The following is a 576716-nucleotide window of genomic DNA, read 5'->3' as shown; positions in this document are numbered from 1 at the left end:
AACGCACTCAATAGGTGACTGAAGATACAGAGCGCTGCGGAGCACTCTGTCCGAATTTGACCATAGACTAAGGTTCTACTGAACCTTAAAGTGCTGGCAAGGCACTTAGCTGGGAGTTCGCTAACCCAATCGGGGTCTTGATCGATAGCTGCAGAGCGGGTGGAGCGCAGGCGTTGCTTCCGAACTGTGGGTTCCGGCCCTGTCCTGAAGAGGGTCCTGTCCTGAGGGTTTGCTGTCCTGTCCTGAGGGTCCTGTCCTGATTCGTTTTCCGAGGGTATCCTGTCCTGTCCTGGGTGTCCATTCTGCACCTGCTGTCCTTTGAGGGGTATCCTTCCTTGAGGGTTTCCTGTCCTTAACTGACCCGTGGCCAGGGTTTGGTTTCCACACCTTTCTAGGTAAATATTGCTCTGAACCTCTTGAAATTCTTGCACCTTCTGAATTTCTAACTTTTGCTTTAATAAAGTTCAACATTGCATATGTTATATTTTCCATGCCTTTCTGCAACTATTGAAAGTCATTTATATTTTCCCTAAAGTTTATTCCTATGTCTTCTCATTTGTTAGAAATTATATTTTGCATAGCAGTGTGTCATTTCCTGATATGGTCTAGAACTTCGTTGCCTAGATTGTTCAAAGGCCCATGCACCTTAAGTGAAGCGTGTTATTCATTATAAGCTCTCCTATAGTCACCCACACTTAGTCTATCCCTGTTTAGATAATACTGACTTGCATAGTATCTTTTTTCGTTACATTTTATTAGTACCTTGATGATTACTCTGTCATTATTTCTTTATGCTTATGTGATTTACGTTATCTTGGTTATTGATTGCCTTGTTTTATTGTACCTCATGCAAGAAAATATTGAACTTTAGATAAACATTTTAAAACTTCCAGTTGTCCGTGGTCATTTAAACAGTATTTGAATGTTATTGGTTGGGTTTGTATTTTGCTGCCTTTCTTTACAGCTAGCTCCCTGATTCATTGTGGTCATTAGGCACCCGCATCGGTGGATGGTAAGTCGGGTGCACCGAAATTTGGTAGCAGGGAACACACACACACTCAACTTGGTAGAGCTCGTGAAGTCACCTGATCGATGTATATGGTGATTTGAAAAGTATATGGGCCCTGAAGCCGGAAACGGCGAAAACTATTGGTCGGGTGGCCTCGCGCGCTCTATCAGATTCACTGACAGAGAGGAAGAGAAGAACAGAGAAATGAACTGAAGGTAAGAAAGATACTAAAAGAATGTGAGTTAGCAAAACTAAATCAGGAAACAGTAGTAAGTAAAAAGATAATGACTGAGACGGAAAGGAGCTTAATTAAGGATGCATTTAGAAGAATGAGGAATGGAAGATAACTGAGAGTAAGTGAAGAAGAGTCATACAGTGAAGGGATGAAGGGAGAGAGGATAATATAGAAGGATTGAGGAAAAAGGAGTGAGGAAGTTAGTAGACAGACAGACTAAGAGAAAAACTGAGTGAAGTGGAGTACAATGAGTGTGGAAAGGAAATGAGTAAGGGAGCAAAAAAAGGAAAGAGAGGAGAAGAGGACTAAAACAGTGGTACTGAGAGAAAATGATTTGGTGATGAAAGTAAAGAGAAGGACACTGAAAGATAGGAAATGAGGGATAGTAATGGAACCAGAGTAAAAGAAATGGGATGAAGAACGATGAGAGAGGAGCAGTGAAGTTGTTGTAAGAGAAATGATAGAAGGTAGATAAACACAAGTGAACATAACACAAGAAGAGTGAGGCACTGAGGACATAGAGGTAGTGAATGAAAAATAGAGAGAAGAGGTCAAAAGAAAAGAGCAAACAAAGATAAGCGAGGGAGAGTGGTTGATTTATAGTGATAGAGTGCGACAATACAGCTGAGTGAGTAAAGAGGAATTACTAAAAGAGCAAAGGAGGAAAATACGGAAAAGGGAACTAAAGCAGAGAGACTGAAAGCTGACAAGTTATGCAAGGGAGAGAGGGGATGCAGACAGTTGAAATGAGAATGAGGGGTTGTGAAAGAAGTGGAGTAAAGGAACAGGGGTGAGAGAGAGTGAGAGAAAGACATTATAAGTGAGTAAAAAAAGCTGAAAGAGGGTGGAAATAGGAAAGTGAGTGTCAGACAATGGGAATACAATTTAAATTACACAATACAAAGTATAGAATAACTTGTACAACATGTTACATAGTTTATTTTTGCTGTTCTCTCGAATATATTGAATTTCACTTAAAACAGCGAGTTCAAATTACTCATTATATGACAGCGGGAAAAAAAAACCACAATCTAAAAGATTGTGTTTTAAAAAAACCCTTAGAAACTTACAAATGACAAATGTACACTAATCTTTGATTCACTTACTTTTCCTTTAGGCCAAATAGTATATCATGAAGGTCCTTTTTTTGTTGGAAAGTACTCTGCTGTTCCCTAAAAAATCCATTTCATCGACTTTCTAGAAGAAAAGCTCCAAGAACATCTGAAATATTTTCATTATTTTCATATACTCCTTTTTTCAGTCATAACTCTTTGCTCATTCCTTCACTTTTCCTTTAGGCCAAATAGTGTCAGATGTATGAGTATATTTTCAAATTAATTAAAAGAAACTCTGAAATTACCGTTTTTCCGACGTTCTGAAAGAAAGGCTCATACAACATTTTCTCAATATTTAAATATTCGTAATTTCATCTCTGACTCACTCATGTTCATCATTTTGTATGATACTGATATCACTTACTATGACATCCACTTACAGTACCTATATGACTACTCAATTTTTTATATTATCTTGATCACTTTTACTCAGAATATAATTTTAAACAGTAAACTAACTTTTATTAACTGCTCCCGTCTTCATAGGCCAATTACCTTTACTTAAATTTTGGTTCTAAAAACACTAGGTAAGAATTTTTTAAGTCAAAAGGCAAACGTTGTTTGAAAGTCAAATGAGTGTCATTACAGTGGGTCCAACCTTTACGACATTTTAAATAGCATGTATAATGCCCTGATGTTGTTGAAGGACCGTCATGATAAATAATAGCTACAGTTGTAAAAGTTCTTCCTGAAATTGATAATTGATAAGCCACAAAATATTTAATAGAAGTTGTCAATTTACTTCCATCAGGTCTACATCGTTGGAACATTAAAATGACATATTTACCATAATTTTGTAAAAATAATGTAGACAGCATTGCAGACTTACATTGAGTACACAGCATATGGTGATCAGCTGCTTCAACTAGATTATTAAAAGACACTGATTTGCAGTCTGGTAAAGTCAAATATATAAATCTTTCAGTGTCTATTCTAGTACTACTTGATGAACTACAATTGTCGCAGTCATGCTGCCATTGATAAGAAAGACTAAAAATATTTTTTATATCTACTCCTTCATCTTCCAATACATCAAACATATACATTAAAAATTCCTGACAATCCTGCTGAATATTCTGTGAAAATTGATTTTGACCAGAACATATGTCTAGAAGATTTCGAATTTCCGAAACACTTTCTATTTTTGCTCTATCACTGTTACATTTCTGAAACACAGAATTCAATAAACAGCAGAATGTTTCATCCCGATTTTCAACAATCTGTTCTTGTAAATTTTGAAGAAAAAAAACAACATTAAGCACTACATTAGCATAGCAATTGACACCAGAACTGTTTTCAAACTGAAATCCAACAACATCTTCAACAGAATCCTTTTTCTTTCTGCTTACAATTACAGTTTCATCTACTTTTTGTCTTTTTGCTAGTACCTCACTGCAATTATTCTAATTTCTTCATTTTCGGCCTACCAGACGTTTTTCTAACAGAGGATATTGAGGTAAATGTGGAGCAATTCTCTTCTTAACCTATTGTATTCTTTAACACAATCTAGATCTGCACAAATCTTTGTCTCATTACACTCAACCAAGTACAATCCTGATAAAGTTCTGACTCGTGATAATGCCACATATGCCATACCTTCTTTAAACACAGAAGTTCCAATGTTCACCAGAGCACTATCTACACTTAAACCTTGAGATTTATGAATTGTCACCACATATGCCAGACAAATAGGGACCTGTTTTCGGCGAACATATAAGTCTTTCACAAGCAAAAATCTAGCAGAACAACGACTGATATGTTGTACTTCCTCAATGCCATCAAATTTAATTTTTAGAAATTCAACTCCATCTCTATTTCTGTAATTCACAAAATCAACAACATGACCCATTGCTCCATTTACCAGACCTCTTTCAACATGTAAATTCCTTCTCAAAATGATACGACAATTTAAACACACATTCAGAGTCTTTTCAAAACCAGCAGTTTTAGATATACTCTTCTCTAATGAATCCAATTTTGATTTCAAATTTTCAGACAAAATAATTGTTGCTCCCATATGCTCTATTTTATCTACAGCTTCCAGTTTCACAATCTCTTCATTTTCTAACTTTAACATTTTGTTGTTGAACATGGAACATACTTTCACAGTTGGCATCAAACATATCCCAGATTTGTTGTCAGTAATTTTCTTAAAAATATCCTCTGGAAGAAAGTTTTCATCTGGATACAAGTTTGAAATTAATCGTGCATGTAAAGCTTCCTTCCCATGCTCACTTAGTTTTCCGATTCTTACATCTTGTAGAATATTTTTATAATCTTCATCCTTTGCCTGTCGCATATTTTGAAGCAGTTCTGCATATTTGAAGTTTAACCATATATTAACGTTTCCAATCCTTCCTAGTTACTTCCTGGTATCTTCATGCGTGAGCATTTTAAACACAGGTTGTCCTTTCACTGGAGTCAACTGCAGTAGATCTCCAAAAACAATAATGTGTTTTCCTCCAAATAAGACATCATAGTCTGTTCTAAGAATTTCTTGCATTGTCAAATGCACAAAAGCAAGCCTTAGATTTAGATTTGAGACCATGCTTACTTCATCAATGATAAGAAGTTTCATTTTCTTCAGGATTCTCGAAACTTCAGAACATGCATCTCCAGATAACTTGTGGTATTGCAATTTATTATCATGCTCAACTGGTAGCATCAGTAAACGATGTAATGTAATCCCTTTAATGTTATGTGCTGCCAGCCCAGTTGGAGCGGTTACAACACAAGACAGCGGTGATTCAGTCCTTTTCTGCAAATAACTTGCAATTGCTTTAATCAGAAAACTTTTTCCAGTTCCCGCTTCTCCACTTACGTACAGTCGGACAGGCTTAAATGATGCACATGAGCACTCTTTTTTCTCATGACTGAATCCATGTTCAATCTGTTCTGTGACTTCGTCATATATCTGTTTCTGCTCAATGTTTAGTTGTTTCACCAAATCTTCTAAGTTAATTACATCCTCTTCAGCTTGTTCCATAGCTCTTTCCGCCTCATCCATGGCGGTGGCAGCTTCATTTTGAATAATTGGTCCTCCTAGTGGATCCTGACTCAATGAAGTAGAACTCTGACTGCCTTGAGAACTGTCTCTAGCAATCTCTGCAGCAATTGTGGCTTCTTGCTCTATTTCTTCGTTCAACATTTGCAGATAATTTCGAAAAACAGGACATTCTATGGTATCCTTGGTTGCATTAAAAGTATCTTCGTAACAGAGAAAATCTCCAAGTAGTTCCTCTTCTGTACGCCATGGTTTAAAGAGTTGCAAAAGAGCCAAATAGTAAAATTCCCTTTTGTCTGAATTTTCGCAACTCAATTTTCGATGATTAATCAAATGACATTTTCTCTGTTTCACTAGAGATCCTTCACATCCAATGACAGCATATATTCCATTATTGATATCTTCTCTGATGTTTCTCTTATAAATATAGCTTTGCAGAACTTCATAGAGACAAGCGTTCTCAAGGTGAGGACTTCTATTTGGTTAGTATGTATCCAACATGTTTGTCTTCAAAATATCTGTACTTTCTGGTTCTTTCTCCGCCAAATACTCTATTTCTTGTACAGATTTCAAAACTCGGTTTTGTGTTGCAGCAAGACCTACACTCACCCAAATGATGGTTCTAGATTTGGCATATAGACTTGCTGATGACAATCGATCAGAACATTCCTATGCCCCAATTTCTCGATGTGACAACATCTTCAGACTGTAACTGTATAATTTCTTGCTTAGACTCTTTTCATGTAAAATGTCCTCCCACATTTCCTTCAGTCCTATCTTTTCTTTTTTGTGATGTAAGACGTCACATATCGAGCCACAGCAATAGAGTTGTCAGCAACAAATTGAATATCCATGTTATCATTCCACATGGACAAAATCACTGGGTTGTAGTCGTTGATGTACTTGGATTCTTCGTTTCTTTTTAAATTGTATGTATTTTTGGGTGATTTCCTCGTCACAGTATGTCGTAGAGAAGACATCAAATTATTTACTCTTCCTTTAGAAATCACTGGTCGTGGAAAGCCGAAACGACATTTTGTGTAAAACTTTTCCTTGTTTTTGAATTTTCGACGACAATACTTCCCACAACGATGGGATTGAAAGCGTAAAACTTGTTGCCTTAAACTGTTTTCCTCGGTAGCTTTCGAACAGCACATGTTGAATACTCTTCAATAAAACTCATAACTGTTTCATCCGAATCTGTTCCAAATTTGGGTGCATCTTTAATCCACAACAACATATGTATATGAGGAGCACCTCTCGCTTGATACTCCTTTCTCCAAAAGAAGTCCAAAACCTCTCCAAGGGGAGGATTTTTTTTGTTGGTAATAAAAGACATCATAGCTTCAAATCTATGATTAAAATATCTGCATACATTCACTGGATCCAAAGAACACAGTTCTCCAGGTGTTTTGAATTCTATATTTTGTATATTTGCATTTGCCTCGCGTATAAATTGAAGTAAGTCGTCCCATGCATACTCAGCACAGCTAAGAGTGAGGAACCATGTAGGAGTTCCTAAGTTTCTTAGCATACATTTCAATTCCCCATGACGATGGTACCAATACTCGTTTGTACCACGCTGACATGCCATGAGATTGATTAGATGAGTTTCCAAAATATTATCTTGCAGATTGACTTTCTCCATAAAGTCCCTCGCCGAAACATTTTGTAGATGTGCTCCACTTTTCAGTATATGATTTACTGCATGAGAAAGCCCAGACAAGTCACTTTCATACAGTAGATGAAACAAATATGGAATGCATTGACGAAACCTTGGGTCTTCAGCATATAATCTTAAAGTCCGGTATTCAGATGCAGGAATTTGAAGTGGTCGATCGTCATATCGTCCACCTCGACCTGTTGGAAATAGCTGTGGAAAAGAACGAGCTTCCAAACTTTCTTCCCATACACTAATGAGACTTCCTTTTGCTGCTTTCATTTGAAACAAGTCAATTGCATTCCCCATTACTTCTTTGGAATGCAAAGGATGAACAGTAAAATGTTCATATATTTCTTCACTTCTAGAGACATCAACTTTTTCCATTTGGCCGGCTGAACAATCACTGTCTTCTTCTGTAGCTATTTCCTCTGCTCCAACACATACATGTTTGTAGTACTCATTGTTTTTGACTAAATACAACGTTGCCTTTTTGACTTTCCTAACATCCACGAAATCTTGCCAGATTTTCTTACTCTTTGTTGGAACCCCATTAACTAGAATAACTAAAGGTTCCTCTTCTACTTTTACAATACCAATTGTATCAATATTTTTCTTGAAATCTAGAGGCAAATAAACAACTCTTCCCTTTAATCCTCTCTGCAAATCTGAAGGAGGCAATTTCCCTATCTTAGGCTCCATGCGAACAATAGCCTGAAAAGGATGGACACATTGAATCAAAATAGATTCATATGTATTTAAATCCATCAATTCAGCAGGAATGTCTACCATCTCAAGATTATTATGAACAGCTCTAGCAGGCATTCTATTTTCATTTAATTTATTATAACAATATTTACAAATACGCTGATCAGAACTCAAATCAAAAGAATTCTCCACCAACAAATAAGTTGCAAAATTCTTCCATTCACTATTATTTTCCATTTCACTTTTTCCATATAAATCAACTAACCTAGTCTGAATCTTATAATGAGTCAGTCGACAACACACACAAGTAAAATTAGGCCTTTCACTTGATTTTACCTTAAACTTAGTAATTTCCTGGTCAAACTTTTCTGTACTTGAAATCTGTACATTGTCTTCCACATTACCTTCTATTACTGTGTCAATTTCTACACTGTCCTCTTTTTCACAAAAATAACAAAACTCAATTTCTTCACAAATCTTATTCACATCTAATTCAGTTCCATGCAAAAGAGCACTATTTAACTGTTTAAGCTTAAGTGCTGGACTTTTTGCATAATACAACCTTCTCACTAATTTCCTCATTTTGTTATGATGCACTGCTAACATCCTAAAATGATGAAAAAGACTCTGACATACTTTTCTTGAAAGACAAGCCAGTGAATGGCCTTGTAAACCTGTGTTTTCTCTCACTTTGCAAGGATCTAACAGCCTGATTCATGTAGCTAAAAGCGCTCGCAAAAGGGCCAGATTCTGAGAATCTGGCCCTTTGCGAGTGCGATTTTTGCATTTGGTATTCATCATCCCAAATGCAAAAATCGCTATTTAAGAATTCGCATATTTGCGAGGAATGGCATTTAAGGAATCTCTAATAGAGATTCCTTAAATGCTATTCATGACACAATAAATAATTGCGATTTTGCACTTTTGGGCCGCTATTTACCGAGAGGTCAGACCTCTCGGTAAATAGCAAAAACTCTGAAAAATGCTTTTAAAAGCATTTTTCTAAGTTGCATGTTGCACACACACATGTCCTTTGGACATGTGTGTGCGCAACACCTGTTCAAATGTGCATTTTAGGGGTGCTACAGGGTGTCCTTTGGACACCCCTGGCACCCTTAAAATCGCTATCTGATTTGCGAGTAGCAAATTGCTACTCGCAAATGAGGGATACTCCCCATTCATTCCTATGGGCCTTTTGGCCCATAGGAATGAATGGGGAGTTATTCCTTTTTTTGCGAGTAGCAAATTTCTACTCGCAAATAGAGAACATGTAGGAATCGCTATTTATTTAGCAATTCCTACATAAATGCCGTTTTGCGTGTCCTCAATAGCGAGTCGCTATGATTCGCTATTAGGGCCACGCAAAACGGCCCGTACATGAATCAGGCTGTAAGTCTTGCGAAATCTTCATTTTCTGTTTTAGAGTTTTCTTACTATATGTACGTAAGAAATTACAAAGCAAATCAATTGATTCCTGTCGCACACTACAAATACTACTACACTTCCAAGTGTACACTGGACCCTTAGTACGTCTCCCTAAAACTTTATCAGTTAACACCTCTTCTGCATCTCTAGACACAAGTTTCTCTTTTTCAATCGGACAACCATCTTTCACTTCATATGCTCGACCACTGGTGTCAACTGCATGCACCAAATCATTCTCCTGAAAGTAACTCTCCTCATTAAAAAATGTCTCACAACTTGAACTATGCATCCATTCTCCAGAAATAACTTTACAAAAATTAGTCCGATTAATTACTCTCTTGCATCTACTCTTTGATTTGAAAACATCAATTGTCTTGTTAAGTGTCCTAATTCTATTGATTACTAAAATAAATTATTTTTTCTTAACTTCAAAAGCCTGATCAAAGTTTTCTCTACATTTTTCTTTTTCTTGAAAAAAGCAGCTCTCTGTTTACCTTTCTTAATGTTTTTTAACAAATTTAAAACTACCCTATTGCGAAACATTAGTTTACGAATGTCCCTAAATTGGTTTTGCCTTCTATTCCTATACATATTATTCTCTGCTCCTGCAGTATTAACATTTTTAGGGGGCCTCTCCTTCCTCTTCAAATTTGGTCTCTCCTTCTGTTTATTCACATTCTCAGCAACATTTTTTTTTTATCTACATATGTTCCGAAAGAAAGACTTAGTTGTCTTACCAGGAGCTTTTTTCTTGTCTTTTGAAGTATTTGTTGTAGAGGAGTGCTTTAATTCCGTTGCTGTTTTTGATTTTTTGCGCTTCACATCTTTTCTTCTCCTCTGCCTTGAGGGCATTTTTCCTTACTATGCAAATCTTGATTTCAATCTGTGATAAAGAAAAAAGATAACACATTTTAGACCACTATTACCAAAGAACAAAGCAATGACAATAAGCAAACGATATAAACACTACTTTACAACATATCTAAGTTTATATCACAACAACTATGTAAGTAGGATTAAGACAGAGAAAAAGACCTAGAGGAACTAACACAAAAAGACAAAGAGAGTCAGACAAAGAAACAGATAGAGGAAAAAAAAACATAGAGAAGGAGTAAGACAGAAAGAGTGTATAATATGTTATAAGACAGAAAAAGGATGTAATAAGGAGAGGGAGTCAGTCAAAGAAATGGACATAGGGAATAAGTTAGAAAAAGGATATAACAGGGTGTAAGACAGAGAGAGGGTGTAAGAGGATGTAAGACAGGGAGACGGTGTTAGAAAGGGACAGGATCTAAAAGAGACTAAAACACAGAGAGGCTGTAAAAGGTAGACAAAGAGACTAAGTTTGAGACAGGGTGTAAGAGGAAGTAAATCACAGAGAGGATGTAACAAGGAGTAATGAGAGAAAGGGAATAAATCAGAGACAGGGTGTAAGAGAAAGTAAGTTAAAGAGAAAGTGTAAGAGAGTATAACACAGAATAAGGATGTAAAAAAGAATGAGTCACAGAGAGGATGTTAGAAGGGGACTCATGGAAAAATAGAGTAAGTCAGGAACAAAATATAACAGAGACTTATACATTCTTCATAATAATTGGTAAAGAAACCTTGGTGCATAAAGGAATTGTATTTTATAAATGAGCGATGTTTCAGTAGTGTAATGAAAAGCTTATACATATGACCTTTTCTCTGTTTTTGAAATGTTATTCTAAAAAAAGATTGTGAGGCCTAAGCAGGAGTGCAGATGAGATGAAGCTTGTCCAGGAAGCACAAAAGGTGAGGCTTGTGTCCAAGAGTGCAGTGGACAGGACTAAACTGGAGTAGTGTGCAAAAAACGATGGCGTCAGTTTTGTGCTGCTGATGCGTCACTTTTTGTGACGCATCGGCGGCATAAAACATGTGCCTTGTTGCGCCATATTTAAAAAGTGACGCATCTAGGTAGATGCATCAGTTTTTAAACCCCTGCGCCACTTTATACCTGTGTCAGGTATAATGTATGCAGACGGGGCGTTCCCCCGCAAAAAGCCTCGTAATAGTGATGCAGTGAAATCTATGAGATTTCACTGCGTCACTTTTAGGACACTGTTACGTCAAAATCTTGCGCCTGTCTCACAGCAGGCGTAAGACTGACGCAAACCCTTTCACATGGGGCTTTCTCCATTTGAAAGGATGCATTGCTGGAGTTGCGTCACTTTTGTGACACACTCCAGCAATGCGTCACTTTTGCGCTTACAGCTACATCAGAAATACTGACTTATCTTTAAGTCCTTGCGACATGATGCGTCATACATTAAATATAACGCATCATTGGTGTCGCAAGGACTGCGCAGTGAAAAGTGACGCATCGCTGTTTTCATAAATAAGGCCCTCAGTGTGCTTCCTAATCTGAGGTAACACAGGTGACATGATTGTGAATTCATTTTCACTACTGAAACCCATTGATTTGCCCTAAAATCGTTTTTCAATTAACATTTTAGGAACCCAGCACAGGTCCTATGTACAAGCATTAATTTTTACTACTGAAACCCATTGATTTGCCCTAAAATCGTTTTTCAATTAACATTTTAGGAACAGAGCACAGGTCCTATGTACAAGCATTCATTTTCACTACTGAAACCCATTGATTTGCACTAAAATCGTTTTTCAATTAACATTTTAATTGACTCTGCACGCATTTTTCACCCTCCTGAGGCGGAAAGCCGGGAGGTCTCTTGCCTTTCCTTTAAATTTTAATGTTTTAAACATCGCATCTTGCATTTTGCACTTTCGCTCCACCTGAGTTTTAAAAGGTGTGTTGTTGTGTTGTGACCCCCCAGCGCTCAGTAGCGCTTCAGACCCCTTCTCACCCCCTCCCCTCTTGCTCCGGACCTGCTCTCGGCCGAGTATTGACGCCGAGGGCAGGGCACCGGTTCAGGCGGCCATCTTGGGTCGGGTTGGGCTTCGTGACGCGATTTGCAGCGTCATAAAAGCGACGAGAGGGAGAGTGCAGGTAATTTCTGACTCTGCACGCATTTTTCACCCTCCTGAGGCGGAAAGCCGGGAGGTCTCTTGCCTTTCCTTTAAATTTTAATGTTTTAAACATTGCATCTTGCATTTTGCACTTTCGCTCCACCTGAGTTTTAAAAGGTGTGATGTTGTGTTGTGACCCCCCAGCGCTCAGTAGCGCTTCAGACCCCTTCTCACCCCCTCCCCTCTTGCTCGGGACCTGCTCTCGGCCGAGTATTGACGCCGAGGGCAGGGCACCGGTTCGGGCGGCCATCTTGGGTCGGGTTGGGCTTCGTGACGCGATTTGCAGCGTCATAAAAGGGACGAGAGGGAGAGTGCAGGTAATTTCTGACTCTGCACGCATTTTTCACCCTCCTGAGGCGGAAAGCCGGGAGGTCTCTTGCCTTTCCTTTAAATTTTAATGTTTTAAACATTGCATCTTGCATTTTGCACTTTCGCTCCACCTGAGTTTTAAAAGGTGTGTTGTTGTGTTGTGACCCCCCAGCGCTCAGTAGCGCTTCAGACCCCTTCTCACCCCCTCCCCTCTTGCTCCGGACCTGCTCTCGGCCGAGTATTGACGCCGAGGGCAGGGCACCGGTTCGGGCGGCCATCTTGGGTCGGGTTGGGCTTTGTGACGCGATTTGCAGCGTCATAAAAGGGACGAGAGGGAGAGTGCAGGTAATTTCTGACTCTGCACGCATTTTTCACCCTCCTGAGGCGGAAAGCCGGGAGGTCTCTTGCCTTTCCTTTAAATTTTAATGTTTTAAACATTGCATCTTGCATTTTGCACTTTCGCTCCACCTGAGTTTTAAAAGGTGTGTTGTTGTGTTGTGACCCCCCAGCGCTCAGTAGCGCTTCAGACCCCTTCTCACCCCCTCCCCTCTTGCTCCGGACCTGCTCTCGGCCGAGTATTGACGCCGAGGGCAGGGCACCGGTTCGGGCGGCCATCTTGGGTCGGGTTGGGCTTCGTGACGCGATTTGCACGTCATAAAAGGGACGAGAGGGAGAGTGCAGGTAATTTCTGACTCTGCACGCATTTTTCACCCTCCTGAGGCGGAAATCTGGGAGGTCTCTTGCCTTTCCTTTAAATTTTAATGTTTTAAACATTGCATCTTGCATTTTGCACTTTCGCTCCACCTGAGTTTTAAAAGGTGTGTTGTTGTGTTGTGACCCCCCAGCGCTCAGTAGCGCTTCAGACCCCTTCTCACCCCCTCCCCTCTTGCTCCGGACCTGCTCTGGGCCGAGTATTGACGCCGAGGGCAGGGCACCGGTTCGGGCGGCCATCTTGGGTCGGGTTGGGCTTCGTGACGCGATTTGCAGCGTCATAAAAACGGCCAGGGATGACTCCACGCAGCGGACGCGATCAGCGGGCGCGCCGGATCTGCGCCGGAGTCGTGCCAGAGTCCTGCCCGTCTGCACCCGTCCGCACTCGACCGGGCTTAGGGCTTAGGGACTCTGGCACACGTACCTGCTATACCTCATCTGATCTATTAGCACTGAAGTCCGACAGGTATTGTCTGTCTCCTACCACATGCGCTACTATCAAGAGAAATGATATTCTTTGTATCCCTAGTTCTATGATTTCGAGGCAGCCATCCCCTCTAAAGTTAGCCACCCTTAATACTAGGCCTTTACAAAAACATCACCTAGAAATATTCACCCTTCTACAGGACGAGACCATCGATGTCCTGACACTCACTGAAACTTGGCTGAGTGACACCTACTCCCCGGATATCATAGCCGCCCTTTCTAGCGGGTATGACATGGTCTGGCATAACCGACCAGCGGGAACCCGAGGTGGTGGTGTAGCAACGATTTTTAAAAGCCAGCTTATGATAACTAAAATCCTAACTGAGACCATAAATGCTGCGGACCTACTAGGGATAAAAATCACTATGAATACCTCTTGTCTCATTATCCTAACAATATATTGTCCACCTCAAAGCACCTCAATGTTCAATGATTCGTTTTTCCCTATAATATCGGATCTATGTACACGTTATAAAAACATCTTGATGACCGGTGATTTTAACATCCACTGGGATAATAGGGACAAAGATCTGCTAGCTATGAAATTGCAGACCTCTATGACCGCTCTGGGATTGGTACAGCTTGTGGAATCTCCAACCCACACAAAGGGCCATATCCTTGATCTTATCTGGTCCTCTATGCCAACGGCGGTCATCACAAATATTACACCCTGCATTTGGTCGGACCACCACCTAATTCTATACAACATACCGTATCATAACTCCCAGACTAAACTTCCACTAAAAACTAAAAAAGTGCGCCAGATGAAAAAAGTCAACACCGATACTCTGACCAAAGCTCTGTCCAAACACAAACAGATATCCATAACTCAGATGCTATCGACTTAGATTCAAACTACGACAGGATACCAACCACCCTCAAGCAATCCATTGAGGAGATAGCCCCTGAAAAAACTCAAAAAATAAAGGGTGCAGAAAAAGGAGCCCCTTGGTTCACCCAGAGCCTATGAGACCAAAAAAGAAAGCTCCGCTATCTCGAAAGATGCTGGAGGAAATCCAAAAAGGACACCGATAGGGATTTATACAGAACATCGTTTCAACTGTATAAAAAGCTCATTATTTCAGCCAAGAAGGACTACTTTGAGACACGCATGAATAATGCCATAAACATCCAGAAAGAGACCTTTCAAATTCTGAAGGAGCTAAGTAAGAAGGAGGAAAAGGTAGACATATTGATTAACTGTGACACCTTTCAGGGATATTTCCTTGAAAAAGTAGCGTCCATATTGTCAGACATCAAGAAAGACAACCCGGTCATACACATCTTGCCACTGTCCCCTTCACACTCCTCAACCCCCATCATTACTAGGTTTCCTGAAATCGATGCTACCTCCCTTAGACAGCTAGCAGCATCCACCAAGTCAGGTTCCCCTGCTGACCCCTGTCCACCCGATATTTTCCGATTAGCAATCCCGATCTTAGAGGACCAGATCTTAGACCTTTTAAACACCTCACTAGCTACTGGATCATTACCAACCACCTTCAAAGAGGCACGTGTCAAACCATTGATAAAGAAACCTGGAGCAGATCCAACTAGTCTAAAGAACTACAGGCCAATCTCCCAGCTGCCATTTTTATCAAAAGTACTAGAACAACATGTACTAAAATCCCTGTCATCCCTCCTGGAAACCCACCATCTTCTCCAGGAGCGGCAAGCTGGGTTTCGTGCCCACCATAGCACGGAACTAGTAATGCTGTCAGTACTGGATGAGCTCAGATGCATGGCCGACAGTAAAAAGCCAAGCGTCCTGATATTATTAGACCTATCAGCGGCGTTTGATACTGTCGACCATGCACTGCTCCTGGACAGACTAGCTAGGTCCGGGATAAGAGAACAAGCTCTCCAGTGGCTGACAGCCTTCTTATCAGGGAGGACACAGAGGATCCAGTTAGCAGATCAGGTCTCCGAAGTAGGTACCTTAGTTTGTGGAGTCCCGCAAGGGTCTGCGCTTTCTCCACTCTTATTTAACCTATACCTACAACCACTGATAGAATCCCTGGCACACATGGGCTGTAAAGTTTTTAATTATGCCGATGATACTCAACTACTGCTGAGTATCGACAATACCATATCGACTCAGTCCTTAGCCCAAGATATATTACGGTTCACAGTGAACTGGATGTCGTCCAACCTATTGAAAATAAATTCAGATAAAACGGAGGTTCTTGTAGTTTCTACTTCTACCTCCCCCTGGAATGACTTATTCTGGCCACAAGAACTTGGACCTACCCCAAAACCGTGCTCTAATGTAAAGAGCCTCGGGATGAAAATCGACCAGGAATTATCAATGACTAACCAAGTGTCCGCTGTCGTTGGCTCATGCACTAATCTGATCAGGCAGCTACGTAAGCTTGCCCCTCTACTCTCAAGGAGCATGCTCCAAACCATCGTCTCAGCTACTATTGTGTCGAGAATTGATTACGGCAACGCACTATACCTAGGCCTCCCTAAAAATTCCATCAATCGTCTACAGGTCATCCTGAACGACGCAGCCCGTCTGATATTCGGAGTACCTAGGCGGACCCATGCCTCTCCTTTGCTTTATAGGCTGCACTGGCTCCCTATGAAACAAAGAGTTGAATTCAAGAGCATGTGCATCTGCCATAAAGCAATTCACGGTCAGGCGCCAGCCTACATAAAAGATAGGCTCAGAATCTATGAACCTAAGCGCGCCCTCAGATCCTCCGATTCCCCCCTGCTATCCTGCCCACGTTTCAAATTGGCAACAAAAGGAGGCAGAGCTTTTTCAGTTCAAGCTCCCACCATCTGGAATAAGCTACCGGAGGTGCTCCGTAGAGAGGCTAACCTTCTCAGGTTTAGAAAAACCCTGAAAACTCTGCTCTTCAAGGACACATTTACATCCCCGTAGTCTAGTTAACATCTTTATCTCCACTTTGTTCTCTTGTTGCTGTACTTGTCAGAAGCGCTTTGAGACCTGTCGGTGAGTTGGCGCGATACAAAACTCAGTTACAAATTACAAATTACAAATTTTAGGAACAGAGCACAGGTCCTATGTACAAGCATTCATTTTCAATACTGAAACCCATTCATTTGCCCTAAAATCGTTTTTCAATTAACATTTTAGGAACAGAGCACAGGTCCTAGGTACAAGCATTCAATTTGACTACTCAAACCCATTGATTTGCCCTAAAATTGTTTTTTAAATAACATTTTAGATACAGAGCGCAAGTCCTATGTACAACCATTCAACTTCACTACTGAAACCTTACTATTTCACAAAATACAAATCCTCTATCTCGCAAATATTGAAACCATGCATTTTCAAAAAGCATCACACAAACCAACAGCAAAGAAGCTCAATGTGCTTCTTAATCTGAACTCTCTATCTATATTGAATGAATCATAACTCACCTTTACAAATGCTTTGGGAGATTGAGAACAGTGTCAGATACACACACCAATATTTCTTTAGCAGAGCAAAAGGTATGTTCTCCAGGCACTGCAACCATTAATGGCACAGAAAACCTCTAATTCTACACACATATCCCTTTTTGTTAACCAATTAGAACTCTCCCCTCTCTATTTTCAAACCAACACCCTTCCCCCCCTCAGCCCTTTCTACCTGTTACCATAGCAACTCCCTCCTCACTGAGCTCTCAGGGTTAAAAGTTTATTCTACAATGTTGCAAATGAACTCAGCAAGGATGTTTGACCTCTCAATACACCAGCTTATGAGGTGCAATGTTTCTTTAAATTACTTTTTCTTAACCATTCAAATTGCTTCTTTCACAAAACAGAACCATGCACCCTAACTTTCAGTTTTCAACTATCTGAATCCACCAATCATTGCTTGTGATTCAAGAGCACTGAAACTCCACACTTTTTTTGCAAACTCCTACTGTTCCAACTGCCATTTCATTCCCACACTTCGTCTGACTGCACCAGAACCTCCTCTTACCATGTATTCTGTCTGGATTATTGGACATAGCTACATCCACTGGGCTCAAAGGTATGCAGCTACCAGAAATTTTCACAACCTTGATTTACCAAATGTGAACATCAAATGGATTGGCCAGAGAGGATTGAGATGTCATCAATTGATACCATTGGTGAAAACCTTTTTCCATCTGCCACACCCTCACCTCATAATTCTGCACTGTGGTGGAAATGACTTAGGCACTTTGACTGGGGTAGGTCTGGAAATGCTTTTAAAGGACACCTTTGAGCAATTGATGGCACTTTTTCCTCAAACTGCCTTGGTATTTTCCAATATATGTATAAACAAAAAAAGAGAGGTTAAATAGGTCTCAAAAAGCCACAGAGACGGAGCGATGCAATTGGGGAATCACACACCCACTTTGGGTGGATAAGAAAGCCCTCACACACCGACCTAGTCAGTGTCATGCTTCATCATCGGGCCCCACCAAAAGAGGCCGAGTGCCTCTTTGGTGTGCTACGACGCCAGAAGACTGCGGAGCTGGTTGTGTGAAAAGGGCGTGCAGTGAGGTATAAAAGTAAAAGTGCCTAAAGGGTATCTGCTAAAAATATTTTAATGATAGCTCCCTAGAACACGGTTAAAAGGGGTTATGTGTCTGAATTTTTTTGTCAAAGGTAATGGATTGGTTAATTCAGAATTAAAGTTAGTCAGTCAACATGTTTCTGCCTTTACAGTGGTTTAAATTTACCTAGGCATTCATCAGGACTAGTTTATACCCCGGCGGTATGGACTCTCTAGTCGTCCACCCTAACCTGGGGGCGTGAAAGTGAATCTTTTTTTGTTTATACGTACTAACTGGGGACTAAGAAAGTGTTCCTTAATCTCCCTGCCTCTCCTATTGTTGTTTTGTTTTTTATTTTCCAATATATGCCAAAGACAGAAATGGAAGTGGTCCAACCAATTTTGTTCACAATTTGACAAAGCACGGAAACATGTGAATAAATCTGTTTCTGCTTACATGAGAGACTGTGGAATGGGTTCAATATACAACAATAACTTGCTTTACAACATGCAAGATATCTACAGAGGAGATGGTGTGCACTTCTCAGATGAGGGGAATAGAATATTCCTCCTGAATTTAAGACTGTGCATTGGAACCTACTTGTAGGTACATAAATCAGCCACAGAACCCAAAAGCTCTTTTCAGGGCTACCCTACCTCTGATCACTCAAAATGATTACTTTACTCTAACTTTTTTCACTGTTTTTCACCAAAGTACGCTCCCCGGTACGCTTCCCGGTGCGCGTACCGGGCGCTTCCCCCGCGGAAATAAAAAAAAATAAAAATGTTTGGGCCTTTATGGGCCTCCTAAGACCCCCTCAGAAAACCTAGGGGGTCAGGGGGTGTCCACCGTGCCCCCTTTTACCCATTCCCAACGTTGTTTGTCCTCCATCTTGTGTCTCAATTCTTCCGAAACACAAGATGGAGGACTTCCGTAGCGCTGCCGGTGCGCGTACCGGGGCGCTCACCGGTAAGCGCTTCCAAATTTTTTTTAAAGTTAATTTACATAAAAACCTCTGTAGAGATGTTCAACAAATATAGAATAGGTCATACTACATACCAGTCCCTACAATGTCCCCAAATTTAAAGGAATTCCATTGAGCCATTTGACCTGTAGCCCTGTCTAAATATTCTGAGGTAAATTACATGACTAAAACACATCTGAAGTGTTAGAATTTACCACCAATTAAAATGTTACTTTCATTTTCTACTATTATTTCCTGACATTTGATTGGCTATTTACATGAATATAAATGAAAAAAGAGGGAAACACAGCCATTTTGACTACAACTACCTGAGGTACATCTTGAAAGGATTTTCACATTTTTTCTTCTTCACCTCTCTCAAAAGTAAGTTGTTAATTTGTAAGGATCACTTTAAGTTAATTAGTAAAAACGTTTTCTGATAGTTATTTACTGTCCCTCTGTTATAGTTATAGATTGAGATATGCTTCTCTATTATATTTATGGATTAAGTTAGGCTTCTCCGGTATAATTATGAATTTACTTAGGCTTCATCATATCCATTTTTGTATATTTATACTTCCTGCCTGATACCATACACTGCCCAAAGATAACTTCACTGTTAAAAACTCAGAAGTACCTGTCTGACCTTAAACCCAACAGTGCCCTATCTCTACTGATATATTTATTTTTTATGCAATTTACAGCAAAAAAATGGAAGGAGAACAAAAGAAATTTAATATTTCATTCGAAATTAATCTGCAGAACAACCCAGAGGAACAGATTGATGATTTAGACTTTTTGGATCAGTCTCTGGATCAGGACTTACTTAATTGTGTGGAAGAAATGCAATCATGGAATCCAAATGAGGACATTCCTGACGATATAATGCTGGAAGTGTTATTACATTTTGAAAAATCAGAGCAATATATTTGTATTTAATAATTAAAAATAGTTCGAGACATTATTATTTTTTATATGTAATTCATGAAATAGTACCAAAATGAATATAATATAAAGTGAGACTTATAGTATACTGTGCAACTTTTTTATGTTACATAGTAAGTTTGCTCATAGTTACTTCCTTTCTCCCAGTATATTATCTCCAATGTGTATTTGACATCTGTTTTTCATCTCCTGTCTCCTTTCTCTCACTATCTGTCTCTAATGCACGATATCACCGCCAATTTTGTGTAGATTCTGAAGAGATTAAAATGAAATACTGGAAAACATCATAAGGGAGCAGGATAGACTACCTATGATCCCCTAGACCTTCTCAGGGTGTGCTTAAAGGATCTGTTTCTGCTATCCTGACAAACTATGCTATGGATTCCATATACCACAATAACTTCTGAAACAACATGCAAATTATCTACAGAGGAGATGGTCTACATTGAATTTAAAACTCTGAATTGGTACCTACATGTTGCTACTTAAATCACCCACACAACACAACAACTCTATTCAGAGCTACCCTACCTCTAAGCACTTTCAATTATTATTTTACTGTTACACTGGGTTTTCCCCATGGTGCGCTCCCCGGTACGCTCCCCAGTGCGCGTACCGGGCGCTCCCCCGCGAAAATCGAATATTTTTTTTTTTTGCCCCGTGGGGCCTTTTATGGCCCATACATCAAACCTAGGGGGTCAGAGGGGGTCTACCCTGCCTCCTTTTGGTCATTTCCCCCTTTGTTTGTGCCACCTCTTGTGTCTCGATCCTACCGAGACACAAGATGGCGGCCGCTCAGGACTGTTTGGAATGTTGACAGACACTCGAGAGCCAATCAGCTTTCCGCTCGCGTACTCGCGTAGCGCGCCTGGTGCGCTTTCCGGTGCGCGTACCGGGGCGCGCTTATAGATATATATTTTTTTAACCTAAATTACTCAAAATGCACTAGAGCACATATCTTGAGACATAGCAAAGGCACATCGGGCTAGCAGTTCCTACAATTTTGCCAAGTTTGGTGGAAATCCATTCAGTCGTTCGGGCTAAAAGTGAGTCCAACCGCCCTATGCAAATTAACATGGGGAAAACACGTTTTGGGACCCCCCTTTTATCTCGGCCCCCGCTTAAAGAATCCCCCCCAAACTTCCAGGGAAGGAGCGGAGTGGAACGGGCCATCTTCTTTGAGAAATTCGCAAAGATTCGTACCGGCGCCAAAGTTATTCCCAATAGAATGTTGCGGATTTCCTATGGAAAGTAGATCCTAATTATAACTACCTACTGGCAACCGCCAGTAGGTAATATATATATATATTATATTTCTATACATATATATATATATATATATATATATATATATATATATATATATTCACTGAAAAAACCATAGGTTATAGACCATATATAGTTAGGAATTAGCATTTACAAAACCTTGAAAATTCACTGAAAAAACCATAGGTTATAGACCATATATCGTTAGGAATTAGCATTTACAAAACCTTATTTTACTCACACAAAACCATTGAAATTCCATATATAGTTAGTTGCACTAACTATATATCGCTCACCCGCAATCCACTGCTGATGATGTCACATATTACATCATTCATGACATGGTCAGTGACATCACTGATGACATCACTGATGACATCTCAAATGACATCACTGATGACATCACTGATAACAACATCCAGTGATTTTTTGTTTCTGTAAAGTTTAAATATGTCTTACATATTGAAGAATGAGTGGATGTGTAAGTGTCTGGACGAAGGATTTAGTAGGTGCATGACTGACTGTATGAGTGAGTGATTAAATGTGTCTCACTGAGTGCATGGGTTAGTGACTAAACTGTCTTAATTTGTGCATCATTATGTCTGTTGTTCTGTAAACTGCTGCATGTGTTGATCAGTAGCTATATGAGTAACTATATGGGTTATTGATTGATTGCCCAAGTATTTGTATGGGAGACTGAGTGTGTGTGTGGCTAGCTGGGAGGTGTGTGACTCTGTGCAGATCAATGTAACGCGATTTAACTGTATAGACAAGAAAATGGAAGTGTCATTGATTCTTTACATGACTGACTAGGTGAGTGAGTAACTCCATGGATGAGTGGCAGACTGTGAGTGTCTGTATAGGTGTATGCGTGCATATGATAGTGTTGTAAAGATGAGTGATTGTATGTATGAATGATTGTATGGGTGAATGAGTGAAGGTGTGTGTAGACGTAGGAATCAGTGAGTGCGTATGTAGTAACTAGTATTGGTGTGTCAATGGTTTCAAAAATTATACTCTGTATTTAACACTGGGTGAAACAGAGGTTATATTAAAATGTGAGGAGATGCATTGTATTGTCACATGAATGATATCATCAGTGATGTGGTCATTGATGTCAAATGAGATGTCATCAGTGATGTCATCAGTGATGTCATTTGAGATGTCATCAGTGATGTCATCAGTGATGTCACTGACCATGTCATGAATGATGTAATATGTGACATCATCAGCAGTGGATTGCGGGTGCGCGATATATAGTTAGTGCAACTAACTATATATGGAATTTCAATGGTTTTGTGTGAGTAAAATAAGGTTTTGTAAATGCTAATTCCTAACGATATATGGTCTATAACCTATGGTTTTTTCAGTGAATTTTCAAGGTTTTGTAAATGCTAATTCCTAACTATATATGGTCTATAACCTATGGTTTTTTCAGTGAATTTTCAAGGTTTTGTAAATGCTAATTCCTAACTATATATGGTCTATAACCTATGGTTTTTTCAGTGAATTTCAATGGTTTTTTAATAGCAAATATCATAAGCTGTCGAATGTCAAGTACGTGGTAAGTGAAAACATTTTCGTGTTTATGCACACTGATCTGCTTTGAATGGTGCCCCCCCCCCTCATTTCTATTAGGAGTACTCTCTCTTTGCAGATAGTGAAAGGTAGTTAACGCAGGCCTTTGCCCCCGTTGTAATCCGTCGTGCCTGCTTCTCTCTCCATTTGATTGATTGTTATCCAAGTATTTACTGTTTTAGAATTAGTTCTCTTTGGTTCATTCTCTATTTACAAACAAACACAGAGTCGCAATACTCTGTTTAGTCTTTGCAGATAACGAAAAATCGTGTAAAAAAAAAGAAAAGGAATCGAGTAAAATCAGTAGGCCACTAATGGGATCTCTTTTTGACCTCGCTAAAATAGAAACATTAGGAACAACCCCTCATGACAAATACAAAACTAGTGAGATGAACTGAACTCCACACAATGATGGCTGCAAAACAGCTCGGCTCCGCCACCCACCCCGCCCAAAATAACAATAAAGAGCAGCTGCCATGATTAGTTGCGGAATGGCCACAACGGAGCTACGAAATGGTGGTGCTCTCATGCTAACCCCAGCTTCACTCTGAAACATCCAGAAACACTGTAGACTACCAATTCGATCAGTTCCGGTAGCGCCCCAATGTAACCCGGTAGACAAGAACTAGCCCTCCCCTCTTTGACTGATGGTTCTTGTTCCCTGTCCCTTCTGTTGTCATTTAACAGAACTATTTAGCCTGCTGAAAGGGGTTGTGTTTCGACCGCTGGTTGGTGGAGACATTTTGACTATATTCTGGACCTGCGTTGTCGCGTAATGCATCATATGACGCGCCGCGTTAGCGCATCCGGAAGTCATCCGGGGCGCGCAGCGCGTAACGTAAGCATAACAAGTCATGTGACTTGTTAATAAAACTTTTCATTGGTTCATTTTACTTTTCTTATTCTAATGATGAAAGCCTTGGTCATATCACCTAAAAATTACGCTTTTAATTACTTCCGAACATTATTTTTTCTTAAATATATGTTATAATGTTCCAGGCTAATGTACTTTCCCGGAAATTTTACAACTGTCCTGCAAGTAAAATATATTCTTTTTTCGAGAAAAAGAGCGTTTCTTCGTCCCATGACGGAGCCGTTGAGCAAAAGAGGGTCAACCTGCTGTCTTAGTCGCCGATACGCCTGAATATGAGATTCTTATCGATCACTTTATGTTGCAGGAATAGAAAACACAACAGCCCTTGACCATTTATCTTTACTGCGTTCCTTCGTATTATACCTTTTACCCTTCATGTAATTAGTCTGCTTTATTTCACTTACCTTTTAATGATTCTAAAACAGTGACTATTATTAAAAACTTTACCAATGTATATACTACTACCATGTTTTCTTTTAAAAACCTTTATTGTGAAAATGTCATTATACAAATACGAGCCTATAACCACGTGGGCCTGCCACGGAGCAAACTGTAATCGTATATGATGAATAGACATTTACACTGTAGAGGAACGTAACGGGCGGGCCATTAGGTTGCAAGAACTAAGGTGTCTAACAGTTACGGAATCGGTGGACGTACATTTTATAATTAAAATACGACAGGGCCAGTTACAATAAAATTATCTAGATATACATTTGCGGGCAAGTACCATGGGTGACGTTAATTCGAATTTTCAACAGTACAGTAATCAATAACACATCAGAACTTAATATCAATAGGGATGTCGAAATATTCAATCAATTCTCGTCCCCGCCCGCCATGTGCTTCAAAACTGCATACGTATCTCGTGATTTCAAGGTTCTGCAACCAGTACACAACAAGGAGTTACGAGTCCCATTTATTCCGGCGCCATTTTGGGCGAGGACGGGCAGGTCCAGGATATAGTCAAAATGTCTCTACCAACCATCGACTATGATGATGTTCATATGCTGTATTTATTAGAGTAACACTCATCTGTCCACATGAAATTAATTTACCACAATCTAAACATGTCATTTTAATCTTTCCAAAGTTCTTCTAAATATTTGGGACCATTTCCCTTGCCTCTGAAGCTCTCAGTGCCACTTCTTTGATGAATGTACTAGCAGGTCAGGGGTTCTCCTCCAAATCTCTCTTTTATGCAGCACTATAATTAATTGGTGCCACCTCTCCATATGACGATGCATGGTATAGTTACCACAACTATATTTTTTTCCGGTTCCTCTGGAGAGTTCATCGTGGCAGATGAAGCGTGTAACGTACCGGGCATTTACCTTTTTTTGCATGTACAGGAAAGGAAAAAAAAATCGAGCGTCCGAGTTCTAAGGTGTCCCAGGGCCATTTTAGTGGACCAGGCCCAAATCCAAAGAACAGGCCGCCATTTTGAGAGTCCTCTTGCAGCCGCCTGTCGCTATAACATCAAGAGCAGCCGAAACTCAGCTGAATGGCAACTGAAACGGTAAATGGGCGCCCCACTACATTTCAGCATTGTAGGATGACCACACCAGTACAGCAACTTGCTAGACATCACCTCGGTGCCATCCGGATCTCGGCGCCCCACTGCAGATGAAGTGCCTCTCAACTATGAAACCACCACGGTGACATCCGGATCTTGGCGCGTTGTGCTGCCTTCGGCCTATTCGCACATCGGTCCGCTACTGACGCCATCTCACAGGCTAATGGGGTGACCCACGCCGAGTTTCAGCATTGTAGGATGACCACACCAACTTGCTAGACATCACCTCGGTGCCATCCGAATCTTGGCATCTCAACGCCTAGTGGTATCTTCCATACAGAAAATATTGTTACGCTGCCTTTGGCCCCATTCGCACATCAGTCCGCAACTTAGACATCACCTCGGTGCCATCCGGATCTTGGCATCTCAGCGCCTTGTGGTGTCAGTCAGAAAATATTGTTGCGCTGCCTTTGGCCCCATTCGCACATCAGTCCGCTACTGACACCATCTCACAGGCCAATAGGGCGCCCCACGCCGACTTTTACCATTGTACGATGGCCACACCAGTGGCACAACTTGCTAGACATCACCTCGGTGCCATCCGAATCTTGGCATCTCAACGCCTAGTGGTATCTTCCATACAGAAAATCTTGTTACGCTACCTTTGGACCCATTCGCACATCGGTCCGCAACTTAGACATCACCTCGGTGCCATCCGGATCTTGGCATCTCAGCGCCTTGTGGTGTCTTCTACTCCGAAAATATAGTAGAAAATATTGTTGCGCTGCCTTTGGCCCCATTCACACATCAGTCCGCTACTGACACCATCTCACAGGCCAACAGGGCGCCCCACGCCGACTTTTACCATTGTACGATGGCCACACCAGTGCCACAACTTGCTAGACACCACCTCGGTGCCATCCGGATCTTGGCATCTCAGCGCCTTGTGGTGTCTTCAAATCAGAAAATATTGTTGCGCTGCCTTTGGCCCCATTCACACATCAGTCCGCTACTGACACCATCTCACAGGCCAACGGGGCGCCCCACGCCGACTTTCAACATTGTAGGATGGCCACAGAAGTGCGACAACTTACTAGACACCACCTCGGTGCCATCCGGATCTTGGCGCGTTGTGCTGCCTTCGGCCTATTCGCACATCGGTCCGCTACTGACGCAAACTCACAGGCCAACGGGGCGCCCCACGCCGACTTTCAGCATTGTAGGATGGCCACACCAGTGCGGCAACTTGCTACACACCACCTCGGTGCCATCCGGATCTTGGCATCTCAGCGCCTTGTGGTGTCTTCTACTCCGGAAATATAGTAGAAAATATTGTTGCGCTGCCTTTGGCCCCATTCACACATCAGTCCGCTACTGACACCATCTCAGAGGCCAACGGGGCACCCCACGCCGACTTTCAACATTGTAGGATGGCCACAGAAGTGCGACAACTTACTAGACACCACCTCGGTGCCATCCGGATCTTGGCGCGTTGTGCTGCCTTCGGCCTATTCGCACATCGGTCCGCTACTGACGCAAACTCACAGGCCAACGGGGCTCCCCACGCCGACTTTCAGCATTGTTGGATGGCCACACCAGTGCGGCAACTTACTAGACACCACCTCGGTGCCATCCGGATCTTGGCGCGTTGTGCTGCCTTCGGCCTATTCGCACATCGGTCCGCTACTGACGCAAACTCACAGGCCAACGGGGCGCCCCACGCCGACTTTCAGCATTGTAGGATGGCCACACCAGTGCTGCAACTTGCTGGACACCACCTCGGTGCCATCCGGATCTTGGCGCGTTGTATTGCCTTCGGCCTATTCGCACATCGGTCCGCTACTGACGCCGCCTCACGTGCCAACGTATTTTCTCCGCATTTTACACCCTATGCCGCATAACAGGTCATGTGACTTGTTTATAAAACTTTTCATTGGTTAATTTTACTTTTGGTTTCCTAATGATGGAAGGCTTGATCATGTGACCTAAAAACAACACTTTTCATTGGATGAAAACTTTTTTTTTTCCCCAAACGATGAAAGCCGCACCTTGTTTCTGGATGTTTCAGACTGAAGCTGGCGTCAGCATGAGAGCACCACCATCTCGTAGCTCAGTCGTGGTCATTCCGCGAGCAATCATGGCAGCCGCTCCCCACCAGAAGCCTGCAGGAGTCGGAGCCCCCAAAACTTTTGATGAATTCTCAAGGCGGAGGGAACGCTTTCGAGAATGGGGTCCAAGACCTAGCAGACAAGCGTCCGATTTCCAAGGTGTCCCAGAGCCATTTCAGTGGACCAGGCCCAAAAAGGAAACAGCCTGCCGCCATTTTGAGAGTCCTGTGACAGCCGCCTATCGCTGCACCGCAAGAGTGGGCGCAACTCAGCTGAATTGCGGCTTTTGACACAGTGGACCAAAAACGGACGGAATGGCAACTGAAACGGTAAAGGGGCGCCCCACTACAACAGATGACACTCCACCTGGAGAGGCCCGTTTACGCCACCTCCCCCGGGGCGCCCCACGCCGTTATTCGGAGCAGCATTGTAGGATACCAAAACCAGTGCGGCAACTTACTGGACATCACCTTGGTGCCATCGTTCTGCTGCCTTGGAACTATTCGCGCAACAGTTTGCTACTGATGACCCACCCCCGCGACGCCCCATGCCGTTATTTGCTGGGTGGCAACTTACTAGACATCACTTTCGTGTCATCTAGATTTCGGCGCGTTCTGCTGCCTTGGAACTATTCGCACAACAGTTTGCTACTGATGACCCACCCCCCGCGACGCCCCACGCCGGAAATCTGGACGTTGTGCTGCGTTGGGACTATTCGCACAGCCGACCGCTACTTCGTTGGACTCACTTTTAGCTCGAACGGCTGAATGGATTTCCACGAAACTTGGCAAAATTGTAGATATTGTTTGCCCGATGTGCCTTTGCTAGGTCTCAATATATGTGCTCCAGTGGATTTTGATAAATTAACGTTCCAAAAAATAGATATATCTGTAACAGCGCTCCGGTTAGCGCCCCGGTTTGCATACCTGACGCGTAACGGAACTTCGCGAAGCGAAGCTGATTGGCTCTCCGGTGTCTGTCAACATTCTAAACAGTCCGGAGCGGCCGCCATCTTGTCTCTCGGTAGGATCGAGAGACAAGAGGTGAAGAAAAACGAAGGGGGAAATTAATGAAAGGGGGCAAGGTAGACCCCTCCTGACCCCCTAGGATTGATGAGGGGGCTATTAAAGGGTCCCGCGGGGCAAAAAAAAAAAATAATCATTTTTTTCGCGGTAGAGGCGCTACCCGGTACGCGAACCGGGTAGCTAACCGGTTGCGTAACGGGAGTCCGCCATCTTGTGTTTCGGTCGAATTTAATCACAAGATGGAAGAAAAACAATCTGGAAAATGGGTATAAGGGGGCACGGGAGACGTATCCTGACCCCCTAGGTTTTCTGAGGGTGGCTGAGGAGGCCCATATGTGCGAAAAAAAAACAAATTTTTTTTCAAATTTTCGCGCGGTTAGCGTGCGATGCGCGAACTGGGTGGCGCTCCGGAAAGCGTAAATCGTGAAAATTAGTTAAAAAAAAGTTACATTTAAAATTTGTTTAGAGTGATCATAGTTAGGGTAGCTCTGAGAAGAGCTTTTGGGTGTGTGGAAGATTTAGGTACTTATAAGTAGGTACCAATACCTAGTCTTAAATTCAGGATGAAAACTCTGTTCTCCTCATCTGAGAAGTGAACTCCATCTCCTCTGTAGATATCTTGCATGTAGTAACGCAAGTTATTGTTGTAGATGGAGCCCATTCCATGGTCTCTCATGTAAGCTGAAACAGACTTATTTACATGCTTCCTCGATTTCTCAATTTGTGGACAAAATTGGTTGGACCACCTCCATTTCTGTCTTTGGCATATATTTGAATATACCAAGGCAGTTTGAGGAAAAAGTGCCATAAATTGCTCAAAGGTGTCCTTTAAAAGCATTTCCAGACCTACCCCAGTCAAAGTGCCCAAGTCATTTCCTTCACAGTGCACAATTAACAGGTCAGGTTTTGGCAAATGCAAAAAGGTTTTCACCAATTGTATCAATTGGTGACATCTTAATCCTCTGTGGCCAATCCAGTTGATTTCCACATTTTGTAAATTGAGGTTGTGTACATTTCTGTTATCAGCATACCTTTGAGCCCAGTGGATGTAACTATGTCAAACAATCCAGACAGAAAACATGGTGAGAGGAGGTTCTGCTGCAGTCAGATGAAGTGTGGGAATGAAATGGCAGTTGAAACAGTAGGAGTTTGTAAACTGTGGAGTTTCAGTGCTAATGATTCAGTAGCAGTGATTGGTGGATTTTGATTGCTGAAAACAGAAAGTTAGGGTGCATGGATGAGTTCTTTGAAAGATGTAATTTGAGTGGTCAAGAAAAAATCATTTTATGAAAGATTGCACTGGATACGCAGGTGTACTGAGAGTTCAGAGTTCAATTGAAACATTGTTGTGTGAACTTGTAAACATGAGAGGTCTTTCAGGAGGTGGTTGCTATGGAAAAAAGGCAGAAAGGGCAGAGGGGGTAAGGGTGTTGATTTGAAAGAAGTGAGGGAAGAGTTTTGATTGGGTGACATGAGAGATATGTGTGATGAATTACAGCATTTCTGTGCCTTTGTTGGTTGCAGCCTCTGGAGTGCATACCCTTTGCTCTGCTAAAGAAAAATTGGTGTGTGTCTGAGACTGTTTTGAAACTCAAAAAGTATTTGCTAAGGTGAGAAAAGATTCATTTAATTTAGATAGAGAATAGTATGCTTTAGGGAGAAAATTATGAAGAAAGTTGTGTATTTAAAATGTTGCTTTGTGTCAAGTGTTTTACAAATAGATTTTGTTTCTTTGAGTTTCATAGCCATGTTAAAAGTGACGCAAAAGTGGTGCAAGGGCCTTAAAAATACGCTTTGATGTGTGTTAGGGCATTTTAAGTAACTTCCCCATGAATCTGGGTGAATAATTTGCTTACTTAATGTGTTTAAAAACGTTTCTTGAAGTCAATTAGGTTTCTTGATATGTGCTGCTAGAGTTTCATAGCCAGCATGGGGCATATTTAGAAGGACTTTGAGCCACTTTCACGTTATTTCCCCCATGTTAAAGGTGACGCTAAAGTGATGAAAGGGCCTTGTAAATACACTCTCATGTTTGAGCCATTTTCATGTTATTTTCCCTATGTTAAAAGTGACGCAAAAGTGGTGCAAGGGCCTTGTAAAATATGCCCTCATGTGTGTTAGGGCATTTTAAGTCACTTCACCATGAATCTGGGTGAATAATCTGCTTACTTGATGTGTTTAAGAACGTTTCTTGAAATCATTTAGGTTTCTTGATATGTACTGCTAGAGTTTCATAGCCTGCTTGGGGCATATTTACAAGGCCTTTGAGTCACTTTCACGTCATTTTCCCCATGTTAATAGTGACGCAAAAGTGGTGCAAGGGCCTAGTAAATACGCCCCCATGTCTGTTAGGGCATTTTAAGTCACTTCACCATGAATCTGGGTGAATAATTTGGTTACTTGATGTGTTTAAGAACGTTTCTTGAAATCATTTAGGTTACTTGATATGTACTGATAGAGTTTCATAGTCAGCATGGGTCATATTTACAAGGCCTTTGAGCCACGTTCACGTTATTTTCCCCATGTTAAAAGTGACTTTGAAGGTGGTGCAAGGTCCTTGTAAATACGCCCCCATGTGTGCTTGGCAAATTTAAGTACTGACAGGGTGTGTTTGTACATAGAAGCTGTGGTGTGTTTTCAAAATATGATCAGAAAATAGTTTTTTTTTTAAAAGAAATCCTTTTTACATTTATGAGAAGGACAAAAAGGTGTCTGCTTCTTTAAATGAATATTTCACTTCCCACCATGAATATGGGAAAATAATTTGCTGGTTTGTCGGTTTAAAAACTCGTTTCTTGAAGTCATTTAGGTTTCACAATATGTTCTGCAAGAGTTTCATAGTCAACATGGGGGCAAATTTACAAAGCTTATGAGCCACATTCACGTCATTTTCCCCATGTTAAAAGTGACTTTAAAGGTGGTGCAAGGTCCTTGTAAATAAGCCCTCATGAGTGCTTGGTAAATTTAAGTCATTTCTCCGTGGTGCAAGGCTCTTGTAAATACGCCCGCATGTGTGCTTGGCAAATTTAAGTACTGACAGGGTGTACTTGTACATAGGAGTTGTGCTGTGTTTTCAAATTATGACATGAAAATGGTTCATAAAGAAAAGGAATGCTTTTTACATTTATGACAATGACAAAAAGGTGTCTGCTTCTTTAAATAAATATATCACTTCTCACCATCAATCTAGGAGATTAATTTGCTTGTTTGTCGGTTAAAAAATTGTTAATTTAAGACATTTAGGTTTCACAATATGTACTGCTAGAGTTTGATAGTCACTATGATGATAATGATATGCATTTAGAACTATGTAGGAGGCATGGAGAAACTGAGGCTTCTGTAAGTGTCAAGGGAGGTGAGTAATGTACATTGCTCTGTTGCATACAGTCCTCATCTTCTGCGTACTCTTGGATATGCTAGACTACATCTGCACAATGAGATACCTAAGCTGAGGAAATACAGGTGATGTGATTGTGAAATGAGCAAAAATATTTGCACGTTTTTCAATTATATCACCTGTGTTTCCTAACATTATGAATCACATTGTGTAGATGAGGTTTAGGCCTGTCTAGGGAGACAGAGGAGGTCTGGCCTTTGTTCTAGAGTGCAGTGGACATGACTCACTTCGTTGGTAGGCCTGCACATGTATTATCTCCTCTGTACTCTTCAACAAGCCTAAATTTCTTCTGCAACCCTGAGTAGGCCTCACCTCAAACAAACCTCTGGATAGGCCACACCTTATCGGCATCCTGAACCAATCATTTAAAATGTTAGGGGCAGATTTATGATGGCCGTGCGCCTCTTTTGCGCCGCCGTTGCGTCACTTTTGTGACGCAGCAGCGGTGCAAAATATGCACCATGTTGCAAGATAGGCCTCACTTCATCTGCAACAAGATACCGTCAGTTTAAACTGTATACATTTAGGACTGTGTAGGGGGCATGGAGAAGCTGAGGCTTCTGTAAGTGTCAAAGTTGTTGCATACAGTGCTCACCTTCTGCGTACTCTTTGATATGCTAGACTACATCTGCTCAATGAGATACCTAAGCAAAGGAAACACAGGTGATGTGATTGTGAAATGAGCAAAAAAAATTGCACGTTTTTCAATTACATCACCTGTGTTTCCTAACATTACGAATCACATTGTGCAGATGAGGTTTAGGCCTGTCCAGGGAGACAGAGGAGGTCTGGCCTTTGTTCAAGAGTGCAGTGGACATGACTCACTTCATTGGTAGGCCTGCACATGTATTATCTCCTCTGTACTCTTCAACAAGCCTAAATTTCATCTGCAACCCTGAGTAGGCCTCACCTCAAACAAACCTCTGGATCGGCATCCTGAACCAATCATTTAAAATGTTAGGGGCAGATTTATGATGGCCGTGCGCCTCTTTTGCGCCGCCGTTGCGTCACTTTTGTGAGGCAGCGGCGGCGCAAAAGATGCGCTATGTTGCGACATATTTACAACTTGATGCATCTTGGCAGATGTGTCACGCTGTAAAGTCCTGCGCCACATGAAACCTGCGTCAGGTTTCATGTGGGCGTTTTGTTGCAGGGTGGGCGTTCACTTGCATGAAAGCCCTGTAAAACTAACACAGTGAAATTTACAAGATTTCACTGAGTCAGCTTTATGGCATTGCTGAATCAAATCCTTACGCCTGTTTGAAACAGGCATAAGGAGTGACGCACCATACAATGTGTGGCTTGCCCCTGTGCATTGCAGTAGTCATGTCGCGCTTGCGACGTGATTCCTGCAATGCGCCGCTTTGGCGGCACAGATGCGTGACGCATCTGTGCTGTTTTTGCCCCATGGTGCTCCGCATTGTAAATGCGGCACACCATGGGTGGCAGAGCAGCGGCGCACGTTAACTGGTGCATCCCTGGGGATGCGCCAGTTAACATAAATCTGCCCCTTTACATTTAAGTATGAGCAGGGGACACAGAGTCGGTGAGGCTTATCTAAGGTTAAGAAGAGATGAGTCCTGTTCACTGAAAACTTGGACATAGGCCTCACCTCCTCAGCATATCTGCAAAATGTTACTCTTGTTAAACAATTTTACTATTATAGTCTCTGAGATTTGTCTCTTACTCTGCAACATCTCATTGTTGTTCTCTTTCTTTAAAGATAACGACAACATCAACCATGAGTGATAATGAGCAATCTGTTGATCTCGATCTTATCATTGAACTTGTCATTGAAACGTCAGTGGAAGTAGATCCCTTGGATAATTTATATCCTGTGGATGATGAAGAATATGACATAGGGTGGGCAGCTGACCTGCTCGAGCCTATTGAACTATAAATACTTTTAAAAATAAATTTAAGTTACTGGAAATGAAAAGTAACCATGTTAACCGTTTTATTTAAAATTAAATACAACTTCAAAAACAGCTTGTGTGAAGTGTCTTTAATAAAATAGTGAAATATGCTAATAAAATTAGTTCAGATTCACATATAAAAGAGCACAGGTCAAATGTAGAAGCATTCCATTTCTTTGCTACTATTTGTGAGTTTTAAATTTGTCAATGCACTAAAAATTATTGTATGTAGAATTGACAACTAGTGTGTTAATTTTTTGACGACTGTTATTGATTTACTGTTTGGTAATAGTGGTTAATACATTTTTTTATTATATTTTACCACAGATTCAACTGCAGATCATTTCAAAATTAAAACATGCCTTCGAGGCAAAGGAGGAGAAAGGCTACAAAACGTCAAACACAGCAGCTTACTACATGCTTGCAGCAGTCCTCTACAATAAAAACTCGTCAAGTCACCAAAAAAGTTCCGGGTAAGACAACAAAATCTTTCCTAAGAAACATTTCCAGAAAAAAAAGTATCACTACAGAACATGTTTTAGTCCAGAAGAAGAGAGTCAATATAAACAGGAAGGAAAGGCCCCTTAATAAAGTTAGTGGTAGAGCAGGAGAAAACTCTGTGAGTGCCGGTAGAAGTCACAATCAATTTAGGGACATTCGTACACGAATGTTCCGCAACAGGATAATTGTAAATTTGATGAACAATGTAAAGAAAGGTCAACAGAAACTGGCTTTTTATAAGAAAAAGAAAACTGTTGAGAAAATTATTGATCAGGCTTTGGAAATTAAGCGAAAGTTATTTATTTTGGTAATCAATAGAATTAGGAAACTAAACAAGGCAATTTATGAATTCAAAACAAATAGTAGATGGAAGAGAATAGTTAATCGTACAAATTTTTGTGAAGTATTTTCCGGAGAATGGATGCATAGTTCAAGTTGTGAGGCATTTTTCAATGAGGAGAGTTACTTCCAGGACAATGATTTGGTGCATGCAGTTGACACCAGTGGTCGAGCATATGAGGTGAAAGACGGTTGTCCAGTTGAAAAAGAAAAACTTGTGTTAACAGAGGCAGAAGAGGTGTTAGGTGATGAAGTTTTAGGGAGACGTCCTAAGGGTCCAGTGTACACCTGGAAGTGTATTAGTATTTGCAGTGTGCGACAGGATTCCATCAATTTGCTTTGTGATTTTGTACGGACATTTAATAAGAAAAGTTTAAAACAGAAAATGAAGTTGTTGCAGGAATTAGATCCATGCAGAGTGAGAGAAGTGACAGGTTTACATGGTCATTCACTGGCTTGTCTTTCCAGGAGAGTATGTCAGAGTGTTTTCATCATTTCAGGATGCTAGCAGTCCATCATAATAAAGTGAGGAAATTAGTGAGAATGTTGTATTTTGCTAAGAGTCCAGCAATTAGGCTTAAACAATTAAGCAGTGCTCTTTTGCATGGTTCTGAAGTAAATGTGAAGAATATTTGTGAAGAAATTGAGTTTTGTTACTTTGCAAGTAAAGAGGAGAATGTTGAAATTGACCCAGAAGAAGAAGGTAATGTGGAAGAGAGTGTACAGATTTCCAGTACAGATAATTTTCAGAAGGAAATTGCCACGTTTCAGGTGAAATCAAGTGAGAGGCCTAATTTCACTTGTGTGTGTTGTCGATGCACTTATTATAAGAATCAGACTAAGTTAGTGAATTTATATGCAAAAAGTGAAAGGGAAAATAATAGTGAATGGAAGGATTTCGCAACATACTTGATGGTAGAAAATTGTTTTGATTTGGGATCGGATCAACGTGTGTGTACTTATTGTTGTAACAAATTAAATCAAAACCGGATGCCTGCTAGAGTGGTTCATAATAATCTGGAATTGGTTGACATTCCTTCTGAATTGAAGGATTTAAATACTTATGAATCTATTTTGATTCAAAGTGTCCATCCCTTTCAGGCTATTGTACGAATGGAGCCAAAGACAGGGAAATTGCCTCCATCAGATTTACAGAGAGGATTAAAGGGAAGAGTTGTTTATTTGCCTCTAGATTTGAAGAAAAACATTAATACAATTGGAGTAGAGAAAGTGGAAGAGGAACCTCTGGTTATCTTAGTTAATGGGGTTCCGACAAAGAGTAAGAAAATCTGGCAAGATTTAGTGGATGTTAGGAAAGTCAAAAAGGCAACATTGTATTTGATGAAAAACAATGAGTACTACAAGAATGTATGTGTTGCAGAAGAGGAAGTAAGTGAAGAAGAGGACAGCGATTTGTGTGCTGGACAAATTGAGAAAGTAGAAGCCTCTAAAAATGAAGAAATATATGAACATTATAGTGTTCATCCTTTGCATTCCAAGGAAGTCATGGGGAATGCTATTGAGTTGTTTCAAATGAAACAAGCCAAAGGGAGTCCCATTAGTGTTTGGGAGGAAAGTTTGGAAGCTCGGTGTTTCCCACAGCTATTTCCAACAGGTCAAGGAGGAAGATATGATGAGCGACCTGATCAAATTCCTGCTTCTGAATACCGGACTTTACGATTGTATGCAGAAGATCCTAGGTTCCGTCAATGCATTCACTATTTGTTTCATCTACTGTTTGAAAGTGATCTGTCTGGACTGTCATATGCAGTGGACCACATGTTGAAAAGTGGTGTACAGATGCAAAATATCTCGGCAAGGGACTTTATGGATAAAGTCAATGTGCAAGACAGTATTTTGGATTCTCACCTGATTAATCTCATGGCATGTCAGCGTGGTACTAATGAGTACTGGTACCGTCGTCATGGTGATTTAAAATGTATACTGAGGAACTTAGGAACTCCCACATGGTTCCTCACTCTCAGCTGTGCCGAGTATGGCTGGGAAGACTTACTTGAATTTCTACGAGAGGTAAATGGAAACATTGAAAATATCGAATTCAAGACACCCGGAGAACTGTGCTCTTTGGATCCAGTGAATGTATGCAGGTACTTCAATCATAGATTTGAAGCTATGATGTCTTTCATCATGAACAAGAAAAATCCACCTCTTGGAGAGGTGTTGGATTTCTTCTGGAGAAAGGAGTATCAAGCAAGAGGTGCTCCTCATATACATATGCTGAAATGGATCAAAGATGCACCCAAATTTGGAACAGATCCGGATGACTTAGTGATGAGTTTCATAGAACAGTATTCTACATGTGCTGTTCCAAAGACAAAGGAAGACAAAAGCCTAAGAGAACATGTTTTACGCTTTCAAAGCCATCGTTGTGGAAAGTACTGTTGTCGTAAATTTAGAAACAAGGACAAGTTCTACACAAAATGTCGTTTCGGTTTTCCACGACCGGTGATTTCTAAAGGAAGAGTGAACAGTTTGATGTCTTCGCTGCGACATAATGAGACAAGGAAATCACCCAAAAATACATACAATTTGAAAAAGAAACGTAGAGTCCAAGTACATTAACGACTACAACCCAATGATTTTGTCCATGTGGAATGCTAACATGGATATACAGTTTGTGGCTGATAACTGTATGGCTGTGGCTCGGTATTTGACACCTTACATCACAAAAAAAGAAAAGACAGAATTGAAGGATATGTGGGAGGACATTTCCCATGAAAAGAGCCTCAGTAAGAAGTTGTACAGTTTCAGTCTGAAGATGTTGTCGCATCGAGAAATCGGAGCTTACGAATGTTCTGACCGGTTATCTTCAGCAAGTCTCTATGCCAAATCTAGGAGTATCATTTGGGTGAGTCTTGGTCTTGCTGCAACGCGCAATCGAGTTCTGAAACCTGTACGGGAAATTGAGTATTTGGCGGAAAAGGAGCCAAACAGTACAGATATTTGGAAGACCAACATGTTGAATACATATTATCCAAATAGAAGCAGTCACCTCGAGAATGTTTGTCTGTATGAGGTTCTACAAAATTACATATTCAAGAGGAACATCAAAGAAGATATTGATAAAGGAGTGTATGCTGTAATTGGAAGTGAGGGATGTCTGGTCAAGCAAAGAAAATGCCAATTGGTAAATCATCGAAAATTGAGTGGCGAATCTCCTGAAAGAAAAGAGTTTTTCTATTTAGCTCTTTTGCAACTTTTCAAGCCTTGGCGTGCAGAAGAGGAACTGCTTGGAGATTTCCTCTGTTACGAAGACTCTTTCAATGCAGCCAAGGAGACCATAGAATGTCCTGTTTTTCCAAAATGTCTAGAAATGTTGAATGCGGAAATCGAGCAGGAAGCAACAATTGCAGCCGAGATTGCTAGAGACAGTTCTCAGGACAGTCAGAGTTCTGTTTCATTGAGTCAGGATCCACTAGGAGGACCAGTTATCGAAAATGAAGCTGCCACTGCCATGATTGAAGTGGAAAGAGCCATGGCACATGCTCAGGAGGATGCGGTTAACTTAGAAGATTTGGAAAGACAACTCAACGTTGAGCAGAGGAAAATATATGACGAAGTTACCAACCAAATTGATCATGGATTAAGTCATGAGAAGAAAGAGTGCTCATGTACGTCGTTGAAGCCTGTCCGACTGTACGTGAGTGGAGAAGCAGGAACTGGAAAAAGTTTCCTCATTAAAGCAATTTCATGTTATTTGCAGAAAAGGACTGAGTCATCGCTGTCTTGTGTTGTCACTGCTCCAACTGGACTGGCAGCACATAACATTAAAGGTATTACTTTGCATCATCTACTGATGCTGCCAGTGGAGCATGATAACAAATTACAATACCACAATTTATCTGGAGATGCTTGTTGTGAAGTTTCAAGAGTCTTGAGGAAAATGAAACTTCTTATCATTGACAAAGTAAGCATGGTTTCCAATGTCATGCTTGCCTTTGTGCATTTGAGAATGCAAGAAGTTCTTAAAACAGAGTATGATGTGTTATTTGGTGGCAAACACATCATTGTTTTTGGTGATCTTCTGCAGCTGACACCAGTGAAAGGACAACCAGTGTTTAAACTACTTACACATGAAGATACCAGGAAGTGCCTAGGGAGCATTGGCAACGTTAATATATGGTTAAACTTCAGTTATGCTGAACTGCGTGGAAATATGCGTCAAGCGAAGGATGAAGATTATAAGAATATTCTACAAGATGTTAGAATCGGAAAAGTGACCGAGCATGGGAAAGAAGCTTTACATGCACGATTACTGTCAAATTTGTATCCAGAAGAAGACGTTCTGCCAGAGAATATTTGTCGGAAAATTACTGAGAAGAAATCTGGAATATGTTTGATGCCAACTCTTGCAGAATGTGCCATCTTCAACAACAAAATGTTGAATTTAGAAAACCAAGAGATTGTGAAACTGGAAGCTATTGACAGAATAGAGCATATGGGAGCAACAATTATTTTGTCTGAGAATTTCGAATCTAAATTGTTTTCATTAGAGAAGACTATATCTAAAACTGCTGGTTTTGAAAAGACTCTGAATGTGTGCTTAAATTGCCGTATCATTTTGAGAAGGAATTTACATGTTGAAAGAGGTCTGGTAAATGGATCAATGGGAAATGTTGTTGATTTTGAGAAATACAGAAATAGAAATGGAATTGAATTTTTAAAAATTAAGTTTGATGGCATTGAGGAAGTACAGCTAATTGGTCGTTGCTCTGCTAGGTTTTTGCTTGTAAAAGACTTATATGTTCGCCGTAAGCAGTTTCCTGTTTGCTTGGCATATGCGGTGACAATCCATAAATCGCAAGGTTTAAGTGTAGACAGTGCATTGGTGAATATTGGCAGTTCTGTGTTCAAGGAGGGTATGGCATATGTGGCATTGTCACGAGTCAGAACTTTATCGGGATTGTACTTGATTGAGTGTGATGTCACAAACATTTGTGCAGATCTAGATTGTGTTAAGGAATACAATAGGTTAAGAAGAGAGTATGCGCCACATTTGCCTCAATATCCTTTGTTTGAGAAACGTGTGGTAGGCCGGAAACGAAGAAATGTGACCAATAGTAGGGAGGTTGTAGCAAAAAGACGAAAAGTCGATGAACCCGAAATTATAAGCAGAAAGAAAATGGATTCTGTTGAAGATGTTGCTGGTTTTCAATTTGAAAATAGTTCTGGTGTCAACTGTAAATGTGGGATACTTGTAAAGCGCACTGTTACTCTACCCGAGTGTCCTGGCGCTGTAGACCGCTGTGGAACCCGTCCTGGTTTTCCCTGTGAGATGCTCCCTTTCTGGGTATCTCCAGGGTGAAACCAGGCATCCCTGGCGTCTGTGGGGGGCCGTTGTAGAGATGAGGCAAGCTTAATGCCCAGAGTTACCGAGTGTGTTCCCTGGTTAGAGTAGGCACTGAGGCGAGAATTATCGAGTCCGTTGACCCTGGTCCAAGACCCTGCCGCGTCGGGAATTGAACCCTGGTCCCGGGCCGTTCTCTGCTTACAGGTCTGCCGCCTCTAACCAGTGAGCCACACCTCTCCACAACTGCTATGCTAATGTAGTGGTTAATGTTGTCTTTTCTCTAGAAACTTTAAAAGAACAGATTGTGATCAATTCTGATCAAAGTTTTTGCTGTTTATTGAATTCTGTGTTAGAGAAATGTAGCACTGATAGAACAAAAATAGAAAGTGTGTCTGAAATTCGAAATCTTTTAGACAAATGTTCAGGTCAAATGCAATTCTCTCAAAATATTCAGCAAGATTGTCAGGAGTTTTTAATGTATATGCTTGATGTATTGCAAGATGAAGGTGTAGATGTAGATCATCTGTTTGGCCTTTCTTATCAATGGCAGCATGACTGCAAGAACTGTAGGGTATCAAGTACTACTAGTGTAGACTCAGAAAGATTTATATATTTAACTTTGCCAGACAGTAAATCAGTGTCCTTTAATAAGCTAGTAAAAGCAGCCGATCAAAACATGGAGTGTAGCCAATGTAAGTCTGCAATGCTGTCCACATTATTTATACGAACATATGGCCAATATGTCATTTTAATGTTCCAACGATGTAGGCCTGATGGAACAAAATTGACAACTTTAATAAAAAAAATGGTGGCTTCGCAGTTGTCAATATCAGGAAGGACTTTTGTAACTGCAGCAATTATATATCATGACGGTCCTTCAACAACATCAGGACATTACACAGCTTATTTGAAGTCTGGAAACGGCTGGTCATTCTGCAATGATTCTGTTTTAACTTTCAAAAAAAGATTGCCTTTTGACCTTAAAAATTCTTACCTGGTGTTTTTACAACCAAAATGTTAGGGAAGGAATCTCAGGATTTGCTCTGAGGAATTTCAAGAGGTTCTAATGGCTCCTACACTATTTGGCCTTGAGGATAAGTGTAGTACAGAGTGAAAAGTTATTCTTGAGTTTTAAGTAGTTCCTGAAAAAAAAGAAGGTTTTCTTACAGAAAGCGGTGGGCACGGATTAGTTAAAGGACAACAGAGTATTTCCCAAAGCAAACGGTGTTCTTACCATAACACTTGACGTCATGGAAAAATAACTGCACTTTGAATGAGTTCAGAAAAACTGTTTCTTTTAATAAGCTAATTCAAGCAGCCAATCAAAACATGGAGTAGAGGTAATGTAAGTCTGCAATGCTGTCCACATTATTTGTACAAACTTTTGGTTATAATGTCATTTTAAAATTCCAACTATATAAACCTGATGAAAGTAAGTTTTCAACTTTAATTACAAATGTTGTGGCTACACAGTCGTTGATTTTAGGAAGAACATTTGTAACTGCAGCTATTATATGACATGATGGTCCTTTGACTACATCCGCTTATTACACAGCTTATTTAAAATGTAAAAAAAGCTGGTGTTTCGGAAATGATTCCCATTTGACTATGAAACAATGTTGCCTTTTGACTTAAAATATTCTTACTTTGTGTTTTCAGAAGAGAGAATTTAGGGTAGGTAACTGGCCTATAATGATTCTAGGACTTGATATAATTTTATGTACTGTTTTAAATTGCTTTGTGATTAACAGTGATCAAAAGAATTAAATAATTGTAGTAGTCATACAGGTAGTGTAAGTGTGCCTCATAGTAAGCAGTATCAGTGTCATAGGAAATGTGGAACATGAGTGAGCAAGAAGGGTGAGATATTACTAGTACAGGATTGTGAAAGTGATCTTGAACGTTTTCTTTCTGAAAGTTGTGGAAAAAGAAAATGACGGGATTTGCTTAGAAGAATTCCAAGAGTTATAAATGGCTCTTACACTATTTGGCCTTGAGGAGAAGTGCGGTAGAGAACGAGAAGTCATTTATTGTATGTAACATATTTGTCAAAACGATGGAGCTTTTCTTTCAGAAAGTGGCGGGCAGAAAATAATAACAGCACAACAGAGTATAAGCTGTTCATAGGACATCCTTCGACGTCATGGAAAGTAAGTTACTTTTGAGGAGTTCTGATTTCTGATTGGTTATGTTATATGGGTTTTTTAAACACAATCATTTTGATTGTGGTTTTTTTCCCCCGCTGTTATATGATGAATACCTTCAACTCACTGTTTTTAGTGAAATTTGATACATTCTGAGACCAGCAAAAATAAACCATTTAACATGTATAATTAATTCTGTACTTTGTATAGTGAATTTTAATTTGTACTCCTCTTGTCTCATGCTCACTCGTCTTTTACTACCTTCTATCAATCCTCTTTACATACTCACATTGCCTTTTGTTTTATTCTCTTTCACCCTTGTTCTCTAACTCCACTTATCTTTCAACCTTTGTTTCCCTATTCCAACTCTGCTTTTTTCTTTTCTCCCTTGCACCATTTTCCAGCTTTTAGACCTTCTGCTTCGCTTGTCTTTTCCATCTTTCCTCCCTTTGTTTTCTAAATTAAATATTTTTGGGTTCTCCTTTTTTGGTGCAATCAGTTAGTATAACTCACCCTCACTCATTTATCTTTCTTTGTTGCCTCACTCAGTCTGTATCTGACACTCTTTCCTTCACTTCCTCTGTCTCCTCTCTCCCTCACTCTCTTTTCCTTATTCACCCTTTCCTTATATAGTTTACCTTACTCACTTTCTTTTAGTAGCTTACACAACTTCAATTTAGTTTTCTCTTCTATCCTTCTTTTCTGTCAGTGAAAGTATCTTCCTTTTTTTCTCTTAGTAATTTACTCTATTACAATTTCTTTCACCGTTTCTTTCTCTTTTTTTTCTGCATGTTTATCTCTAACTTTATTTCTTTGTAAAACTTCATGTTATAATACGATGAACCTCTTCAGACTCTAATATAACCTTAGATACACTCAGTGTAAACAGACACTCACAGACTGTCACTCATCCATGAAGTTACACACACACCTAGTCAGTCATGCAAAGAATCAATCACACCTCCATTTTCTCAACTATACAGTTATACACACCTTACTTATTCAAACATATACTAACACATATTTACTCTCTTATACAATCCCGGATACAAGTTCACAATGATCCATACAGCCACTCACACATTCACTGGCTCTTATGCACAGTTATTTATATATGTCAACTCTCAAATGTACTGTGTTTTACTTATGTACTTACTTTGACATGTAGCACTGAGATATCCATTTACTCACCAATACACTCATGCACACAGTCAACCGCCCATACAGCTGTTTCCACATGCACTTTTGAACCCATACATCTAGTGAATAAACTGCTCACACATCTATGCACAGAGTCATACACCTCCCAGCCACCCACACACACACTCAGTCTCCCATACAAATACTTGGGCAACCAATCAATAACCCATATAGTTACTCATATAGCTACTGATCAACACATGCAGCAGTTTACAGAACAACAGACATAATGATGCACAAATTAAGACAGTTTAGTCACTAACCCATGCACTCAGTAAAATAAGGTTTTGTAAATGCTAATTCCTAACTATATATGGTGTATAACCTATGGTTTTTTCAGTGAATTTTCAAGGTTTTGTAAATGCAAATTCCTAACTATATATGGTCTATAACCTATGGTTTTTTCAGTGAATATATATATATATATATATTCACTGAAAAAACCATAGGTTATAGACCATATATAGTTAGGAATTAGCATTTACAAAACCTTGAAAATTCACTGAAAAAACCATAGGTTATAGACCATATATAGTTAGGAATTAGCATTTACAAAACCTTATTTTACTCACACAAAACCATTGAAATTCCATATATAGTTAGTTGCACTAACTATATATCGCGCACCCGCAATCCACTGCTGATGATGTCACATATTACATCATTCATGACATGGTCAGTGACATCACTGATGACATCACTGATGACATCTCAAATGACATCACTGATGACATCACTGATAACAACATCCAGTGATTTTTTGTTTCTATAAAGTTTAAATATGTCTTACATATTGAAGAATGAGTGGATGTGTAAGTGTCTGGACGAAGGATTTAGTAGGTGCATGACTGACTGTATGAGTGAGTGATTAAATGTGTCTCACTGACTGCATGGGTTAGTGACTAAACTGTCTTAATTTGTGCATCATTATGTCTGTTGTTCTGTAAACTGCTGCATGTGTTGATCAGTAGCTATATGAGTAACTATATGGGTTATTGATTGATTGCCCAAGTATTTGTATGGGAGACTGAGTGTGTGTGTGGCTAGCTGGGAGGTGTGTGACTCTGTGCAGATCAATCTGTACTTGTATCAATGATTGTATAAGAAGGTAAGTATGTGTTAGTATATGTTTGAAAATGTAAGGTGCTCTATGTTTAACTGTATAGACAAGAAAATGGAAGTGTCATTGATTCTTTACAGGACTGACTAGGTGTGTGAGTAACTCCATGGATGAGTGGCAGACTGTGAGTGTCTGTATAGGTGTATGAGTGCATATGATAGTGTTGTAAAGATGAGTGATTGTATGTATGAATGATTGTATGGGTGAATGAGTGAAGGTGTGTGTAGACGTAGCAATCAGTGAGTGCGTATGTAGTAACTAGTATTGGTGTGTCAATGGTTTCAAAAATTATACTCTCTTTTTAACACTGGGTGAAACAGAGGTTATATTAAAATGTGAGGAGATGCATTGTATTGTCACATGAATGATATCATCAGTGATATGGTCATTGATGTCAAATGAGATGTCATCAGTGATGTCATCAGTGATGTCATTTGAGATGTCATCAGTGATGTCATCAGTGATGTCACTGACCATGTCATGAATGATGTAATATGTGACATCATCAGCAGTGGATTGCGGGTGCGCGATATATAGTTAGTGCAACTAACTATATATGGAATTTCAATGGTTTTGTGTGAGTAAAATAAGGTTTTGTAAATGCTAATTCCTAACTATATATGGTCTATAACCTATGGTTTTTTCAGTGAATTTTCAAGGTTTTGTAAATGCTAATTCCTAACTATATATGGTCTATAACCTATGGTTTTTTCAGTGAATTTCATTGGTTTTTTAACAGCTAATATCTGTAGCTGTAAAATTTATTCTTCTTTAAATCCAAAAATATATTTTATATGTTTATGAATAATTATTTTTTTAAATATTTTTTTTTCTTCGTTCCCGCTTCGCGAATCGGGAACCTTACAGTAAAAAAATGTTCAGAAAAATAAAAATAAAAGTTCTTTTCAGAACTACCTCCCCGTTATTAAAAAATTGGTACAATATTTGGAACTGTGCCAACCTCTATTTCTCTTAGTTCGCTTCCTAGTTCGCTCGCTGGTACGCGAACTGGAAGCGAACCAAAAACAGTAAGTATAAGGGAAGGAAACACACACTTATGTTAAAAGAAAGACAGCTATAGGGGAGTAAACTAGAGATACTATTACCCATAATCCACTACTGATGATGTCACATATTACATCATTCATGACATGCTCAGTGACATCATCAGCAGAGGATTGCGGGTTTTTTGGCAACATGCCTTATCCACGGTTTAATAACGCTGCCTTTTGCTTTATATAAGTTTTCAAATTGTATGAAATATATACCAATAGGTCTTTATGAACCTTTAGGTAGTGCTTTTGTTCATGAGGTCTGGTCGCTTCCATACACATACAGATGTTTCAAAGATGATCAAGAAGTTTATCTGAATGGAGAGGAATGCACTGAGACGCCAGATCATTCACTAATGTGTAGGCACATACAGTTACACGATTCATGCAACAAACACCGACCAAATATGGCTTGCGTGTTGCAAGGCACGCCAGTTCCTGCTATCATCCCCACGTTCAAGTTGTTGGAAAATGGTAGTTATTTGATGCTCAATAATGAAGATTGTTCTGAGTTAATTAAAAGTATTCCTTTTATCGTAACAGTAAGTGAACGGGTTATTTGCTGCAGAAATGTTCTATTTCCTCCCACACATGAACATAGGGAGTTTTCAATCTGGCCACAAATACCAACCTTGGGACACGTTTCAACGGCATGACAAGAATAAGAGCTCTTTTGTCTCACAGAGAGGTGGCCTTGAGTTCGGCCCGTGAAACTTTCGTACTTCACATAGCGAACACCCGTACACAGGTTTGCCTTTCAATTTCAGCAACATGTTTCCGACTATCTTTAACGCATCCTCCACAAAATCCCTGGCACACTTTTTTAAAGTTGTTACCAGTGGTCTCGTGACTTCATTTGAGAAAATCTTTGGAGTCATCCCTGCTCCCTTTCATTCCATTTTCTCCACTCTGGTTCGTGGATTGCATTTTTACTTGCATTACCAGCGGACGCTCTTGTGCTTTTTTACATTTTTAAATATGGATGTCCCTCCTATGCAACCTCCGACCCTGCAGCTGCTGACACTGTTCCGCAATCGCATGCTAGAATATTATGGCACAATGCCGTTGGCGATATTAAGCACGGCATATGGATTATCTTTTCGGTTCTCCTACTTCACCTGTGTCCAGCCTGTATTTCACTGCCTGACCTGTGATTTCGATTGGGCCATTGATTTGTGTCTCTGCGGACCGGTTTCTCCTGACGTCGACTTTAATCAGCTGATGACTCCTATCATTACTCACGAGTTGATTTGTCCTGGCGAAAGGATTATGGCTGTGGCATTGATGCATGGACTACTTGGTCCCTGGAATTTACTGGCGGCAGCACAGTCTTTCTTGGAACACAGCTTTCTTGAAAACCCACCGAGCTGTCCTCTGATGGTGATAGAGGATCCGGTGCTGGGAGAGCACGTATGTTCTTTTCCGCTTTTAAATTGGATGGCTGAACTGTTTTCGGATGAAGACGGTGACTTCCTGTTGGAGGCTGTTGCAGCTTATTTTGCATACACAGTTATGTCATAGACCTTTTTCATGTTTCATATGCTGAGTACTAGCATTTCATTGACAATTCATTGACTTAATTGTCAAGTTTTTATTATTTACCTTGCCTATTGGCTTAAGACTCGATAAAGTACTTGGCTGTTTTATTTTTCTTTAGCATTGAATTTTCCTAGTTTTTAATGCTTTACCTTGCGGACCGTCCACATATAAACTTGCAATCTGCTCTCATGAGATGGCACTTCTATTATCTTATTCAGTTCGTTTCCGGATCATGAGGAGGTGTCATCTAGGTCCTGGATATCTTTACACCGTGTTAAGTTAGCATGGGCTCATTACCGGTTTAAACGCCATTTTTCCTTTTTTGCAACTTCTGCACACGACATTTAGTTGTTGCTTTAGCTTTCCACCTAGTAGTTCATCGTGGTTTACATGAGAATAATATGTTATTGGTCTACTATCTGCTTTACTTGTTAAACTATATCTGTACAGCGAGTGCTAAAGTTTCAAGAACAACACGATACAGAATTGTTATGAGGTCTGATCTCCACGACTTCATACTCATAACATAAGTGCAACTTCTGCCAATTCTGGGCATGAGGCGGGTTTTATATTGCTTTGCCGAACACACATACACAACAGTTGATGCGGTTCACATGAAGAGAGAGCTGGTGTATGCTGATGTGATTCCTTCAAATCTAAGACACTAAAGTATGGGCACGCCCTAAACCAACACAAAGAGACCTTCTTAGCAAATAATATAATATGTGTATTAGGGAGGGTGAGATATAAGCAGCCGCGGGCCGTGGAGGGAGTTACGGTGAGGCAGGGAGGCGGGGAGGGGGAGAAGCAGGGTGGAGCCCTCTCTACCTTGCCCCTCCCCCTCCCCGCCTCCCTGCCCCACCGTAACTCCCTCCACGGCCCGCGGCTGCTTATAAGTGTTGCTAACTCTTATTCATTTACAGCATGTTAACATACTGTCACCATTCGCTTTTTATGTACTAGTAACTATGCTGGTAATTTTGCTACTGATAATATGTGTACTTGTATTCTCCACCCTGCTTCTCCCCCTCCCCGCCTCCCTGCCTCACCGTAACTCCCTCCACGGCCCGCGGCTGCTTATAAGTGTTGCTAACTCTTATTCATTTACAGCATGTTAACATACTATCACCATTCACTTTTTATGTACTAGTAACTATGCTGGTAATTTTGCTACTGATAATATGTGTACTTTTATTATCTAAGGTACTACGCCTGAGAAGACGGCATTAGTAAATAAACATTTCAAATACACATGTGTTCTTCTTAACTCCATGTTCTGGTTTCTAAGAAATATATAACGACCGACTGTTCATGAGTTCCACGTATCCTGAGGTACTATAAGTTCATATTCTGGATTGTCTAAACATTGAGAGTTTGTTATATCCAATGTGACACTGTACCTAGCTTGCTAAGGAGTTTTTGATTACTAACGTGAGTTTTGGGACACCCTAATTCGCCGAGGTTCCAATCCTCTGTCCACAGTTCTGTGTGAGAACAGAAACCCTGCGACAGGGGCACCCCCGACCCTTGCTGGAGCTTCATCACACTTGCGATACAACTCCAGCAATGCGCCACCTTTACGGCACAGATACATCACGCATCTGTGCTGTTTTTGCCCCATGATGCGCCGCATTGTAAATGCAGCACACCATAGGTGACGGAACAGCGGCACAGAATGACTAACACATCCCTGGTGATGCGCCAGTCATCATAAATGTATCCCTATGCTTCTTATCTTGTTAGAGATGAACCGCCATATGTATCATCAAAGTTTTTTGCATTTCCTAAATAGCGAACTTTAAGGAATAAATAGCGATTCTTTACCATTCCTAGTTTGCGATGAGCTATTTGCTAATTAGCCGAATGTAGCCCAATGAAGCCCAATGTAGCCCAAAGATGGCCGCCAGACACACAAAAAAACAAATGTAGCCCAAATATCAGCCAGATGTAGCCCAACTATAGCCCAGTGACAGAATGACCAATCAGCTTCGCAAACCTCCGTTACGCGAAGCGGAGCGCTGTTACAGATATATATCATTTTTTGGACGTTAATTTCTCAAAATCCACTGGAGCACATATATTGAGACCTAGCAAAGGCACATCGGGCTACCAGTCCCTAATATTTTGCCAAGTTTCGTGCAAATCCATTCAGCCGTTCAATTATTATTATTATTATTTTTTTTTGCCCCGCGGGGCCCTTTTAAAACCTCCACATCAAACCTAGGGGGTCAGCGAGGATCTACTATGCCCCCTTATAGTTATTTCCCCCTTTGTTTTGACCTCCTCTTGTCTCTCGATCCTACCGAGAGACAAGATGGCGGCCGCTACGGACTGTTTGGAATGTTGACAGACGCCGGAGAACCAATCAGCTTCGCTTCACAAAGCTCCGTTGCGCGAAAAGTCCGCGAACCAGAGCGCTAACCGGTCCGCTGTTACAGATATATATCTTTTTTTAAACGTTAATTTCTCAAAATCCACTGGAGCACATATATTGAGACCTACAAAAGGCACATCGGGCTACCAGTCCCTACAATTTTGCCAAGTTTCGTGCAAATCCATTCAGCCGTTCGGGCTAAAAGTGAGGCCAACCGCCCTATGGAAAACTCAATGTTAAAAACACGTTTTGGGACCCCCCTTTTTTCTCGGCCCCCACTGGACGAACCCCCCCCAAATTTTCAAGGGCTGCTCAGAAACAAAATGTGCCATTTTCCTGAAAATTTCAGCCGATTCCGTCCACAAACGCCAAAGTTATTAGACATAGAATTTTCAAAAAACCCATAGAGAAAAAATCCTAACTATATATACCTACTGGCGACCGCCAGTAGGTAATATATATATATATATATTAGCATTTAAAAAACCTTATTTTACTCACACAAAACCATTGAAATTCCATATATAGTTAGTTGCACTAACTATATATCGCGCATCCGCAATCCACTGCTGATGATGTCACATATTACATCATTCATGACATGGTCAGTGACATCACTGATGACATCACTGATGACATCTCAAATGACATCACTGATGACATCACTGATGACATCATCCAGTGACTGTGTGTTTCTGTAAAGTTTAAATATGTTTGATATATTGAAGAATGAGTGGATGTATAAGTGTCTGGATGAAGGATTTAGTAGGTGCGTGACTGACTGTATGAGTGAGTGAATAAATGTGTCGTACTAAATGCATGGGTTAGTGACTAAACTGTCTGAATGTGTGCATCAGTATGTCTGTTGTGATGTAAACTGCTGCATGTGTTGATCATTAGCTATACGAGAGGCTATATGTGAGCAGTGTATTCACTAGGTGTATGAGTTCAAGAGTGCATGTGGAAACAGCTCCATGGGCAGTTGACCGTGTGCATGAGTGTATTGATGAGTGAATGGATATCTCAATGCTACATGTCATAGTAAGTACATATGTAAAACACAGTACATGTGAGAGTTGGCATATATAAATAACTGTGCATGAGAGCCACTGAATGTGTGAGTGGCTGTATGGATCATTGTGAACTTGTATCAGGGATTGGTTAAGAGAGTAAATATGTGTTAGTATATGTTTGAATAAGTAAGGTGTGTATAACTGTATAGTTGAGGAAATGGAGGTGAGATTGTTTCTTTGCATGACTGACTAGGTGTGTGAGTAACTCCATGGATGAGTGACAGTGTGTGAGTGTCTGTATACACTGAGTGTATCTAAGGTTATATTAGAGTCTGAAGAGGTTTATCGTATTAGCACAAGAATGATGTCATTTGAGATGTCATCAGTGATGTCATCAGTGATGTCATTTGAGATGTCATCAGTGATGTCATCAGTGATGTCACTGACCATGTCATGAATGATGTAATATGTGACATCATCAGCAGTGGATTGCGGATGCGCGATATATAGTTAGTGCAACTAACTATATATGGAATTTCAATGGTTTTGTGTGAGTAAAATAAGGTTTTTTAAATGTTAATTCCTAACTATATACGGTCTATAACCTATGGTTTTTTCAGTGAATTTTCAAGGTTTTGTAAATGCTAATTCCTAACTATATATGGTCTCTAACCTATGGTTTTTTTCAGTGAATTTCAATGGTTTTTTAATAGCAAATATCATAAGCTGTCGAATGTCAAGTACGTGGTAAGTAAAAACATTTTCGTGTTTATGCACACTGATCTGCTTTGAATGCTGCCCCCCCTCATTTCTATTAGGAGTACTCTCTCTTTGCAGATAGTGAAGGGTAGTTAACGCAGGCCTTTGCCCCCGTTGTAATCCGTCGTGCCTGCTTCTCTCTCCATTTGATTGATTGTTATCCAAGCATTTACTGTTTTAGAATTGGTTCTCTTTGGTTCATTCTCTATTTACAAACAAGCACAGAGTCGCAATACTCTGTTTACTCTTTGCAGATAGTGAAAAACCGTGTAAAAAAACAAAAGGAATCGAGCAAAATCAGTAGGCCACTAATGGGATCTCTTTTTGACCTCGCTAAAATAGAAACATTAGGAACAACCCCTCATGAGAAATACGAAACTAGTGAGATGAACTGAACTCCACACCATGATGGCTGCAAGACAGCTCGGCTCCGCCACCCACCCCGCCCAAAATAACGATAAACTCTATGCAAATATTACAAATATATACAACACACTAGCAAAGTAACAGGGTAAAACATTTTATTAAATAACTATTTACATAACTATTTTATACTTTTTGTTGCCCAATCCGGCTAGCTCAATCGATCGAGCATGAAACTCATGCACTCTGATAGTTCAAAGGTTTGAGGAGTGCTTGTAACACTGTCTGAAGCTTATTTGCACTTGCTACAGCTTCACTATTCTCAATGTAAGTGGGGGCTGTTTGAGGACGTGACTGCATTTGAAAACAATGTGATGCGGTGCCTCCCTGAACCGCTTGACGGAGGCCCCCGAGGGACGGTGTGATGGCGCGGACTCGGAGGGGGCGCTTGGCTCCGGCCCCCTCCCCAAGTCGTGTTGCCCTGGTGTGGCCTGAGATCGCCCCCGACATAGGTGGCCGGCTCCCGGGGTCAAGCGGAACTTTTTGCCTTTTGGTGACTCTTCCATTCTTGACCTTGTCCCACAATCCGTTTCACCTAAAGACACGCTGTAGTGGGGCGCCCCTTTAACATTTCAGTTGCCATTCCGCCCGCTTTTGCTACACTGTGCCTCTTCCGCTATTCAGCTGTTTACCGCCCGCTCTTTCGACTACAGCGTCTCGCTCACCATGTAGTTGAGTTGCTCCCGCTCTTGCGGTGCAGCGATAGGCGGCTGCCACAGGACTCTCAAAATGGCGGCCGGGTCTTCAGATTTGGGCGTGGTCCACTAAAATGGCCCTGCGACACCTTGGAACTCGGACGCTTGTCTGCTAGGGCTTGAGCTCCATTCTCGAAAGCGTCCCCTCAGCCTTGAAGATTCAACAAAAGTCTTGGGGGCCCCCGACTCCCGCAGGCTTCTGGTGGGGAGCGGCTGCCATGATTGCTCGTGGAATGGCCACGACGGAGCTACGAGATGGGGGTGCTCTCATGCTGACGCCAGCTTCAGTCTGAAACATCCAGAAACACTTTAGACTACCATTTCGATCAGTTCCGGTAGCGCCCCAACGTGACCCGGTAGAGAAGAACTTGCCCTCCCCTCTTTGACTGATGGTTCTTGTTGCCTGTCCCTTCTGTTGTCATTTAACAGAACTATTTAGCCTGCTGAAAGGGGTTGTGTTCCGACCGCTGGTTGGTGGAGACATTTTGACTATATTCTGACCTGCGTTGTCGCGTAATGCGTCATATGACGTGCTGCGTTAGCGCATCCGGAAGTGCTCCGGTGCGCGAAGCGCAGCTTCCCGGAAGCGATCCGGGGCGCGGCGCGCAGCGCGTAACAAAGCATAACAGGTCATGTGACTTGTTAATAAAACTTTTCACTGGTTCATTTTACTTTTCTTATTCTAATGATGAAAGGCTTGGTCATATGACCTAAAAATTACGCTTTTTATTACTTTCGAACATTATTTTTTCTTAAACATATATGTTATAATGTTCCAGGCTAATGTACTTTCCCGGAAAATTTACAACTGTCCTGCAAGTAAAATATATTCCTTTTTCGAGAAAAAGGGCGTTTCTTCGTCCCATGACGGAGCCGTTGAGCAAAAGAGGCTCGGCCTGCTGTCTTAGTCGCCGATACGCCTGAATATCAGATTCTTATCGATCACTTTATGTTGCAGGAGTAGAAAACACAACAGCCCTTGACCATTTATCTTTACTGCGTTCCTGCGTATTATACCTTTTACCCTTCATGTAATTGGACTGCTTTATTTCACTTGCCTTTTACTGATTCGAAAACAGTGACTATTATTAAAAACTTTACCAATGTAAATACTACTACCTTGTTTTCTTTTAAAAACCTTTATTGTGAAAATGTCAGTATACAAATACGGGCCTATAACCACGTGGGCCGGCCACGGAGCAAACTGTAATCGTATATGATGAGTAGACATTTACACTGTAGAGGAACGTAACGGGCGGGCCATTAGGTTGCAAGAACTATGGTGTCTAACAGTTGCGGAATCGGTGGACGTACATTTTATAATTAAAATACGACAGGGCCAGTTACAATAAAATTATCTAGATATACATTTGCGGGCAAGTACCATGGGTGACGTTAATTCGAACTTTCAATAGTACAGTAATCAATAACACATCAGAACTTAATATCAATAGGGATGTCGAAATATTCAATCAATTCTCGTCCCCGCCCGCCATGTGCTTCAAAACTGCATACGTATCTCGTGATATCAAGGTTGTGCAACCAGTACACAACAAGGAGTTACGAGTCCCATTTATTCCGGCGCCATTTTGGGCGAGGACGGGCAGGTCCAGGATATAGTCAAAATGTCTCCACCAACCATCGACTATGATGATGTTCATATGCTGTATTTATTAGAGTAACACTCATCTGTCCACATGAAATTAATTTGCCACAATCTAAACATGTCATTTTAATCTTTCCAAAGTTCTTCTGAATATTTGGGACCGTTTCCCTTGCCTCTGATGCTGTCAGTGCCACTTCTTTGGTGAATGTACTGGCAGGTCGGGGGTTGTCCTCCAAATCTCTCTTTTGTGCAGCACTATAATTAATCGGTGCCACCTCTCCATATGACGATGCATGGTATAATTACCATAACTATATATTTTTTCGGTTCCTCTGGAGAGTACATCGTGGCAGATGAGGCAGGTAACGTACCGGGCATTTACCTTTTTTGCATGTAGAGGAAAGGAAAAGAAATTTGAGCGTCCGAGTTCTAAGGTGTCCCAGGGCCATTTTAGTGGACCAGGCCCAAATCCAAAGAACAGGCCGCCATTTTGAGAGTCCTGTTGCAGCCGCCTGTCGCTGTAGCATCAAGAGCGGCCGAAACTCAGCTGAATGGCAACTGAAACGGTAAAGGGGCGCCCCACTACAGCAGACGAGCCTCCACCTGGGGAGGCCCGTTCACGCCGCCTCCCCCCCCCCTTCGGGCACCCCACGCCGTTATTCGGAGCAGCATTGTAGGATGGCCACACGAGTGCGGCAACTTGCTAGACACCACCTCGGTGCCAACCGAATCTCAGCGCCTTGTGGTGTCTTCCATTCCGAAAATATTGTTGTGCTGCCTTTGGCCTATTCGCCGCAAGTGCGCACGCAACTCAGCTGCATAGCGAGTGAAACAACAAGGGGCGCCCCACTGCAGCCGAGGAACCTTCATCTTGGGGGCGACGCACAGCATCACATTGCTTTCCAATGCAGTCAGATCCTCAAACAGCCCCCACTGACTGACGCGAACTCACAGGCCAACGGGGCGCCCCACACCGACTTTCGGCGCAGCATTGTAGGATGGCCACACCAGTGCGGCAACTTGCTGGACACCACCTCGGTGCCATCCGGATCTTGGCGCGTTGTGCTGCCTTCGGCCTATTCGCACATCGGTCCGCTACTGACGCGAATTCACAGGCCAACGGGGCGCCCCACGCCGACTTTCGGCGCAGCATTGTAGGATGGCCACACCAGTGCGGCAACTTGCTGGACCCCACCTCGGTGCCATCCGGATCTTGGCGCGTTGTGCTGCCTTCGGCCTATTCGCACATCGGTCCGCTACTGACGCCGCCTCACAGGCCAACGGGGCACCCCACGCCGACTTTCGGCGCAGCATTGTAGGATGGCCACACCAGTGCGGCAACTTGCTGGACCCCACCTCTGTGCCATCCTGATCTTGGCGCGTTGTACTGCCTTCGGCCTATTCGCACATCGGTCCGCTACTGACGCCGCCTCACGTGCCAACGGATTTTCTACGCTTTTTATACCCTATGCCGCATAACAGGTCATGTGACTTGTTTATAAAACTTTTCATTGGTTCATTTTACTTTTGGTTTCCTAATGATGGAAGGCTTGATCATATGACCTAAAAATAACACTTTTCATTGGATGAAAACTTTTTTTTCCCCAAACGATGAAAGCCCCACCTTGTTTCTGGATGTTTCAGACTGAAGCTGGCGTCAGCATGAAAGCACCACCATCTCGTGGCTCCGTCGTGGTCATTCCGCGAGCAATCATGGCAGCCGCTCCCCACCGGAAGCCTGCAGGAGTCGGGGGCCCCCAAGACTTTTGTAGAATCTTCAAGGCTGAGGGGACGCTTTCGAGAATGGGGTCCAAGACCTAGCAGACAAGCGTCCGATTTCCAAGGTGTCCCAGGGCCATTTCAGTGGACCAGGCCCAAAAAGGAAAGAGCCTGCCGCCATTTTGAGAGTCCTGTGGCAGCCGCCTATCGCTGCACCGCAAGAGTGGGCGCAACTCAGCTGAATGGCGGATTTTGGCACAGTGTACCAAAAGCGGGCGGAATGGCAACTGAAACGGTAAAGGGGCGCCCCAATACAGCAGACGAGCCTCCACCTGGGGAGGCCCGTTCACGCCGCCTCACCCCCCCCCCCCGGGGCGCCCCGCGCCGTTATTCGGAGCAGCATTGTAGGATACCAAAACCAGTGCGGCAACTTAATGGACATCACCTGGGTGCCATCCACATCTCAGCGCGTTCTGCTGCCTTGGGACTATTCGCACAACAGTCCGCTACTGACGAGGCCACCCCCCGGGAAGCCCCACGCCGTTATTCGGAGCAGCATTGTAGGATACCAAAACCAGTGCGGCAACTTACTGGACATCACCTGGGTGCCATCCACATCTCAGCGCGTTCTGCTGCCTTGGGACTATTCGCACAACAGACCGCTACTGACGAGGCCACCCCCCGGGACGCCCCACGCTGTTTTTCGGAGCTGCATTGTAGGATACCCAAAACCAGTGCGGCACCCAGGCAACATCACCTGGGTGCCGTCCAGAACTCAGCACGTTGTGCTGCCTTGGGACTATTCGCACAAAACACAGCTACTGACCATTGTTGCTTCTTTTTTCCTAAAAATGTTTAAATGTTTTTACTGTTTTTATTGCGTTGTATATATTTATAAGTTATTAAAGTTTTATAGTCCTACTACTTTGTTGGAGTGCTATATATTTTTAATGTGACACATAATTGTAAAAACTTTGATGTACAAAGAGGCATCCCTGGAATCTTCCGCTTCAGGCTCGGTCCCCTCCTAATCACAATACAGGATGGTTTTCAGATAGTAGGAACGCGTGTGGTGTGACGGATCTCATCGGGTGGGGGCCTTGATCTACTGTAACTCTTTTGAAGAGGGGTGATTCTTTACAGCTGGGGCCATAAACTACATCTGCAGGGCTAGGTGATAGCCTGGGACCGGCCTGGACAATCGGACACAGAGGAAGAGGAGTGTCAGAGGGTGCGGTAGTGAATAGGGCGAAAGGGAGGTGTCGGGCGGGCACAGGGTGTGATTCTCAGGGAAGAGCAGCGCAGATGGGGGGAGGTTTATTGCCCATGCATAAGACAGAGAGCGGGGGTGACCAGTGCCTGGGGGAGATGCTTGCGAGGGTGGGGAGCCATGCTAAGGATCGACAGCGCGCAGAGAGTGGGTCTCGTCAAGGCATCTAAAATGGCTGCCGTGCACGACAAAAGTGTGGCATTTGAAAAAAGGCAAGATGGCGCAGACAATGTTTATCAACACTTCCTTATTTCCTTCGAATCGAACGTTAACAGACGTTATCTCTCCCAAACTACCAGTCCCCCTGGGCTTAAACACCGAGATGGTAGGGACTGCATCCCGTGGAGATAGGCCAAGACGTCACTCGGCAGAAAAAAAAAAAATCAAAAAAAGTCTATAAACATACAATAAGTTAAAAGTCAATCATTCTTGTTCTCTCCCACACTACCGGTCCCCCTGGGCTTAAACGCCGAGATGGTAGGGACTGCATCCCGTGGAGATAGGCCGAGACGTCACTCAGCAGAAAAAAAAGAAAAAAAAAAGTCTATAAACATACAATAAGTTAAAAGTCAATCATTCTTGTTTCCTTGTAGTACGCTCCCCAGACCGCTTCCCGGTTCGCGAACCGGGCGCACCCCACGAAAAAAACCGATTTTTTTTTTTTTGCCCCGCGGGGCCCTTTCAAAGCCTCCACATCAAACCTAGGGGGTCAGGGAGGATCTACTATGCCCCCTTATGGTCATTTGCCCCTTCGCTTTGGCCTCCTCTTGTCTCTCGATCCTACCGAGAGACAAGATGGCGGCCGCTCCGTACTGTTTGGAATGTTTACAGACACCGGAGAGCCAATCAGCTTCGCTTCGCAAAGCTCCGTAACGCGAAAAGTACGCGAAACGGAGCGCTACCCGGGACGCTGTCACAGATATATATCTTTTTTTAAACGTTAATTTCTCAAAATCCACTGGAGCACATATATTGAGACCCAGCAAAGGCACATCGGGCTACCGGTCCCTACAATTTTGGCAAGTTTCATGCAAATCCATTCAGCCGTTCAATTTATTTTTTTTTTTTGCCCCGCGGGGCCCTTTTAAAGCCTCCACATCAAATCTACGGGGTCAGGGAGGATCTACTATGCCCCCTTATGGTCATTTGCCCCTTCGCTTTGGCCTCATCTTGTCTCTCGATCCTACCGAGAGACAAGATGGCGGCCGCTACGGACTGTTTGGAATGTTTACAGACACCGGAGAGCCAATCAGCTTCGCTTCGCAAAGCTCCGTAACGCGAAAAGTACGCGAAACGGAGCGCTACCCGGGACGCTGTCACAGATATATATCTTTTTTGAACGTTAATTTCTCAAAATCCACTGGAGCACATATATTGAGACCTAGCAAAGGCACATCGGGCTACCGGTCCCTACAATTTTGCCAAGTTTCGTGCAAATCCATTCAGCAGTTCGGGCTAAAAGTGAGGCCAACCGCCCTATGGAAATTAACATGGGAAAAACGTGTTTTGGGACCCCCCTTTTTTCTCGGCCCCCCCTTGACAAACCCCCCCCCCCCAATTGCTCAGAAACCAAATGTTCCATTTTCCTGAAAATTTCAGCCAATTCCGTCCACAAACGCCAAAGTTATTAGACGTAGAATTTTCAAAAATCCCATAGAGAAAAAATCCTAACTATATATACCTACTGGCGACCGCCAGTAGGTAATATACATATATATATATTCACAGAAAAAACCATAGGTTATAGACCATATATAGTTAGGAATTAGCATTTACAAAACCTTGAAAATTCACTGAAAAAACCATAGGTTATAGACCATATATAGTTAGGAATTAGCATTTAAAAAACCTTATTTTACTCACACAAAACCATTGAAATTCCATATATAGTTAGTTGCACTAACTATATATCGCGCATCCGCAATCCACTGCTGATGATGTCACATATTACATCATTCATGACATGGTCAGTGACATCACTGATGACATCACTGATGACATCTCAAATGACATCACTGATGACATCACTGATGACATCTCAAATGACATCACTGATGACATCAGAATAATATGTTATTGGTCTACTATCTGCTTTACTTGTTAAACTATATCTGTACAGCGAGTGCTAAAGTTTCAAGAACAACACAATACAGAATTGTTATGAGGTCTGATCTCCACGACTTCATACTCATAACATAAGTGCAACTTCTGCCAATTCTGGGCATGAGGCGGGTTTTATATTGCTTTGCCGAACACACATACACAACAGTTGATGCGGTTCACATGAAGAGAGAGCTGGTGTATGCTGATGTGATTCCTTCAAATGTAAGACACTAAAGTATGGGCACGCCCTAAACCAACACAAAGAGACCTTCTTAGCAAATAATATAATATGTGTATTAGGGAGGGTGAGATATAAGCAGCCGCGGGCCGTGGAGGGAGTTACGGTGGGGCAGGGAGGCGGGGAGGGGGAGAAGCAGGGTGGAGCCCTCTCTACCTTGCCCCTCCCCCTCCCCGCCTCCCTGCCCCACCGTAACTCCCTCCACGGCCCGCGACTGCTTATAAGTGTTGCTAACTCTTATTCATTTACAGCATGTTAACATACTGTCACCATTCGCTTTTTATGTACTAGTAACTATGCTGGTAATTTTGCTACTGATAATATGTGTACTTGTATTCTCCACCCTGCTTCTCCACCTCCCCGCCTCCCTGCCTCACCGTAACTCCCTCCACGGCCCGCGGCTGCTTATAAGTGTTGCTAACTCTTATTCATTTACAGCATGTTAACATACTATCACCATTCACTTTTTATGTACTAGTAACTATGCTGGTAATTTTGCTACTGATAATATGTGTACTTTTATTATCTAAGGTACTACGCCTGAGAAGACGGCATTAGTAAATAAACATTTCAAATACACATCTGTTCTTCTTAACTCCATGTTCTGGTTTCTAAGAAATCTATAACGACCGACTGTTCATGAGTTCCACGTATCCTGAGGTACTATAAGTTCATATTCTGGATTGTCTAAACATTGAGAGTTTGTTATATCCAATGTGACACTGTACCTAGCTTGCTAAGGAGTTTTTGATTACTAACGTGAGTTTTGGGACACCCTAATTCGCCGAGGTTCCAATCCTCTGTCCACAGTTCTGTGTGAGAACAGAAACCCTGCGACAGGGGCACCCCCGACCCTTGCTGGAGCTTCATCACACTTGCGATACAACTCCAGCAATGCGCCACCTTTACGGCACAGATACATCACGCATCTGTGCTGTTTTTGCCCCATGATGCGCCGCATTGTAAATGCAGCACACCATAGGTGACGGAACAGCGGCACAGAATGACTAACACATCCCTGGTGATGCGCCAGTCATCATAAATCTATCCCTATGCTTCTTATCTTGTACGAGATGAACCGCCATATGTATCATCAAAGTTATTTGCATTTCCTAAATAGCGAACTTTAAGGAATAAATAGCGATTCTTTACCATTCCTAGTTTGCGATGAGCTATTTGCTAATTAGCCGAATGTAGCCCAATGAAGCCCAATGTAGCCCAATGTAGCCCAAAGATGGCCGCCAGACACACAAAAAAACAAATGTAGCCCAAATATCAGCCAGATGTAGCCCAACTATAGCCCAGTGACAGAATGACCAATCAGCTTCGCAAACCTCCGTTACGCGAAGCGGAGCGCTGTTACAGATATATATCTTTTTTTGAACGTTAATTTCTCAAAATCCACTGGAGCACATATATTGAGACCTAGCAAAGGCACATCGGGCTACCAGTCCCTAATATTTTGCCAAGTTTCGTGCAAATCCATTCAGCCGTTCAATTATTATTTTTATTTTTTTTTTTTGCCCCGCGGGGCCCTTTTAAAACCTCCACATCAAACCTAGGGGGTCAGCGAGGATCTACTATGCCCCCTTATAGTTATTTCCCCCTTTGTTTTGACCTCCTCTTGTCTCTCGATCCTACCGAGAGACAAGATGGCGGCCGCTACGGACTGTTTGGAATGTTGACAGACGCCGGAGAACCAATCAGCTTCGCTTCACAAAGCTCCGTTGCGCGAAAAGTCCGCGAACCAGAGCGCTAACCGGTCCGCTGTTACAGATATATATCTTTTTTTAAACGTTAATTTCTCAAAATCCACTGGAGCACATATATTGAGACCTACAAAAGGCACATCGGGCTACCAGTCCCTACAATTTTGCCAAGTTTCGTGCAAATCCATTCAGCCGTTCGGGCTAAAAGTGAGGCCAACCGCCCTATGGAAAACTCAATGTTAAAAACACGTTTTGGGACCCCCCTTTTTTCTCGGCCCCCACTGGACGAACCCCCCCCAAATTTTCAAGGGCTGCTCAGAAACAAAATGTGCCATTTTCCTGAAAATGTCAGCCAATTCCGTCCACAAACGCCAAAGTTATTAGACATAGAATTTTCAAAAAACCCATAGAGAAAAAATCCTAACTATATATACCTACTGGCGACCGCCAGTAGGTAATATATATATATATATATATTCACTGAAAAAACCATAGGTTATAGACCATATATAGTTAGGAATTAGCATTTACAAAACCTTATTTTACTCACACAAAACCATTGAAATTCCATATATAGTTAGTTGCACTAACTATATATCGCGCACCCGCAATCCACTGCTGATGATGTCACATATTACGTCATTCATGACATGGTCAGTGACATCACTGATGACATCACTGATGACATCTCAAATGACATCACTGATGACATCACTGATGACATCTCAAATGACATCACTGATAACATCTCAAATGACATCACTGATGACATCACTGATGACATCTCAAATGACATCACTGATGACATCATCCAGTGACTGTGTGTTTCTGTAAAGTTAAAATGTGTCTTACATATTGAAGAATGAGTGGAAGTATAAGTGTCTGGACAAAGAATTTAGTAGGTGCATGACTGAATGTATGAGTGAGTGATTAAATGTGTCTCACTGAGTGCATGGGTTAGTGACTAAACTGTCCTAATTTGTGCATCATTATGTCTGTTGTTCTGTAAACTGCTGCATGTGTTGATCAGTAGCTATATGATTAACTATATGGGTTACTGATTGATTGTCCAAGTATTTGTATGGGAGACTGAGTGTGAGTGTGGCTGGCTGGCTGGGAGGTGTGTGACTCTGTGCAGATCAATGTGTACTTGTATCAATGATTCTATAAGAAGGTAAGTATGTGTTAGTATATGTTTGAAAATGTAAGGTGCTCTATGTTTAACTGTATAGACAAGAAAATGGAAGTGTCATTGATTCTTTAACAGGACTGACTACGTGTGTGAGTAACTCCATGGATGAGTGGCAGACTGTGAGTGTCTGTATAGGTGTATGAGTGCATATGATAGTGTTGTAAAGATGAGTGATTGTATGTATGAATGATTGTATGGGTGAATGAGTGAATGTGTGTGTAGACATAGCAATCAGTGAGTGCGTATGTAGTAACTAGTATTGGTGTGTCAATGGTTTCAAAAATTATACTCTGTATTTAACACTGGGTGAAACAGAGGTTATATTAAAATGTGAGGAGATGCATTGTATTGTCACATGAATGATATCATCAGTGATGTGGTCATTGATGTCAAATCAGATGTCATCAGTGATGTCATCAGTGATGTCATTTGAGATGTCATCAGTGATGTCATCAGTGATGTCACTGACCATGTCATGAATGATGTAATATGTGACATCATCAGCAGTGGATTGCGGGTGCGCGATATATAGTTAGTGCAACTAACTATATATGGAATTTCAATGGTTTTGTGTGAGTAAAATAAGGTTTTGTAAATGCTAATTCCTAACTATATATGGTCTATAACCTATGGTTTTTTCAGTGAATTTTCAAGGTTTTGTAAATGCTAATTCCTAACTATATATGGTCTATAACCTATGGTTTTTTCAGTGAATTTCATTGGTTTTTTAACAGCTAATATCTGTAGCTGTAAAATGTATTCTTCTTTAAATCCAAAAATATATTTTATATGTTTATGAATAATTATATATCGCGCACCCGCAATCCACTGCTGATGATGTCACATATTACATCATTCATGACATGCTCAGTGACATCATCAGCAGAGGATTGCGGGTTTTTTGGCAACGTGCCTTATCCACGGTTTAATAACGCTGCCTTTTGCTTTATATAAGTTTTCAAATTGTATGAAATATATACCAATAGGTCGTTATGAACCTTTAGGTAGTGCTTTTCTTCATGAGGTCTGGTCGCTTCCATACACATACAGATGTTTCAAAGATGATCAAGAAGTTTATCTGAATGGAGAGGAATGCACTGAGACTCCAGATCATTCACTAATGTGTAGGCACATACAGTTACACGGTTCATGCAACAAACACCGACCAAATATGGCTTGCGTGTTGCAAGGCACGCCAGTTCCTGCTAGCATCCCCACGTTCAAGTTGTTGGAAAATGGTAGTTATTTGATGCTCAATAATGAAGATTGTTCTGGGTTAATTAAAAGTATTCCTTTTATCGTAACAGTAAGTGAACGGGTTATTTGCTGCAGAAATGTTCTATTTCCTCCCACACATGAACATAGGGAGTTTTCAATCTCGCCACAAATACCAACCTTGGGAGCAGATTTCAACGGCATGGCAAGAATAAGAGCTCTTTTGTCTCAGAGAGAGGTGGTCTTGAGTTCGGCCCGTGAAACTTTCGTGCTTCACATAGCGAACACCCGTACAGAGGTGCAGACCCTTTTCAATTCATATTTGCCTTTCCATTTCAGCAAGATGGTTCGGACTATCTTTAACGCATCCTCCACAAAGGCCCTGGCGCACTTTTTTAAAGTTGTTACCAGTGGTCTCGTGACTTCATTTGAGAAAATCTTTGGAGTCATCCCTGCTTTCTTTCATTCTATTTTTTCCACTCTGCTTCGTGGATTGCCATTTTTACTTGCATTACCAGCGGACGCTCTTGTGCTTTTTTACATTTTTAAATATGGATGTCCCTCCTATGCAACCTCCCGCCCTGCAGCTGCTGACACTGTTCCGCAATCGCATGCTAGAATATTATGGCACAATGCCGTTGGCGATATTAAGCACGGCATATGGATTATCTTTTCGATTCTCCTACTTCACCTGTGTCCAGCCTGTATTTCACTGCCTGACCTGTGATTTCGATTGGGCCATTGATTTGTGTCTCTGCGGACCGGTTTCTCCTGACGTCGACTTTAATCAGCTGATGACTCCTATCATTACTCACGAGTTGGTTTGTCCTGGCGAAAGGATTATGGCTGTGGCATTGATGCATGGACTAATTGGTCCCTGGAATTTACTGGCGGCAACACAGTCTTTCTTGGAACAGAGCTTTCTTGAAAACCCACCGAGCTGTCCTCTGATGGTGATAGAGGATCCGGTGCTGGGAGAGCACGTATGTTCTTTTCCGCTTTTAAATTGGATGGCTGAACTCTTTTCGGATGAAGACGGTGACTTCCTATTGGAGGCTGTTGCAGCTTATTTTGCATACACAGTTATGTCATAGACCTTTTTAATTTTTCATATGCTGAGTACTAGCATTTCATTGACAATTCATTGACTTATTTGTCAAGTTTTTATTATTTAGCTTGCCTATTGGCTTAAGACTCGATAAAGTACTTGGCTGTTTTATTTTTCTTTAGCATTAAATTTTCCTAGTTTTTAATATTTTACCTTGCGGACCGTCCACATATAAAGTTGCAATCTGCTCTCATGAGATGGCACTTCTATTATCTTATTCAGTTCGTTTCCGGATCATGGGGAGGTGTCATCTAGGTCCTGGATATCTTTACACCGTGTTAAGTTAGCATGGGCTCATTACCGGTTTAAACGCCATTTTTCCTTTTTTGCAACTTCTGCACACGACACTTAGTTGTTGCTTTAGCTTTCAACCTAATAGTTCATCGTGATTTACATGAGAATAATATGTTATTGCTCTACTATCTGCTTTACTTGTTAAACTATATCTGTACAGCGACTGCTGAAGTTTCAAGAACAACACGATACAGAATTGTTATGAGGTCTGATCTCCACGACTTCATACTCATAACATAAGTGCAGCTTCTGCCAATTCTGGGCATGAGGCGGGTTTTATATTGCTTTGCCGAACACACATACACAACACTTGATGCGGTTCACATGAAGAGAGAGCTGGTGTATGCTGATGTGATTCCTTCAAATCTAAGACACTAAAGTATGGGCACGCCCTAAACCAACACAAAGAGACCTTCTTAGCAAATAATATAATATGTGTATTAGGGAGGGTGAGATATAAGCAGCCGCGGGCCGTGGAGGGAGTTACGATGGGGCAGGGAGGCGGGAGGGGGAGGGGCAGGGTGGAGCCCTCTCCACCCTGCCCCTCCCCCTCCCCGCCTCCCTGCCCCACCGTAACTCCCTCCACGGCCCGTGGCTGCTTATAAGTGTTGATAACTCTTATTCATTTACAGCATGTTAACATACTGTCACCATTCGCTTTTTATGTACTAGTAACTATGCTGGTAATTTTGCTACTGATAATATGTGTACTTGTATTATCTAAGATACTACGCCTGAGAAGACGGCATTAGTAAATAAACATTTCAAATACACATGTGTTCTTCTTAACTCCAGGTTCTGGTTTCTAAGAAATATATAACGACCGACTGTTCATGAGTTCCACGTATCCTGAGGTACTATAAGTTCATATTCTGGATTGTCTAAACATTGAGAGTTTGTTATATCCAATGTGACACTGTACCTAGCTTGCTAAGGGGTTTTGATTACTAAGGTGAGTTTTGGGACACCCTAATTCGCCGAGGTTCCAATCCTCTGTCCACAGTTCTGTGTGAGAACAGAAACCCTGCAACAGGGGCACCCCCGACCCTTCCTGGAGCTTCATCACACTTGCGATACAACTCCAGCAATGCGCCACCTTTACGGCACAGTTACATCACGCATCTGTGCTGTTTTTGCCCCATGATGCGCCGCATTGTAAATGCAGCACACCATAGGTGACGGAACAGCAGCACAGAATGACTAACACATCCCTGGTGATGCGCCAGTCATCATAAATCTATCCATATGCTTCTTATCTTGTTCGAGATGAACCGCCATATGTATCATCAAAGTTTTTTGCATTTCCTAAATAGCGAACTTTAAGGAATAAATAGCGATTCTTTACCATTCCTAGTTTGCGATTAGCTATTTGCTAATTACAAATAACCCATTCATTTCCTTCATTTCCATAGGGCGGTTGGACTCACTTTTAGCTCGAACGGCTGAATGGATTTCCACGAAACTTGGCAAAATTGTAGGGACTGGTAGCCCGATGTGCCTTTGCTATGTCTCAAGATATATGCTCCAGTGGTTTTTACGAAAATTAACTTTGAAAAATATATATTGGGCTACATTGGCCTATATATATGTTGGAGCCCAAATGTAGCCCAATGTAGCCCAATGAAGCCCAATGAAGCCCAATGTAGCCCAATGTAGCCCAAAGATGGCCGCCAGAGACAAAAAAAACAAATGTAGCCCAAATATCAGCCAGATGTAGCCCAACTATAGCCCAGTGACAGAATGACCAATCAGCTTCGCAAACCTCCGTTACGCAAAGCGGAGCGCTGTTACAGATATATATCTTTTTTTGAACGTTAATTTCTCAAAATCCACTAGAGCACATATATTGAGACCTAGCAAAGGCACATCGGGCTACCAGTCCCTAATATTTTACCAAGTTTCGTGAAAATCCATTCAGCCGTTCGATTATTATTATTATTTTTTTTTTTGCCCCGCGGGGCCCTTTTAAAACCTCCACATCAAACCTAGGGGGTCAGCGAGGATCTACTATTCCCCCTTATGGTCATTTGCCCCTTCGCTTTGGCCTCCTCTTGTCTCTCGATCCTACCGAGAGACAAGATGGCGGCCGCTACGGACTGTTTGGAATGTTGACAGACGCCGGAGAAATAGGCCATCTTTTTTAGGACAGCACCAGAGGAGAGGCAACTGGAGGCCGCATTATCAACCGCGCTTCCAGCATGCTCCACAACAGGATTTCAGTCAATTCCCGGGACAGCAGCCCATGATGCCCAACCAATATCTAGAAACGAGAAACAACCGGTATTGGAGAAACTAGAATTATTACCTATATTTAATCTGAGCAAGAAAAACTTAACAAAAGACACCATCTCAGTGCTATCTAAGGGTCTCACCTTTGCTCCCCATTCTGGGTTGAACAAATTTGACCTATTTAGAGACTTACAAAGTTTTTTACGCAAGATCAGATTAAAATTCTTTTTCTCAGGGCAAGAATGTATCATGGATGAAGTGAATCTATCTGGGTTAAAACCTAAATCACAATTTACCCCATCTGTTGATCGGTTGCCACCTCAAGTTGCCATCTTTGAAAAAGTTATAAGTGATAAATTCACAAATATAACTAACTTCACCCCCAAAACAAAATTCAATTTGACATCTGAACAATATAAAGCTATGACAGATATCAAACAAGACAACAACATCACAGTGAAGGCATGTGATAAGGGGGGAGGGATCGTCGTATACGACACATTGGGCTACATCGCTAAAATGGAGGAAATGTTAAGTGATATAAGATTTTATGCGCCCATAACAAGAGATACGACTGCCCAAACTAAAAATAAGATAAAGAAACTGACAGACAAAGCCCTGAGGGAAGAAGAAATCTGCAAAAAGGAGTGGGAATACTTAAATGTAAAGAATCCGAGACTTGCCAGCATCTATGGCATTCCTAAGGTGCACAAAAATGTAACAGATCCGCCCCTTAGGCCCATAGTCACGACCATTGGTTCAGTGACAGAGCCTCTTGCGAAATATATAGATGCTATCCTATGTCCATATGTCTCCAAGATCCCAGGTCTTGTGCAAGACACAAGACAGATAATTAATCTTGTGGAAAATGTAAAATTCTGTAACACCTCCCACTGGTTAGTCACGATGGACATAGAAGCTCTTTACAGCAACATTCCCATCATGGGAGCTCTAGATGCCACCCATTGGTTCATGAATAAGTACAAAGTTATTGGGCCTACCATTTTCATATTGGAATGTTTGAAGATTGTTCTCACGGACAATATATTTGAATTCAATGGGAATCTGTATATACAACAACAAGGCGTCAGTATGGGAGCTTCTTGCGCCCCAACAATCGCCAATATATACATGGCCAGGTTCGAAGAACAAAACATATTCAATGAGGCAGCGCCGTTCTATGAATCCGTGACCTCCTGGTCACGGTACATAGACGACGTCTTCTTCATTTGGATAGATAATGAAGACAATCTGGAACAGTTCCTCCAATGGATAAACCTTTGTGATCAGAATATCAGATTTACTCACCATGTGGACAATTCCCAAGTGGAATACCTAGATGTTTTGATCAAACATCGTGATGGAACCCTGGCCGTGGATTTATTCGTTAAACCCACGGCCAGGAACACATTACTACATTACGATAGTTACCATCCCGCAATCCAAAAGAACAGCGTCCCATTTGGGGAATTTTTACGTCTAAGACGCAATTGCACCAGTATCTTAGACTATGATAACAATTCAGTTATGATGAAATCCAAATTTTTAGCACGAGGTTACCCCAAAAAAATCGTACGGGATTCATATAAGCGGGCGCACTTTTATGATAGACAGCACCTCTTGGAACCTAAGGTGAACAAAGATAATCCTAACCTAGTGTTCATTACCAAACATTCAATGCTCAATGAAAGAATTTGACAGACCATATGTGCCAATTGGCATATTTTGAATGTGAATGTGGAAAAAGAGGACCATGTACCAAAACCCATGTTCGCTTACAAACGAAATAAGTCCTTAAAAGACCACATTGTTAGATCACGTATGACATCGAAAACATCAAGTAATCAACAATCACTGGTGAATCTAGAACCAGTGCAAGGCACATATAGCTGTCTAAACTGTAAATCTTGTACCACAGTGATTCAAGGCCCCACTTTGAAGTTCAACAAACATTTAATTAGACCGGCAGATCTTAATAATTGCAAAAGTACCAACGTAATTTATTTAATAATCTGCCCTTGCCAGAAGGGGTATGTTGGACAAACTGGCCGAGCATTGAATGTCAGACTAACAGAACACAGGTCAGCGATCCGTACCAAAAAATTGACAGCACCGATGGTATCTCACTATGTAGAGAATAACCACACTCATGACAATATGTCTTGGTACATCTTAGAAAGGATACATCACAAAATAGGATCTGATATAGATAAAATCAGAAAAATGAGAGAGGTATACTGGATTTTTATTTTGGGGACAGCCACTGATGGATTGAATATGGACATTCCGTGGGAGCAAGCAATAACATAATTAGTCCCAGTAAGTCCAGATGATGTAGAAGAGTAGGTATACCGTGAACTATGTACAGTCTTTCTAACATGGGATCATGACATTTTTGCATATATTCGACTGTTTTATCTCTGGGTCTAAAATTTATAATACTATGCCACCCCGGTTTAACCCCTACACGGAGACACTAATTGGCTGAGCTCTTCGAGCTAGATCTCTAGCAGTTATTAGTCCCCATTGTCATATTCCACCCAAAAAACCCCGTCTCAAGATGGCGCTCGCTCATGCGGTGTCCTCTTCACTGAGCCCCTTTAGGTCCTGGGTCTGGAGACAAGTAGCACAACCTGCCTGTATACGCGTTGCATAATGTCGAGTTAAAAATAGGCTCGCAATTAATATGCAGGAATTATCCCTATCTAGCTTAGATATACTGAATAACGGGCGTCGAGCTTGACAGTTAACGCCCTCCCTGATACACAGCGTACAAACAAAATGCAAACACATTTTATTCAAAAATATAGGTAATTTAAATTTGGGAAATAGAGGCGATTGATTGATACCACGAGTTGTGGCTCGGTTAGAACAACTAACCAATTACACAGGTTGGGCAATATTGAACGGCCGTTTGACCATCTTAAGATGGCGTCCACATTCACACAGTTCCACCGTTATAATTTGTGGGGCATCCCATCTCACAACATATCACGAGATGGCTTGTTAGGCTCGTCATGTATGGCCACATTTAAGGAGACCCTTAACCTGAGAGCGGGTTATCACTACCCAGGAGACTATCGTGCGGACGGACCACATCGGGATTAGTAGTAAGTACAGACGCCACACATATTCGGGTGTAGACCGTTTAAAAAAAGGGGGGGGGAAAGGGGGGATGCGGGTAAATATCGTACCTTGAATACACGGACAAGAGCTTAACTCCAACCGGCAGTATCTCTAGTTAGAACCGACGCATTTAAATGGCACGAACGTGCAAGGACTGTAGGGGTTGTTACTATCGCGTTGCTGCACATAATTTAATACAGGCATTTTGCTCAGCATCGCTTGCATCGCGTAGCTAGGAACACATGCAACAACTGAAGTTGTATAAACGTATAAATAATTTATTATTAAGGGGCACAAGTCTAAGTTAGTGTCCACCGTATTATCATGACATGGCTCTATTTGCTAATATCTCCGCCAGGCTAAAGAACAGTGGGGGCTTAATACACGTATACGATTCGAACCGCACTTGGCATATATTTGCTATTATCTCCGCCAGGTTAAAGAACAGTGGGGGCTCAATACTTGTATAAGTTTCGAACCTCACTTGGCATATATTTAAGATATAGCCCACAAATTCAAGAAATCTTTGTCTTTTTCTCTCAATTAACACCAGCACTTAGCAATAGAACAACACATTAGTATGTTCACCATCGACTTATAAATGGCACCTTTTGGGTTTATAGATTACGGCAGCCCCGTTCATCCACCTGGGAATCAACATCTTCCCTGCGATGCTTAACAGCGGGATATCGGTTATATAATCAACTGGGGACCGCAACCTCGACTCACCAACTAACTGGGCATTGATCCAGGTGGCCACAGGTATGCAAAGATTTTTTGCAATTGTCTCTAGAGGATTAGGACATGTTATTGAGACATTCTGATTCGGTTGTCACATACAACTTTTTGTTTCCTGCATATTATCTAGCAATCGTTAAAAAGCACCTACTAATTAGAAGCTCATCGAAAGTTTCCGGGAACAGACATTAATCAAGGCTTCCTCCAGCCTTGCCAAAAGGTACAGATTGATGCAGATAGTTACATCCTTGCAAATAGTGTATATGTCTAGATTAGATTTGGAAATGTTGCCACCACTCGGCCTAGGGGTTGGTAGTGATGCAGCCTGCCCTTTTCCCTATCCCTTAAATCATAGAGGGGCGCCCATCTTTTCCACCTGGTTCAACAGTCCGGTTATCTGCAGAAGTGCATTCCAGATCCCACTTTAGAATCACTATATTCGTATTTTTGTTCAACTGTGACTTTGTTTTAAAACATTGTATATAGTGTAAATTTGTATAGAATGTAATGAGAGAAGTAATGTATATAAATGTACAGAAAGGGGCTGAATAGAAAGTATTAAGTATTAAAAGAATTCGTCAGACTGAGCAACAACCTAATGGTGACTAAATGGTCCCTCTACACTATGAATGGATTGCAGATTTGTAGTTGTTATAACAATATAACTATATGAACGCTGATTTTTCAAGGTCAAAGTGTATAAAATTAATTGTAAATATGATTCTCTTTTTGTAGTATCAACCTGTACATACAGAATTCCTGAGGAAGGCCAACCGCCGAAACGCGTTGAAGGGGAATTAATTCTGTATTATTTGAAATAGTTTATCTGCAAATTGTTTTTGAATTGTAAAGCACTAACTGTATTATACACATGTAAATAACCTTCCAACCAGATATTAATCGATTCAAATATGGGAATACAGTTTATAATTAAAATAAAATAAAAGAAAAATATTTTCCTACTAAATTCACCTAGGCATTGACTTTATTTTTTTAGCGTTCACTAGTATGATGTAAATATGTGCACATAACCCGGTGCTAATTTTTCTTTTTCTAAACAAGACAGACGCCGGAGAACCAATCAGCTTCGCTTCACAAAGCTCCGTTGCGCGAAAAGTACGCGTCCTGGAGCGCTGCCCGGGACGCTGTTACAGATATATATCTTTTTTTAAACGTTAATTTCTCAAAATCCACTGTAGCACATATATTGAGACCTACAAAAGGCACATCGGGCTACCAGTCCCTACAATTTTGCCAAGTTTCGTGCAAATCCATTCAGCCGTTCGGGCTAAAAGTGAGGCCAACCGCCCTATGGAAAACTCAATGTTAAAAACACGTTTTGGGACCCCCCTTTTTTCTCGGCCCCCCCTTGACGAACCCCCCCCAAATTTTCAAGGGCTGCTCAGAAACAAAATGTGCCATTTTCCTGAAAATTTCAGCCAATTCCGTCCACAAACTCCAAAGTTATTAGACATAGAATTTTCAAAAATCCCATAGAGAAAAAATCCTAACTATATATACCTACTGGCGACCGCCAGTAGGTAATATATATTACCTACTGGCGGTCGCCAGTAGGTATATATAGTTAGGATTTTTTTGAATAGGGATTTCTGAAAATTCTATTATGAATAACTTTGGCGTTGATGGACAGAATTGGCTCAGATTTTCAGGAAAATGGCACATTTTGTTTCTGACTGTCCCCTGAAAGTTTGGGGGAGTTTCGTCTAGCGGGGGCCGAGAAAACAGGGGGGTCCCAAAACGTGTTTTTAACATTGAGTTTTCCATAGGGCGGTTGGACTCACTTTTAGTTCGAACGGCTGAATGGATTTCGATGAAACTTGGCAAAATTGTAGAGACTGTTTGCCCGATGTGACTTTGCTAGGTCTCAAGATATGTGCTCAAGTGGATTTTGAGAAATTAACGTTCAAAAAAATATATATATCTGTGACAGCGTCCCGGTTAGCGTCCCGGTTCGCGTACCAGACGCGTAACGGAACTTCGCGAGGAGAAGCGGATTGGCTCTCCGGTGCCTGTCAACATTCCAAACAGTCCGGAGCGGCCGCCATCTTGTATCTCGGTAAGATCGAGAGACAAGAGGTGGCAATAACAAAAGGGGAAATGAATAAAAAGGGGCAGGGTAGACACCCCCTGACCCCCTAGATTTGAAGTGGGTGGCTGAAAAGGCCCATATAAAGCGAAAAAAAAATGTTCGCGGGTTAAGCGCCCGGTTCGCGCACCGGATAGCGAACCGGGAAGCGTGACCGGCATCGCTACGGGAGTCCACCATCTTGTGTTTCGATAGAATTTATACACAAGATGGAGGGCAAAGAATGTTGGGAATGGGTAAAAGGGGGCATGGTAGACACCCTCTGACCCCCTAGGTTTACTGAGGGTGGTTGAAAGGGCCCATATAAATTTTCACGGGTTAAGCGCCCGGTACGCGAACCGGGCAGCGCTCCGGGAAGCGCAACAAAGGGAAAAAAAGAAAGACAGGGTATAAATTTTTTTAGCAATTTGATATAAATGAAAGGTAGTTCTGAAAAGAACTGTTTTTTTATTCTTTTTCTTTTGAAAATTTTTTTTTATTAATTTTCTGAACAATTTTTTGATTTTGTAGGATTTTTGGAAACTATTTTGTGTTTTTTTAGTGTTTTTTTAGGGGAAATAACAAAAAAGCAGGGTTTGAACATGTCTCAACAGGAGCACAAAAAAATAAAAAGGATTCATTGTTTTCTCTTCTTGTTGCATTCATGATTTTCTCCAGCTCGGTTAATCAAAGTAATACTCTTCTCTCCATAACAAATAGTTCCTCCACAATATATACAAACTATTTTGTAGTTTTCAAAAGGAGTTTGAATATTGTGGATCATTTCTCAGCCTTCTGGTCCGGCGAATGAGCTTTGTCCACTGGAGGTGCTGAGGATGACATTTGAGGGGTTGGCAGCAAGATCCCTTACTTGTGCTTGGGAAAGATTATTAGGATGCCACCGCTCCATGTGGCGAATCATTGTATGATTCCCAAAGCTGTCATCAGTGATGTCATTTGAGATGTCATCAGTGATATCATAAGTGATGTCACTGACCATGTCATGAATGATGTAATATGTGACATCATCAGCAGTGGATTACGGGTGCGCGAAATATATAGTTAGTGCAACTAACTATATAAGGGAACTTCAATGGTTTTGTATGATTAAATTATCCAGCTAACTATATATGGTTTCAAACCTATGGTTTTTTCAGTGAATATATATATATATTCACTGAAAAAACCATAGGTTATAGACCATATATAGTTAGGAATTAGCATTTACAAAACCTTGAAAATTCACTGAAAAAACCATAGGTTATAGACCATATATAGTTAGGAATTAGCATTTAAAAAACCTTATTTTACTCACACAAAACCATTGAAATTCCATATATAGTTAGTTGCACTAACTATATATTGCGCACCCGCAATCCACTGCTGATGATGTCACATATTACATCATTCATGACATGGTCAGTGACATCACTGATGACATCACTGATGACATCTCAAATGACATCACTGATGACATCTCACTTGACATCAATGATCACATCACTGATGATATCATTCATGTGACAATACAATGCATCTCCTCACATTTTAATATAACCTCTGTTTCACCCAGTGTTAAAAACAGAGTATAATTTTTGAAACCATTGACACACCAATACTAGTTACTACATACGTACTCACTGATTCCTACGTCTACACACACATTCACTCATTCACCCATACAATCATTCATACATACAATCACTCATGTTTACAACACAATCATATGCACTCATACACCTATACAGACACTCACACTCTGCCACTCATCCATGGAGTTACTCACACACCTAGTCAGTCCTGTAAAGAATCAATCACACTTCCATTTTCTACTCTATACAGTTAAACATAGAGCACCTTACGTTTTCAACCATATACTAACACATACTTACTCTCTTATACAATCATTGATACAAGTACACATTGATCTGTACAGAGTCACACACCTCCCATCCAGCCACACACACACTCAGTCTCCCATGCAAATACTTGGGCAATCAATCAATAACCCATATAGTTACTCATATAGCTACTGATCAACACATGCAGCAGTTTACAGAACAACAGACATAATGATGCACAAATTAAGACAGTTTAGTCACTAACCCATGCACTCAGTGAGACACATTTAATCACTCACTCATACATTCAGTCATGCACCTACTAAATCCTTCGTCCAGACACTTATACATCCACTCATTCTTCAATATGTAAGACATATTTTAACTTTACAGAAACATAGTCACTGGATGTTGTCATCAGTGATGTCATCAGTGATGTCATTTGAGATGTCATCAGTGATGTCATCAGTGATGTCACTGACCATGTCATGAATGATGTAATATGTGACATCATCAGCAGTGGATTGCGGGTGCGCAATATATAGTTAGTGCAACTAACTATATATGGAATTTCAATGGTTTTGTGTGAGTAAAATAAGGTTTTTTAAATGCTAATTCCTAACTATATATGGTCTATAACCTATGGTTTTTTCAGTGAATTTTCAAGGTTTTGTAAATGCTAATTCCTAACTATATATGGTCTATAACCTATGGTTTTTTCAGTGAATTTCAATGGTTTTTTAATAGCAAATATCATAAGCTGTCGAATGTCAAGTACGTGGTAAGAATTTTTTTTTTCGTGTTTATGCACACTGATCTGCTTTGATTGCTGCCCCCCACCCCTCATTTCTATTAGGAGTACTCTCTCTTTGCAGATAGTGAAGGGTAGTTAACGCAGCCCTTTCCCCCTTTGTAATCCGTCGTGCCTGCTTCTCTCTCCATTTGATTGATTGTTCTCTTTGGTTCATTCTCTATTTACAAACAAGCACAGAGTCGCAATACTCTGTTTAGTCTTTGCAGATAGCGAAAAATCGTGTAAAAAAACAAAAGGAATCGAGCAAAATCAGTAGGCCACTAATGGGATCTCTTTTGACCTCGCTAAAATAGAAACATTAGGAACAACCTGTTGAAAATAGCAATGCGTATGTATATAAGCGGCGTTCATTTGTGTTCACAGTACCCCTTGTTGATTGTTTCAATCGAGCATTGAATTGTTCGAAGTTAATTCTCTTAACGATCTTCTCTACCTGCAAACGAGGAAGAATAGGAATATTCTATCTCCCTTTGCAGATAGTGAAGGGTAGGTAACGCAAGCCTTTAACACGTCGTACCTATTTCATTCCTCATTGATTGATTGATTGTCCGAACATTGACTGTTTGGGAATTAGTTCTTTTTGGAGGTATTCCCTGTTTGCAAATAAACGTAGGAAAATCTTTGCAAGTAGTGAAAGGGTACGTAATGCGGACCGTTCTCCCCCGTTGTAATCTGTCATGCCTATCTACTCCCCACTGATTGATGCACCTTTTTCACCCGGACCATTTACTAGAGATACGTCATCTGGCCCGACCAGAGAGCACCCCTAGTGAAAAGGACATATGCAATAATAACGAAGTGATCACTGTATCCTGTTAACAGAAACTTTACCATGAAACAACCTGGAAAGAAAAAAATAGGAAAACGAAAATCAGTAGGCCACTGATGAACATGAACTTTTATTAAACAACGAACAAAGAAACGATAACATAACGTAATGATAAAACCTATTAATGTCCTAGAAACAAGAAAACGTTAAAATATGCCAGTGGTGAGAGACCAGAAAAACAGTAAGAGAAACCAAATCACCCCTCGCTGTCCCACCGCCTGCCACGCCAAAAAAATCGATAGACTAGGGAAAATGCAAGTCAGTAGAACATCCACCCCCACTCTGGAAACTTCCAAGGTGGGGCAGGGTTCCGGCTACGCCCAGCCGGGAGCAGCCCATATAAGGCAGGTCCTGCTGCCACGCCTCGGCCAGGAGATCCTAACGTAGGGTGTAGCCGGAGGAGAGGCCGAGACCAGCGGGACCCGGCCAGGGGATTGCCTTTACAACGCTGAACAGTTGCAGGGGGGGGGAATGTCTCCTCGACCCTCCCCTCTCTCTCCCAGTCCGGCCGCGGTGGCCCTTGAGAGTTGCAGGTAGTCCCGCCACATGCTCTTCCGGTCCGACCACCAACGGTCGGGGGGCCGAGGCCGACGGGATCCGGCTGCAGCCGATAAACCAAGAAACCCGTTCATGGGGCCAGAGCCAGGGGCGTCCGGCCGACATCCACCGGAAGCCCGGCCCGAAGACGGACGGGACACTTCTTTCTTTTATAATGGCTGCGACAACACTGGAGGGGGATGTCTTGCACATGCCTCCGACCCCCCCCTCGTCCTCATCGCCTGGTCCGGCCATAACAAATCTCAAGCGAGACGCCGTGGGGTGCACTGGGAGGGAGAGACGGTGCGAACAGGCCTCTCCCGCCTCCCCAGGTGGAGGCTTCCCAGCTGCACCCTCAGCGCTCCAGGCGGTGGCATCCTAACAACTACAGTGCTGCACAGTTTCGGAACGACCTAGATAACGGTTCTTCCACTGTGGCCATGCTGCAACGTCTCGCCCGGCAGGGTGGAGCCCGTCCGCTCATGTGACCCCGCGATCGCCGGTAGCTGCCGAACTCTCAAAATGGCGGTCGACCTGGCAAGAGCGGGCCCAACATAAAGAAATGGCCCGGTCACTGGTTGACTCCACCACCGTAGTCCTCCACGACCTTGAAGATTCTAGAGGAGCCGCGGGAGTCTCCGACCCCCGATGGGGAATGACTGCCATGATCGCCCGTGGAGTGACGAAACTGTATCCGCGGGACGTCGGCGCTCCCATGCTGGCGCCAGCCTCACTTTGAATTACTACAATCCTGCAGACCTCACTTCCGGTGAAAGCACAGTGTGACCCGGTAGGAAAAATTATTGCACCCCCTCCCCTTTTTGACTGATAGTTCAAACCACCGATCCTTTCCTTTGCCCTTTTAACGGAACTTTGGACTGCCTCCCCCTCTTTTACATTTTCTAGAGAAAACAAAACATTAACCACTACATTAGCATAGCAGTTGACACCAGAACTGTTTTCAAATTGAAAACCAACAACATCTTCAACAGAATCCTTTTTGTTTCTGCTGTGACCCTGCTACAGCACAGGCATTGTCCCCAGCAGTAATTCTGCAATGCCGGTAAGAATAGCTGTGGTGCCTACTGGACTCACTCACCCCCGCGGCGCCCCACGCCGTTTTTTGCTGGGCGGCAACTTACTAGACATCACTTTCGTGCCATCTAGATTTCAGCGCGTTCTGCTGCCTTGGAACTATTCGCACAACAGACCGCTACTGACAAGAATATTTCATTATTGGTGCTGTCAATTTCAATAAATCTATTGGATAATTAAAAAGAAATTGCCACGGTCTCTTCGTTGTTTAAATGTTTTTACTGTTTTTGTTTTGTTGTATATATTTATATGTTATTAAAGTTTTATATTCCTACTACTTTGTTGGAGTGCTATATATTTTTAATGTGACACATAATTGTAAAAACTTTGATGTACAAAGAGTCATTCCTGGAATCTTCCGCTTCAGGCTCGGTCCCCTCCCCAATCACAATACAGGATGGTTTTCAGATAGTAGGAACGCGTGTGCTGTGACGGATCACATCGGGTGTGGGCCTTGATCTACTATAACTCCTTTGAAGAGGGGTGATTCTTTACAGCTGGGGCCATAAACTACATCTGCAGGGCTAGCTGATAGCCTAGGACCGGCCTGGACATTCGGACACAGAGGAAGAGGAGTGTCAGAGGGTGCGGTAGTGAATAGGGCGAAAGGGAGGTGTCGGGCGGGCACAGAGTGTGATTCTCAGGGAAGAGCAGCGCAGATGGGGGAAGGTTTATTGCCCATGCATAAGACAGAGAGCGGTGGTGACCAGTGCCTGGGGGAGATGCTTACGAGGGTGAGGAGCCATGCTACGAATCGACAGCGTGCAGAGAGTGGGTCTGGTCAAGACATCTAAAATGGCTGCCGTGCACGACAAAAGTGTGGCATTTCAAAAAAGGCAAGATGGCGCAGACAATGTTTTTCAACACTTCCTCATTTCCTTCGAATCGAACGTTAACAGACGTTGGGGCATATTACCAAAGTTAAGCGATATTTATCGCTAACGATGCTTACCAACCAATTTTTTACCACTAAGCATCGTCAGAAATTATCGAAGATAAACCTTACTATTATCAAGGTTTATCGCAAATGCGATAATAAACGGCCGCAATGCATGAATATCGCTAAAAATTCAGCGATATTCATGCATTACCGAGCTAATACTCTTAGCCATGTTATCCACCTCCCATTGGATAACATGGCTAAGAACTGCTCAGGGCAGGTGTTACTTTTTGGAGATATTCGCGCTTAGCGCGAATATCTCCAAAAGTTGGTAATAGGAGATAGATATCTTGCATGTTGTAATGCAAGTTATTGTGGTATATGGAACTCATACCATAATCTCTCAGGAAAGCAGAAACTGATCCTTTTGGGACCGCCTAAAAAGGCCTAGGGGGTGAGGAGTACTCTACTTTGCCCCCTTTTCACGTTCCGAACTATTTTATTTTACTCTCTTCTGTAATTACACAAAATACCAGCGATAAGATGCATCGGAGACACACAGTGAGAGAAAGGAGGCCGGAGATGAAGAAGACATGTCAAATACACATTGGAGATAATATAGTGGCAGAAGGGAAGTAAATATGAGTAAACTTACCATGTAACATAAAAATGTTGCACTCTATACTATAAGTCTCATTTTATACTACAATCACTTCGCTACAACCTCATAAATTAAAAATAAAAATAAATAATGTCTCAAACAATTTTTGATTTCTAAATATAAATTTATTCTTCAGAATTTTCTAAATTTGAAACAACTAGTAACATGTCCTCATCAGTAATTTCCTCTTCAATCATCTCATCTGGAATCTCCTCATTAAAAGTCTGCAATGATGATTCTTGTAACTCTATGGTCTCCAAACACTCGATAAATTCGCCATCAAGAGATTGATCAAAAAAATCATTCAAGTCATCTCCTCCTTCTGACAATATTTCATTATTGGTGCTGTCCATTTCAATCAATGTAGTGGAATCATTCAAGTCATCTCCTCGTGACAATATTTCATTATTGGTGCTCTCAATTTCAATCAATGTAGTGGAATCATTCAAGTCATCTCCTCCTTGTGACAATATTTCATTATTGGTGCTGTCCATTTCAATCAATCTAATGGAATCATACAAGCCATCTCCTCCTTGTGACAATATTTCATTATTGGTGCTCTCAATTTCAATCAATGTAGTGGAATCATTCAAGTCATCTCCTTGTGACAATATTTCATTCTTGGTGCTGTCCATTTCAATCAATCTAATGGAATCATACAAGTCATGTCCTCCTTGTGACAATATTTCATTATTGGTGCTCTCAATTTCAATCAATGTAGTGGACAATTCAAAAGAAATTGCCACGGTCTCTTCATTGTGAGCCATTTTATTTTGAAATTGCTTGCTGTAAATTGCAGAAAAAAATAATCACTTTCATTTATCGTTTTTAGTAATACATAATATAAAACTAACTTCATCAAGTATTTAGTATAACAGAAGGACTGCAAATAAATAACAGAAAACATTTTTCAAATTATCTTCAAGTGTACAACATAGTTCCCCTTACAAATTAACAACTCACCTTTTTAAAAGTAGCAGAAGTGTTAGTACTGTGTAAATCAAACACCAGAAATTCACCACCAAAAATTCCTCACAAATGTACCTCAGACAGTAGTATCACAAAATGGCTGTGGTTTCCTCTCATTTGACATATATACATAACCAATTAACTTTCATCACACACAAATACAAAACCAAAGTAACATTTTAATTGGTTCTAAATTTCAACACTTTCAAATGTGTTTTCCCCATGCAATTTTCCATAGGACATTTACATACGTCTACAGCCTGAATGGCTGAACGGAATTACACCAAACTTGGCAAAATGGTACATCAAACCTAAGAGGTCAGGAATGATCTACTATGCCCCCTTATGGTCATTTCCCCCTTCGCTTTGGCCTCCTCTTGTCTCTCAATCCTACCGAGGGACAAGATGGCGGCCGCTACGGACTGTTTGGAATGTTGACAGACGCCGGAGAACCAATCAGCTTCGCAAAGCTCCGTAACGCGAAAAGTACGCGAAGCGGAGCGCTGTTACAGATATATATCTTTTTTTCAACGTTAATTTCTCAAAATCCACTGGAGCACATATATTGAGACCTAGCAAAGGCACATCGGGCTACCAGTCCCTAATATTTTGCCAAGTTTCGTGCAAATCCATTCAGCCGTTCAATTATTATTATTTTGTTTTTTTTTTGCCCCGCGGGGCCCTTTTAAAACCTCCACATCAAACCTAGGGGGTCAGCGAGGATCTACTATGCCCCCTTATAGTTATTTCCCCCTTTGTTTTGACCTCCTCTTGTCTCTCGATCCTACCGAGAGACAAGATGGCGGCCGCTACGGACTGTTTGGAATGTTGACAGACGCCGGAGAACCAATCAGCTTCGCTTCACAAAGCTCCGTTGCGCGAAAAGTCCGCGAACCAGAGCGCTAACCGGTCCGCTGTTACAGATATATATCTTTTTTTAAACGTTAATTTCTCAAAATCCACTGGAGCACATATATTGAGACCTACAAAAGGCACATCGGGCTACCAGTCCCTACAATTTTGCCAAGTTTCGTGCAAATCCATTCAGCCGTTCGGGCTAAAAGTGAGGCCAACCGCCCTATGGAAAACTCAATGTTAAAAACACGTTTTGGGACCCCCCTTTTTTCTCGGCCCCCACTGGACGAACCCCCCCCAAATTTTCAAGGGCTGCTCAGAAACAAAATGTGCCATTTTCCTGAAAATTTCAGCCGATTCCGTCCACAAACGCCAAAGTTATTAGACATAGAATTTTCAAAAAACCCATAGAGAAAAAATCCTAACTATATATACCTACTGGCGACCGCCAGTAGGTAATATATATATATATATATATATATATATATATATATATATATATATATATATATATATATATATATATAAATATATATATATATTACCTACTGGCGGTCGCCAGTAGGTAGTTATAGTTAGGATTGGCTACCATAGGAAATCCGCAACATTCTATTGGGAATAACTCTTGCGCCGGTTGAGGAATTTGCGTGTAATTTTCCAAAATTTTGGCCAGCTGCGCTCCGCTCCTTCCTTGGAAGTTTCGGGAGGACTCGTTGAGTGAGGGCTGAGAAAAAAGGGGGGTCCCAAAACGTGTTTTCCCAATGTTAATTTCCATAGGACGGTCTGACAAGTCTACAGCCCGAACCGCTGAACGGAATTACGCCAAACTTGGCAAAATTGTAGGGACGGGTACACAGATGTGCCTTTGCTATGTTTGATGAAAATTGCTCCAGTGTTTTTTTTGAAAATTAACTTCAAAAACATATATATATATCTATATCTATATGCGCTCTCGTGCACTCCCGTAGCGTACCGGGGAGCGCACCCGGAGCGCTACGGGAGTGCACGAGCGGAAGCTGATTGGCTGTTGGGTGTCTGTCAACATTCTAAACAGTCCGGAGAGTCCGCCATCTTGTGTCTCGGTAGAATCGAGACACAAGAGGTGAAAAAGAAAGGGGGAAATAATTAAAAGGGGGCAGAGTAGACACCCCCTGACCCCCTAGGTTTTCTGAGGGGGGCCTAGAAGGACCCTGAATTTTCGCGGGGTAAGCGATGGGTGCGTTCCCAGGTGTGTGCTCCGGTACGCGCACCCCGAGCGCACCACAGGGAAAAACAGTGTAAAAAATTATGGTAAAAAAATAATTTAGAGTGCTTAGAGGTAGGGTAGCTCTGAAAAGAGCTGTTGTGTTATGTGGGTGTTTTTTGTACCTATAAGTAGGTACCAATGCAGAGTCTTATATTCAAGAGGAAAACTCTATTGCCCTCATCTGTAAAATGCACACCATCTCTCCTATAGATGTCTTGCATGTTGTAACGCAAGTTGTTGTGGTAAATGGAACCCATACCATAGTCTCTGAGGTAAGCAGAAACAGATTTATTTACATGTTTCCTTGCTTTTTCAATCTGTGTACCAAATTGGTTGGACCAGTTCCATTTTTGCCTTTGGCATATATTAGAAAATACCAAAGCAGTTTTTGGAAAAAGTGACATCAATTGCCCAAAGATGTCCTTTAAAAGCATTTCCAGACCTACCCCAGTCAAAGTGCCCAATTCATTGCCACCACAGTGCACAATTATAAGGTCAGGGTGTGGTAAATGCATAAAGGATTTTACCAATGGTATCATTTGGTGACTTCTCAATCCTCTCTGTCCAATCCATTAAGCATGAGCACAAAATCCGTTCCGCTCGCGGATTTTGCGGATTTTCGGTAAATTCGCAATCCGCGAACTCCCGCGAATTTGCCGAAAATCCGAAAATCCGCGAGTGGCGGATCCGGGGGGCAAAAGTTCAAGCCTTCAAGCTTGAAGTTGTTGTAACTATTTTAGGATGACGCCGGCAAGCTGCCAGCGCCATCCTAAAATAGTTACTAAGTTAGCTTCAACAGGAAGCACTAATAGATCAAATAAAGCAGGTGCTCGAGCACCTGCTTTATTTTATCTATTAGTGCTTCCTGATGAAGCTAATTTAGTAACTATTTTAGGATGGCGCTGGCAGCTTGCCGGCGCCATCCTAAAATAGTTACAGGATGATGGACAGCTCACTCAAGGGACCCCTGCACACATCGGTGTGATTGCATAGTAACACACACATGGTCGCTGGAACTAGTTGAAGCTCAAATTCAGTGACTCATTCATCAGCCCAAAAACAATCATGAGCTTCGTCGAGGCTGGGCAGGTGTGCCTTCTTCCCAAATCTACCGTCGAAAATCAGCTGTGATGCTGGATAGAGGCCTTTGTATCCTTGACTTTCACGAGCGCAATCCTCGTGCTGTTCCTGTGACCAGGAGCTTCTTTCTCTTCATCTGCTGCTCTGATCGGTCTCTGACCATTTATACACACAAGAGGCACTTGTACTCGCACAGAAGACCCCCCATTTAAAAAATTTGCAAAATCCGCGAATCCGCAAATTCGTGAATTCGCGAATCCGCGAATATGCAAATCCGCAAATTCGCGAATCGCGAATTCGCAAAACTCACCCATGCTTACAATCCATACAATGTCCACATTTGGTAAATCAAGGTTGTAAATACCTCTGTTCGCTGCGTATTTTTGGCTCCAGTGGACATAGCTATGACCCACAAACCAGACTTTTTGCATGTTGAAGGTAGATGTGCTTCTAGTCAGATGAATTGTGGAAATGAAATGGCAGTTTGATTATGAAAAAAAGTGCTTGGGAATCAGTGCAGTTGAAAAACCAGAAATGATTGGTGCTTTCTTAAAAATCTCCACTGAAAATTAGGCTGCATGCTTTTTTTTTGTAAGAAGTCATTTAAATGGTTGAGAAAAAGTCATTTAAAGAAACATTGCATTTCATTAGCTAGTAGATTGAGAGGTCAAACAACCTTGATGGATTTTTTTGCAACATAGTATGATGAACTTGTGAACTGTGTGGTTGTTTAAGATGGAGTTACCATGGTTACTTGGTGAATGAGCACTGGGGGGATGGGTGAATGTTATGTGAGTTTCAAAGTCTTGAAATGTACAACCAATTAAAATGTGCAGTTTGGTTTTGAATTTTATATGGGAACAATTTTAATCGGTTAGGTACAAGAATATGGGTCTGAAATGAGAAAGAATCTATGGCATTATTCTTTTCTTCCTCTCTTTTTGCATCCTTTGCTCTTTCACTGTTTTCCCTTCCCTTACTGTCCTTACGCCACTTCACTAATTCCTTCTCTTACTCCCTCTGTCCTCTTACTTCTACACTCCTCTTACCTCATTCTCTCTCTGTTAGCCTCATTCTCTCTGACCCCTTAGTATGTCACTCCTCTTCTATCACACTCAATCCCTATAACACAGCCACACTCCCTCACTTATGTTTCTTTCCTCTCTCACTCAGGGCCTCATTTATGAGAAATGACGCATTGCTGCGTGAAAGCAGCGATGCATCACTTCTCAGTGCGCTCTCCTTGCGACATTCCTGATGCGTCATATTTATTGTATGACGTATTATGACGCAAGGAGTTACAGATACGTCAGTATTTCTGACGTATCTGTAAGCGCAAAAGTGATGCATTGCTGGAGTGTGTCACAAAAGTGACGCAACTCCAGCAATGCATGCTTTCACATGGGGCCAGCCCCATGTGAAAGGGCCTGCGTCAGTCTTACGCCTGCTGTGAGGCAGGCGCAAGATTTTGACGCACCGGTGTCCTAAAAGTGACGCAGTGAAATCTCATAGATTTCACTGCGTCACTTCTACGACCCTTCCTTGCGTCAATACGCCTCCTTTGCATACATTACACCTGGCGCAGGTATAATGTGGCGCAGGGGTTTACAAAGTGACGCATCTACCTAGATGCGTCACTTTGTAAATATGACTCAACAAGGTGCATTTTTTACACCAGTGTTGCGTCACAAAAAGTGAAGCACGGCGGCGTAAAAGTGACGCATGGCCTCATAAATGAGGCCTTCAGACTTCTACTTATGCATCATATTTAATGTATGACGTATTATGTCGCAAGGAGTTACAGATACGTCAGTTTTTCTGACGTATCTGTAAACGCAAAAGTGATGCATTGCTGGAGTGTGTCACAAAAGTGACGCAACTCCAGCAATGCATCCTTTCACATGGTGCCAGCCCCATGTGAAAGGGCCTGCGTCAGTCTTACGCCTGCTGTGAGGCAGGCGCAAGATTTTGACGCAACGGTGTCCTAAAAGTGACGCAGTGAAATCTCATAGATTTCACTGCGTCACTTCTACGACCCTTTCTTGCGTCAATATGCCCCCTTTGCATACATTACACCTGGCGCAGGTATAATGTGGCGCAGCGGTTTACAAAGTGACACATCTACCTAGATGCGTCACTTTGTAAATATGACTCAACAAGGTGCATTTTTTACAGCACTGGTGCGTCACAAAAAGTGACGCACCTGTGGCGTAAAAGTGACGCATGGCCTTATAAATGAGGCCTTCAGTCTTCTACTCTTACTTTTTCTTTCACTTTCTCTGTTTCTTCACTGCCTTACTCATCTTGTCTCACACTCACTTGTGTTTATGCAGTCTGTATCTCCACTCTTTCCTAAACATCACTGCTCTTTTCTTACCCTTCCACACCCCCATTCTTTTACTACATTTTCTTCACTTATCCACATTCCCCATGTCCACTCTCCTTCTCCTCACTCTCCTTCCCCACACTCACCTTCTTTCAGTCCCCCTACTACACTTCCCTTCCCCTCTTGTCCCTTTCTTTGCTTTCTCACTCATTTTCCTCTGCTCTCTCACTGCACTCCACTTCAGTTACTCTTTTTCATTTTTTTAAGAATACAGATCCTTGATGAGAATTGGAGGTAGTTCTGAAAATAACTTTTTTTCTTCTTCTTTTTTCCTTTTTTTTAACAAAAACAAAAACAGGGAATGGGAAACTGCTCAACAGGAGCAAAATTTTTTATCAAAATTAGGGCTGGGGACGGCAGCGGTGGTTCTCTAATGCTCGAACCATGAGCATAACACTTTGTTCCCCATAACAAAGTAGCTGATCACATTGTCTGCATTTAATTATGGCTTCATTAAAAGCAGGCTGAATATTAGGGATCAGCTCTTCTGGTTGCCCCCTCACCGATGTAGTTGCTCCTCCAGTTGAAGTAGAGGCACCATCTCTTGGAGCCTCTCGTGCCAGAGCCCTATCACTCTCCCGGGCATAGTTCTGAGGATGCCATCTCTCGACGTGGCGAATCATGGTAGAATTACCAAAACTGTACTTCCTTGTGGGGTCTCCTCTGGAAAGTACAGTATGGCAGATCTTACACTCCACCTTTGGAGCATTTACTTTCTTATGTCCCGCAGGAATATAAAAAAAATTCCAGATAAAATGCTCCTTAACTCTAGGCTGAGGAGGCTCTTCATCAATGAATCCTACAGAGTCATCATTGCTGCTCAATGATCTGGCAGCCATGATAATTCAACAAAGATTAAGCAGCAAAAAGACAGGTCTTGCAGTCACAAAAGTGAAAGAAGAAGTGAAGGAAATGGGTGGGGATTTCATTCTTTGTAAAAAAAACTGTTAGCAACCAATGAAAAGTGTTATTTTAAGGTCACATGACTTGACACGCTTACGCTGCGCGCACCAGAGCACTTCCGGGGGCGCTTATGCGGCGCGAACGTAGGCGCTTCCGGGGGCGCTTACGCGGCGCGCCTGAGTGACGTTTTGGTAGCTTTACGGAAATGGAAAATCATTTTCATTTCGTAAATCAAAAACACTGCTTTTATAAGTATGGTACTGATTGTCTTGCATTATTATTTACTTTTCATACATATTTTTTTTTACGAACGCAGAAATAGCGCTCTCGATGCGCTCTCGGGAGAGCTTACCGGTGCGCGCACTCTGAGCGCCCAAAGTCAAAATGATACGGGTAAGCTTACTGTTGCGCACACCCTGAGCGCACCAGGAAAAAATTATACAAAAAAAAATACACATTGAACAAATATATATATATATATATATTTTAAATATAATTAATACTCATAAAAAACAGCTAATAAAAAAAATCGTAGGTTACAAAGTCGATATACAAAGGAATTCGCTTTTTAAAAAACAATGAAATTCAATGAAAAAAACATAGGTTTCACAATCGTTATAGTTAGGAATTAGCTTTTAAAAAACCTTTGAAATTCACTAAAAAAAACATAGGTTTCACAATCGTTATAGTTAGGAATTAGCATTTAAAAAAACATTTGAAATTCACTGAAAAAACAAACCATAGGTTTCACACCCGTTATAGTTAGCTAAACATTTTACTCATACAAAACCATTGAAATTCCCACGTTATAGTTAGTTGGACTCACTATAACTCGCGTGCCCGCAATCCACTGCTGATGATGTCACATATTACATCATTCATGACATGGTCAGTGACATCACTGATGACATCACTGATGACATCACAAATGACATCACTGATGACATCACTGATGACATCATCCATGTGATAATACGATGCACCTCCTCACACTCTAATCCAACCTCTGATACACCCAGTGTTAAATACAAACTACCATTCCTGAAATTATTGACACACCAATACCCGTAACTACATACGCACTCACTGATTCCTAGGTCTACACACACATCCACTCATTCACCCATACAATCACTCATACATACAGTCACTCATCAATAGAACACTATCATATCCACTCATACACCTATACAGACACTCACACGCTGTCACTCATCCACAGAGTTACTCACACACCTAGTCAGTTATGCAAAGAATCAATCACACGCCCATTTCCTCAACTACACAGTTATACACACTAAAAATTACTTATTCAAACATATACTAACACATACTTACTCTCTTTTACAATCACTGATACAAGTACACATTGATCCATACAGTCACTTACCCAATCACAGGCTCTCATGTATAGTCATTTATATATGCCAACTCTCACATGCACTGTGTTTTACATATGTACTTACTTGGACATGGAGCACTGAGATAACTATTCACTCACCAACACACCCATGCAGACAGTCAACCACCCATACAGCTCTTTCCACATGCACTGTTGAACCCATATACCAAGTGAATCAACTGCTCACACATATATGCACAGAGTCACACACCTCCCAGCCACCCACACACGCACTCACCCTCACATACAAATACTTGGACAACCAATCAATAACCCATATAGCCACTCATATAGCTACTGATCAACACATGCAGCAGCTTACACAACAACAGACATAATGATGTACACATTCAGACAGTTTAGTCACTAACCCATGCATTCAGTAAGACACATTTAATCTCCCACTCATACAGTAAGTCACGCACCTACTAAATCCATTATCCAAACACTCATACATACACTCATTCTACAATATGTTAAACACATTTTTAATTTTTAATTTACAGGAACACACATTTACTGGATGATGTCATCAGTGATGTCATTTGAGATGTCATCAGTGATGTCATCAGTGATGTCATTTGAGATGTCATCAGTGATGCCATCAGTGATGTCACTGACCATGTCCTGAATGATGTAATATGTGACATCATCAGCAGTGGATTGCGGGCATGCAAGTTATAGTGAGTCCAACTAACTATAACGTGGAAATTTCAATGGTTTTGTATGAGTAAAATGTTCAGCTAACTATAACTGGTGTGAAACCTATGGTTTTTTCAGTGAATTTTAAAGGTTTTTTAAATGCTAATTCCTAACTATAACGATTGTGAAACCTATGTTTTTTTTAGTGAATATATATATATATATATATATATATTCACAGAAAAAACCATAGGTTATAGACCATATATAGTTAGGAATTAGCATTTACAAAACCTTGAAAATTCACAGAAAAAACCATAGGTTATAGACCATATATAGTTAGGAATTAGCATTTAGAAAACCTTATTTTACTCACACAAAACCATTGAAATTCCATATATAGTTAGTTGCACTAACTATATATCGCGCACCCGCAATCCACTGCTGATGATGTCACATATTACATCATTCATGACATGGTCAGTGACATCACTGATGACATCACTGATGACATCTCAAATGACATCACTGATGACATCACTGATGACATCTCATTTGACATCATTCTTGTGCTAATACGATAAACCTCTTCAGACTCTAATATAACCTTAGATACACTCAGTGTATACAGACACTCACACACTGTCACTCATCCATGGAGTTACTCACACACCTAGTCAGTCATGCAAAGAAACAATCTCACCTCCATTTCCTCAACTATACAGTTATACACACCTTACTTATTCAAACATATACTAACACATATTTACTCTCTTATACAATCCCTGATACAAGTTCACAATGATCCATACAGCCACTCACACATTCAGTGGCTCTCATGCACAGTTATTTATATATGCCAACTCTCACATGTACTGTGTTTTACATATGTACTTACTATGACATGTAGCATTGAGATATCCATTCACTCATCAATACACTCATGCACACAGTCAACCGCCCATGTAGCTTTTTCCACATGCACTCTTGAACTCATACACCTAGTGAATCAACTGCTCACACATCTATGCACAGAGTCACACACCTCCCAGCCACTTCCACACAAACTCAATCTCCCATAGAAATACTTGGGCAACCAATTAATAACACATATAGCCTCTCGTATAGCTAATGATCAACACATGCAGCAGTTTACATCACAACAGACATAATGATGCACAAATTAAGACAGTTTAGTCACTAACCCATGCATTCAGTGAGACACATTTAATCACTCACTCATACAGTCACGCACCTACTAAATCCTTCATCCAGACACTTATACATCCACTCATTCTTCAATATCTAAGACATATTTTAACTTTACAGAAACATACAGTCACTGGATGTTGTCATCAGTGATGTCATTTGAGATGTCATCAGTGATGTCATCAGTGATGTCACTGACCATGTCATGAATGATGTAATATGTGACATCATCAGCAGTGGATTGCGGGTGCGCGATATATAGTTAGTGCAACTAACTATATATGGAATTTCAATGGTTTTGTGTGAGTAAAATAAGGTTTTCTAAATGCTAATTCCTAACTATATATGGTCTATAACCTATGGTTTTTTCAGTGAATTTTCAAGGTTTTGTAAATGCTAATTCCTAACTATATATGGTCTATAACCTATGGTTTTTTCTGTGAATTTCATTGGTTTTTTAACAGCTAATATCTGTAGCTGTAAAATGTATTCTTCTTTAAATCCAAAAATATATTTTATATGTTTATGAATAATTTTTTTTTTAAATATTTTTTTTTCTTCGTTCCCGCTTCGCGAATCGGGAAGCTTCCCGTTAGCTGACCTTGATGCCGCGAAATAGACCGCGAGCCGGTAAACGTTTCTTTACCGCAAGTGCCGCGTTAGAAAACAACATCGTGACGCCTCCCGTCCGCATGACGTTTCACGTTGTCGCTTGATACGTCATATGACGTGCTACGTTAGCGAACTGGTACGCGAAGCGAGTGCCAAAGCGCAGGTTTCTGGAAGCAAACCGGGAGGCCCTGCAAAGCGCTTAACGTAAACACAGCAAGTCATGTGACTTGGTAATAACACTTTTCATTGGTTCATTTCACTTTTGGTTTCCTAATGATGTAAGACTAGGTCATATAATCTAAAATGAACACTTTTGATTGGTTGAGAACTCTTGTTTTTCCCAAATGATGAAAATCCCTCCTTCTTTCCTCACTCTGACTTTCATCATTGTGAGAGAAAGACCCTTTGTGATCACTGAGCAATGGCTTCTTTAGTAGCTTCAGCTGGTGCTTCCCCACCACCTCCACCACATCCAAGGAAGAGTGGACCACCTGCTCAAGTTGTAATTCAACAAGAAGAAGAAGAAGAGGAACAGGAGGATGAGCACGAAGAGAGGCAGTTTTTGCCTGAGCAGCCCAAGACGTCTCACCGGAAAGAAAACTTCATTTGGCAATTTTTTAAAATTCCCAAAGGTCAGAAAAAAGTAAATGCAAGATACGTAACTTGCCTTATATGTCAAGATAGACTGTCCAGAGGGACCGACAAAAAATACAGTTTCGGAAACTACACAATGCATCGCCATATGACTAGGTGGCATCCTAACAACTACAGTGCTGCACAGTTTCGGAACGACCTAGATAATCTCCCTATTATGGCCAGAAGATCTGTTGTACCGGAAGTAACGGGACCAGAGGGCAGGGAGATGGTGCCAAATATACAAATGAGATTTGGTGAAGTAAAACACACCTGCGTATTTTGCGATGGATTCATTTCCTACGGAGAAAGAAGCATCACTCTGATCAACAGAGCTATTGACTATCATATGCAAGTTTGTCCGAAACGCCCAAAATAATAAATACTTCTTTTTTTTGTTTTGTTGCTCCTGTTGAGCCCTTTACAATGAATCGTTTTCATTGCCCCCTCCAAGAAAAACCCAAAAAAATATAAAACTGTTCCGAAAAATTCAAAAACAGTAAAAAAATGTTCAGAAAAATAAAAAAAAAAGTTCTTTTCAGAACTACCTCCCCGTTATTAAAAAATTGGTACAATATTTGGAACTGTGCCAACCTCTATTTCTCTTAGTTCGCTTCCTAGTTCGCTCGCTGGTACGCGAACTGGAAGCGAACCAAAAACAGTAAGTATAAGGGAAGGAAACACACACTTATGTTAAAAGAAAGACAGCTATAGGGGAGTAAACTAGAGATACTATTACCCATAATCCACTGCTGATGATGTCACATATTACATCATTCATGACATGCTCAGTGACATCATCAGCAGAGGATTGCGGGTTTTTTGGCAACATGCCTTATCCACGGTTTAATAACGCTGCCTTTTGCTTTATATAAGTTTTCAAATTGTATGAAATATATACCAATAGGTCTTTATGAACCTTTAGGTAGTGCTTTTGTTCATGAGGTCTGGTCGCTTCCATACACATACAGATGTTTCAAAGATGATCAAGAAGTTTATCTGAATGGAGAGGAATGCACTGAGACGCCAGATCATTCACTAATGTGTAGGCACATACAGTTACACGATTCATGCAACAAACACCGACCAAATATGGCTTGCGTGTTGCAAGGCACGCCAGTTCCTGCTATCATCCCCACGTTCAAGTTGTTGGAAAATGGTAGTTATTTGATGCTCAATAATGAAGATTGTTCTGAGTTAATTAAAAGTATTCCTTTTATCGTAACAGTAAGTGAACGGGTTATTTGCTGCAGAAATGTTCTATTTCCTCCCACACATGAACATAGGGAGTTTTCAATCTGGCCACAAATACCAACCTTGGGACACGTTTCAACGGCATGGCAAGAATAAGAGCTCTTTTGTCTCAGAGAGAGGTGGCCTTGAGTTCGGCCCGTGAAACTTTCGTACTTCACATAGCGAACACCCGTACACAGGTTTGCCTTTCAATTTCAGCAACATGTTTCCGACTATCTTTAACGCATCCTCCACAAAATCCCTGGCACACTTTTTTAAAGTTGTTACCAGTGGTCTCGTGACTTCATTTGAGAAAATCTTTGGAGTCATCCCTGCTCCCTTTCATTGTATTTTCTGCACTCTGGTTCGTGGATTGGCATTTTTACTTGCATTACCAGCGGACGCTCTTGTGCTTTTTTACATTTTTAAATATGGATGTCCCTCCTATGCAACCTCCGACCCTGCAGCTGCTGACACTGTTCCGCAATCGCATGCTAGAATATTATGGCACAATGCCGTTGGCGATATTAAGCACGGCATATGGATTATCTTTTCGGTTCTCCTACTTCACCTGTGTCCAGCCTGTATTTCACTGCCTGACCTGTGATTTCGATTGGGCCATTGATTTGTGTCTCTGCGGACCGGTTTCTCCTGACGTCGACTTTAATCAGCTGATGACTCCTATCATTACTCACGAGTTGATTTGTCCTGGCGAAAGGATTATGGCTGTGGCATTGATGCATGGACTACTTGGTCCCTGGAATTTACTGGCGGCAGCACAGTCTTTCTTGGAACACAGCTTTCTTGAAAACCCACCGAGCTGTCCTCTGATGGTGATAGAGGATCCGGTGCTGGGAGAGCACGTATGTTCTTTTCCGCTTTTAAATTGGATGGCTGAATTGTTTTCGGATGAAGACGGTGACTTCCTATTGGAGGCTGTTGCAGCTTATTTTGCATACACAGTTATGTCATAGACCTTTTTCATGTTTGATATGCTGAGTACTAGCATTTCATTGACAATTCATTGACTTATTTGTCAAGTTTTTATTATTTACCTTGCCTATTGGCTTAAGACTCGATAAAGTACTTGGCTGTTTTATTTTTCTTTAGCATTGAATTTTCCTAGTTTTTAATGCTTTACCTTGCGGACCGTCCACATATAAACTTGCAATCTGCTCTCATGAGATGGCACTTCTATTATCTTATTCAGTTCGTTTCCGGATCATGAGGAGGTGTCATCTAGGTCCTGGATATCTTTACACCGTGTTAAGTTAGCATGGGCTCATTACCGGTTTAAACGCAATTTTTCCTTTTTTGCAACTTCTGCACACGACACTTAGTTGTTGCTTTAGCTTTCCACCTAGTAGTTCATCGTGGTTTACATGAGAATAATATGTTATTGGTCTACTATCTGCTTTACTTGTTAAACTATATCTGTACAGCGAGTGCTAAAGTTTCAAGAACAACACGATACAGAATTGTTATGAGGTCTGATCTCCACGACTTCATACTCATAACATAAGTGCAACTTCTGCCAATTCTGGGCATGAGGCGGGTTTTATATTGCTTTGCCGAACACACATACACAACAGTTGATGCGGTTCACATGAAGAGAGAGCTGGTGTATGCTGATGTGATTCCTTCAAATCTAAGACACTAAAGTATGGGCACGCCCTAAACCAACACAAAGAGACCTTCTTAGCAAATAATATAATATGTGTATTAGGGAGGGTGAGATATAAGCAGCCGCGGGCCGTGGAGGGAGTTACGATGGGGCAGGGAGGCGGGGAGGGGGAGAAGCAGGGTGGAGCCCTCTCTACCTTGCCCCTCCCCCTCCCCGCCTCCCTGCCCCACCGTAACTCCCTCCACGGCCCGCGGCTGCTTATAAGTGTTGCTAACTCTTATTCATTTACAGCATGTTAACATACTGTCACCATTCGCTTTTTATGTACTAGTAACTATGCTGGTAATTTTGCTACTGATAATATGTGTACTTGTATTCTCCACCCTGCTTCTCCCCCTCCCCGCCTCCCTGCCTCACCGTAACTCCCTCCACGGCCCGCGGCTGCTTATAAGTGTTGCTAACTCTTATTCATTTACAGCATGTTAACATACTATCACCATTCACTTTTTATGTACTAGTAACTATGCTGGTAATTTTGCTACTGATAATATGTGTACTTTTATTATCTAAGGTACTACGCCTGAGAAGACGGCATTAGTAAATAAACATTTCAAATACACATCTGTTCTTCTTAACTCCATGTTCTGGTTTCTAAGAAATCTATAACGACCGACTGTTCATGAGTTCCACGTATCCTGAGGTACTATAAGTTCATATTCTGGATTGTCTAAACATTGAGAGTTTGTTATATCCAATGTGACACTGTACCTAGCTTGCTAAATAGTTTTTGATTACTAACGTGAGTTTTGGGACACCCTAATTCGCCGAGGTTCCAATCCTCTGTCCACAGTTCTGTGTGAGAACAGAAACCCTGCGACAGGGGCACCCCCGACCCTTGCTGGAGCTTCATCACACTTGCGATACAACTCCAGCAATGCGCCACCTTTACGGCACAGATACATCACGCATCTGTGCTGTTTTTGCCCCATGATGCGCCGCATTGTAAATGCAGCACACCATAGGTGACGGAACAGCGGCACAGAATGACTAACACATCCCTGGTGAAGCGCCAGTCATCATAAATCTATCCCTATGCTTCTTATCTTGTTAGAGATGAACCGCCATATGTATCATCAAAGTTATTTGCATTTCCTAAATAGCGAACTTTAAGGAATAAATAGCGATTCTTTACCATTCCTAGTTTGCGATGAGCTATTTGCTAATTAGCCGAATGTAGCCCAATGAAGCCCAATGTAGCCCAATGTAGCCCAAAGATGGCCGCCAGACACACAAAAAAACAAATGTAGCCCAAATATCAGCCAGATGTAGCCCAACTATAGCCCAGTGACAGAATGACCAATCAGCTTCGCAAACCTCCGTTACGCGAAGCGGAGCGCTGTTACAGATATATATCTTTTTTTGAACGTTAATTTCTCAAAATCCACTGGAGCACATATATTGAGACCTAGCAAAGGCACATCGGGCTACCAGTCCCTAATATTTTGCCAAGTTTCGTGCAAATCCATTCAGCCGTTCAATTATTATTTTTATTATTTTTTTTTGCCCCGCGGGGCCCTTTTAAAACCTCCACATCAAACCTAGGGGGTCAGCGAGGATCTACTATGCCCCCTTATAGTTATTTCCCCCTTTGTTTTGACCTCCTCTTGTCTCTCGATCCTACCGAGAGACAAGATGGCGGCCGCTACGGACTGTTTGGAATGTTGACAGACGCCGGAGAACCAATCAGCTTCGCTTCACAAAGCTCCGTTGCGCGAAAAGTCCGCGAACCAGAGCGCTGCCTGGTCCGCGCTTACAGATATATATCTTTTTTTAAACGTTAATTTCTCAAAATCCACTGGAGCACATATATTGAGACCTACAAAAGGCACATCGGGCTACCAGTCCCTACAATTTTGCCAAGTTTCGTGCAAATCCATTCAGCCGTTCGGGCTAAAAGTGAGGCCAACCGCCCTATGGAAAACTCAATGTTAAAAACACGTTTTGGGACCCCCCTTTTTTCTCGGCCCCCCCTGGACGAACCCCCCCCAAATTTTCAAGGGCTGCTCAGAAACAAAATGTGCCATTTTCCTGAAAATTTCAGCCAATTCCGTCCACAAACGCCAAAGTTATTAGACATAGAATTTTCAAAAAACCCATAGAGAAAAAATCCTAACTATATATACCTACTGGGGACCGCCAGTAGGTAATATATATATATATATATTACCTACTGGCGGTCGCCAGTAGGTAGTTATAGTTACGACCTAGTTTTCATAGGAAATCCACAACATTCTAATTGGAATAACTTTGGCGCCGGTGGACGAATCTTCGGGAATTTCTCCAAGAAAATGGCCTGCTCAGTTCCGCTCCTTCCCTGGGGGTGATTCGTCAAGTGGGGGCTGAGAAAAAGGGAGGTCCCAAATGTGTTTTCCCAATGTCATTTTCCATAGGGACCTTTAGCCAGGGCTACAGCCCGAACGGCTGAATGGAATTACATGAAATTTGGCAGAGAGGTAGAGTTCTGTTCGCAGATTGAGCTTTTTGTTAAATGGTGTAAATCCGTTCCGTAGTTTCTGAGAAAATTGCAAGTAAAATCATAGTGATATCTAGAGTTGGAGTTCAGTACGCGTACTGAAATCTGTTCAATTACGAGCGCGAGCTGCATGCTGATTGGCTGTGAACTGTCTGTCAACACTCGAAACCAGGAAGTGTTGGTGGCCATCTTGTGCCTCGCTAGAACTGAGTCACAAGAAAACAGTAAAAAAAAGTTGAGAAATAAGGGAAGGGGGTAGGGTAGATATATTCTGACCCTCTAGGCTTGCTTAGGGGGTCGTATATGAATGTTTAGGCTCTATTTTTTATTTTATTTTTTTTTACGAAAAATTGCGGCGTACGCGTATGTGAATACCTACAATTACTAGCAGGAGGTGCATGCTGATTGGCTGTCAATACTCCAAACCAGGAAGTATTGACAGCAATGTTGTTTGTCGGAAGAGCAGAGTCACAAAAAAACAGTAAAACAAAGTTGAGAAATAAGGGAAGGGGGCAGGGTAGAAACATTCTGAGCCTCTAGTCTTGGTCAGGGGGTGGTACATGGATCTTTAGGCTCAATTCTTCTTTTAAAAAAAAATGCCAGGGTACTCGTGCAGTACTTGTATGCGGGGGAAAAGGTGAAAAAAAAGTAGAAGTCCGTTTTATTCATTAGGTCCCGGGGGGGTAAATTACGGGGGCAATTTTTATTCATTAGGTCCCGGGGGGTAAATTACGGGGGCACTTTTTCTGCATAATGGGGGCTTGTAAGGTACCCCGAGCACTGGGGAACGGAACTCCTCTGGTTTTATTTTGAAGAATGCGGGGGGTAACGGTCCTACTCCCCGCAGTCTCGAGGAGCGGCACCCCTCGGGTATTTAAAAAAAAAAAAGTTTTGAGCTCTCTCTCTCTGTCCCCGTACACGTCGCGGGCAACGCCACCTTTCTGGGGCAGTGATATGTAAAATGACCTTCCAGCTCCGGGTATCTGCATTGTCTGGAGTTTTTTATTAATGTTGGGAGGATGGGCTTGATTATACGTCCTTGTTAATTCCCATAGAAGCCTATGTTCTGGTGCTAACATGGGGTTCTATGGGAAATAACAAGGCCGTATTATGAAGCTCATTATCGCCGTTTTATCAGTAGTTTCTTGCCAACAAAACAGAGATAATTTTAACACCGGTCCTTGATAATATGCATCTAAGTTTACTGGTAAAAAAAAAGAGCAATGGTCTATATTGTCAACAAAAGGCGATACATTATCGTCGCATTTATTGGCAGGAAACTGCAGATAAAGCGGAGATAATGGGCTTGATAATATGTACTTGTGAAAGACCATAGCAGCCTAGGTTAGGATCAGAACCTGGGCTGCTATGGGAAGTTACAAGGACCTATTATCAAGCACATTATCGCTGCTTTATCTGCAGTTTCCTGTCGATAAAAGCGAGGATAAAATATCGCCTTTTGTATGTAAAGCTTTCCTTTTTTTTTGGTGTAGCAGTTGTACTCTCTTCACATGCTCAGCGTCGTTTCAAAGTTCACGTTTTTTTCTTCAAGTTCAACAAGCAAACATTTCTTTATATCAGTTAGTAAATGTGTTGCTTTTTTTTCCCGGTTCGTGTGGTTCATCCGGTGCTGTACTTTTGTACAGTATTAATAGTCATATTTTTTATATATTTATTTGAAAGGTAATGCTGAGGCGCCAAATGCTGATTACGTACTCCGTCCACCACCATTTTAGTAGTTTCTCACCGTTGTATTTATTATATCAGTTAGTTAGAACTCAGTAGTTTTCAATCCTAGTCTTGAATATTTTACTATAGTATTTCAACATTATTTTTATTGTGGACCGTCATACCCCTCCCTCACAAAATAAAAAAAGTATGTCGTTTTTTTTAATTAACTTTTATTAATCAATAAATATAAACGAAACTCAATGAACTTTTATTAAACAATAAATATAAACGAAACTCAATTATAACTGTATTAGAACTGGCAAAATAAGTTAAATAATGTGATAAAGAAATTGTGAAATGGATTCCAAAACGTGTCCGATTGGTAATCTGCAAAAGAAAAAAGAAAATTTGAGTTTAGAATTATGTAGATGTGAGTAAATGAGCTGAAGCATTACAAGTTGTGGTAACTCTACAGTTTTACGTGTACAGTGTGACTCGTATATTCCTGTTCTGTTATAGTGCCGCGTTCAAGTGGTGTCTATATGGAAGTGCCTATTGCATTACTGACGCCCGTTATGGCGACTTATTTCTAATGCATTCCTATAAAGGATTTGTAGATCTAGGCCTCTGTGCTTATCGTTGTATAAAGCTTGCGGCCAAACACTGCAGCCACTGGGATGGACAACTTCAGGTGGGCTGATCTTCTACACGTCCAAGTAGACAGCAGTGTCTAAGTTTAAGAGAGATAGAGAAATGATGTCACAGAGAGTGAGAGAGAGAGAAAACATTAAAACTGTGTCGCAGAGTCTGGAGTTGACATTTTTGTTGAACCAGAGGTAGATATACTAGCTCCTTGCATCACTTTACCCATGTTAAAAGTGACTCAAAAGTGGCGTAATAAGGTTGATGATCTGTTTGTCAGACTGTTGTAACCTATCTGTTGTCACTGCTCGGAGGTATTTATACATTTTACAGAGAAGCTGATGTACACTACGCACTCTGGGCCATAATATCAAGCCTTTGGCAACAAACATTATTGCCCCTTTATCGGCAGGAAAGTGTCGCTAAAGTGGCGATAATGGGTTTGATAATATGCTCTCTGGAATTCCAATCGAAGCTCATGTCAGATGTCCTTCACATCTAACATGAGCTTCGATTGGAATTCCATAGAGCATATTATCAAACCTATTCTGGCCACTTTAGTGGCAGTTTGCTGCCGATAAAGTGGCGATAATTTTGTCGCCAAGGGTTGATAATATGGCCCTCTCTCGTTTCACAAATAAAGCTAACACTACAGTTTTACGAGTGCAGTGTACCTGATACATTTTACTTGTTATAGTGCTGCGTTCAAGTGGTGTCTATATGGAAGTGCCTACTGCGTTACTGACGCCCGTTATGCCGAATTATTTCTAATGCATTCCTATGAAGGATTTGTAGATCTAGGCCTCTGTGCTTACCGTTGTGTAAACTTTGCGCCCAAACACATTAGGAAGTGGAGTTCACAACTTCACTTTATTAATTCTTCTACACGTCCAAGCAGACAGCAGTGTATAAGTTTAAGAGAGAAAGAGAAATTATGTCACAGAGAGTGAGAGAGAAAACAACATTAAAACTGTGTCGCAGAGTCTGGAGTTGAGATTTTTTTGTTGAACCAGACGCAGATTTACTAGCTCCTTGCATCACTTTACCCATGTTAAAAGTGACTCAAAAGTGGCGTAATAAGGTTGATGATCTGTTTGTCAGACTGTTGTAACCTATCTGTTGTCACTGCTCGGAGGTAATTATACATTTTACAGAGAAGCTGCTGGACACTACGCACTCTGGGCCATATTATCAAACTTGGACGACAAAAATTATTGCCATTTTATCTGCAGGAAAGTGTCGCTAAAGTGGCGATAATGGGTTTGATAATATGCTCTATGGAATTCCAATCGAAGCTCATGTCAGATGTCCTTCACATCTAACATGAGCTTCGATTGGAATTCCATAGAGTATATTATCAAACCCATTATCGCTACTTTCCTGCCGATAAAGTGGCGATAATTCTGTTGCCAAGGTTTGATAATATGGCCCTCTCTCCTTTCATAAATAAAAGTTACAATATAGTTTTACGAGTGCAGTGTACCTGGTACATTTTACTTGTTATAGTGCCGCGTTCAAGTGGTGTCTATATGGAAGTACCTACTGCGTTACTGACGCCTGTTATGGCGACTTATTTCTAATGCATTGCTATGAAGGCTTTGTAGATCTAGGCTTCTGTGCTTACCTTGTATAAAGAGTGCGTCCACCGGAGTTCACCATTCGACTTGAACTCTGCCTCTATACGTCAAAGTATATTCAATAAGTTGCAGAGAATTCCATTGCTGTTTCTCGATAGGCCGTGGTTGCTTCTGAAGGATGTTTGCTGAAGGAATCAAAAGGACATTTTGATTAGTCATCGTAAACTGAGTTGCATAACTACCATCAAAAGTGAATTTAATGTGGGTCCTAATATTCCATAGTTAAGACTGCTTCAAATCCCGCAAACAAAGGAAGATCAATAAGTTAATAAAGGCCTGGGACGGCCTCGTGACGCAGAAAAAAAATACTATCATGGACGCACAATAATAATAATAGAGGCCTAAGCACGTGGCGTAGTACAGAAATACGACACAGAAATTCATGCACGCACAATTTTTAAGATTAGAGGTGTATAGGACCTCGTGACTTATAAAGAAATATTTCAATTATGTGCATACAATTTAAAACCATTGAGGGGTAGGAAAGCCATATGAAGGATAAAAAAATTGTATTATGCATATACAATTTACAGTGGAGGCTGATGTTGTGACGTCTTCTCTTACCTTTGTTTCTGTCGTCTTTTTTCGAGTCTTGAAAGGCTGCGGTTTTGCTGAGTCTAGGGTGTTTTCGACAGTCTGTCTTTCATCACAGCAGAGGCAGGCAAAAGAGAGCGTGCTCACGTAAGTGCCCGCATTATATGGGAACCGTGGGGGCTGACCAAACCAAGCCCAGGGCCGTCATTGGTAGAGTTTTCGCGGTCTATAAGAATGATGGCCCTGGGGGACATCACATTGGCTAATGTATTGGTTTCCAGGCTAAATGATAGCAAGTATGCTTGGTGTTGGTATGTGGGTAGTGTGGGCGTGCCCCGCGCATGTGCAAGTATGAGTGTGTGCACCAACAATTAACAACAGAGAGAGATGGGAGCGGTGTTATAATGTACGCAGAGACAGGCCCTGAATCGGATCTGCAATGAGTCAGCACTTCTAATCATTGTCCTTAGCGCGCCCTGAGCTCCGATTTGTCCCTGAGAGGGTGATCGCACCATAGTTTGTACTGCTTATCATACTCAGCGTGTACCGCGCATACGGTACGAATATGCTTTGACGTTACGCGTCACATTAAAGCTTCGGTGTGACATCATGTACGGCGTTCTGTACGCGAAAGGGGGCAATGTTTCTACTTGGTTTAAAACATGTATGTATTTAATGTAGATATTATTGGCAGACATTTGGGATAACTATGATTTTTTAAAATACTTTTAATAATCCTATATTAGTTTTAAAAAGAATTACACAAATCACGGTAGAAGATCATGCATATTCGTATTGAAAGAGCTGTGCAAGCGCATCATAAGCGTACGCAAAGAAATGTGACATTAAAAGTAGAGATTTGATTGGTTCGTAACTTTTCCTATTGCTACTGTTAAAAGTTCCGTCCCATTATAATTATTCGACTTTGACTTTCTAAGAAGAAGCATTTGTTGTGAGAATGTTCCCAAATAGAAGGAAGATCACCATAATAAGAGCAATGGAGTCATCTTCCAGCAGTTCTTCAGAGGGAGATTTCATTCCTGAAGAAGCTCCAAAGAAGAGGAAAGAAGCTCTAATTTGGAAGTTTTTCACTTTTCCCGAAGGTCAAAAAAAGGTTAATGCTGCAAAAGTAACCTGTAAGATTTGCCAAACAACTCTTTCAAGGAGTGATCCATGTAAAAAATACTCCTTTGGCACAGCAAATATGGTGCGACACATGAAGAACTTGCACCCCAAGAACTTTGCTCGAGCTGAAAGACGGAGGTTGCACGAGAACCCACCTGCTGCTACACCAAGCACATCATCTGCGGCAGTATTTTCAGCAAGCAGTCCACACCCACATATTGACTCTGACTTTGCTAAAGTTAAATTTCTTTGCATTTATTGCGATAAACTTTTGTGTTATGGGGAACAGTCTATCGACCTGATAAAAGCAGGATACAGGATCATTGCTGTCCTCGACATTAGTTGTTCTTTTTTTCATTCTTTTGTTCCGCTTGGAATTTGTTGAGAAAACACAAAAAAAATACAAAACAAAAAAACAGTTCTTTTTAGAACTACCTTCACTGGTCAAAGGAAGAACTATATTTCTATGTTAGTGTGTAAAAGTTTGTCAGAATGAATGTGTAGTTCATAAATGAATGAATGAATATTCTACTAGTGTATGGAGAATGTGAAAGTTCAGAGCTATAAGGAAGTGCAACAGCATAAATCTTTAAGGTGTTTACCTATAGTATACTGTAGTATGTGCGAAGCACTTGAATGTAACAAATGTACATGAATATGTTAGAAGTCTATGCTTCAATTTGCGCTGCTGGTGAAACTGCCCTTGTGAATTTGTATGTGTTAGGGGCGGATTTACAATCCCCTTGTGCCTCCTTTACACAGCCGTTGCGTCACTTTTGTGACCCAGCGGTGGTGCAAAAGATGTGCCATGGTGTGTGCTATTAACAATGTGACGCAGCTGGAGGGTGCATTACATTGTAAAGCCCTGCGCCAGAAGAGGCTTTCCTGTGCAGAAGGGGGTGCAGCAACGCCTCCTGAAAGTGACTGAGTGAAATGTATAATATTTAATTCAGTCACTTTTGAGCTTATGCTGCGTCAAAACTTTGCACATGCTTGAAGCAGGTGTAAGGATTGATACAGCTTTGTGAGCATAGGGCCCCAGAGCATTGATGGAGTTGTGTTATACTTGCAACCGAAGTCAATCAATCAATCAATCAATCACAGCATTTATATAGCGCACTACTCACCCGGAGGGTCTCAAGGCGCTGGGGGGGAGGGGGTCCGCTACTGTTCGAACAGCCAGGTCTTGAGCTGCTTCCTGAAGGCGAGGTGGTCTTGGGTCAGGCTGAGGTGGGTCGGAAGGGAGTTCCAAGTCTTGGCGGCCAGATAGGAGAAGGACCTTCCTCCTGTGGTGGCTCTTCGGATGCAGGGGACGGCGGCGAGGGCGTGGCTGGTCGATCGAAGCTGGCGTTTGGGAGCGTAGAAGTTGAGGCGGCTGTTGAGGTATCCTGGGCCTTGGTTGTGTAGGGCTTTGTGTGCGTGGGTGAGGAGCCGGAAGGTGATTCTCTTGTTGATCGGGAGCCAGTCCAGGTCTCTCAGGTGTCCGGAGATGTGGCTGCGGCGGGGGATGTCCAGGATGAGTCGTGCTGAGGTGTTCTGGATCCGCTGGAGTCTTTTCTGGAGTTTGGCGGGGTTCCGGCGTAGAGGGAGTTGCCGTAGTCCAGACAGCTGGTGATGAGGGCCTGGGTGACCGTCTTCCTGGTCTCGGTGGGTATCCATCGGAAGATCTTACGTAGCATGCGCAGGATGTTGAAGCACGACAAGGAGACGGCGTTGACTTGTCTGGTCATGGAGAGGGAGGAGTCCAGGATGAAGCCCAGGTTGCGTGCGTGGTCTGTTGGTTTGGGTGCGCTGCCCAGGGCGGGGGGCCACCAGGAGTCGTCCCAGGCGGAGGGTGAGGATCCCAGGATGAGGACTTCAGTCTTGTCCGAGTTCAGTTTCAGGCGGCTGTTCGACATCCATTTGGCTACTTCTGTCATCCCTTCGTGCAGGTTGGCTCTGGCGGTGGCGGGGTCGTTGGTGAGGGAGAGGATCAGCTGGGTGTCGTCGGCGTAGGAGATGATGTTGAGGTTGTGCTGGCGTGCGATGGCTGCGAGGGGGCTCATGTAGATGTTGAACAGCGTGGGGCTGAGCGATGATCCTCGTGGTACGCCGCAGATGACTTCGGTGGCCTCCGATCTGAACGGGGGGAGGCGGACTCTCTGTGTCCTTCCGGCGAGGAAGGAGATGATCCACTCCAGTGCCTTCTCCTGGATTCCGACGTTGCTGAGGCGCTGTACTAGGGTACGGCGGCAGACAGTGTCGAAGGCCGCGGAGAGGTCCAGGAGGATGAGGGCCGCTGTTTCTCCGTTGTCGAGCAGGGCTCGGATGTCATCGGTAGCTGCGATCAGGGCGGTCTCGGTGCTGTGGTTGGCCCGGAAGCCAGACTGCGAGAGGTCGAGGGAACCGTTCGTCTCAAGGAAGGCGGCCAGTTGCTTGTTGACGGTCTTCTCGATGACTTTTGCCGAAAACGGGAGCAGCGAGATGGGGCGGTAGTTCTTGAGGTCGGTGGGGTCGGCTGATGGTTTCTTAAGTAGAGCGCTGAGTTCGGCGTGCTTCCAGCTCTCCGGGAAGGTGGCGATGTCGAAGGAGGTGTTGATGATGTCCCGCAGGTGGGGTGCGATGACGGCGTCGGCCTTGTTGAAGATGTGGTGAGGGCAGGGGTCTGTCGGAGATCCGGAGTGGATGGAGTTCATCGTGCGGATGGTGTCTTTGGTGCTGATCGGGGTCCAGGCTCGGAGGGTGGTGGTGGGGGGCGGTGGTTCGGTCGTGGCGAGCGTCAGTTGAGTGCTGAAGCTGTTGTGTATGTCCGCGATCTTGTTGTGGAAGTAGGAGGCGAGGGAGTTGCAGAGGTCTTGCGAAGGGGGGGTGTCGTTGTTTCCGGTGTTGGGGTTGGAGAGCTCTTTCACGATGTTGAAGAGTTCCTTGCTGTTGTGTGCGTTGTTGTCCAGTCGTTCCTTGAATGCGGTTTTCTTGGTGGCGTGGATCAGTTGGTGGTGTTTTCGGGTGGCGAGCTTGAGGGCAGTCATGTTGTCCGATGTTGGGCCTCTGCGCCAGGTTTTCTCGAGTGCTCTGCAGTTCTTCTTGGAGCTCTTGAGTTCGTCGTTAAACCAAGGGGCTTTCTTGCTGCCGGGTCTGCTCGGCGGGGTCTTCAGAGGGGCGAGGTCGTCTGCGCAGTCGCTGATCCATTTCGTGAGGTTCGTGGCCGCTTGGCTGGGATTCGTTGTGCTGGTGGGAGGGTTCTTGCTCAGGGAGGTAGCTTGCTGGTCTGCAGTGATCTTGTTCCAGCTTCTGCGGGGAATCTGTTGCTGGTGATGGTGGAGCGTGGTCCTTCTGAAGCTGAAGTGGACGCAGCTGTGGTCCGTCCAGTGGAGTCCCGTGGCATGGCTGAAGGCGATGTCCTTGCTGGAAGAGAAGACCGGGTCGAGCGTGTGCCCGGCGTAATACAAAAATTACTTTGCAATTTAGTTTTGTTATTATTTTATAATAAGAATATGAAATATGATCTAAAAAATTAAATACATATAAATATTTCTATTAAAAATATAAGAAATTAGTGTAAAAAGAAAGACATAATAATTAATACATTTATAACTTATCATTTACAAAACCATTGAAATTCACTGAAAAAAGCATAGGTTTCACACATGTTAAAGTTAAGAATTAGCATTTAAAAAACCTTGCAAATTAATTGAAAAAACCATAGGTTTCACACACGTTGGAGTTAGGAATTAGCATTTAAAAAACCATGCAAATTCATTGAAAAAACCCTAGTTTTTAAGCTGAACATTTCTCTCATACAAAACCTTTGAAATTCCTCCGTTATAGTTAGTTCAGCTAACTATAACTTGCGCGCCCGCGAGGCACTGCATACAGAACTGTTGGTGAATGAGTGCATGGGTATGTAGATGGCGGAATTACTGAGTAGGTTGTTGGTAAGTGGTATTGGTATCTCCATTTTTTTTTTAATTTTTACTTTCTATTTCTGAAGGTGTGTTTCAAAGGTTATATTACGCCAAAAAGAGGTCTGCCATTCTTTCGCAAGGATGATATAATCAGTGATGTCATCAGTGATGTCATTTGAGATGTCATCAGTGATGTCATCAGTGATGTCATTTCAGATGTCATCAGTGATGTCATCAGTGATGTCACTGACCATGTCATGAATGATGTAATATGTGACATCATCAGCAGTGGATTGCGGGCATGCGAGTTATAGTGAGTCCAACTAACTATAACGTGGGAATTTCAATGGTTTTGTATGAGTAAAATGTTCAGCTAACTATAACTGGTGTGAAACCTATGGTTTTTTCAGTGAATTTTAAAGGTTTTTTAAGTGCTAATTCCTAAATATAACGATTGTGAAACCTATGTTTTTTTAGTGAATATATATATATACTACGAGGCTCACCTTCAACGTAACGAAAAAGACGAGGAAGACCCTGATTTAGTGCAAATTTTAAATATTTATTTTCGTGCTTGCCATATCGTCACGACGCGTTTCGGCAGATCCCTTCCTTGATCACATGACACTATATATATATTACCTACTGGCGGTCGCCAGTAGGTACGAATAGTTACGACCTAGTTTTCATAGGAAATCCACAACATTCTAAAATGGCCTGCTCAGTTCCGCTCCTTCCCTGGGGGTGATTCGTCAAGTAGGGGCTGAGAAAAATGGAGGTCACAAACGTGTTTTCCCAATGTAATTTTCCATAGGGACCTTTAGCCAGGGCTACAGCCCGAACGGCTGAATGGAATTACATGAAATTAGGTAGAGAGGTAGAGTTCTGTTCGCAGATTAAGCTTTTTGTTAAATGGTGTAAATCCGTTCCGAAGTTTCTGAGAAAATTGCAAGTAAAATGATAGTGATATCTAGAGTTGGAGTTCAGTACGCGTACTGAAATCTGTTCAATTACGAGCGCGAGCTGCATGCTGATTGGCCGTGAACTGTCTGTCAACACTCGAAACCAGGAAGTGTTGGTGGCCATCTTGTGCCTCGCTAGAACTGAGTCACAAGAAAACAGTAAAACAAAAGTTGAGAAATAAGGGAAGGGGGTAGGGTAGATATATTCTGACCCTCTAGGCTTGCTTAGGGGGTCGTATATGAATGTTTAGGCTCTATTTTTTATTAAATTTTTTATTAAGAAAAATCGTTGCGTACGCGTATGTGAATACCTACAATTACTAGCAGGATGTGCATGCTGATTGGCTGTCAATACTCCAAACCAGGAAGTATTGGCAGCAATGTTGTTTGACGGAAGAGCAGAGTCACAAGAAAACAGTAAAACAAAGTTGAGAAATAAGGAAAGGGGGCAGGGTAGAAACATTCTGAGCCTATAGTCTTGGTCATGGGGTTGTACATGGATCTTTAGGCTCAATTTTTATTTAAAAAAAAAAATGCCGGGGTACTCGTGCAGTACTTGTATGCGGTGGAAAAGGTGAAAAAAAATAGAAGTCCGTTTTATTCATTAGGTCCCGGGGGGTAAATTACGGGGGCAATTTTTATTCATTAGGTCCCGGGGGGTAAATTACGGGGGCAATTTTTCTGCATAATGGGGGCTTGTAAGGTACCCCGAGCACTGGGGAACGGCACTCCTCTGTTTTTATTTTGAAGAATGCAGGGGGTAACGGTCCTACTCCCCGCAGTCTCGAGGAGCGGCACCCTTCGGGTATTTAAAAAAAAATGTTTTGAGCTCTCTCTCTCTGTCCCCGTACACGTCGCGGGGAACGCCACCTTTCTGGGGCAGTGATATGTAAAATGACCTTCCAGCTCCGGGTATCTGCATTGTCTGGAGTTTTTTATTAATGTTGGGAGGATGGGCTTGATAATACGCCCTTGTTAATTCCCATAGAAGCCTATGTTCTGGTGCTAACATGGGGTTCTATGGGAAATAACAAGGCCGTATCATTGTATTGTATTGTATTGTGATTTGTAGAGCGCGATTGCTGCCCGATGGGCGTCCAAGCGCTAGTGCATGGGGAACAGAGCTGAGGGGAGGTGGAAAGAAAGAAAGAAAAACTGAGCATTAGATGGGCCTGGCAAATAGATGGGTTTTCAGTTTTCGGAATGAGAGTAAATTAGGATTGGACCGGATTTGTAGTGGGAGTGAGTTCCACATCTTAGCAGCATTTAAGGAGAACAGTCTTCCTCCGGTCCTGGCTCTCCGTACTCTTGGGACTACGGCCAGAAAGGCCTCTGTGGACCGTAGGGTTCTGTTGGGATGGTATTGGGTGACCAGATTGTTAATGATCACTGGGCCTGAATTCCAAAAGGCTCGGTGGGCAATGCATAGTGCCTTAAATGCCACTCTCTGTCTCACTGGGAGCCAGTGTAGGCTGCTCAGTACGGGTTTTGCGGACTGTGTCCTAGGAATCTGTAGCAGGACGCGGGCTGCGCAATTCTGGACCACCTGTAGTTTCCGCATGGATGACTCAGGGGCCCCCACATACAGGGCGTTGTTTGAGTCCAGCCGTGACTGAATCAGGCCCTGAACTACCACCTGTTTGGCTTCCAAAGGGAGGAGGGGGAGGACTTTCCTTAATGTTCTAAGTAAGCCAAAACAGATGGCAGATAGTTTAGTCGTCTGGGTGGAAAAGGAGAGGTTTTTATCCAGCCACACTCCTAAGCTTTTTACGCATTCTTTGGGAGTGGGGGGGTTACCCAAACATCCGGGCCACATGGAGGTAAGTGACGTGGGTAATGCGGGGCCTAGGAGCAGGAGCTCGGTTTTGTCTCCATTCAGTTTTAAGGAGGAGCATGTCATCCACTTTTTTATGTCCTCTAGGCAGTTCATCAGGCTTCCTGAGGTGTAACCGGCGCCTTCCTGAGTCAGTGAAACCACTAGCTGGGTATCGTCAGCATATGATATGATTTTTATGCCTGATGGTTCGGCGAGCCCAGCCAATGGTTTCATGTAAACATTGAAGAGCGCAGAGCTCAGTGAGGAGCCCTGCGGTACTCCGCAGTTCAGGGGTTTATTGGCTGATATTGTATCGCCGTCGAAGATCTGGAAGGATCTATTGTGCAGAAATGACTCAAGCCATTTTAAAGCATCGCCTCATGAAGCTCATTATCGCCGTTTTATCAGTAGTTTCTTGCCAACAAAACAGAGATAATTTTAACACCGGTCCTTGATAATATGTATCTAAGTTTACTGGTAAAAAAAAAGAGCAATGGTCTATATTGTCAACAAAAGGCGATACATTATCGTCGCATTTATTGGCAGGAAACTGCAGATAAAGCGGAGATAATGGGCTTGATAATATGTACTTGTGAATAACCATAGCAGCCTAGGTTAGGATCAGAACCTGGGCTGCTACTGGAAGTTACAAGGGCCTATTATCAAGCACATTATCGCTGCTTTATCTGCAGTTTCCTGTCGATAAAAGCGAGGATTATGTATCGCCTTTTTCTATGTAAAGCTTTCCTTTTTTTTTGGTGTAGCAGTTGTACTCTCTTCACATGCTCAGCGTCGTTTCGAAGTTCACGTTTTTTTCTTCAAGTTCAACAAGCTAACCTTTCTTTATATCAGTTAGTAAATGTGTTGCTTTCTTTTCCCGGTTCGTGTGGTTCATCCCGTGCTGTACTTTTGTACAGTATTAATAGTCATATTTTTTATATATTTATTTGAAAGGTAATGCTGAGGCGCCAAACGCTGATTACGTACTCCGTCCACCACCATTTTAGTAGTTTCTCACCGTTGTATTTATTATATCAGTTAGTTAGAACTCAGTAGTTTTCAATCCTAGTCTTGAATATTTTACTATAGTATTTCAACATTATTTTTATTGTGGACCGTCATACCCCTCCCTCACAAAATAAAAAAAGTATGTCGTTTTTTTTAATTAACTTTTATTAATCAATAAATATAAACGAAACTCAATGAACTTTTATTAAACAATAAATATAAACGAAACTCAATTATAACTGTATTAGAACTGGCAAAATAAGTTAAATAATGTTATAAAGAAATTGTGAAATGGATTCCAAAAGGTGTCCGATTGGTAATCTGCAAAAGAAAAAAGAAAATTTGAGTTTAGAATTATGTAGATGTGAGTAAATGAGCTGAAGCATTACAAGTTGTGGTAACTCTACAGTTTTACGTGTACAGTGTGACTCGTATATTCCTGTTCTGTTATAGTGCCGCGTTCAAGTGGTGTCTATATGGAAGTGCCTATTGCATTACTGACGCCCATTATGGCGACTTATTTCTAATGCATTCCTATGAAGGATTTGTAGATCTAGGCCTCTGTGCTTATCGTTGTATAAAGCTTGCGGCCAAACACTGCAGCCACTGGGATGAACAACTTCAGGTGGGCTGATCTTCTACATGTCCAAGTAGACAGCAGTGTCTAAGTTTAAGAGAGATAGAGAAATGATGTCACAGAGCGTGAGAGAGAGAGAAAACATTAAAACTGTGTCGCAGAGTCTGGAGTTGAGATTTTTTGTTGAACCAGAGGTAGATATACTAGCTCCTTGCATCACTTTACCCATGTTAAAAGTGACTCAAAAGTGGCGTAATAAGGTTGATGATCTGTTTGTCAGACTGTTGTAACCTATCTGTTGTCACTGCTCGGAGGTATTTATACATTTTACAGAGAAGCTGATGTACACTACGCACTCTGGGCCATAATACCAAGCCTTTGGCAACAAACATTATTGCCCCTTTATCGGCAGGAAAGTGTCGCTAAAGTGGCGATAATGGGTTTGATAATATGCTCTCTGGAATTCCAATCGAAGCTCATGTCAGATGTCCTTCACATCTAACATGAGCTTCGATTGGAATTCCATAGAGCATATTATCAAACCTATTCTGGCCACTTTAGTGGCAGTTTGCTGCCGATAAAGTGGCGATAATTTTGTCGCCAAGGGTTGATAATAGGGCCCTCTCTCGTTTCACAAATAAAGCTAACACTACAATTTTACGAGTGCAGTGTACCTGATACATTTTACTTGTTATAGTGCTGCGTTCAAGTGGTGTCTATATGGAAGTGCCTACTGCGTTACTGACGCCCGTTATGCCGAATTATTTCTAATGCATTCCTATGGAGGATTTGTAAATCTAGGCCTCTGTGCTTACCGTTGTGTAAACTTTGCGCCCAAACACATTAGGAAGTGGAGTTCACAACTTCACTTTAACAATTCTTCTACACGTCCAAGCAGACAGCAGTGTCTAAGTTTAAGAGAGAAAGAGAAATGATGTCACAGAGAGTGAGAGAGAAAACAACATTAAAACTGTGTCGCAGAGTCTGGAGTTGAGATTTTTTGTTGAACCAGACGTAGATTTACTAGCTCCTTGCATCACTTTACCCATGTTAAAAGTGACTCAAAAGTGGCGTAATAAGGTTGATGATCTGTTTTTCAGACTGTTGTAACCTATCTGTTGTCACTGCTCTGAGGTAATTATACATTTTACAGAGAAGCTGCTGTACACTACGCACTCTGGGCCATATTATCAAACTTGGACGACAACAATTATTGCCACTTTATCTGCAGGAAAGTGTCGCTAAAGTGGCGATAATGGGTTTGATAATATGCTCTATGGAATTCCAATCGAAGCTCATGTCAGATGTCCTTCACATCTAACATGAGCTTCGATTGGAATTCCATAGAGTATATTATCAAACCCATTATCGCTACTTTCCTGCCGATAAAGTGGCGAAAATTCTGTTGCCAAGGTTTGATAATATGGCCCTCTCTCCTTTCATAAATAAAAGTTACAATACAGTTTTACGAGTGCAGTGTACCTGGTACATTTTACTTGTTATAGTGCCGCGTTCAAGTGGTGTCTATATGGAAGTACCTACTGCGTTACTGACGCCTGTTATGGCGACTTATTTCTAATGCATTGCTATGAATGCTTTGTAGATCTAGGCTGCTGTGCTTACCTTGTATAAAGAGTGCGTCCACCGGAGTTCACCATTCGACTTGAACTCTGCCTCTATACGTCAAAGTATATTCAATAAGTTGCAGAGAATTCCATTGCTGTTGCTCGATAGGCCGTGGTTGCTTCCGAAGGATGTTTGCTGAAGGAATCAAAATGACATTTTGATTAGTCATCGTAAACTGAGTTGCGTAACTACCATCAAAAGTGAATTTAATGTGGGTCTTAATATTCCATAGTAAAGACTGTTTCAAATCCAGCAAACAAAGGAAGATCAATAAGTTAATAAAGGCCTGGGACGGCCTCTTGACGCAGAAAAAAAATACTATCATGGACGCACAATTAATAATAATAGAGGCCTAAGCACGTGGCGTAGTACAGAAATATGACACAGAAATTCATGCACGCACAATTTTTAAGATTAGAGGTGTATAGGACCTCGTGACTTATAAAGAAATATTTCAATTATGTGCATACAATTTAAAACCATTGAGGGGTAGGAAAGCCATATGAAGGATAAAAAAATTGTATTATGCATATACAATTTACAGTAGAGGCTGATGTTGTGACGTCTTCGCTTACCTTTGTTTCTGTCGTCTTTTTTCGTGTCTTGAAAGGCTGCGGTTTTGCTGAGTCTAGGGTGTTTTCCACAGTCTGTCTGTCATCACAGCAGAGGCAGGCAAAAGAGAGCATGCTCACGTCAGTGCCCGCATTATATGGGAACCGTGGGGGCTGACCAAACCAAAACCAGGGCCGTCATTGGTAGAGTTTTCGTGGTCTGTAAGAATAATGGCCCTGGGGGACATCACATTGGCTAATATATTGGTTTCCAGGCTAAATGATAGCAAGTATGCTTGGTGTTGGTATGTGGGTAGTGTGGGCGTGCACCGCGCATGTGCAAGTATGAGTGTGTGCACCAACAATTAACAACAGAGAGAGATGGGGGCGGTGTTATAATGTACGCAGAGGCAGGCCCTGAATCGGATCTGCAATGAGTCAGCACTTCTAATCATTGTCCTTAGCGCGCCCTGAGCTCTGATTTGTCCCTGAGAGGGTGATCGCACCATAGTTTGTACTGCTTATCATACTCAGCGTGTACCCGCGCATACGGTACGAATATGCTTTGACGTTACGCGTCGCATTAAAGCTTCAGTGTGACATCATGTACGGCGTTCTGTACGCGAAAGGGGGCAATGTTTCTACTTGGTTTAAAACATGTATGTATTTAATGTAGACACTATTGGCAGACATTTGGGATAACTATGACTTTTTTAAAATACTTTTAATAATCCTATATTAGTTTAAAAAAGAATTACACAAATCACGGTAGAAGATCATGCATATTCGTATTGAAAGAGCTGTGCAAGCGCATCATAAGCGTACGCAAAGAAATGTGACTTTAAAAGTAGAGATTTGATTGGTTCATAACTTTTCCTATTGCTACTGTTGAAAGTTCCGTCCCATTATAATTATTCGACTTTGACTTTCTAAGAAGAAGCATTTGTTGTGAGAATCTTCCCAAACAGAAGGAAGATCACCATAATAGGAGCAATGGAGTCATCTTCCAGCAGTTCTTCAGAGGGAGTTTTCATTCCTGAAGAAGCTCTAAAGAAGAGGAAAGAAGCTCTAATTTGGAAGTTTTTCACTTTTCCCGAAGGTCAAAAAAAGGTTAATGCTGCAAAAGTAACCTGTAAGATTTGCCAAACAACTCTTTCAAGGGGTGATCCATGTAAAAAATACTCCTTTGGCACAGCAAATATGGTGCGACACATGAAGAACTTGTACCCCAAGAACTTTGCTCGAGCTGAAAGACGGAGGTTGCACGAGAACCCACCTGCTGCTACACCAAGCACATCATCTGCGGCAGTATTTTCAGCAAGCAGTCCACACCCACATATTGATTCTGACTTTGCTAAAGTTAAATTTCTTTGCATTTATTGCGATAAACTTTTGTGTTAAGGGGAACAGTCTATCGACCTGATAAAAGCAGGATACAGGATCATTGCTGTCCTCGACATTAGTTGTTCTTTTTTTCATTCTTTTGTTCCGCTTGGAATTTGTTGAGAAAACACAAAAAAATACAAAACAAAAAAACTGTTCTTTTTAGAACTACCTTCACTGGTCAAAGGAAGAACTATATTTCTATGTTAGTGTGTAAAAGTTTGTCAGAATGAATGTGTAGTTCACAAATGAATGAATGAATATTCTACTAGTGAATGGAGAATGTGAAAGTGCAGAGCTATAAGGAAGTGCAACAGCATAAATCTTTAAGGTGTTTACCTATAGTATACTGTAGTATGTGCGAAGCACTTGAATGTAACAAATGTACATAAATATGTTAGAAGTCTATGCTTCAATTTGCGCTGCTGGTGAAACTGCCTGGGTGAATTTGTATGTGTTAGGGGCGGATTTACAATCCCCTTGTGCCTCTTTTACACAGCCGTTGCGTCACTTTTGTGACCCAGCGGTGGTGCAAAAGATGTGCCATGGTGTGTGCTATTAACACTGTGACGCAGCTGGAGGGTGCAGTACATTGTAAAGCCCTGCGCCAGAAGAGGCTTTCCTGTGCAGAAGGGGGTGCAGAAACGACTCCTGAAAGTGACTGAGTGAAATGTATAATATTTAATTCAGTCACTTTTGAGCTTATGCTGCGTCAAAACTTTGCACATGCTTGAAGCAGGTGTAAGGATTGATACAGCTTTGTGAGCATAGGGCCCCAGAGCATTGATGGAGTTGTGTTATACTTGCAACCGAAGTCAAGTAATAATTAATACAAAAATTACTTTGCAATTTAGTTTTGTTATTATTTTATAATAAGAATATGAAATATGATCTAAAAAATTAAATACATATAAATATTTCTATTAACCGCTTCCGTGCGGCAGGAATTTCAGCGCTGTGCTGAACATTCCAATCGCGGGTGTGGTCGTGACGGAACCATTCCGTCATCAGCACAGCTCAACCGTGACTGATGACGGAATGGTTCCGTCACCAGCGTCGAAGGGGTTAAAATATAAGAAATTAGTGTAAAAAGAAAGACATAATAATTAATACATTTATAACTTATCATTTACAAAACCTTTGAAATTCACTGAAAAAACCATAGGTTTCACACATGTTAAAGTTAAGAATTAGCATTTAAAAAACCTTGCAAATTAATTGGAAAAACCATAGGTTTCACACACGTTAGAGTTAGAAATTAGCATTTAAAAAACCATGCAAATTCATTGAAAAAACCCTAGTTTTCACACGTTATAGTTAGCTGAACATTTCTCTCATACAAAACCTTTGAAATTCCTCCGTTATAGTTAGTTCAGCTAACTATAACTTGCGCGCCCGCAATGCACTGCATACAGAACTGTTGGTGAAGGAGTGCATGGGTATGTAGATGGCGGAATTACTGAGTAAGTTGTTGGTAAGTGGTATTGGTAGCTCCATTTTTTTATTTTTTTACTTTCTATTTCTGAAGGTGTGTTTCAAAGGTTATATTACGCCAAAAAGAGGTCTGCCATTCTTTCACAAGGATGATATAATCAGTGATGTCATCAGTGATGTCATTTGAGATGTCATCAGTGATGTCATGAGTGATGTCACTGACCATGTCATGAGTGATGTTATATGTGACGTCATCAGCTGTGCATTGCGGGCGCGCAAGTTATAATTAGCTGAGCTAACTATAACAGAGGAATTTCAAAGGATTTGTATGAGAGAAATGTTCAGCTAACTATAACGTGTGAAAACTAGGGTTTTTTCAATGAATTTGCATGGTTTTTTAAATGCTAATTCCTAACTATAACGTGTGTGAAACCTATGGTTTTTTCAATGAATATATATTGAATATATATATATAAAGGGAAAAATCAATAAGTACATTAGCCATTTAAAAATAACAATCAAAAAGAACTCTCTGCTCTCTCGAGCCATTGCACATGCACATGACAGTGTCTAAAGAAATGGCAGTGTGAAGGGCACTCAGCCCGAGAAAAAGGTAACGACTGCACAGCCGGACAAATGACAACATGGCTTGAACCTGAAGGACATCCCAAATTTGTGTACAGTCTACTACACTGCCGAGACACTCAGTCCCAGTGCTCAAAGAACTATAATTAGATGTATGGCACTTAGCCTACAATTAAAACAAAAACTAAATGTATACATGCACAGAAACTCAATAAGAAAATTGAAAATAACAATGCAGAAATAATGCTAAACTGCATGTCCCACAATGCACTTGGACAAGCATGACAAGCTATATAGTTGCAAGTAAAGTAGGACAACTGTTAACACTGCCGTGAGAAGGAACCGGTAAACACACATTACAACGCATTTTTTACAACGCACTACCATTACAACGGAACTTTTACAACGCAAATACCATTACAACGCATTTATTTACAACGCATGTTTTTACAACGCAGGTACTTTTACAACGCATACCATTACAACGTAAGTATTGGTAAGTATATAATTATATTTAAAATGTTATATGTTAGGTTTTTTTTAAAGGGGTATTTTTAGGGTTTAGGGTCAGTTTTGGGTTTTTGGGTAAAGGGGTATTTTTAGGGTTCAGGGTCAGTTTTAGGTTTTTGGGTAAAGGGGTATTTTTAGGGTTCAGGGTCAGTTTTGGGTTTTTGGGTAATGGGGTATTTTTAGGGTTCAGGGTCAGTTTTGGGTTTTTGGGTAAAGGGGTATTTTTAGGGTTCAGGGTCAGTTTTCAGTTTTTGGGTAAAGGGGTATTTTTAGGGTTCAGGGTCAGTTTTCAGTTTTTAGGTAAAGGGGTATTTTTAGGGTTCAGGGTCAGTTTTCAGTTTTTTGGTAAAGGGGTATTTTTAGGGTTCAGGGTAAGTTTTCAGTTTTTGGGTAAAGGGGTATTTTTAGGGTTCAGGGTCAGTTTTGGGTTTTTGGGTAAAGGGGTATTTTTAGGGTTCAGGGTCAGTTTTGGGTTTTTGGGTAAAGGGGTATTTTTAGGGTTCAGGGTCAGTTTTGGGTTTTTGGGTAAAGGGGTATTTTTAGGGTTCAGGGTCAGTTTTCAGTTTTTGGGTAAAGGGGTATTTTTAGGGTTCAGGGTCAGTTTTCAGTTTTTGGGTAAAGGGGTATTTTTAGGGTTCAGGGTCAGTTTTCAGTTTTTGGGTAAAGGGGTATTTTTAGGGTTTAGGGTCAGTTTTCAGTTTTTGGGTAAAGGGGTATTTTTAGGGTTTAGGGTCAGTTTTGGGTTTTTGGGTAAAGGGGTATTTTTAGGGTTCAGGGTCAGTTTTGGGTTTTTGGGTAAAGGGGTATTTTTAGGGTTCAGGGTCAGTTTTGGGTTTTTGGGTAAAGGGGTACAGGGTAAAAATAAAATAAAATTAAATTTAAATTAAATTAATTAAATGAAATTAAATTAAATTAAATTAAATTAAATACAATTACATTACATTATATTAATTTTAAATAATATACAATTAAAAAAAAATATATACTTACCAATACTTACGTTGTAATGGTATGCGTTGTAAAGGTACCTGCGTTGTAAAAAAATGCGTTGTAAATACATGCGTGGTAATAGTATTGGCGTTGTAAAAGTCCCGTTGTAACGGTATGCGTTGTAAAAATATGCGTTTTAACGTCATATATCCGAAGGAACCATCTGGTTCGAAACGCGTAGGCTCTAACAGTGTCTGAATAAAACCTTAACTCCAAAGTGCGGAGTGCTGGTCTTTCTTTTCGTGAATAATATATATATATTACCTACTGGCAGTCGCCAGTAGGTATATATAGTTAGGATTTTTTCTCTATGGGTTTTTTGAAAATTCTATGTCTAATAACTTTGGCGTTTGTGGACGGAATTGGCTGAAATTTTCAGGAAAATGGCACATTTTGTTTCTGAGCAGCCCTTGAAAATTTGGGGGGGGTTCGTCCAGTGGGGGCCGAGAAAAAAGGGGGGTCCCAAAACGTGTTTTTAACATTGAGTTTTCCATAGGGCGGTTGGCCTCACTTTTAGCCCGAACGGCTGAATGGATTTGCACGAAACTTGGCAAAATTGTAGGGACTGGTAGCCCGATGTGCCTTTTGTAGGTCTCAATATATGTGCTCCAGTGGATTTTGAGAAATTAACGTTTAAAAAAAGATATATATCTGTAACAGCGGACCGGTTAGCGCTCTGGTTCGCGGACTTTTCGCGCAACGGAGCTTTGTGAAGCGAAGCTGATTGGTTCTCCGGCGTCTGTCAACATTCCAAACAGTCCGTAGCGGCCGCCATCTTGTCTCTCGGTAGGATCGAGAGACAAGAGGAGGTCAAAACAAAGGGGGAAATAACTATAAGGGGGCATAGTAGATCCTCGCTGACCCCCTAGGTTTGATGTGGAGGTTTTAAAAGGGCCCCGCGGGGCAAAAAAAAATAATAAAAATAATAATTGAACGGCTGAATGGATTTGCACGAAACTTGGCAAAATATTAGGGACTGGTAGCCCGATGTGCCTTTGCTAGGTCTCAATATATGTGCTCCAGTGGATTTTGAGAAATTAACGTTCAAAAAAAGATATATATCTGTAACAGCGCTCCGCTTCGCGTAACGGAGGTTTGCGAAGCTGATTGGTCATTCTGTCACTGGGCTATAGTTGGGCTACATCTGGCTGATATTTGGGCTACATTTGTTTTTTTGTGTGTCTGGCGGCCATCTTTGGGCTACATTGGGCTACATTGGGCTTCATTGGGCTACATTCGGCTAATTAGCAAATAGCTCATCGCAAACTAGGAATGGTAAAGAATCGCTATTTATTCCTTAAAGTTCGCTATTTAGGAAATGCAAATAACTTTGATGATACATATGGCGGTTCATCTCTAACAAGATAAGAAGCATAGGGATAGATTTATGATGACTGGCGCATCACCAGGGATGTGTTAGTCATTCTGTGCCGCTGTTCCGTCACCTATGGTGTGCTGCATTTACAATGCGGCGCATCACGGGGCAAAAACAGCACAGATGCGTGATGTATCTGTGCCGTAAAGGTGGCGCATTGCTGGAGTTGTATCGCAAGTGTGATGAAGCTCCAGCAAGGGTCGGGGGTGCCCCTGTCGCAGGGTTTCTGTTCTCACACAGAACTGTGGACAGAGGATTGGAACCTCGGCGAATTAGGGTGTCCCAAAACTCACGTTAGTAATCAAAAACTATTTAGCAAGCTAGGTATAGTGTCACATTGGATATAACAAACTCTCAATGTTTAGACAATCCAGAATATGAACTTATAGTACCTCAGGATACGTGGAACTCATGAACAGTCGGTCGTTATATATTTCTTAGAAACCAGAACATGGAGTTAAGAAGAACACATGTGTATTTGAAATGTTTATTTACTAATGCCGTCTTCTCAGGCGTAGTACCTTAGATAATAAAAGTACACATATTATCAGTAGCAAAATTACCAGCATAGTTACTAGTACATAAAAAGTGAATGGTGATAGTATGTTAACATGCTGTAAATGAATAAGAGTTAGCAACACTTATAAGCAGCCGCGGGCCGTGGAGGGAGTTACGGTGAGGCAGGGAGGCGGGGAGGGGGAGAAGCAGGGTGGAGAATACAAGTACACATATTATCAGTAGCAAAATTACCAGCATAGTTACTAGTACATAAAAAGCGAATGGTGACAGTATGTTAACATGCTGTAAATGAATAAGAGTTAGCAACACTTATAAGCAGCCGCGGGCCGTGGAGGGAGTTACGGTGGGGCAGGGAGGCGGGGAGGGGGAGGGGCAAGGTAGAGAGGGCTCCACCCTGCTTCTCCCCCTCCCCGCCTCCCTGCCTCACCGTAACTCCCTCCACGGCCCGCGGCTGCTTATATCTCACCCTCCCTAATACACATATTATATTATTTGCTAAGAAGGTCTCTTTGTGTTGGTTTAGGGCGTGCCCATACTTTAGTGTCTTAGATTTGAAGGAATCACATCAGCATACACCAGCTCTCTCTTCATGTGAACCGCATCAACTGTTGTGTATGTGTGTTCGGCAAAGCAATATAAAACCCGCCTCATGCCCAGAATTGGCAGAAGTTGCACTTATGTTATGAGTATGAAGTCGTGGAGATCAGACCTCATAACAATTCTGTACCGTGTTGTTCTTGAAACTTTAGCACTCGCTGTACAGATATAGTTTAACAAGTAAAGCAGATAGTAGACCAATAACATATTATTCTCATGTAAACCACGATGAACTACTAGGTGGAAAGCTAAAGCAACAACTAAATGTCGTGTGCAGAAGTTGCAAAAAAGGAAAAATGGCGTTAAAACCGGTAATGAGCCCATGCTAACTTAACACGGTGTAAAGATATCCAGGACCTAGATGACACCTCCTCATGATCCGGAAACGAACTGAATAAGATAATAGAAGTGCCATCTCATGAGAGCAGATTGCAAGTTTATATGTGGACGGTCCGCAAGGTAAAGCATTAAAAACTAGGAAAATTCAATGCTAAAGGAAAATAAAACAGCCAAGTACTTTATCGAGTCTTAAGCCAATAGGCAAGGTAAATAATAAAAACTTGACAATTAAGTCAATGAATTGTCAATGAAATGCTAGTACTCAGCATATGAAACATGAAAAAGGTCTATGACATAACTGTGTATGCAAAATAAGCTGCAACAGCCTCCAACAGGAAGTCACCGTCTTCATCCGAAAACAGTTCAGCCATCCAATTTAAAAGCGGAAAAGAACATACGTGCTCTCCCAGCACCGGATCCTCTATCACCATCAGAGGACAGCTCGGTGGGTTTTCAAGAAAGCTGTGTTCCAAGAAAGACTGTGCTGCCGCCAGTAAATTCCAGGGACCAAGTAGTCCATGCATCAATGCCACAGCCATAATCCTTTCGCCAGGACAAATCAACTCGTGAGTAATGATAGGAGTCATCAGCTGATTAAAGTCGACGTCAGGAGAAACCGGTCCGCAGAGACACAAATCAATGGCCCAATCGAAATCACAGGTCAGGCAGTGAAATACAGGCTGGACACAGGTGAAGTAGGAGAACCGAAAAGATAATCCATATGCCGTGCTTAATATCGCCAACGGCATTGTGCCATAATATTCTAGCATGCGATTGCGGAACAGTGTCAGCAGCTGCAGGGTCGGAGGTTGCATAGGAGGGACATCCATATTTAAAAATGTAAAAAAGTACAAGAGCGTCCGCTGGTAATGCAAGTAAAAATGCAATCCACGAACCAGAGTGGAGAAAATGGAATGAAAGGGAGCAGGGATGACTCCAAAGATTTTCTCAAATGAAGTCACGAGACCACTGGTAACAACTTTAAAAAAGTGTGCCAGGGATTTTGTGGAGGATGCGTTAAAGATAGTCGGAAACATGTTGCTGAAATTGAAAGGCAAACCTGTGTACGGGTGTTCGCTATGGGAAGTACGAAAGTTTCACGGGCCGAACTCAAGGCCACCTCTCTCTGAGACAAAAGAGCTCTTATTCTTGTCATGCCGTTGAAACGTGTCCCAAGGTTGGTATTTGTGGCCAGATTGAAAACTCCCTATGTTCATGTGTGGGAGGAAATAGAACATTTCTGCAGCAAATAACCCGTTCACTTACTGTTACGATAAAAGGAATACTTTTAATTAACTCAGAACAATCTTCATTATTGAGCATCAAATAACTACCATTTTCCAACAACTTGAACGTGGGGATGATAGCAGGAACTGGCGTGCCTTGCATCACGCAAGCCATATTTGGTCGCTGTTTGTTGCATGAATCGTGTAACTGTATGTGCCTACACATTAGTGAATGATCTGGCGTCTCAGTGCATTCCTCTCCATTCAGATAAACTTCTTGATCATCTTTGAAACATCTGTATGTGTATGGAAGCGACCAGACCTCATGAACAAAAGCACTACCTAAAGGTTCATAAAGACCTATTGGTATATATTTCATACAATTTGAAAACTTATATAAAGCAAAAGGCAGCGTTATTAAACCGTCGATAAGGCATGTTGCCAAAAAACCCGCAATCCTCTGCTGATGATGTCACTGAGCATGTCATGAATGATGTAATATGTGACATCATCAGTAGTGGATTATGGGTAATAGTATCTCTAGTTTACTCCCCTATAGCTGTCTTTCTTTTAACATAAGTGTGTGTTTCCTTCCCTTATTCTTACTGTTTTTGGTTCGCTTCCAGTTCGCGTACCAGCGAGCGAACTAGGAAGCGAACTAAGAGAAATAGAGGTTGGCACAGTTCCAAATATTGTACCAATTTTTTAATAACGGGGAGGTAGTTCTGAAAAGAACTTTTTTTTTTATTTTTCTGAACATTTTTTTACTGTAAGGTTCCCGATTCGCGAAGCGGGAACGAAGAAAAAAAAATATTTAAAAAAATAATTATTCATAAACATATAAAATATATTTTTGGATTTAAAGAAGAATAAATTTTACAGCTACAGATATTAGCTGTTAAAAAACCAATGAAATTCACTGAAAAAACCATAGGTTATAGACCATATATAGTTAGGAATTAGCATTTACAAAACCTTGAAAATTCACTGAAAAAACCATAGGTTATAGACCATATATAGTTAGGAATTAGCATTTACTAAACCTTATTTTACTCACACAAAACCATTGAAATTCCATATATAGTTAGTTGCACTAACTATATATGGCGCACCCGCAATCCACTGCTGATCATGTCACATATTACATCATTCATGACATGGTCAGTGACATCACTGATGACATCACTGATGACATCTCAAATGACATCACTGATGACATCACTGATGACATCTCATTTGACATCATTCTTGTGCTAATACGATAAACCTCTTCAGACTCTAATATAACCTTAGATACACTCAGTGTATACAGACACTCACACACTGCCACTCATCCATGGAGTTACTCACACACCCAGTCAGTCATGCAAAGAAACAATCTCACCTCCATTTCTTCAACTATACAGTTAAACACACCTTACTTATTGAAACATATACTAACACATATTTACTCTCTTATACAATCCCTGATACAAGTTCACAATGATCGATACAACCACTCACTCATTCAGTGGCTCTCATGCACAGTTATTTATATATGCCAACTCTCACATGTACTGTGTTTTACATATGTACTTACTATGACATGTAGCATTGAGATATCCATTCACTCATCAATACACTCATGCACACAGTCAACTGCCCATGTAGCTGTTTCCACATGCACTCTTGAACTCATACACCTAGTGAATAAACTGCTCACACATCTATGCATAGAGTCTCACACCTTCCAGCCACCCCCACACAAACTCAATCTCCCATAGAAATACTTGGGCAACCAATTAATAACACATATAGCCTCTCGTATAGCTAATGATCAACACATGCAGCAGTTTACAGAACAACAGACATAATGATGCACAAATTAAGACAGTTTAGTCACTAACCCATGCATTCAGTGAGACACATTTAATCACTCACTCATACAGTCAGTCATGCACCTACTAAATCCTTCATCCAGACACTTATACATCCACTCAAGACATATTTTAACTTTACAGAAACATACAGTCACTGGATGTTGTCATCAGTGATGTCATCAGTGATGTCATTTGAGATGTCATCAGTGATGTCATCAGTGATGTCACTGACCATGTCATGAATGATGTAATATGTGACATGATCAGCAGTGGATTGCGGGTGCGCCATATATAGTTAGTGCAACTAACTATATATGGAATTTCAATGGTTTTGTGTGAGTAAAATAAGGTTTAGTAAATGCTAATTCCTAACTATATATGGTCTATAACCTATGGTTTTTTCAGTGAATTTTCAAGGTTTTGTAAATGCTAATTCCTAACTATATATGGTCTATAACCTATGGTTTTTTCAGTGAATATATATATATATATATATTCACTGAAAAAACCATAGGTTTCACACCAGTTATAGTTAGCTGGAAATTTTACTCGCATAAAACCATTGAAATTCCCACGTTATAGTTAGTTGGACTCACTATAACTTGCGCGTGCAATGCACTGCTGATGACGTCACATATTACATCACCGATGTGCCTATGCGCTCACCGGTAAGCGCAGTTAAGACGCGCCCCGGTTCGCATACCGGTTCGCGTCCCATTAGCGCTATTGCCGCGAACGAAAACATCATCGTGACGTATCGGGTAGCCGCGAGATGCGTCTTATGACGCACAGCGTAAGTGCACCCGGAAGCGCCTACGTTCGCGCCGCGTGAGTGCCCCCGGAAGCGCTCCGGAGCGCGCAGCGTAAGTGCGTCAAGTCATGTGACCTTAAAATACCTCTTTTCATTGGTTGCTAACAGTTTTTTTTACAAAGAATGAAATCCCCACCCATTTCCTTCACTTCTTCTTTCACTTTTGTGACTGCAAGACCTGCCTTTTTGCTGTCGGATCTTTGTGGGAATAAAATCTTGGATTATCATGGCTGCCAGACCATCCAGCAGTGAAGATGACTCCAATGAATTTATTGATGAAGAGGCTCCTCAGCCGAAAGTAAAAGAACTCTTTATTTGGAAGTTTTTTTCTATTCCTGATGACCAGAAAAGAGTAAATGCTCCAAAAGTGGAGTGCAGGATTTGTCACACTGTCCTGTCACGGGGTGACCCCACTAAGAAATATTCATTTGGTAACTCCACAATGATTCGCAATGTGGAGAGGAGGCACCCCCAGAATTTTGCCCAGGAAAGTGTCAGGGCTCTGGCACGAGAGGCTCCCAGTGATGGGGCCTCTACTTCAACCGGAGGACAAACTGCATCAGGGAGGGAGCAATCACAAGAGCAGATTCCCAACATCCAGCCTGCTTTTAATAAAGGCGTTATTAAATGCAGATATTGCGATAAGTTACTTTGCTATGGGGAACAAAGTGTTCTGCTCATGGTTCGAGCGTTGGATAACCATCGCTGTCGTTTCCAGCCCTAATTTTTTTTTTTTTTTTTGCTCCTGTTGAGCAGTTTCCCATTCCCTGTTTTTGTTTTTGTTCTAAAAAAAGAAAAAAGGAAGAAACAAAAAGTTCTTTTCAGAACTACCTCCAATTCTCATCAAAGAGCTGTGTTCTTAAAAAAATGAAAAAGAGTAAGTGAAGTGGAGTGCATTGATAAACGAGAAGAAAATGAGTGAGAAAGCACAGAAAGGAACAAGAGGAGAAGGGAAGTGAAGTAGGGGGACTGAAAGAAGGTGAGTGTCTGACCTCACCTCATCTGCACCCTGTTACCATCAAATATACCCAATACATTGAGGCCTGTCCAGGGGGCACAGAGGAGGTGAGTCTTGTCCAAAGGTCAGAGGAGGTGAGTCATCTCCACTGCACTCATGGACACAGGCCTCACCTCCTTTGCACCCCTGGACATACCTCACCTCATCTGCACAATCTACTTTCCAAGAAAGGAGCTCAATCTGCTTCCTAATCTGAGGTAACACAGGTGACATGATTGTGAAAGGTTCAAATATATTTATTTAATCATGCAGACCCATGGTACGCTCCCGGTACGCTCCCCGGTGCGTGCATCGGGCGCTCCCCCCGCGAATCGATTTTTTTTTTCCCGCGGGGCCATTTTATAGCCCCCACATCAAACCTAGGGGGTATGGGGGGGTCTACCCTGCCCCCTTATGGTCATTTCCCCCTTTGTTTTTGCCACCTCTTGTGTCTTGATCCTACCGAGACACAAGATGACAGCCGCTCCAGACTGTTTGGAATGTTGACAGACACCCGAGAGCCAATCAGCTTTCCGCTCGCGTACTCGCGTAGCGCGCGGGGTGCGCTCCCCGGTGCGAGTACCGGGGCGCGCTTGTATATATATATTTTTTTTTTAACCTAAATTACTCAAAATCCTCTGGAGCACATATCTTGAGACATAGCAAAGGCACATCGAGCTACCTGTCCCTACAATTTTGCCAAGTTTGGTGGGAATCCATTCAGCCGTTCGGGCTCAAAGTGAGTCCAACCGCCCTATGGAAATTAACATGGAGAAAACACGTTTTGGGACCCCCCTTTTATCTCGGCCCCTTCTTGACGAATCCCCTCCAAACTTTCAGGGAAGGAGCGGGCCATCTTCTTTGAGAAATTCGCGAAGATTCGTCCACTGGCGCCAAAGTTATTCCCAATAGAATGTTGCGGATTTCCTAAGGAAAGTAGATCCTAACTATACCTACCTACTGGTGACCGGAAGAAAGAGGACTTACATCAGTTCCATATTGTAATCATTATATACAATTCTGTCTTTTCAACGCATTCATTACGCCCTGTATGGGCTTCTGGCATGTAATCATACTCATAATCGCCAATTAATTCTGTTTACAATTTCCAATTTTTTGCGAATACACCTTAAATAATTTATGCACTTTCCCATTGCAACTCTATTCCACCCTGTATGGGCTGGAGTCTCATAGGTGAAGTTATACATTCATTACGCCCTGAATGGGCTTCTCACATGATATCTCCTTCACAATCGCCTTCTATGTCCATTTTCCTAGCGAATACATAGTTTCTCCATGATTACCATATTACATTTGATCATTATTCTGCCCTATATGGGCTAGTGTATTTCATATCTATTCCTCCCCTACTCCTTCTCTCCAGACTCGTTTCCACACACCCAGTGTAAACGATAATCCCTTTGCCAAATTTTAAAACAATCATCTAAAACATTTCTTTACTTTCACATTGCTGAGGGTTTTGGGGACTGTTCTTGCTGTATCACTGTTTAACTTAGTTATCTGAGTTAGTGTTGGTTCAACCCAGGTGTACTGTCATCTCCTCATGGCTATTCAGGTCCTCGGGATTCTTAGTGCCAATATTTATGATGTATCTAGATTCTAATCTTCTCAATTTCAAAAATCTATCGCCCCCTCTGGGATTAGCGGGCACGTGATCTAATGCAAAGTACACCAGTTGCTCACTATTACTCTCATGATGTTGTTTGTAGTGTCTAGCAACTGGGTACGTCGGATCACAGTTAGTAATTGCCCTGAGGTGCTCTAGGATGCTCATCTTGATTGGATTACCTGTGCTACCTATATAGCGCAATCCGCAGGGACAAACTAGGCAATAGACCGTGAATGCCGTTGTACATGTTAGAAATGCCTTGATATTGCGTGTCTCTCCTCTCACCTGGTAGGAGCTTACTTTTTTACAGTTTCTGCACGCCTTACATCGTCCACATGGAAAAAACCCTGGTATTGGATTACCAAATGGTTGATCCACTGGGCGTGTAAGGTAACTGTTTGTTAAGGTGTTTCTTAGTGCTCTGGCTCTCCTGTATGTCACCATCGGTTGATTTGGGATGTCTGTGCCTATTACTGGATCTGTAGTTAACAATTTCCAGTTTTTTCTTAAGACTGATCTTAATATTCCTGCCCCTTCTGAAAAGGTGGTAATGAACCTGAATTTTCCTTCTTTTTCTGTTTCTTTCACTTTATTTTCTAATATTTCTTGTCGTGAAATATTGTTTACTTTTTTCTGGGCATCTTCCAGACACTTCTCCTCATAGCCTCGCACTCTGAATCTTTCTACACTTTTTTTGGCATTCTCTTTGTAATCTTTTTCTGATGTACAATTACGTTTTATGCGTAGCAATTCTCCATATGGAATGCTATAGATTAACTTTGATGGATGGCTACTCTTAGAGTGTAGTATCCAGTTCCCTGCTGTGGGCTTTCTAAATAGCTGTGTGTACAACCTCCCTTGATCCATTCTAATCTCCAAGTCTAGGAAGTTGACTCTGCTGCTGCTCATTTCAACTGTGAAACGTAAGTTATATATGTTGGTATTAAGTTTTCCAATATACTCTTCTGCCTTACTTTCTGGTCCTCGCCAGACCATCAGCAAATCTTCTATATACCTATACCATACCAGTATATGTTGAGTCCATTCTCCATATTGGGGATTCCATGCCACGTTTTCCTCCCACTATCCTACAAAGATATTGGCGAAACTAGATGAATAACTAGTGCCCATGGCCACTCCCATCTGTTGTTTATAATACTGGTCCTGGTATAAGAAGATGTTGTTATTAAGGCTGAAGTTCAAAAATTCCAAGAGCATAACGTTATGATCTGCAAAATTAGCTTCTCTAGTTGATAACGTATTCTCTACTGCATGCATGCCATGTTTATGGCCTATGCTCGTGTAAAGGCTAGCGATATCCATCACTATGAGTAGATCTCCCTCTCTCACCTTTAGCTGTTCTAATTTACACAATAGATCTTTAGTGTCTCTTACATAGCTTTTTAAAGTCTTTACATGATCAATTAGAAAATAGTCTATATAAATTGATAAATGTTCCAAAAGGCTCCCTTGGTCACTTACAATTGGTCGTCCCGGGGGCTTCTTACTGTCTTTGTGCACCATTGGTAAGTGATAGAAGCAAGGTGTTGTAGGGTTCAGACATCGTAAATATAAATATTCTTCTGTCACAATTATCCCTTTTCCATACCATTTTTTTAGCATTTCATGACATTCTGTAATGCTGTTCTGGTAGTCCTTCCTTCCCACTTTCTGGTAGCACTCAGTGTCCTGTAGTTGTCTTAACGCCTCTTCATTATAGGCGTCATAAGTTTGCAGGACCACCTTCCCCCCTTTGTCCGAGGGTTTCAAAATTAATTTTTAATCATTCTGCAAGTTTTTTATTGCTTGCCGGTGTTTTCATGTCAAGTTCCATTGTTTATTTGTGGAGCCTTTCTTTTTTATTTTTCTCAATTCTTTGGACACGGATTCCATGAAAAGGTCTATATTATCACTTGGCATTTGTGGCACAAACGTCGATGCTGGTTTAAAGTTGGTTTCTCCTCCTCTTTGTGTGATCCTTACTTGTGACAAATTTTCAAGTTGACTTGCCCCTTCCGCTCTCAGTTCTTGCATGGCTTCCAGGTCGGGTACATCTTTTACCCGAATTCCTTGTGTCACCTCTCTGTCCAAATTTCTCATTATTTTCTTGGGGCGTAGTTTATAAAATTTGTGAAGTTTCAGCTTCCTTGAAAATTTATAAAGATCTATTTTAGTTTGTGTATATTCCAGCGGTTTTGAGGGACAGAATGAGAGTCCTAGTTTTAAGACGTGTTCTTCCTCTTCGGTTAAAACTCGATTGCTCAGGTTCACAATGGTCAGATTTTCTTGTTCTCTTTCATCTGTTACCGTCTCTTGTTGGATCTGGCACTGCGGGTAGTTGGTGGTGAGTAGTTGCTTTTGCTTTTTCCTCCATTCCCCGCCCCTCCGCGTGGGCCACTTCTTTGTTGTTGTTCTGGGGGTTTCCCCCTGCCTCCTTGTTGTCGTGACTGCCTGATTATTTGAAATTCGTCGCGAAAAGGGAGTCTGCGTGTTTCTGAGCTCACTCCCGCCTCTCTGTCTTTTCTCGCTTCTTCATTCTCCGAGACTTCCGATTCTGTTGTTTCATCTGATCCGTCACCTCTCATAACTGTCGCTTTAGTTGTTCTAGATCTTAAGGCTTTTACCTGTGCATCGTATCTTTTGGCAAAAGTCAGCACTCTGCCCGTTTCATAGTCTCCTTCGTCTCTTTCGAATTTTTCTTGTTTACATTTTCTAATTTTGTCTTCGTATGCTTTCAGTCTTTTCGATGAAAATGATGAAATGTAATATGGTAATATGGTAATCATGGAGAAACTATGTATTCACCAGGAAAATGGACATAGAAGGCGATTGTGAAGGAGATATCATGTGAGAAGCCCATTCAGGGCATAATGGATGTATAACTTCACCTATGAGACCCCAGCCCATACAGGGCGGAATAGAGTTGCAATGGGAAAGTGCATAAATTATTTAAGGTGTATTTGCAAAAAATTGGAAATTGTAAATAGAATTAGATGGCGATTGTGAGTATGATTACATGCCAGAAGCCCATACAGGCGTAATGAATGCGTTGAAAAGACAGAATTGTATATAATGATTACAATATGGAAATGATGTAAGTCCTCTTTGTTCCTCCATGACGAGGTATGTCACGTGAAGGGTATTTAAATAAAGAAAAAATGGCGCGTCAGTGTACCACTGACAAAGGCAGTAGCCAAAATGCGTCTGGTGCTCAGAGGATCTAAATAAAATCTTTGATCCTCCTCCCGTGAGTGCTGACTCTTTTTTGGACAAAGACGAGAAGGAAGCAGGTTTGATAATAGCGAGGTACACCCCTCGCAAAGAAGCACCCGTGCTTGAGTGCGCGGCCCAGCGTAACAAGGAAGCAGCAATTTCAAACGCCGAGCACCGCCACGGCCAGAAAGTAAACGTGGGAATGAACGGACTGATTTAAAAGACCGGAGCCCAGATATTGAAAGGCAGTGGCGCACGAGGGAGTAAGAGTAGGAGTACAAGCGAAATGCAGTACTCTATTTGAATACAATTGAGAATCACATTGGCGAGCCATGTACAGCGATACGGACCGCCTGGAGGTGGCAGAAAATGCCTTCAAGAAACGCACACAAGGAAGTGTGACAACAAAGCAACAAGAGGTAACGAAAGGGACAACGCTGACAATACGATATAATAAGTTGGAGAGGCTGTTTGAAAGAGAAATTAGGAAGTGGTGGGAAGCAACTTCCTTACAGAATTATGTAGAAGTGAAACGGGTACCGAGAGGACTTCGGGTTTTTACTGTCCCAGCCTATGAGAACCCGGACACCCAATTATTAGAAGAATGGGCAGAATATACAGGAGAATTCTGCCAAGGCCTCTTGAAGTTGCTGATAAAGTTCGCATGGAGCGATCATAGCAAAGTACGCGAAGAAATATCGGAACTTGAAAAGATAATAGAAGCAATAGGGGAGGACAAGAGAATGCTGGAGGAACTCAAAGGTACCATGATGAAAAGACTGAAAGCATACGAAGACAAAATTAGAAAACGTAAACAAGAAAAATTCGAAAGAGACAAAGGAGACTATGAAACGGGCAGAGTGCTGACTTTTGCCAAAGAATATGATGCACAGGTAAAAGCCTTAAGATCTAGAACAACTAAAGCGACAGTTATGAGAGGAGACGGATCAGATGAAACAACAGAATCGGAAGTCTCAGAGAACGAAGAAGCGAGAAAAGACAGAGATGCGGGAGTGAGCTCAGAAACACGCAGACTCCCTTTTCGCGACGAATTTCAAATAATCAGGCAGTCACAACAACAAGGAGGCAGGGGGAAACCCCCAGAACAACAACAAAAAAGCGGCCCACGCGGAGGGGCGGGGAATGGAGGAAAAAGCAAAAGCAACTACTCACCACCAACTACCCGCAGTGCCAGATCCAACAAGAGACGGTAACAGATGAAAGAGAACAAGAAAATCTGACCATTGTGAACCTGAGCAATCGAGTTTTAACCGAAGAGGAAGAACACGTCTTAAAACTAGGACTCTCATTCTGTCCCTCAAAACCGCTGGAATATACACAAACTAAAATAGATCTTTATACATTTTCAAGGAAGCTGAAACTTCACAAATTTTATAAACTACGCCCCAAGAAAATAATGAGAAATCTGGACAGAGAGGTGACACAAGGAATTCGGGTAAAAGATATACCCGCACTGGAAGACATGCAAGTACTGGGAGCGGAAGGGGCAATTCAACTTGAAAACTTGTCACAAGTAAGGATCACACAAAGAGGAGGAGAAACCAACTTTATACCAGCGTTGACGTTTGTGCCACAAATGCCAAGCGATAATATAGACCTTTTCATGGAATCCGTGTCCAAAGAATTGAGAAAAATAGAAAAGAAAGGCTCCACAAAAAAAACAATGGAACTTGACATGGAAACACCGGCAAGCAATAAAAAACTTGCAGAGTGATACAAAATTAATTTTGAAACCCTCGGACAAAGGGGGGAACGTGGTCCTGCAAACTTATGACGCCTATAATGAAGAGGCGTTAAGACAACTACAGGACACTGAGTGTTACCAGAAAGTGGGAAGGAAGGACTACCAGAACAGCATTACAGAATGTCATGAAATGCTAAAAAAATGGTATGGAAAAGGGATAATTGAGAGAGAAGAATATTTATATTTAGGATGTCTGAACCCTACAACACCTTGCTTCTACCACTTACCAAAGGTGCACAAACACAGTAAGAAGCCGCCGGGACGACCAATTGTAAGTGCCCAAGGGAGCCTTTTGGAACATTTATCAATTTATATAGACTATTTTCTAATTGATCATGTAAAGCCTTTAAAAAGCTATATAAGAGACACTAAAGATCTATTGTGTAAATTAGAACAGCTAAAGGTAAGAGAGGGAGATCTACTCATAGTGATGGATATCGCTAGCCTTTACACGAGCAAAGTCCATAAACATGGCATGCATGCAGTAGAGAATACGTTATCGACTAGAGAAGCTAATTTTGCAGATCATAACGTTATGCTCTTGGAATTTTTTAACTTCAGCCTTAATAACAACATCTTCTTATACCAGGACCAGTATTATAAACAACAGATGGGAGTGGCCATGGGCACTAGTTATTCACCTAGTTTCGCCAATATCTTTGTAGGATGGTGGGAGAAAAACGTGGCATGGAATCCCCAATATGGAGAATGGACTCAACATATACTGGTATGGTATAGGTGTATAGATGATTTGCTGATGGTCTGGCAAGGACCAGAAAGTAAGGCAGAAGAGTATATTGGAAAACTTAATACCAACATATATAACTTGCGTTTCACAGTTGAAATGAGCAGCAGCAGAGTCAACTTCCTAGACTTGGAGATTAGAATGGATCAAGGGAGGTTGTACACACAGCTATTTAGAAAGCCCACAGCAGGGAACTCGATACTACACTCTAAGAGTAGCCATCCATCAAAGTTAATCTATAGCATTCCATATGGAGAACTGCTACGCATAAAACGTAATTGTACATCAGAAAAAAATTACAAAGAGAATGCCAAAAAAAGTGTAGAAAGATTCAGAGTGCGAGGCTATGAGGAGAAGTGTCTGGAAGATGCCCAGAAAAAAGTAAACAATATTTCACGACAAGAAATATCAGAAAATAAAGTGAAAGAAACAGAAAAAGAAGGAAAATTCAGGTTCATACCACCTTTTCAGAAGGGGCAGGAATATTAAGATCAGTCTTAAGAAAAAACTGGAAATTGTTAACTACAGATCCAGTAATAGGCACAGACATCCCAAATCAACCGATGGTGACATACAGGAGCGCCAGAGCACTAAGAAACACCTTAACAAACAGTTACCTTACACGCCAAGTGGATCAACCATTTGGTAATCCAATACCAGGGTTTTTTCCATGTGGACGATGTAAGGCGTGCAGAAACTGTAAAAAAGTAAGCTCCTACCAGGTGAGAGGAGAAACACGCAATATCAAGGCATTTCTAACATGTACAACGGCATTAACGGTCTATTGCCTAGTTTGTCCCTGCGGATTGCGCTATATAGGTAGCACAGTTAATCCAACCAAGATGCGCATCCTAGAGCACCGCAGGGCAATTACTAACTGTGATCCGACTTACCCAGTTGCTAGACACTACAAACAACATCATGAGAGTAATAGTGAGCAACTGGTGTACTTTGCATTAGATCACGTGCCCGCTAATCCCAGAGGGGGAGATAGACTTTTGAAATTGAGAAGATTAGAATCTAGATACATCATAGATATTGGCACTAAGAATCCCGAGGGCCTGAATAGCCATGAGGAGATGACAGTACACCTGGGTTGAACCAACACTAACTCCTATGTAAGATAAACAGTGATACAGCAAGAACAGTCCCCAAAACCCTCAGCAATGTGAAAGTAAAGAAATGTTTTAGATGATTGTTTTAAAATTTGGCAAAGGGATTATGGTTTACACTGGGTGTGTGGAAACGAGTCTGGAGAGAAGGAGTAGGGGAGGAATAGAAAAGAAATACACTAGCCCATATAGGGCGGAATAATGATGAAATGTAATATGGTAATCATGGAGAAACTATGTATTCGCCAGGAAAATGGACATAGAAGGCGATTGTGAAGGAGATATCATGTGAGAAGCCCATTCAGGCCGTAATGAATGTATAACTTCACCTATGAGACCCCAGCCCATACAGGGCGGAATAGAGTTGCAATGGGAAAGTGCATAAATTATTTAAGGTGTATTCGCAAAAAATTGGAAATTGTAAATAGAATTAGATGGCGATTATGAGTATGATTACATGCCAGAAGCCCATACAGGGCGTAATGAATGCGTTGAAAAGACAGAATTGTATATAATGATTACAATATGGAACTGATGTAAGTCCTCTTTCTTCCTCCATGACGAGGTATGTCACGTGAAGGGTATTTAAATAAAGAAAAAATGGCGCGTCAGTGTACCACTGACAAAGGCAGTAGCCGAAACGCGTCTGGTGCTCAGAGGATCTAAATAAAATCTTTGATCCTCCTCCCGTAAGTGCTGACTCTTTTTTGGACAAAGACGAGAAGGAAGCAGCTTTGATAATAGCGAGGTACGCCCCTCGCAAAGAAGCACCCGTGCTTGAGGGCGCGGCCCGGCGTAACAAGGAAGCAGCAATATATATATATATATATATATATATAGGACATATTAGCACACGGTAACTTTAATCCATCATCTTACTACGTGGCATGCTTTCCGCTGCTCTGTGTACTCACACGCTCGGAGGGCTGCATCTGGGGACGCCACAGGTAAAGATTTCAGGTTCCAGGATACAAATGCGGGAGGACTGGGGAAATCACTGGCTTCAGCAGACAGACAGCTTATATATAGTCTGCTTACACTTGCGGTACTCACTGTAGTAAAACATGATGTCACACATGTACTTTACTGCATTTTGCCCACAGTCATATGCTGCAAAACTCCTCAGTCACCTACTCATTGTAGGAAAACATGAAGTCATGCATGTGCTTTACTGCATTTTGCCCACAGTCATACGCTGCAAAACTCCTCAGTCACCACTATGAACATAGTAAAAACACTGCCATTAAAACACATGTATAAATACCACCCTTTCACCAGCACAGCACTATGTGATCAAGGCTGCATGTCTGGCAGCCGAAACGCGTCATTTGGACACTTGATGCTTGAATAAATCATCATTTAACTTTCTAACTTTGCTTTTGGAGTCTGTTTCCTGGTGTTGCGCCTTTCTTTGGATGGTGGTACCCCTGGGATCCTGCTGTGAAATATTTTGCAGAGCACGGCTGTCTCTGCTTCAAAGACCCCCTCTTCGCAAGGAACTACTGGGCCAACGTGGTTAATATGAAGCCGAATCCGACATGAGCTCCGAGAGGAGAAGCAACTAACCACGGCCCCCTGACAGCTTTATACTGGCATGCCTCAAATGCCCATCAAGTAGGAAGTGAGGGACGAGTGGGAGGACCCGGCCGGACGTCTCCACTAATCCGGTGGTGAGTACGAGCAGCAGCACAGCTTAAGTCAGGTCAGAAGAGGAGCAAGTTTAAGCCCTCAGTTTAACACGCTTGTTATATCTAGGGGAGTGATATATATATATACCACATCATCATGTCCAATGAAGCGTTGCGAGAGAGGGAAGCAGCCTCTGAAGCACTTTTTGACAATTTACAGAATGTACCGAGTTTTGCTAGAAGCGTAGAAGCTAATACAGGTACTACTGATGACAGCTAAAAAGCCAAACTGAAAACACTTGAAAAACGTATGCGCACTGAAATCCTGTCCGGAGGTTGTGATCCAGTCGCTCCTCTATGCCGTATTTCCATCCGTCGACCCAAGGACTCCAACAGGTGGTTTACTGACCACCTAAAAGATCTAAAACTGACCGTACGACAAGCAGAGAGGCAATGGAGAAGAAAATACTGTCCCTCATCAAAAACTCACTATCTTACATTTCTTACTGAGTATAAAAAAGCAATTACAGCTGCCAAAACCATCTATTTTTCAACAAAAATAATGACAGCGGAAAATAAACCTAGGGAGATCTTTGGCATAGTGAACGACCTAGCTTTCTCTGATAGAGTCTCACCCCAAATCCACCCTACCCAGTTCCTTTGTGACCAATTAAATACCTATTTTCTGGACAAAATCGTAACCATCAAAGCCAACATCCCCCTTCCCTCTTCTACCTTTGTTGACCCTTCCCCTCCCACTGTTCAAAGCCAGCTTAATGTCATTCCCCCCATTACTGAGGAAGCATTCTTAGTGACACTTTCTAAAGTTAAATCGGGTTCTCCGGCAGATATCTGTCCGGCAAGAATCCTACAACAGATCTACTCTGCCTGTCCCCAGCCCCCCATCACTTTTCTTAACAGCTCTCTTTCTCAGGGAGTGGTGATCCCCGCTCTCAAAGCAGCCACAATAGTGCCCATTTTAAAGAAGCCTGGCGCTGATCCCTCTATCTCAGCAAACTACCGCCCCATCTCCTTGTTACCCTACCTGGGCAAGGTGCTTGAGCGCCATGTCACCTCGGTACTCAGCGCCCATGTAGAAGCAAATGGAGGCTTAGCTTCTCGACAGGCCGGCTTCCGTCCCAGGCACTCAACCGAATCGGTTGTGGTGTCGGTCCTGGACAACCTCAGGGAGGGCATGGATCACGACAATCGTCAGGCGCTGGTGCTCCTCGACCTCTCCGCCGCCTTTGACACGGTGGACCATACCATCTTACTTTCACGTGTCAGGGCGGCGGGAATAGAGGGCTCAGCCCTGGTCTGGCTCTCCTCCTTCCTGAGGGACCGCACCCAGGCGGTTCGATTGGGGGATTTCACTACTACACCTCTACAAGTCACTTGTGGTGTCCCTCAGGGCTCTTCTCTTTCTCCTTTATTGTTTAACCTTTATATCTTTCCTTTAATCTTTGCACTTCAGCAGCTGGAGGTCACCGTGTATAATTACGCGGATGACCTCCAGCTCATCTTCAATCTTTCTTCCTCACCCCTCTCCATCTTAAACTTCCAATCTATTATGACTTTCATCAGGGACTGGATGAACCACAACCATCTCAAATTGAACCCGGATAAAACCGAGTTGGTTCTCACTGGTGGTTCTTCCAGTCCCTGGAATTCTCTCTTCTGGCCTTCTTCTTTTGGTACTTCCCCCACTCCTTCTTCCACAGTCAAAACCCTGGGTGTTAAAATGAACAATCAACTCACTTTACACTCACAAATCAGTTCAGTTGTCTCTTCTTGTTTTCTCACTCTTCGAACCATTCGCACTGTCTCCCGTTTCTTTTCCCCCCAAGCACTTAAGTTGATCATGTCCGCATTGGTGATTTCGCGGCTGGATTATGCCAATGCCATATACAACGGCATCCCTGCATACAGCCTGCGGAAGCTCCAGATGATCCAGAACCAAGCGGCCCGGTTGGTGTATGGTCTCCCCCGCTTTCACCATTCCACACCCCTCCTAAAGGAACTTCACTGGCTCCCTGTTAAGGAACGTTCCCTTTTCAAAACCGGTTGTATTGTTTTTCAGGCCCGCCAGGGCACTGCCCCCGCCTTTATTTCCTCTCTGATCCACGATTATGTCCCGATCAGAGAGCTTCGCTCCTCCTCTAAATCTTTCCTGCAAATTCCACGTTTTAAGCGTAAAAAATGGGGTGGAGCCAATTTTTCAACTTTGGCTCCCACTTTTTGGAACTCCCTCCCTGATCACCTACGCTCGGCCACACAATATTCATCCTTCCGCAAAGATTTAAAAACGTTCTTGTTTCGACAGGCTTTTCCTTTGTAGCCTGCTCACTTTTCTGTGCACCTGGTTCTCTCCGCCCTCAGTTGCTGGACCTACCACTATAGCGCCAAGAAACCGTATGGTGAACGCTGCGCTCTACAAATGTTTTAAATTCAAATTCAAATTCAAATCACCAAGTGGTGGGAGGCTAAATCTTTGCAGAAATACCGAGAGGCAGATCGGGTCACACGAGGGCTGAGAATAATGCTGGCACCTAGCTTTGAGCAACCAAACCCAGACATGCTAAAGGAATGGGCCACAAGCAACCTAGAGGCCACAATGCGTTTGGTGATCATAATAATTAAATATGCAGAAATCGACAGGGCCAACCTACAAAGAGAGATTGGCGCTTTGAATGATGAGTTGGATGCCATGAGCCAAAAGGATGCCATCTCTAAGGGCAGGGATAAGATCAAGATATGCCTCAGAAAACATGAGGACACTATTAAAGCCCAAAAAGTGTTCAAATTTGCCTGGGAATAAACAGACTATGAATGTTGGCAAATTTTGTACGTTCGCTAGAAAATACGTCTCCATTAGAACACAGCGTATGAACAAACAAAATCAACAGGGTCAGCCTAAACCACCAGCAGGCAACTCCGAGGGTGCTGATTCTGCATCCCAATCTGATAAAAGTTCCTTGGCAGAGAGTGGAGCGGATACAGATGACGGACGTAGATGGAGAGCTACCAACATGCCTGGTAGAGTGAACCCCAGCCCAGGAGAAGAGATGGATTTTTTAGTCTTCGACCGGCGCCAGACCCTCAGGCCAAGGAAAACAAACGCTGACGCAACCGAAGGAGGCGGGAAAGGCAGAAACTCAGAAAGACCAAAGCAAATGAACAAAAGAAGAGGCAATTGTAGAAAGAAATGAAGAATGATACCAAGACTATTATCAATTTAAGCACTATGGACCTCATTGAAGTAGAAAAACAGCTCCTCACGTTGGGCCTCACCTTTTGCCCTGAAAGCTCATTTGATTACAGTAACACCCGAATTGAATTTTTTAAATTTATTAGGAAACTTAAATTGATAAAATTCTTCAAACTCAAACAAAGTAATGTCAACACTACCGACACTGCACCAGCTGGCCAAATAACTGAGTAACCGCTCGCGGTAGCGGATATCCCGACATTACGCATCTTGGGGGAGCTAGCAGTGCCGTGTACCCCGAGGCCTACTCAACAACTTCTACTTGATGAGGGTATTGAGAGTTCAAGCAGAATCCCTAGCCCCTTCAAGCCGCACTCCACCTTTACCTCCATGATGCCGAGAGATGTGATTGACATATTCAGTGATGTCATCTTTAATAAGCTCAATGTGCTACATCTCAAAACCAGGAGGCGCACAAATGCAAAACGTATACAGAGTGGCAAATACAATGAACTCATGACTAAACTCCAAAACAACAATGAAGTCAACATCAACAAGGCAGATAAAGGAGGGAACATTCTGCTGTGGCCACGCAATTTGTATCTTGGAAGAAGACAACAGACATCTGAGTGATAATCTTTGCTACAGACTCTTGAGCCAAAATGAAATGGCCAGCAGTAACAAAGAACTCAGGAGACACCTCAATGAGTTCAAATCTAAGGGGCTGTTGAGTAAAGAAGAATGTGCATTCCTTAACATTGAGACTCCAGTCCTACCTATCCTTTACTTTCTGCTGAAATTGCACAAAAATGTGACCCCCATTCCTGGCCGACCTATCATCTTGGCATGAAAATGCATCTGCGAAAATATTTCCAAATATGTTGATATTTTTCTTGAAAGATCTGGTTATCAGCCAAACAACCTACCTCAGGGACACCAGTGATTTCCTGTTCAAAGTAAAAGACACTCCATGGCATGAGGACTATTTGCTAATCTCCATGGACATTACATCACTCTATACCAGCATACGCCACCATGATGGTCTAGCCGGCGGGACCCCTGGATGCTACCGAGCCACTCCGAAGCGCACCCACGGACCCTTCAGCTGCCACGCCTGCAAGTTCACCTGCATACGGACCTGCCCCGCTCCAGCACCCGCCAAGTCGAACACCAGCAGCAACCACCTCAAGTGCATCCTGCTCAACACCCGCTCCGTCCACAGGCACGCCATCGAGCTCTGGAACCTGCTCGACACAACCTCACCAGACGTCGCCTTCCTCACGGAAACCTGGATGAACGCCTCTTCAGCGCCCGACATCGCCATCGCCATCCCAGACGGCTACAAGATCATCCGAAGGGACCGCATCAACCAGACCGGAGGAGGCATTGCCATCATCCACAGGAACTCCATCTGCATCACGACCAACACCAACGACACCCTGAAAACCGCCGAACACCTACACTTCCACATCCGCACCGACCCGAAGACCACCCTCAGAGGCACCCTGATCTACCGACCCCCGGGACCACGCACACAATTCAGCGAGGACATCGCCGACTTCGTCAGCCCGCATGCCCTCCCCTCCGCCGACTACATCCTCCTGGGGGACCTCAACTTCCACCTGGAGAACAACAACGACCGCAACACCATCACCCTGATCGACAACCTCGCCAACCTCGGACTCAAGCAACTGGTGACCACCCCCACCCACCTCGCCGGACACACACTCGACGCCGTCATCTCTTCCAGCAAAGACATCGCCTTCAGCCACGCCACTGGACTCCACTGGACGGATCACAGCTGCATCCACTTCACCTTCAGAAAAACGACGATCCACCACCACCAGCAACAAGTTGCTCGAAGAAGCTGGAACAAGATCACAGCCGACCAGCTCGCCGCTTCCCTGAACCAGGACCCTCCCGCCAGCTCAGCGAACCCCAGCCAGGCCGCCGACAACCTCACGAAGTGGATCAGCAACTGCGCGGACGAACTCACCCCACTAAGGATCCCGCCCAGCAGACCCGGCAGCAAGAAGGCTCCTTGGTTCACCGACGAACTCAAGAGCTCCAAGAAGAACTGTCGAGCCCTCGAGAAAGCCTGGAGAAGGGAACCAACACCGGACAACATGACCACCCTCAAGCTTGCCACCCGGAAGCACCACCAACTGATCCGCGCCACCAAGAAGACTGCATTCAAGGACCGGCTAGACAACAACGCACACAACTGCAAGGAACTCTTCAACATCGTAAAAGAGCTCTCCAACCCCAACGCCGGAAACAACGACATCACCCCATCGCAAGCCCTCTGCAATTCCCTCGCCTCCTACTTCCACAACAAGATCGCGGACATACACAACAGCTTCAGCACTCAACCGACGCACGCCAAGACCGAACCACCGCCCACCACCACCCTCCGCGCCTGGTCTCCAATCAGCACCGAAGACACCGTCCACATGATGAACTCCATCCACTCCGGATCTCCGACCGACCCCTGCCCTCACCACGTCTTCAACAAGGCCGTCACTGTCATCGCACCCCACCTGCGGGACATCATCATCACCTCCTTCGACACCGCCACCTTCCCCGAGAGCTGGAAGCACGCCGAACTCAGCGCCCTACTAGAGAAACCTACAGCGGACCCCACCGAACTCAAGAATTACCGCCCCATCTCGCTCCTCCCGTTCCCAGCCAAAGTCATCGAGAAGACCGTCAACAAACAGCTGGCCGCCTTCCTCGAGACAAATGGATCCCTCGACCCCTCACAGTCTGGCTTCCGAGCCAACCACAGCACCGAGACCGCCCTCATCGCTGCCACCGATGACATCCGAGCCCTGATGGACAACGGAGAAACAGCGGCCCTCATCCTCCTAGACCTCTCCGCGGCATTCGACACTGTCTTCCACCGCACCCTAGTACAGCGCCTCAGCAACGTCGGAATCCAGGAGAAGGCACTGGAATGGATCATGTCCTTCCTCGACGGAAGAACACAAAGAGTCCATCTACCACCGTACAAGTCAGAGGCCACCGAAGTCATCTGCGGCGTCCCTCAAGGATCCTCGCTGAGCCCCACCCTCTTCAACGTCTACATGAGCCCCCTCGCAGCCATCGCACGCCAACACAACCTCAACATCATCTCCTACGCTGACGACACCCAGCTGATCCTCTCCCTGACCAACGACCCCGCCGCCGCCAGAGCCAACCTTCACGAAGGGATGAAAGACGTAGCCGACTGGATGATGACCAGTCGCCTGAAACTGAACTCAGACAAGACGGAAGTCCTCATCCTGGGTTCCTCGCCCTCCGCCTGGGACGACTCCTGGTGGCCCCCCGCCCTGGGCACCGCACCCAAACCGACAGACCACGCACGCAACCTGGGCTTCATCCTGGACTCCTCCCTCACCATGACCAGACAAGTCAACGCCGTATCCTCGTCGTGCTTCAACATCCTGCGCATGCTACGGAAGATCTTCCGGTGGATCCCCACCGAGACCAGGAGAACAGTCACCCAGGCCCTCGTCACCAGCCGACTGGACTACGGCAACGCCCTCTACGCCGGAACCACCGCCAAGCTCCAGAAGAGACTCCAGCGGATCCAGAACACCTCAGCCAGACTCATCCTCGACGTCCCACGACACAGCCACATCTCCGGACATCTGAGAGACCTGCATTGGCTCCCCGTCAACAAAAGAATCACCTTCCGTCTCCTCACCCACGCACACAAAGCCCTACACGACCAAGGCCCGGGCTACCTCAACAACCGCATCAACTTCTACGCTCCCAAACGTCATCTCCGTTCAGCCAGCCACACCCTCGCCGCCGTCCCCCGCATCCGAAGAACAACAACAGGAGGAAGGTCCTTCTCCTACCTGGCCGCCAAGACCTGGAACTCCCTCCCTCCCGACCTGCGCCTGACCCAAGACCACCTCTCCTTCAGGAAGAAGCTCAAGACCTGGCTATTCGAGCCGTAGCAGCACTCCCCCCCCCCCCCCAAGCGCCTTTAGACCCTCCGGGTAAGTAGTGCGCTATATAAATGTCTGTGATTGATTGATTGATAGCCGCATGCAAATACTTCCTGGGGAAAAGACCCATCAATTGTCACCTTGAGGTTCCGTAAAAATCGTTACGACGTTTTGGGCACCGCCGAATATGGACGAATGGGGTATCAATGCACCGTAAATGACGAGTTGTGTAAGTGTACGCGTTTTCGCCATACTACTCAGAAGAGTTCCTTACAATTACAGGTTTCTTCAAATGGACGCTCGGGTTCCATTTTACATACGGCACCCATTTTGTTTCTTGCCCTCACGTAGTCAGCGAACAGGCAACTGTCCGCATCGTGACCCCTTTTGTTCCCAAGCTTCACGGAAGAAGCATATGGCTTTTCATGCGTCTTTAATGAGTAGGGGGAGGACACTGCTAAAGCAGTCGCCTCCGCTCGGAGGTGATCCTGCCGTGCCGGTCTATTGTTTCAGCCTCGCACGTGCTGAGATCAAGTCCTTTTAGGCTACGATTACGCATCCAATATTATCCTCACACTCCCTCTTCCCTGTTGTCTGACTTCCTCGCAGCTGTTCTTGTCTCTTTCTCTTGTTTATTTACAACTCAAGTGGAATGTACCTAATGGTGGGAAGATGTGCTTTTACAGTTGGAACTGGTGATGTTAATGTAATTATGTTCCGGTGCTCTGAATACATGAAAGCGATCCTTTGAATTTTACTGTGGGAAATGAGTTGTAACCATTTGCTTACATATTGTGCAATGACAAAATCCTGTATAAAAGAGAGACACTCACATATGCAAAGGGAGCAGTCTCTCAGAACCTACACTCTGTTGTACTTCTTGTGACTTTTGCCTCCCTGCAGTAATAAACCCTGATCTTTGACGCACAAGGAAGTGTCCCGTGTCTCTGTCTTTAGTGCGCCAGAACAGGTATCCCACGAAGGTTCTAGGTGTTGTCCTCTGGCACCGCTGGGCCTTAAATAGCCCAGTCCTTCGGTTGGCGCCCAATGCGGGGCGACATCGGCGGTACCGGTCCAAAGCCTGACGATTGTGAGGAACTTCGTGTGAAATCTCCGAGGAAAAGGTGCACCCCGCTTCATCGATCCTGTTGTCGAAATAAGTGGTCCGAAGATTTTTCCCGCGAAGATTCCCGCCTCCTGGCGGCTGCGACGGACCGATGCCCTGACTGTCGACCTGTTTTCGACGCCTGGCGTAGACCTTTCGTACAGCGAGATGATAGACGGGCCTTCCTGGTGACGCCATTGAAGCCCTCAGTTAAGTATTTGTGGGTCGCTCCCAGTCCTTAGTTGTTGTTACAGCTTGTTGAAGCTTTGTTGTTTGCATAATTCCAGTGCATTTGTGGTTCTTAGTTGTTGGTTCTTAGTTGTTATTTGACAATTGCAATTGCCAAAAACCGAGGGTTTTGTTTTTCACGAAGAATTAGTGCTTCGGTAACCCTTGAAGTTTGATACTAGGTTAGTGTACATGATGCCTAGCCATAGTGGTTTTCTCGGTTTCTTTAAATGTTGCAACAAGGATTCCCGGTTGGAGGACTCGTGTCCGATACCTCCAGTTGGAACTCCGATATATGAGCTCTATAGTCGACATGGTGTGGGCCCTATTATATATAATAAATATTGGGTCCGTTACACGAAAAAAGATGGTGTCCTTAGTTGGCCACCGCACGGAAGTTTTGAACTTGCGATTTTAGATAATCTTGAAGCTAAATTGTTTAAAAAGAAAGCTAGGCCAGCTATGTTTGATTCCTTTCGGTTGTGGCGTAAAGAGGCCAAGCAGAAAGAAATCAAACAGTCTAAAAAGAATCGAAGAGTTGGTATGGTCCCGATAATGCAAGTTGTACAACAATGTCAGCGAGATAAAGAAGAAAAAGAAATAGAAGTTTCTACTAGATTACATCATATGAGGATAGACAAATGTTATCCGGTTTTACCAACTAGTCAGGATAAGAAAGAAGAGGATTCAAAGGAGGATCCCTTGTTAGCATATTTGATGAAATCGCCGCCCCCTTATGCACAGGGTGCTACGGCCCCTGTAGTTCCTCCTGTAGTTCCGCCTGTTGTTCCTCCTGTTGTCCCTCCTGTTGTTCCGGTGGCTGCGGGTCAGCCAGTTGTTGGTCCTACGTTTGTCCCACCACCTGTCCCTATTCCTACTGCTCCTTTGCCTGTACCTTCTCAGCCTCTTGTCCCTGCCACCCCGACTATCTTGCCTGCTTCTGCTGTGTCTGCCTTCACTTCAAATGTTGTGGCTCCTGTTCTCCTTTCTCCTTCTGTTCGTAATCGTATCCCTAACACTGTTGCTACCCTTTATTCACCGTTTTTTGGTCAGTTATTTCCATCCGATACTTCTGAAAATCCCCAAAGACGGAGTCAGATCCCTAGTGGAAGGGAGAAAGAGACGTTAGTGACATTGGCACATAGGTGGATAAGACATCCTGCCAACTACCCTCCATGCATGGTTTTCGAGACGTTTTCTCAGTTTAATGAGCCTACACAGAGATTTGTGTTCGAAGAAATGTGTAACTTTTTGAGTGAACAATGGTATAATGACAATTTAGATAACGTACCGCCCGATATGATTGAACTTCAGAGTCAATTTTCGAACGGTATGATTGTAGGTGGCGATGTACGACGTGCCTTAGAGCGATTGTTATCCTTTAGATCCACAGTGCCTTCTCGTGTGTCATTTAATGATGACGACTTAGAAACTTGGAAAGCGGCTCCTGGTCAGTATCCTATGAGAGAAGTTCCGCCAGTATACATGTCAGGTGATCCTAATGCTAATCCTGTGGTTCCTCCATATTTCCAGAGAGTTTGGATACACCTCCCATGGAAGCGATCAGAAGTATTGCAGGTCAAACAGTCCTTGCCTGATCCACGCAAGAATCCGGCGGGTTACTATAAGGAGTTGTCTCAATTGGTAGATGCTACTGTTATGAACCTCGCCGACATCGACATGCTGTTCGGTAATGTTGTACCACAGCCGGTTTGGACGAAAATTCGTCAGGAAAATCATGCGAATGAGTTAGGCGGTGATTGGGCTGCAATAATAGCGGCTGATGGCCGACAAGTTGGTGGGGCTAAGCCTGAGCAGGTAATTTCGGATCTGCCCCAGAGAATAATTACGTTCATGAAAACGCTTATGCCGGCGATGAGGGTAAACTGGGATAAATTAGCAGCTTGTAAGCAGAAGAAGGACGAGAGTGTCTCTGATTTCTTTACTAGATTCGAAGAGGCATTTGTCGATCATAGTGGTCAGGATATGGGCACTGAGGGAGGCCAACGGTTGTTTGTTGACAAATTCGTGTTGAATTTGTTGCCTGAACTATGCAACAAATTGAAAAATTCAGAAAGTGCATGGGCTGTTTCAACCACTGCACAGATATTAGCAACGGCTCAATATTATGAGAATAGGGAAAAAGAAGAAAGTGATTGTGTAGATAAGAAAACGAAGGAGCTCAAAACGAAGGTTTTGTTGCAGCAAGCGTATCCTCCGCGTTCAAATCACACTGATTTGCAACAGCAATATAGACCACAATCACAATCCTCCAGAATACAGTCACGTCCTGACTCCTCTGACTTTAGATCTATGATTGGGTATAACCAGTGTGCATATTGTAGAAGAGAGGGACATATAAAATATGATTGTCCCGCTTTGCGTGACCGCCTTAATGGTGTGTCGGCACGAGGGGGTTGTGGTGGTCCTCAACAAGCATCTCGAGGTAGAGGTCGCGGTGCCTTTCAAAATCAGACTGAGCGCCCTACTACGTCCTCGGACGCGAATAATTGTTTTGACCAGCGAAATGTAAGGTCCGATAAATCAGCGCAGTATTACGCGGACGACTATTACGTTGAACATGAGACTGTTGTAAACGACCATTACTAGGACAGCCACCGACAGAGAGAGGGAGTAGTATCAGTTCCAGTTGATCAGAGTGGGCCTTACGTCGCAGTTGCTACATCTGGCGTAGTTGAGCCTTTTCTGCTGGACACTGGTGCGACGAAAAGTTCCATCATGCATTCAAAACTCCCTGGCGCACCTTTGTCCGGCTTAACAAATGTTTCCGTTGGATTCTCTGGCGCCCCTGTTAGCAATCCTGTATCTAACCCTTTGCCCCTTGCAATTGGCCCTCGTGAACTGGTTGTGGTGAGAATCTTTTGGGTCTGGATTTGCTGAAACGGTTATACGCGACTTTGTATTGCTCTCCTGAAGGAGTGGAGCTTACATTAGGTCGGAGAGTAATCTCTCCTATGTACTTGTCGATCGATAAATTCCCACCGGAATTGAGCTCCCTTCCTGCGTCTCTATGGGCCACAGGTCCCAATGACGTGGGTCTCTTGGACATCCCACCTTATATGATCAAGCTGAAACCAATCGTGCGATTGCCACGTATACCACAGTATCGTATCTCCATTGAGGGAGAACGGGCGCTATTAACGATTGTACACGATCTGATCGAAAAGGATGTCGTTGAAGAAACTCGGGGAAATGTGTGTAATAGTCCTGTGTTACCCATTTTAAAACGAACTGATCCATCTAAACCTCCTGTGTACCGTTTCATAATCGATTTGAGAGAAGTAAATAAAATCGTGATTCCACAATACCCCGTGGTCCCTGATATCACGACTTTGTTGACCCTGATTCCAGTGTCTGCCTCCTGGTTCACGGTGATCGACCTAAAGAATGCTTTCTTTAGTATCCCGATTGCTGAGGAAAGCAGAGATCTATTCGGATTCTCATTAGGTGGTCGCAGTTTTAGACTGAAACGCGCACCACAGGGCTATTGCGAGAGTCCGTCGATCTACAGTCAAGCCCTTAAAAGTCAACTTGATTCATTTATATTACCGGCAGGCGCAGCCTTGATTCAGTACGTTGACGACCTGTTGGTCGCCGCTGATACCGAAGATATTTGTAGAACTGCTACAGTATCATTGTTGCGGCATTTATGTGACTTACATCACAAGGTGTCACCTTCCAAGCTGCAATATTGTTGCCAAGAAGTAACCTACTTAGGTCACTTATTGTCAAAAGAAGGGAGAAGGTTGACCCCAGAGAGAATTGCAGCGATTACCCGAATGACTGTGCCAAAAACTCAGAGAGATGTACGTGCCTTTCTAGGTATCACGTCATACTGCAGACAATGGATCCCAAATTTTTCACTATTGGCAAAACCATTGTTAGCTCTCACGTGCAAGGATGTTCCGACTCCTTTGCCATGGACTGAAGAGTGTCAAAAAGGTTTTTTCTGAATTACGTGATGCGTTGTGTTCGGCTCCTGTGTTAGGTACTCCTGATTACAGTAAGCCGTTTACACTGTACGTTCACGAGAGGGATGGTTGTGCGTTGAGTGTTCTGGCGCAACAATTTGGTGACAAACAGCGCCCATGCGCATATTTTTCTTCGACCTTAGACCCAGTAGCTAGAGCTTTGCTGAGTTGTTTAAGAGCAACAGCGGCAGCTGCAGCGTCCATTCGACAGTCCGCAGGTCTGGTCATGGATAATATGCTTACGGTGATGGTTCCGCATGCAGTTGACACTCTCTTGAACCGAACGAAAACTCAACATTTGACGAGCGCAAGGTTGTCTGGGTATGAGCTGGCGTTACTGGCTAGTCACATACGGATAAAACGGTGTAATGTGTTAAAACCAGCAACATTATTGCCGATCAATACGGAGTTGAGTGATGTAGCACCACATGACTGTTATCTGAGAACTGAAGAGGAAACGAAAGGTCGTATTGACCTAAAAGATACTCCGTTGGTAGATCCCGATGGTACTTTGTATGTTGATGGTTCCTGTTTTAAGTTACCGAATGGTGATGTGACGACTGGGTATGCTGTAGTGACGTTGAGAACGGTTGTGGAATCTACGAGATTAAATCAGAACTCGGCTCAGGCAGCTGAGTTGGTCGCCTTGACGAGAGCGTGTGTGTTGTCCAGAGGAAAGCGGGTGAATGTGTTCACAGACAGCCAGTATGCTTTTGGTGTGGCACATAGTTTTGGGCGATTGTGGAAAGAAAGAGTATTCTTAACGTCGCATGGCACAAAGATTCAGCATGGACAGCTTGTGAATGACCTTTTAGATGCACTCACATTGCCTAAACAGGTGGCCATAATTAAATGTAGTGCGCATCGAAAAGTGACAGATGATGTTGGTCGTGGTAATGCGTTTGCAGATGAGACTGCTAAGGAGACAGCGAAAGATCTGACAAATCGAATGTATGTTACAAGTTCAGTGAGATGGCCTGCGGAAACTAGTATGTGTGAGGACACAGTGGAGAGTGTGAAGGAAATACAGAATGAGGCCACTGAAATGGAAAAGACTAAGTGGAAAGAAAGCACGGGAAAATTAGATGAGGATGGATGTTGGGTTGATTTGTCAGAGAAACAGAGATGGATGTTACCGGATGCATATGTGCTTGCTGTTGTTACAATGGCCCATGGCACAGCACATATTAACTCGAAGGGCATATGCAAGTTGTTGTCTCCTGTATGGAAGAATGATGGGATTACTAAGTGTGCAGAGAGAGTGGTTAAGAATTGCATGGTATGTTTGATGCATAATCCCGGTAAGGGCACCCACACTCCACCTGGTCATTTTGCCCCTCCTACATGTCCTTTCGAAGTTATCCAATTAGACTTCATCCACATGGAGAGATGCAATAATTTAAAGTATGTGCTGGTTGTGGTTTGTGCGTTCTCCAGATGGATTGAGGCTTACCCTCTTAAGGATAATACTGCCCTATCCACAGCTAAAATTCTGCTCAAAGAGTATTTCCCCAGGTACGGCATGCCTCGGATTGTATGGTCGGACAACGGAAGTGAGTTTGTGGGAAGCGTGATGAAGAGTGTGTGTCGTGGTTTAGGAATATCCCAGAAATTTCATAGTGCTAATCATCCTCAGTCAGCGGGTTTGGTGGAAGGATACAATGGCACCCTGAAACTAAAACTTGCTAAAATTCAGGCAACAACTGGTTTATCATGGCCTGACGCTTTGCCTCTAGCTCTCTTATCGACCAGGGCTACTGTACACTCTCGAGTAGGGCTTAGCCCATATGAGATTGTGTTCGGCCGTCCTGCGAACATTTGGGGGGTTCCGAGGCCTAGAGAATTGAACAGACTTAAATATCCAATGTTAATTGATTATCTATATGATCTGACTGCTAAATTGAGTTTGATTCATCAACAGGTCTTTGAGGCTCTGCCGTCACAAACAGAGGGTCCTGGTCATCGGCTCCAACCAGGGGACTGGGTCCTCACTGGAAATTTCGGACGAAAACGCCATCTTGAGCCAAGATTTGTGGGACTCTTCCAGGTGCTACTAGCAACGAGGACGGCGGTTCGACTGGAGGGACGGAAACACTGGGTGCATGCCACCCACACCAAGAAGGTTCCGCTTCCTCTGCCGGCAGACACATGGATACGTAAAGGTTTTTCCTCGTCTGAAACTGATGTTCCCCAGCGCTTTGTCCCATTTAGCGAAGCTCAGACCATAGGGAACACTTCAGTTTTATCTGACACCCCTGTTGATTCCTCTCAAACAATTTCCCTTCCTTCAACATTGGGGAATACAAGTACTGAACAATTGCCTGGGCAATCGAACACTCTTTCGCCATTCAATCCACTGTTTGAAGATCAGACTCGACCCGGAAGAAACCGATACTTTCTTCGTACACGCAATAAAGATGAATAAATTGTTATCATTCTGATTTCAAAATATCCCCTCACATTCTGCCTTGACCATTGTAGACATTTTATTATGTATGTATTTCTTTTCCAGAACAGCCAGGAGACGTATATGAAATTGATTATTTAACTGATTAAAACCTGCCATCTGGGTTGGCTGTAGGGCCGCACGGGCACTTCCTTCTGTTTAGCAGTTATTGACATTAGGTCAATTTCTTTTGTCGATTTCCGGGAACCCCTGGGAATTGATAATCGCTACCCAGAACGAAGTGCGTCAAGAACGTTGCGGACGGTTGTTAGAGGATGGAGTTCTCCAAGCTGACGAAGATAGAGGAAAAGACGGTGCAAAGATCTAAATTGTACAGCACATTTCGAAGAAAGTGTTTTTTATTACAGGTTTTCACGTTGTTCCTAACTGTTTCTATGCTGCTGGTGGGTGGAGTATATTTTGGTTTTCTATCATTGCTGCCTTCTGCCTTACCCACCTCTCTTTCTCATGATCTAAATTTCGTCTCTACTGTTTCTCCACATTCTTTTCACCTACTGCCTCAACATGAACAAGTCAGACGTGCGGAATTTAGAAACAATTCCTTTGTGCAACTTTTGCATCAGCATCAGTTGGTGGTAAATACTACAAACTGTTGGGTGTGTGGGCTAATGCCACATACAATGGACAGGGGTATCCCATACTTGGTCCTTCCGTACAGCCCCCAAGGGTCAGTTCGGGCATTCCAAACCATGTTCCGTAGTGCACTAGATTCCTACCCCCATCGAGAGCCACGCTCAGCAAACTTTGGTCCTGGCCCGTATCACAAGTCTCTAATGATAGCTATTGCCGATCTAAATAGAGATATCTTCGATACGTCACTTATCTCAGAAGAGGAGGTGCAAACCTATAAGTACCTTACTGAGGCTGAGTATAGTATATCAGTGGGTGATAGGCAGCTTAAAAGCTCATTTCCAATCTGGATTGTACCTCACCTAGGCCACTTTTGTCTGCAAGGTTGTGGCCGAAATCCAAGAGCCCAGCTTGGGAAGAGTGCTTGTGTGGATACTTACGTTCTACCGATGCTCTCTTCCCCTGTCTTTCTGACTGCCAAGGGTACCTATTTTGTAAGTTATGACCGAGCATATACGTGGTTACCACATGACTTCTCAGGTACCTGCTATATTGCAAATCTCTTGCCCCCGACTTTCACTGTTGCTGCCGACTATCACAAAACCAGAGTTGTGAGAGGTGTCATCAGTAAAGAGGATACTTCCGGTCAAGAAGCAGGAGACTTCTTCAAGGGTTTTCTACCGTTTTGGGGCCCCATGGTCAATAGCAGAAATCTGAGACAGTTAACTCGTGTAGTAGAGTCAACTGCTAACATAACTGCAAGTGCCCTTGGTAACCTGACAGCAGAGCTTCAAGCGGATAGGCTTATGACGTTACAGAACCGTATGGTTCTAGACGTTGTACTAGCAGATAGAGGTGGTGTGTGTAAGGTCATCCATTCGAGCTGCTGCATTTTTATACCTGATAACGCTCCAACTGTCTATCAAGCCATCTCAAAGTTGCATAAAATCTCGGAGTCCATACACGAGGACGAAGGAGATTGGACGCTTCTAGGATGGTTTTGGGGTCTAATGTCGACTTGGGGTTGGAAGATTCTGATGATTATAGGGGTTGTCGTGACATTTGTGTTCATGTGTTGTCTTTGTGTACAGTGTGGTCCTGCCTTATGTGGCCTTTGTGCTACAACGTGTATAAGAAGGCCACCTGTTTCCAAGCAGACATTGATGGATAGAGTTATGTTCCAACAACATCTGAATGATCTGATGAATATCGAGATCGACTCCGACTTCGACTAGTTCTTGCCTACATGAGGGCAAAAGGAGCGTCTGAGGATCCGTAAAAATCGTTACGACGTTTTGGGCACCGCCGAATATGGACGAATGGGGTATCAATGAACCGTAAATGACGAGTTGTGTAAGTGTACGCGTTTTCGCCATACTACTCAGAAGAGTTCCTTACAATTACAGGTTTCTTCAAATGGACGCTCGGGTTCCATTTTAGATACGGCACCCATTTTGTTTCTTGCCCTCACGTAGTCAGCGAACAGGCAACTGTCCGCATCGTGACCCCTTTTGTTCCCAAGCTTCACTGAAGAAGCATATGCCTTTTCATGCGTCTTTTATGAGTAGGGGGAGGACACTGCTAAAGCAGTCGCCTCCGCTCGGAGGTGATCCTGCCGTGCCGGTCTATTGTTTCAGCCTCGCACGTGCTGAGATCAAGTCCTTTTAGGCTACGATTACGCATCCAATATTATCCTCACACTCCCTCTTCCCTGTTGTCTGACTTCCTCGCAGCTGTTCTTGTCTCTTTCTCTTGTTTATTTACAACTCAAGTGGAATGTACCTAATGGTGGGAAGATGTGCTTTTACAGTTGGAACTGGTGATGTTAATGTAATTATGTTCCGGTGCTCTGAATACATGAAAGCGATCCTTTGAATTTTACTGTGGGAAATGAGTTGTAACCATTTGCTTACATATTGTGCAATGACAAAATCCTGTATAAAAGAGAGCGACTCACATATGCAAAGGGAGCAGACTCTCAGAACCTACACTCTGTTGTACTTCTTGTGACTTTTGCCTCCCTGCAGTAATAAACCCTGATCTTTGACGCACAAGGAAGTGTCCCGTGTCTCTGTCTTTAGTGCGCCAGAACAAGTATCCCACGAAGGTTCTAGGTGTTGTCCCCTGGCACCGCTGGGCCTTAAATAGCCCAGTCCTTAAACCTGCATAACAAACTCATTTTGTTTCTAATTGATTGGTGTCTCACACATACCTTTTTCATGTTCAACAAGAAGCTATACCAGCAACTCAGGGGTGTGGCCATGGGAACCTGCTTCTCGCCCAGCTACGCATGTTTACATGTTGGCTGGTGGGAGGAGCGGGTTCTCATGGTTAAGCACCTGACAGCTTTCAACAACAACATTGTATCTTGGCTACGCTACATAGACGATGTCTTTTTGATTTGGCGAGGTGATGTTTAGAGTGCTAGAATGTTCATTAATGAGATCAATTACAATGATCTCAATTTGGAATTTAATGCTTACATTAGTGCCACCTCTGCTGAATTCTTAGACGTTGATCTGTACATTGCCAACAGCTCTTTGCATTCTACGCTCCATCGGAAGCTTACCGCTGTAAACTCTACACTGCACGCCTCCACCTTTCACACTAGGCACCTCATAACCAGCATTCCATATGGGAAATGTTGCGTTTAGCCAGAATTTGCCGCACCCATGAAGATCGCATTGAGTGCCAGGGGGAAGCAGTTAAGAGATTCAAGGCACAGGGTTACTCAGCGGCTTTCATACGGAAAGCCACTGACAGAGCCAATGCCATCCCTAGGGAGGAAGTGCTAGCGGTCCCTTCCACACCTGAGGTCACCAGTGAAGCCAACATACTCAGTGAACCCTACAGCCCAGTTACCCCAAGGTGGGTCACTTACTTTTGAACGGAGGTTCCAGGCATCAAGAAATAATTACTCCACTGCACCAGCGCACTTTGGATTTGCACACGAGGCTCCCTGCTTCAGCTGCAGCTAACTCCTCGCCGCACCCGCTTCGCGGGTGCCGCTTCGTTGGAGGGACTCTGTGTCTGCAGCGTCGTGGGAGTACAGGCAAGGTCCCAGGCGGCAAGGCGGTAAGGGGCGCGAGGTACCAGCGGGGCTGCGAGCGTGCAGGGACTTCGTTTCCCAGAAGTCCCTGCGAGACCAAGGAAGAGCTTCCGGTCCGCTCTCCCCGCCGGCCCGCCCCCCGCCCACCAAACGATTTTAAAAGCGTCCCTGCAACCCCCTCTCTGTGGGTCACTTACTTTTGAACGGAGGTTCCAGGCATCAAGAAATAATTACTCCACTGCACCAGCGCACTTTGGATTTGCACACGAGGCTCCCTGCTTCAGCTGCAGCTAACTCCTCGCCGCACCCGCTTCGCGGGTGCCGCTTCGTTGGAGGGACTCTGTGTCTGCAGCGTCGTGGGAGTACAGGCAAGGTCCCAGGCGGCAAGGCGGTAAGGGGCGCGAGGTACCAGCGGGGCTGCGAGCGTGCAGGGACTTCGTTTCCCAGAAGTCCCTGCGAGACCAAGGAAGAGCTTCCGGTCCGCTCTCCCCGCCGGCCCGCCCCCCGCCCACCAAAGGATTTTAAAAGCGTCCCTGCAACCCCCTCTCTGTGGGTCACTTACTTTTGAACGGAGGTTCCAGGCATCAAGAAATAATTACTCCACTGCACCAGCGCACTTTGGATTTGCACACGAGGCTCCCTGCTTCAGCTGCAGCTAACTCCTCGCCGCACCCGCTTCGCGGGTGCCGCTTCGTTGGAGGGACTCTGTGTCTGCAGCGTCGTGGGAGTACAGGCAAGGTCCCAGGCGGCAAGGCGGTAAGGGGCGCGAGGTACCAGCGGGGCTGCGAGCGTGCAGGGACTTCGTTTCCCAGAAGTCCCTGCGAGACCAAGGAAGAGCTTCCGGTCCGCTCTCCCCGCCGGCCCGCCCCCCGCCCCAATCACCAACTACATAACGCCATACCACTCCCGCAGCGCGGGACGCAGCCCGGGCGAAGACAGGGCAAAGACTGGGCCATTTGAGGCCGTTCGAGGACGGCCGAGGACTGGACTGGCCCATCCCCCCTGGCTCGTGCGCCCTGACTCGTCCCTTTTCTTTTTAAGTAAGTACATTGTTGGGATTGATACATAAATACATTATGAATACTCGGGGGAGTCGTAGTAAGACTGCTATGGGGCTTAGTAAGCCCAGCGGGACATTGGATGATTTCCTGGTAAAGACCAATCTAGCAATCGACGCAGAAATCTCCAAATTGCAGACCAGGGTGTCACTTGAGCTTGATGCTGCACGCCGGCTTTCACAGACCTTTGCCAATTCTAAAAAATCTTCCCTAGGGAATATCGCGTCGGCTGTATCCCCACAATATCCGCCTGGCCCTCGCCCACTGTTAATCCAAGCTGACATTCATCCAGTTCCCCCTTCTGATCACTTCCAGATAGAGCCAACACCCATCCCGGTCATTACATCCCCTGGATCTCCTGAGGGAGTAGCGCCTATTGGCACTGGCACTGGGCCTGGAGCAGGAACGGTGACTAATTTCCCGGTCACCTTTAACCTTGCCAACTGTTTTGGCCATGTTGAAAATCTTAAACATCCAGCCGGTCCCATTCCAAAAAAGAAAAATAGCACAAGATCTGCCTATGTTCGCAAAAGAACTGCCTATGCCCGTAGAAAAGCTAAAATTGCAAGGCTCCAGTTTTTCAATAAAAGACGAACACTACCAACAGTGGGGGACACCACACAAGCGTCCAATCAGGATAACAACACGATTGGCGGGGCCGAGGTGCACATTGAACCAAATGTGCTCCCTGACCACACCAATGGCCTTTCCGACACCCATAGCGAGAGCCTAATGGAGGGAGTACAAACTAATACCGGAAAGGGAACTGGTAGGGGGGATGATGACGAGGATTTCCTTAAAAAAGTCTGGGCAACATTAAAGCAGCTCTTATCACCCCTAGAACTGAGACTCTCGCGCATTGAGAATAATTTACTTGACATGGACAAAACCTTAGTCTCCCTGGCTACCCTCAGCCTAAAACACCTGGAATCAACTTATCCTGACATTACTGAGGGTATTAACCACGTTGATGATGATGGAATTCATCCGGTCCCTTCACCAAAATCGAGTTCCCTTCCCCCGCAAACAATACCCCCGGTCTTGCCCCTACCCCTACCTTTACCTCCACCAAAACCAAACCCAATACCCAAACCACGGTCAAAGTTAAATGTTCCTCCTCCTTTAATACCAAGGCACCCAAAACCTTTGCCAAAATGCCCCGAAAATCAGACTTCATCTAAATCCATCATTAATGCGGTCTTTAAGCCTAATAAGACCATCATCCCCCCTACTGACCTTATAGCTAACCAGCATTATGGTCGCCAGAATTTCCGGGGGGGATACATTGATCTCCCTCCTGAAGCGGGCCCTTATGTCGCCATATTGGCGGGTGTACCACCACTTGAACCGCTTTCTGTGGAGACCCAATGGTCCCTAAAAAATAAGGTGATCCATTGGCTCAACACAAATAGGCAGCCCCCTAATCCCGGTAGGACAGGGGTTCTAATGGTCAGGAGAGTCCCATGGGTGGGCCGTACTAACAAGTCCATCCCGGGAGACTGCATAGTGGTCTCATTTGCAGACCCCCACACAGCTCAATATATCACAAGATGGGAAAACCAGGAAACTGATCGTTCCATTGTCACCAGACCCCTAACCTTCTTTTACCCCCCAAAACAGACCATTGACCCGTTTAGTGCATGGTCAGTAGTCCACAACCGCAGAGGGAAAGGATATGGGGACGGTTGGCAACCAATTAATAACTGGTGGGAAGGAGCGCCTACTAGGAACAGGTTTGACTGTCTTGACCAGGTGGATTGACTGGGAACCAGGGCCGCTGTTCTTCAAACCAATGCTCTAAATCCCTTAGCGGAGACCATTCCGAGCGAAAACCCAAACCCCCCACATCACATTCCTAGCGACACGGGGGCAGACATAAAATCTTCTAAACAGCACGCTCCCGCCGTAGAGGTTATCCGACAGGCAGACCCTATGCACTTGAAAGATTTGAAAGGTATAAGGGGGAATACAGGACAAAAGCCACACTCTCTGGAATTTGGAAAACCGTTGCATTCTCTCCTTTCCTGGAATGTGGCGGGCCTAGCAAGTAAGATCACCCACAAACCTTGGTTAGAAACTGTGCAGAATCATGGCATTATATGCCTACAAGAGACATGGCTCATGGAGGAACTACACATGCTAGGTTACCGAACCCTTCATTCGCCAGCGGCGCCCTCAGCTCAGGGGCGCAACAAGGGGGGGCTGTGTACATATATCTCAAACATGGGGGATGTCAAACTTTGTATATTTATATCTAACCGATATTTTCAAATCATATCACTTATATGGGGTAATTCGCAAAAGGTGATCCTTGTGAATTTTTACAACAACTTGCCGCTCAATGAAGTGGAATCCACTTTGAACACTATGACCCTCCACATTCATAAAATGAGAGATCAAGCCTCCGGGGAACACATAATATTGTGGGTGGGCGATTTTAACTGTACCGTCTGTCCGTCATCTGGGTTAGGTTTGTGCGGCCTATCAGATGTAGGGGAAGACGGTCCCTTGCACTTCTCCCATTCCACTGTGGGGTCCCTTTTTAATAATGTTATTTTTACCTTTGATCTCAGTTTTATTAACCAGGTATGTTCCCCCCCGGTCCCCTTTGTCCCAACGTTTAATGGCAGAGGTTGTGGATCCACAATTGACTTTGCCCTCATATCACCTACCAATCCTGATTTTGTAACTTTTTGGGAAACAGGGGAAGACCCTTTGTCTGACCACTATCCAATTAGCTTTGGGGTAAATTTGAGGTACGCCAAGGAAAAGGAATCCAGTGGGTCCCCATACCAAATTGAGATTGCCCTAACCAAAACCAATGGGTATGTAATCAAGTGGGAGAAAATGGATCCAGCATCCTTCCTCCAAAATCTTATATGCTCTTGCCCTATGGACATATTTGCCTGCTTGCGGGAAGATACTGATGCAGAGAGCATCATGGCTGCTTTCTCTAATATTCAACGCCACATAAAAAATGCTTTGACTAGAAATTGTAAATCCAATGGGACTCAGACTCGAGGGTGGTTTGATTCTGGATGTACCTCTATGCTGAAAAATCTAAAGAAAGCCTTGTCTGCTGAACCGAAAGATAGGGTACAAATTCGCCAAGCGAGACGCGACTACAAGCTGGCAATTAATCAGCGGAAGGCGACTCTGAAGCAAGAGGCATGGGAATCTTTAGGGGAGGCAGCTAGGTCTAAGGACAGTAATGCCTTCTGGAAAGTCATTAGATCTGTGTACAATTTAAAAGATAGGGATAACTCCGTAGAGGTGGCAATAACGGCTGAGCTCTGGGAAGAACATTATGGTAACCTCTATTCAAATAAGACACAGGTGAATCCCCTGAAACCGCCGAAGGGGATTTCCCTCACAGACAGTACAACCCAGGACTGCAAACCCACCTCCTCCCCAGTATCACCTTATCCCATTGAATTAGTATTTACTATATCAGAAGTGGAAGATGCTCTTAGAGAAAGCCCATTAGGTAAAGCCCCAGGCCCGGATTTAACACCAGTGGATGTTTATAAATCAGAACCAGATTTTTGGGTCCCCTTGTTAACCAATGTATTAAACATGGGAAATAAGTGTGGCTTTATTCCCACCTGGTCGGATGCGATCGTAGTACCCATTTTTAAAAAGGGGAATAGGGACGACCCGGCTTGCTACCGTCCAATATCTTTATTGGACGGCCTCATGAAAATAGCTGGAAGGATAGTCCTTAAGAGAATCCAACACTGGGAAGAGGAGAAGAGGGTTATTTTGGACTGCCAATATGGGTTCCGAAGGGGTCTGGGGACATTGGAGCAATGTTTAAACTTGTCCCTATTGGTCTCCAAATACACGCAGGCCAAAGACGGGCACCTTTTTGTCACCTTTGTCGACCTCAGCTCCGCATTTGACTGCGTGGATCATGCGTTGCTGTGGTCGACACTGGAAGACATTGGGGTGGACCATACCATCCTCACATTTATTAAAGAATTATATAGAGAGGCAGGGGCCAGAGTAAGGTTTGGGACCCAGGGGCAATGCTCACAGAAATTCGCCATAAACAGAGGGGTCAGGCAGGGTTGCATACTTGCTCCCTTGCTTTTTACATTGTACATAAACTCTATCGCAGACACTTTAACAACTCTGTCAAGCGATTTCCCGACTGTCAATGGAAGGCCCATACCCATCCTTTTATACGCCGATGATGCGGCCATCATGTCTAGAACCAAAGTAGGTCTGCAGAAGGCTGTAAATGAATTCTCATCATTCATGGGTAAAAGAAATTTAAAGGTGAATATATCCAAAACCTTCTCCATGCCATGCTCTCAAAAGAAAAATAGACCAGCATGTTCTATATACCTAGATCAGCAGAAGATTGCAATTACAGATTTCTTTTGCTACCTGGGTATCGTGTTTGACAGGTGGGGAAGGTGGAAAAATGCTGTGTCAGCCAGGAAACTTGCCTTTGTCCGTGCTATAGGCGCTTTAAGAACTTTTGCTGTTAAAATTGGGGGTAAACCAACTAGAGAAATGTTACTGATTTACCAGGCAAAATGCATATCTACGGCCACATATGGCGCAGGTATTTGGGGTGTCGAGAATGTCCTCTCAATGCAAACATGTGAGAACACCTTTATTTGTTACCTATTAGGTGTTCCAAAAACTATGTCGACATTTATGACCCACATCGAACTCGGGGTTAAATACCTAAGTGATATCATAAAAATAGCACCCTGTCTCCTCTGGCATAAGATCTGGACCACAGAATATTGCAATCTGAATAGAAACCTCATTAAAGACTGTATGGCCTTGGATGGGGTTTCGAAAGTCAAATGGTTGCGATATGTCCAAACGATGTTTTGCAACATTGGACATCCGGAATTTTATGATGACCCAGAGTCTACACAAACCCTGACTAGATCTGCCCTTAAAAAACTACTAGTGATCCACTTAGAGAGTGTAAGATGGGACACCAAGAAACAAAATGATAATATTCTGACCTATCAGCAAATTACCCCAACTGAAGGCCTGCAATTGTATCTAGGGATTGAAAATGCCACCTATGCTCGCATGCTTTTAACCAGGCTGCGTCTAGGGATTTTCTTTCGTTTGGTCACCTTGCCAAAACAGAATGACTGGGCATCATCGAAGTTAATATGCCCATGTGATGACCACTCTATACAGAGTAACATACACATCATGTTCTTCTGTAAATTGTATATTACCCCGAGGAAATTATTCCTCTTACCCTTACTTAAACGCTTGGAAATAAGAACATGTAAAGCTGCTTTTTCAAAATTACTGCACCTAGAAGATGTGAATGTTATCTTTGTTGTCTCTCGTTTTTTAATGGCAGTGATGAAACTTAGAAATACCATGAGCTAACTGCCATGGGCCGCTTTTGCGAATAGGGTAAAATGATGTCATGTGTTCCAGTACTGAAATGGACTCTAATTCTTGGAGCACTATTTCATTTATCTTTGAAATTTTGTAATTTGTCAACATCTTACATTTCCTTATGTAAAAATTGTATTTCCATGTTTTTATGATTCCTGGAAAAAACTCATTTCTGAAATTTTGTCAACATCTTACATTTTTTTTATGTAAAAATTGTATTCCCACGTTTTTATGATTCCTGGAAAAAACTCATTTCTGAAATTTTGTCAATATGAACATTCTTTTAAATTGTTTGTATAATTTTATTTGTATGCTTTTATGATTTTTCGAAAATCGAATAAAGCTTTTTGAAATGAAATACCCCAAGGTTAATCATAACGCACAACACTGAGGAAAGAGCCATCAGGGTGGTAATCAACAGGAACTGGGGTATTAGATCAGACCTCACATTAGGACCTGCAGTTGCCCACAAACCTGACATCACTTTCAGAAGAGCTTTTTCCATGAGGAATGCACTAGTCAGAAACAGCCCAGAGATTGTAACATCTCAGAATTGGCTAGTGGACAGAAAAGGTTTGTTCAAATGCCAGAGTTGCAGGCCATGTAAATTTGGTAAGAACATCACCAAAGTAGACTCAGCCTTTAGACACGCGCCACTCACTATCAGGCACAGACTTACTTGCAGAACTGACATTGCGGTTTACATGTTAGCATGTAACTGTGGGCTGCGCTACATCAGGAGAACTAAATTGCAAGTGCACCTGCGCATTCTCCAGCACCTTAGAGCAATAGTCAACAATGACCCAGCCTACCCTGTAGCCAGGTATTTCAAGGAAGAGAATAATAACAATCTAGAGCACCTCCGCTATTCAGTCATTGATTGTGTCCCACCACTCAGACGGGGTGGTAACAGGGAGAAGCTTTTGAGGCAGTTAGAGAGTAGATACATTCTGTAGTTCAATACTAAGGCGCCCGCAGGTCTCAACACCACGGAGGATCTGCACCACTTACTATAGCATAAAATGCCATTCACATTCTTAGTGAGCATACCATTGCTCTACAGCCGTAAATCAATGTCATCACCTGTATATATTTCACTGTTTACATCTACTGTATATATTCCACTGTATATATTAAGCTCTGCCTGTGCACTCACCGTATTTACATGCAGTTGGGTTTCCCATCACTTATGCTATGTGCGACCACAAAGACATTATCCAGTATTCATACTGTCATTTCATTTGACTTAAATTGGTCTTCTAGCATAGGTACTGTAGGCTTGTAACCTATGCAGAATAGCAACGAGCGTACATATAGCATGATTGCGTATGAATATTAATTAGATTGTTACTTTTTCTCAATACGTTGTGTTACACACCCATTGCTGCATTGTTCATGTAGGAGGATGGATATCTGACTATGGTTACCCCCAACTTTTTGCCTAGTGTTTAGTTGGTTTTCGAATTAGTTGGCCTGGGATCCTGCTATTCAGGGCCCGGGCTATCTGCTCTCTCTGTAAAATGGACTCCATGTACTTTAGGTACATCTCCAATTGGGTATTGGGTCACCTTGGGAGCCCCTGTATAGTGTACCATAGGTACCCAGGGCATAGGTGCATCCAAGGCCTACCAGGGGCTGCAGCATGAATTATGCCACCCCTGGCTGGCCATCCAAACTGAAACAACTTGCAGATCACTCAGCTGGGGCAAGGTCGTGTAAACACCCCTTGCTTAGGTATAGTATTCCTATACCTACCATTATATATAGACACATATATTCCTATAAGTCACTCCTATGGCAGGCCTTAACAATCCTGGAGGCAGAGTGCTTGGTTTTATGTGAAATGGTGCTCTAGCATGAGCTGAGCCTGTCTGCAGTTTCAGAACCATGTCCTTATAGCAATTCTATGATATAGCCATACCATATACTCTTAAGTTCATAATAATCCTTGAGGTTACTGCTAACTTTGGTTTGGCTTTCTCAAAACATGTCGTGTAAGGTGTCATACACTTTGGAATACTACCCTCCCCGCCAATTCTGGTGGCGGGGATAGCATTCCACCCTTCTAGAGGGAGAATACATGTAGTTGTAGCTTTACCCGGTTAAAGTTAAACAGAGCATCAGCATCACAAAATGGATGCTGCTGCCACACACAGGAGTCTGTCCTCCTGCTGCTGGACCAAACTCCAGCAGGGGAGGCTTGGACAAAAGATTTCCTGCCTTGGGAGGTGCGAGCACCTCCCCAGACAGGCTCTTGTGTATTGGGGCAGGGTGGGTTGAATGAAATGAGACACTGCTTGGGGCACCCAAGGTGCCCCATGCATAGCCCGGTTCAAACCAGTTGCTGGGGCACTCCAGCCCCAGCTCTGGCGCAAAACTGGACAAAGGGAAAGGGGTGTAACCACCCCCTTCCCTGGTCCCACCCATAGGAGGGACCTAGCAGGTAATCCAGCCCCTCAAATCAGTATATAGGTAGGAGCTGAGTCTAGAGACTTTAGATTATCCTGAACTGAAACTCTGAAACGAAACTCTGGACCTTCGACATGCTACTGCAACTAGAAGACTGAAGAACTCCCTTGTGGTCAAGGAGTGACCACCCTGTGCAAACAGGCACCACCAGTAACTTGCCAGTTTGCTTCGTTGCCGCTCCCGACGGAACCCGACAACCTAGCGATGCAGCCTCTGGACTTTCAGTCTTCTCTGACTCCGACCCACATCCACAGCAAAGCTGAGACCAGCGGCGGACACGAGAGATGTGGGACCAGACATCCTGCAGTACCTGGTTTTTGCTAACTGTGCAGCTTCTGAGGTGTCCTCGAAATTGTGCATTGGTGTTTGAGAAGCCCCTACCCCAAGCAGTAAGTGCATCGAAGCTCAGCCCTCCACACTCCACGAGTGCCGCGTGGGTCCTGTGCCTGCATTTCTCCTCGATGCGTCTTCGCAGTTGCTAGCCCATTGGCTAGCGGCCCTCCTGAAGACCCCATTTTGAAACAACACCACTTACCTGGTTGCTCTGGGCTTGCTCCTGCTTTACTGTAACGGGGAAGCTCCTCAGACCTTGCTGGTCTGAACAGAAGTCGATCTTCCCTTTCTGCGTGGGTTGCCTTTGCCAAGGCTTGTTGACTCCAACCCAGAAGCCGATACCACCAATAGTGTGATCCTTTGTGGGACTGTCCGTACCCAGCTCCTGGTCATTATCGACGCCTCCTGGTCCACGTGGCTGCAGAGACCATTGTGTTTTTATCTAGGAACCTAAATCGATATTCCTATTTTATGCCCTTGTACGGTTATAATAAATAATATCCCTATAAAGGCATAAGAATCATATCCATATTTAGTCATAGCCCATGCAGTCACATTAAGCAAGGCTACTTCCCCGGACTCCTAGAAAGCACAACGAGTTCTCTAAACAAACCAAACCTCCAGTAACCTGGGAAATCCCCATTGCTTTTGTTTTGATTTCGTCCTAGAACTCCTGTGAAGCACTGTAAGAACGGCCAGTTCTTAGTGACATCTTTATTGACGTCTTATGTCCAACCTTACGTCAAACCCGGCACCTTTCAGGTATAAATATACCAACGTTGCCTTAAGCAAACACACGGTGGTGGTTTTGGAGCAGAGCAGCTATCTACTTGCCCGAGAGCCCAGCTGATGCGAGAGCCCACGGACGCTGCCCCTCCCTTTTGACGCACTGAGAGAGATGCTGTCTTTTCTCCTGCCGAGAAATCCAGCTCCGGTGTTTCCAGATACCTTCACGGGTTACTGGGATATCGAGTCCTGAGAGAGAGATACAAGACCTCCTGCTTTCTATTACCCAGGTTTCGGAGCTGACTAAAACCGTAAAGAGAATTCTTGAGTCAGATTCTTGGCAAAACAAACTTAACTTAAACTGCTACTTACTTAATCCTTCCCACGTATTAGGCTTAGGTCAGGTACACCGGGGTAGGCGTATTTAGAAGCACCAGTTGAGTACGTTAGTCAATGTATATATGTATTTATATATTTTATCTATTTTAAAGTATCATATGGCTAAGAAACCATATCAATGCTTTTACAGTATTATTTTATAATCCTCCTTTTACTGTACGCACTTTACTTTACTATGAGTATTGCAATTGTGGCAATTCATTTCTCTTGCATGAGAAAGAAGACTGCTCAATAAATTACACCTTTTATTGAAAACGCCCGTGTCCCTTTTCTCTGCAATCTGGTGAAACTAAGTATGCACACTTGACTGAGTGAAATAGCTGTCTATTGTTTTCACACGACTCTAGAGATACACTCTTATTCTGAGGGAGCAAAGTTGTCATGTTATATGGTTGTCAGAAGCTAATCCCTTTGTGTCTATCCAGGGAGGTTAAACTCCTCCTCGTTTATTCGAGAAAGTTTCTAGTGACCTCTGAGCTAGCTGGCAAAACTTAAGCCTGATATAGTCAGTAGAGACCTCGTCGACCTCAGTCCTACGTCTACACTGCTGAATATATTATTCCAATGCGCAGAGCCTATTGGGAATATAGGAACTACACTACAAGACAACCTTCATGACATCACCTGATTGCATCTCAAAATCGCCTGGTTCCTTCCTGGTTCCTTCCTGGTCACTGGCTAGTGACCCAGACTCTGTCCCCTCTGCTTTCAGGTTCTTCACTTCTTCGATCCACCCTTGGATCCTGCCGGACATCTACCTCCTGGTCGCCTGCAGCATCTTCTTGCAGCTCTCCATAGGATTCGATGACGAAACCCGACACGACTTCACACCTATGCACCCAGCATCCCTGGGTGAGGTAACTCGAGTACTCCGGTGCTCCCGTGGGTAACAACTATCCAAGTGTCCTAGTTTAACCGGGTTTTTCTGTAGTTCATCCGGAAGTGTCCTAAATCAACTACTTTGTGACTTTTACGTTCCCATTGACTTTCTATGGTAACATGCGTGTGTGTTAAGACACTGCACACGCATCCTGTGGGTCTCCTACTTCCAGTCCTTTGGTAGTCCTGTGTAGCCCCAGCGATTCTCTAGGCCCTACGCCTATTCACCTTTCCTGAAGTGGTTCTTATACCACTTCTTTAGTATATGGTTTGTGGGGCCCCTGGGGGCAGAATTGTATTTGTGCAACTTATAGTATGCTTATTGATTAACTTGTGCTGTATCTCGAACTCTGACCTCATAAAGAGTGAAGGGTGGTTGTGTTAGTAATAAATACATATATATTTAATATATACCTTGTGTGGTGTCCTTTCATCTGGTATTCAAGGGGTTATTATTGGTAAAACAATTGGCTTCAAATGCTCTCTGAAGTGTTAGGCTAAGACTGCTTTGTCCATGCTACCACTAGTATAGCTGGTCTATAAGGTTGACTTTACAACCATCACCATAAGGGTTGTTTGGACTGGTGCAAGGTGCTCACTAGAATAGTGAACATCATATACCAGGCCAACTTCTCACAGTTCAGTCATATTTTATTCAAGCACGGTCAGACTTTGGAAAATTTCTTGCGCTTGCGCACACATCTTTTTCTCAGTACATTCTTTGCATTTTTATATCACTTAAATGCTCTTGAGGAGGCACAAACACCACACTTTAGTAACTTTACTTATTTTCGCACTCAGGCTTTCCTGCACATCTCAACCTCACTCACACTTTTTAACTTTTGTGTTATTTTTAGTGGCAGTTTCGGGGTACATTGCATTCATGCAGTTATTTTATTTGTATCTTTATTTGCTCCAAAGCTCTACGTGGACATTTCCACATTAGCTTTGTTTTTACACGCAGCGCTCGCATTTAGTGCTGCTTGAGGCGCCCCGAAAATATGGCATCATTGGCGCACACCTTGTTTGGTCATGACTCATTTTTACACTGTGAACATTTGGGACACAGCAGCAAGTTTTCTCAACTGAGACATGCTTGCCGCCGTAATGTGCACCGTGTCTAGGCACGTTATTTGTTCCACTGGGGTTTTTATTTATATTTAGAAACGCACAGAGAGCAGTGATTTACTGACTCGCTTATTGTGGGGATTTTACCTGCGTTTAGGACATATTAGCACACAGTAACTTTAATCCATCTGCTCACTATGTGGCATGCTTTCCTCTGCTCTGTGAACTCACACGCTCGGACGGCTCCATCTGGGGACGCCACAGGTAAAGATTTCAGCTTCCAGGATACAAATGCGGGAGGACTGGGGAAATCACTGGCTTCAGCAGACAGACAGCTTATAGTCTGCTTACACTTGCGGTACTCACTGTAGTAAAACATGATGTCACACATGTGCTTTACTGCATTTTGCCCACAGTCATACGCTGCAAAACTCCTCAGTCACCACTATGAACATGCTAAAAACACTGCCATTAAAACAGATGTATAAATACCACCCTTTCACCAGTACAGCGCTATGTGATCAAGGCTGCATGTCTGGCAGCCGAAACGCGTCATTTGAACACTTGATGCTTGAATAAATCATTATTTAACTTTCTAACTTTGCCATTGGAGTCTGTTTCCTGGTGTTGCGCCTTCCTTTGGATGGTGGTGCCCCTGGGATCCTGTTGTGTAATATATATATATATATATATATATTCACTGAAAAAACCATAGGTTATACACCATATATAGTTAGGAATTAGCATTTAAAAAACCTTATTTTACTCACACAAAACCAATGAAATTCCATATATAGTTAGTTGTACTAACTATATATCGCGCACCCGCAATCCACTGCTGATCATGTCACATATTACATCATTCATGACATGGTCAGTAACATCACTGATGACATCACTGATGACATCTCAAATGACATCACTGATGACATCACTGATGACATCTCAAATGACATCACTGATGACATCACTGATGACAAAATCCAGTGACTGTATTTTTCTGTAAAGTTAAAATATGTCTTACATATTTAAGAATGAGTGGATGTATAAGTGTCTGGATGAAGGATTTAGTAGGTGCATGACTGACTGTATGAGTGAGTGGTTAAATGTGTCTCACTGAGTGCATGGGTTAGTGACTAAACTGTCTTAATTTGTGCATCATTATGTCTGTTGTTCTGTAAACTGCTGCATGTGTTGATCAGTAGCTATATGAGTAACTATATGGGTTATTGTTTGGTTGCCCAAGCATTTGTATGGGAGACTGAGTGTGTGTGTGGTTGGCTGGGAGGTGTATGACTCTGTGCATAGATGTATGGGTTCAAAAGTGCATGTGGAAACAGCTGTATGGGCGGTTGACTGTGTGCATGACTGTATTGGTGAGTGAATAGATATCTCAGTGCTACATGTCAAAGTAAGTACATATGTAAAATACAGTACATGTGAGAGTTGACATATATAAATAACTGTGCATAAGAGCCAGTGAATGTGTGAGTGGCTGTATGGATCATTGTGCACTTGTATCCAGGATTGTATAAGTGAGTAAATATGTTTTAGTATATGTTTGAATAAGTAAGGTGTGTATAACTGTATAGTTGTGAAAATGGAGCTGTGATTGATTCTTTGCATGACTGACTAGGTGTGTAAGTAACTCCATGGATGAGTGACAGTCTGTGAGTGTCTGTTTACACTGAGTGTATCTAAGGTTATATTAGAGTCTGAAGAGGTTCATCGTATTATCACATGAATGATGTCATCAGTGATGTGATCAGTAATGTCAAATGAGATTTTATCAGTGATGTCATCAGTGATGTCATTTGAGATGTCATCAGTGATGTCATCAGTGATGTCACTGACCATGTCATGAATGATGTAATATGTGACATGATCAGCAGTGGATTGCGGGTGCGCGATATATAGTTAGTACAACTAACTATATATGGAATTTCATTGGTTTTGTGTGAGTAAAATAAGGTTTTTTAAATGCTAATTCCTAACTATATATGGTGTATAACCTATGGTTTTTTCAGTGAATTTTCAAGGTTTTGTAAATGCTAATTCCTAACTATATATGGTCTGTAACCTATGGTTTTTTCAGTGAATTTCATTGGTTTTTTAAAAGCTAATATCTATAGCTGTAAAATGTATTCTTCTTTAAATCCAAAAATATATTTTATATGTTTATTAATAATTTTTTTTAAATATTTTTTTTGTTTCGCTCCCGGTCCGCGAACCGGGAAGCTTTCCGTTAGCTCAAATTGATGCCGCGACCCGGTCCGCGAACCGGTAAGAAATCAACATAGTGACGGTATCGCGTTGCCGCGTAATGCGTCTTATGACGTACTGCGTTAGCGCACCCGGAAGTGCCCCGGGGCGCGGACCGAGGCGCGAAACGCAGCTCCCCGGAAGCGATCCGCGGCGCGTCGCGAAAGCGCGACGTATCGCGTTGCCGCGTAATGCGTCTTGTGACGTACCGCGTTAGCGCACCCGGAAGTGTCCCGGGGCGCGGACCGAGGCGCGAAGTGCAGCGACCCGGAAGCTAACCGGGGCGCGTTCCGCAGCGCGTAACATGAGCGTGAGAGGTCATGTGACTTGTTAATAAAACTTTTCATTGGTTCATTTCACTTTTGGTTTCATAATGATGTAAGGCTAGGTCAGGTGACCTAAAAATAACACTTTTCATTGGTTGAGAAGTATTGTTTTTCCCAAATGATGAAAACCCCTCCTTCTTTCCTCACTCTGACTTTCATCATTGTGAGAGGAAGACCTTTACTACTATATCAGAAATGGCTTCATTGGTAGCTTCAGCTGGTGCACCCCCACCACCACCTCCACCTCCTCATGGGAAGAGAGGACCACCTCCCCAGGTCATGACCAACACTGAGGAGGAAGAGGAAGAAATGGATGAAGAGGAGGGAGAAGAACCACAGTTCTTAGAAGAGGTGCCCCGGGTTTCCCATAAGAAAGCCAGTTTCATCTGGCAGTTTTATTCGATCCCTCCTGGCCAAAAAAAAGTCAATGCGAGGTATGTCACCTGCCTCATCTGCAAAGAACAATTATCCAGAGGGACGGATAAGAAATATAGTTACGGAAATCATACAATGCACAGGCACATGACAAGGAAGCATCCACTCAATTATAGCCGGGCGGAAATACGGGATTTGCAGGAAAATCCAAGATCAACTCCTGTGGCCAGATCAAGAATACCCATCTCATTGACACCAGCAGAGGCACGGGAAACTGTGCCAAATATACAAGAAAATTTTGGCCACATGATACACTCTTGTATGCACTGTCGTGCGTTGTTAGCATGTGGCAACATGAGCATAAATGCTATAAACCTGGCATATGAACACCATAATTGCCCTAACCGCCCCCAGTAATTTTTTTTTGCTCCTGTTGAGCCCTTTTCAATGCCTGTTTTTTGTTGTTTCCCCCCCCAAAAAAAACCAAAAAAAATATAAAATCGTTCAAAAAATACAAAAAAAAAAATGTTCAAAAAATAAAAAAATATATAAAACAACAAAAATATAAAAAAAAAGTTCTTTTCAGAACTACCTTCCCTTTCAAAAAAAATTGCTAGAATGTTTAGCACTCTGGCAAGCTCTATTTCTTTTGGTTCGCTTCCCGGTTAGCTTCCCGGTACGCGGACCGGGAGCTAACCAAAATTTTTTTTTTTTTTTAAAAAAAGAGTAAGTATAAGGAAAGTAAACAGAGAGTGATGTTAAAAGAAAGACAGCTATAGGGAGTAAAGAAGAGATACTGTTTAATAGATATATTTACCGAAGAAAAGACGGAAGAGGGTATAATTGTGAAAAACAAAATAGATAACAAAGTGAAAGAAAAAAAAAGAGAGTATAACATTAACAAAGAAGAGTTTCTTGGAGAATGTGAGTGAATGTTCAAAATAAGATTAAAACATGAGGAATAACAGAGAGAAAAAATAGAAAACAGAAAACAAAAAATAACAGAAAAAGATTAATTGAAACAGCAAAGAAATGTGAGTAACATAGAGCCATATCATCAACATAGGCAATAAAAGTTTTGCAGCTTTTATTGGCAGAAATGTGTCGCTAAAGCTGCTTTTGCGGCAGAAAACTGCCGCTAAAACCACTTTTGCACCAGTTTTCTGCCAATAAAAAGAGCAATAATTTTATTGGCTGTGTTCATAATATGCCCCTTAGTGTGCTTCAACTACACAGAGAAAGCATTATGAACAAGTAGTGATAGAGTGATCAGTCAAAGACACTAAGAGTAATAGAGACGGAGTGAGTGAACAAGAGTGAGGAACTATGAGAAGAGAGGGACTGAGAAAAAGAGTGGAAGGAGTTGAGTAAGTAGGTAATAGAGAAAGGAATGAGGGAAGTAGCAAAGGCAGGAAACTGAGGGTTAAAGAAATGAAGCAGTGGAACTAATAGAAGTTAAATGTGATAGAAATGTAACGAAAAGAGTACAAAACATTTACCTTATAATTGTCGTTAAATTACTCACTTTTTGTTTTTATACTTTGAATCTGTGAAAGAGAGAACACACATTTGAAAAATATTAAAACATGTATTTAAAAATTACAAAAGACAAGGGAAAAGATTGAAGGACAAACAGTTTTTCAACAACTTTGACACTTACAGAAGCTTCTGCTTCTCCAGGCCCCCTACACAGTCCTAAAGATATACATTTTAAACTAACAGTATCTTGATGCAGATGAAGTGAGGCCTATCTTAAAACATGGTGCATCTTTTGCATTGCTGTTGTCTCAGAAAAGTGTCGCAAGACACTAAAATTTTAAATGATTACTTCAGGATGCCAATAAGATGTGTCCTATCCAGAGGTTTGTTTGAGGTGAGGCCTACTCAGGGTTGCAGATGAAATTTCGAGTTGTTGAAGAGAATAGAGGACATAATACATGTGAAGGTCTACCAATGAAGTGAGTCATGTCCACTGCACTCTTGAACAAAGTCCAAACCTCCTATGTTTCCCTGGACAGACCTAAACTTGATCTGCACAATGTGATTCGTAATGATAGGAAACACAGGTGATGTAAATGAAATACGTGCAATTTATTTTGCTCATTTCACAATCACATCACTTGTGTTTCCTTTGCTTAGGTATCTCATTGTGCAGATGTAGTCCAGCATATGAAAGAATACGCAGAAGTGCAGCACTGCATGCACCAACTTTGACACTTACAGAAGCCTCACCTTCTCCATGCCTCCTACACAGTTCTACATATACATCATAAATGCAAACAGTACAGAATTAATTATACATGTTAAATGGTTTATTTTTGCTGTTCTCAGAATGTATCAAAATTCACTAACAACAGTGACTTGAAGGTATTCATCATATAACAGCGGGGAAAAAAACACAATCAAAATGATTGTGTTTAAAAAACCCATACAACATAACAAATCAGAATTCAGAACTCCTTAAAGTTAACTTACTTTCCATGACGTCAAAGGATGTCCTATGAACAGCTTACACTCTGTTGTGCTATTATTACTTTCAGCCCGCCACTTTCTGAAAGAAAATCTCCATCGTTTTTAAAAACATGTTACATGCAATAAATGACTTCTTGCTCTCTACCACAAGTTTCCACAAGGCCAAATCTTGTCAGAGCCATTTATAACTCTTGGATTTCTTGTAAGCCAATCCCGTCATTTGGCATTTCTGCAACTTTCAGAATTAAAATGTTGAAGATCATTTTCACAATCCAGGAATAGTAATATATTCCCCTTCTTGCTCAGTCATGTTCTACATTTCCTATGACACTGATACTGCTTACTATGAAGCAGACTTACACTAACTCTATGACTACTACAATTATTTAATTCTCTATATCACTTTCAATCACAAAGCAATGTAAAACAGTAGACAGCATTGCAGACTTACATTCCCTCTACTCTATGTTTTGATTGGCTGCTTCATTAGCTTATAAAAAGAAATAGTTTTTCTGAACTCATTCAAAGTGCACTTATTTCTCCATGACGTCCAGTCTTATGGTTAGAAGTTATGTCTCTGAACTACACTTATCCTCAAGGCCAAATTGTGTAGGAGCCATTAGAACTTCTTGAAATTCCACAGAGCACATCCCGAGATTATTTCCCTAAAATTTTGGTTTTAAAAACACCAGGTAAGAGTTTTTAAGGTCATACGGCAATTTTTTTTGAAAATTAAAACAGAATCGTTGCAGAATGACCAGCCATTTCTAGACTTTAAATAAGCTGTGTAATGTCCTGATGTTATTGAAGGGCCGTCATGATATATAATTGCTGCAGTTACAAAAGTCCTTCCTGATATTGACAACTGCGAAGCTACAAAATTTTTAATTAAAGTTGTCAATTTTGTTCCATCAGGCCTACATCGTTGGAACATTAAAATGACATACTGGCCATATGTTCGTATAAATAATGTGGACATCATTTCAGATTTACATTGGCTACACTCCATGTTGTGATCAGCTGCTTTTACTAGCTTATTAAAGGAGACTGATTTACTGTCTGGCAAAGTTAAATATATAAATCTTTCTGAGTCTACACTAGTAGTACTTGATACCATACAGTTCTCGCAGTCATGCTGCCATTGATAAGAAAGCCCAAACAGCTGATCTACATCTACACCTTCAGCATGCAATACATCAAGCATATACATTAAAAACTCCTGACAATCTTGCTGAATATTTTGAGAGAATTGTGTTTGGCCTGAACATCTGTCTAACAGATTTCGAATTTCAGACACACTTTCTATGTTTGTTCTATCAGTGCTACATTTCTCTAACACAGAATTTAACAAACTGCAAAATCTTTGATCAGAATTGACCACAATCTCTTCTTTTACATTTTCTAGAGAAAACAAAACATTAACCACTACATTAGCATAGCAGTTGACACCAGAACTGTTTTCAAATTGAAAACCAACAACATCTTCAACAGAATCCTTTTTGTTTCTGCTTGTAATTTTAGGTTCATCGACTTTTCGTCTTTTTGCTACAACCTCCCCAGTATTGGTCACATTTCTTCGTTTCCGGCCTACCACACGTTTCTCAAACAAAGGATACTGAGGCAAATGTGGCGCATACTCTCTTCTTAACCTATTGTATTCCTTAACACAATCTAGATCCGCACAAATGTTTGTGACATCACACTCAATCAAGTACAATCCCGATAAAGTTCTAACTCGTGACAATGCCACATATGCCATACCCTCCTTGAACACAGAACTGCCAATATTCACCAATGCACAGTCTACACTTAAACCTTGCGATTTATGGATTGTCACCGCATATGCCAAGCAAACAGGAAACTGCTTACGGCGAACATATAAGTCTTTTACAAGCAAAAATCTAGCAGAGCAACGACCAATTAGCTGTACTTCCTCAATGCCATCAAATTTAATTTTTAAAAATTCAATTCCATCTCTATTTCTGTATTTTACAAAATCAACAACATTACCCATTGATCCATTTACCAGACCTCTTTCAACATGTAAATTCCTTCTTAAAATTATACGGCATTTCAAGCACACATTCAGAGTCTTTTCAAAACCTGCAGTTTTAGATATACTCTTCTCTAATGAATCCAATTTTGTTTTCAGATTCTCAGACAAAATAATTGTTGATCCCATATGCTCTACTCTGTCAATAGCTTCCAGTTTCACAATCTCTTGCTTTTCTAAATGCAACATTTTGTTGTTGAATTTGGCACATTCTGCAAGAGTTGGCATCAAACATATTCCAGATTTCTTATCAGTAATTTTCTGAAAAATATTCTCAGGCACAACATCTTGTTCTGGATATAAATTTGACAGTAATCGTGCATGTAAAGCTTCTTTCCCATGCTCGGTCACTTTTCCAATTCTAACATCTTGTAGAATAGTCTTGTAAACTTCATCCTTCGCCTGACGCATATTTTCATGCAGTTCAGCATAATTGAAGTTTAACCATATATTGACGTTGCCAATGCTGCCTAGGCACTTCCTGGTATCTTCATGCGTGAGCATTTTGAACACAGGTTGCCCTTTCACTGGTGTCAGCTGCAAAAGATCTCCGAAAACAATGATGTGTTTGCCACCAAATAACACATCATACTCTGTTTTGAGAACGTCTTGCATTCTCAAATGCACAAAGGCAAGCATGACATTGGAAACCATGCTTACTTCGTCAATGATAAGAAGTTTCATTTTCCTCAAGATTCTTGAAACTTCAAAACAAGCATCTCCAGATAGCTTGTGATATTGTAATTTGTTGTCATGCTCCACTGGCAGCATCAGTAAACGATGTAAAGTAATCCCTTTAATGTTATGTGCTGCCAGTCCAGTTGGAGCGGTGACAACACAAGACAGCGATGACTCTGTCCTTTCCTGCAAATAGCATGAAATTGCTTTAATGAGGAAACTTTTTCCAGTTCCCGCTTCTCCACTCACGTACAGTCGGACAGGCTTCAACGATGTACATGAGCACTCTTTCTTGTCATGACTTAATCCATGATCAATTTGCATGGTAACTTCGTCATATATTTTCCTCTGCTCAACGTTGAGTTGTCTTTCCAACTCTTCTAAGTTAACCGCATCCTCCTGAGCATGTGCCATGGCTCTTTCCACTTCATTCATGGCAGTGGCAGCTTCATTTTCGATAACAGGTCCTCCTAGTGGATCCTGACTCAATGAAGCAGAACTCTGACTGTCCTGAGAACTGTCTCTGGCAATCTCGGCTGCAATCGTTGCTTCCTGCTTAATTTCCGCATTCAACATTTCTACAAATTTGGGAAAAGCAGGACATTCTATGGTCTCCTTGGCGGCATTGAAAGAGTCTTCGTAACAGAGGAAATCTCCAAGCAGTTCCTCTTCTGCACGCCAAGGCTTGAAAAGTTGCAAAAGTGCTAAATAGAAAAACTCCTTTTTTTCAGGAGATTCGCCACTCAATTTTCGATGGTTTACCAAGTGGCATTTTCTTTGCTTGACCAGACATCCCTCACTTCCTATTACAGCATACACTCCTTTCTCAGTATCTTCTTTGATGTTCCTCTTGAATATGTAATTTTGAAGAACCTCATACAGACAAACATTGTCGAGGTGACTGCTTCTATTTGGATAATATGTATCCAACATGTTGGTCTTCAAAATGTCGGTACTGTTTGGCTCCTTTTCCGCCAAATACTCAATTTCCCGCACAGGTTTCAGAACTCGATTACGCGTTGCAGCAAGACCAAGACTCGCCCAAACGATACTCCTGGACTTGGCATAGAGACTTGCTGAAGACAACCGGTCAGAGCATTCGTAAGCTCCAATTTCTCGATGCGACAACATCTTCAGACTGAAACTGTACAACTTCTTGCTGAGGCTCTTTTCATGGGAAATGTCCTCCCACATATCCTTCAATTCTGTCTTCTCTTTTTTGGTGATGTAAGACGTCACATACCGAGCCACAGCCATACAGTTATCAGCCACAAACTGTATATCCATGTTAGCATTCCACATGGACAAAATCACCGGGTTGTAGTCGTTGATGTACTTGGACTCTTCGTTCCTCTTCAAATTGTATGTGTTTTTAGGTGATTTCATCATGACATTATGTCGCAGCGAAGACATTAAACTGTTTACTCTTCCTTTAGAAATCACCGGTCGTGGAAAGCCGAAACGACATTTGGTGTAGAACTTGTCCTTGTTTCGGAATTTACGACGGCAGTACTTTCCACATCGATGGCTTTGGAAACGCAGAACTTTTTCTCTTAGGCTTTTCTTCTCCTTTGCGTTTGGAACAGCACACGTAGAATACTGTTGGATGAAACTCATCACTGAGTCTTCTGGATCCGTTCCAAATTTAGGTGCATCCTTGATCCACAGCAACATATGTATATGAGGAGCACCTCTTGCTTGGTACTCCTTTCTCCAGAAGAAATCCAACACCTCTCCAAGAGGTGGATTCTTCTTATTCATGATGAAAGACATCATAGCTTCAAATCTATGATTGAAGTACCTACATACATTGACTGGATCCAAAGAGCACAGTTCTCCGGGTGTCTTGAATTCGATGTTATCTACGTTAGCATTTGCCTCTCGTAGAAATTCAAGTAAGTCTTCCCAGCCATACTCGGCACAGCTCAGAGTGAGGAACCATGTGGGAGTACCTAAGTTCCTCAGCATACATTTTAAATCACCATGACGACGGTACCAGTACTCATTAGTACCATGCTGACACGCCATGAGATTAATCAGGTGAGAATCCAAAATACTGTCTTGGACATTGACTTTATCCATAAAGTCACTTGCCGAGATGTTTTGCATGTGTATACCACTTTTCAAGATGTGGTTCACTGCATATGACAGTCCAGACAGATCGCTTTCAAACAGGAGATGAAACAAATAAGGAATGCATTGTCGAAACCTAGCATCTCCTGCATACAATCGCAAAGTCCGGTATTCAGAAGCAGGAATTTGATGAGGTCGCTCATCATATCTTCCTCCCTGACCTGTTGGAAAAAGCTGTGGGAAACACCGAGCTTCCAAACTTTCCTCCCAAACACTAATGGGACTCCCTTTGGCTTGTTTCATTTGAAACAACTCAATAGCATTCCCCATGACTTCCTTGGAATGCAAAGGATGAACACTATAATGTTCATATATTTCTTCACTAGTAGAGGGTTCTACTTTCTCAATTTGACCAGCACACAAATCGCTATCCTCTTCCTCACTTACTTCCTCTTCTGCAACATATACATTCTTATAGTATTTATTATTTTTTTTCAAATACAATGTTGCCTTTTTAACTTTCCTAACATCTACTAAATCTTGCCATATTTTCTTATTCTTTGTCGGAACCCCATTAACTAAGATAACCAGAGGTTCCTCTTCCACTTTTTCTACTCCAATTGTGTTAATGTTTTTCTTCAAATCTAGAGGCAAATAAACAACTCTTCCCTTTAATCCTCTCTGTAAATCTGATGGAGGCAATTTGCCTGTCTTTGGCTCCATTCTTACAATAGCCTGAAAGGGATGGATACTTTGAATCAAAATAGATTCATAAGTATTTAAATCCTTCAATTCAGAAGGAATCTCAACCAATTCCAGATTATTATGAACTGCTCTAGCAGGCATCTGGTTTTGATTTAATTTGCAACAACAATAAGTACACACACGTTGATCCAATCCCAAATCAAAACAATTTTCTACCATCAAGTATGTTGCGAAATCCTTCCATTCACTATTATTTTCCCTTTCACTTTTTGCATATAAATCCACTAACTTAGTCTGATTCTTATAATAAGTGCGCCGACAACACACACAAGTGAAATTTGGCCTCTCACTTGATTTGACCTGAAATGTGACAATTTCCCTCTGGAAATTATCTGTACTGGAAACCTGTACACTATCTTCCACATTACCCGCTTCTTCTGGGTCAATTTCAACATTCTCCTCTTTACTTCCAAAGTAACAAAACTCAATTTCTTCACATATATTCTTCACATCTATTTCAGAACCATGCAAAAGAGCAGCGCATAATTGTTTAAGCATAATTGCTGGACTCTTAGCATAATACAACATTCTAACTAATTTCCTCACTTTATTATGATGCACTGCTAGCATCCTGAAATGATGAAAAACACTCTGGCATACTCTCCTGGAAAGACAAGCCAGTGAATGACCATGCAAACCTGTCACTTCTCTCACTCTGCAAGGATCTAATTCTTGCAACAACCTTATTTTCTGCTTCAAACTTTTCTTATTAAATGACCGTACAAAATCACAAAGCAAATTGATGGAATCCTGTCGCACACTACAAATACTACTACACTTCCAGGTGTACACAGGACCCTTAGCACGTCTTCCTAAAACCTCATTACCTAACACCTCTTCTGCCTCTGTTGTCACAAGTTTTTCTTTTTCAACTGGACAACCATCTTTCACTTCATAAGCACGACCACTGGTGTCAACTGCATGCACCAAATCTTTATCCTGGAAATAACTCTCCTCATTAAAAAATGCCTCACAGCTTGAACTATGCATCCATTCTCCAGAAAAAACTTCACAAAAATTACTACGATTAACTATTCTCTTCCATCTACTATTTCTTTTGAAATCATAAATTGCCTTGTTTAGCTTCCTAATTCTATTGATTATCAAAATAAATAACTTACGTTTAATTTCAAATGCCTGATCAATAACTTTCTCAACTTTTTTTTTCTCTTATAAAAAACCACTTTATGTTCACCTTTCTTAATATTTTTTAACAAATTGCCAATTATCCTGTTGCGGAACATTCGTTTACGAATGTCCCTAAACTGTTGTTTCCTTCTACTATCATGCACAGAGTTATCTCTTGCTCTAGCAGTAACATTTTTGATTGGCCTTTCCTTTCCATTTGAATTGCTTCTCTTTTTATGGACTGAAACATTTTCTGTAGTAATATTTTTTTTACTACACATATTTCTTATGAAAGTTTTTGTACTCTTACCCAGTGCTTTCTTCGTGACTTGACAAATCTTTTTGTTAGAGGACTGCTGCTTCTTTTGATTCACCTGCTGTCTTTGACGTTTTGCAGCCTTTCTCTCTCTTTCTTTCGTTGGCATGGTGAAATGTTGAAATGATCTGCAGTTGAATCTGTGGTAAAATATATAAAAAAATGTTATTAACCACTATTACCAAACAGTAAATCAATAACAGTGATCAAAAACTTAACACACTACTTGACATTTTAAATAGAAGATTTTTTAGTCCTTGGCAAATTTACAATACAGAAATAGCAGAAAAGAAATGGAATTTATATTCATGTTACCTGTGCTATTTTATATGTGAATCTGATCTAATTTTATGAGCATATTTTAATATTTTATTGAAGACACTACACATAACCTGTTTTTGAAGGTGTCTTTATTTTTAAATTAAACGGTTTACACTTTTACTTTTTATTTATTATACATTTTAAAAATAAATGTTTATAGTTCCATAGGCTCAAGCAGGTCAGCTTCCCACCCTATGTCATATAATTCAGACAAATCTGCATCCTCATCACGCTCTTCTTCATCCTCAGGATTTAAATCATCCAAGGGATCAACATCCACTGATGTTTCAATTACAAGTTCAATGATGAGGTCAAAATCAACTGATTGCAGATTGTCGCTCATGTTAATGTTGTCTTTATCTTTAAAGAAAGATAACAACAATGAGATGTTGCAGAGTAAGAGACAAATCTCAGAGATTATAATAGTAAAATTGTTTAACAAGAGTAACATTTTGCAGCTATTATTTAGCCATGTCCAGCGATGCTGAGCAGGTGAAGCCTATGTCTAATTTTTCAGTGAACAGGACTCATCTCTTCTTAACCTTGGATAAGCCTCACCAACTCTGTGTCCCCTGCACATACTTAAATGTAAAGGGGCAGATTTATGTTAAATGGCACATCCCCAGGCATGCACCAGTTAACGTGCACCGCTGCTCTGCCACCCATGGTGTGCCGTATTTACAATCAGATAGGAGAAAGCTGCGTCAAAACCCTGCGCCTGCTTTAAGCAGGCATAGGTCTTGACGCAACATTGTGGAGATGGGGCACCCCTGAGCCTTGCTTGAGCTGCATCGCATTTGCGATACAACTCCAGCAATCACTACCTTTACAGCACAGATACGTCACGCATCTGTGCCATTTTTGCCCCATGATGCCCCGCATTGTAAATGCAGCACACCATGGGTGGCGGAACAGCGGCGCAGGATGACTGGCACATCCCTGGTGATGCACCAGTCATCATAAATCTATCCCTAAGCTTCTTATCTTGTTACAGATGAACCGCCATATGTACCATCAAACTATTTTGCATTTCCTAAATAGCGAATTTTAAGGAATAAATAGCAATTCTTTACCATTCCTAATTTGCAATGAGCAAATTGCTAATTGCAAGTTACCCATTCATTTCCATGGGCTAGGAGGCTCATAGGAATGAAGGTTTAATTTGCGATTAGCAATTTGCTCATCACAAATTAGGAATTATTCCAAGGGTGCAGGGGTGTCTCAAGAACACCCTGCTGCACCCCTGAAAAAGAAATTTGGGGGCATATGGCACACATACATGCCCTAAGGGCATGTATTGACGTCATATGGGACCTTTTGTTTTTTGGAAAAAAAGCTTTTTGAAAAGAATTCACAAATTACCACCAACTAGAAGTTGGTGGTAGTTTCCAAATCCTTAATGTCATTTTTTACATATTTTTTGTTTGATACATTGCATTTAAGTAATCGCAAAATTTGCAAATCCTTCAGTGCAATCGCAAAATAAGGAATAGCAAATTTTGCTATTCCTTATTTTGCATCAAACTTGTTTGATACATACCATTTGTCTAATTAGCATACGCAAAGGCCGAAATTCGCAGAATTTTGATCTTTGCGAATGCTAATTAGCTTGATACATATGGCCCCAAGTGAGGCCTGTCTTGCAACATGGTGCATCTTTTGCATCACTGCTGCATCGGTTTCATGTGGTACGTTTTTTTTACACCATGACATATCTGCCTAAATGCATCAATTTGTAATTTTGTCGCCTCATAGCAAATCTTTTGCACCGCCGCTGCATCATAAAAGTGACGCACAGTGGCGCAAAAGAGGCATACACCTATCATAAATCTGTCCCTAGCATTTTAAATGATTAATCCAGGATGACGATAAGGTGTGGCCTATCCAAAGGTTTGTTTAAGGTGAGGCCTACTCAGGATTGCAGATTAAAGTTACGCTTGATGAAGAATACAGAGGAGATAATACATGTAAAGGCCTACCAATGAAGTAAGTAATGTGCACTTTATTTCGCCAGTCATCATAAATGTATCCCTAAGCTTCTTATCTTGTTACAGATGAACCACCATATGTACCATCAAACTATTTTGCATTTCCTAAATAGCGAATTTTAAGGAATAAATAGCAATTCTTTAACATTCCTAATTTGCAATGAGCAAATTGCTAATTGCAAATTACCCATTCATTTCCATGGGCTAGGAGGCTCATAGGAATGAAGGTGCAATTTGCGATTAGCAATTAGCTCATCACAAATTAGGAATTTTTTCAAGGGTGCAGGGGTATCTCAAGAACACCCTGCTGCACCCCTGAAAAAGAAATTTGGGGGCATATGGCGCACATACATGCCCTAAGGACATGTATTGGCGTCATATGGCACCTTTTGTTTTTTGGAAAAAAATGCTTTTTGAAAAGAATTTGCAAATTACCACAAACTAGAAGTTGGTGGTAGTTTCCAAATCCTTAATGTTATTTTTTACATATTTTTTGTTTGATACATTGCATTTAAGTAATCACAAAATTTGCAAATCCTTCAGTGCAATCACAAAATAAAGAATAGCAAATTTTGAATTAAGGACATTTTAAGTAATTTCCACATGTGCAGTGTTTTCAAATAATGATTTGAAAATCGTTTTTGGGGAAAAGGAATGGTTTGCAAATTTATGACAAGGACATAATGGTGTATGCTTCTCTATAAGGCATTTCACTGTCTCTGATGTCATTTTTCCCATATTACATTATAAGACCTTTCCCCATGGAGCACATTCCTTGTAAATATGCTCCCACCTGTGCATGGTGAATTTAGATTTTGACTGTTTGAGTCACATAGCCATGTTAAAAGTGACCCAAAAAAATTGGAAACGCTTTAAAAAAACACAGTCATGTGTCTTAAGGACATTTTAACCACATGAGCGCTAGCGAAATTCTGCCCCTGTGCTCGTTTTTTAAAAAACCCATTATTCATGACGAGCTGGGCTCGTCATGAGCGTGCGAGGAGGCTACCTCATGACGAGCCCAGCTCGTCATGAGCGTCGAAGGGGTTAAGTCATTTCCCCGTGGACAGTGTTTTGTAAATGGCGCAAAAGAGGCATACACCTATCATAAATCTGTCCCTAGCATTTTAAATAATTAATTCATGATGACGATAAGGTGTGGCCTATCCAGAGGTTTGTTTAAGGTGAGGCCTACTCAGGATTGCAGATTAAAGTTACGCTTGATGAAGAATACACAGGAGATAATACATGTAAAGGCCTACCAATAAAGTAAGTGATTTGCACTTTATTTCGCCAGTCATCATAAATGTATCCCTAAGCTTCTTATCTTGTTACAGATGAACCACCATATGTACCATCAAACTATTTTGCATTTCCTAAATAGCAAATTTTAATGAATAAATAGCAATTCTTTACCATTCCTAATTTGCAATGAGCAAATTGCTAATTGCAAATTACCCATTCATTTCCATGGGCTAGGAGGCTCATAGGAATGAAGGTGCAATTTGCGATTAGCAATTAGCTCATCACAAAATAGTAATTTTTTTAAGGGTGCAGGGGTATCTCAAGAACACCCTGCTGCACACCTGAAAAAGAAATTTGGGGGCATATGGCGCACATACATGCCCTAAGGACATGTATTGGCGTCATATAGCACCTTTTGTTTTTTGGAAAAAAATGCTTTTTGAAAAGAATTCGCAAATTACCACAAACTAGAAGTTGGTGGTAGTTTCCAAATCCTTAATGTCATTTTTTACATATTTTTTGTTTGATACATTGCATTTAAGGAATCGCAAAATTTGCAAATCCTTCAGTGCAATCGCAAAATAAGGAATAGCAAATTTTGAATTAAGGACATTTTAAGTCATTTCCACATGTGCAGTGTTTTCAAATTATGATTTGAAAATCGTTTTTGGGGAAAAGGAATGGTTTGCAAATTTATGACAAGGACATAATGGTGTATGCTTCTCTATAAGGCATTTCAGTGTCTCTGATGTCATTTTCCCCATATTACATTATAAGACCTTTCCCCATGGAGCACATTCCTTGTAAATATGCTCCCACCTGTGCATGGTAAATTAAGATTTTGACTGTTTGAGTCACATAGCCATGTTAAAAGTGACCCAAAAAAATTGGAAACGCTTTAAAAAAACACATTCATGTGTCTTAAGGACATTTTAAGTCATTTCCCCGTGGACAGTGTTTTGTAAGTGGCGCAAAAGAGGCATACACCTATCATAAATCTGTCCCTAGCATTTTAAATGATTAATTCATGATGACGATAAGGTGTGGCTTATCCAGAGGTTTGTTTAAGGTGAGGCCTACTCAGGATTGCAGATTAAAGTTATGCTTGATGAAGAATACAGAGGAGATAATACATGTAAAGGCCTATCAATGAAGTAAGTGATTTGCACTTTATTTCGCCAGTCATCATAAATGTATCCCTAAGCTTCTTATCTTGTTACAGATGAACCACCATATGTACCATCAAACTATTTTGCATTTCCTAAATAGCGAATTTTAAGGAATAAATAGCAATTCTTTACCATTCCTAATTTGCAATGAGCAAATTGCTAATTGCAAATTACCCATTCATTTCCATGGGCCAGGAGGCCCATAGGAATGAAGGTGCAATTTGCGATTAGCAATTATCTCATCGCAAATTAGGAATTTTTCCAAGGGTGCAGGGGTATCTCAAGAACACCCTGCTGCACCCCTGAAAAATAAATTTGGGGGCATATGGCGCACATACATGCCCTAAGGACATGTATTGGCGTCATATGGCACCTTTTGTTTTTGGGAAAAAAATGCTTTTTGAAAAGAATTCGCAAATTACCACAAACTAGAAGTTGGTGGTAGTTTCCAAATCCTTAATGTCATATTTTACATATTTTTTGTTTGATACATTGCATTTAAGGAATCGCAAAATTTGCAAATCCTTCAGTGCAATCGCAAAATAAGGAATAGCAAATTTTGAATTAAGGACATTTTAAGTCATTTCCACATGTGCAGTGTTTTCAAATTTTAATTTGAAAATCGTTTTTGGGGAAAAGGAATGGTTTGCAAATTTATGACAAGGACATAATGGTGTATGCTTCTCTATAAGGCATTTCAGTGTCTCTGATGTCATTTTTCCCATATTACATTATAAGACCTTTCCCCATGGAGCTCATTCCTTGTAAATATGCTCCCACCTGTGCATGGTGAATTTAGATTTTGACTGTTTGAGTCACATAGCCATGTTAAAAGTGACCCAAAAAAATTGGAAACGCTTTAAAAAAACACATTCATGTGTCTTAAGGACATTTTAAGTCATTTCCCCGTGGACAGTGTTTTGTAAATGGCGCAAAAGAGGCATACACCTATCATAAATCTGTCCCTAGCATTTTAAATGATTAATTCAGGATGACGATAAGGTGTGGCCTATCCAGAGGTTTGTTTAAGGTGAGGCCTACTCAGGATTGCAGATTAAAGTTACGCTTGATGAAGAATACAGAGGACATAATACATGTAAAGCTCTACCAATAAAGTAAGTGATGTCCACTTCATTGCGCCAGTCATCATAAATGTATCCCTAAGCTTCTTATCTTGTTAGACATCAACCGCCATATGTATCATATAACTATTTTGCATTTCCAAAATAGCGAATTCTAAGGAATAAATAGCGATTCTTTACCATTCCAAATTTGCGATGAGCAAATTGCTAATTGCAAATTACCCATTCATTTCCATGGGCCAGGATGCCCATATGAATGAAGGTGCAATTTGCGATTAGCAATTAGCTCATCCCAAATTAGGAATTTTTCCAAAGGTGCAGGGGTGTCTCAAGAACACCCTGCTGCACCCCTGAAAAATAAATTTGGGGGCATATGGCGCACATAAATTTTAACAACATTCCATTACCTCAAAAACGATTTTCAATTCATAATTTGAAAACACTGCCCACAGGGAAATTACTTAAAATGTCCTTAAGACACATGAAAGTGTTTTTTGAAAGCCTTTGCAAGTTTTTGGGTCACTTTTAACATGGCTATGTAACTCAAACAGTCAAAATCTAAATTTACCATGCACAGGTGGGAGCATATTTACAAGGAATGTGCTCCACGGGGAAAGGTCTTTTAATGTAATATGTGAGAAATGACATCAGAGACACTGAAATGCCTTATAAAGAAGCATACACCATTATGTCCTTGTCATAAATTTACAAACCATTCCTTTTCACCAAAAACGATTTTCAAATCATAATTTGAAAACACTGCACATGAGGAAATGACTTAAAATGTCCTTAAGACACATGAAAGTGTTTTTTGATTGCCTTTCCAGCATGGTTGGGTCACTTTTAACATGGCTATGTAACACAAACATTTAAAATCTAAATTTGCCATGCACAGGTCGGAGCATATTTACAAGCAATTTGCGCCACAGAGAAAGGTCTTACATTAAAATGGAAAAATAACATCAGGGACAGTCAATTGCCGTATAAAGAAGCATACACCATTATGTCCTTGTCATAAATTTAAAAACAATTCCTTTTCCTCAAAAACGATTTTCAAATCATAATTTCAAAACACTGCACATGGGAAAATTACTTAAAATGTCCTTAAGACACATAAAAGCGTTTTTTGATTGCCTTTGCAGCATGTTTGTATCACTTTTAACATGGCTATGTAACACAAACATTTAAAATCTAAATTTTCCATGCACAGGTGGGAGCATATTTACAAGCAATTTGCGCCACATAATTCATAATTTTCTCCTTAAAGCACACTATTCTCTATCTAAATTAAAGAAATATTTTCTCACCTTAGCAAATACTTTGAGTTTGAAAACAGTCTCAGAAACACACCAATTTGTCTTCAGCAGAGCAAAAGGTATGCACTCCAGAGTCTGCAGCTATCAAAAGCACAGAAATGCTGTAATTCTTCACACATATCTCTCATGTCACCCAATCAAAACTCTTCCCTCACTTTTTTTCAAATGAAAACCCTTCCCCCCTCTGCCATTTCATGCCTTTTCTGCATGGCAACCACCTCTTGGAAGACCTCTGGTGTTTGCAAGTTCACACAACAATGTTGCAATTGAACTCTGAACTCCCAGTGCACCTGCATATCCAGTGCATTCTTTCATTTAATGATTTTTTATTGACCACTCAAAATACATCTTTCAAAGAACACATCCATGCACCCTAACTTTCTGTTTTCAGCAATCAAAATCTACCAATCACTGTTACTGCTTCATGAACACAGAAACTCCACAGTTTTTTTCATTTTAAACTCTCATTTTTTCAACTGCCATTTCATTGCCACACTTCATCTGACTGCAGGAGAACCTTCTCTCACCATGTTTTCTGTCTGGATTGTTGGACATAGTTATATCCACTGGGCTCACAGGTATGCTGAGAACAGAAAATTACCTAACCTCAATTTACAAGATGTGGAAATTAAGTGGTTTGGCCACAGAGGATTAAAATGTCACCAATTGATACCATTGGTGAAAACCTTTATGCATTTGCCCAAACCTGACCTGTTAATTGTGCACTGTGGAGGTAATGATTTGGGCACTTTGACTGGGGTAGGTCTGGTAATGCTTTTAAAGGACACCTTTGAGCAATTGATGGCACTTTTTCCTCAGACTGCCTTGGTATATTCAAATATATGCCAAAGACAGAAATGGAGGTGGTCAAACCAATTTTGTCCACAAATTGAGAAGTCGAGGAAGCATGTAAACAAATCTGTTTCAGCTTACATGAGAGACCATGGAATGGGCTCCATGTACAACAATAACTTGCGTTACTACATGCAAGATATCTACAGAGGAGATGGAGTTCACTTCTCAGATGAGGGCAACAGAATTTTCACTCTGAATTTAAGACTGTGCATTGGTACCTACTTATAAGTACCTAAATGTACCATAAACCCAAAAGCTCTTCTCAGAGCTACCCTACATCTGATCACTCACAATTATTATTTTACTCTAACATTTTTCACTAATTTTCAACAAAGTACGCTCCCTGGGGCGCTACACGGTACGCGAACCGGGAGCTAACCTCGCGAAATTTTTTTAATAAAATGTTTTTTTTTCGCACATATGGGCCTCCTCAGCCACCCTCAGAAAATCTAGGGGGTCAAGATAAGTCTACCGTGCCCCCTTCTACCCATTCTGAACATTATTTGCCCTCCATTTTGTATCTGAATTCGACCAAAACACAAAATGGTGGACTCCCGTAACGCTTAAGGTTCCCGAACCGGGGCGCTCAACGGTTCGCGTACCGGGTCGCTCCCTGGGAAGCGCACCATCAAAAAAGGTGGGAAAGTAGTTTACAGAAAAGCCACTGGAGACAATTTCACCAAATATAGATTAGCTCATACTACATACCAATTCCTACCATTTTCACAAATTTGATTGGAATTCCCTTTAGCCATTTAGCCTGTAGACCTCTCTAAATACCCTGAGGTAAATTACTTCTCAAAACACATCTGAAGTGTTGGAATTGACAACCAATTAAAATGTTACTTTCATTTTCTACTTTTTTTACCTGACATTTGATTGGTTATGTACCTGAATATATATAAAAGAAGACAATGAAACACAGCCATTTTGACTACTACTTGCTGGTGTACATTTCAATTGCATTTTCACTAATCACTTCAACTTCTTTCTAAAGGTAAGTTGTTATTTTAAAAACTGAACTATATTGTGCACTATCAGTTAATATGGTAAACTTTTTCTGATAGTTATATACTATCCCTCTGTAGTAGTTATAGATTTAGATAGACTTCTCTGTTATAGTTATGGATGGAGTTAGGCTTCTCTTTTATAATTATGAATTTACTTACGTTAAATCACATACACTTTTTTATATTCCCACTTCCACTCTGATACTATACACTGCCCAAAGATAAATTCTCTGTTAAAAAATGCCTATCTAAAATTAATCCCAACAGTGCCCTATCTCTACTAATATATTTTTTTTTTATCCAAATTTCAGGCAACATGGAAGGCGAACAGAAAGTTTCATTTCAAATTGTCCTGCAAGAGAGCAGCCAAGAATTAATTGATCCAAATTATATAGAATTTATGGATGAAACTTGGGACCAAGAACTACTGCAATGTGTGCAAGCAGTGGATGACCTCCTTCAAAATGAGGACATTTTACACCCTCATAGATTACAAGCTATGTTCAATGAAAATGACGACATTTCAGACAATGAAATGTTAGAAATGTTATTAAATTTTGAAACACAATCACAATAATAAATAATTGTTTAAAACATAAAAAAAATAAAAAATAATCAACAAAACCAACAATCAATTAACATACAGTATTTGAAAAGTCTATCATTCATTTTTCATTGCAGTACGCTGCCCAGAACGCTTCCCGGTTCGCGGACCGGGCGCTACCCACGCAAAAAAAACAAAAAAATGTATTTATTTTTTTGCCCCGCGGGGCCCTTTTAAAACCTCCACATTAAACCTAGGGGGTCAGGGAGGATCTAGTATGCCCCCTTATGGTTATTTCCCCCTTTGTTTTGGCCTCCTCTTGTCTCTCAATCCTACCGAGAGACAAGATGGCGGCCGCTCCGGACTGTTTAGAATGTTGACAGACACAGGAGAACCAATCAGCTTCGCTACGCGAAGTTTCGGTACGCGTAAGGTCCGCGAACCGGGGCGCTGCCCGGTCCGCGCTTACAGATATATATCTTTTTTTAAACGTTAATTTCTCAAAATCCACTGGAGCACATATATTGAGACCTACAAAAGGCACATCGGGCTACCAGTCCCTACAATTTTGCCAAGTTTCGTGCAAATCCATTCAGCCGTTCGGGCTAAAAGTGAGGCCAACCGCCCTATGGAAAACTCAATGTTAAAAACACATTTTGGGACCCCCTTTTTTTCTCGACCCCCCCTGGACGAACCCCCCCCAAATTTCCAGGGGCTGCTCAGAAACAAAATGTTCAATTTTCCAGAAACTTTCAGCCAATTCCGTCCACAAACGCCAAAGTTATTAGACATAGAATTTTCAAAAATCCCATAGAGAAAAAATCCTAACTATATATACCTACTGGCGACCGCCAGTAGGTAATATATATATTACCTACTGGCGGTCGCCAGTAGGTATATATAGTTAGGATTTTTTCTCTATGGGATTTTTCAAAATTCTATGTCTAATAACTTTGGCGTTTGTGGACGGAATTGGCTGAAATTTTCAGGAAAATGGAACAGTTTGTTTCTGAGCAGCCCCTGAAAATTTGGGGGGGTTTCGTCAAGGGGGGGCCGAGAAAAAAGGGGGGTCCCAAAACGTGTTTTTAACATTGAGTTTTCCATAGGGCGGTTGGCCTCACTTTTAGCCCGAATGGCTGAATGGATTTGCACGAAACTTGGCAAAATTGTAGGGACTGGTAGCCCGATGTGCCTTTGCTAGGTCTCAATATATGTGCTCCAGTGGATTTTGAGAAATTAACGTTCAAAAAAAGATATATATCTGTAACAGCGGACCGGGCAGCGCTCCAGTTCGCGTACTTTTCACGTTACGGAGCTTTGTGAAGCGAAGCTGATTGGTTCTCCGGCGTCTGTGAACATTCCAAACAGTCCGTAGCGGCCGCCATCTTGTCTCTCGGTAGGATCGAGAGACAAGAGGAGGCCAAAGCGAAGGGGCAAATGAACATAAGGGGGCATAGTAGATCCTCGCTGACCCCCTAGGTTTGATGTGGAGGTTTTAAAAGGGCCCCGCGGGGCAAAAAAAAAAAATAATAATAATAATCGAATGGCTGAATGGATTTGCACGAAACTTGGCAAAATATTAGGGACTGGTAGCCCGATGTGCCTTTGCTAGGTCTCAATATATGTGCTCCAGTGGTTTTTGAGAAATTAACGTTCAAAAAAAGATATATATCTGTAACAGCGCTCCGCTTCGCGTACTTTTCGCGTTACGGAGCTTTGCGAAGCTGATTGGTTCTCCGGCGTCTGTAAACATTCCAAACAGTCCGTAGCGGCCGCCATCTTGTCTCTTGGTAGGATCGAGAGACAAGAGGAGGCCAAAGCGAAGGGGCAAATGACCATAAGGGGGCATAGTAGATCCTCCCTGACCTCTTAGGTTTGATGTACCATTTTGCCAAGTTTGGTGTAATTCCGTTCAGCCATTCAGGCTGTAGACGTATCTAAATGTCAATAATCGAACGGCTGAATGGATTTGCACGAAACTTGGCAAAATATTAGGGACTGGTAGCCCGATGTGCCTTTGCTAGGTCTCAATATATGTGCTCCAGTGGATTTTGAGAAATTAACGTTCAAAAAAAGATATATATCTGTAACAGCGCTCCGCTTCGCGTACTTTTCGCGTTACGGAGCTTTGTGAAGCTGATTGGTTCTCCGGCGTCTGTAAACATTCCAAACAGTCCGTAGCGGCCGCCATCTTGTCTCTCGGTAGGATCGAGAGACAAGAGGAGGCCAAAGCGAAGGGGCAAATGACCATAAGGGGGCATAGGAGATCCTCCCTGACCTCTTAGGTTTGATGTACCATTTTGCCAAGTTTGGTGTAATTCCGTTCAGCCATTCAGGCTGTAGACGTATCTAAATGTCCTATGGAAAATTGCATGGGGAAAACACATTTGAAAGTGTTGAAATTTAGAACCAATTAAAATGTTACTTTGGTTTTGTATTTGTGTGTGATGAAAGTTAATTGGTTATGTATATATCTCAAATGAGAGGAAACCACAGCCATTTTGTGATACTACTGTCTGAGGTACATTTGTGAGGAATTTTTGGTGGTCAATTTCTGGTGTTTGATTTACACAGTACTAACACTTTTCCTACTTTTGAAAAGGTGAGTTGTTAATTTGTAAGGGGAACTATGTTGTACACTTGAAGATAATTTGAAAAATGTTTTCTGTTATTTATTTACAGTCCTTCTGTTATACTAAATACTTGATAAAGTTAGTTTTATATTATGTATTACTAAAAACGATAAATGAAAGTGATTATTTTTTTCTGCAATTTACAGCAAGCAATTTCAAAATAAAATGGCTCACAATGAAGAGACCGTGGCAATTTCTTTTGAATTATCCACTACATTGATTGAAATTGACAGCACCAATAATGAAATATTGTCACAAGGAGGAGATGACTTGAATGATTTTTTTGATCAATCTGTTGATGGCGAATTTATCGAATGTTTGGAGACCATAGAGTTACAAGAATCATCATTGCAGACTTTTAATGAGGAGATTCCAGATGAGATGATTGAAGAGGAAATTCCTGATGAGGACATGTTAATAGTTCTTTCAAATTTAGAAAATTCAGAAGAATAAATTTATATTTAGAAATCAAAAATTGTTTGAGACATTATTCATTTTTAATTTATGAGGTTGTAGCGAAGTGATTGTAGTATAAAATGAGACTTATAGTATAGAGTGCAACATTTTTATGTTACATGGTAAGTTTACTCATATTTACTTCCCTTCTCCCACTATATTATCTCCAATGTGTATTTGACATCTCTTCTTCATCTCCGGCCTCCTTTCTCTCACTGTGTGTCTCTGCTGCATCTTATCGCTGCTATTTTGTGTAATTACAGAAGAGAGTAAAATAAAATAGTTCGGAAAGTGAAAAGGGGGCAAAGTAGAGTACCCCTCACCCCCTAGGCCTTCTCAGGCGGTCCCAAAAGGATCAGTTTCTGCTTTCCTGAGAGATTATGGTATGAGTTCCATATACCACAATAACTTGCATTACAACATGCAAGATATCTATCTCCTATTACCAACTTTTGGAGATATTCGCGCTAAGCGCGAATATCTCCAAAAACTAACACCTGCCCTGAGCAGTTCTTAGCCATGTTATCCAATGGGAGGTGGATAACATGGCTAAGTGCATTAGCTCGGTAATGCATGAATATCGCTGACTTTTTAGCGATATTCATGCATTGCGGCCGTTTTTTATCGCATTTGCGATAAACCTTGATAATAGCAAGGTTTATCTTCGATAATTTCTGACGATGCTTAGCGGTAAAAAATTCGTTGCTAAGCATCGTTAGCGATAAATATCGCTTAACTTTGGCAATATGCACCAACGTCTGTTAACGTTCGATTCGAAGGAAATGAGGAAGTGTTGAAAAACATTGTCTGCGCCATCTTGCCTTTTTTGAAATGCCACACTTTTGTCGTGCACGGCAGCCATTTTAGATGCCTTGACCAGACCCACTCTCTGCATGCTGTCGATTCGTACCATGGCTCCCCATCCTCGCAAGCATCTTCCCCAGGCACTGGTCACCCCCGCTCTCTGTCTTATGCATGGGCAATAAACCTCCCCCCATCTGCGCTGCTCTTCCCTGAGAATCACACTCTGTGCCCGCCCGACATCTCCCTTTCGCCCTATTCACTACCGCACCCTCTGACACTCCTCTTCGTCTGTGTCCGATTGTCCAGGCTATCAGCTAGCCCTGCAGATGTAGTTTATGGCCCCAGCTGTAAAGAATCACCCCTCTTCAAAGGAGTTATAGTAGATCAAGGCCCACACCCGATGAGATCCGTCACAGCACACGCGTTCCTACTATCTGAAAACCATCCTGTATTGTGATTGGGGAGGGGACCGAGCCTGAAGCGGAAGATTCCAGGGATGACTCTTTGTACATCAAAGTTTTTACAATTATGTGTCACATTAAAAATATATAGCACTCCAACAAAGTAGTAGGAATATCAAACTTTAATAACATATAAATATATACAACAAAACAAAAACAGTAAAAACATTTAAACAACGAAGAGACCGTGGCAATTTCTTTTGAATTCCTGATGAGGACATGTTACTAGTTCTTTCAAATTATGAAAATTCAGAAGATGTTGCCTGGGTGCCGCACTGATTTGGGTATCCGGGGGGTGGGTTGTTAGTAGCGGTCTGTTGTGCGAATAGCTCCAAGGCAGCAGAACGCGCTGAAATCTGGATGTCACGAAGGTGATGTCTAGTAAGTTGCCGCCCAGCAAATAACGGCGTGGGGCGCCGCGGGGGTGAGTGAGTCCAGTAGGCACCACAGCTATACTTACCGGCATTGCAGAATTACTGCTGGGGACAATGCCTGTGCTGTAGCAGGGTCACAGCAGAAACAAAAAGGATTCTGTTGAAGATGTTGTTGGTTTTCAATTTGAAAACAGTTCTGGTGTCAACTGCTATGCTAATGTAGTGGTTAATGTTTTGTTTTCTCTAGAAAATGTAAAAGAGGGGGAGGCAGTCCAAAGTTCCGTTAAAAGGGCAAAGGAAAGGATCGGTGGTTTGAACTATCAGTCAAAAAGGGGAGGGGGTGCAACAATTTTTCCTACCGGGTCACACTGTGCTTTCACCGGAACTGAGGTCTGCAGGATTCTAGTCATTCAAACTGAGGCTGGCGCCAGCATGGGAGCGCCGACGTCCCGCGGATACAGTTTTGTCACTCCACGGGCGATCATGGCAGTCATTCCCCATTGGGGGTCGGAGACTCCCGTGGCTCCTCTAGAATCTTCAAGGTCGTGGAGGACTACGGTGGTGGAGTCAACCAGTGACCGGGCCATTTCTTTATGCTGGGCCCGCTCTTGCCAGGTCAACCGCCATTTTGAGAGTTCGGAAGCTACTGGCGATCGCGGGGTCAAATGAACGGACGGGCTCCACCCTGCCGGGCGAGATGTTGCAGCATCGCCACAGTGGAAGAACCCTTTTCCGGGCGCCTGGAGCGCTGAGGGTGCAGCTGGGAAGCCTCCACCTGGGGAGGCGGGAGAGGCCTGTTCGCACCGTCTCTCCCTCCCAGTGCACCCCACGGCGTCTCGCTTGACATTTGTTATGGCCGGACCAGGCGATGAGGACGATGGGGGGGGGGGTCGGAGGCATGTGCAAGACATCCCCCCCCAGTGTTGTCGCAGCCATTATAAAAGAAAGAAGAAATGTCCCGTCCGTCTTTGGGCCGGACCTCCGGTGGATGGCGACCGGACGCCCTTTGCTCTGGCCCCATGAACGGGTTCCTTGGCTCATCGGCTGCAGCCGGATCCTTTTCCGGGCGCCTGGAGCACTGAGGGTGCAGCTGGGAAGCCTCCACCTGGGGAGGCGGGAGAGGCCTGTTCGCACCGTCTCTCCCTCCCAGTGCACCCCACGGCGTCTCGCTTGACATTTGTTATGGCCGGACCAGGCGATGAGGACGAGGGGGAGGGGTCCGAGGCATGTGCAAGACATCCCCCCCCCAGGGTTGTCAAAGCCATTATTGAAGAAAGAATAAATGTCCCGTCCGTCTTCGGGCCGGGCTTCCGGTGAATGTTGGCCGGACGCCCCTTGCTCTGGCCCCATGAACGGGTTCCTTGGTTTATCGGCTGCAGCCGGATCCCATCGGCCCCGGCCGTTGGTGGCCGGACCGGTAGAGAATGTGGCGGGACTACCTGCAACTGTCAAGGGCCACCGCGGCCGGACTGGGAGAGAGAGGGGAGGGTCGAGGACACGGACATTCCCCCCCCTGCAACTCTCCAGCGTTGTCAATCCCCCTGGCCGGGTCCCGCTGGCCTCGGCCTCTCCTCCGGCTACACCCTACGTGATGATCTCCTGGCCGAGGCGTGGCAGCAGGACCCGCCTTATATGTGTTGCTTCCGGCTGGGCGTAGCCGAAAACTTGTTGCCCTTTGGAAGTTTCTAGAATGGGGCGGATGTCTGCTGACTTCTATCTTTCCCAGTTTGCCGTTATTTGGCCGTGGCAGGCGGTGGGACAGACACGTTTTGGGGCAGTGAGGGGCGATGTTTTCAGGTTTCTTATTACGGGCTTACTTCTAACGTTTCTTGTTTTCAGGACAATAATAGGTTTTATCATTACGTATTGTTATCGTTTCTTTGTTTGTTATTTAATAAAAAGTTCATCAGTGGCCTACTGATTTTCGTTTTCCTATTCTTTTCTTTCCAGGTTGTTTCATGCTAAAGTTTCTGTTAACAGGATACAGTGATCACTTCGTTATTATTGCATATGTCCTTTTCACTAGGGGTGCTCTCTGGTCGGGCCAGATGACCTATCTCTAGTAAATGGTCCGGGTGAAACAGGTGCATCAATCAGTGGGGAGTAGATAGGCATAACAGATTACAACGGGGGAGAAAGGTCCGCATTACGTACCCTTTCACTACTTGCAAAGATTTTCCTACGTTTATTTGCGAACAGGAAATACCTCCAAAAAGAACCAATTCCCAAACAGTCAATGTTTGGGCAAACAATCAATCAATGAGGAACGAAATAGGCACGACGTGTTAAAGGTTTGCGTTACCTACCCTTCACTATCTGCAAAGGGAGAGAGAATATTCCTATTCTTCCTCGTTTGCAGGCAGAGAAGATTCTTAAGAGAACCAACTTCGAACAATTCAATGCTCGATTAAAACAATCAACAAGGGGTACTGTGAACACAAATGAACGCCGCTTATGTACATACACATTGCTATTTTCAACAGGTTGTTCCTAATGTTTCTATTTTAGCGAGGTCAAAAAGAGATCCCATTAGTGGCCTACTGATTTTGCTCGATTCCTTTTGTTTTTTTACACGATTTTTCGCTATCTGCAAAGACTAAACAGAGTATTGCGACTCTGTGCTTGTTTGTAAATAGAGAATGAACCAAAGAGAACAATCAATCAAATGGAGAGAGAAGCAGGCACGACGGATTACAACGGGGGCAAAGGCCTGCGTTAACTACCCTTCACTATCTGCAAAGAGAGAGTACTCCTAATAGAAATGAGGGGTGGGGGGCAGCATTCAAAGCAGATCAGTGTGCATAAACACGAAAATGTTTTTACTTACCACGTACTTGACATTCAACAGCTTATGATATTTGCTATTAAAAAACCATTGAAATTCACTGAAAAAACCATAGGTTATAGACCATATATAGTTAGGAATTAGCATTTACAAAACCTTGAAAATTCACTGAAAAAACCATAGGTTATAGACCATATATAGTTAGGAATTAGCATTTAAAAAACCTTATTTTACTCACACAAAACCATTGAAATTCCATATATAGTTAGTTGCACTAACTATATATCGCGCACCCGCAATCCACTGCTGATCATGTCACATATTACATCATTCATGACATGGTCAGTGACATCACTGATGACATCACTGATGACATCTCAAATGACATCACTGATGACATCACTGATGACATCTCATTTGACATCATTCTTGTGATAATACGATAAACCTCTTCAGACTCTAATATAACCTTAGATACACTCAGTGTATACAGACACTCACACACTGCCACTCATCCATGGAGTTACTCACACACCCAGTCAGTCATGCAAAGAAACAATCTCACCTCCATTTCTTCAACTATACAGTTATACACACCTTACTTATTGAAACATATACTAACACATATTTACTCTCTTATACAATCCCTGATACAAGTTCACAATGATCGATACAACCACTCACTCATTCAGTGGCTCTCATGCACAGTTATTCACATGTACTGTGTTTTACATATGTACTTACTATGACATGTAGCATTGAGATATCCATTCACTCATCAATACACTCATGCACACAGTCAACTGCCCATGTAGCTGTTTCCACATGCACTCTTGAACTCATACACCTAGTGAATAAACTGCTCACACATCTATGCACAGAGTCACACACCTTCGAGCCACCCCCACACAAACTCAATCTCCCATAGAAATACTTGGGCAACCAATCAATAACACATATAGCCTCTAGTATAGCTAATGATCAACACATGCAGCAGTTTACATCACAACAGACATAATGATACACAAATTAAGACAGTTTAGTCACTAACCCATGCATTCAGTGAGACACATTTAATCACTCACTCATACAGTCAGTCACGCACCTACTAAATCCTTCATCCAGACACTTATACATCCACTCATTCTTCAATATGTAAGACATATTTTAACTTTACAGAAACATACAGTCACTGGATGTTGTCATCAGTGATGTCATCAGTGATGTCATTTGAGATGTCATCAGTGATGTCATCAGTGATGTCATTTGAGATGTCATCAGTGATGTCATCAGTGATGTCACTGACCATGTCATGAATGATGTAATATGTGACATGATCAGCAGTGGATTGCGGGTGCGCGATATATAGTTAGTGCAACTAACTATATATGGAATTTCAATGGTTTTGTGTGAGTAAAATAAGGTTTTTTAAATGCTAATTCCTAACTATATATGGTCTATAACCTATGGTTTTTTCCAGTGAATTTTCAAGGTTTTGTAAATGCTAATTCCTAACTATATATGGTCTATAACCTATGGTTTTTTCAGTGAATATATATATATATATATCTTGCTCCTGTGTTGTGCACCAAGCTCCCAGCACTCACGAGCGGGTGCCCTTAAGCGGGTGGTGCCCCCGCCTCTTATGACTGCTCCAAGTACTCCGTAGTATTTTACCACAAAAGACCAGCACTCACGGTGGCGAGCTTCAGTTTTTATTGTAGCTCACGGCGTTCAGACGCGTTTCGGCATTCGCCTTCGTCGGTGTTAACATGGCGCCGCCAAAACGGCCATTTTTTATATTCAAACATCAACATTCATGGACACAGTAAACGGACAACAATGTCAAAACGTGGGCGCCATCTTAGAGTGGTATAATATCTCACCCCCACAATGGCGAAGTATTCAAAGTTCCATCAAACTCCTAGATGAGTTAATGACCCTCCAACATTCATCAACATTTTAAATTTGTTGAATATGTTACTTTCATAAAGCCCTGGATGGTCTATTAACATTTCATTCACAATATCCATGAGTGTAAACAAACCCTCGTAAAACTCCACATACCCAAATTATCAAAACAGTTCATCCACAAGTTACAGTTATAATTCATCTACAAATTCCAGTTCATCTGCACATTGAATCAGTCTTAGTTAATTGTCCCCCAAATGTACTGCCAATTCCTCATGAGAATTCAGACCTGCAGGTGTCTTGGTATTCAAATCAATGATATATCTAGACTCTAACCTTCTGAGAGTCGTCAATCTATCACCCCCCCTAGGGTTCTGCGGTACATGGTCTAAACAAAAATAAGTCAGAAGATTCCTGTCCCCATTGTGCCAATCTTATATGCTTGCTGTGCTTGCCAGAAACCGGTGTTGACCAGCTAGGGCCTTGAGGCGGAAAGCCGGGGTCTCTAGACTGCTACTTGAACCTGTGTTTGTTTTTAAAATTGCTCACTTTGCACTTTGTATTGGATTTTAAAACTCGATCTTTCTGCCTGTAAAAACGCACTAAAACAGCGCCTGAAAGGGGAAGACCTCTGCCCTTTCAGCGTCGCTGCATCACGTGACACGAGGCCACGCCCCCCTCGGTAGCCACGCCCACTCCAGGAAGCTCAAAAGCGCTGTGCTTGCCAGAAACCGGTGTTGACCAGCTAGGGCCTTGAGGCGGAAAGCCGGGGTCTCTAGACTGCTACTTGAACCTGTGTTTGTTTTTAAAATTGCTCACTTTGCACTTTGTATTGGATTTTAAAACTCGATCTTTCTGCCTGTAAAAACGCACTAAAACAGCGCCTGAAAGGGGAAGACCTCTGCCCTTTCAGCGTCGCTGCATCACGTGACACGAGGCCACGCCCCCCTCGGTAGCCACGCCCACTCCAGGAAGCTCAAAAGCGCTGTGCTTGCCAGAAACCGGTGTTGACCAGCTAGGGCCTTGAGGCGGAAAGCCGGGGTCTCTAGACTGCTACTTGAACCTGTGTTTGTTTTTAAAATTGCTCACTTTGCACTTTGTATTGGATTTTAAAACTCGATCTTTCTGCCTGTAAAAACGCACTAAAACAGCGCCTGAAAGGGGAAGACCTCTGCCCTTTCAGCGTCGCTGCATCACGTGACACGAGGCCACGCCCCCCTCGGTAGCCACGCCCACTCCTCTCTTCTCCCTTAACTATGCTCATTACCCGACAGCGCAGCGGTCAAGCGCAGCGGGCACACCTTCAGCACGCCGAAGACACGCCAAAGACTAGCCCGTCTGTGCCCGTCCGTGCCAGGACGGGGCACGAGGCAGAGGCTCTCTCTCCCACTGCACCTCCCAGATTGGTAAGAACATCCTCTGCTTTGAGAGCGCTGCGCCCTACCCCTAAGCCGAATTGCTCTCTGTCCAACCTTCACATAGTCGGAACCCATGTTTGCCCGGAATGTAAACTATCCACGGACGTCCATAAACCCTACTCTGATCCACCTAGGAGACGTAGGAAATGTAAAATCTTACGTAATAAGGTACAGCCAACATACGTATTTTACAGTACAAACTGCAGATCACTGCCCAAGCACAAGCATGAAATATTTAATCTCCTTACTGAGGAATGCCCTAGCGCCATTTTCCTAACCGAGACATGGCTACATGACAGCGCTGGCCCAGACGTTGCTATTGCCCTCCCGGACAACTATGCCATTGCCAGACTCGATAGGGAAAAACAGGTTGGGGGCGGGATAGCCATCATTTTTAATAGAGAACACAAATGCACTTTGGAATCTGTTCTAATTCCAGACTGTGAAGCAGGTCTTTTTAAAATCACCTTGAACCCCAATTTCACTATGTCAGGCCTTCTGATATATCGTCCACCTGGCAACCCCTCTCAATGGGTATCAAACTTCGCTAATCTTGTCACCCCCTACTATATGTCATCTAGCAATTTCTCTCTGCTAGGTGATCTAAATCTACACCTGGAAGATCCCACCATCTCAGTATGCTATAATTTTTTGGAAGATCTAGCTGCAATGAATCTATCTATTGTCAACTCCAGCCCTACTCATATTGCTGGCCACTTGTTGGACCCTATAATTACTAACGTCAGTGAACTCACGTACATCGCCACCATTCCTTCTGGCTGGTCCGACCATCACCTCATCAGCTTTAGCATCTCCCTCCCACCCCCCCCTAGAGTGAATCACAATACTATTGTCACCAATAGTAGGAACTGGAAGTCAGTTGACATAGTTGCCTTAAATGCGGCACTCAATCAATATCCTCCTAGCCCAAACTCCAACATGGACAACGTAGCAATTGAGACACAAATTTGGCTAACTAATGCCGCTAATAGCTGCCTGCCTCCTATACACACCAAAGGGAGTAGGCTTCGTCCCCCGGCTCCATGGTTTAACGACAGCCTAAAAACCGAAAAGTCAAGATGCAAAGTACTAGAACGAAAATGGCGTAAAAAGTACGACCCCTATGCCAAAAAATGCTATCAGGAAGCCAGAAACCTTTATCACGTAGCGTGTACAAAGGCAAGAGCTGCATTCGTCTCAAAAACAATCACCGAAGCAACTAACATGCCCAAAACTCTTTTTGCTAAAGTTAAGGAATTGGCGGGCGCACACACTACAGCCGCTGCACCCCCCCTAAGCGCTAAACAATGTCAGGCATTAGCTTGCTTCTTTACTGAGAAAATTGACAAAATTATCTCAGACATCAACACTAAAATATCAAACGCTGATCCACCCCCTCCATCCAACCCCTGCCTACCTCAACCCACTGTTGCTGACAAAAATCTGCTGGAATCCTGGCCGAATCTCTCATTAGAGAATCTCAAAGGAATCCTAAAATCTGTCAAATCCGGTTCCCCTAGGGACCCCATCCCTATTAAAATTATAAAGCAATTGGACGATCAGTCCCTGAATATCATTGCCAACCTCTTAAACTTGTCCCTCGACCTCGCCACTGTCCCGGCCCTATGGAAGCATGCCATGGTGACACCCCTCTTGAAAAAGCCAAATGCTAACCCAGAAATACTGGCCAACTATAGGCCTATATCTCTGCTTCCTGCTTTTTCTAAGTGCCTCGAGAGACACGTACACTCCACGCTAGCCACTTATGCAGAAGAAAATTTCCTACTCCACCCTTCGCAATCTGGTTTCAGGGCTGGGTTCTCGACGGAGACCGCCCTGTTAGGTGTCACTGAAAATATCCGACAACTTCTTGACCAAGGCCAAACGGTAGCACTTGTGCTATTGGACCTAAGTGCGGCGTTCGATACCATCTCCCACGAAACGCTCCTTAGAGAACTCCACACAAATGGCATAAGAGGAAAGGCTCTGGAATGGATTAAATCCTTTCTGGCAAACAGAACATTTCAGATCGCATCAGCACAGGCCGAGTCAGACACCTTACCTGCTGCTCATGGAGTGCCACAGGGGTCCATCCTGAGCCCCCTGTTTTTTAATATCTATCTCAAACCGCTGGTAGAACTTGTTGAGAAACTAGGGCTAACACTCATGAACTACGCCGACGACACCCAAATCATTTTTTCCCTATCTAATTCTTGTCCCCACTCCCCGTCGCTACTCAAGGAAGGATTGCTAAAAATACTGAACTGGATGACAACAAACCAGTTAAAACTGAACGGGGATAAGACGGAAATTCTGATTTTGGGAAAAGACAAAGAACTCTGGAACCCCGCGCATTGGCCAGAACAGATGGGCATCCTGCCGACCCCGGTGTCCCACGCTCGAAATCTGGGCTTTATACTAGACAACGCCTTATCCATGGATAAGCAGGCCAGCAAAGTTACGGGATTATGTCTCACCATAACCAGATGGTTGAAGAAAATCCTATGGATGTTGCCTATGTCAACACAGAAGACCGTAGTCAATGCCCTTATCACATCAAGGCTTGACTACGGCAACATCCTATACTTAGGCGCAAATAAATCCGTCATTGGACGACTACAAGTGGCACAAAACGCTGCGGTCAGACTCCTGTGTAAGATTCCCAGAAACGCTGGAGTCTCGAACTATCGCCGGGACCTTCATTGGCTCAGGATAGAGAACAGAGTTCGTTTCAAGGCTTTGAACTATATGTTCAAAATAAAAACAGGAGGAGCCCCTAAATACCTCCAATCCCTTGCTTGCCTCTATACACCAAAGAGAAACCTCCGGTCCCAGACAGCAGCATGGTTCTGCATACCAAGATTTAAACGTACAAGATCAGGGGGCAGATCTTTTGCCTATCTCGGACCGTCGCTGTGGAACACGCTTCCTCCAAGCATTCGGAAGGAAGATAACTACCACAATTTCAGAAAGCTTGTAAAGACCTGGCTGTACGAACAATAATCCCTCAAAGTCTCCCTCCGATTCTGTCTTTTCATCTCTAGCTGTGTCGAGGCGCCGGGAAACCCTTCTTGGGTAGCTGTTGCGCCCTATAAATTGACAAAATAAATAAATATATATATATATATATATATATATATATATATCCAAACCATTACTTCACCAGAATGAAGCCGCACTCAGTTACATGTAAGGAAACTTCCTTTATTTACATAAGCCAGGCAGCTTCCAATCCTGTATTTCAGTCCCCTTGGCTGATGCGTTTCAAAGAATTCCCTTCTTCTTCTTCAGAGCCAGAGTAAGCAATTGGCAATTCTGTATACATATATTTCCAAAGTTGGGACCTTTAGTTGAGCGGCCTGCACATTTGTCCTTCATTACAAACCAAACACTCCATTGTAGCCCTTAACTCTCTAAGGGTAGCAAAGCAGGGCAGTCTAGTGCCTACTTAGGGAAGGTGGTTTGAGCTAGTAATCCCCATTTGTGGGCTTACAATATTAGCACTAAATGATTGTTTTGACTGCTTTTCTTTTCAACATGGAGAAATCTATTTATCACACACACACTTCTCAATACTATGCAGTAAATTACAAATATACATAAGCCTGATGGAAGTACCTCTTGGTGACATTGCGTAGTCCCTTTTGATGAGCTAAAAGAGGGTCCAGTTCAACAAATCAGTCACATGTCAAAACATTAACATGCACCTAATTGCAATTATTTATTATAACTTAGAATGAACACACTTAATACAGGCAATATAGAATGTTAATTTTGATCAGGAGTGTCTGTCAGCATCATTATTTCAATGAAGCATTGACAAGAAAAATGTTTGAATGATTTGTGCACTCATAGTAGCTAATAGCATGAAAAACCCAATTAAAACATTATCACATTTCTGAACATAATAAATGAAATCATGGATTTGTACCCCTATAAGGCATTGCAACACATGAAAACTCATGTTAACCACCTGCAGGCCACAGGGACTGCAGCAATAGACGTTGCCCCTAGAGGGCACTGCACTCTCAGCTGAACAAAAAAACATGGTCCAGCCTGGGAAGGGCTTAAAACTAATATACTTCACTCCCCAGCACACGTCAAATTTGGGTAACCAAACACAGTAGCAAACGGGAGCGGCATGGTGTCCAATACAGATATATTTTAAAGAACCCGGAATGATATTGAGAAAGGAGATTGCAAATTGGACTGAATATTGTTATTGTTATTGTTAACTGGGTTTTATATCGCGCCAAATCACCGTCAGGTCTCATTGTGGTCACGCCATTTGAATTGGAACCCCAATGTGGGTCGGAAGTATCACCACATTTCAAAATATATGGATTTGAAGGATTTAGCCTTGAGGAAGTAGTGGGAATACACCCCCAAAAACCCACGAAACAAGTGTTGGCTGTGGCTGTTGACAACTAAAAGACAAGAACACGGAAATAAAACGAGGAAAAAAAGTACCAGATGGAATTGTTCATAATTTATTTTGCATGATAATGATATAATGAATTGTTCTCAATCATAATAGGGAAACCTGTTTGCAAATTTGACATTTTCTGGGGAGTGAAGTATGTCATATACTGAGCAGAGGCTCGAAGTTTGTGGATTTTTTTGGTTCTCTACACCTTACAGCACAGTCCCATATAAATGTTATAAACCTTAATCAACTTGTGTAACTCTACCAGGAGGCGCCAGAAGCCTAGCATTAATACCACATTTCGAAGGCCTTTTTCTAGGGCTTGAAACTAAGCAAGAAACTAGCAAAATCACAGCAAAATAAACAAGTCCCACAAGGCATTATGGGGAGATCTCTTCCACAAGTATGAATATTTAATTAGCTGCTCTCCCGCAGAGTTGGGTAGAGCTGAGATTTTGATTTCCCTTTTTGTTTTGGCAAAGCGGTATAGCGCCGGAGGCCCTTTTCTTCTTTTTTTAGGGGTGCCTGGTCCTGCCCTTGCAACCCGTATTCTGTCCACATTGGGGGGCGTCCCAGGAAGCCCACCCCTGGCCACCTCTGCCGGTTCTCCACCCGCGCAGCACTCCTCCCTGCTGCCACAGGAGCCTGCAGGATTCTTCTGCCTGTCTGCTCCAGCGGACAGATGCTGTGGTCTGTGGCAGCCTCCCTCTCCCCCACACACAGAAATGGGTAGTGGGGCAGACTGCTCACAGCTGGGTGGAGTGTGATGGTGCTCTCCCCATCAATTTCAGCATGTGGGTGTCAGGGATAGGATCCAGGCCCCTGAGAGTGAGTACTCTCGGGGTGATGGGGTCCTGGGGATGGAAAGGAGAGAGGAGGGGGCCCCACACAGCCTCCTCCCTGGTAAAACACAGAAAACTTACCTTGTACTAACCCCCAGGCCCTGGCCCACCCCAGCCGCAAATCAGGAAATGTCATAGAGTCCTGTGCGATTCGTCACTGGTATGGGTCAAAGGTTGCCAAAGTTCCAACATCCACAACTCAGGCCCAGTTTGGCCAATTTGGATGATCTCTGGCTCATTTTGCTTGTGATGGCAGACTCTGTCCACGAGGGGCAGTTACAGCAGACCTCCTTCTTTCCATTGTGGGGGACTCTGCAAAGAGCTAGTTCTCTTAGTTACCTGTGCCAGCCTTTTTTCTTGGTTTCCTCTGGGCCTCTCTCCTCGTTCGCACATAAGCCCAGTCTTTCCCCTTTATAGTACTCAAGGGGTGTCAGTGGACCAGCTTCCCGGGTTCTGGGGAGAGCCCCATTGGTCCGGTGGTTGAATTAAGTCCCAGTTGGCCATCAGAGTATTATTTTTTCAAATTGTCCAAAGCTGCTGCCTCCAGTCCCAGTGTCCAGTAGAAAAGCACAACCAAGACAGAGCTCGCCCCCTGTGCAAGATCATTTAAGTGGGGGCGAAAGGGTCCAGTAGTGAGGCACCTCTGGCCTATCCTGAGGTGGCACATCACCTCTCCACCCCTGTCTCAACCTTCCTGCATAGCCTGCTGGGAAATTAAAAAATGATGCCACCCAAGAGTCAGTTGTCACATAAGCTCTGGGGAATCAGCTCCTCTCCTCACTGACATCACTGCCAGAGCCTTTCCAAGCAAATCTCCTGCTTTGGCTCCAGATGTCTGGGCTGCCTCCCTTTTTTAGTGGGCTTAGGCAGGCCAAAACCTTCCACAGTGTGACACTTGGTTTTGTGATACAGAGCATTCTGCCCGCCCCTTTCCTACTCAGGAGCTGAGTGACACATTGTGACTTGCTCTCTTTGTGTGGGAGGCCTTATCTTAAAAGGCAGAAACTGGTGGTGAACACGCACTGTCCATTTATTATGAGTTTACTGTGGTTGAGTCACAGGTTAAAAGGCTCATGCACAGTAAAAGACTGAAAGCCAGGTGATCAGAAAGTGAAAAATCTGGGCAGATTAGATGGGGAGAACCCATTTTCTCACATGCCTGATATCTGTGTTGCATGATATGTTATGTCTTCTTCACTTTCTGTCTATTTTTTTAAAATTTTTGTAATGACATCTTCTCATATTGTTCAACGGCTTTAATGATCATTTACAATTTAGTTATTATATTTCTCTGTTTTTTAACATATTTTATTAAAAATTCCTATAGTCTCATAATTCCAGGCAGATTTATCATTATTTCACACAGTGCAGCAAGGCTGCTGTGTCATATTTAACATGATACAGCACATTACTGTCTTTCCTTGTGCTGACATAGTATGTGCTGCCTAGGGCTAACACCAGCACCCTTGTGCTCTGGTGCAAGGGTGCCTGCATTGCAGACAGGATTGTTTGTGTGCAGGAAGGGACACCTTCCTGCTCAAAAAACAATCTTCAGAGGTATTTTCCTCATTTAGGGGCTGATTACGATGTTGGTCGTAAAGGCTCCGAAAGGCAGTCGGATTCTCCTAAACCATGTTGAAACCTATATTTCCGACTCAGTCAGAAACATTTCGGATGGACCGATCAGCATGTACTTGGTCAGAAAGCAAACCGTTTGGTCATTTTAAAATGGCAATCAGAAACTCTGAGTTGGTCAAAGCCGAATCATACAGCTCTAAGGATCGTGTTTCCGACCGACGTATTACGGTTTCGGATTCTTACAGCCTTTCCGACGCGGTCTGTCCGAAATGAAAAGGCTGTCAGAAACTGACTTTAGGGGCCCCTAGCAGGCCCCCCATCATCCTGAGTCCTTCAGTTTGGGGCTGTGGGGGCAATCCCAGACTCATGGAAGGGACCCAAGGTTTTTCCTGTTTTTAAAAAAGGCGACAGGAATAACTCAACTAACTACAGGCCTATCAGTCTTATAGGCTGCATACAGAAAGTTTTTTGCCGTACCCTTCTGGTGAGGATCCAGGACTGAATGGCTGAGAGTAATTTTTTTTCTCTCCTACAAGCTGGATTCCGACAGAGAACAGGAACAATAGACCAGGTCTTTATATTTACTTTTATTTGAAGGTGGTGGTACTGGGCAAAGGGTGTCTATACGTAGCTTTTATAGATCTGAAGTCAGCATTCGATATTGTGCCCCAAGAAAAGATTTGGATTGTATTGAGGGAAATGAGCATGCCCCTGGAAATCCTATTGCTGGTCATCGGCCTTCATGTCGACAACTATGCCAGGGTGCGATGGGGCAACCAGGGCTAAATCACTGATTCCATTAACATCAATGGGTTGTTCGCCAAGGTTGTGTCTTGGCCCCCGTGATATTCTCCCTATATACCAACCAAGTAGTGGACTTTCTAACCAGAACCCCAACAGATGCCCCATCACTAGGGAATATGTAGATTGCCATGCTTCTTTTTGCAGGCGACACACTGCTTGTCTCAAAAACATCAAGGGGGCTCCAAACGTTAACTAACCAATTTAAGGTTTTTTGTGATGAGAGAGGCCTAGAACTAAATATTACTAAAACAAAATTAATGATGTTAAACCCTCATAAATCATTTAAAGGCTGTCTAATCCTAAAAAACACTCATGTAGAGAGGGTGTGGAGTTTTGAATATCTAGGCGTCAAACTGGCTGAAGGTATGTCTTGGAACCAACATCTAACCAAGACCAACCTAAAATTTAAACAGATAGTTGGAGTGTTGAGAAGGAACACTCTTGCCCATCCACTAAACCAGTTGTGCCAGCCCGAGAAATCTATAAATGCAAGCCAGTAAACTGTGCCCTATGTGGGGCTGAGCAGTGGGGTTTTGATAATGTGGATAACCTCACAGCGACAGAGCACAAGTTCCTTAGGAATCTAGTTTCCCTTCCATCAAGCACACCACTTCCCCAACCCAATCTAGATATAGGGGGCAAATCTCTAAAAGATCTAGCAAAACTCTGCCCGCTTCTATTCTGGTGTAGACTGGACTAGGCCCCCAAATTGTCCTCACATGACCTAGTTCTTGATGAAGTTTGCACCTTAGACACATTCAAGAATATAGGTTGGATTAGGAACATCAGCATCTTACTTGATAGCATCAGGGCAAATGGGGGTTGTACTAACTATCCAGAAGCACCCAAAACAATAAATTAAAAGTTATGTACTGAGAATGATTGTATATTCTTGGATATGCTTTGTTATTCCTTTCTTCCTGCTGCTAATTCTAATTTGAACTTTTAGCCAAAGCTGAATTTTTTTACCTTATTTTGTATACAAACTGGCTGCAATTTACTGTCTATTGCACATTCCAGGATATGCTCTGATACTTTAATCCTTATGCTGCTAATTCTAAAATGCTACTTTCTGTTGAAATGACTAAGTGCTGCTGCACAAATGATTGAAAAATGTACTCTAAGCACTGAGGTTATGCATATTACTTTTATTTATATGTACCTGCTGTTGTTTAAAACGGTCCTAAACAAATGCTATCTGCTACAATAGAGGTCTTGGGCCTCTGTTTCTGCCATGAGCTAAGTGGTTTTAGTGTTGAAAATCTTAATTAATTTGCATATTGGGATAAATGACAATATTGACTGATGTTATCTAAAGGAATTTTAGCCTTGCTAATGCAGGCCTTTAATAATTTTATGATGGTTTTGTTATGTTTTATTATTTGTAATAATGTGCATGTACTTTTATGTGGACCTCTTCGGAGTTCCAAATCTTTAATAAAATATTTAATTGATAGCTGAGAATGAGATTAGGGATAGTAGGCTAGGCAGATTAACAGGGGAATTTCTAGATTTTTAAATTGCTGCACTCCTTGGAGGGCTTCTTTGACCTCATTCAGTTCCCGGCAGACAGAAAGCTGTACATCCAATTCAGATATGGTTAACTCCCTCTCTACTCACTTACAAACTATTGGTTATGCAATTACACTTGGAAAAGCGGATATCCTTCCTATCCTGTCCCTATTGATCCATTGGTCATGTTTTCTTTGGTTGCCAGGCATATTCAGACCCTAGAATCAAATGGCTTATTCCTATCTGTAAACGGCTGGGAACTAGAGACCATGGTGAAGCTTTATGTAGTTTAAGAGCGGATGCATGTGTAATTGCAAAGTTTCTTGCCCTTATGTGGGGAATCTGAAGGAAAGCCCAAAAAGAATCCTCTATTCCATTCCTTAGACTTAGCATGATCCCCATTGGTACTGTCAGTGGAAAACAACTAATGCCCTCCTGAAGATTGTGTAGTTTTTAGAAAACAGAAGGATAGGTGTCCAGTGATGATAGTGTTTTATCGACTAATCAAATGATGAAATGTAATTGGCAAAGTTTTAAACTGTTGTCTTTTAGTAGTAAATTATGAGTATCAACTAGATATTCCTTTTTAAATGGAATCAATACATTTTTGTACATGTAAACCTTATTAATCTGTGTATATGCACTTTGCACTTTTTAAGCTGGGATCATACGAGGAGAGCTGGAGTCCCGTGGCTTGGCAAGACCAGCACAGGTGCCCAGGACTACGTGCATAATTCACACTGGCGGGGAGGCCACCACATTACACCCTCCCTTCCAGTGGACCAACTCAGCACATAAGAGGAGCGCTCAAGTCCTGTGGCATGGGAAAGGCAGCACGGTTGCTCAGGACTATGGACACAGCAATTCACTGCAGCTGAGAGGCTGTCATGCCTGCATTTTCAGCACACTAACTCATAAGTGCATAAGATGAGCGTTCGATTCCCATGGAGTGGGGAGGTGATCACACCTGCCCAATGTTACAGGCACAACAATTCATATTGGCACGGAGGCTGCCACATCATTCCTACATTTCCAGCATTCCAACTTGGCGCACCGGACATGCACAGGTTGCGTTCGGGCCACGAGTGGGCCCGTCTGCATCCGTCAGCAGCCGGACGAGGCTGGGCGGCGCCTACTCTCTTTCATGGTTTCGAAAGCTGTTGACGCATCGGAGTTTCTGGGTGAGGACTTTCCTCGTTATATGTCATGGACAAACAAAACTTAAGGGGGCAGTTCAACCCGGGGTTGACATGCATCGAGGAACTGTGCAAAAAGATTCCACAATGCTGAAGAAACACGTGTGACCTATCACTGATCGTTTGGCTCACAGAAAAACCAACTGGCAGGTTTGAAAAGTCCTCAAAAAGATGCCACGAGAAGGAATTGCTCCCATTAAAATGCTGATGCCCATACTCGATGTTGTGAGTGCCATGCAACTGCAGGGGATAATCCATCTTCAGAAGCAGTTGAGTAGAATGCAACTGCTCCTATCTTTGTCTCAGCCTGCTCCCGTGTGCACCTACCTTTTGAACTAGCTACAGCTGCCACTCGATCTGGCATCAGTGTTGATCCAGCTTCAAAATCAATGCGCAAATATGACCCAGGAGCTTCTACAATTACAGATAATGTAAAAACTGACTGTCCCCCTAATAATGTGACATTAAACTTACCTCCAGCATGGTGCCCATATGTGATGGTTTTAGCCGGTGTTCTCCCTTTAAGGTGCAACCAATCTGTGAAACCAATCTGAATCGTGGGAACAACTGCCCAATAAGGTTACTCACTGGCTTTGCAGCCACAAAACCTTTAATGTAATCGAGCGCAATGAGATTATCATGACACGTAGTTGGCTGGGTGGGGCCCTCGAATAAAAACGTAGAGTGCAACTGAATTGTGGTAAGCTTTAGACATTAGGCCTGTGTGAGAAAAGTACTCAGGTTTAATCTGAATGGCTATTATGCCAGTTCAAGGGTTGTCTCATCTCTTTTGGGGTTCCTTTGCAAGGCAAATGTGAGGTTAATGCCCCCCTCTATATGTAGTTATACCCAGGAAGCCATTTTGTTTGTGTAAAAATTGGTTTTCATTTTGTCCCATCTCACTGATATTGACTAACTGGGGGGACACATGACTGCCAGTCAAAAGGAAGTGTTCATACAGGTTTTTGGTTTCACCTCAATGCCTTGCCTTGATCCACCCTAAGGTTAACTTCAAACCCATGTATACCCCCATGAAAATATTAAGTTGGAATGTTGTGGGTCTTCGCTCTAAGATACACCTCCCAGACTGGCAGCTTTCTGTTAAAAGCTTTGATATCTAGATGTTACAGGAAACCTGGGACCCCCAGCCAATTGCGTCTGATAGGTTTCAGTGTTTTACTGAACCAACAATTTCATCTCTGTGTGGCTGTGCATCATGGGGCCTATCTGCTTGGATACATTTTTTGACCAGTGGTCATGTTATGATCCTGGAATCCTCAGGTAGAGCCATCCAGTCTGTGCTTTTTAAGGGGGATTTGACCTAATATCTGATCAACTTCTACAATAATGATTGTGTTACTACTCTAAATTCGAGGTTCCCAGTGTTGTTTAAATATATTAATTCTCTTTTGGGTAAAGTAACTGACAGGGGGTATCAGTTGTATTTGTGCCTAACAGGTAATTTTAGTGCTAGGCTGTCCCCACATCCCAAGTTACAAAATTATAAGTGTGTCCTAGAGGGTGTTGATCAGAGAGGTAAGGAGCCTACCTTTTACCGTTTGACTTGAATAATGTAATAAATGTGGCTAGCATTAGTGACCCAAAGCTGCCCACCTTTTGGGGTAAAGGTAGCTCATCTGTAATTGATTATATTTTATTCCTAGCAAGCAAATTCATGTATTACTGGATGGAGCAATCATTCCCTCAAATTTTGAATGCCATAACCCCATCAAAGTAGCTTTGGATGTATCATCAAGGGTGAAACACAATGGTGACAATGGGATTAGTATATTTCAGCCATCCTCAGATAACCTTAGAGCGGTCTGGAAACTCTAGAATTTGGTCCAATCTCTGGAACATATTATAAAAAAGAACCATGCATTGATTATCAGTGGCCTGACTGATTAGGTAGTTAAAGCGGTGATAGTATATTCCTTTGTTGACAGTTGCCTACACATCAAATAAGCCCTTGCAAAGACTCCCGGATCGGTCCACATGGGTACCGAGATGGTTGATCCATAATTGCTCAGCAGCCAATAGATTATTACACAGAGCACTTGCTGCTAACCCCAGGGATGCTCGTTACAGTTGCCACCTTATGTAATAAGTATACAGCAGTTACTACAAAGAGATGGAAGGAAGTCATCAAGCAGTAGTGGGACACACAGATTCAAGCAGCATTTAAGAACGATAATAAGTCCTTCTGGACTGCGGTTACCTCCATGGGAACTGTTAATCGCACTGTGAATTCGATTGGCTGCCATATGTCTAGTGAGGTATGGGATGCTCACTTCTCTAAGATATGTTCTGCTTCAGCAATTAAAACTTGGCTTAGTACGCATGGTACCGGCCATTTGAGTATTCATGTTACCGTATGTGTAGCAGTTAACTCATGTACACTTTTTAGAATATTTGCATTTGCTCAAATGGTGAAGTTTCTAATGAAACTAAAATCTTCTGAATTGTGCGGCAAGGTTGCGTGCTTGCCCCATTTCTGTTTAAATATGTATTAATGAGCTTAGGGCCATATGTAGGAAGCCTAATTGCGCTCGCAAATGCTGAAAAATGCTGAAATTCGCAGAATTTCCGCATTTGCGATCGCAATTAGGGCAGTGTGCTATGTAACACACAAAAAGCCACATGCAAAATAAGGAATCGCAAAATTTGCGATTCCTTATTTTGCAATTGCATTTAAGGAATTGCCAATTACGATTCCTTAAATGCAATGTAGGAAGCACCCAAGTTGTGCAAATTGTGGCTTAAGGAATCGCAAAATACCACCAACTTCAGGTTGGTGGTAAATTGCGGTTTCTTTGAAAAATGCACTTTTTGGCATTTTTCAAAGTGCCATGTGGGTCACATACATGCCCTTACGGCATGTATGTGGGCCACATGTGCACATATGTGAATTTAAGGGGTTCAGCAGGGTGTCCTATTGACACCCTTGCAACCCTGAAATTGCATTCTCAATTTGCGATTCTCTAATTGAGAATCGCAAATTGAGAATGTCTTCTAATTCATTCCTATGGGCCTTCTTGCCCATAGGAATGAATGAGAAGGTATTCCTTATTTGCGAATTGCAATTTGCAATTTGCAAATAAGGAATAATTAGGATTCGTAAAAAAGAATTGCTAATTCTACCTACATTTCGTTTTGCGATTCTCTAATTGCGATTCCCACAAAATCGCAATTTGAGAATCGCAAAACAAAATTTACCTACATATGGCCCTAGGTCTTTTACTATCCACCTATGATCTCCAATGTTCAAAAGTACATGATGGTTTACTCCCTACACTGCTACATGCAGATGATGCAGTGCTGATGACTCCCACCCCAAAAGCACTGCATCTATTGGTGCACTCATTTGCGCAATTTATGTCTGCTCTTGATTTGCACGTGAAGGGGCATAATCTCAAGAACGTGTGATAACTATCGCAAAATTAGCTTAACGCAACTTTCGAAAATGCAGTCCATTGCGGGAACATTACGCCGTGTTAACCAAGTATTCACAACTTGGCGGTCTCATGCGATAGTCATATGATAATGCGTCAATTGACCTCGTTAAAACCAATGCGACGCTGCAAAATGTGACACACGAACGCAAAAAAAGCTGCGATGAGGCTAAATGCGATACAAAACGCAGTGAAAACCAGCGACAGGCCTGCAAATCCCTTGCGTGCTGCGGGAAAATTCACCATAAACGCAAAGTAAAAAAACAATGAGATAACAACGTACAAGCACATACCCACATGACCATTGTCCCACATCAGAGAGGCATTTCCACACAAACAGTCACAATGTACATTGACATGCATTCAGTATGTAACCTGCGCCAATGCGGAAACATTCATGGAACACACTGTGAAACCACATCTCCTCTTCACATTGCAGAGAGACAATCAACACCCCCTCCACGCCATGTCCATTATCAAACAAGAATGAACGCAAAAAGAACTATTGTTGCACAGAATGCAGAACAATGTCATACATTCACCCCAGTACAGAGATCTTGGCATAAATCCATTGGTTCTTTTACCCTGGGCCCAATGGGAACAGTCCAGCCTGCACTGCCAGGCCAGGTCCTCCCTGGACTGGAAACAAGCATCCTAGGACAGGTTTCGGGGTTTCACCCTCTTCAGCCAGAATAGCTTGCTTCCAGTGGAATGGAGAGCACGGGACTCACGTCTGAGCATACCCGCCCTAGTCAGGGTGACAAATGCAAGAAGAACAATCTATGGACAGAATGCAGAACAATGTCACACATTCACCCCAATATAGCGATCTGGGCCTAAATCCATTGTTTTTTTGCTCACCATGCCATTCCAGTTTGGACCCAGCCATATGCAAATCAGTCTTGACCCTGCACCTAATGGGAACAGTCCAGCCCAAACTGCCAGGCCAGGTCCTCCCTGGACTGGAAACAAGAATCCTAGGACCGGTTTTGGGGTTTCACCCTTCTTCAGCCAGGATAGCTTGCTTCCAGTGGCATGGAGAGCACGGGACTCACGTCTGAGTATACCCGTCTCACTCGGGGTGACAAATGCAAAAAGAACTATTGATGGACAGAATGCAGAACAATGTCATACATTCACCCCAGTACAGGGATCTGGGCCTAAATCCATAGTTTTTTGCTCACCATGCCATTCCAGTTTGGACCCAGCCATATGCAAATCAGTCTTGACCCTGCACCTAATGGGAACAGTCCAGCCCAAACTGCCAGGCCAGGTCCTCCCTGGACTGGAAACAAGAATCCTAGGACCGGTTTTGGGGTTTCACCCTTCTTCAGCCAGGATAGCTTGCTTCCAGTGGCATGGAGAGCACGGGACTCACGTCTGAGTATACCCGTCTCACTCGGGGTGACAAATGCAAAAAGAACTATTGATGGACAGAATGCAGAACAATGTCATACATTCACCCCAGTACAGGGATCTGGGCCTAAATCCATAGTTTTTTGCTCACCATGCCATTCCAGTTTGGACCCAGCCATATGCAAATCAGTCTTGACCCTGCACCCAATGGGAACAATCCAGCCCGAACTGCCAAGGCAGATCCTCCCTGGACTGAAAACAATCATCCTAGGACCGGTTTCAGGGTGTCACCCCTCTTCAGCCACTGGATTCAAGCTAGCCTGGCTAATGAAGAGTAATACCCAGAAACCGGTCCCAGGATGCTTGTTTCCGGTCCAGGGAGGACCTGGCTTGGCAGTTCGGTCTGGACTGCTCCCATGAGGTACAGGGTCAAGACTGATTTGTATATGGTTTGGTCTTAACTGGGGTGGCATGATGAGCAAAAGAACAATGTATTTAAGCCAGATCTCTTGACTCGGGGTGAATGTATGATTTATTCAGCATTCCGTCCGTCATTTGTTTGCGTAGCACTTTTCACCCAAAGTGGGATGGGTATGCCCAGACATGGGTCCCTTGCTCACTGTGCCACTGGATTCAAGCTAGCCTGGCTGATGAAGGGTAATACCCAGAAACCTGTCCCAGGATGCATGTTTCTGGTCCAGGGAGGACCTGGTTTGGCAGTTCGGCTGGACTGTTCCCATGAGACACAGGGTCAAGACTGATTAGCATATGGCTGGGTCTAAAATGGGGTGGCATCGTGAGGAAAAGTACAATGGATTTAACAGAGATCTCTTGACTGGGGGTGAATGTATGATTTATTCAGCATTCCCTCCTCATTTGTTTGCGTAGCACAAACAAGAATGAAAGCATAGACTAACGTAGGGGCAGTGACTCCCCCTTACGTACATTTCGCCCATGTCATGGGACCTGAGTCACAGGGTGCATCCCTGCATTATGGCGGCACATATCAGAACCCAGAGGAAGCCCTGTTGTCACATGCAGGCCACAAATGACTGTCAAAATGGAATGAATTGGGATACATGTGAAACGCCGAATAGTGGGGATACTGTAACAACTGTGACACACAGATCTGGCAGTTCGAATACGTGCCATGCTCAACAGCCTCACTGCACAGAGGTGACACACCCACCATCCATTAACAAATTCCAAAAATCTCAGCACTGCATGTCGCACCCACACTTGTCTGAGTGAAGTGCTTCTACAGATGAGTCGCATGCACGCAGGGGATCTGTTTTGGAATGCATTTATTTGCCTGTGCCTGTGGTCAGTCGTTGTACTGTCCCATTATTGCTAAGGACCATCACAATGTGACGTCAACCAGAGAAGAAATTGTCAATGATGTAGTCGCTACGGGTTATTCCTGCTGCGGCTGCAGTGGGGTGTGGTCCACCTACCTCATCTTCATTATAATTGTGTGGTGCATCTGGCACTCGTATCCATGGGGCTTTGCTGCGTACACATATGTTGTGCAACACACAACATGCAACGATCATCTTGTACACGATGTCTGGGCTGTACATGAGCCTTCCACCTGAGACGTCCAGTCACCTGAAAAGTGACTTCAACATGCCACATGTGTGTTCCATGATGCCTCTGGTGCGTTCGTGGACCAAATTGTACTGCCTCTGGGCCTGCGTGTGCATGTTCGGGGTTCGGAGGGGTGTCATCATCCAAGCACAGAGTGCATATCCTTGGTCACCAGTGACAGTGCGGAGAGACATGAGTAAAGACTACATACTGCATGATGTGTTGGTAGGTTCACTGGTTCATTGGTGTGTGATATGTGTGACTTAGTGATTCCTGTGTGACATGAACTGTTTGTTGCAAATGAGCGGCATCAATGTGTCTTAAGCAGCCGCACTGCTGCACCTCCCTCCCTCCCAGGCATAGTCACTAGTGTATGCAGCAAGGTTGTACACCATTGTCATGCCTGTGAGCGTATGTCCACAAGCCTGACTACGACACAGTGATGATGTGTGCTGACGGTGGCTGGCCACATGTGTGTATGCCCACTGTAAGGACAGTTTTTTAAATAATACAAAATTGCCTGGTCTCGAATTTCATGCTGCTTTTTAATTACCAGCAAAATGTGAGCTTCAAATCAATTAAACAGCTCTTGTGTTATTTCACTTATTTTTAACAAGTTTCATATAAGACATTTCTTCATTTCCTATACGAGGTTTTAACACATTCTAACATAAATCATAAACACATTGTGCTAAACAAATCATAGTTCAAAACGATTTCTTGCATGTGAATAAATCAATACAATCCTATCTGTATAAAAACTTCATGCAAAGGTACACCAGACTCAATTATATTTCAGTCCTGCCTGCTTATTTCTTTATATGTTTCAGGACTGATTTTCACTATGGGCTTGTTTTAACCGCATGCGCGCTAGCGGTTTTCCCGCTCCGCGCTGCGATTTAAAAAAACCCGCGTTACGTGACAAGGTCAGCTCGTCATAAGCATAGCGCAGGTAACGTCCATGACGAGCTGACCTTGTCATGAGCGTCGAAGGGGTTAACCTAATGTGCCCAGCACATCGGGACACCCTTTTATTTTCTGCCCTTGGCGAATTAGAGAGACGAATTTGGAATGCCGACGCGTTTCCAAACCGGGTCCAATTGTTCGGGTTTTTCCTCAGGGCAAACCTGGGTACCTGACGGATTAAAAATAATAACATTTTTAGTGCCTTCTCCTATTTTGTCTTTTTGTGTAGTTATACTAGTACTTTCTAGAACACGGAATTACCTTACTATTCCAGCGCCGCTTTGGCGTCTGTACTTTTGATGAGACGACTTTTTATGCCTGTGTTGGTAAAAAGACATGTGATTGTCTCCTTATTTTTTAACAAAATGGGCATTTCTTGAATACTTGCATTTTTGGTACTTTGGACTTACTTGTGATGGTTGGTGCAGTAACTCGTGTTGCAGACCGATCCTGCGTTAAAAGACGGTCTGGGATAGCCACCCTTCTGTTTGTAAATAATAAAGTCGTTTTAATTCCAACTAACAATCTGTTTTAATGTACAAACATTTTCGAATTACTTTTACTCAAGCGAGCTCTTACTTGTGTGTGCAGTGGTTCTGTCACTCTACTGTGTTTTGGCGCGTCTTCGTTATTGAGTTATTCTGCCGCGTTCAATATTTCAAGCTGAAAGGGTTTAAAAGCTATGTATGAATCCACCCATTTATCAGCGGCCTTTTAGTTCAAACACTGGGGACATAATTACAGCTCACCTTCTGACTTTTTTCTTTGTTCGGCAGTGCTCGCTCCTGCTGTTTAGCGTTCCGCCATTGTAAGGACAGGGCTGACACAGATGTAGAGCACCTGCCTGGCTGAACTCGACATGCAGTTGAGGGTGGATCTTTGGCTCATGCTGCAGTAATAGAGACACACACAACAGTTGGAATGTGTGATCCCTGACCAGTAGCGGGCATGCCCTCCCCATTTACCCCTTCGGCTGAGCACGCACACTGGGGGCATGCCACATAGAAACATTGTCAATTGCGTGACGGGTGGCGCAGACACTACAACTGAGACACACGCATCAGCCACATCCTTGGCAAAGCCTACACCTAACCACATCCAGATCCACATGTGAAAGAGACACACCCCTATGCTGTACTGTCATATGCCTGTCCACCCCGCTTATGCTCACAGGGAGGTACGAGATGGTTACATGTCCCAGGTCTACACCACTGCCTGCAGTGACATGGTTGTGCCCACTGTACACAGTACAATGTAATGTGGAATGGCCCCGGTCCCTCATGCATACATAATGACCACACGGACACAATGAGTGAGTTTGTGGAAATGGCTTCGGGCACGTGCGCCCGGCCCCTTTTATTGCCTTGGCTACATGTCCAGTGATGCCTATGCTGGATGGGTGTCGGGTAGTGTAAGCCACCCCTCGAGGGTTGGTTGGTGCTGGCAACAACCACAACAGTGATCAGACAATCAGAAGTATAAGGTACGAACAGCAAGGGTCCCTGACTTGAGCAGCACAGAGTAAGTCCCCAGATGCACTGCGGCCGGCACAGGCACACCGCCACGGGACAGTGAATGGTGCACTGAGGTAGGGCCACGCGAGCTGAGCGGGTCCTCATCGATGTCCAAGGAGAATGCCGCAGAGGGTTGCGGGGGACAGTGGAAGGGGTCCTTCCAGGGCATGATGCAGAGGGCAGAAGCAAGCAGAAACAGGCAATTGTCGGGTTGAATGCTACAGATTCCTGTTTTCCACCATGTCAGTATCAGCTACATGATGATGAAGACAACGCCTAGCCCATAGACTCAGACGCCACCAAAATTCAACCAGAGAGTGCCCATGGATTTCGGGGCACATGCTTATTGGCACCATAGCTGAAAGGGGATGCAGTCTGCGATGAGGCCTGTACAATGACATGAACTCTGCCATGAGAAGAGCCAGACTCAGTTCAAATTGTGTGACCTACTCCACCGCAATGTGTGCTGGAGGCAGCGATCAGCAGTGGCCCACAGTCACATGTGGTAGGCCTGCGCTGCACAGAGTCAGTGGCACCAGTGCAAATGTTGGTAGTGTCCCATCACCTCTATAAAGGTGAGCCTTTTCTCCTCCGGACTGAAGCGCATCTTCCTCTTACTCCTCTCCTTGCGTACTGTGACAGGAACACTGCCATGAAGAAATCAAGACTCAGTTCCAAAAGTATGACCTACTTGGCCACAGTGTCGGCCAGAGGCACCAGTCTGCGCTGGTTAAGTGCTGTCCAGTCATCTACTCCTGGATCTCTAACACGCGACATTGGAATGGCATGTCAAATAGATTTGTGGCTGATGGAGTTAGTGGCACCAGAGCTGAGCGGGTGTGCAGCCTGCGGCGATGCCATGTCCTGCCTCATACGGACTGCATTGGATTGGTGTGAGGGCTGTCGGACCGCTGTGTAACCCAAAGGCCGCAGTCAGCAAGGACCCACAGATACGTTTCGTTGGAGTCCTATGCACAGACTTGGTGACACCACATCGAAGGGAGTATAGTGACAGAAACTCAGCCATAAATAATGTTCTCTGCCATGATGTAATCAAGACTCAGTTCCAAATGTGTGACCTATTTGTCCGCTGTGTATGCCGGTGGACTACGTCAACGAGAAAGGGGTACTGCGGTCCTGTGTTGAGGAGGCCGTTGTGGTCGTAGCAGGTTGCCAGGGTTGCAGAACCGCGGGCTTGGAGGTGTCGGCAGGTGAGCAGTGATGCCTGGATGCCCAAGGGCGGACATTACGGCTTCGGGGACCAGCGGCCTGGGGTGCATCAGGCATACAAGGTCACAGGCACCAGCGCTCATGGCATCTGCCTCACAGCGGGGTGAGAGGCACTGCCCTTGCATGGACGTTGGCCATTCCAGAAGAGAACTACGCCCAGGGCTACATACTTTTTGTTCACACCTCAACGCTAGCTACGTTATGCTGTTTGAAATTGTACTTTAATTAATATTGATATATTTTATGTTTTTTTATTCTTGGCTTTGTGCACTATTATGATTGCTTTTGCACCCAGATAAAGTTTATTCTGAGTCTAATAAAATGCGTAATATTCCACACACACTAACTATCTTATCCATGTATCTTGCTTTACCATCACTAGTTTTTTTTAATGAAACCACAGATAGGTTCATTTCTAAATAATATTGAATGACAAACCCCTTAGGGTAGCTAATAGTAAACTTAAAGTATGTAAAACTAATGGCAGGATAGGTTGAGCTAACCTTCATAAGCATTTCAAAGCCTTTATTATAAAACAAGATTCATTATGGTTTCAAAGGGTAGATCCAATATCTTTTCCTAAAAAACAAAATCTAGCACATGTTTTTGCACAGCCAGCTATATTATCTCTGCCCAACATTATCGTACTCACTAATGGTCTAATTTAGATCTAGGAGGAATGGTTTATATTTTGGCGTATGGGATATCCGTCACAAAGGTGACGGATTCACCCTTCTGCCAGAATCTAAATCAGGTCCTAAGTCTTCATTAAATTATTCAAATAATACTTAATGATTTTGAAACTACTAACCCCCAGATTCTACAATATCCCGATTTGCGAGTCCTTAATAGCGATTAATAAGGAATCGCTATTAAGGACTGGCAAAACAGGATTCATGTAGAAATCGCAATATTATTTGCGATTTCTACAGCTTCCTTATTTGCGATTAGTAATTTGCTAATCGCAAATAAGGATGCGATTTCAAGGGTGCCAGGGGTGTCCAAAGGACACCCTGTAGCACCCCTGAAGTGTAAATGTAGACTGATGTTGCGCACACACATGTCCAAAGGACATATGTGTGTGTAACATCCAACTTAGAAAAAGGCACTAAAGTGTATTTTTCTAAGTTTTCGCTATTTACCACGAAGTTACACTTCGCGGTAAATAGCGGCCCAATATTCCGATTTCGCAATTTTTAAAAGGTTCATGAATAGCATTTAAGGAATCTCTAATTGAGATTCCTTAAATGCGATTGCAATTTGAGAAATCGCAATTATTTGCGATTTTTCAAATTGCGAGTTCATGAACCATTGATGAATCTCAAATGCCATTTTTGCGGGCGCAAACGGCCGAATTTTGCGATTTGCACCGTTTGCGCTCGCAAAAATGATTGATGAATCTGCCTGTTAGCTCCTAAAAAAAGTTTTATTGTGTAACCCGTCAACTGAGTTGGTCAAGAATGTTAAAGTTTGGAAATCATGGATTGAAGTTGGATTAATTTATTTATGTGATATTTGTGAATGTGATATACTTCTACCCTTTTTTGAACTACAACAAATTTTATTATACTGTTCGGATTACTATAAATATGACATTTTATGTAATTCCATTTTAGATAGTTTTCCTAGTGCCATACCGGTGCACACATATCTGAGTTAAAATTATGTTGAAATATTTTCAATATGTCTAACCATATGGTTTCTAAACTATACAAAAAAATCATAATGCAAGAAAAACAAATTTTTCCTTTATTAGTAAGTTTTGGAATGTAGAACTCTAACTAACACTATCACTGTAAACTTGACAGTAAATTTGATTATCTAGTGTTTCGCATTTGCTTCCCATTGCCTTATAGGAATCAAATATGTTTATTCTACTAAATTCTTTGTGGGCACTGTGCAAGCTTCTTAAAGCAAGACTCCAGTATAGTTCAGTTTGCTGGCACTGTAAAAAAATGGTTATTCAAAGCATGCATTGTTTGAATGCCCAGTTATCTCACAATTTTGGTCTGACTTGTGGGCTGCTAGTACAAAATATTCTCTGTATATCTAATACGTTATCATAGAATTTGATTGTTTGTACATTCAATGATTAAACCCATGCACTGCTAAGTCAAATATTACTTGATTTTTTTAATCTTCTGCTATTAAGTTAGTCACATCTAAGTTGAAAGATGCATCTTTACTTTCTGTACATACTTAGTGGCCTTGGATTACTTAGACAAGACAAGGTACTAATGAATCTATAGATGGACAGCCTGGTAACACACTTTCAGTTCAATTATTTTGAAAAGCAGTTGTTGATTATATTTATAGCCTAGTATGATTTCAAAAGTAATGTTGTTGGTAAGTTTGACCTAATTAATTCTCTTTTAACTATACTCATAGTAGCTCTATTTTTTTAACTTTATTTGGTTAATTTCTGATAAGAGTGAATGTTACGATTAATATACTCTTAGATCTGCTTTGTAATTTCTACTTAGCTTGTACCATTCCTGTATTCTTTTTTGTACTGTTTTATATTATTATATTTAACACTAATAAACATTTTTGGAACTTGCTATCAAAGGTATCTTCGCTTCCAGGATAAGTTACTGGTCAGTGGGACCTAGGCTCATTGTCAAGGAGAGGGTGAGACTGATAAGGTTGGCGCTACGGACAAGAAATCTTAACGGAGAGGAAGACTTAGGCCTTTGAATGTTTATGAGGTATGTTTCCGTGGACGTTAACAGCCAGGTATGATCCCCATTACACCCTTGCCCTGTACTGTAGGTCAAAGAGATTGGAGCCACTCCTACTGTGGTAGACTGGCCATATGACATATGGTAGTGCAGAGGAGAGGTGCCCTTCAAAGGAGCTGACACCCATAATCCAAATTTCAAAGGATTAGGCACTAAACCACATTTGTTTCTGGCTCTGAACAATTTATTACACATTGGGTTCAACAGCCATGTTTATTGACGTGAGAAGCTCACCAAGACTTAGAACTGCTGGAACGAGGGCTAGGACCAAAAGTTGCTACTCCCTCCGCTCAGAGAGGGGCCAACAACCAAAGAAGTGAAGAACACTTGCCCTAAGCCCAAAGCATCAGACTTCTGACTGCCTGTCAAAACCAGTAGAGCTTGTGATTAGAAATAGAGCGCCTGGAGGAGGCGAGAGACAGCTGGGATCCTTCTTAGTGGAACCCAGTGAGCAAAGTATAAGATGCCTGGTCGGGTCATGACTGTAGCTGTTGTGACAGCTGGTGAACCCTATACGCCAGGTGAGGGCCACCTTGTGCAACACCAATCAAACGTATGCCAGGCATCGCCCCAATTAATCACCAGTTGGCAACCCAGGTATGCCAGATGTGGCCACCCTGAAGAAAGCATTATTGCTCTTGAACAGCACCAGTTGATGATCCCACACGCCAGATGAGAGCCACTGTGAAGTAATATCCTGGTGCAGCACCAATCAGCTCACTGTAAGGTAAGTGGCATCAGCCCTCTGGATCACCAGTTGGCAATGCTGGTATGCCAGGTGTGGGCCACCATAAGGTAAGAGCCATCACCCTTCTGCATCACCAGGCGGTGATCCCCGTGCACCAGGGGCAGGTCACTGTGGAAACAGGGCTGTTGCCCGGGACCATGATGCTGTGACTGCTACCAACAACAGCTGTTGATTTCAATGAGCGGTGGAGAACTGTCCAACACCAATGTGGTATAACCAGAGACTGAGTGAGGTCCAGTATGTCACTGGGGAAGGACTACAAGAGGTTGTGGACCTTTTGTGCTGGGAGAGCGTATCAAACAGATACTCACTCCAGTCCTCCTGAACTAGCTGGTAGCAGCGGCTCCTCCTGCTGTGAGCACAGCAGGTACACTCAGCATAATGTAAATGGTCATTCCCATTTTATTTTTACCTTTGCTGCTGGCCACGCTAGCCCAAGTTTATGATGAGGGCTGGGCAGACAAATTCCTGCATACGGCAGGAGGACTGTCCAGTACGCATAACAGATTGGCAGACTGTCTTCAGCTGGCCAATCTATACTGCGCACTTCAAAGCCTGCAATCCAAGTGCTCTAAAACAGCGGATGGGAACACAGGCTCCCAGCCTCAAAATGAGCACTGGGTTATCCTGCTCCAACAAATCCTGATCAGTTGGATTCGGAAGCAGGAGGTAAACCACCTTCCTTTCTTCTTCTCCTCAGAAGAGGCAACATACCGATGACTTTATGGCACGCTGTGTCTCACTGATTTTAACAATTGCTAGCAACCCCTGCTTTCTGGTTGCCATCGGGTTGGATAGGACTGCTTGGGTCCAGCAGGACTACTGGTGACTTACTGAAATTTGGAACATAGCACTGTTGATGTTGACTCATAAACCAAAGATAGACTTCACATGGGAACTAGTGAGGCTACAGCTGGGAACCGTCGTCAGTGTAGAATAAGGAATATCCAGCCTCACTAGAAGGGGACAAAGAAACTTGGGGATACCACCCAGAATGATGCTAGCACGCTTCCCTTGAGAAACTGTGGTTCTTATTTAGCAAGTAGTCTTTTTGCTTTGTCTGCTCCTTTTGAAATGCAGCTTTTTTAAATAAAAGCAAATGTTTGACTGGTCAATCACCTTAATGCCTTCCCTATTTGTACTTTGAGTCTTGCTCTGTGTTTGCCTCACATCTACCTCTAAATTGAAGAGCTCTGGACTTCTCAGCTTGCACTAATACTGAAAGTGAAGTGCTGAAGGTGGTAGCCCTTGGTCCTGTTACTCAAGATCTATAGTAGATCAGACCCTGGGACAGCAGGAGGAGAAGGCACAACCCCCAGGTTTAGCTCAGCAATCTCTGCTTTGCCCAAGGCCCTCTGAATCGGGGTTTGGACAACTATAATGCAGTTATTTCACACCAGTACTGTGCCCTTTGGACTACAAATGAACATGAGGGACCAGTTTTTCTGCTCATAAAACCACATGGAATTCAACATTCAATAGAATGTTTCCAAATGCATTTTCCAACTGTTCTGAGAAGGTAGCAAATGTGTATCAGGCTCAGTGGGTGGAGAGGGGGGTAAAGAAAGGGGAGATATTTTCTGGCATGATGGAGTACTGTACGCTCCTGCCTATCAGAAAAAAACAAGTAATGAGTATTGGCTACTGCCGAAGTCTCATGTGATCCTTCTGGCAGGTTTTACCAGCCACAAAAATTAAGTCCGGCTGTTACACATGTGTGTAAAAATCCAGCTACTCCTAATCAGATAGAGCTGAATTTCATGAGGTTATTATGCTCCACCTGACTCCTAATCAGGCCTGATGATGGGAACTCCAGCAGGCTCTGGAGTTCCTTAACACCTTGAGTGCTCATGACGAGGTCAGCTCGTCATGAGCCACGGCGCTCTGGTGCTCATGACGAGCTCAGCTCGTCATGACCGTGCCCGTTAAATTGAGCACTCGCACACTGGGCTAATTCCCCTGCTGTGCTGAGCATTCCATTGGAACGGGCGTGGTCATAACGAGCTCAGCCCGTCATGAGCACCGGAGCGTCGTGGCTCATGACAAGCTGACCTCGTCATGAGCACCCGGGCGCTGTGTGCGCACCCCAGCACAGCGGGGGAAACAGCCCCGCACGGAAGGGGTTAAAGGGGCAGTGTCTAACTGGCAAAGTGTGTGGTCGCCCTATTACAGGCTACATTTTGCCTTTATTGTTAGGATTTTTTAAACGGGTGCAATCCAGTGATGACTTCACCCAAATGCATTGTAAAGTCAAATTGATTAACTGGATTTACTTTTAAAACCCCAAAAGGAGAGTATGTAAACTAAGCTGGGATCCCACACTTCTGAACAGATAGAGAATTATATACCTGTTTTATAGAAAAGGCACGAGTTGGAGAGTACAATTAAAAAACTTGAAAATTGAACAAGTGTGAGCCTGATGGATACGCTCTAAGGGGAGCCATTGGCCTTCCATCACACTAAGACATGTGCCTCTATCCAGAAAATTCCTCCAGCCCCCTGGAGATGCGGATATTAGGGCTGGGTGCAAATCTGAGGGTGGAGAAAATCCCTCCATCCCCAGAAGTTGGGCCCTGCTTGTGCACTAAGAAATACGGAATTACCAAAGGAAAAAAATCTAGATGATTTTTTTTCAGCAATCGTAAATTACAGGTGAAAATGGATATCCAATAATTCAGAAGGAGCAGTGTGCTGCTATTACTGGCCCCATCAGAATTAAGTGGCAACTTGTAGTAGTGAGAGCCAGGTGTTGCATTAGTGGGAAAAGAATCTATGGATAGCAAAGGCTGCTTGCTGCTGTTCAGGACAAAGAGTAATCCAAGTGAGGCACACTTTTATCATAGTCAGAACGGATTGGATAACTTAGGTTCTCGTTGCTGTACATAACCATTACTGTGACCTTGTTTGTGCCTGTATTTCCCACTTAATGATAGCATGTTGTTAAGCATTGTTACTCATGTGAGGTGAGATTTTTTAAAGATTGTGTGATGGGCTTGTGTCACTTTTCAGATGGATACCTGTTACAAAATCCTTTGTGGTATTCACACAGCAACACAAATTACTATTTGGAAACTGCCGCTAAAACGGCGATAATGGGCTTGCTAATATGCAATTTAGAAATCCAATAGAAGCCCAGGTTAGATGTTCTGCACATCTAACTTGGGCTTCTATTGGAATTCTATAACGCATATTAGCAAGCCCAATGCCGCCGTTTTAGCCGCAGTTTCCTGCCGCCAAAACAGCGATAATTTTAATGAGGTCCTTGCTAATATGCCCCAAAGTTCGCTTGGCACACTGTATTGCATGAACTCTTTGAAAATATGCCTTTAGGTGTGTACATTTGAGAACAGTGGAGATACCAATTGTTGGTGGATTACTAATCCTTTTCTACCCATGGATGTCAGGGCTAATGAGGGGGTTACTGCTCTAAAGGCATAGGAGCAGTCCAGATGCCCAGCAATGGAATAGGGAGGATGTTTGTCCTTGTTTACTTTCAGGATCACTTACACGGGCACACAACATATTCGTAATACAAAAATGTATACTTTGACAATCTCCTACCAATTCAATTTATTTTAATCACAATTCACAAGAGGAGGTATTGTAGCCACTGCCTAATTAAAAAATAACAAAGATGACACTGTATGTGCTGAGAAAAGAATCATTTATTGGAAGAAGTATAAGAAAGATGCAAAGCGACACCTCACAGGATGCACTCTCGCCCATTCAGCCAGAGTGAACATAATGATATATTTGCAAGGCTTTATTTTTCTGAAAGCATTTTAGCAGCGCTACGTTGGTTTCCAGTACGTGGATCTAGACATACAGAAGAGAGGATAGAAGCTTGATTTTTTAGGGACGAGTGTTCTTTTGCTGAAGATTGTATCTAAATTTTAAGACAGGCAGCAGTATCATGGTTCTCTTTCCCTTTGATGGACCAACTCTCGATTGTGAGTTAGTTATTGAAATGGACACATTTCACACCACCCTGAGGGGGAAAAAATCACATCTTAATTAAATGTTTCCAGGACCACAATCAATTTTACAAATAATTGTAGCTTTTAAAACTATACCTTTCCTCTCCTGGTGCACACCAGTGAATCATACTAAGGGCCCAATTACAATGCAGTCAGAAAGGGCTTCCCTTGTAATCACCGATTCGGATTCCTTTCCGACCGATCCATTTTGATGGGCTTGGTGGGAAGGGAATCTGAATCAGTCTTCTGAATGGCTTATGATGGGCTTATGATGGGCTCGGAGAGTTCGTCTGCCATTTGGAAGGCCCACAGTGATCCCCCGCCGGCTTTTTCCGGGTTGAGGGATTATGATGGCAGCTTCCCACCGCCTTTTTGTACCGGCCTTTCTGGCACAAAATGGCTTTAGGAAACAGTTTTGGGGGGCCCCCAGCAGGGCTCTCATGGGTGCTGATCTGCTGAATGGCAGGCCACTGTGGACCTATGGTGCCCCCTGTTGATCTCTGCACCCGGTGGCCGACACATTGAGGTGCTTGCCTCAGCGTGCAGGGATGAACTGTACTTTAGCATTTTGCTTTGAGAGGCTACATTCCATTCAGAATGCATGCTTCCATAGCAAAGTATAGGATTGCACCCGAGCTGGGTTCGGTCGTATCCTAATTCCTGGAATGGAACCAACGACAGGAGGTTGTTCGGTTCCAGTTTCAGAACAATGCCCGACAGACTCAGGCCCTTCCGGCATCGTAATCGGCCCCTAAGACCTTCCTTAAAAAAGTATAAAAATCAAAATGTGCAACCCAAACAAATCTACCCGAATTAGAGCAACATAGGAACATTTGATAGTATCTTGGCCAAGAATTGTGCAGATGCCGACTACTCTACCTGCACTAAATTGTTGTACTTAAAGCCTATAGATAATTTCAGGTTTATACTATTACTGGCCATCAAGAGCAAACCTCGATTTAAATCAGATGATTTATTTTGACAGTGGTAACATTTGATTTGAAAAAAGATTGCCAAATGATGCATATTAAAGCAAGTGAATTTAGTGACAAAGAAAGGTTGATAAAGTGATGGAAACATACAGTCTTGAAATATTAAATGTATTAAATATTACCCCATATCTTACTGAATTAACATGTTCTATAGTTACTATATCATGCAAATTGTACTGTGTGATAACTACAGGCCCTTTAAAATGTGTGCTTGCCTAGTGTCCTGCACTACATGTGGCATTGACTTTGGAAAGAAATGATGTAATCTGAATTTGGGAGGAACTCACAGCTACTGACTGCAGTCCGTCTTATTGAAATATATGCAGACAGGACTCTAAGTGGCCTGAAGAAAATGTGGGCTCTCTACAAGGGAACATGTAAAATACATTTCTGCGATTCCCATAGTGCACCACCCAACCAGTATTTTGGTTTTTCTCTGAGATCTTATTGCATTCAGATATATAATACAACAACTGACATGCAGCTAAAACCTGCTTGTACTATCAGGTTTGTCAATGGTTGTTTGCTGTTTAAGATAAATGAATAACAACAATGATTTCTTATAAATAATATCATTGGAGATGTTTCAATTCTGAAATTGGGGGACTGTGAATTACATTTTATTAAGAGCTGTGGGAGGAGTATTGACCTTCAGTTAAGTGCACCTTATGAAAGATATGTATGCTCTTTTGTCTGAACTGGGGTGGCAGAGTGGGCTAAAGAACGGTGATGGATTAAACCCAGATCTTTTGACTGGGTGTGAGTGTTTGATTGATTCAGATGCTCCGTCCATCACCACCTCCTTTTTGTACCGCTTTTGGCCGCCATAAGTGTGGCAGGGTATGCTCAGACGTGAGTCCCTTGCTCACTTTGCCACTGGATTCAAGCAAGCCAGGCTGAAGACGGCTGGAATGCCAGAAACCGGTCCTCGGAAGCTTGTTTCCGGTCCAGGGAAGACATGGCTTGGCAGTTCGGGCTGGACTGTTCCCATGAGGCACAGGGTGAGACTGATTTGCATATAACCATGTCTGAACTGGGGTGGCAGAGTGGGCTAAAGAACGGTGATGCATTAAACCCAGATCTTTTGACTGGGTGTGAGTGTTTGATTGATTCAGATGCTCCGTCCATCACCACCCCCTTTTTGTACCGCTTTTGGCCGCCATAAGTGTGGCAGGGTATGCTCAGACGTGAGTCCCTTGCTCACTTTGCCACTGGATTCAAGCAAGCCGGGCTGAAGACGACTGGAATGGCAGAAACCGTTCCTCGGAAGCTTGTTTCCGGTCCAGGGAAGACATGGCTTGGCAGTTCGGGCTGGACTGTTCCCATGAGGCACAGGGTCAGACTGATTTGCATATAACCATGTCTGAACTGGGGTGGCAGAGCGGGCTAAAGAACGGTGATGGATTAAACCCAGATCTTTTGACTGGGTGTGAGTGTTTGATTGATTCAGATGCTCCGTCTATCACCACCCCCTTTTTGTACCACTGTTTCTCTGCACATCTCCTCAATCTGCACATCTTCAACATCATCTCTTTCCTCTTTACACCTTCTTTTCACTCCTCCCCAAATGTTCTTCCTGGCATCTCCTTCACTTCACCACCCCCAAACACACCATGCACTCATTCACATTTAAGCACTTTATTTTCCTATACTTTTGCCTTGTAAAGATTTTGACATCTATGTACCCGCTGAACACATATTTATACAGAGTTTCAATAGAAACGGGAACACATGACCATTGTTCTGTGTGGTCTGCAGAGAGGTTGATCCATTGACAGGCACTTTGTTTTGGCTTCAACCTGAGCGCCAGAGCTCTCAATCAAAACCCCTCATAATCACCTGACACAACTTCAAATTATGCACTATTCAAGAGTAGTAAAATGCATGAAAAATTACAGAAACCCATCATAATGAAATATCTAACACTTTTGGGGAATGGAAGATTGAGTAAAACAGGAAATAAAAGAGGTATTAAATCGCTGACATCAATATTTTAATGTTTTTAACATTTATTGTTCGAAAATCAATCCATATTTTTGGCATTAATGTTAAGGGGATGAACTTAGGGCCAATTTAACTCATTGCAGCATGTAACTGTTTTTACTATCAGCACATATTTTTCCTTTTGCTCTTGACTCGAATATTTGGATCAACTTTACAAGGAAAGAAAAACCCTGCTCATTGTTTGGATCAATTTTGTGGGGGAACCAATACAGCAGCTCCACTTCTAAATGGGCTAGAAACCTTCAACCAGGGCTGAGGTGTCACAGTGGGGGAGGTTAGCATGACCAGGGGTCTCAGCACAACATACATGACACAAGATTAGCGTTTTAATACTTACCATTACCAAGGTACTGAATAACATGTGCCTGCATCCAGTCTTACTGTTTGACAAATAGGAAAGGGTGGAATCTTTGCCTATGAATGACAGTTGTTTGGCCTCATTCAGGGACCAGACTCAGATGCCCAAAACCGTGACGCTGGCCTAGAGTGGATACATCACTACAATGGCAATGAAAGGCTTCAGAAAGGTAAGCCCTACGTCATGCTTTACATTTCAGAAAGTGGATTTACTGCCTGGCATTCATCTCCTGCTTCAGCATGAGGCATGACAGGCAGCCTGGTCAGACAACTTTAACTACATCAAATTGTGTAGAGAAACAATCATATCTCAAAATATATTGATCTATTAAATATTTATTTAGGTAAACGTGAAGGAATTTTCAGAGGGGCACAGTCCCAGAGCCCTAATGGAGAATCCGCTCTCTCATTTTGCTATCATGCATTGTGAATTTCAAAGAGTACCACTGTCCACACACCAAACTAGAGTGCCATAAATTGTACATTTTAGTGTAAAACCTTTTTCTTTTTGTGTACCTACTGTTGCACCATGGGATATCGACATTCCTTAGCCTTCCTGCAGCCTTCCAGCACCAAAGAGGATACCAATGTGGGGTCAAAGGTTGGATACATTGTTGATCAGATGGAGTCATCAAGTTCAAGAATCAGTGAGGTCATGTCAACCACCCCTGAAGTGGTGAATTGACAATTGCCCCCCTGATTCCACACAACAGGCTAATACATTTTCAGGCAGAAGTGTTAGTTCTTTGACATCATGTGTAGAGCCTTGTTTAGCAGTTGTGATTTCTTTCCAATATAGCATTTACTAAAGGAATATACATTTTCAACTTCAGTTGTAATACTTTCCTGCCTCTGAAACTGTAACATTGTTTGTTTCAGTTTTTCATTTTCGTCAAGTTACATGAAGCTGTTTTTAATCATTTAGTAGTTGGATTTTAATTGCAATAATAATGGTATTTCAGAATATGTTTTTCGGCTATGGTTCTGACTGTGTAGTTTCAAAAAGTGTTTCGTACATTTGTGCAAAGAATAGTCAGTACTTAATCATTGCTGGCTAGCAATAGCAACGAGCCGGTTCAGGCCAGTGCAGAGTTATTTATTTCATTATGTGTGCTTTACAGTATGGAAAGGCGATGGGGCAAGAGGCTGTTGTGGCTGCAGACAGGGGTGCTGGATCTGCAGCAGCTGTTCTTGTTGTAACCCTAGTTGAAAGGCAGACCTCACAGATTCTGGTTATTGCTGCATCCATGGTCGTAGTCAGGTTAATTTCGACCAACCACACCAAACAGCAGTGGAATAGGAGGGTGCTAGACCTTCCCCTTCTATTACAGCCTATGTGAGTGAAGTTACACAGATAATGGGCCTGCTTGGAGAGTTGTCTTCTGTGCCCAACTGCAGCAATCACGGTATATGTGATCTGCCACATCTCTAGAGCTACACCCTTGTCATGTGTTAAAGTTGATAATGAATGTATCAAAATTATCTTTGGACATCAACTCTGATGTCCACCGATGAGCAACAATGAGTGAAAGAGACATTTTTAAAACCTTATTTCACTATACATATTCTGCCTGATCCATCAGCACCACAAGATCTCATGAGGATTCAGGGGAAATGACAGGTACAAGGAGTTTGGAGATGCTGAAGAACAGGCCAGAGGAAGTAACAAAGGGCAGTGACAGTAGACCGCCAACATCAGTATATCTGTAGTTACTCACTTCCTAGTTTTGGGTGACTTCCAGATGAAGAGACATAGGGCCAGATGTAGGTCGCCAAATACCGGTCCGTAATGGCCGATTTCGGTATTTACCGACCGGTATTTGGATTTTGAGATGTAGGGGGCCTGAAGTTACAGAATCAGTAAAGTTACAGATTCGGTATATTTACCGATTTGGTAAAATACCGAATCGGTAAATTTACCGATTCTGTAAATCCTGATGTAGGTGGCACTGAAAACAGTGCCACAGGCTCTAGGAAAATGTTATTAATTATTTACCACCAAGTATTATTTGGTGGTAAATAATGAATTTCTGTGTACATGCACACCTGTGCATGTACACCGGAGCCATGTGGCACACATACATGCCCTAAGGGCATGTATGTGTGTCACATTGCACCAAAGCCAGAATCAGGGGTGCAACAGGGTGTCAAAGTGACACCCTGTCCCCCTTGTAAATTCGGTAATTTTACCGAATCGGTATTTACCGATTCGGTAATTGACATTGATTCCTGTGGGCCTCAATGCCCATAGGAATCAATGGCAATACCCGAATCGGTTATTACCGATTCGGTAATTACCGAATCCTACCGATTCGGTAATTGAATTGGTAAAAATACCTACATCCCGATTGCCAGTTCTTAAATACCGAATCGGTATGATTCGGTATTTACGTATCGGTAATCTGGGACTACCTACATCTGGCCCATACAGCGCTATTTAGACCTGCATAGATTGTTAGGCTTTGCCAGGGAATGTGACATTGCAAATTGGCAATGGAAGAAACAGAATGACCGACAGGACTACACCAAACAAATCAATGAAATATGTGGAATGAAATGTAAAACAAGAGTTCCATAAACTTTCAAAATTACAACATGAGGACTGACGCTTAAGGAACCTGCTGAAACTGACAGTACTAAACCTTTGCTGTCTTAAAACAGTTTGCTGTTGGCATGTCAAGTTTTGTGAAGTCATCAACAGAGGGCAAGGTTCAAGGAGAACATAAAAGATGTTTGATGACACTGCATGATATGATGCGGGTATTTAGCAAGTTAAGCACAGTACAGATATCTCAGGTTTTCTAAAGACCTGAAACGGTTTGACCAACGTCATAGGTGTGGAGTAGGGGTAAAAGCTTGATTTGTTATAACTATGGCGCCATGTGATGGAGATGCCCGAAACATGGAACAATGATTTACACTTGCTAACTGCCCACCTCAGGTTAGCAGCATATTTGGCCAAACAGTGGGAGATGGACCCATCAAAGGGTTAAGAAGTATATCACAAAAAAATACTTGAAAAAAAACCCAGTGTTATTGGAATGTTAAACGTGTTCTTATTCTGACCTGACATCAAGTTCTATTCAAAACAGTTAAAGTTATGATTATGAACTAAAACTGAAAAGAAAACAAACTGAAATTGGTCAGTTGTGGTTACCTACACAAAGGCAAACTCCCGACACTTGCAGTGTGGGTTTTTCAGTAAAGTATGTGTGTGTTCTATGGTAAAAAAAACACGTAATGAAGAGAAGATGAATAGAAAGAAGGAAGGGAAAGTGCAAAATGGCAATGGAAGAGGCGGAATGACCCACAGACCTACACCAAATGACTTAATGGAAATGTGGAACTAATTAGCGGGATCAAACAAATTTCTGAAGGCAAGATGCAAAATTAAGTAGGAAAAAATGCATACCAAAATAAAAGGCTTTGGCATTTACCAAGGAGAAATGTTTATTATCATTAGACAAGTATAAGGAATAAGTATACATGTAAAAAAGCAGGACAAGAGGTTCCATAAACGTAAGGAATTTAAAGATGAGATCTGATACGAAAAGAGTCTACTGAAACTGCAGTACTTTCTTGAACTTTGCAAGGGCTGCCCTTTATTGCATTCCCATTCACCCAGCAGACATATTCCTTCCACCATATCTCACTGAGAACCACTCAGATGAGAAGAGATGGGTAACATGAGCAACTCAAGATTCATCCATGAGAGTGAATCACATGGCAGATTATTCTTGCAACCAATCAGGTGGATTTAAGTACCTTTGCAGGCTAGTAACTCAGTTGGGAGTAGCCTGCTGCCTGGTTCAGTTTATGAAGATCAGCGTGGCAGTTGGAGGACCCGAAGGGTGCATAAACCAAAAGAAACATAATTCATCTCCTGTTAGAGTTTTCTGGCACACTGTTGACCTATAATTTATTGGTCCGTTCAGCACACACCTGGGTGGACTGGTCCATTCCAGCCCTCTTGTAGCTCTTGGTCAAGAGCTCGCAGGCTGTATTGAAAGGACAGATTATTGCCAAAGCCAGTCTGTGTATATGTGTGATGTTGTAATAAATGTTTGTACAATGATAGAATGAATAGATAGAGTGATAGTATAAAAGAACAAATTAGAATAGAATACAAGAGTAGAATTAAAAAAAGAAAATTATAGGATAAATAGAAAAAAGAATAGAATACATCTGAATAGAATGAATGGAAAATAATAGAATAAAAGAATAAAAAGAATAGTAGAAGTAAAAAATGATGCTAACCTAACTTGCTTAAGTACAAGTCATGTGAACATTATCTATACTTACCATTTGGGGAGTGATCCTTGTTGATCCACTTGTTTGCATTTTCGCATATGGAGACGCCTCTACGCACTCTGCAATGCAGCAAGAGAAGGCATATCGGCAAAGGTGGATCACAATCAATGGTGTTTAATACCAGACATATGTCAGAGCAGAGAGCTGTATACCATGTGACACCCTTCTTTATAAAGGATAACAGTTACAGGATGTTGTTAGTATTTCATTGGCTCATCCTGGAAATAGCTCCCGGGATGAAGGATCCACATCAGAGCTCAGCTTCAACATGCTGTTGAATGATCCAGTCTACACAGGGCCCACTCGAACTATCATCACGCTTATGGTAATTTATTGAACTGTGTAATAGTGACCCAAATTGCATATTTTGCAAAAAAAGTTACATTCAGTCCTATCACGTGCTAGATAAAAATGTGTTTTAAAAGCAAATCCAGTCAGAGCTGAACACAGTTTTTCTTCAAAATAAGAACTAGACAAAGGGTGTGTTTTTAGGATTGGATGCTAAGCAAAATTAAAGAGTGCACTAGAATACATTTTGGAACAATGGTAAGATAGAGGAAATGTTTCAAAAGCAGATAAAGAGCTTGTTCTAATGATCTAATGAAGGAACTAAGAGGGTCACTCTTGTGGGACCATACAGTAGACATAGCAAGGTTTGTATTTTAGGCTGAGGTAGTGTTTGGGGCAGGACATGGAAAACAGCCCAAATACAGGTAACAGTGGCAATGCTGGGGATGCAGTTATTTTTGTTTATTGCCAAAAGATTGAAAAATAAAATGTTGAGAAAGGAACAGCATCGAGGGTTAGGTGGGTAGTGGGAGATTGGGGGCAAAAAAGCAAAGCATAACTATGTGATAACAATGGGGATTGCTGCTAAATGCTTAGTGATATTGAAAAGAAATGATGCTGGGCAAAGTTAATGAAGGTAGTATATTCTGTGTACCTATTCTTTCTGTGCCACCACTGGCCGTACTGAAATGGCTTTTAGGAATAATACAGTAGAATATTGAGATGGGACTTTAAATGGCATGAAATATTCTGACCAGAATATTTGCGGTCACCTAAGTCCACATATAAGTCCACTAATATGTACCTTGCAGTACACATATATTCAAGGTGCACAGATGTGGAGTTAAGAATAGTAAATCTATATGCACTAACCTTTTGATATTTTGCCCCCCAATATTCTGGCCACGATATTCAAATACAACTATATTCCTATACTCAATATTCCGTCGCGCCTAGTACAATCAAATTCCGCAATCTAGTGTTTCCTTTAGGCACCTCACTTGTGTCATTGTTGACGGACTTTCTGATGACATTTGTAAGCTGTTCACCACACAGCTGGATCTCCTAGTAGTACCAGCATACATCCACGAAAATAATTTGGATACAAGAAATTTCTTTTCAACTGTACAGAGGTGAACAGACAAGCTGAGAGCCCCTTGGGCATGTGCATGGACAAATAGAGGCAAGAATGAAGGGTAAGCAACTACCCAATCACACATGGCTTCAACTTTAAAGGATGCCAAGAGCAGCTTACTGTCGGTGAGTTCATTCTGGATAATTATTAAGAAGACTACAATGTTTTGATTAGGGAAAATACAGTCAATCTCTGCAGTAAGTGTTGACATCTGTCCGGGTTAAAAAGTTGCCTGGCACTTTATTGGGGATAATTAGTGCCGGCACATGACCATTCATCAAGACAAAACTAAAGGTGAGGTTCAGTCTACACAGATTACTGGTGAGGTAGGTCTTTTTCATGCTCAAGTTGTAAAAGTGAATCTCATCAGGGGAAGTAACTGAGGGGCTCTTGGTATGAGATGAAATTTGCTCTGAATTGTAGTAAGAGTAGGGATTTGTGATAACGAAACAACTCTGGCATACATTATCTTTAAACGGGGACACCGGATAATTGATTTATGGTTTGCTGGTGGTGTGAGGAACGTTGAAGGTAACTTGCCACTAAATAACACTTGTGCTATCATGAACATTCTCCAGAGGCAGATCTCAAACAGGATGCTCTTGTGACTGCTGTGTCTTTTACTAACAAGATTATCCAGGTAAAGATGTGTTTCTTCAAAATTATATAAGGCTGCAGCTTGTGTGGTTTAATAATCTCAACCCACCGTACAGCAATTGTATCAAATTTACTACTTTATGTTTGTCCTATTTCAAACCCTAACATTTGTGTTTGTGTTCCATTGGGTTTAGTAGCAGAGCTGCTGTCCCCCTTCTCCCTTCCTGGTCAAACGTGTTGGTCTCCCCAGACCTCTCCTTGCACTAACCATCATAAATGTAAGTGTGTGTGTCTGGCTTTAAATAATATACACTTAAACAGAACTCATTTATGTTCACTTTCCCTGGACCAAGTTAGTTCCAGCAGGTCGCAGTGAAGTTGAAACCAGGAGTTGTGTCTAAACAAAAGCCTCAGTATAATGCCACATTCATGCAGTGCTACATATGTGTTTAACAAACATAAAACCTTTACTTGTTGGCATGTCCTCAAGATGTTATCACCAATGAAGGATATTGCTACAATGTCATCTCTTGGATCCAGAAAAGGCTGTCTGCTTCAGCCAATGTAACCAAGACAGATCCACAGATACATGACATCTGCTAAGTTTGTTCCCCAGGTGGATTGATTGCCTTTTCTAAATATGTTAGCTTATCTATTGCAACTTGCCCCATCAAAGTCCAGAGACACATAAGACACATACAAATATCACCATTGACAAAAGAAGCAAGAAATATTAAAATAATGCTTACCTTTAAAAACACTGGTCCCTTTTACTTTGCCCACAATTGTTTGTGATGCCTGATATGACTGTGGTAGAAAAAAAGAGATTGAGATTAGGAGAGGGTCAGGATTCGAGTAAAAAAGATAGAGAGTGTTATAGCAAACCACACAAAGGGCATTAAGCATTTTGAAACATATTTGTGGGGGAGAGAGTTTGCTGTGGCTACAGACCATACACCACTATTCTTCATTTAGAATGATAAAGGGTTAAGAAATGCCATTCCTAGGTTGATATGCTTGTTTGCTAAGCTATATGATTATAATTTCACCATGAGGCACATTCCAGCAGGAAAAAACTTCAAAGCAGAATTTTTTTCCAGATGCCCTTCTAATTCCAGTAGTGATAAAATGATTGTAGAAGAAAAGGAAGTTGTTGTGAGCTTACTGGATGGGTTTGTGTTAGCTAAAAATGTTATTTCTTGTCTTGAGTGGGAACATGCATCTGTTTCTGACACATCTCAAGTGACTCGCAAGAGATTCATTTGTAATGGAAGGCCAAAGGAAGGTCACGTTGGAGAGGCCCTCATTTCTTATTCTAAAGTCAAGGATGAGTTAAGTGTGGAAGGTATTTTTATCTTGAGAGATTCTTCACTCATTCTCCCTGTTTGTTTAAGAAACAAATTAGTTGCATTTGCTCACAAATGGCATGTGAGCATCACAGGAACCAAGAAGAGGTTATATTTATTTATTTATTTTATTTTATTTATAAAGTTTTATATAGCGTGAACAAGATCCCGGGGGATAACAGAGTGCTTTACAATATGAATGAGAGGAAGAACAAAAGCAGTCTCAAGATCCTAGCAGGAGAAAGTATCCCTATTAGGGTACAAATGTGTTCATAAGGAATCGTTTAGCTTCCAATTTGAAAGCCATCGTTGAAGAAATTCTGCGTTCTTCCGGTGTAAGAGAGTTCCAAATCCTTGGTGCAGCGCCAGAGAAGGCTTGGTGACAAGTTCTTTTTTTGTTCAAGATAAGTGGTTTCAGGAGAAAGGTAGTGGCACGTCTTGAGGCTCTAGATCCACAGGATAGTTCAAGTTTTTGTGCAAGGTAACTGGGAGTATTGAGGTGAAGGGCTTTGTGAGCCAGAACAGCAACATTTAACTGAATTTGATCTTCATAGGGTAGATAATTAAGAGATTTTAGGACTGGGGATATATGATTGTATCTTTTGGTGCCTGTGACCAATCTAGCCACACCATTCAGAGATGACCTTAGAAGAGCCAGGGCGTATTTGGGAAGGCCACTGAGCGTAGCGGAGCCATAGTCAAGCCGCGGCAAGACAAGCACTTGAACTACCTGCTTGAAATCCTTCAGTGGAAGGAAAGTTTTGATATTTCTGAGTGAACTCAACAAATCGTTTGCTCCCTTAAATACGTTACTGATATGATTCTTCATAGGTGCTTGTCAAAGGTGATTCTGAGGGATTTTACTGAGTCAATGATGAGAGGTGTGCAATTGAAAGCAGTGAGGTGACTCAGCCATGGGTCTATCTTGGGGATGTGGTTTGGACGGGAGATGAGCATGAATTCTGTTTTGGAAGTGTTAAGTAGGAGATAGTTCTCAGTTAACCAGCTTTCAGTAGACATTAGATTAGTGTTGAGGGATATGATGTTATCCAGGGAAGAGATTTTCAAATAGAGTTGCATTTCATCCGCATACATGTGGAAAAGAATGCTCATAGAGTTTATTGAGTTAGCGAGAGGTTCCAGGAAAAGGTTGAATAGGATGGGAGATAGGGTGGACCCTTGAGGGACCCCCATGAGTACAGGAGAGGGAGTGGTTTGCCTTGACTCTTTGTGATCTGCGCTGAAAGAAAGAAGAGAACCATTGTAGCACCTGATCAGCAAAACCCATTCTATTTTGCAGGATGGATAGAAGGTTGTCATGATTAACCAAATCGAAAGCGGATGAAAGGTCAAAGAGAATCAGGAGGCAAGATTTGTTTTTGTCAAGCATTTTTAAAATGTCATCCATAACGTGTGTGAGAGCCGTTTCCATGCTGTGTCCCTTCCTGAAACCAGATTGATGTTGGTCTAGAAGTTGATAGTTCTCTATGTGATCGCAAAGTTGAGATTGAACACATTTTTCTAGAAGTTTTGCTAGGGTTGGAATGTTGGAAATGGGGCGGAAATTATTGAGATCAGATTTGTCAGAATTTTTATTTTTTTTAAATCGGTGAAACCTGAGCTGGTTTTAGGCAACTGGGGATCGTGCCTTGTGAGAGAGAAGCATTTACCATCCTTGTCCAGGTGAGGATGAGTGCATTCTTGATTTCCTTGAAGATAGCCAGGGGCAACGGGTCGCTGAAGTGGTTGGAGGGGTTGATATTCTGAAGAATCTTTCTTTATTATTGGTGGCCTGGAATGGACAATCTGGTTAAGACTATTTTGAACAGATGTAGAGAGTGTGGCCATGAGGAGAAGGCTCTTTGCACTCATAACTCTCCTTTGTGTCCTGTCAGTTTTCCTCAGAGACCTTGGGAAAAATGATGGCTCCACTTTATTGGTCCCATCGGTGGGTTAAATGCTGGATACAGAAACATTTTGACTGTGGGAGACAACTTTTCCAAGTGGTTCTCATTAAAAATTTTAAAAGAACTTAACACTGACAATGTGATTGATTTTTAAAAACAGTGTCAGATAATGTGGTTCGATTTGATTCAAACAATATGAGAAGTTGTTTAAATAATTTTGGTGTTAAGCACCTCACCACTGCTCTCTCTAGTCCACAAGGAAATGGTTTAGTGGAGAGGGTAAATCGCATTTTGAAAGACTTCATTCAACTTGCTTGTTCTTCTGGGCTACACGTGCAGGATGTTGTGAGCGAAAGAATTTGGTCCTACAAAAATACCCCTCGCTCCACTTCAGGTGTTATACCCTTTGCTCTGTTGAGGGGTAGACATAATTTTAATGAGTTGTCCCCAGAATGGGTCATTGCCAATTCTGGTGGTCATAACTGTACTCTTGATCATGATCAGGTGAGAATACGAGTGAAAGAGAAGAGAAACAAGCCAAATCTAAACTCAGGTATGATGATTCCAAGCGAGTTAAGGAGAAATATTTTGTTGCGTGAGAACATATTCGTGTCAGGTGACCATTTAAAAAAAGGGGTTCTAAGTTTAATTCTGAGATTGAAATTGTTAAAGTTAGCAAGCATGCAGTCATGGATACTGGTAGAAAGTGGTGGAGCAAAAGGAATGTAGCAAAAGATAATTGTTGTCTTGTCAAAACTTCTGAACTATTCCACAGTATAAGGTCCACAGATGGTGTTAAGGGAAAGGAGGAATTTACCTTTGATGTGAATGTATCTGGAGAATATGAGCAAGTGGATGCCCATGAAGTGCAGTTTTCAAGTGACTCTGGTGGTATTGAGTCAGGAGGGCAAGCAAACAGCTGTCTTACACCTGTTCTGATGACTCAGTGGGCTAATGCATCTACTGCGGGGATCTGTGTTGGACCACAATGAGCTCAAATTAGTTATCTGGTTAAGGCATGTTAAATCTAGTTGTAAAAGAAAAAAAAGAGGCCTCGATTGTGATGTCCCTGTGTCTGACCCCAAAAAAGTCTGATACCAAGGGTTTTGGAATTTAGCAGGTGCAGTTTTTATGGGGTATTCAGAGTTTCATTCAGAAAATATGGCATAACATGTGTATTTAGGTGCTTATGTCAACCTAATGTGCATAACCCTGTATTTACCAAGCCTTTTCCCTGCAGTAAATATATGCAATTTTGACCTGATGAAATTTATCTTGGCCACGTCATTATTCAAATTACCATCTGCTTTGGCAGGTACCTCCCCTGTCACAACCTGGGAGAGGGTGCGGGGGCAGTTAGGGGTGGGTGGTGCTGTCATGACCTGGATTATGACGTGATAATGCAAGCAAGAAATATAGGGTGAGGTAAAAACTATGGGGCATATTACCAACCAATAGAGATAATTTTTGTCTCTAACTTATTTAGAGACAAAAATTATCGCCGCAAATCGGCGATTTTTATCGCAGATAAACCTTGCTATTAGCAAGGTTTATCGCAAATGCGATAAAAAACGGCCGCAATGCATGAATATCGCTGAAAAGTCAGCGATATTCATGCATTATCGAGCAAATGCTCTTAGCCATGTTATCCACCTCCCATTGGATAACATGGCTAAGAACTGCTCCTGGGCAAGTGTTAGCTTTTGGAGATATTCGCGCTTAGCCCGAATATCTCCAAAAGTTGGTAATAGGAGATAGCGATGTTAGCGACTGTTTTCAGTCGCTAACATCTTGGCACGCCCACTTTGCATGTCATTAGTGATAAATATCACTGACATGCAAAGCGGGGCCCAAGATGGTCACTATCTCCTATTAGCTGTCGCTAACTGGTGTTAGCGACAGCTTGGTAATAGGGAGATAATTTTATCTCCGCTTTCTTGGCTTTTAAAGCCAAAAAAGCGGAGATAAAGCCCCTTGATAATATGCCCCCAGGTTTTTTCCAGTGGGTATACTTTTGGCTCATGCTCCGGATTAGCCAGACTTCAGTGCTTGTCCGCCACTAAAAACACATGTGGAAATTATCAAAATAATCTGTTGCTAAGAGGTTTGTCAGCCTGTTATCTTTGTTAAATCACTTCATTTCTGGACTTTTACCTCACAGGCCTCTGTTTAAGGGTGTGAAAGTGCAGCATGTCAGATGCTGAGGCATTTGAATGATGACAATGAACAGTCCCAGCCCTACAATAATATTGTGAGGCGGGATTGATGGGATAATATAAGGATAATATGGGGGGGCAACAATGACAACTGCTCTATTCAGTCCATATGTAGGTTCAGGTAAAGCTGGACCTCGTCACCTGGTCACAGGGGTCATGAAAGCAGTGGACAGCAGCAAAAGCAATTACAACTTTGTAAGCCCTCTATATTTTGTGTTTTCCACTTTTTGAACTTCCCAAGCTGCTAAGCAGCAAATAGAAGGTTTTTGATGGGCTAAGAGTAGACCCAGTGGTCCAAACTATCACTGTGAAGATATTAAAGAGGGTTGTCAAAAGGTGTGTGCTGTCACTTTTGAGTTTTAACGAGAGGCAAGATGTTGACTGTGTAGGCACGCAGCTAGTTGCTCTCATCTACTATCCCCTCTTTTTTGCAGTTCTCCTGCACAAGCAGAGCCCTGAAGGGACGGATCAGCGTGACGGCTCTTCCTCAAGCCTGCACGTTTCAGAGCAGCAGTGGCATGAACAGCAGGTGGGCGGATCTGTTCAGAATGGTTACCAACATGCTTTCGCGTATTGGAGCAAGCACTCCTTTGGTGTTTGCAGTGATTTTTTTGGCTCCCTAAGTTACTCCGGGAGAAAGGAGATGCTGTATGCGGCACAACACAGACTGTCGCAGCTAACGAGGGATAGAGACAAGAATCACCTCAATACCAAGCAGGCAATGGTGTAGGTATGCATTTAGATCCTCAACCTGCTAAACACCTGCCTGATAACCTGGGGTTAGGGTGGAGAAAGAATTTGTCAGACAGCGCAGCCAATATAGCAAGGAAATCTCAGTTTGTGGCTTCTGTAATGCCAGGGGATGCACTTCCCTCCCTGGCTACACCACAACTAGCAAGTACTGAATTTTTACAATCAAAATGTATAACTAACTAACCGGTCCCCCAGGTCCATCAGGTTACCCAGGATGAAGGAGAACCATGCTCAGAGTTGCCGGTCTTGGAGGCTGGCCAGGTGCTGCATGAGACTTGTATTCAACTGCATAAGGCCTACAGGGCGAGGAATTTGGGGAGATGGTGTAATAAAATATGCCGTGAGACACAAGGACAGTGCTACGCAAAGCCCCAGTAAGGGACACATGACCCCACCACAGTCCTGCAATGGACAGTTCTGAAATCCATCAAGCTACCGCAGAGGGGTGGCAATCTACAACAGTTGTTGAATCGTGAGGAACTAAAATCCATCATTCAATTTAATACTATTCGGACTGGGCTCAATCGGAGTGAGGACTGGACTACGTTGCTCTGATTTAACAGTGAACAATAAATCAGAATAAGACAGCAATGAACTATGTTTCTTTGACTGAACAGTGTGTAATGAATCAAGATAACACGGTAATGAAATAACCCTTTGGGTCAATGCTTCGCAGTGAATACTCCATGACTACCCCATGGTCACAAGGCAAACTGAAAATGTGACCCTATGTGAATGTGCCAATTATTGTTTCTCTTTAACGATGTGTTTCACTTTATTTGAAGTCACCTGTCACTATTACTATGTTTGCACCCGTACTCCTTGTCTTCCTTAACCATTACAAAATGGCCCCCGCATTAGACATCTGGCCACTTAGGCATGGCGCCCGTAGTGTTGGTCATGTGACCCACGCGGTCTTTACTTCCCCGAACGCGATTCCCCAGCCCACTGACTTCCATTCGGCATCGACCGAGAAGCCACATGAAGGCGAGTCCTCATTTGGACTAAGTAAGTAGCTGCTGCACGTCCAAGCTTTTTAGTTCTGACCCCCCGGTGGTCTGCTATGTTCTTATCCCTCCCCCTTTTTCTTTATAGCGCCTAAATCCACATTGTTGGGACCCTATGTGCACGATTACCTGCACTGTTAATTTTATAATCTTCGCTTTGCGGGCTAATTGCAACATTGCAAGGTAAGCTAGACACCCTCGCGCTTATTGCCGCCCTTATTCACAGAGCCGCCACTGCAACCAGAAACTTAATTCGCTTTTCTGTTTTCAGCGCCACTTTTACGGTGGAACACGATTAGCATTGCCTAACAGCCTCCTAAAAAACGGCACGGACCCCCAAAGTAACTCCCATGCCTTTCACTAACTGGTATGTTGTCTCGCGCTAGCGCTCCTGCCTAAGTAATTACGGGCTCTTTCAAACCCCCTTTTTAAATAAACGCGGGCCTTACCAACCTTGCGCCCTTCATTCCATTGTGTCTCCATACCAATAGACATTAAGGTTACTACCGCATGGTCTTATAAGTGACCCCTTCCTAATGAATAATAAATTCTTTATCACGGACACTCTTTCTTACAATCCCCATACCCATTTGAAGGCAGCACGTTCACGTCACGTCATTGTGATTCTTGCAGTCCGTCACGCACGCCACTGCGATTCCGAATTGCTGTAAATACTGTTACTGGATGCGTGTTTGAGTCACACCCACTGTGCACTTGGCCACACACTGCGATTCCGATGTATGGTTGGTATGCGTCTGCAAAACTGCTCGTAAGCTGTTTGAAATATCCTTTTTCTTCGTCTCTCCCTAACAGGCTTTTTTGACAATCAGGCATGTCTCGTATATTACAAATGTCCTGATGATGATCCCATGTATCTTATTGAGCAATAGGGATCGAAACGTCGACACCCATGAGTGGGTTCATATTTATAATATTGAGTAATAAGATTGTTTATGTTCCACTCCAGGCGATACTGTGTTTTGATTTTTAACTTATAAACAGTACCCTGTCTCTGCTCTCGTTCTTTGCCTGATAGACACCCCTTCCACCCTTATACTATCTCTCTATTTCCCTCTTTTTCATGTACGACACAGGCTTGTGTCTTGTGATTTTTAAATGTATTACTGAATTGAACATTGCTTCTTTATAAAATAAAATCCTTTCCCGGCTGGGTTTGGAAATTTTATAACAAGTATAGTTTTCCACTGTGTCTCTATACAGCATTGGTTTGTTGATTTGCAAATAAGCTAAGAACCGTTTTGTTCACTATAACGTAACTTATTTAGAGACAAAAATTATCGCCGCAAATCGGCGATTTTTATCGCAGATAAACCTTGCTATTAGCAAGGTTTATCGCAAATGCGATAAAAAACGGCCGCAATGCATGAATATCGCTGAAAAGTCAGCGATATTCATGCATTATCGAGCAAATGCTCTTAGCCATGTTATCCACCTCCCATTGGATAACATGGCTAAGAACTGCTCCTGGGCAAGTGTTAGCTTTTGGAGATATTCGCGCTTAGCGCGAATATCTCCAAAAGTTGGTAATAGGAGATAGCGATGTTAGCGACTGTTTTCAGTCGCTAACATCTTGGCACGCCCACTTTGCATGTCATTAGTGATAAATATCACTGACATGCAAAGCGGGGCCCAAGATGGTCACTATCTCCTATTAGCTGTCGCTAACTGGTGTTAGCGACAGCTTGGTAATAGGGAGATAATTTTATCTCCGCTTTCTTGGCTTTTAAAGCCAAAAAAGCGGAGATAAAGCCCCTTGATAATATGCCCCCAGGTTTTTTCCAGTGGGTATACTTTTGGCTCATGCTCCGGATTAGCCAGACTTCAGTGCTTGTCCGCCACTAAAAACACATGTGGAAATTATCAAAATAATCTGTTGCTAAGAGGTTTGTCAGCCTGTTATCTTTGTTAAATCACTTCATTTCTGGACTTTTACCTCACAGGCCTCTGTTTAAGGGTGTGAAAGTGCAGCATGTCAGATGCTGAGGCATTTGAATGATGACAATGAACAGTCCCAGCCCTACAATAATATTGTGAGGCGGGATTGATGGGATAATATAAGGATAATATGGGGGGGCAACAATGACAACTGCTCTATTCAGTCCATATGTAGGTTCAGGTAAAGCTGGACCTCGTCACCTGGTCACAGGGGTCATGAAAGCAGTGGACAGCAGCAAAAGCAATTACAACTTTGTAAGCCCTCTATATTTTGTGTTTTCCACTTTTTGAACTTCCCAAGCTGCTAAGCAGCAAATAGAAGGTTTTTGATGGGCTAAGAGTAGACCCAGTGGTCCAAACTATCACTGTGAAGATATTAAAGAGGGTTGTCAAAAGGTGTGTGCTGTCACTTTTGAGTTTTAACGAGAGGCAAGATGTTGACTGTGTAGGCACGCAGCTAGTTGCTCTCATCTACTATCCCCTCTAAGCTAAGGAGGGCACATTAAGACACCTATTGAAAAATGAACTTCTTTACAGTGAAACAAAAAACCAGACCTTCTCAAATAATATGAAAATTATATTCCAAATGGCAGAAATCACCTCGGATATTTTATGCAGTTGGTCAGCAGCTCAACTGAAATTGTTTCTAAGATGTTACACCCCGAAACTAAGCTACAAATTAGACTATGAACACTGCAAAAAACTGAAAACATATAAATCCTTCGTGGACTCATTGGAATATAAGCAAATTCAACCATACATCAGGTATTCCCTGACTCATGGTGTAAGGAGGACAATCACCATGCTAAGACTGGGTATCCTACCAGTATTAACTTACACAGCAAGGTGGTCGACTGGAAGATCACTCCTATGCCCCCTGTGTGAAGGGGGAGACCAAGATATTGAGCATTTGCTGTTTGTGTGTCCCAATATAAATGTAACTACTGCACGCACCAGATACCTTGCCCCGATCTATCAAACTTGTAGAATTGTCAAAGTGAGTGAACTTTTGCAGCTATGTAAATATCCGTCAAATGAATTTGTTTGTTATAATTTTTTTAAGTTTCTAAAAACTTTTTTACCATTGTATTGATTATATGTAAAAATTATTTTTCCTTTATATCTGTAAATTGTATATTTGTGGTCCTTTATATGAGTACCAATACAAATAAAATCTTTTTGACTTTGACTTTTTTTCTATCCCCTCTTTTTTGCAGTTCTCCTGCACAAGCAGAGCCCTGAAGGGACGGATCAGCGTGACGGCTCTTCCTCAAGCCTGCACGTTTCAGAGCAGCAGTGGCATGAACAGCAGGTGGGCGGATCTGTTCAGAATGGTTACCAACATGCTTTCGCGTATTGGAGCAAGCACTCCTTTGGTGTTTGCAGTGATTTTTTTGGCTCCCTAAGTTACTCCGGGAGAAAGGAGATGCTGTATGCGGCACAACACAGACTGTCGCAGCTAACGAGGGATAGAGACAAGAATCACCTCAATACCAAGCAGGCAATGGTGTAGGTATGCATTTAGATCCTCAACCTGCTAAACACCTGCCTGATAACCTGGGGTTAGGGTGGAGAAAGAATTTGTCAGACAGCGCAGCCAATATAGCAAGGAAATCTCAGTTTGTGGCTTCTGTAATGCCAGGGGATGCACTTCCCTCCCTGGCTACACCACAACTAGCAAGTACTGAATTTTTACAATCAAAATGTATAACTAACTAACCGGTCCCCCAGGTCCATCAGGTTACCCAGGATGAAGGAGAACCATGCTCAGAGTTGCCGGTCTTGGAGGCTGGCCAGGTGCTGCATGAGACTTGTATTCAACTGCATAAGGCCTACAGGGCGAGGAATTTGGGGAGATGGTGTAATAAAATATGCCGTGAGACACAAGGACAGTGCTACGCAAAGCCCCAGTAAGGGACACATGACCCCACCACAGTCTGGTACACCAGGTAAAACCAGGGCTTGTCCCGAGTATAATGCTGGGCATGAGGCTTATTGTTCACTGGATGATACAATTGAATGGGCTGATAAATTATTTTCCCTGACAGATGGTTCAGGCTCAGAAGCCTCCAATTCATGCCTAATCGATGTTGGGCATAGTGCTTCTCTGTCTGATTCAAGCACTTTGGAATCGCCAGAGACAGCCCTTAAGCGCTGAAAATCTCACAAGGTGTCTAAGGGCAACTCTGATCCTTCACAAAAAGCAGAGGCAAACTCTTATCAGGGCAGGATTAAAGTGGGACTATTCAGATACCAGAATAATTGGAGAACCAGAGGATGCAGCGAAAGCAGAGGTTACAGTCGGGCAGGTGACAGTAGGAGAGACCACAAGCCTCTCACTAGGACTGATTCTTGAATCAATTAAAGTGCATCGTGCAGAGACCCAGGTAGACATTAAAAAAGCAAGGCAGGCTATGAAAAAACTTAACGGGCCAATGAGAAAGGTTGGCAAATCCTGCATCGATATTGTGGAAAAGCTTAACTGTATAGAGGAGAGGACCACAGCTGTTGAAATGTACATCATAACTATGAAGGAGCAAGCCGAGTCTCTAGGCGCACAATTGTTGTAAGTGATGTGGAAGTTCGCGGATTTGGAACATCTTCAGAGATGTAATAAGCTTTGCTTCCTTGAGATTGAGCAAGGATTGGAGGGGGACGATATAAGAACATTTATGTTGGACCTCAGGAGCACAATTGCTGTATTGTCAGGGTGGAATTGTGAGCCGGAAATACAGAGGGTACATGGATTCACAATAAATCAGAATAAACATGGCAAGTGTAATAGAGATCAGAGTCAGCCAAGGGCCATATTGGTATTTTTTTGCAATATTTTGCTTCAGCAAGCCAGATTTGAAAACACCCACCCTAAGCCGTGAAAGTATAGGGAGGCTTCTTATTTTGTTGCCCAGGTTTTTGTCATATGACTGTTGAACGCAGATGGCCTCTTAGTCAACTAATTAAACCTTTTTACCTCAGAAATCCAAGCCAAGGAATACCTGTGTGATCTGACAGATGTAACAGATAATGTATAAGCTATGGGCCTTTTGTTGAAGTCATTTGCTCTTGTTTGGTGCTGGTCTACTTTTTTTGTTTTCTCCCATCTAATTCCTTTGTTTTTTCTCTGTGAAGGACAGGTTTGGCTGCTAGGCATAATGGCTCGGTAGGGTCTTTTTGGCAGGGGTGCTTGGTAGGGGATGGGGGCCAGCGGCATCTTGACAAAAATAGTCACCAAACAGACCTTGGTTGGTCTGGCTGCCTCTATTAGGTGGGAGATGGAGGAGGGCGGGGCGTCGGTGCAGGGTAGGAGGGTGATTTTTGGGGAAGTTGTTTGGGGAGAAGAGTGGGGTAAGCTTTTTGCTTCATGGAAAAGCATCAAGTATGCACACGGAGTGTAAATTTAAAAAAAATGGTGGTGGGCTACAGGCAAGATCAGATTACGACAGTTGAGATATACAAGGAGTGGTATTAAGTACTTAGGTTGTGTACTTTATAAGAGGGATGGCTAAGCTTTGTATTGCAACTGTTAATATTTGTGGGCTACATTATATGGCAAAAAAGGAGAAGAGTATGATATGCTTTTTAAATTGTATCCAAATGCTGATGATTTGGGGTCACGTACAGTACATTGCATATATCATCATCTATACTTACGCTGAAGGTGGTCATAGTTCATTACCTGTTGCTTTCCTCTTTGAGATGGTAACTCTGAGGTAGAGAGCTACAATAGACTCTCCGTAATTGATTTGGACAGCTATCCCTCCCTATATATTGTTAATATGCAAATTCATGGCAACTTTAACGTAGGGGGTCACCGAAAAAACCATCACCATTTTTTCTTTATTTAGTGCACCTTTGGATGCCTTTTGAAGCTTATTTTGTTCTTTTCCACACATTATAAGTATCTCCATTTTTAAGCCGGTCATCTGAATTCAGTGTGATCACTTTGGTACGGTACCTAGATCAAGGGTAGTATTGCACAGTTTTTCTACAACTGAGTCATGTTTTAATAGTCAATAGTCATAGCCTTGTCACATGATATTGGGTTCCACAATATCAGCAGGTTAAATGCTGTAACAGCACCCAGACCTCTGGCAAGGGGATACATGCTTAGGTGGCAACACCTGTAACCCTTCCTTAGCTCTAGGGAGTGACTGGACAGTGTTTCTTGCACTGCAGACCATTGTGGCCTGCTGGGAGACACCCCAGGAGTCCAGGCAGAGGATCCAGGGCAAAGCGGTAAAACAGTCAGTAACCCGGAATTTACCAGCAAACCCAAATTCCCCCACAATGGAAGAAATGGACACTGGAACCCTAGTGGACATCCCAAAAGGTATCCCCTCGCCGGACGCCCAGAAACCCACCCCCGCCCCCTGGGGAGAGCAGCACTGGGGCAAGTAAGGAAGCACCTGTTGAAGCAAGCACCATCGCTGGGAAGGCTGATGCCCCAAAGGCCTCAGGGCCCCAGGCCTCAGGGCCTAAAACAGGTGCACCTGAACCCCCCAAAACTGCTAAACCAGGTAGTGGAGGGACGGGCGAGACAGGGACCAGGTAAGGGACAGCCCCCGAACCCTGCAATGGGTACAATATCACCCACCAGCACACCCAGGTCATGTGGTGGGAGGTGATTGACAAGACAGGACCCAGACTGGAGAGAGGCCTGTTCTTTAAGAAGGTACTCAAACCGGCAGGGGTCCCAGTGGCTGACATGCTGAGCTGCCAGGTGTCCACCTCAGACAAGACCTTCCTCCTTAGCTTTATCACTCAGGCCCTCTTCAGGAAGTACTGGGACCTCTTCCAAAGGAAGAAGAAGGAGGCACCCTACAGCAAATTCAGTCTGACAACATAATTGGCACCGGAGACCACTGAGAAGAGTGTGTCATGTTGCTTTAAATTAATTTCTTGTCATGTTGTAGAATGTTTTGATTCAACTTGATTCCATTGTAGTTTGCATTCTTGTACAGAGCCAGCAGGACAGCAGGACAGTTGCTCCTGTGCTCTTTTTAATAAACCCTTACTTTCTTCATATCTGGAAGAGTCATACTTTACAATTGGCGACGCGGTTGGAAAAGAAGCACTAGGAATCCCTGAACCAATTTGGAGGAACATCCTTTACAACGCAACTTTTACCCCGCACTACCATTACAACGCAACCATTACAACGCAAGTCATTACAACGACTTGCGCTGGTGGGCGCTGTAGGATAGGGAATAGCTTAATTTTCTATCCAACACCTTCCCTGCTATCCACGGGGACTGGAGTTGGAATCATCTCTGTTCATCACCACCCCCTTTTCTGAATCATTTTGTCCACCATAAGCGTGGAAGGGTATACTCAGATGTGAGTCCCTTGCTCATTGCACCATCAGGATTCAAGCAAGCCGGGCCGACGACGCCTGAAATGGCAGAAACCGGCCCCCGGAAGCTTGTTTCCTTCCCAGTACAAGAATTGGCTTGGTAGTTTGGTTTGCCCTGTTCCCATCATGCACTGGGACAGGAACAGACTAATTTGCATATAGCCAAGTTCTGAGCTGGGATGGTGCAGTGAGCTAAAAAACGGTGATGGATCAAGCCCTGATCTTTGGACTGGGTAAGAGTGGTCTGCTTAATTCAGGCACTCTGTTCATCACCACCCCCTTTTCTGAATCATTTTGTCCACCATAAGCGTGGAAGGGTATACTCAGATGTGAGTCCCTTGCTCATTGCACCATCAGGATTCAAGCAAGCCGGGCCGACGACGCCTGAAATGGCAGAAACCGGTCCCCGGAAGCTTGTTTCCTTCCCAGTACAAGAATTGGCTTGGTAGTTTGGTTTGCCCTGTTCCCATCATGCACTTTGACAGGAACAGACTAATTTGCATATAGCCAAGTTCTGAGCTGGGATGGTGCAGTGAGCTAAAAAACGGTGATGGATCAAGCCCTGATCTTTGGACTGGGTAAGAGTGGTCTGCTTAATTCAGGCACTCTGTTCATCACCACCCCCTTTTCTGAATCATTTTGTCCACCATAAACGTGGAAGGGTATACTCAGATGTGAGTCCCTTGCTCATTGCACCATCAGGATTCAAGCAAGCCGGGCCGACGACGCCTGAAATGCAGAAACCGGTCCCCGGAAGCTTGTTTCCTTCCCAGTACAAGAATTGGCTTGGTAGTTTGGTTTGCCCTGTTCCCATCATGCACTGGGACAGGAACAGACTAATTTGCATATAGCCAAGTTCTGAGCTGGGATGGTGCAGTGAGCTAAAAAACGGTGATGGATCAAGCCCTGATCTTTGGACTGGGTAAGAGTGGTCTGCTTAATTCAGGCACTCTGTTCATCACCACCCCCTTTTCTGAATCCTTTCGTTTTGGGGCTGGACCCTTGTTTGTGCTGTCAAGACCCTGCGCGCAGCTCCTCTTAGAAGCGCTATACCTCGCCGGACCCGCTTCGCGGGTCCCGCTTCGGTGTGCTTCTGAACGGCTGGAGTTGGCGAGTGACGGCTCGGGACCTCGGGACCTTCAAGACAGTAGTGGGGTGTGTGGAACAATTCCAGGGCTGCGAGCAACTGCTACAGGTTCTCCATTTCCCAGGAGCCCCTGTTAGCCAGTCCGAAGACACCTGGGACGCTCTCCCTGACGGACACGCCCCCACAGATACTGATAAAGTGCTTGCAATCCAAATCTGCGTGGGACATCATCTCTGCTTTGTTTCGTTTTGGGGCTGGACCCTTGTTTGTGCTGTCAAGACCCTGCGCGCAGCTCCTCTTAGAAGCGCTATACCTCGCCGGACCCGCTTTGCGGGTCCCGCTTCGGTGTGCTTCTGAACGGCTGGAGTTGGCGAGTGACGGCTCGGGACCTCGGGACCTTCAAGAGAGTTGTGGGGTGTGTGGAACAATTCCAGGGCTGCGAGCAATTGCTACAGGGACTCCATTTCCCAGGAGCCCCTGTTAGCCAGTCCGAAGACACCTGGGACGCTCTCCCTGATGGACACGCCCCCATCAACCAAATCCCTATAACATCAAGTACTGTCTCAGCTGCGGGGAGCGCGCGGGAGCGCCCGGAGCTAAGCCCGGGCAAAGGGCGGGCCGTCTAAGGCCGTCCAAGGACGATAAAGGACGGGCCGTGCTCACCCTCTTCTTTTTGTAAGCTTCGATTTATTTTTTGTAATAGTGCCATTCTATGTTTTAGTATTTGTGTACGTACTAATAGGGGTTTCAGCACTATTTGTTTGTTTGATTTTAAATTGGATTAACCCTTCCCTGAGGAACTGTCCCACGATGGCCCTACGTTCTGAGAAAGATAGGCAAGTCATTAAGAAAACTATGAGTGGGAAAGCTACTGGAACTCTGGATGCTTTTATTACTCGGGCAACAGGGATCTTGGAAAAAGAAATCGCTTTTACAGAAAAGCGATTATCCCTGAATCTATTGACAGGAAAAAGCTCGTCTTTAGGACAGATTGGCTCTGCAACCACACCTGAAAATAGTATATTAATGACCCCTGTACTCAGTCCAAATGTATCCAGTAATGTAGTCCCTCAATTAGTACCCCCGAATGTCTTGGAGGATAGTATAAATGTGGTCTGTATAGCATCAAGTACTGTTAGTGGGGATAGCACTCAAAATAGTAATTCGATTCAAATAGCGCCTACATTGGCAGACTCTCATGTTTTAGAACCAGACCTGAATTTAGTTGAAACTTTTAAAGCGAGCAAGCGGAAAAGAGGAGGGGGTCATAACAAGGGTAGTAGAGCAAAAACAGCCAAATTTAACACCAATCGAGCTGTGGTCAAATCTACTAAACTTAAGGGAACCCCTTCTGCTAAACCCCCAAATCAATCCTGCCCAAATGATGACTTTCTTCACAATATTGAAAAATTGGTTAAAAGTCTTCTGAGGCCCTTATTGGAAAAGACGCAAATAATAAATTTGAAGTTGGACCAACTAGAACATCTTGTTTCGGTCAATACCCACTCCCATGAACAACTGGTTCAGAATAGCCAGGGCATTGAGAATCCGGGTGGCAATCCTACTGCTACAAAGAAAGCAGGCTTAGAGAAGCCAGTAGGGGTGTTACAAACAGTAATAAATGCTGATCCAGCTAAATCTGTACCGCAAACAATCTCTATTAACCCCACTATGGCGGAGGTTGTGTCCGGAAATCGAAATCAAAAGCCTGCAGTAACTGCTCCAACTACAGTAACTGCTCCAACTACAACAACTTCTTCTGTATCCAACCAGGCGGCTATTACCACTAGGCCTAAGGTAACATCAACACAGGGCCCCATAAATCAAGGAGTAAAGGCTCCAGCAAAAAGGGCGGTTTGTGTAAATTTGCCTCCTGATTCTGCCCCTTTTACAGCTATTTTGACAGGAGTGCCAGGGCTTAGGCCTAACCAATTGGAATCAAACAGGGATCTCAGAAACAGAGTAACCTATTGGCTTAATAAACATAGACCACTTCCCCCTGCTTCTAGGACAGAGATTTTAAATGTTAGAAGGGTTCCATGGGTGGGCCCAAGTGATAAAGATTTGGAGGGAGACTATATCCTCATAAATTTTAGAGAAAATTGGGTTAAGGGCTTTATTTGTCGTGAACCAAGGTTTGGTAGACTGGGTGATATACAATGTATAGGTTTGGAATATTTTTACCCCAATTTAAAGCATGCACTTCCTTATCCACCCCAAAATTACCCAAGAATGAGATTTCAGGGTGAGGAATATCTTGGATGGATACCAAATAACATACCCTTAAGAAATCGCCTTGAATCATTGATGGGGTTGGAGGATATAGACTGACTACCAACCAGCCAAAAGCCGACCAAACAGTGTGGTGAAGTGGGTAGTTTCTTAGTGGAACAAACGACTGAAAGGTTGAGGGGTACCACCGATGAGATGACACTAACTTGTATTGTGACGAATGAAAATCCTGTTGAGGTGGAAGTTTGCGATACTGTAAATTGTATGTTAAATTTGCCCGATACCAGGCCAGATGTGGCCACGCATACAGATCCTTTGGGTGACTCGTTGGGGGTAATGGGGCTTCGCCTAATTTCGTGGAATATTGCAGGTCTCTCTAGGCGGTTACAGGATGATGTATGGTTGAACTATGTAGGAATTGAACTGATCAGGTCCTTAATGGTTTTCAATCCTTCAATGTACTAGCTGTGCCATCACAGGCAGGTAGGGCAAAAGGTGGTAATATGACCGCCATTTCCCTTAAATTAAGTAATTTAAAAACATCTAGTATAGTGGATACGCCCTGGTACCAATTACTTTTGTTACAATTCCTGTTTCCTGTACCCCTGTTGTTGATTAATTGGTATTACAATATCTTTGATAACCATGACACTGCTGTAATTGTGAACCTCCAGGAAGATATATCCAAGGTACGAAGTAATTTACCTTCATTATTTATTTTATGGGTTGGTGATTTTAACTGTTCTTTGTGTAAATTTGGTGGGTCAAATGTTTGTGGTCTAGTTGATTTAAATGACCACCCTATGCAACATTTTAAGCATACACCCCAGGGTGATGCGTTAAATAACATTATTGTCATCAATGACTTATGCATAATGGAATCAGGGGTTGCCCCAAATTCATGTCCAATACCAACTTTCCAAGGAACTGGAGGTACTGTGAGTGTTATTGATTTCGCTATTGTATCTAGTAGTCATTTACATTTCATTGACAAATTTGAGACGCATGAAAATCCGGTGAGCGATCATAACCCTTTAATTTTAACTGTGTACCCTCCTGCTACTGCAAGATATCCAACCTGGGATCAACCAATTACATATAATAAGAATAAAGGAGTCACCCTGAAGTGGGAGAAAGTGGATGCAACTGGGCTGGAGGTAGAGATCTTAAATTCTAACAGCTCTGAAATTGAGCTTTGATTATCACCAACAATAGACCCAGATAATATAATTAGAAATTTTGAAATTTTGTGTGGGAAAGTGGCAGAACACCTTAAAAAAACGCTGGCCTCTAAACAGTCTAAAGGCTTGAAATGGTTTGATGCTGTTTGTTCCGCAGCCCAAAAATTGTTAAAAAGGGCTTTGCACCAAAAACCTAGGAATAAGGAGTTGGTAAGAACTGCGAGAAGCACCTACAAAGAGGCAATTAAAAAACGAAAGTTGGATCTAAAAAGGCTAGCTTGAGATGACTTAGAGAAAGCCTCAGACTTAAAAGATAGTAGGCTTTTTTGGGAGGTTATAAACCGTCCTTTCCTTACAAATTATGGTAATGATAATATGGTATTGCAGATAACAGCCGAGACATGGGAAGCCCATTATGGGAATATTTTTAACCCCAAGTCTATTCCCCTTATAGGTTTGCAGGATGAAATAAGGGATGGGGACATTCCTGTTTCAGCTTCCCTACTCAGCTCTTCGCTCACCCTCGGTGAAGTGGAGGAGGCTTTGAGGAAAGGTGTTCGATTAAAAGCCCCTGGCCCGGATGCGGTGCCGCTGGACTTTTTTAAACATAATACTGTCCTATGGGCCCCATTGCTCCTGACTGTTTTCAAAGCAGCTATTGTTGGTCGCATTCCCCTATCTTGGAAAGAGGCAGTGGTGGTGCCAATTTTTAAGAAGGGGGATAAGTGCGACCCACGTTGCTATCGCCCAATATCACTAATTGACGCGTCATGTAAGCTATTGGGTAGGATAATCTTGGACAGACTGGAGACTTGGGCAGATTCTGTGGGCCTAATTGTAAATTCCCAATATGGGTTTAGAAGAGGAAAGGGAATGACCGAACAGTGCCTAAATTTGGAACTAATTATGGGTAAGTACATGAAGGCTAGGACTTCTTCCATCCACCTGGCCTTCATGGACTTATCCAGTGCTTTTGACACTGTTTGCAGAAAAAAACTCTGGGAGATGATGGAGGGCATGGGCTTTGAAGAACCCTTGGTTACCCTGCTCCGTAGACTACATGCGGCCACAAGTGTGGCCATAAGATTCGGGCCAGGGGGGAAAAAACTAAATCCATCCCCTCAACTGAGGGTGTGCGGCAAGGCTGCATTTTAGCACCTTTTTTGTTTTTGGTATATACTAATGGCCTGGAAAAGTTTTTGTTGGAACATTGCATGGATTTCCCAAAAGTAAACGGCAAAAGGATACCTATGTTATCTTATGCCGACGATACGGTATTAATGACCCTTACAGCTAATAGTATGCAGACCTGTTTGGATGCATTTAACAACTTTATGCTTGACCTGGACCTAAAGGTAAACTTTGCAAAATCTTTTGCAATGGTCTGTGGTCCCAAAGGGACAAAAACCCGTAAGTTCATGGTAATGAATTCTACCATCGATAAAATCGAAAATTTTAATTACCTGGGAAATTTATTTAATAACAAACTGAGCTGGGTTCCTTTGATGAAGGCGCGTGTACAAAGCACTAGCCGATCAATTGAGGGTCTTTTCCGTTTTTGTAGCAAATTAGGACAAAAACCAGTCCCACAGTTAAAAACTTTGTATAGAGCGAAGTGCTTATCAGTGGCAACCTATGGGGCGGGGTATGGGGGACAGAAAACCCAGCTATGATCCAGGTCATGGAAAATAAATTTTTAAAACGCTTGTTAGCAGTCCCACTAGGTTCATCTAACAGTTTTTGCCATACTGAGATGGGATTGGAATATGTGTCTGACATTATTCGCGTTTCCCCTCTAATATTATGGGGTAAAGTATGGCTATCAGAAGATTTACAGCTTTCAAAAGATATCCTTCGGAATTGTAAAAATCTTGAACATGCAATGCAGATTCCATGGCTTTCATATGTTAGTGATACTTTGCATAAAATTGGTCTGGGCCATCTGTATGATAATCCCGAAAATATGTAGGGGGACATAAAAAACTTAATTAAAACAAGTTATCGTAATAGCTTAAATATGTCACATTTAGGTCAGTCTATAGATTGCTTGGGTAAACCGAAAGTCCAATTTTATTTAACGTTTACTACCCATGTGCAATGGCGTTTTTATCTAACAAGATTTAGATTAAATACTCTACATTTCCTTTTTGCCTTCCCAAAACAAGGGGGTTGGTGTGAGAGGCTGCCCCCTTGTCCTTGTGACGACAAAACCAGCCAAAATACCATTCATCTGGTTCTTTTTTGTCCCCTTTATAAGGAACCAAGAATTAGGTTTATCAAGCCTATCCTAAAAAACCTGCGACCATGTAATTATAAAGAGGGTTATGATTATTTGCTGTCATTATCCTAACCTGGAGTATGTTCTGCCATGCTAAGTTTTATACGATTGTCATTGCAAATTAGGAAATGGTACTGTTAGTTTGTCTGGTTAATAGCTTCCTTTCTCTGCTATCTGTATAACATGAATTACAACTTCATCCTCTGTTATAGGGTGTGATTAATTGGCAAATATTTTTTAAGATGTGTATAATTCCCATTCTGGAAACTTTTATTTTTAGTTTTTAAAATGTGTAAACTGTAATATGAATTATTCTGATTTATTGATGTTAATATGTTCTTTTAAAAACTTAGGTCTGTATACTTTTGTGATTCAATCATTTTGAATCGAATAAAGTTTTTGAATCGAATCGAGTTGGAATAGAAAATTAAACTATTCCACTATCCAGCGCCCCCCAACGCAAGTCGTTGTAATGACTTGCGTTGTAAAAATTGCGTTGTAATGGCATGCGTGGTAAAAGCATGCGTTGTGATGTCATACAACCAAAGAGGGTAACGGTTGAGATGACCATCCCCCACATCCCAGACAGAGACATCGCGTCGCTTCTCCAGAGGTACGGCACCATCCAGAATGGACCCACAAAGGTCAGAGATGCAAACGGAGTTTGGAACACAACCTGGCAAGCAGCCATCGACCTCCACAAGGACCCTAAAGGGAGAGACGATCTGAAACACCCACCAGCAAGCTTCTACCTGGGAGCCGACGAAGGGAGGATCAGATACCCGGGAAAACCCTTCACCTTCACCTGCAGGAAGTGTGAGGCCGTGGGACACACGGCGGCAAGGACTGCCCAAAGAAGTTCTGCAGAATCTGCAAGCAGTCCGGACTCGAAGCAAGCACATTCAGCAGGATAAGAAAGCTGAACCTCTGCGGAGGTGAGGACCACACGTACTACCGATGCCCCAAGTCTGACCTGCCAAGAGTTACGCAGCGGCCGCTGCATGAACCCCAGTCTAGAGACAAAGACAGCCTAGACCGACGGTCTCCACAGCAACCAATGCAAAATTAACACCCTCCTGAAGGAAGCCAGATGCGAGGCAGCAGAGACACCAGCAGCCTCCAGAAGGGAGATAAGGAAAGCCAAGTTCCAGAGAAACCAACACCCACAGGAACAGGCACGAAACACCAAGAGGACCACAAGGCAGTGCTAACCGCAGCGGAGTAACCAGCACCACCGACTAGGACGGCAACGGCCAAGGAAGTCCACCAACCCAAGGAAGAGCCCGAGGATGGAGCACCACCAGGAGCCCCACCAGAGGAATCCCCAGAGGGTACTGCCCCAACGCCGGAAGCGGAGGACAAGGAAGTGGAGAAGGAGGCAGAAGACTCTGCAAAGGCAAAGGGGAAGAAGGAGAAGAAAAAGGAGAAAAAGAAGGGGAAACCCGGAGAAAGCAGCGGAGACGAGGACGATGGGATCCATGAGTCATGGAGCAAAGTCCGGTCCCAGACGCTGCACCAAAAGACCGCGAAGGACAGAGAAGAAGCAAAAGAGAGACGAATCAGCGCCAGACTACTGAAGATGACCTCGCAAGGCTCATCACAACCCGGACCCAAGCCGGAGACATTGGAGGAAGGGACAACACCAGAAAGAGCCCTCCAGCGAGGGAGCGCCAATAAGAAGAATATGCTAGCCAAGGAAGACTTCCTGGTCAGCAACAAGGTGAACACAGCAGGCACCGTAGTAGAGGAGGAAGACAACAAAGTCAACCTGGTAAGCAACACAAAGAACAACGAAACCAACGCAGAGATGGAAGACGATGATGACAAGGACCTGGCGGAGATCGGGATGGTCCTCCAAGAACTCCATCATCACCTCAGCATGGTGGGCCCCCCACCGGACACAGCAGGGTGGACCCCAGAAGTCAAGATGGAAGTGTCCATCGAGAGCACCGAAGAAACCCCTGAAGGGGGGGACCAGGGCCAACAGGCGGTTCAAGACCACAAGTAGAGCATCCCAGGGCCTACAACCCCAGTAGGTCAGAACCAGGTACTGACCAATAGCACAGAGACAATGTCGATATCATTGTTCACACTAAACGTCAGAAGCAGAGTGCTGGTCGTGGACGGCTCGTGGGCCGATGAGCCCGTTAGGCTCATCAATGTCTATGCCCCCCCTGAAAAGAATGAGCGACTCGAGATGTTCAGGGTGCTCAGGATGCAACTCGTGACCTGCAGAACCATTCTGATGGGTGGTGATTCCAATTGCATAGTAGAGCTGGACGGACGCAGTGGGTCTGGCTCTGCAGGGATGGATGTTACGTCCAGGCTGTTGGTGGAGATGATAGGTGAGGCGTCCCTCCAAGACGTCATCGGGAGCATGGGGCTGAACGCCAGGAATTTTTCCTGGAGTAGGCCGGACGGATCCGTGCGTTCACGGATTGACTTCCTGTTCACCTCCCCAACAGTAATGCCTGGGCGAAGCTCCATGGTCGCCGTCCACTTCTCTGACCACAGAGCAGTAAGTTTCGAATGGGAACTTACTGGGAAGTTCCCCGCTGGCCCAGGATCGTGGAAGCTGAACTGCTCCTTGCTGGAAAATGAGCAGTTAGTGGCGAACCTCAGAACCGTGTATGTAGAGTGGAGGGACATGAAGGGCCTCTTTCACTCTGCCAGCGAGTGGTGGGAATGGGTGAAGGACAGGTTCCTTAGCTTCTTCCTGGATGTTAGCTGAGCTGCTGCACAGGAAAAGAAGAGGACGTTCAGGAAACTGCAGCACAAACTTCAGCAACTGTACGAACTCGAGCTCAGGGGATGGGACGTGGATGATGACCTGGAGGAAACCCGGAAAGGGCTTGTAGGGCATTTCGAGAAGAATCCAGGGAAATCATCTTCCAGACCAGAACTGAGAACCTCAAGAAGGATGAGAAATGCAACTCGTTCTTCTTCAAGAAACTTCACTCGACCCACACACCGCTGGTGGAGCTTCAGGACTCGGAGAGAAACCTCCAATGTGAGAAGGAGGAAGACATGAATGTCATAACCGACTTTTACAGCAAACTCTACTCACCGAAGGCATCAGAGAGAGCACAGGCGGATAGATTCCTCAAGGGCATCTCAAATACACTGAGTCCGGAAGAGAGAGAGGGCCTGAACACACCCTTCACCCTGGAAGAGCTGCACTTGACCGCCACAGCCTCCAAGAGGGGCAAGACACCCGGGAATGATGGTCTCTAAGTGAAACTTTATGTCGAACTGTGAGATCTGATCAGGCTACACTTGCTCGACCTCTATGAGGAGGTGGTGGGCAAGGGTAGTTTCCCCGCAGTCCCCCCGGGAGGGTATGATAGCAGTCTTGTACAAACAGAAAGGAGAGAGAGAAGACCTCAAGAACTGGAGGCCCATTTCTCTCCTCAATGTGGACTACAAGATTCTCATAATGGTAATGGCCAACCGCCTTAAGAGAGTGATAACGAAGATAGTCCACCCTGACCAGTCCTGTGGGATACCGGGTCGGCAAATCGTGGACAGCCTGGCCCTGGTCTGGGACACGATCGAGTACGTCACGGGCCGAAAGGTTCTGATGGCCTTGGTCAGCCTGGACCAGGAATAGGCATTCGGCCTTGCTTCCCATGAGTTCATGGACCATATACTCAGAGCACTGGGTCTGGGGGACTTCTTCTGCGATGTGGTGAAAACAATGTATAGAGACATCACCAGCACGGGATTGGTAAATGACTGGAGAACTGACCCGTTCCCCGTCCTATCGGGGTTGAGGCAGGGCTGCCCGCTCTCCCCTCTTCTATTCATCTGCGTGATCGAACTCCTCGCCGAACGCATCCGACAGAACAAGAACATCAGAGGCGTGAAGGCACCAGGAAGCGGAGGACGAGGAGAAGTGAAGTGCTCCCTCTACATGGATGACGTCTCAGTATTCTGTGTGGACGGACCATCTGTGATAGAGCTTGAGAAGACTTGTATCAAGTTTGGGAAAGCCTCAGGAGCAAAGATCAACAGCGCCAAGAAAGAAACCCTGCTCTTCGGACACTGGACCCCCACCCGAGACCCACTGCCATTCCCCATCAAGCAGGATTTCCTGAAGATCTTTGGAGTCTGGTTCGGCAGAAAAGGTGCAGCAGAGTAGACCTGGGAGAAAAGACTGGCAAAGACGAGGCAGAAGCTGTGACTCTGCAGCTGACGATCAAAGGGGAGTCTTTGGTCCTGCGGAACGAGACCCTGCCAGTTCTCCAGTATGTCGCTCAAGTGTGGCCAGTGCAGACCAGAACAGCCAAGGCCATCACGAGAATGATCTTCTACTTCATCTGGAGCTCGAAGATGGACAGAGTGAAGAGCGGTGATGTTCAAGACCCATGACAAGGGAGGCAAAGGAGTGACGGACATCGCCACCATCCTGAGGGGGATCTTCGTGTGCCAATGCATGACGAACACCCTGAGGACCGAAGATGAGAGACATGTCGGCAAGGGACATCAGCGATCCAATCGGTGCCCTCCCCTCAGCCACAGCAGACCATATGTGGGGAAACGTCGCATTCAAGCACCTGACGAACCAGCACAAGGACATCGCCTGGATGGCCATCTTGGGAGGACTTCCCGTGAGAGCGTTCATGCACGCAAGAGGACTCAATCAATACAAGTCCTGCCCAAGAGGGTGCACCGTGGATGAGACAACATACCATCTCTTCTGGGAGTGCACGTATGCACAGGACCTGCTGAAGGCCCTAGGCATGAAGCTTAGGGCCTGGAAACCTACGACCTGCATCACCGCTGACTCTGTGATGTATGGGCTTTTCCCAGGGATACATGCACTAGGTGACCTCCAGGGCTGCTGGAGGCTCCTGTCCTGTTTCAAAGATGTTCTTTTGTTTTCCAGAAACCGCCTGGTAGTAGGGAAAAAGGTGACATCGACCCTGGTGTGCCGTAAGATGATCCACGGCCTCCTGCACAACTACGCAGCACCGGAAGGATCAGATGGAGACAGCGACGACAAAACCTGAAGACCCGAAGAAGGGGGGACCCTGGAAGGCTCAGGCAACAACGGCGACGACAGTGGACCCAAAGGGGTCCCCCTGCCCTCACCTGGGGGGGGACCCTGGAGGGGCCACTAACCAATCTTTTGTCTATTCTTTTCCTTCAATCCAGGAACCAGTTGGGGACAGGAGAGAGGAGAAGGCGGACGAAGACAGGTGGAGTAAATGTAATAATTTACTGTATGTATTTGACTAACGTTGCCTTATCCCTTCACAGGTTAAAGGTCAATGGGATAGCTGGCACACTTGTTGCCAAGTTTCTTACCAACGACTGACTGTATCTGAACCAAAAATGACGCCCTGACAAGGAAAAAAAAAAAGGAAACTTCAGTATTCTCTGAGTTTTCTAGCTGCATTACGTTGAGAACTAGGAATTGATTGGTTTTATTGTTTCAACACAGAGAGAGTTCCTATAAGAATTCCTGTTACAGGAGGTGTTCTGAACAGCATGGTCTGTGTTTAAACATTGTGTTATACTTTGCTGTCATGGGTAAGGCAGAGATATCAGTACTCAGTTGTGATTATCAACTGCATTGCCTAATTACATTTGAAATTATTTTGGAAACAGCATGATAGGTTTGTAATTAACAGATTTAATTGCAGGAAATTCTAGAGTTTTTATATGCTGGTTGACACTTTCGTCTAGCTATTCAGTAAGGGGGCGTTTTATCCAGTAGTTGAGGTGACAGGTTTAACTCTAACTGCAACACAATTGTGCTCATGGGTGAACACTGGGTCATGCATGCAGAAGATGGCATTGCTTGTTTGCATGGATTGGCACTTAGCATGTTGTTGTATGGACTTCAAGGTGACATGCATTGGTCTCCATCTGCATGCCGTTTTCTTCCTTTTTTCTGTTTTTATTTTTTCACTCACATTGGCACCCATCATATTTTCATTGGTAGTACTGTTGCCATGTATATGTGCATCTTGGGTACTGCAGTTGACACCTCTGTATGCTAGAATGTTTTCATCATTTTATTTATGGTAATTGTACTTTATTATCATTTTTTCCAGAAGCCCCTGAAGAAGGGATTTGAAAATCCCCAAATGCATTTGGCCAAACCAACATTTTTGTTTGAATGGCTATATTTGATTAATGTTACATGAACAGTGTGATGTTCACATTTTTATTTTTTCATTTTGATATTGCATTCCACAATTTTTTGGGGAAATTTGTATCAAAAGCAAACCATAGGCCTAATAAAGGCACAATCATTTGCGAATAGACTAATGAATTATTGTTTCATTGTGGTAGTACTTTGCATAATTGATTGTTTTATTTTGGATAATGTGAAATAGTTAAATCCACGTAGTGCATCCACGTACAGAGTGAAAATTCACTCGTATACAGTAAATATTAGTAAGGGTGGGTTACCCTATTCTGGTATGCACGCATACGAGATTAGTTAGTTTTAGTTGCTGGAGTATAGTATAAGCAAGGTGTGCGCTAACACTCAAATTCAAAAGAAGAAGTGTACATGAGGACCTGACATTTCTAAGTACAGATATCAATTGTCTGCAAGAAATCCATATCACCTGGAGCGATAGAGACTTGCTGGAATCTTTGGGATTAAATGTTCTCTGTTGCATGACACAGGATACCGTAACTAAGGGGGTGGCCATTTTAGCCAAAGGGAAGACCATTATACATGGCCGGAAAGCCTTGGACAAGTATACGAGATGGGCAATGTTGGAATTAAAATATTATATTAGGTCGTCTAGGCTTTGATCAATATATGCACCTGTCATGGATGACCCAGCACTGCTTAATTTCTTAGCAATAGAGTTACTAATTTGGCCAGCCCAGTATATATTAGGTGGAGACTTTAATCTGAATGGATCCAGAGGAGGGCTAGGTGATAGTGAAGGGTGCTATACAGGAAGTAAACTGCAATATTTTAGATACTTTAAGTATCTCATAAAAGAAATAGGGTTAGTAGATATCTGGGTCAATTCGAAATCTCCAGAAGCTGGATACACTCACTATTCTGACCACCAGGGCACCTTTGCAAAACTGGGCTACTTTTTGGAGATGTGATTATTGGTAAGGGGTCTCAGGTAGAGCATTTTCCAAAACTATTCTTGGACCACAACCCTCTTGTTTTAGAGCTTTCTCTTGAGGGACATTGAGAAGTGCCGAGAAGATGGTCTTTTGAGAAGAGCCTCTTCTTTGATCTGGAATATGTAAAACACATGAAGGCTGGATTCCCGAATACTTTTAACTTAACAAAGGTAGTGCTTCCCCATGGATAGTTTGGGATACTTTTAAAGCTGGCATACGCGGGGAAACCCTTAGGCTTAGAATGGCTAAATAGAGGTATTCTCAACTTCAGATTAGAGAACTTTACCTAAAGCTGGGTAAAGCAGAGGTAGATTTAGTTGTAGTTGTCTCATCTGTGCAAGAGTTGTCCCCTGTGCTTAACCACTTAGCCATAATTAGGTTATGTCTGAATACATTTATGGTTAAGAAGATTGCCGGCAAAATTGTGGATAGAACATAAGAGTGTTATGAATATAATGAGTGGGTGGGACTTGCTTCAGCTATTAGTTTGAAGGAAAAACAGGTGGCAGGGCGCATCAATTGAATCAGGTACAAGCATGGTGGAATTGTGACAGATCTGAAAGAGGTTGGAGAAGCCTTTTGAGTATACTACATTGGTCTATACAAAGCACCAGAAGCGGCCTGCCCTAAGGACTTAGAACAGTATTTGGCTACAACAATATCTAATAAAGTAAACCAGGAGGAGTGATTACTCCTATGGGCAGAATATTCTGTAGAGGAAATCCAGCTTGCCCTCAGGCCTCTGAGAAGGCGATGGGAACTGATTCTATACCCCTGGATTATTGTAAGGTTTATTCATTAGAACTTCTGGCTAAGCTGTCTGAGATATTCAGGCAGGTTTGAAATTCTTGGGCTACAGACAAGGTAATAGTTTTTCTGAAGAAAGGAAAGAACTCTTGTAACCTGGGATCCTATTGGCCAATTACGTTGCTGAACAGCGATATTAAACTTTATTTTAAGATCTTGGCAAGCAGGCTGGGCAACATTAAGCATAATTAGTGTTGGTTAGGCAGCATGGTTTTTTTCCAGGGAGGGGGACCTCGGATCATGTGCGACGTGTAATTGCACTGTTTGATGATTCAGTAATTGTGGAAGAACCCATGGGATGGGGGTCGCTCTGTTGGATGCCAAAAAGGCATACAGCAGGGTATCCTGGGAGTATTTGTGGAAAGGTATGGAGTCCTGAGGATTGGTGGGGGGTGTCCTTTATTCAAGCCATCAGGGTGATGTATTCCAACCTAGTAGCTCAACTTCAGATTATGGGTAATGAATCTGAGCCCTTCTGTATAAAAAGGGCAACGAGGCAGAGATGCCCCTTCTCTTCCTTGCTATTTGCCTGGTATAAAGATCCCCTTCTCTGGAGATTGGAAGCCTCCATTGATGTAATACCGATCCATCTGCAGGGATGGGAAATGAAAATATTGGCTTATGCAGACGACGCAAATTTGCAATATCCAAATAATGCTCTCTGTGTCATCAAAAATATAACTGTGGAATTTGGGGTGCACTCCGGCAATTTGCTAACTAAAGATAAAACACAAGTAGTGGTGAATAGATATACGGTTTCCCATGATTGTCAGGTGGTAGAATAATCTGTTTATTGGGGGGCTCTCATTACTGCCAAAGTGGAGTATTTAGTCACGATAAACCTCTCCCCAATCATTGCAAAAGTTCAAAAACATTTTAAAATATGGGACAATTTACACCTCCCTATTATGGGGATATACAACCCAGTAAAAATGAACTTCCTCCCGTACATGTTCTAAACAATTCCTACGGAGTTTGAAAAAGCCTGGTGTAAAACAATAGATACATTAGTGGCCAGGTTTATCTGGTCATATGAGAAAATCAGGAGGGAAAATAGTTTTTTTAGTTTACCCAGGGAAAGGGGTGGGTGGGAGCTGCCTAATGTTAAACTGTACTGCGTAGCGTCAGCTTTGTAGTATCTTTATCCTCGCTTTGATAACAAGGTGATCGAGGAAGAGACTGAGGGGTATGTCCCATCAATATTCAAGCTTGAGATGGGGCTGCTGCTTAGGGATGCTTATTGAAATTCTTTGAGCCAAGCTCTTATAAAAAACATGGTTCAAGACTCTGATTGTGGTGTTCAAACACTGGTCCAGAATAGGGAAGAAACTGGGATTAGGAAACGTATAGCTGGTATACTCATGTGCAACGGAATAGTCAAGTGTCTGAAATATTCCATGATGGTTTTTTATCCAAATGGGAATGAGCTGGCTTAGGAAGGATGGGAGATCTGCTCTCGGGGGACCATATAGCATAATTTGAAGAGTTTTCGGGCCATATTCAACATTGGGATCCGATATTTTTTAATCACTTACAATTTAGGGATTTTCTGTTAAAAAAAGGTGGGGCGGAATTGCTGGCTTTTTCCAGGTTACCCCTGCTAGAGATTTCAACAGGGGGAACCAACCATTCAATATCACAAGTATATGGGTGCCTAATGGAGGGGATCCCAGATGATCTGGAAAAACACAATATTAAATGGCAGGCAAGATTAGATAGGGACATGTTGCTCTCTGGAATCTTTAGAGTTGGGAGGGTCAATTTTTTGCTCATATGATTTAAATATCCAACACTATAAAATGATTTTTGATTTAAATATTACGCCCTCCAAAATAGCTAAATGGGGTGGGGTGGCTTAGGCATGCTGTCCTTGCTGTCTGGAACAAAGCACAGACTTGGTTCATATGTTTTGTTTGTGTCGCTGCCTTAATATACTGAGGTCAGAAATTACACTATTTCTTGGGGAGATCCTTGAGGTGAATATCTCCAGGTCACTGCAGCTTAGGCTGTTGAGTCTAGAAGAATCAATCTCAGGGATGGGAGTTGAGCTAATTTCTGTTGCAATGGCAGTCCCCAGGCTTTGTGTAGCCTCTGCTTGGTTGGATCCCCTACCTCCCACATTCCAGCAATGGAAATGACATTTGTTATATATCTATAACCTGTAAAAGGCAGTTTATGAGCAAAAGGGGATGGAATCTAAATTGAAATGGTGGAGCATATGGGGGCCTCTCTCGGATTGGGTATTGGCCTATCATTAGTAGCCTGATCATTTGAATGTAAGCTGAAGGGAATGAGGGTAGGTTTTTTGGGCAACCCAGTGGTTTAACCTCATATACTGCATTGTATGACTGGCACTTTCTGCATTGCTTATTTTGGTGAATATGTGATCTGGGATGAATTTTCATTTAAACCCAATTGCTGAATTTATGACTATTTATTGTATTTAGGTATACTTGCTGCTGATGTCTTGTTAACTTATTGGATGGAGGGGGAACTGGTTAAAAAGCTTAATAAAAATGAATTTAAATAAAATTAAACTTTTGGTATTTTGGTGAATCGAATTCAGGAGTACAGCCACTCTTCAACATGATGACACTGAGAGATCAAGACATTTATTTCTGGATTCTCACTGTACAATGTTTACAGTCTTCGAGTTAATATTTGGGTGTCTTGTCAGAATCCCCTAAATGCTCATTGTCAGCCCATCTGTCCATTGCATTTTTTTCCCCAATATTTTCCACTCTGGACTAAATCCTGTGGCTCAGTCCAAGCCTTTATACTAGACATACAACCTGGGTTCTCTCTTCTAATATTCAGAATTCTACTCTAAGTGGGTCAGACCTGTAACCCTAATTGAAGAGACGGTTTAGTGGGGCGAGGGGGTCTAAGATTTGTGTGGCTAAGTCTCCATGAATGCGCTGGTAGGAGCCAAACCTAACTTCTTCAATGTGGCCTCTGATGGTTTTATCATGCAGATTGGGGATGGTGAGAGTTTTTGACCGCATGGCCTTTGATGCCTCTCAATGTGTTACTTAAGACTTAAGACCGTTTCTTTGATACGCAAGCACACTCATGTAGGTAACCAGTTCCCATTGGTCCATGCTATATAAAATAAGGCCGAACTGCTGGATCCTACTTATGCTCCTCATGCTATGTTCTTGTGTGCTCCTCCAATGAGCTCTCTTATCAATGGGGAATGGATCACTTGTACCTGTGTGACCAGGGTCAGGTTTTTATACTGTATCTTAAAAAAGCCTCATTCAAGTACATAGGCCGTCTGGTGGCATATCTTTATTCTCCGCCTGGTTAGAAACGTTACAGCATCATCATTGGGTTTATTTGTGATATGACCAGCTGGTTATAGCAGTAGTGATCAGTGATAAAAAGAAGAGGTGCTCAAGTGAGGTGAGTTTAAAATGCCCACAATGACTGAACTGTAGGTTTATTCAGTTCAGTGTGCAGGGAGGTAAAAACAATGTGGTGCGTAAGTAGACAAGTTACTGGTCTAATGCAATCTTTTGTCCATGTGAGTGGTTGACATGTTTCAGCCCCATTTAATTGCCCTGGTGGGTCAAGGGCTTTCTCCATGACGTAGGATTGAAAAGGCTGAATAATGTCACAGCCTAGGTGAGTATATGATTCACTCACCATGTTAGAGTAAGTCATTGGTCAATAAGTACCTATAACTGTTGGGAGGAACAGGAGAGAAGTAGAAACATGTGGTCACAGTTCCATTAGGTAACATATGTTGTAACAAAAGTGGTGCAATGACTTAAATATTGATGCATGCAGTCCTGTTGCTAGTGTGTGCTAAGAATGAGAATACAACAAATGTGATGGTTAAAAAGAATTAAAACGTTTTTGAATACTAAGTACAAATATTTATAAAAAACAAAGATGCATTTCTTTTAAAATGCTGGAATCGTCAAAGATAAGCGTTTCAGAAATGACAAGTCTCTACCCCCATTGATACTGGTATAGTGCAAGGCGTGCTATGGAGTTGGCAGCCCTGCAGGTTTATAGCAAGATAAGTTGCCAGTATTGGTACATAATGGCTATGAATGGAAAGTGACATATCGTGGTAGGCCTGCGTGGTTAGTGTGCTGCAGTTTCCGGAGGTACATAGTGCTGTTGTTTAGGGTGCTATGCCTCAAGTAATGCCAGAGTGTCCCAGTTAAAAAAACATGCAAGCAAGCTCAAATGCTGTTCTGACTATAGTTTGAGTCGCAGTGCGTGGTCATTGTGAATAAGGTCTGTGCTTTTCGTACCTTGGTATCCCTAATTTTGGGCTTCCTCAGATTGCCAGTGGGTAGTGAGCTCCAGCAGCTTCTAAAAACATTTGTTATGTCTAAGGAAACCTGCAGAACAAGTCTAGTGTCACAGGTTCTGAGGTTCCGTGAATTCTGAACCTGGGCCATAAAGGTCGTGGTTCTGTTACGATTTTGGTAACAGCGAACCGTAAACAGTGAGCTCAGCAAGTATGAGTGTTTTTTGTCATGTTACACCAATGGATTCACTGTGTATTTGAAGATTTCGTTCGGAACCCTTGGATTCCATTTTGTGCGTGGCAGCCATTTTGTGGTTGCCCTCACATAGGCCGATGACTTTAGCTGACTCTTGTTTGACCTGAAGTGAACTGACCCTGCCGCCTGAAGCTCACCTTGCCAAACCAGTTTTTGCCCTTTAGCTGATCAAGATAGAGATCAAAGAGCAGGACATTGCTGAGTTTATCGTACATGCACACACCCTTCTATCTTGTTTCTCATCTGTTTCTGTTCCTTCTCTTTATGACCTGTTTACAAAATGGGTTGTGGTCTTTTATTATGGGTTTGTTCAGCTTGTGTAGGAAGGAATGTTGGATTTTTTGCATGCTTTCAAAAGCTAGGACTGCCCCTTACTTTTGTGCTGAGTCATGTAACCCTAAAACATATAAAAGGCCTCTGTCCTCTGTATTCCTCAGACTGACTCATTCAGTTGCTACGGCTTCTGTGTGACGTGGCCTCACTTATTAAATTTAATAAAGATGACTTTTCATATTTTCAGCTTCTGTGCCAAGTTCTTTGTTATATTAGTAAGTATTCCCTGAGAATGAAGATTTCAGTTCTTTAGTTCAATCCATGACTGGATATTCTCTGCTCTCCATTCTTCCATGTTAGAGAAATGCAGTACCTATTCAACAGTATAATAAAAACTGTTACCATTGAGGGTATTTGGAAGACACCTGGGGCTGTCTTAAAGAAAGAGCTTGGGGGTGCAACAGGCATTTTTGCCTGTTTCTTGAGCCCCAGGGACAGTTTACTTTAATGTAAAAGGCAGCAGACGACTGTGTGGCCGTTTCCATAACATGGACCTGGATGGCACAAGGTTTGTGCCTGTGCAATTAGAATGGGACATTCAGCCACTGCACAAGGGTGTGACCTTATTAAATGTGGGCACATGGGTATTACAAAGCTGTTGGGAGGCACACTAACTGTGCACCTCCAGGCAACCCTTGTGGATATGGGCACAGGGTCCGAGTGAACCATCCAGGTACCCTCTACAGCTGGGTTCTGTAACAGCTGCTTTGGGTGCCTTGGAGGCTTCTTCAAATGGAGACCACCCACCTCGAATGAAAGGTGAAGCTACGATTACAAACTGCTCCTATGCCTTCCCTAATGCTCTCTCCTTAGCAGGAGTACAAAATGTCTGTGTTTGAAAATGCCCTATTGACAGAGTATTTTGTGTGTAATCCAGTGCACTGCCCTGCATCATCTGCACCTAGTTAAGCAACAGTGCAAACAAGGACAGTGTACTCAATAAGTTATTTATGCTAAAAGGTTCTATTACACAAAGTGATACAAGGTGACAACATGGTAATTTGTGCCTGCTTTAATATCCCTGGGGAGACAAAATATTATGGAAGGGTTGCAAATGAGGAAATCCTATTTTCTGCACCCAGGCCCTTTTAGCGGACACCATCTCGGTTGGGGTGGGGGGGAGGCTTTGGTAGTTAGAGAGCCAAGATGGCGTATCCAGAACTCACCCCTTTACCTGAAACAAATCCGTTCCCAGCTAAAGCATCCATTGCCCAACACTGCCCTAATCCCTTCCTGCTGGTGTTCCCCACTGATGCACCCCTCCCCCGGGCTAGTAGCCCTTATGATTGCAGACACTGGGGTGAAAAATAGCAGGGGTCTACAGATACATGGAGATTAACTGCCAGGAGCCTTGACAACAGCACTGGTCGGCCGTACTAGGTCACATTGGTGGGCCGCCCTAATTGACTTTAGTCTCCCCCACCGATATCGCCCTGTGGGCCAGGGGCTGTGGCTCATCACAGGCTGGTCGGCTCTGTTGCTGATACAGTTTACCCAAAATGAAGTGGCCGCTGCACTGAGGAGGCCCCAAAGGAGCAAGCTACTGCACAGCGGAGGCACTGATACCAGGTGAGTGGAGTGTGACAGGATAACTGCAGCCTTTCCTGTGCACACCCTCACCCTGGTCGTGGTCCCATCTAGAAGCCCAGAGGTCATGTTGGGCCTAGGCTTGAGCGCGAAAGGGGGAGGCAAATGAAGTAGTTGCAGCATTGAGGAGGCCCAGGGGAACTGAACTGCTGACTGGCGGGATTTGATGATACTGTGTGAGCGAACTGTGACAGTGCTGATGCAGCCCTGCTTGCACACACCTGGTTGCGGCCCCAGACAGAAGCCCAGAGGTCATGTATGCCCTAGGCTTGAAAATGAGGGGTAGGGCGAGGGCCAACACACTGCATCAGACCATCCCTGCTCCGGCACCATTCCCTGCGCCTTGGCCCGAGGAGCCTGGGAACAGAACCTGATCACCTGAGGGCTGCCACAATACACTCACACATAGGCCGGGAGTCCTTTAGCCCTGGACTCCTAACCACAGAAGGTATCACCCCAGATGCAAATAATACAGAGCATATATTGCCTGGAGCATGCAAAGATACGCACACGGTTCTGGTGTCCATCATGCTATAGTTGACCATCGGTCTAGGCAGATACTACTGTGTAAATTATAGGAGGGGAAGGCTGCTGTCTGCTTGTATCTGTACCCCTCCTCACTCTCCTGCCGAGAGACTGCGGGTCGAGTCAGGCTATAGCCTGGTGGCAGTGGAGAAGATGGAGATCATGGTGAACTGCAACTAACCTGGCTCTTAGCCGGACATCTCGTTAGCTGCACAACTTGGAACACAGAATTCAAGGGCGTGCATGCTGCCTGATGAACCTGTGGCCAGTTCTACCCTGGGCCTGCAAGCCCACTGACAGCTGTGGCGTGACACCAAGGGCTAACGCTGGACTCCTGCGGCATGACATGTGGCACCATGCACCAGCCCTGTCCTCTGATTGGCCAAAGATTATGCTGATGTTTATTTATTTATAAAGTTTTATATAGCGCAAACCTGATCCAAGCGGGTATCAGAATTCTTTACAGATGTACAGAGGTGAAAACAGAGTTGCAGGTAAAATAACAACAACAATGATAAGCAGGGTACTGTAAACAAAAGAGGAACAGTAAAATATGTAGGAGGAAATAATGTAGCATATACGAGCAACAAATCAACAGCAGTTGAGCAAAAGCCAACGGAGTGGGAATAGGTAATTGAGGTGGATGGCCTCAAACAAGGGCATTCATCCACAGGGCTTTCACTTTGAAAGACGCCAAGAGGGATGTGCTTGGAACCTGACCTCGACCTTGCGCCTTGCTGCCCCCTCAGGAGACATGGCGAGCTGGCTGGGGCCCACCAATAACAAATATCAACTTGGACCCCCTGTTGAGTTCTTCGCATGTTCCACTGCTCTGAGGGGTAAACCAAACAGTATGGCGGAGGAGACTACATCTCTACTGCCCACCCATGTCAACAAAGTTGTCTGATGAGATCCACATTTGTGTGCTGCAGCAGCCACAGACCTTTCCCAGGGCCTCTCCTCTCTAAGTGTGCATAACTGCTCAGGCCGATCACTTCCAGGACACATAGCCCTTTTGTGCTCAGATTCACAGAAGAACTGATCATACTTAAGCATCTGGCCACGGTATCAATCCTGGGCCTCTGGGTGCCCTAAAATGGCAGTTCCCACACCACCTGGAATGGCTGTTTAGTATGATGCCTGAAAACATACTGAGAGACAGAGATATCAGGCCTGCCTCATCACACACTGACCACTCAGATGCCCAACGCCCTCCAACTGGCCATGGGATGCCTGCTTTCAGGGACCCAGCCTGCACAGGTGGGCTCTGCCGCCACCCTAGAACGGCGAGCTGGAGATCAGATGAGAGCTGGAGCACTCAACTCAGATATGTCCCTCGGGTCCAAACTGGATACTGTCCTACAAGCAGTTGAAAAGATTGGCACCTCCCTTGAGCACACACATACATTACTCAAATATAGGATTGTCAAAAACACAGCAGATTTCACTCTGCTGCATGCAGACCACCGCAAACTTGCAGATAAAGTGAACGTGGTGGAGCACGTGAGGCCAGAATTCCAACCCGCAAAACCACAACCCTTTTACAGACCCTGATGGACCACGTGCTGCCCAGGAATGTAGGGCTGAGGACACTGAAGGCCGATCCAGGAGAAATAATATACACATAGTAGGACTTCCAGAAGGAGTAAAGGGCCAGGATGCTGTAGGATATGCTGAGAAGTGGATATGCATGCTGCTACCTGGCGCAGCCCTCTCCCACTTTTTCTTGACTGAGCTTGCCCACTGAATGCCAGTGCGCTAGCCACCACCTGGCTATAACTCCAGACCTTTATTGTTCTGCCTACTGAAATACAAGGATCGAGACTCCATCCTCTGTGAATCACAAATGATACAATGCATTAAAGTAAACAATGTCTCTGTCATGATCTTTCCTGATTATACCATGGCATTGCCGAGTCAAAGAAGCTAATTCCAAGCAGTCATCCACATGGTGCATACTTACATTATCACAATGAATGTGAGAGGCACGCACACACTCTCACGTCGATATGCCGTAAACTCTTACCTCAAGTGCAGGTCTGCCCACATACTTTGCCTGAAGAGACACATCAGAAACTAACTGAAGCCGATAGACTCAGAAAGAATTGGTGGGGCAAGGTATTCATCACAGATTACTCCTCGTGTGCGCGAGGAGTCCTGATCTGGGTATGGCCAGGGAACCCTTTTGTGGCAGACGTTGTAATTGTGGACATTATTTGATAGATGTCTTGATCAAATGCTGCCTTAATGGTCATCAGCTTCTACTAGGGTTGGTATATGCCCCCAACACAGGCCAAACGGCCTACCTACACACATTATCTAACACAATGTCTAGTTGGAGCATAATCCCATGGCCATTAGGGGTAGACTTTAACTCTGTTCTTCATTCTACATTAGATCGCTCATTTCCCCCATTTCCACGTATTGTAGCCACATCAAATGCACAAGCATTATGTGACTGGCTCCAGCACTGGGGCTTGGTAGACATATGGCATGCCTGCAAATCCAAAACATGCGTCTACTCATTCTGCTCTTCTCCCCACAACCTACACGTTCGAATTGATCGGATGGTGGGATTGACCAGCCTCCTTCCCATGGTTAGACTGATGGGCGATTTAGGTTGCACGCAATTGGACCACAATCTTCAATTCATGCAACTCACTTGGTAGGCACTCCGCTAATCTTGTGGCACTTCTTCCGTGTCTCCAAATACTCAGCCCTTAGGTGGCCACACTCTGGGTGTCTGATACTGGACTTAGAGAAGGCCTTTGATCCTCTAGAATGGAAATGTATTTCCATGTCCTTATCTCGCTATTTGCTATGGTATCAGAGATCATTGCCTCTGATTGATTAGGCTACTCTACACTGAGTGTAAAGCTGGAGTTAAGACGAGGTCATACATATCAGACTCAATTACGATATGAAGAAGCAACCGGCCTGACTGCCTGCTCTCTCTGCAGCTCTGGAGCCATTAGCCGTTGCCATATGAAAATACAGCATGGAATGGGGTATCCCACTGGGAGACGGGACACCCACAATTTCACTATATCCCGACGATCTTCTCCTGTACATCTGAAACATCTGCTCGGACCCTATAGAGCTAGCTCAGACTCTTAATGGCTTCGCTGGCCTTTCTGGTTTACGGGTTAACTGAACCAAGTCATGTTTGTTCCCATTGAATGAGGACTGCACTGACCCCACTTGCATACTTAATGATGTTCCCATTATGTGACAACCTACTATGTTTATGTGTTCGGGGATCCAAATCTATAATCAGCCAACATACCCATCAATCAAGGCGGGTTGGCAGTCCCCTAAATGGAACAATATTATCTTGTCTCTCAGCCTCAATGGGTGGTCAGATGAATAGTTGGGAAGCAGCAATCTGAAACTGCCACACTTTCACCAGCCTGGACACTCTTGGCGACTGCTCCAGTTATTTCTCTTGTGTGCTCTTGGGAGGCTGCCGGAACCACTGCTTCTGGAAGTCACATACCGTTGCCGTTGCTTTTGCAGAAGTCTATACATCACATTCGCCCAGGTTCCATTTGCACTGTCTTTACCACTGCTGGGCAAGCTGAGAGGCCATGTCAATACCACGTCTGCAGAGTTCACCATCTGGCAGACAGCAGACATACATACACTAGGCAACCTCTGCCTTGATTTTGCCCTACCAACTTATGATATATTGATGGATGTGGAGGGTCGACCCCTGAATCAATTCCTACTTCATTCTTCACTAATAATGGCACTGGGCGGCAAATGGGGAGAAATTTCAGAGGCTCACCAGTCACACCTAAGTCCTCAATACCTACATGTTATAGGTTCAGGTAGACACCTCATAAAATGGTTTGTGGCCTTGTTACGCCTCCACACAGGGGTATCGCTCCTGCTTTTGAGACAGCACTGGGACAAGACCTGGCCCACTTCTGCACTGACAAGGAATGGGATACCATACTAGAAAGCCCAGTCTGAGTCCCCTATAATGTCCGCTTTCGTCTCATTCAGTACTACATTACACAGAGAGCGTAACTCACTCCTGCCACAATATATAGATACTTCCACTGTGCAGTCACAGATTGCCCCAGATGCCACATAACATATGTTGATCTCCTACACATGGCACAGGCCTGCCCACTCCTCACCCCTTACTGTCAGGGAGTCATGACCCAGCTACCTGACTGCGTAGGCCGCACAATAGTGCACACATGGGAGGTATGCCTCCTGGGCCTTTTCCATAGAAGTAAACGAGTTAAGGTGACCACTCATTTCCTAGACCCCAGAATGCTGATGGCAAAACGTCTAATCACTAGGAGATGGAAATCATCAGCGCCTCCCCGCTGGTGGTACGGAGGCAATCGATGTTAACATGGGCCAAAGCCGAGAGTACAGCATTACGCAGGGAAGACAAAAGACCCCCCCCCCCCCATTGCCACCTATTGGGACACAATTCAGCAAGACTTCTAAATCGAGGCACACCTGGAATTGAATGACTAAGAACCCATAATGCCACAAGTGGAGGGATGTAATGAGAATGGGCACACCGCACAATAGGAAACACAAGAAGGGGTAGCTAACATCAACACGTTCGCCTCACACTATAGCCGTGGTTTGATGCAATAATAGCTAAGCAATGTGTATGTTGTTTATATATTTGTCGAGACAGAAGGAAGGGCGGGGTTGGGGGGATCTTGAGTTTGGGCCATGTTACCCATGTGAACTTTCTTTGTCCCTTCCTTTCCCCCTTGTCTCCCACTATTATCGAGGTTGTCCAAGGGGCCACACTGTTAGCACAACACGCTGGAGCTCCTACAGCACAACACAAGACTGAGGGCTAGATGTAGGTAATTTAGATTTACCGATTCTAAAATACCGAATTTTACCGATTCGGTATTTTAGAATCGGTAAATCTGATGTGGGTAATAATTCGGTATTTTTTACCGAATCGGTAAGATTCGGTATTTACCGATTCGGTAAATACCGAATCGGTATTTGCTATTGAATCCTATGTGCTTTGAAGCCCATAGGAGTCAATAGCAAATACCGATTCGGTATTTACCGAATCAGTAAAAATACCGAATTGCAATGGGGACAGGGTGTCACTTTGACACCCTGTTGCATGTGGCACACATACATGCCCTTAGGGCATGTCTGTGTGCCACATGGCACAGGTGTACATGCACAGATGTGCATGTACACAAGAATTCGTAATTTACCATGCAATGGTATTGCATGGTAAATAACGAATTCTAAAGGCCCTGTAGCACTGTTAGAAGTGCTACCTACATAGGAAAATACAGATTCGGTAATTATACCGATTTGGTAAAATTACCGATTCGGTAAAATTACCGAATCTGTATGTTTTCAGTGCCCCTACATACCAATGTCAAAATACCGGTCGGAAACAGCCGAAAATCGGTATTTTCGGCCGATTCCGACCGGTATTTTGACATCTACATCTGGCCCTGAGCTCCTAGTAGCCCTGCTGGACTTGGAGGTGCATATCCTGCCATTGTACAGAGTGGGTAAAGGTAAAACGTGCGTATGCATATATATTGCTGCCAAAAAAGCATGACGTGACCTTTTTTAGGGTTTTTCCTAAGGGTAACATACATGACATGGCCCTCTGTCATTGTACACTTAAGGAAAAAGAGCGAAGCTAATCAGATATTGTAACTTGTGTTAACATGAAAATCTTTTATTATGTTACTGTTTGTAAAATTAAATAAATAAAAACAGATAAAAAAAATAGCAGACACCATCTAGGAGGAAAAGCCTTTGTCAATAGGTATAGACCTAGTCAGTATACACCGCTGTTGGCGCCCTTTTGAGGGACATGGGTGGTCCCAGCGACAACCTACGCATCCGTCTTAAAGGGGTGCATTCACATGCTGCAACATTGTGCATGGGAGTCCCTGCATCCCTTCAAAGTGGGGCGCAGTTTTTGGCTGTAGTGATAGGCAGATCTGCAGCTTCAAACAGCCAGTCCACCTTTCACTGACTTGCTGCTGACAACACAGGCATGAGTTCATGCCTGCACTGTAACAGCAATTATTTCTGTAATTTGATGCACGACCCCAATCTGCACTGGGTGCACCCAGTTAAGGGTGCATAGCGGCACAAACAGGGATAGTACACCAGAACTATAATTCAGACCTAGGATGTGAATCGATATACAGTGATAGTCAAAGGGACTGTCCAAAATGTGTACAGTAAAGAATCCTACTCACACACTCACACACACACGCACACACACACACCAGCTGCACTAACAAAGTGACGGAATGTGAGGGTTAATACACATGTATGTTTGTATGTAGGAAGGTATGAATGCAAGAATGTACATAGTGCGGAAGTGGCTGAAAGGCAGCAGAGCATTGTACAGGGTCAAAGATAAAAACATATAGTCAGTGTGACATAGGAGAGGTAGGTGGATTCTGGGAGCCGAAGTGGGTCTCAACAGCAATTATAGTGCTCTGCCAACAATTAATCTTCGTACTATAATTCCACGTACCACGTCACAAGACTTTTCTCCATTAACAAACTTCACATTGCCCATGCTGAAAAACACAAAAATGAAAGAAGCCAGTTTACATACTGTTTTCCTAATGTGAATATTTTCTAAAAACATAAAAACGAGTGCCGTTATATATACACATAGAAGCAGAATGGAAAATGAACATGTATACATATTCACAGGTGCATCTATACATAGCAATCCAGCAAAATACTTAAAAACACAAACAAAAACAGATTAATATCGGAACTGATTGTTGAGTTGACTATGCAACCACAGTAGCGATCTGGGTTTATCCACTTTTCAGACAAGTTTGCATCCTGGCGGGTAACTCATACATTCATCATCCTGAAGTCGATACTATGAGTACCTTTGAGTTAGATGGCAATGAACATCAGTCATAAAATACCAAGAAACAATTCAGTATGAATGTCCTTTGCTTTGTCCACTTTACTTCCAGAACTACCTTAATTCACTTTGTTCCCTAAACTAAATTGTCCACTAAGACCAATCATTTGATTTATCTCATTTTATTTCATTATACCTACATAAACTGTAATTACCACTTGCCCTAAAACTAACACTAAATAGAATCTTCTTAAAAATGTTAAAATAGTCATTTTCTCACACTAAAGCTGTCCCTAGCCTCTAAAGTAAGTAATTAAAAGTATGCCTATTACAATAAAGTAATACTGTAACTGGAATACCAATTGTTCATCCACTTAATTAAGTTGAATAGAAAGTTATAGCATCATTGTATTTTTAATGCTAATCCTAACCTAATTAAATTCATATAGTTTAGATTAAAATAAAACTTATTATAAAAAATGTATTTGTACTCTAACCACACAATACACTAAATTAAAATAGTTATGCACAAATTCTAAACTTAATGAACAGTATATCCTTGTATGATATGTGTTATCAATTACAGCACATAGTTGCTGTATAAATCTGAAGTTAACATATAAATCTAGAGAGGTGTGGTAATCGGTATCAGATAACTGGAGGAGCTGGAAGGGCACACATTACAAGACAGCTTCAATCAGCCTCTTCAATGTTACCAGTTTCAAGAGATAAGGACTATATTTGGTTAGCAGTATTTCTGGTCTACATAGTATTAGCTATTGAAAGTAGTGAGTGACAGTTTTCAATCAGTAATGATTTCTTCACTCGTATCTGTTTACATTTTCCTCACGTGACAACTGTTAGTGCAGCCGCCTAGAGCCGAGCCTGCACTGCACTCTGAAAATGACTCTGAAGTCAAGTTGTCTTTTTCCCTCCAGTAGACTAAATTGCAAAAGAAACAATGTGCACAGGACTGGGAGCAGAAAGAATGGGGAGCTGTAGTAACACCTGGGACCGTATTATAGGATGGGTGAACTCTCCCTGTTTGCACCACGGTGCACCTATAAACAGGGACAGTGCACCGTATTTCAAAGAATGTGATGCCCCAGAGCAGCTGTGAACCAGAGGCAAGAAGTTTCCTTCATTTGCATGGAGACACACCTCCATGCAAATGAGGGAATGCTCGCTTATGATAATGCTGGTACTACATGTACACCAGCTCTATCAGTAATACAGAAGAGTCCACACAAGCTTCTGCTGCCCCTTCTGTCATATCATTGAACCTTGGGGGGGGGCACAAAGTGGGCGCACAAGTTACTCTGACTCAAGAGCCCTGTTTCTTTTTAGAGACTCACCGATTTGACGGGGATACTTCAAGTTACAAAGACTGGGTGCAGAATTAGAAATCTCATGACTTCCATCTGACGTAGCTCATATTGATTTTGTATTCTTTTTATTTTTATTTTATATTTTTCTTAATAAAAGTAGAGATATGGGGCCATATCATGATGAGCTTTGTTGGCACAGAGCAGTGGTGAGCACCTGTTTCATGCGCCCAGAGTGCGCCAAGTGACTTAATTTTGTGAAATATTTCTCTGAGTTAGTGTTTTATTTCCAGAAAGCACAGCTCAGAAACATAAAGAAGAAAACCTTGCTCACTGTTTTCAATCTGCTCTGTATGAAACTAAAGTACTAACACAGAAAATATCGTGTTCAATGAATTTGGTTTATGCATTGCAGGTGCATAAAACTGCTGCTTGGCTCTGTGGTGCACCAACAAACCCTTTATGATACTGCCTTTTCTGAATGTTGTAAACGGTGAATGTGGTGCTGTCTTCGCTTTGCCTTTTATTCTTCGAAAAACACTGTTGCGGTGGGTTTCTACTGTAACGTCTTAGGTTGGGGTTGACAAGTTCCAGTCCACTGGAGCTCATGAGAACAAAAAACACAGCACACTATGTTATACAGAAAGGGGCTTTGGGTCAGCCCTCCTTAGGCATTGGCTTGCTTGGGTGAGACTTCTTTGCAAGCATTGGCTCCATGGGCTGTCTGTCAAATTTTGAATCAATATTTTGTTGTTATATTTTGCTTGGTGAGAATGACACAAAGTCTTTCTGCAGTCAATAAGTGCTCATCGAAAGTGGTAATTCACCCCCCCCTCCATCCCGCCACATGTGGGCCCTTCTTCTACAGCAACATTGCTTCTCACCAGTTATGAGTGCCTGGTGCACACCTCACGATGAAAGCTTGTGGCCACCATTTGCCTTTGTCGATCACTCCTTACACATCCGAGCACCAGGCTGACACCTTAATTCTGGCTCCATACCAATGATTGCCTGTGTGCACTCTTGGCTTTGTGCCCCTCTACGTCCACAAGAGTGTAAGTATCGTGCCCCAGCCCCTCCACCAAAGTGTACTTTTTATCAGTACTACTATGTTTTTGAATACAAGTGACTTCAACAATGATAGGACCAATGAGCAATGAGGTGCAGCAGTTCCCATCTGTGCCCCCACAAGTGGCTATTCTAATACTGTGCAAAGCATTGGAAAATCAACATTAGCCACTGTCATTAATATCTCTTGCACCTTGATGTTCATTGGTGGTGCGGGAGGATCAGGGGCCTCATTTATGAGAAGTGGAGCATCGCTGCGTGAAAGCAGCGATGCGCCACTTCTCAGTGCGCCCACCTTGCGACACCAATGATGCATCATATTTATAATATGGCGCATCATGTCGCAAGGAAGGACATATATGTCAGTAAAATTGAGGTATCTGCCAGCGCAAAAAGTGGCGCATTGATGGAGCTGTGTCAGAAGCCTGACGCAACCCCAGCAATGTTCCTTTCACATGGGGCAAGCCCCATCTGAAAGGGCCTGGGTCACCATTACGCCTGCCATGAGGCAGGTGTAAGGTTTTGACGCATTGGCGTCCTAGAAGTGGCACCGCGAAATCTCATAGATTTCGCTGAGCCACTCCTACGACCCTTTCTTGCAGGGTTACGCCCACACTGCATACATTATACCTGGCGCTGGTACAATGTAGCGCAGGGGTTTACGAAGTGACGCATCTACCTAGATGCATCACTTCCTAAATATGGTGCAACATGGCGCATTTTTTACACCACTGGTGCGTCACAAAAAGTGACGCACTGGTGGCGCAAAAGTACGGTATGAGCCCCCAGGTGTTTAGTGGGTGAATACAGAATATTGTCCTTCATCTAATCTTCTTTTACATCCAGTACAGTAAATCATGTCCCCCATCGTAACATAAGGTGTCCTCCGGCTGCACTGTCTCCATTAGTGTCTGAATTAGCAACCTTTGAGCATAAAATAATGGTAGTGACAAAAGAGTAGTGGCAGTTTTAAAACACAAATGGCAGAAGGAAGAAACATTGTGAGCTACATGGCTCCAAAAATGGAATAATCTCTTGCAAACATCCATGGCACGTGAATGTTCACCTCTTTCAGCCCTTTGTCATACAAACTCAGTGGCCTTCCACCCCTCTTTTCTTTCAGCACTTCAATACACCAACGGTATTTAAATGCATAAATAAATACATCTTACCTTTCAAAAATCAGTATAATATTGATACGAGGTGCTACATATTCAAAACTTCCCACTAAATACACGGTCTGCAAATAGAAAGGTCAGGTTTAAAAAACATGTGATCGATTTTCCAGGCTACTCTGAACAATTCAAGAACAAGTTCAGATCGATACTCTCTCATCTCTGAATCGCAGTTTTTAATATACCCCATGCCAACCCATTAATCTGTTGAGTGAGACACTCCATATTCCAATCATTGTCAGTAACAGTCCACTTTAATATAAGAGTAACTTGAAAGTAAACTTTCTACTGAAAAGCAAGAGTCAAAATACATCACAGATCAGTAGTAGGTTGATTGGTAAAACAAATCATAAAAACTAATTGAAAGCAATCAGTAGGAAAAGTGAAAAAGACGCATGCTGAAAAAGATAAAGAGAAATCTGTAAAAACACTGAATGGAGAGGGGAAACCGATGAATAAAACTTACCTAATAAACTTAATCCTCCCGATTTCCATGTTGATTACAAAAGAATATAGCTTACGATATAGGTAATATTTCTACTAAGGTTTAATAGGTGTTCACGAGAAGTTACTGTGACTTCACCATCAAAAGGCAACCCTAGCATCAGCAACAAGAGATCGCAGAATCACAGCAGAAGGGGAAAGAGCAGGAAGCCCGTGTTTGCCGCACCAGCAAACAGCAAGGGCCCGATGTAGGTAATCTCGATTTACCTACTCTTAAATACCGAATGATACCGATTCGGTATTTAAGAGTAGGTTGATGGGATGTAGGTCATTTCTATTTTTTAATTACCGAATCTGTAAAATTCGGTAATTATCGAATCTGTATTTAGCGATTCGGTAATTGCCATTGTGGCCCATAGGCCTTGAGGCCCATAGGAATCAATGCCAATTACCGAATCGGTAAATACAGATTCGGTAAAATTACCGAATTTGCAAGGGGGACAGGGTGTCACTTTGACACCCTATTGCACCCCTCAATTGTGCATGGGTGCACATGTTGCTGACATACATGCCCTTAGGGCATGTATGTCTGCAACATGGCACATTTTTAAAGCAAAAAAAATGCTTTTTGAAGGGTTTTCATTATTTACCACCAACTTCTAGTTGGTGGTAAATAATGAATTCTTAAACCCTTGTAGCACTGATTACAGTGCTACCTACATGTTAAATTACAGAATCGGTAATTTTACCGATTCGGTATTTTACAGAATCGATAAAATTACCGATTCTGTAATTTGACATGTCCCTACATCTCAATATACAAATACCGGTCGGAAACGGACGAAAATCGGTATTTTCGGCCGTTTCCGACCGGTATTTGCCTACCTACATCGGGCCCCAAGAGTCAAGAATGATACTTTTCAGGGTAAGCGTGATCATGCAGGGCTGGTGCCGTATTGCATAAGGTGCCCCGGGGTGCAATGGGCGTTAGCCCGCCCCAGGGTCACTTTGGTATTATAGAAGGGGGCACAGGCACTTGTGCGTACCCTTCTATAGTACCGATAGCGCTGGCGCACCTACAATGCCAGCGCTATCAACAGAGGATGTTCCCTCATTTGCATAGGGCCTTGCCATATGCAAATGAGGGAATTCCTTTGACTTTGCTTCCATGCCATATTACAGACACTGGTGCAGAGTCAAAGAAGCAATCAGGAGGCGCACTGACAGGGTGCCATTTAAAAGGTGGCGTCCTGTGAGTGTGTCTCCTGACAGAGGCCCTCTGCAGGGGGTAAAGGGACTCCCAAGGCATCCCCTTGCATGCGGGTGCAGCACTGAGCAGGCAATGCTGTTACACACCACCCGTTGGAAATGTAATGGCACGAAGTTGAAGAGAGTTCCAGGAGAATTCCCTGCTGTTTGACATGAGGAATATGGAGAAGTCTAGTTGACTTAATGAGAGTGGAGCAGTTGGGAACACTCAGGACATCTGTGAGTTCTTCACACATTCACTGGATGGGACGTAGTTGAATGCAGGCGGGTTACATCCAGGCCAGGTGATCAAAAGCTAAACTGGGGCAAGCAAGGATGCTACTCCTTCAGAAAACAGTAGAAGCAGGTATGTTCAGTTTAAAGGTGGGCATAATGTTTATTACCAAAACATAATCTCACATAGTACCAGTTTATTGGAATATTCGTATCATGTGCAATTTCAAAATGTTAACGCTGATCTCATGATTTTATTTTGCAGGACGAATGGTTTGATCCCAAAATGTTGTGTGGTAGCTGTAAAATTGGATGTGTTATTCAGTCTCATTCTGTGACAAAGCAATGATCATTTTGTGACCGTAGAAATCTGCTGAATAAAATACTGAGTAGGAATCTTCCATGACTTTCATACTTGAAGGGATATCTTGCATATGATATTCACACAGATAGCACCCCATGTGTAAAACCTACAACTCTCATAAGAATTACGCACGTACTCCAAGGAAAGGTTATGCTATTTTGCTCACCCATAGTGCCTGTGTGAGCCAGGGTGTATCATGAGACTGTGGAATTCATAGGCATAAATGAGGAGCAAGTAAGTAGGGCATAGAGGGTGGTGAGGAGGAGCAAGAGATAAAGGATATAGTCAAAACAAAGAGGGAGAAAATATTAGGAGGGAATAGTGAGAGATGATGATGAACAGAGGCATGGAGTGTTTAGACAGAGGCCATCAAAGCTGAAAAGAAAATATGCAGAGGTGGACTATCCAAGTACAGGAAGGCATATTGATTAGGAGAGCATATGCGAATCTGTCAGTCGGGAGGGTATATGTAGATGTGATGAGGAGCAAGAAATACAATGTATTTTCCATAAGGGAGGTTACGAGGAAAGGGGTTCATTTTTAAATCTGAAGAGAACAGGCACCAGTAGAATTGAAGAGAATGAGGGTATCACAAGAGGTGAGTTTGGTAGGGAATAAACAGAGATAGGTAGGTCATAACTTAGAATGTTTGTATCTTGCTTCTGGTGGCATTCACCGGTCAACCACTATGAGTGTTGATTTTAGACTCCCTAGCCTCTTCCTACCCTTTAGCTCCACATATGGATGACATAAGGCTCACTTGCAACGCCGGCAACCAGCTGCCTTTCTCCCTCTCCTCCAGGGATCCAGGCAAGGCCTTCCTCCACTACTCCCCAGAGTGAGTGAAGATGTGATTGAGGCTGGCTCTGAAAACACAAGGTTTACAGAATGCAAGTCAATAGAAGTCAAACGTGTTTGTTCGTTCCAGGCTGTAATCCATTCAAGTATTGCCATCTTTTCTTGCATTCTGCAAGTCCTCATGCTTTTCACTAAGTGTGAGTTAATTAGCACGTGCATAATTCTTAGCACATCTCCTATTCTTCCATGAGGGAATCAGGCTTCTCCAATTTGACTTTTGTGTCCGAGGGATGATTGGAGCAGTCGGCTGGCTAGCAAAATAATCAACTTGACTCAGTAGGATAGCTCAAATCCCAAACCTTGTTGGGTACTGACTTAGAAAAATACTCCAACACTTAAAGTACATGAAGTACCGCTAAAATGACAAAATTTGTATCATATTTGCACTGGAAACCTATTTAAACCTAAGATTTTTTTTTTACTTTTCTTTAGTATTAGTCAATTTGAAGTTCACATTTTGGTACAGTCTTTATGTACAGTGGGAAATGCAATAAAACACTACGGATTTATAGTGAAACACTACAGACTCACAATATAGTAAAAAATAATAGGGACATTTTTATTTTGGATGCTCAGTTAAATTGTAAGGACTATGCAGGCCATGATCATTTAATTAAAGTTCCAATCTGCGGAAGGCTACGTGTGCGAAGATTCTGGGATGAGTGAGACAGTAGTCCCATTCGTTCAGCCTGAAAACAAGAGTGTATATAGCTGCACAAAGAGTCAATCTGTAACCGGTGTGGAGACTCTTAACCTTATGATAAAATGTGGGGCACTGGTGGTTAGCACTCAAAGCCATTTCACCAGAGCTTACACTGACTGAGACTCGGCTAAACTAACTTACAGAAGAGATCTAAACCTAGGTGAACTGAAATAAGAAATCTATGGAGAGTTAAAGCGGGTCAGATCTGCCACCTTGCAGAGAGTTTGTTCACATATAATGATAAAGAGACAAGAATAATTGTTGAGTGAGTGAGGATTTATCCAGAGGTGGGACAGCCTGTTATGGGGATGTTTAAATGCAGAAGTCAGTGACAGCAAGGGTTTGGAAGGTATATATGATACATAAACATGTTTATAGAAATATTTGGGAAGTCATATGCACAAGAAAGGTGTTGAGGCCAAATGAAGAGGGGTGTAAAGGAAAGGGTTGGACAAGGGCAAAATTAAAAATAGCATTTGCAATGCAATAGCTCTCGCATTACTGATAGTTTGAGGTATTGGCATTGCAAATAATAATGCAACACCAGTAGCTCATACTTTCAGTGCATTGCAAATGCTTGTGTAGTAAGCAAGGCATTGTATGTCCCAGTGCAGTATTGCAAGCTGCTCCTAAAGGTTCCTAGTGAGCAATGCACCAGCATTGTATGCCTTGGTGCAGTACCGCAAGCTGCTGCTAGAGTTCCATAGTGAGTAAGGCACCAGCACCTCATGTCTCGGTGCAGTACTGAAAGCTGCTCCTGGAGGTACCTAGTGAGCAAGGCACCTGCCCTGCATGTTTCAGTGCAGTACAGCAAACTGCTCCTAGAGGCCCCTAGTGAGCAAGGCACCAGCACTGCATGGCTCAGTGCAGTACCGCAAACTGCTCCTAGAGGTCCCTAGTGAGCAAGGCACCAACACTGCAGACCTCTTTTGGTCACATATGGTACTCTACCCTGCAGAAGATATTGTAAATCCACCCTACCCCTAATGCACTGCATGCAAGACAGTACTACGAGTACATTCAAATAGCTATATCCATATATACAATTAGTAGCTTAGAAATGTGACAAAATAATTATTACATTAATTTCGGATTAGGTTGTACTCTGTTTAGATCTGATGAAGGGAAATTTATAGACGGTCTCATATAAATGTAAGATGTTCTAGTGAGCGAAGTAACCACTGCCAGCCTAGCTTAGGAGCAAGTGTGTGTTTTGTCTGAAGCCTTTTAAGAAAATAGTGCATTGAGGCTGCAAGTAAAACCTGGGGAGTAACAATACATGTAACAGGGGGTGTCCTCATGGGAGGTTAAGAGGAGTGAATAGGAGGTACTAAGGAGGGACTACTGAGCCTAGTGACCAATGATAAGCCACCATTTAGAAAGGACAGGGACAGGTGCCAATTAAAAAGATGGGCGGAAAGTGGGAAGAGCTTTATGCACAAATCCTGAATACAGCAAATCTTGAGGAGACAGTGCAAGCATTGTTTAGGCGAGACCTAAAAACAAAGGAAAACTATGTAGAAGGCATATCACGAGATCAAGGTAACAGGAGAGGAGGACCTAAGTAAATGTGATGGAGAACAAAGGAGCTGAGGGTACATGTAGGGGAAATGATGAGCAAGGGTTATATATGCAGAGATGAGGGTATGAAATCCTGCAAGAGCCAAAACTAGGGGTGGGCGGAATTTGCGTAGTCGCGCCATGCAAAGCTCTGCGAAATGGTAAAAAATCTCGGCGAGCACACAGAAATTCTGCAAAAACGGAATTGCTTGTTCCGTCCGTTGGCAATATTTTTTTTCCTGTTCGCAAATGCTGTTTGCGTGCTCGGGGGGAAATAGCTTGTGAACACGCATTTTGAAAGTGCAAACAAGCAAAAAATTCTGCGAAGCCGCAGAATTTTTGGCAATTCTGCGTTCTCCGCAGAACGCCAAACTACCCAAATTCCACGAGCGGAAGCGAATTTACCACCCAAGCCTAGGCAAAACACAAGAAAAATGGCGGTCAAGGGCAACGTTATTGCACTAGATGTTCAGTGTGACATAACACTTCACGTGGGTGGCATCAATCTCTTTGAAAACCTCCGAAACCATCCATCCAATCTCCTTGACATTTTTAACCCCAGTACAACTTTCTACACTAAACCTCTGCCTCCACAAGCAGAAGAAAATCACATAAACATGCTTCTGCGCAAAAGCAACTAGTTCCCTTTGGCATCTAATCAGCTCAGTCCCATGATTACTGCAATACTTTACCCCCTATATAGTCGACAACTTTGTTATTGCTCTTGCATCTCGATTATATTTTAAATTCATAAAAATGTTTATTGCAGGCGATGACTATCTTCTAACACTGATCAGCAACCACCTCTGCATTCTGCAAAACCCTTACTTCTCTTTAGTCTCTACCTGTGTCTTTGAACATTCACTTGGATTTGAAGATGTTTGTAATTCCAAAATACTACAAAATTGAAGTGATGTAAAATAGTTACCAAAAGACATTGAATATATTAACTCTATGAGACTCAATGATGGGAGTAGAATGCAGTGCAGAAACCCACATTCTCAGTGAGTGTCAGTATTGCTTTTTACACCATGATGATAGTTCTAATCTAGGGTGATGAGGGTTCAGGTTGGTGGATCAGGAAGACAGCTGAACTTGGGGGCTGGAGGGGGTTTACATACTTGCACCATGGTCAATGGCGTCCCTTCCACACACTACTAGGCTTCTTCTGTTCATGAGAATTTCTATTTCTTTTTCCAATTCCATGCAGTGCATATTACAAAAAATTAGATACATAGAATGACAAAAATAGTTAATACTCACTGCGGTAGCTATCATAAAAGGTACAGGATTTCCTTTAGCAAACAATTGTAATGTGCCTTCTATTGAAGCGCTGACTTTACTATCAGTAATCTTCACAGTAAGAAATCCGGTGGGAGTGAATGCAATTTTTTCCCACATAATTTCTATTCCGCAGACCTGCACATATTTAAAGAACAAGTTTTTATATTGACAAGTATCATCACTTCACTGTATCATGGACACAATAGTACAAGCAGCTTGAGTCAATTGGTTAAAAAAGCTATGAAACAGATGGGCATATTATCAAGGACTGGTGTTAAAATTATCGCCATTTTATCTGCAGGAAACTGCCGATAAAACGGCGATAATGGGCTTGATAATACGCCCTTGTTAATTCCCATAGAAGCCCATGTTCTTGTGTTAACATGGGCTTCTATGGGAATTAACAAGGCCGTATTATCAAGCCCATTATCGCCGTTTTATCGGCAGTTTCCTGCTGATAAAACGGCGATAATTTTAACACCGGTCCTTGATAATATGCCCCACAGTTCGAAGAATGGAAACACTACTAAATTGACAGAAATGGATGTGAACTGTGTGCCCCGAATAGCAAATCTATGCCTTATGTAAAGAGAAAGTCTTTGCTGGACTTTTTTCTCTCCCTTGAGGGAATTGTTTTGCATGTAGAAGAATGACAACGCCCTGTCGATTTCACACAACACAGGACAGGAAGCAAAGTTGTTGCGCTGCGTAATGTGAAAGGCAGACAGCAGAGATGCTTTGCATTTACATAGATATTGAGCATTTCTGCTCCTTGCGCTGGCGCACTCTGTGAAGCCTAGTGCCAATGCAGGCACTATTGTACCATAATGCAGCGGTGCCTCTATTACAGGCAGGATTGTTTTTTTTCGCAGGAATAGGACACCTGCCTGCACAAAAACAATCTTTAAAGGCATTTTCCTCTTTTGGTGTGTGCTTTTAGCTAACGAATGACCCCAAAATCCTTCACACACAGATAATGGATGTTGAGTTTGTATAATAGTGTTTTGTGCTATGCCCTACCGACCTGTTCCCTTGGTTCTTCCATGATGCGATTGTAACTTTTGTTCCTGTGGTTAGGAAGACCTTTATCAGCAAGACAAGGAGGCGCTTAACCCCGAACCCTAAACCAAGTTCTGGGGAGTCTAGCCCAGACTGAATGATTGGACCACGACCAGCTGTTTTAAAAAAATCCTCAAATCTTAGTCGGGATTAGCCAGGCTTAACACTATCACAGGAGCACTGTAATTTAAGATTTTGATTCTGGTGTCAAGCATTAATTCTTCATCCTAATCACTAGGTCTTGGATTGTCCTTGCCCCATGAAGGTAAGAAAACGTGTTTCATGAAAATGCTTTAAAATAAGCAGTAACAGGGCTTGAGGACGACCGCGATGAAGAATGTCAACTTTCCTTGGAGATTTGAAAGATGACTCCACAAGGAATCCTAATTCCCTGCTTCCCCAAACAGAATCTATTATGAAACTAGTTTCAGTGCCAACGACAGCGCTATATCTACCCAAGATGAGGGCTAACCCTAGGTAGTTTACCGGCTCCCCTTTCTTAGTGGGACGCCTCCAAAGAGAGGCCATGGAAAGAATGGGCAGTAATGCCTTTTGGGAGGACGTGTTTTGCTGCAAGGACCTCAATTTCAGTGAATTTGATTCTAGCGCACTCTTCAACCACGAAACACATCTTTTGCAATTGAAAGATAAAAGGAAGCATAACTCACCGATTTGATAGCTCGAGTTAATGCATCAACGACACCACCGGTGATCTATGGAGACAATGAATTAGTGCACGTGAATCTCATATTCATGAATGTAGACTCAGCAACAATACTGTTATTTATGGAGAAATGAGGACTGAAATATTAACATGTAGAAGACTAACATCATTGTTGGCATCATTCACAGAGCATCTCTGAAAACTGAACATACCAGACACCAAGTACTTCTTTTTCCCTAGAAGTGCCCCCAAAGAGTTTCTTGAGTGTTTTATGGGCGGCAAATGATATTACGTTTCCGCGCAGCATTGGATTTATTCTGAAAGGTTTCGCATCGACAACCACCATAGAGGGACTAGGGCTGGGGCCTGAGGAGTCATCTGAGGCTGAATTTACACAGATAATGCAACTGTTCGCACATGTCTTGTGGAAATAAATATGAAAAGCGACAGTAAAATGTAGAATTGTATATTTAGAATGTTTAAGATGTTTCATGTTAAATAGCAAATAACACACTTACTTTATATAGAGTCTAAGGAACGCCATTATTTTTCCTTTTACATTTGAATTTTTTATCCTTTTGCATTCTAAGTCTGCTTTGAGCCTCTGATTGACATGTAAAAGCCCTGGGCGTTGCCTTGTTGTCTTGTTGTCTTGTTGCCTAATGGCAATCTACACCTCATTTAAGGTCTGGCTTCAGAGCACAGTTATCGCGTTGTCTGATGTGATTAATAGGAAAATAGCTCTACTGGTTTAGTTTTCCTCAAATGTTGATTTTCTTTCGAACGGAGGTTGATTTGACAGACAACTTGTTTCTCTGAAAAAGAGATTTTGAATAGCACTTTTTGCCTTGAGAGAAAGCTTATGCTCAACCCAGAAGGACTGACTTGGTAAAGGCGACAAGCCAGTGGTCAAAGATAAAAGGCCTGATCTGTTTGTTATGAAAGGTTATGCCAAATGCACTAGGCCTGACTTATTTATTGTGAAAAGCATATGTAAAAGTAAATAGGCCTTTGAGGGAGGGTTCTTATTACACTGTCAAAGCTTGCGGACAAGTACTTCGTTATAGGAAAACTCAAATATTATCATAGTACAAGTGAGTTTGGAAATTGGTTACCCACTGGGGCAAACCCTAGGGGTAAGATATGCACCCTGAATATCCATGTTATGCTGTTTTCGATAGGGTTGTTTGTTGTTTTACCAGCTGTAATATTGTACACATATACACTTTTAAGACTGCATACCAATAGTAACCTAGTGAAAACTTAATGTAGAAGACAGCGGGCCTGAGTCGGTTATTTTAAGAGCTACTAATAAAGGCTGTAGGACTGATTGATGCTTTACAAACTATATTATATCAGTGGCCATAGGTCTAATAGCTTTATTATGAAAATACGCAACAAATATGCGACAAAAGCAGTCGGCCTGTTTTTTTATATGAACACCATGTGGTAAAGCCAATTAACCTTTCTGGGTGTATTGCTATTACATTGTGTTAAAGACCGTAAACAGATATTGCTTTACATGCACCCTCACAGATTACTATAGCATGCAAGTGTTTTTGTGGTGGTTCCCCCTGACCCTTGTTTCTTCTCAGACAAACCCTACGACACTACATTTGAGGCTGATGATTGCCTTGTAGGTAAGCTCACACAAAATTCAGCAGGCCTGAGTTGGTTATAGTGACAACTCAATTATAAAGGTTAGAGGCCTGATTGGCTCTTTGGGAAAATGATTGCAAGATGCCCTAGGTCTGAAATTTGTATCATTAAAAGTTACGCCAAAGTACGTCAGCCTGGCCAATTTATGTTTGTTTGTTTGTAAAATATGTTTGTTAATGCCAATGAGCTTTTAAGGGTGGATTGTCGTTACACTGTGTTAAAGACTGTAGATAGATATTTTGTTACATGGAATCTCATATATTACATTAGCAGGCAAGGGCTTTAGTGTTAGTACCCAGTCTGACAAACACATTCAGGGCCTGATTTAGATCTTCGCAGATGGGATACTCTGTCACAAATGTTACGGATATCCCGTCCGCCATATTACAAGTGCCATAGGATAGACTTTCAAAATGCCCTGGCACCGGTTCCCATTTGTTTTCTGCATAGTAAACTCCACCATTTCTGGATTAAAATTCTGGAAACGCTAAATGAAATCTTCAACATTGAGATCACCTAGTATTTGATCATAGTTAACTTAGGCCCCTAGGCCCGCTCTCCAACCCCGAAGCTAAACCAATCCGACAAGTGTCTCTTGAACCTCCTACTAACCTTAGTAATAAAAAAACACGTTATGCGAATTGAAATCTGAACATAACCTGTCAAACCACATTTGGTGGCCATGGGTCTGTTTCATGAGAGGCACTGATAATATACTTTCAAACAGCAAATACGCCTGTCAGGCATTCCAGAAATGATGGAATATACTAGATTTATGTATGCAAGAAATCAACCCTCCATGAAAGTATAGTACCCTCATGAGTCTGTAGGTGGAACTTTACCAACTCAACCCCTTGCTTCTATATGTTATATCAACAAATACCTACCCTCGGATCAAGGCAACTATATGACAGGGACATCTGTCATAGACATCTTTCTTCTTCCCCCACCTACTTCTTTTTCGCTCTCACAATTTATCCCTATCCTTCTATCTCCCTGGGGCCCCTCTTTTGTTACCCGCCTAATCCGACCCCCCCCCAGGGTTAGCTCCATTAACATTTCTTAAAAATTCATTAGTATTTTAAATCAAAATTAATGAATTACGTCATGTTACTCTTGGACGGTTTTGTATAACATTAGCATTTTCCTCATATGATTGTCAAATGACTCCCCTCTCCTCATTTTACCTTCCCTTTGCATTTGTATCCTCTAAAAACCAACAACATTCATAGCAATACAAAAAAAATGAGTTTGAATGCCACCCAGAGTGATTGCCAGTGGTTTGGACAATTTTAAGGGATATTTCCCATCACATGTTATGTGCTTGCCCCTATTCAGAGCACACAGGCAAGAGATTATGCAGACCTAATGACTCAGTCACACTCTTAATCGCTAAACATAAAGAAAACATACAACGAGCGTCATATCCAAGGAGACTTCACTGTGAGTCGCTAGATTTAAATGGAATATGAAACAATTCTAAAGATGCAGGTGAAAGCATACTCTGAGTCTTGACATTTAAAGAGAAAACACTCTAAGCCTAGTTAGGAGTTGCCTATATTTTGATGTGGGGATTCTAAGGCATCAGAAACTCCTTTTCTGAGTGATATCACTGCACCCTAGAATCGTCCTTACAATGTATTGATCCTGATATTTTTAGATCGATTTCTGCATGTAAATTTGAGTCCAGACCAAATAGCAGGCCATTTGTCAATCCCATTTTCCTCTTGGACAGAGCATTTGAGGGCATATTATCAAGAACGGCGTTAAGAATTATCGCCGGTTAAGCGGCAGAAAACTGCAGCTAAAGCAGCGATAATGGGCTTGATAATATACCCTTTAGAATTCCAATAGAAGTCCATGTTTTCTGCCGCTAAACTGGCGATCATTTTAATGCCGTTCTTGATAATATGCTCCGTGGGTGGCTGTTGCGGGTCAGGGACCTAGTGCTAGAGGCGACCAATTGTCTTAGGACAGGGAAGTCATATATAAGTCTGGTGAGAATACTGTCAGCCCTCCTGTGGTGCTGGAGAGGCAGGAGGGGGCTTCGACCACAGTCCCTGCACCTCTCCAGCAACGTTTTACCTGGCACAGCTCTGCACCCAGCAAAACCAGGTCAAGCATTCCTGGATCCAGTATTTCCAGGTCCATAAACACCACACTACTCATAGAATGTAAAGGCTGCCAAGAGAATCGTCTAGACTTAAGGAGACCTTGCTCTGAGCCTTAAGTTCTAGAGGCACTGCTCTCTGAACCTCCATATCTGCAGAAGCCACACTGTCCTTCAAAATCAAAAATCACTACACTGACTATGAGATGTTGAGTGATCTGTATTTTGTAAAAGATATTCCAGGCGCTAGTATTCTTTTTGCAATGTAAATGTCGCATTTAGATCCCCAGAAGCCAGTCCTCCTCTTACACAATCATTTCCAGACACTGCATTATAAAAACAAGTCTAATCTTTGCAGTGCTCTAACTCCCTTTTCCATCACAGCATTTGCTACAGGCTCTTCAACAAAGAAGAAGAAAAGCACATTCCTTTCCATGCCAAGTTTTGATCCTACCCCTTTACCAAACTTTGGTGGTGCAATTCGTAAACGTATCTTGGGTAAATAGAACTGCTATTGCAGCAGTATCCATTTTGGTATTCCTGAGGATACATTAGTGCTGGTGGGGTGTCATGAGTGAAACACAGCTATCATTTTGCCGGTGTACTTTGTGCAACTTCCCACCCCATCCCACACGCGGAACTAGGAAGCGCTTACTTCAATTGTTTGAAAAGTATAGCGTTGAACTCTGAAGTTTATGAATTCCTCAGGTAACAGCAAGGTGCATGCTGAGCCCGGCACTGGCGTTAGTGGTGCGACAGGATACGTTCCGATTGGAGGTTGCTCTGCCGTTCCATCTGAATTGGTCAAGGTAGACTGTAAACATAAAGAGAACATGTTTAACATTTTATACACACGTACAAAATAACTTTTAAAAAGTGTGCGTGCCACAAAGTCGCCACTTAAACACAGCCATTACAGCGACTGCAGTAATTCCATTCAACATTCAGACGGTGCACAAGCGCATGTGTTTGCACAAACAGGGTCACGTCTAGCGAAAAACAGCAGTACTGTTCCATGTGCATCACACCCCACTTCGGCAAACAGCCCTGGCCTCCACTGACCTACTGGTATATCGTATAGGTTGTTCTTGCATCTGAGCGCAGGGTCAATGTGTGCTGTGGTTCGGTATGTATTGCCAAAACCCACAGGGAAGTCCTCACCACTAGTAGAGATTTTTAATTTCAGGATTGTCAAAGAAACTCATATTTTGGAGCTCAGGGATCTGTCGAGGTGAGAAGGCCTGCAATATTCCATCAATAAAAGCAGTGCAGCAGCCCCAAAGTCTGTTTACCTCCCGACAGTATTTTTCGAAGTTTGAATTGTGAAACATAGTAGAAAGAGCATTATGTGTTATATTTTTATTTGGTATTGCTGGAAAGCCCTTCGTCCCTGCTGACCCCCGTCATAGTTTAGCAATAGACTAGGGACTCCACTTTATTCTAGATTCAACTGAGAAAGGAAATAATAAAATGTGGAGCTGTACTGGTCTTTCATTCCACTGGGCAGTCCCCAGGTGGGGTGGAGCCCCTAGAGTATGGGTACTCGCAAACATTTGCCCAGGGGCCACAAATTATGGTCTCCGGTGTGTCCGAGGGCTGCACTGATGCCAGCAATTTGGCAGAAGTGGGTCTGGGTGTGTCATGGATTGTGTAGGGAGGTCTATAAAATGTTAAATAAATGGGCAAGCATTTATTTGCAGGCAAATAAATGCTTTGCCTGTTTATTTAAGATGTTTTTCTGAAATATTAGAGCTCAACAACTAAACATCAGCTAATGCTGCTGCTCACTAGAGGGGCCACATGTAAAGTTTAAGAAGAGCGAACGTCCCCTGGGCCATACTTTGAGAATCACTACCCTAGAGGCTGGTTGTTATGGCAGGGGTCTTGGGAGAGGGTGAAGAGGACACTCTAAGTACCTCTGTCACTTTCCCCAGATTCGCAAGGCTAATTACAGCATGCACAGGGAGACTTCAGGAGAGTACGAAAGACAGGGATGGATGGGGAAGTTTGTGAGAAAACAATCAGAGACGGAGAAGAGAGAGGAGAGGAGAGAGACAGAGGATGGATGGAAAGAGGAAATTAAGGTAGAATGGCTGCTTTGAGCATTTTTGCCATGACTCCCCTTCTTGTTGTTCCCATGATTATTCTGTGACCACCTGCTTTCACTTAATGCTTCTATGATAATTCTTTTTATTTTTTGGGTATGGGGCATCGGGTTCCTGCGCCCCATGTTTTGTTAATTGGGAAAAAATCTAAGTAAAGGATAGTGCATTGATAAAGCCCCTGACACATCACATCCTAACCCAATTGTACTATGGAGAAATGGCAAAGGGTATCAAAAGGCAGTGTGGCTTGGAAACTGGTGCATCTCCTTGTATTCAGTCCCAATTTGCTAAATCAACAAACAGTACACAAACGACGCAATACAATTCTAAAAAAGACACTCAGCTTCATAATGTTTATATCTAGGAGAGGTGGAACTAGGTGGGAACTATCAGGAACTGATGCCCACCATCCTCTTTATCGAAGGGCCCATTTATCAAAATATTACGCAGTGCTGCAAGCCCCCTTGCTACAAGGTGATGCTCTGAGTGATCAGGAAAGGGCAGGAATGTACCATATTTTATGCTCCTATATTTTCCTTACGCTGATGCACAGTGTGCTCCAGCGCCAACACAGGCACCCTTACAGCATGGTGCAAGGATGCCTGCTTTGGAAGCAGGATTGTTTTGTGCAGGTGTCCCTTCCTACACAAAAACAATCTCTAAACCATTATCCTCTTTCCATTTGTGCTGCAGAATGCAAAACATATGGAAAGATTTAAAAATGAGGAAAAATACAAATGATTCTTCTTGTTAACGCCTGATTTGGGGATGCATAGTATTATGGCACATTCCCAGGTCTACCAGTAATGGTAAATCTAGGAATGCACCGAAATCAGTGGGTGTTGTGTGAGAACACTCAAACTCCACCCATGGAAGAACTCCCTGGGGCAGAGTAACACAACGCAGTGATTTTTGCTTTGTGGCATTACTCCAGATGTATCAAGCCATGCAGGGCCATGCGGGGGGGGCTTCGAGTGGCTTGATAAATCTTACTTAGAAGTTGCGTCGCCATTCACTCCCATCATGCTGTGCAAGGGCGACGCAACTGCTTGATAAACCTGCCCCTAAGTTTTAGGGTTATAACGTAGCAGCCCTTTTTGTCGCCATTTTCACTGTCCCACTCATTTTCTTCTGCCTTTTAAAGTAACCCCTTTTGCTTTGACAGTTGCGGGCTTTTGTTCAACTTCTACTGCCCAGAATGGGAGGCATTTAAATAAATCGGTTTTGGCGAACCCCCTCTCGCTTCCACCACCCAGCCTGCCCATCTTTGCCGACCGAGCACAGTTCCACAGATTTTTTGGTTACTTCGACGTCGATCAGATAGCATACCATGCCACCACTTACCTCACACATGATATTCAAGTAACCATTATCATCAGTTGTCATGTTCTTAACTTTGTGGTTGCAGATCTGATTGTTACCCACCGGTTTTTCAGCTACAAAGGATATAAAGAGATGTCAATTGAAAGCCTGTGGCAAATATGGCAGAGCACACATTAGGAGCAGATTAGATAGATAGCTCACACCAGTGCCTTGTGTTTATGCTCCTACTGTCCTGACACAGACCGCCTTGCCCCAATCTGACTTTGTTTCCCCTCTAGAAACATTAAGGGCTAAAGGTCAATTTCCACCTTATTTATAAAATCAACAGCGGGCTACAGGAAGCAGAGACATTTTATGGCATGGGGAAAGTAGGCACTGCCACAGTGTCTCAGCCTTCCAAGGGCTCACTCGATAAACTCTTTTCTGCAGACAGTCCTGCCCTGATGACTTTGAATGATTCTTAGACACAGAGGGGCATATTATCAAGGGGGTTTATCTCCGCTTTATTGGCTTTAAAAGCCAAGAAAGCGGAGATAAAATTATCTCCCTATTACCTAGCTGTCGCTAACACCAGTTAGCGACCGCTAGTAGGAGATAGCGACCATCTTGGGCCCTACTTTGCATGTCAGTGATATTTATCACTAATGACATGCAAAGTGGGCGTGCCAAGATGTTAGCAACTGGAAACAGTCGCTAACATCGCTATCTCCTATTACCAACTTTTGGAGATATTCGCGCTAAGCCATGTTATCCAATGGGAGGTGGATAACATGGCTAAGAGCATTAGCTCGGTAATGCATGAATATCGCTGACTTTTCAGCGATATTCATGCATTGCGGCCGTTTTTTATCGCATTTGTGATAAACTTTGATAATAGCAAGGTTTATCTGCGATAATTTCTGACGATGCTTAGCGGTAAAAAATTCGTTGCTAAGCATCGTTAGCGATAAATATCGCTTAACGTTGGTAATATGCCCCAGAGTGTTTTAAATAACTTTTTCCTTTAATATATTTTTTAGTCAGCTAATGTGTGAAAATGAATTACATTGCTGAATAGTTATCAAGGACCCCCTGGTTACAACGGATTTTAGATTCCTAGGTCAGGGAAAAACAACTAATCAATAAATAACAACCTAGGCAATCATAATAAAATAGTTCACAATCAACATAAAATATTTAAAAGGAAAAAAGAGCTACTGGTGAATTCAGATTCTGATATTTATTTACACATGTAGAAGGAAATTAAACACAATGTTATATATACATACAAATGAATAACAAAACAATGGGGCATAAAGAGGAATTTATAAACATCATACATAAATCACAACTCATTATAAAATTTCAAATAAGACAATAAAAATGGCTTATAATTCCCGACGCGCGTTTCGGCGACCGGCGCCTTCTTCTGGAGAAGCCAAATATGTTCATAGATTGTTGTCTACTTCGATTATCAGGATGCAGAAGATAAAAGGAGCACGAACTTGCTCTGTGTATTAAATTTGTGATTGTTCTTAGAAGCCGAGTCTGATAGAGTGGATGAAACGAATCGCGTTTCTCGCCGTCAAGAGGGCAAGGTGAAAAACCGTGAATACGATGTGTTCATTTATAATTCCCTGTATGGGTATCAATCGAACTTTAAATGTATAACCTCTCCTGATGTGGGGAGGTTCCTTTCTTTTAGTTTCCTTGAGGGGCTTCTGGCATAATTTTCAATAACCCGTAACGGTCTGACGGCGAGAAACGAAATCCTAGCGGCTCCAAACGTCAAATAATGGTGAAAATGAATTACAAACATTTTTCTGAAAAATGTTTCTATTTTTCAACACCATGTAACATCCTTAAAAAAGTTACTTTCAAATTAAAACAGGACCTCACATATGAGAAATGGTACGGGGTCACAGAGATTATTTGCAACAATATTAGTGAGCTGTTGCTGCATTACACTATTAAAAACAAAGGAGGAACAATCCCGGACTATTACATGGAAACACATCTAGATTTTGGACCAATGTGCGTGTGCCTGTGCAGTCTGTGAACTCGTCAAAGAGAGCATGTAAGAGCTGTAATGGGATCGTAAATCTAAAGCAGTACCGAACAGGGGCCCCCAAAATACAGCAGGCCCTATGCCCCCAAAAGTCTTAAGATGTCTCTGACAGGAAGACTTGCTGCAGATTGACTGTCACTGACTATGCTTCAGGGTTCCACATCTAGGCACAACACTATGCCACTAGAAATTCTGCTACTCCAATCAGTTTTGTTTATTCTGGCTACATGAGAAATTAGGGATGGGGGTGTTACTCCTTCTATCATGTAGACTTATGAAGATAGCCCTATTGCAAAGCCGGTTAAAGATAGTAAACAAACAGTGTCAAGAAGAGAGAAGCATGCGTGTATGGTCAGGCGTGCAAAGTCACAGGAAGTCCCTTTCGTGACATAGGTGCCAAACAACACTCTGGATGCTGGTGTTCACCATTGGTATCCCAGGGCTTAAGTTTAGGGGTACGTGTAATTGCTATTTGTTGGGAAATGTTTGAAATTTCGAGACCAGTACGCAAAATAACCCATAATTATTGCAAAATGCACCATCTCAAAACATAATTCAACACAAAGGCATATCATTTAAAAATCAGTCGAGATAATGGCAAGGGCACCAGCTTAAGGAGAAATGGTCTCTAGTAAGGCATTTTATCCTTACATCGATCCCTTGAGAAATGTGAAATTTCACACCTGTGGAATTCCTGAAATTTTGTAAATTACCCACAAAGTGAAATTCACAAAAAAATTCACAAATTCGACCATTTTCACCCAGGCCTACCTAAGACAATACTGGATTCCAATTAAATATCCAGGGCCAAATGTAAAATGTATTTTCTTGGTTGCGAACACTCCGATTCAGAGTTCGTGACGGCAAAAAAGCATTTTCTAATCTGTCATTCTAATTTTAACCCTCAATAAATGTTTGTCAACTCCTAAAATTGGATTGTGATCCCATATTGGTTTGACGTTTGGAAGGGGTATATTGTGGGCAACCCTTCTATATCAATGTTTTGCAACTGTAATCTTGATGTAAAACATTGAAAAGTTACTTACTCCTGAGTTAAGGATGTAACTCCTGGGGCGTGGCTAAGCGCCCGATCTGGATGGCGGTGCGGCGGTAGAGCTCCGTCCGTACCGGAGTTGACTGGCGGTTCGCGCTAACGAAATTGCACCAGAGAAGCAGCGCAAGATGTGGGACAGCGCCAGGCTTCACATGCGGTGATTCCCGTCGCGGCTTGAAGCCCCTACGCCCGCACTTTCCAGTCTTCGTTCCGGTCGCGGCTCTGCAGCGGCCGCGGCAGCCATTTTGTCCTTCGCAGCGGCGCTCCTTCTCTACGTGAACTTTCTTCACGTCTGCACTCCAGCGCCATGAGGCTTCCTGCTCTGTCTTCGCCCACTCTACCATCATGAAGATATCTTTTGGCCTACACAGGTGACTTTTCTTTGCTTTTTGGCATGACAAATAGCAATTACTTTGTCTTTTTCGCTTCCCTCAAAACGAGCCACCATTTTGTTTTTTGTTTTCCATGCCCGAAATTTCCTTGCGATTTGAAATAGGAGTCACCTTTCTCCTTTGGCTACTTTGGTATTTTTCTTCTGCCACATCACTCCATTGACTCTTTTTTTTTGGCTTTTCTCTACGACTTCCTACATTTTTGGGCACTGTTTGCTCCTACTATCTATTTTTACTCCTTCAGCCTTAACTCGTGCGTCCTCTACAATCCTTTTTACGCACGCTTGGATGGCAAATTGCTCCAGCAGGACCCCTAAGCGCAACTATATTAAAAACTCCAAACTTTTTACAGCGCTAGCTCACTTAGAAGCTTCTGCATCCTTCAGCGCCAGTGACACGATGTCTAATATGGATGTTCCTTCACAAAATGTTTCTAAAACCAATTCAAAGAGGTTAAAAAAGGATCCCCCCTCTCCTACGAAATCCTCCTCAGTCATCTCCATGGAATTGCTTCTTGAGAAGATTAGGGCCTTGCGCCCCTACATGGAGGAGACTAATGCCAAACTGCAAACGCTAACTGATAATTGGTCTCAGATGGACGCCAGGGTCTCCGCCGTGGAAAAATCTGTGTCATCTCTTCAGGAATCTGCCACCAAGATTCCCCACATGGATTTGCAGTTGTCCTCTCTCCAGAAGCAGGTGGAGGACCTTGAAAATAGAAATAGACGTAATAATCTCCGTCTTTACGGCCTGCAAGAAGGTTGTGAGGGGAATGATCCTATTACTTTCTTCAAGTCCTTTCTGCCCAAGCTCCTGCACCTACCTGAAGACACTACGCTCAATATCCAGCGTGCTCACAGGCTTGGCCGACTCTCATCTTCTGCCTCTCCATCTACAAAGCCTAGGGGTGTCATAATGTATTTTCTTGAATACACGGATCTATTGAAGGTTCTCCTGGCTGCTAAAGCTTCTCCACGCCTAACTTGGTCTGGTTCCACCCTATTCTTCGCCCAAGACTACGCCAAGGCCACTGCCAATCGACGCAAAGCCTTCCTTGACATGAGAGCGGATCTTCGATCTATTGGAGCTAGATATGGTCTTTTTCATCCTTGCTTATTCAAAGTTACTCACAACAATAAGACCACAACCTATGAAGATCCAGTGCGACTCCGAAGTTTCCTCAATTCCTGCGGTCCTGTTAACATGGAGTTCTCCAGTTCCAGTTCTTCATCCTCATTTCCTCCGTGACTTTTCACATTGTTGTAATTGGTTCTCCTAGTATCCTGCTAGCCTTTTCTTCATGTTTCTTTATTCTCATTGATTGTTCACCCCCGTCCCTGTTTTTGACTAGTCTTTTTTGACTAGCCGACCCTCGTTGCTGTCTTATGCATTTTTATCTATCTGTTTTATTGTCATAGTATATTTTTGATGTCTTTTCTTACCTAATCATGCTGTTCTCCTTCTTTTGCAGATCCCTATTTAGCGCCCCGTCATGTCTACCTGGTTGGACGTCTCGTTGCCCCGTTTTCCTGCCCTCCGTTGGTTGGCCTTACCCCCCTCGTCTCAACTTCGTTTTCATCCCCTTCATCCTCCTTCCAGATTTTGTATCCCTATTCCTTCACCCTTGTAAGTACCTACCCTTCCTTCCTTCCTTCCTATTTTTGAAATGTTTTCATCTGTTGTATCTGTTCCTGATCTCGTACTCTCCTTCACCTTGTCATTTCTTTTGGTGTCACTCTTTTTCGCTCAATTTTGCCTCTTTTCGTCTCTTCTCCCTTTTTTCATATGCTTGCATTATTTATCTTTTCCTCTCTCCTTTCCTTTCCTCCTTTTTTCTCTCAGACTCACCTTGATCCTCGTTTCAATCTCCCTCTGGTTTGATCCTGATATTTCATCTTTACCGTTTCTCCCTTTCCTGCTGTTTCTTTCCTATTTTTACTCCTTAATTATTGCTGTAATCCTTTTACCGCGTTCTTTATTCTTCTTTTTTCCACTTACTCTCTCATCTTTTTATCTTCGTTTTCCCTCTCCATTTAGCTGTACTACGCACTTATTTGAGGCTTCTTCTTGTTTTCTTACTTCTTTCACGCTTCACTCTTTTAATATTACTTAATGTCATTACGCATTGTATCGTGGAACGTTAAAGGTTTACACTCACCAATTAAGAGACAAAAAGTTCTTTCCCATTTAGCTAAACTGAATGTTGATTTAGCTTTTTTGCAAGAGACTCACTTATCTGACACTGAAGCTGCAAAACTTAAAAGAGGTTGGGTGGGGGCAGTGTTTTCCGCTCCTGGTGATGGTAAGAGGAATGGTGTTTCCCTGTTAATTCGCAAATCTTTTCCTCACTCAGTTCTGTCTTCTGAATTTGACCCTGAAGGTAGATGGTTGTTTGTTAAGCTCTCCTCGAAGGGCACCTCTCTCTCCCTGCTTAATGTTTACGCCCCCACTGGCGGTAATCCCGCCTTTTGGAGTTCCTTTACCACTCGTATTACTGAATGTATAGATGATAATTTTATTTTAGCTGGTGATTGTAACTTGCCCCTTGATCCTTTTTTAGATAGGAAATCCACCGCATTTTTTGTTCCTCATAAATCTCACAAACTTTTCACACATGCCATCTCTCAACACAAACTTGTCGATGCATGGCGAATTTGCAACCCAACCTCTGAAGAATTTACTTTTTACTCCCCTGTACACCACTCGCAATCTCGTATTGACTACATCTTCCTTTCCCATCATTTATCGCAATCCCTCACTCAAGCAGATATTGGCCCTATAATGTTCTCTGACCATGCCCCGGTACTCATTAACATCGACATTCTCCCCAAGACTATTGGACCCAAGAGGTGGCGCTTCAACAATACCCTTCTCCTCGACCCTAAATTTACTGAATCCTTCACGAACTTCTCCATTGAATTTTTTACCCTCAACGATACCCCTTCTCTACCCAAACACACCATTTGGGATGCCTATAAAGCTGCTGCCAGGGACTTCATTATCAGACACGTTGCCACAAAACGCAGAGCTGCGCGTAAACACACTAATGACCTCCTACTTCAAATCAAGCATCTAGAACACTCCTTCTATACCTCCCATTCTCGAGACAGCTTGAATGCTCTTGTTTGCGCTAAAATGAAATACAATAAGCAAGCTACTGAAGACGCCTCATTATACCTGCTGAAATCTAGCTCAAAATTTTATGGTGGGAAAAACAAGGCGGGGAAAATTCTTGCAAATTATTTGAAAGTTAAACAAAACAAATTGAACATTGAATCTGTTTTTGATACTACTTCTGTTTTACGTTATAAAGATTCTGATATTTTAGAGGAGTTTTCTCGATTTTACTCTACACTCTACTCTTCTGACACCCACCCTTCTACTCACTCCCTTTATACCTTCTTTGCAGGCATTCAACCTCCCTCTAATTTTCCAGTTGATTTATCTACCCTCGAATCACCCATAACCACACGCAAATTACATACTGCCCTCAACTCTCTCAAAAAAGATAAAGCTCCGGGCCCAGATGGATTCACGGTCGAATTCTATTTACATTTTGCCTCCCTACTTTTACCAAAATTGCATGCCCTCATTGATTTCTTTGTATCTAGCGGTGCTTCCTCTGGCACATTCTCTGACGCCCACATCTGTATTATACCCAAGGAGGGTAAAGATCCACAACACTGCAAAAATTACAGACCAATTTCACTCGTCAACATTGATTATAAATTATATGCCAAGTCCTTAGCAATCAGATTAGATCCTTTCCTCCCAGAACTCCTAGGCCCCGAACAATCCGGATTTGTTAAAGGCCGCTATATCACGGATAATACCAGACTCCTTTTCAATGTCCTTTCTAAATCCTCACGTTTCAACGATTCCCTGGCTGCAATCGCTTTAGATGCCGAGAAGGCATTCGATAGAGTTGAATGGTCTTTCCTTTTCTTTACACTAAAGTGGTTTGGGTTTGGTCCTAATTTCATCGCTCTCATTTCTTTCCTCTATTCTAAACCCAGAGCCGCGGTCTGTGCCAATGGCTTAATCTCATCCTTTTTCAATCTAGGTAGAGGAGTCCGTCAGGGATGCCCTCTTTCTCCCTTTCTCTTTAATCTAGCCCTTGAACCCTTTCTCTCCAGGTTACGTCAGAATCCCCACTTATATGGCTTTCAACTTTCTCATACCCATATCAAACTAGCTGCCTACGCAGACGACATTCTCCTCTTCATATCTAACCCTTCTGTCTCTATCCCCGCTTTCCTCGCTGAAGTTCAGGCCTATTCTCAATTGTCTGGTTATAAATTAAACAACGACAAGAGTGAGATCCTACCCCTCACCAAATTTACCTTTAAACCAGATTTTGCCGCATCCAACTTTACATGGAGTCCTACTCACATCAAATATCTTGGCTTGCATATTACCCCTTCTGTCTCAGATACCGTTTCACTCTGCCTCAACAAATGCTCCCAGAAACTTTCCGATCTCACCTCCAGATGGCATCCCCTTTATCTCTCCTGGTGGGGCCGGCTTGATACTGTTAAGATGATGTTGACCCCAATAGTCCTTTACGTCATCTCCAATATCCCTGTTTCTATCCCGACCAAATTCTTTCGGAGAATCAATACTATTCTTTCCTCCTTTCTATGGTCCCAAAAGAAACCGCGTATGTCCTTGCTCCGACTTCGTCTTCCCAACTTAGAGGGTGGGGTTAACTTTCCAAATCTTCCCATTTATCATAAGGCTTTCCTCCTCCGGCAAGCTTCCCTTTGGTTGAAGGATCCCGGTGAGCCATGCCCCCTATGGGTTACAATCGAACGTCTTTCCCTTTCTCCTTTTTCTTTCGCTGAATACCTTGCCTTTTCCCGCAAACCTCAATTTCTCTCTACCCCTATTCACAAACACACCGCTAAGTTACTCCTTTGTTCCTCTCCAGACCCCCCTGCCTCAGTCACTGAATTTCTCAAGTCCCCCATCTGGTACAATATTAGCATCCTCATTAAGCAAAAACCTTATTGGAAAACCTGGAGACAACAAGGTTTACTCTGGGTGTCCCAACTATTTCAAGGATCGGATTTCTTATCTTTTTCTGTCCTACGTCAGACTTTTTCACTCCCTTCTTCTTTTGCCCATAAATTCCCTTTGTTAAAAGATGCGGTCTTATCTGCCTACAATTCTCTTCCTCGTTCCCCTCCCCTCTCTGACCCCCCTAGCCCAGCCTCCTGTCTTCACACCTTGCTAAGCACTGGACCTAAAGCCTCTTCCATTTATCATTCTTTTCATACCCCCTTATCTCCCTGACCGAAATCAACTTTGGAACAGCTTTGGGAAACAGACTTCAACACGTCCTGGCCTTCCTCCTTATGGGATAAACTCTGGACTAAACTTCGCAAATCTTCCAGAGCTGCCTCCCTCACACAAACACTTTTCTTTATATACAACCAACTTCTTTACACTCCATCTCTACTTCACAAGAGATTTCCCTCAGCCCCAGACTCCAGTTGGTCTTATTCCGCACCTAATGCTACGCTCCTCCACATGCTTTTCTTCTGTCCTTCAACTCGCACCTTTTGGACTCAAGTCTGGGATCAAATCAATTCTATATTCCATACTACCTCTCCCTTCTCTATTGTTGACATTTTTCTAGGCAGCCTATCTCCTTCCTGGGCACATGTTGATTCTAATGTACAAATTATTGATTTATTAATAGCTGTTGCCTTTCAGCAGATAACTGTTAACTGGAAGAATTCGAACAATATTACCTTCAAAGCTTGGTGGTTTAATGTTTGCCATAATCACAGATTAGACACTGCATTTGTTTACCCTCTTACCCTAGCCCCGAAGAGACATGCCTTATGGCTTCCCATTACCCTGTATCTAGATGGTTGTGCTAAACGTTCTACCCGTTTATCTCCCTCTCAGCAAGAGGTTTCTAAACCTCCATGACTCACCTTTCGTTCCATTTCTTTCTTCTATAGCTCGCTCATTTTCACAAATGCCTTTTGTTTTGCTCTCCTTCGGATAGCCTCATATATTGTATATCTTTTTCCTCTTTCCATTATTGTACTGTTTCATGCATTTTCTTTTTTTTCTCTGTATTTGACCTCGACACTGATATTGTATTTTACTTTGACTTTGTATTGACACCTCTTTTATTTTAATAAACTTTATTTTGAACTTAAAAAGGATGTAACTCCTTCACAAAAGGGAACGGATCCTCTTGGTGAAGGTTAAAAAAAAGGATGATGAAGAGTAGATAGTGGCCCTGAGAACCACTGCCCATTTTCAAACCAACTTAAAAAATGTTTTAAAAAATTCAATGCAGCCCTGTTTTATTTAAGAAAAAGAATTGTTGATAAACACAATAGGTTTCACCTATATGAAATCTATTGGCTTTGTCGATGTTTTTTACATGCTGCAACATGGCTTAAAGTAAAAGAAAAGTGTCATTATGCGGAAACTTTGAGCAAGGACTAGCTCTGGTAGTAAGATAAGCAATCTGGATCTAAATCAGAACTACAACAAGGGTTATCCATCAAGCCGCCTCGCCAAACCCTATGAAAGTAGTGGTAGACCCTGGTACCAGCTAGGGGGCAAGATGGCCGCTGTAGCGCTGTAGGTGCAAGTCGCATCCAGACCCCTCTCTGACCCATGGAGATAATAGGACCCTGATCGGCTGCCAAAAAAAGCATGCAGTGGTGGTTACGCCGACAGATGCGGGAAGGGAATAGCGGTGTATTTCATTACCTTAAAAAAAGGTTACTGCATTGGAAATTACTTTTTAAGGAGCTCCGAAAGGCCTGCCCTCCTAATATGGCAAACCGGGCAAAAGACAATCAAGCAATGGCTCTAAGTATCGGACCGGCAAAAGAGATAGCCCTGAAGGATTCGGGAAGGACTGGCACGATACCGAAGACCAAGATGCCTCCACCCAGCAAACGCTCCACACCTACAATCTCGACGGCGGCCAAAGCACAGCAGCGCAAAATGGAGAAGGCTGCCGAGAAAGACAGAGGCAAGAATCTGATTGACACGCGCAGCGGTAGTCACAGCGTGCAGCCTGGCCAAGCGGGAAAACTCACCACGGAGAGAAAGAAGGGCGATCCCTCTTTCCGTCAGCCCTCAGTAATCGAGGTCTTCAGTAGTAAGGTACCCCCGCCACCCCTAACGGAGGACGCAGAGACAGCCTTGGGCTCGGAGAACTCTCTGGCAGGCGGACTTGGAGGCAGCGTCCTCGTGGACGCAAGCATAGGCGTTGTTAGGCAGCCGACGCGGGCGGAGCAGGCGGAGCTTACGCTTACTGCGGGACAAGCTGCAAAGGAGTCAGCTACTGCCGGAGAGGAGGCTGGGCGGACGTTCGGGGAAAAAGAGGTGAGACTTTCAAAAAAGGTGATTGAAGTTGAAGCGTTAACTACGGACCCGCTACTAGATGCACTTCAAGTGGTGGAGGCAGGATTACTGCAAGGGCAAGGGCAAAAGGAGCAGCTGGGTGGTGGATATACGGAGAGCACAGAAAGCACAGAGGGAGCGGAGGGGGAAAGAGAATTCTTCTCTGTTCCTGAAGGTTCAGACTCCGTTATCACCAGCAGTGAGGAGGAGGGTGAAACGGGAGACTCATTCTCCAGTACGGATGATACAGGGGGCTCCAAAGAAAAAGGTACATTGAAAAAACGCAGACCGACTAGTAGGAGAACAGGATCCCCCACAATAACGCATAAAAAACTGATGTGGGATTATTCTGCTACCTCAAATCTTTATAAGGAGGATGGGCAAGACCCCCAGAGTGAGGATGGGAAACTAGACTTAATATTCTCAACTTTAAAACAAATCCAAATGGAAGCCAGAGCAGAGAGTAGAAGAGCCAGGCATGATACGAAGAAAATTCAAGCCTCCATTAGGAGAATAAATAAAAAATATGAGGAAGTGAGCGAAAGAGTTACCGAAGTGGAAGAAAGAACTGGCAGGATTGAGGAGGAAGTGACGGACTGGCAGACGAGTAGAGAAGAGCAATCAAAGGTGATGGAGGATCTGCAATGGAAGGTTGAGGATTTGGAGAATCGCCAGAGGCGAAATAACGCACGCCTTCTTGGAATAGAAGAAGGGACAGAGGGACAAGATCCCAGAGGTTTTGTGATAAAGCTGCTAAAAGGGGCCTTCCCGGAGACCCCATGGCAATGGGAACAAGAGGTGCAAAGAGCACATAGGTTTCCACTCACGACAAAGGGGAAAAAAAGAGGGGATGGCTCACTTCCAAGAGCGATGTTAGTGTTCTTTGGGAACTTTCTGGCGAGACAAGAACTGATGGATAAGGCCAGACCTGACTCCAAAAAGACGGTGGATGGAACTACATTTTTTGCAAGACCGGACTTTTGCCACGTCACGGTGGAAAGGAGGTGGAGACTTAGGCAAATGATTGCAGCATTTCAGAGTCAAGGCGCTGAAGCCTATTTAATGTTTCCGGCAAAATTAAAAGTCATTGCTGGGGGCAGAGTCAGGATGTTCTTTTCAGAGATTAAGGCTGGAGAATATCTAGAAGAGTTGAAAGAGATGAAGGGTAAAGGGTAAAGGTGGAGCTAGGAGATAGTAGTAGTAGATGGTATTTCCAAGCAGACATATGAGAATAGGGTGGGGTAGAGGGGTGAAAAGGTGAAAAGGTTAAAAAGAAAAGAAATGCAGTGGAAATGAAACTAGGGAGAAAACAGCATTGTCTAAATAAAACGGGTAAATTGGTAAACAATGTGAAGACTAGGAAGAATAGGAGTTGTTTTGGGATTGTTTTGGGATTGGATTTTTCTTTGCCGGCAGGGTAGGGGAGGAGAGGGGGCGACGCTACAACGCGCAGTGGGCACGCATAGGTCAGCTCTGACCTATTTGCCTGTCACAGGGGGGGGGGGGTGCTGCAGGGGAGGGGGGGTACAGAAGGGGGGGGTGGAGGGGGGGCACGTTTTGTGTTTGGAATAAATATACAGTACAGAGTAATAAAAGTCATCACGCTTTCAAGAGGGAAATGCGGAAGTAATGAGAGTGGAAAGCTGGAAAAAAGGAAGGGGGGGAAAAAAAAAAAAAAAACATGGTAGATGGAGACTAAGATAATTACGCTGAATATATGTGGTCTGAACAACAGAGAAAAAAGACAAAAATTGGGAGCTTTATTGCGATTCTGGAAAATTGACATTGTTTGTCTGCAAGAAACACACATAGCTGTTAATGAGATCTATCTGCTGGAGCAAATGGGGTATGATGTTTTAGCTTATACAGGCCAGATAGAAAGGTGTAGGGGGGTTGCAGTGCTGGCAAGGAAAGGCTGCACAATAGTCAAAAGGAAAAAGGAGGACAGCGAAGGGAGGTGGGTGATGATTGAAATGGAAATGAATACATCTCGATTTACAATCATCTCTGTGTATGGCTCAAACGAGGACGATCCGGATGTTTTTGAATTTGCAGATAGAGAACTAGCAATGTGGCCAGAGCCTGTGATATGTTGTGGTGATTTTAACATCAACGGGTTAAATGGTTTGTTTGAGCATGGGGAGAGTTACAAGGGGAGGAAGAAAAAGGTATACAGATCATTACAAAACCTTGCTAGACACAACGCACTAAGTGATATGTGGGCGGAAAAAAACCCAATGGGGTCAGGTAGCACATTTTATTCTGCACCACATAAGTCGATAGCTAGACTAGATTATTTCCTTATCTCTAGCTCTCTTGTCGGTATCTCAAGTATAGATCGTCTTCCTAGGATTGTGTCGGATCACAACCCCCTGGTTTTAAGTATAAGAACTGCTCAAATTAAAAAGGGAGTAAACTCAACCTGGACGTTTGAAAGAGGGCTATTAAAGGAGGAGGAATATATTATAAGCATGAAAGTTTGGATAAGGAATTTTTGGGACATTAATAGATACTCCACATCGGCAGATGTAGTATGGGATAGCTTCAAGGCAGGTATAAGGGGGGAGACACTAAGCTACTCAATCGCTAGAAATAGAAGGGAGAAGGAGAAAACAGAGGAAGAGATTAGAATCCTTGCAACAACTGAAGAGGCTTTGGTAGAGGCAATTAGTAAGAGGGATCCTTTTGAATCAATATTACTCGAACTGGAAATTCTAAAAGCAGAAACAGGGGTCTCGCTAGCGCAGAAGCTAGCTAGGAATTACTTAGCAAAAAAAGAGTTGTGCTATGAATATAATGAAAGAGTAGGGCACCTCCTGGCTATAAGAACAAGACAAACGATGGCAGCTGGGGAAATAAAAGAAATTAGGGATAACACTGGGGTAATCGTGAATAAGGTTGAGGAGGTACAGGAGGTATTTAGGAGGTACTACGAGGTATTATATGAGAAAGATGAAAATACGAGCGAGTCTGAGTGTGAGGAAGAAAGTATGGCCTATTTAACTCCAAGACCACAGACAGAATTTAGTATAGAGCAGAGAGATAAATTAGACGCGGTGTTAACTCTTCAGGAAATCGGGGACGCTGTCTCCAACCTTCCTGCAGGTAAAGCAACAGGACAGGATCAGATACCCATTGAGTTTTATAAGATCTTCTGGGACGTCATAGGTATGGATTTGTGGACGATATGCTGTCTGGCACAGGGTGGTAGGATTGTTCCAAAGTCATGGTCGGGTGCAGACATCATTGTGTTATTAAAAAAGGATAAACCACCAACAGAGCCAGGGTCATATAGACCAATCACTCTACTTAATGCCGATGTGAAAATATACGCTAAGGCCCTCGCTAATAGATTGAGTAAGATTATTGAGAAAATGGTATCCCCGGAACAACATGGGTTCATACCTGGTAAAGGGACTACCCAACATACCAGACAGATGATTACTGTCCTGGATGCAGCAGAGGCCTTGGGAGACCCAGTTGCAGCAATTTTTTTAGATGCCGAGAAGGCGTTCGACAGGGTCTCCTGGGCCTATCTATGGAAAGCGATGGACTGGGTGGGAATAGGTAAAGGATTTAAGGCAGCAATCCAGGCTTTATACAGACAACCTACAGCCAGAATAAGAATAAATAAATCATTTTCGAAAACGGTACAGATTGGGAGGGGGACAAGACAGGGGTGTCCAGCTTCTCCGTTGCTGTTTGCTATCTATTTGGACCCCTATTTGAGAAGGTTAATAGCGAATTGTAGGATTAGACCTGTTACACTGCATGGGGAAGATTATAAATTATTTGCCTACGCAGACGATGTAGCGATTGTCACTCCAGAGCCAGCGCAAGCACTGATCGAAATTGAAGATGAGGCAAGGAAATTTGGTATATTCTCAGGATACCTAATAAACAAAGGGAAAACCCAGATAGTGCAGAATAAGTATACCACCTTTAGTGATAGTAGAGTAGTTCAAGAAGCTACATACTTGGGAGTTAAGGTGACGGCCGATCTAGGGAAGCTGGTGGAAATAAACATGGGGCCATTATTAGGGAAAGTTAGGAGAAATTTGGAGAGGGTCAATAATCTACATCTGACTTTAATGGGGCGCATTAACTTTATTAAAATGGTTACATTCCCCAAATTTCTATATTTCTTTAGGGCGATTCCTTTATTGTTTGATGGGATATGGTTTAATAAAATAGAAGCAACACTGAATAGGTTAATATGGGCACAAGGCAAGACACGAAGAGCATACAGATTTTTGACACTACCACGGGAAAAGGGAGGTTGGGGGGCACCGGATTTTAGATTTTATTATTGGGCTGCAGTATTGCAGTATTCTAAAGCGCTACTGGGTGGTGGATCTTTTTACGAGGAAGGGATAGGTATAGAGAATACTTATAAAGCACTATTAGGAGAAAGGGCTGTGAATGCCTTGGTTAATACAGTAGAGTTTACATATTTTAAGCATACTAGATTCAAAACCCTGGAGGCAGTATATAAAATTTGGAAGGTTGTTATGAAAAGAGTAGGGCTAGGCAGATTTAACAGATATCTGAGGCTATACCTAAATGTTGATCTACCAACAGAAATTTTCGGGGATAACACAATGAAAACCTGGAATGACAAAGGGGTTAAGAAAATAGGCGATTTGATGGATGGGGAAGGGGATTTTTTGTTATTTCAAGATATACAACAGAGATTTGAAATACATGGAAATAATTTCTTTAAATACCTACAAATAAGAAGCTACTTTCATTTAAAAAAGGGGGGACCAGTAGGTATGTTAAGTTGTAGGATTATGGAATACCTAGGGAGCGGTCTACGGGGTTCAATCAGACAATTGTACATAGAATTACAGGAATATAAAACTGATGACAGGGAGAAATTTAGTAAGAAATGGATCGAGCAAGTTGGGGCTCATCCGGAAGCTTTGCAAGCCTCTTTAGACTTTGGAAGAACTATACTTTGTTCTGCTACACTGCAAACACAACATTATAAAACTATTTTTTCGTTATATCACACACCAGCCAGAATAGCACAATGGGGGGGTAACACTGGTATAACTTGTCCTCGGTGTGACGCAACGAATGCTAATATTACGCATATGTTCAGCCAGTGCCCTCAGTTATGCACACTAAAAACTGCAATAGAGGAGTTCTTGGTGAAGTCTCTAAGCCTGAAGGTAAAACTCACAGACGAGCTGATAATATTAGGAATTAGTATAGGTGATAATAACAACTATCCCGAATTCGTATTTTTGGCCACAGCAGTGTACAGATTAATTATTGCGAAAGCCTGGAAAGATAAATCTGCACCACTATTTCATACCTGGATGGCCAGGCTACTGTATATATATAATCTGGAGAAAGCCATTTATGATAGGAAAGGCAAAAGGGCAAGAATATTGGGGGGGAAGATATGGCGCCCTATAGAAGAGTGGAAGAATAGTAAAACGTGAATTGGGTTTCCGTGTTCATCTTCTCTAGGAACTCTCTTTGTTCGGAATTATTGTACTGTTCTTCTTTAGGTCTCGTTTGTTTTTTCTTTTTCCTTGGCTTTGATTGTATGATTGTATAATTGTAAGAAAATTCTGTACTGTATATACTGTAATGTAATCTACGGAAAAAATGTGGGAGAAAATAAAAAAATATTTAAAAAAAAAAAAAAAAAAAAAGGATGTAACTCCTTCACAAAAGGGAACGGATCCTCTTGGTGAAGGTTAAAAAAAAGGATGATGAAGAGTAGATAGTGGCCCTGAGAACCACTGCCCATTTTCAAACCAACTTAAAAAATGTTTTAAAAAATTCAATGCAGCCCTGTTTTATTTAAGAAAAAGAATTGTTGATAAACACAATAGGTTTCACCTATATGAAATCTATTGGCTTTGTCGATGTTTTTTACATGCTGCAACATGGCTTAAAGTAAAAGAAAAGTGTCATTATGCGGAAACTTTGAGCAAGGACTAGCTCTGGTAGTAAGATAAGCAATCTGGATCTAAATCAGAACTACAACAAGGGTTATCCATCAAGCCGCCTCGCCAAACCCTATGAAAGTAGTGGTAGACCTGGTCCATCTCAAAGCATGACATTATGTGTATAGCTAACCAGCCTCAAAAAAACACAAACACAGAGGCCAAGGTCTGAATGGGTAATGCAACGTCACTTCCAGCTCAGGAATCTTAGGGATGTGTTTCCACGTAGTTTACATTTTTGCAACACACAGGTGCAACAACATTCACCAGCAAATGAAGCAAAAATGCATTCTATTCGCACACTGACACTGTACCCTCCTCTCATATCCTCATCTTGTCATAGGATCTTTGCCTGATTACCCAAGAACAAAAATTACACTGTTATCATTTTGTAGCATCAAGCATTATCGAAAAACAAAACAACACAGTATGCAATGAAACATGTGGTCTCTCTTACAGAAGAAGGAAGGAAAAAACCATCACTGCTTGGCTTATCTGGTAGCCTGATAATAATAGCAGAATCTGTAAAAAACTGACCGTGAGCAGTGAGAAGCTCAAAACAGGGTGCGCTGACTGCGCTACTCTAACTTCCTCGCCTCCATGAGGCTATCATTCACCAGGTCAATGGCCACCCTCTATCAGACATGTGTGACGGAGCTTCCAAGCATGGTGGAGTTTTTGCCATCCCCACGGGAATAAATAGCACAGGCTCAGATTGGCTGAAAGCAGGTTGTCAAAGGCAGGAATATGCTTGACAAACTGAGTGCTTTGAGCACAGCATAATTACAAGTATGGCTTAACATTTTTAAAAAAGCACTATTATGAGGTCAATGCTGGCCATGTCATAGTGCTTTTTTTTTTTATTTAAATGGGGGTGAAGGAGAGGTACTGTAGAGACATGCACTCAAAGAGTGTATGCTGAAAAGTGAAAAGGAGTGCCTGAACTGAAAGAGCCTGTAGTGGAGGGACATTGGCCACTGGAAGTAGTACTTGGTCCAGGCTCCATGGCAGGACAAAGACCAAAAAGGTAGTAAAAAAGGGAGGTGCTGGCCAATAGCAAGCAAGGAAACAAGAGTGAAGTTGAAGCCACGTGGGTGCCAGCCTATAGTAAGTAAAGTGACATCAGAGCCACGAGGGAGCCAGACAATGGTAAGAAAAGGTAAGTAATGGGCAGGCCCTAAGCCCCCTTAAAGGTTTGTGTTTAATACAAGAGATTTCGCAAGCAAAACCAAAAAAATGGGCTGTATATCTAAAAACGCTTTTACTTTACTTGAAGGTGATCACAGATGTGGTGGTCTGCCGTCCCTAGCAAAATACCAACCCGGTGATTGCCAACAATCCTAGTGAAATGCAATTTATAACCTACTTCATTAATATTCATGAGATAGATCAGATTACAGCCCACACTGAATCAGACTTTTGCAAACTGATCTTTTGGTACATAGGATCGTATAAAAATCTATAGTGGTTGTAAAATGAGAAGTCACAATTTGCAACCAGTTTTGTGCAACCATTATTTAGTATTTCTGACATTATGTCCTCTTTGCACTTAGTTCTCCAAATGTAGCAATTGCTAGTGGTCGTGGTGCTGCTCACTAATAAATTTACGTTATCAATATTTCATTGCTTAATTGCATGTGATGCAGACTAACGGTGCTACATTAACCATTAAATAACTACCTTACTGCCTGCTGATTAGTTTATTGTCAAGTAACATTCTGTTATTAAATTTGGCAATCATGCAAGTATGAGACTGTGTCATTAGTTACATAGGCTAATCCTTTTGTAGAGCATTCTTAAAAGCTCATCTTAAGCCATACCCTTTAATATCACCAACCATTTTCATTTCATTTAAAGCACTGGGAGAGAGATACTGAAAGGATGAGAAAGAAGAGATAGTGACGATGATGATAAGATTTGTATAGCACGTCAGTTACCCTAACAAGGGTGTCCTGGGAGTGTAAGAGTATAAAAAGGAAAAGGATGCAACTCGAGTTTATTGAAATAACCATGTTTTTAAACCGTTGCGGAATTTTAAATGATTGTTCTCACTCCCTAAGTAGGAGTGAAGGGCGTTCCACAACCTTGGGCCAGGAAAGAAGAGGCTCTACCCCATTTTCCACATCTGATTTATTCGACGGACAGTGAACAGGGAAGCCTGTATAGACTGTAGTATGCCATAAGGAAGAAAGGTCTGCAGTTTTTCAACTGAAACTTCTGGGATCAAATTATAGTATGCTTTGTGGGCCATACAGTTGACTTTGAACTGATTCTTTGACAACTGGCATATAATGTTAGGTTTGCAGAATGGGCAGGGCCACTATATGGCAGGGGCGGGCCAATTATGCAGCAGGGTTGAGTAAATTATGCAACAAGAAAAGGCAAATTATGTGGCATAATGCTTCATATTTTGTGATAGTATTACTTCAATATTTTGTCATTTTCACACTTATTAACACTGGCTGGGAATTGGTTGCACCTAATTTTAACACTGACATATAGCAATAAACAATAAATTAGCCTTTTCAAACGGCCTTTCACTGTGCAACAAAGTGTGTTACTGTGTTTTTAGTAACATTTGAACTGCTTGAGCAAAAAAACAAAATGTATTTGTTGTTATAATCTGCAGATTGTGCAGCAGATGATTGATAATGTGGCAAATTAAACTAATCTACAACTATGTGAAAATCGTTGCAGCCACACAATCACATAATTCTAGTGGTTCTGAGTATGGGGAGCCCGACTCATTATGTTTAACCCCTGTAATCAATGTTGTAGCCCAGTTTTGAATTCTCTGTAGGCGAGTTATTGCTGTGGTTGGTAGCCCAAGGTACAGTGCATTACAGTAGCTAAATTGCGATAAAATGGTTACTTGGATGAAGTTCTTGTGGGTCTGTTCAGTTAGCATTCAAACACTTTAAATAACCTCTTTAGATACAGGAAACAGAACCCTGATACTTTATTTATCTGTATATCCAAATTCAGATTATTGTCAAACGTTAATCCCAGATTCTTAATGTGTAATACTGGGATGGGAAGATCACCCAGAGCAGAAGGCCATCGATTTACATTATTGGTAACTGGTAGCTGTCTATAGAACAATAATCCTTTCTTATCACCATTTAATTTTAGATCATTAGTGTTCATCAATTTCATCCCTGAGGGCAGGCAGTCATGCTAATTTGAGGCAGCGTCGGCTTCATCTACAATCAAAACATCACTTTGGGTATCATCTGCATAAGACATGAGAGATAGCCCAAAACTTGTAATAAGTGTTGCTAAGGGGGTAATGTCTATAATGAACAGAGTGGGGCTTGAAATAGATCCTTTGGGTATGCCCCCACAGTAACGTTTTTTTCTTTGGAGGCAAAGTGACCTTTGTGACAGAAAGGGCGAAAACTAGTCCAAGGATTTATCTTGCGCTTCTAAGGTCTTTAATCGCTGACGTAGGGCACTCCAGGAGACAGTATCAAATACAGCACAAAGATCCAGTAGGATCAGGGCTGCACTGCTCCCTGCTCCATCCAATAACATCCTGACATTGTCTAAAACTGACACCAATCACGGTTTCTGTGGAGTGCTTTGGTCTAAAACCTACCTGTGTTATATCAAGTATTTTGTTCATCTCCAAATCATTTTTCATCTGTCTGTTGAATTATTTTCCTAAAATGTTAGCAATAAAAGGCAGTCTCGTATTCGGTCTATAACTTGACAGTTAACCTGAATCTAAAGAAGGTTTCTTTAAAATGGACAGGATTTGAGAATTTTTCGATCGCTTATGGCAAACTGCCGAGTTGATAGATAAACTGCATAAATCTGTAATACCCGGAGATAAAACGTCGGCAACTGATAGCAAGGGACATGACGTGGAACTAATGGTGATCCTGATTTGAATGTTAGAATTTAGGTTTTCATTACATTTACTTTTAAAGGCTCAAAATCTGTTAGAAATGAGTGAGAGAAATAATACAAGAGAAGAGAAAGAAATACGAGCGAGAAAACAAATCTGAACTATAGCAGCAAACTGGCAGACAAAACTACTGGCACAAAAAACATAAAACCCTACAAATTTCTCAAAGCAGAATAACACAGGCAAGTATTAAGCACCTTATGAGTGACGAAAGACTGGAGATTAAAAAAACAGGAGGAACAGGTGGATCTGGAAAGCAGAGCAAGTCTCGACCTGCCAACAATATGACCGGGGCTTCACAGAAAATAATGCATACTTCCTCATTCACTGCCCCAATAATGATGAAATTGTTTTTTTTATTATTTACTATCATTGATACAATCACGGATGGGTTATGAATCACTGATTTTAAATGAAGCACATCCTGCTCTGGGAAAAAAAAACATACAGCGTCTTAGTCTCAAAGAGCATTTTCTTACTTAAGACTTTCTTACACTTTTAAACACAATGAACATTTATTTCGTGATTTACAATTGTTGTATGAATATTATGGATTTTCATGAAATGTTATGCCTTTTTGGTAAATAGTATTATGTCGGTATTTACTGTATCATGTGACCGCGGCAGGTGAAACGAGGCATCTATTTCAAGTTTGTGTAAAAAGATGCCTACTCGTAAACAATGTCGTTGTGGCCAAACCGCGTAGAGCTGGTTTCTGCTGAAGAATACATTTTGCAACTTGGAACAAGCACATTGTGAGTGTGGGCACCATCTTCACTGATGTCTCTATGGAGATGGCTGGTAGTTGTCTGTATATAAGGCAAGTGTGGCGTGCACGTTGCCTTGCAGTGACTTCTTGGACATTACAGTCTATGTACAAGATGGTTTAATTGAGACTGCACTATTTAGAAAAGCAACAGCAACCAACATTATTTTTCATGGGGCCAGTTTTCATCCGATTTCTTTAATTAAAGTATACCCTATGGTCAGTGCTTAGTTTGAGCCAGGGTTTTATGGTACCCAGCACTGGCACTTATGACCGTCTGCCACTTGGTGGGGTGTTTGTCTGATTTAGAGTGTGCACAACAACAGTTGTTTACTACGTCAAAAATGACTAATACCTGCTTCCCTTGCTAATTTTAGAGCTTTGAGGGCCTGGAATTGTCTGAAATGTCACAATGTGGAGTGTGATGGTTAGTAGCTGGTTTGGTACTCTCATTGGTATTGCTAGCAGGAGCAGTAGGCAATGTAGGCTGCAGTGGCCTCCTGATGAGGGCCCTGGCCCTTACATTTTTTTTACCAATTATGCACTGCCAATGGGAAACTTTTACGAACGAGAAGGAAATGTTCAAATGAGACTGACCTGCAAAATAAATATGAGGAAGTGACAAGGTGATTCCAAAGCAGAGGCTTCAGATGGAGTGATCTAAAAAAAGGCTTTGGGAGAGTCAAATTAAAATATCGCACAGAAACTCCGATCACCAAAAAAGAACAAACTTCAAATGTACAAGATCAGACTCAAATAAGACTGGTCTTAACATACAGCGAAGTGATTCAAGATTTTTGAAGATTTTTCAACAAATGTTGGAATTTGATTGTCATTGATCCTGGCACTGGAGCTGGATTGTGAGAAAGTCTACTAACTGCATTTAGGAATCACTTTCATTAAAAGGCAAAACAATCAGGAGTCATTTAGCAGAATCGGGCAATAGAAATTGGTTGAACAAGTTACAGACCGGATTTATCAAAAGTAATATTTGTAAGGCCTGCAAACTTGGCAAAACATGAAGGTCATCAACGAAAGTAACAAGCATCCCCTCGCAGTCAAACACAACATTTCTTGCGAATCCCAGGATGTGTTCTCTGCTATAGGGTGTGAATGAGGATTAAAATACATAGGTAGCACAATGTGCATGCTCAAACAGAGGATATTGGAGCACATAGGAGGTGTGAAGCACAAAGATACTATAGTGTCATATGATTATGTGCAGTCAGACCCTTGTGGTCCTCAGCGAACTCCTTATAACGTCAAGTATTCATTTGGGGTGTGTATGGTCAATAAAGTTTATGTTGAAATGCGTTCAGTTAATGCTTGCATACCAAACAATAAAGATAAGTGTTACAGGGCTTCCTGTGTAGCATGGTCATTTAAGTGTTACAGACCTGAGAAGGTCTTTACAACTGGCAACGAGGATTGGTTACGTGCCCCTAGGAACAAGACTGCTCTCCCTGAGAGTTTGTTGTGGTCTAACAAATTGCTTGTGCATGCCAAATGCGTCCCAAGAAACAATCTACAGTTGGTATATCAGAAGTCAAAGTGCCACTCTGGCTATTACAAGGCCATCGAAGTAGGCAAAGGTCTGATGGAGGAGTACAGTCAGAAACCCTGACAGAAGCCTTTGGGTAAGGCCAAAAGAAAAGATACTGCGACACAGTATAACACAGAGCCATCATTCGTACAAAGCAGAAAAACTAGAAACAGCGACAACCAGGTACAAAGAAATGCTAAACACAGGAAAAATCAGGTACAATAAACAAAAGGCTACTCACCGGCAAATGCAGACGAAGCGCCTTGTGCCATCAAGATCTGGCGAGGTGACTCAAGCGTCATCACAGGTTTGTACTTTGCAGTTGGTCTGTTCAGCAACGACCAAAGAGACCTCTGGCGGCTTTCAGCACAACTCAAAAAGTCTTTGAGATCCTGAATTTCTTCAGTCAATCAATCAATCAATCAATCAGGGTTTTGTTGAGTGAGACTACTCACCCTTAAGGGTCTCAAGGCGCTGGGGAGGGAGGGAGGTGCAGGTTCCAGTCCATCAAAGAGGAGGTCTATCGAAGAGCCAGGTTTTGAGATTTCTCTTGAAGATGGGGAGTGATGTCGTCTGTCCGAGGTGGAGTGGTAGGGTATTTCAGGCTCTGGCCGCGAGGAAGGAGAAGGAGCGGCCTCCCGATCTGGACTTCCTGGTGCAGGGGACCATGGTGTTGGAAAGCTGGGCTGATCGTAGGGTCCTCTGGGGAGAGTGGAATTCGACTCAGCTGTTCAGTATGCTGGTCTGGAGTTATGGAGGGCTTTGTGTTTGTGGGTGAGAATCTTGAAGGTGATTCTAGCCTCGATGGGGAGCCTGCGGAGTGTGCGCAGGTGCTGGGAGATGTGGCAGTGTTTTGGCAGGTTGAGGACCAGTCTTGCAGCGGCATTGTGGATGTTTTGTAGCTTGCGGGTGAGGGTTTTGTTCAATCTAGAGTAGAGTGCGTTGCCGTAGTCAATTTTGCTGGTGATCTTTCTGTGTTCGGGGGGATCCATTTGAAGGTCTTGCATAGGAGGCGGAGGGGGTGGAAGCAGGAGGATGCGAAGGAGTTGATCTGGCGGTCCATTTTGGGTTCGGAGTCCAGGATGATTCTGAGGTTGCGTGTCTTGTCCATGGGGGTGGGTGGGCTTCCGAGAGCAGGGGGCTATCAGCTGTCGTTCAAGGCGTCGGGGTGTGGGCCCATGATGAGTACTTCTGTTATGTCAGTGTTGACTTGTAGGCAGCTACTTTTCATCCATTTGGCGACTGCTTCCATGCCTTCTTGAAAGTTGTGTTTGGCTGCGTCGGGGGTTTGTTGGATAGGAAGAGGATGAGTTGACTGTCATGTGCGTGTGAAACAATGTTAAGTCTGTGGGTTCCGACGATGAGGGCGAGCAGAGCCATGTAGACGTTGAACAGCGTGGGGCTGATGGAGGATGCCTGGGGGACTCTGCAGGTGGTTGGCCTAGGGTCCGTTCTGCCGCAGAGGATAGAGTGAATTCAGTCGAGGACCTTGTCCCTGATCCCTGCATTGCAAAGTCTGCGTCTTAGGGTGCGGTGAGAGACTGTGTCGAAGGCCGCTGAGAGGTCGAGGAGGATGAGGGCTACTGTTTCTCCTCTGTCCAGAAGGGAGCGGATGTCGTCTGTAGCAGCAAGGAGTGCAGTCTCTGTGCTGTGTTTTTTTCTGAAGCCGGATTGGGAGGAGTTGAGGATGTTGTGCTCTTCGATGAAGGTGGCGAGTTGGCTGTTGATCGCTTTCTCGATGACTTTCACTGGGAACAAAAGCAGGGAGATAGGTCTGTAGTTTTTGAGGTCGGTGGGGTCAGCTGAGGGCTTTTTCAGGAGGGGGTTTATCTTGGCGTGCTTCTAGTGATCGGGGGAGGAGGCGTTTGCTAGGGAGCGGCTGATGGTGTGGCGAAGCATGGGTGTATGGTGTTGGCAGCTCTGTTGAAGATGTGGTGGGGGCAGGGGTCCATGGGGGCCCCGGAGTTGATTGACTTTATCGTCCTCAGTGTGTCATTGGTGGTGAGGGCTGTCCACCTGTCAATCTTTGGTTTCAGGGTGTCGGGGTGGTTGATGAGGGTTCAGTGTGTTGGCTGTCTTCCCCAAAGTTGTCGTAAATGTTCTTGATTTTATGGTGGAAGAAGGAGCTGAGTTTGTCACAAAGGTGTTGTGATGGAGGGATGTCCGTAGACTCGCTGGCGGGTTGTACAAACTTCTTAATGATGCTGAAGAGATCTTTGCGTGTGTGGAGATTCTGTCATTGATCGCAGTTTTTCTCGTGACTGCGTCAAAAGACATGGAGTACAGTGCTGCTGCATTCTTGAAACCTCTGCCACCATTTGATATGCCAAATAGCAGGTTATTGGCAGCAGATGTACTGCATGGATCGAAATGTTTGATGACTTCATAGATGCTCTAGAAGAAGTAGATGACAAAAAGTTCATCAAATACTTAAAGAAATTGCAGGTGATGGAGTGAAAGAATTTATAGAGAAAATACCACAAGCTGATGAAATATCGTACCGTCAAATCAAAGAAACGTTGGAACCCAAGTTCAATCCAATGCCGAATGTCGATTACTAAAGGTACATTTACAACCAAGCAAGACAGCATACTGGTGAAATGATGGATGCGTTTGTCAAAAGACTTGATGCCCTCGTCAAACACTGCAAGCTCAATAAATCAAATGATGAAGAAGTCATGAGTTTCAGGGCCATTGATGGTTGCCTGTCCAATTTGTTCTGCAATGCATACTAAGGGAGACACTCTGGGCCCGATGTAGGTGGATCATTACCGGTCGGTAAACCCGAGATGCTGTCAATTTCAGGCTTACCGACCGGTATTGAGCCATTTGCTATGTAGGTGATGATTCAGTAAATACTGAATCGGTATTTACCGATTCTGTATTTACCGAATCATTATTTACTGATTCGGTATTTACCAAATCGGTAAATGGCATGTAGGTAGCACATTTAAGAGTGCTTATGTGCTTTAAGGATTCGTTATTTACCACCAACTATAAGTTGGTGGTAAATACCGAATACCTTTGAAAATTCAAATCTGTGCATTTTCAACTGTGCCATGTGGCCGACATACATGACCTTAGGGCAAGTATGTCTGCCACATGTGCACAGAAGCACAATTCAGGGGTGCAACAGGGTGTCAAAGTGACACCCTGGCACCCTTGAATGTGTTCCCCTTTTACCAAATCGGTATTTACCGATTCGGTAATTTCCATTCATTCCTATGGGCCTCCAGGCCCATAGGAATGAATGGGAATTTGATACTTATCGAATTTTTAGCTACATAGAATTTACTGATTTTCTAAAATACCGAATCGTAAAATTCAGTATTCTAGAATCGGTAAATCTAGTTTACCTATCTGTCTAGAAAAGGAACTCATGTCTGTGGAGGAATGTGCAAATCGACAGGCTGCCAAAATGGAAGCTGGAACAACCCAAAACGATTCAGCTTTTATCATGAAAAGTAAGCAGAAACACAAGATGATACTTCAGAAAATAACAAAATTGTGTTTCCGATGTGGATTCTAGTTTCCACACAAAGGTAAATATCCCGCCATAGGACAGAGATGTAAAGGCTGGTGGAGGGAGAACCATTTCATAATAGTCTGCAAAATGAAAGAGAAGCTAGGTGCGCCACCACGAGGAAAGAAAATGGACATCAAAAGGTTTCAGAAACATTCTAGACACGCCCACAAGGCCAAACAGCAACATCAATTGAAGCAAAAAGAGTCTAAACAAAGTTGTTTGTCATAAAATTCATCTTCCAAAGGCTATGCAACATTATTATCGAGCAAAAGTGAAGAATAGGGATGTGCAATGGTGATGTTGACCGCAGAACGACAAGCACATGTAGGATTGGCTGCTTGAAAGGAAGAACGCAAGTCCAAGAAAGATCACCATATGAAGTGACCCAACTTGTTGGGGCTGTGCCCCAAGATCATGTTAAAGTTGAATGGCTGCCCTATAACTTTTTCTATAGACAGTGGTGCATTGAACAATATCATGCCAGCAGAACAGTACAACAAACTGTCTTCAGTGCCACATCTACTGCAATTGAAAACAAAGGTTTACACATGGGCTGCCTCTATGCCATTGCAAAATTAACGGTTATTCATCGCGATAATGTGGCATGAGAAAATGAAGGTCAAGCACCAATTCATGTCCTCCAAGGTTCTTCCTTGAGTGCCTGTCTACTCAGTTTCACTACTTCTGCTGATATGGGACTGATTTCCATCAACTAGAAACTTAATGCACCCTCTGAACTTGTGAGTCAATTACCGTCATTGGTTCAGGGACTAGGGATACTCATGACAATGAAGGTGTGACTTCACATTGATGAGGACCTTCATCCTGTTGCTCAGTGACATTGTCGGATTGCTTTTCATCTGAAGGAGGCCGTCAAGAAAGAACTAAAAACATTAATAAAGTATGACATAATTGAACGCCAAAATCAGCCTGAGAGGGGGGAAGTGCGGCACTCCTCCCTATTCAATAAATTACATTTTAAAAAGGGAAGCTCCAGGGGTGGGGTCCTGTTAGACCTGACTTTTTTGGAGTGAGTCTCCTTTCCATTTTTGACGGATTGCCTCCTCTGTTGTGATATGTTTTTGCTGGATTCAAGCAAGCCGGGCTGAAGACGGCTGGAATGCCAGAAAACGGTCCTCGGAAGCTTGTTTCCGGTTCAGGGAAGGCATGGCTTGGCAGTTCGGGCTGGACTGTTCCCATGAGGCACAGGGTCAGACTGATTTGCATATAGCCATGTCTGAACTGGAGTGGCAGAGTGGGCTAAAGAACGGTGATGGATTAAACACAGATCTTTTGACTGGGTGTGAGTGTTTGATTGGTTCAGATGCTCCGTCCATTACCACCCCATTTTGTACCGCTTTTGGCCGCCATAAGTGTGGCAGAGTATGCTCAGACGTGAGTCCCTTGCTCACTTTGCCACTGGATTCAAGCAAGCCGGGCTGAAGACGGCTGGAATGCCAGAAACCGGTCCTCAGAAGTTTGTTTCCGGTCCAGGGAAGGCATGGCTTGGCAGTTCGGGCTGGACTGTTCCCATGAGGCACAGGGTCAGACTGATTTGCATATAGCCATGTCTGAACTGGGGTGGCAGAGTGGGCTAAAGAACGGTGATGGATTAAACCCAGATCTTTTGACTGGGTGTGAGTGTTTGATTGGTTCAGATGCTCCGTCCATTACCACCCCCTTTTGTACCGGATTTATGCTTTGGGCACTGTGCCACTGCTAATCAGTGCCACGGTGCAAGTGCTCCCTATGTTAAATTGATATACTAATTGGTTATTCCATGGTTGGGTTATTTGATTTACCTGTCAGTCCCTAGTACAGTGCACCATGTGTGCCCAGGGCTTGCAAATCAAATGCTGCTGGTGGACTAGCAGCACTGGTTGGGCCACCCACAGAAGCAGCTTGTAAAGTGTCTAAGGCCTACCATTGCAAGGCCTGTGTGCAGTCTAGCACTGCCATGTCGACTTGCCAAGTGCACCCACTTGCCAGTCCCTAAACCTTCCCTTTGCTTATTAGACACCACTATGGTAGGCCCAAGGGTAGGGTGCATTGTAAGTTTAAGGTAGGACATGCTCTGATGTGTGTAGCATGTTCTAATAGTGAATTACAGAAATTTTCGTTCTTCACTAATAAAGGCTACCTGTTCTCAATAGGCCAGAATGGGCAGTTAGATTATTACATTCTTATAATCCTAACTGAACCAGGGAACATGGTAGAAATTCGAGTTTAGTATGCCTGAACTCAGAATAATAAAATACATCTTTTAGTAAAGCTTGTTATAATATTCTGTGTTTGCAAATACCACTTTTAGAAAGTAGGTATTTGCTTGCCTAACCATTTGAGCCTGCCTCTGCTGGGTTGTGAATTCCTTGTCTGGGTTTGTGAGTGACAGGGCTGAGGGATTCCAGGAGACAGGCTGCGCCAGCCCGGTGGTGAATAGAGAGATCTGCATCTAGATGGGAGGAAGGAGTTGCACCTGGGACCTGACTAGGGCTGGGCCTTGCCTCTACAATGCTGGCTTCACCCTCTGCGGCTTGTCTGATGTCTATGCCCTGCACTGTGAAAGGAAAGGAGAACTCATGTCAACAGAGTGCTCCAGAGCTTTGTATTCCCTCCCCTCTGCTGGCTGCACCTCCTGTGGGGAGGCTGATGTCTCTGCCCTGTACAGTGAAAGGAAGAAGAGAGTCATGTAAACAAAGTGCTCAGGAACTGGTTTGGACTCGGCAGAGGCCTTTCTGCCTTCAGAGAACAAAGGATTTTGAGGTATAAATATTGGGACCCTGATCCCAAGAAATTAGATCACTTCTGGAACAAGAAACCTTTCTGCCAAGGAGAAGAACCAAGGAAGCTGCAGGAGTTTGGACTGCCCCTCTGCCAGTGTGCTGTTTGCTGGGTTGGCCTGCAGTGGTTGCTTCATTGCCAAGGGAAAGGAGAAGGAACTTTGTAAGGACTTTCATCTACAGAATATTCTCCAAGGGTTTGAACTGTGCTTGCCTCCTGCTGAAGTCTCAGGGACAAAAGACTTCACCTCCATCTCCCCTCTGAATTTCCTTGCTGGGAATTCTGACTCCAGACACTTGTGTGCTGCTGGGAGCTGAAAGCGCGACGCATCGAGAAGAAGCATGTCGCCACCGCAGCTGAAATCATCGCAATGCCGGAGAAGCGAGCCTTCGCCGCATCTCCCTGGAAGTGTGTGTTCATCGAAGCTGTCTGCTGTCGCATCACTAGAGAAGCGTGACGCCATCGTGAGAGTCGCTATCGCATCACCGGAGAAGCGTGTCGCAAGGCCTGTCTCGACTCCAATTTACAGAGTCCTTGCAAGGCTGCCAGGGCGTCATCGCATCGCCACATCAAGGGCGCCATCTTCTCACATCACAACCGGATCATTGCATCGCATCGAGGCGCCATCTTGCGCACCGCAACGGGCCTGCAGGCTGAGAATCTACGCATCACCTCCGCACCGGTAAGGCTCACGACGAGTCCCCCTACTTTGCGTAAGCATTGAGGAAGGACGCAACCGTTCCCCCAGGTCACGGAACCGACGCATCTTCCCTTTTGCGAGCCTTTTGTTTACTTTGCGCTACGCATCCAGGTACATTGTTGAGAACTTTGACACACTTACCAACAACTTGAGCTAAGAGACTTTAATCATCTTTTAAGTAATGTTAAGTGTAGTATTGTGGAATTTTGTTGTTTGTGGTCTTGTGTTTAAGTCTATATAAAGAATACTTATTTGTATAAAACCTGTGTTGTGTCCATCTGTAGTGTTTTCACTGTATTACTGTGTACATTAACAAATGCTTAACACACTGCCTCTAAGATAAGCCTGTCTGCTTGTGCCAAGCTACCAAGGGGGTGAGCAGGGGTTATAAAGGAGTGTAATCCCCTTATCCTGACTTAGAAGTAAGGGTCCCTATTTGGACAAAGGTGAATGCCTTTGCCAACTAGAGACCCCCAATTCTAACAGGTCCCCAGGGCCGCAGATGGCCCAGAAGTAGGACCACTTGGCCCCACTCCCTTTAAAAAGAAAAAGAAAAGGCAAGCCCCCCTCACCCATTAAAAAAAGGCCTGGTCCTTGGGGATGGGGTCCCTGAGGCCAAAAATGGCACAGGGAAGGGGGGACATGCAGCCTCCCTCCCTTGAATTATTTTTCTAAACAAAACTCAAAAAGCCTCCGTGAAATTGCCAGAGGCCACACCCCCTTCACCATCCTTCTGCAAACATGGTGGTTGAGAGATGAAGTCCCCTTGGATGCTGATGCTGAGGGTCCTTGGGGTTTTGGAACCCCTTCTGTTAACTCCAGTAAGTTCCAGGCAGCAGGATTGCTGAGAAGACTTGCAGTCCATGCCCTCTTTCTCTATGACTCAGCAAATGTGCCTCCTGGCGCACTGCTGTTTGGGGAATGGATTCCACTTTACTTCTGCGGGCCTCCGGACTAAAGTGGGCTTCTTCCTCCAACCAGTAGTGCACCAGGAAGCGCGTTTTCAGAATGGTGGAGAAAGGGGCGTGGCCTCTGATGACCTCTCAGCAATCCAGTAGTGTGAGTCTTACTGGAGGTAACAGGTGGGCTAGTTGAGCCCCAAGGACCCTTGGGAGCCAAGGGGACTTTTGCAGAGTGTTGGTAAAAGGGGGCATGGCCTCCGATATCCTGTCAGCAATAAGCATGGGCGAATTTTGCGAATTCGCGATTCGTGAGTTCGCAGATTTGCGTATTCGCGGATCCGCAAATTCGCGGATTTGCGGATTTTGTGAATTTTTTAAATGGGGGGGGGTCTTCTGTGAGAGTTCAAGTGCCTCTTGTGTGTATAAATGGTCAGAGACCGATCAGAGCAGCAGATGAAGAGAAAGAAGCTCCTGGTCACAGGAACAGCACGAGGATTGCGCTCGTGAAAGTCAAGGATACAAAGGCCTCTATCCAGCATCACAGCTGATTTTCGACGGTAGATTTGGGAAGAAGGCACACCTGCCCAGCCTCGACGACCCTCACGATTGTTTTTGGGCTGATGAATGAGTCACTGAATTTGAGCTTCAACTAGTTCCAGCGACCATGTGTGTGTTACTATGCAATCACACCGATGGGTGCAGGGGTCCCTTGAGTGAGCTGTCCATCATCCTGTAACTATTTTAGGATGGCGCCGGCAAGCTGCCAGCGCCATCCTAAAATAGTTACTAAATTAGCTTCATCGGGAAGCACTAATAGATAAAATAAAGCAGGTGCTCGAGCACCCGCTTTATTTTATCTATTAGTGCTTCCTGATGAAGCTAATTTCGTAACTATTTTAGGATGGCGCTGGCAGCTTGCCGGCGCCATCCTAAAATAGTTACAACAACTTCAAGCTTGAAGGCTTGAACTTTTGCCCCCCGGATCCGCCGCTCGCGGATTTTCGGTAAATTCCCGGGAGTTCGCGGATTGCGAATTTACCGAAAATTCGCAAAATCCGCGAGCGGAACGGATTTTGTGCTCATGCTTAGTCAGCAATCGTACTGTGATGAACTCACTGGAGGTAACAGGGGTGGTAGTTGGCCCCCAAGGACGTTCAATAGCCAAGGGGACTTTATCTCCCTACTAGTAGTGCACCAGGAGCTGCATTTGCAGAGTGGTGGTTAAAGGGGGCATGACCTCTGACAACCTCCCAGCAATTCTACTGTGTGGAACTTACTGGATGTAACAGGGGGGACAGTTGGCCCTGAAGGATGTCCTTAGGGGCCATCTATCCCTCCTGTTAGCTCTAGTAAGAGCCACACAGCGGGATTTCTAATAGATATTCAGAGGCCAAGCTTCCATTCTCCACCACTCTGCAAACATGCCTCCTGGTGCACTACTGGTTGGGGGATGAAGTCTACTTTACTCCTGAGGGACCTTAGGGGCCAAGGGGCCATCCTGTTACCTACAGTAAGTCAAACACAGCAGGATTCCTGAGAGCTCATCAGAGGCCCTGCCCCCTTTCTCCATCACTTTGCAAACATGACTACAGGTTAAAAAACCACTGATATTCCCTTAAAAAAACTAAAGGTTACGGGGATGTTATAGTTAGGAAATAGATTTTGAAAAACCTTAGAAATTCACTTAAAAGACCAAAGATTATAGAGTTGTTATAAACAGCAAATATAATTAGAAAAACTTTAGAAATTCACTGAAACAAACAAAGATTACAGGGATGTTATAGTTAGCAAATCCTTTTTTTTAAACTTAGAAATTCACTGAAAAAAACAAAGGTTACCGGGACGTTATAGTGAGGCTCAGATTTCACTTGTACAAAACCAATGAAATTCGTCAGTTATAGTTACTTGATCTAACTATAACTTATGCCCCTGCAATGTACTGCTTGTGACCTCACATATTACATCATTCATAACATCACTGATGACATCTCAAATGACACAACATTACTAACACACCTACTCACACCCCCATAGAACCTTTCATACACCCACTCCGAAACAACCATTTACAAACCCATTCCCTACCCATACAAGTACTTACACACTCACTCACTGATTCATAAATCTACAGACAAATCTACTCACTCACCTATACAGCCACTCATACACCTACTCACTCACCAATACAGCCAAAGACCTATCCACTCCTAAACCTGTACAGCCATTCACAAACTGACTCAGTCACCCATAGAGCTACTCACAAACCTACTCACTCATCCCAGTCACTTACTCGCCCATACAGTTACACACACATACCCACTTACTCATAAAGATACCAACACATACTTACTCACCTATACAGTCAATAACACAAGCACATACTCACCTATACAGCCACTCACATTCAATCACTCACCCATACAGTCCCTCATATACCCCATCACTCACCTATGCTGACTTTCACATACCGAGTTACTCACCCATATACCACTGACAAAAATCCCCTCAATAACAGTCATACACACACTCACTCACCCATACAGCCTCTCGCACACACACTCACTAATCCATACAGCCACTGACTCACACACTCACTCTTCCATACAGACAGTCACATACCCCCTCACCCACCCACACAGACAGTCAGACATCCATACAGGTACTCAGAAAACCAATCAATCACACCAAACCAACACTCATGTACCCACTCACACACCCATACAGCCTTGAGACATCAACTACCAGACTGATACAAACATTCACACAAACAGTCACTCACCCATACATTCACTGAGACACATAATCACTCATCTATACAGTCAGTCACTCACACACTCCCTTTCTCGCCAATACACCTTGATATGTATATTTAACACTCATAAACTTTTTGAAAACACTCACAGTCACTGCGTGATGTCATCAGTAATGTCATTTGAGATGTCATCAGTGATGTAATCAATGATGTCACTGACCATGTGAAATCTGACCCTAACTATAACGTTCCTGTAACCCTTGATTTTTTCAGAGAAAATATATATATATACACACACAAAAAAGTTACAGGGATGTGATAGTTAGACTCAGAATTTATAGACACAAAACAATAGAAATTCAGCAGTTAGAGTTATCTTAAGAATCTATAACTCATGCCATAAGGTAACTATATTGTATTTAACTACAGGAGTATGACCCATTAACCTCGTTGAGATTAGGGTAGGTACATGACAACAAGCAAACATTATCTCAACTGGTATCACTTTAAATGACAATTATACATGTATGTATAAAACATTACTTGAACAGAAACAAGGAGACTCTGGAATGATTTTAGAAATGTGCTCATTGCATCGTATAATTGAAAAAATACATATACAGTTGTATCAGCACTGTAGGTAAACAAATACGAAACAACCCGAATTGGACTTGGTGCTTTAAATGTGTACTTGACACAAAAAGTGGCGACGCAAGTGACAATTTTGAAATCAGCGGAAACGGGGCATGGTGCAAATATGCATGAATATATACAGTGTATCCAGTGAACAATGTGGCTCGAAGCAATGATTTACAATGCGAGATTTAGAAGTTTGCGAATTATTTTAGCAGAGCCACAGTGGAAAATGCGCCATCAGTTGCCCTCAGGGGTCGACGACGTTTCGATCCTATCAATCAGGATCATCTTCAGGACCGGGTTGTAAATGATAACGGTGCTGGGAGGACATGGATCGTCAACGATATGGAGCCGAGAGGGCAGTCGGCGATGGTCTCAATGGATGGTCGGAGATCCTAGGGGCAGACACAATCAGTCGAGGTGCCGTGTTCCGGAGGACATCGGCGGGGGACGGTAATCTGCTCCTGGGTTTCACGTGGGTGGAGCACTGATTTAGGGAAACCTTGTAAGGACTTAATCCAGCGGCGGGGAGACAATCAAGGACCCTGCACACAGACGTGTGTTGTGGATATCATAGTGTTAAAGTGTGTGTAGTCAATTAAAGTGTATTCATTTTTTATTAACAATATTTTTTTTAATGATTATTAATTAATTTAATTTTGGGAAACAATGTCATTAAAAATGTTGAAGTGTGTTGTTATTGGTGTGGTGTTATAGGGTAGGAAATACAATAAATACATTTATGTATTCATTAATTTATTTGTTTATAAACTTTTTCTAGTTTAAAAGATTTTTTTAAATAAATGTATTCATTATTTCTATTATATCTTTTTGTAGTTTTTTTATATGTAATTAATATGATAATATGTTTTCTTTTTATATATTTACTATGCTTGATTTTTCATTTCTAAACTTTGTTTTTTTATTTTTATGAACTTTTGTCTCTTCGCTATCCCTAATGTTGCACTCACTGGAGTGAGGATAGTTATTTTTACCTCTCTGCTATCTAGCACTTTCCCTACTGTTGCACTCTTGAGTCGGAATAGCAATTTTTACCCCTCCACTATCCAACACTTTCCCTACTGTTGCGATCTTTGGAGTGGGAATAGAAATGCTATCCCCATTGCTATCCAATACTTTCCCTACTGTTGCTCTCACTGGAGTGGGAATAGTATTTTTACCCCTCCGCTATCCAGCACTTTCCCTACTGTTGCACTCACCGGAGTGGGAATAGTAATTTTTACCCCTCCGCTATCCAACACTTTCCCTACTGTTGCACTCACTGGAGTGGGAATAGTAATATTTTCCCCACCGCTATCCAACACTTTTCCTACTGTTGCTCTCACTGGAATAGGAATAGGAATTTTTACCCCTTTGCTATCCTACCCTTTCCCTACTGTTGTACTCTTTGGTGTGGGAATAGTAATCTTTACGACTCCGCTATCCAACACTTTCCCTACTATTTCACTTACTGGAGTGGGAATAGTAATTTTTACCCCTCCACTATCCAACACTTTCCCTATTGTTGCGATCTTTGGAGTGGGAATAGCAATTGTTACCCCTTGCTATCCAACACTTTCCCTACTGTTGGTCTCACTGGAGTGGGAATAGAAATGCTACCCCCTTTGCTATCTAATACTTTCCCTACTGTTGGTCTCACTGGAGTGTGAATAGTATTTTTTACCCCTCCGCTGTCCAGCACTTTTCCTACTGTTGCACTCACTGGAGTGGGAATAGTATTTTTTACAGCTTCGCTATCCAACACTTTCCCTACTGTTGCACTCACTGGAGTGGAAGTAGTAATAGTTTCCCCACCACTATCTAACACTTTCCCTACTGTTACTCTCACTGGAGTAGGAATAGTAATTTTTACTCCTTCGCTATCCTACCCTTTCCCTACTGTTGCACTCTTTGGTGTGGGAATAGTACGTTTTACGACTCCGCTATCCGACACTTTTCCTACTGTTGCACTCACTTCAGTGGGAATAGTAATTTTTACCCCTCCGCTATCCAACACTTTCCATACTGTTGCTCTCACTAAAGTGGGAATAGTAATTTTTACCCCTCTGCTAAACAACACGTTCTGTACTGTCGAACTCTTTGGAGTGGGAAGAAATGTTTACCCCTCTGCTATCCAACACTTTCCCTACTGTTGCACTCACTGGAGTGGGAATATTAATTTTTACTCCTCCGCTATCCAACACTTTCCCTCCTATTACACTCACTGGAGTGGAGTTGGAATAGTAAATGTAATTATTTTGCTATCCAAAACTTTCCCTACTGTTGCGCTGATTGTATTGGGAAATGTATTTAAAAACATTTTTAATAATGTTTTAATTTATTATCATTTAGATATCTTTTTTATTTTTGTACAATTCTAAAGTTTTAATTATTTGAAATTAAATAAATATATATAAGTATAAATTATGTTTGTGTGTTTATCTTTTTTTATTAAGTTTATTTCAAATATTTTGTTAAAATGTATATTAAATATAATTTATTTTGTTAAAATAAATATTAATATTTAATATATAATATTTTATTTGATATATATATTTAAATCGATATTTTTACATCAATATTTTTGATTCAATATTTTTGTACTTACCTGTGTAGCTATGGGAGTCGATATATTTGTAGTCTATATTTTTTTCTTGATATTTTGAACATCGATATTTTTGTCATCGATATTCTATCAGTGAACCCTTGCAAGCACACCTCTAAGAAATAATAACAAACCCGGTACACATCATGATTGGACTTTAAGAATGTTTTGAATAGAAATCGCTGAGTTTAACAGCAATGTTAGCTAACACAATGCTTTTGTAAAATAGGGTGGCTCATGCCCTCCTAATAATATTAATCCCTTTAGAACCAGGCCTACCCAGAGGACATTATCAAAAACAAGAGCAAAATGTGGCACAATTGAGAAAAAAAATGTTTTCACCTCCCCGGACTCCCATCACCTGGCCTATGGAAGCTCAGTTTATTCCTACTCTGACCTCCTCTTTTTTTCTCACCTTTTTTTGGGGGACTCAGAAAAGTTTGAGTCCCAAGATGGCTGTCTGGTTGAAGTGTTGGCAGCTAATCAGGTCTCAGCATGAGAACTGTCCGATTGGTTAACTCTCTGCGTCTCCAGACCTCTATAATTCTTTGTTTTTCTTTAATAACTCAAAAATTACTGAATGGATTTATACCAAATTAGACCAAATTAGACGAATGTCTCTTTCTGGACCAAGAGCTGGGTTAGTGTAATTCCGTCCAGCGGTTCGGGCTGCAGCCATGTTCACAATCCCCCTTGGAAATTGGAAGGGGAAAAAAAGTTTGTGGGACCCCAGCATTTCTCAGCCCCGACTTGACAAATCACCCCAAAATTTTCAAAACAGCAGCTGAAATGACCAGTACACCTGTTTTGAAGATTTTGAGAAGATTCGCCGAACTGCATTAAAGTTATTAGCAACATAATAAACACTTTGTCTATGGAAACTAGGTCCTAAGTATAATTACCTACCGGTGATCGCCAGTAGGTAATATATACACATACACAAACATGCACACACACACACGCACACGGTCATTATGCAGGATGGACAGGAAGGGCACTGGCTGCATAACAGACCAGTAGATCAAGCAGGAGGGGCAATGGCAGCATGAACTGCAGTAGGGAGGGGATAAGGGTAGCGACTGGGCCAGCAGGATGACCATACTGAGCAGATGGAAGGGGCATTGGCAGCAAAATGCATTAAACAGGGCAGGCTGTAGGGCCAGTGGCAGCTCAATGGAATATGGAGGACAGGAGTGAACGGGCATGAGCACACACACATAGAACGGAAGGTGTGGAGTAATAGGGCAGAGTCAGCAAGCTAACAAAGCAGGTCAGGCAGGGGGCAGTGGCAGCACTACAAACCATGCAGTGCTGGCGTGAGTGGACAGGGGCATGGACACAGACAACTGGGGGAAGATGCAGGGGTAAGCACAATAAGTTAACCACTGAGGGTAAGTGGGAGAGGCAAAGGCAGCACATTGGGCCATGCAAGGCAGGCGGAAGGGGGTAAGGCACAGACTTAACCAACAGAGATAGGGAGGAGAGGGTTAGTGCGGCAAGCTGACAACAGAGGACAGGCCTGTATGGAGAGGGGCAGCACAGCAGAACATTTAGGAAAGAAGGGAGTGGGCAGGGGCACGCACAGGGAACAAAGAGCAGGGATAAGGGGGGATGGTGCAACAACAGCAAGCTGAACACATAGGGAAGCCAGACACGGGCTGAGGAAATAAGCTGTCCATAGAGGGCTGGTGGGAAGTGGCAGTGGCATGCAAATGGTAAACAGAAGGCAGGCAGAAGGGTGATAGGGGCAACAGCCTGACCATGGCATGGGAAGGGCCTGCATAATGAACCACGGAAGACAGATGAGTGGGGCAGCAGCGTGCACATGGAAAATTGAGGGCAGAGGGTGGTGGCTATGGGCAGGAGTAGCAGGATTACCACAGAGGGCAGGCTGACAGGGACAGCTCAAGGAACCACAGATGGCCAGGGAGGGACAGGGAGAGGGAATGGGTAAGGGGCAGCAAGCTGACCACAGAGAGTAGGTGAGAGTGGCGAGGGCATGCAAATGGAGAACAGAGGAAGAGCAGCAAGCTTAGTATGAAGGGCAAGAGGTGGGGGCAAGGGCACGCAGATGGATAACTGATTGCAGGCAGTAGGAGCTCCCTGTAGCAAATGGCCAAAGGCAGTGCGCTAAGGAGATGCTGACTGAACATGTTCAAATAAGCCTGGGCATTCCTATAGAAAAAACGATAAAATAGGCGTTTTAGTCAGGTATGGTAATGTGATCTTCTCTAACTTTAAAAAAATTGATCTTCACTGAAAGAAAATGGTTAAAGTAAAATTATACTTAGAAATGGCCCTAAGATTTTTTCTTAACTTAAAAAATCCTAGAAATTCACTGACCAAGCAAAGGTTAAAGTAGCGTTATAGATAGGTGTTGAATTGAGTGAAAAATTAAAGCTGAAAAACAAAACAAAAAAATAAAATTCACCAGTTATTCAGTGAGCTGACTATCACATGCACCTCCGTAATGCACTGTATATGACCTCACATATTATGATATTATGTCACTCATGTCATGATAAATTAAATCATTGATGACATCAAATATTACAACACTCCTGACTCACTCCTTGACATCATTGATACCACCAGTGCAACATCTGAAACAACATCTTTGATAACAACACTGTGCATGTCAGTGTTGCAAGTTATTGTTTTTCTAGGGTACTAGTTACAGTTACTTGAGATAACTATAAATGTATACAAAAAAATCTCTCTCTCTCTCTCTCTCTCTCTCTCTCTCTATATATATATATATATATATATATATATATATATATATATATATATATATATATATATATATATATATATATATATATATATATATATATATATTACCTACTGGCGGTCGCCAGTAGGTATATATAGTTAGGATTTTTTCCCTATGGGATTTTTGAAAATTCTATGTCTAATAACTTTGGCGTTTGTGGACGGAATTGGATGAAATTTTCTGGAAAATGGAACATTTTGTTTCTGAGCAGCCCCTGAAAATTTGGGGGGTGTTCGTCCAGGGGGGGCCGAGAAAAAAGGGGCGTCCCAAAACGTGTTTTTAACATTGAGTTTTCCATAGGGCGGTTGGCCTCACTTTTAGCCCGAACGGCTGAATGGATTTGCACGAAACTTGGCAAAATTGTAGGGACTGGTAGCCCGATGTGCCTTTTGTAGGTCTCAATATATGTGCTCCAGTGGATTTTGAGAAATTAACGTTTAAAAAAAGATATATATCTGTAACAGCGGACCGGGCAGCGTCCCAGGACGCGTACTTTTTGCGCAACGGAGCTTTGTGAAGCGAAGCTGATTGGTTCTCCGGCGTCTGTCAACATTCCAAACAGTCCGTAGCGGCCGCCATCTTGTCTCTCGGTAGGATCGAGAGACAAGAGGAGGCGAAAGCGAAGGGGCAAATGACCATAAGGGGGAATAGTAGATCCTCGCTGACCCCCTAGGTTTGATGTGGAGGTTTTAAAAGGGCCCCGCGGGGCAAAAAAAAAAAATAATAATAATAATCGAACGGCTGAATGGATTTGCACGAAACTTGGTAAAATATTAGGGACTGGTAGCCCGATGTGCCTTTGCTAGGTCTCAATATATGTGCTCCAGTGGATTTTGAGAAATTAACGTTCAAAAAAAGATATATATCTGTAACAGCGCTCCGCTTCGCGTACTTTTCGCGTTACGGAGCTTTGCGAAGCTGATTGGTTCTCCGGCGTCTGTCAACATTCCAAACAGTTCGTAGCGGCCTCCATCTTGTCTCTCGGTAGGATTGAGAGACAAGAGGAGGCCAAAGCGAAGGGGGAAATGACCATAAGGGGGCATAGTAGATCCTTCCTGACCTCTTAGGTTTGATGTACCATTTTGCCAAGTTTGGTGTAATTCCGTTCAGCCATTCAGGCTGTAGACGTATGTAAATGTCCTATGGAAAATTGCATGGGGAAAACACATTTGAAAGTATTGAAATTTAGAACCAATTAAAATGTTACTTTGGTTTTGTGTTTGTGTGTGATGAAAGTTAATTGGTTATGTATATATGTCAAATGAGAGTAAACCACAGCCATTTTGTGATACTACTGTCTGAGGTACATTTGTGAGGAATTTTTGGTGGTGAATTTCTGGTGTTTGATTTACACAGTACTAACACTTTTCCTACTTTTAAAAAGGTGAGTTGTTAATTTGTAAGGGGAACTATGTTGTACACTTGAAGATAATTTGAAAAATGTTTTCTGTTATTTATTTGCAGTCCTTCTGTTATACTAAATACTTGATAAAGTTAGTTTTATATTATGTATTACTAAAAACGATAAATGAAAGTGATTAGTTTTTTTCTGCAATTTACAGCAAGCAATTTCAAAATAAAATGGCTCACAATGAAGAGACCGTGGCAATTTCTTTTGAATTGTCCAATACATTGATTGAAATTGAGAGCACCAATAATGAAATATTGTCACAAGGCGGACATGACTTGTATGATTCCATTAGATTGATTGAAATGGACAGCACCAAGAATGAAATATTGTCACAAGGAGATGACTTGAATGATTCCACTACGTTGATTGAAATTGAGAGCAGCAATAATGAAATATTGTCACAAGGAGGAGATGACTTGTATGATTCCATTAGATTGATTGAAATGGACAGCACCAATAATGAAATATTGTCACAAGGAGGAGATGACTTGAATGATTCCACTACATTGATTGAAATTGAGAGCACCAATAATGAAATATTGTCACGAGGAGATGACTTGAATGATTCCACTACATTGATTGAAATTGACAGCACCAATAATGAAATATTGTCAGAAGGAGGAGATGACTTGAATGATTTTTTTGATCAATCTCTTGATGGCGAATTTATCGAGTGTTTGGAGACCATAGAGTTACAAGAATCATTATTGCAGACTTTTCATGAGGACATTGCTGATGAGGACATGTTACTAGTTCTTTCAAATTTAGAAAATTCTGAAGAATAAATTTATATTTAGAAATCAAAAATTGTTTGAGACATTATTCATTTTTATTTTTAATTTATGAGGTTGTAGCGAAGTGATTGTAGTATAAAATGAGACTTATAGTATAGAGTGCAACATTTTTATGTTACATGGTAAGTTTATTCATATTTACTTCCCTTCTGCCACTATATTATCTCCAATGTGTATTTGACATCTCTTCTTCATCTCCGGCCTCCTTTCTCTCACTGTGTGTCTCCGATGCATCTTATCGCTGCTATTTTGTGTAATTACAGAAGAGAGTAAAATAAAATAGTTCGGAACGTGAAAAGGGGGCAAAGTAGAGTACTCCTCACCCCCTAGGCCTTTTTAGGCGGTCCCAAAAGGATCAGTTTCTGCTTTCCTGAGAGATTATGGTATGAGTTCCATATACCACAATAACTTGCATTACAACATGCAAGATATCAATCTCCTATTACCAACTTTTGGAGATATTCGCGCTAAGCGCGAATATCTCCAAAAAGTAACACCTGCCCTGAGCAGTTCTTAGCCATGTTATCCAATGGGAGGTGGATAACATGGCTAAGAGCATTAGCTCGGTAATGTATGAATATCGCTGAGTTTTTAGCGATATTCATGCATTGCGGCCGTTTATTATCGCATTTGTGATAAACCTTGATAATAGCAAGGTTTATCTTCAATAATTTCTGACGATGCTTAGCGGTAAAAAATTCGTTGGTAAGCATCGTTAGCGATAAATATCGCTTAACTTCGGTAATATGCCCCAACGTCTGTTAACGTTCGATTCGAAGGAAATGAGGAAGTGTTGAAAAACATTGTCTGCGCCATCTTGCCTTTTTTGAAATGCCACACTTTTGTCGTGCACGGCAGCCATTTTAGATGTCTTGACCAGACCCACTCTCTGCACGCTGTCGATTCGTAGCATGGCTCCTCACCCTCGCAAGCATCTTCCCCAGGCACTGGTCACCCCCGCTCTCTGTCTTATGCATGGGCAATAAACCTCCCCCCATCTGCGCTGCTCTTCCCTGAGAATCACACTCTGTGCCCGCCCGACACCTCCCTTTCGCCCTATTCACTACCGCACCCTCTGACACTCCTCTTCCTCTGTGTCCGATTGTCCAGGCTATCAGCTAGCCCTGCAGATGTAGTTTATGGCCCCAGCTGTAAAGAATCACCCCTCTTCAAAGGAGTTATAGTAGATCAAGGCCCACACCCGAGGAGATCCGTCACACCACACGTGTTCCTACTATCTGAAAACTATCCTGTATTGTGATTGGGGAGGGGACCGAGCCTGAAGCGGAAGATTCCAGGAATGACTCTTTGTACATCAAAGTTTTTACAATTATGTGTCACATTAAAAATATATAGCACTCCAACAAAGTAGTTGGAATATAAAACTTTAATAACATATAAATATATACAACAAAACAAAAACAGTAAAAACATTTAAACAACGAAGAGACCGTGGCAATTTCTTTTGAATTATCCAATAGATTTATTGAAATTGACATCACCAATAATGAAATATTCTTGTCAGTAGCGGTCTGTTGTGCGAATAGTTCCAAGGCAGCAGAACGCGCTGAAATCTAGATGGCACGAAAGTGATGTCTAGCAAGTTGCCGCCCAGCAAATAACGGCGTGGGGCGCCGCGGGGGTGAGTGAGTCCAGTAGGCACCACAGCTATTCTTACCGGCATTGCAGAATTACTGCTGGGGACAATGCCTGTGCTGTAGCAGGGTCACAGCAGAAACAAAAAGGATTCTGTTGAAGATGTTGTTGGTTTTCAATTTGAAAACAGTTCTGGTGTCAACTGCTATGCTAATGTAGTGGTTAATGTTTTGTTTTCTCTAGAAAATGTAAAAGAGGGGGAGGCAGTCCAAAGTTCCGTTAAAAGGGCAAAGGAAAGGATCGGTGGTTTGAACTATCAGTCAAAAAGGGGAGGGGGTGCAACAATTTTTCCTACCGGGTCACACTGTGCTTTCACCGGAAGTGAGGTCTGCAGGATTCTAGTAATTCAAAGTGAGGCTGGTGCCGACGTCCCGCGGATACAGTTTCGTCACTCCACGGGTGATCATGGCAGTCATTCCCCATCGGGGGTCGGAGACTCCCGCGGCTCCTCTAGAATCTTCAAGGTCGTGGAGGACTACGGTGGTGGAGTCAACCAGTGACCGGGCCATTTCTTTATGCTGGGCCCGCTCTTGCCAGGTCGACCGCCATTTTGAGAGTTCGGTAGCTACTGGCGATCGCGGGGTCAAATGAGCGGACGGGCTCCACCCTGCCGGGCGAGACGTTGCAGCATGGCCACAGTGGAAGAACTCTTTTCCGGGCGCCTGGAGCGCTGAGGGTGCAGCTGGGAAGCCTCCACTGGGGAGGCGGGAGAGGCCTGTTCGCACCGTCTCTCCCTCCCAGTGCACCCCACGGCGTCTCGCTTGAGATTTGTTATGGCCGGACCAGGCGATGAGGACGAGGGGGGGGGGGGTCGGAGGCATGTGCAAGACATCCCCCCCCAGGGTTGTTGCAGCAATTATACAAGAAAGAAGAAGTGTCCCGTCCGTCTTCGGGCCGGGCTTCCGGTAGATGTCGGCCGGACGCCCCTGGCTCTGGCCCCATGAACGGGTTTCTTGGTTTATCGGCTGCAGCCGGATCCCGTCGGCCTCGGCCCCCCGATCGTTGGTGGCCGGACCGGAAGAGCATGTGGCGGGACTACCTGCAACTCTCAAGGGCCACCGCGGCCGGACTGGGAGAGAGAGGGGAGGGTCGAGGAGACATTCCCCCCCCTGCAACTGTTCAGCGTTGTAAAGGCAATCCCCTGGCCGGGTCCCGCTGGTCTCGGCCTCTCCTCCGGCTACACCCTACGTTAGGATCTCCTGGCCGAGGCGTGGCAGCAGGACCTGCCTTATATGGGCTGCTCCCGGCTGGGCGTAGCCGGAACCCTGCCCCACCTTGGAAGTTTCCAGAGTGGGGGCGGATGTTCTACTGACTTGCATTTTCCCTAGTCTATCGATTTTTTTGGCGTGGCAGGCGGTGGGACAGCGAGGGGTGATTTGGTTTCTCTTACTGTTTTTCTGGTCTCTCACCACTGGCATATTTTAACGTTTTCTTGTTTCTAGGACATTAATAGGTTTTATCATTACGTTATGTTATCGTTTCTTTGTTCGTTGTTTAATAAAAGTTCATGTTCATCAGTGGCCTACTGATTTTCGTTTTCCTATTCTTTTCTTTCCAGGTTGTTTCATGCTAAAGTTTCTGTTAACAGGATACAGTGATCACTTCGTTATTATTGCATATGTCCTTTTCACTAGGGGTGCTCTCTGGTCGGGCCAGATGACGTATGTCTAGTAAATGGTCCGGGTGAAACAGGTGCATCAATCAGTGGGGAGTAGATAGGCATGACAGATTACAACGGGGGAGAAAGGTCCGCATTACGTACCCTTTCACTACTTGCAAAGATTTTCCTACGTTTATTTGCAAACAGGGAATACCTCCAAAAAGAACTAATTCCCAAACAGTCAATGTTCGGACAATCAATCAATCAATGAGGAATGAAATAGGTACGACGTGTTAAAGGCTTGCGTTACCTACCCTTCACTATCTGCAAAGGGAGAGAGAATATTCCTATTCTTCCTCGTTTGCAGGCAGAGAAGATCCTTAAGAGAACCAACTTCGAACAATTCAATGCTCGATTCAAACAATCAACAAGGGGTACTGTGAACACAAATGAACGCCGCTTATGTACATACGCATTGCTATTTTCAACAGGTTGTTCCTAATGTTTCTATTTTAGCGAGGTCAAAAAGAGATCCCATTAGTGGCCTACTGATTTTGCTCGATTCCTTTTGTTTTTTTACACGGTTTTTCGCTATCTGCAAAGACTAAACAGAGTATTGCGACTCTGTGCTTGTTTGTAAATAGAGAATGAACCAAAGAGAACAATCAATCAAATGGAGAGAGAAGCAGGCACGACGGATTACAAAGGGGGCAAAGGGCTGCGTTAACTACCCTTCACTATCTGCAAAGAGAGAGTACTCCTAATAGAAATGAGGGGTGGGGGGCAGCATTCAAAGCAGATCAGTGTGCATAAACACGAAAATGTTTTTACTTACCACGTATTTGACATTCGACAGCTTATGATATTTGCTATTAAAAAACCATTGAAATTCACTGAAAAAACCATAGGTTATAGACCATATATAGTTAGGAATTAGCATTTACAAAACCTTGAAAATTCACTGAAAAAACCATAGGTTATAGACCATATATAGTTAGGAATTAGCATTTACAAAACCTTGAAAATTCACTGCAAAAACCATAGGTTAGAGACCATATATAGTTAGCTGGACATTTTATTGACATAAAACCAATGAAATTCCATATATAGTTAGTTGCACTAACTATATATCGCGCACCCGCAATCCACTGCTGATGATGTCACATATTACATCATTCATGACATGGTCAGTGACATCACTGATGACATCACTGATGACATCTCAAATGACATCACTGATGACATCACTGATGACATCTCATTTGACATCAATGACCACATCACTGATGATATCATTCATGTGACAATACAATGCATCTCCTCACATTTTAATATAACCTCTGTTTCACCCAGTGTTAAATACAGAGTATCATTTTTTAAACCATTGACACACCAATACTAGTTACTACATACGTACTCACTGATTCCTACGTCTACACACACATTCACTCATTCACCCATACAATCATTCATACATACAATCACTCATCTTTACAACACTATCCTATGCACTCATACACCTATACAGACACTCACACTCTGCCACTCATCCATGGAGTTACTCACACACCTAGTCAGTCCTGTAAAGAATCAATCACACTTCCATTTTCTTGTCTATACAGTTAAACATAGAGCACCTTACATTTTCAAACATATACTAACACATACTTACTTTCTTATACAATCATTGATACAAGTACACATTGATCTGCACAGAGTCACACACCTCCCAGCCAGCCACACACACACTCAGTCTCCCATACAAATACTTGGACAATCAATCAATAACCCATATAGTTAATCATATAGCTACTGATCAACACATGCAGCAGTTTACAGAACAACAGACATAATGATGCACAAATTAAGACAGTTTAGTCACTAACCCATGCACTCAGTGAGACACATTTAATCACTCACTCATACATTCAGTCATGCACCTACTAAATCCTTCGTCCAGACAGTTATACATCTACTCATTCTTCAATATGTAAAACATATTTAAACTTTACAGAAACACACAGTCACTGGATGATGTCATCAGTGATGTCATCAGTGATGTCATTTGAGATGTCATCAGTGATGTCATCAGTGATGTCACTGACCATGTCATGAATGATGTAATATGTGACATCATCAGCAGTGGATTGCGGGTGCGCGATATATAGTTAGTGCAACTAACTATATATGGAATTTCATTGGTTTTATGTCAATAAAATGTCCAGCTAACTATATATGGTCTCTAACCTATGGTTTTTGCAGTGAATTTTCAAGGTTTTGTAAATGCTAATTCCTAACTATATATGGTCTATAACCTATGGTTTTTTCAGTGAATATATATATATATATAAAAATCAAACGCACTCCTTCCGGACTACAAGGGAACCATGGAGAGTGGCGCGCATGCCAGCGGAGCACACCAGCTGTTTCAATCCTCATAAGATATATCACTTGAAAGCGCACTCTCAGTAAAGGAAGACTCCGTGTTTGTCAATATTCACTGCTGTGTTTATTCACAATGCGTTTCGCTTTCCCAGAACGCTTGATCACGTGATATATATATAGATATATATATAGACATTCACAAGGACGAACAGGCATAAATATTTGTATGTATGTATGAAAGCATGAAAGAGGAAAAGAGGCACACACAACTAACTTATGAGATCATAAGCATTACATCTGTTGTGGAAGCTATGGGTTGCATTGCTCTTCTACGAGGTATGGCTTGTGGAGGTAAACATAACTGGTGAATTTCAGTGTTTTCTTGGTATTACCTCATAACCATAGATATGTTTAACTATGTTTTCATACATACATATATATTGAGAGACAAAGAATGAGAGTGAGAGAAAGAGAAACACAGAGAGTCAGCGAAATGCAGACATAGTTAACAATGGGAACAAATAAATTACATTTGGAAACGTACCTGTCAGCTTTTCCAAAGTTTCATTCAATAAACCTTGAATTGTCTTCAAAAGATTGGGCATCTGAAACAAAAATAATAAACAAAACAAGCTTTCTCTTAGGAAAAGAGTTTGAAAGTCGTATTTATGTAGCTTTGAACTAAATGTGTTACCTTCCACTTTCTATCATTCACTCATACTTGTGTGGCCTAAATACAGTACTCATCTTTTCACCATCTAGGAAGGAAATCCTACACGCTCCCTCTCTTTGTCTAATCCCATTAACCATTCAATCCTTAACTGACGTACTCGCATTTGTATTTGCATAATGCTTTCTATTGGGTAGAAAGTCGGAACATCAGCTACAGAAACATTAGGATACCATAATATCATTGCCATGATACTGACAAGAGCAAGCAAAATATGGAGGAGATCATTATATTCTGACATGCCTCTTTTTGCATGATCACCCCAAGCATATGGAAAGATGCTGCTATTATTTCAAATCTGTAAATTGACTAGGTCCTGCCACACAGGCCTCCGTGCCAGTGCTATGTCCCATGAAAACATGTACCTATTTTGCTCACCCTAAATTGGCATAAGTTAACTTACTTATAAATCACATTTATATGGTACCAACTGTACCCAGGGTGTAAAAGTTGAAGTGCCCCTCATAGACTGCAGTGCTTACTGTACCACCAAGAGCATGACAAAGCTACACATGACTCCCAGTCAGCCCATGCTGGCTGGCTGAGCAGTTTTTAACCTGCAATCTCGACTTTGCCATTGAAAGTAATTTCAAAGTCCAAACCTTCTTTTTAAAATATTGATGTCACTCCTGAGGTAGGCTAATGAGCCCTATAGACATGGTGCATTATATTGAAAAGATGCCCATGTGTTTTACTAGCTTTACTTTTATTGACAGTAAAAACAGGACATTTTCATTTTTACTGTGGAAAGTCTAGTATCCCCATTCGAAAGTACAGAATTAAACAAGGACAATTTAGCAGTGCTAACGTCTGATTAGGAATACCATGTATGGTACTTCATGGTGTTAAAAGAATCGCTACATTTAACCATCCATGATGCTCAAGTTTAATTTAATGTAATTGTTGCACAAATGTCCATTTTAGCAAGATGTCACTTTGCTGCCCAACGTTTCCAGTGACTATTTACTGTTTCACCAAAGTTGCTATCCTTGAGACAGCCTTCTGCTCTTCTCAGGAGAGGTGAGAACGACTCTCAGGAAAGATCACAAAGGGCCTGCTGACTAAAGAGGTGCAACCTCCTCTTGGCAAATTGGCCAAGCAAGGTGTGAGCCTAAAGGGCGAGCTTCAAAGGAAAAAAACCTGCTTTTGAGTGGCAAATGGCAGTCACACATGAGATATGGTGCTGTTTTGTATTAGCAGCTTGGCTGACATCTCAGACAGAGAGGAAGAAGTGGTTGCCATACCGTTTTTCCAGCAGCTTGTAGCCCCAAGGTAGCCACACCTCTGGGTTGGGCTTGTGAGCTCTCCACACCAAGAGAGGGGTATTGCCATTTTGGGAGTGGGCAAAATTGTACATTCTGGGCTAGTTAGATGCCACAGTTCACAGGAAGTTGTATTCAGGTGGAAGGGAACCTGGTAGCCCATTGGCTAGGTAGTCACTACTTCTCCCTAGGCAAGAAACAGGCTTAAAAGTGGCACCCCTGGCGCTCAGATGCCAGATTATATCTGAACTGTAAAGAGGACCAAATAAGGTCTTCCCTGCCAGTCCCGAGACCCAGCAAAGAGAGGCTGCATGAAAGACTGAACTGTACCTGCTGCATCTTGGGCTAGCAAAGAAAGGACTGTGCTTGTGATCTCCCGCTCAAGTAAAAGTCGTCTCCAAGCCACAGACACAGAAGGTAACTCCAAGATTCAGTTGGCAGACTTCCTGTTACAGCTACAGTGCCACAAAATCTGGAGTACACTTGACCCTCACTGGCCACTGACGTGCAGATAGAAAGGCTGAGTAACGATGCTCAAAAGTTGCACTTGAGCCCGTTGGACCTGGGAGACTTGTCGGAGTGTAGTTTGGTCCCCCAAGGAGTACCCAGGGTTTTCCAAAGAGAACCACTGGTTTCATTGTTACCAGTGACCAGTAAATTAGTGGCAATTGGACTTTTACTGGACCCATCATGGCTTTGAGGGACATCGACCCCTGTGGCCAAAGTCACCCCACTAAGGCTGTGAACTGAGGAGTAGTCCCAGGAAGCCCCTCGTCGATCGCACAGCATCTTCAGCATCCTACAGCATTTTCAGCATCTTGTATCAGTGGCACTAGAACCACTCCATTGAAGCCTTTGGTGGGTTGCCCATAAACACTGGATTTGGACTTCAGACTGCTTTCCTTGTGAGGTAAATATTCCACTTGACCTTGTTGGTTCCTATGACTGGCTCCCTGCCGGAGATATGGTCACCACAAGTATGCCCTTATTGCTGTTTCTAAATTACATATTCTGGCTAACCCTAACTAAACTGTGAGTTGCAGTAGATGTCACTGATTTATTGAGCTATGTGAAAACCTGTGATTTATTCTTCCTTTAAAAATTGCTATCTCTGGAAACATCTAGTAGATGTCTGTCATTGAGGTGTTCTAATTTTAAACCTGAACCTATTTTCGCAAATGGGTGTTGGATTGTTATTGTGTTGCATTTTCTTCTAATTCTGATGTTTTGTTACCTCTTAATGCTTTCATTCGTAAAATGAATTGATTTCAGTCAATTCAATTAATGAAATGTGAAAGTTTTCTAACATTATGAGATGTCACCAACAAACACTGAAAACAAGGATGCTTTCTATGTTCAATCTTTCAGTGCACTATTGAGTCATGAGGTGTTTCTTTAAAAATGGCTTAAAAACTCTGTATCACTATTTTGAACAAAAGCATACAAATAGAAAAATGATTTGATGTTGCCTACCATGAATTTTGATTTGGAACCACATTCCTTGGAGTGCCTGCTTTTCATTTTACCGGACTGTCATAATTTGCACCACTGTCATTCACTGCTAGTGACCTCCCACAAAATACAACCCTCATTACATGGTAAATGACATAATTGGTGATCTCACTGATGACATTGCAATGTCCAGCATGCAATGCAGCAGAGGGGAAATATAAAGCTGCATAAAGGAAGAATTCTGTTTTTCTCAGATTACAGTAGGCCGACTTTGAAGCAGCATTAACAACCCCATTGCTTTAAAAAAGACATGATTGCTCTAGGATGCAATATTTCATTGTGGCATCTTGCAAAACAGAATGTGGTAATGAAGGGCAAAACTAATTTTTCCCCTGTGGAAGTTGCTGAACCATTCCTCTTTTGTTAATGAGATGAAATGGAACTCAAAGAGATGATAGCTACTGATCCATGGTCCATATATATATAGATGTTCACTCAGGTTAATGATAACAAAGCACAGTGAAAATAGCTCTGTAAGAGGGTGGTAATGGAGCCAGTATATTTAGATTCATGTTTGAACTGACAAAGTGACTACCTTGTTCCTATGGCTCCTTTCCTCTCTGCCCGCTCAACTTTGCTGTTTTCCAAATAGCTGCGGGCGAGGATTTGGACTTTCCAGAGGTGATACCCAGCAATGTCACATTACCATTGTGGAATTTCATGTTATTCAATGTGCTGTGGAAGGGCTATTTGTGTTCTATCTCTAGAGTTGTGTTGGGGAGGCATTACTGTTTCCAAAGTTTTATACTTTGGTGCTAAAAATTATTGAAGTATATATTTTAAGACTGATGGCCAAAAATAGGTGCTAGAAAACATGTCTTTCTGGTATGCTTCTCTGCTGTACGGTGAACACTATAACCCAGTAACATACAATGTGTAGAATGTGTATCTGCAAAGGGCAGGATCACTCCTTGCTGCATCTTGGCACTGAATAAAGGGTTGAAACAAAGCTTAATGGTAATCCTTTTATTGACCTCAGACAAAATATAGCTTGAGTGGACCACCTGGAATCTAACCTGTGACCATGTGATCAAACAGATCTGTTAGGGCACATGCATTATTGCAGTGGGTCACGAGAGCTGCAATACCTAGTTATATAATGGTTGTTGAATGCCTATTCCTATGTCACTCATTGGTGAATTCCTCTGAAAAAATAGGATAACTGTTTGTATAACAGCAAGGCTTCTGGTGCTTATTGGTAGTCTCGTCACAGCATTACTATTGCAGCTATATGATGCCCATTCCTATTTGTTCCTCTTTGCCATACATAGGTATGTGTCTCAGAGCATTAGCCCTGGGCGGATTACGAAACAAGTTATTTTCGCGAACTATAGTTCTATAGTGTTGATATCTCTTATAGATTCACATGCCTGAATTGTTGCCCATCACTAGTGGTTTACTGGGGAAAAGCCCCATTCAGCAGTGCGACAGATGAGTTGCGTTATCCATGTCTTTGGAAGACTATTTTAGAAAGTAGGCATTTTCTTATCTAACTATTCTGTGTGCCTTTGCTGCTTTGGGTATTGACTGTCTGGTATTGGAGTGGCAGGGGCTGGGGATGTGCATTAACTGTGGACAGCCACAAGGGGGGTTGAGGTGTTTCCTGTCTTTCCTGGGCGGCTCAGCGATGAGCCGAAAAGACCATGGCTGCATTTAGAATGGTGGGAGGAGTTTTCACTTGCAACTGAATAGGCAGTGTCTCCTCTGTACAATTTTGTCTCCACCCCTTGTAGTGAAGCTTTACCAGAGAGGGCAGAGCTAGTTTTGATTGGACTCAGAGACTCTTGCCACAAAGAGAACAAAGCCAACATGGCGTATAAGTATTGTACCTTAAACCCCAGAGAATTAGATTACCTCTAGAATCAAGAGAAGCCACTGCCAAGGGAAAGAGCTGGAGAATTCTGAGAAGGAGGGCTGCCCCTTTTCTGTGTGTGCTTTGCTGGGTTGGCCTGCTGCTGCTGTTTTTGCCAAGGAGAGGACAAAGGACTGGATTTTGCTGTATATCTTGCTTGTGAAGGTTCTTCAAGGACATATGTGTCCTTGCCTCCTGTTAAGAAATCTCAGGGACATAAAAGACTTCCTGCAACTCTGCTGGTGCTGCCGGACTCTGCCATCTGTGAGTCCTACCCTTGCCTGAGGTGCCTCCTTCGAGTTACAGGGAGTCAGAGGTGCGTTTTGCAGCTAATCTCTGCAAGAACTGGGCAACTGAGCTTATTGAAAATGACGCCAGACAACGCAAAGCCTCGCTGTGTCCTGACGGTGATGGTGTGTCATGCATAGTACCTCTGTACCAAGTTTTCCCATGCATCACCCGCCAACCAGAATTGTCTTGTTTTTCAATGCTTCACTTCCGCCTACAGTCCCAATTCGGTGCATCACTTCTTCTGCGTGCAGCAGAACTGTCGCCCGCCTCCCCAAGGACTCAGGAACTGACGCATCACTGTATTTTCTCCTGTCTGCAGCTGTTTGGCCTTGTGAACTTTGACGCACCTACAGGTACCTTGGTGTAAAATCACGCATCAATAGTTTATCATTTTTTTAATGACATATGTTGGATTTTTGCCATTTTGGGCTTGTTTGATTTAGATAAACATACTTTATTTCTCTAAACTGGTGTGGTGACCATTTTTTGTGTTTTTCACTATGTTACTGTAAGCGTTGGTACAAATAGTTTACACACTGCCTTTGGGATAAGCCTGTCTGCTCATCCCAAGTTACCAAAGGGGTGATCAGGGGTTCTCTAAAGTGTGTATCCACCTTACCCTGACTAGAAGCAAGGGTCCCTACTTGGACAATTGTACCTACATCTGCCAATTAGAGACCCCCATTTCTAACGCCTGCCTTACCAACCTTACACCTATTGTTGGAAATCGGTTTATTAGTAGTGAAAAGTTGTGACTTACCACTAGTTTTAAGGCCAAAAACACATTAAAAAGGTCAGTAAAGGTCTCAATAAATTCTTCCCTTGCTCAACCCTAGGTAGCTGGCAAGCAGCAGGCAGGTAGGTGTAACTTAAGAGTCAGGTGTGTAAATCATTTCAATTCAATTCAAAAGCTTTTATTCGATTTGTACATACAAATCATACAAGCAGAAATACATGATTGAAATATTAAAAATCACCATATAATTATTCCAAAAAGGAAAAGAAGGCTAAAGTGCATCAAATTGGAAGTGATCCCGCCTCTATAGGCCAACATTATTATAAAATACAAACATTCTTACATTGATTAGCTGGGGATCAGTAGGAGTTACTCGCTAGACTTTTCATGGGGAACTGTACATAAAAAATTATTATAATCAATCAATACTGTGGTCAACTTCATGTTTAGTAATACCTTAATTACAGAAATTGATATAAAATTTAAAAGTGGGAGCATATCTATACAGATAGGAGCGTTAGACAGTAATATCATCATAAACAGATCCTGGCAGCTGTAGAGCATAAGTACAGACAGGTAAGTAAATCATTTAAAAACACCAATACATCAAATAAGTAAGACACAATGCACACTAACAATATGTAGGGAACCAGAGATATGATTTTTTTAAAAGAATAAACACTTTCTAGTGCATAAAAACTTACAGCGCCACTTTGGGAATCTGGTCACCACGATGGAGCCTGGTGGGATACACTAAGCAGGAGTCCTCTGTCAAAACTCCACCTTCGAACTTTGAAACGTTTATATAGGATTTTACTTTCAATGTTATTCGGTCTCCTCCAGCAGGCCAATTTCGATGCACCGTTGTCTGAATGCTTCTCTGCAAGGCGTCGGTCAAAGCTGGGAACTCTTTTAGCGGGATACACCTCAAATCCAGGCCGGGATGCAGTTCAAGCTAGCCGCTTGACTCTCGGTGTCCAGTCAGTAACATTATGGTGGTTTTTGACAGAAAAGGGCTCATTATGATGCCGGGCGGACATCATAGTGGTGCTAGGACTGCCCGCCAGACGCACAGCGGTCCCACCAGTGCAAATAGGATGCAACCGCCATACTGGCGGGCACATCCTGGCCTTTTAACATTGCGTATGGTGCTGCCGGCTGCAGCACTGTCCACAATGTTGAAAGGCCATACTGAGCATTTCCCTGCACTACATGGGAGGCACCACACAGTGCCTGCCACGCAGTGCAGGGAAATGCAGGGAGGTACCATGGGTACCCCCACACACACAGAGGGGGCCCACAACGGGCCCCCAAAGCCAGTCTATATTTGCTGCAAAAAGACAGGCAGAAAGGGATACCATAATCCCTATGCAATGTTGCCCTGGTTCCGGGTTCCGCAAGGTGGGCAGAAGAGGACCACCTTGCGGAACCATGGCAGATGGACTTTCCATCTGCTGCGGTACCATTGGGATTCCCACTGCCACCCTAATTTGGTGGTGGAAAATTTCTGTATGATGGCGGTAGTACGCCATCTCTGGCCAGGCGGTGGCGGTCCTTTCGCCATCATAATGAGCCCCAAAGTTCCTAAACATCACCAAACTTCTAGAACTACTTCCTGAAGTTCCTTTTGAGGGATCAAAGTGTCCAAAACATAAATCCACTAGTCTGAAATCACCTAGATGGTGGATTCAATTCTCACAGTGCACCTGGCTAAATCCTTAGAAGTCCATTGGGCGCACTCCAGGATGAGAACTCTGGGTGGAGATGATGAAGACGCAGTCTATTAAACAGTAGCTCACAAGGAGTCCACTCCTTAATTCTTCTTGAAACAAGGCAAAGTTATTAGGGCTAGATTGTGTAGAGGGTGCAGTCCTTCAGAGCTGAGTCATTTGAGTGCAGATCCTGATTCGAGTAGGGCAGTCCCTCTTCTCATTGTAGTTTAAGGCAGCAGATCTGACGAGCTGAGCATCTACCCCATATTTATTCACAATTGTCTGGGCATCGCGCGAGGGGGCGTCTCTGATCAATGGAATGCAGGGTGCCACCCAGGTGTATGACCACTTCCTCCGAAGTGTGGCATATTCTTGTCCCAGAAAGCACTATTCTCTCAAAATCCAACATGGAGAAAGTCTATCATCTGGGGTTAGATCTGGCTAAGGTAAACCGCAGGGGTGGCTAAGTTTCACAAAAAAAAACTTTCTACCCTTGACTAATCTAATTACTGAGGTGTCTTTATGGCTAGGGGTGCAAAATGTGGGGCTACGTGTGTGCTAGTTCCAAACTGTCATTCTCCCTTTGAAGACCAATTTGGCTTCCCCACCCTCTTCCTGCCTTTTTGATTCGCAACTAAATTTCTCCACTTATTGGAAATCCATTGTCTTCTCTGACTGGACACTTCACACCTCATAAAGTACTTCTGGCTTAACCTGGAAAAGGTGGGCAAATCAGGAGATGGCAGCTGGAAAGCTAGAATTTGGCTCACAGAATAGAAAGTTTAATACCTTCTTTTGTGTATCAGTTATTATAAATCTAACAGTGACAAGTTGTTGGATTTATCTTAACCATCAATTAGATACCCCGAAGTGTATTATTAGGTAGCTCCTGTCAAAATGTATACTTAACAAAAATATCTCAGTGTTAGCCTATGGAACCATTCACTACATTAGGGGAAACAGAATTGGCAGTTTTCCCCTCACCAGGGCTTATAAAACATATATTATAATGTCCATGCTTATAGTTACAAGGCACTGTACCATTGGTCCACCTAAGGAAGACCTTCGGCGGGGGGGGGGGGGTATATGTAGAAGTCGAATTTGCACATATAATTTAGATAAGGACAGTCACAAAGGCACTGCAGCCTTTACAATTACAGCACGCACCACAGTAGTGTGCTCTTTACTGCATTAAGTCTACTGGGCCTCTAAATCTACATGACCCTATTATATATAAGGGACTTACAGCTAGGCTGTCAGTACCAATTATAATTACTCTAATTTTACATATCCTTATAATCAAAGTACTGGCACTGGGCCTTGTAAGCAGAGCCCAGGGCACAGTCAGATTCATTTACTAACAGTACCAAGCAAAAATTAATGTAAGCAATAGAAAAAGGATTACATTCTCACTCCTCTTGCAACATGCAAGCATGTAGCCCATGTCAGAAGAGGTTATCCTGTTAATACATGGATTGGTCAGATTCAGAAGACCAAAGAACAGGTAACATTGCAAAAATAGTTTCTACAGCTATGAATGGTTCTAAGGTGGTCGAAATGGGCAGTCTCGCCTGGGTTTCTAACCTGTCTTGTGTTTAAAGATTTTTTAGCAATTCTGGAGCCCTGAGTATTTCCAGTAAATGGCAAACTTCGGTCTTAAAATGTGTGCTTGACTTTGGATGACAAAAATATTCAAGTCTACACAAATATTTTTGCAATAAAGTGGCCCCTCTTTCTACAAATTGGTTGCATTAGTACGTACCAATAATAAAAAAATAAAAAAAATGTCATACATTGATTGCAAAGAAACTGTGCAGTATAGGTTTGATAAAAGTATGCTTTCAGATAGTGACTCACCGCAGAATCGAGTAACGTTTTAAGTACACCATTCAGAAGTGTAAGCAGTCCATCAAGTAAGCCCAGTATTGCTCCGAGCAAACCTGATAATATTCCTCCTGATTGTCTGTAAAAATAAAATAAAATGTTACATAGATCCTTAAATTGACAATCATTGGGATGCACATAAACAGTTGCTAGTTGTTTCATGTTTTTGCTATATCCACTTTATTGGCATTTATTATTTTTTAAACTGCAGTTTGAAACATTACCCATGGTGCAGTCATTATTTAGAACCGAGGAGCTAGTAGTGGGGGTTTCTGGAAGGATAAGAATCAAACCAATACATTTGCATATCCACAGAATATGCTCCAATCATTTCCCCCAGCCCCCCATAACTAGGCTTTAGTGCAAACCGGTAATCAATGAATAATGTCTAGGAGCAGTCGGTATAAACCACTTACATCATTCGGATCATTATCTTGTTTCAAGTAGAGCTGCGTGGTCTATAAATCCTTTGGAGCACATTTATCAATCATGCAGTGCAATGCAGCAAACTACCTTGCTGCACTGCTTGAAAGGGAAAGGGCAGGAATGCGCCCTACTTAACACCATAAGGTGCATTCCTGTCCTTTCCTTACACAGGCACCCTCTTTGTTGCTTAGCGCCAAAACAGCACTCTTGCACCATGGTGCAAGGGAGCCTGCTCTGTAAGCAAAATTGGTTCTGTGTAGGAAGGTACACCATTCTGCACAAAAACAATCCTCTGAGGCATTTTCCTCTTTCTAAATGAGGAGAACGAGGATAAATAAAGACATTTCTCCCCATTAAGTCTCACCTGGGGTTGTATAGCATTTCAACACATTGCCAGGTCTACCACTAACGGTAAATATGTGAAAGTGCCATGCGAACACCCACAGCAACACAGGAGTAGGCAACTGAGATGTGTCCCTGTCCAGTAAGAAGGAGAAAGAACAGGATCCATTGCTGTGATTTCTGTGGTAATATGCAGCACCCCAATGCGGGCCCCTGCTTCGGATACCACTGTTTATGAAAGTGTATTCATCTAAACTCTCTGGAGTATTACTTGGAATATGAGCAGAGTACAATATCTCCGCTTTTCGCTGTACTTTCAATTCTATAATCTGAAACAACAAAAGTAACACTTAACCCACTTGCGCTCCTGTTCTCCTCGTAGCCCTCTACTTTCCTCCCTGTGTAGAGACATACTACAGGTATCTGGCCAGTTTTCATCCCCTTATTTCCACTGACAAAGAGAAGTTGCGTTTGAGGATTTCTCGCCCATTGCAATACCAAGGCTTGACTGGAAACCAAAAGAAGCCTTGGCACATTTTGTCTGACCAACTGTCATACTGCACAGAGCAAGTGAAGACAGCAAGCGAGTCTGACCACTGCAAGAAGGGATTGGTGGGGGTTCTCCCCCAAGAAATGTACTTATGGTGTGTTTTTCACCACATTTTGCATTATAGAACCTTGTACAATCCTTCGATGGATGGATGACACTTGGACACATGACTGCATGGCTTAATAAATAAATAGATGGATGGGTGAGAAGTTGGTAGATGAATGAATTTAAGAATGGATGACAATGAAAGGGAAAGATAAAGGGGATGCCAAGAGTGCAGAGTTGTGATCATGTTGGAGGGGGGATCTAGGAGAGACTTCTTGCCCCACAAGCCATCTGAGGAGTCAGGCCCCTATCACCACTTATTGAGTGTTACACAGAACAACCTCTCACCCTGCTGTATGGGACACGTGAAGAATGCACACTGGCAAAACCTAGGCAAAGGGTGGGGTAATCTTTACCCATCATCGCTGGAAAGACGCCGGACAAGGCCCATTGGCTCATTGATAGGTATGACCATGTATCCTTGGAAGTCCAGTCTTATTAGTTTTCTGCTGGTCATTTTTGTTCTTACATTTTCGTCCTATAGTATTAAGGAATTTATTACAGTGTTGGTCACAAAGATCTCTGTAAAACAGGCTTCTTTGTAGATGTTTGTTCCTTGTCTTTAGGAAAGTGGTTTCTTTGCTGGCTGCTTCTGGGAAGCTGTAAACCATTTATAAATAATTTTATGCTTGTATAAAATTGTATCTGAAGCAAGGGCAAAAAAAAGCAGTTGAGGCCTTGTATGCAGATGGAAAATATAAGAGGTGAATTAATAGGGTACATGGCCAAAGATGATACCCTGAAGGATACCAGTGTCTTTATTGAAGAGGTTGAGACTAATTTAAGTACAAAAAGAAGCAAACGGAGTCCTAATCTGGCCACAAAAGTCTCAGAGTTCTTGACTTAAATAGTTAAACCTACAATCAGACAAAAGAGCTGCCCAACTAAGTAAAAGCCCTTCATGATATGGATGCAAATACTACAATAAATGATAATCTTGCCTGTTCCAATAACGTTGCTCAAACACATATATAACACGGTAAAATGGATGTATGCAGCTACCGTAAGAAAAATACCGTAAGGAAAAATCACTGGCTCTGACCATTGGCAAAGAGGAAGACCTCGAAGTTAGGACAGAGTCACTGAGAGTCGAGATTAGAAAGGTAAAATGTATGGTTCAGTTATTGATTTAAAAAAATTACTGGAGTTTTGAAATAGATAAATTAAAGTCTGTATCAAGATTTGGCCAGCACATCCTGCTATTCATTTAACAACCATTTTACCTGCTTATCGCCCTTGCGATCCCACTGACAGTCAGCCAATTCTTTAGAAAAGGAAGCGGGAGGGCAAATATCAGGTGCACATAACAGCTATCCAAGATATACCAAGTAGGAGACCACATAAGAAAGCTCAGGAAGAACATTTATTTCAAACCCCCTCCTCCATCTAGAAAAACCACCTCAAATTGAAGTGGTTCTTCAAATGTCAGTGGACCACTTTTTTTTATTAAGGTTGCAAAGCTCCCAACAGATACAAGGGAAGATAGTGACACAGTGAAAAACAAGGTAAGTCATCTGATTAACCATATGCAACACTGCTATTCATTGTTGTGCTCTGACCTTATGGTAATTGAGTGCCATTCATCTCTGTCGAAGGCCTATTACTTTATTTAACTGTCCTTAATAGAGAAAGATCTGGTGGACTGTCTTTTAGCCTTAAATCTATCTATTACACTGTGAAGTGGCTCTAAAATCCAATTCAAGTTTAATGCTCAATTTAAAATCCCAGCGAAATCTCAGCTATTTATGGTGGACAATCCGAACATCTTAGCGTTAAAAATCATATATAATATTTCCCCTGATTTCATCATAAATGAGACTGATTGACAGATAACCTGTCCATTGTCAAATCAGGATTGGCTTGACCAAAATACCTTTGAGACAGCTATCTATACTACTATAATAAAGGAAGAACTTTCAGCCTTTGAGGCGGGTAAACTCGAGAACCACAGCATCAATCCACACACCCGATACACCGTTGGAATTGTCAGGGTTTGTAGATGGTTATAGGCTATATAAATAAAAAAAAAACGTTATTGAAAATATTTACAGTAAAAAAAAAGTAGTCCCTCCGAAATAGCGCCGGCCGTGACGTGCGTGCTCACGTCAGGAGCCCGGGGAGAAGCGGCGTCCAGGAGTGCGACGAGGAGTGGCGGAGATCAGGGGAGCAGCGAACATGACCGGCGGACGGGTGGAGAGGATCGGCGGGCAAACAGTGAGGAGCGGAGATGGGGAAGAGTGGTCAGCGGCGGATGAAGTAGGGCGCCAAGTTACCAGTCAGCAACGTGAGGTAGGAGCGGCGGCGGGGAGGAGCGGTGAGCGAGCCACAGGTAAAGGAGGAAAAACAAACGTGTGCAGGAAAAAGTAACATGGGCAGGTTAACAGGAAGAAAAAGAAACGGGAGGAGCGGTGAGCGAGCCACAGGTACTGGAGGAAAAACAAACATGGGCAGGAAAAAGTAACGTGGGCAGGTTAACAGGAGGAAAAAGAAACGTGTGCAGGTGACAAAAGCGTACAAAGTGGAGCAGGGAGGAAACGGGCCATTACAGGACGAAAAAGTGAAACGGAGCATTACAGGAGGAAAAAGTGGCGCGGGCCGTGACGTGGGCTGGTTAACAGGAGGAAAAAGAAACGTGTGCAGGGGAGAAAAGCATACAAAGTGGAGCATCTAGCAAATGGGGCATTACAGGACGAAAAAGTGACATGGTCAGTGATGTGAGCAGGTACCAAACGGGGCATTACAGCAGGAAAAAGTGACGTGACCAGTGAGGTGGGCAGGTTGCACAACGTCAGGGCGGGCGGGGGCCCTGAGCCATGATTGCTCCCGGACAACGTCGGGACGGGCTGCTAGTAATATTATAATCCAGTAAAAAGACAAACATTGGCAGACTAGATTCTTTTTAACTAGATTTCACTTAGGTACTTCACACTTTCTGCTTGCATTTCCGTGCCAAAGAGGATGGGCAGATAAGCTTATGCCCTGTCCCAGTGGTAATCCAGCAAGCCAAAGAACTATGCACTTAATTCTATTCTGCAGCTTATATGAAGAGGTAAGGAATACATTTTTAGCCCCACTTTTAAGGAAAATTCGCCCTTGTACGTATGTTGATGGTATTAACTTTTTGCACACTCTGGCCACCTCTGATATCTGTATTGCGGTAGCAAATTACATAAAATTCTCCATGGCTATCAGTAAGCGCTATGAGTAAAAGAGGTTGTTAACCCACAGTGCAATTTCTTGCTGTCCTATTTCATACTGTCAGAACAATTTGAACTATATAATACCATGCTACTGTAGACCAAATATTTTATATATAGAATTTTTAAAACCACAGAATGTTATTATTTGTTTTTAAAATGTATTCTTGTGTTTGTTTTGTAATGTTTGATACATCATTATCTGCTAAACGTTTATGGTTCTCCGAACCAAAATAAAGTTATTCTTGACTTGACAAACAATAGCAATGAGAGCAGTTTATATTCCATTGAGAGAAAATATCACCTTAATTAGTATCAGTGTTGAGCTACTAGACTCATCATGGGAGGATTCCATTGACTAATTTCACACCTGCACATTGCAGGAAACTTGGGATACCACCCCAGTTTTTGGACCAGGGTATTTACATTTTAGTGTGGAGTATACCCCTTTTTGAGAGGGATGACCTTTTGGTGGTTTAACAATTTTGTTGAAAGTTCCCTAGGCAACCATATGAGCATGCTGCATATAACGTCGTCCAATTTACAGGGGCTTGTGATTAATTTGATCAATGGCTGTACCTTAAAGTTGATAATGTTTATAATCACACTACCCCCCCCCCCACCCAAGAACAAACATTCACATATTTTGTGCATGCCAAAGGATCACAAGGAAAGAAGAATTGTTTGCAATCCTCTTTTGATTGCTCGGGATTTTAATGTTACCTAAGAATCACCGCAAAAGATTATGCCCACGGGACAAAGTAAGAGTTTATAGAGTGAAACAAGAAAAGCTTCCCTGGCCATACTAGAATGGGATCCATCTACAAGAGCAGTCGAGTTTGTGTCTGCTATTTGTGGGGCCATCAGGTTTAAGAAGGTCATTTAAACGTTCATTTGAGCCTAGGGTTTTACCCTGGGCTATACTCCTAATGGCTTTCTTTACTTCTGGTTCTGTCTCTGGTTGATTTAATTCCTTAACAAAGTCAGGTGATCAACAAGCAATGTTGTTTTACTTATGTAAGGACTTATATAACTCTGAGTTTCCATGTCCACCTGCCTGCAGAGTTCAGGATAATTATCTAAAAATGGGTAATTAATTTTGGTCTGAACACCACGTTACCCCATTCTCCCTTTATGAGTGCTATAGGTGTGCACTATTGTTCAGATTTCATCCGACATGAAGTAAGCAACCACCATTATCCCTGTTGGAGGGAGTCATAGTCAAATATTCTGTGTAATTAAGGCCTCTAAGCATTTCAAGAATCATGTTGTATTTCTCCTTCTATGCCAAGAGCTGTTTTTATCATGTGAGGTCTACGATCAACAGCGATTCCTCAGCCGAGACTGATTTGTCCAGTTAGAGTTTGATCCCAGTGTTTTCTGGACCCCAGCCACAGGTTTAAACTAGTGATCCCTGATTATAACGTTAAAGGCCTCCAATTCTAGTGCTCTCATGTACCCTAGGATAATTATATATGATATCATTCAGGTACTCTTATTTCCCCACACTCTGATGCTTTCGAGTCACCAGCTGGTGGTCACTGTGCATTGCCTCCCCTAGTCCATGCTCATCAATGGTGGGTTATAGACAGACATTGTCCTTTCCAAATATTCTGTGTACATGATCATACCTTGTAGCTAGTGGAGCATAACACTATCTAATCAGACATGTAGGTCATACTATCCTGTATTCCCAGATTCCTGGATGTTACTGTGGCCATGGGTTCACCAACTCCCAATTTGCACCCCAACCAAGTCATGCCTGCCCCCTTAACCATACTACCAGACAGTGACAGAAGTGAAAAGCCGAGGTTAGCATCCAAGAAAGAATTATAGTCACCAACCCTTATCTTAGGAGCATGTAGCCAAATTGCAATTCAGTCTACAATGGTAGACTAGAAGAGTTTCTAATCTGTGGTAGAGGTGCAAAAAAAAGAACAATACCAGCTCCATGCGGTCCAGTTTCCCCATAATCAATACATATTTAACTTCCTCATCCAAGCCTATATTTGAAGGGACAAATGGAGATTAATTGAGGACCCCATACCAAGGAAATCTTAGCACATGAGGAGTACTCTGTGGCAAATAAGTGGCTCTACCAATAATGTTGCAACCTCAAAATCTCCTGCCAGGTCAGATGTGCTTCTTTGAGGAACATAAGAAGGCTCCGATTGATTGGATATAAGAATGGATCTTAAGGAGCTTGATAGCCAAGACCTTTTCTGAGACATTCCCTGTGCAAAGTCTGTATTTATTCAGGTTAACTAGCATTGTTCTTTATCCAGGGCCGTTAGCCTACCAATCCCCTTTCTTTGGGTATATCTCCCCTGACTCCCGACCACCAGCAATTAATTTAGACCCTCAGTGCATCTCATAATAATGTGTAAGTACAAGGGAAGACAGCCTTTGACCCACATAAGCAACACCCAAACTCTATTACTCCAAGGCAGAGTAGTAACAAACTCAATGGCCATTAAATTTGGTTAGAAAGGAAAACCTCCTGTCCATCTTCAAAGAGGATGGCTTTGTGAGGTGTACTTTATTTTGTTGAGCCACCGTCTACAGCTGCACCCCACCTTATTCAGCTACCCAATATGTAAGCACAACTCACTTTTTAATATTTAAAGGTCTCAGGAAGAGTTCTGCTGTTATTTACTCTATGGATGTCAGGGAATAAGTGTTCACTTCAATAACTCAATTTTTCATACTCGCATATAGTCCACAGATCTAGGTGTGACAGGAAAAAGGTCTGTGTCCCCCACCAGGAATTTTTCTGTACCCAGTCTGAACAGCGCAAGTCACGAGCCGTTTCACGAATGGGACTTGGTGATTGGTTTATTTGTTGTGCCCTCTGCTACTACCACCTCTTACCCACTCTTGACAGGCTCCTTGTCAGACATTTGAATCAATGATGACTGCATGTTCTTCCCTTGCAGTTTGTTGCCAAAGCTGGGAATGTTAATTTAGTGATGTGCCTATCATTGGAATGTGTCTCCTGTCACCCTATCAACCCAATGCCTTTCTAGGGCCAGTGACAAACATCATTGTGTTGTAATCGATAGTCTTCATCTTCCCTGGGAATGCATCTCATTCCCACTACTCAGAGGAATCTCTTTTCTTTCACAAACGGTGCTGTGTGCTAGTGGACCAAGGCTGCATCATCAGAAAAGCTCAGGACTTTCTTGTTATCCAACTTTGGGCCTTTTGGAAAATAGTGTCTATACCCTGAACATGGAGAAGGCGAGAAACCACTGGTCTAGGGGTGCATTGGGGATGACAGATGAATCACCAATACACTGTGCACTCTGACTAGCACATAGAATTATGACAGTCTTTAGAGGGGCACCACCCTTTGCAGTCACTGCTTTAAGTTTGTCATCCTATTGCTACATTCCTCTCCCTCCAGAATGCCAACCATATGCACGTTTTTACCACTGGAACATCCTTGAAAGTCCTCATGCTCTCCTTGAGATCCAGATCCAATGTATGCAGTACAACTATATTTGAATGTTTTAGGGATATTGGGTCCCCTTTTTTTTTAACATGGTCCATCAGTTGCTTGTGATCCTTTGTCAGGTGTTCAGACAAAATATCGAAACTAAACTATGTTCTACCAATATATCGTGTCCAAAATATTGTGACATTGAAATATTGCCAGCAAGAATATAGTTGTCAAGAATATCGGTTTTAAGGTAAGTAAAATCGATTTTTAAAATATCAAAGTCATTAATATAGTTTACAAAAAGATAGTTGTTTAAAATAATGTTTTTGAATTATTGCTATGTATTTTAGTATATATTTTAAATGTATGTAATGTAAAACAATTGTATATTTATTTTTTAAGCTTTTTAATTTAGTTGTTACATTTTTAGTATTTATAAAATGTAATTTAATGTATTTTTGTGATTTGTAGTGTCATAGAAGCTTGTGGATGTATAGGGGTACAGGGTGGGAAGCGATTTATTTATAGTTAATGAATGATTTTTAATAAATGTTATTTAATTGATAATTAATTGTTACTTGTGCTAAGTGAAAGGTGCATGCGTGCGCGTTATGCTGCTGGTTATTTAAGCGTGTAGCGCCTATAATTGCTATTTTAAAATATCGCTTTTCCACTTTGTATTTCGAAATTCGTTTCCTTTGATTTTAATAATTTTATTGGTGTGCCCACATTCCTACACTCTAAATTGTGCCCTCACCGCACTTAGTGTGGAGCCTGTTGTCCTTGTCTGTGGTCCTCTGTGCTGCCTTCGCGTGGCGCTTGGCCGCCATATTGGGGGTGGTTCTTGCCGACCGTGTCATCTGCCTGAGCGCTCTAGCGCTTGCCAGCACTCCAGGTGAGCCGGTACTTAAGACGAGCATTTCGGCTGCTCGGTCTTGTGAAAGGTGCATGCGTGCGCGTTATGCTGCTGGTTATTTAAGCGTGTAGCGCCTATAATTGCTATTTTAAAATATCGCTTTTCCACTTTGTATTTCGAAATTCGTTTCCTTTGATTTTAATAATTTTATTGGTGTGCCCACATTCCTGCACTCTAAATTGTGCCCTCACCGCACTTAGTGTGGAGCCTGTTGTCCTTGTCTGTGGTCCTCTGTACTGCCTTCGCGTAGCGCTTGGCCGCCATATTGGGGGTGGTTCTTGCCGACCGTGTCATCTGCCTGAGCGCTCTAGCGCTTGCCAGCACTCCAGGTGAGCCGGTACTTAAGACGAGCATTTCGGCTGCTCGGTCTTGTGAAAGGTGCATGCGTGCGCGTTATGCTGCTGGTTATTTAAGCGTGTAGCGCCTATAATTGCTATTTTAAAATATCGCTTTTCCACTTTGTATTTCGAAATTCGTTTCCTTTGATTTTAATAATTTTATTGGTGTGCCCACATTCCTGCACTCTAAATTGTGCCCTCACCGCACTCAGTGTGGAGCCTGTTGTCCTTGTCTGTGGTCCTCTGTGCTGCCTTCGCGTGGCGCTTGGCCGCCATATTGGGGGTGCTTCTTGCCGACCGTGTCATCTGCCTGAGCGCTCTAGCGCTTGCCAGCACTCCAGGTGAGCCGGTACTTAATGCTCACATGGTTCGCGCAGCGGTGACGCGCAGCGGTTGCGCCTGACTCTCGCCTGAGTCAAGCCAGAGTCTGCCCGTCTGCGCCCGTCAGCGCTAAGGAAGTGCGGGGTGCGGCAGAACTCTATTGCCTTCGTCCTATTGCTATGGCTACCTCTACTATCAGGTATGATAGTGCAGACCTCTTAGCTTTACGTGACCGTCTTCCTAGGTGTCCTTCACCGCCGGTTGCGCCGTTAAGTGGCCCTTATCACTGTACTGGGTGTTGTTGGCGCCTGTCGGCATCCTCTCGCATTCGTTCCATCGACGTCTCATCCCGGCAGACTTACGTGTCTGGGGTGAAAACTATTACCATTTATAATCTGAACGTCAGATCATTGGCCAAACACCATGCGGAGATATTTGATATACTCACCACTGATTCTCCCGATGTGTTGTTTATGACCGAGACGTGGTTACAGGATGCGGACACCGCGATATTAAATCTTGCTCTCCCCCCTGAGTATACCATAGCTACTCTCAATCACGGTGCGCGTGGAGGTGGGATTGCTATGGCATTGAAACGCCGATTCCCTTTCGAATGGAAAGAATTAAAAATTCCAGGTTGTGAATGTGCCCGGTTTAGAATTTCCATCTCCCACTGTTTTAGCCTCACAGGACTCTTAATATATCGTCCTCCGGTCTGCGATGTTGCCTTTAGGGCCGCTCTCCCGGATGTCATCAGTTCCGAGGCCCTTGGCTGTGCTAATTTCAATGTGCTAGGCGATCTTAACTTGCACTTTGATTGCACATCTTCACCCTCTATTCGGAGCTGCTTAGCTGATATGGAAGCCTTACAGCTTTCGCAGAGGGTATCTTCCCCCATGCATCAGGGTGGGCATTTATTGGACCCATTGTTCTCCAATTTGGAGGACATAACTATAGGACCACCCATCCAGTTAACTTGGACGGACCACATGCTGGTGAAGGCTGTTATTCCCATGGCAGACCCTCTCCTTGTATTACAGATCAAATCCACTGTGACGCGCCAGTGGTATAAACTAAAGTTAGAAGCTTTCTATCTTCTACTGGAAAAGTCTCCTCTGCCTTCTTTTTCTGAGGTTAACTCGGGTTATGATTCATTCTGCAACTGGATCTCCTCGGCCTTGGACTCGCTAACTCCTCTGGTCCGTTCGAATTGTCGGACTAAAAATCGCAGTCCTTGGTACGACGAGACTCTAGCGTCCCTTAAGAGAGATTGTAGGAAAGCAGAAAGGCGATGGAGGAAAACCTATGACTCTGCGCTTAGGACCTGTTACCTCACTTTAACCAAGGCATACCACAGAGCGATCTGTCGAGCCCGAGCCACATTTTATGCGGAGGAGTTTCGGAATAGCCCTAACCCCTCCAAATTAATGTTCAAGGTCTTAAAGGACCTCATGACGAAGAGGGCCTCCGCCGCCGAAATCTGTACTGACTCCCACTGTGAAAGTCTGGCTGCCTTTTTTATCCAAAAGGTTCAGGCAATCTACCGCTCCTTTCCAACGTGGACACAACATCCGGCCTTAGATGGCTGTCCGAGGGATGATGGTGTGACTCTAGACCTGCTTGCCCCCCTCTCGGAGGAGGGGTTTGATTCACTGTGCCAAAGAATTAAATCTGGCTCCCTAAAGGACCCGCTCAAACCGGCCCAGTTTAAAAGCACGCAGGCCTTATGTCGCACACCCATGCTCGCCCTCATCAATTTATCATTGTCCTCAGGAACCGTGCCCACTAGTTGGAAGCATGCGGTAGTGACACCCATCTTGAAAAAGCCTTCCCTTGATCCGGTCAAACCAGAGAACTACCGCCCTATCTCTCTGCTGCCGTGGGCCGCCAAAACCACCGAGGCCCATGTGAATGGGATCCTGGCTAACCATCTCGCCAAAGCTAATATCCTGGATCCCACTCAAAACGGATTCCGCGCAGGGCACAGCACGGAGACTGCCTTGTTGTTTATGACCGAACATCTGCGCTCCGTGCTGGACAGCGGACGAACAGCGGCACTCTTGTTATTAGACTTAAGTGCCGCGTTCGACACAGTGTCCCACGAGATCCTGTTACGGCGGTTAGAGGAAGTTGGCGTTAGGGGATCCGCTCTTCGCTGGTTCCACTCATTCCTCTCAGATAGCTCCTTCCAGGTTGCTATCCCTCCTGGGAAATCTACCTCCTACCCGCTCACACTGGGGGTCCCACAGGGATCATCGTTGAGCCCCACTTTATTTAATATCTACGTTAGACCGCTGGCTGATGTAGTCAAACGCTGGGGCCTGACAATGGTTTCCTATGCGGATGACACACAGTTGGCGGTCACGTTAAGTGGGGACTCAGCTGTGGAGGCCCTTAAGTTCTGCGAGGGGCTTCGGGCGGTGGCTAATTGGATGAATCAGAACTGTCTCCAATTGAACACTATGAAAACAGAGGTCATGGTGTTTGGTAAGCAACCTGGATGGTGGAATGACCACTGGTGGCCTTCTGAGTTAGGAATGATCCCTACTCCTGTTATGGAGATGAAAAATCTCGGAGTCTGGCTGGATCCCTCCCTGAGTTTTACTTACCACACTGAGAGGGTAGCTGCCACCTGTTTTGGTGTTATCAGAGGCATCAGGCCGGTACTGAAATTTTTGATGCCCCCACCCAGCTTGTGGTTCAGGCCTCATTACTTTCCAGGATAGATTACGCCAGTGCTCTGCTAGCAGGTACCAACCAGGCGGAACTTAAACGGTTGCAGCGAGTACAGAACGCCGCTGCAAGAGCGGTGGTCGGCCTGCCTAGGAGATGTTCGGTCTCAAGAACACTGCAGGCGCTCCACTGGCTTCCTGTAGCCAGGAGGATCGAGTTTAAGGTGCTTTGCCTGGCTTTTAAAATTTTAAAAGGTACAGCCCCACCCATATTGGTGAATCTCCTGACCCCATATGTTCCCTCTCGACCCTTGAGATCTATGGGTCAGAATCTGTCTGTGGTCCCACGTTTCCTGTTGAGTAGGACTGGCGGTCGCTCCTTCCGAGTGGTGGCTGCAAAGCTTTGGAATTCCCTCCCTGCGGAAATCCGAGCACTGGAAGATCTACTCCAGTTCAGACGTGCCATTAAAACAGTACTTTTTAATAAAATCCCCTAATTCAGCAGGAACGTGCAATGTTGTGTTTACCTTTCTGGGCGCCAGGACGCCCCTTTGCTGGGGCAGCTGGGCGCGGTATAAAAGTAATTAACATAACATAACATTCCTTTTCTTAATTAAAAATGTATGTGCGGGTAGTGGGGTTTATAGGGCTACAGGTTGAGAAGTAATTTATTTTAAATAATAATTAGTTGTTAATTAATATTAATTACTTAATTGCTGATTCTGTTAATTGTGTAATTAGTTTTATTTCTAGGTGCAGGTTGTGGGGTTTATAGGGCTAAATGGTGGTGAGTAAATTAATTCGAATTAATTAATTTGTTGGTAATTATTACTTATTTAATTGATATTTAGGTTTATGGTGTAATTATTTGTTCATGTTTAAGTTTAGGTGTGGGCTTTGGGGTTTATCGAGGTACAGTGTGGGAATTTATTTAATTCTAAGTAGTTAATATTCAGTTTTTATTAATCATATTTCTTTGATTAATTATGGTATTTGTGCAATTACTTTGTTTAACTTAAATTTTAGGTGTGGGTTGTGGGTTTTGTAGGGGGATATGGTGGGAAGTGAATGTATTTTAAGTAAGTAATATTTATTTGTTTAATTAATACTAATTATTACATTGATAATTAATTATGTTAATTGTACAATTACGTTTTTTGCTAAATTTTAGGAGTATATTGCATGTTTTGTAGGGGTTTTCTGTGGGAAGTTAATCAATTATAAATAATTAATAATTAATTTTCAATGAATGATAATTAGTTTGTTGATAAATATTTATGTTAATAGTGTAAACAAATATATATTTTTAAAGTTGTTTTAGGTGCGGGTTGAGAGTGTCATGGGGTTAAAGGCAGTGTTATATTCCATATAGGTACCCTCTATAGGCGCAGGTAAGACCGCAAACTTTCACCTATATCCTTCCCTACATTACATACATAATGGCTCATAGGGGCTGACTTTTTACCCAGAGATGGGAATATAACAATGGTCCGTGACCAATTCTTCAAGCAATATATTAATTAGCAATACCCAGTCTGTATTGTGTGAATCCACTACAATACCGATAATCAATATCCATTACCAAAACATACGCATTTGACACAAGTTTTAAGAGTGCACATATTTCTCTGTGATCAAGAAGGATAATGCGCCAATTGGATTTCAAAACATTCACAAATCATTTATTTACACATTTGGAAACCATAATTTGAAAAACACAGGTTGCGCGCAGGAGAAAAGAAAGGGAGGGTAGTGGTGGTGGTATGTGATGGAAGTGTGAGTCAAAGAATCTAGGCAAAGGTGGCATCTTCAAATTTTTCAAGAAGACTGGTAATACAATTCAGTCAAGGAGACCTGTCCAATATACAATTATTCATTTACATGTAATCTGTAAATTTTACAACATGCACACAATGCATCTTCTGTGGTAGGAGTAGGGAGAGAGGTACAGGTCTCAGTGTTGGAAGGCGAAAACGTTTCGACTCGACTAATGCTGTTAGGGAGTATGTAACCTCAGCGGCGAGTCTTCCTCAGGACGGGGTGTGGGCAACCTAGGGCTGGTGCCAGGTTGGCTGCACAGGAGGGTGATACAATCAATTGGCAGCTACTGGGCTCCAAGTCGCCTCAGGCGCTGCAGCTGTGGGTGAGTGGTTAGTTAAGTTCCATGGCCTACTAGTCGTCAGCATGGTACGTATGAACCAAGTACCTAGGCTGGTGGAGAGTCTCACGGCTCCAACGTGCTACGGTGCTCATCCATTCTACACCAGAATAACAACTGTTCAATAAATCCTTATTGAAACGCCCAGACTGTTTATTCGGTGTTTCTCTGAGACAAAATAAGTGACCACGAGTAACTGAGCAAAAAATACTATATTGTTTCCGCGATTCTGAGGGGTCAGGGTTATCATGTTCTGAGGTTGCCAAGAACTATTCTCTCTCCAATAAGAGGAGATACTAGTGGCACTGTGAGCTAGCTGATACAGACAGGCTAACGTATCCTGTTGCGGGTGCACAGAATCAGTCTGCCACCAAACCCACAGTTTATGTTATCCAAAACACACAGATCCTGTATTGGTAATATAGGAACTACACGACAGTGAAAAGTAAATAAGTTAAAATTATTGAATATTTCTTTTTTTGTTGGAAAATCATTTTAAAATAAAAGTATTTATTTATATGAAATTGTTTTCTGTATTTTAATTTTAATATTATTTGCAGTTATTTATGATATATATTTAACATTGTAATATGTATTTATTTTGTTTACTTTTTATTATTAAATATATTTGTATTTTTTTCAGTATTAATATTTTTGGAATTATTTTATTGTGTTGAAGATATTTTGTTTGTTTTTAATGTTGCACTGACTGGAGTGGGAATAGTACATTGTACACCTCCACAGTCCAACACTTTATCTACGCTTCCACTGATTGGAGTGGGAATAGTACATTTTATTCTACCGAAATCCAACAGTTCCCCTACTGTTATACTAATGTGAGTGGTAGTAATAAAGTTCACCCCTCCGCAACACAACACTTTACCTACTATTGAACTGATTGGAGTGGGAATAGTAAATTTTACCCCTCTGCTATCCAACACTTTCCCTACTGTTCCAATGACTTGAGTGGGAATAGTAAATGTTACCCCTCTGCAATCCAATACTTTTCCTACTGTTGCACTTATTGGAGTGGGAATAGTCAATTTTACCACTCCACAATCAACACTTTCCCCTACTGTTCAACTTATTGGAGTGGGATTAGTAAATGTTACCCCTTGCAATCCAAGTCTTTCTCTACTGTTCCATTGACTGAAGTGGGAATAATAAATGTTACCCCTCCTTAATTCAACAGTTTCCCTACAGTTTCAGTGAGTAGAGTGGGAATAGTAAATATTACTCCTTCGTGATCCAACATTTTTCCTAGTGTTGCACTGACTAGAGTGGGAATAGTACATTTTACCTCTCCACAATCCAATATTTTCCCTGTTGATGCACTGAGTGGAGGGAGAGTAGTAAAGTTTACCCGGTTTCATTACTGTTGTGCTGTGTGAAGTGGGAGTAGTACATTTTTTACATTATTAGTATAACACTTTGTCTACTTCTGTATAAATTGTAGTGGGAATATGAGATATATTAAACGTAATATTGAAAAAAAAACTTATATTTAAGGCTTCCTGTTTTCCATATTTACGGGTTTTTACAGATAAATACAGATAGAAAGCAATGCGTTTTTTTGTCTGCATTTATTTTTAAAAGTGGATAAATACAAAGATTGTGCTTCTTTTAAATTACTCTTCGTGCTGTCTTTCATGAATTATAGCCCAACAGCTATGAAGATGGACAGCATAGGAAATTATAAAACAGGACGGCATTTCTTTAAATAACTGCATGTGCCAACATACATTTGTGGTATAATGCTAATATTTACCAGTGGATTAACTGTCACGTAATATTTAGCAACTCAAACAGCTAAAATACCACAGACATCAAAGTATGAGTGCGCGTCTATCATTTAAATAAATATGGAAATAGACAGTTTTTACAACTCATTTACACGTAAAACACAAAATAAATATAGATAAATACAGATAAAATGGGCAAAAACGAAATGTGGATAATACAGCTGGAAATATTAAAAAAATACATATCAGAAAACCGAGAGCTCTGCTTATATTGTTACAATTTATATTATGTTTTTATTATTCTATTTATAATTATTAATGTTTTTAATGAGTAAAATATTTCTACTAATCTAAGAAATAGATGATTTTTACTTTTTCATTTTAATTAAAATGTTTTAAAAAAAAATATTTTATGCTATTGGTAAATGTATATATATATATGTGTGTGTGTGTGTGTTTATGACACCACATCCTGATAAACATTGGCTGGATTTGAGTTACTTTGAGATAGCAATGATTCCAAGAAATGAGAAAGGGGGCAATAGAACTCTCAAACTACGACGTTTAGAGTCAACACTTATCATTAGATTAAACACAAGGAGCCCTCTGGGTCACAATGGAGATGAGGAACTGTATGTTCATTAATGAATCCATTACATATATGTTGATTTGGATGAAACAATGGGCCGTCCTGGGTGGTACACTATGGAAGTGAAAATATTGAAAAATTGAACATACAAAATTGCATTCTTTTATCAAATTGAGTGATAATTGATTTGCATATTTGGATTTACTTTAATGCTTGCAAGCATAACTCATCAATCTGACAATGTTTGAGTTATGGGGCCACAACATATTGAGAGATTAAAAGCCAAGGCATTGTGAGATGCATTGAGGCTCTGTGCCAGAGTAACATGGAGACATGGTCATAGCAACCCCCCCACCCCCCTTCACCCCCGAGAGATGTCAATGGGCCGTGAGGAATATGAGGGCACTATGCCAGACATACAGAGCGTATGGTTAAAATAGCCCCCTTCAGAGAGATATTAAGGGCATGTGTCTATACACTTAGTAAATGAGTAATGACTACTTTACTGGAGATTAGATCATGGTCCTTATTGAGCAGAATAATTCTACTAAGATATTTAAGGTATATCTCCTACTAACATAGTGGTCAGTGGTCAATGATAAAAGAATGCCAACTAAGATGAATAATAGTTTGCTTGTTACAAATATGCAAAACATGCAGAACTCAGTATATACTCAATAAGAAAATGAAAAAATGACCCCAATACTGAAATCATATTTTGAATTTTGCTTGTGATTAGCAATGCACAACACTGGATGAATTGCATACCAACAACATGAACTATAACATTAATTATTTGTTTATTTAAAAAAAATGGTTTGTAAGACCACCAATCCTAATATGCCTCATAATGGACTATATGGGAGATAGGCATATAAAGTAGAAAACAATGAGGGACGCATAATACCGTAAGCAAGACCTGTTGGGTTGAAACACGTTGGTGGTGGGCAATGGTGATAATTGCACCAATTCAATACATTGAAACGCAACCTTCCTCTCAGTAGTGTGGCGTTAATTGTTTGATGGGGAATTGGTATCGGGGGCAGTCCACACTTTAAAAAAATAAGTTTATTTGTTATATCTGATTAAATATATAATACATCTTTTTTGTTTGTACTAAATAATGTTACTATTTAATATGTTTAATATTTACATATATATATATATATATATATATATATATATATATATATATATATATATATATATATATATATATATATTTATTTAATACAACAATAACAATATTAATGACAACAATATTTTTTTCCCGCCATTTTTTTACTTATCATTATAAGTATGGGATGACGATCTTTTTGACATCGATATTTTGGTCATGATATTTTGGTTTGGGGATATTTTAAGTGTCGATATGCTTATAAAATGTAAATGTAGTGTACTTGTATAGCGCACGAATCGACCCCAGCTGGTGTATCTCGGCGCTTGTACGAATACCGCTGTGGAACCCTTCCTGGCTTTTCCCTGTGAAGTGCCCTCTCCTGGGCACCCCCAAGGTGAAGCCAGGCATCCTAGCGTTGTGGGGGCCGTTGTGGAGATTAAGCAAGCTATTGCTCAGAGTTGCAGAGTGGGACCCTTGATTAGAATAGGCACCAAGGCGAGAATTATCAGGTCCGAGGAAATTGAGCCCAAGACCCGCCGAGGCGGGAATTGAACCCTGGTCCCGGGCTAGACCTCTGCATCAGGGTCTGCCGCTCTAACCATTGAGCCACACTTCTCCACCATTGAGCCACACTTCTCCGTCAGTAGCCCAATGTGTAATATGGTCATGTCTATTATTGTTTCATGAGTCTCACCCATAGCAATGATGACTTTCAGGACCTTATCAAGTTTGTTGTGTTCACGACCTGGTTGCCTGCAGCAACCCCTCTCTGCACAGTGTCCTCCTCATATGAATTGGGTCGAAGAAGAGTGTTGCTGTTGCCCTGTTAGCAGTCTCATGTCTTTAATAATCTGTAGCCTTTCTATAGCTATAGCAGATATCCACCAGTGATTGGTGTCACACATTCCAGTTTAGAGAGTATTACAGCTAACCAATGGCAATAGCAATCGATTCATGCCAAGGATTAGTACGTTCACCTCAAAATAAGTACTATAAATTGAGGCCTAACACAGTCAGAAAGCACGTATAGAGTGGCTTTGTTTTTATCATATGAATGAAGTATAATATGCATAGCCAACACACTGTGTAGTAACTTTGCTCTGACACTGAGGGGGACAGCTGTACTTCCCCCTTCACCTTTGAATAGCAGTCATCAGGCCTGTCAACATTTCCAGTAGCCTCTTGTGATGCATGTGTGCATGAACCAATCCTTGTAAGAAGTGGGTGGCAGAGGTGGTGTGATAACCTTCTGGGCATCCTTGATGTCACATTCTAATCTCAAGTACGGAGCATGTTGCTCTATTCTCAGATGAGCTGGAAATCATTTGATGTTTCCGTTAACACAACTTACTAAATCAAGAACAGAAGTATACACATGGGCTGCTTCAACATTCTGTCATGGATCCTTTGAAGCCACAGAGAAATATAAGAAAATGTAGTAGAAGCGCGTATTCATGGACTTCAAGGAACAGCTTCAAGTGCCTTTTTGCTGAGTTTTAGTACTGCTGCTGATATGGGACTGATATCAGTGAATTACAACATGAATGCTCATCATGAAATTGTAAGTCAATGTCCTTCATTATTTCATGGGCTAGGAAAACTCAAAACAATGAAAGTAACAATACACATAAATGAAGATGTTTGTCCTGTTGCTCAAAGACACAAATGAATTGTTTTAATTGCAAGACGCTGAACTTAATTATTTACTTGTACATGCTATCATTGAATGCTCCACTGGTCCAACACCATGGATTTCCCCCATTGTTGAAGTGCCAAAAAGAGACAGTGAGGAGCTGTGCGCATATGCATTGACATGCGTCAGGCCAACAAGGCAATGTAGAGAGACATCCCAGTCCACACAACTGAAAGGTGCAAGTTCTTCTCTCGATCCAAATGAAGGCTATCACCAATTGGAAACTGAAGTAAATCCAGGTACAGTACGAACTTTTGTATGCATATTGGTCTGTTTTGCTATAAGTGATTGAGTTTTGGTGTATCCTCTGCTGCAGAACTATAGTGACGACATAGTACTTTTCAGAGTCACACAGAAAGGAGATGACCAAGTTCTCATGCAAGTTTGTCGTTTACTGACCAATGCAAGCTTAACTCTGAAAGCCAGCAAATGTGCATTCCACAAGGAAAGCTTGACATTCTTTGGCAATGTCTTTTCTGATGGGGTATGACCTGATACACCAAAAGTGCAAGCAATGTCTTCTACAAATCCCCCACAAGACATATTTATGTTACGATCCTTTCTTGGTTTGGCCAGTTACTGTTCAAGATGCATACAAGACTTTGCTAAGGTCAGTGCACTGTTACAATAACTAATGAAAAAGAAAGTATCTTTTCATTGTTCATGTGAGTCTGAGAAGAGCTTCCAAAAGATTAAGCAAGCCCTGATATGTTTCTACTTTGATCCCAAACTACATACAGATGTTGTAATTGACACTAGCCCTGTTGGGTTGGGAACCAAATGCCTGGACACATATTGTGGCATACGTCAGAAAGAACATTCCACAAGAAGAATGTGCTTTCTGGCAGTAGTCTGGGATTATGAATATTTCCATGTTTTCTTGTACAGAAAGCCTTTTACTAAAGTGACTGATCTTCAAGCACAGTTGATGATATTTGACAATCACAAAGAGAAACTGCCTTTTCGAATTAAACTTTGGGGTTCAAGCCTACAAGAATACAACTATACGATTATTCTTCATCCAGGGAAAGATCAAAATCCGGCTGACTATTTTTCAAGAGTGCCATTACAATGCCCTGGTACCCCATCTGAATCATTAGGGGCCTACAACAATTTTATTAGGCCCATCGAGGCAGTGAGTGTGTGCATGCCTCAAATGTGCCAGCCATCGCTTAGGGGTGCGAGATCGCCATTTAGAGCGACAACAATAGATCTGGACTCCTACAGATGTCAAGAGGACTCTGGAGTGGTGCGGGAGATTTGGCCGATCTCCCCAAAGGGATTTCGACTTCTTGAGGGTCAGAGTGGGCCCTTGTGTTTATAATCTCATTGAGAGCAGTGATGATTTGGTGGGTACTAGGCCCCCTCCCTTCTTCTATTGACCTCACTTTGCTTCATGATTATGGGGGTAGACCCCCATTAAGGGGGCATTGTGTTGCAGCCTGTCGTTGGGTACCAGAGGTGGCCAGGGTAGGTCCTGGTGCCATTGCTGAAAACTACCAAAGAGCGACCAGGGCGGCCACTGAGAGCACTGCGGTATCTGCCTGGAACCTGTTGCATCGCCTGCTGAGGACACGCGCCCCCTTACTTTTCGGCCAGCCTGGAGCTGCTGGAGCCCAGAACAGACAGCAACAAAGAGTTACAGTATATCCCTCCCTTCCTGCTGGTGAGTGCTGTGGTATTCTGTCTGAGGGCTTTGCCAGGACCTCTCTCCCTAGCCGCATCTTTGCAGCCCTCATTTTCATCATTGACTGTGCTGATCGCATGATACCAGAAAACTGGCGCATTCTTGTCTCGGTGGGGCAACAGTGCGAGCGGAGGGACTTGAAAGTCTGGGCTGAGCGTCGCTGTTCCACACTCTTCCTGCTCCAGAGCAGCGCCCGCCCCTCTGGTGGCACCTGCCTCCATTCAACACATTGTTGGGCATCCGGCAATTCCACACACACCCCGACCCTCCTGGCTGCAACTTAGTCAGTTACTCACTGTGCCGGATGATTGTGGATGAATAGGGCAAATAACGAATTGTTAGAGAGCAAGAGGATCCAGAGGGGACAAGCTAAAATACAATACCAAGACTGCCTTGCTGCAGCTGCAGCATCAGTGACCAAGCGGGTGGTGTTTATTTTTAGCACCTGTATGTGAGCCAGAGGGGTTGGGCCAAGCTACAATGCCCAGCCTGCCTTGCTGCAGCACCAGTGACCGCCCCAGTCCACACTATTGTTTCCTCTGTTGCCTCTATTGCCTTCATCCTATGTTTTTGTAGTATCCCCCTTGATATTCTCTGTAAGCCTCAACATGGGCAAAAGGAAAGTGGCTTTGTTGCAACCTCATTCTCAGCAGAGGACAAAAAGCATTGATAAAATGCTCCAGCGGGCCATGGGCATAATTCCGACAGAAATGTAACTAATCGAGAGATGATTGTCCCTGGGTACACTTGCAAATGGTTGTAGTAGGACTCCCCTATTATTGGATACCTCCTGTTTTGATAATACGAAGGTCTCCTTGGAAGGATCACAGTTAGTGGCTGATATAGACCCCGGTGTTCAAGCTCCCTCACTTGCATCTGGTACTCGATTGGGGGGCCAGGAAAAAGATGAACGCAAGATCAACTTGAGCTGCTAGAAGACAATGGGCGAATTGCACTGCCCAGCTCAGACTAGATTCTGCTAGGCCAACAACTGATCCCTGACCAAATGTTCTAGCAAATGACATAAAGGGACTCTTCCCGGGGCAGTATCACTTATGGAATCATTTTATGGGAAAATCAGACATACTGACTAAAGAACTTGCAGTCATCATCTATTGAAAAACTTCTAGATAACTGCTGTGAGCAAAATCAGCTCGGCAAACTCTTTAGTAAACTGGGATGTTGGTGCCCATGCTCCACCTCTTGAATGTCAGTCCTCTTTTGCCAACAGGCCCAGCATTTCCTCACAGGTTCAGAAGAGGGACATGCCTGGAGCAGCAATCGCTAGCCGCGTCTCACAATCGAGTGGACAAGAGTCTGGAATTATGTGGACTTCGCACTTTGACGTTGACCCACCTCCTGCTCCCACCATTCATGGTGTGGACAGATGGGAAAAACAATTGCTAATACCTCTGACAACTCAAAGCGTCTCTCAGTAATAGATTCACCACCTGCCTTATGCCCCTATGTACTTGTGCTACTCAAAGTTCCTGAACTGTGCGCAGATCAGAGGGAGGGCCAAGTAGAGTTATCAAATGTCTTAATTGGTAGGGGCAACACAGGCAGTTCCCTCCCTCTTTGGCAGTGGAGATTTTCTTAATAAGGAAAGTGAGCTGGCTGGGGAAGGGGGCTAAATTGCTAGGAGGTGACAGTATAGTTATGAATTTCAGATCTCCCTGAATTGTTCACATATTATTATTTGTTCCACAGCAGAGCCCCGCAACAGAGTCTAAAATTGAGCTGGTGCCTTTAGCATACTTTTACAAACCTCTAAACGTAGGCCAATTCAATCACCATCTATTCAATTTTGCACCTAGTCCTATTGGAGCCCTAAGGAATATTTGTAAGGGCCCCTTTGGTTTTAACATCACTACATCAAATCAATTTGATGTTTTAGATGGAATTGACTGACTGGAAAGAAACTACATTGTCCTAGAGAGGCTGTATATCTCTAAGTTAAAAGATGCAGCAGCTATAGTGGGCAGTTGGGTTGTTATTTCTTAGGGGGTGTGCCATGAGGGTTTACTCCTTCAGTGGAGGGTAACAGGTTATATGCTGATCTGATAGGTTGTGGTAAGGTGGAAGGCGACACATTCCAGTATCCCAGCTCTAGAGCTCATGAAATTGGATTCCCCCTTGGTCATAGTGAAGGCCGTGACCAACAGGAATTGCATGCGAAGGGTGTGCCAATAGACCTCGTAAATTCAATAGGTAGGTCTAATGTTGTTGATAGCTGTTCAAACATGCATCCACATGCAGTTTTGTCAGATGGAAGCTGGGGTTCTAATGTTATGAATGCTTGCACTTATGTGGCAAAAATGTGTTTCCAAGCTCCCTGGGGCAACCCCAAGTTATTATCATGGAACATTGCTGGACTAAACAATACATTTAACATTCCTGACTGGGCTACTTTTATTGTTCAACATAGCATTTGTTTATTCCAGGAAACCGGGCGCTCAAACTACTATGTAGGACTGGATATGTAAATTTTAGTAAAGAAGTGGCCTCAAATGGTAGGGGAAGACCCTCAGGAGGGCTGACCACCTGTGTTTGTTCTAATGTATCAGGGGAGCTCACAGAAGTTTCACTGGCCTCACCTGACATCCCATGTGTGTCCATCACTAACCTGGCTAGTGTTGTGTACATATATAGGGCCCGATGTAGGTAGCCCTTTACCGATCGGAATCGGCCGAAAATACCGATTTTCGGCCGTTTCCGATCGGTAAAGGGCTATGGAGATGTAGGGGCACATTTTCGGTAATTTTACCGATTCGTTATCATTACCGAATCGGTAAATTTACCGAGTCGGTAATATTTACCGATTCGGTAATGATAACGAATCGGTAAAATTACCGAAAATGCAATGTAGGTAGCCTATGTTCCGGCAGCACATGGCTTACAGATTCGGTATTTTACCATGGAATACAAATCCATGGTAAAAAACCGATTCCTGTGTACATGCACATCTGTGCATGTACACATGTGCCATGTGACAGACAGACGTGCCCTTAGGGCATGTCTGTGTGCCACATTGCACACATGGCCGTTTTGGGGGTGCCAGAGGGTGTCAAAGTGACACCCCCTGCACCCTTGTGAATTCTTAAATTACCGATTTGGTAAATACCGAATCGGTAATGCCTAATCATTCCTATGGGCTACAAAGCCCATAGGAATGAATGGGCATTACCGATTCGGTATTTACCAAATCGGTAATTTAAGAATTGTTAAGGATTCGGTAACGAATCCAGATGTTGGGACCTACATCCCATTTACCGATTTTTGAATACCGAATCGGTAGGATTCGGTATTTCAAAATCGGTAAATGGGATTTACCTACATGGGGCCCATAATGTCTACCGTAGACCAGAAGGTGCAGCCTACACATTACACACTTTGGATTTGCAATTCTCCCATATGATTGCTGCACCATGGCTTGCTCTAAAAATAACTGGTGGCGTATTTAATTACCAGTTTGAACCATTGTGTGATCAAGGTGGAGCTGGCTCATATGAAGAAGACATTGTCTAGGGCATCCCTATGTTGTCGCTGGTGCCCATTAAGAATTGGACATCACTAGCTCTCCAAATTAATACCCTGACATTAAATGCAGGCCTTTGAACAGTGAAGGGGAGATCTCTCTCAGGCAGGATGGGGAAACACACTTCCAATAGACCACTTAGTACTAGTCTTATTAACTATATCATAAAAGATCTATGATTATGGTCTTCCCTTATTGACTTCATGTTGGTAGTTTGGTTAGAGAGCGACCATAATACCCTTCCACTTGAAACTGATCTTACAATATTAGGGCTGAAGTCTCTCCAAGAGGATAATAATGATTTGAATATAGTTGTATCAAGTAATATGCGCAGAGGGAAATGGGCAGGTATGAAGCACTCGGAGGTACAGTTAGGTAAAATATATTCCTGTGTAGCTACAAGTTTATGTGAGATACTCTATTTGGGACGGGATGGTGAAGGGAAGAGGTATTCATCATCCATCTCTCAAATGCATAACAAGTTGTTTAATGATTTGAGGGCTTTAGTCTTTGTATTATTTTATTTATTTATTTTATTTTGAACGTTTTATAGAGCGCAAACAACATCCTAGCGGATATCAGAGCGCTATACAAGCAGTGAATGTTATTTATACAGTCCATAAGAGTAAATTCAAACAAAAGTACTAAAAATATACAAAAAAAAATAGTATGAGCAGATCCAAAACCAAAGTACAAAGAGTATAATGAGAACAAGAAGAGTATAGTTAAGTTTTACATCAATAAGTGTCTTGTTGTTAGGAGTGCGAATGCATGTTACCACAGTGATTCATCAGACCATAATCATGTGTGTTTGGCCAAGAGGATGGACTTAACTTCCTTTTTAAAAGCAGGAAAGGAAGGGTTAAGCCTGATTTCTGGGGGTAAGGCATTCCAAATTCTGGGTGCCATCCCAGAGAAGGATCTGCTGTAGGTTTTTTTCTTATGGAATTTGTGTGGTTTCAGAAGTAGTTTTTCCAAATTTCCTGAGGATCTAGACCCACCAGAGAGCGTCAGTTTCTGTGCCAGGCAACTGTTTTTTTTTTTATGTAAGGCTCTGTGCGTCATGCATGCAATTTTCAGCTGAATTCTCACAACTAGGGGTAGCCAGTTCAGGGATTGAAGGTCCGGGGAGATGTGGGAGCTACGTTTAGATCCAGTTATGAGTCTTGCTGCGGCGTTAATTGAAGCTCTAAGAGGTGCAGTTGATGTTTTGGGTAGACCACAAAGAGAGACACTCCCGTATTTCACTCTGGGTATAACGAGGGCTTGTTCTGCCTGCTTAAAGTCATGGTGTGGTAAAAAGGCTTTTAGTTTCCTCAATGTGTTTATCTGGAAGTTAGCTCCTTTTGTAGCATTGCTGATATGTTTTTGCATGTTGAGGTTACAGTCTAACGGTATTCCAAGTGACTGCGCAGAGTCCACAATGGTAGGTTGTGCATTGAACGCCGTGATATGTTTGATCCAATCTTGCATTTTCGGGATTTGAGCCGGTGTGGCTATTAGTAGAAATTTGGTCTTCAGGGCGTTCAGTTTAAGATGATTTTCTGCCAGCCAAGTTTGGGTGTTCTTAAGAGCTGTGTTAAGTAGTTTGATGTCCTCTAAGGTGTGTATCTGGAGATATAGCTGTGTATCATCTGCGTACATGGGATATTGCACGTTAGAGGTTTGTAGAATTTCTGTTAGAGGTTCCAGGAAGAGATTAAACAATGTTGGGGATAGTGCGGATCCTTGCGGTACCCCCAAGGTTACTGGGACGGGCTTAGACAGGGAGTTATTGACTTTGAATTGTTGTGTTCGATAATGGAGAAATTAAGTGAACCAGCATAGTACTGTCCCAGATAGGCCCATTCTGTGTTTCAGGTCTAACAGGTTCTCGTGCTTGACTGTATCAAAGGCTGAGGACAGGTCGAGTAGGATGAGTAAACAGGATCTATTTTGGTCAAGTATTTGCAGTGCATCGTCCATGATGTGTGTCATGGCTGATTCTGTGCTATGCCCAGCACGGAAACCTGATTGGTGTTTGTTGAGCAAATCAAAATGATCAATATGTTTCGTTAGCTGTAAATGTACGCATTTTTCCAGCAGCTTGGCTAGGGTGGGGATATTGGAGATTGGGCGATAGTTGTTTAGATCCATGGGGTCTGCCGTGGGCTTCTTTAGAATGGGTGAGACCTGGCCTACTTTGAGGGAGTCTGGGTTGCATCCTTGTTGAAGAGAACTATTTATGATGTTGGACCAGAGAGGTAGAAGCAGTGGAGTCAGGTCTTTGACTGTGTTTGCCGAAAGCGGGTCAGAGCAGTGGTTGGCTGGATTTAATGCACTGAGAATTTTGCCTAGAGCGTCTTCGGAGTAGGAGGAAAATGATGACCAGTTTGCATTAATTTTAGGATTGGAATTTGATGGGGGTTGGCATGGCGTGAAACTGGGAGCAAGAGAGTTTAGTGTATTTGGTCTCGTGTATAAGGTTAGATCCTTTAGGAGGTCGTTCTTGATGGTGTCGGTCTTCAAGGTGAAAAAGGTGGAGAATTCTTCACAGTTAGGCTGCGCGCATTCAGTATCTTTTGGCCGATGAGGTGCCTCCTTAGATTGGGTTTTGATCAGGTCAAATAGTTTTTTGGGACGGTTTCTTGCCTGGTCAAGTTGAAGACTGAAAAAAATCGGCTTTGGTGAGCTTTATCTTGCGGAAATAAGCCTGTCTCTATGTCCTGAGAATCACGAGGTGATTGGTAGACGGTGTTGATCTCCAGACCCATTCCGCATTTCTGAGAGAGCGCCTGTCCTCGTTGAGTATACCATTGTACTGATGGAGCGAGGTTCAGAATAATATTTTGTTCTGACTTGCAAAGTTAAACTTTCATAATAAATAACTGTATTAATAAGTTTGTAATGAAATGTACTAATCAACCTAGTTTAAAAATGCATATACAAAAACATGTGGGACTAATTCATGTGCTTTATGTTGCAAAAGCAAGTGCGTCGAAAATAATAAACTAACCATGTCTATTGTCTTTGTCAATATTAAATGCGGCTGTTTAACTAATGGCATGTGCTTATTTGTGTGCTCATGTTATGTCTTTTCTTCTTTATGTGGCATGAGCTCGTGGAGGATTTTGAGGCCTAGAAGAAGAAAAGTAAATATAAATGCTGCTTCATGTGCTTTGGCTAGGTAACATAGATTAATGGGTTAATAATTAGCAAAGGGGGTGGGTAACAGAACGAGTTTTAATACTTTAATTAATTAATGTCTTGTGTTTGTTTGAATACTAGTTTCCAAGGGAGAGGCTTGAGGCCTAGCATTTTTAGAGATGGTGTTGTCGAATCCTGTCCAGAGAAAGCAAGAGCTCTGCATGGAAACTTTTATCATGTTGAAAATATTTGCAAGCTCAATTGAAAATTGTATTATACGTGCTCTTGGAAGGACTAAACCAAGGACAGGAACCGGCAAAGTTTGCCAAGCTAAGGAAGTCATGGCCTGTGATTTGCAAAATGTTTCATTTTGAGGAAGTTGCGTGACTTGAGAATAAGAGACTATGGACTCTAAGAAAAGTCTGATCTAGGCTTCGAGAAAGGTGATGACATCATATGAGCTGACATCAGTCAGCCAATGAAAACACTGGATGGCAGGAGAAAAATATACTTTTAGTGAGATTAGCTAGGCAGAAAGGTATAAAAATTGCCCCCATGGGCAGGAGGGCGCTTCTCTCTTTCCGATTCCTGAAGGGCGTGACGTGCTGAAGGACTTGTTGGCGCACGTAAGGATAACAGACTTAATGATTTTCTTTTAGGTGAAGCGAGTTTTAGACAGGGAAAATAGAATTTAGGAGATGGAAACTGTTTATTTTACTTAAATCATGCTAACTGATTTTGCTAAGAATTGCCAGTCTAATATGCTTTTTCTCAATTAAAAGCTGCTAATAAAATGTTAATAAAGAATTAATCAAATATGCACTTTCTTTGAATAAAGAGTTAATAAATAAGATTTGAAAACGACAAGCTGGTCTTGTTTATTCATGGTCTTGTTACCATCAGTTGATCCATTTACCTTAGTGACTTAATTAAAATGATATATGCTCAAAAACCATGGTAAGAAATGAAAATCTGCAGATGTATATAAATGTAAAAATAGTTTGTGAATAGGTTCTGATTAATTAGGTCACATGATTCAGTTGCCCAAAGATTGTCTCGTTGGTTTATGGGCCTTATGAGAGATTTATGATTAATGGTAAGTATTGTGGTGTTGGGTAGCATTGTTGAGACAGTTTTTCTTTAGGGGCGCTGGATCAGCACCAAGCTTTAGAATCTTTCCGAGAGACTCTTTTTAGTTGCAGAGGTGTTACCTCGTCTATTATTGATGTCATGGTCGAGAGGTAATGGTTGGTGAGCTCATGTACTGTGGTAGATCCTGTGGGAGGCATCAGTAGGTTGGAAAAGGAGGATGGCAGGGTGTTGAGTTTTTTCAGGTCTCTTTTCCACACTTTTGGTCTTGTGGATTGAGCTGAGTTCGTTGTCACTTTTTCCTTAATGGTGAAAGTGATGATGTGATGGTCTGACAGGGTAGGATTGACTCTAGTTGAATGGAGCTTGTTTTAGAGATTATTAAGTCCAGGATCGATCCTTTGTCATGTTTTGGGATGTTGCAGAATTGCATTAAGTCTAGGTCAGCAAGGAAGTTCTTAAGACTGTTCACTGCTGTATCATTAGGATCATTCCAGTGGAGATTGAAGTCTCCGAGGAATATTTGGGTATTTTGTCGACCCGTGTACGATGATACCATGTCCATGAAGTGTTCGGTGAAGGTGAGGTTCTCATCTGGTGGGTGATAAATGATATGCAGAGAGCAGACCCGTTTACCCTTGCTAGTGATGTTAAGGCACATGTATTCGCGTGATTGGAATAGGGGGGAGATGGTTCTGCTTACCGAGATAGTACTACGATGTATGCAGGCTAAGCCTCCACCCGACTTGTCAGCTTTAGCTCTGTCTAGTCTGATGATGTTGTAATAGGGTGGAACTAAAATGTCAATGATAGGTGTGAAGGATTCTTTTAGCCAGGTTTCCGTTAGCATTATCAGGTCTGGCTCATGTGTGAGGATAAGGTCAGCTATGACCACTGCATGTCGAGCGGCCGATCTACAGTTTAGGAGAATGCATTTGAGTTTGGGAGTGCTGATGGTTGAAGAGGGTTCCTGAGTGATAGGGATTCTTCTAAGGTTGTTGTTTGTGACGCCTTGGGTATTTGGTTTAGTGGTCCTATGGGGATTTGGGGGGATGGTAGGAATTAATGAAGCTGCGGGTGTGGTAGGCTTAGATGTAGAAGCATTTATTGGTACTTAGGGTGTGGTAGGCTTCATAGGAGTGGGATCGTATGAGCTCACCAGGGAGAGTAAATCACTTTCTGAAAGCAGATTGGTGCATCTGATTGGTTGAGATGTATTGGTGTAGGAGGGGACTGAGGGCCAGCTGGGGCAGTAGGGATTCATGTTAGTGGAGATTTGGTTTCTGGGCCGGCTGATTTTGGGGTGTCTAGTTGCTCTAAAACCCCATGGTTGATTCGCTAAACGATCGTTAAGATCTTGGAGTTCTTCTTTGATTTGCTTCAATGAAAATATGATCTCGTCAAGTCTGGGGTTATGTGCAGGTGGGCGTGTGGTATGTGTTTGTCTTATGGGTGTGGGTTCGGATACATGTTTTGATGTGTGCAGTGGGGTCTGGCCTGCTGTAAAGTTTGTTGAGTGTGTGAGTGTGGATCGGAAGGGAGCAGAGGGTGGAAGTGTGTGTGTTAGGTGGGCTCTGAGGGTGTCTGTAGGGGTGGCTGCAAGTGGGGTCTGGTCTGGTGTCTGGTTAATTGTGTGTGTGTGTGTGTGAGTGTGGATGGGAGGGATGCTACGGGTGAGATTGTGTGTGATGGGTGGGCTTTGGGGGTGGCTACGAGTGGGGAGTTTGTCTGTGTTAAGGGTATAGAAGTAGGCGCAGGGGACTGGCTTGGTGTGTGCAGGGAGGGTAGGTGTGTTGTAGGTGTGAATGTGTGTGTTAGGTGGTCTGTGGAGGTCTTTCTTGGTGTGTGGTATGGGGCTAATGTGTGTTGGGAAGGTAGGGGTGTGTGTGGGGAGGATAGGGGTGCTGTAGGTGTGAATGTGTGTGTTAGGTGGACTGTGGGGGAGGATGGCTGGTCTAAAGGTGTGGGTATAGTTAAGGATGCCGGTGTGTGAACAGTGTTCACTGGGGGTGCGTAGGTAGCTTCAGCTGTGTTGAATTGTTGGTTCGGCGTGGTGGGTTGAAGTGTGTTAGCGGGTAAAGGACAGAAAGAGGTAGAGTTGTTGTCGGTAAGGATAGGACGAGTGGTATGGTGAATATTGGCGGGAGGGGTGGCTTGAGTGGCCTTATGGGGCTTAGACACTTGCTCCTTGATGATTGGGAAGATGTTGTCTAGGTGGCTTAGATTACGATCTGTAGATTGCATGAGGATGGTTCCATTATTATAAATAGTAATGGTTGCCGTCACTTGGAAAAGAAGAGAGGGGGCGATATAGATAACTAGACCATGTGGTATTTTCCTGGTGGCGGAGAGTGTGAATAGGGTTAGAAATACATTTCTCCATTGCGCTCTTCTCTTCGTATGGAAGATAATATCATTCGTTGTGTGTCCGTTGTGTGTTGAGAAATAGGGAAACCTCCCCTTGCACAGTTGTGGTATAACGTGGATTGTAAGGATTGCAGGTATGCCCTATTTTTGGCCATTAAGATACAGGAACGGGGGAAATTAAAGTCCTGAGGGCCACATGCAAACTTAACATTAAAAGGGCCAGAGAGGTTTGGGAAATGGAACATTGGAAGCTTATGTTAATTTCAGTTCTTGATAAAGACCAGCACAGCTTCTGTAATTTGGTTTTGTTGAGCAGTGAAGGTAGAGTAGGTTCACCTATATGCCATATATCTGCTATCAACTGGGTAACACATTTTCAGCATTTTATTCACTGGAGGGTGGTGGTTATTCTCACCAGCGGTTAACTTTGCTTGAAAATTTACAAAAGGAAAGATGGTATCTGCCACAGTCAAAAATGTTTACATATTTTTCCCTGGACGAAGTTAATGCATCACTTAGTAAATTAGGTTGCAATAAAGCTCCAGGATTGGACAAAATCTATTGAGACCTCTATAAGCAAAATCAGGATGTGTGGGCTCCCTATTTTACGGTACTGTTTAATAACATTTTAAATGGAGCAGTTATTCCCCCAACAAGGACAGGGGCTGATATTATCCCCATACATAAAAAGGGTTCCCTAGAGGATCTAAAATACATACCAATTAGCTTAATAGATTGTTCTCAAAAGCTTTTTGGCACCATACTTTTAAATTGGATACATTTTGGGATGGAGGGTCATAAAGTTTTAACCCCTTTCCAAAAAAGTTCTAGAAAGGGTGTTATTACAATTGATTAAGTCTTCCCTCTTTTGCTAATTTATTGGAAATTTGTGGTGTTGGATGGCGGCAGCCTTCACATTGTTTTTGTTGATTTTCGTTCAGCTTTTGATATGGTTCCACAATATAACCTCTAGCAAGTTTTGTCTGATATGGGTGTCCCCTTGGATTTTCTGGATATCTCAATCAAGCCCCACTTGAGAAATGATGCACAAGTTCAGTGCGGAACGTCAGGCAACTTAACAGCCCCTTTCTATGTGGATTGAGCAGTGAGGCAGGGATGGGTGCTCGGTCCCACCCTGTTTTCAGTGTACACGAATGACTTAATTTAATCCCTAAATAATTTTGATAGGGATGCACCTATAGTGGCAAACACTAGGGCCCTGGCCCAAAAGTTCACAGATGATACCCTATTAATCTTTAAATCCCCTGTGGGCCTTCGGAATATACGAAATAAATGTAGAGAAATCTCATTGTATGATATTAAACCCAGGCCAATCTACAAGACCCAATCCTAAACTTCTAGGTGTTCTTTAGAGAGAGCTAAAGTTTTTAACTATTTGGGGTTGTCCCTTAGTTAAGGTATGTACTGGTGTAATCACATAGAAAATAGGAGACTTAAAGTTGTGCAGCGTATTGGGGAATTACTCAGAGTAAAAAAAAAAAATTACATCGTCCAATCTTGCCAGTTGTACAATTTATAAGGCACAGATACTGGGAAATGCAATGTATTGTTGGGAACTCTGGGGTTATAAAAACATCCATAGCCTACAAGGCTCAGACAATTGTTTTATGTATGCCATTGATTAGGCCTTCATAGTAGTACACCATTAGTCCTCCTGAGATTTATCTTTGGATTAAGGACCATCTCGGAGAAAGTAGCTTTTATGCCCATTCTTTACTGGTGATTGATCTCAGCCACACCTACACTCTCATCCTACATGGATGGTCTTAAGGATGAGATGGCGATTCCAGGGACAAGTAATATCCTTTGGTTCAATTATGAGAGCTACGCTGTAGGTAAAATTGTATTCAGAGATCTGTGGGGTGTATGCGAAGATATCTCAGTTACCACTAAATGCTCGATTCAAGCAAGTTACTGCCAGTTCAAACTGGGCCAGTTTTTGTCAGCTTCTAAAATAGGTACCATGACAGGCCAACTACACCCAATTAAACTCTCATATAGCTTTGAAGGCTTTTTAGATGCTATAGAGCCCCCACTAGCTCACAGACTCTACATGTGATTTAGCCATGGAACCCTACAAACAGCTACATATACCAGTAGATGGTCTCAAACCATTCATACCTCAGATTGCCTCTGTCTAACCAGTGGAGCTGGAGGGAAACTACAGAGCACATGTTTTTTTTTTGCCCAACCTACTCACTATCTAGGAAGAAGTGGCTTATGCCAATTTGCAGGGCCATGGGCACAAGAATGTATTCTAATATATTCTGAATACTGAAAAATGATGTAAGTTATTTAACTCTATTTGTAGTGCCTGTAAGATAGGTCATTATTAGTCCATTGTGTATAGGTCTTAGTTGTAAGTATTTTAAAAAAAGAACGTGATAGTCACTGTATTTATTGTTTTAGCCCTGTGTATTCACCCACAGATATAAGCTAATTAATGTATGTGTCTGGTGTGAATGTATGTGGCTTAATACACTATTCTATCTCCTAATTTATATTTGTATCTTATTTGTATCTATTATATAAGAATGTTTTATTGTGATTTTTTATTGTGTACTTTCATGGCTCATGTATTTGCCGAATAAAGTTATCAATGAAGATGATGATGATGATGATGATGATGAATTTTATTGTAAAACTGAACACACCAGCTGCATTTTTTAGAACAAGTTGTCACTGCCCGAGCCAAGATAGTGTCATTTTAAGATTAAAGTACATTATAGCGCATCAATAGTGGAACCAGCACTCCAGATTTTTCACGTATGACAATGGGTATTTTTAAGTTAAAACATTTAAGAGATGGGCTTTCAGTGACTCAAGAAGGCCTCATTCTGCAGGTACACAAATTGGTATTCTTGAGAGTCTATGACAAGAAATGATTGATGTCACCCATAAGGAACATCGAGGAATAGTTGCCACCAAGAGAGCTCACCATGACTGAGTCTAGTTTCTGTGTCTCAACAAAAGGATTGAAAAAGAACTAAAGACTTGTCATATGTGCAACTGTCTTTCATCTCAAGTCATTCAGCATCCTTTTAACATGGCAGAGTTGCCACATCATGCTTGGAACAGAACTCATCTCATCTTGAGAATGGGCATAATCTTTTAGTTTAGTGATTGTTGATGAATACTCTGGTTTTCCATTGGTGGAAGATATTTCATCCACTACAAATGAAAAGGTTATTCAAAAACTAAATGGCATATTTGCAACATCGGTTGTACCTGCAGTAAAGTCTGACAATGGTCCACCTTTCAAAAGTTGAGAATTTAAAGACTTTCAAAATCTCCTCAGTAACAGCTCTATCGTTACCACTAATATCAGGACAAAATGGAGGAAACGTACAGAGATAGAGATTAATGGGGACATGTGGACAAAGTATTTTCAGTACAGCTTCTTGCTGTTAAGGGGGGCACATTTTCAATGGATGTTGCTCTTAAATTCCTGGATGCTCGTCTACACTCCAGAGAAGCTTAATAACATGTTTTGCATTTCTGTTACAATATGCCCCAGGTGCAAGAATGTGGGAAATTGGGGACATATGTTTATGTCATGTGGTGCCATCTCAGAGGTTTAATATCAGATCTTCCACTATTTTCAACCAATGGATTTTGCTGGGCTTCATCAACTCCTCACAGTTTGGAAGCAATGCGCCCAATTTATCTATATGTCAACTTTAGGGCTTGTTCCCATATTACTAGCCATAGGAAGTCCCCCGGGCAGCCCACATTAGAGGAGTGGTTAAGTAAGATGACGAGAACTTACATTAGGGAATATTGGTATCACATGTGCATGAAAAATATACAATGTCCTAAAAAGATATGGGGGTCTGATATGGAGTTCTTTCTTGGGTGAAGAGGCTGTAGAGCAGAATTTGATATAGACTTCACCATAGCACTTTAGTTGTCAAGTTTGAAAGTGAAGGGAATTTAGTGTAAAATTAGCATTGTCAATGTAATCATGTTTTCTGTTTCCACAAGGGTTCAATATGGAAGGGAGAGAGCTCTTAAATCTACCTCTTGCATTGACACTGTATACTATTAATTATTTAGTCAATTTGGGCATGTTCTGCACTGAAGCCCTATCTCTGTTATATAGCTACACAAACTGTACATGCTGTTGCCCTGGGTACCGCCCAGCTTTTTGCTGCCTGGTACTGGTGGTAACTGACTCTGACTGTCCCTGGCTCTGCCTAACCAGGCCCAGGCCCAGGACCAGTGTTATGCTAAAAAAACACTTAGAATACAGTGAAAACCCCTATGTACACTAGGATACACTATGGGTATCCTGATGATTGGCATGCGCTTCACATATAAGGCCCTAGTATATTATAGGGAAGGGGGATTTAAACTATCTTACAGACCCAAGCATATCATAGGGCATGGCAGTTTACAGGCTCGCAGTTTTTTTGCACTTGCATGTGTGGACTGCGGCAGCCTAAGTTCAGTTTAAAAGCAGCCCTGTGTGGCAGGACTGATTTTAAATTGAAAATTGTGCCCAAACTCGATTTCAGTGTTTGGTGCACTTCAAATTTGATAAACTAAAATGTTTGGCCATGTGAGGTACCCCCTGGATCTTTGCGAGGTGTCCCAGGGGTGGAGGGTTCAAGTATTAATAAGGAGGACCCTTATAAAGGAGTTTTATGTGCCCTGGGTTTAGTGAGATTGCACATTTCACTCTCAACGTTGTGGTAAAGTGCTTCCCAAAATCGACTTTTGTGCTAGGAGCACTGTGGAATGAGGATCAGAAAAATGTGTACATATTCAGAACCCCTAAAGTCTCCCCTGGGTGTTCCAGGGGAGGGGGTCCTGCAGATATGGGCAGAGTTCTTATGTAGGATGTTTTATAACTGTTGGATACATTTCTCAGTTAATTTCCCCCATGGCATATCCCCAGCTACATAGGTTACCATGGAAAGAAGTAATTACATAATAACTAACGTCAAGGCGGTGATAAAAATGTAATTTAAGGACTTCCTAGAATGGTATTGATAAATGCAACAATATGGTATTGTTGAATTTATCCTAAATTGTAGAGACAAAAAGTTATAAGATTTCCTTGTCTGTAAGCCAAAATTCAACACTCTAGTGTTCTGATCTGATTGGCCAGAGTTAAGTGGATTAGCTAGGCTGCTTTGATCAGGTGATATGTAGCCCAGGGGTCAGGGAGCCATACTGGGTTCTGCTACATAGGAATGCCATGGCAGGGGAAGGGGTTGTAAAACATCTTCTTCAAAGAGAGGAGAGAATGCAAAGGGGAGGAAGCCATGATGAACTTTTGAGAAATGGTGCTTTCTGGGAGAAGATAGTGCCAGTCTTTGGAGGATGTGGTCATACCCTGGGGTGTTGCCCTGCACCTCATTGAACAGGAGTGCCCCCATATTTGACCCAGAGAACTTTGAATAAGCTACTCAGATCTGCTGCTTGAAACTTAAGGAAGAAGAAAGGTCCATGCTGGAAGTTTGATTTGCACCAATGAGGCCCTACACTATTACTTACTGCGCCTGCTTCACAATCTTGAACGAAAGACCTGTGGATCAAACCTGCTTCAAAAGGACTAAAGTGTAAATCCCATGCAAGCTGCAGGTTAACAGAGCTCACCTGGACCATCACCACCAAGAATCCCCAGCCTGGAGTATTACCAGTGGGTTTGTAAAGGTTTTGTCCAAGTGGAGTGTGGGAATTGAAGTTCCAAACTTTCAAAGACCATCTTGGAGCTTCCAGACAATTGGAGTATGTTTTGAACACATTGGGACCCTCAAAGGAACTGCAGTAAAAAGTTCCAGACGTTTGGAGAAGTTTCAAGTAACTTTGGAAAAAAGCACTATAAGTGAGCCAACTGGAACTGGCCAGCCAAGCCGCCAACCCTCATACACGAACTGGCCTGCTGTCCAGGTTCATCCGCTGAAAAGATCCGGGGGTCCGACTTCCAGACTTTGATCAGGAGTAAGCTGAAACTCAAGCTGGCGAATCCTCAATGACCAGGACAACTGCGAGTGTCAAGCCGCCAACCTTCAACCTCGAGCTTGCCTGGATCCCTGGATCTTCCAACAGAAAGCTCCGGAAGTCTGACTTCTACAAGTTTGACTGGGGGCTTGTCGCAAGGCAAGACGGAGAACCGTCTCAGAATCCAGACTGGATGAGAGCTTCAGGGGACCCCAGGAAGAAAAGCTCCAGAAAAGTTTGTAAGTCCGAAGGTAAAAACTTTGACTGAGTCCTACAGCCAGGGGTAACCGCACAGGTCTCCATAGCGGTTGGCCTGTAAGTTTGACTTTGTCCCAGTCAAGTGTGACGAGATGTCCCAATAAGCGCTATAGGTTTCTATGTGCTATATGGCGCTAAAGCTTCGAAAATTCATCTCTCCGGTTCCTTACATTGAGTTTGTTTTTTATTTTGGTGTCATTTTAAAGCTACAAATATTTCCTATTTTTATAAGATGGTGTTGTATTTTTATTGTGCATTGTGTCTTAATTATTTACTGAATAGCTGTTCTTAAATGCTTAACATACCTGTCTTTGAAGTTAAGCCTGCATGCTTGCAGCCAAGCTGCCAAGGGTTGAGCATGGGAATAATTTTTCAAGACAAGTACCGAGCCCTATATTGTGTTAGTGGCCTTTTTGCCAGTGGTAGATATTTATTTACCACTACTAATAACCCACTTTCCAACACTTGCACTTTCACTTTATTATGTTGTCCAACGCGGGATCCATTTGTGGTTTTAAATGTTTAGGAATGATAGGAATTAAGCTCTGGATTACATCCTTATTTTATTTCATGCTTGACGTAAAATTGTACTGTACTGTGCAGGCACTGTCACTTTATCCACTGTTGGAAATTACATGCGATAATGCTTAGTATTTTTAGAAGTCGTATCATTATAGACAATTAATTTTTTTCTATTTTTTGATCTGTAGAAGAGGGAGTCAGTGAAGAAGGAGTAATTGTTTGCATTGTGCCTCCAGAAACCCTTTGGACACTCACCAGACCTGTGGCTGTTTGTGGCGCAACAAGACACTCCCTGCTTGTGCCTCGCTTCCCTGGTGGGACTCGTGGTCCCAGGGTGCACCGGCTGCTTTCCCCGCTGTTAGAGCGCCCAAGTGTCTTCAGCTGCAGCTGCTGCGGGAGGCGCTGTCATCGTGCTACAAAGCGCCGCCTTCCCCCACGCAGCGCGGGGCCCTCCAGAAACCTTTTGGAAACTCACCTGACCTGTGGCTGTTTGTGGCGCAACAAGACACTCCCTGCTTGTGCCTCGCTTCCCTGGTGGGACTCGTGGTCCCAGGGAGCACCGGCTGTTTTCCCTGCTGTTAGATCACCCAAGTGTCTTCAGATGCAGCTGCTGGGGGAGGTGCTGTCATCGAGCTACAAAGCGTTGCCTTCCCCCACGCAGCGTGGCGCCCTCCAGAAACCTTTTGGACACTCACCTGACCTGTGGCTGTTTGTGGTGCAACGAGACACTCCCTGCCTGTGCCTCGCTTCCCTGGTGGGACTCGTGGTCCCAGGGTGCACCGGCTGTTTTCCCCGCTGTTAGAGCGCCCAAGTGTCTTGAGCTGCAGCTGCTGGGGGAGGCGCTGTCAACGCGCTACAAAGCACCGCCTTCCCCCACGCAACGCGGGATGCGCGTGGGCGGCGCCGGGAGAAGCCTGGGACAAGGGCGGGGCCGTCTGTGGCTGTCCGAGGCTGGAGGAGGCCAGGCCGGGCTACCCCCCTAACCCTGTATGTTTGAAGAGTCCATCCCTGCTTTGTGAGTAAATTTGTGGACACTTTTGACCTGGGACACCCTTTTAACAAGCCATCTATTATTTTGAAACATTTTACATATAGTTTGATGTTCATTATATACTGTATACAGGGATTTTGAGTATCACACCAGTCGATAGATATCCTTGATTAAGTAAGTTCAACCAGGGTACTAGACCATGGCAAACCGACCTGGAAGGGGAAGGAAAGCAGCGCCATGCTCTATTGGGAGAAGGGTCACTGGTACACTGGAAAGTTTTATAATGAGAGCCGCAGTTGTCCTGGAGCGCAAAATTGCTCTCACTGAAAAGCGCCTATCTCTCGAACCTCTATGCTTGAAGCGTTCGTCCCTGGGCTCCATAATGTTTGCATAAACTCCTGAACAATCAGGCAGCCAGATTCTTATTGGTGAAAGTCCCCTAGAAGTAAGCACAGGGTCGGTAGGGAACAAAACTGAACCTTTGGTGAACACCACTATAGAAAGTACCGGATCTGAAGAAAGTGGCCCGCAGTACTAAATACTCTAAATATCTCAGCTGATCCCCCGTCTTCAAAATCTGTAACATGCCCTGTACAAATGGGGAAAAGAAAGCGTGGGGGAGGACGCCAAAAGGGTAGCCGCCCGAAAGTAACCTAAATAACTAAGAAAGGGGGGAACTTAGGGGCATATTATCAAGGGGGTTTATCTCCGCTTTTTTGGCTTTAAAAGCCAAGAAAGCAGAGATAAAATTATCTCCCTATTACCTAGCTGTCGCTAACACCAGTTAGTGACAGCTAGTAGGAGATAGCGACCATCTTGGGCCCCACTTTGCATGTCAGTGATATTTATCACTAATGACATGCAAAGTGGGCGTGCCAAGATGTTAGCGACTGGAAACAGTCGCAAACATCGCTATCTCCTATTACCAACTTTTGGAGATATTCGCGCTACGCACGAATATCTCCAAAAGCTAACACCTGCCTTGAACAGTTCTTAGCCATGTTATCCAATTGGATGTGGATAACATGGCTAAGAGCATTAGCTCGGTAATGCATGAATATCGCTGACATTTCAGCGATATTCATGCATTGCGGCCGTTTTTTATCGCATTTGCGATAAACCTTGGTAATACCAAGGTTTATCTGCGGTAAAAATTGCCGCAGCTCAGCGGTAAAATTTTGTCTCTAACCAAGCAATAGCGATAATTATCGCTAGTGCTTGGTAATATGCCCCTTAGTGACCTCTGCAAAACATACACGAAATAGCACCACCTCAAGCTTACCCACTAAACCCCCTTCTATTCCCATGCTGCAGTCGTCCAAGGGGCCTTCTTTAACCTTACAAGACCCAGAAGGCTTCGTGGCACAAGTAGAAAAAATAATGAAATCATTCATGCTACCACTCATAGAAAGAATGAAAATAATTAATGAGAATTTGGGGAAGCTTGAACGGGCTATCTCAAACAATACACAAACATTGGTCAACTAATCCCGTGTTACAACCCAAAAAGACTAGCGGGACTAGTTATAGCTTACCTCACATAACACCACCATTATCAACCACGTTATTTAATGTGCCTCAAAAACCAATGTGCAACGAAAATGGGAAAGAACCAGAAAGTATAAAGCCAACTAGTAAAGTAGGAACTGAACACACCGAGGGAGTATCTGGGAAAACAAACCCTGTAGCCCTAGACCGGGCCGAGGAAAATACAAACATAGCAAAGAAACCCAGAAGCTTAGAAAACCCATTAGTTATCGACCTACCCCCCCCAATCAGCCCCGTTGGTGGTCATTCTGTGTAATGCACCTACTCTCCCTGATGGAGCAAAAGAGGACTATGGACAACTTAAAAATAAGGTAACACACTGGTTGTCCTGTAACACTGTAGAAGGTCGCCGAACCATAAATAATGTAATCATGGTTCGCCGTGTCTCTTGGCTGGGAAGCGCTAGGAAATCACCAAGGGGAGAATGCATAGTAGTAAACTTTAATAACCATCTAGCAGCAGAAAGTATATTCAGGGAAGTTGATTCCGGTGTGGCGTCTAGGGGACAAGGAATAGAGATCCTGCCACTTGCTTTTTCTATATGGGGGGGAGCGAGGAGCAATTTAATTTGACCAAGGGACACTGGGTGTGGCCACATAAACATAGAGAACTACCCAGGCCTGGTAGAATTCCATTTAGGTCAGTAGGGGATAACCCATGGAGGGCCCTTAATTATTCTCAATTCCCGTTGGGCCCTAATAGATATGCAGCTCTTTCAGGACTCAACAACTGCAACTGACTACGAGAAAATGAGGCCAATCTAGACCGCAAAGCCAGCGACAGTGTACCCCCTGATAAATATGATTTAGATGCAGGTCCTGTTCGGGAAACAGCGGCATTAGCACCTTATCCTAAATTACTGGAAACCGTCTCAAGAATGGGGCAACGGGAAGCTGATCTTCAAGGGGCTATAATCACTGATTCCTCTAGGGAGCAAATTATTAAATCTCTGGTTAACCATGAGAATACTCTGGACTACAATACATTGTCATGGAACATCGCAGGGCTGGTGGGAAAGATTACAGACCGTCTATGGGTGCACTCATTTCTCGGTAATCTGTCTCCAGGAGATGTGGCTGGTTGATTGTAGCTTATCTCTGGCTGGGTACAAAGCGTTTTTTGTCCCTGCAACACGTGTAAATAGTGGAGGAGCAAGGGGGGGTCTGGTCATATTCACCTCCCTGGCGTTGAGATGCAACATCAAGGTTATCCCTTCTGACCACAGAGACATACAGGCAGTCATCTTGGGGCGGCGCTATACTCGCCTGTGCGTGATAAACTTCTATAACGCCATACACAATGATACAGGTTGCAAGATAACTAAGCTGAACAATTTTGTAGAGCAATGTTGTGGTCCCCATAGAAACAATCTTATGATTGCAGGTGACTTCAACGTACATCCATGCGGGGATCCTAAACATACTGGTATGGGGTCCTTGGGGTGCTCTCTGATACAGGGATTCCACTTCGAGCATTCCGTACAGGGAAATGCTCTTAATGACATTCTCAATAAGTATGATCCTGTACCCTACTATGAGCTACACTCCACTAACCATTAAACAAAGGGAACCGACCTTTAAAGGTCGCAGTGGAGGATCTTTTATAGATCATATATTGATCTCCAGGCCTATTTCATCTCTCCTGCAGGGCTTTTTGATTGCAGCAAGCGCCCACAGTGACCACAATCCGGTGTGTGAGAACCTAGGAGGCAGTTTGCTGAAGAGAAAGGATCCAGTATTAAATCCTGTTCGGTTACAGCCAACCGACGGCAAGCGCCGGCTGAAGTGGACACAAGTTATTCCGTCCCTTTTTTATGAAGTACTTAAAGAAGCCTGTGCGGCGGAATTTTCTTGCTGCCTGAACGTGGATTCAACCGCCCTAGGTACCCTTAACGCATTTGGAGAGATTGTTTTAAAGGTGGGGAACTTGCCATCTGCCCCAGGGAAAAATAGGGCGTACAGTGATCGCAAATGGTTCAGCCCTTTATGTTCTAAAGCCGCAAGAGACCTCAAGGCGGCCTTGAAAGAAACTCCTAGGGATAGAGCACAGATCCGAATCCTTCGGTACAAATATAAAAAATTGCTGGCTAACCGTAAAAAGGAACTGAAAGAGGCTACGTGGAGGGAGCCGTAACATCATCATGCTTCAATACCCTGCGCATGCTCCGCAAGATCTTCCGATGGATCCCCACCGATACCAGGAAGACGGTCACCCAGGCACTCGTCACCAGCCGACTCGACTACGGAAACACCCTCTACGCCGGAACCACAGCCAAACTTCAGAAAAGACTCCAACGCATCCATATCGCCTCCGCACGTCTCATCCTGGACATCCCCCGACGCAGTCACATCTCCGACCACCTGAGAGACCTGCACTGGCTCCCCGTCAGCAAGAGGATCACGTTCAGACTCCTCACCCACGCACACAAAGCTCTACACGACCTGGGCCCCAAGTACCTCAACAACCGACTGACCTTCTACATGCCCACCCGCCTGCTACGATCGACCAACCTCGCCACCGTTCTGCGCATCCGCAGAGCCACCGCTGGAGGAAGATCCTTCTCCTACCTGGCAGCCAAGTCATGGAACTCCCTCCCCACCCACCTTCGGCGAACCAAGGACCATCTCGCCTTCAGGAAGCAACTCAAGACCTGGCTTTTCGCGCAGTAAACGGACTCCTCCCCCCAGCACCTTGAGACCCGCCCGGGTGAGTAGCGCGCTATACAAATGCTATGATTGATTGATTGATTGATTGATTGATTGATTGATTGACCCCCTGACCCTCTCTAGCAGCTCCAGATTTTGGAGCATCATTAACAGACCTCTCTTCCTAGTGGATAGAGTGGAGGAAGTGGGCTCAAACACAACAGAGGAAGAATGGGTAGCTCACCTTGTCACTATTTTTAAAAGTAAATCTACCCTGGCACAGTTGCCAGCTAAGACTCTGAATAAGGAAGCAGTTGTGTTCTCTGTTAGTGAAGTGGAGGAAGGCATTAATAATCTCACAAATAAGAAGGCGTCGGGCCCGGATGGTGTCCCACTGGACCTTTTTAAATCAAACCCCTCCTTTTGGGCCTCAATCTTGGTTGCGGTAATTAATGCTGCAGCTAAAGAAGGATGCCCAAAATCTTGGGGAACTTCCACAATTGTGCCAGTGTTAAAGAAGGGAGACGGTAACTGCACTATGAATTACAGACCGATCTCCCTTATCGACTCCATTGTAAAGGTTATAGGTGGAGTCATACTTAAGAGATTGACAGCCTGATCTGAAGAGAACAAGATAATTTCAGATATCCAGTTTGGGTTCCGCCCAGGCCACTCGACTATGGCACAATGCCTTAACCTCTACTTGATACTCGGAAAGTACACCATTAGATATGCTTCCGATCTTAAGGTAACTAGGAATTTTAAAAACTGAAAGGTGGGTGCGACAGGGGTGCATTTTAGCACCATTCCTTTTTAATCTTGACATTAACGACCTAGAGGGCACCTTACAGGAAACAGGGGCTGATTACCCGTATATGGGACGCCGGGTACTGCCCGTCTTGGTTTATGCAGACGATGCTGTCCTCCTGGCACGTACCCCTAAGGGACTACAAAGCCTACTTGATGTTTTCCGGGGGTTTATGGATGATAGCGATCTAGCCATAAACAACTCCAAATCATACGTAATGCAGGTAGGGCAGCGCCCCAAAAAACAGTATCTCTATAAGGTGAACGGTGTTAGAGTACCCATATCCACGACCTTCTCCTATTTGGGCGTCCGACTGGATGACCAACTGACTTGGGTCGCTCTGCTTAACAAGAAAAGGGGAGAGGTTATTAGGTCCAATGCAGACTTATTTAACTTTGCGGCTCAAATGGGCAATCGCCTGGTGGCCGCAATGTTGAAAATTTATCAAGCTAAGAGTATTTCCATAGCTAGTTACGGTAGTGATATATGGGGGTATACGGACTTGAGGGCCTTCAGGTGACTGAAAATTATTTTTTTAAGCAGCTGTTGTGCGTCCCAAAGGGGACGGCGAACCTGTCGGTTCACGAGGAAACCAGTACTCCATACATCAGAGACATTTTGGCCATGCGTCCCTTAATTTTCTGGCTCAAATGTTGGCTAAACGATCACATTGACCTTACACACAAAATTCTAAAAGAGATCCTGAGCCTGGACCACATGATTTTTATTCCTTAGTTAAAATATCTAAAGGAGTGTTTTAGAGAGCTGGGACGCCCAGAATTGTTTTTAACACCTGAATGTATCACCAGGGAAGATGTAGATCTTGTAAAGAGCTCCTTCATGTCATGTAAAAAGATGGAAAGAGAGGAGAAAGAATTGCTAAAGAATAGTGTACGTAAACACCTATTACTCAAGACTTCCATAGTTATGGAACCATATCTACTGTGTCCGGTACCCGCCTATGAGCACTTTCTGTTAATCAGATTCAGAATTGATTATTTCCATCTTTTATTAGCTGTTCCTAGAGGGTGCCATGAAGGGAAAGTGCTAGCACCCTGTGGCTGCGACAATATGTCTCCACAGGACCTGCTGCACTTCGTGTTTTTCTGTAAATTTTATGAAATCCCTAGGAGCTTTTATTTAAAAACTCTATTAAAAAAGTTACATTTTAATCAGGTACGCCCCACTCTCCATTACCTATTAATGTTAAAACCAGAATGTATCCCTTTCGTGGCTGGCTTTTTGAAAAGCTCGATGAAGTATAGAAAATGTTTGGATCTTCAAGGATTTGGAACATGTACCGTATGATGAATTTGTTTTAAAAAATTTCTTAATTCGTTTTATCTTGTTTGCCCCCCACATTCTCTTATTATCGGATAACAGAACTTTTTTACTGTATACTTGGATCTGTATTTTTAAAGCAATGTGTTTTGCGATTTTAATATGGATACGGAATAGAAAAGTTGTAATTTTTATGGTTTCATATTATATGAACCGAATAAAGTTTATTGAAATTGAAATAGTTTGCATTGTTTCCTGAGCAATTAGGGAAATTCTTTTTTTGCATTGTTGCCCAAGCAATATATAAATAAATAAATAGAAATAGAAATAGAAATATATACATATATGTATATATATATATATATATATATATATATATATATATATATATATAGAGAGAGAGAGAGAGAGAGACAGAGATATTCACTGCAAAAACCCAAGATTACAGCAATGTAATAGTTAGGCTACTGTTTCGCTCATACAAAACCAGGGAAATTAAGCTGTTATTGTTAGTGAAGCTAACTATAACTTGCACTCTCGCAATGCACTGCCTAGCACATTAAATCACTCATGACATGGTCAGTGACATGAGTGATGACATCTCAAATGAAATCACTCATGACATCATCTGGTGACTGTGAGTGTTTAAAAAACGTTTGAGTGTTAAATTATATACCAAGGTGTATTTGTGAATCACTGGGTTTTTGAGTGCCTGTAGGGGTAATTCAGTAGGTGAGTGACTATATGTATCAGTGAGTGATTAGCTGCCTCAGTGACTGTATCAGTGAGTGACTGATTTTGAGAATGTCTGTGTCCATCTGTCAGTTGGTGTCTAAGTGGCTGTACAGTAATCCAGGAGGAGCTGGTGTAGTAAGACTACGTGGAGGTCCACGGAGTTGTGGAAAAACTCAGTGGAATGCTGCTCTGCTCCTCTCCGCCAGACGACTCAACTTCCTAATAAAAAACAGTTACACATTAATTTAAAATGAAATACGAACACACTTACCTTTGTTGTGGTGTCCTCCTCATCCTTGCAGTCTTTCTCCTACATGGATGTACATCTTGAGAGAACTGCGCTTGCACAGGTGTGAGCGCATGCACATATCTCGCAAGATCTCATGCACAGTTCTCTCAAGATGTACGTCCCACGTAGAAGGGAGACAGCGAGGTGGAGGAGGGCAGCCCGGGGATGCCACACTACAGGTTATTCTGTTTTGGAGGAAAATCCTTCTCCTACCTGGCAGCCAAGTCATGGAACTCCCTCCCCACCCACCTTCGGCGAACCAAGGACCATCTCGCCTTCAGGAAGCAACTCAAGACCTGGCTATTCGAGCAGTAGCGGACCCCCCCGCCAAAGCGCCTTGAGACCCTCCGGGTGAGTAGCGTGCTATACAAATGACTTGATTGATTGATTGATTGATTGTGTGTATGAATAGGTTTGCAAATGGTAGTGTGGTAGTTGGAGTGGATGTATAAAAGGTTATATGGGGGAGTGAGTGGGTGTATCACAGAATCTATTGATGATGTCATCGGTGATATTATTTGAGATGTCATCAGCGATCAGGCATGTCACTGACAATGTCATGAGTGATGTAATATGTGAGGTCAGAAGCAGTGCATTGCAGGTGTGAGCTCACTAACTGTAAAGGCTTAATTTCTCTGGTTTTGTATGAGGGAAACATCAGCCTAACTATAACATCCCTGTGACCTTAATTTTTTTCAGTGAATTTCTAAGGTTTTTTAAATGTTAATTCCCAATTATAACGTTTTTCAATTGTAATTCATGCAATGCATTATTGTCTGACTGAATCAGTGACCATCTGTGTCAGTGATTCAGTGGGCCTGTGAATGGGTGCATCAGTGTCTGAGTGAAAATGAGTTGGTGCATCTGTATCAAAGTAGCTCTGTGAGTGAATGAACCATTATCTAAATAGGTTTCTTAATGGGTGAATAAGTGTCTCACTGACTCTGTGACTAGGTGCATCACTGTCTGACTAGATCTCCAAGTGGGTGCATGAGTGTCTGTGTAGGACAGTGAGTGTCCGTTCCAGTGTCTGTGTGAGTATGTTAGTGTGTGCATCAGTGTTTGAATTGGCCTGGGAGTGGGTGCATCACTGTCTAACTTGGTCTTTGAGTTGCTGTATCAGTATCTGAGTGGCTCAGTGGCTGGGTATGTTAGTATCTCAGGAGCATTGTGAGTAGATGCATTTGTGTCTGAACGGGTCTCTGACTGGGTACATCAGCATGTAAGTAATTTTGTGCATGCAAGTGTCTGTGTGAGTCAGTAACTGGGTATGTAAGAGGGTGTGTGAGAGGCTCCATCAGTGTCTATCTGGATCTATGATTGGGTGCATCAGTGTCTGAGTGAATCTCTGAATCAGTGCATCAATATCTGAGTGGGTTTGTAAGTGGGTGCCTCAGAGTCAGAGTGGGTGTGTTAGTATCTAAGCAGGTTTGTGAGTGGGTGCGTTAGTATCTGAGAGGGTTTCGGACTGGCTGCTTAAGTAATTCAATGGATCTGTGAAAGAATGCATCAGTGTATGTGTGGATCTGTGAGTGGGTGTATCAGTGTGTGGGTGGGTTTGTCAGTGGGGGTTTAACGTTCTAAGTGGATTGGTGAGTGGGTGCATCAGTGTCAGTGTGAGTTAGCGAGTGGACTTGTCATGGTCTGAGTAGGTCTGTAAGTGGGTACATAAGTGTTTGAACTAGTCTGTGAGTACATGCGTGACTGTTTATATAAGTGGATGAGACAATACATTATTGAGTAAATTCATATTGACCATGTTTTATTTACTTATTTTTAGCAGATTTTGTGACTCTGCTGCAATGTTACACGGGCGCCATGCTGAGCACAGCGATGGGGGTTGCGACTCACGTGCCAGACCAATTTTCAACATGGGGACCCCATTCAGCAGGTTTGGCCACAATACTGAGTACCCTGTTCACACCCAGGACACCCAGTTATTTTCCTTGGGGACAGCAGGGAAGCCTGAAGGCCCTGTGATCCCTGCCGGCTACCTGCGTCCTCTGGGATACGACATTGCTTTTGGACAGACGTAGCTGTCAACATGCAGCTCCCTCTGGCAAAAAGCAATTCTACTCCGCTTCGTGCAAACAAGAGCATTTTACATGATCTTGCTTGCATGAAACAGAGCAGTGTTTTCTATGGCATGGCAGGAGCGGTGCTCCCCCCAAGCCATAGCAAACAGCATTGTCCTGAGGGGTGGGCACTCCAGGAGGTTCCTGGAGTTGGCCTTTGGGGGGTGGTTCCCAGGGAACATGTTGGTCCTCGAAAGGGGCCGTGCTGCCCCCCTCCTGTCTTCAAATTTGCCCCGGGGAGGTGTTGGGCCCCGGAGTGGAAGGTCTGTAATGGATCTCCTTAATTATTCTATTTGTGCCCAGGGGAGGTGGTGGTCCCAGGGGCTGCGGGAGAGGCCATAAGTCCTCCCCATTTAAAAAAAGATAAAATAAAGTGTGCCCGAGAAGTTGGCCTCCCTGGGGCAGTGGAATGGGAGCACTGGAGCCATCCTACTTTAATATTACATTTTAAATCTATCCCCAGGGAGGTAGCAGTCCCCGGAGCTGTGGGGCACCATGTGGGCCCGACATATCAATTAAACTTGCCCTTAGGACCTGGTCTACCTGGGGGCCTAGATTGAATGACTGGCGGGTGCCCATGCTTTGTTTCTTTTCTTTTATCCAGCAGAAGGCAAAATAATAATAATAATAATCCACATTTGTAAAGCGCACATTCACCCGTAAGGGTCTCTAGGCGCTGGGGGCCGTCGGGAAGATTAAGCAAGCTATTGCCCAGAGTCACATGGTGCTGGGCTAACCTGCCGCCGGAGCCGGGGATCGAACAGTGATCCCCAGATTCCAGCGTCAGTCGCCCTGGCCGCGACGCCACACCTCTCCCTAGGGTGACGCCCTCTGAATTTAGTTTTATTTTAAATGCTTTTTTAGCCCTGGAGAGTGGTGTTCCCCCAAGCAATAGCAAATAGCAATGTACCGGGGTGGGCACTCCATGACATTGCTGGAGTTGGCCATGGGGGTAGCGGTTCCCAGGGCCACATAGGGGTCCTAGAGAGGGGCCATGCGCCCCCCCTCCTGTCTTCAAATTTGCCCCTCGGAGGAGTTGGGCCCCTGGGTGGAGGGTCCACATTGGATCCCCTTAATTATTCTATTTGTACCCCAGGGATGTGGTGGTCCCAGGGGCTACGGGAGAGGCCATAGGGCCTCCCCATTTAAAATAAAATGTAAACAGTGTGTCCGGTGAAGGTGGGGGTCCCTGGGCAGCAGAGTGGAGGCGCAGGAGCCACCCGACTTTAATATTAAATATTAAATCTTGGCCCAGGAAGGTGATGTTCACCTGAGCTGCGGGGGACCCACATGGGACCCCACATCATCATTTAAACTTGCCACTGGGACCTTGCTGACAATGGGTCTAGATTAAACATAGGGCAGGAGTCTACGCTTTGTTTTTATTTTCTTTTTTTCGGAGGGAGTCATGCATTCAGAGCAACTCCTTCTGAATTTTGTTTTAAAAAAAAATGCTTTTTCTGGCCTGGGGTTTCCATGTGGGACCCCCCCCCCCCACAGAGGCCTAGGGGAACCTGTCCCTTTTACATTTTTTTTACATTTTTTTGGTGATTTGGTTCAACCGAGTCACAAGATGTCTGTCAGCACTTCCTGCTTTGAAGCGTTGGCAGCCAATCAGATCTCGTGCATGAGATTGGGAGGGTTTGCGGATCCTTTGAGTCACTATATGTACATTTGGGAATTTATTTACATTTCTCCGCAACTACTGAGCGGATCTACACCATTTAAAAAAATGTTCAATTTCTGGACCAGAGGCTACCTTTCTGCCAAATTTGGTGTAATTCCGTTCAGCAGTTCGGACTGTAGGTGTGTCTAACGTTTCCTATTGAAATTAACATGAAGGAAACGCATTTTGGGAAACCCTCTCTTTTTCTCGGCCCCCACTTAACTGATCACCCTGAAAGTTTTAATACAGTGGCTGAAGTGAGTGCCAAACTAGCTTTAAAAAATTTGTGAATATTTTTCAAACTAAGCCAATTATTTGACAAGTAAAAAAACGCTCTTCCTATTGTAACAACATTCTAACTATAACTACCTACTGGTGACAGCCAGTAGGTAATATAGCATTAAAAAAGCACTCCTCTTTGGCCCCAGGCAATGGCGGGTAGAACGGTTCATGAGTACTCTAAAGAAAGCAGTTCAGTGTGCTGCATTGGGGAAGCTCGACCTAAAAGCTGTTTGAAATACTACTCTTTGAGCTTACCATTCGACCCTTCACCCATCGACAGGGGAAAACATTGCAACTCTCATGTTTGGAAGAGCCATGATGACCAATCTGTCCCAATGGGTCAACCTCATATCTAAGAATGAGGAAGACATTCACACTACGAACTTTGGTTGCAAACAGAAGATGAAAATATATGCTGACCGACAACATCATGCTAAGGACATAACTTACAATTTGCTTGCTAGATAACACAGAAAAAATAAATCAATTGCTCCTTTTGAGGTTGAACCCTTTACTATCACCAATACCAAGGGACACATGGGGCTGCCCAGCATCCTGGAAAGTCCCTTCCAAGAGATTCCTCTAATTTTTGACATGTGGCCCGTCACTCACTAAATATCGTTGTCAATTTAGAAACTGGGTCTAAACAGACTGTTGATGACTGTGTCTGCTGATAATTCCTCCTCACCTGTGCAGATCAATGACATTTTGAATGCAAGTTCCTGGTTTTCAGTGACATGATCAGGATGTGAGATGCAGGTGCCACAATGCTTAATTGAAGAATTGTAATTGCTTGTGTGTCTATATATTTATTCATGTATTTATTTGTATATTTATTTATGTTTTCATTATTTATGTGTTTTTGAAAGTTTTGACTTTTTATTTAACAAAGAGGGAGATTTAGTGTCTTGTAAAAAAGAACAATGGAACTCTTTTGTTTCCTCCTGTACACTGTCGACCTATGACATAAGCATTGGTGGGATGAGTTGAAGGCAGTCTTTGAATGCTGAGTTCTGACATGCACACAGCAGAATAAAGACGTGAAAAACTACTCCCGGTGTGTGACTTTAAATTGATGTTGGTAAATGTTGAAGCCCTTTCTGAGTTTACCCAATGGCTCCAGGTAAGGTTTGAAAATGCAAAGCTAAGAAAGAGGTTTTGGGGATTCCTTGGAGTAAGTTTTCAAGAAATTTTGAGAAATGCAAGGTCACTTTTTTCTATTGTAGATGTGAATGTGGGAGTATTAAAGGAAGGAAATGAGCAAGCTATATCACAAGAGTTCTGTGATGAGAAAAGTCTTGAGAAGGATGATATGATGAAAACTTTGCAATATATGCTTTCCAATTGGTTGGGAAAGGGTAAACCAAGTGGTGATCTTAATGCCTTTTGTTAAATAAAGGATGGAGTGATGGAACAGAATTAGATTGTGATATGAGGTGACAACGTTTTTCCTCCAGTGGGGCTTAGGATAAGTATTTTTGAACTAGAACAAGATAGACATTTTGGGTATGTCAACTACTAAAAGACATCTAAGAGTAGATTATTCTGGCCATGAATTAAAATTCTGGTGGAAGAATGGGTAAGACCGTGTCTGAATGTTGTAAAGAGTGATAAGTCTGCTAAATCACTTGTAACTGAATCCATAGAGGTTTTGGACTGTTCATGAGGAAATTGGGGTTTAGATATTTTGGGACAATTTGGTGTGATACCATGGAAGGAGACTTTTGCAACACTGTAAGTTGATTATGCATCAAAGCAGCTTGAAGTAGGAATGGTGGAGAAAAGTACAGGAGGCTCTTTTATTAAGTTTTTGGAAGATGTATTTTCTTTGTATAGGGTGGTTGCTGGAAGTTACAGTTTTTGAGTAAAGATCGAAAGTTTATTTAGCTAGGTGTGGAATTATACCCAAGAGGGTTTCCAAATAGAGTCCTCATTCGAATGGTCAAATGTAAACTTACAATTTTGCATCATGGAGAAGTACACAGTTGTCAATCAAGAGATTTTGCCAACATGACACTTCAAGTAATCTAATGACATGTCCTTCTTCTTTCTTATCTTTGTGGGTACCAAGTATATGTTAGTTTTCTCTTTTTGCATGTGGGGCATATGAGCCATTGATGGAGCGAGATAAAAAACAGAATTCTGTTTGAACTCGTGAAGTCATACTTCCATAACATAAGTAATAATATTAATGATTTGTGAGATGTTTTTGCTAACACAACCTAGATTAAACTCATTACATGGGGACGGTAACATGTGTGCTCATAAACGTGCATAAACGTTGCATCTTTTGTTCGTGCAAAATAATAAAATAATTTGTCGTTTTCGTTTCTGTCATCACTAACTGCAGCAAGTATAAAAGTTGCATGTGCTTATTTTGCTTTCCTTGTCTATGTGATGTCATTTCTACTATTCTAGGTGCACATAAGGTTTCATGGATTCATGAAGACTGGTAGATATAAAATGCAGCTTATATGTTGCTTGGTGCTAGGTAACATTAGACTAATTGGGTGGGTTAATCAATTAGTAAACGAAGGGTGGATACAGAATAAATGACATTTCTTACATTAATACTGTTCTTGTGTTTGTTTTATACTAGAAAAATAAGTTGCCTGCTTTTGGGCCTAGTCACTCTCTGACCAATTGGACGTCGTGGTTTGCAGAAAACTTTCCTTTACTTAGATTAGCTAGCATAGAAAGGTATAAAAAGTCCATGCCCTGGGGATGGGCTGGCTGCTGCTTTCTGACTTTCTGATGAGGGTGATGTGCTGATGGACATTGCGTGGAGCACGTAAGAAACCTCAAAGATTTTTACTTTATTTTCATTTATTTTAGCTCAGGTAGGGACTTAGGATTTAGAGATGCTAAACTTATACTTCATTGCTTAAATTACATTTTCTCATGATACTTTTCATACATGCTTGCTTTAATGCTAATAAAATTACATTTATGAAACTATATTTTGAATTATCTACAATTAGTTAATAAAATCTTACTTTTGAAACACAAGCTGGTCTTGGTTATTCAGAAGCTCAGGTTACTATTAGCTAGATGTCATCGCCATGGTGGTCATTTAAATAGTCAGGTTTTGTACATATGTTGTTTTCATCTACCGCGGATGTATATAGATGTATATAATTTGTAAATAGGGTGTATAGGTTTAATTTGACCACCTGATTCAGTAGGCCAAAATATGTCATATTTGGTTAATGGGTCCATGAGTTAGAGTGGTATATTATGAAGTAGGTTATAGGGTTAGGTAACGTTGTTTATGATATATTTCCTATAGGCCGCTGGATCAATTCTTCTGGTAGCAGAAATTGATGGTTGCTAAGGGTAACCAAGGTGATATGGTGGTTGTTAAGGTGTTATGGTATAGAAATAGGATTGTCGTTGTTTAACACATGTTGAGTTTGTTCGTTTTTGTGCTATGTGTGTACCGGTACAAAACTGTGTGATGAGAAGGTAGTCATGCAGAATATCTGATTTGTTTCTGTGATATCGCCGAGTATCACGAGTGGTATCGCCGTGTACCACAGGTGTTGTCGTCGTGCAACACAGTGTTGTGGCCGTGCAACACAGTTTTAGGGCTAGGTGTGAATCTTGTAATAGTGAGGGTTTTCTAAGAAATTAGAGCAGCATGAGAATAGGGACAAAGCGCCTTTCATAAAACTCACTGTGATAAGAGTATTAGTTATATTCGAGCTTGAGTGAAGGGTAGGGTAATGTCGGTACATGATTATCTATAAACAGGTGAGAGTCCTGTAGGGGTACATGTTTTATATCTATAAACAGGTGAGAGTCCTGTACGGATAACGTCATTATTTTGCTAACGGTGCATGATTTCTATAAACAGGTGAGAGTCCTGTACGGGTTTCATGTGTGTTTGAAGTTAGGGATTTTTCCGTGTGAAAGTGCGAGTTTGTTTTGTAAGGTATGTTCGAGTGGAACTTTCGGACAGTCACTTAGTTGTGCGTTCAGAGGGAAATGAGTTCATATTTTACTCGTTAGAAGGGTAGAGTAAGAGTTGCTCTACTGGCGATTGAAAAATATTCTTAATGAGAATAGCGCCGACTATTCCGAAGCGTGAATACTTGAATGTGTGAAAACTATCCTAAATAGAGAAACAGTCAGATGAGTCCTTATTGTCGTTGTTAAAAATTAATTTTAACAAAGAAAACGTTCTCAAAATGGCGCTGTGAAAAGATTTTGTGAAGGAGGGGTAAGCGCAAGGAGTGAGAAGCGAGAAACCGCAGCTGCTGTGTACGTCACAGAGCCGCGCTGGGATTGGGTGACATACGTCACAAGCTGTGCTCTGATTGGTTCTTGAGCTTCTGTCGAACTGTAAGCTAATTGGTTCTTCAGAAAATCACCATTTTTATTGGTTGAGTAAGAAAAAGTGACGTAGCTCAACTCTCATTGGTTTGTTGGTGTGTTTCGCGCACGGATTGGTTGCTTTTGCGGAACATCCCGGAAATATTTTTCGAACGAATTTATTAATTGAATTTAACTTTTAAAAATGAGTTATCATTTTAAACACGTTGAGAAAAAGCCAACGTTGTTTCAGAAGCTTAAAAATTTTATTTCGCCTGACAAGAAAATTGAAACGCGAGGTGGTAAATTACTTCATAAGTACAAAACCCCTGCAGCGTATATGGAAGGTGAATATAGTTATCATACTGTTCTGTGGTTTGATAGCTGGAAACACTACACAAAGGACGACGGTGTTTTGACTTGGCCTGATGATGGTTCATTTAATGTAAAGATTTTGAGAAATTTGCGAGAGAAAATGAATGCTCTTAAACCCAAGCCGAGACCAACTCAATTTGAGGCTTTAGTTGAGTGGGAAGATGAAATGTACCAGTTACAAAGGGAAGCAAGTGGAATTAAAAGAACTTCTAAACCTCCAAGTTGGAAAAGAGAGACACATGAGGACAGGATGCGAATGTGGAGACAGGGAAACATGAGTGAGGGACTTTTTGTAATTAGAGAAATGGTTTTAGGTTCTCCTGGTGCGAAAAGAACTGAAAAGAGAAATAGTGCTCCTTTAGAAAGTGAATCTGAAGATGCAGTCTTGGAGGAGATATACTCTACATGTAAAAAGAATCAGCCTTTGAGACCTCCTAGGTCATGGTCTACTCCGGTGGTTTCTACAGAAACCTCGCCAAGTGCACCTCCAATTCATGAAGCTCCTAAACTTTATCCTAATAATTGTGAAATTATTGAAACTCCAAGAAGACCAGAATTTGAGAATGTTCGTAATGAGGGTAGACATTTTTCAGCTACTCCAAGAGCAAGGGAAGCTCCAAAAAATTATGTGAGAGAAACAAGAAATGTTGAGGCTGCTGTTGATTCTTCTGAGTATTTACGATCAAAGGAAGAATTAATTCGACAAATAACAAAAAGCATGGAAGCTGTGACAGTTCCAGTAACTATTGGTCCTGTTCAGCCTGTTTTTGAGCAAAGAGAATCTAATAAGACAGGGTTAACTGTTCCTTTAAATGCAGAAATCCAGAAGGTTGCTGAAAAATTTTACTCAGATATATCTGAAATAAACTCTTCAAGATCGAGAATGCCTGATTTAACTTTTAATGAGGATTTATCTCCAAAAACACCGATGGGTGCAGAATCTGATGCAGAGAGTCCTGAAGTCAGGGTGACTAAACCTAAACTTGATGTTGCAAAATTAAAAGCAAATATTGAGGAATTAATAATTGGAACGATTGGTCCTGACAGTTTAAATTATTATCGAGATGATGAACTACTGTTCATTTGCAAGAGTATGCAATGGAAAACAAAAAATAAATATGATCAGTTGGAAGATCTGGCAGCTGAACTTGAAATCGATGTGAGCAAGCAAAAGAATTTTGCAAAACATTACAGATTAGACTTTTCAGAAAATGACATTGAAAGCTTGAACTCTATGGGAAGAATAATGCATATAAAAGACTTGATTGTTTACATTAAAAAATTGGGAGAACTGAATAAGTGGAGAGTGAAATGGACGAAAAGGAAGGAAGATGAGAAATTGGAAAAATTGTCAAAACAATTTCCAATGAGAGAGATTGCAGGTGGAGGATATGTTCATGTCCCATGGTCAAGACAGGACATACTACTGTTCACAAATGATTTTCCAAAATTAAGGGAAAAGCCAGTGGAGTGGTATAGGCAGGTGGATAGGTTCATCAAAGTCTCAAAAGTTCTGTGGATTGATCTGGATGGATTCTTTGACATAGTTGTCCCATCAGATCTTTGGACAGAATGTAAAATAACTATAAGTTGGCCAAAAACGGAACCTGAAAGGGTTAAAGAAACAGGTGCTCCAAATCCTCTTGTAATGGATTTTTATGAAAAGGTGATTATTTGGTTGAAAAACAAAATTCCACCAAAAGAGGTTGATTGGGTTAAAATTGAGAGGACAAATCAGGAAACAAAAGAATCAGTTCATTCATTTTACGAAAGGTTGCTATTGATTTTTAAACAATACAGTGGCTATGAGAAACTAGACGAAAAAGATATGAGTCACTTTGTCTACAGATTTGTTTATGGTTTAAAACCAGAAATTGCAGATATGATCAGGAATAGCATTGTCGGATGGCAAGCCCTTTCTGTTGATGACATTTTGCGAAAGGCAAAATATTGCAGTGATGAATTAGAAGTGAAACAAAAGAAGCTCAAGGAGAAAGCCATGTGGGCTCAGGTAAAAGTGGCTGAGCATCAGATTGCAAGCCTTGGTAATAAAAACACAAATTTTGTTCAAACTGCAAATTCAAATCAAGGGCAAGGGAAGTTTAAAGGTAATCATTTTGTTAGAAAAATTAACTCAAAGATTGAAGAGTTGAAACAAAGATTACCTTGTTTTAATTGTGGCGAGATTGGACACTGGAGAGACGAGTGTAAGAAACCGCCTAGGAATTTAAAAAGTCCATTGTTAAATCCACAGATGCAGAATGATGTTGACCTGCAGCAACAGCTACAGATGCAGCAGAGTTTAAGGGAGTTAAATCTTCAGCGACAGCTGCAGCAACAGGTGAATCAGGTGAATAATAACCGGCAGAATCAATTGCCACAAGCACCGTTTCCAAATTGTGGGGGAACTCAGAAATATAATTCAGGTGTGGGATTTCAAGGAGGTGAACAGGCGATAAAACCACAAAGACAGAGAGTGCAAATGCAAAATGCAGCACAGCAATTTTTGTTAACAGAAGGGCAAGAGAGTGATTCTGATGATTATTACTGACGGTGCCCGAGAGAGGAGGAAGAGTGTGTTGTTGGAGCCACTCTTGAGGTTGACCAGTCTGGTCCATTTGTAAATGGGAAAGTTAATGATGTAGACATCACTTTTCTAGTGGATACTGGTGCTACCCGTTCTACTGTTAGATCAGTGGAAATTGAAAACCTACCTCTCTCTGGGGATACTATCCAAGTTGTTGGAGTAAGTAATCAACAAATCAGGACTGATTTGACTGATCCAGTACCAGTTGTAATTGGAAATTTCAAAGACAAACACAGATTTGTGGTTTGTAACAGTAGTCCAGTAAATCTGTTGGGCAGAGACATATTGTGCAAGATGAATTGCAGAATATATTGTTCTCCTGATGGAGTTGAATTACAAACAATGGAAGAGGATGGCTTGTACAGAATGACAATGATGCTAATGGAAATGGAGGAAACAAAAATGTTTCCTGCGTTTGAAAAAGAAAATCTGCCTGAAGAGCTAAAGGAAACAGTGAAAACTGAAATTTGGGATTTGTCTGGGAATGAGATGGGTCTAATGAAACATGTTGATCCAGTAAAAATCACACTGAAGCAGGGAATAGAATTTCCTAATATTCCTCAGTACAAAATGAAAGCAGAAACTATTGAGGGAGTCATACCTGTGATTGAAAAGTTCATTAAACAAGGTGTTTTAAAAGAAATTGAGAGTAGCCCTTGTAATTCACCGATTATGGGAATTAAAAAACCGAATGGAACGTACAGGATTGTTCAAGATTTGAGAAAAGTTAATCAGATTGTTGTTCCATGTTGTCCTGTGGTTCCAAATCCAGCAGTTATTTTGTATCAGATTCCACATGATGCGGAATGGTACACTGTCATTGATCTTTGCAATGCATTCTTTACTGTTCCTTTACATCCAGAGAGCCAGGAAATCTTCGCTTTTAGATTCCAGAGTAGGACCCTCGCATGGTGTAGAATCCCTCAGGGGTATACAGAGAGTCCTTCTATCTTTAATGAGCTGTTAAAAAGATCTTTGGAGAATTTAGACTTACCTGGTAGGTCTACGTTGGTGCAGTATATCGATGATTTATTGATAGCTGCTAAAACGAGAGAAAACTGTGTGTCAGACACAATTACACTTTTGAATCATCTTGCAGATGAGGGACATAAAGTGTCCCCAGCAAAATTACAGTTTTGCAAACAAGAAGTAAAATATCTTGGTCACAGAATTGCAAAAGGTAAAAGACAGGTGACAGTTGAGAGAATAAAAATGATTCAAGCAATGCAACCTCCAAGAACACAGAGACAGGTTAGAATGTTTTTGGGAATGGTTGGGTACTGTCGCCAATGGATAAGTGGATTCTCGGTAATTGCGAAACCACTACAGAAACTGACAAAGTCTGATGTAAGAGATCCAATTGTTCTCAATGAAGCTGAGATGGAATCTTTTGAAAACCTGAAAAAGAGCTTATGTCAAGCTCCTGCTTTGGGTATGCCGAACTATGAGAAAGATTTTGAACTGTATTGCAGTGAGAGGGAAGGATGTGCATTGTCTGTGTTGATTCAGAGACATGGGAATCTAAAGAAACCTATTGCATACTTCTCTGCAGTTCTTGATCCCATTGCAAAAGCATTACCAGGATGTTTAAAAGCAGTTGCAGCTACAAGTGTCAGTCTTGAGCAGAGTGAAGGAATCATTATGGGATTTCCTGTAAAGGTTTTTGTACCTCATTCAGTTGAAATATTACTGACAAGAGGTAAGACTCAGCATTTAACAAGTAGCAGATTGACCAAGTATGAGAAAATCATACTAGGAGCAGATAATGTTTCCATTTCAAGATGTTTGAATCTGAATCCTTCTACATTGCTGCCTGATTCAGAAATTATTGATGAAAATGAGGTGGAACATGAGTGTTTGGATGTCATGGAGTTTTGCACCAAACCAAGGCAGGACATTAAAGATGTACCTTTGCCTGAATCAGATGTTGTCTACTTTGTGGATGGCTCCTGTCTGAGGACAGAGGGAGGTGTTTTAAAAGCATCATACTCAGTATGTACAGTTGCAGATGTGAAAGAAGCATCATGTCTTGAAGGAATTCGTTCGGCTCAAGTAGCTGAATTGATTGCTTTGATTCGTGCCTGTGAAGTGTCAAAAGACATAAGAGTTACCATCATTACTGATAGTCAGTATGGGTACGGAGTTGTACATGATTATGGACAGCTCTGGTCTCAGAGAGGTTATATGACCTCATCGGGATCACCAATTAAAAATGCAGTTTTTATCAAAAGATTAATTGAAGCCATACAGTTGCCAAAAGAAATCGCAATAGTGAAGTGTGCAGCACACACGAAAGGAGTGGATTATATCTCAAAAGGCAATGCCTATGCAGATGAGACAGCAAAATACTGCGCAAGAAAAGGTTGTGCATACAATCGGAAAAAGAGTAAAGAAACTGATTCAAATTCATTAATGCTAACAACAGTTGTAGAAACATGGAATGAGATTAGGGATTTACAAAATGAAGCAGATGATGAGGAAAAAGATCTGTGGTTAAGATCAGACTGTAGGCCACGTGAAGAAGATGGAGTGTGGGTCTATAAAGATGGCAGAGTAGTTTTACCAAATTGCTTGATTGCTGATATGGCCAGATTGTATCATGGCCCAGCTCACCTTGGAAGAGATTCTATGATTAGACTTTTCCGAGAGACTTGGTTCAATACCAAATTCAGAACCATTGCAGAGTCTTTTTGTCAAAGGTGTTTGTCATGCCAACAAATGAACCCAAACAGAAAATCAGTTGTGGGAACAGGGATAATTGGTCGAGAGGGTGGTCCCTTTACCAGGTTGCAGATGGATTTCATTGAAATGCCCTTACACAATTGTTTGAAATATGTTCTTGTGATTGTTTGTTTGTTTTCAAGATGGGTGGAAGCTTTCCCTACACGACATTGTGATTCAATCACAGTGGCGAAGCTGTTACTCAGAGAAATCATCCCAAGGTACGGTTTTCCAGTCACTATTGAGAGTGATGGAGGAAGCCATTTTGATAACAAACTGATGAAATTAATATGTGAGGCATTGAGCATTGAGCAGAAAATACACTGTGCATACAGACCAGAGGCATCTGGGGTGGTTGAGCAAATTAATGGGACAATTAAAAACAGAATTAGAAAAATGTGTTTGGAAACAGGTGTAAAGTGGACGGATGCTCTTCCACTTGTGTTGATGTCATTAAGAAGTACACCTGATAAGAAAACAGGTTTGAGTCCTCACGAAGTTCTAATGGGAAGAGTCATGAGGCAAGCTTTTGTACCTGTAGGCAAATTATTGAGCATAAATGACAGTGCTATTTTGGATTACTGTAAGAGGTTGTCTGACATAGTGACTTCTGTGTCTAATCAGGTGGGAACTGAAGCACAATCAAACGAGAAAGTTCTAACACATGATTTGAGACCTGGTGATTGGGTCAGAACAAAAGTACATCGGAGAAGAAATTGTCTGGCTCCTAGGTGGCAGAAACCTAGGCAAATAATTCTGGTTACCACAAATGCTGTGAAATGCAGAGGATTGAAAAGGTGGATACATCCTAGTCATACTATTCCAATACCAACTCCAGAAAGTTCTGATGTTGAAAGTGACACTACAGATGATTCTGATTCTGAAGTAGAAGGTGAAACAGATCCAGATTCTGAAGATCGACAAGGGGGTCGACATCTGGGATTTGTACCTGTGAATGGAGAACTGACAGGGAAAGACCTTGAAATAATTGAAATAGATTCAGGGGAAGAAGAGAATCTATCAAGAGGAAAATCGACTGAGGACTCAGTCAAGAAAATAAATGGAGTGAGTTCCATTGAAGACAGAGAGGCTGAATCAAAAGAAATTTCTGACCAGGAGAGTATCGAAAAGCAGAAGTTAAGCTCTGAAGTAGGGAACAGAAGTCCAGAATCTGGGAAGTTGGAGGTAATTGAAGAGGAAGAGGAGGACGAATTACCGAGTACCAGTGATGGAAGACAAAGCATAATTCCTGAAGGAGTGAAACTGCCGAATAGAGAAGTTCCTGGGTCAATAATTGAAGTTTCAGACTGCGAAACTGAAGAAAGTGACGTGGATGGTGAAAGTGCAAGTGCCAAGAAAAGATCTTGGAAGTCGGAGACTAATGCTTCAGAACCAAAGAGAAAATTCGTGAGAAAAGCAGATTACTGGCCTGGTGGAAGATTGAGAGTCAGGTTGATCAAAAAACCGAAGGACCAGGTAGAAGAAATCAGTAGTCAAAAGGATTCTGGAAAAGAAGTTGGAGTTGGAAGAAAGATTGAAGTAGTAACAAGAAAAGGAAAGAGAATTGTAAGACCGAATCAGAAATATAAATCTCCTGAGTGGACTTATCTAGTAATTCCACCTGTTATTGACATTTATGATAGTAGTCAAGAAGAAGAAGAAATTGAGGAAATCAGTGACAATGATTGAAGTATAGAATTTAAATTGGATTTTGAGTTTTTAATTTTTGGCATAAGGCTGAAGAAATCTAGTTAGGTGACAAAAGGTCGAAGAAAAGTTGTTTAGTTGAGGAAAACTTATTTGTGACACAAGGTCGAAGAAATTCTGTTAGGGTTTTGATTTAAAAAAATATATATATATATATTTTAAAAGGGGGGTGTAAATAAAAATTATTATTTGGTTTTAAAATAGTTTTTTAGTTTTAAGGCAATACTAATCGAAGATGCCTTATGTTATGGAGCAGAACACTTCGAGATGTTCCATTTTCAAAAGATGCTGTAAGATGACTCTGGTGTGTTTGCTCATTTTAATTCTGCTCTGGGTAGTTTTAGCTGTTATTATTCCATTTGAGTTTCACAAAGATTTTCACAAAGTTAACATGACAAGTAAAGCTTCAGTTAGTCAAAATAAACATAGTGCAACTGGCAAAGTTATTGATCATCAACCTAACATTCATCAGGATAAATCTATCAGTGATTTTTCAAGCAATACATTCACAAAGCTTTTGAGTGAATATGTCAAGGTAATGGATGCAAAAGACTGCTACGTCTGCGTCAAGTTACCTGCTTCTGTTTCTGAGGGAGTGGCATACAATATGCTTCCTCTTACTTATGGTGTGACTTGTAGTGTGTTAGCTAGCTTGTTCTATCAAACTGGACGCTTGGAATACTATTACTCAGATTTTGATGAGATTTTCGCTAATTTAAAGATTGAGGGTGCTTTGAATAAGCATAAGAGGGCTAAACAGATGAGGGAATTTTTCCTTGTTACTAATGAACTCACCTATGAGTATGCTTACAAGAATAATTTAACTTGCAAACTAAGTGCTGAAGGGAAAAAGTTTTTGAACCTGGTTGAAGAGAGGAGAGCAATCTATAAGAGAAATGAAATAGTCAAGCAGACTAAGTCTAAGTTCTGGCAGAAAGAGGATGAGAAGCTTAATAGCAAAATGCTTGAAAATGTTGCAATTCACATAGACAAACCAGTTAGTGGTAAGCTTTGCATTAGAAGAGACAATACACTTTTTGATAATTACTTTGTGGGTGCAAGCAATTGTGAGGATACCTATCAGATCTTGGGAGGTTGGGGATTTAAAGGTGGAAAAGATCCAATCTTTCCTGGGATTTATTTTGTTTGTGGTGATAAGGCTTACTACAACCTTCCTGACCACTGGTATGGAACTTGTTATGTTGGGATTGTTTTTCCTAAGGTGTTCCATGTTGACAGAGATTCGGAAGGATTGTTCAAAATTCACAATTATGTAAATAGGGCTAAAAGAGAAACTTTCACAGAGGTTCTGGGAGATATTTTTCAAGCAGTGATGCCTTTTGTGGGTATAACCTTAAATGCAGGGAGAATCAGAAAATTGTCCACAATTGTTGACAGATTGTCAACAGATACAGCTGATGGTTTCCAATTAGTGAATGTTGAGGTCATTGCAATCAGATCCATGGTGATTCAAGATCGTCTTGCATTAGACATAATCCTAGCAAAAGAGGGAGGAGTCTGTGGCATTTTGCATGTGCAGCATTGTTGCACATATATACCTGATGAGAGTAAGAACATTGAGATGTACATTAAAAACATTACAGAGATGCATTCAGAGATAATTCCATTAGAAGAAGAAGATTTTACAGAAAAACTTTCAAAAAGATTCCAAGCGATTAAAAACTGGTTCCATGGTATTGGAAGTTCAATTCTTGGCAAGATTTTGGCACCTTTGATTGTGATAATATTTATTTTCATTTTGACAAAAATTGGTTGTTTATTGCACAAGAGAAAGAAGCAAATGAGAGAAAAGAGAAGAATTTATAAACTCAAAAAGGAAGAGGAGAGGGAGATTGAGTTACAAGAATTACATAGATCTCGTTACGACAATTGCAAAGATTATGCAGAAACAGGGTTTTAGAAATACTGACACAAATGAATTTGAATCATTTTCTAAGGGGACTAAATTTCCAAATTTTGGATGGTGGTGTGGTGATTTGTTAATCACCAGATGAGGGAGTTGATGGAGCGAGATAAAAAACAGAATTCTGTTTGAACTCGTGAAGTCATACTTCCATAACATAAGTAATAATATTAATGATTTGTGAGATGTTTTTGCTAACACAACCTAGATTAAACTCATTACATGGGGACGGTAACATGTGTGCTCATAAACGTGCATAGACGTTGCATCTTTTGTTCGTGCAAAATAATAAAATAATTTGTCGTTTTCGTTTCTGTCATCACTAACTGCAGCAAGTATAAAAGTTGCATGTGCTTATTTTGCTTTCCTTGTCTATGTGATGTCATTTCTACTATTCTAGGTGCACATAAGGTTTCATGGATTCATGAAGACTGGTAGATATAAAATGCTGCTTATATGTTGCTTGGTGCTAGGTAACATTAGACTAATTGGGTGGGTTAATCAATTAGTAAACGAAGGGTGGATACAGAATAAATGACATTTCTTACATTAATACTGTTCTTGTGTTTGTTTTATACTAGAAAAATAAGTTGCCTGCTTTTGGGCCTAGTTTGCTCGAGTTTGCTAAAAGATGAATTTTATTTCTGCAAGAATCACGAGATGTCCATTTTGAAAAAAACTGTTCGTCAAAGTCGCATTCACCAAACAAAGCTGATGAGTTGACATCATTCTGTCGGACGTGGCCAAGGTCAGAAACCGGTAGAAAAGTATAATTTTCACTAACTTGGCATCCGCGGAAGTGCAATGGAGTCAGCGAGAACTTTTTGCTAAAATTGTTGCAACCTAAGGAAGTCTTGGAACACGTACCAGAAAAGACAATGGTCCTAAAGAATATGACCTAATGGAACTTTTGAAATGTGGGTGACATGTCACTTGTCACTCTCTGACCAATTGGACGTCGTGGTTTGCAGAAAACTTTCCTTTACTTAGATTAGCTAGCATAGAAAGGTATAAAAAGTCCATGCCCTGGGGATGGGCTGGCTGCTGCTTTCTGACTTTCTGATGAGGGTGATGTGCTGATGGCCCAGCTCACCTTGGAAGAGATTCTATGATTAGACTTTTCCGAGAGACTTGGTTCAATACCAAATTCAGAACCATTGCAGAGTCTTTTTGTCAAAGGTGTTTGTCATGCCAACAAATGAACCCAAACAGAAAATCAGTTGTGGGTACAGGGATAATTGGTCGAGAGGGTGGTCCCTTTACCAGGTTGCAGATGGATTTCATTGAAATGCCCTTACACAATTGTTTGAAATATGTTCTTGTGATTGTTTGTTTGTTTTCAAGATGGGTGGAAGCTTTCCCTACACGACATTGTGATTCAATCACAGTGGCGAAGCTGTTACTCAGAGAAATCATCCCAAGGTACGGTTTTCCAGTCACTATTGAGAGTGATGGAGGAAGCCATTTTGATAACAAACTGATGAAATTAATATGTGAGGCATTGAGCATTGAGCAGAAAATACACTGTGCATACAGACCAGAGGCATCTGGGGTGGTTGAGCAAATTAATGGGACAATTAAAAACAGAATTGGAAAAATGTGTTTGGAAACAGGTGTAAAGTGGACGGATGCTCTTCCACTTGTGTTGATGTCATTAAGAAGTACACCTGATAAGAAAACAGGTTTGAGTCCTCACGAAGTTCTAATGGGAAGAGTCATGAGGCAAGCTTTTGTACCTGTAGGCAAATTATTGAGCATAAATGACAGTGCTATTTTGGATTACTGTAAGAGGTTGTCTGACATAGTGACTTCTGTGTCTAATCAGGTGGGAACTGAAGCACAATCAAACGAGAAAGTTCTAACACATGATTTGAGACCTGGTGATTGGGTCAGAACAAAAGTACATCGGAGAAGAAATTGTCTGGCTCCTAGGTGGCAGAAACCTAGGCAAATAATTCTGGTTACCACAAATGCTGTGAAATGCAGAGGATTGAAAAGGTGGATACATCCTAGTCATACTATTCCAATACCAACTCCAGAAAGTTCTGATGTTGAAAGTGACACTACAGATGATTCTGATTCTGAAGTAGAAGGTGAAACAGATCCAGATTCTGAAGATCGACAAGGGGGTCGACATCTGGGATTTGTACCTGTGAATGGAGAACTGACAGGGAAAGACCTTGAAATAATTGAAATAGATTCAGGGGAAGAAGAGAATCTATCAAGAGGAAAATCGACTGAGGACTCAGTCAAGAAAATAAATGGAGTGAGTTCCATTGAAGACAGAGAGGCTGAATCAAAAGAAATTTCTGACCAGGAGAGTATCGAAAAGGAGAAGTTAAGCTCTGAAGTAGGGAACAGAAGTCCAGAATCTGGGAAGTTGGAGGTAATTGAAGAGGAAGAGGAGGACGAATTACCGAGTACCAGTGATGGAAGACAAAGCATAATTCCTGAAGGAGTGAAACTGCCGAATAGAGAAGTTCCTGGGTCAATAATTGAAGTTTCAGACTGCGAAACTGAAGAAAGTGACGTGGATGGTGAAAGTGCAAGTGCCAAGAAAAGATCTTGGAAGTCGGAGACTAATGCTTCAGAAAACAAAGAGAAAATTCGTGAGAAAAGCAGATTACTGGCCTGGTGGAAGATTGAGAGTCAGGTTGATCAAAAAACCGAAGGACCAGGTAGAAGAAATCAGTAGTCAAAAGGATTCTGGAAAAGAAGTTGGAGTTGGAAGAAAGATTGAAGTAGTAACAAGAAAAGGAAAGAGAATTGTAAGACCGAATCAGAAATATAAATCTCCTGAGTGGACTTATCTAGTAATTCCACCTGTTATTGACATTTATGATAGTAGTCAAGAAGAAGAAGAAATTGAGGAAATCAGTGACAATGATTGAAGTATAGAATTTAAATTGGATTTTGAGTTTTTAATTTTTGGCATAAGGCTGAAGAAATCTTGTTAGGTGACAAAAGGTCGAAGAAAAGTTGTTTAGTTGAGGAAAACTTATTTGTGACACAAGGTCGAAGAAATTCTGTTAGGGTTTTGATTTAAAAAAAATATATATATATTTTAAAAGGGGGGTGTAAATAAAAATTATTATTTGGTTTTAAAATAGTTTTTTAGTTTTAAGGCAATACTAATCGAAGATGCCTTATGTTATGGAGCAGAACACTTCGAGATGTTCCATTTTCAAAAGATGCTGTAAGATGACTCTGGTGTGTTTGCTCATTTTAATTCTGCTCTGGGTAGTTTTAGCTGTTATTATTCCATTTGAGTTTCACAAAGATTTTCACAAAGTTAACATGACAAGTAAAGCTTCAGTTAGTCAAAATAAACATAGTGCAACTGGCAAAGTTATTGATCATCAACCTAACATTCATCAGGATAAATCTATCAGTGATTTTTCAAGCAATACATTCACAAAGCTTTTGAGTGAATATGTCAAGGTAATGGATGCAAAAGACTGCTACGTCTGCGTCAAGTTACCTGCTTCTGTTTCTGAGGGAGTGACATACAATATGCTTCCTCTTACTTATGGTGTGACTTGTAGTGTGTTAGCTAGCTTGTTCTATCAAACTGGACGCTTGGAATACTATTACTCAGATTTTGATGAGATTTTCGCTAATTTAAAGATTGAGGGTGCTTTGAATAAGCATAAGAGGGCTAAACAGATGAGGGAATTTTTCCTTGTTACTAATGAACTCACCTATGAGTATGCTTACAAGAATAATTTAACTTGCAAACTAAGGGGTCGATTAGGATCGCGGACGGACTTGAGTCCGTCCGCGACCCCTGAGGAGGAGGGAACGTCCGCATGGGCTGCGGCGTTCCCTCCGATCAAATTAGGATGTGACCGCCAGGGTGGCGGTCACATCCTCTATCTCTAACATTGCGGCGGGTGCAGCTTCAAGCTGCACCCACCGCAATGTAAAAAATCCATGCACAGCATTTGCGTGCACAAAGCGGCAGGCACCGCTCGGTGCCTGCTGCATTGTGCACGCAAATGCAGGGGGGTACCATAGGTACCCCCCATGTGCACCCCCCACCCCACCTTCACCCAGGGGGCCCGCAACGGGCCCCCGAAGTGAAGGTCCGTATGCTTTTCCACGGCGGTAAAGCCGCCGCGGAAAAGCATATATTTTCAGACATCCTAATATGCCTGGCGGTGTCTGATAGACACCTCCAGACATGTTAGTGCTTTTCCGCCGCGGTCGCCTTCCGACCGCGGCGGAAAAGCGGCGGACAGATTATCAGACCCACCAGCCATCCTAATTTGGCGGTGGGTCTTTGAGTCTCCGCCGCGGTTTTTCCGCATCCTCCAGGCCGGCGGACACTTCCGCCGGCCCGGAGGATGCGGAAAAACCGCCATCCTAATCGGCCCCTAAGTGCTGAAGGGAAAAAGTTTTTGAACCTGGTTGAAGAGAGGAGAGCAATCTATAAGAGAAATGAAATAGTCAAGCAGACTAAGTCTAAGTTCTGGCAGAAAGAGGATGAGAAGCTTAATAGCAAAATGCTTGAAAATGTTGCAATTCACATAGACAAACCAGTTAGTGGTAAGCTTTGCATTAGAAGAGACAATACACTTTTTGATAATTACTTTGTGGGTGCAAGCAATTGTGAGGATACCTATCAGATTTTGGGAGGTTGGGGATTTAAAGGTGGAAAAGATCCAATCTTTCCTGGGATTTATTTTGTTTGTGGTGATAAGGCTTACTACAACCTTCCTGACCACTGGTATGGAACTTGTTATGTTGGGATTGTTTTTCCTAAGGTGTTCCATGTTGACAGAGATTCGGAAGGATTGTTCAAAATTCACAATTATGTAAATAGGGCTAAAAGAGAAACTTTCACAGAGGTTCTGGGAGATATTTTTCAAGCAGTGATACCTTTTGTGGGTATAACCTTAAATGCAGGGAGAATCAGAAAATTGTCCACAATTGTTGACAGATTGTCAACAGATACAGCTGATGGTTTCCAATTAGTGAATGTTGAGGTCATTGCAATCAGATCCATGGTGATTCAAGATCGTCTTGCATTAGACATAATCCTAGCAAAAGAGGGAGGAGTCTGTGGCATTTTGCATGTGCAGCATTGTTGCACATATATACCTGATGAGAGTAAGAACATTGAGATGTACATTAAAAACATTACAGAGATGCATTCAGAGATAATTCCATTAGAAGAAGAAGATTTTACAGAAAAACTTTCAAAAAGATTCCAAGCGATTAAAAACTGGTTCCATGGTATTGGAAGTTCAATTCTTGGCAAGATTTTGGCACCTTTGATTGTGATAATATTTATTTTCATTTTGACAAAAATTGGTTGTTTATTGCACAAGAGAAAGAAGCAAATGAGAGAAAAGAGAAGAATTTATAAACTCAAAAAGGAAGAGGAGAGGGAGATTGAGTTACAAGAATTACATAGATCTCGTTACGACAATTGCAAAGATTATGCAGAAACAGGGTTTTAGAAATACTGACACAAATGAATTTGAATCATTTTCTAAGGGGACTAAATTTCCAAATTTTGGATGGTGGTGTGGTGATTTGTTAATCACCAGATGAGGGAGTTGATGGAGCGAGATAAAAAACAGAATTCTGTTTGAACTCGTGAAGTCATACTTCCATAACATAAGTAATAATATTAATGATTTGTGAGATGTTTTTGCTAACACAACCTAGATTAAACTCATTACATGGGGACGGTAACATGTGTGCTCATAAACGTGCATAAACGTTGCATCTTTTGTTCGTGCAAAATAATAAAATAATTTGTCGTTTTCGTTTCTGTCATCACTAACTGCAGCAAGTATAAAAGTTGCATGTGCTTATTTTGCTTTCCTTGTCTATGTGATGTCATTTCTACTATTCTAGGTGCACATAAGGTTTCATGGATTCATGAAGACTGGTAGATATAAAATGCTGCTTATATGTTGCTTGGTGCTAGGTAACATTAGACTAATTGGGTGGGTTAATCAATTAGTAAACGAAGGGTGGATACAGAATAAATGACATTTCTTACATTAATACTGTTCTTGTGTTTGTTTTATACTAGAAAAATAAGTTGCCTGCTTTTGGGCCTAGTTTGCTCGAGTTTGCTAAAAGATGAATTTTATTTCTGCAAGAATCACGAGATGTCCATTTTGAAAAAAACTGTTCGTCAAAGTCGCATTCACCAAACAAAGCTGATGAGTTGACATCATTCTGTCGGACGTGGCCAAGGTCAGAAACCGGTAGAAAAGTATAATTTTCACTAACTTGGCATCCGCGGAAGTGCAATGGAGTCAGCGAGAACTTTTTGCTAAAATTGTTGCAACCTAAGGAAGTCTTGGAACACGTACCAGAAAAGACAATGGTCCTAAAGAATATGACCTAATGGAACTTTTGAAATGTGGGTGACATGTCACTTGTCACTCTCTGACCAATTGGACGTCGTGGTTTGCAGAAAACTTTCCTTTACTTAGATTAGCTAGCATAGAAAGGTATAAAAAGTCCATGCCCTGGGGATGGGCTGGCTGCTGCTTTCTGACTTTCTGATGAGGGTGATGTGCTGATGGACATTGCGTGGAGCACGTAAGAAACCTCAAAGATTTTTACTTTATTTTCATTTATTTTAGCTCAGGTAGGGACTTAGGATTTAGAGATGCTAAACTTATATTTCATTGCTTAAATTACATTTTCTCATGATACTTTTCATACATGCTTGCTTTAATGCTAATAAAATTACATTTATGAAACTATATTTTGAATTATCTACAATTAGTTAATAAAATCTTACTTTTGAAACACAAGCTGGTCTTGGTTATTCAGAAGCTCAGGTTACTATTAGCTAGATGTCATCGCCATGGTGGTCATTTAAATAGTCAGGTTTTGTACATATGTTGTTTTCATCTACCGCGGATGTATATAGATGTATATAATTTGTAAATAGGGTGTATAGGTTTAATTTGACCACCTGATTCAGTAGGCCAAAATATGTCATATTTGGTTAATGGGTCCATGAGTTAGAGTGGTATATTATGAAGTAGGTTATAGGGTTAGGTAACGTTGTTTATGATATATTTCCTATAGGCCGCTGGATCACCATGATCACATTTAAGGTGTTAAAATGAGTAACAGAAGTGTTTACATCCTGTAGTTCCTGAAGGTCTTCCAAGACATATTGACTGAATTTATTTGTGCCTGATTCTAAAAAGTAAACGTACACTTTTGTTCCAGAGGAAATCACTGAAAAACATTTAATACATTTGCAGTGAACAATGTCACAATGAATGTACTACAGAGCTGTATAATTATCTATACATGAACCTTAGATTCACCTTATCATTGTTAGAATAGAATTTTCTTTAGGAAGTGGTCCTGTGGTACAGGGATCTACCTTGGCACTAGATCTAAATTAAGTAAGATTCCTTTCTCAAAGTCCTTGAGAAATGAAGAGACACTTAGGCCCTAATTTTGATGGCTCTCTGACCGACATCCAAGGTTTCAAATACAACATCTGTATTACAATGACGGTAGTCTGATTTGAAACCGGTCGGTAAATCTGGCTGGCTTCCAAAGGCCAGTCGGAACCGCAACATAATCCCTAACAGATGGCTTTGCCACTGTCGGGATTATGATGTCAGTTTCCAACAAGCTTTCCATGTCGGGCATTCTGACATGAAAAGCAACTTTGGGGGGCCCTAGCAGGGCCCCCCTTCTTCCATGGCCTCTGTTTGGGGGCCGAGGAGGCACCTATGATGCCCCCCATAAATCCCTGCAGGGATATACAGTTACTCCCATTAATCTATGGGCGCTTGTGCTGCGGCTGGTTTCTGACCGCCGAACTAGCTCCCATAGTGAAATGGGAGTCTGAGACCGCACTATGTGCAGTCACATCGTATTTGAGCTTTTGGACTGCCGACCCAACGTCGGTGGGTTCTGAAACTGCAATGATGTCTTTCAGCGGAACTCCAGCCGACATCCAAATTAGGGCCCTAAAGATTAAATGTCAAACTGCAGAGATTTTTTCTAATGTTTGCTCATATCTTGCTTCTTGGCTTTTTGGTGTTACCCATATTTATGTGGCACTGCATCAGGTCTTGTTACCAAAATGATGTGAAGTGACATCTTGGGGGCTAGTAGCATAACATCTGTGAATACTTGCTGTCAACAAGTGATGGCAAATTGATTTCAGGCAGGAAGATACATTTCCCTTCTTTTTTAAGTGATATATTGCTTCCAGTTCAATTTTAGAACTTTACGTTTGCTTCATCCGTGGTTTAAACTAATTATATCAAGAAAGTTCAAGGATGTTATATTTATTGAGTGTCTAATGGCAACCATAAAGAACAGTATTCAACATAGGTCAGAATTTGTTTCTAATCCTGACAGACTTTATATATCCAGTTTTATTTAAAAGAGGCTAATGGTAAACACACACTGCAGTACACAAAACAAAGAAAAACAAAATGCTACTCACGGCTCCGAACTGCAGGTTACTTCGGCCTGATTCGTGCTTGGTGGTGCTGTACATTGTAGCTGCCCAGTGCCAGTCAATCCAATTTCAAAAGGAGCTTTAACTTCATTAGTTATTTTACAGGGGACCCCATTCGTAGGCCTATGAGACAATAAAAAACATTCTAGAAACAATTTTAGACACATTTCAACGAACAAGCTTAAGGAAGATCTGCTTTAGAGGAAAATCCATCCAAAATGGCTTTTGTTCCCCTTTACCTTTATCAATATACCAATGAAATATAGTTTACAACAGATCCAACAAGCTTCAGGTAGAAACTGTTAGAAGCTCAATCACTGGCTCTTGATCAACGTTGTCAACTTAAGAGTGGCTGATTCATCTACATGTGCGAAATAGTAGCTTTGTGAATGATCAACATGGAAATTGTGGCAGATTTTCATTGAATGGCAAGTATGGTGTCCCTAACACAACAAAAAAAATTCCAAAGCTTGTTAGGGACTACAGAAGTTTAGCTACTCACTACATATTTTTACACTTGAAGGTATGTTCACATCGATTACAGGATATTTCTTCAAAGACCTTCCCCTCAAAGTGTCTCTCCCCATGTCAAATACAACTACTTTGGTGGATAAACTTCACTGCCCTTGGAGATCTATGCAGCTATGGCAGGTTTTCTACAATCTATTTGCTGGGCGTAGAAATTCTGCCATATTGGTTAGCAGAAAGTTCACCAGCAAAACTCTTAAATGACTTAGGTGTCCAGTTTTGTCAAGGGCTAAGCAACACACAGAAGGCAGGATCTGACATGCATCCAACCAGACAGGAAAAACACCCTGAATAAAGACATCAATGAGTGGAGTATACCAAATATATTTCGAGCCTCTTTAGGGGTTCAGATACTATAGATCCTAATTTATGGTCTGGTAGACAGTGCACAGTCCATCAAGTTAGGAGGGGACATTACCACCACCACCCTGACAGACTGTCATCCGCTAATATTAGGAATGACCAGCGGCAGTATGGCCATCTCTGTACATGAAAGGAACTTCCATCACAATGGTTCCTATCAACGTACAAAAATGTTGGTGGATGGCTGACTTCTGTTTTGGTAGTCTTTCACCAAGCTTTTCTAGCATGTTCCTTCTTGTTGGCCAGCTGCTTCTCGGCACAATGATCTGAGCACTTCCTAATTCATGCTTTTCCCATGAGAGCCTTCATGGAGAAGGCAGGAGTTAACGACCATCCCTGGTCAACGGGAGAGTAGAGTCCCTCAGGGAAGAGCCGGAAGGGACCTCTGTGATAATCAGCACATGTAATGCTAAAACAGAGTGACCGACACGGATGGAGACCTGCAGCTCCCATTGGTGAAGGTCCCTTAACTGAAGAGTCACTGTCTCACCCAGGGTATGCATCTGTCAGTGAAGCTCCAGGTTTCACTTGTACCCGGGACCCCTTGAGCACAAACATGTCCTTGTGTGAAGGAAAAGCAGGGTTTCACTCTTACAGAAACATATCCAATCACTGTGTGGCTTGATAATAAAGCTACACTGTAATTAGTTAGGTTCTTTAATTATCCCTCCCCCACAGTGTCTCCAAGACCAAGACCACAGGGACAGACTAACTTCACCACAACCAGTTCTATGTTTGCTCTCATGCAGCTTCAAGTAGAAAAAGCATAGGATAAATGTCAGGATGGTGTGCGCAGGAAAGCCAAGTGCTCCAAAGGAGACAGACGGCTTGTGCTGTGTTTCCAAGACGCTGCAAAAGAGAGTGGGTTTGAGAAGTCCATGGTACACATGTCGGGCTAGACATAGTCAGAACCCTGTCCACCCCCACAAGCGTACTGGAACTCAGCTATATGTCATTTGGCAATCATGAGGATGGGCCCCATCCTGGCCCCACCCCATCAGCCAGGTGAGCCCAGTCTTCCTTTAAAGAGTTCGGACTTGAAGGATTTTTAAATTATATGCTGGTGGCTGGCTGCACTCAGTAGAGAGTCACTGCCCCTATGCTCCTGAGGAGAAACCACTGCTGGTTGTGGGGATTTTAGGCATGTGATTATCACTTTGGGATAGATTTTAATGGAAACAAAGTGCAGCATAGACTTGGCAAAACAGTAAGTATGGGAGAATCACTTTTTCTTATCATATGGTAGGATCAAAGTGATTTTTTTAAGGCCATAAATAAAACTGCTTCTATTTGAAAGCATAAAAGGATCTAGTCGTTATTCTCTTGACTTGTTGCATGCCTGTTTATTCAGCTAATGTACTGTGGTTTTGCTTGTTTTTACAAGAATTACATTCACTGTCAAGGATGGTAGAAAATCTCTTAATACAAGATGAACTGCTGTTCGCGCAAGGAAATTAATGTCATAAGACCTCTCCTTCAGTAATCGAAACCCTTAAGCAGATATATTGCCTAAATCGACTCTTGTAACAGAATGAGTTGAGGAAGAGTGTACCTTTTACACCACCCATTATCCACTTTCCGTGACCATTGAACTTCTAAATACTTATGTAGACACCCCATGTGCAACCTTGCACTTGGAACAATCGCCATGGAGGAAGCCACCCTGGAAACAATAAAATCTGATATGCTTGGATTCCTTGTTTTCATGAGAAGTTGACATTTCATTGAAATTTATCCCACACTTTCCTCTAAAGACAACACGTTCCTTGTACTGTGTTTAGACTTTTTTTTTAATGTTGATGGATTGCGTGCTCTGATCAGCCAGTCACCAAGATATAAGATGTTTTGATAATAAAGATAGGTGGGTACTGCTGCCATTTCAGGCGCAAACTTCAGACTGAAATACAGTGCCGCATAATGATAAAGCAACTTCCCCACCATGAAACAATAACACGTCCTGTATTTCCTTGCTATCAGGATGTGAAAGTGCACAGCACATAGATTTAATAAACACATCTATTCCCCTTTCCTGGGTGGACGAACGATTTAATGAAGCACTATCTTACAGAACATATACCTTTCTGATCCACTTGTTTGTGATACAAACCTCTAAGATTGATCAGAACATTAGATCTTTCTTTTGGTTATGAGAAAATATCTTGAATAGATTTCCTTCCCCCTTTGATGTGGGGAAATAAGTTGTTATTTCTCCCTTCCACAGAGCGAAAGATGTCTCAGTGCACAGGTCAGCTATTCTGTGTTGTGTTACCAATGTTAATTGAACTGAAGAAGATTGGAATTTCAAACAAAGTGAGTATCTGTTGCAATAAATAGCTAGTACCCACCTGTCACATGAGGTAGATGGTGGCTGTCTTGATGAATTTGCACCTGAAGTTGATATTAGAACCTCAACTTATGTGCTATGTGTATCTATGTTGCAGGTGCTACTGCTACTGCTCCGAGCCTGGTAGAAACAGCTAGGGTATTGAACAGCCACGACCCGTGCAGGTAGGAGAGGTGGGCGGTTGTGCTGGGTGGGGGGATTTCGATGGACGATGACGAGGGGAAATTAAATAAATAATACATTTTCCCTCATTATTGTCTGTCGAAATCCCCCCCACCCGGTCTCACAGCTCTTACCTGCATGGGCAGCGGCTGGTATTGAACCCTCTGTCTGTGGCAGTAGCATTGGTCCTTGTAATGCTAGATGATCTGAAATATTTCTAGAGGTCCTCTTGGCCCGTCAGTCTGATTATGACCGTCTCTGTATTCATGCAGAACATCTCTTCCTCCATGTGCTTCCCATACAAAGTAGTATCTAAACACGGCAAGCTTAGCATTATTAACTGGGTGGGAGGCTTCACAGATGTCGACAAAGTCATGAAAATCTAATGAGAGGAATTCCATAGCAAAAACCTTAACGAGTCACTTATGTTAAATCAACTGTCACATTTAGTACTTGATTTGGCAACTGAAAGTACCCTTACACAACCTCCTGAAATGTTACCTTTGTTTCCTTCAGAAGGTTATTAACAAACATCTCCCACAACGGTTGTATTTGACTTGAAGTGCTGAGCCCCTTATGCCTTTGAGTGCTGAGGAGACAGTATTTCAGATGTTCTTTATGTCAGCGTATATCCTCTTGCTCTCTCTGTCCAACGGAGTTGAGGGCTTTGGTGCTGAAGCATGTTTATTCCAGACAACTAATAAATTAGCTGAATATGATTTTGACTCAAAATTAAGTGAAGTTGGATCATATTCAGGAGGCTTGTATTTTCAAGCAGATGAGGTATGACTGCTACAGTCCAGGCTATTTTGAGAAACTTTTCTCTTGCCATCTCAAAGACATTTGACCCCAGAGAAAGTAGGTGGTGTGGGAGTTGCTCATGGTTGAAAGCTTCCATAAGGACAGAAAAGTGTGGATGTGAAACCTCCGTAGGTATGTTCAACTTGGATGCTATATTTAGTAACAACTCTTGAAAAGTAATAATGTTGTGCGCCAGTGACATCTAGATGAAAATCTTGCACTCCGTGTCTGAGTACGAAAGGAACTTGAATCATCACCCTCAGAAGATCTATCAGATAGTGTGAAAAGAGTTCCCGTGTGGCTCTCATCCTGAGGTGGATGACCACCCCATGAAGCTTGACGGAAATTATAAGGAGGTTGAGATGCTCATCCAAAGGACATGCCGTCCTTTCTCTCTTGTCAAGATCTGCACCCATCAATTGAATTCCAGTGTTTTGGGAAATAGAACATTTTGTATGTTTGTCAGGTAAGCATAGTTTGCAAAACAACTGCAGGCAGGTGGTAAGAAAAAGTGGTTGTTGATGCATCAAATTAAAATCCCCCTTTTAGCAGCCAGTTGTCTTGGTACAAGAAGACATAATGATATTGATGTTGTAGGAGTGCAGCCACAAGAGTCATGTATTCCATGCAAATTAATTGAATATGGCATCAAGATACTTTCAATGGAAGATAATTTCGTTGTCTGGGATGTGTGAGTTTATGAAAGTGTGCATCCTGCAAATTCAGCGATCTCATATGTTCTCAAATCTGTGGGAATGATTCACAGAACTTACTTAAGACAAAATCCTAAACTTACTACTTTTGGTATTCACAGAAGGCATTTAGTAGTAGTAAAGTTAGGATTTTGTCTTAAATTTGATTTAAGACAAACTTAAGACAGACTTAAGACAGACTTAAGACAAACTTAAGCCAGACTTAAGACAGACTTCAGCCAGACTTAAGTTAGAATTTTGTCTTAAGTTTGTCTTAAGTGTGTTTTAAGTCTGTCTTAAGTCTGTCTTAAGTCTGTCTTAAGTTTGTCTTAAGTCTGTCTTAAGTATATCTTAAGTCTGTCTTAAGTTTGTCTTAAGTCAAACTTAAGACAAAATCCTATTTTACTACTACTAAATGCCTTCTGTGAATACCAAAAGTAGTAAGTTTAGGATTTTGTCCTAAGTTAGTACTATGAATCGGCCCCTGTAATATTAGAAGGGCGTCTTGCATGGTGACTGTCTTAAACAACGGTTTCTTGAAGTATTTGTTTAAACACTGTAGGTCTAATATCAGTCTCCATGCTTCTGAGTTTGAACTCACAAAGAAGAGCCTCAAATAAATAACTTTTTTGCAGGAATATTTTAGACAGGCTTGAGGGTTTATTGTTGTAACATCAGGAGAATCTCTTCCTGAAATTACAGAAGGCCTGATGCTGCTCCTAATTGTGGTAGGGGGAGGAGGGTGCACAATGATCTCCTGTTGAACTCATGGGTATGTCCCAAATGGATAATATCAAGCGCCCATGCATTAGAAGTAAGGTGTTTGGATTTTTGTAAATAGGTAGCTAACCTCCCTCCGACCTGCTCTGGAGAAAGGTAGGGAAGTATAGGTGCTGCCAACATGGAGTGACTGTCTTTTGGAGTTATGCGGCATGGAGTGACTGACTCCATACTTTTTGGATTGAGTATTATATTACTGTGATTGACAGCCTGAACATCGGGGCTGCTGTACTGGATAATGATCATGCATGTAGTAAATCTAGTGAGCTAATTGCAGTAGTTGGAGGAATGGTATTAGAGACAGTCTAAAATACTGAGATCCACATCCAGAAGCACTTTAAGAGCATTGTAAGCGACAAGCTTGATTAATACCCCAGGATCTTGCTGACTCTATATCCATATTGATATACAGTAAGGGCATCATCTAAAGGACACCCAGCTAGACACTCCCCATTAATAGGAGGATCAAGGAAACAGGCCACACCCTAGGCTGAAATTAAATGCACCTGAGACCACTCAACACAGCCCCTGCTAGCTGATGAAAACACATCTTGCAAACATCCATGGCTGCATCAATGATTACCATAACGCATGTCCCTCTTTTTGGAGGATAGACTTGGACTATTTCACCTTTGACAGCAGGTCTAGATGTAGGGATATCTCATTTCACACTTCTAAAACACCAAGAGGCTTAGGTGCAACTGCACTAAACGTTTAATTATTATAACATTAACATAAGTGGTATTTAACAAACACTTCTCTTTCCTCACCAACATCATTATCATCCCTATTAATCTAGATCATTTTGACAGGGTGGAGGATCCAGAGATAGAGGAGGTAACTGCTGTGGCCACTGTTGGAGAAGTGAAGTGGCTCCCTTGGTTGAGGTTGTGTTTTTGACAACGTTGGCTAAAATGATGTACCTTGAGGTGGTTTTGATGTTGAAGAGAACCCGGAAAAAAATTCCACCATCATCCATTGCAGTTTTCCCAATAAATCAACCTGCCCTTGCAACACAGGCAGTTTGTTATATCTACCATAATGGTATCTCTCTTCATGGTGCAGATTGTAGTGTTCATCTTAGTGCATGCGGAAATACTTTCATGCACAACTTATTTCGTCTACAGCTTGATAGGTTGATCTTCAGACCAGCCGTGATTATTGATCATCTGGTTCAGAGATGCTGTCACCATTCAGACATTTAACATTTAAGGCAATCAGGCTTTAGGCAGGGCCAAATGGACCCTCATCTGCAAATTTCTCATCTCCTGCTTCAATTTCTGTCTCCAAGTCTTTAGCTGGCAGCCCAAACATAGTTGTTGGAGATGCTGATCCTTTTGTTGTTAGAAATTACCTCATCGTTGATGGCACCATCACCAAGGAAACTGTTGATGAGGTCATTGGTGAGAGTTGTCAATGAGACCACTCTGGTTTCTTCAGTTATGAATGGTAACAAAGTCTTCATATATAGGGGAGGTGCTTATGACAGTCATCAGTGACGAATTCATGATATTTGCTGCTCTTGTTCAAGCAATGGTACTCTCATCAATAAGGTCATAGAAAAGGGTGTTGTTGCCACTTTGGTTGCCAATGACTGCCTCACCAGCCATGCCTTTTTTACCAATTAGAGTGAGGTAATCTCCCCAGTTGATGGAGGTGTAGATAGCTTCGTGATCAATGATGGAGAGAACTTTGGTGATGTTTTAAAAAATTATGTGTTTGTTGGTGGTGGGTAAGTCAAAGTCTTTTAGCCTGATCTCTATCAGAAATATGATTACTCTCATATTGCTTTGAGGTTCTTTCTGAAGTATACAAAAAAGTGACTGATATAATGCTTGAAATAATCTCAGCCACTAGTAATCAATTTGGGCCACATCGCAGTCTATAGTTATTTTGCACACCATGCCACCTCATTTTGGACCCAGGCATATGCAAATTTGTCTTGATCCTGCTCCAAAATGTACAGTCCAGCCTAAACTGCCAAGCGAAACTGGTCTTGGGTTGTTTGTGTTCCAGTTCAGTGATGAGCTGACCTGGCGGCGCGGTCTGGAGTTTTCATTTTGGAGCAGGATCAAGCCGGATTTGCTTATGGCTGGTTCCAAACTGAGGTGGCATGGTGTGCATAGGAAACAATGGACTGGGGTGAGGCACTAGCCATTAACAGTGGCTGACATTAGTTCAAGCCGGGACAATATAATCTCACTTGCTCATTATTGTACTATCTTTGAAGGGAACAGAAAAAGCACACTCACAATTTTACCCAATTCTAACATTGTTCCTAAGACCAGCCCCACAGTTTATAAAGGTCATGGTAAAACTCAACAGGGTTGAAAGTTACTGAATGACGTAAAAGAAGACCATGTATCTAATAACTTATAAATGGGTGCCAAATGGACTGTTGTTATCAGTGTTCAATTTGTAAAAGTAAGAGTGCTGGTGCATTCGGACGGAGCAATTAAATGTCAGCATGCCAAATACCACAGCTTTTAGTCTTACATTCATATATTGTCTCTTGAACCCATTGCCAGACGTTCCCTGACCCTTTATCTCACTCAGAGCAGGATCCTGCTTTCCACCTTCGCGACCTTTTTGCCTCTTCCTCAGTCTTCTGATGTGTGCTTTTCACTCTCTTGCTCTTTGAGTTGAAAAATAAGAACCAGTCCCCACAAAATAAGTGCTGGTGGGCGCAAACCCGCAACCACCGGCTCAAATTAAGCACTGGTTGTAACAGATAAGTGGAAAAACGGAATTATTCAGAGAAACATGTGACCGTATGCATGGTATAGCACGTTCGTTTTTGTCAGTAATCTAGTCAAAAGGGATTTTTAAATTCTTGTCATTCAAACACGCGCCTACTTACGTTGGACCACCTATGTTTCCTGTAACTGTTCCGCTTCCAGTGACGGTTACTAAAACCGTTCCACCTTTCTGTGTTCTTGTCTGGCAGTTCACCTTGGGACTCGCAAGTGTCAAGCTGGAAAATGAGAGACAATCAGTTAGACGGATGTTGTCTCTGTATTGGGAAGAAGACGCTAGTGTTTGCATTACTATGTTTACTGGTACAACATTACCTGCATTTAGAAAATCTCACAAGTAAGTCTTACTATTAACCCTGTTTGGTTAGCACGAGCGAGCATATGCCCCCCCGTATTTTACATATGTTTACACATTTCTCAAAGTTTCTTTGCAAACAGTTTGTCATTACTTAAGCGGTGGGAAAAAACCTTTTCTGTACTGAATGCTGAAAGGCTCCTCGGAGATGAATGTGCCATGGCCACTTTCTGCAAGTATGTTCAACTGAAATTCATTATGCTAAGAAATGCACACAGACCAACGTCCGTTCAGGGAGTACATTGTATACTTTTATATAAAAAAATAAATACAATAAAACAGTAGTCAGATTAAAAATGTGACCATACTCAAATATGGTTAAGATTAAAGGCCTATGTTAGAGACTGTTTATTCCGTGACGGACATGTCGTCCACCGTATTGCTTATAAGATGTGCAAACACGGAGTGTGAGAGCATCCCTGAATAGGGCACACCATAGGTTCTCGCTAAGAAGACTCCTCAAAAGGTTTCTTTAAGATTTATGCATTTTATTGTTCCAAAATGTATTCACTTTCTTCTTGATATTCAATTCATATCAATCTTTATGTGCATTCAACACAGTTCATCATTGGAAATCATTATCTCATAATACGTATTCCTGAATACTCCAATGCATTTCGGGCAGCCTTGCCCTTTGTCAAGGAGCGCTGAAAACATAAGGATATAGCAGTCAAAAGCACATAATATATAATAGTAATGTAACCTTAATTAAGTGCATTAACACTAAAATCAAACCCAGTGTTCAGTGCTAAATACGTGCAGTAAGGTGCTGGTGACCCGGGTGTGGAGAACGATCGTGATAACTGTGAACCAATGTTAAAAAACGATCAATCAAACAAACGGAAGAAACGGAAAAAAAGAAAAAAGGTTGCACTCTCACGTTGTGAGTCATCAGGAGTGGTTGTAGAAAAAGACCAGCAGAATAGTGAGTCTCGGTAGAGTCCCCGAGTGGAGTCGTTGAAGATGTCACGAGCGGTAAAAAAACGGACATACTTAGATTCAGGGGGCCTCATTTATAAGAAATGACATTCTCAGTGCGCACTCCTTGCGACATTCCTGATGCGTCATATTTAATGTATGACGCATCATGTCGCAAGAAGTTACAGATACGTCAGTATTTCTGACGTATCTGTAAGCGCAAAAGTGACGCATTGCTGTAGTGTGTCTCAAAAGTGACGCAACTCCAGCAATGCGTCCATTCACATGGGGCTAGCCCCATGCGAAAGGGCCTGCGTCATTCTTATGCCTGCTGTGAGGCAGGCGCAAGATTTTGACGCAACGGCGTCCTAGAAGTGACGCAGTGAAATCTCATAGATTTCACTGCGTCACTTCTACGACCCTTCCTTGCGTCAATACGCCCCCCTTGCATACATTATACCTGGCGCAGGTATAATGTGGCACAGGGGTTTACAAAGTGACGCATCTACCTAGATGCGTCACTTTGTAAATATGGGGCAATAAGGTGCATTTTTTACACCACTGGTGCGTCACAAAAAGTGATGCACCGGCGGCGTAAAAGTGACGCACCGCCTCATAAATGAGGCAAGGGTGTATTAATGCGTAGTTTCGGGCGTCCGACCATTAAGTCAAGAGCTTCGAATGAGCCACATCAGTTAGTTAACCGGTAAAAAAAGGTGCAACTGGCATTAGATGAAATGCACTCAGGGACAGCTTTAGCGTTGGTGGCGCCTGGTGTGACCTTCATTTTTGGCGCCCCCACACCCCATGGACGCCTCCTCCGATTCTATCACTTTTACCAGGCAAAAATGACCCTCATCTCTCCAACCATAAATTAGTATCAAACCCAGCACCCCACCTGAGGTCAGCGCCCCCTCCACAGAACAGCGCCTAGTGCGGCCGCACCAGTCGCACTGCCCTAAAGCCGGCCCTGAGTGCACTTGTAAAAGGGCGGACGGCATTCCGTAAAGGTTGTGATGGAATAACAGGTCTTCAGAACTCTTAATTAGACCCTAACTACGGATAAACTATAGGGACAAAATATAAACTCGGTTGGTTGCAGCCTGATAAAATGAACGTCATTCAGCAATCGACAAGCATGCAGAGCTTAGTATACAAATAAGGAAATAAAGGCAGAAAATAAAGAAGGGATCAAAGAATTACAGCCAAAATGGAGGAACATGTACAATGAAGTACAGCCAAAAAGGAACACATAATATAACGATCAAAAGAAACACAGACAAAACTAAAACACAGGTGCAGTGGAAAGATGGATACAGTGGACAATGGGCACAACGAAAAGAGCTACAGAGGGGAGTTGACTCAGATATGATAGTTTAGAAGCTGAATATATTGTGAGTTATATTTCAGAACAGACACCTATAGCATGTTCATGTTCTCTCTTTAAAAGCTGTTAGCCTGGAGTTCCAGAATGTACCAGCCTGAAGGGGAGGACTGAGTGTGGCAGCAGTTGCTCTAGTAGTGGAAAATCTATCTTAAAATAAAATAATCCAGCCTAGGATTCTTTGCCTAAGAGGAAGCCCAATTTCAACCAGAACACATAGGAAGTGGCAAAGAGTGGCAGTATGAGGAAGTAGGAAATAGATTGAAAGGAAGACTACTAAAGGAGTTAAAAATAGATAGAAAGAAGGCAAGAGATTATGTATGAAGACAAAGTTAAAGAGGATGGAAGTCCACGTGAGAAGATAGAAGGAGAGAAATTAGAATGTTAGATTAATGAAAGTGAAAAAGTCAATTCCCATGGAGGTTGAAAAGACAGAAGTCACCAAGTGCATGACTGTACAGAAGTGAGACCACTAGAGATAATGTGCTCAAGTTACTAAAACCTGGTCACAAAACAATTGGTGGCAATTTGTCAACCAAATTTCTGTAATCAGCAGTGGATGCTGACAATCCGACATGGGAGGGCAGCGGGGGCAGGGCGGGGAAAACATAGTAAGAAAATAGTTTAAGCACTTACCTTTCACTGCTAGCCCGCGTTCTTCTGCTCCCTCTCCGTGCCATAACTTGTTGCTCCTGGCACTACACTCCCCAGGAGCAGAGGCTCCCATACTCCCTACGCTATACCAGCGCTTCTCTCATGCAATTTCTCCCAACATGAGTGACGCACAGGGTTTGGGCAGAGCAGCCCAGTTTAACTCTCCAGCATCAACTGGGAGCATGTGCCCCTGAGCGCTGATGATATATCCCAGGAACAGCTTGGAGATATCAAAGTGTGCATGTGAGTTAGGCCGTCCGTGGATTGTCAGCTAAACCAACATGCGCACTTCCATTGCCTAAAACCACTCCATCCTCTGCTGCTGTAGTCGAGTCATGGCCCGCCCCACCCCAGACTCACAAACTGTAAGTGAAAAATAAAGTGACAATAAAATAGTTTTATTGGCATTTTATTTTTATTGGAATTTAATTTTCTTCTATATGCTGGCATTTCATCAGTGGGACGATGCTGCTCCGCCATAACGGAAGAGCTGCCCCTGTATCTAATACGGAATTACTTTTTGGAAGATTCGCCTACAACTCCACCCGGTGAACTTGCTAAGTCACACTTAGTTTTTTTCTTCAAAAATGGCTTGACTGAAAATAAAATTTAGATGGATTCTCCATTTTACTACAGTCACCAATTGTTAATGATACTACTTAATTGTATCTACTTTCCAAAAAATATTCCACACAATATAAAAAATGAAAATACATAGATATAAAACTAAGATTGTTTGGAAAATTCAAAAAGTTCACTGTATTTCAACACTACTCTTATGTGACTGCCTGTTTGGCTACAGGCAGCTTACTAAACTTCACATGAGCACTTATGAACAGAGGATGCTTCCAGATAGCGCACAACATATGGTTTAAAGGACAACATTATAAACAATAGAGGATAGAGTGAATGACAATGCCTCTTTTTGCACTGTCACTCTTATTTTTCTTCAACGGATGCAGCTAGTTTTTCTGGCTCTGAGCACTGGGGCACTGCTGACTAGGCCCCAGTTCAGGTGCTCTGACCGCTAAAACATGTTGACATTGACTACCCACTTGATTGGCATATTTAACTTACCTATAAGTCTGAAGTATATGGTCCAAAAGTGTACCAAGGGCCTGTAAATTAAATGTCACTATTGGACAGCAACTCATATTTTGCCACCATTAACGTGACAATGCAATGTATGTCTACCAGCCTGCCCCTGCAGACTGGATGTGCAGTTTTAAAACTGCAATTCGATCTAGCAAAATAAACCTTTTGCCAGGCCTAAACCTTCCTTTTTAATACTTATAAATCACCCCTAAAATAGGCCTTAAATATTTATAAGGCAGGGTGCATAAGATGTTAAATTTGGGCCATGTATATTTTAAGTTTCACATGTCCTGGTAGAGAAAACCCTCCAAAGTAATGTTTGACTGTGCCAAGGCTGGCTGGCTCTCCAATAGGAAAGCACTGTGTTACATTATAATACCTTATAATGCTTGACTTCAGTTTAGGTGTAGCTTGAGAAAAAATTCAAGGACTGTTCTTAATAGTAATTTAAAATCCAATGTAATGGTCAAGTCAGATTTTATATTACTATTTCGTAAATTTCACTTTTAGAAAGTTGTTATTTTCCTGCCTAAGCCAAATATGACTTTTTGTCAGGGTTGGGTGTCAGGTGCCTGTTTATGGCTCCATTTTATTGAGATGTGGATTTATCCCACACAGTGCCCAAAGGGCTTGGATGTGGGGAGAGGTATCTCTCCCTTAAACAAGATGGCTTGAGGGTTGTACCCTGCCCCTTGCTGAGCTTCAAAGAATGCCTACTCTGTCCCTGGCTAATGCAGTTCAAACCTTGGCCTGCCTCCCTTTTGGACAGTAGACAGAAGAAGTACTGTAGGTGCTATTGTGATCTGTGTACCCAGGACTAAGAAGTGGATGCCGAGGGTCAGTTGGTTAACCCCCTGTTATGAAAAAAGGACACAAAAGATGCAAAAAGCCCACTTTGCTGAAGAGCCCAGCTGGCCATTTCCAACTGGACTTGCACTGGACCTTGCTGGTAGCTTCTACTGGAGTGAGTCCTGATCCGTAATTTTTATCCTTAAGATCCTGGGGCTCTTATATAAGTGTGCAAGTGTAGTTCTCCTGTCCAAATTGCATAAGCTGAGACTTTAACACTTTTTGCCAACTTTTTCTCTGAAGAAATGGTGGGAGACTCGGATTCTAGCTGAAACCGTCAACGTCCAATCTCTGGTTGTATCCAACCGGCTGGTTTGTTGTGCTGAAGGAGACCTGACTTCCATAAATTTCTAAGTTCAAGCATAGACTGCCTCACTGAGAACGAATGTACACAGAGAGCGCACACACTTTACAGTGGACCACAGTGCTAAGGTGCTCAGAGGCCTAAAATCACCAACACCAGGTTACAGAAAAGGAGAATGCAAAAAGTGTTGGGGTGAACCTGCCAAAAGGGCCAAGTCCAACAGTGTGCAAGTGTAGTCCGCCTGTCCAAACTGCATAGGCTGGGACTTTAACACTTTTTGCCAACTTTTTCTCTGAAGAAATGGTGGGAGACTCGGATTCTAGCTGAAGCCAGTGACGTCCTATCTCTGGTTGTATCCAACTGGCTGGTTTGTTGTGGCGAATGAGATCTGACTTCCAGAAATGTCTAAGTTCAAGCATAGACTGCCTCACTGAGAATTGTGGCAAGATGAAGCTGATCAATGTCACTTTGTTTGTTCTTTTAAAGAGCAAGCAAAATGCCCACAGATAGTTTGTGCCAATTCCCCTTTTAACCTGCTACAAGGTCAAATAGGGGGCTCGACCTGCACATATTTTTTAATTTCACAAAAAGATTTCCAATACTTTTCCTAAAAAAAGACAACACTCAAGGATGGTTAATTCTGACAGGTGAAATGCCTCAGCTGAAATAGAAAGGAGGGAGTCGCCTGTACTGTAAAGCAGAGGAAGGGACAGACAGATTAGCAAGAAACAAGCCTTCTTGACTGGGTGCCTGCTGCCTGAATTTTTTTTAAAAGTTTGTAATTGGTGGTCAATCTGCAAAAGTAAATGCTACTTGGATGCAGGTATTGTCTTCAATTTAATGAGTCAGTGAAAGCTTTGTGATGACAAATATTTATAGCCAGAATACAAGTAAAGTTGCTAATTCTGGCACCTGGGGCCATATGTATCACGATACCCATTTGCGATTCTCAAATAGCGATTTTTAAGAAATCTCTATTTGAGAGTCGCAAATAGGTATGTATGTACAAAATGACATTTTTTTTTGCGATTTCTTAAAATTCCTTAATTGCGATTAGCAAAATTGCGAATCGCAAATAAGGAATACTTTCCCATTCATTTCTGTGGGCCAGGAGGCCCATAGGAATGAATGGGAAGTTTTTCTCAATTTGCAATTCGCAATTTGCTAATCACAAATTATGAATAATTTCAAGGGTGCAGGGGTGTCCAAAGGACACCCTGTTGCACCCCTGAAATATGCATGGGTGCACATGTGGCACACATACGTGCCCTAAGGGCATGTATGTGCATCACATGGCACTTTGAAAAATGCCAAAATGTGCATTTTTCAAGGAATTCACAACTTACCACCAACTAGAAGTTGGTGGTAATTTGCGATTCCTTAAGGACATTTTGCACATTTTTTTTGCTTCATACATTGCAATTAAGGAATCGCAAAATTTGCGATTCCTTAAATGCAATTGCTAAAGGAATCGCAAATTTTGCGATTCCTTATTTTGCACCATATTTTGCTTAATACATCCCATTTAGCAAATTCACATTCGCAAAGGCAGAAATTCTGCGAATTTCGCCCTTTGCGAATGCGAATTTGCTTGATACATATGGCCCTTAGTAAATAATGATATCCTGAGGTTCGTTACTTAAAGGGTGCACTAAATAGCACCCATTACGAGTCATTGAGGAATAGTGTGCAGATTTTGGTGTACAATCTGCATGGTATGGTACATTCTGTACACCGTTCCCCTGATAGATTTTAGCAGGTTTGATCTGTTTGAATGTTGGGTTATTTAATGTATCCAATAATTATCATATGCGTTACATAAAACCAAACTCATGATTCCGTCCGAAAGGATGAAATTAACCACCCAACTTGTAATCAGAGTTATTACAAGTTTAAAGTAATGACTTACATATTCACAGTACTTTCTCTCACAAGCTGGGACCTCATAGCACTAAAAATGCCCAAGTTGCTATGCTCAGCTGTACCAACCAGAATACATTTCAGTGGCTCTCCGATTAAATACACAGGCATCTGCAGTCACTGCATGAACCAATAGCGGTTTCATAACACAAAATAGTACATTTCCTATTTATTAGTTTCACTTGCATTTATTTTTCATTTAATGTGTGTATTATTTTATATGCAGGCATCTGAAAATTTAAGATCAACAACATATTTACAGATTTCTATTTTTAGTCATATTTAGCAAAGCCTTTGACTCCACCCCCACATTCACTGGCCCACCCTCCACGGCACTCAGGATCACAATTCCCACACTTTTGTTATGCACTTCAGCTGCGGGACGAGGCATAAGTGGTGTGTACATATTTGTGCATGCCTGATTTTATATATGTTAAAACATAAAAGTCAGATCTAATGACTTTGACAATGCATGTCCACAGTTCAATTTTTATTCCCACAAAGACGTTTTGCCTTCTATAAACTCACTCTGTGAACTCAGCTTTTGATGTTTGGTCTGTTACAGGAGTTCTAGGCAACGGAAGTATGTTCTCATTTGAAACACCTTTTGCGATAGCTGAAAAAAAACACAAGCAATTGAAATATATCCTGATATTATTTCAAAATCAATATTTTAATGATAACGTTTCTCACATACACATCAGTACCACCTCACTGTACGTATTGTGCAGTTTCTAAACATAACAGCACTTGTTATTCTGTCTGTGTAAGGTATAAAACTTTTTCATAACATTAGGGCATCAAATAACCTTGGGGCCCAAAATGCAGTAGTTAGGTCATGCATAACACATACATCATTCAAGGAGCAGCACCTGCGCTCCTAATCTCAGTATACGTCGGTTTTCCGGTTCCCCAAGATGCTGGAACACCTGCCCTCTTATTAGGGACAATATAGTACTCCCAGGAAGGTTTCAACTTTGGCCCCTCAGGACTGGGGAGGAAGCTGCGACCCTCCCGGTATGTCGCGAGGGAAGGGAGAGGGCGCACACACTGCATATGCAAACCGCATGAAGTGCAGCTGCCAACGAATGTGCACTGCAGCTGCTGCCAGCACAGGGGGGGCAGTGAATACAAGAAATGCCCCCAAGGTCAGCCGCGGTCGGCAGTAGGAGTTCCTGCAGGGCGGTGACGTGGGGAGGGGGAGGGGCAGGGTGGTGGTAGTAATGTATGGATTAAGGAGTTTAACGGGTAAGTAAACATATAATTAAATAAAACACATTTCGTTGCGTGCACTGCATCACCAAATGCGATGCAGTGCGCGCAACGAAATTAGTTTTATTTATTTATATGTTTACTTACCTATTAAACTCCTTAATCCATACATTACTACCCCCCACCCTGCCCCTCCCAGTCCCCACGTCACCACCCTGCAGGAACTCCTACTGCCGACCGCGGCTGCCCAAGGTATTTTCCGGCACTGTGGGGCGTGCCCACCTCTTATGTTAGAGGAAAACCTCTCTCTGTCCCCCACATGCAGAGGGACTCACAGCTGTCCCCAAGTATGGTGCAGCTGTGACCTTCCCAAAGCAGCGGTGAGCATCCCCAAGCTCATGCGGCCTTCTTTCTGTCTCTGGCGAGTCTACTAGCTGACGGGCACCCTCCTTTTGCGCTTTGGAGGCAGGTATGGCTGGTTGGATTTTGCAAGGCTCCGATTTCTTCTCACACAGCCTTCTTGTCCCGCTTTGGATGGTGCCACGGTGGGTGTTCCCAGGACTTAGGCAGCTTCTGTTGTCAGTCAAATCCTGGAGCTTAAGAGGAGGCTTGCTTCAGCTGGCGATGGGCCGGTTGGATATGCAGAAGGCCACCTCTCCCCTGGGAGCCTTACGATGTGGCACAGCACTGCAGTGCCTAATGCCCTGCCCCCAGCTGTGAGGGGCAGATTTGCCCAGCGATTTGGCCACATCATTGTAGATAGCACTTGGGGAAGTTTCCCCACCCGCTAAGCATCAGGTGATCTCCTGACACCAAAGTACCCTCCACGCAATTGAACTCCTTTTCCAGATGATGAATACAGTGCTCAACCTGTGCTGTTGGACAAGTTGGTGAAAGAACAGTCAAGTCATTTGTCTGCTCCAGACAGGACCAACCATGCAGGTTACTACCCCACACAAGTTGGGCAGCGCTCTTCACACAGTTTCTCCACCTCTTCCCACAGGGAGGCTATTTGAGATCAAGCAAGGATCTTTTCTTTGAAGTCTTTGATTTCCCTGAGACTTCCAACAAGAGACAAGCACATACAAGTCCTTGGATATTTCTTCTTCAGAAGAAGGATAACACAGCAGGGCAAAAATAGTCAGTCATTTTCCTCCAACACTGGCAGAAGCAACAACTGCAGACCAACCCACCTTCTCACACAGCAGGGCCAGCACTCCTCACACAGTTTTTCAGCTTTTCTTCTTGCATGGGTACTCTTGTTTCTTGAAGTAATCTAAAGTCCTGGGGTTTAAGGTCTCACACTTATACCCCATTTTTCCTTTTGTTCTCTTTGCTGTAAGGGTCCCTGAGCCCGGACAAACCAGTTGTGTCCTCCCTGGTCCAGCATGACCACAGGGGGTTGGAGACAGCATTGTGCAAAGGAGACACAGCCTGTTCAGGTGCTAGCAAAACCCCTCCCACCACTCTAAATGCAGCCCAGGTCAATTCAGCCTAGTGATGAGTCACCCAGGCAAGGCACAACGCACCCCCCCCACTTGTGACTGTCTAAAGTGAATGCACATCCCCAGCTCTGGTCACACCAAAGCCAGATGCTGAATACAGAAACAGTCAGAGGCACATAGAAAGGTAAAGCAAAAATAAGCCCACTTTTTAAAAGTAAAAGACACACAGATGATGGACAGAATGTAGAGCAAATCAGGCATTGACCCCCAGTCAGGAGAGTTGGGTTAAATCCATTGTTCTTTTGCTCACCATGCCACCCCAGTTTAGATCCATCCATATGCAAATCAGTCTTGCCCCCGTGCCTCATGGGAACAGTCCAGCCCGAACTGCCAAGCCAGGTCTTTCATGGACTGAAAACAAGCATCCTGTGACCAGTTTCGGGGCATCACCCCTCATCAGCCAATCTAGCTTGAATCCAGTGACACAGTGAGCCTGGGACCCATGCCTGGGCATACTCGGCGCACTTAGGGAGAGAAAGTAAAAGACAGACCGATGACGGACGGACTGCAGAGCAAATCAAGCATTCACCCCTAGTCACCATGTTTTTAAAAGCAGTGAAGTGAGAAGTATTATTGAGAACCAACATTGCGAAAGGCACGACATGCCAAAACCCGCGAGTGCTCCTATTCCTGGTGGACGCCGTACAGGGGCAAACACACCTACCCGAGGAATGGAGGCTGAGACACTCGCTGCCACAGACGCTCCTGGGGCCCTGATGCTGTTGGTCTCCCCTGCCGCTGCAGCAAGCACCACCGCGCGGTCGCAGAGGGGGGAGACTACAGCTCCCAGGCTCCTTTGCCCGCACCGCCCACTTCCGCCTGACAGCGCGCCCGGAGGCACATAAAGACCAGGAGCTCCCTCTACCTCACGGACGCGCATGGGCGGTGCCAGGCGAAGCCCGGGCATAGGGCGGGCCATCCGGGGCAGGAAGAGGCAGGGCTGGGCCAACCCTCTGATATCGGACCATGGGTAAGCGTAAGAACACCCCAAATACTGAGGAGGGGGCAAGAAGGCCAAAGTACCTAGACACTCAGAGACTATTATTTCCCATCTTACATCTGCTGTGGGGGCTTTGTCAAAGGAAATAGCTACAGCCCAACAAGAGTTGGGCTTGATATCACCTCCACCTATCAACCAGTCTACCACCTCAGACACTGCCCCAGCCCCATGTATTCCACTAGAGCCAGAAGTGGTTGTGCTGAACTCTAACCCCTGCGCTGCTATTACTGTCAGCCCAGCCCAAGCCCGCTCCCCTGTTACAAATTTGCTAAGTCAGCCCGGGGCCACCATTGAAAATTTGGCCAAGGAGAATATTGGTGACCACCTAGAAGCGCTATTCGTTGCTCGTATTGAACCCTTGTTAGTGGGCATAGCGAAAGACATTGTTGACACCTTGAACACCTGCCTCGCTGTTCTCATAAAGAAATGTGCCCTAATTGACAATTTGGTTAAGAAACTGGGCTCTGTCCAGGAATCACTAAGGGTGGATAGGAATTGTTCAGATATTAGCTCACATAATGCAGCAAGTTTAACGGTCCTACCATTGTCATGCGAAGGGGGGACTGTAGACAACCCTAGGCCCCGGGTTCCTTGTAAACCTTTAAGTAGTCCTGCTACTTCTCAGCCAACTCCGGGACATACTGACAGCCACCCTGAGATTCACCACCAAGTCACCAGCACAAGGGCTAAGGGGTGCCAATTACACTTAGATCTGCCCCCGGACGCCGCACCCTTAGTCGCTGCATTTATAGGGGTTCCCCCGCTAGCAATCGGGGAGTTAGAATCCACAGCGGCACTAATGCAAAAGGCCAGTCGATGGTGTGCTGACACTAGTAGTGGTGGGACAAACATTTCCAACAGGATCATAATGGCTAGAAGGGTGGGCTGGATTGGATATCGTCTCAAAAACGTGAAGGGTGACTGTGTCATAGTTAACTTTGACAGCCCAAACCTAGCGGATAGCCTGTTTTGGGACGGTTCAGCGATCCTAGACACAGAAAACATGAGACCGGTTCCCTTGGGCTTTTTTATCCGCCGCCCGTCACACAACACTCACTTGCAGATTCATATCCCAGATCACGTCACTCGGTCACGGTAGGGAATGGTTGGAGAGCAGTAACAGAAGGGTCTAGACGGGGCAGGCCCCATATTTCTGGCATGGGTCCCCGCCCAGTCCTGTTCAATAGATTCTCTCCACTCGTTGATTTAGAGGATATTGACTGACAACCAGCCCCATTGTCGTCCTCCTTAAATGGCACCCCGACTGTAGAGGGCATAGCACTGTGCAAACTTATTAGCTGGAATGTAGCAGGCATCAGAGCTAAAAGGGCAGATACAGCTTGGATTGACTTTGTTACTAGTCACGACGTGATAGCCATACAGGAATCATGGGACACCTCTGCCAGCTTTTGGCTGGATGGTTTTACCAGCTTTTCCGCCCCTGCAACACCCAGTACCGCAGGTAGAGCTAAGGGGGGGCCTCCTTTTTCTCTTCTCATTAAAGCTCACCGGGTCATTTAAACAGCTGGAGTCAGGTTCATCGAACCTTTTAATTGTGGAATGGACAGTTTCACCTGCCCGCACACTTATTTTAATCAATTTTTATAATTCCCGGGAAAGGGTAGTGGATCATGACCACATTGCCTCCCTAGTTCAATTTTTAGGTAATTTCAGTCTAAATAATTACACCAATCTTGAGCTCATCTTAATGGGCGATTTTAACACCCACCTCTGTAGAAACTCCTGTTACACAGGAGAGTATGAGGGTCTCCCAGGTGCGACGGCCCCTCACTTTGAACACACAAGGTCAGGAGAAGCCCTCGAAGAGTTACTGGCCAATTTTAACATATATGAACCATTCTACACGGGGGGCGAGAGATTATGCACATACAAGGGCACGGACCATGGTTCTGTTATAGACTATATCTTTGCGTCCCCAGGGATTATTGCTAAGGTCAGGAAGTACAAAGTTATTGCCTCGACTCATAGTGACCACAACCCTTTGTTGTTGGAGTTGCTTTGGGGCGAATCCCCCTGTAAACAGGTTGGTCCTTCCCAGCCAGGGTCTACAATGGTGCCCACAGACCAGGGCAGAAGGCTCAAATGGGGAAAGGTGGTTCCGGAAAGTTTCACCGCTAATTTACTTCCCAAAATTGAGAGTTATATAGCGACTTGTCTGGATCCAAAAGCTCCCAATTTGGAAATCATAGAGGCCTTTCAGTTGGTATGTGCACAAATCTCGAAGGACCTGACGTCAAACCAGAGTCAGAGAAGGGAAAAGCCCCATAAATGGTTTGACACCAATTGCTCGAGAATCCACAGGCTACTTAAGCAAGTCCTTACATCCACTCCGAGAGACAAGGCCCTCTTTTCCAACTTGAGGAGGGAACATAAAAAAAAACGCCATTAAAAGGGACGCTTGGGATAAGCACTATCAATAGACGTATTGCGAGATAGCAGACAATTCTGGGCCACAATAAATCAGCCATTTCTCGCAGATTCAGATAATGCAGTCACAGACTGCGTTATCCCTGATGAGAGGTGGCTTCTTCACTTTAAAAAAGTATATGGTGACCATGACTGTGTTGCCCCCTGTGGCCCAATGGTAACCCTTGACCCCGCCCCCGTAGTTTTTGGTAAAGACGAAGTAGAGAAAGCCATCCTAGAGTCATCAAAAAACAAGGCGCCGGGGCCTGACGGCGTACCGGCAGACCTATATAGACACTCCCCGAACCTATGGTCACAGGTGCTAACGAATGTCTTTCATGCTGCCAATGATAATGCGTTTCCTACCACCTGGGCAACCTCAATCATCGTGCCAATTTTTAAAAAGGGGCAGCGTGACGACCCAGCATGCTACAGACCCATTTCCCTCCTCGACCCTGCCATTAAGATCTTAGGCAGAGTCCTCTTGTTCAAGCTAAGGGCCAACTTAGAGGTCTGCGGGGGGCTCTCGAACATACAATATGGGTTTAGAGAGAAAAGGGGCACCCTGGACCAATGTTCTAACTTGCACCTTTTAATCTCTAAATACAAAGTAGCCAAGGAGGGGTCCCTTTTTCTGGCCTTTATGGACCTCTCCTCGGCTTTCGATTTGGTAAATAGGTCCAAGTTGTGGCCCATTTTACTGGAGTTGGGAATTGACGCCTCATTGGTTAAATTTATGGCTTCCCTGCATCAGGAGTTATTTGCCACAGTTAGAGTCACTAAGGAAGGCAGGTGCACGTCTAGATTTAAATCAGAGAAAGGGGTGCGCCAGGTTTGCATCCTGGCCCCCGTCTCTTTACTATTTATATTAAAGGGCTGGGAAAACACCTAGAGGCAGGGGGGGCGGATGTTCCGCGTGTAGGAGGAGCCACTGTACCGGCCCTCCTATACGCGGACAACGCAGTCTTAATAGCGCGCACTGGCAATGTTCTCCAGACATTGTTGGATCTCTTCGGGTCCTTTATGGAGAACCTAGACCTAAGAGTCAACGCGAAAAAATCCCACTCAATGGTGGTTGGCCAACAGAGAAGTAAGCCTAAAACTAAATCCTTCATTTGTAAGGGGGAGGTGGTTTCAAGGGTTACCGTCTTCCCCTACTTGGGGGTCCTGTTAGACGAGCCGGGGTCATGGGTCCCCCAGATAAAGGCTAAGAGCTTATCCCTGGCCCGTTCCACGTCCGCTCTGATGGGTTTCTCACAAAGGCTAGGGGCCAGGCCAATGGAGGCCCTTTTGAAAGTCTATAATAGCAAATGCATCCCTATTGCCACCTATGGGTCAGCCATGTGGGGCTATGTTGCCCAAGATAAAATCCAAAGGGTATAAAATGGACTCTTAAGACAATTTCTGTCTGTCCCTAAGTCCTCCCCCACCTTCTCTATCCAATCTGAGGTGGGCATGGTTTACATAACGGATAGATTGAAATTGCCCCCCCCCCCCCAGTATTCTGGGCAAAAACATGGCTTAACTCAGAATTAACCTTGAACCACGCAATTCTATCGGATGTTTTGTCTATGGATTACACCATGAAAATACCCTGGTGGAACTACCTAAAAAACACCTTTACTTACCTAGGGAGACCCGAAATTTTGTTTGTCACCGTCCAATATTAGGAGAGGGGACGTTAAATGGATCAAGAGTCACTTCTTGGAGAGGGCATGTTTGGTCAGAGAGCAGAGGGAACTAGCGAAACCCTCAGTAAGATCACATTTCATGTTAATCACCTCTCGAACCTTACCTTAAAATTGTCACCAAAACCCTACACAGATTTTTATTGACAATGTTTAGGTTTAATCTGATTCATTTCTCTTTAGGTTGCTATCAATCATGGGCCAAACCAGAAGAGGCTCCCCCCTGTGACTGTGACACATTTTCTCATCAAGATACCATGCATTTTATGATGTTTTGTGGGTTTTACGCGGTTGCAAGGAAAAAATATTTATTACCTGTTTTGAGGGAGGCCGGCTTTATCCAAGTCAGGCCTGCATTAATTTTCACTCCAGATGTTGAGCAACACTCGCATTATCTATTGTGTGGCAAGTTTCTTAGCGGCGGCTTTCAGAATTAAGAATAAACATGCGCCACCAAATGCATTATAATAATCATGGTTTTGCCCACATTGATTTTATTTTCGTGTAATTTGTAGTGTAAATGTTTATTTGGGCTTAGCACTGACTTTGTACATCCATGAATTGCCTATTTTAACCTTGTATGTAATTTTATGCCTTTCATGATTTTTAACAAATCGAATAAAGTGTATTTTGACTGACTGATTGGTGGATTGCTGTGGATGGATATATATATATATATCTATATATATATACATTACCTACTGGCGGTCGCCAGTAGGTATATATAGTTAGGATTTTTTCTCTATGGGTTTTTTGAAAATTCTATGTCTAATAACTTTGGCGTTTGTGGACGGAATTGGCTGAAATTTTCAGGAAAATTGCACATTTTGTTTCTGAGCAGCCCCTGAAAATGTTTGGGGGGTTCGTCAAGGGGGGGCCGAGAAAAAAGGGGGGTCCCAAAACGCGTTTTTAACATTGAGTTTTCCATAGGGCGGTTGGCCTCACTTTTAGCCCGAACGGCTGAATGGATTTGCACGAAACTTGGCAAAATTGTAGGGACTGGTAGCCCGATGTGCCTTTTGTAGGTCTCAATATATGTGCTTCAGTGGATTTTGAGAAATTAAGGTTCAAAAAAAGATATATATCTGTAACCGCGGACTGGGCAGCGCTCCGCTACGCGTACTTTTCGCGCAACGGAGCTTTGTGAAGCGAAGCTGATTGGTTCTCCGGCGTCTGTCAACATTCCAAACAGTCCGTAGCGGCCGCCATCTTGTCTCTCGGTAGGATCGAGAGACAAGAGGAGGCGAAAGCGAAGGGGCAAATGACCATAAGGGGGAATAGTAGATCCTCGCTGACCCCCTAGGTTTGATGTGGAGGTTTTAAAAGGGCCCCGCGGGGCAAAAAAAAAAAATAATAATAATAATCGAACGGCTGAATGGATTTGCACGAAACTTGGTAAAATATTAGGGACTGGTAGCCCGATGTGCCTTTGCTAGGTCTCAATATATGTGCTCCAGTGGATTTTGAGAAATTAACGTTCAAAAAAAGATATATATCTGTAACAGCGCTCCGCTTCGCGTACTTTTCGCGTTACGGAGCTTTGCGAAGCTGATTGGTTCTCCGGCGTCTGTCAACATTCTAAACAGTCCGTAGCGGCCGCCATCTTGTCTCTCGGTAGGATTGAGAGACAAGAGGAGGCCAAAGCGAAGGGGGAAATGACCATAAGGGGGCATAGTAGATCCTTCCTGACCTCTTAGGTTTGATGTACCATTTTGCCAAGTTTGGTGTAATTCCGTTCAGCCATTCAGGCTGTAGACGTATGTAAATGTCCTATGGAAAATTGCATGGGGAAAACACATTTGAAAGTGTTGAAATTTAGAACCAATTAAAATGTTACTTTGGTTTTGTATTTGTGTGTGATGAAAGTTAATTGGTTATGTATATATGTCAAATGAGAGGAAACCACAGCCATTTTGTGATACTACTGTCTGAAGTACATTTGTGAGGAATTTTTGGTGGTGAATTTCTGGTGTTTGATTTACACAGTACTAACACTTTTCCTACTTTTGAAAAGGTGAGTTGTTAATTTGTAAGGGGAACTATGTTGTACACTTGAAGATAATTTGAAAAATGTTTTCTGTTATTTATTTGCAGTCCTTCTGTTATACTAAATACTTGATAAAGTTAGTTTTATATTATGTATTACTAAAAACGATAAATGAAAGTGATTATTTTTTTCTGCAATTTACAGCAAGCAATTTCAAAATAAAATGGCTCACAATGAAGAGACCGTGGCAATTTCTTTTGAATCGTCCACTACATTGATTGAAATTGAGAGCACCAATAATGAAACATTGTCACAAGGAGGACATGACTTGTATGATTCCATTAGATTGATTGAAATGGACAGCACCAAGAATGAAATATTGTCACAAGGAGATGACTTGAATGATTCCACTACGTTGATTGAAATTGAGAGCAGCAATAATGAAATATTGTCACAAGGAGGAGATGACTTGTATGATTCCATTAGATTGATTGAAATGGACAGCACCAATAATGAAATATTGTCACAAGGAGGAGATGACTTGAATGATTCCACTACATTGATTGAAATTGAGAGCACCAATAATGAAATATTGTCACGAGGAGATGACTTGAATGATTCCACTACATTGATTGAAATTGACAGCACCAATAATGAAATATTGTCAGAAGGAGGAGATGACTTGAATGATTTTTTTGATCAATCTCTTGATGGCGAATTTATCGAGTGTTTGGAGACCATAGAGTTACAAGAATCATTATTGGAGACTTTTCATGAGGACATTGCTGATGAGGACATGTTACTAGTTCTTTCAAATTTAGAAAATTCTGAAGAATAAATTTATATTTAGAAATCAAAAATTGTTTGAGACATTATTAATTTTTATTTTTAATTTATGAGGTTGTAGCGAAGTGATTGTAGTATAAAATGAGACTTATAGTATAGAGTGCAACATTTTTATGTTACATGGTAAGTTTACTCATATTTACTTCCCTTCTGCCACTATATTATCTCCAATGTGTATTTGACATCTCTTCTTCATCTCCGGCCTCCTTTCTCTCACTGTGTGTCTCCGATGCATCTTATCGCTGCTATTTTGTGTAATTACAGAAGAGAGTAAAATAAAATAGTTCGGAACGTGAAAAGGGGGCAAAGTAGAGTACTCCTCACCCCCTAGGCCTTTTTAGGCGGTCCCAAAAGGATCAGTTTCTGCTTTCCTGAGAGATTATGGTATGAGTTCCATATACCACAATAACTTGCATTACAACATGCAAGATATCTATCTCCTATTACCAACTTTTGGAGATATTCGCGCTAAGCGCGAATATCTCCAAAAAGTAACACCTGCCCTGAGCAGTTCTTAGCCATGTTATCCAATGGGAGGTGGATAACATGGCTAAGAACATTAGCTCGGTAATGTATGAATATCGCTGAGTTTTTAGCGATATTCATGCATTGCGGCCGTTTATTATCGCATTTGTGATAAACCTTGATAATAGCAAGGTTTATCTTCGATAATTTCTGATGATGCTTAGCGGTAAAAAATTCGTTGGTAAGCATCGTTATCGATAAATATCGCTTAACTTTGGTAATATGCCCCAACGTCTGTTAACGTTCGATTCGAAGGAAATGAGGAAGTGTTGAAAAACATTGTCTGCGCCATCTTGCCTTTTTTGAAATGCCACACTTTTGTCGTGCACGGCAGCCATTTTAGATGTCTTGACCAGACCCACTCTCTGCACGCTGTCGATTCGTAGCATGGCTCCTCACCCTCGCAAGCATCTTCCCCAGGCACTGGTCACCCCCGCTCTCTGTCTTATGCATGGGCAATAAACCTCCCCCCATCTGCGCTGCTCTTCCCTGAGAATCACACTGTGCCCGCCCGACACCTCCCTTTCGCCCTATTCACTACCGCACCCTCTGACACTCCTCTTCCTCTGTGTCCGATTGTCCAGGCTATCAGCTAGCCCTGCAGATGTAGTTTATGGCCCCAGCTGTAAAGAATCACCCCTCTTCAAAGGAGTTATAGTAGATGAAGGCCCACACCCGATGAGATCCGTCACACCACACGTGTTCCTACTATCTGAAAACCATCCTGTATTGTGATTGGGGAGGGGACCGAGCCTGAAGCGGAAGATTCCAGGAATCACTCTTTGTACATCAAAGTTTTTACAATTATGTGTCACATTAAAAATATATAGCACTCCAACAAAGTAGTAGGAATATAAAACTTTAATAACATATAAATATATACAACAAAACAAAAACAGTAAAAACATTTAAACAACGAAGAGACTGTGGCAATTTCTTTTGAATTATCCAATAGATTTATTGAAATTGACAGCACCAATAATGAAATATTCTTGTCAGTAGCGGTCTGTTGTGCGAATAGTTCCAAGGCAGCAGAACGCGCTGAAATCTAGATGGCAAGAAAGTGATGTCTAGCAAGTTGCCGCCCAGCAAATAACGGCGTGGGGCGCCGCGGGGGTGAGTGAGTCCAGTAGGCACCACAGCTATTCTTACCGGCATTGCAGAATTACTGCTGGGGACAATGCCTGTGCTGTAGCAGGGTCACAGCAGAAACAAAAAGGATTCTGTTGAAGATGTTGTTGGTTTTCAATTTGAAAACAGTTCTGGTGTCAACTGCTATGTTATTGTAGTGGTTAATGTTTTGTTTTCTCTAGAAAATGTAAAAGAGGGGGAGGCAGTCCAAAGTTCCGTTAAAAGGGCAAAGGAAAGGATCGGTGGTTTGAACTATCAGTCAAAAAGGGGAGGGGGTGCAACAATTTTTCCTACCGGGTCACACTGTGCTTTCACCGGAAGTGAGGTCTGCAGGATTCTAGTAATTCAAAGTGAGGCTGGCGCCGACGTCCCGCGGATACAGTTTCGTCACTCCACGGGTGATCATGGCAGTCATTCCCCATCGGGGGTCGGAGACTCCCGCGGCTCCTCTAGAATCTTCAAGGTCGTGGAGGACTACGGTGGTGGAGTCAACCAGTGACCGGGCCATTTCTTTATGCTGGGCCCGCTCTTGCCAGGTCGACCGCCATTTTGAGAGTTCGGTAGCTACTGGCGATCGCGGGGTCAAATGAGCGGACGGGCTCCACCCTGCCGGGCGAGACGTTGCAGCATGGCCACAGTGGAAGAACCCTTTTCCGGGCGCCTGGAGCGCTGAGGGTGCAGCTGGGAAGCCTCCACCTGGGGAGGCGGGAGAGGCCTGTTCGCACCGTCTCTCCCTCCCAGTGCACCCCACGGCGTCTCGCTTGAGATTTGTTATGGCCGGACCAGGCGATGAGGACGAGGGGGGGGGGGTCGGAGGCATGTGCAAGACATCCCCCCCCAGGGTTGTTGCAGCAATTATACAAGAAAGAAGAAGTGTCCCGTCCGTCTTCGGGCCGGGCTTCCGGTAGATGTCGGCCGGACGCCCCTGGCTCTGGCCCCATGAACGGGTTTCTTGGTTTATTGGCTGCAGCCGGATCCCGTCGGCCTCGGCCCCCCGACCGTTGGTGGCCAGACCGGAAGAGCATGTGGCGGGACTACCTGCAACTCTCAAGGGCCACCGCGGCCGGACTGGGAGAGAGAGGGGAGGGTCGAGGAGACATTCCCCCCCCCCTGCAACTGTTCAGCGTTGTAAAGGCAATCCCCTGGCCGGGTCCTGCTGGTCTCGGCCTCTCCTCCGGCTACACCCTACGTTAGGATCTCCTGGCCGAGGCGTGGCAGCAGGACCTGCCTTATATGGGCTGCTCCCGGCTGGGCGTAGCCGGAACCCTGCCCCACCTTGGAAGTTTCCAGAGTGGGGGCGGATGTTCTACTGACTTGCATTTTCCCTAGTCTATCGATTTTTTTGGCGTGGCAGGCGGTGGGACAGCGAGGGGTGATTTGGTTTCTCTTACTGTTTTTCTGGTCTCTCACCACTGGCATATTTCGAACGTTTTCTTGTTTCTAGGACATTAATAGGTTTTATCATTACGTTATGTTATCGTTTCTTTGTTCGTTGTTTAATAAAAGTTCATGTTCATCAGTGGCCTACTGATTTTCGATTTCCTATTCTTTTCTTTCCAGGTTGTTTCATGCTAAAGTTTCTGTTAACAGGATACAGTGATCACTTCGTTATTATTGCATATGTCCTTTTCACTAGGGGTGCTCTCTGGTCGGGCCAGATGACGTATCTCTAGTAAATGGTCCGGGTGAAACAGGTGCATCAATCAGTGGGGAGTAGATAGGCATGACAGATTACAACGGGGGAGAAAGGTCCGCATTACGTACCCTTTCACTACTTGCAAAGATTTTCCTACGTTTATTTGCAAACAGGGAATACCTCCAAAAAGAACTAATTCCCAAACAGTCAATGTTCGGACAATCAATCAATCAATGAGGAATGAAATAGGTACGACGTGTTAAAGGCTTGCGTTACCTACCCTTCACTATCTGCAAAGGGAGAGAGAATATTCCTATTCTTCCTCGTTTGCAGGCAGAGAAGATCCTTAAGAGAACCAACTTCGAACAATTCAATGCTCGATTCAAACAATCAACAAGGGGTACTGTGAACACAAATGAACGCCGCTTATGTACATACGCATTGCTATTTTCAACAGGTTGTTCCTAATGTTTCTATTTTAGCGAGGTCAAAAAGAGATCCCATTAGTGGCCTACTGATTTTGCTCGATTCCTTTTGTTTTTTTACACGGTTTTTCGCTATCTGCAAAGACTAAACAGAGTATTTTGACTCTGTGCTTGTTTGTAAATAGAGAATGAACCAAAGAGAACAATCAATCAAATGGAGAGAGAAGCAGGCACGACGGATTACAAAGGGGGCAAAGGGCTGCGTTAACTACCCTTCACTATCTGCAAAGAGAGAGTACTCCTAATAGAAATGAGGGGTGGGGGGCAGCATTCAAAGCAGATCAGTGTGCATAAACACGAAAATGTTTTTACTTACCACGTACTTGACATTCGACAGCTTATGATATTTGCTATTAAAAAACCATTGAAATTCACTGAAAAAACCATAGGTTATAGACCATATATAGTTAGGAATTAGCATTTACAAAACCTTGAAAATTCACTGAAAAAACCATAGGTTATAGACCATATATAGTTAGGAATTAGCATTTAAAAAACCTTATTTTACTCACACAAAACCATTGAAATTCCATATATAGTTAGTTGCACTAACTATATATCGCGCACCCGCAATCCACTGCTGATGATGTCACATATTACATCATTCATGACATGGTCAGTGACATCACTGATGACATCACTGATGACATCTTAAATGACATCACTGATGACATCACACTTGACATCAATGATCACATCACTGATGATATCATTCATGTGATAATACAATGCATCTCCTCACACTGTAATATAACCTCCGTTACACCCAGTGTTAAATAGAGAGTATCATTTTTGAAACCATTGACACACCAATACTAGTTACTACATAGGCACTCACTGATTCCTATGTCTACACACACATTCACTTATACAATCATTCATACATACAATCACTCATCTTTACAACACTATCATATGCACTCATACACTTATACAGACACTCACACTCTGCCACTCATTCATGGAGTTACTCACACACCTAGTCAGTCCTGAAAAGAATCAATCACACTTCCATTTTCTCATCTATACAGTTAAACACAGAACACCTTACATTTTTGAAACATATACTAACACATAGTTACTCTCTTATAGAATCACTGATACAAGTACACATTGATCTGCACAGAGTCACACACCTCCCAGCCAGCCATACACACACTCAGTCTCCCATACAAATACTTGTGCAACCAATCAATAACCCATATAGCTACTTATATAGCTACTGATCAACACATGCAGCAGCTTGCACAACAACAGAGATACTGATGCACACTTTCAGACAGTTTAGTCACTAACCCGTGCATTCAGTAAGACGCATTTAATCACTCACTCATACAGTCAATCACGCACCTACTAAAACCTTCATTCAGACACTTATACATCCACTCATTCTTCAATATGTAAAACATATTTAAACTTTACAGAAACACATAATCACTGGATGTTGTCATCAGTGATGTCATCAGTGATGTCACTGACCATGTCATGAATGATGTAATATGTGACATCATCAGCAGTGGATTGCGGGTGCGCGATATATAGTTAGTGCAACTAACTATATATGGAATTTCAATGGTTTTGTGTGAGTAAAATAAGGTTTTTTAAATGCTAATTCCTAACTATATATGGTCTATAACCTATGGTTTTTTCAGTGAATATATATATATATATATATATATATATATATATATATTTATATATATATATATCTATTACCTACTGGCGATAGCCAGTAGGTATATATAGTTAGGATTTTTTTCCTATGGGATTTTTGAAAATTCTATGTCGAATAACTTTGGCGTTTGAGGACAGAATTGGCTGAAATTTTCAGGAAAATGGAACATTTTGTTTCTGAGCAGCCCCTGAAAATTTGGGGGGGTTTCGTCAAGGGGGGGCCGAGAAAAAAGGGGGGTCCCAAAACGTGTTTTTCCCATGCAATTTTCCATAGGGCGGTTGGCCTCACTTTTAGCCTGAACGGCTGAATGGATTTACACCAAACTTGGCAAAATTGTAGGGACTGGTAGCCCGATGTGCCTTTGCTATGTCTCAAGATATAGGCTCCAGTGGTTTTTACGAAAATTAACTTTGAAATATATATATTGGGCTACATTGGGCTATATATATGTTGGAGCCCAAATGTAGCCCAATGTAGCCCAATGTAGCCCAATGTAGCCCAAAGATGGCCACCAGAGACAAAAAAAACAAATGTAGCCCAAATATCAGCCAGATGTAGCCCAACTATAGCCCAATGACAGAATTTCCCAGAGTGTTCTAAAGAACAACTAGAGTGCTAACAGTCCTACTTATTACAAAGGTATGGCACACCTGAAGCCATCTTGATTGGAATAAAGTGGTAACTCTTAAAACATTTAATTTAAAAAGGAACAAAATGAGGGGGTTCATTTTGCCAAAGAAAGTATGATTAGCGAATATATGACGAAATCCCGCATGTACTATTAGGCCGCAAATTAAAATAACGAAAACTTTTAGAACGAATATGCCTTTAGCATACACTAAACAACTAAACTACCCTAAACCCTAAAACACTACCCCCAGCATGACCCTACACTACACAAACAGTACAACACTACCCTAAACCCTAAAACACTACCCCCAGCATGACCCTACACTACACAAACACTACAACACTACCCTAAACCCTAAAACACTGCCCCCAACATGACCCTACACTACGCAAACACTACAACACTACCCAAAACCCTAAAACACTACACCCCAGCATGACCCTACACTACGCAAACACTACAACACTACCCTAAACCCTAAAACACTACCCCCAGCATGACCCTACACTACACAAACACTACAACACAACCCTAAACCCTAAAACACTACCCCCAGCATGACCCTACACTACGCAAACACTACAACACAACCCTAAACCCTAAAACACTACCCCCAGCATGACCCTACACTACCCAAACACTACAACACTACCGTAAACCCTAAAACACTACCCCCAGCATGACCCTACACTACGCAAACACTACAACACTACCCAAAACCCTAAAACACTACACCCCAGCATGACCCTACACTACGCAAACACTACAACACTACCCTAAACCCTAAAACACTACCCCCAGCATGACCCTACACTACGCAAACACTACAACACTACCCAAAACCCTAAAACACTACACCCCAGCATGACCCTACACTACGCAAACACTACAACACTACCCTAAACCCTAAAACACTACCCCCAGCATGACCCTACACTACACAAACAGTACAACACTACCCTAAACCCTAAAAGACTACCCCCAGCATGACCCTACACTACGCAAACACTACAACACTACCGTAAACCCTAAAACACTACCCCCAGCATGACCCTACACTACGCAAACACTACAACTCTACCCTAAACCCTAAAACACTACCCCCAGCATGACCCTACACTACGCAAACACTACAACACTACCCAAAATCCTAAAACACTACCCCAGCATGACCCTACACTACGCAAACACTACAACACTACCCAAAACCCTAAAACACTACCCCCCAGCATGACCCTACACTACGCAAACACTACAACACTACCCAAAACCCTAAAACACTACCCCCAGCATGACCCTACACTACGCAAACACTACAACACCACCCAAAACCCTAAAACACTACCCCCAGCATGACCCTACACTACGCAAACACTACAACACTACCCAAAACCCTAAAACACTACACCCCAGCATGACCCTACACTACGCCTACACTACAACACTACCCAAAACCCTAAAACACTACACCCCAGCATGACCCTACACTACGCAAACACTACAACACTACCCTAAACCCTAAACCACTACCCCCAGCATGACCCTACACTACGCAAACACTACAACACTACCCAAAACCCTAAAACACTACCCCCAGCATGACCCTACACTAGGCAAACACTACAACACTACCCTAAACCCTAAAATACTACACCCCAGCATGACCCTACACTACGCAAACACTACAACACTACCCAAAACCCTAAAACACTACCCCCAGCGTGACCCTACACTACGCAAACACTACAACATTATCCTAAACCCTAAAACACTACGCCCAGCATGACCCTACACTACGCAAACACTACAACACTACCCTAAACCCTAAAACACTAGCCCCAGCATGACCCTACACTACGCAAACACTACAACACAACCCTAAACCCTAAAACACTACCCCCAGCATTACCCTACACTAAACAACCACCACAACTCTACACTACACTAACACAACACTACACTACACAACACTACACTACACTACACAATCACTAACCCACGAAAAAATTAACACAAACCCACTTACCCCTCTCGTCATCCCTGGTTTTCACAACGCAAATGCATTTACCATACATGCCTTTAAAACGTAATTCTTTGTAAAGGCATGCGCGATAAATGCACATGCGTTTTGAAACAATGCGGGATAATGGTATGCGAGGTCAATGACCTTGCGGGATAATGGTATGCGGACTGAAAGTCTGCGGGATAAAAAATGCGGGAAAATGGCTGCAAACCATGATTAGCAGCAGACTTCCCTGGTGAGCACTAGCTTTACTACAGTGATCTAATGAGCAACTAGAGTGCTAACATTCAGAATTTATGGCAAATGTGTGACACATCTGAATGCCTTCTTGGTAGAACCAAAGTAAACAAGCATTGAAAATGCAATAGATCTCGCCCTCGTTTAAGTTAAAGCCATTCTGTTTGTAATGAGGTGGCTTTTTAGCTTTGCTTTTATTAGTGTTTTTAAAACTTTCATGTAAATAACATGCATATGTATGCATATATGTATATGTATGCATGCATTTATATTTATATAGATAGGCAGATTATATATGTTTATATATGTATATTACCTACTGGCGATAGCCAGTGGGTATATATAGTTAGGATTTTTTCTCTATGGGATTTCTGAAAATTCTATGTCTAATAACTTTGGCGTTTGTGGACGGAATTGGCTGAAATTTTCAGGAAAATGGCACATTTTGTTTCTGTGCAGCCCCTGAAAATTTGGGGGGGGGGTTCGTCAAGGGGGGCCGAGAAAAAAGGGGGGTCCCAAAACGCGTTTTTCCCATTCATTTTTCCATATGGCGGTTGGACTCACTTTTAGCTCGAACAGCTGAATAGATTTACATGAAACTTGGCAAAATTGTAGATATGGTTTGCCCGACGTGCCTTTGCTATGTCTCAATATATGTGCTCCAGTGGATTTTGAGAAATTAACGTTTAAAAAAATATATATATCTGTGACAGCGCTCCGGTTAGCGCCCCGGTTCGCGTACCTGACGCGTAACGGAACTTCGTGAAGCGAAGCTGATTGGCTCTCCGGTGTCTGTCAACATTCTAAACAGTGCGATTTTACGCCGTAGAGGCGCATCCCGGTACGCGAACCGGGCAGCTCACCGGGCAGCTCACCGGGCAGCTCACCGGGCAGCTAACCGGGCAGCTAACCGGCAGCGTAGCTGTCAACATTGTAAACAGTCCGGAGCGGCCGCCATCTTGTCTCTCGGTAGGTTCGAGAGACAAGATGTGGTGAAAAAAGAAGGGGGAAATGAAGGAAAGGGGGCAAGGTAAACCCCTCCTGACCCCCTAGGATTGATGAGGGGGATATTAAAGTCCCCCGCGATTTTTCGCGGTAGAGGCGCTTCCCGGTACGCGAACCGGGCAGCTAACCGGCAGCGTAACGGGAGTCCACCATCTTGTGTTTTTGGAGCGTCCGGTTCGCGTACCGGGTAGCGTCCCGGTAAGCGTAACAAGGGGAAAACCAAGAGAAACAGTAAAAAAAAAATTAAGGGAATAGATTTCCAGCAAACTTGGCAAAATTGTAGGGACTGTTTGTTTGATGTGCCTTTGCAAGGCCTCAAGATATGTGCACGTGTGGATTTTGTCTAATTAAGGTTAAAAAATATATATATATCTGTAAGCGTGCTCCGGCACGCTTACGTTACGGGTTTTGTTTGCGCTGCAGAGCCGATACGTCACGGTTATGCGACGCGCCATGAGGCGTCTCACGTGGCTACGTGATACGTCACGTAATAAAGAATATATTTTACAGCTATAGATATTAGCTTTTAAAAAACCAATGAAATTCACTGAAAAAACCATAGGTTATAGACCATATATAGTTAGGAATTTGCATTTACAAAACCTTGAAAATTCACTGAAAAAACCATAGGTTAGAGACCATATATAGTTAGCTGGACATTTTATTGACATAAAACCAATGAAATTCCATATATAGTTAGTTGCACTAACTATATATCGCGCACCCGCAATCCACTGCTGATGATGTCACATATTACATCATTCATGACATGGTCAGTGACATCACTGATGACATCTCAAATGACATCACTGATGACATCACTGATGACATCTCAAATGACATCACTGATGACATCATGACACACCAATACCAGTTACTACATACGCACTCACTGATTCCTACGTCTACACACACATTCACTCATTCACCCATACAATCACTCATACATACAGTCACTCATTATTACAACACTATCATATGCACTCATACACCTATGCAGACACTCACACACTGCCACTCATCCATGGAGTTACTCACACACCTAGTCAGTCCTGTAAAGAATCAATCACACTTCCATTTCCTCATCTATACAGTTAAACACAGAACACCATACTTCAGTGACATCACTGATAACATCACTGATGACATCTCAAATGACATCACTGATGACATCTCAAATGACATCACTGATGACATCATGACACATCAATACCAGTTACTACATACGCACTCACTGATTCCTACGTCTACACACACATTCACTCATTCACCCATTCAATCACTCATACATACAGTCACTCATTATTACAACACTATCATATGCACTCATACACCTAGTCAGTCCTGTGAAGAATCAATCACACTTCGATTTCCTCATCTATACAGTTAAACACAGAACACCATACTTTTCACACATATACTAACACATACTTACTCTCTTATACAATCACTGATACAAGTACACATTGATATGCACAAAGTCACACACCTCCCAGCCAGCCACACACACACTCAGTCTTCCATACATCCACTAATTCTTCAATATGTAAAACATATTTAAACTTTACAAAAACACACAGACACTAGATGATGTCATCAGTGATGTCATTTGAGATGTCATCAGTGATGTCATCAGTGATGTCATTTGAGATGTCATCAGTGATGTCATCAGTGATGTCACTGACCATGTCATGAATGATGTAATATGTCACATCATCAGCAGTGGATTGCGGGTGCGCGATATATAGTTAGTGCAACTAACTATATATGGAATTTCATTGGTTTTATGTCAATAAAATGTCCAGCTAACTATATATGGTCTCTAACCTATGGTTTTTTCAGTGAATTTTCAAGGTTTTGTAAATGCAAATTCCTAACTATATATGGTCTATAACCTATGGTTTTTTCAGTGAATATATATATATATATATATATATTCACTGAAAAAACCATAGGTTATAGACCATATATAGTTAGGAATTAGCATTTACAAAACCTTGAAAATTCACTGAAAAAACCATAGGTTATAGACCATATATAGTTAGGAATTAGCATTTAAAAAACCTTATTTTACTCACACAAAACCATTGAAATTCCATATATAGTTAGTTGCACTAACTAAATATTGCGCACCCGCAATCCACTGCTGATGATGTCACATATTACATCATTCATGACATGGTCAGTGACATCACTGATGACATCTCAAATGACATCACTGATGAGATCACTGATGACATCATCCAGTGACTGTGTGTTTCTGTAAAGTTTAAATATGTTTTACATATTGAAGAATGAGTAGATGTATAACTGTCTGGACGAAGGATTTAGTAGGTGCATGACTGAATGTATGAGTGAGTGATTAAATGTGTCTCACTGAGTGCATGGGTTAGTGACTAAACTGTCTTAATTTGTGCATCATTATGTCTGTTGTTCTGTAAACTACTGCATGTGTTGATCAGTAGCTATATGATTAACTATATGGGTTATTGATTGATTGTCCAAGTATTTGTATGGGAGACTGAGTGTGTGTGTGGCTGGCTGGGAGGTGTGTGACTCTGTGCAGATCAGTATCAATGATTGTATAAGAAAGTAAGTATGTGTTACTATATGTTTGAAAATGTAAGGTGCTCTATGTTTAACTGTATAGACAAGAAAATGGAAGTGTGATTGATTCTTTACAGGACTGACTAGGTGTGTGAGTAACTCCATGGATGAGTGGCAGAGTGTGAGTGTCTGTATAGGTTTATGAGTGCATATGATAGTGTTGTAAAGATGAGTGATTGTATGTATGAATGATTGTATGGGTGAATGAGTGAATGTGTGTGTAGACGTAGGAATCAGTGAGTACGTATGTAGTAACTAGTATTGGTGTGTCAATGGTTTCGAAAATTATACTCTGTTTTTAACACTGGGTGAAACAGAGGTTATATTAAAATGTGAGGAGATGCATTGTATTGTCACATGAATGATATCATCAGTGATGTGGTCATTGATGTCAAATGAGATGTCATCAGTGATGTCATCAGTGATGTCATTTGAGATGTCATCAGTGATGTCATCAGTGATGTCACTGACCATGTCATGAATGATGTAATATGTGACATCATCAGCAGTGGATTGCGGGTGCGCAATATATAGTTAGTGCAACTAACTATATATGGAATTTCAATGGTTTTGTGTGAGTAAAATAAGGTTTTTTAAATGCTAATTCCTAACTATATATGGTCTATAACCTATGGTTTTTTCAGTGAATTTTCAAGGTTTTGTAAATGCTAATTCCTAACTATATATGGTCTATAACCTATGGTTTTTTCAGTGAATTTCAATGGTTTTTTAATAGCAAATATCATAAGCTGTCGAATGTCAAGTACGTGGTAAGAAATTTTTTTCTTCGTGTTTATGCACACTGATCTGCTTTGATTGCTGCCCCCCACCCCTCATTTCTATTAGGAGTACTCTCTCTTTGCAGATAGTGAAGGGTAGTTAACGCAGCCCTTTCCCCCTTTGTAATCCGTCGTGCCTGCTTCTCTCTCCATTTGATTGATTGTTCTCTTTGGTTCATTCTCTATTTACAAACAAGCACAGAGTCGCAATACTCTGTTTAGTCTTTGCAGATAGCGAAAAATCGTGTAAAAAAACAAAAGGAATCGAGCAAAATCAGTAGGCCACTAATGGGATCTCTTTTGACCTCGCTAAAATAGAAACATTAGGAACAACCTGTTGAAAATAGCAATGCGTATGTATATAAGCGGCGTTCATTTGTGTTCACAGTACCCCTTGTTGATTGTTTCAATCGAGCATTGAATTGTTCGAAGTTAATTCTCTTAACGATCTTCTCTACCTGCAAACGAGGAAGAATAGGAATATTCTATCTCCCTTTGCAGATAGTGAAGGGTAGGTAACGCAAGCCTTTAACACGTCGTACCTATTTCATTCCTCATTGATTGATTGATTGTCCGAACATTGACTGTTTGGGAATTAGTTCTTTTTGGAGGTATTCCCTGTTTGCAAATAAACGTAGGAAAATCTTTGCAAGTAGTGAAAGGGTACGTAATACGGACCTTTCTCCCCCGTTGTAATCTGTCATGCCTATCTACTCCCCACTGATTGATGCACCTTTTTCACCCGGACCATTTACTAGAGATACGTCATCTGGCCCGACCAGAGAGCACCCCTAGTGAAAAGGACATATGCAATAATAACGAAGTGATCACTGTATCCTGTTAACAGAAACTTTACCATGAAACAACCTGGAAAGAAAAAAATAGGAAAACGAAAATCAGTAGGCCACTGATGAACATGAACTTTTATTAAACAACAAACAAAGAAACGATAACATAACGTAATGATAAAACCTATTAATGTCCTAGAAACAAGAAAACGTTAAAGTATGCCAGTGGTGAGAGACCAGAAAAACAGTCCGAGAAACCAAATCACCCCTCGCTGTCCCAACTCATGCACTCTGAAAGTTCAAAGTTTTGAGGAGTGCTTGTAACATTGTCTGAAGCCTATTTGCAATTGCTTCATCTTCACTATTCTTAAAGTAAGTGGGGGCTGTTGTGATGCGGTGCCACCCTGAACCGCTTGACGGAGGCCCCCGAGGGACGGTGTCATGTCGCGGACTCGGAGGGGGCGCTTGGCTCCGGCCCCCTCCCCAAGTCGTGTTGCCCTGGTTTTGCCTGAGATCGCCCCCGACATAGGTGGCCGGCTCCCGGGGTCAAGCGGAACTTTTTTCCTTTTGGTGACTCTTCCATTCTTCACCTTGTCCCACAATCCGTTTCACCTAAAGACACGCTGTAGTGGGGCACCCCTTTTCCGTTTCATTTGCCATTCAGCCCGCTTTTGCTACACTGTGCCTCTTCCGCTATTCAGCTGTTTACCGCCCGCTCTTTCGACTACAGCGTCTCGCTCACCATGTACTTGAGTTGCTCCCGCTCTTGCGGTGCAGCGATAGGCGGCTGCCACAGGACTCTCAAAATGGCGGCCATCTCTTCAGATTTGGGCGTGGTCCACTAAATGGGCCTGCGACACCTTGGAACTCGGACGCTTGTCTGCTAGAGCTTGGGCTCCATTCTCGAAAGCGTCCCCTCATCCTTGAAGATTCTACAAAAGTCTTGGGGGCCCCCGACTCCCGCAGGCTTCTGGTGGGGAGCGCCTAGCATGATTGCTCGTGGAATGGCCACGACGGAGCTACGAAATGGTGGTGCTCTCATGCTAACGCCAGCTTCAGTCTGAAACATCCAGAAACACTGTAGACTACCAATTCGATCAGTTCCGGTAGCGCTCCAACGTCACCCGGTAGAGAAGAACTTGCCCTCCCCTCTTTGACTGATGGTTCTTGTTGCCTGTCCCTTCTGTTGTCATTTAACAGAACTATTTAGCCTGCTGAAAGGGGTTGTGTGCCGTCCGCTGGTTGGTGGAGACATTTTGACTATATTCTGGACCTGCGTTGTCGCGTAATGCGTCATATGACGCGCCGCGTTAGAAAGTTTAATAAATTATGAAACACAATAAACAATCCTTAAAAAATAAAAAAAATAAAAAAATAATCAACAAAAGCAACAGCTAGGTAATACACATATAATTTTATCTCCGCGAAGCGGAGCGCTGTTACAGATATATATCTTGTTTCTGAACGTTAATTTCTCAAAATGCACTGAAGCACATATATTGAGACCTAGCAAAGGCACATCGGGCTACCAGTCCCTACAATTTTTCCAAGTTTCGTGCAAATCCATTCAGCTGTTCGATCCTACCGAGAGACAAGATGGCGGCCGCTACGGACTGTTTGGAATGTTTACAGACACCGGAGAGCCAATCAGCTTCGCTTCGCAAAGCTCCGTAACGCGAAAAGTACGCGAAGCGGTGCGCTGTTACAGATATATACTTTTTTTTTAACGTTAATTTCTCAAAATCCACTGGAGCACATATATTGAGACCTAGCAAAGGCACATCGGGCTACCAGTCCCTACAATTTTGCCAAGTTTCGTGCAAATCCATTCAGCCGTTCGATTATTATTATTATTATTTTTTTTTGCCCCGCGGGGCCCTTTTAAAACCTCCACATCAAACCTAGGGGGTCAGCGAGGATCTACTATGCCCCCTTATAGTTATTTCCCCCTTTGTTTTGACCTCCTCTTGTCTCTCGATCCTACCGAGAGACAAGATGGCGGCCGCTACGGACTGTTTGGAATGTTGACAGACGCCGGAGAACCAATCAGCTTCGCTTCACAAAGCTCCGTTGCGCGAAAAGTCCGCGAACCAGTGCGCTGCCTGGTCCGCGCTTACAGATATATATCTTTTTTTAAACGTTAATTTCTCAAAATCCACTGGAGCACATATATTGAGACCTACAAAAGGCACATCGGGCTACCAGTCCCTACAATTTTGCCAAGTTTCGTGCAAATCCATTCAGCCGTTCGGGCTAAAAGTGAGGCCAACCGCCCTATGGAAATTAACATGGGAAAAACGCGTTTTGGGACCCCCCTTTTTTCTCGGCCCCCCCTTGATGAACCCCCCCCAAATTTTCAAAGGCTGCTCAGAAACAAAATGTGCCATTTTCCTGAAAATTTCAGCCAATTCCGTCCACAAACGGCAAAGTTATTAGACATAGAATTTTCAAAAAACCCATAGAGAAAAAATCCTAACTATATATACCTACTGGCGACCGCCAGTAGGTAATATATATATATATATATATATATATATATATATATATATATATATATATATATATATATATTCCAACTCCTGCTACTGGGCCCTGGATGCCAATGTCAATACAGGTACAGACCACGAAAAACGCTCAAATAGTATGCCAAGGTGGTTTTATTGTCCCATCGTCTCCAGCATGACGCGTTTCGGCTACGTCACTGTAGCCTTGTTCACTTGACATTAGGAACCAATAGCAGTGTTTAAATAAAGAGTGCAATTAGAGACAAGTCATTTAAGCGCATAGATATAGAAAACATACTTTAAAGTGCAGTCATAATCGATGTGGACATCATATACAACAAAGAAATATCTGTAAATATGTAAAAAAGCTATTGAGCTAATAAATTGCTAATTCATAAGTAATACATTTTGCAAGTATTCCTTGGTTGTAAGATATTATATACAAAAATACAAACCACTTCTATAAGGATTAAAATGCTAAAAATTCATAACCACAACATAATACAAATGACTGTATGCCATAATAGAAAGCCCTTAAATCTCAAGAATGTTTTTTGTTTTATAGAATAGCGCTAAAATTCAGACAGCCCCAAAAGAAGGACTAAAAGTGCTAGTGCAAGATTATCTACATGTGCAAATCAGTGCATAGTGCAAATTGCAGTGAAACTTGGATAAAAAGATATAAAAATCACCATATCGTTTTTCCAAGTTAAAATATACCAATTGGTCAAAGGAAACATAGGTAGAAAACATGTTAAAAATCATTATAATGATGATCTGCATGTTTAAATACTACCTCACATTTAGCATTTTTATTCATTTCAAGCAGAAAGATCTCTTTCTTCTAAAATAATAATCATGGCATAGAAGTCTGGACTGATTATAGACAATACCTCATTACTCTGAGTGGTACTCATAAGCAAAAATTATTTTGTTTCTATTGTACATTGGTTACTGGAGTGAAACAAGTGTGCCTCCTAAGGACCATATTCTAGAGACGGGGATGTTGGCGGGGGCAACAGAATACTGAAGTAAAAGACAACTTTTTAAAGCAACTATTTAAAGCAAATATAAATCATACCCTAGAGCAAGAAGCAATACCAGAGGGGAATGGGTTCAAATCCGGATGAACGAAATTAATACATTCTTCCTTAAAAAAGCTTAAACAACAGTAAAAACTCTAATTACAAAAAACAGTGCAGATCTTCCCCTGTATTCAACCCTCTCGGGATCCTAGTGTCGAGTAGTAAAATCTATTTGCTTTCCAACAGTCTAAGTTGTCTTTCCCTGTTGCCTCCCCTGATGGTTTCGGGTACCGCATCAATGATAAAATATTCAGATTTCTTTTATGAACTAATTCAAAGTGGCGTGCCACTGGATAGTTTTCATCTGAGTTAACAATTGCTCTCAAATGTTGGAGGATACGATTGAAAGCTTGTAACTTAGTACTGCCAATATGTTTGAGCCCACAGGTGCATTGTAATACGTATACCACAAAATCTGTGCGGCATGTTTATAGTGCTTTAATCTGTATTGGCCTATAATCAAATGCAGAGTAATACTCACTGGTATTAATATCAAATTTGCAGGCTCTGCATGATATGCATTTGTGAAAGCCAAATTTGTTTGAGAGCCAGTTTTTATTAAATTTTACCTCCGGACTAGATCTAACTAGTGTAGTGTGTTTATCTAGGGACCTGAATCGATATTTCTATTTTACGCCCTTGTCCGGTTATAAATCAATAATATCCCTACAACGGCATAAAAACCCTATTCATAATTCAGTTGTAGCACATGCTGTCACATTAAGCAAGCCTACTCCTCCAGCCCCCTAGAAAGCACACCGAGGGGCATATTACCAACAACTAGCGATGATTTTTGTCTCTAACTTGTTTAGAGACAAAAACTTATCGCCGCACATCGGCGATTTTTATCGCAGATAAACCTTGCTATTAGCAAGGTTTATCGCTAATGCGATAAAAAACGGCCGCAATGCATGAATATCGCTGAAAAGTCAGCGATATTCATGCATTATCGAGCAAATGCTCTTAGCCATGTTATCCACCTCCCATTGGATAACATGGTGAAGAACTGCTCAGGGCAGGTGTTAGCTTTTGGAGATATTCGCGCTTAGCGCGAATATCTCCAAAAGTTGGTAATAGGAGATAGCGATGTTAGCGACTGTTTCCAGTCGCTAACATCTTGGCACGCCCACTTTGCATGTCATTAGTGATAAATATCACTGACATGCAAAGCGGGGCCCAAGATGGTCGCTATCTCCTATTAGCTGTCACTAACTGGTGTTAGCGACAGCTTGGTAATAGGGAGATAATTTTATCTCCGCTTTCTTGGCTTTTAAAGCCAAAAAAGCGGAGATAAACCCCTTGATAATATACCCCCGAGTTCTTAAACAAAACCAAGCCTCCAGCAACCTGGGAAATCCCCATTGCCTTTGTTTTGATTTCGTCCGAGAACTCCTGTAAAGCACTGTAAGAACGACCAGTTCTTAGTGACATCTTTATTGACGGCTTATGTGTAGCCTTACGACAAACCCGGCACCTTTCAGGTATAAATATACCAACGCTGCCTTAAGCAAAGACACGGTGGTGGTGAATCTGGAGCAGCTATCTACTTGCCCGGGAGCCCAGCTGATGCGAGAGCCCACGGACGCTGCCCCTCCCTTTTGACGTGCTGAGAAAGACGCTGTCTTTTCTCCTGCCGAGAAAATCCAGCTCCGGCGTTTCCAGCCAACCCTTGCGGGTGACTGGGATATCGAGTCCTGAGAGAGAGATACCAGACCTCCCTGCCTTCTATTTCCCAGGTACTGAGCTGACTAAACCCTTACAGAGAATTCTTGAGTCAGATTCTTGGCAAAACAAACTTAACTTAAACTGCTACTTACTTACTCCTTCCCACGTATTAGGCTTAGGTCAGGTACACCGGGGTAGGCGTATTTAGAAGCACCAGTTGAGTACGATTAGTCAATGTACATATGTATGTATATATTTTATCTATTTTAAAGTATCATATGGCTAAGAAACCATATCAATGCTTTTACAGTATTATTTTATAATCCTGCTTTTACTGTACGCACTTTACTTTACTATAAGTATTGCAATTGTAGCAATTCATTTATCTTGTATGAGGAAGGAGACTGCTCAATAAATAATACCTTTTATTGAAAACGCCCGTCTCTCTTTTCTCTGCAATCTGGTGAAACTAAGTACGCACCTTTTGACTGAGTGAAATAGCTGTCTTTTGTTTTCACACAACTCTAGAGATATACTCTTAATCAGGGAGAGCAAAGTTGTCATGTTTTATGGTTGTCAGAAGCTAATCCCTTCTTGTCTATCCAGGGAGGTTAAACTCCACCTCGTTTATTCGAGAAAGTTTCTAGTGACCTCTGAGCTAGCTGGCAAAAACTTAAGTCTAATATTGTCAGTAGAGACCTAGTTAACCTCAGTCCTACGTCTACACTGCTGAATATATTATTCCAATGCGCAGAGCCTATTGGAAATATAGGAACTACACTATGTGGCGCCCAACGTTTGGTAAGGCGATAAATCTAACGCAAGACGTTAAAGTAACTCAGTCGTGCTTTTTCACACAGACCCTTTCTCCCGTAAATACTCCAAAGACGTCTGGAGTGGGTCAAAGGTTAAAATACGCCGGAACTTAGTAGGAAGAGATTCCTATGTATTGTTTTTGGTTTATTCAACGTTGAAGGATACAGTGTTCCAAAATATTGTGCACCTAATCTTTGTTTCCTTGAAACTTGATCTGCAACAAAAACCTTTCTGTTAGTAAAAATGACGGAAAGTGATGATGAAAGGAAGGCAGCTAGAATAGCAGCTCAACTCCTAGAGGATGACAATAGTCTCCTGCAGACCGACCCGAATGCTATACTCATTCCGGTCAACATAAGAAAAACTATAACTCTTAAACTTATAGAAAATGGACTGACATCGAGAGGTGGTATAGTCGTATTCGTAATTGAGGCACATGAATATCAGCAGACAGAGGTATTCTATTCATGGATAAACTTTCCAGCAGCAAACGCTGTCACACACGAATTCCACTATTACAAAATAGAGGAACCTCAGGATGAATACACTCCTTTCGAGGAGGTTGAAATCCCATTAAAATACCAAGAGCACCTGCTATGGTTTAAAGGCGCCCTAAAACATAATATTCACATCACCAAGCTCGGTCCACTAGGTAGACCAGGAGCAACGTGGCCGGTTCTAGCCAGCTACACACCACATCCAGACATGAATAAAATGTCAAGCGAAGAACTCTTAGTTAAAATAAAAGAATTAACACAGGCATATAGAGTTAGTTCAATTGGCAACAGAGGATATAACTTACCTCCAGAAACTGAAAGAAACAGATATAGCAGAACAACCATTTGAACTTGCCAGAATCATAGAAAAATCCTATGAAGAACTAGAAAAAGATAGTTTGGGTGGGAAACCAGTAAAACCCCAACTAACTGAAAATCCTGAAAAAATATTTATTAAAAATAATCTAAACACTCCAAAAAAGATCTGGGATGGAAATATACAATCCACTCCCAAAGAAAAAAGATTCCAGTCCAGAGGAAGGTCTCCTCGGCGGAGAGAAAGATCTCCGGACCAAGGACACAAGTCTCCCCAGAGGGAGCCCTCTGAGAAAAGATACAACTTTAGAAATAGGGATAATTTGAAGAAACCTGATAGATATCAAGATATTGATACACGCCCCTCTCGATCTTTTCAGACTTCCTCGCAGAAATTGGAAAGAAGAGGACGGTCAGAACACAGGGAAGAGCACGTCAAGTCCAAAGACAAGGAACCTGCTCATCAAAGTAAAAAATTACAATTTCCAAAAAAGAAGGTAGCCAGTATTAAAGTAATCAAACATGCCGAGGATCCTGAGGACACAGCTGAAAAACGGAGAGTGGGCTCAGACAATGCTAGACAGCGCAGCAGAAGTGAGCATAGCTGGCAAGATCCTGATGAATCATCTGGAGACAGTGGACACGAATGAATACATTCAGCTGGAAACTGCAGATACCAGAGTTAGTAAACCTCATAAGATATACGAAATAACATTATGTATAGAGGGAGATAAGACTAGGAAAATAAGGGGTCTATTTTGGGATAACCTTTCAAAAGGCTATGACATCCTTTTAGCTGAAAAAGACTGGCCACCAGAGTTTGTCAGGGAGTGCCCTCATGGCGAAGAAATGATTATACCTGCCTTCTCAAATCATATTCCAATTCATAAAAAATATACACTTGCAAGAAAGTGGGCAGTAGCCCAAGCTCCTGCATTATATAAAAACCATGTTGGATGGGATGAAGACTCTCCTCCTCCCAAAATCCAGTTAAAATGTCAACCAACTGCACAAAGACAGTGCCCAAGTAAGCAAGAAGCTAAAAAACAGGTCAGGGAGATCTTAGATCAACTTGAATACCAGGGGGTGATTGAAACTTGCACCTCACAAATGAACAATCCTTTGATTCCTGTCTCCAAGCCAGACGATTCATATCGACTAGTTTTGGACTACACCTAAACTCATGTTGCAAAACATTTGCAGTACAAAACTCACATAGTGCAGCACTAATGAATAACATTGTGCGCAAAAAATACAAAACAACATTAGACATCTCTAATGGATTCTTTTGTCAAAACATAGCACCTGAAAGCAGGTATTTGACCGCTTTCTCAATAATGGGCTTGCAGGTAAAATTCTGTCGACTCCCACAGGGGTTCAAGAACAGCCCAGGATAATTCTCAGCAAGAGTAACAGAGTTACTACAAATATATGATGATGAGGCCTTATCTTATGTCGATGACATCTATCTAACAGATGATGACTTGGATACTCACTTGAAAAGAGTGAACACCATAATACTTGGGTTCGCAGCAGAGGGTTACAAATTCAACTTTAAAAAGTCATGAATTGCCCATCTAACTGTCCTGTTTTTAGGATATGAATTATCAAGTGAAGGCAAAAGCCTGGCAGACAATTTCTGAGAAAAATGCGCTGTAATCCAAGCACCAAAAACGCTGAAAAACTTACAATCAATTCTAGGTTTCCTGAATTTCGGAAGAACTTACATTCTAAATTATGCAGAGAGGGTTAAACCTCTCTATGAAATAATAAAACCAGATTTTAAACCAATCAATTGGACTCAAAAACACACAGAAATTTTTAGATCATTGCAAACAGACATGTTAGCTTAAATAAAATTGCAAACTCGCGATAACACACGCAACCTTGTAATCCGAATCATCCCAGGAAGATGCGGATTCACGTACCTAACCTCTAATGAGGTAGAAACGGTACCAATAGCATACAAATCACATTTGTACACACAAGCTGAAAAAACATTCAGTCTTGCATTAAACATTGTACATGCGGTTCAAACAGCTGTAGCAAAAGAAAGAGCCCAAGCCCAAGGCAGACAGATTACTGTTTTAACAGCAGAATCAGCCTTTGAGGCATTACCAATCCCATGTAATTTAACTACTGTGGCATTAGATCCAAAATGGATACAATGGGAAAATTCTCTTGCTACAGACAAAGTGAAATACTATTTTGGCCCGAACATGAAAAAACTGAAAAATCTAACATATGAAAAAGAATATCCTCTGCCAATCGACATTCTGCCCATACAACAGTACGCCTGTGTAATATATACAGACGGATATGCACAACCCTCAGTTTGGGGAAAACAAGCCTATAACGCCACGTGCGAGGTTGTTAAATGCCGGTGGCACGGAGGTAAATTGAGACCTCTGGTAACAATGTCACAATCTGTGAAAGACAATTCAGGTCAACAAACCGAATTAATAGCTTTAAAAATGGTGCTAGATATTGCCGATCGCGAATTCCCGACACTAATAGTGTGCGATTCGCATTACTGCGTCAAATCATACAATAATGACTTGCAGAAATGGGTTGAAAACGGTTACAAAGATGACACAGGTGCCACAATCAAGCAAAAATCGCTTTGGGAACAAGTAGTTCTTTTACAGAAAGAACTACAAAAGACTCACGTGATACATTCACTGAGTCATCAACGTGATGGCGTTCACGTTACAGGGAATTCATTGGCTGAGACAGCCACAGCAGAAGCAACTAAACCGGCTTCCGTAGCTACAAAAAAGCATTCAGAAAAATACATAGACGGGGAAACCATGCTGGCGGTAAAAACGTCATCAAAAGGCGACTGTGCAGCATTACCCGTGAACTATCCACTCAATTATACATACGTAATCGATGCAAACTCCGTTCCTTTTGCTCAAATCCCTGGAGTGGGGGATAGGGTAATTCCAAACACGAAAAGGAGAGTCTTGTTAATAGCAGACGCACACATGGGTGAGGGTCTAAGACACCATAAGATTAAGGAATCTCTGAAAGAATTGCAATCAATATACTGGTGGCCGGGAATGAGCCTGCAACATCACAAATTTGCAATAAACTGCCCAGACTGCAACAGAGATCGCAGTGGCGAACCGGCCGGTCTATTGCCATGGCTCTTCGTTTAGATAGTGTGGAAAAATAAATTTTGCCATGTTCTGTGTCCCTACGTGTTCCCCATCCTATGTTATATGTGCATGATCGATATGCATATGTATTCCCTTATGATCGAGTAAAGACGCAATTATAGTTGTGTCCAACTCCAGTATGCCAGTTTCCAGTTCTCGTGAAAGCTACGAGTATTAGGCCTATGTAAACCTATGTTGCCACGTTTTCCAGTGTACACGTTAATTCAGAATAAAGTCCCCGTTTCTAGGCCTCAAAAGGGCCCGGACATCAGATTCAGCTCCTGTCTCCTGAACCCTCTCCGAGGAGCGATACAGCCCCCACCTGCATCCCTGACCCTTCACTTACTTCATGCCTCACAGTGCCCGGCTCGGCCTGGCTCTGCCTCTCAGTCTGCCAAGAGTATGTTATGATTCTAGTTATCAGTCCAGCTCTCCTTCTCTGCATTCCTTTGCTACTGAATCGCATCAATAGTTTCAGTCATAGTCTAGCCTTTATGTCTCCATGTAAGAGAAATACTGTATTAATGGTCATCGAATATTCCTCAACACGCACTACATGTAGAATTATGCATGCACCAGTCTTAGTGTCTGTTAGCCTTTGCCCTGATAACTTTTGGATTCTATCAACATGTTCTCTAAACATCAGATACTAGATAAGTTTAGGTACATGTCGCTCTGACACTCCAGACTTTAGTCTCCTCTTCTAGCGCAGAAGTCAAAGCCCCCAGCTCCTCCTGGTAACACGTCATTGCCAGCTTGCGCGCACCACTAGGTTAGAGGTCCCGGCTCCCCAGGTAGCCCCCTCCATGTTTCCGCCCCATTTATGACATATTCTGTTACGTTTACACCACATGTCTATGTACACGCCTCTTGTTACACCTACTTTATGCCTTATCTTTCGCGACTGTTACAAACCCCGCCTACTGCTACGCCTACTGTATTGCATGTAATGTATTTTGTTTTAGTATATATATGTTATGCACTGTTATTAAAGCTAGCGCTCATTCCAGATCCTGCCCCCGGCAGCTGCCATCCTTTTCTCGTGCAGGTTGTCCTGTTCCTGTCCTTTATGCTTTATTAAAACCTGCAAAACTCCAACTACCTCGAATCTTGACTCTTATTTATTGAGCTATCTGTTTATATGGTATCCAGTCAAAAATAGAACCGGTAATTAATTATTTATTTACCACATAATGGCGCCCGAACAGGGACTTGCCCTTTCCCCACGCGCCGGCGAAGCCACGCAAGCCCCCTGACCCTCTGCAGCCGTGCGGAACCATCCTGCGCAGCGGCAGATATTTCTGCTTCAAGTATCCCTCAGGTCCACGGAGGAGACGGAGGTTGCGGTCCAGCATCCAGACGAGGCGGTGGAGGAACGCGGCGAGTCCCGACCAGAGCCCAAGCCGAGAGTTCAAGGTCCGAGGTATCCGGAGGCCCACCTGTAACTGAAGTCCGAAGTTCGTAGTCCGTCGTCGTAGCAGTCCAGTCCAGTTCGAGGCCTTCCGTTCTTGCTGCCCGGTGAGTACCGTTGCTGGGGTAGTATCTAGACAGGGTCAATTAATTTGTCTCCGGTCCGTGGGTTTGGGTACACAGATCCAACACGAAGTGTCCACCTAGGTGGATGCGGGTCCTGACGTGTCTCTTTAAGAGACCGGTAAGTTTCGTACTGTTTTAGCAGTGCATCTAGTAATTCTAGTAAGTTTCTGTTCCAGTAAGTTCTGTTCTCGAGAAATTCATGTGTTTCTGTTCTCAGTATTCCAGGTAGTATTTTGTCCGAACTGTTATTTTAAATGTTATGTCAATATGTTTTCAATGTCGTGGTATGAGTGATTTGTTTCTTCAAGTTATTATTATGTTTATCGTGTATTGTATTGTGTCTAGATTCCAGTCTAAGTCATGCCTTTGTTCTCAAAGTTACGTCAGTTAAGAACTAGAAAAGGTCTGCTCGAGGAAGCAGTTCCTGTCCCGCCAAGGGACAGTCCAGGTCATTTTATGTATCATAAGCATGGCAGAAGTGCCATATTATATCTAGACTTATGGGTAGAGTACACCAAGGAATTAGAAGAGAAATATAGATGGCCTGTATCAGGCACATGGGATGCCGAGTGCATCATGCGAGTAGAAGAAGCATTATGGAAAAAGAAAGCCAGACAGTCACAGAAAGATGCCATCGAGTTGTGGCGCAAAGAATCTCATAAAAGAACCGAAAAAGAAATCAGAAAGTCAGAATTAAGTAGAGAATCCTTAGAAAGAGCCCAAGAAAGGGAATTAATCGAAATAGGTGAACGAGTTAAAGCCAAACAGTCAGACCGACAGAGGAATGCCCTCATTAAGGGTATGTACCCTCTTCTTGCCGAGGGCTTGCCAAAAGCAGCCCCGGAGGCATCCAGTAGTTTCCCGCCACCATTAGTTCCGACCAAGCTACGTGACAAACCGACCGCAGCTGATATTTTTCTCTCGTCCTATTTGGACGACACAGTCCCAGAATATGCAAATCCTGCTCCGCCAGCTCCTGTAAATAATGTAATTTCTGTTCCTCCAGCCACCGGGGCACCTCTTACAGCACCTGTTACGGTACCCCCGGTCCAGCCCACAGTACGAGTACCCGCTACATCAGTCACTCTGCCCGCCCGTACAGTACCCACCGACGATTCCAGTTTAGGAGCCGCGGGGGGGGGGAGATACTCCTCGTACCCCGCCCCAACACAAACGTGTGACACTACTTGAGTTACATGAACGTGCGTTACAGCGTACGCCTAAATCTCAGTCCGCAGCAGATATTAAGCGAGCTCTTACCGAATGCCGTTATGACTCAGTCCCAGGCGATGATAATATGGTCATATATTCGTTGCGTGTGAGACGGGTGACCGAGTATTTGGACACCCTACCGAATATGAAAGAAGATCTAGACAGAATATATCGTTTCATTCGTACAGGAACAGACCCAGAAAGTATTGGCGAGGCCATGTCTCAAAGGAAAGCTGAGACCCAGCTCATGCTTTTAAAGTTTCTAATTAATTGTCTAATAAGGGAACAAGATTATCCGACTAAAGATCCGACCGAAATGAGAGTTCTGACAAAATGGAGTGATCATATAGCCGAGGGAAGACACAAGACACTCAGTAGTATAGAGAGTATGTACAAGAAAATTCGTAAGGAAATAATAAGGTTACACGAGAAAAGCAAAGCAGCACAAGTAAGCGAGAAAGAAGACGACTCACCTACCGAAGAGGTAGACGACGAGAATCCCACTAGAATAGCGTATGTAGGTAGAACTAGACTTCCCGACCGACATTCACGTCTAGAACACAAGAAAGATCTCTCTCTTCCAGCACCAGAACAAGGTTCTCTAGAGCAAGTATTTCAAGCTACCGATCACATTCTGAAATCACGAATCGGTTATAGTGAACTTAGTACTATGCATGAACAAGAACTAGCCCGATCAGCAGTCCGATGGGCTACCGATTCTACCACTTTTCCAGACGAGATAGTGGCACAATCGTTTCTGAAACTGCCCCCAGCCGAGCAGCGACTGGTGGGTATGTACATGATCCAGCACCTCATTACACTGTATGAGGGTCAACATTCTGATCCAGGTCCGTTACATGATGTATTAAACGAGTTACTACAGTATAGATGGAAAGGTCTAGGTACCGATTTAATTAGTATCATTTTAGAACAGCGCCACAAATATCGAACGTTTCTGAATCCGCATTTTGTTCACGTCTCACCCCCAGAAAGTAAACCATTTTACATAGACAGACAGCATCCGTTACGAGAAGTACATCCAGTTAGGACAGCGGGTGGTGAAATGCAACGAGTATTTGTTTACACCCCGATTACCAAGATGGAACTCTTAGAGATGAAGAAGTTAATTCCCTGTCACGACAAAGATCCAGCAGGGTTCCACCGTGAATTAAAAGACATGCTCCGTATGGGAGAATACACATATCCAGATATCATTAAAATGTTAAAGGTCCTGTTGCCCGCAGGGGTATATGAAAAACTCAAGGAAAAAGAATGGGAGGTGGGAGAGAAAAAGATAGATTGGACAGCTCTAGAAGCTGAAGATAATACACGTGTACCAGGTACCGGTCTAGGAGACAAATGTAAAGAATTGCCCGAACTGTTAATACAAGTTTTGCCAAGATTACTAGCCACGAAAAAGGAAGACTGGGATGCAATCTCAGCCTGTAAACAGAAACCAGACGAAGATACTAGTGATTTTTATTCTAGATTTGAAAAATGTTTTATTATTAACAGTGGTTTGAAGACAAGTAGCGAGTCATATCCTCATCTTTTTGTTACTAAACTAGTCGAGAATTCAAGTCCACAAGTTAAAAATCGAGTTTTGAAAGTCGAAAGTACCTGGCAAGCTAATACTCCATCCCAAATGCTTCAGATGCTCCAGTACCACCAGAATAGAATCAGAGAAGAGCAAGAACACGAAAGGAAACGTATGAAAGACACGAAAATGAAAGTATTAGTTGCACAATCTGTTCCTCAAGACAGTCAGAAGAGGGGTCCGAATCAAGCCAGTCATCCTGCAGCTCCCGTTAAAGGAACCTGCAATTATTGTAAACAGCCAGGTCATTTTATAAACGAGTGTGCAGTTCTGAAACACAACATAGCTACCGGTAAGACTAAAGAAAGACCACTTCCGCCTAGACAAGAACAAGGTTCACAGACTTCTCAGTCACCACAGAATGCACAACAGACAGTTCCAGCATCGCAGCCTATTGCTGCAACACAGCATGTTACACAGCAGATGTACCAGTATGCACAGTCCGAGTATCCAGATTACCAGCAGTATTCATGAAACAGCCTAGAGAGGGAGGTAGGCTTGCCTCTCATCGAGATACCTGTAGATCAAGAGGGTCCCTATGTTCACAGTCAAGTATTGGGGAAAGACAGAAAGTTTCTGATTGATACAGGGGCAAGTAGGACTACTATCAGTCATGACGAGGTTCCAGGGGCTCCGCTCTCAGGCTCTAGAAATGTTTCCCTTGGATTTTCAGGAAAGCCAATTGTTAACGAGATTTCCAAACCGGTTTCTCTAGAAGTAGGTCCATTGTCCCGAACTACTGATTTGTTACTTACGAAATCATGTCCAGAAAATTTGTTAGGCATTAAGACACTGAAAGAATTAGGTGCAGTTATTTGCTGCTCCCCAGAAGGAATCCGATTGTTTTTAAGAGACTTTAAAGGTCACTATGTATTACGTGATTTTGATCCAAGATTACTGAATGTCCCGCAGCATCTATGGGCGCAAGGTCCAACTGATGTTGGTTGTATGAACATCACACCCCATCGTGTGACTCTGAAACCAGGAATAGTCTTGCCACGAATCAGACAGTACAGATTGCCACCTGAGGCTGTAGCAGCCTTATCCAAAATTATTGACGAGCTCATTGCTCAAGGAGTGGTTGTAGAAACTGACTCCAATGTATGTAATTCTCCTATCATTCCAGTCATGAAACGCACTGATCCAAATGCACCTCCAGTATATCGATTAGTGATTGACCTTCGAGAGCTTAATAAATGTATCATACCCCAGTACCCAGTAGTCCCAGATATCTCATCCCTATTGACAGCCATTGATTCTGAAGCCACGTTTTTCACTGTCATAGACCTCAAGAATGCATTTTTCAGTGTCCCGATTCATCCAGACAGCCAGTTCCTTTTCGGATTCTGTTTAAATGGAAGGAGCTATAAATTCACACAAGCTCCTCAAGGTTTCACAGAAAGTCCTAGTATTTACAGTCAAGCACTTAAGAGACAACTAGACAATATTCACATGCCAACTGACACTACCCTGCTCCAGTATGTCGATGATCTACTGATCACAGTCCGTTCTGAACGTGACTGCGAGCGAGCGTCACTTACAGTTCTGTATTTCCTAGCCGAGATGGGGCACAAGGTGTCCCCTTCAAAGCTCCAATTCTGTGTCCAGCAAGTGGTCTACTTAGGACACTTACTGTTCAAGAGGGGTAGGCAGTTGACACCTGACCGTATCCAGTTAATAGCGAGTCTTCCTCAGCCCAAGACCCAGAAAGAGGTACGAGCTTTTATCGGCCTCACTTCCTATTGCAGACAATGGATTCCTCAGTATGCATTTCTAGCCAAGCCACTGATACAGTTAACGACACAGGAGGCAGCCGTATCGACTGTCCTCCCTTGGACCCAGGAACATACACTTGCTTTTAATGAGTTAAAGAAAGCCTTATGCCAAGCACCTGTTCTAGCTATACCGAACTACAGTAAGCCTTTTACACTTTTTGTTACTGAACGTGATGGTACAGCATTATCTGTTCTCACACAAAATCAAGCAGGACAATACAAGCCTTGTGCTTATTTTTCGAGCACACTAGATCCAGTAGCCCAGGCTCTGCCTGCGTGCCTCAAGTCAGTTGCAGCCACAGCACTAGCTATCAGACAAAGTGATTCCATAGTATTAGGACATTCCCTGACAGTACAAGTTCCACACTCCGTGGAAGTTCTTTTAAACCGAACACAGACTCAGCACTTGACAATTGCACGTTTAACAGGTTATGAATTGACACTGTTCCAGCCACACATAGAAATCAGACGCTGCAACGTTCTAAATCCCGCTACACTGTTACCGTCAGTTACTTCAAATCCTGCCACACATGACTGTGTGGAAGTAGTTAACACTATGACTAAGCCTAGACAAGACTTGACAGATGTTCCATTACCTGATCCCGACCTGACACTTTATGTGGATGGTTCATGTATGAGAACAAGTACAGGAGAACTAGTAGCCGCGTATGCAGTGACTACTGACACTGAAGTTATAGAGACACACCGTATTGACACTCTGTCCGCTCAAGCAGCAGAGCTAGTCGCTCTGACCCAAGCCTGCATACGTGCCAAGAACCTGAAAGTTAACATATACACAGATTCACGTTATGCATTCGGAGTCGTACACGACTTTGGAGTGCTCTGGCAAGAAAGAGGTTTTATGACTTCTCATGGAACCAAGATTCAGCATGGTCTCCTCATTCAAGCTCTGTTAGATGCAATACATTTACCGACAGCTATCGCTATCATGAAGTGCAAGGCACATACGAAAGTTACTGACATCATTTCTCAAGGTAACGATCTTGCAGATCGAACAGCCAAGCTCACAGCTCAGACTCCAGACATTCCAGTTAACACGACACTGACACACACTCCAGAACAGATTACTTGTATGACAGTTAAGGACCCTACACAAGATGTCATAGATATCCAGTCACATGCTATCCCGATGAAATCAAGAAATGGTCCGAACAAGGAGGGGTCCAGACAGATCAGGGATGGTTGACGAAGGGAAAAGCCACATGGTTTCTCCCCGACTCAATGGTTCAAGTCATTATTAATACCGCACATAGTCCTGCACATTTAGGAGAAAAAGCTATGTTAGACAGTATCCAGAACATTTGGTTCAACAAGTATTTACGAGCTGCAGCCAAGCAGAAAGTCCGTACCTGTATGATATGTTGCCAGTTCAATCCAGGTAAAAGTGTCCCGGTGGAACAAGGTGGATTCCAACCTCCTGACCACCCTTTTGAAGTCCTCCAGATGGATTATATTCAGATGGAGCGATGTCGAGGTTTCAAGTATGTCCTTGTAGTTGTATGCGCTTTGTCCAGGTGGACAGAGGCATATCCAGTCCCAGATTACACAGCCGCGACCACTGCCAGGCAGTTGGTTCGTGAATTTTTCCCCCGCTATGGACTCCATAGGGTCGTGTATTCAGACAACGGCCAGCCATTCTCATCTGAACTAATGAAACATGTGTCCCTTCTGTTAGGGTACCAGTGGAAGTTCCATTGTGTACGCCATCCTGAAGCAGCCGGTCTCGTAGAGAGACATAACCAGACTCTGAAAATCCGCATTGCCAAAGTTTGTAAAGAGAAAGGTGTAGACTGGCTAGTTGCCCTGCCAGATGCCCTATTTTATATGCGCATGGTCGCACATTCCAGATCAGGTCTGTCTCCGTATGAGGTCGTATTCGGCCGCCCCCCAAACATGTGGGGTACACCTAGACCCCGCAGTATTACAGATGTTTCCAGTAATATGTTGACAGATTACCTAGCTTCCTTGATGTCTGCCCTACACTCTTGTCGTTCACAGGTTGCCGCCACATTTCCAGACAATACCGAAGTGAAACCGCATGAGGTCATTCCAGGCGACCTAGTCCTTGTAAGGAACTTTGATCGTTCAAGTCCGCTGGAACCCCGTTGGAAAGAGCCACGACTTGTCCTTCTGACCACCCGCACGGCCGTGAAGTTGGAGGGCCGCAAAGGCTGGGTGCATATGTCCCACATCAAGAAATTCCACGGACTGCGTATAAAAACATTTGCCAAGAACATTTCTAAGGACTGCCTAAAAATTGACTCTGAATCCAAGCCTCCCCTGTTAGAGGAAACTCCGCAGCAGGAGTATAAAAAGAAACTCAGGTCTAGTAAAATAAGTCAGCCAGTTTAATTGTCTAAGTCCCCCTCGGGTGAAACGGTTAGACAGGTTTCTGACATGTATGAGATAGACCCCCATAGTGAGAGAGTTAGTCAAAACTCTATCAGATGTATCGTTATTCTATGTTTTCTTATATTTTTGAGTTTAATGGTTACCTGCACAAGTTATGCATTACATTTATGTTTTCCAATTTCTCATGTAAATAAGTTTTCTAATGCTACAGTAGAGCACACATTTAGTGATCTGCCTCCTCACGAGCTATCCTATCGTCTTGCTATGCGTAATAACACGTTTATCCGTATGTTACACTATTCACACCAGACCAGCAATGCCACTAATTGTTGGGTGTGTGGTCGACTCCCCCCTTTCCAGACACCGAAGGGAGTTCTGCCACTCTTTCCTTATCCGTTTTCACATAATGGTTCGTGTGGAGCATGGTCCACGTTAACGTCATCCTCAACTGATATGTCTCTTTTGAATAGTACATGTTTCCCAGACAAGCAAGGTCTCACCCATAGAACAGGGTTAGATCTAGAAAATGAAGTATATGATTTAGGTAATTATTCCTCGAATTTCATGGTCCTGAATGTTCAGTCCGATACCGCTCCAGATCTGCCTGCTATTTCAGTACTACCAGTCAAAGGCGAATTTTGTGTCCGAAAGAACGGTTCCACACATGTAGGACATAGTGATTGTACTACTACTGTCAAGTATAGTGACAGTGGGAAATCTATTTTCAAAGCCTCACGTCATTCTTATTTTGTTTGTGGTCAGACCGCATATGTTCGTCTGCCCCTCGATTGGGATGGAACATGTTATATTGCCTTCCTACTGCCACCAGTTTTTCTAGCCCCATCTGATTATCACAGAAACACACATCTAGTACACATTAGGCATAGAAGGGAGATTGAGTCCCCAATTGTCGATCAAACTGAAACTACTCTAGAACAGTATACAGACTTCAATAAAGGTTTCTTCTTCTTTAGAGGACCTATCCAGAATAGTAAGTTAATTCGTAGGTTAACCAGAACCCTTGAAGCAGTAGTGAATGAGACTACTTCTGCTCTAGGTAACTTGACCGAAGAGCAATCTGCTATGAGATTTGTCATGCTCCAAAATCGTCTCGTTCTTGACGTCATACTGGCCGATAGAGGAGGAGCATGTAGAGTCATCGGATCTAGTTGCTGCATTTTCATTCCTAATAACGCGCCGTCTGTTTATTCAGCTATAACCAGACTTCATAAAATTGCCCATCAGTTACACCAGAATCCAGGCACCTGGACATGGTCCGGTTGGCTCTGGAGTATAATTTCTGCCTGGGGATGGAAAGTATTGTCATTCCTAGGTATAGCAGTAATGATCATTTTCAGTTGCTGCCTCTGTTTACAATGTGGCCCTGCGATTTGCGGCATTTGTGCTACATCTTGTATTCCAAGTCCTAGTCCTAAGTCCCGTTCCAAGCCAATTCGAAACGAGCAAATGATACTGTATGAAATGATAGATGGTATCATGAATATTGATGTTTCCTGATGGAAACGTAGTGACAAGGAGGGAATGTGGAAAAATAAATTTTGCCATGTTCTGTGTCCCTACGTGTTCCCCATCCTATGTTATATGTGCATGATCGATATGCATATGTATTCCCTTATGATCGAGTAAAGACGCAATTATAGTTGTGTCCAACTCTAGTATGCCAGTTTCCAGTTCTCGTGAAAGCTACGAGTATTAGGCCTATGTAAACCTATGTTGCCACGTTTTCCAGTGTACACGTTAATTCAGAATAAAGTCCCCGTTTCTAGGCCTCAAAAGGGCCCGGACATCAGATTCAGCTCCTGTCTCCTGAACCCTCTCCGAGGAGCGATACAGCCCCCACCTGCATCCCTGACCCTTCACTTACTTCATGCCTCACAGTGCCCGGCTCGGCCTGGCTCTGCCTCTCAGTTTGCCAAGAGTATGTTATGATTCTAGTTATCAGTCCAGCTCTCCTTCTCTGCATTCCTATGCTACTGAATCGCATCAATAGTTTCAGTCATAGTCTAGCCTTTATGTCTCCATGTAAGAGAAATACTGTATTAATGGTCATCGAATATTCCTCAACACGCACTACATGTAGAATTATGCATGCACCAGTCTTAGTGTCTGTTAGCCTTTGCCCTGATAACTTTTGGATTCTATCAACATGTTCTCTAAACATCAGATACTAGATAAGTTTAGGTACATGTCGCTCTGACACTCCAGACTTTAGTCTCCTCTTCTAGCGCAGAAGTCATAGCCCCCAGCTCCTCCTGGTAACACGTCATTGCCAGCTTGTGCGCACCACTAGGTTAGAGGTCCCGGCTCCCCAGGTAGCCCCCTCCATGTTTCCGCCCCATTTATGACATATTCTGTTACGTTTACACCACATGTCTATGTACACGCCTCTTGTTACACCTACTTTATGCCTTATCTTTCGCGACTGTTACAAACCCCGCCTACTGCTACGCCTACTGTATTGCATGTAATGTATTTTGTTTTAGTATATATATGTTATGCACTGTTATTAAAGCTAGCGCTCATTCCAGATCCTGCCCCCGGCAGCTGCCATCCTTTTCCCGTGCAGGTTGTCCTGTTCCTGTCCTTTATGCTTTATTAAAACCTGCAAAACTCCAACTACCTCGAATCTTGACTCTTATTTATTGAGCTATCTGTTTATATGGTATCCAGTCAAAAATAGAACCGGTAATAAATTATTTATTTACTACAATAGGATAAGGCTATCTATATGCAAAACCCAGTAGGAATAATGCGTCATATTAACATATAGAGACTAGTTTCACTTAAAATGTAGACCCCAGCTCTCGGCTGACGCCAGAACTGTTATAAAAGATTTGCGAGTCTATATCGGCATATACGCAATTGGCATGCTACATTCTGACCAGGGTCAAAATTTTAGCTCTCGAGCTTATAAAGAGGCCATGACCAGCATGGGCATTGCATTGCGGTAATCTTGTCACTTCCTTCCTGAGGGAAACGGGATGGTGGAAAGAAAAAAACGAGACATATAGCAATCGATAATGGCAAAGGTATTAGGTTTGGGGGATGGGTGGGTCAAACATTTAACAAGTGTCCAACGTAGTCTTAACAATCTGCCAAGAAATTCTCTAAAAGGTTTCAGTCCGTACGAACTATTGTTCGGGACTAGAATGCATATCCAGGACCTTGATAGTCAGACTTCAGTGGTAGAAGGAAAATGCTTTGATATCAAAGATCGTTTGGCTATTTTACAGGACTTAAATGAAACAAGAAAAGACCTGAGCAACATAAAGTTAATGGATAATCAACTGGTAGGGAGGAGGAAGAAAGTGTCCACTTATTTCCCCATGGCAAGTATTAATTTATCAAAGAGAAAGGACACTTGTAGCAATTCAAAAACCATTGGTTTGAAAACACCCTCAAAAACTCAATGTTATCTGGAAAAGCGGTATATCTTGTTCATCCGCCCCACATTGATGTTATGGCATTTATCATCGGATGTTGCAATTCGTGCTCAATGCCAGCCTCATCCAGAGGCACCTCTGGTATCGAATGCAGTGTCCAGAGAATGAGGGATGCCCCCAACAAAAAGAATTAAATAACAAAAATGTTAGAAATATTTAAGAAAATAGAACATCACCCAGGTGCTTTAATAGAGAGTGAGGTTCCATTAGAATATAAAATTTGGGTACTTGACAGGATCGAGTTACTAGATCCCCTAGTATTTCACAGCAAAGTTGTCGACATGTTTCAGCTCCCTTTGGCCCTACCGGGTCTACGGAGCTTTCGTCAGGACTTACAAACATATAAGCGTACTCACACAACTTGTGTAGTATATTTCAAGTATCTTCTTTAGACACTTATTGTTGCAATTATTTTTCTCTCTGATCTTTACACGGAGAAAGTTGTTGCCTCGTCAGGGGATATCGCTATGTCGAGGCAGTGCAATTTGAGGTTTAGTGTTATAAGGCAATTATTTATTTTTGTCCTGATGATGGTTCCTATTATCCTTTAGGGGAACCGAAACGCCGTCGACTTGCTCATGCACCTTATACAAACATATTTAATTGTTAAATTGATGTAATGGTGCGTTTTGATATTTTCTGTACAATGAATGTGTAAACAGAAAAACGTTGTTTTGCCTTTAAACCCTTCCTATCCTTTCTTCAACTGTACTCACCCCGTAAGTGTTGGGCACAGGCTTGTGTACCTCACAGGGGCATTGTGGAAGGTATTCTTGTTATATTTTGGATACTTGTTTATTAAGTAAACTTGAATGACCTCTGTCCGGCTGGACATGTCACTCTAAAATATAGATTGGATTCGCGTCTATATTTATTGATACTGTATTTTATCCTTGCATGGGAACATTGTTGTTTTAGAAAATTGGTCCCTGAGGTCCCGAGCAGACTGATTTGGGGTCCCTTGTTGTTACAAAAAGTAATCGTGCGCAATCAATAGATTGCAAGGGCTTTGACCTCCTTCCCACTTCTCCTAAGTGGTCACTAGCTTCTCTACCTGTGCACAAGCGGTTTTCACCGTCCCTTACTTCCTTTCTCACTGTGATGTCTGATACAGCCCCCCTATATTCTCTCGAATATATTAACAAAATCTGTGCAGGTCCATCCCTATTCTCTGACCAAGACGAAACCAATGTTACAAGCAGTACTAATCTCTCTGATGAACTTGAAAAACAAAAGAAAAAATATGTGAGGCTTGAGTTGATGACCTTAATGCTTACCCAATACCTTAAATCCAACACGATTCCCCTTGGCCTCCAGGTTAGAAACATTCCAGGAGTCTTTACGGACAATCCAAAATATATATCGGGCTTTAGTGGCATAGGCACCACCTGTTCCAGGCACTGGCTAGTGCTAGGGATAGAAATTGCAGGCGAGGAACTCAAAAAACTTGAGGAAACTATCCAAGACTTAGAGAAGCAAATAGCTGATGACAAGACTATCACTGATGTAAAGGCCTTACTAGAGAAAATTGGAAAAACAATCTCTGAATTTCATCGTATTGAGCAAACTAAAAAATCAAATAAAGTCAAAAAAGACATCAAACTCTTCACTCTAGAACGCGCTTACCCATACTTAAACAAAGACTTCTATACAAATCGTAACTTTCAGCAACATCAGCAAACCCCGAGACCCTGGGGACGGTTTAACAAAAGGAATACTGTGGTGGGATTCACCGACTCTTCAGCAGATTCATCCGACAGTTCGGACCCTGGGGAAGGGGGAAGTGGACATCGACCTAATCAGATTCCTTTTTTATCCAGGGGCAATCCAGAACCCCAGAAAAGAGGCAGGGTGAAGCAACAGAAACGATGGCAAAACCCCCCGGGGGAACGCCAGACCAGGCAGAAGTTTTATCAGTGGTAACAAATACTACTAATCTGAATGTTATCCCAATCTTCAATATCTCTAACCATGCCTTGACCACCCAGGAATTGTCCATCCTTAGCAAAGGGTTATCTTTTGTCCCAACCACCTACCCGAATTTTCTAAATCTACAATCTGAACTGCTTGTCTTCTTTAGGAAATTGAGACTACGCTCATATTTTGAGCTTAATCCAATGGAGCCCAAGAGTGTCACGACTCCTTTTCGCCCCCCATCAACCTTCTCCCCTACATCCAACATGATTCCTAAAGAAATTATAACTTTTGAAAAAGTGATTCTGAAGGAAATCTCCAATATAGAGAAATCCCATCTCTTTATACCCTATAACATCTCGTTGGAAGAGAAGTTGGCAATCAATTCTCTTAAGAACAATACCAACCTGATTATCAAGTCAGCGGATAAGGGAGGGGGGATAGTTCTTCAGGACCTTGAAAACTATAAGAATGAGCTTTTACGCCAGGTATCTAATACTGACCACTACTGTAGATTACCTTGTAATCCCACTAAGGATATTCAGAAATTTATTAAAGCCATTACTATGGAAGGTCTTGAGACTGGTATCTTAAGCAAACATGAATACAATTTCCTGAACACAGTCAACCCAAGAACTCCTGTTCTTTATACACTACTAAAAATCCATAAAAGGTTGGACAATCCCCCAGGTCGACCAATATTGTCTGGGTGTGGTTCAGTTTTAGAACCTTTGGGCCACTATGTTAATTTCTTTTTGAAGGACTTTGTGCCAACAACTGCGTGCTATATTAGAGATAGCATGCATATGATTAATTTGATTGAAAACCTTTCTTTTGACCCCGAACATGAGACTCTATGTACATTAGACGTAGAGTCTCTATATACTAATATCCCTCAGAGAGACTCATTGCTTGTAATGGAAAGCATACTAAACACAAGGACGCGCCCCCACAGGGTACCTACCCTGTTCATAATACAGCTACTGGAGATCTGCCTTACACAGAATTTTTTCCTCTATGACTCGGATTACTACCAGCAGGTGCGTGGTTGCTCCATGGGCGCCATTTTTGCGCCCACCCTGGCAATTCTATACATGGACTGGCTGGAAACACATACCATACTGTCTGGTAGTAACCCATTTCATCAAGGTATACACGTCTGGAAGCGCTACATAGACGACATCTTTTTAATTTGGGATGGCGCTATTGAAGATTTACCAGGCCTCACACACTGGCTTAGTAATAATTGTAATGGCCTTACATTTACTTTATCTTACAACAAAGAAAGTATCCCCTTTCTAGACCTGACTATTCAACATCATGAGGGCCTCCTATACACATCCCTATTTCGCAAAGCTACTGAGAGGAATACCCTCCTGAGTTACAATAGTTGTCATCCTAGAGCGCTTAGGGATAGTCTACCCTATTCACAATTTCTGAGGCTGAGAAGGAATTGTCTTAAGAGAGAGGACTACTTTACTGAGGCGGATACACTATCTGAGAAGCTCAGGTTTAGAGGCTACCCTAAGCGTCTAATAAAAAACGCTATGAAAAGAGCTTGGTACTGTCCCCGCGACGCCCTACTAGAGCCTAAACAAAGTGAGAGTCAGAATAAAGTAGTGTGTGTGACCACATTTTCCTCCATATCCAACCGGGTAAAACAGTGCATAAGAAAGAACTGGCACATTTTGAATTCAGGCCCCCTCAACTGGGACACCCCACTGTTTGCTTTTAAGAAAAGTAAAAATCTTAAAGATCAATTGGTAAGGGCAGCGTTACCACCTTCAATTGGTAGGAATATCACACTACATGACCATTGGTCGCTACCACCCGTATTGGGCCATTTCAAATGTGGCTCCTGTGTGGTTTGTGACCTAACAATTGAGAGTAAAGAATTTGTATATAAAAATGTAAAGAATGAACTGCATACTTTGACAAATTGTAATAGCTCTAATCTCATTTATGCTATTCTATGTCCATGCAATTTGATATATGTAGGCCAGACAAAACAAAAAATTAAACAACGGATATCCCAGCATCGGAGCCGCATCAGGTGCAAAACTGCAAATGCACCCCTGGTTGAACATTTTGAAAGCAAAGGGCATACTGAAAATGAGATTCGCTGGATGGTCATTACACAAATCAGAATACCACCAAGAGGGGGCGACCTAACGCGTATGTTGAACAGAGAAGAATTAAAATGGATACTGAAGACAGACAGCCTGAATTCGGGCTTGAACCTTCAAGAGGAATGGACTGCTCTAATTTAGACTGGTCAGACATATTTACAAGACTCTGGAATGAGTGCCGCGCACTTTATTGTCCCAGAAACGTTTTTTGTAAACTATGAATTCTGAAATGTCACTGTGCATGGATATCACCTTATATTTCACCTAAGATGGCTCCTGCACCAGACACCCCTTGTTTATTTCCATGACCGTTCCCTCACGTGCACTGGCCAATCACGACACACCCGCCCCTTCTTCACTTCCTGGTCTGAGCACAACAGCACGCCAGGGAATACCTCCATGAACGCCGATTCAGGTGAGTTTTACAGCCTGGCCCTGTCCCCTACTTCGTCAGATAGTCCGTGGTTCGGATCGTAAAACCTTTTCCCTGATCCCCATAGGCTTACCCTGGCGCCGTCCGGTTGCGACTGTGTAACACGGACTCCGGCAGCCCTTTATTCGGTAAGATTAGCCGCAGCTTAATTTTATTATTCTTCAACTTATTAACCGGCATAACGATGCCCGACCTCTAACATTCAGATTATTAATTTATAGAGGCTTGCTGGACCGGACCACTTTGAGCATCGACTCGCCTTTGGTCCTTTTCGCACTGCCTCGGTAAGCACGCTATTCTAGTGTCTCCGTCCCTCTTTAGCGGGCTATCACCTATCCTTCCCAAATAGGCACTGCAGCTGCAAAGCACCGTGTTCACTTCGCCCAAATGTGCCTGCTCACTGCGCCTTGCATGGTAGTAATCTCGCTAAGAGTCCCCGGTTCACGTTAGGTTGACAGATGGAACTATATTCTTAATTTCATGGCCACCACCATTTTTTCACCTACAGAAACGGCGTAATAACTTCACTCTGCATGGTAGGAGTATGTTGTTACACCCTGCACCAAGAGTCACTTCATTGTAATTTTTTTTTAAATGTTATTGTTCTGTTCTTAAAATGTCATTTCTTATTCTTTCCCAATTTCCTTTAGGCAAATTGAGGTTTAGTGTTATAAGGCAATTATTTATTTTTGTCCTGATGATGGTTCCTATTATCCTTTAGGGGAACCGAAACGCCGTCGACTTGCTCATGCACCTTATACAAACATATTTAATTGATAAATTGATGTAATGGTGCGTTTTGATATTTTCTGTACAATGAATGTGTAAACAGAAAAACGTTGTTTTGCCTTTAAACCCTTCCTATCCTTTCTTCAACTGTACTCACCCCGTAAGTGTTGGGCACAGGCTTGTGTACCTCACAGGGGCATTGTGGAAGGTATTCTTGTTATATTTTGGATACTTGTTTATTAAGTAAACTTGAATGACCTCTGTCCGGCTGGACATGTCACTCTAAAATATAGATTGGATTCGCGTCTATATTTATTGATACTGTATTTTATCCTTGCATGGGACCATTGTTGTTTTAGAAAATTGTTCCCCGAGGTCCCGAGCAGACTGATTTGGGGTCCCTTGTTGTTACAAAAAGTAATCGTGCGCAATCAATAGATTGCAAGGGCTTTGACCTCCTTCCCACTTCTCCTAAGTGGTCACTAGCTTCTCTACCTGTGCACAAGCGGTTTTCACCGTCCCTTACTTCCTTTCTCACTGTGATGTCTGATACAGCCCCCCTATATTCTCTCGAATATATTAACAAAATCTGTGCAGGTCCATCCCTATTCTCTGACCAAGACGAAACCAATGTTACAAGCAGTACTAATCTCTCTGATGAACTTGAAAAACAAAAGAAAAAATATGTGAGGCTTGAGTTGATGACCTTAATGCTTACCCAATACCTTAAATCCAACACGATTCCCCTTGGCCTCCAGGTTAGAAACATTCCAGGAGTCTTTACGGACAATCCAAAATATATATCGGGCTTTAGTGGCATAGGCACCACCTGTTCCAGGCACTGGCTAGTGCTAGGGATAGAAATTGCAGGCGAGGAACTCAAAAAACTTGAGGAAACTATCCAAGACTTAGAGAAGCAAATAGCTGATGACAAGACTATCACTGATGTAAAGGCCTTACTAGAGAAAATTGGAAAAACAATCTCTGAATTTCATCGTATTGAGCAAACTAAAAAATCAAATAAAGTCAAAAAAGACATCAAACTCTTCACTCTAGAACGCGCTTACCCATACTTAAACAAAGACTTCTATACAAATCGTAACTTTCAGCAACATCAGCAAACCCCGAGACCCTGGGGACGGTTTAACAAAAGGAATACTGTGGTGGGATTCACCGACTCTTCAGCAGATTCATCCGACAGTTCGGACCCTGGGGAAGGGGGAAGTGGACATCGACATAATCAGATTCCTTTTTTATCCAGGGGCAATCCAGAACCCCAGAAAAGAGGCAGGGTGAAGCAACAGAAACGATGGCAAAACCCCCCGGGGGAACGCCAGACCAGGCAGAAGTTTTATCAGTGGTAACAAATACTACTAATCTGAATGTTATCCCAATCTTCAATATCTCTAACCAAACCTTGACCACCCAGGAATTGTCCATCCTTAGCAAAGGGTTATCTTTTGTCCCAACCACCTACCCGAATTTTCTAAATCTACAATCTGAACTGCTTGTCTTCTTTAGGAAATTGAGACTACGCTCATATTTTGAGCTTAATCCAATGGAGCCCAAGAGTGTCACGACTCCTTTTCGCCCCCCATCAACCTTCTCCCCTACATCCAACATGATTCCTAAAGAAATTATAACTTTTGAAAAAGTGATTCTGAAGGAAATCTCCAATATAGAGAAATCCCATCTCTTTATACCCTATAACATCTCGTTGGAAGAGAAGTTGGCAATCAATTCTCTTAAGAACAATACCAACCTGATTATCAAGTCAGCGGATAAGGGAGGGGGGATAGTTCTTCAGGACCTTGAAAACTATAAGAATGAGCTTTTACGCCAGGTATCTAATACTGACCACTACTGTAGATTACCTTGTAATCCCACTAAGGATATTCTGAAACTTATTAAAGCCATTACTATGGAAGGTCTTGAGACTGGTATCTTAAGCAAACATGAATACAATTTCCTGAACACTGTCAACCCAAGAACTCCTGTTCTTTATACACTACCAAAAATCCATAAAAGGTTGGACAATCCCCCAGGTCGACCAATATTGTCTGGGTGTGGTTCAGTTTTAGAACCTTTGGGCCACTATGTTAATTTCTTTTTGAAGGACTTTGTGCCAACAACTGCGTGCTATATTAGAGATAGCATGCATATGATTAATTTGATTGAAAACCTTTCTTTTGACCCCGAACATGAGACTCTATGTACATTAGACGTAGAGTCTCTATATACTAATATCCCTCAGAGAGACTCATTGCTTGTAATGGAAAGCATACTAAACACAAGGACGCGCCCCCACAGGGTACCTACCCTGTTCATAATACAGCTACTGGAGATCTGCCTTACACAGAATTTTTTCCTCTATGACTCGGATTACTACCAGCAGGTGCGTGGTTGCTCCATGGGCGCCATTTTTGCGCCCACCCTGGCAATTCTATACATGGACTGGCTGGAAACACATACCATACTGTCTGGTAGTAACCCATTTCATCAAGGTATACACGTCTGGAAGCGCTACATAGACGACATCTTTTTAATTTGGGATGGCGCTATTGAAGATTTACCAGGCCTCACACACTGGCTTAGTAATAATTGTAATGGCCTTACATTTACTTTATCTTACAACAAAGAAAGTATCCCCTTTCTAGACCTGACTATTCAACATCATGAGGGCCTCCTATACACATCCCTATTTCGCAAAGCTACTGAGAGGAATACCCTCCTGAGTTACAATAGTTGTCATCCTAGAGCGCTTAGGGATAGTCTACCCTATTCACAATTTCTGAGGCTGAGAAGGAATTGTTTTAAGAGAGAGGACTACTTTACTGAGGCGGATACACTATCTGAGAAGCTCAGGTTTAGAGGCTACCCTAAGCGTCTAATAAAAAACGCTATGAAAAGAGCTTGGTACTGTCCCCGCGACGCCCTACTAGAGCCTAAACAAAGTGAGAGTCAGAATAAAGTAGTGTGTGTGACCACATTTTCCTCCATATCCAACCGGGTAAAACAGTGCATAAGAAAGAACTGGCACATTTTGAATTCAGGCCCCCTCAACTGGGACACCCCACTCTTTGCTTTTAAGAAAAGTAAAAATCTTAAAGATCAATTGGTAAGGGCAGCGTTACCACCTTCAATTGGTAGGAATATCACACTACATGACCATTGGTCGCTACCACCCGTATTGGGCCATTTCAAATGTGGCTCCTGTGTGGTTTGTGACCTAACAATTGAGAGTAAAGAATTTGTATATAAAAATGTAAAGAATGAACTGCATACTTTGACAAATTGTAATAGCTCTAATCTCATTTATGCTATTCTATGTCCATGCAATTTGATATATGTAGGCCAGACAAAACAAAAAATTAAACAACGGATATCCCAGCATCGGAGCCGCATCAGGTGCAAAACTGCAAATGCACCCCTGGTTGAACATTTTGAAAGCAAAGGGCATACTGAAAATGAGATTCGCTGGATGGTCATTACACAAATCAGAATACCACCAAGAGGGGGCGACCTAACGCGTATGTTGAACAGAGAAGAATTAAAATGGATACTGAAGACAGACAGCCTGAATTCGGGCTTGAACCTTCAAGAGGAATGGACTGCTCTAATTTAGACTGGTCAGACATATTTACAAGACTCTGGAATGAGTGCCGCGCACTTTATTGTCCCAGAAACGTTTTTTGTAAACTATGAATTCTGAAATGTCACTGTGCATGGATATTACCTTATATTTCACCTAAGATGGCTCCTGCACCAGACACCCCTTGTTTATTTCCATGACCGTTCCCTCACGTGCACTGGCCAATCACGACACACCCGCCACTTCTTCACTTCCTGGTCTGAGCACAACAGCACGCCAGGGAATACCTCCATGAACGCCGATTCAGGTGAGTTTTACAGCCTGGCCCTGTCCCTTACTTCGTCAGATTGTCCGTGGTTCGGATCGTAAAACCTTTTCCCTGATCCCCATAGGCTTACCCTGGCGCCGTCCGGTTGCGACTGTGTAACACGGACTCCGGCAGCCCTTATTCGGTAAGATTAGCCGCAGCTTAATTTTATTATTCTTCAACTTATTAACCGGCATAACGATGCCCGACCTCTAACATTCAGATTATTAATTTATAGAGGCTTGCTGGACCGGACCACTTTGAGCATCGACTCGCCTTTGGTCCTTTTCGCACTGCCTCGGTAAGCACGCTATTCTAGTGTCTCCGTCCCTCTTTAGCGGGCTATCACCTATCCTTCCCAAATAGGCACTGCAGCTGCAAAGCACCGTGTTCACTTCGCCCAAATGTGCCTGCTCACTGCGCCTTGCATGGTAGTAATCTCGCTAAGAGTCCCCGGTTCACGTTAGGTTGACAGATGGAACTATATTCTTAATTTCATGGCCACCACCATTTTTTCACCTACAGAAACGGCGTAATAACTTCACTCTGCATGGTAGGAGTATGTTGTTACACCCTGCACCAAGAGTCACTTCATTGTAATTTTTTTTAAATGTTATTGTTCTGTTCTTAAAATGTCATTTCTTATTCTTTCCCAATTTCCTTTAGGCAATTTGAGGTTTAGTGTTATAAGGCAATTATTTATTTTTGTCCTGATGATGGTTCCTATTATCCTTTAGGGGAACCGAAACGCCGTCGACTTGCTCATGCACCTTATACAAACATATGTAATTGTTAAATTGATGTAATGGTGCGTTTTGATATTTTCTGTACAATGAATGTGTAAACAGAAAAACTTTTTTTGCCTTTAAACCCTTCCTATCCTTTCTTCAACTGTACTCACCCCGTAAGTGTTGGGCACAGGCTTGTGTACCTCACAGGGGCATTGTGGAAGGTATTCTTGTTATATTTTGGATACTTGTTTATTAAGTAAACTTGAATGACCTCTGTCCGGCTGGACATGTCACTCTAAAATATAGATTGGATTCGCGTCTATATTTATTGATACTGTATTTTATCCTTGCATGGGACCATTGTTGTTTTAGAAAATTGTTCCCCGAGGTCCCGAGCAGACTGATTTGGGGTCCCTTGTTGTTACAAAAAGTCACATTAAGCAAGCCTACTCCTCCAGCCCCCCAGAAAGCACACCGAGTTCTTAAACAAAACCAAGCCTCCAGCAACCTGGGAAATCCCCATTGCCTTTGTTTTGATTTCGTCCGAGAACTCCTGTAAAGCACTGTAAGAACGACCAGTTCTTAGTGACATCTTTATTGACGTCTTATGTCCAGCCCTACGTCAAACCCGGTACCTTTCAGGTATAAATATACCAACGCTGCCTTAAGCAAAGACACGGTGGTGGTGAATCTGGAGCAGCTATCTACTTGCCCGGGAGCCCAGCTGATGCGAGAGCCCACAGATGCTGCCCCTCCCTTTTGACTCGCTGAGAAAGACGCTGTCTTTTCTCCTGCCGAGAAAATCCAGCTCCGGCGTTTCCAGCCAACCCTTGCGGGTGACTGGTGAGGATAATGATATTTTGCCTGACCAAATAATGTCCACTACATATACCCTATGTTACATTCATGTGCATGTCACCCATGCATATTTCTCGTAGTGGCCTGAATCACTAGGCCTCTGCAAACATGTCCTGCAAGTCAAGTCATCAAAGTCTCCCAAACGTTAAGCTAAAATAAAGGCCCATGTATTTTGCATTCTGCATTGTGCATTTTTAAATAAATATCGTACTGAGCCCTTTATTTTATTGTGGTTGAACCACTTTTTGAACTTCTGCCAAGACAGTGTTATGAATAACAGTTATCTGTTTTGCTGTACAGAGTGGCATCCCTGCCCGGTGAGGAAATGTAAACAGAACCCGTTCGCGACAGATAAGGCCTAGCTCTCTGTCTCAGCCCCCATGCAATGAACGGAGAAATATATGCTTTTCTGATTCTTAGTGGTGAACAACCTTTTGCTTCAGACAATACATCCCCTATCATATCAGATTGTACAAGATGTGCTTTTCGCTCTGACACAAGAGACGTCTCTGCTAGGCCGAAAGTCAGCTCTCCTCCCAGTTACACGTCAATTGCACTCCATGCTCAAAGTTGCACAATTAGGGCAGAGTTCCAGCTGGTCATGCAAACTCCTCCCCTAAGTACCCACCCACCTATGACATCTACCTATCATCTACCTATGACTCATCAAGTGTACGCCCACATGCTCTTATCTCTTTCTTTCTTGCTCTGCCTGGAGCGCTCCTCCCTATGTACAAGGAGTAAAATGTATATATGCTGTTCATTGTTATTAAATGTTAGAAGACTCTTCCTGAACCTCAGAGGTGATGGAACATATTCTCCCTTTGACTCGAGTTATTGGAATAAAGCCCATTTTAACTCAGATACCACGGACTCTGCTTCTCACTTGATGCATGATAATTGTTAATGCCTAGAAATTAAGCCAGGGTAATATTTTATTTACCACATTAATTGGCACCCATGAACAGGGACATGTCCCTTTCCCCACTCGCCGGAGTTTGTAGGTCTAGTCTTTGCCCCCTTCCACAGCCGTGACGGACTTTAAAGTGTACACGCCATTGGGATTTCTCGCTACTCCCTCAGGCCCAGGAGGAGGACGGACTGCGACCAGGCATCCATGTGAGGCGGTGAGGAAAGCGGATCGTCTCAACCCAGAGCCCAGCCCATGAGAGAGCAAGGTCCGAGGTCTCCAGAGGTCCACCTGTTCCAAGGCGCATGCGTAGAAGTCCGAGGCCTTCAAGTTTCAAGATTCTGCTTCCCGGTGAGTACCACTATGGGGAATGCATCAAGATTAAAGACGTGTCCATGGTAAACGTGGGTGCGGTAAAGACGTGTCTCATTCACGTGAGACCGGTAAAGTACGGGCCCACGGTTAAACGTGGGAACGGTCAAGACGTGTCTCATTTCTGAGACCGGTATGGTTGTACTGTATTTCAGTGCATAAAGTTTTTCAAGTACATGTTTAGCTCTCTGTATCAGTTTAGGTTGTAACTGTTTTAGTGTTTAATATTTGTTTGTGTGTGAATGATTGTTGATTGTTTCAGTCTATTTTTGTGAATATTGGTTTCAAACATGCCACTGTTTTCAAAGTTACGTCAGATAGGGACCAGAAAAGGTATAATAGAAGAATCAGTTAACATCCCGCCTAGAGACACACCTGGTCATTATATGTATAATAAGCATGGGCTAGACGCCATTTTGTTTTTAGATTTATGGGTAGACTACACCAAGGACCTGGAGGAAAAGTATAGATGGCAAATCTCGGGAACATGGGATCCTGAATGTATTATGAGGGTGGAGGAAGCACTATGGAAAAGGAAGTCAAGGCCCTCTCAGAAAGATGCCATCGAATTGTGACGCAAAGAGTCACATAGGAGAACAGAGAAAGAATTGAATAAAGCAGATAGAACTAGACAAGCTGGGGAGAAAGCCAGAGAAAAGGAACTGCGGGAGGAGGGTGAACGTGTCAAAACAGAACAGACTGATAGGGAAAGAAACGCCGTTATTAATGGTATTTATCCCGTTCTGTCAGAAGAACTAGCTAAAGTGACCACCTCAGAGAGACCCAGTAGGTCGCGAACGCCACCACCTGTACCATATAGAGTACATAGAATAAAGCCGACAGCATCTGAAGTATTCATTTCCTCGTATCTAGACGATTCCCTCCCGGACTACGTTAATGCAGGTTTTCCCCCACCCCCAGCAGCAGATCAGCTCCAGCAACTTCAGCAGCAGCTAGCAAAAGATGACGTAGGTCCCGGGGCAGTGGGAGGGGTGCCTACTGTAGATGCAGCCATTTCACTTTGTGTATATGATCCAGAACCAGGAAAGGGTTCAATGGTCGTGATTTCACGTAGACTAAGACAAGCTGTTGCATATCTAGAGACATTACCAGACATGAAAGATCACCTAGATAGCATGTATCGTTTTATTAGAACGGGGGAGGGACCAGATAGTATAGCACAAGCCATGGCACAGAGAAAAGTAGGGGTTAAGAACCATGTCTTGCGATTTATTATTAACTGACTGATCAGGGAACAGGACGAAGGGGACGGAGATGTAAAGCCAGGTTTGATAGAATGGAGTGATCACATAGATGCCGGTCAACATGAGAAACAGGGACAGATAGATGCCATGTACAAGAAAATACGAAAGGAAATAATAGAAAGGCACAGAAAAGAGTCTGAGGAGAATGGTGAGTTATCAACAGAAGAAGTAGATGAACCAAAAGACAAGATTAATTATGTAGGAAAAGCGCGACAGTTTGACAGACCCAAGTGCCTTGATTACCGTAAACAAGGGCCAGCTATAAAAGAAAGGTATTCCCTTGAAGCTCTATTCCAAGCTACTGAGAAAGCACTGAAACAATGGATAGGGAATGAGAGACCTCCCACACAAGACGAAATAGAGTTGGCCCGGTCAGCCACCCAGTGGGTGTCCAATGCCAATATATATAGCAGTGATATAGTGGCTCAGACTTTCTTAAGCCTTCCACCGAACGAACAGCGTTTGGCTGGTATTTACATGGTTCAACACTTGATAACGTTGTATAAAAGTCAGCATTCTGATCCTGGTCACTTGCATAAAATACTTGACGACATTTTACTAGATAGATGGACAGGTTTAGGTACTGAATTAATTAATGTAATCCTGGATCAACGACATAAGTACATAGATTCTCTGACTACATACATGCCTCCAGTCTTACACCATGACAGACATAACGTACACATAGACAGACTGAACCCCCTACGAGAGGTTCATCCCGTTAAGAATGCGGCCAATGAGTTACAACGAGTGTATGTTTACACCCCCTTAACGAAATTAGAGATTCTTGAAATGAAAAAGATGTTGCCTTGTCATGATAAAGACCCAGGGGGATTTCACCGTGAATTAAAAGACATCCTCCGCATAGGAGATTATACATACGCTGACATTCTGAAGCTATTAAAAGTACTGTTACCTGCAGGGATTTATGAAAAGCTTAAGGAAAAAGACTGGGAAGTGGGTGAGAAAAAGTTAAGTTGGGATGCATTGGAAACAGAAGAGAAGGGCAGGCTCCCAGGAGTTGGTCTTGGAGATAGAGCTAGAGAACTACCTGAATTCCTGATACAAGTTTTGCCAAGATTATTGATTACTAAAAAGGAAGATTGGGATGCTATTTCAGCATGTAAACAAAAGCAAGACGAGGACACTAGTGATTTCTATTCTAGATTTGAGAAATGTTTTACTATTAATAGTGGCCTTAAGCCTGGTAGCGAGTCATTTCCACATCTTTTTGTGAGCAAATTAGTAGAGAATTCCTTACCCCAGATCAAGAATAGAGTACTGAAGGTTGAGAGTACTTGGCAAGCAAACAGCCCTTCACAAATGTTACAGATGCTACAGTATCATCAGAATAGGATTAGAGAAGAGCAGGATCATGAAAAGAGACGCATGAAAGAGACAAAAATGAAGGTGCTGGTTGCCCAGACGGTACCGGCGACTTCAAACAAACATAACACGACACCTGTCAAAGGGAACTGTAACTATTGCAAACAACCAGGTCACTTTGTAAAGGACTGCACTGTTCTGAAACACAACATTGCTACAGGCAAGACAAAAGAGCGACAGTACACTCCTAGACAGAATAACACGCAACAGAACACGCAACAGACAGTAGCGAATTATCCTCCACCACCGCCTGTTAATGCCACACCACAAATGTATCAGCACACACAGTCTGACTATCCAGAATATCAACAGTTCTCATGAAACAGCCTCGAGAGGGAAGTAGGCTTGCCCCTTATTGAGGTTCCTGTAGATCAAGAGGGTCCGTGTGTACATAGTCGTGTTCTAGGTCAGGATCGAAAGTTTCTGATTGACACAGGGGCGAGAAGAACTACCATCAGTCATGACGAGGTTCCAGGGGCACCTCTCTCAGGCTCACAGAATGTTTCCCTGGGATTTTCAGGAAAGCCTATTGTTAATGAAGTATCAAAACCAGTCTCCCTAGGGGTTGGTCCACTGTCACGTACCACTGACTTGCTACTTACTAAGTCATGTCCAGAAAACTTACTTGGTATGAAGACATTAAAATATCTAGGAGCAGTTATCTGCTGTTTTCCAGAAGGAGTACGCCTGTTCTTACGTGATTTTAAGGGACATTATGTACTGACTGATTTTGACCACAGACTCAAGAACGTGCCACAGATCCTGTGGGCACAAGGACCGACTGACGTAGGTTACATGGACATTACGCCTCACCATGTCACACTCAAAGCAGGAGTAGTACTTCCACTTATTAGACAATACAAGTTACCACCAGACGCCGAAACAGCATTACTGAAAATAGTTGACGAATTTATTGCACGGGGGGTAGTGGTAGAGACAGTCTCAAATGTATGTAACTCGCCTGTCATTCCTATCCTTAAAAGATCTGATCCTAGTGTACTGCCAGTGTACCGATTGATTATTGACCTGCGAGAATTGAACAAATGTGTAGTACCACAATATCCAGTGGTGCCAGACATTTCTTCATTGTTGACTGCTATTGATTCAGAGGCTACTTACTTTACTGTTATCGACTTGAAGAACGCTTTCTTTAGTGTTCCCATTCACCCAGACAGCCAGTACCTGTTTGGATTTTCATTAAAGGGTCGTAGCTTTGTCTTTACAAGAGCTCCTCAAGGTTTTACAGAAAGCCCTAGTATTTACAGTCAGGCTCTGAAGAGACAGCTAGACAGCATTCACATGCCTTCCAACACTGCGTTACTACAGTATGTGGACGATATCCTGATTACAGCACGTTCAGAAAAAGAATGTGAAAATGCATCACTGACAGTCTTACATTTTCTGGCTGACAAGGGGCACAAGGTGTCCCCTTCGAAGTTGCAGTTCTGTGAAAAGCAAGTAGTGTATCTAGGACACTTGCTTTCCAAAGAGGGGAGACAGCTAACACAAGCACGCATACAGCTCATTGCTAACCTTTCACAGCCCAAGACACAAAAGGAAGTACGTGCCTTTATTGGCCTCACTTCATACTGTAGGCAATGGATTCCCCAGTATGCCTTTCTAGCCAAACCACTCATACAGTTAACTACACAGGAGGCAGGGGGGACTGTCCTCCCTTGGACACAAGAACACACCTTGGCATTCGAGGAATTAAAAAGAGCTTTATGTCAAGCGCCAGTGTTAGCGACTCCATGTTACAGCAAACCTTTCATGCTTTTTGTAACTGAAAGAGAAGGAACAGCGTTATCTGTTCTCACACAAGATCAAGCAGGAAAACACAAGCCTTGTGCTTATTTTTCTAGCACGCTAGACCCAGTGGCCCAGGGTCTGCCTGCATGCCTGAAATCAGTTGCAGCAACAGCCCTAGCCATAAGACAAAGTGACTCCATAGTGCTGGGCCACCCTCTGACAGTACAGGTTCCACATGCAGTGGAGGTTCTCTTAAACAGAACTCAGACACAACACTTGACTGTAGCAAGACTGACAGGATATGAACTGACATTATTTCAACCACACATAGAGATCAGACGTTGTAATATTCTGAATCCTGCAACACTTTTGCCCTCAAGTACAGTAAATGCACCATCACATGACTGTGTGGAACTAATGAATATAGTGACGAAACCAAGACAAGACCTGACAGATATTGCACTTTCAGACCCAGACTTAACGCTCTATGTAGATGGATCATGCATGAGAACGAGTGCAGGAGAGTTAGTAGCGGCCTATGCTGTGACCACTGATAAAGAAGTCATAGAGACACAGAAAATAGACACATTGTCAGCACAAGCAGCAGAGCTCATCGCTCTGACACAAGCCTGCATAAGAGCTAAGCACTTGAAAGTAAACATTTATACTGATTCGCAATATGCTTTTGGCGTTGTTCATGATTTCGGGGTACTATGGAGGGAGAGAGGTTTCCTGACCTCCCATGGGACCAAGATTCAGCATGGTACACTTATTCAAGCCCTGTTAGAAGCAATACATTTACCTACAGCCATTGCTATCCTGAAGTGCAAAGCTCACACCAAAGTTACAGACACCATTTCCCAGGGTAATGACCTGGCAGATCGAACAGCCAAACTTACAGCCCAGACACCAACAGACACGACAAAGACAGAGGTACCATTACTGACAACAAGTATGACAGTTAGGGATCCCACTCAAGACGTACTCGACATACAGACACATGCCACTGCAGATGAGATAAAGAAATGGACTGAACAAGGAGGGGTCCAGACTGACCAAGGTTGGATGACTAAGGGAAAAGGCACATGCTTTCTCCCAGATTCCATGGTACAAGTAATCATTAACACAGCCCATAGTCCAGCACACTTAGGAGAAAAAGCAATGTTAGACAGCTTACAGAACATCTGGTTTAACAAGCACATGCATGCAGCAGCGAAGCAGAAGGTACGAACATGTATGATCTGTTGTCAGTTCAATCCAGGTAAAGGCATCCCGGTGGAACAAGGCGGATTTCATCCTCCTGACCACCCTTTTGAGGTTCTCCAGATGGATTATATCCAAATGGACAGATGTAGAGGTTACAAGTATGTCTTGGTGGTAGTGTGTGCACTATCTAGATGGACAGAAGCTTATCCAGTTCCAGATTATACTGCTGTAACAACAGCCAGACAGTTAGTGCGCGAGTATTTCCCCAGGTATGGATTACCTCGGGTGATCTATTCAGATAACGGCCAGCCATTCTCCTCTGAATTAATGAAACAAGTGTCCCTTCTGTTAGGTTACACATGGAAGTTCCATTGTGTCAGACACCCAGAAGCAGCAGGCCTTGTAGAGAGACATAATCAAACCCTCAAGACAAAATTAGCAAAGGTCTGTGCAGAGAAAGGCGTGGATTGGATGGTAGCCTTGCCGGTTGCCCTTTTTTACATGCGTATGGTAGCACATTCCAGAACAGGCCTATCTCCGTATGAAGTGGTCTTCGGTAGACCGCCAAATATGTGGGGTACGCCTATGCCCAGAAAGATAACTGATGTTGACAGTAACATGCTGACAGATTACGTGGCTTCCTTGATGTCTGCACTACTCTCTTGTCGTTCACAGGTTGCTGCCGCCTTCCCTGACAACACCCAGGTCAAGGAACACGCCATAGTCCCAGGGGACTATGTGTGCATCCGGAATTTTGATCGTTCCAGCCCCCTCGAGCCGCGCTGGAAGACCCCGAAGTTGGTGCTTCTTACCACGAGGACCGCACTGAAAGTGGAGGGACGCAAGGGCTGGATCCATGCCCATCACGTTAAGCGCTATTTTGGACAATGTGGAACATTCGAAAAGAACATTGACTTTAATGACACAACAGACTTTGTGCCGCCTTTGCTTGAAAAGACCCCTCAGCAAGAGTATAGGTCTAAACTTAGATCTAGTAAGTCAGACGTAGTTTAATTGTTTAAGCCCACCCGGTGGTGAATCGGTTAGACCAGTTTCTGACATGTATAAGATCACATATGAGAATAGCAAGATGAGAGATAAAAAGGAATAATACTGCAAGACATTACGCAGCAGATGGATTGTTACCTTGATCATTATTTTATTCTGTGCATTGTTATAATCGGTGTTAGTTTATTGTTACATGTTTTCTTTTTCATTTCCTCACATATACATTCATCCAGTATGCATACGTGACCAGCCAGACCAGCAATGCAACTGAGTGCTTGGTATGTGGCCAACTACCCCCTTATCAGAAAACATAGGGAGTTCTGCCGAAATAGATTTAGGAAAACACGCCCATTGGATAACATGGCAAATCGCGCCTCCGCACAAGACATGCTTTTTCCTCCACTTCCACAGCTCAGATTCTTTTCAAATTTGGCATCACAGTAGTCCAAGCGATGCCCTACATCCTCACCAAATAGCAGCCGAATCCCTCCACTGGAACGGGTACGAATTTCCGCTGAAAAACACGCCCCCCCGAAAACGCCAAACAACGCCAAAATCCCTCAACACCTTGTTAAGCAGCATGTTAAAACAAAACATCTTCAAAACGTTTTCTCCAAGCACTTGAAAGAGATCCAGCTCTCTCCTGCCTAACGTAATGACAACATACTCTGCACAAACCATGACCACATGGCGCTATTCACAAGCCATATTTACAAGAAACTCAGCAAGTTATAATAATGACATGCTCTTCATAAACCATATTTACAAGGAGCTATTTACAGGGAACTTCACTCTCAGAAGTACTTTCTTCTTTCAAAACGTTACGCCATACCTATTTCATTTGCGGTCAGACAGCTTATGTACATCTGCCCTTAGACTAGGGTGGAACTTGTTATATAGCAGACAGAAACAGCGTGGGAGCAATATACAGATTTCAACAAAGGTTTCTTTTTCTTTGTTGGCCCCGTCCAAAATAGTAAACTGATACGCAAATTAACAAGAACCCTTGAAGCAGTAGTGAATGTGACTGCATCTGCCCTGGCGACTTGATCCAGGAGCAGTTTGCCATGATACTATCACTGTCTGCAGTGTGGCCTGGCGATTTGCAGCCTTTGTGCCACTGCTTGCGTTCCCCATCCATATGTACAAAGGATAAAGATGAAGAAATGATTCTGTATGATCAGCTATACGGTCTCATGAATATAGATGTATCCTGAAGGGTTATGTAGGTGACAAGGAGGGAATGAGGATAATGATATTTTGCCTGACCAAATAATGTCCACTACATATACCCTATGTTACATTCATGTGCATGTCACCCATGCATATTTCTCGTAGTGGCCTGAATCACTAGGCCTCTGCAAACATGTCCTGCAAGTCAAGTCATCAAAGTCTCCCAAACGTTAAGCTAAAATAAAGGCCCATGTATTTTGCATTGTGCATTGTGCATTTTTAAATAAATATCGTACTGAGCCCTTTATTTTATTGTGGTTGAACCACTTTCTGAACTTCTGCCAAGACAGTGTTATGAATAACAGTTATCTGTTTTGCTGTACAGAGTGGCATCCCTGCCCGGTGAGGAAATGTAAACAGAACCCGTTCGCGACAGATAAGGCCTAGCTCTCTGTCTCAGCCCCCATGCAATGAACGGAGAAATATATGCTTTTCTGATTCTTAGTGGTGAACAACCTTTTGCTTCAGACAATACATCCCCTATCATATCAGATTGTACAAGATGTGCTTTTCGCCCTGACACAAGAGATGTCTCTGCTAGGCCGAAAGTCAGCTCTCCTCCCAGTTACACGTCAATTGCACGCCATGCTCAAAGTTGCACAATTAGGGCAGAGTTCCAGCTGGTCATGCAAACTCCTCCCCTAAGTACCCACCCACCTATGACATCTACCTATCATCTACCTATGACTCATCAAGTGTACGCCCACATGCTCTTATCTCTTTCTTTCTTGCTCTGCCTGGAGCGCTCCTCCCTATGTACAAGGAGTAAAATGTATATATGCTGTTCATTGTTATTAAATGTTAGAAGACTCTTCCTGAACCTCAGAGGTGATGGAACATATTCTCCCTTTGACTCGAGTTATTGGAATAAAGCCCATTTTAACTCAGATACCACGGACTCTGCTTCTCACTTGATGCATGATAATTGTTAATGCCTAGAAATTAAGCCAGGGTAATATTTTATTTACCACATATCGAGTCCTGAGAGAGAGATACCAGACCTCCCTGCCTTCTATTACCCAGACACTGAGCTGACTAAACCCTTACAGAGAATTCTTCAGTCAGATTCTTGGCAAAACAAACTTAACTTAAACTGCTACTTACTTACTCCTTCCCACGTATTAGGCTTAGGTCAGGTACACCGGGGTAGGCGTATTTAGAAGCACCAGTTGAGTACGATTAGTCAATGTATATATGTATGTATATATTTCATCTATTTTAAAGTATCATATGGGTAAGAAACCGTATCAATGCTTTTACAGTATTATTTTATAATCCTGCTCTTACTGTACGCACTTTACTTTACTATAAGTATTGCAATTGTAGCAATTCATTTTCTTGTATGAGGAAGGAGACTGCTCAATAAATAATACCTTTTATTGAAAATGCCCGTCTCTCTTTTCTCTGCAATCTGGTGAAACTAATTACGCACCTTTTGACTGAGTGAAATAGCTGTCTTTTGTTTTCACACGGCTCTAGAGATATAAACTTAATCAGGGAGAGCAAAGTTGTCATGTTTTATGGTTGTCAGAAGCTAATCCCTTCTTGTCTATCCAGGGAGGTTAAACTCCACCTCGTTTATTCGAGAAAGTTTCTAGTGACCTCTGAGCTAGCTGGCAAAAAGTTAAGTCTAATATAGTCAGTAGAGACCTAGTTAACCACAGTCCTACGTCTACACTGCTGAATATATTATTCCAATGCGCAGAGCCTATTGGGACTATTGGAACTACACTACACTAGAGCATCCCTCATTGAGGGTGCTCTCCTGAAAGTAATTGTTGGCTTATCTGGTAACATAGGGGCTAAGCTGATATCAGTTTTGAGCAGTGGCCAATGTTTTTTGAGTATCCCCCTCACTTTCCTTTCCTCAGTGTTAAATGTAGTGATGAGACTGATCCTGTCATCTACTTTCTCAGGCTCCTGAATAGTGTTGATGTTACCGACAGTAAGGCACTCCTCTCTGCTCAAACTGTTCGCTCTATCTTTAGCCTCCTGTAATTTAGTGGGACAGTAGCCTCGGGCACGAAATCTGTTAAACGCCTCTTTTTGGCAAGTTTCCGAATCCAGGTGTGAACTATAGATCCTTCACATCCTAAGGAACTCCCCATATGGGATGCTCCTAATGAGGTGGCCTGGACGAGAACTGCTGGCGTGCAGGATCGCATTGCCTGCAGTAGATTTTCTATGAAGCCGTGTCTGAATCTTGTTGTCACTAATATAGATCTCTACATCAAGAAACTGGATCTGACTAGTACTAATTTGCCATGTAAATTTTAAATTCAGATCGTTCTCATTGATAGTGTTGACAACATTTCCAGACGATCTTTTCTAGTTGTTTTAAGAGATACAACTGATCTCTTCAAACAACTAGAAAAGATCGTCTGGAAATCTTCTTTTAAACTCATCACCATGGATGTGACATCATTGTACACAAACATTGAACACCATATTGGCATGAATGCATGTAAACATTACTTGGGCAAAAGAAATATAAGATACAAGGAACATAATGAAATGCTGAATCAAATGATTTACCTGTGTCTACATAACAACAATTTCTTGTTCAACAAAAAAATCTACAAACAGATACGTGGATGTGCCATGGGTTTCTCTTTTTCACCCAATTATGCCAATCTCACGATGGGATGGTATGAACAGAATGATGCCTGGAAAATGGAACACTATGCATGGAATCAGAAGACGATCCTATGGCTGAGATTCATAGAAGATCTCTTTTTAATCTGGGATGGAGAACAAACAGACTTTGAACAATACTTTGAAAAGCTGAATAACACCTCCAGAAACCTCAAGTTCACCTACGAAATAAGTAGTGAAAGAGTAGTGTTTCTGGACACAGAGATCTACATCGAGAACAATTGTCTGGAAACTACACTACATCAAAAGAAAACCGCCACCAATTCCATTCTACATGGACAAAGTTTTCATGAGGAAAAACTAAAGCGAAGCATCCCATATGGGGAATTTCTTCAACTAAAAAGAAATTGCTCTAAACAATCGGAATTCCATAAACATAGCATACAGACCTCAAACAGGTTCATTAAGAGAAAATACCAACCAATGACTGTGGCAAAATGTCTTAAAAGAGTGATCGATAAAGAAAGAAAGAAAATTCTACATGGAACCAAAACAACAAAAACAGAAGATAAAATCAGACTGATCACATCTTACAATGCAGAAAAGGGATCAGTGATAGAGGCAATCAAAAAACATTGGGGCATACTACGCTCAGATCAGACTTTGGCTAAAATCATTGGAGAACATCCAAATGTTACCTTTCGCCGAGCAAAAAAACTTGGGCGACCAATTGGTTCACAGCCATTTCAAAAACATCCCAAACCTCTCCTGGTTGCATCGTCAAGGCTTTTGGCCTTGCAAACAATGTAAGGTCTGCAGAATAGCATCAGCAACCAAGGAAATTGAAATTTTGGAGGTAAGAAATGGAAGATTAAACACCATCTAACGTGCAAAAGCACATTTGTTGTGTACATGGTAACATGTCCTTGTGCAAAAAGCTAGATTGGAAGCACCATTTTTGAGGCCAAAAAACGAATACTAGAACACACACGAACTGTCACCCATGGAGATCAATCTAATGCCATCGCTAAACATATGAGTCAACATCATGATAACAACTAGGAAACTCTCAAATACTGTGCAATTGATCAACAGGCAGATTCAGAAAGAGGTGGGAACCGCAGAAAAGCGTTAAGGCAAAAAGAATCAAAACACATCATTGCCTTCAGGACCCTCGAGCCAAGAGGCCTCAATCAAACTGAGGAATGTTCACTTGTGATGAAACCATTTCCAGGAACGTAGAAACCCCCATTAAAAACTAAATGAATAATCACTTTACTTGAATGAACATACTTACCAGTGAGACTGTATAATTAATAGGAATGGCAAGAAAAATAACAGTCACCAAAGACTCTGAAATTAAAAAACTGCCATCACTGTATGAACTATTTTACCGCAAATCCTTAAGTAAAAGCTTCAAATGTTATTCTTTTACAAAAATGCACCTTAACACTTTTCACATGTTAAAACTACGTTTCCCATAATGCAACTGCATATCACTTGTTTTTTCACTGTGCACTAAACATAAAAGTAGGCTCGTGTTAAGAGCTCAACTCCTGTGATCAAGCCTTCGGCTGAAGGCGAAACGCGTTGGGTTAGGACGAGGAAGCCAAATTAAAGCTGTTGGTTTAAACTGTCCTGCCTGAGTGAGTGCCTCCTTCCAACCGGTGCTGAGCCGGTTACATGCATGCATGTATATATATATATATATATATATATATATATATATATATATATATATATATATATATACATACATATACACATTACCTACTGGCGGTCGCCAGTAGGTATATATAGTTAGGATTTTTTCCCTATGGGATTTTTTAAAATTCTATGTCTAATAACTTTGGCGTTTGTGGACGGAATTGGCTGAAATTTTCAGCAAAATGGAACATTTTGTTTCTGAGCAGCCCCTGGAAATTTGGGGGGAGTTGGTCCAGGGGGGGCCGAGAAAAAAGGGGGGTCCCAAAACGTGTTTTTAACATTGAGTTTTCCATAGGGCGGTTAGCCTCACTTTTAGCCCGAACGGCTGAATGGATTTGCACGAAACTTGGCAAAATTGTAGGGACTGGTAGCCCGATGTGCCTTTTGTAGGTCTCAATATATGTGCTGCAGTGGATTTTGAGAAATTAACGTTCAAAAAAAGATATATATCTGTAAGCGCGGACCAGGCAGCGCCCCGGTTCGCGTACTTGACGCGTAACGGAACTTCGCGTAGCGAAGCTGATTGGCTCTCCGGTGTCTGTCAACATTCTAAACAGTCCGGAGCGGCCGCCATCTTGTCTCTCGGTAGGATTGAGAGACAAGAGGAGGCCAAAACAAAGGGGGAAATAACTATAAGGGGGCATAGTAGATCCTCGCTGACCCCCTAGGTTTAATGTGGAGGTTTTAAAGGGGCCCCGCGAAGCAAAAAAAAACATTTTTTTTTTTTTTTTTTTTTCGTGGTTAGCGCCCGGTACGCGAACCGGGAAGCGTTCTGGGGAGCGTACTACAATGAAAAATGAATGATAGACTTTTCAAATGCTGTATGTTAATTGATTGTTGGTTTTGTTGATTATTTTTTATTTTTTTTTATTTTTTAAGCTTTTTTTATTGTGTTTTTGGTTAGCTTCCGGTACGCGTACCGGGTAGCGCCCCGGGGAGCGAACTAAGAGAAATAGAGGTTGGCAGAGTTCCAAATATTCTACCAATTTTTTTATAATGGGGAGGTAGTTCTGAAAAGAACTTTTTTTTTATGTTTTTGTTGTTTTATATTTTTTTAGTATTTTTTGAACATTTTTTTACTTTTTTTGTATTTTCTGAACGTTTTTAAAAAATTTTTGGTTTTTTTGGGGGGGGGGAAACAAAAACGATCCATTATAAAGGGCTCAACAGGAGCAAAAAAAAAAAGAATTTATTTTTTGGGGCGTCTCGGACAAACATTAATATGATTTTGAATAGCTCGCAAAATCAAAGTGATGCTACTTTCTCTGTAGCAGATGAAATCGCCACATTCCACGCACACTTGCTTTACGTGCCCAAACAACATTTGGATGTTTGCGATCATCTCCCTCGCCTCTGGTCCCGACACCTCTGGAACCACCGATCTTCTTGCCATTGGGAGGGGATTTTGTTGCTCGTCACGTAGCTGGGCAGCACTATAATTATTTGGGTGCCACCTACTCATATGGCGATGCATAGTATGATTGCCGTAACTGTATTTTTTATCAGTTCCCCTTGACAATCTATCACCGCATATACGGCAAAACACGTAGCGTGCATTCACTTTTTTTTGCCCCTCAGGAATTCTGTAGAATTGCCAGATGTAATTCTCCTTTCGATTGTACCTCCTGGGCTCCTCTGGCAAAAACCTTGGCTCTTCCTCCTCTTCCTCCTCTTCCTGTTCTTCCTCTTCTTGCAAAATTACTTCTGCAGGTGGTCCTCTCTTTTTTGGATTTGGTGGAGGTGGTGGGTTAGCACCAGCTGAAGCTACTAATGAAGCCATCTCAAAGTCTCAATAAAGGGTCTTTCTCTCACCAAGATGAAAGTCAGAGTGAGGAAAGAAGGAGGGGTTTTCATCATTTGGGAAAAACAAAAGTTCTAAACCAATGAAAAGTGTTCATTTTAGATCACATGACCTAGTATTACATCATTAGGAAACCAAAAGTGAAATGAACCAATGAAAAGTGTTATTACCGAGTCACATGACCTGCTGTGTTTACGTTACGCGGTCGGCGCCGCGCCGCGGATCGCTTCCGGTTCGCGTACCGCTGCGCTTCCGGGTACGCGAACGTAGCACGTAATATGACGTATTACGCGAGATGGCGAAACGTCATGCTGACGCGACGCGTCACGATGTTGTTTTGTAACGCGAGAGGTGCGCAAAAGGAACGTTTACCGGTTCGCGTACCGGGTCGCGCCTCCGGATTGAGCTAACGGGAAGCTAACCGGTACGCGTACTGGGAGCGAAACAAAAAAAAATATTTAAAAAAAATTGTATTAAAACACATGTAAAAAATATTTTTCTTTTTAAAGAATAATACATTGTAAAGGTTTTGATATTAGCTATTAAAAAACCAATGAAATTCACTGAAAAAACCATAGGTTATAGACCATATATAGTTAGGAATTAGCATTTACAAAACCTTAAAAATTCACTGAAAAAACCATAGGTTATAGACCATATATAGTTAGGGATTAGCATTTAAAAAACCTTATTTTACTCACACAAAACCATTGAAATTCCATATATAGTTAGTTGTACTAACTATATATCACGCACCCGCAATCCACTGCTGATGATGTCACATATTACATCATTCATGACATGGTCAGTGACATCACTGATGACATCACTGATGACATCTCAAATGACATCACTGATGACATCACTGATGACATCTCAAATGACATCACTGATGACATCACTGATGACATCTCAAATGACATTACTGATGACATCACTGATAAAATCATTCATGTGATAATACGATGAACCTCTTCAGACTCTAATATAACCTTAGATACACTCAGTGTAAACACAGACTCACAGATTGTCACTCATCCATGAAGTTACACACACACCTAGACAGTCATGCAAACAATCAATCACACCTCCATTTCCTTAACTATACAGTTAAACACACCTTACTTATTCAAACATATACTAAAACATATTTACTCACTTATACAATCCTGGATACAAGTTCACAATGATCCATACAGCCACTCACACATTCACTGGCTCTTATGCACAGTTATTTATATATGTCAACTCTCACATGTACTGTATTTTACATATGTACTTAATTTGACATGTAGCACTGAGATATCTATTCACTCACCAATACAGTCATGCACACAGTCAACCGCCCATACAGCTGTTTCCAACATGCACTTTTGAACCCATACATCTATGCACAGAGTCATACACTTCCCAGCCACCCACACACACACTCAGTCTCCCATACAAATGCTTGGGCAACCAATCAATAACCCATATAGTTACTCATATAGCTACTGATCAACACATGCAGCAGTTTACAGAACAACAGACATAATGATGCACAAATTAAGACAGTTTAGTCACTAACCCATGCACTCAGTGAGACACATTTAATCACTCACTCATACATTCAGTCATGCACCTACTAAATCCATCGTCCAGACACTTATACATCGACTCATTCATAAATATGTAAGACATATTTTAACTTTACAGAAAAATACAGTCACTGGATGTTGTCATCAGTGATGTCATCAGTGATGTCATTTGAGATGTCATCAGTGATGTCATCAGTGATGTCATTTGAGATGTCATCAGTGATGTCATCAGTGATGTCACTGACCATGTCATGAATGATGTAATATGTGACATCATCAGCAGTGGATTGCGGGTGCGTGATATATAGTTAGTACAACTAACTATATATGGAATTTCAATGGTTTTGTGTGAGTAAAATAAGGTTTTTTAAATGCTAATCCCTAACTATATATGGTCTATAACCTATGGTTTTTTCAGTGAATTTTTAAGGTTTTGTAAATGCTAATTCCTAACTATATATGGTCTATAACCTATGGTTTTTTCAGTGAATATATATATATATACAATGGGTGAGTAGCACACTTCACAATTCCCTGATAGATTGATTGATTGATTGATCATTTTAAATTAACAATACCACTTACAATGACCAGACTAAGTTATCCCCAGTAACTGTAACTGTGTGCCCTAAAGTAACTGTAACATGCATCCTCTCCATTCACTGCTAATTACTTCACATATTACATCACTCATGAAAAGTTCTATAACATCATTGATAACATCACAACAGCATCTGAATTAACATCATTCATGACACACTGTGCACTGCACGTGTATTAAATGATACCGTCTCCTCCGTGTAAGTGAGGATGAGCCAGCACTCCAATAGCTGCTTTTTCAAATACTTTAATGCCAAACAAAGGTCGTGGAATTGAAATCAACAGGTTTCGGCTGAACACCAGCCTTGTCCACATAAAAAAAGACACCATTATGTTTTAGGTTATATATCCCTTTTCTATGTCTAATCCATTACCCCTCCTCTCACGCCAGTGCTCTGAACACAGACAAAGGACCAATAGGGTCACCAAACCAGGACCTCCATCTTGGAATGTGTTTCATAATGTGCAAATTAAATAATTAAAGTCTGCAATGAAGTCCACTGCCTATGTTGTCAAGACAAACTGATTTATTCAGTATGTAAATATATCAAAACTCAGCTGCATTTTTTTACTAATCTGGGATTGTGGTACGAGAACAGACAATGATTGCATTTAGTATGGACTTATACTTGTATAGGTTGTTAACAAGTATCAGAAAAAAGAGGGCCAGGAGCAAAGAAGCAAGGTTTAAAAAAACACAAGGACTGTGAGGACCAGGGATCGGAAGACTGGTGCTAGGTAGACCAGACCCAGAGTGAGAAAAACTAGGGTAGCAGCAGCTGGAGGATCAGAAGCAGATGCAATGGCAAGCAGAGTCAGAGCAACAAGTGCTTAGAGGCATGATGGTACCACAACGATGGAGTCCGAGGACATCATAGCACACTGGCATACCAGGACAAGGAGGAACAAGGTGCAGATGAAAAAGGATGACCAGAACCAGGAGGGGACAGTACGTCAGGAGTCAGGATTACAATAATGGGTGACTAAGCACAGGGTGACCAGAACAAATAAGATCAGGAATAGTTAGTGCAGAACAAGGGTGACAAAGAACAGGGAAATTAGGAGAACTAGGGCCAGGAGTACCATGACCAGGTGGAGGAGGACTGTAGAATTAATCAGATCAGGAGCAGGTAGGCTAAGGCCATTAGGGCAAGGGACTAGATGGAGCTCTAGAAGTGTAAGGATAAGCACAAACAAGGTTAGGATGGCGGGGCTCAGACCCAAGGGAACCAGAACCTTGAGAACAAAGGATCTGGAGTGTCATGACTGTGAGAAGTTGGCCTGATATATGATGTTCACTAGTTCTAGTGACCACCTTGTATCAGTCCAAACAACCCTTATGATGATTGGTTGTAAGTCAACCTTATAGACCAGCTATCCTATTGGTAGCGTGGACAAAGCAGTCTTAGGCTAAACTCTGTAAAGGCATGTGAAGCAAGCTGTTTTACCATATACCCTCTCCTTGAATACCAAATGAAAGGACACCACACAGATATATATTGAAAATATATATATATATATTTATTTACTACAAGTATCCCCTATACTCTTTATGAGCACAGAAGCAAATGCGTTAACACAAAACAGGGTTTAAATATACAAAAGTTGCACAATATGGATAGGCCCTGGTGACCACTCAAACCATATACTAAAATAGTGGTATAAGAACCACGTATCTGAAAGGAAGAAGGCCTAGGGCCTTGAGAATCGCTGGGACTGCAATTAGCTAACAAAAGTTAGTGACCAGGAGACCCACGGAATGCGTGTGCAGTGCTGAAAATTACACGCCGGCGCCTATTGATTTCAATGGGTGCGTAAAAGTCACAAAGTTAGAGAAAAGGGAACCTTCCGGATGACCTAGAACCTAGCAACTTGGAACTTAGACACTAGAGGAGTATTTCTACACAGGAGCACCGGAGTGCCAGAGTTACCTCACCCACAGGAAGCGGGTGCATATGTCTCAAAGTGTGTCGGGTTTCGTCGTGTTGTTCTATGGAGACTGGAGATGAAGATGCTGCAAGCGGGTCATCGAGGAGAGTTCCGGTGGATCCAAGGGTGGATCTGAAGAGGAGAAGACCTGAAAGCAGAGGGGACAATGTTCAAAGTCACTAGCCAGTGACCGGCGAGGAACCAGGAAGGGACCAGGCGTTGTCGGGTGCAAACAGGTGAAAAGGTGTAGCTTGTCTCTGCAGCCACGTGAACACAAAGAGGTCGAGGACATCCAGGAGTCGATCACGAGCTGTCCCACTCAGGTTCTAGCTGATGGCGGTGTCGGTGACTTGATTGAAGCAAACAGGACTTGGCTAATGCAAGGCACGCAGGAGTCAAATAAAGCTTGTTACTCGGACTAGCAAGGTCAGAGGAGCTGCTCCGTTTTACACGAGCGAGGGCCAGTCTGGTGCAACCAGACAAGCAGTGTTGATTGTAGATTTCGTCGCCAAGATGGCCACTAGCCAACAGACCAGTGAGCGGGATGACGCGTCGAGTGGCAAAATGCACAAGGGCCCCACGCAGATCATGGAGAGGCTGGAGGGCTGCTTTTCAATGCGGATGCTGCTCGGTGGTGGGGCTTCTCAAACCCCAAAGCACAGCATTGAGGATGCCTCGGGTGCTGTGCAGTTAGCTTCTCGTGGATCTTCCAAGATGGCCGGTCCCACGTCTCTCGGTGCCTCCACGAGTCTCTTCTTTTCAGGGACTGTGGATCAGGCTCTAAGATGTCTGGGAATCTGGGTATTGTTGGGCTCTGGGCTCAGGCTCCGGTGGGAGGCGGGGGCAAAGCAGACGTCGAATTGCTGGATGGTGCCTGTATTCACAGGGTGGTCACTCCTTGGCCACAAGGGAGATGCTCTTCAGTCTTCTGTGCAGCAGAACGTCGAAGTTCAGTATTCTTCTTATTTTCAAGTCGAGTTCAGGATGATCTGAGGACACAGCTCCTACTCTTAAACCAAATCTAGGGGCAGGATCACCTGCTAGGTCCCTCCTCTGGGTGGGACCAGGAAGGGGGGTATTTACACCCCCTTTCCTTTGTCCAGTTTCGCGCCAGGACTGGGGCTAGAAAGCCCCAGCTCCGGTTGAACTGGCATAAGCACAGGGACACCTTGTGTGCCCCAGGCATGTCTCATTCTATTCAGTCCTCCCTAACCCACTACACAAAATCCTGTCTGGGGTGGTGCAAGCACCTCCCCTGACAGGAAACCCTTTGTCCAGGCCTCCCAAGCTGGAAGGACTCCCAGCAGCAGGAGGTCAGACTTGTGTCTGTGGTGGCAGCATCCATTTTGTGATGCTGAGGCTCATGTTTAAATTTACCCGGGTTTCAGGTTAGGTACATGTCGTCTCCCTCTAGAAGGGTGGAATGCTACCCCTGTAGCCAGAATTGGCGAGGGGGTAGTATTCCAAGTCATATGACACCTTACTCGACATGTTTTGATAAAGCCAAACCAAAGATAGCATTTAACCGCGAAGTTCATAATGCACTTAAGAGTATATGGTATGGCAATATCATGAAACAGCTAAAGGACGTGGTTCCGAAAGCTGTAGACAGGCTCAGCTCATGCCAGAGCACCATCTCACATGAAACCAAGTACTCTGCCTCCAGGATTGTCAAGGCCTGCCATAGGAGTGACTTATAGGTTACCATGTGTCCATATATGTTAGATATAGATATACTATATCTAAGTTAAAGGTGATTAAACCAACTTACCCCAGCTGAGTGATCAGCCAGTTGTATCAAATATGGAGGCCAGGCCAGGGGTGGCATAATACATGCTGCAGCCCCTGGTAGGCCTTGGATACACAAAAGCCCTGGGTACCTAGGGTACACTGTTACAGGGGCCTATAAGGTGGTCCAGTATCCAATTGTGTATGTACCTAAGGTACATGTATTGTGATTTATATAGTGCACGTATCACCCGAAGGCATCAAGGCGCTTGCCTTGGGAACCCGTCCTGGCTTTTTTCCCTGTGGGATAACCCATACTGGGCATCCCCAAGGTGAAAGCCAGGCATCCCGCAGTGGGGTGGGCCGCCGTAGTGGAGATTAAGCAAGCTATTGCCCAGAGTTGCAGCGTGGGACCCCATGATTAGAATAGGCACCGAGGCGAGAATTGTCGAGTCCGTGACATTTTGGGCTCAGGACCCTGCCGCGTCGGGAATTGAACCCTGGTCCCGGGCCAGACCTCTGCATCAGGGTCTGCCGCTCTAATCAGTGAGCCACACTCCTCCACACTCCACACTCCTCCTACATGGAGTCCATTTTAAGGAGAGCACACTTAGCCTGGGGCCCTGAATAGCAGGATCCCAGGCCAACTAAGTCAAAAACCAGCTAAACACTAGGCAAAAAGTTTGGGGGTAACCATAGTCAGATATCCACCTTCCTACACAACCCCCCACCCCAAACGAAAGGAGATAAGGCTATCCTTGACCAGGTAAGCCTATATTGCCTAAGTTGCCATATAAGGAAGTACCAGCCCTGGCTTAGTTACCCCCTGTCTCATGGTCCACTAAGCAATCCCTCACCCTAAGGGTATCTGAGGGTCTCCACCATAGGGAATCTCTACCTGTGGTGTGTTTTGGCAAAGTCAAAGGCTGGGGTTGAGATGGAGTACTGAAGGGAGATTCCTCTGTAGGACTCCTCCAATCACTCTCCACCATGTAGGCCATTCTTTCCTTGACTGAGTTGCACTGTGCTCTCAGGGTCAATCTCTGGCTACCTAAAGCTGGAGGCTGGGTCCCTTTTGTGGGCTTACTGGAGGGACAGGTCAGGTTTGGGGTTTTTAAGTCCCAGGTTTGGCTCTGCCCAACAGAGTCCCTCTGGGGGAGGTTCCTAACTAATTTTAAGGGGGATCCCTCAGGACTTTCAGGAATTTTCACCTGACTAGGGCTGCTAGTTTTGGTGCCCCTAATCTGCTGATGGGGAGGTTCCTGGGGACAGTGGGCCCTGGCCTCCCTGTCCTCCACAGCCCTGGGCTGAGTGAGGCAGGGTAGAGAGGGGCAGGTTACCTGCTCCAGACTGGGTCCCACCTTGGAAGGGTCCACTGACATCAGAGGTTCGGCCAGGCTAGGCCTGACTACCTCTGGGGCAGTTCCTTCACAAGGGGTAGGGTCAGTTCCCTGAGGAGGCTGACTCTCACCTAATGTCTGGTGGGAGGGAGACTTTTCTTCCTCCCCAATGCTCTCGGTCTGAGTGGAGTGATCCATAGTTTCAGGCTTCACAACACTGAAATTTGTTTGAGTGTTGGCTGTGACCATTACAGTTCTTCCAACCTTTTCAGGGAGGCACTCAGTCTGTGTTTGGGCTGTGACTGTCACAGCCCTGCCAACCTATTCAGGGAAGTCTGTCTGAGCCTGGGCTGTGGCTACCACAGCCCTTCCATCCTTCTGAGGGAGGAAATCTGCTTGGACTGGGGCTGCAACTGTTACAGCCCCACTAACCTTTTTGGGAATGCCTATCATTCTAGAATGGGTTTCCCGTTCTACCTCAGCCCAGGCTGAGATCTCCAGGTCATTCCCCAGTAAGCAATCTACAGGTAGGTTGTTAGACACTGCCACTCTCTTGGGGCCAGTGACATCCCCCAACTAAGTTTGACTACTGCCATGGGATGACTTCTCTGCACTCCATCAATGTTGGTCACCTGGTAAGTGAATCCAGGTATAAGTTGAGCAGAGGGGACTAGGTGGTCAATCACCATGGTGACACTAGCCCATGTGTCTCTGTAGGACTCAACTTTCTGGCCATTGATGTGGGGCTCCTGTCTGTACCTGCCCAAAGTGTTGGGACAAGCAGTGAAGTTGGCAAACCCCATGCCATTTTCACAGACAAGCGTTGCTGTGGTATGGGATCTGGTTAGGCCAGAGTTCCCCTGTGCTCCCAAAGTAAACCCAACCACATTCTTGGGGCACTCCCACCACCTGGGGGATTACTACTAATAGTAACAGGAGGTTTGGGAGTATTACTTGGGGCCATGTTCTCCTTATTGTTGGCCTTTGGGCAACTGCTGTCAGTTTTCCAATGGCCTACCGGTTTGCAGGTATGGCAATAAGGTTTCTTCTGGTTAGAGGAAGTGTTTTGGGACCCACCCCCCTCATTGGAGTTTTGTGGCCCTGGGGAAGTCTTCTCTTTGGATTTATCCCCACCTTTCTCTTGAGGCTTGGTAGTCTCTTTCTTTTGATCACCACCCTGGTTCTTAGGCCTGATCCTGGTTCTGACCCATTTGTCTGCCCTCTTACCTAATTCTTGTGGAGAGGTCAGATCAGAGTCCACCAGGTGCTGATGTAGAAGCTGGTTTTGACAATTATTTAAGATTTGCTCTTTCATCATCAAATTATACAATCCTGTATAGTCTGTAACCTTACTTCCCAGCAACCAGCCCTCCAGAACCTTAGTGGCACACTCAACAAATTCAGACCAGTCCTGAGTCTGTGTCTTCTGGGTCTCTCTGAACATCAACCTGTATTGTTCAGTGGTTAAGCCTAACCCATCAATCAGAGCACTCTTCAGGACCAGGTAGTTTCTAGCATCCTCATCACTAACTGTGAGGAGCTTGTCTCTGCCTCTACCTTCAAAGGAGAGCCACAAGATTGCTGCCCACTGCTCCTGAGGGATCTGCTGTACTCTGCAAGCCCTCTCAAGTGCAGTTATCCATTTGTGGATGTCATCCCCAGCTTTGTAAGGGGGCACAATCTTACTCAGGTGTATATTGTCATAGGACCTGTCTTTATCCTTAGGGATAATGCTGCCACCAGTGGATCCTAATCCACTCTTTCTAGGCTGTCTTGCTCTAGCAAGTTTCTCTTGGGCCAGGGCAACTTCTAATTCTTGCTTCTGGATCCTAAGCTCAGCCTCTCTCATTTTGGCCTCATGTTCCCTCCTCTGAGGGGTTGTCATCCTCCTTCCGGAGTGACCATGAGAACCTCTAGAAGCATGGGAGGTGTCAGAGTCACCTGAGTGATTCCTTCTCCTCCTAGACTCCTGGTTAAGTCCACCTGGGGGTCTGAGTGGGTTGGACCCAGTATCCGTCCCGAATAGGCTTAAGTTAGCCTGGCTAAGCCCCCTGGCTGGCACCTGACTATTTCTACCCTCATCAGAATCACTGTCCTCATCTTCTCCCTCATCCTCATCCTCATCCTCATCCTCATTCTCAGGCTGATTCTCATTCTGAACTTCATCAGAATTCTGGACATTAGGGACAGGGACATCAGTGTTATCATCTTCAGTGGGAGAACCCCCTTCTCCATTCCCTGTGGGGTCTGGCTTAGAGGTTTTTAGAGCTTCAGACTGGTCTAACAGCTCTCTGAGGTCGGCTGTGCAAGGGTTCTGACCCGGCTTGAGACCTCTTAAGGTACACAGCTGCCTCAACTCTTTAAAGTTTAACATAGCAAATTTGGATGGTGCCTTTGTAGGGTCACTCTCAACAGGGACAGGTCCAGTGGACCCCTCTGCTCCAGACATTGCTCTAGTGTGGGTGGATGTGTTGCAATCTACCTACACTGGTGTTTACCTACTAAACCTTCTCTAGTTAGTTGTAGTCAGGGTGTGCTAATCCCTTTGCTCTACAACAACTAAGTTCAGTAGAACTTAAGTATACTAGTCTTGTTTTATATGTACCTAAAGGTACCTGTATGATCTTTCAAATGATATTTTCAAAGATTGCAATGGTAAAACAACAGCAAGCTCAAATCCCACCGCTGCCACCAATGTGAGAAGTTGGCCTGAAATATGATGTTCACTAGTTCTAGTGACCACCTTGTATCAGTCCAGACAACCCTTATGATGATTGGTTGTAAGTCAACCTTATAGACCAGCTATCCTAGGGGTAGCGTGGACAAAGTAGTCTTAGGCTAAACTCTGTAAAGGCATGTGAAGCAAGCTGTTTTACCATATACCCTCTCCTTGAATACCAAATGAAAGGACACCACACAGATATATATTGAAAATATATATATATTTATTTACTACAAGTATCCCCTATACTCTTTATGAGCACAGAAGCAAATGCGTTAACACAAAACAGGGTTTAAATATACAAAAGTTGCACAATATGGATAGGCCCTGGTGGCCACTCAAACCATATACTAAAATAGTTGTATAAGAACCACGTATCTGAAAGGAAGAAGGCCTAGGGCCTTGAGAATCACTGGGACTGCAAGGAGCTAACAAAAGTTAGTGACCAGGAGGCCCACGGAATGCGAGTGCAGTGCTGAAAGTTACACACCGGCGCCTTTTGATTTCAATGGGTGCCTAAAAGTCACAAAGTTAAAGAAAAGGGAACCTTCCGGATGACCTAGAACCTAGCAACTTGGAACTTAGACACTAGAGGTGTATTTCTACACAGGAGCACCGGAGTGCCAGAGTTACCTCACCCACAGGAAGCGGGTGCATATGTCTCAAAGTGTGTCGGGTTTCATCGTGCTGTTCTTTGGAGCCTGGGGATAAAGATGCTGCAGGCGGGTCGTCGAGGAGAGTTCCGGTGGATCCAAGGGTGGATCTGAAGAGGAGAAGACCTGAAAGCAGAGGGGACAATGTTCAAGGTCACTAGCCAGTGACCGGCGAGGAACCAGGAAGGAACCAGGCGTTGTCGGGTGCAAACAGGTGAAGAGGTGTGGCTTGTCCCTGCAGCCACGTGGACACAAAGAGGTCGAGGACGTCCAGGAGTCGATCACGAGCTGTCCCACGCAGGCTCTAGCTGATGGCGGTGTCGGCGACTTGATTGAAGCAAACAGGCCCTGGCTAATGCAAGCCACGCAGGAGTCGAAGAAAGCTTGTTACTCGGACCAGCAAGGTCAGCGGGGCTGCTCCGTTTTACAGGTGCGAGGGCCAGTCTGGAGAAACCAGACAAGCAGTGTTGATTGTAGATTTCGTCGCCAAGATGGCCACTAGCCAACGGACCAGTGAGCGGGATGACGCGTCAAGTGTCAAAATGCACAAGGGCCCCACGCAGATCGTGGAGATGCTGGAGGGCTGTTTTTCGGTGCAGATGCTGCTCGGTGGTGGGGCTTCTCAAACCCCAAAGCACAGCATTGAGGATGCCTCGGGTGCTGCGCAGTCAGCTTCTCGTGGATCTTCCAAGATGGGCGGTCCCACGTCTCTCGGTGCCTCCATGGGTCTCTTTTTTTCAGGGACTGTGGATCGGGCTCTGAGATGTCTGGGAATCCGGGTCTTGTTGGGCTCTGGGCTCGGGCTCCGGTGGGAATCGGCGGCAATGTAGACGTCGAGTTGCTGGATGGTGCCTGTATTCACAGGGTGGTCACTCCTTGGCCACAAGGGAGATGCTCTTCAGTCTTCTGTGCAGCAGAACGTCGAAGTCCAGTATTCTTCTTATTTTCAAGTCGAGTTCAGGATGATCTGAAGTCTTAGGACACAGCTCCTACTCTTAAACCAAATCTAGGGGCCGGATCACCTGCTAGGTCCCTCCTCTGGGTGGGACCAGGAAGGGGGGTGGTCACACCCCCTTTCCTTTGTCCAGTTTCGTGCCAGGACTGGGGCTGGAAAGCCCCAGCTCCGGTTTGAACTGCCATATGCACAGGGACGTGTTGTGTGCCCCAGGCATGTCTCATTCTATTCAGCCCTCCCTAACCCACTACACAAAATCCTGTTTGGGGTGGTGCAAGCACCTCCCCTGACAGCAAACCCTTTGTCCAGGCCTCCCAAGCTGGAAGGACTCCCACCAGCAGGAGGTCAGACTTGTGTCTGTGGTGGCAGCATCCATTTTGTGATGCTGAGGCTCATGTTTAACTTTACCCGGGTTTCAGGTTAGGTACATGTCGTCTCCCTGTGGAAGGGTGGAATGCTACCCCCGTCACCAGAATTGGCAAGGGGGTAGTCGTATGACACCTTACTCGACATGTTTTGATAAAGCCAAACCAAAGATAGCATTTAACCGCGAGGTTCATAATGCACTTAAGAGTATATGGTATAGCAATATCATGAAACAGCTAAAGGACGTGGTTCCGAAAGCTGCAGACAGGCTCAGCTCATGCCAGAGCACCATCTCACATGAAACCAAGCACTCTGCCTCCACGATTGTCGAGGCCTGCCATAGGAGTGACTTATAGGTTACCATGTGTCCATATATGTTAGATATAGATATACTATATCTAAGTAAGAGGTGATTACACCAACTTACCCCAGCTGAGTGATCAGCCAGTCGTGTCAAATATGGAGGCCAGGCCAGGGGTGGCATAATACATGCTGCAGCCCCTGGTAGGCCTTGGATACACCCATGCCCTGGGTACCTAGGGTACACTGTTACAGGGGCCTATAAGGTTGTCCAGTATCCAATTGTGTATGTACCTAAGGTACATTGAGTCCATTTTAAGGAGAGAGCAATTAGCCTGGGGCCCCGAATAGCAAAATCCCAGGCCAACTAAGTCAAAAACCAGCTAAACACTAGGCAAAACGTTTGGGGGTAACCATAGTCAGATATCCACCTTCCTACAATGACGACTGGAGATGGGAGTACAAAGAGGACCAGACCAGGACCAAGATGACCAGGCCAACTCCAAGATTAACCAATAAGGAGAACTAGGACCAGTCAGGGGCATTAGGATAAATCAAACAAAAAGGGCTAGGAATTCCAGAGTTAGGAGGGCCAGGATAAGAGAGGCAGGTGGAGAAGAACTCAGCAGATTGGCAGAATCTGGGAGGGCAGGTTCAGTAGGTCCTGCTCAAGTAGGTCCAGGAGAAGCATATAAAAAGAAGAGCCAGGAACAAGTAGGGACAGGAAGACCAGGGCAAGGAAAGACTAGAATAAATAGCACAATATTCAGGAAACCTATACCATATTGAATGGGCTACTGGTCCAGGGCCAGTAAAGGAAGAACACAACAACCCAGAAAAGGAGGACATAGAACAGGACCAAGAGGAAGACCAACACCAGAAGGCATTGAAGGACCAGAAAGAGAAAGAAAAAAGCTGGGAGCAGTAGGAACCTTATATGATTATAGACCACATGTATTAAGATATCCCTTTTGTTAATGGTTCCTAATCATGCTTCTTATGCTATCAACCCCTAGATATCCCAACTTTTTAAAAACACTTATAAAATCGATGCTAAGTATTTTTTGAAAAATCAGAGCATACAAAGTGAATAAAAATGAAGATTGTTATCATTTGAGCTCTGTTTGATTGCAGATGCAGTCTGATGCTAGCACAGTGGTCTGAGGGAGTGTGAGAAGTTGGCCTGGTATATGCTGTCCACTAATGAAAGTGGGCACCTTTCACCAGTCCAAACAACCCTTATGGTGATTTAAGAGGTCAAAGATAACCTTAGAAAGCTATCCAAGTGGTAGCTGTGAAGAGCAGCCTTTCCGCTTAGTCTTGAAGGAATGTTAAGCAGCTTGTTTTAGCAGAATGCAACATTATAGTATTGGTTAAAAGAAAGGACAACCACACAGTAGTTATAAAAATATGCATTTATTATTATAACACTTTCTAGTACGACACAGTACCCTTTAGCACAGAAACAGTTGCAAGTAGCACTAATAAACAGTGGGCTCCAGGGGGAGACCAACCCATATACTAAAATAGTGGTATAAGAACCACATCTCGAGTCAAGACAATGTCTAGAGTACGTAGAATCACTGGGACCCCAAGGAACCACCCAAGGTGAGTAAGTAGGGACCCCATGGAGGACGGGTGTAGTATGGGTACACGCCTGCGTGCTTCTTACAATTCTATGGGGATGTCACAGTTGAAGTTTTAAAGTTTAAGAACCCTTCCAGATGGACTTCGAAGAAACCCAGTGGAAGTTAGGAGGTTGGAGAGCCACCCCCCCCCCCTTCAATACTGCAGTACCAGATGTCCCTATCCCAGGGGAGCCGGGTGCATAGGTCTGAAGTGGCATCAGAAACCGCCATCGATCTCTATGGAGGACTTCAAAGAAGAGCCACTGCTGGGAAGGAAAAATGTGTCCGATGGAATCTAAAGGGTGATTCTTGTTAAAGAGTACCTGGAAGCACAGAGGACAGAGTCTGGGTCACTCAGGAGTGACCAGGGGCTCGGTAGACAAATGCCCATCGATGTAGGGTGCTTCAAGTGCATTGAGGGGGTTCTTCACTCTACAGCCACCCGGACAAGGAGATGTTGAGGACAGCCAGGAGCTGGATATGAGCTCTCACATGGAGGAGGTTGAGTGCTGAGGGGTTGGTGTCTGGCGCGAGCACCAAAAAACTTTGGCAACGGCAACCCATGAAGAAGGTCAAAAAAGGTTACGGTTCGGACCAGCAAGGTCCAAGAGACTCACCAGTGCAAGGGGAGTAAGGATAAGCCTGGAGAAACCAGGAGAACCCAAGAAAAGTAAAGTTTACCCCAAGTGGACTCCCAGGCCGGAGGCACAGGAGTTGCAAGAGGACCTTGAACACTTTCACAAAGTAGCAGACGATGGACCACTTGGTGTGAGGAGGCCAGAGTTGTTGTAGGAAATGGTGCCAGAGGTTGGGGCTATATGGAGCCCAATGCACTTGCTCTGAAAATGCTAACAGGCATATGCAAATTCAAATGAACACAGTGCAAATGGGTACGGATATTGCAGCCCCCACAAGGGATTCTGATCTCAAACTCATTGAGAGGGCAGCTCAGACACTGAGAGATGTAGAAACCCACCTCCTGTGTTGGTGGAGCCTTGGAAGTCCATGGGATATCAGGAGCAGCAGACCAGTCAATTGTGATGTGGTGCTTGCGGGTGCAGGGAGAGACTCATTCACTCCAAGGAGATATCTTTGGTTGTCCTTGATGCTCCACAGGTTCTGCATGGAGCCTGTATGGTGCACTGAGACAGACAATGCTTTGGACGGAGTTGGAGACGAAGTCGGGCCCAAACAAAATCTAGCAAAGTCCAGAGGGTCCAGACGGTCAACGTTCAGTGGTCTCTCGTTCAGAATCTTGTCCACATAGAATCTAGGGTCCTTCAGCCAGGTAAGCCCTTTTGTACCCATGGAAGACAGTTGGACAGATTCAGAAGACCCTCCCAGGGGAGGGTCTGGACAATGGGTAGGATACTCCCCTGTCCTTTTTCCAGTTTTGTGCCAGAGCAGGAGCTAACAGCTCCCAGGACTGGTTTGAACTGGACATGACACAGGTCCACCATATGTGCCCCTCATGCAGATTTTGGTCGCTGGAAAGCGCACCCACCTAATACACTAAATTCTGCCTAGGAGGCAGTCACACCTCCCTGTGACATGATGCCTATTGTGCCACCTTTCTCTGCTTGAGCTTGGCTCAGCAGCAGGAGGGCAGAAATGTGTCTTCGGTCGGCAGAAACCATTTTGTTTGGACTAGAAGGTTGGTACCTGGAACACCAGGGACCCAAAGAAGCTCACTTCTGAAGGGTGGAATCATACCTCCCATACCGGTTAATGGTGTGGGAGTATGATCCCAACTTGTTTGATACCAAACACGATAGGGTTAATTTTCAGCCATTTTACAGTTGGTCAGTACACGGCCGCATAATGCCACTCTATATGTCGTAAACGGCTGATATACTGACAACCTGGGAGAATGGACTCCGTAGGCTGCAGGGGTGTTCTGCTCATGCAGTGCCATCCTCTCACTTAGAACCAAGTACCCTGCTTTCAGGATTGTTAAGGCCTGCTATAGGGGTGACATATAGGTTTTAAGTGCAGTGATCCTTGGATATGGCAAACATATATCTAAAGTAAGAGGTGCATGCACCATCTTACACAGGCTACAATGGCAGGCCTGTAGTTCTATTTTGCATGGCCCCTCATGGGTGGCATAATACATGCTTTAGCCCCTGGGAGGACTCTGCAGTACCTATGCCCTGGGTACATGGGTACCATATACTAGGGACTGACAAGGGAACCCCAGTATTCAATGTGGAGTGTACCTAAGTACATGACATAACAGTTTAGGGAGAAAGCAGATAGACTGGAGTCTTGAGTAGCAGGATCCCAGTCAGACTAGTCAAAAACAATATCACGCGAAGCAAAAAGTGGGGGTTACCATAGGAAGCAGGGCCTACTTTCCTACAGGGAGAGTCAGAAAAAAGAGAGTCTGAAGCTTGGCAGATGGGTCTAAAGGTGGATGGATGTAAAGGATTGTGGTAGATGGGTAAAAAGATATTCAATCTGTGCAAGATGGCAGAAAGTGTTTCTGAATCTCTGAGGGCTAAAATCAGAAAAATGGTCAATTGCTACAAAAGGGATCAATGGCAATCAGCCAAGGGGAGCTGAGGATCATAAGAATGTTCTGGTGATCAGAAGGGGGTGGCTTCAGATAGATAGGATCAGTTGGATCACAGTGTCAAAAGGCCTCTGATTGCCAGCTGTAATAGCACTGACAACGAAAGCCAGTAGCGGTAACAACAGCACTAGATGAGTGGTCTGTGAAACTCTGAGATTAAGTTGATGGGTGGTTTAGGTCTGCATGCAACCAAATTGTTTGTAAGGCCAGCAAAGGGGCTCTTAGTCTTATGACCATTAGAGCAGTGTGTGTGATTCCCAGGCCTTTGTGGTGACACTCCATGTGTGTGTTGGTGCGTGCATGCATGCTGAATATGTAGCAAACATTTAATGATAAGATTCTATGTGTGTTGAAAGTCTGAGTGCTGGGACCAGGGGAATTTATTTTGGATGTCCTCAGAGAGTGGAACTGTATTGACTGCATGCCTGTGACTAGAGGGTGGAGACCCAGACCCTGAAGTGATAAGGGATTAAGAAAGGGCTAACCAAAGAAATTCAGTGAGGTCCTTCATTCTATTCTTGTTTCATATACTTCTGCTTTGAGGCAGCACAATTTCTACCTGCTGTGACAGCCATAATTTTGCATAAAGGCTGTGTCTGCGCTATAGCCAAAAAATTACATTTGAAAAAGAACCAGCCAAACCAGTTCTGAAATCTTAGACAGTGGATACACATCCTCTGTCTGGTAAATGAGTACAAATGTGTGACTGTAAATTGATTGATCCATGGGTCACAAGAATGGAAGCAACAAAAGTCTCTGATTATTTACAGCGTCTTATTATTGCCTACAATATTTGTGATAACGTCAACAAATACAATATCACTCTTACTTTCTTTTGCTCTGTGTCTTTGATGCTTACATTTCTTTCTCAGATTTACTGTGAATATTCCTTAAGATTCCTATGACATTCAGTTAAATTAGGTATTGGCACATTCCTTTCCCGGCTAGAATACTATTGTGCTGCCTTTTGAGTTACTACTATTTCGTTGCCAATTACATCTAAGCTGATTTTAGAACTAACTTGCATAAGGAGATGGATGCACTCCCTGTTTGCAGTCCTGCCTGGTGGTAAGAGTCTGTTTAAATCTGAGATAGACACATAGGCACAGCAGCCAGGTAAATAGTGGAGTTTTTCAGCTATAGTCATGCCTACTTGTGAGATTGTGCACACTGTCTGCTATTTAGCCAGCTGCCAGGTGAAAGCAGCCTTTGTGTGTGGTTTTACATTGCCATTTAAAACTGGCAAAATAAACATTTTGCATCGCCTAAAGCTTCATGGTAAAGTTGGATTTTAATTCAAAATTCAAAAATAAAATTTTCAGAAAGTTGGCATTTTCTTTTCCAAACCTTTTAGTGCCTGCAGTTTGTATCCTGGGTCACATGACTGGGTGTAGCTTGCAGTTGGTCTTTGTGTATTACTCCCAGACAGTTGGACATCTGTAACAGGTGTTGTCAGGATGGGCCATATCTGTCAGGATGGGGGGGTGGAACTGTCACCTACCCCACTGGTACATCACAAAGACTGTGCCTCAGCGCACTCCGAAAGGGTTTGACACTAGTTTTCAGTGCCCCTAGACAAGATGGGGACAGGCCAGTGAGGAAGGAAATTCCATACATCACTGTAAGGCGGGGATTGTAGAACCTTCTCCTACTTCAAAGTTAACACTAGGTGTAGTTGACCCTCAGACCCAACTCTTCAGTCCACTTTTGGACCTATGGAAGATTTAGGAGGACTGTTGTGCTGCTCTGATGCAAGAAGGACTGCCCTGCTGCTACTCTGCCACCTTGCTGCCCTGCTGTCTGAGAGAAAGAAACTGGGCCTGCATCTTAAACACTGGTTTGTCAGAGTGACTCCAAGGGCTAGTTGGATGGCCTCCTGATCAAAGCCTGAGGGACAGAAAAGGCTCTGACAATCTTGACCCCTGCACCTGGACTCAGGCAGCTGTGAGTCCTAATCTCCCAAGTGGTAATCCTCCAGTCCAGCCCATCTGTGGCCTGTTCCAGAAAGAGCACAGTGCAACGCAGACAAGATGCAGATCTTCGCAGTCCCAAATTGGAATTGACACCGTGCGAGGCAGGCATGAAGCAAACCCACATTGCAGCCGTCGCAGCTCATTGAAACTACTGCTATGCAATGCAACCTCAACATGGACCTTGCATCACTTCTCGGGACCACTGCTGAGTGGCACAAAACTCTGCAACCAAGATTTAAGGTACATTTATCAGTGGGAATAACTTTGTCCCTATATTCGGCCCATGCTCCATCGCATTCATCCTGAACTTGTGACTTTATCTTGGTCTGGCAAGACCACATAACCACAGCTGATGGTTCGTGCTTTTAAGCACTATTTTTACCTAAATCTTTAAAATTCCTATGACCGGTTCTACTGCTTGGATTTTTGTTGTTTTTGGGTCAAATAATTTATTACACTTTACACTATTAATCTTAATTAATGTAGGAATGTCCTCATATTGTGTTTTTACTTTCTTACTGTTGGAAATACTGCACAAATACTTAACACATTGTCTCTATGTTAAGCCTGACTGATATGTGCCAAGCTACCAAAGGGTTAAGCACAGGTTTATTTGGGGTCTGATGGTGTTTCACCCTGAAGAGAACTGTGGTTGCTGCATGAGTAGGGTTTCACCCACCTCAACCAGTAACAGAATTTCTTGGACACACATTCTAAGGTAGGTAAATACCACCATGGCTGTCTCAACCATTGATGGGTGTTCCTACATACATTGTCACTGGTTCAAAGCAGGGATCGAGACGTGTAGAAAAAATATCTAAGGTTATGTCCTTAAGGTATTCTCTTTATTTTGTGAATTCCCTAGATATGATTAAAAGAAAACATGTTTCAAAGGTCAATGGTTCATCCATCAACAGATTTTGTCAACATGTTTTGGCTCAATTAAAAGCCTGTATGGGTCAACGGCCATCTTCAGGGTGCCTACAATCTCTACCTGTTTACACACCCGTCCCATGCACAGTTATGAGGGATACGGCTCTCATACCAATTTCTTCACTTTTTGTGATGCCTCTGCAGGAATAATTTGTTACATAGAGTAGCAGTTACACTTGCAAAATAATGGTAATTTCAGGTATACTGTGGGTGCCCTTACCATCCCTGACATTAAGCGTGCACTGATATGCCAGAGTCAATTCTTTGCTTAGTAGTGCCTACCCTTAGAATAATACTAACGTGCCTAATGCCTGTCAATTTCAAAAAATTGTGTTTTTCATCCAAGTGGAAAACATTTTTTGGGGGAAATTTAGTTTATTTATCCAAAACTAAAATCCTGCATTCTATGTCAAAACGTGCATCTTCATAAACTTGCTAAGTAATTACATTTTCACAGTGCGTTCAGATCATATATTTCATTGTAATGCATGGATAATTATTGGTGATATTGTTTGCTGGTGACAGAGAGTGCTTGCTGTGACTCGTCCATCCATATTTACCTTCACTAGTCCCCTTAATCATTTATGCATTCTCAAATTCACACACTCGCCCATACACAAACATACAAACAGTGATCTATAACAAAGCCTTTTGATTACTCAACAAAAACCACTTCCATTGACCTTGTCAATGCTTAAGTAAAGAGTTGATGATGTCTGTAGTAAATTGTGACTCAGAAGTGACTGTACTGTGCAACATCTAAAAAAACATATGCGTAAACATGCTTTTCTCTTTAAAAATATTATCAATTCAAGTACAACATTCTTACTTCTCCTATGGAGTGTCCGGGTGGAGGGAGATAGCGCAGCTGAAACACACACTATTCTGAACCATGCTGGGTCGGTTAGTATGGTTCGAATGCAAACAGCAGGAATTAGCAGAAAGACAAGCTAAGACTGTAAAATTGTAGGATGCCTAAGCAACAAATTTGTCTTTTAAATGTGCCACCTCATCTGGGCAATCATTGTAATCAGGGGCATGGCTTCCATTGGTGCAGAGGGTGCAGTGGCACCGAGGCCTAAGGGGCCCACTGAACCCGAATTGTTGTTGTATTTTTTAAACCAAAGGGTAGTCGGGGATGGGACTCTTTCAGCATAGCCCACGGCACACTGGCTACACTACTGATTGCGATTCACAGCCCATCACTTGTTTTACTTGTGTCCCAGTCAGTCAAATTCGGAAGGAAATAAAAGAGTAAAATATGGTTTGCGATTGTATGGGTCATCTAATCTCATCTCAGCCGCGGCCGTGGAGGGAGTTGCGGTAAGGCAGGGAGGCGGGCGGGGGAGGGGCAGGGTGGGGGGTGCTAAAAACCGGCATATGGATAATTGGAGGTAAGTAAACAATTTAATTAATAAAACGAATTTCGTTGTGTGCGCTGCATCGCATTTGGTGATGCAGTGCACTCAACGAAATTTGTTTTATTTATTGATATGTTTACTTACCTGTTAATGTCCGTAATCCATACAGTACAACCCCCCACCCTGCCCCTCCCCCTCCCTACGTCACCGCCCTGCAGTTACACCTACCACCGGCCGTGGCTGTTAAATTGTTTATTAACCTCCAATTTTCCATATGCCGGATTTTAGCACCCCCAGCCTGCCCCTCCCCCGCCCCGCCTCCCTGCCCTACCGCAACTCCCTCCACGGGCCGTGGCTGTCTCGTCTGTGTCCAACAGTGCCATTGCAATTTAAGGCTGAAAAAACAACATGTATGTTGAGCCTGCTGAAACTGATATCTAAACCGGCTTTATGGCAATCTAGCAGTGTCAGGAGGGCTGGGCTGACAGGTCAGTGTGGGAGATTGTGATTTTGGCTGTTTGGCGGTCTCTTTTATGATCAGGTAAGCTCATTTCTGGTTTTTATTTCCATAAGATTACCACAAACATCGTCTGAAGCAAGCCCAAATGCACGCAGTCTCCCATCCTTTGCAAAAAATGTACACAACGTGTCTTCATAAGTTCACAACTGTCCCTATATGCAAGATGTTGGCCACTATTTGATTTGCTGCTGGTGGACACCTTTATTTTGGTGCCCGTGCCTATGTTCTATCCCTGTCCGACCCCGTATTTAAACCTAAACCAACTTCTTTATGAAATACATACTGATGTAGCCACCATTCAGATACTTCTGATGCGTTAACAAAAGTATGAACGGTGGACCATATTTATTAAGGGGGGCATTGCTTTTGCATCTCGCAACGGGGTGAAAAAGCTACATAACCCTTGGGATCTGATTTATCAAGCCACCCAAGGCCACCTTGTGTGGCTATGAATGGCTTAATAAATCCAGAGTAATGTAACACACCTCAAATCTCTGCCTCAGGAAGGCATCCTTGGGTGGTGGTGGGTGTTCCCATGCAAACACCCTGTATTTTGACGCATTCCCAGATTTACCATAAGTGGTAGACCTGGGAATGCAGCAAAACTCCTACGCCTTCCCAGGTGAGGTGTAACAAGGAGAAATATGTTTATTTTCCCTCAGTTTTTTCCTCTTTCTATATGTGCTGCATTCTTCACCATGGTGCAAGAGTGACTGCATTGGCGCTAGGCAGCACATTGTACGCAAGCACTGGGAAAAGGCAGGAATGCCCCATACAGTGTTTATAATGACACATTGCTGCCCTTTCCATGTCACGCAGAACAGAACAGCACAACACTGTAACTTGATGCTCTGGGTGATGTACTGATAAATTTGGCCCTGGGTATGGAGCCCTATTAATTAAAGGCACTGACTAGACAACACACTTAATAGGTGTGATATGGAAACTTACAGGCTCGTAATGCATATTGAACAGAACTGAAGCATATCTGAAACATTAGAAGAAGAGTGTCTCTATTCCCCCACATTGTTTCTTTTTTACCCCAGATTGGCAGGAGGCCTCTTTATGTAAACTAGAAAGAGCAATGTTCTCAGAGTCTTAGAAGAAAGATTTGGGATTGTATGGAAGAGTGAGGACAACTAGTACAAAGAGCAGTCTGAACTTTTCTTGCTCTGTCAGGGCAGCAAGATACCAGGTGCACTGTGTCTCACTCTCACACGTGCAAGGGGCACTTGCTCAAGTATAAACCTCGTCCGCCTAGATGTTGCCAAACTGGTGGTTGTCCACCTTTGCTAGCTTGAGAGGGACTTGGGCAGCTAACCAGTGCTCAAAATGCTGTCTCTTTTGGCCTAGTAGGAGTAGGGGTCAATCTGGGCCTTTAATGGTTGTGCATCTTCAAGCTCTTGGTGCCAACTTTGATTGCTCCTCCATTTGCTTCCTGGAGCATTATGCCTGCATTTAAAAAGCCACATTGTTCCTGCTCATGTCACCAACCTCCATTCCTGTTCCACCTAATATTTCACGCATTTGGTATCATTGTCCTCATCTGGCCCTATCTTTGCATTATGCATCTTGAAGTGTGGATTACTGAGTCTTCTATGATTACCCCCTTTTCTTGTAAACACCTCTTTGCCCTCTGACTAGGTTGATACAGTCTACATTCCGAAATAGGTTGGTTCACTTTCAATAGAGCTATGTATACCTTGTTTTTTATTGGTTTTGACCTATGGAAACTGACCACTCTTAAAATAATACACCCTATTTCTAACCCTTTACTCAATATCTCATATGCTGCAATATAGACATCTTATGTGCAGCAACATTTACCACTCCGCGTTTGGACCACATCTTTGAACCTCGCACGTCTCACCTAACACTTCCTTTACTGGCTAAACGACATCCAACACCCATTCAAACAATTGCTTTCAAAGGACACCAGGAACCTGTTGCAAAAAAGAAAACATTGTGGCCTCATCATGGGTGTGCTACATTACAATGAAACAAAGCATTTAAACAGCCCCCAGGCATAATCGATCACCACTAATGGTAGGTTGTCACAATGATCATCATAAAATTATTTCAGCATTATTATGTATGTTTGAAACACACTGTGGTATATTACAAGAAGCATATAATAGCAATTAGAACATTGGAATGTTGAGCACTCCATTGAAGACAACGGAGTGCTTCGAGCTTCTGATGGCTGGGTAGAATCCTGGGGAATAACATTCTAATGCTTTTCATTTCATAGCTGTTGCTGTGAACAAAGGCCTCTCGGAGCCCCAGGGTATCTAGAACCCCTTGGGCTCCGAGAGTACTTTGGTTTTACAAATTAGAACATTCTCCCCTCTAGGGGATGCATGTTTTAATAGCCTTAGAGCCCTCCGTAGCGGGCACTACCAGCCATTAAAAGCCTGCTCCATTGTTAAAGGCCCTCGCCTTCGGCTCTGACCTTTAACGTCAGTGCAGGCCTTTATTGGCCAGAAGAGGCCGCTACGGAGGACTCTTAGGCTATATTATAATGTTTTACAACATTATTTTTTTTGTGCTAGCTTATCTATTGAACAATTTTGTGAAACAGGTGTAGTTTCACAAAACTAGCTTATTTACTGATTTATGAATGACCATACTGCTAGGATAGTGGCACACAATACCTTGGGCACTGCTTCAGTGATGGGGCACAAATATGTGTCAGATACACATCTAAGGGCAAATGTACTAAAAAGTGATCCCACGCAGGGCAGCAACCAATGTTATTGGCTGTGCTGCATCTACGAAAAAGAGCAGAGAAGCATGATATTTACTAAGAAATTACACAGTTTCGTTCCCCTTACATTGGCACAATTTTGGCTGCACTGCGCCACATACACATTCTTGCACCATAGTGCAAAAGCGTGTGCGTAATGCTTAATATAGGTTTTGTACTGGGAAAGTAACGTTCCAGTACAAAATACTATGTTTGGACAAAGTAAAACAGTGTTCTAACATTGTATCTGCTCTGTACATTACGAGACATATGCAAAAGTAGATAACTTTATAGAAAATAAAATGTTTTTCACACCTCATGCCTGCCTTGAGGGGACATAGGGGCATATTACCAACAACTAGCGATAATTATCGCTATTTTGGCTTAGCGGCAATATTTTTATCGCCGTGCTGCGGCGATTTTTATCACTTAGGAACCTTGCTATTATCAAGGTTTATCTCCTAAGCGATTAAAATCGGCCGAAATGCATGAATATCGCTGAAAAGTCAGCGATATTCATGCATTATCGAGCGAATGCTCTTAGCCATGTTATCCACCTACCATTGGATAACATGGCTAAGAACTGCTTAGGGGCAGGTGTTAGCTTTTGGAGATATTCACGCTTAGCGCGAATATCTCCAAAAGTTGGTAATAGGAGATAGTGATGTTAGCGACTGTTTCCAGTCGCTAACATCTTGGCACGCCCACTTTGCATGTCATTAGTGATACATTTCACTGACATGCAAAGCGGGGCCCATGATGGTCGCTATCTCCTACTAGCTGTCGCTAACTGGTGTTAGCGACAGCTAGGTAATAGGGAGATAATTTTATCTCCGCTTTCTTGGCATTTAAAGCGATAAAGAGATAAACCCCCTTGATAATATGCCCCCTAATTTTTTGTTGCTAATCCCTTTATACGTTTTTTTAGTAAATGCTCCTTTGCATCAAAATTCTGGGGTGATAGCAAGGGATTAGCCATGAACCACCCAGGGTATTTCCCCTCGATGTAAAACAGTGGAAAGTTGCGCATAGTGCTACTTCATTTCATAAAGATACTTTACAGTGGAAAACAAGTTTTGTGCTGGAAAGTAAGGGCCTCATTTATGAAGAATTATCTTAGGGCAGTGCCACAAGTCTTCTTGATGAGCTGACCTACTCCAAAGAGAAAGGGCAGGAATGCAATGTATTTATGAAATACAGTGCACTCCTCTCCTTTTCCTCTGCGGAGGCGCACAATTTGCTGCCTAGCTCCAAAGTAGGCACCCTTGCGCTGTGGTGCAAGGCTGCCTCCACTGCAGGCAGGATTAGTTTTGTTCAGGTAGTGCCACCTTCCTGCACAAAAACAAACCTAAGAGGCGTTTTTCCTCTTTCTATGTGTGCTTCAGAATGCAGCACACATTGAAAGAGGGAAAAATGAGGAGAAATAAAAAAATATTTCTCCTCATGACCCCTGCTCTGGGGTTGCACAAGGATTTGCTGCTGCCCCAGGTTTATGTGAATAAGTAAATCTGGGGCAGCAGCAAAATCCATGGGTGTTGTGTGTGAAAACCCATCACAACGGCCATAGAATGCCGCCTTGATGCAGAATAAGGCAAGGCAGCGACTTGCGTTGCTATGTCTTACTCCATCTATGAGGCCATGCAAAGTCTAGCAGAGTGGCTTTACGTAGCGTAATAAAAGGTAACGCTTTGGCGGTGCAAACCTCTCATAAATACGCCCCTAAGTGTCTAAACAACACTTTGCATCAGTGATACAGGCACAGTGCAAAGTATTAGTAATTGTCCCCAACGATTCCTGCTGAGAGAATCGTGACAGATACTTACATAATTTGCTACTGCAGAACAATAGTTTTCCTAGGAAATGAAGTAAGCAATGTATTATTGATACATTTCATGAGATTCTCATCAGAACCAGCTCTAAAATATTGGCCACTTTTGAGGCGTTTGAAAAACAAAGCTGTAACCTTCACGTTTGGCCCTGCTTTTAGCTTTTTTCTCTTGGTTTACTAGGCTCAATGGGGTAGATGTATCAAGATTCCATTTTGCGATTTCTAAATAGCGATTTTTAAGGAATCGCTATTTAGAAATCGCAAAATGGAATGTATGTAGAAAATCGCAATTTTTTAGCGATTTCTTAGTCTTCCTTATTTGCGAATTCGCAATTTGCGAATTCGCAATTAAGGAATAATTTCCCATGCATTCCTACATCCAGGAGGCCCATAGGAATGATTGTGAAATATTTCTTAATTTGCGAATCACAATTTGCGAATTCGCAAATTGAGAATAATTTCAAGGGTGCAGGGGTGTCTCAAAGACACCCTGCTGCACCCCTGAAATTTACATGTGTGTGTATATGGCACACATACACGCCCTATGGGCATGTATGTGCGTCACATGCCACCTTCACAAATGCCAAATAGGGCATTTTTAAATGAAATCGCAATTTACCACCAACTACAAGTTGGTGGTAATTTGCGATTTCTTAACCCAAATTCGCAATTTCTAAAACCCACATACATCGCATTTAAGGAATCGCAAAATTTGCGATTCCTTCAATGCTTAAGCAAAATAAGGAATCGCAAATTTTTGCGATTCCTTATTTTGCGATTTTTTGATACACTTCATTAAATGCAAAAAAGCCTTTTAAGATTCCCAAAGGTCAAAATTCGCAGAATTTCGGCCTTTTCGAATCTCAAAAGGCTTGATACATCTACCCCAATGTTCCATGCACATATTGCCGGAAAAACATATTTGTATGGCGAAAGCTATCTGGAGATAAAAGGAAATCGGTGCTTTTAGCTTTTTTCTCGATTTTCCATGCACATGTTACAGGAAAAACATATTTGTCTGGAGAAAACTGTCTGGAGATAAAAGAAAATCAGTGTGCAACCTTAACTCTTTTTTCTGAGTACCAATAAAATTCTGTGGAAATTGTGCCCTGTGGAAATACTGAATCTAGCATTATTGGCATTTCCATGTGGACAAGTTCTTCTCTAAATTTGCCAGCACACACCTATTGTCCACCTACCTCTCTTCCCCAAATGTGTCCTCTCTAGTAGTGTCACAGTACTCTAGAGAGACTGAATAATAAAAAACTATGAGGAATAAGCTTTCATTTCAAGTGACCCAGAAATATCCCCATTATTTCAGTCCCTTAGAATGACTTTAACTTGGGGTCCTGGAAATTTAAGCAGAGGAAATAGCCGAAATTGCTAGGTTTTGGGGGCTAACATGCATACATTGAAATTGAAGAGCCGATTTCGATATGTTTCCCTCCTGTTTTATCACCTGGAGAATTTGCCAGCTGAATTCTCTGGATGGAATGCATGTTTAAGGAGTGTTCTGCTAAAATCCATGGGCCTTAGTTATGAGGCGCCTTGCGCAACCGGAACATCAGTTTTTGTGACATTCCATGACGCAGGAGCCTGCTCCATATTTAGGAGGCAGCAGTAAACCACTTTTTTGGGCTTATTGCTGCCTCTTAAATATTATTCCCTTTAACGCAGTTTTTGGTGTTAAAGGGGCGTGCAATGGGTGTGTCTGGGGGTGTTCCTGGCAACATCCATTGCTTTTTGACACTGCCCCAGATTTATGAGAAATCGTGAATCTGGGGAAGCACCAAAAACTACACTCCCTAGGGGATGCATAAAGGAGGCATGCACTCGCATAACGAAAGATCAGGGTGCCCCCTCAAGGTACACAGAGCGGCCCCTGCTCCGGATTTAATCTGGAGCTCTCATTCCTGAGTACTGTGCTGAGGGGGCCCCCTGCAGCTCGGCCCCCCCACACTGCAGTGGCTGAGGGGGCCTGTGTTAGGCTCCTGGAGGCCCGACCAGGAGAAATATCTTTATTTCTCCTTGTTTTTCCTTGTTCAATGTGTGCTGCATTGTATAGCACACGTAGAAAGAGAAAAAAAGCCTCTTGGGATTGTTTTTGTACAGGAAGGTTTCTCTACCTGCATAAAAATAATTATCCCCGCAGCGCAGGCACCCTTGCACCATGGTGCAAAGGTGTCTGCGTTGGGGCAGGGCAGCCCATTGGGCGCCGGCGCAGGGGAAAAGGACAGGGATGCGCCATATCTAATTCATACGGCCCATTGCAGCCCTTTTCTTTTGCTGTAGGGCAGCGCAGCAGGAATGTCTGCTGCGCTGCCCTACGGCAAAACCTCATAAATGAGGACCCAAATTTCAGTGGCCCAGTACACCAATGTTACTGGCCGCATCGGAAATGATTGGCCACTGGTAATGAGAGCCATAGTCTCTGAGCTCCTATATATTCCACAGCAGAGATATAGTGAACGAGTGCCCAAACAATGTATGTATACATACCAATAACTTTTTTTTGTTCAGCATTTCAAGCGCTGTAAAATAACTGGTGTTACAGTTTAATGGTGCTTCTTTGATCAACCTTTGAAAGATAGAAGGCGTAGTTGGCCTTATCAGGATCTCAACATGTGACTTGCAGAATACTGCGTGTATCAGTGATGAGTGTTCAGATCACTGAGCCATCTTGCCAGCTTCATCCTGAGCTGTATCCAAAGTGTGGGCCTGTTTTTGGAATGCCGCACAAAGTATAAGAACATTGCTAAGGCAAAGTCAGAATTTAGTGTTGTCTGCCCTTTGACTTGACTTTTTCCCACAAAGTCTCTCCTGCCTCCAAGGCTCCCTGTGGGCTACTACCTTTAACAGAGAGGTAACATGTATTTGCATCAGTAAAAATAAGCAGCATTAATCCAACATCATTGTGATATTTCTGTGTGCTGAGATACTAATATATTGTCATATATATCTAATTATATGCCTAGATATCACATAATTAGGTGCTTCATTGCACACAATACTGTCATGCGAAAACTCATTTTCAAATTGAACCGCTCCCAGTGAAATATTTTATTTCATCACCATAATGACTGTCTTCATACCGCTCTGCGGAGCTGTTCAGTTGTCATGGCTCCTAGGATTATGTGGCACAGAGATCCATATCATGTATCAAGGTTTTCAATTCATGGGTTAAAAATCGCAAATGATGTGGAACATTCCATAGCAGTATTATTGTCATGCATTTCTGCTGTAAAGTTTTGTAATATCTACAAATGAGGCTAAATGTGTGGTAGATTAGGCAACAAATGCAGTAAATTCACAGTTAATGGGTAATAGATCGAGGCACAAACATCCTGATTCATCAAAGGGACGTTTTGCGAGTCAGTAATAGCGAATCATATTACTGACTTGTAAAACGGTATTCATGTAGGAATCGCAAAATAAAATGCGATTCCTACATATTCCTTATTTGCGATTAGCTAATTGTTAATCGCAAATAAGGAATAACTCCCAATTCATTCCTGGAGTATTCCTTATTTGCGATTAGCAATTAGCTAATCGCAAATAAGATAGCGATTTAAAGGGTGCCAGGAGTGTCCAAAGGACACCCTGTAGCACCCCTTAAATGCAAATTTAAACACGTGTTGCGCACACACATGTCCAAAGGACATGTGTGTGTGCAACATGCAACTTAGTAAAATGCTTTTGAAAGCATTTTTCTAAGTTTTCGCTATTTACCACCAGGTTTGACCTCGCGGTAAATAGCGGCCCGAAATTGCGAATTCGCAATTGCAAAATGGATGATGAATTGCATTTAAGGAATCTCTAATAGAGATTCCTTAAATGTAATTCCTCGCAAAATAGCGAAATCGCTATTACCGATTTTTGCATTTGGGATGATGAATCCCAAATGCAAAAATAGCGCTCGCAAAGGGCCAGATTCTCAGAATCTGGCCCTTTGCGAGCCCATTTCGGCTTGATGAATCAGGCTGTTAATCCCTTAAATCCACTCACCCTCACTACTGTCCTGCTTTTTATCAATAACTTAATCATTAACGATTAAAAAAAACAAAATACGTTCATTCTGATTCCAATCAGAATAGTGGACACTGTTAGCTGCGCTTTGAAATTTGTTTTTAAACTAACTGCATCAAAATACGCATGCAATATAAAATATACACAACAAAAAATATGTGCAAGAGGGTCCTATATTGCGGTCTCAGGATTCTAATGACGTTTGCATATCAGTCGGCCTTATAGTTTATCATATAACTTATTGTCAGCAGTTGTGAACTTAATTATATCTAGCATCTATCCTATATGTAAGATAGTTTTCGATCTCCTTAACTAATTACACATCGCACATACACAGCTTTAGTAGAGCTATGTTATATTAGATTAAAGTACATTTGTAGAGAGCACCTTCACCAAAGGTATCTTGGCGCTATGAGGGGACAATCCAGTTTGTTAACTTATAAAGTGCACAGTCAGCTGAAGAAACTGCAGCTATCAGCTCACATGGCATTCATAATAATAATAAACCATTATTGTGTAGTTAATTAAAACCATTACAATTTTGGCATACATATTATCAAATGTGACAACATTCTAATTTACATGTTTAGTTGTGCAAAATGCGAGTTTGCTCGATCTTCTTAAAACAAGGTGTTCAACACAGTGCATCTAAAATCATGTCAGCACATTTTTGTCCCACTTGTAGAAATGTCTGACGACTGCATTCACAGGTGCAGTAGAAGATCTCTGAGCACATTTTTGTTCTTTTTTTTGTCTGCCACTAGGCTAGTCCAGGTGTTTCCTTTTCATCCTTAAAAGGGGCCCTGCTAATACGTCATTTCAATTCTTAGCACAATTCTAAAAGAGTTGGAGATATACATCTAAAAGCAGGCAAAAAGTGAACTGGGGGCAAGTTAGTGCTGGATGGCACCTGTTCCCCATAACAATGTCATGTGCATATGCACGGTGCCCTTTGTGGGTACCATGTGGCTAGAGTTCTTGTACAAAAATTTTAATTGATAGAGGGGCTTGAATAGTTGGGAACAAAGTATGGGCCCAATTCACAGAGCTAAGACAAAATCCTAAACTTACTATCATTTTGGTATTCACAGAAGGCACTTACTCATTTTGGTATTCACAGAAGGCACTTACTCATTTTGGTATTCACAGAAGGCACTTACTCATTGATGAGTAAGTGCCTTCTGTGAATACCAAAATGAGTAAGTGGCTTTTGTGAATACCAAAATGAGTAAATGGTAGTAAGTTTAGGATTTTGTCTTAAGTTAGTTCTGTGAATCGGGCCCTATGTTTCAATCTAATACAAGAGTTGAATCTGTGTGCAAATTATTCTGAGAGGCCAATATACTCTTTTCCAGTGATTCTGTGTCTGCGCTTTACTGTGTATAAGCAGCACTATAGGTTTGATATTTGTAACAGTTTTCTGACTTGCTGCAAGAAATTGGCTTCCCTACAGGAGAGTTGTAGCGACTGGCTGTTTAATAATGCCATTACGGCAGGTCGACATGATCGAATTACGAGAGTACGGAGACCTGGGAGTAGAAAATGCTGTGTCCAGTTGTTAACAGCTGGGCAGATACACAGGAAGTGTATTCATTTTGTGCTGCACGCACAAGTAAAGTATTAACAGGCAACTTACCAGGACTCAACACGTCGCAGGATAAGGCCACATTGTAACAGTTTTTTGGCACAACCTGGGCCTGGGCCATTCGGGCCAGTATGCCACAGAAAGTGACGAGGAATGCAATCTTCAACATCTTCAACTCTGGGTTAAAGCAAAAATAGAGAAATAGAACAGAAGATGACGATGTGGAAAGTCAAGAAAGTACATTTTACACCATAAGCAGCTACCTCTGGCCCAACACGTCGTTACAGAGCATGCAGTGATACAGATAAACTGGCAGACGAATATGAATATCATGTGTCAAAGCCAAATATTGCTTCGGAGGATTCAATCAAGCAGGTGTTTGTTAAGCGCGAATACTCACCCGTAAGGGTCTCAATGCACAATACAGTGAAGCGGGAAAATACACAACAGGAAAGTGCAGGAGGTTTGCCCTTTGTACACAGAGTTTTAATAGTGGAATGATAAACCCAAATGATTGGCCCTAAACCGTCCCATAATGATATTTATGAGCTGACGTGGACTAGGCTAAGTCGCAGAAGTTACTAACTAGCTTTGGGTGACATATGGCCTACGCAGCTAAGGAAGTAAAGTTCCGGTCCTGGAACAGGGAAAGTATCTGGTGACATTAAATGAAGGCCTCCTGCTAAATGTAACCTTTCTGCAGGGAAATTACGCTTGAAATGAGCAAAGCACGCGCCGTTGAATGAACACAAGGTAGTCAGAAAATTAAAATACCCCTACAAACACCTTTAGGTAAACGAGCAGGCAAAGCGAGCACACCTGATAATCTTGAGAATAGTTCTCTTCCACCTATCATCCTCCTTCCATCCATCTGTACATTAATATTTTCACCACACCATCTATTCATTAACCCAACTGCCCGTGTCTTCACCTTTCCATCATCCGTTCAGGCGTCATTTCACCCTGTTGCCCTTCTATCCATTCTTCCGTTCCTCCGTCTAAAACTTTCACCTATTGATGCTTTTACTCTTGCATTCATGCTGTGGCCGACCCTTCAATCTAGTTTTCCTTTCCCCCTTCCATCTTTTCATCCAACCATGCATTCCTTCACTCACTGCCCCTCTCCTTCACTTTTCCGTTCTACCTGCCTGCTCTTGTTCTTTCTTTTTTCTTATCCCCTTCCATCTTCCTCCTATTCCTTCTTCCCTCTTTTTATCAACAATTTTTTTTCTTATACTTGCTTTTTTTCTCACCTTTCTCGCTACTGCTAACTTTTGCAAATTGATATGGACAGTTGACAACTATTTTCATATTTACTTTTCTCTTTTCCTTAAATATGCGTGAAAATGTTATTCTGCAGACTAAAGAGGGTCATAAAAAAACACGAATCCATGTTTTAGTGCTATCTAGTTCACGGACCCAGTGGCAGACGCCATTGAATTACCATGCATATACATATATAGAATACATATGTATGTATATATTTGTGTTTCCACTTTTAACTACGGCCATTAGCAAAAAAAAAAATGCATTTGGTAACAGTGGCCACGCTCAACCTTATGCATTTAAAACTGGTGCAGCACCGAGGCTGAGTTTGCATAGCAGTGTGTGAGTGTGAGTGTGACGTTGTGTGTGTGTGTGTGTGTGTGTGTGTGTGCATTCAAACCTTTTCACATTTTTCAAAGAGGCTGACACCTGTGCACCTCTGTAAAGCATAGTACCTTAAGCAGGGGTTGTTCCAAAAAACAACGAGCTATATATAATGTGGCAGCTATTTCTTTATACAACAAACAGTAGGACTCCCAGTGAGAGCAACAGGGCTTTCAGGATGCTGATGTGGAATGGAACCTAGGAGGGAATGGTGCCAGAAGTCACACATTCACCCATCAATCCACCTACAAACTTCTTCCATCTACTTAAGAACCAGCTCCAGAGACTATTTGGAACCCACAAGTCACTCCTGCCTCAACTGTGCATGTCCTGGGAGCAATCAAAGCTAGTACTCTTCAGGAGTGGGATATTACACTTGATGCTTTCCTTGAAGGAGATAAAACCTTTCTTTGCTACTGACATGCTGCACCTGTTCTGTGAGGAAGCAAAGTTTGCATGGCTGCGGCCCTATTAGTACCTGCTCTTTAATGGAGAAAGCTTGTGCTGCTGTTCCCTAGACCCTAGCTATATCTGTGTCCTCTGAAGAAGCGAAGGCTGCACGGATTCTGTCGGAGATGTACTTACTCTATGAAGGAGTGTAGTGTATAAAAAAACAACTAAAGGATATAGTGAATGTCTGTGAATAACATGCCCTACGGGGCAGGACTGTGTCACAATATTTGCGGGGAAACACCTGTAGTCCTGAGGAAGGGCCATGACCCTGTAGGGGCAATCTGCAAGTGCCAATTTATGAGGTCAGACAAAGAGAAACTGAGTGCATTGTTCGAGCCCCCTGTTTTACATCTTGTGGGGCGACACCAGTGAAAACTCGCCCACAAACAATTTGAACATAGATAGGAAAAAGGAAGACCACGAATGTTGACGTAAGGGACACAACCTCACCCAAACTAGGGAATACATAACAAGGAGACTCTATGGCTAGTGAACATCAGTACTCTTGGGTGCTTCCTGGTGCGAGATCTTGAACCCACTGACGAACAGCCATATTGTCATAACTCAAGTAGCCCCACTGATGCTCTGCCTTAATGGTTAAATCCTGCGTCAATTCATTCACTGCTTGTGTTTCCTTCATTCAAAGTCTTCCTTGAGTGTCAACAATCAACACAGTTCTCCATTTTGTTTGTGACAGTATTTGGCAAGATTATTACACAATACACAGCTCCTTACATGCTAGCAGCATTTATACACCAGTTATCTTCATATGCCTGAGCCCCAATAACACCATCTCTTTTCTCCCTTCTCTGCACATGTGCCTCCTGACAGCTGCATAGCTCTCACACGTGTAAACATCGTCATGGCACACACATGCGGGCAATGCCATGGGACCCACCCTTTCAAATCAGGTTAGGATAGAAGGAGACTTGATGCGTTTGTGGTATTCCAAGCAGGAAACAGCTCTGGTTGGCTTCAACACATAGTATGCAATTACATGGCTCATTTTTCACATTACCTTTTGAAAATAGTGAAACTGGAAACTTATGTCTCGCTTATACTTACCGTGCATCCCCTATACAAAGCACATTATGTTGGCAAAAAAAATGCACAGATACATATGTTCAGTATTTGCTTCCCCTGTACTGGATGGCCCAAAGGACAAGCAACATTCACAAATGAAATAAACAAGAACATGACCAACTGGACACAGAGTTGAATATCTACAAAACCACCAGCAATGTTTCCCCGAGTTCATATTGGAATGGTAATACCATTTGTTGAGAGGAAGGTGGTCATTATAGTGGCATTGGGGAATATGGGCCAGCACCAGCTTGGCTGAGCTATGCTGGGGATGAAAGGAGTACCAGGGATCAGATGATTGCAGGTGTCGCCATTCAGCTGCCTGGATGTGACAGTATAAAGTTCAGGCTATCTAATTGTTCTTACCACAAGCGGTCTTTCGGCAGGAAAGAGTTCAAAGGAAGCCTGATAGCTTGGTTTCAGCTCCTTGAACCTCTGAAGCTTCTGTGAGAGATGAGCCCCTTTTATCCTAAAGCACGCAGGGACATGAAACAACTGGGCTGGTCTACATCTGATGACATCACCGATAGCCTGCCAGCATCTGCCTCATGGATCTTCTGCCTGCCAAGCATTGTCCTCTGGCAAATAATTATTATAATTTTTTTTTTTAAATCCCAGGTTACCCAATGTAAACACCCGGAGGCACATCCTTGTACATCCTGCTTGGAGCACTGTAGAGGACGTCTCGTGGGATGAAAGCAGACCCACGGGTTTCCAGTGGAGGGAAAGAGATGATTCACAGAGCCGGCATCTGTCTTCAGAACATCACTGCGTTGTGGAGGGGGGGGGGCAGCTTCACATACACTGTAACATCTTCCTGTGGTTTCAACTCTGGGGATTAACTGCAGAAACGACTTTGTGGTCTACCAAGGGTCAAAATAATAGTAGAACCATTCGAAAAAACTGGCATGCAAATTATACCAAAACCTGTGTAAAATTATGTGAGGGCTATTTAAAATAAAAACAAGACGCTGCATTCCAGTTTAGGACAGTAGATTATACATGCAACGTATAGTTTCAAACATAAAGAAATTAAACTTAATTCTGGCCCATTCCCTGATGAGGATGGCAAGAAGGAGTCAAGAGACAATCCAGTTTGTAAGATGCAATCTCTCTCTTTGTCCCTCTCTTTCTCTCTCCCTCTCTCTCTCCATCCATCTATCCATTTATCTGCAAGGAAATGCCTATTTTTGCATGTTCACCCCCGCCTCATGTAGGTGCGGCTCGTTTTTAACTCTGAGAGTGCACCGAGGCCTGCTAACCTGACCTCCTTGCCAGTGTTCTAACCCATTACAAAGTGTATGCAGACTTGGCTATCCCGAATTGACAGAGACTGACTTACTTATAAGTGCCTAGTATATGGCACCCAGGCTTCCAAGGCCATGTAAGGCAGTGTACTCCCAAGGCTTAAGCACTGATTGTGCCGCCCCTGTGTGTGACAAAGTACGAAATTGTTCCCTGTCTGCTACTGCAGAGTGGAAGAGCAGTGTTTACACAGTCAGTTAGACTTTGCCATTTAAACCAAAGCCAAAGTCACCACTTCCTTTAACAATATACGTAAGTCTCCCTTATGGAAGGCCTAGAGGGCCCTAATGCAGGTAGCTGTATATTAATAAGAGAGACATGTATGCTTGTATATGTCTGTCCAAAGGTCAGATAGCAACTCATACTAGGCAAATAATACCCAGATGATATGTTCAAATGACAAAATTAAAAAAAAAATGTGTTCACAAATACAACTAAGAGACTTGAAGTGGGTAGAACCCATATGGGGCACACAACATCAAGTGAGGAAAAGTAACTCAGGCAGTAATATGTGATGGAAATTGTAAAGAGTCACAAAATGCACAAAACAAGACACCCCAAACCCAGTCCCAGGAAGCTCCTTTCGGGTCCAGGGAGTACCTGGCATGGTAGCTTGGGCTGGACTGTCCCCATGGGAAGCAAGGTCAAGGCGAATTTTCATATGCCTGAGTCAAAACTGGAAAGGCATGGTGAGCAAATAAATTATGGACTTAGCCCCATATCTCTGTACTTGGGATGAATGTTTAACATTGTCCAGCATTCTGTCCATCAATTGTTCTTTTTACAGTCGAATTTAATGTTACTATTAAAGTAGGGCAGCTTTTAGAAAGCTGCCACTCTGTGTCCCAGTGTTGCCTCACACAGGCTACTACCTTCAGACAGCTTTCTACCCACCCGGGGACTAGTGTGAATGATTCCTATGCTTGGGTGATACACAGCCTGCCTCAGGGCGAGGTGTTAGCTCCTCTTAGCAGGAAACCACACAGGATGTTAGCTCAAAAGGCACACTTCGAATGGTAAGCCGCTTTTGATGGGAAAATTGTGCTAACATTCCAGTTGGTCTGCCTTTTGTTCCTATAGACTAGCTGGAGACAGGGCCAGAGAGGGAAACCCCATCCTAAAACCGTTTTCCATGTGGAGTGTACCCCTCCTCCAGGGTTGGATACTGAGCTCCAAACATCAAAAGAAGGCTCCAGAATGGTGCACTCTGGAATTTTCAGATGCCACATATTGCTAGAAAGTCATCACCCAGAGAGAGGGTAGCCGGTAGGACATTGGCTAGTCACCTTGTGGTCCCCGCTGGGCTAATTTATTAGGATTATTAGAACACCCCTGGCTCTCTGGAGTCTTATATCATTCTGGAGTTGGAAAAAAGGCTAAAGAAGTACTGCCCTGCTGCCATTAAAACTGCGCAAGAAGAGGCAGTACCATCTCCTGGACTGCACATGCTGCACTTTGGGATAGCAAGGTTCGGAAGGTGTCTTTGGCTCCTTGGTGGGGAAATGTTGACCCCCAGTCCCAGACCACAGAAGTATCAGAAGGATCAGTCTGCTGATTTCTTGGAACCAGCGCTCAGGACAAAAGAGCTGAAGAACCCCAAATCAGCAAGTTTTTAGCCACCAAAGAAGAGTCACTGTTAACTGCCACTTAGCGCCCCAAGAGACAGATCCTCGACAGCCAAAAGTTGCACCGAAGTCAGTCAGACACTGGAGTGCCATCAGAGTTCCGATTGGTCACCCAAGAGAGACACTAACCCCCACAAAAAGATTTCACTACAATTCGGAAAGCTTTTTTACGTCCAATTTTTTAAAAATATGAGGTGACCTCTCGTGCTGACGCCATTGACCTCCTTAGAGAAATGTCATTTTTGGATATTACAATTGCGTTGTGGAAATTTCTGAAAGCGACAAGAGAATACATAATAGAGGTAACAAAGGAGAGGGGGAGAGTTTAAAAATTACAGAGTATCCCTATTTTATGTTTTATGGTTTTACAAGTGTTGTAAATGTGTAAAATGAATTGTGGTTTTACATATTTGTATCACTATGTGTGATCTATTGTTCTATGTATGGTTTATAGACTATAGTCTAAATAAACTTTGTTATCAATCAATCAATCAATCAATCACTACAACCACTGTGTACAGAGAGAGGTGGCCCAGCCACAGCTGGCCTACTACCGTCTGGAAGAGGACACCATGGGACACCAAACTTCTGTGGCAAATTCAACCCACATCACTCATGGACCGAGGAAACACCTCCATTGCTCCATCAACTACACAGCTGCCATGGCATCTTTGAGCACCTTTTCATCTTGTATCCCCAGCATCGGGACCACTCCATTAAAGTCTATGGTGGTCATGCTGCAAAGTTTGGAACTGGACCCGGAAAATACTCTAGTGTCCTGGTAACTGTTGAATCTACACCATTGGACCCCTTAACCTTTAACCTGTTGGAATTCGTGACCCAAACAGGGTCAGCCTAGTCAAACTAACTTCCACAAGTTTTTGAAAAGTTTAAATTTTTTTGTTGACAGGTGCTTTTTTGTGGTTGCATTAAAAAGGGATATAGCCTTAAAAAATCAGTATCTCAGGAACCCTTTCATGAATTTTGCTCATGAGGTCTCTAAAAATTCTTAAAAATATAATCTGTTTTTATAAATTGGTGTCAGTTTCTTTCGCTTTGTGTGTCTTTTTTTATTTCATTGTATGGTACTGTTACGTGATTTACACTAAGTTCCTTTGTTGAGGCCTACCTTTTGAAGCCACATCTACCCACGGTTGAGCTTAAGGTTTACCAACAAGCCTGGCTGGAACCAATAAAGGATTTGGGAGTGTATTGATGATAAGGGTTCCCAGCCACGGTGCACAGTCAAAATATTGATTCCCTATTATCGACCTACAGTAATATCGAGTCAAAAATACGTCGGGGGGGAAGAATATCGAGGTGAAGAATATCGTTGGACAGAATATCGACCCTAAGGTAAGTAATATTGATTTTTTTTATATCTATGTAAGTAATATCGAAGTTAGTAATATCGATATCAAATATATCGTTGTCACTAATTTCGATGTTACTAATATCCATATTAGTTTGTTGTTATGTATTTTATTGTGTATTTTATATGTGTGTGTTAAATGTTTCTTTTTAAGTATTTTATTTGTTTTCAATTATATGTGTAATATTTTTTATATATTAAAAATGTTATTTTTAATTGAATTTTAAGTTTTAGTACTGGAGCGGGTTGTGGGTTTATAGGGGAATAGGGTGGGAAGTAATTTAATTATAGTCAATTAATTAATACTTTTTAGTAATTGTAAATTAATCTTAGTTAATTTTTGTGTTTAACTTTTGTAGCAGGTTGTGGGTTTATAGGGGAATTGGGTGGGAAGTAATTGGAAAGAGGAGTTGCCCTAACGGCTAGGGCGCTCGACCTCGGACCTGGGGACCTGGGTTCGAGTTTTGGTAACAACGCCAAAACCTCCTGTGATTCTGGGCAAATCACTTAATCTCCCCGTGCCTAAAATGAATGTGTGTGTGTCCGTCCTCATGTAACGTAACTGGTGCTATGTAAAGCGCTCTGATACCTGATTCGGTTCGGGTCTAGTTCGCGCTATATAAAACTCTGCAAAAAAAATAAAAAAATTAATTGTAATTAAGTAATTAATTATTTGTTATTGGTATTGATAATTATTTTATTTCTAATTAATTGGTAATTAATTATTTTAATTGGTAATTAAATATTTTAATTGGTAATTAAGGTTTGTAATTGGTAATTCCATTTTATATTTGGCAATTAATGTTTTTAATTGGTAATTAAGGTTTGTAATTGGCAATTAAATTTTTTAATTGCTAATTAATTTTTTTGATTGGTAATTAAGGTTTGTAATTGGTACTTACTTTTTATATTTGGCAATTAATTTTTTTAATTGGTAATTAAGGTTTGTAATTGGCAATTACATTTTTTAATTGGAAATTCATTTTTTGATTGGTAATTACGTTTTTTAAATTGTTAATTGATATTTTTAATAGTTAATTATTTGTTAATTTATATTTATCAATTAATATATATTGGTATTTATTGTTATTTTATTGTTAATTAATTATCCAGTTGTAAATATGTTTTTAGTAATTATTAATGGGTATTTGCAAATGATGTAGAGTTATTTAAAAATGTAATTTTTAATTATTTTATTTACAACAATTATTTATAAGTATGTTATATTTAAGTTCTGCACTATCCAATGCTTTCCCTACTGTTGCACTCTCTGGAGTGGGAATAGTAATTTTTACCCCTACGCTATCCAACGCTTTCCCTACTTTTGCACTCTCTGGAGTGGGAATAGTAATTTTTACCTCTACGCTATCCAACGCTTTCCCTACTGTTTCACTCTCTGGAGTGGGAATAGAAATTTTTACCCTCCCGCTATCCAATGCTTTCCCTACTGTTGCACTCTCTGGAGTGGGAATAGTAATTTTTACCCCTACGCTCTCCAACGCTTTCCCTACTTTTGCACTCTCTGGAGTGGGAATAGTCATTTTTACCTCTACGCTATCCAACGCTTTCCCTACTGTTGCACTCTCTGGAGTGGGAATAGTAATTTTTACCCTCCCGCTATCCAATGCTTTCCCTACTGTTGCACTCTCTGGAGTGGGAATAGTAATTTTTACCCCTACGCTATCCAACGCTTTCCCTACTTTTGCACTCTCTGGAGTGGGAATACTAATTTTTTGCTCTATGCTATCCAATGCTTTCCCTACTGTTGCACTCTCTGGAGTGGGATTAGTAATTTTTACCCTCCTGCTATCCAATGCTTTCCCTACTGTTGCACTCTCTGGAGTGGGAATAGTAATTTTTACCCCTACGCTATCCAACTCTTTCCCTACTATTGCACTCTCTGGAGTGGGAATAGTAATGTTTACCTCTACGCTATCCAACGCTTTCCCTACTGTTGCACTCTCGGGAGTGGGAATAGTAATGTTTACCCCTACGCTATCCAACGCTTTCCCTACTGTTGCACTCTCTGGAGTGGGAATAGTAATTTTTACCCCTACACTATCCAACGCTTTCCCTACTGTTGCACTCTCTGGAGTGGGAATAGTACTTTTCACCCTTACGCGATCCAACGCTTTCCCTACTGCTTCACTCTCTGGAGTGGGAATAGTAATTTTTACCCCTATGCTATCCAGCACTTTCCTTACCGTTGCACTCTCTGAAGTGAGAATAGTAATTTTTACCTCTATGCTATCCAACATTTTCCCTACTGTTGCAATCTCTGAAGTGGGAATAGTAATTTTTGCCCTAAGCTATCCAACGCTTTCCCTACTGTTGCACTCCCTGGAGTTGGAATAGTCATTTTTACCCCTACACTATCCAACGCTTTCCCTACTGTTGCCCTTTTTGGAGTTGGAATAGTCATTTTTACTTATACGCTATCCAACGTTTTCTCTACTGTTGCACTCTCTAAAGTTGGAATAGTAATTTTTACCTCTACGGTATCCAAAGGTTTCTATACTGTTGCGCTCTGTGGAGTGGGAATGGTAATTTTAGGTTCTATGCTATCCAACATTTTTATTACTGTATTTTTTTAACTCATGGATTTTGAATATTATTTTTATTTATTTACCTATTTAATTTTTTTGTATACATTTAGATAATGTAGTATATAATTAATTTAAAAAATATTGAAAGTATATATATATTTTTTATTTATTAAACATAATTCTTTATTTTGTATTTGTTTTTGTTTTATATTTGTAAATGTATTTGTAATTTATAATATTTTGTATTAATTTATAAATTATTAAAATAATTATTACAACTTATTGTTAAGTATGTATATATTACATATTTTCTGTATATGTTTAAATAATGTATTATTATTATATATGTATTATTTATTAATTTTAAATATTAGATATTTTTAACTATGTTTATTTTATTTATTACTGTTATTTAGTTTATTTTACATATATATTTTTACAGAAAAAAAACCGATATTTTTAACATCGGCATTTTTAACATCTATATATTTTTTTCGATATTTTTGTACTTACCATGTTGTGGATAGGATGTTGATATTCTTGCCTTCGATATTTCTGCATCAATATTTCTGTAGGACGATATTTTCTTGGTCCAGATTTTGTCAGTGATCCCCCAGCCACATCATATAATCCACCCAGATCTTCACACCGTATATGTCTGTATTTGTATGGAGCAATATTACAGTGCACTACATTCTATACTGGGGTAGTTTTTTTTACACACTATACGGACAGAATTCCTTGTATTTGTATTTGTATTTATTTATTTGTAAAGCGCTAACATTCATCCTTGGAAGGACATCATGGCGCTGAAGATGCAAACGAAAAAGTGAAATAATGTGATAGTAAGGAAAAATGAAGCACAGTTGAGGGGCGCAGATAATTAAAAGTATTACCAAGGATCATACAAAATGGTCATGTGCGGAAGTTGAGATTTCTGTCTCTTCTGCTCTGTTGTACAGTCCACAGTACAATGACTTCTTCCCTCTCAAATAAAACTCGAAAGAACAAGGCTTGACCTTATCTGTCTTTTAGGAGCTCACAGACAAAACTCCAGCATTTGTTTATTCATTAGAATATTTCTTCTGTAAAAGTGCAACATCACAATTCAGCAATCTTTAACGTTCCAGACCATCTAACCTCCAAACTGGTTTCACCAAATGTGTACAAAGTGTTTAAACCATAATATTACCCAACATATTCTCAATATAGACATATTATTCAACTGTATTACATTTCCAGCTTTAATAATGGTATTGATTACATATTATGCTGCTGTCCTGGTAGATAGGTGTATGGAAGTCCTCAGATCTCCTGCGGACGTGAGGTCACAGGATGAATTGAAGAGTAGGGCTCAACAGTGTCATTACAAAGAGTTACATTTGACCAACACCCTTAGGGCCTCATTTATGAGGCCTTGCATCAGTTTTGCGCTTCCGATGCGTCAGTTTTTGTGACGCATCGGCGGCGTAAAACACGCCTCCTGTTGCGCACTATTTACAAAGTGACGCATCTAAGCAGATGCGTCACTTTGTAAACCCCTGTGCTACATAATACCTGCGTCAGGTATAATGTATGCAGGGAGGACGTTCCTGCGCAAAAACCCTCGGAGAAGTGACGTAGTGAAATCTATGAGATTTCACTGCGTCACTTTTAGGACGCTGTTCCGTCAAAATCTTGCGCCTGCCTCACAGCAGGCGTAAGACTGACGCAGGCCCTTTTACATGGGGCTTGCCCCATGTGAAAGGACGCATTGCTGGAGTTGCATCACTTTTGTGACATACTCCAGCAATGCGTCACTTTTGCGCTTACAGATACGTCAGAAATACTGACTTATCTGTAACTCCTTGCAACATGATGCATCATACATTAAATATGATGCATCAGGTAAGTCGCAAGGAGTGCGCACTAAGAAGTGACGCATCACTGCTTTCATGCAGCGATGCGTCATTTCTCATAAATGAGGCCCTTAGTGCCTGGACGGGGGCCTTCGAAGCCATGCCACTGCCACTAGGCGTTTCACCAATAATAAAAGTATTGCTTTCAGGTGTCTAACATGTTTCAGCGCATCTACAATAAAACATAGCAAGGCTACTAATGTGCTAGTGTGATATTGTCAGTAGTACTAACCACTGTGTTCCAGAACGCTGCAAGCGAAGTAGTTGATACTTTAATATAACACCTTATTCCTGTAATTGAGAGACATATGTTTAGTTTGGATCCAACAAAATTTCCAACTTTCATCTGTGACAGAAAATTCAAATTCTGTTCCCATGCCCTATTTGTGGGTGTATGATCCCCATGTGTTGTGAAAAAAGTTTTTAGGCCCGACCTTTGAAAAAGCTTTAGCTCTCTTACCAGTCCAAATAATTTCACATGTATTATACATACATACATGCGCTTTAGTCAGCCTTCTTCATCCATTGGTCTGTTAAAATGTCAATTTCATTTTACTTCCACCTACCAAAGTATACAGCATGTGGCAATGGGTCAGTCCACTTTAACCTTTAGCTCCCCTATGTGTGATGTACCTGCATTTTGCCTGTGCACAATGTGGCCATGCACATAGAACAGAGTACACTTCAGTCCCTAGTCCTTTGGGAGTGGTTTATTTGTTTTTTATTGTAGTTTTATTGTTTTGCCACATACAGTTGCACCTTCCAGGGGAGCATTTTAGTTTTCATTACCAACACTGATAAAATGTAGGCATGTTGAACCAATAGACAGATCATCGAAAAAAGAAGCTGCAGCACCCCAATGAGCCTCAAGTATTATACTATAAAAAGTGATGAACGGAATGCTAGAATTAGCCTGAAGTAGTTACAATTACACTGGCCGCATCCCAATTCATCATTATTCTGCCCATCACACCACCTCAGTTTGGACCTAGCCATATGCATATCAGTCTTGACCCTGTTCAAATAGGTATAGTCTATCATGAGGAGCCAAGTTCTTCCAGAACCACAACACAAGCAAACTAAGGGGTCCATTACGATGTCGGGCGGATTGCCTCCGCCAGGCTGGCGGTAGCCACCGCCGGCCTGGCTGAGGCAATCCGCCTGACATCCATTGCCAAATTCCCCCCGCCATATTAGGATGGCGGGGGGGACCGCAGCGATGATAATCACCGCCCGCCTGTTTTCCGCCCCGGTGGCCTTGCGGCCGGGGCGGAATATGTTTAATATGGTGGCGGTGTCTGTTAGACACCACCAGCCATATTACAATGCGCATTCTGGCACTCCTTTCTGTGGCGGCTATGCCGCCACGGAAAGGCAGGCGGAGTCCCCCTGCAGGGGCCCATTGCGGGCCCCCAGGGATTCCGTGGGGGTGGGGGGTGCACATGGGGGGTACCTATGGTACCCCCCTGCATTTCAATGCACAACGTGCATTTTTAGCATTGCGGCGGGCGGTGCTTTCAGCACAGCCCGCCGCAATGTTAAAAATGCGGGAAGCGCCCGCCACTGTGGCGGGCGCATCTTAATATGTACAACGGGACCCCCGCCCTTATGGCGGGTGGTCCCATTCACCGGTAGGATGACGGGCGGACAAAATCCGCCCGTCATCCTAATGGACCCCTAAGTCTGATTTTGTTCTGATTGGGGCTCTTCAGTCTGATGTAGCTTGATTCCAGTGGCACAGTGATCACGGGACCAATGTCTGGGCATACCCCTACCACTTATGATATCTGAAAAAAGATGAAAGATAGAATTAATCTCAGTTCTTGGTCACTTAAGGCATCACACTGAAGTAAGGGGCATCATGCACCCCCTGCTTTAGCAGTTACAGCTGGTGCCGGTTCTTTATAGGCCTTTTTTCTCTGCAGCAATGGAGACAACATCTCATACTTCACACTAATTAAATACCGGATTCAGTGAAGGGGACAAGAAAGATACATTTATGAAAATTGGAGAGTACGTGGAAGTACGGAAGATAGCATGATGGCACATGGGAAGCTGAAAGAAGGAAGGAAGGTTTGAAAAAATTGTGAAAGAAAGGTAGGAAAAGTGCTGAGATGGAAGGATGAATGGATGGAAGGAAGGTGAAAGGATGAAAAGTTGGCGTGACAGCTGAAAGAACAAATGGATGGCAGAGTAAACAGAAATGTGCGAGGGTGAACAGATGGATGGAGAAATGAATCAACTGATGGTTAGATGGATTTATTGACGGATGGCCGAGTCAAGGGGTGAGTGGTTCAAATTTTGGATATATGCATGCATAGATGATGGATGTCTGAACGGATTGGTGGATGGATTTAGACAGCCATCATCAATGCATTCATCTGTGTGAATGGAGTGCTGGATGGAATGGCTCATGGATAGATGGAGTGATGAACGATTTAATGATGGATAAAATTATGAATGGAGCGTACAGGCATTGATATTCTCCCGATCTTTAACCTTGGTAATATAAACCCGTCTTTCGGGGAGGTATTTAGAAGGGAGGAGCAAAATGGGGTAGCCTCTCCTCTTAGAGACCTGAAGATTTGGGTATCTAAGGGAAAACGCTCGGTTTCACAAGTGAAGCCACTTCCACTGACTCAGAACTCCTCTCTGGTAGAGGACAATAATCGGTGGAACTGGCTGCACAGTGCCTTATCCACAAAATCAAAAGATAATCCAAGATTGTTTCAGCATCTTTAACACCCCACTAAATATTATCTCCTGGAATGCTGCAGGGATTCACAGTAGCCCAGAGAAATTTGAGTTTCTATTCTCTCTAGGAGCAAATGTGATCTGCCTGCAGGAAACGTGGTGTATTGATACGCTGAAGGTCTCTAAGGATTATTATGTCCTGGAAGTCCCTGCCGTCCCTTCTAAGAAAGGTCAAGCCAGGGGAGGAATCGCTTGTTTATTATCAAATAAATTGCACTGGAAATTCACCCATTATATTGATTCTAGCAAACTTTTTCATGCTATAACCATTGAAAATTTGTTTAATAACGGCATAAAGTCCCCTATTGTAATTGTGAATGTTTATATTCCTCCGGAAGAGTGTTTTAATGTGATTTTAAAGCAGGTATTTCGATACATTGATCTAATTAAAAATGTCCCATCCCCTCCGGACATTTTGCTGGTAGGAGACTTGAATTGCAAAATCTCCAATGTTAGTTTGGATCTTTTTAGGAATAAACCTAAAGAAGAGGCGTATTTTGTCCCGCAATCACTCTTCCCTGATAAATCAGTGACAAACAAAAGAGGGAAGATTTTGCTAAAAGAATTAGTGGCCGTCGATGGACTTATATTAAATGGGAGATTTCCGTCTGACGTGCCTGCAAAATTTACTCACAAGTCTCCGTTTGGGTCCTCTATCTTGGATTATGCAATCGCAGACTATGGTTTGTTCCCTTTTATCCAGGACTTTAAGATTATATTTACTCCTCTGAGCGACCATAGTATACTGCTTGTTACTATTTCTCTAAAGCCTTTGACAATTGCACCTTGGTCTTTTAATGGCAGTGATGCCGCCTTTCACGCCTCTTCGGGAAGGTGCTATTGGAATCCCTCAGCCATTAATGGGGTACAGGATTTTCTAGCCGATACCCTATTAGTTTTAAATGAGTGGCGAGGGAATGAAATAGCATATTTTGAAGAATTTGTGCGCAACATTATTTTTTATGCTAATAAAACTTTCCGACCTAGAAATAGGGTAGCGGTCCCTAGCATACTGCGTAGCCTGAACAAGGAAATAAACAAACTAGTCCGTGAACAATATCTTGATAGAGTCATGGAACGTGGAAAAGAAATATCAAGGCTAAAAAGAAAGAGAAGTAGATTCCAGTTAAAATTAAAAAAAGTAAGGGAGGACAATGTATGGATTAATCTGAGGGAATCTGTTGTCCACGGCAGGATCAGAGAATTTTGGACTATAATCGGCAAGGGGTGCGGTTCTAGACTAAGCCCCTCCCCTATACCTATAGCGGAAGAGGTATGGATTTCCTATATTCGGGATCTCTATGCAGGGAACGGGATTTTAAGTGATGATATTGCCAGCGGTGCTAATTTAGGTAATGATACCGCCATCAGTGTTACTCCCGTGGGTCTTACTAATTACCCCGCTGAGAAAGAAATTGAGATAGCTATAAAAAGCATGCGTGTCTCTGGGGCAATGGGACCCGATGAACTCCCCATGACGGTCCTGAAGTCGGATCCTGCAAGGTGGAGTAAAATCCTGTATCCCCTGTTTAAAGCATGTTTTTTGACGAAAACGGTACCTGCCTCTTGGAGGGGAAGTATCTTGGTCCCTATCTTTAAGAAGGGAATTAGGGACAGCCCCATTAATTATCGTTTGATTGCTCTCCTCGACTCCATCGGAAAGGTGTTTGCGAAATGTCTTCTAAAATCCCTCTCCGGTTGGGTCGAGGAGAATAATATTTTGCCATTAGAACAGACTGGCTTCCGTAGGGACCACGGTACGTTAGATAACATTACTGCTCTTCATGTGGTTACAGATAAGTATGTTCAGGTGAGAGGAGGGGTGGTGTATGCTGCCTTTATTGACTTCTCCACAGCGTTCGACAAAGTTGACCGTCGAACGCTGTGGAGAAAATTGGCAGTGCTTGGTCTTCCAACCTATTTGTTGGAGCTGGTGCGGGCTCTACATACAGAGACCTGGTGTAGGGTCCTGTTGGGGGGCGAAAGGGGGTTATCGGATATAATTCCTTCTTTGAATGGCCTTAAACAAGGCTGTTTGTTGGCCCCCCTCTTGTTTTCCCTGTACACGGTTGACCTACCCGCCGCCTTGTCTTCCAGAGAGGGCATCGCCCCGGTGGTTGGGGGGACCCCTATATCTTGCCTGATGTATGTCGATGATGTCCTTATCCTTGATCTAACCCCCAAAGGACTCGCAAATCGGCTTCATGCTCTTCATACTTTTGCTGTGGCTCATCACATGAAGATTAATATTACTAAAAGTAAAGTTATGTGTATAGCTGGTACGAAGAGGTGCCGCTCTGTTGATTTCGGTTGGTTTATCGGGGGCCAAAAACTAGAGGTTGTAAAGTCCTATACTTTTTGGGGGAAAATTATTACGGCTAACCTGAGTGAGAAGCTCCACATAGAGCATTGTACACGCAAAGCTATTGCCCATGGCAAAGGTTTAAATTCCCTATACCATGCTACGGGGAAACGGCACTTTCCGATTTTATTGGAAGTGTACAGATCAAAAATCCCCGCTACAATTTTGTATGGTATTGAACTTATAGATGTGAAAAATTGGGACTTTTGCCATAAGATTGAGGGGAAACTCCTAAGATCTCTCTCCTCCCTAAATACTGCGTGCTCTTTGGCCGCCTGTAGGCTCGACTTTGGTCTCAGGAGTAGTTGGGTACAGGGATTATCGGCCCTTGTAAGATGGGTGGCCTGCCTTGCAAGAGCAGAGGTAGGGACAATGAGAGCTCTCCTCAAAAGTGAATTATTGGGTAATTTTAATGAGTTTTCTCAACTTGTTCATAACTTTAGAAAAGCTGTAACCCTTCTAAAATTAGATGAAACTGCCTTGTTTTTGTACTCTTCTTTACAGTTAAAACTTGTTTTAAAAGCAGCTTCATGGGACTTATGTTTCCAGTCGGATAAAAAAGTAATTTGTGAAAAAAGGAAGGTAGATCCTCTCCTTGATTCCTATCTGATGAAACTCCCACAACCCTATGTAATATGGACCCTACCGCATGGTATTCGTAGATTTTGGTTTCTTCTACGCTACGATTTATTACCTTTAAACCGACTGTTATCTAAATGGTATGGCTCCTCTCCCTTGTGTAATTTTTGTAAAGTAAATATTCAGGACTGTATGCATGTGTTGTTGATTTGCCCTGCGCTCCGTAAATTGCGCTTTAGATGGTTAAAAGTTATCTGTCTGCACCTAGGCATTGTCACTTTGAAGGATTTTTTGTCTGCACTTTATTGCCCTCCTAATGAAATGTTCTGCTTCCATATTTTTAACTTTTTTAAAGGGTTCTTAGCTATTTATTAATATGTCTCTGGAGATGTTTCTTGACTGTCCGACTTTTGTAGTTTGGTTTCATATGTCAGTCGTGTATTTAACTTAGGATGTTTAAAGGGTATATTCTTTTCTTGCTCTTTTTTGTAATGTAATTGTTGTGTGTCAAATTCTGTACATTTTTATGTGGCCCTCTTCTGAGAGCCAAAACATAATGAATAAAATTGAATATGAATGGATGAGAAAAAGTTGAAACGCTGGTTGTAAGAAGGCGGATAAAAAGGTTGAAGTATTCATGTATAGACACTTTGATAGAAGGGTCAACGAAGAATTGTTAGGGAAGGTCAGGGGCATTTGCTTTGCTTGCATGGTACCATCAGTACTTTGTTTCAAAGTGGGGGTATTTTAATCTTCTGGCTATTCATTTGACTGAAGTATCCAAATAAAGGATGGATGAAATGCTTAGATCAACCCCAGCCACTGGTAATTACTCGGGGTGCATCCAGTCCATCATTATTAGGTACACTAAGTCACCTCAGTTTGGCCCAGTCATAGGCAAATCAGGCTTTACCCAGCTCCAATAGGAACTGTCTAGCCTGGACTGTCTGGCCAGGTCTTCTGCGAACCGGAACACAAGTTACCATCACCAGTTTTGTCTTCAGTCACTTGTTGTTTGATATCCGTGGCGCAGTGATTGCAGACCTCACTCAGGGCATACCCTTGGTAACTTCACATTGAAGTATGCAGTGATGTGTGGAATACTTGAACTAATATCATTCACTGAGAATAACTTGCAGCCTCATCCCAGTTCATCTTTATTTTGCACACCATGCACCTCAGATTGTATCCAGCTGTATGCAAATCCGTTTCGATCTTGCTCCAATAGCAATATTTAAGTCTGAACTGACAGGCCTGGTCTTCCCGGTTCCAGAACACAAGCAACCCAAGACTGGATTGCTCTGATTCTGCTCTTCAGTCATGTGCAGTTTGGTTCCAGTGGCACAATGAGCATGACATCCACATATGGCACCTTGTGCCTCTGGAATACTGAGGAATTGTGTGCTGTTTGAAGTAAAAATGTACTGCAAATTCACAGAAACAATGCAAACGTCAGAACATGAGCAACTGTTCTTCGTGGTGTGTTCCCCCCCTCCACTATTTTATTACTGAGGAAATGCATCCTCACATTCAAAGTGAATGCGAGGATGCATTTCAAGGTAAAATACAGCATCAATTGACCGTTTGGTATTTTCATGATTAAGCATAATTGCATCATAATTTTGTGTAATTGTACAAAAGAAAATTACATGAATTACACACAACTCGCGAGCAAATAAGGAAACACACATGTTTGTTGTACCATGGCTGACTCAAATATAGGGGGCAGATGTGACTTTACAGACTTCATGTATACCTTTACTGCCTTTACCACCAACTTCATATTCATCACTGCCCCACCCCATCCCCACAACTACCACCATTTGTATTTTTTTTGGTGCTTGTAAAGGGCATCAATCATCTCGCGGGACATCACAGCGCTAGGAAAGAATGCAGATGCTAGACGGATTACTACTGGCGTAACTTATTGGTAGTTTCAGAATCTAGGAAAGAATGTGGTTTTCAGCTTTTTCCTAAAGAGTACATAGTCGTCTGTAAGGCGTAGATCGAGTGGGAGGTTGTTCCATAGGACCATAGATGCTTTAGAGAAAGATCTGTCACCCATTCTGACCTTGATTTTGCGCTTGACTGAGGCAAACGCCTGATAGCGTGCACTTAGGTTCAGTGAAGGAACATGAAATTCTATCCTATCTCGTAGGATGTAAAGGCCTTTTTTATGCAGTGTTCTGTGTGCAAAACGAAGGAGTTTGAAACTAGCTCTTTGTCTTACTGGGAGCCAGTAAAGCTCTTTTAGGCAGCTTGAAGCCGTGCTAAATTTCTTTTTATTGCAAATTAGCTTGGCAGCGGAGTTCTGAACCACCTGAAGGCGGGAGAACAGATAATCGGACATGCAAACATAAAAGGCATTTCCGTAGTCCAGTCTGCTCAGAAACAGAGCTTGAGTCACCAACTTTCTATAATTTAGGGGAATCCAAGGAAAAAGTCTTCTGAGAAGTATTAGGGTAGTGAAGCCTTTTCCTCAGAACGTGTGGACTTGTCTTTGCATGGATAAGGCATCATCGAAGATAATGCCCAGATTTCTTGCAAACTGCTCAGGTACAGGGGTGGTGCCCAAGGCCTGGAGCCACCAGCTATTGCCCAAGATTGTATGGGCCCCTGTGAAAAGTAGGACTTCCAATTTTTCAGTGTTTAATTTTAACCAGTGTTTGGACATCCATTCTGCGAGTTCAGATAGGCAGTTTATGAGGTTGTTCTTAGTAGTGATATTCGTCAGCCTATTTGTAAGGGGAATCACCAATTGCGTATCATCGGCATATGAGCAGATTTCAAATGCCCATTTCCTACTGATGTCTGCCAGGGATGAAACGTATGCATTAAAAAGGGTGGAGCTTAAGGTGGCTCCTTGGGGGACCCCGTGCTTAATGCTTTTTGCGTTAGAGGAGCAAGATCCCATTTGTATTGTTTGTGTTCGGTCTTTTAAAAATGATGCAAACCATGCCAGGGTTTTATGGCAGATCCCTTTTTTGTGCAGGATTCGCAATAGATTGATGTGGGAGACTGCTGTGACCCAAAGGTAGACTATTTATCACAGGACGCAGTATTATGGTCCCAGGCTTTATTTCGTGGGTACAACGAGCCACCGCTCCTCTCAGCACAGAAGAGAGGCACCAACTGACACTTCTCAGAACAGGCATCACAGAGCACCATAACAACACATAAAGGTTCTATGTGGAACCTTAAACAAGCATATGTAAGCACAACATATCTCTTTTTGAGCAAAAATGAAAACAGTGTTAAGTACAGGAATGTACATAAAAACAGAAATGAGAAACCAAAAAAGAAAACAAAATGAGCAAAGCATAAATGAACAAAATCAAATACATTACAATCGGCACAGCATAAACAATGTGCAAAATGGCAGTACTGCAAATTCCGCGTAATTTCCAAGGAAGACGTCTAGCACGAATAGACTTCCTTGGTACTTGGCAAGTGACATTGGTTTTAGCGACAGTGCCTGAGGATACAACGGCTGGACCAGTGGGAGTTTTCCCTGCAAGCTCAACACTTCTGGTGCCATTGCAATTATCACCTGCAGATTGAACTTTCACAACTTTAGCTAGGTTCCACCAATGTCCGCCACGAACCATGACAGCACCCCCACAAACCTTTTCTACACAGACTGGTTTACCGAAGGACCTACCACCTTTTTTAACAAAGCTGGTGCTTTTGATACAAACCAAATCCCCAGGAGACACGTTGACTGTCTTAACAGACTTCTTTTGATTGTACCTATCAGACATTATCTTTGTGCAGTTTTAACTTGAGTTTCCAGTGCATCATTGTCAACCCAACATGATACTTTATCACAAACAGTTCTTAGCAGCCAAGAAGGATAAAGTGCAGAAGTGGGTACGCTACCTTTGAGTGAAATGAAAGGCGCCACTTTGATTAGGGAATGTGGCGTAGTGCAATAAAACGAGAGCATGGATCTGAGCACACGCTCAACATTTTAACTATGGCTCTTTGCCCACTTGATACATTCTACCACCACCACTCTGTTCATCCTCTGTACCAAACCGTTGGTTTCAGGATGTCCAACAGAGCGTCTAAGATGCTTCACACCAGATTCACTCAAGAACACACTCATTTCTTTATTGACAAACTGCACCCCATTATCCGAGACAAAGCCTCTGGGAGCCCTTCCCTCATGAAAATCTCTTTGAGAAACAGGATAGCATTACCGGCTGTGGGAGAGGAGCAGAACTTGACTTCAAGCCACTTGCTATGCAAATCCATAAGAACAAAAGCAAAACGTAAGTTGTGTGGTAGAATATTGAATGGGCCAACCATATCAATGCCCACTTTAAGCCATGACTTCGTGGGGAAAGGGATGGGCTGAAGGGGAGGAGTGACAACTTTCAACCCCTTTTCTGCGCCACTACAAACTACACATTCCTTTACCCTCTCCTCTATATCCTTGTCCATTGAGGGCCACCAATAATGCAGCCTGACCCGCCTTTTAGTCATGGTTGCCCCCAGATGGCTGTCATTTGCACAGTCAACCAATTTAGTACGGACATTCATGGGGGAACACATCTACCATCTATCATGACTACTCCGTCCTCAATGGACAACTCTTCTGCCACCTTCCTAAAAGGCTGAATAGCCGGGGACACACTTCTCTCCCTGGGCCAACCTTTCACAATGTAATCTTTGACTTCAGCAACACTGGACTCTTGTCTCAGAGCTTCCTTCCATTCAGTCTCAATGCTAGCTTTGCTTTCAACAGCAGCCACAACAGCAATAAAACAATCTTCCCTGTCTTCCTCCACATCCATAGTATCATCTTCACTTATGGGTAGTCTTGACAACATGTCAGCCCTTACATTCTGCTTTCCGGGAATGTGCTTAACAGTAAAATCATATTGCAAGAGTTTGGTGGTTAACCGTGCAATGAGAGATGTGGCATACTTGAGACGTTCTCCCCCAAGAATGTATAGCAGAGGTTTATGATCAGTTTGTATAACAAACTTTCTGCCCCAAATGTATGTTCTAAATTTTTCACATGCCGAATAACATGCAAAAGCTCTTTTTCTATTACTGAATAGTTCAACTCAGGATCTCTCAGAACTCTAGAGGAATAGCTATTGATAACCTCATTCACACCTGTGGATTGTGTAAGCACTGCCCCTAGACCATAATTGCTAGCGTCAACAGTGATAGTGCAAGGAATTGCCGGATCATATGCTCTGAGTGTTTTGGTATTTACCATTTCGTATTTGACCAGCTCAAAAGTCTCCTGACAGTTGCTATCCCATACAATTGAGACATTCGTCCTCACCATATTGGAGAGTACTTTCATCTTGCTAGCATAGTCAGGAATGAAACATGAGTACAACTCACACAACCTCAAAAAGGAACGTAACTCATCCTTATTTTTGGGGCTAAGACACTCAACAACCGCTCTTACCAAACCGGGTCTGGGACTTACCCCATCAGAAGACACAAGGGGGCATATTACCAACAACTAGCGATAATTTTTGTCTCTAACTTGTTTAGAGACAAAAATTATCGCCACACATCGGCGATTTTTATCGCAGATAAACCTTGCTATGCGATAAAAAACGGCCGCAATGCATGAATATCGCTGAAAAGTCAGCGATATTCATGCATTTTCGAGCAAATGCTCTTAGCCATGTTATCCACCTCCCATTGGATAACATGGTGAAGAACTGCTCAGGGCAGGTGTTAGCTTTTGGAGATATTCGCACTTAGCGCGAATATCTCCAAAAGTTGGTAATAGGAGATAGCGATGTTAGCGACTGTTTCCAGTCGCTAACATCTTGGCACGCCCACTTTGCATGTCATTAGTGATAAATATCACTGACATGCAAAGCGGGGCCCAAGATGGTCGCTATCTCCTATTAGCTGTCACTAACTGGTGTTAGCGACAGCTTGGTAATAGGGAGATAATTTTATCTCCGCTTTCTTGTCTTTTAAAGCCAAAAAAGCGGAGATAAACGCCCTTGATAATATGCCCCAAGATGTCCAAGAAACTCTATCTCTCTTTTCCAGAACTCACACTTATTTTTTTTTACAACAATTCCTTTTTCCTCAAAAATGCCAAGCACAGTCTTCAAAATCATATCATGCTCCCCTAAATGTTTTGCAAAAATGGGTACATCATCTTGAAAGATGACAACGCCCTTCACTTCTTGTAGCACTGACTGCATGACTCTTTGGAATACCGAAGGCGCGGACGTGAGACCAAACGGCATCCTACAAAATTGGAAGGATCCAAAATATGAATTAAAAGCAGTGTAAGGACGTGATTTATCCGCCAACAAGATTTGATGGTATGCGGATGCTAAATCAATCCTGGAAAACCATTGAGCCTTCCTCAATTCCTCTAACAGATCGCCAATTTTGGGAAGCGGATATGCATCAACCCAAATCTCTTTGTTAAGACTTCTCAGATTGATATAGGTGCTCTGTCAGGGGGAAATAGTGTTCTGTCACACCAAGATTTTTTAAAGAGCTCATATATGATCATGGTTATGCGTGCACCTGAGTCCACAAACAACTTCAAACACACATCGCCCACCAACACATCAACATAAGGATCAACACATTCTGAGATGTCACCAGTTACTATATCATCATCTGTTACAGTAACGATCATTTCTTGAAAGTCTTGAATAATGTCGCCATCACACAACTGTTCATTCTTCACTACACAATTGACTTTCTCCCCCTTGTTTAGACTAGATTGGCAAACTTTGGCCAGATGTCCAATCCTTTCACACTTGTGACATTTGGCATTCTACCAGGAAAGAATCTGTTGTCATTGTCATGTGGTGGGTAACCACACCTGTGACAAATATTTTTTTTTTAAAACATGCCTTTCTCATTAGGTTTGACTTTTCTTAACGTGATGCTATTAGCATTGATTGAGGCAACTGCATTGACCGTTTCATTTGAATTTGAACTCGTACTCAACTTCTTAATTGAATTTTGCGCCAAGTCTACACTTTTCGCCACTTTTATGGACTCTTCAAGACTGGGGTTACCCATTGTAAGCAATTTTTGCTGAATTTGCTTATCATAACAGTGTGCAATGAACTGGTCTATTACCAATTGGTCACGGTACTCACCCAATTGTCACTTTGCACACAGTTTCCGTAACGCACTCAAATATGTATCAGCATTGTCACTCTGGAGCTGCGCACGCTTAAAAAATGTGTGCCTCAAGACCACTAAACTGGGATGCATATCAAATTTGATTGCTAGTTTCTTAACTGCTTCTTGGTATTTATCGACCACTTCTCACTCCGCCAACACAATGTCAGGAAGATGTTTGAAAACCTCCCTACCTTCAAACCCTAATGAATTGAGAAATAGAAACTTCTTCCTTTCCCCCCTATATCTTGAAGCCCCAATGGCACCAATATACGTTTCGAATGCATCAAACCATGGTCTTCATTGGATCTGAGGTGTGCCAGGGCTCTCAAGAAATGGGGGTGGAGGGTTAACAGATTGCATATTTTAAAATGTATATGTTTACAATGCTTTACATGTAACTAGAGCAATATTCTTTAAGCAAGCCTAACTGTGCTTTTGAATAGAGAGCACCATTTTCACTTCAGCAAACCAAACTCTTAATATTTAACACTACACACAGTGGTAAACAGTAAAATGTGGCAAACCACCCACTAGATGGCAGTAGAACATAAGAGATCAAATAGTGTTCTATAAGAAATCTCAATAATGTAATAAAATGTCAGTTGTGAAAGCATCCAAAATACATTTTGCCAGGAAAAGAGAATAAATTGAAAATGCGCAAATTCCAAGTAAAATCTTTTTTAAAACAAAGGCAACCTATTACTTCAAACGTAGGCTGCGAGTCAAACGCTGTATGTATAAAAATAACACATGTCACTTAGGGCCAGATGTAGGTAATTCTATTTTACCGACTCATAAATACCGAATTTTACAGATTCGGTATTTATGAATCGGTAAAATAGAAGGAGGGAGATTTAGGTAAATTCGGTAATTGAATTACCGAATCTGTAAAAATCGGTATTTACCGAATCAGTAAATACCGATTCGGTAATGCCCATTGATTCCTATGGGCCTTGAAGCCCATAGGAATCAATGGGCAATACCGAATCGGTATTTACCGATTCGGTAAATACCGAATCCTGCAAGGGTGCAGGGGGTGTCACTTTGACACCCTCTAGCACCCCGAATTCAGGCACGTGTGACATGTGGCACACAGACATGCCCTAAGGGCATGTCTGTCTGTCACATGGCATAGGTGTGCATGCACACATGTGCATGCACACCTGGATTCGGTATTTTACCACCCAATTGGATTGGGTGGTAAAATACCGAATCTGTAAGGCCTTTGGGACTCAGAAGAGTCCCACCTACATCTTGAAGTTACTGAACCGGTAAAAATACCGATTCGGTAACTTTACCGAATCAGTAAAATAGGGCCCCTACATGCCAATTCCTAAATACCGGTCGGTAACAGCCGGAATCGCCGTTACCGACCGGTATTTGGCTCCTACATCTGGCCCTTAGAGCTCAAAGTATTCACAAAGAAAGTACCACTGAGCAGTGTCTTCATTTTCCAAAATTCGCTGCTACTCCATGAAAAGACTGCCACCGGAATGTCAAACAACACCACTGAGCTCTGACACACACGAAGCGTTATGATAGGAAACAGCTGAAGCGTGATAGACACTTACGCACGCCTACGCACAGCGCTGTTGACCTTCGACTGGATGGAATTCCAGAACTCTCTCGCTGAAGCCCTGCGCGGTAAAACTGATGATGCTGAGAAATCACAGAATCCTTTGAAGAATTCTAGTACGTCCTCATTCTTCCTTTGCAGCTGAAGAGAGAATAGCTCTCTACAAACGAACACCCCCAACAGTCGTCAGACAGGAGATGTTCACGTCCAGCACACAGCCACCCAGGAGTGATTCTCCTAACGACGAGACAGCAGCTGACATCCAGAGCAAACACCAAACCCTCCCTTTGACCACCTCACCACACTGTAGATGAAGATTAGCAATGATAGTCTGGCAGCCGCTGGAGAAGTTAAGAAGTAAGCTTCTCTTAAATGTCAATCTACTTTTCTTCGGGTTGTTTTATTTAATCTTCCAATTTATTTTCTGGATTCACCTTGTCTCAGGCTGTGAAGACACCTTCTGTATTACTTCCAAGGCATATACAAGAAGCAGCGTAATGTTGCAGTGGCTCACCCAGTCGTCGCCAAAAATAGTGTTGTGACCCAAAGGTAGACTATTTATCACAGGACGCAGTATTATGGTCACAGGCTTTATTTTGTGGGTACAACAAGCCACCGCTCCTCTCAGCACAGAAAAGAGGCACCAACTGACTCTTCTCAGAACAGGTACCACATAGCAGCATGACAACACATAATGGTTCTATGTTGATCCTTAAACAAGCATATGTAAGCACAACAGAGACAGTATCGAAAGCCGCACTAAGATCCAGTAGGATCAATGCTACAGCTCTTCCCTCATCGACAAGTAGTCTGATGTTGTCTGATATGGCTAACAGGGTGGCCTCAGTACTGTTATTGGTCCTGAAACCCGTCTGAGAAGGGTCGAGTCAGTCATTAGATTCTAGGAAGGTATTCAGTTGTTTGTTCACTAAACGCTCCAGGACCTTGGAAAGGTATGGTAGCTGGGATATAGGACAGGAGTTTGCTGGATCATGACTTTTGAGGCCGGCTTTCTATAATAATGGGAAGTCCACTGTTATTTTCCATATGTACAGGAAACAAGCTGATTCTAGGGATTCATTTAAGATTCTGGTGACATAAGGGCATAGATCTAACCCTAGTTGTGAAAAGATGTAGTGTGGGCAGGGATTAAGTGGCAATCTTGCCTTGACCTCAGACTTTGCTTTGGCTACCTGTTCTTCCGTGAATGGAGTTAAATCGTCAAGATGGGCTTGGGCCAAGGGTTGGGCACTAGAATTTCCCAGTCAATTTTGGTATCTTCAAAGACATTGTTGAAGGACGTGTCGATTTTTGACACTTTATAAATAAATATGTTATTGATCAATTCACAGTTCTCTATCGTGGGTTCCATCATCCTAAACACTATCACCACCACTGCCACCATGACATCCACTATTAAAAATATAGCCACTACTTCCAGCATCACCACCACCACCAAAACTAACATAATCACCACTCCTATCACCAATACTGCCATGATTACCACTACTAAAACTAACACCACCACCATTACTACCATCCCCACCACTATTAACTATCAGTCGTCAATGTTTGTAAGAGTATTTTGAGTGTTTGGTTGTGCTGGGTATATGAAATAAAGGAGGACTTAGGCATGTGTGTGAGAAAGTATGTATTATTGCTGGCAGTTGTATAAAAGATCAAACTTATTCGCTTTGTAAAT

The 576716-nt window shown here is 42.7% G+C and overlaps 1 protein-coding gene across 1 annotated transcript; it reads right to left on the bottom strand.

Annotated features, from left to right (window-relative positions):
• Positions 1-226893: 226893 nt before the first annotated feature.
• On the bottom strand, positions 226894-552364 carry LOC144768432 (uncharacterized). The gene is made up of 16 exons (XM_078652078.1): positions 552221-552364; positions 548720-548845; positions 445740-445827; positions 437837-437950; positions 429292-429429; positions 356694-356799; positions 347286-347346; positions 299178-299269; positions 296384-296542; positions 291964-292008; positions 290216-290371; positions 283539-283606; positions 279623-279668; positions 237657-237714; positions 234879-234946; positions 226894-227234 (listed from the first exon to the last, which is right to left on the bottom strand). Exons 2-16 carry the CDS (start codon positions 548835-548837, stop codon positions 227202-227204), a joined length of 1350 nt encoding a protein of 449 aa, XP_078508204.1. The 5' UTR covers positions 548838-548845; positions 552221-552364; the 3' UTR covers positions 226894-227201.
• Between the last annotated feature and the right edge of the window lie 24352 nt (positions 552365-576716).

The sequence above is a fragment of the Lissotriton helveticus genome, chromosome 7, assembly GCF_964261635.1.
Source record: "Lissotriton helveticus chromosome 7, aLisHel1.1, whole genome shotgun sequence".
NCBI lineage: Eukaryota > Metazoa > Chordata > Amphibia > Caudata > Salamandridae > Lissotriton > Lissotriton helveticus.
This window is presented reverse-complemented; position numbering and strand designations above follow the sequence as displayed.

Excerpts from the sequence above, each read along its gene's own strand:
- LOC144768432 (XM_078652078.1), bottom strand. The coding sequence starts at position 548,837 with ATGTTGAAGATTGCATTCCTCGTCACTTTCTGTGGCATACTGGCCCGA. Across the intron at positions 290,372-291,963 it reads TAACTCGAGCTATCAAATCG|GTCTGCGGAATAGAAATTAT; the intron begins GTGAGTTATGCT and ends AAATATGTGCAG. Across the intron at positions 234,947-237,656 it reads AGGGACCAGTGTTTTTAAAG|AGTGCGTAGAGGCGTCTCCA; the intron begins GTAAGCATTATT and ends GCTGCATTGCAG.